At 44.8% G+C, this 487,500-nt stretch overlaps 1 protein-coding gene across 2 annotated transcripts; it reads right to left on the bottom strand.

Moving 5' to 3' along the window:
- Positions 1-48,844: 48,844 nt before the first annotated feature.
- Positions 48,845-422,889, bottom strand: TAFA5 (TAFA chemokine like family member 5). Of its 2 annotated transcripts, none has more exons than XM_068135274.2 (4): positions 422,261-422,889; positions 231,947-232,096; positions 61,106-61,233; positions 48,845-49,614 (listed from the first exon to the last, which is right to left on the bottom strand). In XM_068135274.2, exons 1-4 carry the CDS (start codon positions 422,346-422,348, stop codon positions 49,606-49,608), a joined length of 375 nt encoding a protein of 124 aa, XP_067991375.1. In that variant the 5' UTR covers positions 422,349-422,889; the 3' UTR covers positions 48,845-49,605. The 2 variants fall into 2 exon arrangements, with proteins under 2 accessions (XP_067991375.1, XP_067991367.1); XM_068135266.2 differs by lacking the exon at positions 422,261-422,889 and adding an exon at positions 405,196-405,361.
- Between the last annotated feature and the right edge of the window lie 64,611 nt (positions 422,890-487,500).

Raw genomic sequence — 487,500 nt, 5'->3', positions numbered from 1 at the left:
CTACTGACAGAGAGGGGGCTTTTATTAAATATATCGCTGATAGACCTTTTATCACCTGAGGTTTAAATCGGTCTTCCCACTGTCAACATGGCACACACATTGATGTGAAACAGGTCATCTCCCCTGCTTACAATTAGGGAAACAGGATAGACAGGTATTTCTTTCGATATAGATGCATATAGCATGATATTTCAGAGAGTTGTGGATTATGACAAATTATGACAAAACTTGGTGGATGAGTTGGGTAAGTGACAAGAACAAGATTTTGATTTTAGATTTAAGTTAAGGTCAGGATCCAGATCCGGTCTATCATCAATGTGATACAAAACATAAACTGTTCAGCCTGGCGGATGTATGCGCTCTACCGAGTGCCTTTCTAATTTAGTTACTGATGTAAATGCAAAATATACACGTCCAAAGTATAAGGTACAGCTTATTTATTTTAACTTTCTTTTTTTATTTTAACTTTATTTATTTATTTTAACCGACTCCTCTCCGGCCTTGCTCCCCCAGCTCTCTCTGTGCTCTGTCCCCCTAATATTCCTACAGGTCGCACAAGATCTGCCTGCAACCCTCTGATGGTTAAACTGCCAAAATCTCGTCTCTCTGCTCACCTTCACTCTTTCATTCCCATTTTCTCCCGCCTCTGGAACAATCTCCCCCAATCCCTTCAATCCCACTCGTCCCTCCAGGTCTTTAAAACAGCTGTTCACCACCATCTCTTATCTTTCCCCATCCAAAACCTTGATCTTTTCTACCCCTGCTAATTCACCCCAGATCCACTTTTTTTGAAATTCCAACTTCTTTCCTGGAAGTCCTTGCAGTGTTCATATGTTTTATACCTCTCCCACCTCCCCCCAAGCTTTCTCCCTCCCACACATCTCCCGATGTCCCTGCTCTCAAATGTTGTGTTTGTGTCCTTCTCCCTCTCTCCCCATCTTGTCTACCGCTCCCCATGTTATATGTTTTATGTGTCGGTTTGTCTTTCTGTGTGATTAATGTTAGCTCTTTCACGAGCCTCGATCTTGTATACAAAACAAACAACAAAAAAAAAACTTTGCCATCACCACTAAAACAAACCACCTCGATGAGAACTTGCATCCTAGTTTATTCTTAATTTCCATTCTATCTAAAAAAAAATCCTGAACTCCTTTCTATTTGCTCTTGGCACATTTTCATCCATTGTGTCCATTTGCATCTAATCAAAGGTTTTCTGTGTTTTTTTTTCTTAAACTTTATATTTATCAATTTGTCTTACTGATGAAAATATTAAGCAAAGCAGCACTGTTTATGAATATGATTGATGTTCATTTGTGAAGGAAACTCCACATTACCAATATGTGCTGCTGCTTTTAGGATGGCAGTTTATTGTAATGTTCTCTGGAGATCTCCCATTCTCAAAATCTTTGGACATTTAGCATTTTCCGCAATGTTTTCAACATTGATTCCTCTGTTTTGTGTGGGAGGTTAACACAAGCTTTATTTCTTCACATAAACTATTAATAGTCACACAGGCATTAACCAGTACCTCCAGGGATGTCACTGCAACATATTGTTACGGTTTTGAGAACCCCTCACTTGTAAATAATTATTGTAAATAATTCTCTTCATTTAAAAAGGTCGCACCCATAGTTAGTCCACAAGCAACACGTAGGACACCATAGGAACCTTTCAGTTATTTCCTTAATCTGTGTTTAGTCAAGGCTGTGTTCCCAATAGTTGAATCTGCATTGCATTAATTAAATAAGATAGGTCCTTTTTGGTTCCGTTCATTTTGCGGCTTGCCTCTCTCCAAATTGGTACGCGCCTCTGCCAGTCGCAGCCACCTTAGCGCTCGCCCCGGCCGCCATTACGCACGCGGTCAAGCCGGAGAAGAAGGGGGTGGAGCGCCAAGAATGAGGTGTGGCCCTGTTAGGGGCGGAGCCGGTGAGCCCTCGCGAACCAACCAAGGCTGAGGTGAGCTCACTGGTGGGCGTGGCGCGGCTTGATTTCTACGCGCACGATATAAGCGCAAGCGCGGCGCCTGTACACAGAAGAGAGAGAGGGCACGGACTGCGCAGGGAGCCACCATTGATGATGGACGGAGCAGATTGCATCATTCATAACGGACTGTGCGGAGGTTGGGCGAGCAAACAGATCATTCATAACAGGCTGCGCAAGGGGCGATTGATTGTATTGAACTGTGCATACGGCCTTGCGAAGGACTACCCCCCCGCCATAGATAAGGTCCGATCGCACGCCATCGGTACGCGCTCGCTGCTGCCCGGGTTCTCGCCACGGTACGAGTTAACACCTGGAGCCGGACCTCAATGCCTGAACCATCTGCCTGGACCTTCCTCCCCTGCCATCTGCTTGGACCTTCCTCCCCTACCACTACCCTCCCGTGTAAGTCTGTCTGTATGTCCTGGGTTTAAGTAAGACTGTATAGATAAGCTTGTTCTGTGTCTGCTTCTTCTTCTTCTTGTACATTCTTTCCCTTTCGTTTCCTCTTCCTTGGGACATTGTACATAATTAATAAATCTTATTTGTTCTTCCCTTTGCTCTGATTTCCTCTCATTCGATCATTGGCGTCTTTTCTCAATTGAGTACCGGTGGCATGATTCGGAAACCGATCAGGATCGGGTTAGTCTTCTGTTAATGGCTCGGGCTACGGATTGCTAAACCGCTCGGCAATTTCCATCTTGTCTGCGGTCTGAGCGGGAATTATCTCCCTGCTTTGCGGTCGGATTGGCACTCAGGTATTTGGGACTCCATTGACCAATCACCCTGGCCAATCTCGACCGGAAAGGAGCGTTATCATTTCCAGGATTGGGGGACGGCCAGCTTAAAAGACAAGGGGATTAACCCCCCCTTGGTAAGGGGAGCACCGAACCCCGAATCCGCAACAATATAATCAAGAAAGATATTGCATACAGTGAAATGCTTCACCCAAAATACAATCTCCCCTCCTCGCTGTGACGGCAACAGGACAGACAGGCAGACAGATGGGTAGGTAGGCAGCCTGTTATGCTCTGCACTGAAAACATCCCCTGCTTGAACTCCCCATTCCTTCAGCAGGCATGGTTTGCACGTAGACTATGCCAGTATGCCAAGCTGGCTGTCCTGCACTGCTAACAAATTACAAACGGGTTCTCAGACACAACCACATTGTTGTTGTGCCATCTGCAGTGTGGATCTTGGCAATAGCTTCACTCCAGGCACTGGCCGAACTGTCGTTTTTAATCCGCTTTAGCGCGGCAGCTCATCACATGGGCCTTTTTCGCTGATAGACCCTTTTATCACCTGAGGTTTAAATAGGCCTTCCCACTGTAAACACCAGGCCTGAAACCATGCTGACAGCTTATCACAGCCTCCTCCCAAACTTCCAAGACAGGCCAGCAGCAAAACTCATCTTGTTCCATTCCCAGTGCTGAACCCATAATTGGTATTGTTAATATCACAGTGCGGATGCTTGTTATATAAATGTTGGTGCATGTGTATATATGTATTAAATGTATATATGAGGGGGTGTGTGGCATTGGGATTCCCTTGTGTGTACAATGTGTAAATGACATTACAGCTGTGGATGAACTCTGGGAAGAGTTTGAAACAGCAAAGGGCTTACCTTGTGTAGCCTTTCATGGTTCAATTTATGCAGCTTTCTTCAGCGAGAAGTGCAGAGGAGGAGTCAATTTATTTATATAATCCGAGCCACTTTGGGCAATTGATTAGGTGAGAGCTGATTGATTATTCCCCCCATTCACATGTGAGAGATGTTGGTGGGTCTTGGATTTTCATACACAGTGTATATACAGTCACGTGAAACAGTAAGTACACCCCATGTAAAGTTTTGACTTTTTCAACATATTTCAACATACAGCTATTTGATCTTCATTTCAACAATATTGATAGATAAAGGTGATATCATATATCAAATATCATGAAACATGCACTACAAATGATTAGAACCAGCTCAGGTGCAAATGATTAGAACATCGTTAGAGAAGATCTTGGAGGAACCTGTCTTATTTAAACCTCAGACATTTAGTTTGGTTTCCTCTTTGTTGTTGAAGTGTGTGGCGTCACCATGCCTCGATCAAAAGAGCTCTCTGAGGCCTTCAGAGAGAAGGTTATAGATGCCTACGAGTCTGGGAAGGGATTAAAAAAGATCTCCTTAACAATTTGAAATCAATCATTCGACTATCCGGAAGATCATCTACAAGTGGAGAAGATTCCAAACAACTGCCAACTTGTTCAGGCCAGGCCGCCTCAGCAAGTTCAGCACGAGAGCAGACCGCCAGATGCTGAAAGAAGTCTCTAATAACCCCAGAATGTCATCACGGGACCTACAGGTCGCTCTTGCCACTGTTTATGTCAAAGTGCACGAGTCTACAATTAGAAAGAGGCTGCACAAATTTGATCTACATGGGAGGTGTGCCAGGAGGAAACCTTTGCTGTCCCGAAAGAACATCAGGGCAAGACTAAAGTTTGCCAATGAACATCTTGGCAAAGACCAGCACTTCTGGAACAATGTGCTCTGGACAGATGAGTCAAAGGTAGAGCTATTTGGCCACAGTACCAGAAGACATGCTTGGCGAAAACCAAAGACAGCATTTGACCACAAGAACGTGATACCAACTGTAAAGCATGGTGGTGGAAATATTATGGTTGGGGCAGCTTTGCTGCATCAGGGCCTGGGCAGCTCACCATCATAGAATCCACTATGAATTCTTCATTGTACCAGAGGGTGCTTGAGGATAATGTGAGGCCATCTGTCAGAAAGTTGAAGCTCAACCGAAGGTGGACCTTGCAACATGACAATGACCCTGAACATACCAGTAAATCCACCAAGGAACGGCTGAAAAGAAAGAAATGGAGGGTTCTGGAATGGCCAAGTCAAAGCCTGGATCCAAATCCCATCGAGATGTTGTGGGGGGATTTGAAACGAGCAGTGCATGCAAGAAACCCCTCAAACATCGCACAGCTGAAAGAATTCTGCATGGAGGAGTGGGCAAAAATTTCTCCCAGTCGATGTCAGAGACTGGTAGACAGTTATAAGAAAGGCCTACTTGAGATTGTTTCTGCCAAAGGAGGCAATACCACCTATGAGAGCCAAGGGTGTACTTACTTTTTCCACATGCGAAATTTGCATTTATGTTTATTTAAATTATACAATGGACTACAAAATGTAAATGTTTCATGATATTTGTTATATTATATCACCTTTATCTCTCAATATTGTTTAAATGAAGATCAAATAGCTTTATGTTGAAATATGTTGAAAATGTCAAAACTTTACATGGGGTGTACTTACTTTTTCACGTGACTGTATAAGGTCTCACAGCTGACAATGCATATCAGAGCAAAAACCAAGCCATGAGGTCGAAGGAACTGCCTGCAGAGCTCTGAGACAGGATTGTGTCGAGGCACAGATCTGAGGAAGCCTACAAAAAATTTTCTACTGCATTGAAGGTTCCCAAGAGCACAGTGGCCTTCATAATTCTTCAATGGAAGCAGTTTGGAACAACCAGGACTCTTCCTAGAGCTGCCCGCCCGGCCAAACTGAGCAATCGGGGGAGAAGGGCCTTGGTAAGAGAGGTGACCAAGAACCCGATGGTCACTCTGGCTGAGCTCCATAGATCCTGTGTGGAGATGGGAGAAACTTCCAGAAGGATAACCATCACTGCAACAACCCACCGATCTGGGCTTTATGGCAGAGTGGCCAGACGGAAGCCAAACAGTTCAATCTTGGTTTCATCAGACCACACAATCTTGTTTCTCACAGTCTGCTAGTCCATTAGGTGCTTTTTGCAAACTCTAAGTGGGCTTTCATGTGTCTTTCACTGAGGAGAGGCTTCCTTGCAACATAAGCAGATCATGGGTCTATGGTCACGAGGTCTCGCAACACAGCTTTGTGATTGGTTGATAGAATAGGCCCACCCCTCCCCCCAGGTATATCTGGGAGGAGGTGAACAAGGGAACTTCTCTTGATGAAGGCTAGTGGAGGCCCAGCGCACGCTGGGTTGCTGGCCGAAACGTTGAGTTTTTTTAAAGACAAAGCTATAGGTTGGAGAATGGAAAAATGGATGTCGTGTGTATATATCTATATATATATAATATATATATATATATATATATATATATATATATATATATATATATATATATATATATATATATATAATGCCTTTCTAACCACTGTGACTCAATCCCTCATTGACTGATATAAATGTTGTACACCTCTCCTTTCCTATGCCATCTCCAGGCATTGCAAATCGTCATTGCCGGGCACCGAAGGGGGCTCGGCAGTGACGCACGCTGAAAGAGAGTACTCAGTTTTCACTCTGGTTGTTTGTTTTCTTGGTTGTTTGTTTGTTTGTCCGGGCGATATCTCAGCCATCCTTTGAGCTAGAAAGCTGAAATTTCGGCACAATAGTGAGCAAGTCCTTTGTCAAAAACGCTATTTTTTGTTTTTTGATTAATCAATTAATTGATGAGTTATTTAATTATTAGCGATTAATTAAGTACTTATTTAATTAATTAAATTTCATTTCTCTTCTGACCATTAACTCAGGCACCTTTTGAGTTAGGAAGCTGATATTTGGACATGCCAATGACCAGGTGATTTGGCTGCAAAGGCTATTTTTGATTTATTAATTAATGAATTAATCAATTAATCGATTAATTATTTAATTATTTGATTAATGACAAAAAAATTTTTTTTTTTTAGTTATAGATTCTGATGAAATGGTGGTGGTTTATGTGTTCTCTGACCGAATTGATTAATAATTTAATTTTTTTATGATTATTATTTATTTATTTTCATTATTAATCATTTATTTATTTTCTTTCTCATTTGGCCAATATCTCAGGCACCTTTTGAGCTGGGAAGCTAATATTTGGACATGAGTGACCAAGTGATGTGGCTATCAAGGATATTTTTGATTAATTGATTAATCATTTAATCGATTCATTATTTATTGATTAATCGATGAATTACTTATTGATTAATCAATTAATTATTAATTTTTTATTAATGACTTATTTGATTAAATTTCTAAAAGATACATCTTCGGATGAAGCACGAGTGGTTTTGTCATGGTATTAGCCAATTGATTAAGAAAATATTTTGTGATAATCTTTTATTGATTTTAATTATACAATTAATCAATCAATTAGTGTACACCTCTCCCTCCCAATGCAGCCTCTATGAGCTGCACTGCGGTATTGCCGGGCGCCGGAGGCGCCCCGGCAATGCCGCGCTGTAGGATATTTAATTATTTGGCATGGGGGCGGTGTACTTTGAATGTATGTGTACTTGTTCATTTTCTTGTTTATTACTCTCTTGGTCCACTCGAAAGATGATATTTAATATCCCAGGAAAGAAAATCACAAAACCGTCAGAAAATGTCCATAAACAAAAATATCTGGAATAAAAGTTTGTCGGTGCATCCTCGGTCTGCTCACTGCAAGTCACATGACACAAGACAATAATGCATGCTTGCACTCCAACTGGTTGCTCAGCAACGCCAACATGTGCCTCTTTCGCCTATTGTGTAGGATGCAGCCGTGTATTTGCTTGCAATATGCAAGCATGCCTCCCCAGCTTTGGAACCATATAGTACCCCTTTATATAGTACCCATATAGTACCCCTTCAGAAGTACCCCTTTCCTGACTTCCCTTTATCCTCTCGACTGCCAGTCTTTTCTTTCTCATCTCAGTACTCACACATTCCCCTAACCTCCTTCCTCTCTTTTATCAAGTTTTCTTGTCTTCATTTCTTGAATTTGAAGTCTCACTTTTGACTCCCAACCACTACCCCCCTCCCCCTTTTCCTCCTCTCCCAGTTGTTAGATGAGCCTTCACGAGCATGCATACATATTAGACAGATGGCCCTAAAAAGGTTCCTGCTTGAATTACGATAGATCGTAGCAGTATAACGCCCGAGGTACTCAGTGATTGACACTTTTATTAGGCAGTAGCTTTTTTGAGAAGACTGTGATGGAACCGAGTTCTGATTCCACAAATTTTAAAATACCACATGTGTTATGTTCTGTCTTCATTTCAGGGACTCCATGTTTAATCTTCCATTTTATTTTAATGTATGCACTCTCCTAACAAAGGCAAGGTTTTTTACCCTCACATTCCAGTGATTTGGAATAAAGTTCTGAGTTCCGCAAATCTCAAGTCTTGGTAGGCTACCAGGAGCATTCTTTGCAACAATCTGGACACAAGGACTGTTCCAAGAAAGTAAAACATCCTTGCTTCAATGGGTGATTTACCCTCATGTTCATCTCACTTTTGGACCTCATGACAATGTCCTTAGTCTCGCTCGCTCGTTCATGTCAAACTCCCCATCACACACGGTCTGTCTCTGGCTTTTGGACTTCATCCAAATCTACGAGATCTTCGCTCATACCAGATGACAAAGCAGCAGACGCCAAAGGAATTTAAATTGGATGTGGCTCACTAAGAAGCTACACAGCAGCAGATTCGTTTCGACCAGCTGAAAGGGGAGGAAGAACCTCCCTTGACTCAGGCCCATTTAGAAGCCATGACTGATGCTCCGGGAGGAGACTATTGCAAAGATGATTCGACAACTGGATTACCTACACCTTTGGAGAAGTTGGACTTGCTGTTATCCTGGATTACCACATCTTCGTTACTATTCACTTCATTTGACAACAATCCTGAAGATCGTCCGCATAAAATCCAGGTATGTTCTGATTCAGTTACTTCGCCATCTTCAGTGTCATCTCCGTGAGCCCCAACTTTTTTGACATGCCTCAGTATGAGCTCATGGGATGGCAGCTCATTTTCAACTGCAGTCACTATGCATCACATGACATATACTGACCATAAGTCAGTTTGCATTGACATTATAGCCATCAACCAAGCAGGTTATTTCTCTTCAGATACAGTTTGTACCCATGTTGTACTTGCATCTGCTGTGAAGATACATGCAACACATCTGGCAACAACACTGCAAGTGTCTAACGGTCTAACCATTCACCAGACTTCAGATATCGGGCCAGGTATGATGCCAACGGTGATGTCTGCTTTTGTGGGACTGGATTATCTCTCTCATCAAGACTTGGTTTCCAGTAAGATTTCTTTGTTTGATGATCAGCCAAATAAATTCAGGATTTGGTGTTCAACCTCTTAGAACATGATCGAAGGAATACCTCTTTCATCCAATGAACAATTCAACATATGGCTCATGGTTCGGAATCCAAAGCACTCGTGGAGTTTCTCAACCGAGTCAACATCTTTAACCCTGACATTGAATTGGAGCATGTCTTGCAATGCCTTCATGAATGATTTGGCAGCGATGAAGCAGACACACAAGCATTGCTGAATAAGCTGGAACTCTTACCTAGAATCTCTTCTACTGATCGTAAAGGTCTGCAGTAGTTTCGCAACACAATTGAGGAAATGGAGACTGCGAAAAGTGACGGATCATTTCCAGGCTTTTGAGCTTTAGATACATCTGTTTCACAAACCAATCATAGCAAAGCTTCCATCTGGGCTTGTGGATCGCTGAAGATGGAGGCCTTCAAGTATGAAGAGACAAGTGATGTTACCTTTCTGCCATTTTCAATGCTCACATCCTTCTTTTCAAATGACATGAGTCTGATAATTTTCTCAGACATTGTCGATGGAACACGTTATTCAGTTCGTAAAGTGAAAGCCCTACTCACCAGAAAGAACAGACTGCCAGCTTTCAGTAGTAACCCTTTTCTAACCATCAGAGTAAGCAGAACAAGATGAACAACCAAGACTGATGATGTTATTGGAGATCCAGGTGAACAACCACAACATCCACATGAACTAACAACTACAGCAGTTAAGTCGTCTTCTGAAGATCAACAATCTCACCATCAATTGGTAGATCTGCTGCAATTCTTCCCTATTAATAGAACCAATCATCCTCTCACATGTTGCAGAATCTTCAGAGCAAGAAATGTTGCAATTGAGGCTCAGTATTATAAATCAATGGATAATATGTGTCAGCTGTGCCCTGTCAACCAACCATTCAGCTAAAGAATGTCAAGTCAATTTACACTGCTCTCAATGTGACAGCAAAAGTCTTTGCTCAGCATTTCATGGTGACAGTCATGCAAACTCTGACAAAGCATTGGATGGGCGTCAGGTCAGTAACCATGGAAACCCTGACAAAGCATCTGCTGGGTTTCAAAAGCATGGCAAGTTGTGTAACGACGTCAACACATAGTTTTCCAATGAACCGGTATCCGTTCACATGTTCAACCAAAGAGGAACAGCTCTTGTGCGGAGACTTATTACGGTCGGCTGGTCGATCACGGGTTGGACACCGCTGAACACGTGGCTCAGCGCTGTTGCAACGACCCGCCATTTCAGAGTAAACGAATTGAGACCAGCTCCGTTGTGCTTTGCTTTTATTACTCTCTCTCAGAACCCGGTGAAAGGTGGCAAGAAGTTGCAACCTACGGTGACTAACAGGTGAATAGATGTACGTGATGGTGGTGGACCTGGAGGCAAGTGTTTTTCAATAATTATGTCATGAGGATATTCAGCACTGATAGTCCAGAAACCCTTCTGGAAACATAGCCTACTATGTTCGATGATCAGTCAAATCGGTCTTTGGACGGCAGCAAACTCCATAACTATTTCAACCTGCAGAATAATCCATAACCCCATGAACTAAGAACAACCTCTGCAACTACAGCAGTCAGTGGTTGGCACATCAGGAGTCTAGTTATCAATCCTTCAATGGAACCATCCACCTGCCATTCCCAGAACTAACCAAGTGTAATTGTATTCCTTGTAATCTCTCCAAGACTCCTATGTCAGAGGTCACAAGGCTAAACATGCATATACATCTTATCATCCAAAACTTTCCTAAGTGTGACCCAGACACGGTGGCGTAGTGATTTGGGGCGGGAGAGGGTGGCGGAGGGGGCGCCCGCACCAGGAGTGGATGGGACGCGCCAAATGACACCCTCAAAAAAAACGTTTTCATGCTCCATTTGGTTGTATTGTATATAAATTATAATATACCGAACTCGTGAAATCACGAAAAGCAACTTTCAGAACCACGTTTTACAGTTTAAACTCCGTGCTACGTGTCAATGTGTCATGTCGATGTTTACAAACTTAACTCCTTTCCATCCGGATTCACTTTTTTCCTAATTCCTATTTCTATCACATCGCACAGTAAATAAATCCATTTTCCGGTGTTGCTGCGTCGATCTCTTATCTTTTATAATGAGGTTTAATATGCACTCAGTAACATGGAGATCGCCCATTGGCCCAAGGGATGGAGGGGTGTAACTGTTGGATGTTTGTTATGTAATTAAGTCGATCAAATCTAGATATCTCACGGTGTTATGTCCCAACCAGCGAGACCAGGATCACGTGTCAAATGAGTTATTTAACTTCCTTGTCTTCCTCTGCTGCTCTGTCTCATCAGCTCCAGTCTCTAGGCCATATAAATACCACACCTTACTGCATGCATGTTTGATGTAGTTTTTGTTAACGGAATTTTTAATGAAAGGTGGCGATTGTAGCATACCTGTCTGCTCTACTGCTTCAGCATTAGTTTCCCTTTCACGAAGCCCAGGTCTGCTTGGACCAGGGCGGGGATTATACGTTTGTTTTATTATTGTCAAATTGTACGAATATTATTATTGTTGTTAATATTATTAGCATTAATAAATACTTTGTTATTATGTTATCATTGTTTTTGTTATTTATTTTCTAATCGGAATGTCATGCCATGGAAAGACCTATTAAACTGCTCTATACACCTTAACATGGCGGCATGTGTTCAGAAACATAGGAATTCTTCCGGATTCTTTGTAGTTAATAAGTCTAATCATCTCAGGAGATCATTTCTAAATCTATTCTCATTTTGAACAGATTCCAGGGCCCTGCTGCTGGGCCCGCAAGGGGAAGCTTGGAGGCTGGAGCTCTTTCATATGGCCCCTCAATAGATATTCTGACTATGTCAATGCCTGCAGGGGGCGTTATTCTTGACCTTCGCCCCACAGAGCACCACAAACCACCACGACACCACTGCCCAGACATGAATGTTTTGCTGTTAAATGAACAAAATGCTCCTCAGATGCTCAAAGTCAGAGAATCTCGGAGGAGACCATATAGTGCCCTTTGGGCACAGCACATGGACATTGGACAGGTGATGATTGACGATGTATGTCTGGATGGCATTCATAAACCAGAGTGTGTGGAGGCCTATCATATCCACATAATTGGCAAAGGAAGATCATCTGTCTGCTCACCATGTCCTAATTGTATCACCATCAAGGACGTCTTCACACCAGATCGTCTCATGCCCTCAGATCAGCTGTCTGGGTGATCTTTCCACTACGGAGTCTACAATGACAGGATCAACTGAGACATATATCAGTGAATGAAGAATGATGACAACTTGACAAGCCAGGCATTTCCATGGACTCATAGAGGACAATCATTGTCTCGCCATCATGGGGGATGGATTTGTTTGTCAAGAATGAGGATGACAACTGGGTGGCTCCATTAACCTTCAGAGATTATGGTAAACCTCAGTCAATTGACCACTTGCACTCAACCACTTCAAGTCTGTTTGCAAACTTCTGGAGAGAAAAGCAGCCATAAAACAGCAGTATATGGACTTCATCGCAAAATTCCTCTTCCTAGGACACACTGAGCCTCTCAAACCAAACTAGGAAGAGAGTAAAAACGACTGGCCCTATCAGACATTGCCCAGTGTGGACAATCAGGTTCGAAAAGCAAGCATCCACACCATGAAAGATGGTAAGCCGCATATCAACCTGCGACAGTGACAGAGGTCGCACTGCTCATACTAGCCAAGGAAGAGCAAATTGCTCCACTGTGTTCTGTTGGTTGTAAATTTCGAATTCGCATCCATTTTCCACCGTATTTCTATGCGTCTGTCATGGTTCAGCCCATGAGTTTAGTAACTGTGGATTCTTCAATAATTGTTTATTTGGGGCATACGACAATATTCACAACAACAAATGGTCGTCATTTCCAACTGCAGGGGAAGACAGACCAGTTTTTTTCATATTAGTTCCAGAAACCCCACCCATCCCCTGTGCACGAGCGATACACAAATGGCCCAGTTTTCATATTACCATGCAAAGTCTGGATTTTATGGCCCCTTTCTCTTTTGTGCTGTCACCTCCAGTATGTTTTAGTTTTTAGTAATGTCTCGTACCTTTTCCCCTTCAGGTTTGGGATTCTTGCATGTGCTTGTGAAAATCTGAGATCCATTTTCACCTCGCTAATGCCAAGTTTTCCAAACCGGATTTGTTGTGCCTTCATTGTTATATTTCTTCCAGGTGTTCCTGATATATCTCGTGCAATATTTCATGTTAATCATACGTTGTTTGTGCTATATCTTAATTTGTTTCGTACTGTCCAAGCCCTACAGTGTCACAACACAGTTTTACCTCGGTTAGAAAGTGTGAAAGTTGTTTCACTCCATGTTTCTCGTTTTTACTTTCTTCTTGCCAAATATCTTACTTATACCTCCAACATTTTCCTATCTCTCCTTCTCTCGCTCTAAAAAAACAAAACTTTATCTCGCCACATGATTTCAACGATCAGTCGCTATCATTTCTACTTAAATTTATTTCTGCCTGTTCTCCCAGTTCTACATTTCCCTCTGCCTCCCCCTTTTCTCAACCTTTCCAAACGCATTAAGTATAAACGCTTCTTCTTCCTTTAAAAGCATTTAAAATTATTTTAGAAATGCAATTCAGTCCTTATATCTCCTTTAGAAATGCTCACGTGTTCTTCTTCTGCACCACAATCTATATCACTTCTTCTTTAAAAACCTTTTTATCAGCTCAGCGCTCTGAACACCGACCATCCCCCTCCCCCCTTTCCTCTACCTCCCTACCTCCTTCCCACCGCATGTATAGCTCCACGTTTCTCCATGCTTTCAACAAAATATCTTGTCACCCATCACATGATCTTTATCTCAGTTTGTCAAAGTTGGAAATTTGAAATTAGAATAAGCCTCCATCCCCTCCCCACCCCCCTCAAAGCTTCATGTCCCCCCATTCTGCATCCCCCCTCATTCCACCCTCTCAATGCATTCCACCCTCACCCACCCCTTAAATACTTCCCGATCAACCTACCCTCTCAAACCTTCCTCCTCACCCACCCTCTCAAATCTTCCCCTCACCCCCCCCCTACCCCTCACACACTCAATCCTTCCCCCGCATGCATCACACACACACACACACACACACACACACACACACACACACACACACACACACACACACACACACACACCTTCCCCCTATCCTTCACCCTCCCAACACCTCCTCCCCTCTATCTCTATCTGTGTGGAACTCAATCATCCAAGGTCTTCACTCAAACCTGACATCTCTCAATCCAGGCCACTGCAGGCATAATCTGTTTAACAGAATCCTTCCTCCCACAGGACATCCCGACTCCTCAGTGTCACTCCCTGGTTATCTCTCTCTCTCTCTCTCTCTCTCTCTCTCTCTCTCTCTCTCTCTCTCGCCCTCTCGCCCCCTGCAGGCTGTTTGTGGTGGGCGTGGCGTCATGGCGGCTGTGAGCAACTGCTCTGTGTTGTAGAGAGTTCTTTGTGAGTTTTCCTCCTCTCCTGCCCTCCCCTGCCCCCCCCCTCCCTCTCCTTCCCATCCTGTGTACTTTGGCATTTTGTTTTCATCTGTTCTACACCTTTGTCTTCGAGAGAGAGAGGATTGAGAGCGGGCCCATTTTGGGTGCGGCCTACTGGCTTTGACGGCGTTTTGTAAGCCATTTTTGTGCTTATAATGCACGTTTATTACTTACTTTAGTTCGATTATTTAGGTTTGATACCTTCTTGTCCGGTTTGGACAAGTGGGGGGTGTTAAATTCGCTGGTATGGCGAATGCACGCTCTCGGTTAGAGGTGTTCGATAGCCTAACGAGGAAGCATGCATTTGTGTGTGTTCCACCAGAAGGAGTCCTCACTGAGGATGTGGTACTCGCAGTGGGGAAAATAATCGGGTGCGAGCATGTCCGAGCTGCCTCACGAATGAATCAAAAAGTTGTTATTTTCGTGTCCGAAGAAAACTTTGTTCACGACGTCGTGAGTGCAGGTTTAACCACAGAAGGTGGTGTTTTTATGTTAGCGTCCCCCATGGATACTCCAGCGATGAAAATCGTTGTATCAAACATACCACCATTTATTTCAAACGACAAACTAATGTCAGTCCTTTCTCGTTATGGAACAGCTGTGTCGAGAATGTCCATGATCCCTCTGAAGAGCCGAGACGAGAGGATAAATCACGTTATGAGTTTCCGTCGCCAAGTTTACATGGTACTTCCCGATCGTGGTGCTGATACAGGGTTAAATATTTCATTTAAAGTAAAATCCGATGATCGGGAGTATCAAATGAACGCCTCATCAGCCTCACTAACGTGCTTTCACTGTGGAGCCTTTGGTCACGTTAAACGTTTCTGTCCCAAGGTTTCGTGTTCAAAGTGTGGGGAAAATGGCCACGCATACACCGATTGTAAAAATGATAATACTCGTGTTCCTATTCAACCGACTGGAGTTAATCCTGTGAGTTTACCGGTTCCTGCTGTTCCCTCCTGCAGTGAGACGAACAATAGTAGCATCGATGCGCATATCCCGAGTCTAGAAAACGATCGCACTTCACTTCCTGTCACAGAAACCGAAGCGACCCCAACTCGCACAACCTTTGCTGCGATTCCCTCATGTAGTGAAGGAATGGAGGAGGACCCTATTATTGGTTCTAAAAAACGAAGGGCGTCGGTTGATAATATTTTTCTACCAGTAATCCAAAAAAGGTGGTATTGGAGAAGGCTAGTGTAGCTGAACACACACCTCAATGTGTTCCTCATGCTTCCATCGGGTTTGGAAAAAAGGATGGTGAATCGGGTGCTGCAATTGAGGATAATATGTCTGAAAGTTTGTGTACAAACTCTGTGGACGCAAATTGCTATATGGGTGAAATAAGTTGCAACGCTGAATACGTTGATAAACCCTCGAACGAACCATTACGATCATTGACATCAGTCACTGTGAACGAGCAGACAGTGACTGACTCATCCCTCCACGGTGCTGCTCTACCGATGCAGATTCAAAACTGTGTTACCGAGTCGCTCATTGATTCGGTAGATTGTGCTCCACAAGAGGATGAAACCGAGGCTTCAACTTCTGACGAGCACAAATATCACCATGGCATCGTGGATCGCACAGTGGAGCTCTCCAGCGAATCCCCAGAGATACTGACAATTCCCATAGTGACCACGGAGGCCGACATCCTCGATCCTGGAGGGACCTTGTCAGACTTGTCGGAATCTGATGAGGATGACGAGGTGCCCGAGTTGTCTCAGTCTCAGTTGAGTCAGCCAATGATATCTCCTCAACTCGTACTCTCCTTTCTGAATGAAACCTACAGACAGCTGAATGTAGTTATCAGGGATACATTTCCTGATTTAGGTCCATTTATTCAATCAGCAAAGGAAATAACAAGAAAGGGCAAAGAATTTCCACTAACAAGGTCACAATTTCACCGACTCAGGAAAATTATTACAAAAGCCAGTCTTGAGATTTTGTAACACCCAATCAAGTCTTTTGATAAAGAATGAAGCAAATTACCTTTGGCACCTTGAACATTAAGGGTGGAGGTGCAAACCCAAACCGCCAAACTCAAGTGCAAAGTTTGTTTCGGCGCAAAAATGTCGATGTACTTTTATTGCAGGAAACGCACATCACCCAAAACGTAGAATATGATTGGTGTCGCGTTTTTGGGGGACAGTGCTTTTTTAGCAACCTGTCTTCCCTTTCGGCAGGTGTTGCTTTCGTACTTCGACCAGGGCTAGTACCTGAGTCAATCCTCTTCCAGGAGATCATTAAAGGCCGATTCAGCTCTCTTGAACTGGAGGTTAATAATTTCCATTTCACATTATTCAATGTGTACGCACCAAGTGAGAGCACAGAACGGAAAGCTTTCTTTGCGTCTGTGATTAATCACCTGCAGACAGTTGATCTAAACCAATGTGTGTGTATCGGGGGTGATTTCAACTGTACCTTTGAACCTGTAATGGACAGGAACTCGGCAGAACCTCATCCCGAATCATGTATTGATTTTTCCCTTTTCCTTTCTCGGGTTGGTTTGCTCGATGTATGGAGGGTACTTTTCCCCAATGAACCTCAGTTTACCTGGAGCCGTATCACCAGAGGAAGAGTGTCCTTTGCGAGACTCGACCGATGGTATATAAACTCACCTTTTAGAAACGCTATAGTCTCTCCAGATTATTTTCCGTCAATATTCTCAGACCATCATTTAGTAACCATGGGGTTTCTTTTTCCTCAGTCAATAAATAAAAGTGCATACTGGAAATTTAATACCAGTCTTCTAGAAGATGGTCTATTTAAAGAAGCCTTCCAAGTTTTCTGGGCTAATCAAATCCAAAGAAAGCCCTCTTTTTCTTCAGTTAATCTTTGGTGGGACAATACGAAAGCCCAGATTCGGGTGTTTTGTCAACAGTTTAGAGCAAACATTACAAATGTTAAGAATATAACAATGACTTGTTTGGAAGCTGACATTGTACAGCTCGAAGGTAAACTTGCTAAAAATAATAATGCAAGAAACTTCCAGTTATTACTAGAAAAGAAGACTCAGCTGAGAGAGTTAATCCAGGAGAAAGCAGCAGGGTTGTTGCTCAGACTAAGGGTTAAGAACTTAAAGGTTTTAGATACCCCTAGTAAAGCTTTTTTTCGTCTGGACTCTGTCAGTAAAGCACCCAAGAACATTTTTTCTGTAATTAATCCTGGCGGGGCTGTGGTTGTAAATCCCAGAGACAGACGGTTATGTGTTCAAGACTTCTTTTCCAAACTGTTTTCAAAACAGGTTGTTTGTGATGAAACAATGAGACTTTTAACCTCTCACCTATCCTCGTTAACTGAGTCCCAGCGGCTGGATATGGACTCGCCAATTACGCTCGAGGAGTTAACGCAAGCCCTGGCTGGAATGGACTCGGGAAGAGCCCCTGGAATCGATGGTCTGCCGGCTGAATTTTATGTGGAATTTTGGGAACTATTAGGTCCAGAACTGATGCATGTTCTTGAATCATCACTGACTCATGGAGAATTGCCTTTAAGTTTGAGAAGAGCGGTGATGTCCCTTCTTCCAAAGGCTGGTGATTTGCGACACACGAAGAATTGGAGACCTGTTTCTCTACTATGCACTGATTATAAAATCCTTTCAAAAGTTTTGGCGAATCGAGCTAAAAGGGTAATTTGCGATTTGGTTCACCCTGATCAGAGTTATTGTATTCCAGGTAGATCTATGTATGATAACATATTTTTCATTAGAGATCTCATAGATGGCAACTGTGTGCAGAATGACTTTGGTATAATTTTTCTTGATTTAGAAAAGGCTTTTGATAGCATCGATCATGTCTTTTTGAATCATGTGCTTGAAGCCTGTGGATTTGGAGATAATTTCAGAACTTATATTGCTTTATTGTACAACAATATATTCAGTTTAGTTAAGGTGAACAATGAGCTTTGTTCTCCCATACAGGTTCAAAGGGGGGTAAGGCAGTGTTGCCCTGTCTCCGGCTTACTGTTCACCCTTGTAATGGAATCACTTCTCGTGTTACTAAGGAATAACGTTTCTGGAATGAGTATATCCCCTGATCATCCTCCAGTTGTCGTATCGGCATATGCTGATGATGTTGCAATCATTGTTAAAAACAATAACGACATTGCAGCTCTAGCTAAGTGCCTACATTTGTTTGGTTTAGCTTCCTCGTTGAAGTGCAACTGGGAAAAGAGCAAAGCGCTATGGGTTCCCTCTGTCAGGGACAGTGCATCTAGAATGGCGCAAGACCCGCCAATACACCTTCCTGCAAGTTTAAAGTGGGTGGATGAAGGTGTTCGCTATCTTGGAGTGTTCCTTGGATCCCCACAGTAAGGCCAGAAAAACTGGGAAGGTGTTGCTGAACGCATAAAAAAAGAGATTGAGTAGATGGAGGAGAGCCCTGCCTCACCTTTCGTATAAGGGCCAAGTTTTGGTAGTCAAGAACCTCGTCGCCTCCTTCTTGTGGCACAGATTCATCTGCCTGCAACCACCAGAAGGCTTGGTGAAGGAAGTGCAAAGGCAACTGTTGGAGTTCTTTTGGGGAGGGCATCACTGGTTACGGCCAAATGTTGTATGCCATCCATTGGCCGAGGGTGGCCAGAGTATGGTCGACATCAGGAGCCGTATAATGGCCTTTCGGCTATGCTCTGTGCAAAAACTTTTGGTGAAAGAGCAATTACCAAACCATGTTTTGGCCACCCACATTTTGCGGCAAGCTGGCGGGCTGGGATATGGCCGCGAATGTTTCTTGGTCCTGCTTCAACAAGTTGACACATCTCCTCTTCCTGTTTTTTATCAGAGTGTGTTGAATGCTTGGCAGAACCTCACAGTGTGCCGTCAAGAAGACAACTACGACATCCATATGTTTGCACAAGAGCCTCTGTTCTGCAATCGGCTTTTCCCAAACATACCCAAAAGTAGGGACCTCTGCCAGCATTTCATAATTGCCGGCATCACAAAAGTATGGCACCTCCGGCAAGTTTCAGGTTGCGGGTGGAAATCAGCTCGAGAAGTAGCCGAGCTAGCAGGAATTCGGTCCGAAAGAGTGACTGCAAAAGTGTTGAGAGAGGTGATACGAATAGGGGTACGGCTGAGAGTATGCTGGTCCCACGAGCTCGAACCATTGCACGATGAGTGGGTTTTTCCTGGGTTACTGGTGCACTTCAAGTTGGAAGACTTACCCCCGGTTAGCATGGGGATAAGCCCCTTTCAAGAGACTAGCAGTAAAGAGCTATACAAGTCATGTGTCAAGTTACTGCTGGGGGATACGCCGCTAAATGGAGTAATCCGGTGGAAGAGACTGTTGCCTGTGGGACCCCCCTCTGAACCTGTATGGAACTCCATGTATAGCAAGCTCGTAAGTAAAAGATCTGGTGATCTCCAATGGAGACTGATCCACTGGATAGTCCCCTCCAATAAGTTAATCAACCATTTCTCTCCTACATCCACATGTTGCCCATTCTGCATATGTACGGAGGACGTGTTCCAAGCCTTCATTAATTGTGTGAGATTGGTTCCTTTGTTTCGGTGGTTTAATCTTGTGGCACACAGAATGAAGGTTGTTTTCTCATTGCGTTCTTTTATTTTCGGCTTTAATGCCAAGTCAAGCAAGGAAAATATGTTAATGCGGTTTCTTGTCGCAACAGCCAAGCTGGCAATATATCTCTCAAGAAGGGAGAAATTGAACGGTAAACCTGCCGGGGAATGCAATGTAATGGTGTTTTTCAATGCCCTCGTGTCAGCAAGACTTAAACTAGAGTTTTGTTTCTATAAGGATGCAAACAATCTTGATGAATTCACCAATATTTTGTGTCATGAAGGGTTGTGTGAGGTTCGTGAGAACCAACTGGTAATATTTTTGTAGGTTGTATAAAGTTAATGGTTTATTTTGGCAAATTGTGTGCCGTGATACTTCTGTAACCTTTTCGTTTCATTGCTTTTTCATGTATTTATGGTTGGTGTAAAGATATAAATACAATTTTTTGTATTATTTTGATAATAAAAGGACTTCAAAAGTCTCTCTCTCTCTCTCTCTCTCTCTCTCTCTCTCTCTCTCTGTCTCTGTCTCTGTCTCTGTCTCTGTCTCTGTCTCTCTCTCTGTCTCTCTCTCTCTCTCGAGTCGTGCGGGGGTGTGGCAATCATGGCTGCTGTGTGTGAGGAGCTGTGAGTACTGTGTTGTGTTGTTGCCTTTCCCATCCCCCTTTTCACTCCCTCTGTGTCCTTGTACGTGTTTGTGAAGTTTTCCCCGTGTTTTCCTTCTTTGTTGAGACAAGAGAGAGAAAGAGAGCGCGCACGGTGAGTTTGGTGCGAGTCCTAAAGAACCTTGTGTTCTTCGGGCCTGTGCTCTGCTTGTCGTGTTTTTCATCGTCGTCGTTTATCGGCTCCCTTATTCTATTTCTTTTCATTTTACCTTCGCCTGCAGGCTTTGCTTGCGATAGGTTTTATTTTGTTTTGCTTTTTCAAAATTTTTCCTTAGTTTTGGTTCATTTATCGCTATGGCAAACAGTCGTTTGCAGAACAGCATTTACGAGTCACTTACTCGTAAAAATGGGGTAATAGTTAGTCCACCCGACGGGGTTCGGGTCGATGACGTCGTGATGGGCTTGGGTGAACTCGTTGGTTTTGAAAATGTGTTAGCAGCTTCAAAGATGAACCAACGAGTTGTTGTTTTTCTTTCCGAGGAGCGCTATGTCGCTCAGGCGGTTGAAACTGGTTTGTCCTTACCGCCAGATATTTTCGTTAACGTTAGTATGTTGGACTCACCGGTGGTAAAAATCACCTTATCTAATTTACCGCCTTTTATTAAAAACGAACAGATTTTGTCCGTTTTAACACAGTTTGGCACCGTGGTGTCAAAAATCTCCATGATTCCCTTCCGTTTGCGTTCGGATTCTACAGTCCGCCATATCATGTCTTTCCGGCGGCACTGTTACATGGTGTTAAAAAACAATGCTCAATCGCTCAATGCCTCAGCTACGTTGGTCGTTGAAAATCGAAATTATCGAATGTACATCGCAACAGAGACAATGACGTGTTTCACGTGTGGTGCCTTCGGTCATTTAAAAGGTGCTTGTCCGAAGTGTATATCCGGTGGCACATCTAGACAGTCAGGAACAAATGCCGATCCTAGTGGCACATCTAGACGGACAGAACCAAATGTCGATCTTCGCAATGATAATGACGCGTCTGGGACGGCAGATCAGCCTTCACATTCGAGCGCGGAAATCGATAATTCACCGGCTGATGACGCGGGTTTTACTACCGTGTCCTCCAGGAGGAGTTATAAAAGAGGAAGCGGTAATGAGGACATACAGGCGAGCGTTTCGAAAAAGATAGCGCCGTCGAATGAACGTAATGTTTCTTTTTTAGAAACAGAAGCTCCTGCAGCTGGTCTTCTGCTGCAGAATAGGTTCAGTGTGTTTGCTGAAATGGAAGAAGACGTTTCCGTCCATTCCTCTCATGAACAAGGACCAAGCGCAAAGCCCCAAGATGTTGTGGTAACCACCCCGGTTACTGAAACTAAAGTCAAGAACCACAAACCTGCTCTCGTCCCGCGCCCTGCTGACGATGAAGTGTCTGAGGTAATGGAGGCAGAAGAAGTAGCAGCTCCAGAAGGAGAGTGCAAAGCCTCTGATATAAAAACGTTAATCCCTGTTACGGTTTTTAAAACTCCCGCTGTGGAAACAGCTGCCCCTTTAGTAGAAGACGATATTCCCGTTATGAGAGCATCGGTTTCGGTGTGTGGGGGAAAAAATGAAGACCTTTCGGATTACGACTCAGATGGGGCCTCGTCGCTTGCCTCTAGTGCTAGTAGCGAGGTCTGGAATGACCCAGCAATAGCCAAGGAACTGGAGGGTGATGATGATTTATCACCCACGGAAATTCTAAAGTTTCTTCAGGACACCTTTCGAAAGAAAAAGGTTAAAATTATAACCTTCTTCCCGAACCTGTCTGGTTTTATAAACTCCTCAAGACGTCTCCTCCTTAAGGCTGAACAACTTGGTGTGACTGAGTCACAAGTTTTTCGCCTTAGAAAGTGTGTATTGAAAGCTCGGAAAGAGCTACAAGCACACCCTAACTTCCCTGTACATGATAAATCTTCCCTACCTACACCATGACCTTCTCTGTTGTAACTTTAAATATAAATGGGGGACGTTCACCCCTGCGTAAAGCTCAGGTAAAGCTGCTTGTCGAGCAAAAACATTTCGATGTTGTTCTTTTGCAAGAGACAAGATGTAGCTCTTCGTGCATGAGCAAATGGACTCGCATCATGAAAGGACAGTGGTTCTTTAGTAGCTTGACCTGTCCTAGTGCTGGAGTGGCTATTTATTTAAATCCTTCTTTCTGTCCTGAAAATGTCACTTTTAAGGAGATTACTAAAGGGCACTTAGTTTCAGTTAATTTCTTTTATAATGGTTACAAACACACTTTAATAAATGTATATTCACCCAGCACGAGCACAGAAAGATTAGTTTTTTTCACACAGTTAGAAATGTCCCTCACACACTTTGATTTTGATGGTCTTGTTTGTTTGTGTGGGGACTTTAATTGCACACTGTATCCCACCCTTGATCGTAATGGAGAAGAGCCCCACCCATCAAGTACAACACCCTTAAAGAGAGCATTGTCCAAATTCTCCCTTATGGATGTATGGAGACTCCAGAACCCATCTGCACGGCAATACACGTGGTGCCGATGTGCAAATGGCCGGTTATCTCTTGCAAGGCTAGATAGATTTTACATCAATAATGACTCTCTAAATGTCATAGACCATGTTGACGCCACCCCAAGTGGTTTTTCGGACCATCACATGGTTGTTCTTCATATACTCTCCCCGGCTCGAAATCGTGGCACTGCCCATTGGACCTTCAATGTGAGTTTTCTGCAAGATGACGCTTTTCCTGTCGCTTTCCGAGCCTTTTGGGAAGCTTTACTACTACGGAAGCCTTCCTACTCCTGCCTCGCACAATGGTGGGACAATGCGAAAGCCCATATTAGGACCTTTTGCCAGCAATATAGCTCCTTTTGTACAAGGAATGAAACTGCGCTGCAATCTCTAATTGCCAAAGAAATATTGTCTCTCCAGTCAAGCCTTCCAGCTCCCAGTGCCGAAAGGACCAGTTCTCTAATAGCAACGAAGAAAGCACACCTTGCTCAACTCTGTGCAAAACAAGCCAGAGGGGCTCTAATAAGGCTACGAATGGAGAACTACAGCTCTATTGATACTCCTTCCAAGTTTTTCTTTGCTTTGGAAGCACGAAAAAAGAGAAACCAGCAAATAACTTCGCTGCAGGCACCAGGAGGCCGAACAACACACGATCCAAAAGACATTAGAAGCTTGACAAAACAATACTTCTCTGACTTGTATTGTGCCAGAAACACTAAAGAAGACATGATTCGTTCCCTAACCACTTCTTTGCCCACCTTGTCCGAACCTGCATGTCAACAACTTGACAAGGAAGTGACTCTTGACGAACTTTTTACTGCTTTGCAAACCTTGCCCACAGGTAAAGCTTCTGGACTTGATGGAATCCCTGCAGAGTTCTACAAAACCTTCTGGGATTTGTTGGGACCTGAGTTGCTTGACCTCTTAGTTGATAGCCTACGATCAGGCTTGTTACCAATCAGCTGTCACAGGGCTATACTTGCTCTCATACCTAAGAAAGGAGACCTCCAGCAACTTAAAAATTGGCGTCCCATTTCGCTCCTTTGCACGGACTACAAGATTTTTTCAAAAGTTCTTGCCAACCGCCTCAAACCTCTGATTGGGGAGATTGTACACCCCGATCAATCCTATTGCATTCCTAAAAGGACAATACACGATAGTATTTTTATTGTACGTGACATGATTGATATTTGTATTGCTGAACATAGAAATGTTGGTCTGGTGTTTTTAGACCAAGATAAAGCTTTCGACACGATTGATCACTCTTATCTCTTTGCTGTTTTACGGGGGTTTGGTTTTAAGGAAAATTTTATTTGTCATATCAAAATATTGTATAACAATATTTTTAGCTTGCTCAAAGTAAACAACATCTTAAGTCAACCTTTCCCTGTTACCAGGGGTATTCGTCAAGGGTGCCCCCTGTCTGGCCTTCTATACTCCCTATCAATTGAACCTTTACTACATCGTTTACGTGCACGGCTACAAGGGTTTTATCCTCTGCCGTTAGAAAATCCCGTAAAGACCATTGCTTATGCGGATGACCTCTGCGCAATTGTGTACTCTGATGACGATGTCCGCGCTCTGGTTGAGTCTGTCGAGGAATTTAGCCTGGCAAGGTCGACTAAAGTTAATTTGGAAAAGAGCAAAGCTTTTTACTTAGGTCCATAGAATGAAACTCCCCCTCCAACCCTACCAGGGCAGCTTGTATGGACCAATGAAGGAATACACTACCTCGGTGTCTTTCTTGGAACTCAAGATTTTATTTCAAAAAACTGGGAGTCGCTGATTACCAAAACTGAGCAGCGGTTGATAAAATGGAGGGGACTATTGAGGCAGCTTTCCTTCCGGGGTCGTACTCTGGTCATTAATAATCTCGCGGCATCAATGCTCTGGCATGTTTTTAAAGCACTGCAGGCCCCAAGTTTTATCCTTAAAAAACTTCAAAGCTCTTTTGTAGACTTTTTCTGGGGGGGAAAGCACTGGCTCCGGCCAGGAATACTAAGCCTGCCGACTGCAGAAGGTGGACAGGGGCTAATAGATGTGACGAGCAAAGTGATGGCTTTTCGCCTCCTTTCAGTACGAAGGCTTCTATACTCCGACGTCCCATGGAAAGCCTTTGCCCATTGTTTGCTTAAGCAAGCTGGGAAACTTGGCTATGGTGACAAGCTTTTTCTTCTCGACGCGAAGCACGTGGATATGACATCGGTCCCGTTGTTCTACCGAAGCATGCTGGAAGCGTGGCAGGCTGTTTCTTTTCGCCGCGACACCAGTGCTTACTCCCTTCAGATGTTTTTAAATGAACCAATATTTTTAAATTCTTTTTTTGATGGGGTCTGTAGTGACAGATCTTTTATGCAAAAGTTTATTGATGTCGGCGTTACCAGAGTAAAACACCTCAGGAACCCCTTTGTACATAGATGGAAGCCAGCTGCTGACATTGCCGTGGCCACCAGTGTGAGATCCATCAGAGTCATTGGCAGAATTTTCTCTGTGATTTTACGGACCTTTAAGCAAACCGGGTTAAAATGGGACCCAGACATAGAAGATGCCCTCCATCGATCCCAATGTCCTTTCCCAAATCTTTTAATTTTATTTCAAAGTTTTAGGCTCTTTAACCAGATGGAGAAATCCTCAGTGTACAATCTATGTGTTCTCACTCTTTTTCCTGGCAAACCTGCAGAGCCACAAGCTCATTGGCGAGCGCTACTTCAAGCTAACCGTTTCACAACAATAAACTGGCAGGTGATGTACAAAGAACCTACTGTCAAGCGCTCGGGTGACCTACAATGGCGGTTAGCGCACCATATCCTGCCTTGCAACATCCTGTCCCACCGTATATGTCCTGAAAACTCGGAATTGTGCCCCTTTTGCGACACCCCAGAGACCATTTTTCACATTTTCATTGAATGTTCAAGGTTGGCCTCGCTTTTTAAAATCCTGTCACGTGTGATCCGGGGGCTCGGTTTGACTTTTACACATTGTGTTTTCATATTTGGTTTTAATGTCTTGTATCAATGTAAAAATGAATGTCTTTTAGCAAACTTTCTGTGTTCTGAGGCAAAACTTGCCATTTATTTATCGAGGAAACGAAAACCGCAGAACACTGACGTTTTAGCTGATGACGTTTTAACTGTTTTTAAAGCATTGGTTACATCGCGTGTTCTTTTTGAGTTTGAAACTCAAGATCCTGCTTTATTTAAAAACCGGTGGTGTGCGAAACAATCCTTATGTGGTATGGTTGGTGGTGTTCTAACAATCAATTTATAAATCTAAAGTATTGCTTCTTTGTTACCCCTTCCTTTCCTGGTTATTTCTTTTGATGCCTGTACAAACATCCTTCACCATGTAAAACTTGTTTTCCTTGTAATAAAGGGGAAGAAAAGTCAAAGTCTCTCTCTCTCTCTCTCTCTCTCTCTCTCTCTCTCTCTCTCTCTCTCTCTCTCTCTCTCTCTCTCTCTCTCTCTCTCTCTCTCTCTCTCTCTCTCTCTCTCTCTCTCGATGGCGGCTGTGCATGTGTGGTGAGGTACAAGCTGCTCTGCTGTTCTACTCTTTTGTCCTTTTCCACGTCGTATTTCACCTTTTCCTTCCTCCTGTTCGTTTATCTTCACATCCTTTCTCTGCATGTGTGCCCCAACCCCTCCCCTTTGATCAGACCCAACACTTCGGGGCTTTGGCCTCCCCCCCCCTTCCCCCACCCCCTTCTGCCTCCCTTTTTCCTCCTCGGTTTCTTTTTCTTATCTCGTTTTTATTTCTATTCACTCCTTCCTGTCCTTTGTTTCCTTTTCTTTTCTGAGAGAGAGAGAAAGAGAGCCCACAGCTGTTTGTGGATAACTTTTACATTAATCGGCGGCCCATCCCATCCTCGGGCTGATCGTTTTTTTTCTCCACCAGCTGTGTTTGTTTTTGCCTTTGAAAACTGTCTCGGCTCGTAATTAATTAATCACTGTTCGAGAGCGATATGCACCCTCCTCCCATCCCCTCCCTCGTCCCTCCCCCCCCTGTCCTCGTCCCTTCTCCCCTCCCCCCCCCTTCCCTCGTCCCTTGTCCCTTTACCCCCCCCCTCATCCCTTGTCCCTTTACCCCTCCCCCCTCGTCCCTTGTCCATTCCCCACCCCCCATCCTCGTCCCTTCTCTTCCCCCACCCTCGTCCCTTGTCCCTTCTCCCCTCCCCCCACCCTCGTCCCTTCTCCCTCCCCCCTCCCCCACTCTCATCCCTTCTCCTCCCCCCCTCGTCCATTCTCCCCCCCACCCTCGTCCCTTCTCCCCCCCACCCTCGTCCCTTCCCTCCCCCACCCTCGTCCCTTCTCCCCCCCCACCCTCATCCCCTCTCCCCCCCCCACCCTCATCCCCTCTCCCCCCCCCACCCTCATCCCCTCTCCCCCCCCACCCTCATCCCCTCTCCCCCCCCCCCCACCCTCATTCCCTCTCCCCCCCCCCACCCTCGTCCCTTGTAAATTATGACTTCGTTTTCACGTTACGCGGCATGTGAAGCGTTAACGCGTAGACATGGCGTCGTTTGTGTCCCGCCGAATGATGTCAGCGTCGATGACCTTGTTATTGCTGTGGGCAACATAATCGGTATTGATAAAGTTCGTGCAGCCTCGCGAATGAACAAACGTGTCGTTATTTTCGTATCCGAGGCTGAACTGGTTCACGAGATTGTATGTACAGGACTATCGACAGATAATGGACACTTCGTACTCGTGTCCCCTCTCGACACTCCAGCCGTTAAGGTCATCATCTCGAACGTTCCTCCATTCCTGAAGAATGAGACAGGTCTCCGAACTATCTCGTTATGGTAACCTACTGTGGTTTCCCAAATCACTATGTTTTAGCGGTTGCTGAAGACGATAAGAAGAGGCCATTTCGTTGGGTACAAAAGGTAATTTATTGTACAGAAATCTCCAGCAACTGCTCACGAACGGAAGTCGTAACGGCTTAAATATAAAACAAGCACCCTCTTCGGAGGGCGTGGCTCCAACAGCCGCGCGTGCGTCACGACGACACAACCAAACGCCCGTGTGCGTGGGTTAGAACAAACCCATCGTAATGGTAACCGTCACATGCGGATAAGTGAATAAGGTAACCGCGACATGTGCATAAGGTAACCACTACAATGTTACCTTTACGTTGCCAGGACGACCGGGCTAAACATGTGATGTTTTTCAGGAGGCAAGCTTATCTTGTACTTCCTCCTTCCAACGTCGAAAGAACGCTGAACATTGTTTTGAAATTCAAAATTGATAATCATGATTACCAATTATACGTAACCACTGACACCTTGAAATGTTTTGAATGTGGTAAATTCGGACACCTGAAACGCTCTTGCCCAAAAACAGCTTCGGCGCACGATGGGACAAACCGTGTAAACAACAAGGATTCCTCTTCTTCATCTTTAGCTTCGGCTGTTAAGGAAACATTTTCCATGTCCGGTAATGACGCTCAGCCCCCCCATCCCGATGATCCAAACAGCACAACGAACGTCGGGGATGGTTTCACCATTGTTCCGTCAAGGAAGAGAAAGACCTTTCCCAAAGGTCATTTAACTCAGAAAAAGGTAGCATTTAACAATAAGCAACCTGTCAGCAACACCCCCCAGTCGTGATCGATGCCACTCTACAAGGCTTACCTGGGGCTGGGACAAACCCTGTACCTACAGCCAACAAGTTTGGCCCCCTTTCATGTGAGGACATAGACGTTCCACCTGCAGGGACTGTTTTACCTGTTAACAAATAAAATGGAATCGTCTCACCTGTTATGGACTCGGCTATTGGAAAGTCCTCTGATGATTTTGCTGAGACCAATGGTGATGAACCTGCTGAGGCAACTGGTGATGAACCTGCCGAGACCACTGGTTATGAACCTGCTGAGACCACTGGTGATGAACCTGCTGAGATCACTGGTGATGAACCTGCTGAGACCACTGGTGATGAACCTGCTGAGACCACTGGTGATGAACCTGCTGAGACCACTGGTGATGAACCTGCTGAGACCACTGGTGATGAACCTGCTGAGATCACTGGTGATGAACCTGCTGAGACCACTGGTGATGAACCTGCTGAGACCACTGGTGATGAGCCTGCTGAGACCACTGGTTATGAACCTGCTGAGACCACTGGTGATGAACCTGCTGAGACCACTGGTGATGAACCTGCTGAGACCACTGGTGATGAACCTGCTGAGACCACTGGTTATGAACCTGCTGAGACCACTGGTGATGAGCCTGCTGAGATCACTGGTGATGAACCTGCTGAGACCACTGGTGATGAACCTGCTGAGATCACTGGTGATGAACCTGCTGAGACCACTGGTGATGAGCCTGCCGAGACCACTGGTGATGAACCTGCTGTCACTTTGGAAAATGTTAATCCTGAGCATGATGATGCTGAATTCCTGTCAGCAGAAAATAGCGAAACTGTCCCAGTTACTGCTCCCAGTTCATCACCTGGTGAAGCTGGAATCGCAGAAATCAATGTTTTGCAAGAGACTCCTATTGTTCTAGATACCACCACACCATCAGAGGTTGTTGCAGTCGGGGGAAGCAACATCGCTGCATCTGCTGATGCTGTTTCTGTTTCGCCAAATCCACAGATTATTGCTGTTATTCCACAAAGCAATGTTCCCACGGTGGGAGGGCACACAGATGTTACAACTAGTGCAGATCTGTGTGCCAATATTGATGACAGTATTGACATGCAGGACTATACAAGCTTGTGTGATTCAGAAATTAAAACTGACTGACGAATCTGACCTGGAGGAAGCAAACAGCCAGGTGGTAGCAATGGAGAAGCTTACCAGTCAAGGTCCTACTTCCCCTGAACAAATAAGACTTTTCTTGCAAAATACGTACAGGAAACGCATTGTAAACCTAACAGAATACTTTCCAGATTTACCGTCCTTCCTTGAGTGTGCTCAGGCTATTGTACGCAGGCCTGACTCATTCAACTTTCGTCAGACACATTGTCACCGTTTAAGAAAATTGATTGTCAAGGCGAAAAAGTCTCTAAGTTAACTCATGGTGAGTTTCAAGATTGAAACAGTAAATGTCAATGGTGGTGGAAGTTCACTCCGCCAGATCCAGACCAAGCAGCTGATAGACGCTAACGGTCTCGGCATAGCTTTGTTGCAGGAGACCCATGCCGTCAGATCTGTTCAGGCCCAGTGGTGACTCATTATGGATAAGGAGTGTTTATTTAGTAACAGCTCCTCGTCTAAGGCAGGAATCATGTTTGTCTTAGGGAAACATTTCCAAACATCCTTGCTTCAATTTGCGAATATCATTGATGGCCATCTTGCCGCTGTGACCTTCTATCTCAATCAGGTCAAGTTTACAATCCTTAATGTGTACGCTCCAAGCAAAAATGGTGAGCAGATCTCCATCTTCGCTGAACTGAGAAAGTTCCTCCAAAGAAAGTGGCTTTTCAGACTTGTCTAATTATTGGTGGCGACTTTAACTGTACTGTTAATGCCTCATGTGACCGAAACGGGCCAGAACCTCAACCATGTACCCCAAAACTTTTTGCGAATATCATTGCAAAATATAATCTCCATGATGTCTGGCACTTGCAGCACCCTTCTGAACAATCCTACACATGGTGTCGTTGTTTCAACAACCACATCTCACTTGCGAGGCTTGATCGCATTTATGTAAATTCTCACCTGTTACATGGAGTTTGCAAATCTGATATCGTGCCTTCCGGTTTCTCCGATCACTCCCTAGCTCGAGCATTCGTTCAACTCTCTAAACCGTGTACAGGGAGTTTTTACTGGAAATTCAACAATAGTTTAATAGAAGACTTCAATTTTATTCAGTGTTACGGTTTGTGACCTTTTTCTTCTTCCTTCCCCCACACCCCCCTGTGAGTTGGACCAAGTGGTTTGGTCCATGTGTATAAAGTCTATGATTGGCTGTGGGGCGGGAGAGTGGCCAGGAAGGTGATTCAGAGGAGTGAGTGGCCATTTTGGAGGAGGGCTTATGGCAGAGAGCTTTTTCGGGGGGTTGTAGAGTGTCCAGCTGCAATCTCTCCACCTGAAGGGTGACGTTGATCGAACTCTGGCTGCCTACCACTGGGGCCTGACTTGGGGCCTACTTGTGGACTTGCCTACTCCTACCCTCTCATGCTGGGCCTGCCCTGGAGCCTACTGTTGGGCCTGCCTTGGGGCGTACTCGTGGACTTGCCTACTCATACCCTCTCGTGCTGGGCCTGCTTTTGGGCATACTGTTGGGCCTGCCCTGGGGCCTACTGTTGGGCCTGCCTTCGACTGGCCTACACTTGGACCGGCCTACTCTTGGACCAGCCTACTCTTGGACCGGCCTACTCTTGGACCGGCATACTCTTGGACCGACCTACTCTTGGACCGGCCTACTCTTGGACCTGCCTACTCTTGGACTGGCCTATTCAGGATTTTCCCTCTTTTCTCCCTTCTTGGTTTTATGTGTAGGAAGACATTTTCGTGTGATAATCCATAAATAAAGACAGTGTGATTGAAGGCTTGGCTTGGTGTGCTTCAGGCCGTAACAAATTGGGGGCTCGTCCGGGATCTGATTTATATGATACCTGTCTTGGGGTTGTTTTTTTTTCCTGCATTTGTAAGTTTTCTCATTGGCAGATAATTTGACTTTTGTTTACGGTACTGATTGATTGTGTTGGTCCATTACCAAGAACTAAATCGGGGCATCGGTATTTATTAACCATAATGGACATGTCAACTAGATTCCCTGAGGCTGTCCCCTTAAAGAAGATTACTGCTAAGGTGGTGGTGGATGCCTTGGTTTAGTTTTTCACCAGATATGGTTTGCCAAAGGAGGTGCAGTCTGACCAAGGTTCGAATTTTATGTCTGGTCTATTTCAAGAAGTCATAAACCAGCTAGAGATCAGGCAGTTAAAGTCGTCGGCCTACCACCCCCAGTCCCAGGAGCCCTTGAGAGATACCACCAGACCATGAAAACTATGTTGAAGGCATATTTATTGGAGTATCCTGAAGAATGGGATAAAGGAATCTGTTTTGTGTTGTTTGCCACCAGGGATACCCCGAATGAATCTACGGGTTTCAGCTCATTTGATTTGGTGTACGGCCATGAGGTTAGGGGCCCTCTAAAAGTAGTAAAAGAGAGATTAATCGAAGAGACTGAGAACCCTAACCTTCTGGACTACGTATGTGCTTTCCAGGAAAGACTTACCACCGCCTGCAAGGTCGCCCAGGAGCATTTGAAAGTATCTCAGCGAGTGATGAAGGCTCGTTTTGACCAGAGGGTGATAACTCGTAATTTTAGGCCTGGAGACAAGGTGCTAGTTTTACTACCTCTGCCTGGGGAGCCACTATCGGCGAAGTTTAGCAGTCCCTACGTGGTTGAAAGGAAGCTGCGTGAGGTGAACTACGTGGTGCGGATCCTTGACAGACGGAAACCCCGCCGGGTGTACCATGTTAATATGATTAAAAGGTACTATGAGCGTGACGCCGACCTCGGTCTGCCAGTTGGGCTAGCTAAGTTGGTAGGTCATATAAACCATCCAGATATTGACTCTAGTGAATCTGACAGCGTCGCTCTCCAACAACCTGAGAGAGAACCCTTGGGGGCTAAGCTATCAAACTCGGAGGTGTTGACACATTTGGACTCTGAATTAGCTGATGTTCCTGAGGATAAATGATCTAATGTAATTGCTCTAATTGGGGAGTATGCCCATCTTTGTTCCGATGAGCCGGGGTGCACCTCATTGGCTTCCCATGATGTTGAGGTGGGGAATGCTCGACCCATCAAACAACACCCCTATCGGTTAAATGCTGACAAGCTAGCTAGGGTTCATGAAGAGGTACAATATATGCTAGTGCATGACATCATCGAACCCAGTCAGAGCAGCTGGAGTTCGCCCATTGTACTCATACCAAAGCCCGATGGTTCCACAGGATTCTGTATAGACTATCGAAAGGTGAATGTGGTAACCCGCACCGATTCGTATCCCATCCCAATAATTGAAGATTGCAAAGACAGGGTAGGTAAGACTGCTTATGTTAGCAAAATAGACTTGCTTAAAGGTTATTGGCAAGTACCTTTGACTGACCGGGCAAAGGAAGTCTCGGCCTTTGTGACTCCAGATGGCTTATATCAGTGTAAGGTAATGCCGTTTGGGATGAAAAATGCACCTGCTACCTTCCAAAGGTTAATGAACCAGGTTACAAGGGGTCTTCCAAATTGTGTAACTTACCTGGATGATGTCATACTGTACAGTAATACATGGCAAGACCACTTGAAACATCTCAGAGAACTGTTTGTTAGACTTACCGATGCCAACCTTGTTGTAAACCTCAAGAAAAGTGAATTTGCCAAAGCTAGGGTTACATATCTCGGTCACGTTGTTGGTCAGGGTCAAGTATCCCCTCGACAGGCCAAGACCCAAGCGATTGCCGATTTTCCTGTCCCCACCAATAAGCGAGAATTGCTTCGGTATCTCGGTATGTCCGGGTTCTACAGGAAATTTTGTGCAAATTACAGCTCGCTCGTGGTACCCCTAACCAACTTGTTGAGGAAAAATGAAAAATTTGTGTGGTCTGAATCCTGTCAAAAGGCTTTTGACAAATTGAAAGCTATTCTGGCCAATGAGCCAGTATTGGCCACTCCCGATTTTGGGAAGCCATTCAAACTAGCTATAGACGCAAGCGATGTTGGGGTGGGAGCTGCACGGAGTTCAGCCGGTCCATCTTGAACCAAAAGTTCAAGATGACGAATCAACGCCTTTTCCGATGAGGGCTTTTAGTACAGCCGTACCCCTTGAAAATTGTACATGTTTCAGGTCGAGATAATGTCATTGCAGATGCTCTATCTCGAGCTTAAGAGTTTTTTTTTTCGTGCCCCTGCATATGAGCTATGATGCTTATAAATGTCACAAGGAGAGATGGCTATTTGTTTATTGCACTGTTTATGCTGGGTTAAGTTTATGCTTGCACTGTTTATCCTGCCTTTGTAAAAGAAAACTTTTCTTGGGGTAATGTTTTCTTCTTTAAGGGGGGGAGGTGTTACGGTTTGTGACCTTTTTCTTCTTCCTTCCCCCACACCCCCCTGTGAGTTGGACCGAGTGGTTTGGTCCATGTGTATAAAGCCTATGATTGGCTGTGGGGCGGGGGAGTGGCCAGGAAGGTGATTCAGAGGAGTGAGTGGCCATTTTGGAGGAGGGCTTATGGCAGAGAGCTTTTTCGGGGGTTGTAGAGTGTCCAGCTGCAATCTCTCCACCTGAAGGGTGACGTTGATCAAACTCTGGCTGCCTACCACTGGGGCCTGCCTTGGGGCCTACTCGTGGACTTGCCTACTCCTACCCTCTCGTACTGGGCCTGCCTTGGGGCCTACTGTTGGGCCTGCCTTGGGGCCTACTCATGGACTTGCCTACTCCTACCCTCTCGTGCTGGGCCTGCCTTGGGGCCTACTGTTGGGCCTGCCCTGGGGCCTACTGTTGGGCCTGCCTACTCTTGGACCGGCCTACTCTTGGACCGGCCTACTCTTGGACCGGCCTACTCTTGGACCGGCCTACTCTTGGACCGGCCTACTCTTGGACCGGCATACTCTTGGACCGGCCTACTCTTGGACCGGCCTACTCTTTGACCGGCCTACTCTTTGACCGGCCTACTCTTGGACCGGCCTACTCTTGGACCGGCCTACTCTTGGACCGGCCTACTCTTGGACCGGCCTACTCTTGGACCGGCATACTCTTGGACCGGCCTACTCTTGGACCTGCCTACTCTTGGACTGGCCTATTTGGGTTTTTCCCTCTTTTCTCCCTTCTTGGTTTTATGTGTAGGAAGAGATTTTCGTGTGATAATAATCCATGAAAAAGACAGTGTGATTGAAGGCTTGGCTTGGTGTGCTTCAGGCCGTAACATCAGGCTTTTGAATCTTTCTGGACAGATCTCTTGTAACGGAGGTTAAGTTGTTCTGTTAACCCACTGGTGTGGTGGGATTTAGTAAAAACCCAAATCAAAGGTTTCTGCCAACAATACCAGAGCTTCTCAAAAAGGGCTGATTATGAAGCGAGGAAATTATTGCAATCGGAGATTTTACATCTTCAGAGGGTCACAGGACAAAATAATAATGTGCAAAGAGCCTTAACCGAAAAACAGTCTTTATTGAAAGAAATAATTGTGAGGAATGCACGTGGTGCCTTAGTTCAGATGAGGGTGCAGCACCTTAACAAGACAGACATACCAACTAAGTATTTTTTCTTTTCTTTAGAGAAGCGCCTTCCGAACAAACAGCTCTCTCAACTGCGTTTGGCAGACTCATCCATCACTTTCAACCAATCAGTTATCAAACTTTTCACAAAGGAATATTTCTCTAAAATATATTTGAGGGAGCAAATAAATCCTGTCAGTAACGTCTCTATCTCCGTAGGCCTGCCAGTGTTGTGTGAAGGTGGACGTTCCCACCCGGAGGGGCCCATTACCTTGGACGAACTTGGCGCCGCTCTGCACAGCCTTGCTGTTGGGAAAGCGCCTGGATTGGATGGTCTTACAACTGAATTTTATAAGAAATTCTGGCATCTATTGGGTCCCGAACTCCTCAACACTTTGAACGCAAGCTGCCAGCGTGGAGAGCTCCCTCAATATTGCCGACGGGCTATTCTCACCCTCATTCCAAAGAAAGGAGACTTGCTCTATATTCAAAACTGGCGCCCAATCTCTTTGTTATGCACAGACTATAAGTTATTCTTGAAAGCCCTGGCATCGCGACTTACTCCTCATCTCTCCTCATTGTTGAAAGAAGACCAATGCTATTGTCTACCCAAATGCTCCATCTATGATGACATCTCCCTCGTAAGAGACATGATTGAACTGTGCAAAGAAAACCCCACAGATTTGGGACTTCTTCTCCTTGATCAGGAGAAGGCCTTTGACCACGTCGATCATCGGTACCTCTTCAAAGTGCTTGAACGGTTTGGACTTGGTCCGACCTTCATTTCTTATATTAAGATGCTGTCCAACAATATTTCTAGTGTGCTTAAGATAAACAATGAACTTGTTACACCCTTGCCTGTTAACACGGGAATTCGACAAGGTTGCCCCCTCTCTGGCTTGCTCTATGCTCTCTCCATCGAATCCTTACTGGTTTATTTGCATGCTAGTCTAACCGGGGTTGGGTTTTCTCATCTTGAACGGGCCATTAATGTGCTGGCATATGCCGAAGATGTGTGTGTTTTTGTGCGGAATCTCAATGACATTAACGTTGTCCGTTATTGTCTATCCGTGTTTGAAAAGGCTTCTTCGGCCAAAGTGAATTGGGACAAAACGAGCGCCTTTTAGCTTGGTCCCTCATGTCACTTGGCACCAAGACTTCCTGCTCCTCTTGCATGGGCCACTGATGGCGTGAAATACCTTGGAGTGTTCTTGGGTAATGACACCATAGTCTTAAAGAATTGGGCTGGTCTGTCGGATTTTGTTGAAAAAAAACTGCAAAAATGGAGAAATCTGATCACACAACTGTCTTATCGTGGAAGGGTCTTGGTGATCAACAGTTTGATGGCCTCTACCCTATGGCACAGGTTATTTGTGCTGCACCCTCCGGTAGAGTTGCTTCAACAGCTCCAGGAGTGCTTTGTGTCTTTCTTCTTGGATGGAAAGCACTGGGTGCAACACGAGGTCCTCAGTTTGCCACTGACCGATGGAGGCCAAGGCCTGGTTGACATAAACAGCCGGTTAATGGCCTTTCGACTTTCGGTCGCTCTACGCATGCGGTACATGCACCCCTCTCCACCTTGGGTTAACGTTGCTCGTCGCCTTTTGCAGAAGGTGGGGAGACTAGGCTATGACCAAGCTCTATTCTTGATGGATCTTTCGCATCTTGATATGTCTACCCTCTCTAGGTTTTATCAGAGTATACTAAACGCATGGTGAGCCCTAACGACAACAAGAGCCACGCATTCGTACACAAAGCAAATGTTCCTGATAGAGTCTTTGTTTTACAATTCCATTTTCCACGATATGCCTGCTGATAGGTGTCTCGTTCAATGCTTTGTCGCCAAGAACATAAAATCGGTCGCCGATCTTTTAAGCCCAAATAGCAGTTGGATTGGAGCTGATGCACTGGCAAGCCTGGTTGGCGAGCGATCCTCCAGAGTTGTGGCACAACTACGTACATACGTATGCCACACGTATGCATGCAACCGATCGCTTAACCCCGTTTTCACTTCGCGAGCGCAGGGTAAATATGAGTATCTATAAAATACATATGCAATCTATAAAGTACATACGATTGGAATGTGAATTTATACAATGAAAGTGAAAAGGTCTGTTTGTGCGTTGTATGAACATCCTACATTGTTAATGCATCATCGACACACCACACAAACACAAAGAAACCAGCAATCAAAATACATAACACAAAATACACCACACAAAATACACCACACAAGACAAGTTCTGGCGAGGGTCTGAAATCTTTGGTTGCTCTTTCTCGTTCTTGATGTTAAACAAGGACTGAAGTCGAAGCAAAAATAAACCTGGGGCATTTGGCCTGTCATGCCCATGGCGTATTCACAGCCCATTATTTTTTTACTGCCATTGAAGCAGTAATTAACCCTATTAATGTAATCTAACTTTACCTTCACATCCCATTGTAAATAACTTAAATGGCTCATTCATCTCGAGGCCGCTAGAGAACCAAATCAGTGTACCGACAGAACTTGGCCCACCAACGCTTTTCAAAAGATACTGTGAGATATTTAACTTGCACAGCCTACATGCAGATAGGCCTGCTAGTGTGACGTCACAATCCAAATTATAATAGCATGCCCCAAGAAGGATCGCCCCCTGCCGGCAATGCATCAAACGACGGTTTTTGGCGTTGCAAAATAGATCCATGATGAGAGAACAGAGGTGGGTGTGCTACCAATTATGCTAACCTGTCATTCAACACCTCTTTACCATGGAGGTCTCCCATAGAAGCTGGACAATGATTCGCTCCCAAGATTTAATGAAATCGGGCAAATTCAAACCGATCAATCGTAGGCAATTACCCTCAAGGCGATTACCTTCAGCTTTTCAATTTTCCATTACTAACCTCTACTCCTTCCCACTGGCACGTACATAATATGTGGATGGATGGCCCTGAGGAATGGACAACCTTAGCAGGATTGTGTAAGCTTGATGGGCCTGTAATGATCTCCTCCTGTGTTGCAGTTACTTGTAAGGCCTTGTAACCTGGTCAGGTTGGCTAAAAACTGGTTGTAGTTGCACAGGTCCATATTCAAAACTAAATTGGCACCATGAGCAACTCTCGTAGCTGTCCAGTAGGTAAGGCTCAGGAATGGCCCAGTCCCAGAAGAAACCTCTCGATATTTGCGGAGGAAACTACTCGATGGCTGAAACGTTGGACCCGAGTCATGCCTGCTGGACAAGTGTGCTACTGGTTGGTGGTGCCTTCATTTTTTAACCTCATCGTTACGTTTATTTAATTAGGAGAATCGTGCAGGTTGGCACCACCATCCATTCCCAACTACACCACCAAATTATATTTGCTATTAAGGGGTCGTACACAAACTACCTGCCACTTTAGGGGAGTGGGTGTTTTCCCTAAGCATCACAAAATGTCATGGGAGGAGGGTAGGGGAGGGGGGGAGGAGGGAAGGGTGTGTGTGTGTGGTGGAAGGGTGCCACAGTCACGTGATGCCATCAAGCAATAAAGTACCCAATATGGAACTCCCATTTGTACTTTGAAAGATCGAGGAATCGAAGAGCATTGTGGGAGAATATCACAATCTTACTATAATTCACCAAATGTCCGTCCGTCCGTTTGAAGGTACTGCAAAAACGGCTCAACCGATCGCAACGATATTTTGGGTGGGTATTCCTGGGACCACAGTTATACACATATACAGTTATACACAAACTTGGCATTTAATATGGAATTTTTTTTTTCTTGACTTGGGTTTACTTTCTTAACTCAGTATAATCAATCTGGTGAGTTTCTTTTACACTTTGGTGATTTATTTGGTAAAAGAACCATGTCACTGATTGTCTGTCGCAGCAAGAAGGCAACAACAGGATTATATCACAGGTGGCGTGGCAAAATGTACGGACAGGTGCATTTGATGATTGGCTTCACAGTCGGGTATATAAGGGTTGTTGCATTCTATATTAGTGGAAAACTAACTGCTGCACGTCTCCAAAAGTTATTGCCGCTTCCTCTGGAGATGGTCCGTCAACTCGACAATGCTGTTTGTCATGGAGTGGTGGCTTTACGAAATTACGGCATGAAACAGCGTGCTATTGCTCGGCAGTATGGCATCACTCAAGGTCAGGTGTCAAAGATCCTGAAACGAAATGCTCAGAGGGGTGTCCCTACTCCAATACCGAGGCCAGGACGTCCCCGCAGAACCACAAGCACCGGTTAGTCCACAATGGCCATACCAAGTCAGCTAATCGGTTTAGGGCTGAGTGGCAGCAACTGACAAATGTGCCTGTATCCAGAAGGTTAGTCAACCAACGACTGGTTCAAGCAGGCCATCGTGCCAGGTGTCCCCTGAGAAGGCCCGCCTGACCAGACAACACCGCCAGCGCCGATTGCAGTGGGCCAGAGAGCACCGTCAATGGCAGCCAGGACACTGGAATCACGTGATCTTCAGTGAGGAGTCTAGATTTCTGGTCTATCGTCAAGATGGCCGCGTCCGAGTGCGCAGACAAGTGCATGAAGCCTTCAACAAAGATTGTATAGTGGCAGGAGTCCAAGCTGGAGGTGGTGGGGTGACCCTTTGGGCTGCTTTTCATGCAGGGGGCAAAACTGACCTGGTTGTTCTGAATGGAAACCTGAACCAGTTCAAGTACAAGGCCATTCTGGAAGAAACATTGCTTCCATTTGCTCGTGCAGCCTTTCGAGTTTGTCTTCAAGATGACAATGCACGGCCTCATCGTGCTCGCATGATCCAACACTTTCTTGCTGACCGTAGTGTAGAGCATATGGAGTGGCCTGCCATGTCCCCGGATATGAATCCGATCGAGAACTTGTGGGCAGAATTAACGCGTCAAATCGACCACTTGGACCAGCAGCTGACCTCTGTGCGTGAATTGCAGCAGGCTATTGTCACTGCATGGCAAGCGATTCCTATCCAAACCTTGGCAAATCTCGTGAACAGCATGCCTCGACGTGTACGTGCTCTCCTGAATGCTCGTGGGGGTTACACGAAGTACTGAACTGTAATTTTACTGTCCGTAATCCCAGTCGTAATTTAACTTTTGTTTTTGTTTAAAAAAAAATTGGCTAATGTGCAAAATAAAGAGATACTTCTGGAAAACGCACAGAATTTTAACACAGTACTGTCCATGAATTGAGTTCGATATCAGTTTACATCACTTTCAAGGATCAATTTATTTGCTTCGAAATGTCAAATGTGGTTTTTGTTTCTTTTAAAGGTCACATTAACAAAATCTAGAATAATTTCAACATAATTCCAATGAACTTTTGGTTCTAAGACATCTTGAAAAGTAAGTTCACCCCCACAAAAAAAATATTCCATATCAAATGGCATGTCTGTATATATATACATCGTAAACATTTCATAATTGTCTTGTGCCTTACGAGATATCATGATTATGCACAAAATAAATTATTTTAGAGATGTTTTGAGTGATGAAACTGATGATGATCGGGAAGGTTATTTTGGAGGAGAGTATTTTGTTGGTGTCACTTGTTTTATTTTTATTTTGGGGGGATGGGAGCCAGGGAGCTTGCGAGACATCGCAGGGGGGAAGGGGTGTCAAAAGAGAGTCAGGTATTTTGTGCACGACCCGTAACGACTTTTAGACGGCCATCACCGTTGGCGTGGTTTTCACGTTAACACGTTCCGTTGCGTGCAGAGACGGGCAGAGGAGCGCGCAAACATGAATGGGTACCCCGTGCTAACCGGACAGATGTCTTTCCCCAGCAAAGCCGACTCGGCGCGCGCCCACGCGCAATTACGCGCAACACAGCCCCACCCGCGCGCCCAAGCGCGAGCGTAAACGGCAATGAAACAATGTAATTAACGCTGGAAAGTGGCGATTAAAATGGAGGGGTTTTGTCGCCGCGGGCCGCCTTTCGCCGTCCTGCCAGCATAGCGCGTAGAGCGAAATGGGCCCGATAACACGAACTGCCTGCCCCGCTCTAGCTGTCAGGCCCGATCGGCTCGAGGCTGATCGCGAGTCTCGCGTCGCAATGTTCCGCGCAGCGCTCGCGTCGCCTGGACCGCGCGCGTCGCGTGTTAACGCGACGTTGCGCGCAACCTACGATTCTTCTTCTTCTCCTTCCTCTTCACACGTCACAAATCACAATGCGTTTCTTAGCTGGTTCCTTTTCAATTTGCTTTTGTTCATACATTCATATTGCTCGTTGCAATCATATTTTAGGCGATGCATAACTACAACTGTGGTGGTTCATGTGCGGCCTGTGGCTACTGGTTGCATCGTTTTCTGGCGACGTGGCTGATGCAGTGCCCCCCCATTACCAGCTAGCTGGTACTCATTTTGCCAAACTCGGAAGGATGACAGGCTGAGTCGATCCACCTGGTGCTAATTCAACAGCACAACAGGGGCTTGAACTCAGGACCCTAAGATCTTAAGCCACCCACCTTAACTGTTAATCGAACACCTGGCTTTATAAGTAACTGTGAGACGATTGTCATGAAACTTTCTTTAAGTAAGATTCACTTTGAATATAAAAACATTAGACTTTTATTTTTTGCTGTACAACTCAATGGAGACAAAATAATCTATCTTCAAGCGAAAAAACAGTTTGGAGGCAAAAAGGAACACGGTTTAAATAAATTATACGCACCTAGTTTCACCTTGTGCACACCTGCGTAATTCTTGCCAAAATGATGAATTTACTTCATAAATAGAGAAACCATGAAACAATTAGAGTGCAAACATAAGTAAAGGTAAAGCCAGAAAGATGGGGGTTTTCAATCAATTAAACGAATCAGGGTAACTGAAACAACTCGAACATCACTCGGTAGGGCGCATACCTCCACCAGGTTGATCACTTTACGATTTGTATCCCACTGATAGGAATCGGACATGAACCAAACTAATTGCTTGTTCTTGTCACCTACCCAAGTCATTCACCAAATGTTGTCATAAGTTATCAACAACTTTTTGAGATATCGTTTTTCCCTCTCTCAATAGTGAAGAATTACAAAAATTCTCAGATCCGGATCCGGATATTGACCAAAATCGAATCTATTCTTCCTTGTCACATACCCAGCCTTTCCACCAAGATTCGTCCAAATACGTCCATAACCTTTTGAGATATCGTTTTACCCTCTCAATAGTGAAGATTCCCAAAAATGATCAGATCCATATCCGGATCCAGATATTCACCAACTTCAAATCAATTCTTCCTTGTCACATACCCAGCCTTTCCACGAAGATTTTTTTTTTTTTTTTTTTTTTGTATACTGAATCGAGGCTCGTGAAAGAGCTAACATTTATTTCACAAACAAATCAACCAGACAAACAAAATATATAAAAAGAGGGAGCGGAAAACAAGATGGGGAGAGAAGGGGAAGCACACAAACACAACATTTGAGAGCAGGGAGATGTGTGGAAGGGAGAGGGCTTGGGGGGAGGAGGCGTGGGAAGGGGGGGGGCGGGGTGGAGGGAGAAGTGTAAAACACAAGGACACCAAGGACTTCCAGGACAGAAGTTGGTATTTCAAAAAAGTGGAATTGGGGTGAAATTAGCGGGGGTAGAAAAGATCAAGGTTTTGGATGGGGGAAGATAAGAGATGGTGGTGAACAGCTGTTTTAAAAACCTGGAGGGTGGAGTGGGATTGAAGAGAGTGAGGGAGTTTGTTCCAGAGGCGGGAGAAAAGAGGAATGAAGGAGTGAAGGTGAGCAGAGAGTCTTGATTTTGGCAGTTTGACCATAAGAGGGTTGCAATCAATTCTTCCTTCGTCCAAATCCGTCCATAACCTTTTGAGTTATCGTTTTTCCATATCTCTCATTAGTGAAGATTCACAAAAATTGTCAGATCCGGATCAAGGCAAATTCACCAAAATCGAATAAATTTTTCCTTGTCACATACCCAGCCTTTCCACCAAGATTCGTCTGAATCCATCCACATTTTTTGAGATATCCTGCTATATATCGTTTTTGGCTCTATCTCCCAATGGTGAAGAATCACTGAAAAAATTCAAGTATCCGGATCCGAATCCGGATCTTCACCAAAATCGAATCAATTCTTCCTTGTCTCATACCCAGCCTTTCCACCAAGATTCGTCCAAATACGTCCATAACCTTTTGAGATATCGTTTTCCCCTCTCAATAGTGTTGAATCACAAAAATTCTTAGATCCGCATCCAGATATTCACCAACATCAAATCAATTCTTCCTTGTCACATACCCAACCTTTCCCCCAAGATTCGTCCACATCCGTCCATGACCTTTTGATATACCGTTTCCCCCTCTCTCTCATTGGTGAAGAATCACAAAAATTCTCAGATCAGGAACCGGTTATTCACCAAAATCGAATCAATTCTTCCTTGTCACATACCCAGCCTTTCCACCAAGATTCGTCCAAATCCATCCATGACCTTTTGAGATAACGTTTTTCCCTCTCAATAGTTAAGAATCACAAAAATTCTCAGATCCGGATCCGGATATTGACCAAAATCGAATCAATTCTTCCTTGTCACATACCCAGCCTTTCTACCAAAATTCGTCCAAATACGTCCATAACCTTTTGAGATATCGTTTTCCCCTCTCAATAGTGAAGAATCACAAAAATTATCGAATCCGGATCTTCACCAAAATCTAAAAATTTGGTCCTTGTCACATACACTACCTCTCCACCAAATTTTGTCATAAGTTATCCACAACTTTTTGAGATATCGTTTGCCCTCTCTCAATAGTGAAGATTCACAAAAATGATCAGATCCATATTCGGATCCGGATATTCACCAACATCAAATCAATTCTTCCTTGTCACATACCCAGCCTTTCCACGAACATTCGTCCAAATCCGTCCATAACCTTTTGAGTTATCGTTTTTCAATATCTCTCATTGGTGAAGAATCACAATAATTGTCAGATCAGGATCAAGGCAAATTCACCAAAATCAACTAATTTTTTCCTTGTCACAAACCCAGCCTTTCCACCAAGATTCGTCCAAATACGTCCATAACCTTTTGAGATATCGTTTTCCTCACTCAATAGTGAAGAATCACAAAAATTCTTAGATCCGCATCCGGATATTCACCAACATCAAATCAATTCTTCCTTGTCACAACCCAACCTTTCCACCAAGATTCGTCCAAATCCGTCCATGACCTTTTGAGATATCGTTTTCCTCACTCAATAGTGAAGAATCACAAAAATTCTTAGATCCGCATCCGGATATTCACCAACATCAAATCAATTCTTCCTTGTCACAACCCAACCTTTCCACCAAGATTCGTCCAAATCCGTCCATGACCTTTTGAGATATCGTTTTCCCCTCTCTTTCATTGGTGAAGAATCACAAAAATTCTCAGATCAGGAACCGGTTATTCACCAAAATCGAATCAATTCTTCCTTGTCACATAACCAGCCTTTCCACCAAGATTCGTCCAAATCCGGACATAACCTTTTGAGATACCGTTTTTCCCTCTCAATAGTGAAGAATCACAAAGATTTTCAGATCCGAATCCGGATCTTCACCAAAATCTAATAATTTCGTCCTTATGACATACACTACCTCTCCACCAAATTTTGTCATAAGTTATCCACAACTTTTTGGATATCGTTTGCGCTCTCTCAAAAGTGAAGAATCACAAAAATTCTCACATCCGTATCCGGCTCCGGATATTCACCAAAATCGAATCAATTTTTCCTTGTCACATACCCAGCCATTCCACCAAGATTCGTCCAAATCCGTCCAAGACCTTTTGAGATATCTTGTTTACAAACAACCAACCAACCAAACAGGGGTGTCAACATACCCTGTCGCAGGTTATGCGGTGTTGCATAACCTCAGGTGTCGCAGGTAATAAGGTCAAAAGTTCAATTCCCTAGAATACTCCTGCACAATGTTGTCGATATATCGAAAGGTGACGATGAGCCAGTAAATGTCAGAAGGACCTTAAAAATGAAGGAAAAGCTCGTGAAGAGGAGTTTATTGAAATCTCCATGAACTGGATACAAGTTCAACTTGGGTTTTCTTTCCGAATCAGCCATTAGTATTCAAGGTGAGACATGACAGGAGCTTTCGAGGCTGAGCAGACGCACCAAGACGAGGTGTGCTCGGCCCAGGTTCCCTGCCGATCGCAGCGATCTCAGCTTCCCCAGCTGCAGCACTCTTCGGAGAGGTGCCGTGAGCACAATGCACAATTCATTATTGAGCGACCTTGACGGTCATTGAAAACGTACGAAATATATTCAAGGTGTGACTCTGCTCAAAAGGTTAGCGTAGGGAAAGGAGCCCAGGTGTTTCTGCATCAGGACAGAAACGAGTACCTGTATATAATAAATCCTGGCAGATTTTATGCTCTTGCGCACGTTTTGGAAATCACACCATAATGGAGGCTATTTTCAAACAGGTGGCGTGATAACATAAAGGACTGCTGGCGGGCCTCAGGTAATCCCTGCACGTTCCGTGCCCGGTGGGCCACCTGTCCGGCTATCTTATGTCGGATTAAAATGCAATAGACAACCCCAGACCTCGGTTCGCTTCCTAAGAAGTTAATCCAATTGATTGTCCGATGCAAACGCTGAGATCAGTAAAAGTACTGTACAGGTAATCCAGTTGTATCTCAGGTGCATTGAGCCAGAATTATGTAAGCGGAGGCATCGAATGATAGATCAGCGTGCTGTGTTCGCCCAGCAGGTAAAGGCCGCCCTGCAAAATCACCTTGGCGAACTGTCAGCTCCAAAGCTCCGGCTGCATCCTTTAGATTGACACCGCACCTTATGTCGACTAATGAATTAGGCATGACACCAGATTCCTTCCTTTCATAATTTTTATTACATTTTGACGTCGTGCCGAGCTGGAGATACAATGGTTACGTACAGTGCGATGTGCACAGCATACCTGGGCAGGGCGGTTCGTATTATTAATGTATCAAAAGAAAATTCCCCAAAATCTAAGGAAAGGAGAGAGAAAAACTTTTTTGCAGTATTCATCATATATTTACCAATTGGTCCTACTGTTCCCAGTTCCATTAATGCTCTCAGATCGGGTCGTTCGAACCCATTACCGTTGGGGTTTTGGACAATTTTTTTTTCAAATAACCCTACCTGTAAATTATATGTTGCTGCAAATGTGGGACTGCAGTCCTGGTGTTTTCCCAGGAAAATCTTGACCGGAGTTTTACTTATTTATTTTGAAAGGGCCTTGGATTATAACTGAGGCTTTTCCTTGTTTATTGTAGTTTGGATTAAGTAAGGGAGTAGCAGCAGCAAAGCAGAGCTGGACAGGTTGGATTTTGATCCTCATATACTGGCAAAGTCAAGGTGTTCTTACAATGATTCTCTGATTCGGATGTTCCATGCACTGTCTTACAAAGTATTGGTGCTGCCGAAGCAGTTTCTTGGCAAGGGTTATACTGGGTGGCTTGCCATTGCCCCCTAGCAGTACTCAGGGCAGGAATTTGGAATTTGTTCATGGTGCCGGCGATAACTCGCCTACTCTTCACGAAGGACACAGTGGGGTCGGAGGCACACACATATGGATCACTGCCTGTGAAACGTTGGGATGACAGTTTATAGCTGGGTCGGGATTCGAACGCAGGGTAGACGACTCACAGCTGAGTATGCGTACCTCTCGACGATCCTGTCAGCCCTACAATTATGTATATATATATATATATATATATATATATATATATATATATATATATATATATATATATATATATATATATATATATATACAGACTTGGCATTTAATATGGAATTGTTTTTTTTTCTTGCCTTGGGTTTACTTTCTGAACTCAGTATATCAATCTGGTGAGTTTATTTTACCCTTCGGTGATGTCTTTGTTGAAAGAACCATGTCACTGATTGTCTTTCGCAGCAAGAAGTCAATAACAGGATTATATCACAGGTGGCGTGACAAAATTTAAGGACAGGTACATTTGACGATTGGCTTCACAATCGGGTATATAAGGGTTGTTGCGTTCTGTATTAGTGGAAAACAACTGCTGCACATCTACAAAAGTTAATGCCGCTTCCTCTGGAGATGGTCTGTCAACTTGACAATGCTGTTTGTCATGGAGTGGTGGCTTTACGAAATTCTGGCATGAAACAGCATGCTATTGCTCAGCAGTATGGCATCACTCAAGGTCAGGTGTCAAAGATCCTGAAACGAAATGCTCAGAGGGGTGTCCCTACTCCAATACCGAGGCCAGGACGTCCACGCAGAACCACAAGGAGAGATGATCGCCAGCTGCACCGGTTAGTCTGCAATGGCCGTACCAAGTCAGCTAATCGGCTTAGGGCTGAGTGGCAGCAACTGACAAATGTGCCTGTATCCAGAAGGCTAGTCAACCAACGACTGGTTCAAGCAGGCTATCATGCCAGGCATCCCCTGAGAAAGCCACGCCTGACCAGACAACACAGCCAGCGCCGATTGCAGTGGGCCAGAGAGCACCGTCAATGGCAGCCAGGACACTCGAATCACGTGACCTTCAGTGATGAGTCTAGATTTCTGGTCTATCGTCAAGATGGCCGTGTCCGAGTGCGCAGACAAGTGCATGAAGCCCACAACGAAGATAGTATAGTGCCAAGAGTCCAAGCTGGAGGTGGTGGGGTGACCGTTTGGGCTGCTTTTCATGCAGGGGGCAAAACTGACTTGGTTGTTCTGAATGGAAACCTGAACCAGTTCAAGTACAGGGTCATTCTGGAAGAAACATTGCTTCAATTTGCTCATGCAGCCTTTCGAGGAAACTTTGCCTTCCAAGATGACAATGCACGGCCTCATCGTGCTCGCATGATCCAACTCTTTCTTGCTGACCGTGGTGTAGAGCATATGGAGTGGCCTGCCATGTCCCCGGATATGAATCCAATAGAGAACTTGTGGGCAGAATTAACGCGTCAAATCGACAACTTGGACCAGCAGCCGACCTCTGTGCGTGAATTACATCAGACTATTGTCACTGCATGGCAAGCGATTCCTGTCCAAACCTTGGCAAATCTCATGAACAGCATGCCTCGACGTGTACGTGCTCTCCTGAATGCTCGTGGGGGTTACACAAAGTACTGAACTGTAATTTTACTGTACGTAATCCCAGTCATAATTTAGCTTTTGTTTTTGTTGAAATTTCTTTTTGGCTAATGTGCAAAATAAAGAGATACTTCTGGAAAACGTACAGAAGTTTAACACAGTACTGTCCATGAATTGAGTTAGATATCAGTTTACATCACTTTCAAGGATCAATTTATTTGCTCCGAAATGTCAAATGTGGTTTTTGTTTCTTTTAAAGGTCACATTAACAAAATCTAGAATAATTTCAACATAATTCCAATGAACTTTTGGTTCTAAGTCATCTTGAAAAGTAAGTTCACCCCCACAAAAAATATATTCCATATTAAATGCCAAGTCTGTATATATATATATATATATATATATATATATATATATATATATATATATATATATATTTCTCATTTAGTGCTTTATGATGTCACAATAAAAGGGAAAGGTTAAACATCCAAACCCTTTGCGTGCTCATTTTCTTCAAAGTCCATCCATTGCAAAGCCCTCCCTCTCCAAACCCACCTGCTGGCTCTCAGGCTGAATATGATAGGTGAGAAGTGTGTGCCCATAATCCCCAGATATTGTATAAAATAAGGATAATACGACCGAGAAATGATCTTCAAATAAAACCATGAAAACAGCAACATGTCAGGAGCTAGGAGCTACGTCAGAGCTTTTAACAAAAACCACAAACTGTACATCTCACAGCAAAGTGCCAAGAAAACTGGTTCATAAAGCATCTTCATTTCTTTCCCTGGCACAATCATAAAGTTGGACCTATCAAAAAAACTACATCGTAGTATGGATACGCTGGTGCTGTTCCATTACACATCTAGTATTCCGGATTTTTACATTTTGCCACTTCTTGGAGACAATCACAGATCGGCTCTCGGGATACTCTCCCGCAGTTCTTTCCAAACATCCTGTGTCCGCTCTCCGAAGGTGTCTTCATAAACCCAGTGCAGATCAGTGGATTGGCATCGAGTTTCTCTTGCCATCTTCCAGACCATAGTGCTTGGGTTCCAGGCAACCAGTGGCATCCGCATGCCAGTATGGCGTTAACCAGTTGGAGCTTATAGCGCTTGAGCACATCACCAAGCAAGCAGTGATTGGGTGTCAGGACCTCCATCAAGAGACCTAAGAGATAAAGGTAAAAGTTGATCAAGAAAGAAAAGCAGGAAGATTATGTAACTGGAATTCAACCTGGACTTTTGTACGGTTGAGGGTGGAGGTTTAAGACATCAATTAGTTGCACAAACAAGTGTATTGAGTACAAGACACTTGGCTCCATTTATGTACTGACTGACTTAGTCGTGTCATGGCGGGCCAAGTCCAATTCCCAAACTGTAGGTCCGAATTAGTCCGAATCATGACCACTCCTCGACTCCAAGTCAGTCAAATGTTAAATAGGTGTTAGAGCATCAAATCAGGTCTATCTTTGAAAAAATCCACACACTGTTATAGAACGTTACTGTAAGCTCGGCAATTGGTACTTACCGCAAATAAAACAACGTCAGGCTGAGAAAACTCAAAACTTTACGCCTCACAACAATATCTTAACAATTTCTTATCTGAACGAGATAATTCATAGAACAAGATACCCCGCACAGTGTTCAAGTTTATATTTCAATTCTAATGAAATAATGATTTTAAAGGTGGTAGAAAAAAAAAAAATCCAGACGTTTAGAGCTACTGAAGCAGTGTTAACATGTTATACACCACCCTCATACACCACCCTATATAACACGTCCAATTACTGCAAAGCTGGTGGTTCTTGGAAGTATTAAGAAGGTGAATTGTGTTCTACAGTGTTCAAGTATATAATTCAATTAAAATAAAGGTTTAAAGAAGTATAAAAGTGTATAAATTAATTAATTCCTGGTACTACCACTGTTCTACCCCAGTGTCTATTACTTCACCATGTCTAACACGTTAGATTAGTTCTTCGTGCTTGTTGTTTGTGTCCTTTATAACGTCCTTCAAAACAGTGCGTTTCCTGTTTGGAATGATTTGAAAAAAAACATTTAATAGCAAGAGAGGCAGACAGAGTAAAAATATTATGTCACTCCTCTCTGTGCATGTGCAATCGGGATGGATTCAGAGCCAAAGTATGGTAAAACGGCAAACTTCCTATTCATGTTCTAATTCGTGTTGAAAATTGAACAACAACCACTTTAGAGGCCGTTTTCTCACGCATAGCAGGGGTTGGCCTTTTTTGGGCACTGGGGTCCCCTTTTTGAAGCAATGTTTTATGGTCGGATGCCATTCCTGCCGCCAACCCTGTCAGTCGCCTTTTGCGAAGCAGAGGGAATTACCCGTGAACTGGTACTCAATTTGCCGACCTCAGAGGGATGACAGGCTGAGTCAACCCTCCTGCCATTAATTCAGCGATCGACCGGGATTTGAGCCCAGGATCCTAGAATCCCAAGCCGGCACCCTAACCGCTAAGCCAACACCAGGCTTATCAATTTAAATTTAAATAATCAATCATAAACTGACGGACAGACAGATGGACCAATTGCTTAGTCCCGCTTTTCCCTTCACGTGTGTAGGGTATCAACGTTACCATAACAACATCAATATCGTAACAATATCTTTACATGTCACAACAATAACAATATCTTTACACCTCACAACAATATCCTCACAACTTTACAGACGATTTACATTTGGGTGTTTACCCCCAGCAGTGTTCTTGACTGTAACATCGTTCGAAAAACCCTTAATGTTGTCGAATCAATGCCATGTTGGCCTCAATGCTGTGATAAAGGTGAATTGCGATCCAGCCAGATTTTTGGCACAGGCCCTAATAAATTGCCCATGCAATGTATATCTGCATCCATCACACATGAGATGTCCTCCCTGCCAAGTCAAGCCTTTGGAGTCAAAGCCTGATTGGTGTTCCCATATCAGCACGAAGCTCATGGTGCTGGGATCCCAGAATCAACACCCCCTCTATTCTCCCTCTATTGTATCCTTCAACCATGCTGTTGGCATTTCCCCCTCTTTTTACTGTTCCTTTTGTTCTGTTGCTTCCTGGACCGTTCATTGTTCTAGCTCTTCCATGAGCCTTGACACTGTATACCAAAAAGTACCATGTACAGTACTGTGTTGATTTCTTCCTTGTCTACAAATGTCCTTGTCGTGCCTGGAAATGTTCACTGATGCCTACTAACGTGCTTGACCCACAGGTATTACATAAATGTACAAGCTCCTCCATGTTCCTTCGATGCCGTAAGAAATAAAGGTTGATAAGTCGAACATTAGAAGAAAAAAAAAAGACAAACTAGATGGTATTCATAGAATACTTACCCTGCGCAGTCAACTTGTTGCGAGCCAACTCTTCTGTTTTTGAACATTTTTTTTTTCTTTGATCCAATATGGCTGCCAGACCACGTGAGCGATGACATAATAAATTTATATTTTCTAATATAACTGTTGCATAGATCATGCTGAATACATTTCAAACTGATCAGACTAAGCGTTGTCCCTGTCGAATTATGACGTCATAATTATGGCACCAATAACATCATTAACAACGCCTATTCCCCACATGGAGTTCTTTACAATGAGCCATCTTTCAATTTTTTCCATGCAGAGGTTTTGGAGATATAGAGGTGCAACATTTTTCGGTTTTTCCAAGATGGCGCCTGTACCACATGACCTATGACGTCATAATACTCATTAAAATATTCTACAGGAGGAGGCCCTCCTATGGTGAAAATTTTGTGTCCATCAGACCAACATTTGATAAAAATTTTTTTAAATAATGATCTGATGGATGGATAAGTGTTGTATTTGTCGAATTATGACGTCATAACGAAGGCACCAATGACATCATCATTAACATATCTTATTCCCCATGGGGAGTAGTTGAAATGAGCTAGGTCTCAATTTTTTCCATGTAGTTTCAGATATATAGAGGTGCGAAGTTTTTCCAAGATGGCGCCTGTACCACGTGACCTATGTCGTCATAATACTTATTAAAATATTCTACAGGAGGAGGCGCTCACATGGTGAAAATTTCATGTCAATCGGACCAACGGTTGCCGAGAAAATGAATTTTTAAAACACAGACACGTACGGCACCACGCATGCACATGAATGCTTAACCCTGCTTTTCGCCTCGCGAGCGCAGGGTAACAAGCAAATGACAATGTGCAGTCAGCATTGAGTGGCAAGCACATAACTTCTTCGACGACTGTGGACAGATTACTACTCAACTAATGTGACAAACACATGTTTGCTTGTTTGTTTTTTGACATTGAATCAATTAAAGATATGTGGAAATAGTTTATGCAGTACTTGTGGGACTTATTAAACGATACCTGAATGGGTCCTTCATTCAACTTAAGAAACTTCAATTGATTCAACTTATGAGTTTGAGTGATGATGTCCTGAGTCCAAGTCCAAATCTGAGTCATGAAACAAATGAATGAATCAGCCTGAGTCCAGGTCATGGACCCAAGTCCTACATCACTGTAGATTAACAAAAATACTCTATCCCAAATCTCAACGCCATCAAAGAAAGATTGGCGGTTGGGAAGCGAAGCCTGTTGCATGACCCTTTTTACTCTCTAGACAATTCCGGTGGGTATGCAATAAAAATAAACTGAGGGATCCCAAGAGTGTGCGTCCGGGAGTGGGGAGATGTCTTTGTGGAGCAGAAACTCAGTCTAGGAGCCAGGAGGCCACGTTTTGGGGATCAGAGAAGGGTGGAGTGACTCTTGAAGGGAGGCCTGTGGATTGACTTGCTGAACGTCAGGCTATGGCTCCTTTGTAGCCCATTGGCTCAATTTATGTGCCGAGCCCTGCATCTCCGATTGAGTTTGACTTCCATACTTTGAGCCAATTCAAATCTAGAGGCTGGGCCACTTCTGAAACTGTGAGGATGAACTAGCGTTCTCCCCGACAACATCTTTCATCGTTCTCTCCAGAAACACGTGCCCAGGACAGACAGAAATATTGCTCTTGTGGAAGAAGGATGAGCCCTCAATCGCTGTCATTTCCCCTCTGTGTTGTCCTTGTGTTTGTGTTTGAGCATAAAATCTTTGGTCCTCCATTGACATTCTCTGTCCATATGAATTATTTATAGCCTTGCTACTGGGTAGGATCTTTTTCTTCTGTTGGATTTGAAAATATGTCGAATTCTTTGTATATATCAAGTTTATTGCCTGAAGCATTGTCACATGCATGGTGAATTTATACCGTGTGTAATAAATTTCTGGGTTATCTTTTGAATAACCACTCCTTGCAGCTCCTGACCAGTTCCATTCCTGCACGAATTATCGAGTCGATCACCTCCACAGGATTCATAATTTGGCTACATTTCTCTTGAAAAATGTAATTGATTTTTCTGTTCAGATATTCTTGCAAAAGAGTTGCAGTCAACCTCGTCATCAGCCGGGCTCATGCCAACTCACACTGGCTCAGATAGATAGGCCATGGTAGAACATAAGCAGAAAGTGGCCTTTTGTTGAATCACATGAGCCAGTTGTTCTTCAGTGGGTTGAACGAGACCCCTTACTCTGGGAACCATTGTCTCCAAGTGGCCATGATTACCATCGAGCACCCTCCTTAAATGTAAAATCTTATTCAGCACCTCATTTTGACGGGTTGGTATTCTCCACAACCTTTGGCTGAAGCTGTGTACCCCAAATTGAATTCGAGCAAGTGGCTGAAGGTGAAAGAATGCACGAAGGAGTAGTCGGGGCAAATGGTCAGAACACGACAGTTACGGTTGAAGGAGCACATGGATGCACTGTGCCGAGGAGACCCTGCACATTCCGACATTGTGAGCATACATTGGAAACAGGCCATGCTGCTAACTGGCTGGGAAAGAGTGTGAATTTTAGTGATGTTAAAGTGAGCAAACAACAACTCCGCCTTTAACTCGAACCTTAGCATACATGGCGGTACACAAACACATAGCCTACAGAGGCCACAATTTCCATCGTCTGCCCATATGGCCCTGCACTGAGGTGGGAATCATTCACCAAACGAGCAGACTAATCAGGATGGTGTTTCCTCTGGGAGTGGGACAGCCAAACGAAACTGCTGGTATACCGTGTCACGAGCCTTTTCCATCCATAGTCAACCGGCTGTCAATGGGAGCCAGAAACGTTAAGTTCCCCTACAATGGTAGGGGAAGGGTACATCGACTGAATGTAGACACTGACACGAGCACGAGTGTGCGGTGCCGGAAACGTTTGGACTGTTAATTTAGTTGCTAATAAAGACAACTGGGAAAAGAGGGTGATGCAACAGGCTCATATGCAATTGCTTTCCTGTCGTCATACAAATGCCAACAACACCATAGTAAACAGTTTGATAATTGTAAAAATAGGGGCAATGCACCAGGGAACCATGGCTAGGTGTGGATGGCCCAGAAGAAAAATGTAAATTAGCCGATGGTTTGAACAAACTTATGAAAGCACCATGCAGAGATGATTCCTACCAAGTTACATGTAAGTCGGGTGAATACTTTTTGAGAAGTCAAAAGTATCGATTGTGGAAGGGTAATGACCTTTGACCTTTAAATTGACCGACTTCATTTGAAATTTTATATGGGATTTGAAAGGCATCAGAAGTCCTTGGTCCCCAGAAATTCTACAAAGTTTGGTGAAAATAGGACTTGGTTTTGGCATCAGCAGTGATGAAGGTTGTGGTCAAGTTTCATCAAAATAATGTGTGTAGTTTCAAAGAAAGCAAATACCTATCTTTTTTTATGATCCAAGGTCTAGGCTCATGGAAGAGCTAGGACACAGAACAGATGAGGACACAATACAAATTAGACAGTTCAGGAGACAATGTGAATTTTGCAGATGCGAAGGGAACAGCAGGAAAAAGGGGAAATGCCAACAGCATGGCAGGGGGAGAAAGTTGATGGAGACAGACAACGAGGGGATGCAGGTAATGATGAGTGGTAGGGGAGAAAGTAAGGGATGAACAAGATGGATAGGTCAGCAAAGGTTTGGGAGGGGTAGGGTGGTTTTACAGGTGTAGAAAAGATCATGGTTTTGGATAAGGGATGACTTGGCATGGTGGTGAACAGCTGTCTTGAAGACCTGGAGGGAAGGAAGAATGAGATTGAAGAGAGTGTGGTTCCACAGGTAGGGAAGAAGAGGAATAAATAAGTGTAGGTGAGCAGTGATTCTGGATTTAGGCAGGGGTGAGGGGAGGGAGGGCGTAGGGACAGAACACGGAGATGACAGAGGGTACAAGACCAGAAATGAGGCTTAGGAAGACAGAGAGATCACCGACCTGTTGGCGATGGCAACGTGATAGGCCCATAGACTCAGCTTCATCGTGAGACATTCCAATGATCTTGAAAACCTTGGTTTTCACAGCGTCAAGCTGAGCAAGATGTGAGGCTGGGGAGCCAGTGCAGAGGGGAGAGCAGTACCCCATCAAGCTGCGGATGAAGGCCTTGTCGGTGGATAGGAGTTCACATGTGCCAAGGAAGGACTTTGCACAATGGAGGATGCCCAGCCGGCATCTAGTTTTGGAGGCCAACATTGAAATGTGGCTTGCCCAAGAGAGATCATGGCTGAGTGAGTTCCAGAAGTTGAGTAGCCAAACCTCTTTGAGAGGGTTGTTGACAAAGTAGATGGAAGGATTTGTGGAAAGATCCATTCGGAGAGACAGAGTGTGGGATTTCTCAGGATTGAAAGACATATTCCAAGTGTTTGAGTACTTTTTGATTTTGTCAAGGTCTGAGGAATGGGAAGAGGCTGCTGCCTGTCTGTCAAAAGGATGAGGGATGTCACGTTAGAAAGTGGAGTCATCAGCAAATAGATAATAAGGATTTTACAGAGAGTCAGTGAGATCATTGATGAAGATTAGGAAATATAATAATAATAATATATTTTTATTGTCCCATATTCAGGGAAATATAGGGGCTAGAACACTGCCTTTGGGTACTCTAGATTTGACAGGAAGAGGAGATTAAATGATTCCTTTGAGAGCCACACATTGGCTATGGGAGTCAACCCAAGAATGGAGTTGGCCTTGGATTCCATAGGCAGACAGTTTGAAGGGAAAGGCAGGGTGGCCAGACTGTATTGAAAGCTCAAGATATGTGGTGCTGGATGGGCGATGAGTTGTGCTCAGTTTCCGCCAGACGTAGCGCTTTGCATTCAGGCCAATTCAGGTGTAATTTTCGTCTCATCAGACCACAGAATGTTTCGCCTCATGCTCTCAGAGTCTTTCACGTGCCTTTTTGCAAACTCCAGGCATGCTGTCATGTGACTTTTTCTCAAGAGTGGTTTCTGTCTGGCCTCTGTCTCTCCCAAAAAGCATAGATTTGTGAAGGGCTGCAGAGACTGTGGTCCTTCCAGTAGGTTCTCCCACCTCAGCTAAGGGACTCTGTAGTTCTGTCAGAGTGGTCACTCAGTTTTTGTTCACCTCCCTGACCAATGTCCTTCTTGTCCGGTTGCTCAGTTTGGTCGGACGGCCAGCTCTAGGAAGAGTCTGGGTAGCTCCATACAATTTAATCTCCATATTCTTTAACATATACAAACACAAGTAAAACTACTTGCATTCTCCTCCTGGAAGGCAAACCTGACGATTTTCCATCTCTCTGGACAGCAGTTATGGATGTTCTATGAAGAGCCAGGAGCCAACATCAGGCTCAACTACGATCCATATACTCCAGCCTCTCACCATCCTCTAAACCCCGGTCAGATCTGTGTTTAGTATATATTCCCTTTCAATCACTTCCCTCCTAAAGGATGGAATAATGGTGGACACTGCTCAAGAAAAAGCAGAGTTCTTCAATTCAATTTAATTCCACAGTCCAAGGTCCCAAATTAATCCCTTCTTGTACTGACCTTTTCCAATATTACATAATGTTTCCTACACCATGAGCTGTTCTCTCTCTCTTGTCATAGTAAGCAAAGATTCTTACTTGACCCATCGCCTCTTCTGCAATAAGTGCTCTTATCATCAGGAGCTGTCTGGCAGTCCTATTATACCCTCTCTCCTCCCTCTTTTACAGGTCTGTCTTGGTTGGGCAACTTCCTTCATCTTGGAAAGTTGCAAACATATCTCTTATCCAAAATAAAGATTGCAAAATACAGACCTATTAGGCTTTTGCCCATCATGAACAAAGTAAAAAAAGTCTGTCTGTTCATATCACCGAGCTGCCATCAAAGAAAAGTCGCTGTATGGGTATCCTTTGTAGAGCTAAGGGATTCCTGAGCCATGCACTGCGGTCAGAACGAGGATGTACAAGGCTTTTGTATTGGGCTCAACAAAGTATGACTCCCCAATCTGGGCTGGTTCTCTTGCCTCCCATGACTCCCCAATCTGGGCTGGTTCTCCTGTCTCCCATGACTCCCCAATCTGGGCTGGTTCTCCTGCCTCCCATGATTCCCCAATCTGGGCTGGTTCTCCTGCCTCCCATGATTCCCCAATCTGGGCTGGTTCTCCTGCCTCCCATGACTCCCCAATCTGGGCTGGTTCTCCTGCCTCCCTCCTTGCTCTTCTTGAGCCAGTCGGAACTATGCTTCCACACAATTGGAATCTCAAGACAGGAGGCTGATTTCAGGAATTGGCACTTTCCCACCAGTGGCAATTTGGTAGGCTCTGTGTGCTATATGCAAACTTACATCTGGCCTTGCTCCTCCTGCCCTCACCTCCCCATGCATTCCTCAAGATACCCGCACCTGTGCCTCATCTAAACATTCAGGCAAATTACCCACCTGCATTAATTTGTCCCCTTATTCTCCTGATTGTCTCCCTGTGTCTGTTTTGCCGTCCTCTGCACTCCAGTTTTTCAAATGCTGATGTTGCCCATCACTACCTCATGCGGTCACCCACACCGACCCTCTATCTCTTCTACACATCTTAATTATTTCCCTCCCTCTATGGGTCATTGGTACTCGTTTTTATGTTATTTCTCCTTTCCTCTTGGGTATGTCGAACCTACTTCCCACCTCTTCAGCCCCTCCCCCTTCCTCATATGATTTGCTTGTATAAAAAAAACAAGTGCTCAAATGGGATCACAAACTAGGCCAACCCTGTCATGTTTGCACTGTGTTAAAATATCCACTGTCTAACAAGCTCTCTTCATCGCCTTGCACATTTTAATAACATGTGCTTTAATACAAATGCGATAGATTAAAAATGCCAAGCAAAATAAATTACCAATAAAAATAGGTGTGAAAAACCAACTTTGAACAACAGAGATTGGCAGTGCTTTGCCTTCAGCACATCTTCCATGGCTTTGCCTATTGGTATACCTTGGTCGTTGGGCTAAAATGTACAGGTAGTGGACAAAAAAGTGGAAACCCCTGGGTAAAAGCAGGACACCAAGCAACGGCACCATTTGTTAATTAAGCAAATAACATCCCAGCATGCTTGGGGTCATATATAAAAATGCTGCACAGGCCTGGTTGCCTAACCTTAGGGCTGCAAGAGGAGACCCTCCAAATCCCCTCCATCCACTGAGCATGTGTGGTCGCCCAATGGTTTTATGAGCATGACACTGATGTTATCTATATATCATGGCCTTCTCAATCACCAGATCTAAACCCAAATGAGCATTTATGGAATGTTCTGGAACAACACCTGAGACAGCGTTTTCCACCTTCATCAACCGGGTGTGAAGTGATTGACCTTCTCATGGAAGAATGGTGCTGCAACCGTTCTGTAGAAATCCAGCTGCTCGTAGATTCTATGCCAGGGCACATACAGACCGACCGTATTGGTCGCACGTGGTGGCCCAACGCCCTTTTTAAGTGACCTTAAATTGGTGTTTCCATTTTTTTGTCCACTACCTGTACTTTTACAGCTTTATTATATTTTTATTGTATAAATATATATTTTTCTTTACAAAAAGGCATTTCTCAATTGAGAAACACGTGTCCATGACCTATGTTTAAAATGTTGAGCTTGTGCACTTCCTCTTTAGGTTTGTGATCTTCCGTTACTGATGGAGAGATCTATCACGGAATTATTGAATTTGGTTGGGCTGAGACCTTCTCCTATCTGGATCATCTTTTTATCAAACGGTCAATTTAACCTGATGTAAATGATGATGTGGGTGGTTATGCAATTAAGGCATTCTGCTTCATTTTGTATCTGTTGGACTACTTTGTAGTGTGACATAAGGAAATTAAGACAACTGATCAGCGGAGTTGAATATAAATGCACAATGAGGCTTCTGGAAACTGCTTATAGAGATAGCCATGATAGCAGTACTATTACTTTAATAGGCCCAATTATTCTCACCTTTGTGTGAGGTCAGACGGGGACCATTTTTGACCCAATCCTTTCATTAACCGTTTGGGCAGGCCAGACGTTTGACTGAAGGTGGCAATAATTTGGAAGTTAGGCACCCAGCTTAATAGCAGACAGGCCCCCAGCTTATTGTCCATCCGAGGGACAATGGACTTTGTGATGCAGCACCCTGCCTGCAAAACACCAATTGCTTGAGATGATATATGCTATTATATGCAACTATAGTCTGGTGTATATATATATATATATATATATATATATATATATATATATATATACATACATGGTACAATATATACATGGAAAATGTACATGGAAGAAGTTTCTGGAACTGAGTGGCATGCTGATGAGGAGGGGAGTGTCGTTGAAGCTGAAGGGAAAGGTGTATGCTGCATGTGTGAGAAGTGTTATGATTTTTGGGAGCGAGACATGGGTAATAAACGTAGAGCAGCAACGAAGGCTGGAAAGGGTGGAAATGCGAATGGTTCAGTGGATGTGCGGAGTATCGTTGAGAGAGAGGAAGACAAATGATGAATTGCGAAAGATGATGGGAATAGAGCCTGTGATGGATGCTGTGAAGAGAAACAGTTTGAGATGGTTTGGTCATGTGTTGAGGAAGGATGAAAGCGACTGGTTGAGAAGAATGATGGAAATGAATGTAGAAGGAAGTAGAGGACGGGGAAGACCAAGAAAGATTTGGCTAAAGGTGGTGGAAGAAGAAATGCGGGCAAGGGGGTTAACAAGGGGAGATGCAGAAAATAGGGCAAAATGGAGAAGATTGTCATGGGGCCCGCAAGGCTAACCGCCGCTCTTGCAGGGAACATGGCCTTAAAATGCCTGTTGTTGTTGGTGGACAGAGACGTCCGTGGCGGAGGTAAAGTCTCCTCCCCAATTCTCCGCAATCTGGTCTCAAGATAAAGAACATCACTTTTCGAGTGAAAATTGGATGTAGTGGTAAACACCTACAAGTAAACACCTACAAAATTGAATAACACCTACAGTATAAGTAAAAAAAAAAAAAAAAAGTTTTTCAAATAACATACAATATATATTGTTGTTAACCCTGAGCAACAATACCTGCTACCCCGCAGCCAAAAGTACCCCATGACTATTCCATAGTCGAATCCAGATTAATATGCTATTTCATCCATTGTCGAACCAGTTTCGTTATAGATTCGGTGCGTACACCAATGCCTCCTGATATACGTAATTGTCCTGCACAAAATTATGTACTAGCTTCACCATGAGTGTCATGGTTAGGCTTGTTGAAAAAAAAAAAAAAACAGCCAAAGATCTCAGCTATTCAGTTTTAGTCCAGTGTAGATAAACATCAAGATTTTCCTTATCGTGCTACACAATGCTTTTCAAGCATGGATCACATTACCGTAGTGGTCTTGATGCGTCCCCCGGGCAGCGAGCATGTCCAGCCGGATTGGTTAAACAGCAAATTGCAGCTTTCCCCATCAAGACACGGAAACATATCACACCACTGCCGGTCGTGAATCACCCCCGCTGCAGAAAGAAACAGGATATGAAAGGATGAGATCAAAGGTACGGAAATGAATAACAGGAGGAGTTTGTTTTTCGTCTGACAAACCAAACTTGTGATTGGCAATAGCTGGAGAGTGCTATCATGAGAGTTGCAGTCAATAGTACTATCATGCTGTGATGATCTCAGTCTGATAAATATTTACACATTAGTGGGAAAAAAATTATTGTGTTGCCCGTATTATTATGCAAACTGAACTCAATTCCATGTTCTTACCTAGAAGTAACAATAACAAGTACACATACATTCAAAGTACACCGCCCCCATGCCAAATAATTAAATATCCTACAGCGCGGCATTGCCGGGGCGCCTCGGGCGCCCGGCAATACCGCAGTGCAGCTCATTGAGGCTGCATTGGGAGGGAGAGGTGTACACTAATTGATTGACTAATTGTATAATTAAAATCAATAAAAGATTATCACAAAATATTTTCTTAATCAATTGGCTAATAGCATAACGAAACCACTAGTGCTTCATCCGAAGATGTATCTTTTAGAAATTTAATTAAATAAGTCATTAATAAAAAATTAAATTATTAATTGATTAATCAATAAATAATTAATCGATTAATCAATAAATAATTAATCGATTAAATGATTAATCAATAAATCAAAAATATCCTTGATAGCCACATCACTTGGTCACTGTCATGTCCAAATTTTAGCTTCCGAGCTCAAAAGGTGCCTGAGATATTGGCCAAATGAGAAAGAAAATAAATAAATGATTAATAATGAAAATAAATAAATAATAATCATTGAAAAATTAAATTATTAATCAATTCGGTCACAGAACACATAAACCATCACCATTTCATCAGAATCTGCAACTAAATATATATATATATTTAGGAATTAATCGAATAATTAAATAATTAATCGATTAATTGATTAATCAATAAATCAAAAATATCCTTGATAGCCACATCACTTGGTCACTCATGTCCAAATATTAGCTTCCGAGCTCAAAAGGTGCCTGAGTTAATGGTCAAAAGAGAAAGGAAATTTAATTAATTAAATAAGTACTTAATTAATCGCTAATAATTAAATAACTCCTCAATTAATTGATTAATCAAAAAACCAAAAATACTGTTTTTGACAAAGTACTTGCTCACTATTGTGCCGAAATTTCAGCTTCCTAGCTCAAAGGATGGCTGAGATATCGCCCGGACAAACAAGAAAGAAAACAAGAAAACAAACAAGAAAACAAACAAGAAAACAAACAAGAAAACAAACAGAGTGAAAACTGAGTACGCCCTTTCAGCGCGCGTCACTGCCGAGCCCCCTTCGGTGCCCGGCAATGACGATTTGCAATGCCTGGAGATGGCATAGGAAAGGTGCGGTGTACAATAACAAATACCCAGCAATAAATATATCTGGGCCTTGACTGATGCAACAATTGCAAAAGATTGCATCATCTTTCAAAAGACAATGAAAGCAAGGTGCTTATATTTGCAAAGAATCAGTTATCATTCACCTGCCCTAGACACATGTGTGTTGTGACTCAATGGGCAATACATTGGAAATGACATCATGAAAGAAGTCTCTAATTCTTTCTTTGAGTGAAGAGGTACATAATATGAGACAAATTGCTTCAAAAGTGAAATTTAATCGGTCCACTCTGGATCAACTCCTGGAGAGGCAAAAATGAACTGGTAGTGCGATACGACAAAAGAGATGAAGAAAAAAAAGATGGCTTCTACAAGTACAGAACATCAAAGCTAAAGTGCACGTGTCTCAGGGACAGAGCAGTATTGTCAACCAACCTGCAAAGTGGGCCTGCTCGGACTATTATTGTGTGACTATAAACAGACCTACCATCTGGAATCAACTTGTGGATATGGGTCTCTCTCTTGACCAATTTTGAGCATGGAGAAAAAGACATAAAATGTCATGGCCCCTGTGGTTTTAGTAACTTTGCTGTACGGAGTTAAAGGCCGTCAGTCGGCCATCTTTGGTCAGATTACAAAACAAAATCTTCTACATATGTATAATCTCATGTATTGTCTTTGTGCCAAGTTGGAACAAAATCGGTCCATGCACGTCCGAAAAATAGTTGGGGACACGTTTAATTAACAAAATGGCCGCCAGTCCGCCATTGAGGATGGTGTGCCTGACATGGTCTAAGGAGCATGCGGATTTGACAGAAAGTCCACAGAACTTGATTCTATTCTCAGACAAGTTGCTTTTTGACTTTTATTGGTTATTACTTCATTTGGCGATGAGCCGGGGAAGAGCTGCATACTGAGCTGCATACGAGTGCTGTCTGACTTCTGTATGACCAAATGGTTTGGGTTCTCTTCACCTTTTGTTCACGCACTATGTAATTAAGGGACTGCAAGGCCTGGAAGTGCAGTTGAAGGTGGTTGTTCACTGCCATTTTGGAGGAGGCTGAAACCGCATTTTACATTTTACAATTATTTTATCCACTGCTACATGACCAAACTTGTGAGCGCCACGAAGTCGTTTCGGACATGACAAAGCTTTTTTGGAATATCCTCCTATTTATATTGCAAATACAGTCACGTGAAAAAGTAAGTACACCCCATGTAAAGTTTTGACTTTTTCAACATATTTCAACATACAGCTATTTGATCTTCATTTCAACAATATTGACAGATAAAGGTGATATAATATAACAAATATCATGAAAAATTTACATTTTGTAGTCCATTGTATAATTTAAATAAACATAAATGCAAATTTTGCATGTGGAAAAAGTAAGTACACCCTTGGCTCTAATAGGTGGTATTGCCCCCTTTGGCAGAAACAACCTCAAGTAAGCGTTTCTTATAACTGTCTACCAGTCTCTGACATCGACTGGGAGAAATTTTTGCCCACTCCTCCATGCAGAATTCTTTCAGCTGTGCGATGTTTGAGGGGTTTCTTGCATGCACAGCTCGTTTCAAATCCCCCCACAACATCTCGATGGGATTTAGATCCGGGCTTTGACTTGGCCATTCCAGAACCCTCCATTTCTTTCTTTTCAGCCATTCCTTGGTGGATTTACTGGTATGTTTAGGGTCATTGTCATGTTGCAAGGTCCAACTTCGGTTGAGCTTCAACTTTCCGACAGATGGCCTCACATTATCCTCAAGCACCCTCTGGTACAATGAAGAATTCATAGTGGATTCTATGATGGTGAGCTACCCAGGCCCTGATGCAGCAAAGCTGCCCCAAACAATAATATTTCCACCACCATGCTTTACAGTTGGTATCAGGTTATTGTGGTCAAATGCTGTCTTTGGTTTTCGCCAAACATGTCTTCTGGTACTGTGGCCAAATAGCTCTACCTTTGACTCATCTGTCCAGAGCACATTGTTCCAGAAGTGCTGGTCTTTGCCTAGGTGTTCATTGGCAAACTTTGGTCTTGCCCTGATGTTCTTTCTGGACAGCAAAGGTTTCCTCCTGGCACACCTCCCATGTAGATCAAATTTGTGCAGCCTCTTTCGAATGGTAGACTCGTGCACCTTGACATCAACAGTGGCAAGAGCTACCTGTAGGTCCCGTGATGACATTCTGGGGTTCTTAGAGACTTCTTTCAGCATCTTGCGGTCTGCTCTCGGGCTGAACTTGCTGGGGCGGCCTGGCCTGAACAAGTTGGCAGTTGTTTGGAATCTTCTCCACTTGTAGATGATCTTCCAGACAGTAGAATTGTTGATTTCAAATTGTTTGGTGATCTTTTTAAATCCCTTCCCAGACTCGAAGGCATCTATAACCTTCTTTCTGAAGGCCTCAGAGAGCTCTTTTGATCTAGGCATGGTGACGCCGCACACTTCAACAACAAAGAGCAAACCAAACTAAATGTCTGAGGTTTAAATAAGACAGGTTCCTCCAAGATCTTCTCTAACGTTGTTCTAATCATTTGCACCTGAGCTGGTGCACCTGATTCTAATTTTAGGTATTTGAAGTAATGATAAATGTAAGGGTGTACTTACTTTTTCCACATGCGAAATTTGCATTTATGTTTATTTAAATTATACCATGGACTACAAAATGTAAATGTTTCATGATGTTTGTTATATTATATCACCTTTATCTGTCAATATTGTTGAAATGAAGATCAAATAGCTGTATGTTGAAATATGTTGAAAAAGTCAAAACTTTACATGGGGTGTACTTACTTTTTCACATGACTGTACATATCCTTTCAACTTGATTGATGAGCTGGCAGGATGGCCGCACACTCGCCTTTAAACTGCCCAGCCTGGGTTTGAACCCTGGCCCAGTTATAAACTGCCATCCCAGTGTTTTACAGGCAAGGTGGTTCATCAATGTGTGTGCCGACCCTCGGGTCGACGTTAAGCGAGAGTCTTGTTTGCCGGCATTAGTTGGTGCATGTTAAAGATCCCAGAGTAGCGTTCGTGAAGAGTATGCCAGCTATCGCCGGCATCATGAACAAATTACCAGATCCTATCCTAACCAGCAGAGGGCATTGCATCAGCAGCACACCCGCACCCTTAGTGAACGATGCTACCCCGCAGCCAATTGTGTTGCGTACAACAACTGATCAATTGATAATTATTACAATTACAATTATAATTATATATTTATATTATAATTTATATTTATTATAATATTGATATTTTAAAATATTTTATTAATTGAATAATAATTATTAATAATTTTAATAATAATATTATTATATTATTAATATAATAATATAATATAAAAAATATAATATAATATTATTAATAATTAATAATAATTATTACTTGCAAAATCCAAGATTTTTCAAGTATATTGGTCGGTTCCGTTTGTGGTTCTGTCTGTTTGTCTGTTTGTCTGTTTGTCACCGGCCTACAGGTCACAATTCAAAACTGATCGTCACGAAACTTCACCAAGTTGTATAGGTCGTCCCAATTGAGAAGGCTCTTGATTTTGAGGTTAAAGGTCAGAGGTCATCTGGAGGTCAAATTTCTAAAATCGCCATTTTAAATCCGATTGACCTGAAAATTGAATATCGTTTATATATCAAGTCAATAAATTGGGAAATGAACTATTTTTGAGGTCAAAAGGTCAAAGGTCAACTTGAGGTCAAATTTTTAAAATCATCAATTTTCATCTAAAAAGCCGTCAATTCTTAACCGATTGACTTGAAAATTGAACAGCATTTGCATATCAAGTCACTAAATTGGGAAACATACTATTTTTGAGGTCAAAAGGTCAAAGGTCAACTCAAGGTCAAATTTAAAAATTCATCAATTTTCATCTAAAAAGCCGTCAATTCTCAACCGATTGACTTGAATATTGAACAGCATTTGCATATCGAGTCACTAAATTGGGAAACATACTATTTTTAGGTCGAAAGGTCAAAGGTCAACTCAAGGTCAAACTTCCAAAATCATCACTTTTTATCTGAAAAAAAACCGTCAATTTTCATCCGATTGGCTTGAAAATTGAACAGCATTTGCACATTGTGTCACTAAATAGGGAAACCAACTATTTTTGAGGTCAAAAGGTCAAAGGTCAACTCAAGGTCAACCTTCCAAAAATCATCATTTTTATTGGAAAAATCGTCAATTTTCTTCCTATTGACCTGAACTTTGATCAAGATTGTCAATTTTAATCTTGATGAAATGGACAATTTGCTGTATCAATGGAATTTTTTTTCTTGGGGAGAGGGGGGAACGCAAGTATCGTGCTCCGCATGACGTCTTCTTGTTAATTTATTAATTTAATGATAAATTTATAATTTATATGTATATATTGTTGTGGATTTGTAATTGTTGTAAAGATCACCCTTTGTAAATGTCATGATTGTTGTAAATACCTCCATAATTGTAAAGGTCAAAGGTCGTCCCCTTAATTAATTCATCGCATACACCTAGCCAATCTTAAGCCCTTCTAAGTAGTTATCTCTTTATTCTATGTGAGTTTAAGGCTCTGTTGGCCATTAATTGACACTCCATTGCACCGAATCAAATAAGAACAGCTCCCCTTCAATAATTACATTTCCCAGCCCAAACTCCCTCTCTGAGTAAAGCAGCTTCACAAGCGTGGGGTGCGCGCCCTCTCATTTCGCTGCAAATAGTGAATACGTGCTCCGTGCTCTGTTTGAACAGGAGGGGTGGGGTCACCGGGAAGAGGCAAGCCCAGGGCGCGCCACGAGGGGCGGGGCTGTTCAGCCCCATGCCCAAATAAGGGAACAAGCCCGTAGCTCGCCACGAGGGGCGCGCCGTTCGGCGCCATGTCCAAATAAGGAGGCAAGCCCGTGGCATTGCCATATAAGGTCACAGAGCACGGGGGGAGGGCGATACCGAAACCGACGAGGGCGTGTAACACCTGCGCTTGAGCATGATATATGCGTGCGAAGATCGCGCAAGAGAGAGATGAGTGAGGGAGCCCCACGAGCAGTTCTGTGAAGGGAGTTGCTTGAAGGTTCATGAGAGTTGAACAAAGCAGGTACAAGGTCGTGGGAAGGCACGAACGAGAGGCGTGATCGAGCAAGACTGAGAGAGAGAGACGTAAGGGGGTGCCTGTATTGCGGCAATAGGCCGACACCCTCTACGCCCTATCGCCGGTCGGTGAGACGTGAGGCTGTGTTTGCCGGGTTTTCGCCTCGACCCCAAAGCGTGGATCGGAGCGCGCGCTTGGAGCCGGACCTCGACGCCTACCATCTGCCTGGACCCTCCTCTGCCGTCCCAAACCATCCCTGCCTTTCCATCCTTTTGTGTACGTGAGTTTGTTCTGTGTGTCTTGTCCCTAGGTATTAATTAAGCTTGTATAAGTTAATATTTGCACTGTGTCACCTGCTTTTTCCATTTTCCCTGTATATAACCTTGACTGCTCCTTTTGCTTAGTGTGTGTAAATAATAAATCCTGTTACTCTTCTGTACGTCTTCTTCTTCTTCCTCTTTACATTCGGTCGCTTTAGAGGTTTCCAAATTGAATACCTGTGGTGCGATTTCGGCCAACGTCCAGGAATCAGGTTAGTCGGGGTAACTGTTCGGCCGCGGTGCCATCCGCTCGGCGAAACAACATCTTATCCGCGGTCCGTAACAATATAATATGTACAGTCACTTGAAAAAGTAAGTACACCCCATGTAAAGTTTTGACTTTTACAACGTATTTCAACATACAGCTATTTGATCTTCATTTCAACAATATTGATAGATAAAGGTGATATAATATAACAAATATCATGAAACATTTACATCTTGTAGTCCATTGTAAAATTTAAATGAACATAAATGCAAATTTCGCATGTGGAAAAAGTAAGTGCACCCCTACATTTATCACTACTTCAAATACCTAAAATTAGAAACAAGTGCATCAGTTCAGGTGCAAATGATTAGAACATCGTTAGAGAGCATCTTGGAGGAACCTGTCTTATTTAAACCTCAGACATTTCGTTTGGTTTGCTCTTTGTTGTTGAAGTGTGCGGCGTCACCATGCCTAGATAAAAATAGCTCTCTGAAGCCTTCAGAAAGAGGTTATAGATGTCTTCGAGTCTGGGAAGGGATTTAAAAAGATCTCCAAACAATTTGAAATCAATCATTCGACTGTCCGGAAGAACATCTACAAGTGGAGAAGATTCCAAACAACTGCCAACTTGTTCAGGCCAGGCCGCCCCAGCAAGTTCGGCCCAAGAGCAGACCGCAAGATGCTGAAAGAAGTCTCTGAGAACCCCAGAATGTCATCACGGGACCTACAGGTAGCTCTTGCCACTGTTGATGTCAAGGTGCACGAGTCTACCATTATAAAGAGGCTGCACGAATTTGATCTACATGGGAGGTGTGCCAGGAGTAATCATTTGCTGTCCAGAAAGAACATCAGGGCAAGACTAAAGTTTACCAAGAAACACCGAGGCAAAGCCCAGCACTTCTGGAACAATGTGGTCTCGACAGATGAGTCAAAGGTAGAGCAATTTGGCCACAGTACCAGAAGACATGTTTGGCGAAAACCAAAGACAGCATTTGACCACAAGAACCTGATGCCAACTGTAAAGCATGGTGGTGGAAATATTATGGTTTGGAGCGGCTTTGCTGCATCAGGGCCTGGGCAGCTCACCATCATAGATTCCACTATGAATTCTTCATTGTAGAAGAGGGTGCTTGTGGATGTGAGGCCATCTGTCGGAAAGTTGAAGCTCAACGGAAGGTGGACCTTGCAACATGACAATGACCCTAAACATACCAGTAAATCCACCAAGGAATGGCTAAAAAGAAAGAAATGGAGGGTTCTGGAATGGCCAAGTCAAAGCCCGGATCTAAATCCCATCGAGATGTTGTGGGGGGATTTGAAACGAGCTGTGCATGCAAGAAACCCCTCAAACATCGCACAGATGAAAGAATTCTGCACGGAGGAGTGGGCACAAATTTCTCCCAGTCGATGTCAGAGACTGGCAGACAGTTATAAGAAACACCTACTTGAGGTTCTTTCTGCCAAAGGGGGCAATAATACCTATTAGAGCCAAGGGTGTACTTACTTTTTCCACATGCGAAATTTGCATTTATGTTTATTTAAATTATACAATGGACTACAAAATGTAAATGTTTCATGATATTTGTTGTATTATATCACCTTTATCTATCAATATTGTTGAAATGAAGATCAAATGGCTGAATGTTGAAATATGTTGAAAAAGGCAAAACTTTACATGGGGTGTACTTACTTTTTCACGTGACTGTATATTATACAGACTTGGCATTTAATATGGAATCTTTTTTTTGTGGGGGTGAACTTACTTTTCAAGATGTCTTAGAACCAAAAGTTCATTGGAATTATGTTGAAATTATTCTAGATTTTGTTAACGTAACCTTTAAAAGAAACAAAAACCACATTTGACATTTCGAAACAAATAAATTGATCCTCGAAAGTGATGCAAACTGATATCGAACTCAATTCATGGAGAGTACTGTGTTAAACTTCTGTACGTTTTCCAGAAGTATCTCTTTATTTTGCACATTAGCTAAAAAAATTTTTAACAAAAACAAAAGTTAAATTACGACTGGGATTACGGACAGTAAAATTACAGTTCAGTGCTTCGTGTAACCCCCACGAGTATTCAGGAGAGCACGTACACGTTGAGGCATGCTGTTCACGAGATTTGCCAAGGTTTGGACAGGAAACGCTTGCCATGCAGTGACAATAGCCTGCTGCGATTCACGCACAGAGGTCAGCTGCTGGTCCAAGTGGTCGATTTGACGCGTTAATTCTGCCCACAAGTTCTCTATCGGATTCATATCTGGGGACATGGCAGGCCACTCCATATGCTCTACACCACGGTCAGCAAGAAAGTGTTGGATCATGCGAGCACGATGAGGCCGTGCATTGTCATCTTGGAAGACAACGTTTCCTCGAAAGGCTGCACGAGCAAATGGAAGCAATGTTTCTTCCAGAATGGCCCTGTACTGGAACTGGTTCAGGTTTCCATTCAGAACAACCAGGTCAGTTTTGCCCCCTGCATGAAAAGCAGCCCAAACGGTCACCCCACCACCTCCAGCTTGGACTCTTGGCACTATACAATCTTTGTTGTAGGCTTCATGCACTTGTCTGCGCACTCGGACGCGGCCATCTTGACGATAGACCAGAAATCTAGACTCGTCACTGAAGATCACGTGATTCCAGTGTCCTGGCTGCCATTGACGGTGCTCTCTGGCCCACTGCAATCGGCGCTGGCGGTGTTGTCTGGTCAGGCGTGGCTTTCTCAGGGGACGCCTGGCACGATAGCCTGCTTGAACCAGTCGTTGGTTGACTAGCCTTCTGGATACAGGCACATTTGTCAGTTGCTGCCACTCAGCCCAAAGCCGATTAGCTGACTTGGTACGGCCATTGCGGACTAACCGGTGCAGCTGGCGATCATCCCTCCTTGTGGTTCTGCGGGGACGTCCTGGCCTCGGTATTGGAATAGGGACACCCCTCTGAGCATTTCGTTTCAGGATCTTTGACACCTGACCTTGAGTGATGCCATACTGCCGAACAATAGCACGCTGTTTCATGCCGTAATTTCCTAAAGCCACCACTCCATGACAAACAGCATTGTCGAGTTGATGGACCATCTCCAGAGGAAGCGGCAATAACTTTTGGAGATGTGCAGCAGTTTTTCACTAATACAGAACGCAACAACCCTTGTATACCCGACTGTGAAGCCAATCATCAAATGCACCTGTCCGTACATTTTGGCCCGCCACCTGTGATATAATCCTGTTGTTGACTTCTTGCTGTGACAGACAATCAGTGACATGGTTCTTTTAACAAATAAATCACAAAAGTGTAAAAGAAACTCACCAGATTTATCTACTGAGTTAAGAAAGTAAACCCAAGTCAAGAAAAAAAACATATTCCATATTAAATGCCAAGTCTGTATATAATTATATATTTATTAATTATAATTAAAATTATAATTATTGCAATTGATAAGTTGATAATTGTGAAGATAGAAGAAGAACTTGATTTATGCACATTCTCACAATTCAAACTAATGACTAGTTGTATGATGTCAGCATTCGAACCCTGCTTACTTGTAGGTATATATATATTGTTACGGTTTTTAGAACCTTCACTTTGTAAATTTAGTATTAAATTTCCTGTGTACATTTCCCCTTTAATTGGCTGTTAATTGAAATGAGTGCACCGTAGCTAGTCCATATACAAGCATGTAGGCCACCATAGAACCTCTCTATAGTTATTTCTTATTCTATGTTAGTTTTAGGCTCTGTTTCCCATTAATTGACACTGCATTGCACCAGATAAAATAAGATAGATCCCCTTTCAATTGCCCAAAACCTCCATTGCCGATTGTATTGCCAACCGCATTACCAACTGCATTCGTCCTCCATTACGCACGCGGTCAGCTCGGAGAAGAAAGGCGTGTCTCCACCTCGTCATGAGAAGGAGGAGTGAGCCAGCCCCCGATCAACCAACCAAGCATGAGGGGTTTGGCCTGAGAGGGCGGAGGAAAGAAACTTCGGGGAGGTTCAAGAAGATTCTAGGGCGTGGTTATATAACCCATCACGCGGAGCCCCCACCTCAGTCCAGTTGAGGAGGATCTGAGAGGCGTAAGAGAGAGATGAGCAAGGGAGGATGCACAAAAAGATATACGTGCTGGAGGTGCTTGGAAGTGGAGAGATTCTGTGGGGAGGTGAACTTGCGGTTCTGCTGGGAGAGACGCTGTTTCAGCGGCCCAGCAGCATGAAGCCTTGACGTGGTTTTTCGAGCTGCCTTGCTGTGTGAACCAGATTGCGGTGGCATCGGTGGCCGTCGTTTCCAGCCCGACGTCCCGTGCGGGATCAAGCTCTAGCCAGCATCCCGCTGAACCTTCCTCTCCTTCCAGCCATTCGTTCCTGCCTTCATCCCCCACTCGCGTAAGTCTGAATGTCGTCTGTTTGTCTGTGTTGTCCCTGGGAATAAGTTAAGCTTGTATAAGTAGAATTGCACTGTGTCTTCTTCTTCTTCTGTAAATTATTTTCGTATCTTTCCATCTCCTTTGGTTTCTTTGATTGTGTAAATAGTAGTAATAAATTCCTGTTCCTCCTTACTCTGCCTTCTTTTCTTCACATCCGTTCGTACTCTGCCTTCTTTTCTTCACATCCGTTCATTTTAGAGGTTTCCACATTGAACGCCTGTGGCACGATTTGGCCAACGTTCAGAATCGGGTCTAGTTTTTGTTAATGGCTCGAGCCGCGGGCTGCTAATCCGCTCGGCAAATAACATCTCGCCCGTGGTCTCGGGCGAAGATGCTCACCTGCCTCGTGGAGGGAGCTGGGCAGCTTCAGGAGTGGAGACGGCCAGTGAAAATAAAAAGGGGGATTAACCCCCCCCCCCCCCCCGCTAAGGGGGAGCGCCGTACTCCGGTTCCGTAACAATTGGTGTCAGGAGCGGGATCCGGACCTGAAGTGCGCTTAGCGCACTCAAAATTACGAGTGGCCAAAATTTTATTTTAACATCCAAAATTTAAATCGTGCCATGGATGCTCAAGGCGACCGGATGCCGGTGGGGGTAGAGTTAGAGGGGGTAGAGTCGACCCAGGACCCCAGGGAAATGTATATGGGGGAGAGGGAGGAGGAGAGCAATGAGGATGTGGTTGCAGAGGTTTCAGGCGCACAAGATGGCGACCTCGCGCACAAGGTTGGAGGCGCACAAAATGGCGCGTCGCACATGGCTGCGGCGGCCGCGCCGCTGCACAAATAGGGGGAATTGATGTGCGGGACCTCATGGCGCAGATTAATGCAGCCATACTAATGGGGAATATAGGATTGGAAAACAGAATGGGGGAGCGATTGGAAAATCAAACCAGGGGGCTGGAAGCCAAAATCGGGGAATTGAGAAATGATATGGGAAGCAAAATCGGGGGGCTCAACGGTAAAATCGGGGGGCTGGAAGCCAAATTTGAGGGTTTAGACAACAAATTTGAGGGGTTAGACAACGGGATGAAAGGGGTGAAGAATGGGTTAACGGGGCTAGAAGACAAGATGGAAGGCAAATTGAGGGAAATAGGGGAGCAATCCGCCCGGGAAATTAAACAAATGGGAGATCAGATAGAGGGGGTGAAAATTGGGTTGGAAACTAAATTGGATGCCCAGAGGAATGATTTGGAACAGATGAGGGCAGCATCTACCAAAGAGATGGTAACAGACGAGGTGTGGGCGAAGAGGTCGCGGGGGTACGCGAGGAGGTAAAGCGGGGTGAGGAGCGTATGGAGAAAGAGGTGAGAAATAGTACGGCTAGGTTACAAGGGGGCATAGAAGATCTGACGAGGGGAGTAGCGCAGCTGACGGTGGGACAAAAAGAGTTAGGGGAGCAAGTGGAGAAGAACACTGCGGTAATCGGGGGGTTAAAGGCGACACAGAAGGAGATAAAAAAGGAACTCATAGTGACAAAGAGGGAATGTCAGATGGTATATGAGGGACTGACAAAGAGGTTGGACAAGGTGACAGAGGCAATGGAGACGAAAGAACGGGAAGTAAGAACGCACATAGAAACGACCAAGGTGGCCTTAGAGGAAGAAATTGAGGAAATAAAATATTAGGAAATAAAAGACCAGGAAATAAGAAATAAGAAATATTTCCGCACCAGGAAATAAAAGAGGTAAAGCAAAAATTAGAGGAAGTGGAAGAGGGGGTGAGTGAAATTAAGAAGAGACAGAGGGAAACTAAGAGAGAGATAAAGGAGGAGGTGATGGAATTGGTGCAAGGTCTGTGCTCAAATCGTGATGATGTGCTTACTAACCAAAAAAAGAGTTTGCAGGTGGCGGAGGAGGAGCGAAGACGAGGTGCCGAGGTGAGTGGCGATATACTCGGAAATGTAGTGGGAGATTCAGTGGTGCGAGGGGAGATTCAGTGGGCTTGGGTGTTGCTGTAGACCCGGGTGTTCGTGAGAGACCAATGATGAGGTGTATGACTGGTTCGGAGTGTATGGAAAGAGGAGGTGTGTGAGGAAAAAGTGCGCGCCGAGGAGTGAGTGTGCTGTCGAGAGTGAGTTGGTCGTGGCGCGGGTGCGGGGGGGCACATTGAAGCGCGTGATGGGGAGTGTTACAGGGGATGTAACGGAAGAGTGCACAACTGTGGTGAGTGTTACGGAGGGCGTAACGGGAGAGTGTGGCCAAGAGGATACGCAAGAAAGGTGTGTAACAGAGGAGTGCATGATTACAGAGTGCGCTGTCGAGAGTAAGAATGCGCGACCGATTGTGGTGGTGAGTGACGAAAGTGACACGGAGCACAAGTGGGTTGTAGCAGGTGAGAGAGGATGCACACCTGGAATGGAAGGATGCACACCTGGAATGGTCGAGTGCGTGTGGGAATGCACACTTGAGTTGGTAGTGAAGCACGTGATTGGGTGTGTAGAAGAGTGCACACCCGTGGTTGTCACAGAGGATGTGACCGAGGGGTGGGCGCGACGAGGTGTGTTGATGAGGTGTGCGAACGACGAGTGTGTACTAAGGTGTGCGTTGGTCAGGTGTGTAGCAAAGTCTGTGAGCGGAATGAGTGTACCTGGGTGGTGTGTAGGAGAAGGTACAATAACGAAGTGTATGGAGACACCTGGATGTGTGAGCAAGGAACAGAACCCGTGGTGCGAGCCTGCAGGTGAAGCATCGACGTTAACCGGGTTAGGAGTTAGACCGACGGTTAGCCGAAGCGAGCCCCCGGTTCGTGCCGGGCGTTGGGTGCTGCGGGAATCAGCCGGGATCATAACCACGGCGGTTTCGGAAGAACCGCCGTGCGCGATCCACGCCGGGCCTCGCTCTGAACGGTCGCGTCCGCGCTCCGCTAAGCGGAGCGGGCGGGCCGGTTCGAGGACAGGTGGGAAGGGTCGGCACGGCAACCCCTTGTGGTTGCGGCGTTCCAGCCGGCCGAGATTGGGGCATCGAACGGTTCCGTGCTGAGATGGTGCGTGGAATCTTGGCCCGAGTAAGCCTCCTTCCCTGCACCGAATGCCGGACGGACCCAACCGCCGGCAACGAACCACCTGCATTCATTGCTCGGCTTCGCGAAGCCAGGCTTTGAGAATGAATTGACGCCCCGAGAGGCTCAGGTGAGTAGATGTGTGAGGGTGATAGAAGTAGTGAATTTGATTGGCAAAATAAAATGATTGGCAGTGATTGGCGAATTTTGATTGGTTGGAATTTGATGGCAAAATTAATAGTGGGAAATGGCCGATGTGGTGGGATGGCAAATCCACCATCCCTCCCAACTGGGGGCACATGAGCTATAGTGTTATGGGGTTTGGCAGTGAAAACTAGCCCGGGAGGGTTAGGATAAAATGATGGGGATCTAGAGAAGATTGACCATAGGTAACTGGAGATTTAAGTAGCAACATTATACAGGTAGTGGGGACGTAGGTAGATTAGTTTGGATTATAACAACGAGGGAGCGCAATAGTATAAGGGGCGACTGGGAAGCGCAAGTTTCAGAAGGGAGTAGTCAGCTTAGATGATGCCGTGTGTGTGAGAATCTTTGCCGGTGAGCATGTTGAGCAAATGAGGCAATGCTCGTGAATGGTGCCATGTGTTTGTGTTGAAAGTGTATGGAGCAATGTATGAGTGAGTAATGGTGATTGTGGATTGTATTGAGCGTGGAAGTGTATGGAGCAGTGTATGAGGAACAATTGTGGTTGTGCATTGTATTGAATGATTGAAGAAGCCTGGGAGGAAGGAGGGTGCAGGTGGCACCAGGTGTGATTGCACAGGTGTGCAAATGAACAGGTGTGTGGAATACATGGAGTATGGAATGGATGGTGTGGAGGGAGTATGGTGGAAACTGTGGAGTGGAGTGGATGGTGCGAAGGTGTGTATCGGGAGGATGGACCCCATCACGAATACCCGGGGAGGGTAGTTTAAGAGTTAGGTAGAGGGAGTAGGTAAATTGTGGTTGGATATTGGCATCTGTGGTGCGTGGTGGAAGAATGGTGTTTGGATGGGTGCATTAGTGACGTGGAAATGGCTGGGCGTGTGGCCTGTTAGTGTGTGTAGTTAAATGGGCACTCCGCCACTGTTGGGATGTCGGCCAGGTGAGGCCGCAGGTGGGCTCTGGGAGCCGGTAGAGTTGTGGATGGGGCCCGAGGATCCGGAGGACGGACCCAGGTAGACCAGTGCCAGAGGGGGCACCGAGTGGGGAGAGCGCCAGAGGGCCTTCCCCAGGTAGATAGGTTAGGGTAAGGAGCAGGTAAGCTCGGAGGCAACTGCAGTGGTGGAGGTGTGCAGGTGGGTAGACCTGCTGGGAGAGCCACACGACCCAGTCCTGAAATTGTGCAAAGGCACAGGGAGTTGAACCGGGGGAGTGAGACCCCAAATTGATGAAGCACCACAGTTGGGTCAATGGGAATTTGGTTCTTAAAACCGCATAGAGTAAGATGGCCAATGGATTGGCAGGGAAAGACCCCAGGTAGTGTGAAGTGTGTTAATGTCATTTAGGAAGTAGTTAGGATTGAAATCTCCTCGCACCATCTACATCCACTCACCTGGGGTGACAAAACTCCACACCGTGCCATGGTTTGTTGTTTTCATTATTTTTGTGCAAATGTTTGGATTGTGAGACGCATCATGACGTGGGTGTGACATTGTGTTGATGTTCCATCTCTCCCTCCTTAAGAGGGACTGATGATGAATTGGTGATGGCAAATTTTGGATTAATGGGATTGTGACGAATTTGGTATAGGGGAAATATAGGGAGGACGAGACATAGTGACGGATTTGTAAATGTGTAGGTTTTTGTAAATATGGGGTAAGGGCAAGGGTAGATTAGGTAACAGGGGGGGTGACGTACGGTAGGGACGAGCTTTTCTCCGCTCAGTCTCCAGACGCACCTCACTATGCATTGCCTTCGTTGATGTGTACCCTTGTGACCTTACCCCTCACTCACCTGTCTTCTCTGTCTTCCTTCCCCAACCCGAGGATCGTGCTCTCTGGGCACTGAGGGGAGCGTGCGGGAGGCCGTGTCGGTGTGCCCGAATCCCCGAATCCCCGCAACCAGCTGCCTGCATCCACGCACCACTTATGGACCACAGTCTGTGGCCAAGCACCACTTATGGACCACAAGCTTTGTGGCATGGCCCCTCTGCTGGGACCGGCCAGGATGGCCAGAGGAAGATCTTGCTTGCGGACCTCGGTGAGGTGGCACCAAGCCCACAGGTGAGCCACCCATAGTCGGCCCCTGTGGGCCATAAATAAAAAAAGATGGACGCATTGTGTGCCTTTTTATTTCCCTCAAATAGGCCGCAAGCAAAGAACAACACAAAGAATGACAACATCTGGAAGAACATCGGCCAGCAGAGGGAGCCGAAGAGCAAGACCACCAACAGTGTGTTATTTAGCCGCGTCGCAGACGCTGCTCATAGAGTGCCCTCTGCTGTTATTGTTGTTGTTCTTCTTCTTGTTCTTCTTGTTCTTGCAGAGAAGACAAAACCTCAAAGCTCCACCCATTCTGGGAACCATAGCTCGACCCATTCTGGGAGAGCCTTCATATAAACAAATATCCACCATTTTATTAACTCGCATAGCTTTGAGGCCTGTTTTGTAGGCCCGTGGTGTCTTCCTCTCTCACACAGTTTTATTTCAAATCAAATTCGATATATCATTTCATTTTTCACAGTCGCTAACATAGTTTTAGACTCGGTTGAAAAAAAACGGGAAGAAAATCCGATGAAAGTTGCCCTTTATAGAACGAAATGAATTCTCAAAGGCCTGTAACTTCAAGTCCATTGAGATATATTTTTTTTAAATCGCGGCATGGTCAGTCATACACCGCCCGAAATAAGAGACGGGAAAATGCCGAGATATATATATTTTGTTTAAATCGCGGCATGGTCAGTCATACACCGCCCGAAATAACAGACGGGAAAATGCCGAGATATATTAAAAATTCGTCCATTTGATGACAATCGTCACGATGAAATATTTAATTTATACGTCGTCACAATAATGTGGAGAGAGGAGCATAGCTTCGTTCACGTGTCGCCACACACGGGAAATTGCCGAGATATATATTTTTTTAAATCGCGGCATGGTCAGTCATACACCGCCTGAAATAACAGATGGGAAAATGCCGAGATATATTAAAAATTTGTCGCCACACACATGAAATTGCCGAGATATATTTTCACTTTGCACAAAAATAAAATCAAGTAATCGAATCAATAGGAATGTCCTGTGCCTATAACATCGACGTTATAGGCACAGCTGCATCTAGGCATTGTGTAACATCGACGCGGCTTTTGTTTTAATTAAAACTTTTTGTACTTGTTTTTTTATGGAACTATGATGACTGTGCACTCCGGTGCATTTTGGTGCTTTATGGTGCTTTGATGATTATTGGTGCTGGTGCGTCGATGCAGTTAATGCTGTCTCCCCCCCCCCCCACCCCCCCCCCCCCCAAAAGGTAAATCACAGGTCCTGGGTTCGTTTTGTAAATAATCAAAGTAACGTCACTTGTAAATAATGCTCCCCACCGTTCATGTGTAGTTTGAGAACAATTCCGCAATTCGGTTATCCTGTGGGCGTGAATCTGTTAGGCAGGGTGCAATGCAGCAGAGGGACGTACTTATTTGTGTTTTAAAACTGTCACACTCAGGGTCAGGTTAATTGTAGAGGGAACTACAACTACGTGCCACACTAAGTTAAAGTTTTATCGGCCCGAGTCGTGCCGTGAGGAATGAGGGTGCTGTGTTACGGTTTTTAGAACCTTCACTTTGTAAATTTAGTATTAAATTTCCTGTGTACATTTCCCCTTTTAATTGGCTGTTAATTGAAATGAGTGCGCCGTAGCTAGTCCATATACAAGCATGTAGGCCACCATTGAACCTCTCTATAGTTATTTCTTATTCTATGTTAGTTTAAGGCTCTGTTTCCCATTAATTGACACTGCATTGCACCAGATGAAATAAGATAGATCCCCTTTCAATTGCCCAAAACCTCCATTGCCGATTGTATTGCCAACCGCATTACCAACTGCATTCGTTCTCCATTACGCACGCGGTCAGCTCGGAGAAGAAAGGCGTGTCTCCACCTCGTCATGAGAAGGAGGAGTGAGCCAGCCCCCGATCAACCAACCAAGCATGAGGGGTTTGGCCTGAGGGCAGAGGAAATAAACTTCGGCGAGGTTCAAGAAGATTCTAGGGCGTGGTTATATAACCCGTCACGCGGAGCCCCCACCTCAGTCCAGTTGGGGAGGAGCTGAAAGGCATGAGAGAGATGAGCAAGGGAGGACGCACAAAAAGATATACGTGCTGGAGGTGCTTGGAAGTGGAGAGATTCTGTGGGGAGGTGAGCTTGCGGTTCTGCTGGGAGAGACGCTGTTTCAGCGGCCCAGCAGCGTGTAGCCCTGACGTGCTATTTTTCGAGCAGCCTTGCTGTGTGAACCAGATTGCGGTGGCATCAGTGGCCGTCGTTTCCAGCCCGACGTCCCGTGCGGGATCAAGCTCCAGCCAGCATCCCGCTGAACATTCCTCTCCTTCCAGCCATTCGTTCCTGCCTTCATCCCCCACTCGTGTAAGTCTGAATGTCATCTGTTTGTCTGTGTTGTCCCTGGGAATAAGTTAAGCTTGTATAAGTAGAATTGCACTGTGTCTTCTTCTTCTTCTTCTGTAAATTATTTTCGTATCTTTCCATCTCCTTTGGTTTCTTTGATTGTGTAAATAGGAGTAATAAATTCCTGTTCCTCCTTACTCTGCCTTCTTTTCTTCACATCCGTTCGTTTTAGAGGTTTCCACATTGAACACCTGTGGCACGATTTGGCCAACGTTCAGAATCGGGTCTAGTTTTTGTTAATGGCTCGAGCCGTGGGCTGCTAATCCGCTCGGCAAATAACATCTCGCCCGTGGTCTCGGGCGAAGTTGCTCACCTGCCTCATGGAGGGAGCTGGGCAGCTTCAGGAGCGGAGATGGCCAGTGAAAATAAAAAGGGGGATTAACCCCCCCCCCCCCCCCGCCCCGCTAAGGGGGAGCGCCGTACTCCGGTTCCGTAACAATATATATATATATATACATACATATATAAATATATATAAATATATAATGGTTAGTATGGAGTGCAAATGAAGGAAATGTGTCCCCATTGACCACCTATCCAAAAAAACCCAACATTAAGAAATTCGGGGGGAAATTATTCAAGTTATGATAAAAAAAAGACTGTTTTTGGTAATTACGTCACAATCAGAAAAACGTAGGCAAAGGACAATACCCCATACTTCCCCATGGAACATAGTCAAGAGTCATGGAAGATCTAGAACACAGAATGGATTGGGATGCACCAGAACCAAAGGAAGAGCAGAAAATTGTGTGTAAAATCCCAAAGAATCATCACCTTGCTACATACCGACATACCTCTTGATATGGGTATGTATTAAATAAATCACAGTCGAATGCCTTTCTACTCCAATCACAGCCATACTAAGGTTGTGCCAAGCTATCATCAAAGCTGAGGGAGGTCCAACTAAGTAGTAATGTCAATAATTAGTCTTGGTTGTTAAGCTCAATGTTGTTTGTGCCACCTGAAGTCGATTGGAGTTGATTTCCTTTTGCTTATTCACCATTGAAATACTTCGATAACTGCATTTTTGTTTTCTTTGAAATAATGACTTTTTGATACATAGGGATGAGTTTAAATGAGTTTAAATGTGCATGGTTATGTATTGTATAAGATCAACTGGCTGAAGCAACACATGACAACAATGATACGAGCTGGGTCATATGTTCAGAATAACCTTGAAATTGCAGGGAACACCAAACAAAACAAAAAAAACACGAAGCAACAAGAAGAAAAAGACGTAAAATGTCATAGCCTCCGTGGTTTTATTAATTTTGCTCTCCTGATTTAAAGGCCGCCAGTCAGCCATTTTTAGTTGGATTACAAAACAAAATCTTCTGTATATGTATACTCTCATATATTGTATTTGTGCCAATTTTGAACAAAATTGGTCCATGTATGTCCGAGTGGTTGGGGACATGTTTAAGTAACAAAATGGCCATCAGTCAGCAATATTGGATCTGATCTCAAAAAGAAATTATGTGCATATGTAAGCCATCATTCATTATCTGATTGCCAAGTTTGAATAATATCGGTAAATGGCCTTCCACCTTTTGCCCTGTTCACGTGGTTGTCCCTCTATGCCCTCTCCCCGTTGGTATTTTTGTGAATATTAGATTGTTCTTCACGGTTCTGTTTGAATATGTTTAAACTTTCCCCATGCAGTGTTTTATTCAGTGGTATATTACAACATGCTGTTTTTCTTCCTGTTTAAAAGGCTTTTTTCAATTTCCTCTTCACCTCATTCCACTTCAAAAAAATATTCAATCTCTTATAATTCTTCCTCACGACATGCTCTAAATTCACATTCATTCCACCCCTCCTCCTTCGTTCTTAAACGGATCGCTAACTTGAAAATCACAATAAACCCAATTTGTTATAAAAGTTCATCTTTTTTTTTTTTTTTTTTTTTTTTTTTTTTGTATACAAGATCGAGGCTCGTGAAAGAGCGAAAATTAATCACACAGAAAGACAAACAGACACATAAAACAAATAACATCGGGAGCGGTAGACAAGATGGGGAGAGAGAGGGAAGGACACAAACACAACATTTGAGAGCAGGGACCGAGAGACATGGAGACATCGAGAGATCTGTGGGAGGGAGAGGGCTTTGGGGGGGAGGCATGTGAAGGGGGGAGGCATGTGAAGGGGGGGAGGCATGTGAAGGGGGGGGGGGTGGGAGAGGTATAAACATATGGACACTGCCAGGATTTCCAGGAAATAAGTTGGAATTTCAAACAAGGTGGATCTGGGGTGAATTAGTGGGGGTAGAAAAGATCAAGGTTATGGATGGGGGAAGATAAGAGATGGTGGTGAACAGCTGTTTTAAAGACCTGGAGGGAGGAGAGGGATTGAAGGGAGTGTGGGAGTTTGTTCCACAGGCGGGAGAAAAGAGGAATGAAAGAGTGAAGGTGAGCAGAGAGCCGAGATTTCGGCAGTTTAACCATCAGAGGGTTGCTGGCAGATCTTGTGCGACCTGTAGGAATATTTGGGGGACAGAGCACGGAGAGAGCTGGGGGAGCAAGGCCGGAGAGGAGTCGGTAGAAGACAGAAAGACCACCTACCTGCCTGCGGTGAGTGAGTGAAAGGCCCTCAGAGATAGCTTCATCGCGGGAGATTCCAATGATTTTGAAAGCTTTGGATTCAACAGCGTGAAGCCGAGCCAGGTGTGAGGCAGGAGCACCAGCCCATAGGGGAGAACAGTATTCCATTGAGCTGCGGATGAAAGCCTTGTATGTGGTGAGGAGCTCAGGTGTGCCGAGGAAGGACTTCGCACGACGGAGGATGCCCAGTCGGCGACTGGCTTTGGAGGCCAGCTTGGAAATGTGGTTTTCCCAAGAAAGATCATGGCAGATAGTGAGACCCAAAAGCTTGAGTGACAGAACTTCTTGGAGAGGATTGTTGAGAAAGTAGATGGGAGGGTTGTCCAGTCGATCTTTTCGGAGAGACATAGTAAGAGAGTGAGATTTGGCAGGATTGAAAGACATGTTCCACTTGTTTGACCAGTCTGTGATTTTGTCCAGGTCTTCAGAGAGTGAGGAGGCTGCAGACTGCCTATCTGAGGGAAGAGGAATGGAGCGGCAGAGAGTGGAGTCATCAGCAAAGAGATAGAGAGGATTTTCCAGAGAGTCAGAGAGATCATTGATAAAGACCAGAAAAAGCACAGGGCCCAGCGCACTTCCTTGGGGAACTCCAGCCTGAACAGGAAGGGGAGATGAGAGAAATCCATTCAGGGCCACACGTTGACTACGACCAGAGAGGAAGTCCGCAAGCCATGCATGGAGATTTCCATGGATACCATAGGAGGAGAGTTTGGTGAGCAGAGCTGGGTGCCAGACCGTATCAAAGGCCCTTGATATGTCAAGGGAGACAGCTCTGATTTCCTGTTTGGCATTCAGGACCTCCATCCATTGTTGAGACAGCAGAAGCAGCATGTCCAGAGTAGAGTGACCTGGTCTGAAACCAAATTGATGATCAGAGATCAAGCCATTGGAGAAGAGGAAAGATTTCATATCCGAAGCAATGATGGATTCCATGACTTTGCTGATAATTGGGAGCAGGCTGATTGGTCTGTAGTTGCAAGGATCTGTTTTTGCACCTTTTTTGTGTAAAGCGGTAATGTTAGCTGATTTCCAGGATGCTGGCAGATGACCTTGAGCAAAAGATAGGGTGAAAAGAAAGGAGAGAGGGTGAGATAGAGCGGCAGAGCAGGATTTTAGGACCCGTGGGCTGATGCCGTCTGGTCCAGTTGCAGAATCAGAGTCGAGGTTTGACAAAAACTCCTCCACCTTGTCAGGAGAGAAGGACACAGAGTCCAGGAGCATTTGGGTTCGACTGGGAAAGGTGGGAACAGAGAGAGATGGGTTTGGGACTAAGGATTTCGAGGCGAACACAGAGTTGAGGCATTCGGCTTTGTCACGTGCGTTGTCAACTGTGTGGCCATTTGAGGTAAGGGAGGGGATGGAGGGGGAACAAACACCAGAAACGGATTTGACCAGACACCACCAGGATTTGGAGGAAGGAGACAGGTTTGAGAGTTCATTCTTGAGTGAGGAGAGATAGTGCTTCCTGGCACTCCTGAGGGTAGACACACACTTGTTCCGAGCTTGGTGGAAGGAACTGAGATTTCCTTCAGTTGGATTAGCCTTCCAAGAGGCAAAGGCAAGTTGTTTCAGGGCAACTGCCTCACCACAAGATTCAGTGTACCATGGACGGGAGGAAGGGTAAGACAATTGAAGGCGAGATGGGATAAATCTGTGCATGAGAGAGATCAGTTTGCTTTGGAAGAATTCCCAGGAAGAATTGATGTCAGAGGCAGTGGAGATGGGAGACCAATCCAGACGATTGATGGCTGCTTGAAGACCGTCCCAGTCAGCCTGAGTGAAATGCCAGACTCGTCGACGCTGAGGAGGCTCTCTGAGAATGGCCAGAGAGATGTCCACTTTGACAAGCACATGATCAGAAGAACCGATTGGAGCAGAAGAAGAGCAGCAGACATTAGCAGGGAAGTTTGTCATAACCAAGTCTAGAAGAGAAGATACTCCATTGGCTGAGATCCGGGTCGGGAAATTGACAGATTGTGTCAATCCCAGTGAGTCACAGAAGTCCTTTGCTGAGGTGCCATGACTAGTGAGAGAGGAACCCACACCCAACCAGGTGGCATGATGACAGTTGAAGTCACCACATATGAGGAAGAGAGAGTTGGGATGAGTGGATAGAAGTTGGTCCATGTTGTCAGACATTGAAATGTAGATGGAGTCATCACTGTTTGGGGGACGGTACAGAACACATATGAACAAAAGGTGGGAGCGGAGAGGAAGCCGTAACCAGAGGTACTCCTGCGGGTGAGGAGGAAAGAGAGCAGTGCAAGGAGAGTGAGGAAGAGAGTTTTTGACAAAGATAGCCACCCCACCACCAGGCCGAGGCTCAGGTCTATCATACCGGAGGAGGGAGTAACCAGGAAGAGATATTAAGGAATCAGAGACATCTTGAAGGAGGAAAGTCTCTGTTAAGCAGATCAAGTCTGGATTGTCAGAAGCAACCTGTATGGAGAGATCAGTCAGGTTTGAGCGAAGGCCCCGGATGTTTGAGGTCCATACCGTTAATGAAGAGAGAGGGGGAGCATCGGGTACAGGACAGGGGAGGGGAGGAGTAGGGTAAGATGAAGGATGAGAGGGGGAGGTAGGGAGAGCAGTTGATAGTGTTTCAGATGTTGCAGAAGAGTTCCAAGAAAGGGAAGGATGAGGAGGATGAAAGGTTTGCTGGTGAAGGGATGCGGCACAGTGAGGGGTTGTTTGAGGGGGGGCAGAGGAAAGTAGAAGGTTTGGGGGGGTGGAGGTATGAGATAGAAGGGAGACGAAGTGGGGAGGAGGCAGCTTGGAGGAGGAGGGTGGAGGAGAGAGAATTGGAGAGGAATGGTATGGGGGGAGAATTGAATGGGAGGGATTGGGGGGGAGTTTTGAAGGGGAGGAGTGAGGGGGGAGTTTAGGAGGGGAGGGGCAAGGGGGGAGTTTTGGAGGGAAGGGGAAAGGGGGGAGATCAGGAGTGGAGGGGCAAGGGGGGGGATTAGGAGGGGAGGGGCAAAGGGGAAGTTTAGGAGGGGAAGGGCAAGGGGGGAGTTCAGGAGTGGAGGGGCAAGGGGGGAGTTTAAGAGTGGAGGGGCAAGGGGGAAGTTTCGGAGTGTAGGTGCAAGGGGGGGGATTTGGATGGGAGGGGCAAGAGGGGAGTTTAGAAAGTGGATGATTAATGAAAGACGAACATTGATAACAAATTGGGTTTGTTGTGATTTTCAAGTTAGCAATCCGGTTCAGGATGATGGAGGAGGGATGGAATGAATGTGAATTTAGACCATGTAGTGAGGGAGACGTATAAGATATTGAATTTCTTTTTTTTTGAAGTGGAATGAGTTGGAGAGGAAATTGAGAAAAGCCTTTTAAATAGGAAGAAAAACAGCGTGTTGTAATATACCACTGAATAAAAAACAGAAGGGGAAAGGTTAAACATATTTAAAAATATTTAAACAGAACTATGAACAATCTTATATGCACAAAAATACCAACGGGGGGAGAGCCGAGAGGGACCACCACGAGTCACGTGAACAGGGCAAACGGTGGATGGCAAGGAGATAATGGGGGTGGGGCGAACAGCACACCTGGACAGAAAATACAGGATGAGACAACAGTACACGTGGAGAAAAGAAAATTAATGTTTTTGTTTTTTTTTGTTTTTTTTGGGGGGGGGGGGGTGGGGAATTAGAACGTTAGACAGTATTATGTTCGGGGTAGAAGGGAAAAAACCAAGAGGCAAGCAAAACACACTTAAGTTAACAAAACACCGACGGGGGTACAACTACAAGGCCACACACAAGGGCAGAAAACGATTAATTAATTACGAGTTACAGGAAATTCAAACCAAAACTAACTATAATCAAACAATATCACATGGACGATAAATCACATGGACGATAAATCTTTCATTAATCATCCACTTTCTAAACTCCCCCTTGCCCCTCCCCTCCAAATCTGCCCCCTTGCCCCTCACCTCCAAACCTCCCCCCTTGCCCCTCCCCTCCTAAACTCCCCCCTTGCCCCACCCCTCCTAAACTCCCTCCTCACCCCTCCACTTCAAAACTTCCCCCAACTTTTCCCCTTCAAATCTCCCCCCCCTACCATCCCTCTCCAATTCTCCCCCCCTCCCCCTCCTCCTCAAAGCTGCCTCCTCCCCACTTCGTCTCCCTTCTATGTCATACCTCCACCTCCCCCAACCTTCTACTTTCCTCTGCCCCCCCCCTCAAACAACCCCTCACTGTGCCTCATCCCATCACCATCAAACCTTTCATCCTCCTCATCCTTCCCTTTCTTGTAACTCTTTTGTAATCTCTGACACACTATCAACTGCTCCCCCTACCTCCGCCTCTCATTCCTTCATCTGACCCTACCCCTCCCCTCTCCTGTCCTGCACCCGATGCTCCGCCTCTATCCTCATTAACGATATGGACCTCAAACATCCAGGGCCTTCGCTCAAACCTGATTGATCGCTCCATTCAGGTTGCTTCTGACAATCCAGACTTGGTCTGTTTAACAGAAACGTTCCTCCTTCAAGATGTCTCTGATTCTTTAATATCTCTTCCTGGTTACTCCCTCCTCCAGTGTGATAGACCTGAGCCTTGCCTTGTCCTGGTGGTGGGGTTGCTATCTTTATCAAAAACTCTCTTCCCCACTCTCCTTGCACTGCCCTCTCTCCACCCCACCCACAGGAGTACCTCTGGCTATGGCTTCCTGTCCGCTCCCACCTTTTGTTCATATGTGTTCTGTACCATCCTCCAAACAGTGATGACTCCATTTACATTTCGCTGTCTGACAACATGGACCAACTTCTATCAATTCATCCCAACTCTCTCTTCCTCATATGTGGCGACTTAAAATGTCATCATGCCAGCTGGCTGGGTGTGGCTACCTCTCTCACCAACCATGGCACCTCAGCAAAGGACTTCTGCGACTCATTGGGACTGAAACAATCTGTCAATTTCCCGACCCGGACGTGAGTCAATGGAGTACCTTCTCTTCTAGACTTGATTTTGGCAAACTTCCCTGCAAATGTCTGCTGCTCTTCTTCTGCTCAAATCGGTTCTTCTGATCATGGGCTTGTTAAAGTGGACATCTCTCTGGCCATTCTCAGAGAGCCTCCTCAGCGTTTATGAGTCTGGCATGTCATTCAGGCCAACTGGCACGGTCTGCAAGCAGCCATCAATCATCTGGACTGGTCTCCCATCTCCACTGCCTCTGACATCAATTATTCCTGAGAATTCTTCCAAAGCAAACTGCTCTCTCTCATGCACAGATTTATCCCATCTCGTCTTCAGTTGTCTTACCCTTCCTCCCATCCATGGTACACTGAATCTTGTGGTGAGGCAGTTGCCCTGAAACAACTTGCCTTTGCCTCTTGGAAGGCAAATCCAACTGAAGGCAATTTCAGTTCCTTCCACCAAGCTTGGAACAAGTGTGTGTCTACCCTCAGAAGTGCCAGGAAGCACTATCTCTCCAGACTCAAGAATGAACTCTCAAACCTGTCTCCTTCCTCCAAATCCTGGTGGCATCTGGTCAAATCCGTTTCTGGTGTTTGTGCCCCCTCCATCTCCTCCCTTCCCTCAAATGGCTACACAGTTGAAGCCGCAAGTGACAAAGCCGAATGCCTCAACTCTGTGTTTGCCTCAAAATCTTATGTCCCAAACCCATCTCTCTCTGTTCCCACCTTACTCAGTCGAACCCAACTTCTCCTGGACTCTGTGTCCTTCTCTCCTGACAAGGTGAAGAAGTTTTTGTCAAAACCCGACACTGATTCTGCAACTGGACCAGACGGCATCAGCCCACGGGTCCTAAAATCCTGCTCTGCCACTCTATCTCACCCTATCTCTGTTCTTTTCACCCTCTCTTTTGCTCAAGGTCATCTGCCAGCATATTGGAAATCAGCAAACATTACCGCTTTACACAAAAAATGTGCAAAAACAGATCCTTGCAACTACAGACCAATCAGCCTGCTCCCAATTATCAGCAAAGTCATGGAATCCATCATTGCTTCGGATATCAAATCCTTCCTCTTCTCCAATGGCTTGATCTCCGATCATCAATTTGCATTCAGACTAGGTCATTCTACTCTGGACATGTTGCTTCTGCTGTCTCAACAATGGATGGAGGTCCTCAATGCCAAACAGGAAATCAGAGCTGTCTCCCTTGACATATCACGTGCCTTTGATACGGTCTGGCACCCAGCTCTGCTCACCAAACTCTCCTCCTATGGTATCCATGGAAATCTCCACGCATGGCTTGCGGACTTCCTCTCTGGTCGTAGTCAACGTGTGGCCCTGAATGGATTTCTCTCATCTCCACTTCTTGTTCTGGCTGGAGTTCCCCAAGGTAGTGTTCTGGGCCCCGTGCTTTTTCTGGTCTTCATCAATGATCTCTCCGACTATCTAGAAAATCCTCTCTATCTCTTTGCTGATGACTCCACTCTATGCCACTCCATTCCTCATCCCTCAGATCGGCAGTCTGCAGCCTCCTCACTCTCTGCAGACCTGGACAAAATCACAGACTGGTCAAACAGGTGGAACATGTCATTCAATCCTGACAAATCTCACACTCTTACTATTTCTCTCCGAAAAGACCGACTGGAAAACCCTCCCATCTACTTTCTCAAAAATCCTCTCCAAGAAGTTCTGTCGCTCAAGGTTTTGGGTCTCACTGTCTGCCATGATCTTTCTTGGGAAAACCACATTTCCAAGCTGGCCTCCAAAGCCAGTCGCCGACTGGGCATCCTCCGTTGTGCAATGTCCTTCCTTGGCACACCTGAGCTCCTTACCACATACAAGGCTTTCATCCGCAGCTCAATGGAATAATGTTCCCCCTTCTGGGTCGGTGCTCCTGCCTAACACCTACCTCGGCTTCACGCTGTTGAAACCAAAGCTTTCAGAATCATTGGAATCTCCTGCGATGAAGCTAACTCCGAGGGCCTTTCACTCACTCACCACAGGCAGGTTAGTGGTCTTTCTGTCTTCTTCCGACTCCTCTCCGGCCTTGCTCCCCCAGCTCTCTCTGTGCTCTGTCCCCCTAATATTCCTACAGGTCGCACAAGATCTGCCAGCAACCCTCTTATGGTTAAACTGCCAAAATCTCGGCTCACCTTCACTCTTTCATTCCCCTTTTCTCCTGCCTCTGGAACAAACTCTTATTGACCAACTGAACTGCACCTTAAAACTCCTTAGATCAGTGGGGGAGTTTAATTTTTAATTTAAACCACAGATTACATGCAGGTGAAACCTATTACACTTATTTTGTAACTCCCTTCAATCCCACTCCTCCCTCCAGGTCTTTAAAACAGCTGTTCACCACCATCTCTTATGAGACCTGAGCTCCTTACCACACTGTCAAATCCCCTTCAAAGGGGGTCATCTCTGCTCCATGCAGCCATACGAAGGTTTTCTATCCAAGATGGCATCATTATCATAATCACAATCTTCCCCCATCCAAAACCTTGATCTTTTCTACCCCCGCTAATTCACCCCAGATACACTTTTTTGAAATTCCAACGTCTTTCCTGGAAGTCCTTGCAGTGTCCATATGTTTTATACCTCTCCCACCTCCCTCCGAGCCCTCTCCCTCCCACAGTTCTCTCGATGTCCCTCCTCTCAAATGTTGTGTTTGTGTCCTTCCCCCTCTCTCCCCATCTTGTCTACCGCTCCCCTTATTTTGTGTTTTATGTGTCGGTTTGACTTTTTGTGTGATTAATGTTCGCTCTTTCACGAGCCTCGATCTTGTTTTCAAAAAATAAAATAAAAATGCATGTCTGAGAAATGATTGAGGACGTGTTCAACATGGGTTGTTTTTTAACACCTAAAATTGCTGACAGTCGGCCATCTTTGATCGCATCGTGAAACAAAATGATGTGCATAAGTATAACATCATGTATTGTGTTTGTGCCAAGTATGAACAAAATCGGTCAATACATCTTCTCGTCAGATGGACGAGACCTAATTCATAAGCCCCTGTTTTGGACTAAGTCCAATGGGAGCTAATAATCCTTTTCCACTAAAACTGTGCATTTACTTTGAGTATCTGTATAGAAAATAAGAACCTGAAAACTGATAAGGGTGCATATATTTATTATGTAAGCAGTGGGAAGAAGGAGGAGGTAAATTGAGAAAATAAAAATTGAGAAATATAGATGGTTGAAGGATAGAAGAGAGAGAAAGGAGGGGAGCAGGGGGAGAAACCGAGAGAGAATTTAAAAGAGGTTGGGGAATATGAGAGTAAAGGGAAGCAAAGGGCATGTATAGAGTGGGAGAAGGGTGGGGCAAGGGGAGGGACAGAAGTCAATAATTCCGCTCTCATTGCATACTAATAAATAGAGTGCATTATAGCAAATGTAATTTGTGACCTGCACAACCACAACCAACCTCTGCATGACTATGACCAGCCTAAATATATTATACAACCTCAAACCGATAATCCCAAGATGCACTCTGAATATGGTCTGCAAAATTGGAAAAAGATTGCAAGGAAACTCGCGGTTAGATCACACGGGTATGAATGTCCAATACCTGTAAATTGACATCATTGGTGAAGATGCACTGTTGATCACAGAATGGTGTTTTCAAAGACTGAATGACAATATGCACAAATATGTGTGGCTCCTGTGTGACTTAATAAATTTTCTAGTTCCGTATAGGAATCAGAAAGTAGGAGAATCCATACAAAACATTGATAAACAAGAGAGTTCATGGAATACAATACCCCATGGAATTCAAGTATATACAAAAGGGCCTTGGCATTCGTGGGGTTATGTTATTGAAAATCCCCGTGAACTGAAAATCCACGACGTGCAAAAGTAGGGGGTAATGATATTCATTTCCCTGAAACGGACAGCCTGAATATTCCCAAAACACCAATTTCTCCCCTTCCCAAAACATCAACTCCACCACTTTCCCATCCCCAATCTTCCTACCATCACCTGTCTTACAACTTTTGTAGTCATTGGTGAAAAATGCTTCAATAATTCAATTGTTGCCTTTGCTTTTCCACATTGAGTGTTACCATTTAAATAAGTGTGCAATTAACATAGCACAACACACCATGGAACCTTTTATAGTTTTGTTTTGAAATCTTCTTGAAATGCTACTCAAACCGATAAAGGGTTTAATTAACTTTTTCTTTCGTTAAATTATTTTCTGCAAGAAGATACTACAATATCAGCGGCAAACTGTACACAACAAGCTGTCCTTCCAAGATGACATGTGATACAGGAAAACACTTCGTGTTTCTAAATGAAAACAATTGGCTGTTAAGGAAGAAATTCAAGATATCTTCACCATAGATTCTAAATTTAATAAAGATATTCGTCATCCTTTGAAATGAATTAATCTCAAATTTAATCAACAACGGTTGCATTATATTCATCATTTTTATGCTAATGCTTAATGAGATTTAATCATCTTCTTCAACGCAAATTAACGATAATTTGCGTTCTGTACATTAATATATGAGCGTTTTAAAATTCTAGTGATCATATCTAATGCCTTCATCTTTACAAAAAGCACACACATCTTTACTCGCTGTGGGACAACGCTTAGTTCAACCATCAATGCTGGAACAAGCGCTTATGCATAGCAATAGCAGATCCCACAAACAATTCTCATCGCATCTTCTATGTACCTATATCCAAGATTTTAAGCTTATATGCAATGCTACTATTACACTACTACTACTACTACTACTACATAGTGATAATAACAAAACGGTATCTCCAATCACAAAGCGATCTTCAAGGGTGTCTCCCCTGGCTAACCCTTGACGATCGCCAACGACTTCTCCTTGGCCTGATCCAATGACTGCCATATTTTGTTCGGACTGACATATGACCTTGACCTTCAATGTTTAGTATGGAGTGCAAATGAAGAAAATGTGTCCCCATTGACCACCTATCCCAAAAAAACTCAACATCAAGAAATTCGGGGGGAAATTATTCAAGTTATGATCAAAAAAATTACGTAATTACGTTTTTGGTAATTACGTCACAATCAGAAAAAAGTAGGCAAAGGAATACTCATGAAATATCAGGTGCACAATTTCAATGCAGGTCTACTATGATGCAAGAACATCTTGGAAGGCCAGGGGGTCTTTGAGATTCCGCATTCACAAAATGTAATGACAAAAAAATGCGTTTTTTTTTTAAGACCGCCATTTGATCTTGACCTTTAACTCGGAGGGGTAGGGTGAAGATTAATCGTAAATGCGTCTTCGTCTCAGCTATGTAGAGAGGGCAATTTTATTCTGTTTGGATAAACCTTTATCACGTTATATGGGAAAATGTGCATAATTGGGTCATGACCTCAAAATTAGGTCAAGGTTGAAAAATTATGGTAAACGCACATACCTTTTATTCCTATTAAATTGATGCAAAATTTCAATCCAAAAATCTTAGCCAGATCCAAGATGCAGCTCGGACATTGGCAGAAAAGAGGGAGAAAAACCTAATGGTGGTTGCTCCTAGGTGTGTAAGACCTTGACCTTTAACTCAGAGGGGTATGATTTAAATGAAGCATTCATCTGCCTTGCTCTAGGCTATCTACAGAGGGCATTTTCGTTCTAATCGACCAAACCTTGGTCAAGTTATGGTGAAAAATGTTTAAATGTCTATAATTTGGTCATGACCTTAAAAATGGGTCAGTGTCAAAACTATGTCAACCCCGCATACTTTTATTTACATAAATGATGCAAAATTACATTCCAAAAGTCCCAGTCACCTCCGAGACAGAGTTCGGGAATTGCCAATAACGGAAGAAAAAAAACCCCCCGAAGTGGTGTTCTAATACTCCCAAGGGTTTAAGAAACTCTGGGTTATCATAAAATTGGGGGCAATAATTGTAGAAAATAGCCCTACAACAGGTATAAGCCTCCCCCTATCCTCTTGGGGAAAGCTTAAAGGGGAGCCCAAACGCTCAGACAACCTCGACGTTAATCCATTCCTTGATACCCTAAAAAATAGATATGATGTGTCTTTTACCAATTTTCGATTTACAAAGTGCGTAATTTAGCGATTAAAATCGACATATTCTTCTTCTTCACGATAATAGCTGTGACATCGCACCAGGAAGTCGACCAAATCCGTACAGTCTCTGAGTACGATTTAATTTGAACGGTGAATAATTTTCGAATTTCTACAAATTCATCATTGGTGGTTGCTTTCATGCTACACCATGGTGAAAAGATCCGAGGGTTTCCAGAAATTGAACGAGGTTTTTCTGAAATACCCAAGTGTGTAGCAGGCCTACAAAATGTTCACTTTTGTGCTCAGAACATTTTACAGAGCACTGTTATGAAACAACACAGATGGCTACATCTTGTGGTTATCTGCCACGATTGAGAGAGGATGCCACACCCAGTGGCGTCAGTGGAATAAACAGCTGTTGCTCAAAACTGTAACACCATTGCTACCCAGCTACCAGCATATGGACACGGGCGATTTGAGCGGTGACTCAAACAGCTGCGTTGGCCTGCCGGTGACCAATCTCACCTCGCCACCTCCCCTCCCTCCATCCTCCACTGGGGCGGGACATCGACACGGCATGGACACAGCACAGACACGATGGTGGGACATGGCACAGACACAACTGTGGGACATGACACAGCACGACCACAGACACAAATGGCATCCTAGGATAGTATGAAATGGGACGATCCTGTAACTTACAGGATATAGGGTAAGCCTGCGATGGTGGGACAAAACATTCATCGCCCATTTCGTTGGCGGTGTCCAAATGTGCCTGGGAGGTGTCCGAGTGTGTCTGGGTGGTGTCCGTGCTGTATTGTGCCATGTCAGTGCTGTGTCTTGTCCGTGGTTTGTCATGTCCATGCCATGTTGTGTCGTGTCCATGTCGTGTCATGTCTATGTTCTCCATGTCATGTCCGTCCGTACTGTGTCCTGCCGTATTTCTTCTGCAGTAATATAACTTATTCATCATTTAATAAAAAAACCCTGACAAACAATCAATTGATTGGAAAAACAATTATTACCAATCTGTTGTGAACATGCGGCCGGCGTTTTAATCTGCACTACTAACACCATCATCCCCACTAACACCATCTTCTTCTAAATTTCTCATACAAGGCTTGAAACAATACACGGCTCCACAATTCCCCCAAAAGCATTTCCATCACTAATTTTGTCTCCAATAGTTTCTTCAAGATCCCACTGATCAGTTTCAACAAACTGAGAACCTTCAGAGTTGCTAATGAATAAGTATCAGAATCCAAGCTTGAAATATACTGTTCCTTATATACTCTGAAATATACCCAGAAATATACTGTTATCCGTAATTTGGATAAAGGAGAGTTAATTGTGTGACGTCATTGGCAAAATCGAAAATTGACACTGGGCTTTTTTTCGACGCATTGTGATTGCCAAAAAAAATTCAACAAATTTCTTCCTTAAAATTAGACCGTGATTAATGACTTGCAATGGTTTTCAGAAAGAACTAGAACAATGTGACTGTGTCGCCAATATGCCTCCACATAGTCCCACAATGGGTAGATGGATATGTATGACACTGTATGTGTACCACAATGTACAACTGTACCACGATGGGACATCACTCTGGATATGTATGGGTAGGGGATCATGTTTGGGAAGTTTCGTGTTGATCGGATAAGGTTCGTTTTTCTATCCAAGATGGCTGCCAAACCATGTGACCTATGACATCATCATTTTAAAACTATATGCAACAGTGCTGTTAGATGATATTTGTAAAATTTCGCATCGATAGGGTGAGCGGTTTCAGAGATATAATTATTTAATATTTTCCTTCAATCCAATATGGCTGCCAAACCATGTGATTTATGATGTCATAAATTTAATATTTCAATAAAAATGGGTCATAGATCATGTGCATGCAATTTAAGATTTTTAGGATAAGGAATTCGATTAAAACATTTTTGGGTGGTATACGACTTCACCTATGATGTCATCATTATCATGCTTTTGGTCCCTATTGGGAGTACTTGACAATGTGCCAAGTTTCAAATTTTTCCGTTCAGCGGTTTCCGAAAACAAAATTTTTAATTATTTGCTTTTAATCCAAGATGGCTGCCATACCACGTGACATATTACGTCGCAATTATCATAAAAACATTCTGCATGGGTGTCACTCCTACCCTGAAAGTTTTGTCTCAATCGGACATATGGTTGTTGAGAAAATCGAGGTTTAGCCAGTACAGACGAACGTACGGACGGACGGACAGACGGACAACCTGAAAACATAATGCCTCCGGCGACTTTGTCGGCGAGGCATAAAAGTGCGTTTGGGTTCCCCTTAATAGACCCACACTCTTTAGGCAGCTCCAGGGTATCTCATGACTATTTGAGGACCATTTCTGGGCTGGAACCAACGCTGGACGGGTCACCACTATGTCGCAGCAAAGGATGCTCAACTGAAAGTGGTTGAAATTTGTTTAGAATGTCAGCAATATCTCGCCTCCTATTAATGAAAGACACCTTGGGATGTTCATAGTTCAGCAACGACCAACGAGCAACGAGTTCATAGTCAACGACGTTCATAGTTCAATGTGTACGTCAGATGGATCCTCCAGCTTAATGTGTGTTATATCCAGACAATTCGTAGCTGGGCTGAGATTCAAACCCAGGCCAGACAACTCAAAGGCAAATGCGCATATCTTTTGGCTCTCCTGCCAGCCCTAGGCTTATATGTTTCTGCAAACCCACACAATGTCTGCTATTTTAAAAGAAAACAACACAGCTATGCTCAACAGAAAAATGATGTTTGTTAGATTTAAGCTCTAGAAGGAATATAAAAATTCGTCTGGCAATCTGACTTTAACATCATGTTAGTTTCAGCTATTTGCAATTCCATATAATCCTGACATTTTCTATAATGAATATTAAACCCTGAACCTTGTGACCCGGTGCCTTGCTTTAATCTTTAATGTGACATTAATTAACCGGTCTGGCTGACCTAGTATTAATGGTGTGTTGTGAATTCAAATTATCCTCAGAAAATGATCTTTCCATCATGCAGTTTGATCACTAACTTCCAGAGAATGCCACTCAATATATCGGGAAATTTTGATTTTTGCAAATGAAGGAGGTGTGTGCAATACTCATTAAAAAGGTCGTTTTTGCAGTGACTTTTTTCACAGAAATTTGTGCCAAATTTTGAGGTGCCAGAGCCTTGCAAAAATATCCAAACTTCGGCAGAAGCTTTGACCACGAATGTTTGGCCATGAAAGCGCACAGAGCACTATAACTCAACCCATCGTGAATGGCCGTTCCTTTCTTTCTTTCTTTTCGTATTCCAATATGGCAGGGGTTGGGATGGAGGAGGTTCCTCACCAAAGGGGTTTTCTATTTTGGACAAACGTCGTGTTAAGGTGTATAAATAGCTCATCACGGTGTTTTGTGGGGCACCCCTACCAGGTCTAAAGAGTCTAAAGGTCAATAGGATATACAGAGTCTAAAGATCTATAAGATAAAGAATAAGGGATCCAAATGTGTTTGAAGGGTCATAAGTGGACCAAAGACCTTTGGGGTCGAAGGGTTCTAAAGGTTTAATGGGTACGTTCCAAAATGAGTTGGGGTGTAATTGGTCTCAAGGGTCTAAAGCATGTAAATGTCGAAAGGGTCTTAAAAGGTCGAAGGAGTTTAAAGGGTCTAAACTCTCAAGGATCAAGGTGTTTCAGCAATATAATGTGTCTAAAGGGTTTAAAGTGCTGAAGGGGTCTAAAGTGCCTAAAGGGGTCTTAAAGGTTTTATATGATCTTAAGGGGTCTAAAGTCTAAAAAGGGTCTTAAAAAGGACTAAAAGGGTAAATGGACTAAAAAAGGACATAAGACTGCCTTCTTTCTCTGACCCCTCTGCCCCCCCCCCCCAACCCCACCTCTGTCCTCTTCTCCAACTTTCTTTCCAGCTCTTCAAAACAAGAGGAATTAATGACATTAAGAAGTTAAAATGTAATTAAGAGGTTTAAACGAAACATCGTTTGTTATTGAATTCACAATCTCGTGAGATGACGGAATCTCGCGATATGCGATGGACGGAATCTGTACATTTTGAGTTAATTAGCTGATTATCTCACCACCTGCATGGAAATTGAAAAAGGGCTCCATTACTTTGTGTGCATTCGTCGGACATCATGAATCATCTTGCTAAGTTTCAATATGATCCGTTAAGCAGCCTCAGAGGAGGAGGGAAAGAACGAAAAAAATGTGAATGGACCCACTGACGATGTACGGACTGACTGAAGGACATCATTATGGCTTTAATAGCTCATCTCGACTCCATCGTCGATGAGCTAAAATGGAAAGGGAGAGTAGGGAGGGTGGTGTGTGCACTTAGTCTACGTGTGTTCCTCGACGCACGCACATGGCAGTACAATGCTTGCACGCTGTCAGCTTCCATCGCCTCGGTGGGAGTGAAAGAAGGATGAAGGAAGGAGTGAGGGAATGAGGGTATGGTAAGAGATAGGAATTGCAGGGGACCTATCAGTATTGTCAAACTAATGTGGAAAATAAAAGTATGTCATGGAAGGTCATAAATTGTTTACATGTGGAACCATCCACAGCATTAGTGAATATTTCATGAAAATAAATCGTTCACGAGAGAATTTGGCATTATAGAGGCCTGTATTTCTGAGGGACCACAGAAGAAGTTTTTTTTTTTACCAAACAGAGAAAAATGCATCATAGCATCCAAGAAGTGGGTAAATAAATAATGATGGCAAGTTTTAGGTTAAAAATGAATAATTGATTTTCACGTGGGTTTTTATTTATTTATTACTTTACTGTTGCAGAGCTAAGCTCTGCCTCAGATGGATTTGAGGTGCCGGAGCGGCACTGTCATGCGCTCTAGCAACACTATGCACCAGATACCATGATCAATTTTTCAAAATACGTTACTCCATGTAACTATAATTCATGAGCAATCTTTTTATATACACGGTCAAGGCTCATCAAAGAGCTAGGACACCGAACAGATGAGGACACAACAGAACAAAGGGAACACCAGGAGAAAGGGAATTCTGTTGCTGAACAGAACAAAGGGAATCCAAGCTGAATTATGTTGTGCAGAGCCTGAGATGGTGGTGAATTGCAGTCTTGAAGACCAGGAGGGAAAAATTGTATCAAAGAGAGTGTGGAGGGTGGTTCCACAAGTGGTAAAAGAGAGGACTAAATGAGTGGAGGTGAGCAGTGGTTCTGGATTTAGGCAATTTCACTAAAAGGGGTTGCTGGTGGTCTGCGTGCGACAAGCAGATACTTGGGAGGGATAGAGCACAGAGAGGACAGAGGGTGCACTATCAGAAATGAGGCAGAGGAAGACAGAGAGACCAGCAACCTGTTGGCGATGACAAAATGATAGGCCCATATACTCAGCATCATTGCAAGAGATACAAATGATCTTGAAATCCTTGGTTTCAACAGCGTCAAGCTGAGCATGATGTAGGAGAGCCAGCTCAAAGGGGAGAACAGTACTCCATAAAGCTGCAAATGAAAGCCTTGTAGGTGAATAGAAGCTCAGGTGTGCCAAGGAAGGACTTAACACGATGGAGGATGCCTAGTCAACATCTGGCTTTGGAAGTTATTCTTCGGGGATTTTCCAGAGAGTCAGTGAGATTATTGATGAAGATTAGCAACAGGACTCGGCCCAGAACGCTACCTTGGGGTACTCCAGCCTTGACAGGGACAGGAGAAGAAAGGGTTCCGTTGAGATCCACACGTTCGCTACGAGAGTGGACCAAGTCAGCAATCCAAAATAGGAGTTGGCCTTGGATTCCATTGGCAAACAATTGGGACTGCTGCAATCTTTTTTGAGCTGTTCATGTTTATGTTATTTTAGTTTGATGTAAAAAGGGTCCGTTTTCCCAAACCCCAAAAGTTTCCCAAAAAGGGCCCAAACAAAAAGGGCCTGTCCTTTTCCATCATGTTTTTTTCCTAAGATTATGATGTCATAAATGAACAGCTTCTGATGGAATCATCATATCACACTCCTATCCATGTGCTGATTCCAACATTACCTTATTCAGAAGCTGAGTTGCCAATGTCTGGGGTCGAATTTACATGGATTGAAAATATAGTGGAAATCAGCTATTATTGTGATGTGAATGCATTGGCAGAATGACTTTCTTACTTTTGGACTTCAAATGCCTATTGACATACTGGAATTGCTTTAACACCTTCAAGCCCATTATTGATTAAAAAAAATATAACTTTCTGCAGAATGGCAGCACATCCTGTAACCTTGGTATTATAATAAGATAAAATTTGATATGGTGAGGTGACCCAAGGTAAACAACATTCGGGTGGTCAACATAAACGTTACAAGGACACCCTCAAGAAGTGTTTTAACCCTTGGATGCAGTGATTGGGCCTCGGAGGCCCACAAGGTTTTTTTTGTTGCAAAAACTATGTTGTATAAATTTTTTTTTGGAATGAGCCTCATTTTGCCGACTTTCATGTTGTTACACAAAATTCAGTGACATAAAAATTAAAAAAAACATTCAGGCTCGTGGTAAAATCTTCATTCTCCAATTATAACCCGAAAATCCGACACGAATGCAGGCCTGGGGCTTTCGAGGCCCCTCATAAATGTTGTTGTACTTCTCTGTTATATCATTATTTTCTTGATATGAGCCTCATTATATGCTCCTATAACTTGGTTACAAATAATTCAGTGACAAAAATATGAAAATTTAAAAACTACAAGAATACATCCGTTGGGCCTCCGAGGCCCAATGGCTGCGTTTATGTAGGATTTTTGACTGTTGTGGTCATATACATTCTACATAAAAGGATTAGGGAATCATATTTTTTGAGCAAATACTCCTCCATGAGCCTCAACCTTTTAGAGAAAAAAATTTGAAAAACCAAGTACAAAAATTTTTTTTTGCAAAAAAATAAAAAAAATAAGATTCATTACTTGTATGGGATTCTTCCAATTAATAGGATCAATCATTCACATTTTCTGAGCAAAAACACATCCATGAGCATCGACTTGGATTGAAAAAGGATATGAAAGAAAAAAAATCTATAAAAAAACAAACAAAAAAAACATTACACGAATACATCCGTTGGGCCTCCGAGGCCCAATGGCTGCGTTTATGTAGGATTTTTGACGCCTGCATTTAAGAGTTAAAGACTAACCTCAACCCTAATACTTGAGAGCAGCACAAAGCTGACCGGCTTGGTCGAGTGAAAGAAGCCGAGTGAAAGAAATATGGAGAAGCCGAGTGAAAGCTGGGTCTGTTCATTTTGTGAGAAATGTATGCCGGCTGCCTGATTTCAAGCGACTACAACAGAAAGGCCGAGCGACTGCCAAAGGAACTTACCACGATGTCAGACCTGTGGGCACGTGTGCCAGTGCCGAATTGGACTCCAGAGCCACAGAAGACCCATCGTGGACGAAATCAATTGGATGACAAATGACACTAATGACAGCTTTTGACATTCTCAAAACCGAGAAGTCAACCATCACTGAACTGAAAATGCAATGGATTTGTATTCAATTCCGCATTAATCATACATGCTGAAGATGATACTTGATGCTTTGTTTCTGGTTTGTACGCAATTAAAAAATGTCTATTATGGAACAGTTTGAGTAAGAAATATACAGAAATAATAGATTTTCAAGAGTTGAGAAAGTCAACCAATTATTTCACTTGTATTTTCCAAAACTAGATACATCTGAAAAGGACAAAAAGTATATCTATAAATAAACCCTAAGGTACCTTCTCATTACACAATAAAAAATAAAATTAAAAAGGAAATATTCGGAAGATAATATAAACCTTCGCCCCAAATTTCCTACTACTGAAAAGTTTCCCTGTGTGAGCCAAAGGCAGAAGTCTTCTTTGTGGAAGTAAAGGAGCAAGTTGAACAAATTATAACTAATGTTGCTGAACCTGGAAGGATGGCTTCGAGGAAGTGCACCCACTCACCTTTGAGCTGTCTAGTGTCAGTTCGATTCCCGACTTGACTACAAACTGACATCTTCGGGGGCACTGTGTTGCCTAAACGAGTGTGCTGTCCGACAGACGAGGCCTTAATCAAGGAACGATCTGCCATGACTGGTTACTGGTGGACGTTAAAGATCCTACGGCATCTTTTGAAAAGAATATACGATAGTCATCGGCGACCTGGCAGAATTCCAACTTCCTGCCACAATCAGCTTTGGAGCTCATCCCAGTTGCATTATGGTTGTGGCCTCTGACTCCCTGAGGCTACCGAGTGCACCAAAAGACCAGCAACCTATTGGAATACCAATTACGCCAAATACCATGGTTACGCATCATTCTCAATGGCTTTAGACCAGCCTGACACACACAAAAACACACACCTGAGGCTACTGCATCAAATTATGTTTATTTCCACTGTTTAGTCCAGTTAGTGAATTATTAAAATAGTTACCAAGGAAACCATGCTTGTTATTTTAAGCCACAAGGGAGCTTAGCTCTCTGAGTTGTTAGGGTTAGGGTTAGGTTACCCAATGACCAATAGAAATGTTAAACCAGGGATGTTAACCTTTCTTCATTTCATGGTGTCTTTGCAAGAGGAGACTTTTGGGCCGGCAACATGATATAATGAATATAGTACATGTTTACAACATGGGTCTGATCCGTCAAATATAATCTTCCAGTGGTAGTATTTGTCACATTTTTCCCGGAGCAAATTTCCATGTATGCCGCATGATCCCTGCAGCATCGCCTTCAACAGGGATGAAAGACAGAACCATATTAAAAATCAATTCAACGAACCTGCCATATCGCCTCAGTTTGCAGTTTGTTCTGTGTTCCATAAATATTACCATAAAATCATCACATCTACATTTCAAACATCCTAATGTGCACTTGCTCATCAAACCATTTGTCAACAGCAGTCTTGGTGGACAGCTGCTGAAGAAACAATGAGGTAAAGGCACGTTACTCATGATTGGCGTTCATTAGCAAGTTTCCTCTTCAAATATTATGTGTCCTAACAGTGCAACACAACTCCTGAATTAAACAGAATAGAATCTGTACACTGTTCAGCAAAATAAAACGAATTCTGGAAATCTGGCTGAAGGCAAACTGAATGGACATATTGGACAGATAGTTGGACAGATTCCAAACCCAGGCCGGAAAGTTGAGAGGCGAGTGTGTGTACCTCTAGGCTCTCCTGCTAGCCCATACTCTTCAGTAATCTCCCACCAATGCAGTCATGTACACGACAGATACAGATACTTCCTGTTTTATGAAATATCCATTGCCACAAGCCTCCACAATCTCTATGGCTCAAGGCCCAGGCTCCACGTCGTGTGGCCTGGGCTCATTAGCATGCGGCCTATACTAGACAGATCATGCCCTGGGCACTGTCACTCACTGCTCAGGGCCATACGCAGGCAGATAACCACAGGGCCTTACAAAACGACCCCTTAGTTATTGTTACACATTATTACCTCCAACACCAAAGGTGGACGGAGGTTATGTTTTCACCCCTCTCTGTCTGTCTGGTTGTTTGTTTGTGAACAAAATATCTCAAAACGTTGTGGACGGATTCAGACTAAATTTGGCAGGGATGTAGCGCATGTGACAAGGACGAAATCATTAGATTTTGGTGAATATCCGGATTCGGATGCGGCTACTGGAATTTTAAAGTGATTCTTCACCATTGGGAGATCGGGCCAAAAACGATACATAGCAGGATATCTCAAAAAGTAGTGGATGGATTTGAACGAAACTTGGTGGGCAGGTTTGGTGTCTGACAAGGAAGAATCGATTCAATTTCGGTGAAGATCTGAATATGGATTGGGATATGAGAATTATTTAATTTCTTAAGTGATTCTTCAACATTGGGAGATATGGCTAAAACCAACATATAGCAGGATATCTCAAAAAGTTATGGACGGATTTGGACGAAACTTGTTGGACCGGTTGTGTGTGTGTGACAAGGGAGAATCGATTACATTTTGGTGAAGATCCGGATCCGGCTAGTCGAAGTTTTAAGTGATCATTGGGAGATAGGGTCAAAGTTCACCATTGGGAGATAGGGTCAAAAATGTCATATAGCAGGATATCTCAAAAAGTTGTGGACGGATGATTTTGTTTAAATAGGATCCTGTATTGTGATTTTTTGGTCTACTCTGGGATACAAAACGTAAACTGTTCACCTGGCGGAGGTATGCTCTCTACTGAGTGCCGTTCTAGTTGTCATGATGTTTTCTTTGCATCCCCAGTCTCTCAATGGCAATTACACACAGTTGAAGCGGATACAAACGAGCTATGCAGAGATAAGGCCAAGTAAAAAAAAAAAAAATGTTTCTCGTCCCCGCCCGCTTCCTTTTTGGTCGCCGCCTACTTTTATTTACTATTTAATGCTATTTTTAAAAAAAAATATAGTTTTAAATATTTAAATATTACGTTTTGCGAAGAAACTCGGTCTAAAACTTGCCGTTTCCTGATCGTATCTTGTGCATTGATGATCTGAACTATTATGGGAGCGCCCTCTAACGGAACTTCCTGGTTAATACATGCTCGGCTTAACGCAGACACTTTGTGCTACAGACGGTCAATTCTCGCAGCGGCTGTGCACTGGGCAAGTGCAATTTACATGTAAAAATCTTGCATTTCATACTTTTAATGGTACAAATTTGAGTAGGGAATATGACGATATTCGTGTGTGTAAGCATACGTTCGTATGTTAAAACATATATTTATTTGCTAATTTGGAAATGAAATTGCAGGCCTTTCGGTAACAATCAACACTGGCATGTGTCACATTACATTGGACAAACTATAGAGTCTTTAAGTCAGCCACAGTGGTCATTCAATTCATGGCAGCCATCTTGGAAAAAAATAGCAAAAAAAATGAAAATAGTAAATAGTAAGGGCCTCCCTCCTCCTTTATTCAAAAAGTCCGGACGAGAAACTTTTCTTTTTTTTTTACTTGGCCTAATAATTTGAAAGATAAGACACCGCAATAATGTATATTTCCACTTCATGCATTCGTCCATTTTGACTCGGGCCATGTGGTTTCACTTTGCATCAAGCTCACAGTTCATGTTCACCTCATTAATAACTGATAAAGCATTATGAGGGAGTTATCCTGCTTGTTGAAATAGTGTGGCAGGCAGACATTTACTACTGCCACGTTTTTAGTGAGAAAATGCCATAATTGCATGGTTAAATTGTATGTTTCAATAACAAGAACACAATATTGTTTTGGATACAGCCACTCCACAGCTCATCCTGCCCCCACCCTCCAGGCCACACCCACTCAGCCATTCACAGAAGTCCCCGTGGCGTAATTTTTCTATGGGCCTAATAGTGATTATGACAACATAAGCCTTTGTCAAGTATGTCTGTTATTACAGCACATCATATGTGAATATTCTAATGAAGCTGAATCTGGCTTCTCCTCGGCTAACGAAGACGCAACACTTTGTTCCAGATTTACAGGCCAACCTCTTTTTTAATACTTGGGCTAAGGCTCGTAATAGAGTTGACACACACACGGACACACTGACGAGACAAACAGTTAACACGAACACTGAGCTTGGGGTAAGTGCCGTCACTGCCAACAATAACCCTAACCCTAACAATAAGATGTTTTAAACTTGCTGGTTGAAACAAGGCATGCATATGTACAGCTAACTACAATATGATACTGTAGAGTTAACTACATGAAATAACTAGATGGTATTCATAGAATACTTACCATGCGCAGTCAACTTGCTGAGAGCCTACTCTTTTTTTTGAAAGTTTTTAAAATTTTGATCCAATATGGCTGCCAGACCAACGTGACAAATGACATTATAAATTTATATTCTCTAATATAATTGTTGCATAGATCACGCTCAATACATTTCAAACTGATCAGACTAAGCGTTGTCCCTGTGGAATTATGACGTCATAATTAAGGCACCAATTATGTCACCGTTAGCAACACTTATTCCCCATGCAGAGCTCTTTACATTGAGCCATGTTTAAAAAAATTCCATAGAGCAGTTTTGAAGATATAGAGGTGCAACGTTTTTTGGTTTTTCCAAGATGGCGCCTGTAGCACATTACTTATGACGTCATAATCAATAAAATATTCTACAAAAGGAGGCGCTCCTATGGTGAAAATTTCGTGTCCTACAGAACAATAGTTGCAGAGAAAAAAAATTCATACTGATCGGATGAAGCGTTATACTTGTCAAATTATGGCGTCATAATGAAGGCAACGATGACATCATCATTAACATATCTTATTCCCCATGGTGAGTTCTTGACAATGAGCCATGTTTTAAATTTTTCCATTGAGTGGTTTGGGAGACATAGAGGTTTAACGTTTTTCCAAGATGGCCCCTGTACCACATTACTTATGACGTCATAATAATGATTAAAATATTACACAGACGGAGGCGCTCCTATGGTCAAATTTCGTGTCAATCGGACCAAGAATGCAGACACGCCACCACACGTATGGACGCAACCGATTGCCTAACCCTGCTTTTTGCTTCCCGATCGCAGGGTAATAATCCAAGCGATCACAACAAGGCTTGATCTGGAGCAATGTAGATTACTGCAAGAAATATCACACTGGATTACCTGGTGTTTGAAAATGTTGTCAGCAAGAGGTCATACGGGATGGTGCAAAGGTAGTGAATTTCACTGAGTTGTCTAGTCGGGCCTCCAATCTCCACCCTATTACAAACTGTCGGATTTGTGTTTCACAAGCGGAGCACCGTCCCTCGGATGGCTAAGCCGCAAACACGTCTGCTTGCATTATTCGGTGGACTTAAATATCCCGCTGTGTGTCTTGCAAACACAAGTCAAGTTATCACCGGAAGCGTCAACAAATTCCAAATTCCTACCTTAAACCTTCGGGCCAAACGTCGGGTCTGGCCCGCTGTTACTTGAAAGACAAGGGCGAAAGACCTTTCTGTCGGACCACACAAGCTGGGAACAAGAGGGGCCATTAAAGAAGTAAGAGTATCAATTGTCCTCGCATGAAATTGTCTTTCCCTCAAAAACATTTATATTGGAGATTTTCACCCACACCTTTATGGCTGCTCATCACACTTAACATGTTAATGACCCTGTGCAGTTTAAATAAACGTCTGCAGGATTCCTTTCCCAGTTAAACAAATTGCTCATCATCCTTCTGCCAGCAAACTCTGCATATATATACAGAGCTCCTTATGTTGCATATTTTTTGCGCTTGGTGAAATGCCGGCGGAGATAGACCGGACATTTGGTGCGGATGGGAGAAGAGACAATGGCAAAGAGAGCGGATAGCGTGAGGGAACAAGGTAGTAGGGAAAGAGGTAGACCGCAGTTGAGATGGGAGGATTGTGTGAAGATGGATATCAGTAAGGTGGAGGTGGTGGTAAAGTGGAGAGACTTGGTTGAGGACAGAGGGGAGTGGAGGAGTATTGTGGTCAAGGCAGGGCAGGAGCTTGATGCCAACGGACCAAACTCATTATAAAGGGAAAACTAGAACGGTACTCAGTAGTGAGCATACCTCCACCAGGTGAACAGTTTATGTTTTGTATCCCACTGATAGGCCGGATCTGGATTAGGACCTGAACCAAAATCTAATCGACTTGTTCTCTTCACCAAAACAATTCGTCTTCAAAGTTTAGCCATAACTCGTCCATAACTTTTGAAAATATCATGTTATATATCGCTTTTCACCGGATCTCTAAATGGTGAAGAATCACTTTATATAAACTGTATATATATATATTTATATATATATATATATATATATATATATATATATATATATATATATATATATATATATAATAATGCATTTATTTTATATAGCGCTTTTCAGGGAGCCCAAACACGCTTTGACAGAGTGCAAAACATAATGCATAGCAAAACATAAAAACAATTGCAAAAAACAAGAATCAATAGGGAAATATTCAAAGCAAAAAGGAGGGAGAAGGAGAACAGATAGTCAGGGGTTAAATGCTGTGGGTTAAATGTTGAATGTTGAATGCAGTGTTGAACAGGTGGGTCTTGAGTGATGTTTCGAATGTGGTGAGTGAGGAGGAGTCTCTGATGGTGTGAGGTAGTGAGTTCCAGAGGGTGGGAGCAGCGATGGAGAAGGCCCTGTCCCCCCAGGATCTGAATTTGGTCCGGATGGGGGGGGGGGGGGGGGGTCAGGAGGTTGGTACCAGCAGAGCGGAGGTTGCGGTTGGGAGTGTGTCTGGAGAGGAGGTCAGCCAGGTAGGATGGGGCCAGGTTATGGAGGGCTTTGTAGGTCAAGAGGAGGATTTTGTACTGGATTCTCTGGGAGATGGGGAGCCAGTGAAGCTGGTAAAGGACGGGGGTGATGTGGTCACGGGTCCGGGAATGGGTGAGTAGACGGGCAGCGGAGTTCTGAATGTATTGGAGTTTATTGGTGATTGTTGAGGGTGAACCATAGAGGAGGCTTTTGCAGTAGTCCAGACGGGAGGTGATGAAGGCGTGGATGAGGGTTTCTGCAGCCATGGAGGAGAGGGATGGACGGAGACGGGCGATGTTTTTCAGGTGAAAGAAAGGCTGTCTTTGTGATCTGTTTAGTGTATTTGTCGAAGGAGAGGGTTTGGTCAAAGATGATGCCAATATTCCGGATGTGAGGGGAGGTGGATACTGGGATACCATCGATGTTGAGGGCAAAGTTATTGGTGGATTTTATGAGCGTTTTTGGGCCAATGATGATTATTTCAGATTTATCATAGTTAAGTTTGAGGAAGTTGATTTGAAGCCAGGATTTTATTTCAGTGATGCAGTTTGTCAGGATAGAGTGGGTGGCGGTGGAGATGGACTTGGTGGAGATGAAAAGCTGGATGTCATCGGCGAAGCAGTGGAATTGGAGACCATGACGGCGGATTAAGTGACCGAGGGGGGACAGGTAAAGGATGAAGAGGAGGGGGCCAAGAACTGAACCTTGGGGGACACCTTGGGGGAGGGGAGCAGTGGGGGATTTGCAGTTATTGATGGAGATGAACTGGAGTCTGTCAGAGAGGTATGATTTAATCCAAGAGAGGGCAGTGCCAGTAACATTAAAGGTGGTTTCAAGTCGGGTGAGGAGGATGGTGTGATCGATGGTGTCAAAGGCGGCGCTGAGGTCGAGGAGGATGACAATGTTGAGGTTGCCGGCGTCAGAGAGGAGAAGTTCGTTGGTGATTTTGAGGAGAGCAGTTTCAGTTCTGTGGTTGGAGCGGAATCTGGATTGGAATGTTTCATACAGGTTATTGGCAGAGAGGTGATGTTTGAGTTGAGCGGCTACAGCGCGTTCCAAAACTTTCCACAGAAAGGGTAGGTTGGAGATGAGTCTGAAGTTGTTTAGGGTGTCAGGGTTTAGTCCAGGTTTTTTCAGAATGGGGGTAACAGCAGCAATTTTGAGGGATGGTGGGACGATGCCTGTAGACAGGGAGGAGTTTATTGTTGCAATGATAAGTGGAGAGAGAGCAGGAAGGGAGGCCTTGACAAAGCTGGAGGGGATGGGGTCAAGAGTGCAGGTGGCAGTTTTCATTCCTATGAGGAGTTCAGAGAGGTCAGTAGGGGAGATTGGGGAGAATTGAGACAGGGGATGGCAGGATAAGGGGGGGCAGGTGGTTTGAGGGGGAGCGGGTGCAGCGGTGGTCAAGCTGTTGTAGATGTTTTCAACTTTGCGTTGGAAGAATGAAAGGAAGGAGATGCAGTTGTCTACTGTGAATGACTGGGTGGTGGTGTTCAGTGGGCTGAGGAGTTTGTTTATTGTAGAGAAGAGTGCTTTTGGGTTTCCGGAGCCAGAGTGGATAATTTGAGAGTAGTAGGCGGAGCGGGCGTGGGAGAGGGCATCTTTGTGGTGTTGTAGGTGGTCCTTGTAGGCTTGGGAGTGAATTGTGAGACCTGTTTTATTGCGGAGTCTTTCAAGTTGGCGAGCACGAGTTTTCATCAGGCGGAGTTCAGGGGTAAACCAGGGAGCAGAATGGGTGAAAGAAACTGTTTTGGTTTTTATAGGCGCAAGTTGGTCAAGGCAGGAGGAGAGAGTGTGGTTGTAGTAGTCAGTGAGATCAGAAGGGTTGTGGAGGTCAACGAAGGGAGAAGTGGACATTTTGTCAGAGAGGATGGATGAGAATGAGGTAGGTGAAAGAGCGTTTAGCTTACGGAAGTTGATAGTGCGATAATGCCTTGGTGTTGGGGCGGGGATGTTGATGGTCATAGTGATGGCTAAGTGGTCAGAGAGGGTGAGGTCGGAGCCAGAGAGATGGTGCAAAATTAATCCAGTAGAGCAGACAAGGTCCAAAATGTGACCACGGTTATGGGTAGGAAAGTTGACATGTTGAGTGAGGTTAAAGCAGGTGAGTAAATCAGTGAAGTCAGTGGTTATCATGGAGTCAGTGGAGTCCATGTGGATATTGAAATCACCAAGGAGGAGGATTGAGGGGGAGAGGGAACATAGCTGGGTCAGAAAGTAGGAGAAGTCAGACAGGAATGATGGGTGTGGTTTGGGAGGGCGGTAGACAACAGCCATGACTGACTGTGTGTGACCAGAGAGCTTAAAAGCCAGGTGTTCAAATGATGGAGCAGATGCGATGGAGATGAGGCTGGTCCTGATGTCTTGTCGGTGAATAACGGCAATTCCACCACCTCGGCCCTCCGAACGTGGTTTATTGATGTAGGAATATCCATTGGGTGTGGTGAGGTTGAGTGCGAAGTAGTCCAGAGGTTGTTGCCAGGTTTCAGTGAGATATACAGTGGAACCTTGACTTACGAGTTTAATTCGTTCCGTGACCGAGCTCGTAACTCAAATTGCTCGTATCTCAAATCAAATTTCCCCATTAAAATGCATTGAAATGCTATTAATCCGTTCCAGCCCGCCAAAAACCACACCAATTTTTTTTTAAATATACAGTATATATAAAAATATCTCGCGCTTTATATTTCACCTGTATGCAGCATACAAGTTGGCAGGATGGCCTGGACTGGAGGTACGCACACTTGACTCTAAAGTCTAAACTGTCCAGCCTGGGTTTGAATCCCGACCCAGCTATAACCTGTCATGGGTGAATCACAGGCAGGGTGATTCATCAATGTGTGTACCGCTAAACTGGGCGCCCCGTTTGCGTCCCATTAGTTGTTGGATGTTAAGGATCTCACCGTGTTTTCCACAAAGAGAAGGCGAGCTATCGCCGGCACTCTGAACAAGTTGTGGCCTGGCATGGCATGAACATGAAAACATGAACATGAACATGAAATGTTCGACATGAACATGAAATTTTCCGAAATAACCAAAATGCGAAAACTAAAATGCATCGCTATACGACAGAGATACGTACTGTACTTGAACGGCAAGATAACCACGTGACCAGAACCTACCTGGCGGCGTAAACTCGAAATAACCAAAATGCGAAAACTAAAATGCATCGCTATACGACAGAGATACGTACTGTACTTGAACGGCAAGATAACCACGTGACCAGAACCTACCTGGCGGCGTAAACTCGAAATAACCAAAATGCGAAAACTAAAATGCATCGCTATACGACAGAGATACGTACTGTACTTGAACGGCAAGATAACCACGTGACCAGAACCTACCTGGCGGCGTAAACTCGAAATAACCAAAATGCGCAAAAAAAAATGCAGCGCTATACGACAGAGATACGTACTTGAACGGCAAGATAACCACGTGACCGGGTGGCGAAAGCTCGTAACTCGGATCTCGGCTCGCATCTCAAAGCAATAAACTGCCGGAGCGACGGCTCGTATCTCGAAAAACTCGTAAGTTGGGGCACTCGTAAGTCAAGGTTCCACTGTATATATATATATATACATATATATATATATATATACATATTGTTACGGATCTCAGAGATGGCACTCCCCTTAGCAAGGGGGGGTTAATCCCCTTGGCCTGTTAAGCTGGCCGTCTCTAGTCCTGGTACTTGTAACGCTCCTTCGCGGGGTGAAACTGGTCAGGGTTATTGGTCAAGGTGTTCTCCCGAATACCTTTACCAATCCCTCCGCAAAGCAGGGAGACAAGTACCGCTTGAACCACGGACAAGATGGTAATTGCCGAGTGGTTTAGCAACCCGCAGCTCGAGCCGTTAACAACGGACTAAACCCGACTATTGCGGTTGGCCAAATCGTGCCACACGTACTCAAATGGAGACATTACGAAAGCGATCGGGGGGAAGAAGAAACCAAAGGTAAGAAATAAGACATTTATTAATTATGTACACCAAAACCAAAGAAGAAGAAACGAAAGTAATATACAGAACGAAGAAGAAGAAGATACACAGGGCAGCCTTAAACAGTCTTATATTATTAACGCCCAGGACAGACAAACAGACTTACACGACAGGGAATGGCAGGCAGGAATGACTGGAAGAAGGAGAAGGGTCCATGCAGGTGACAGGGTAGGAAGGTCTGGGCCGGTGCGCAGCGTCGAGGTTGGCTCCAGTCCACGCTCCGGGCTCGAGGCGAAAACCCGGCGGCAGCTGCACGTATTCGTTCACGCGGTAGGGGATTTTCGAAGCAGCTCGTCAGCGAGCTCCGCGCAGCTTCGTCTCTCTCAGCCAGACCCCACCAAGCGCCGTCTCCAACCCAAGTCGACTCTCTCTCAAAAGGCTCGCGCTTATATTACGCGCTTCCAGTTCAATGCGCACTTCATAGAGCCACGCCCGTGATGGTATTTCGTCAGCGATGGTTGGCTGGTAAGGGCTCGCTGGCTCCACCTCTGATGGTGTGTCGACGTGCCACACCTTGTTCTTGTGGTCCCGCCCCCTTCTTCCTTGGCTTTGAGACCGCGTGTGCAATGCCGGTTTGGGGCCAACAACCGAATCAAGGCAAGGAGCAGCGAACGCCGCCCGACTGCTACTTTGAAGCGCGGGTGAGACGATTGGGGAAATTGAAAGGGGCCTATCTTATTTGATTAATGCAACGCAGATTCAACTATTGGGAACAGATCCTTAACTGAAACACATAATAATGAAATAACTATGGAGAGGTCCTATGGTTCGCTATGTGTTGTACATGGACTAACTAGGGTGCGATCTTTAACAAGCCAATTGATGGGGATATTTACAGGGGAACATTTATAAGGGAAACATTTACTAAAATTTACTAGTGAAGGTTCTAAAAACTGTAACACAGCACCCGTCTTTTCCTCTAGGGCCGTCCCGGCCCGAAATAACTTTACTTAATGTGACACTCAGGTGGAGAAGCCCTCTACTATTAACCTTACCCTTGAGTGCGACAGTTTTAAAACAACTACGTATGTCCCGCCTGCTACGTTGCATCCTACCTAACAGACTCACGCCCACAGAATAACCGAATCACGGAATGGTTTTCAAACTATACATTCACGGTGGGGAGCATTATTTACAAAACACTAATTTGTATTTACAATGTGAACCCAGGACCTGTCATTTTGGGAGACAAAATAATCTTTTGCAAAGAGGAAGAGCGTGCACTGCACTGCACCGATACACCATACTCAAGTGCCCGGGGATGCACAATTGATATTGCAGTGCACCCCCGAGCACAAGAGCATTACAAAGCACCAAAGCACCAATCAGCACCAAAGCACCATCCAGTGCTCATTTCACACATTTCAAGAAAGAACACAAACTGTTGACCCGGTTGTCAGCTCCTGCTTCCTCTGCTCTGCTGGTCCGATGTTTCTTGATGTTATTCTTGGTCTTGTGGCTTGCTGCCTATTTGCAAATAATAAAAAGGCACACAACGCGTCCATTTTTATTTAGGGCCAACAGGGCCAACTCAGGGTGGTCCACCTGTATGGCGAAAGGGGCCACATCACCATGGTCCGCAAGCAAGGACTCTCTCTGGCCATCCTGGCCGGTCCCAGCAGAGGGGCCAGGCCCCAACACGTGGGGTCCATCGGTGTGGTGCTTGGCCACAAAAACGTGTGGTCCATAAAGTGGTGCTCGGCCGCAAGTCGTGCGGTCCATAAGGTGGTGTACCGGTCCAGGCAGGCTATGCAGCGGTGGCTCGGGCACAAAAGTGCGGCTACCTGCACACTCCCCCCCTCCCCCCCCCCCCGGACCCAAAAGAACAAGCCGTGAGTGGGGAAGGAAGGGACAAAGCAAGCATCGGAGCAAGGTCACAAGGGTACATACCCAAACAAGGTAATGCAGAGGTGAGGTGTGCATGGGAGCGAGCGGAGAAAGCTCGTCCCTACCGTACGTCACCCCCCCTGTCACCTACCCTACCCTTGCCCTTACCCCGTATTTACAAAACTCTACACATTACAAATTCGTCACTATCGTCTCATCTTCCCCATATCTCCCCTAATACCAAATTCGTTATCAATCCCTCTAATCCAAATTTGCCATCAGTCCAATTTCTCATCAATTCCTCATAAGGAGGAAGAGATGGAACCAACAAGCACAATGTCACCCCCACGTCATGATGCGTCTCACCATTCCAAAACATTTGCAACAAAAAACATGGTGTGGAGTCCTGTCACCTTGGTGAGAGGATGTAGATGGTGCGGAGGGAATTCAATTCTAACTATACTTATAAATGACTTTAACACTTTTACTCTACCCGGGGTCTTTCCCTGCCAAACCATTGGCCATCTTAAACTATGTGGTTCTAAGAACCGAACTCCCATTGACCAAACTGTGGTGCTCATCAATTTGGGGTATCACTCCCCCGATCCTCCTCCCTGTGCCTTTGCACAATTTCAGGGATGGGTCGTGTGGCACTCCCAGCAGGTCTGCTCACTTGCACACCTCCGCCACTGTAGTTGCCTCCGAGCTTACCTGCTCCTTTTCCTAACCTATCTACCTGGGGAAGGCCCTCTGGCGCTCTCACCCCCTACCGCCCTCTCTGGCTTCGGGCTACACGGGTCCGTCCTCCGGAACCTCGGGCCTCATTGAACAACACTACTGGCTCCCAGAGCCTACCTGCGGCCTCACCTGGCCGACATCCTAACAGTGGCGGAGTGCCCATTTAAACATACACACACTAACAGGCCACACGCCCAGCCATTTCACTCCACTGATGCACTCATCCAAACACCATTCTACCACACGCACCACAGATGCCAATATCCAACCACAATTTACCTACTCCCTCTACCTATTCTTAAACTACCCTCCCCGGGTATTCGTGAAAGGGGTCCATCTTCCCCATCCACTCCTTTCGCACCAACCACTCCACTCCACATATTCCACACTGCTCACTCCACACCATCCATTCCATACTCCATTCCATCGATTCCATACTCCCATTCTCCATACACCTGTGCTTCACCTGCACTTGCTCGCTCACATGGTGCTCACACACACCTGGTGGCTCTTGCACCCGTCTCTCCTCCAGGACCATTCATTCAATAAAACTCACAATCACAATTACTCAATCATACACTGCATCATCTAAGCTGACTACCCCCTTCTGAAACTCGCGCACCCCGTCTTCCCTTGTACTATGCGCTCCCACGTCGTTATAATCCACTAATCTGCTACGTCCCCTCTACAGGTATAATGTCGCTACTTAACCCTACAGTTACCTATGGTCATCTTTCTAAGTCCCTAACAATTATGCAAACCCTCCCTGGCTTGGTTTGTACCACAATAACCCCATAAACTATTGCTCATGTGCCCGGTAGGATGGGAGGGATGGCAGAGTTGCCATCCCTCCACATCGGCGTCTCCCATTATCAATTTTCCCCATCCAATTTTTTTTGCCAATCAAATTTGCCCATCATTACTGCCAATCATTTTTGCCCATCAAATTTGCCAATCATATTCACTATCCCCAATTTCGAATCACTAGCAATTCCAAGCCAATTCCCTATCAATTTCAAACAATAACACTATCAATTTCACTGCTACCATCAATCGTCCATTGAACTACGAGCCTCTCGGTACGTCAATGCATTTTCAAAGCTCGGCTTCGCAAAGCCGCGCAATGCATATGGGTGGTTTGGTCGCCTGCAGGTTGGGTCTGTCCGGTATCCGATTCAGGGGAGGATGTTTACTCGGGCCGAGATTCCAAGGTCCACCTCGGCGCGGAGCCTTTCGGTCTCCTGCCCGATGGCCCAATCTTGCCCGGCCGGAACGCCGCAACCACAAGGGGGCGCCGTTTCGACCCTTCCTGCCTTCCCTCGAACCGGGCCGGTCGCCTTGCCTAGCAAAGCTCGGACTCGATCGTGCAGGGCGGGGCCCGGCGCGGATCGCGCACGGTGGTTCTTTTGAAACCGCCGTGATTACGACCCTCGCCGGTTCCCGCAGTACCCAAAGCCCGGCACGGACCGAGGGCTCGCGTCGACTATCCGTCAGCCTGAACGCTGTCCCGTTTAACGTCGATGCTCCCCGTACATGCTCACACCCACACGCGACTCTTCCCATACTCACACATCCAGGTGTCTCCATACACTCCGTTATTGCAATTTCTCTTACACACCACCCAGGTACACCCATTCCGCTCAGACTTCGTTACACACCTGACCACCGCACACCTTGGCGCACACTCGTCGTTCGCACACTTCATCAACACACCTCCTCGCGCCCACTCCTCGGTCACATCCTCTGTGACAACCATGGGTGTGCACTCTTTTGCACACCGAATCACGCGCTTCACCACCAACTCAGGTGTGCCTTCCCGCACACACTCAACCATTCCAGGTGTGTATTCTTTCTCACTCTCGACAACCAACTCGCACTCCGTGTCACTCTCACCACCACACTCTGTCGTGCATTCACTCTCACTCTCGACAGCACACTCACTCCTCGGCGCACTCTTTTTCCTCACACACCCCTCCGTTCCACACCTTTCTCGCGCACCCTCTCCCGGTACATACTCCGGACCACTCATGGGTGTGCATTCTTGCACACACCCAATCACCACCGCACACCCTGGCTCACCAATACTGCTCGCACTCCCCATAGTCGGACATCCTTGCACACATCCTCTTTCCACACACTCTGCACCAGTCGCACACCTCACCAGCGGCCTCTCACGAACGCCCGGGTCGAGCCCAACACCCAAGCTCGCTGAATCTCCCCTCACACCATATACATTACCGAGCATATCGCCACTCACCTCGGCGCCTCTTCTCCTTCGCTCCTCCTCCGCTACCTGCAAACTCTTTATTTGGTCAGTAAGCATATCATCATGCTGTGAGCACAGACCTTGCACCAATTCCATCACCTCCTCCTTTATCTCTTTCTTAGTCTCCCTCCATCTCTTCTTAATTTCACTTACCCCCTCTTCCACTTCCTCTAGCTTCTGCTTCACCTCCTTTATTTCCCGGTGCGCCCCTTCAATTTCTTCCTCTAAGGCCACCTTGGTCGTTTCTATGTGCATCCTGACTTCCCGTTCTTTTGTCTCCATTGTCTCTACCACCTCATCTAACCTCTTCGTCAGTCCCTCATGTACCATCTGACATTCCTTCTTTGTCGCTATTAATTCTTTCTTTATTTCCTTCTGGGTCGCTTTCAACCCTCCCATCACCGCCGTGTTCTTTTCCACCTGCTCCCCAAGCTCCTTTTGTCCCACTGTCAGCTGCCCTACTCCCTGTGTCAACTCCTCAATACCCCCCTGTAACCTAGCCGTGCTGTTCCTCACCTCTTTCTCCATGTGCTCCTCACCCCGCTTCACCTCGTCGCATACTCCCGCGACCTCTTCGCTCACTCCGCGCCTTATATCCTCCCCCATCTCTCCCATCTCTTTGGTAGATGCCGCCCTCATCTGCTCCAAATCATTCCTTTGGGCATCCAATTTACTTTCCAACCCGTTTTTTACCTCCTCTATCTGATTCCCCATCTGTTTAATTTCCCGGGTGGATTGCTCCCCTATTTCCCTCAATTTGCCTTCCATATTGTTTTCTAACCCCTCTAACCCATTCTTCACCCTTTCCATTTGGTTCTCCTGGGTAGCCATTCTATTTTCCAACCCCGTTAACCCATCCTTCATTTCGCTACTCACGTCCTCCAATTGGGCCCATAATCCTCCAAATTTACCTTCTAGCCCCCCAAATATAATGTCTAAACCCTCAAATTTATTGTTTAACCCCTCAAATTTATTGTCTAACCCCTCAAATTTATTGTCTAACCCCTCAAATTTATTGTCTAACCCCTCAAATTTGTTGTCTAATCCCTTGAAGCTTTCCCCTGTGTTGTCCACAAAGGCCTTCATGTGTTTCATAAATAGGCCCCAGTCCATCGGTGCCGCGGGCTCGGCCGCCGCGACCATGTGCGAGGTGCCGCCATCTTGTGCCCCCGCGGCCACGTGCGAGGCGCCGCCATCTTGTGCGCCTGCAACCCCCGCTACCGCATCCTCATTGCTCTCCTCTTCCCTCTCTCCCAATTCCTCCCTGGGGTCCTGGGTTGCATCTAACTCCTCTTCTACCTCCCCTACCGGCATCCGATCGCCTTGATCATCCATGGCACGATTTAAATTTGGTGGTGTTAATAAAAATGTCGGCCGCTCCAAATTTGGACCAAATTTTTTAGATGTTCTTAAAAATTTGGTTCGGGTCCAAGTCCCACTCCTCGACACCAATTGTTACGGATCTCAGAGACGGCACTCCCCTTAGCAATGGGGGGGTTAATCCCCTTGGCCTGTTAAGCTGGCCGTCTCTAGTCCTGGTACTTGTAACGCTCCTTCGCGGGGTGAAACTGGTCAGGGTTATTGGTCAAGGTGTTTTCCCGAATACCTTTACCAATCCCTCCGCAAAGCAGGGAGACAAGTACCGCTCGAACCACGGACAAGATGGTAATTGCCGAGCGGTTTAGCAACCCGCAGCTCGAGCCGTTAACAAAGGACTAAACCCGACTATTGCGGTTGGCCAAATCGTGCCACAGGTACTCAATTGGAGACAGGATGAAAGCGATCGGGGGAAAGAAGAAACCAAAGGTAAGAAATAACAGACATTTATTAATTATGTACACCAAAACCAAAGAAGAAGAAACGAAAGTAATATACAGAACGAAGAAGAAGAAGATACACAGGGCAGCCTTAAACAGTCTTAAATTATCAATGCCCAGGACAGACAAACAGACTTACATGACAGGGAATGGCAGGCGGGAATGACTGGAAGAAGTAGAAGGGTCCATGCAGGTGACAGGGTAGGAAGGTCCGGGCCAGTGCGCAGCGTCGAGGTTGGCTCCAGTCCACGCTCCGGGCTCGAGGCGAAAACCCGGCGGCAGCTGCACATATTCGTTCACGGTCGGGGCTTTTCGAAGCAGATCGTCAGCGAGCTCCACGCAGCTTCGTCTCTCTCAGCCAGACCCCACCAAGTGCCGTCTCCAACCCAAGTCGACTCTCTCAAAAGGCTCGCGCTTATATTACACGCTTCCAGATCAATGCGCGCTTCATAGAGCCATGCCCGTGATGGTATTTCATCTTGTGGTCCCGCCCCCTTCTTCCTTGGCTTTGAGACCGCGTGTGCAATGGCGGTTTGGGGCCAACAACCGAATCAAGGCAAGGAGCAGCGAACGCCGCCCGACTGCTACTTTGAAGCGCGGGTGAGACGATTGGGGAAATTGAAAGGGGCCTATCTTATTTGATTAATGCAACGCAGATTCAACTATTGGGAACAGATCCTTAACTGAAACACATAATAATGAAATAACTATGGAGAGGTCCTATGGTTCGCTACGTGTTGTACATGGACTAACTAGGGTGCGATCTTTAACAAGCCAATTGATGGGGATATTTACAGGGGAACATTTATAAGGGAAACATTTACTAAAATTTACTAGTGAAGGTTCTAAAAACCGTAACAATATATATATATATATATATATATATATATATATATATATATATATATATATATATATATATATATATATATATATATATATATATATATGTATATATATACTAGCAGAAGTACCCGGCATTGACGGGTGGGGGAAGGGAGGGGAGGGGGAAGGGGAGGGGAGGGGAACAGGGGGGGGGAGGGGAGGAGAGGGTGGTGGAGGGGAGAAGAGGGGGGAGGGGAGAAGAGGGGGGAGGGGAGAAGAGGGGGGAGGGGAGAAGAGGGGGGGGAGGGGAGAAGAGGGGGGGAGGGGAGAAGAGGGGGGAGGGGGAGGAGGAGAGGGGAGAAGAGGGGGGGATGGGCTGGGGGAGGGGGGAGGGGGAGAGGGGAGAAGAGAGGGGGTGGGGTGGGGGAGGGGGAGGGGGAGGGATAGGAGGGGGAGGGGCAAGGGGGAGGGGGGAGGGGAGGGGGAGGTGGAGCGGAGGGGGATGGGGGAGGGGGGAGGGGGGAGGGGAGGGGGAGGGAGAGGGGGGAGGGGGAGGGGGAAGGGGGAGGGAGGAGGGGGGTTGGGGGGAGGGAGGAGGGGGAGGGGAGAAGGGGAGGGGGTAGGGTGGAGGGGGAGGGGAGTGGGGAGGGGAGTGGGGAGGGGAGGGGGAGGGGAGGGGGAGGGGAGGGGGAGGGAAGGGGGAGGGGGGAGTCAAGTCGGAAGTCATTGTCGTCAATTGAATGTCGCATTTATTTTTTATTCCCTGTCAAATGGCATTGGTCCCGCATTCCGAACACGGAAGTCGGACGTCATTATCGTCAAATAAATGTTTCACTCTCTGTCACATGCCGTTGGTCCCATGTCAATCGGATGAAGTTGAAAAATTAACGTTACGAAGTTTCTCTGGGACGTACTGATTCCGAATATGAAGTTGAAAAATTAACGTTCCGAAATACGCTGATGACGTCATAATTTTAAAACGCGAAGTTTTTTTAGTTTTAGGGTGTGCTGTAGTTGCTCTGAGACGTACTGATTCCGAATATGCCTTTGGGTTTGCTCTGCGATGAGTAGTTCTCGAGTTATAAGAGGACAAACAAACAACAAACATACTTTACTGCTTTATATAAATAGATATATATATATATATATATATTGTTACGGATCTCTCCATCGGCCTTCTTCCCCTTATCAAGGGGGAATCAACCCCCTTGTCTTTGACTGACTGACGTGAGTCCTGAAGTTGCACAGCTACCCCCGAAGAGGCAGGTGCACAACCTCGTTCATAACCGCGGACAGATGTTAATTGCCGAGCGGTCTAGCAACCGTGGCACGAACCATTAGCAGAGACTAACCCGATCCTGAACGTTGGCCAAAATCGCGCCACAGGTTTTCAATGAGGGAAATCACAAAAACGACGGATGTGAAGAAGAGGAAGACAGAAGTAGGAAATACCAATATAATTTATTACTACTATTTACAATTCAAAAGAAACCAAGGAGGAGGAAGGATAATAAAATAAAGGCAGAAAGAGGGACGGACCAGAAGGACACAGTGCAACACTAGCTTAACTAAACGGTCTTACTTCACCCCAGGACAAGACAAAAGACAGACTACAAGCACACTTACACGGGGGATGAAGGCAGGAACGAAGGACTGGAAGGAGAGGAAGGTTCAGCTGGAGCAGAGGAATGGCTGGACGGACGAGGCGGGATCACAAGGCGGGGAGGATGCGGGTGGTTGGTATGATCACGGCCCGAGTTGAGCAGCCGCCGACTCTCCTCAACCGTCTCTCGTACGGCGACGTTGCTTTGTGGCTGCAGCTGCCATCACCGCTCAAGCTGCCATGGTCAAAACGGCGATGGTCTCCAAGCTCGTTGGTTCGTGGGGGCTCCCTTGGTCATCCACTTCCTCAATCGTCTCAGGTGGGGGTGCGTCGCGTGCTTCCCAAAGACTCATCTGCCGCATTTCTCTCCAAAAGGCTTGCGCGGGCGCTTTTATATCGCGCCTTGCGATCAACCCGCGCCACGCCCATGCTGGTATCTCACCAGTCCTGATTGGCGGGTGGGGGCTCGCTGGCTCCACCTTCCGATGACGATGGCGGAGACACGCCTTTCTTCTCCGAAATTACCTTGGGGCTAATGGTGGAGTGCAGTTGGCAATTGCTGACAAATGGGGAATTGGAAGGGAATCTACCTTATTTCAATTCGGTGCAATGCAGTGTCCATTAATGGAAGACAGAGCCTTAAACTAATACACATAATAAGGAGATAACTACTGAAAAGGGAAATCCATGATTTGCTACGTGATTGTATGTGGACTAACTAAGGGACGACCTTTGACCTTTACACACAACACGGAGGGTGATATTTACACACAAAAAAAACACAATTCTCAAATCCACAACTATATATATATATATATATATATATATATATATATATATATATATATATATATATATATATATATATATATATATATATATATATATATATATACTGTATATACAAGATTGAGGCTCGTGAAAGAGCTAACATTAATCACAAAACAACAAACGGACAGACAAAACATACAATAAAGGGAGAGGGAGACAAGATGGGGAGAGAGAGGGAAGCACACAAGTACAACAGTGGAGAACAGGGACATCGGGAGATATATGGGAGGGAGAGGGCTTGGGGAAGGAAGCATGGAAGGGGGGGGGGGCGGGGGAGGGGGATTTTACTGAATCCATATTCAGTCCATATTATTCCATATCCATAATCACTTAAAAATTAAACGATTCTCATATCCGAATCCATATTCAGATCTTCACCAAAACTGAATCAATTCTTCCTTGTGAGACACACAACCTCTCCACCAAGTTTCGTCTAAATCAGTCCATAACTTTTTGAGATATCCTGCTATATATAGTTTTTAGCCCGACCTTTCAATGGTGAAGAATCACTTAAAAAATTCTACTAGCCGGATACGAATCCGGATCTTCACCAAAATCGAATAATTTCGTCTTTGTCACATACGCTACATCTCTGCCAAATTTCGTTTGAATCCATCCACAACGTTTTGAGAGATTTTGTTCACAAACTAACAATCAGGGGTGAAAACATAACCGCCATTCACCTTCTGTGGCGGAGGTAATGAGGAGACCAACAACATGCTGCATATTCACCTACATGTTATTGCAAGACCTGCTTTAAAAATGTGCCGCGTTATGCGAAACGCTATGAGAGTGCAGGTAAAAAGCCTGAAGTTTTTAATTCCAACTTACAAACTGCTAACGCTATCGAATTTGTCAAGATGAAGGACCCTTGTTGACTCCTTTAAGGATTGTGAAAAGCATACCCGGATACCCGGCACACGTTTGACCGAAGTAAAGAGATATTGAGGCCATTTTGAGATCAAGAGGATACCTTGGTGGTCAGAGCACAAACCCAAATTACCTTCATCAATTCACTGTATTTTCTCCATCTGGCATATGCCATGAACAGCTGTTTTGCTCTTAATTACCTTATAAACGTGGCAAACATTGACAAGATATGTAATCCAGACAAATGTTGCTATGTAGAAAGGGTCGGAGGCTTACATGTGTTGTTAGAGCGTGAGTAATCACATTTGCACTTGTTGCAAACTTTGTGTTCTCAGCCATATCTCCATGGCAAAGCGATCATAAATTTCAAATTCTTCACATCACAAGTCTATTGCAAGATAGATCTGCATCGCAAGTCTTTTGCAAGATAGATCTGCATCGCAAGTCTTTTGCAAGATAGATCTGCATCATAAGTCTATTGCAAGATAGATCTGCATCGCAAGTCTATTGCAAGATAGATCTGCATCGAAAGTCTATTGCAAGATAGATCTGCATCGTAAGTCTTTTGCAAGATAGATCTGCATCATAAGTCTATTGCAAGATAGATCTGCATCGCAAGTCTATTGCAAGATAGATCTGCATCGCAAGTCTATTGCAAGATAGATCTGCATCGCAAGTCTATTGCAAGATAGATCTGCAATGCAAGTCCAGTGTAAGATAGATCCGCATCACAAGTCTATTGCAAGATAGATCTGCATCGCAAGTCTATTGCAAGATAGATCTGCAACGCAAGTCCATTGTAAGCTCGATCCGCATCACAAGTCTATTGCAAGATAGATCTGCATTGCAAGTCTATTGCAAGATAGATCTGCATCGCAAGTCTATTGCCAGATAGATCTGCATCGCAAGTCTATTGCAAGATAGATCTGCATCGCAAGTCTATTGCAAGATAGATCTGCATCGCAAGTCTATTGCAAGATAGATCTGAATCACAAGTCTATTGCAAGATAGATCTGCATCGCAAGTCTATTGCAAGATAGATCTGCATCGCAAGTCTATTGCAAGATAGATCTGCAATGCAACTCTATTGCAAGATAGATCTGCATCGCAAGTCTATTGCAAGATAGATCTGCATCGCAAGTCTATTGCAAGATAGATCTGCACCGCAAGTCTATTGCAAGGTAGATCTGCATCGCAAGTGTACTAATGTGGAAGCTCTTTCCACTATAAGCTTAAAACACTTCAGATTTTCTTTCTAGAGCAAACCAATAATCCAAGCAGTTAATCCAATGCAGCCAAAAGAGTTCATATTCCTATTGTTACTGAGGCTCTGGGGACCTGGCTTACCATGCCTGACATTCGACTGAAGGTGATTTGGGCAGGAATTGGCAATATGTTTAGAATGCCAGGACATAATGGTTTATATTGGGTATTTCATACACAAAGGAAATTGAGAGCTGGGGGAATGGCGGACCTGTTAGAACCACCTTCAGAGGCCATTTTTCCCCGCAAAGCAGGGGTTGGCCTTTTTCGGGCACCGTGGTCCCCCTTTTTGAAGCAATGCTTTATGGCTGGATGCCCTTCCTGCCGCCAACCCTCTTAGTCACCTCTTGCGACACGCAGGGAATTAACAGCAAGCTGGTACTCAATTTGCCGACCGGAAAGGATGACAGGGTGAGTGAACCCCCCTGGCGTTAATTCAGCGATTGACCGGGATTCAAACCCAAGATCCTAGGATCCCAAACCAGCACCCTAACCGCTAAGGGACCTGTTAATTTGAGAGAAATAAATTAAAAGAAAAGGAGATGATACTCCAGGTCCCCCACCTTTTGGGTGGTATGAGGAATAGATCGGTGTAATATGAAAGCTACATTTTGAACTGTTTTTGAAATATCACGTATACAAGCCAAGTTACCGATATGGATGCCATGGCAACATAATTCAGCCAATCACAGCCGTGATCTAATCAGATTGAGTTCATTTCATGAGGAATAGATATCTGCAAAATTAAAGCTCAATGTTGAACAGTTTTTGAAATATCACGTACGTACACAAAAGTACATGGACGGATGATGGTCGGCGATCGGTCGGTATGTCACCGTCTCCGACCTTGTCTGAGAAGCGGGGACAAAAAGGGAGAAAGGATCGGAAAATGAGGGAAAGAATGGAGATGGGGTGTGTTGAAAGGAGCAGGAAGAAGAAAAATAAGTCTTGGAAAAGTTGAGAATAAGAAAGGATGTGGCTGTTTGTTGTTTGTAGGTTAAAGAAGGGGCCGGGGGAGATCATACAGGGTAATCTGTAGATCTAATGAGCCAAGTATTCTCTGGAGATCTCTGGAGAGGGTATAACTAAACTGGCAACCGGGAGAAGGCCCTGGGAGAAGCAGAGGAAGACCAAAGATCAAATAGAAAAATAAAATTGAAAAGTTTACCGAGTTAGGTTCTAAGCAGACCAATGGCCTCACATTGTCCTGCAGTATAGACAGTTAGGTAGGCAAGCCAAGTCAAGTCATCTCACCTGAATTATGATTTAAAGCGAATACAGTGAGGGATAAATATAATAATGAGAGAACGGTCAACTGAGTGTTCTATTTGCCTGTTTGATATTCCCACCTGAGCACATCGATCACGATGCAAGGATTCCAGACCGCACAAATCCCATGTACTAATTCGATACATCCATCGTCTACTAATGTCCTTGTAATTCGTGCAATTCATATCTACAAAAAAACAAGGACAACGTAAAAAGAGTAAGGAAAAAAACACTTTGGTTAAAAAAAATGACAAAGGAGAAAACAAGATGTCCCACTCTCCCCTCCGCTCCGCGTAGATCTGCGTCGTGTCAAAGCAATGAAGGCTCTGAGAGGAAGACGATTTGCTGCACTAATTACCTGCAGCACTTAATTAAGGCTATGGTGGTAAATAGGGCAGGATCCTGGGAGTGGTCTTGAGAGGCTTCTTTGAAGGCACTCAGGAGGCGAGGACGATTGCAGCAAAGAACGTCATCACTATGATGCCCTTTTGCTGTGGTTTATTTATGGTGCAGCATTGGGATCTATGGAAACCAATCGGCGCACCAGACCAATAGGCGAACCAATAAGCAAACCAATAGGTGAACCAGAACAATAAGCAAACCAATAGGTGAACCAGACCAATAAGCAAACCAATAGGTGAACCAGACCAATAAGCAAACCAATAGGCGAACCAGACCAATAAGCAAACCAATAGGCGAACCAAACCAATAAGCAAACCAATAGGCGAACCAATAAGAAAACCAATAGGTGAACCAGACCAATAAGCAAACCAATAGGCGAACCAATAAGAAAACCAATCGGCGAACCAAACCAATAAGCAAACCAATAGGCGAACCAGACCAATAAGCAAACCAATAGGTGAACCAGACCAATAAGCAAACCATTAGGCGAACCAGAACAATAAGCAAACCGATAGGCGAACCAATAAGCAAACCGATAGGCGAACCAATAAGCAAACCATTAGGCGGACCAGACCAATAAGAAAACCAATAGGCGAACCAAACCAATAAGCAAACCAATAGGCGAACCAATAAGAAAACCAATAGGTGAACCAGACCAATAAGCAAACCAATAGGCGAACCAATAAGAAAACCAATCGGCGAACCAAACCAATAAGCAAACCAATAGGCGAACCAGACCAATAAGCAAACCAATAGGTGAACCAGACCAATAAGCAAACCATTAGGCGAACCAGAACAATAAGCAAACCGATAGGCGAACCAATAAGCAAACCATTAGGCGGACCAGACCAATAAGAAAACCAATAGGCGAACCAAACCAATAAGCAAACCAATAGGCGACCCAATAAGAAAACCAATAGGTGAACCAGACCAATAAGCAAACCAATAGGGGAACCAGACCAATAAGCAAACCATTAGGCGAACCAGAACAATAAGCAAACCAATAGGCGAACCAAGAAGCAAACCAACAGGCGGACCAGACCAATAAGAAAACCAATAGGCGAACCAAACCAATAAGCAAACCAATAGGCGAACCAATAAGAAAACCAATCGGCGAACCAAACCAATAAGCAAACCAATAGGTGAACCAATAAGCAAACGAGTAGGCGAAACAGACCAATAGGTGAACTAATCGGCGAACCAGACCAATAAGCAAACCAATAGGTGAACCAGACCAATATGCAAACCAATAGGTGAACCAGACCAATAAGAAAACCAATAGGCGAACCAGACCAATAAGCAAACCAATAGGCGAACCAGACCAATAGGTGAACCAATAAGCAAACCAATAGGCGAACCAGACCAATAAGCAAACCAATAGGCGAACCAGACCAATAAGAAAACCAATAGGTGGACCAGACCAATAAGCAAACCAATAGGTTAACCAGACCAATAAGCAAACCAATAGGCGAACCAGACCAATAGGCGAACCAATAAGCAAACCAATAGGCGAACCAGACCAATAAGCAAACCAATAGGCAAACCAGACCAATAAGCAAACCAATAGGCGAAGCAGACCAATAAGCAAACCAATAGGCGAACCAGACCAATAAGCAAACCAATAGGTGAACCAGACCAATAAGCAAACCATTAGGTGAACCAGAACAATAAGCAAACCGATAGGCGAACCAATAAGCAAACCAATAGGCAGACCAGACCAATAAGAAAACCAATAGGCGAACCAAACCAATAAGCAAACCAATAGGCGAACCAATAAGAAAACCAATAGGTGAACCAGACCAATAAGCAAACCAATAGGCGAACCAGACCAATAAGCAAACCAATAGGTGAACCAGACCAATAAGCAAACCATTAGGCGAACCAGAACAATAAGCAAACCAATAGGCGAACCAAGAAGCAAACCAATAGGCGGACCAGACCAATAAGAAAACCAATAGGCGAACCAAACCAATAAGCAAACCAATAGGCGAAGCAGACCAATAAGTAAACCAATAGGCGAACCAGACCAATAAGCAAACTAATAGGCGAACCAATAAGCAAACCAATAGGCAGACCAGACCAATAAGAAAACCAATAGGCGAACCAAACCAATAAGCAAACCAATAGGCGAACCAATAAGAAAACCAATAGGTGAACCAGACCAATAAGCAAACCAATAGGCTAACCAGACCAATAAGCAAACCAATAGGTGAACCAGACCAATAAGCAAACCATTAGGCGAACCAGAACAATAAGCAAACCAATAGGCGAACCAAGAAGCAAACCAATAGGCGGACCAGACCAATAAGAAAACCAATAGGCGAACCAAACCAATAAGCAAACCAATAGGCGAACCAATAAGAAAACCAATCGGCGAACCAAACCAATAAGCAAACCAATAGGTGAACCAATAAGCAAACGAGTAGGCGAAACAGACCAATAGGTGAACTAATCGGCGAACCAGACCAATAAGCAAACCAATAGGTGAACCAGACCAATATGCAAACCAATAGGTGAACCAGACCAATAAGAAAACCAATAGGCGAACCAGACCAATAAGCAAACCAATAGGCGAACCAGACCAATAGGCGAACCAATAAGCAAACCAATAGGCGAACCAGACCAATAAGCAAACCAATAGGTGAACCAGACCAATAAGCAAACCAATAGGCGAACCAGACCAATAGGCGAACCAATAAGCAAACCAATAGGTGAACCAGACCAATAAGCAAACCAATAGGCGAACCAGACCAATAAGCAAACCAATAGGCGAACCAGACCAATAAGCAAACCAATAGACGAACCAGACCAATAAGCAAACCAATAGGCGAACCAGACCAATAAGCAAACCAATAGGCGAACCAGACCAATAAGCAAAACAATAGGTTAACCAGACCAATAAGCAAACCAATAGGCGAACCAGACCAATAGGCGAACCAATAAGCAAACCAATAGGCGAACCAGACCAATAAGCAAACCAATAGGCAAACCAGACCAATAAGCAAACCAATAGGCGAACCAGACCAATAGGCGAACCAATAGGTGAACCAGACCAATAAGCAAACCAATAGGTGAACCAGACCAATAAGCAAACCAATACGTGAACCAATAAGCAAACTAATAGGCGAACCAGACCAATAAGCAAACCAATAGGTGAACCAATAAGCAAACCAATAGGCGAACCAGACCAATACGTAAACCAGACAAATAGGTGAGCCAGACCAATAGATGAACCAGACCAATAGACAAAGCAGACCAACATACGAACCAGACCAATAGATGAACCAGACCAATCGGGAAACCAGACCAATAGGGGAACCAGACCAATAGACAAACCAGACCAATAGACAAACCAGACCAATAGACAAACCAGACCAATAGAAAAACCAAACCAACATGCGAACCAGACCAACAGACAAACCAGACCAAAAGATGAACCAGACCATTATACGAACCAGACCAATATACGAACCAGACCAATATACAAACCAGACCAACAGATGAACCAGACCAAAAGACAAACCAGACAAACAGACAAACCAGACCAAAAGGCGAACCAGACCAATAAGCAAACCAATAGGCGAACCAGACCAATAGCGAACCAATAAGCAAACCAATAAGCAAACCAATAGGCAAACCAGACCAATAAGCAAACCAATAGGCGAACCAGACCAATAAGCAAACCAATAGGCGAACCAGACCAATAAGCAAACCAATAGGCGAACCAGACCAATAAGCAAACCAATAAATAAATTAAAAAACCACCTTTAGAGGCCATTTTTCCCTGCAAAGCGGGGGTTGGCCTTTTTCGGGCACCGTGGTTGTTGTTGTTTTTGTTGGTCCCCTTTTTGAAGCAATGTTTTACGGCCGGATGCCCTTCCTGCCGCCAACCCTTTTTGTCGCCTTTTACGACAAACGGGGAATTACCAGTGAACTGGTACTCAACTCAATAAGCAAACCAATAGGTGAACCAATAATCAAACCAATAGGCGAACCAGACCAATACGTAAACCAGATAAATAGGTGAGCCAGACCAATAGATGAACCAGACCAATAGACGAACCAGACCAATATGCGAACCAGACCAATCGACGAACCAGACCAATATACGAACCAGACCAATAGACGAATCAGATCAATACATAAACCAGACCAATAGACGAACCAGACCAATAGGCGAACCAGACAAATAGACGAACCAGACCAATAGACGAACCAGACCAATATACGAACCAGACAAATAGACGAACCAGACCAATAGGCGAACCAGACCAATAGGCGAACCAGACAAATAGACGAACCAGACCAATAGGCGAACCAGACCAATCGATGAACCAGACCAATAGACGAACCAGACCAATAGACAAACCAGACCAATGGATGAACCAGACCAATAGACAAACCAGACCAATGGATAAACCAGACCAATAGGCGAACCAGACCAATAGACAAACCAGACCAATGGACAAACCAGACCAATAGGCGAACCAGACCAAGAGACAAACCAGACCAATAGACGAACCAGACCAATAGGCGAACCAGACCAATAGACAAACCAGACCAATAGGCGAACCAGACCAATAGGCGAACCAGACCAATAGACGAACCAGACCAATAGACAAACCAGACCAATGGATAAACCAGACCAATGGGCGAACCAGACCAATAGGCGAACCAGACCAATAGACAAACCAGACCAATAGACAAACCAGACCAATGGGCGAACCAGACCAATAGACAAACCGACAGGTGAAAATCTTCTATCATCTGACATACTGCAGAATCATACATAGTATTAACACGTTAAGCATCCAAACGAGCTTGTTTCTATGTCCTCCGGCATACATAATTACCTATTGCTTTTCATGCATTGGCCATTCCATGTCCTATCGCAAGGCCGTTCTGCCTTCACAAAAAACATGCGAGTTCAGAAGAGAATACGTCATGATACGCAAATTGGGTTTCGACTAGAAAACTTTACCAGCTGCTGCTTTGGCAACACCAAATTAGATGGTGATGCTTTATTCCATGATTTATGTCATTAATATTCCAACACAAGTTTGCTTGATCTTTGATCATGAAGAAAATCATGCAACTTGGCAATGTGTGCTGAACCTCGGAAATGTGATGACATTTCCTTATCTACACCCAAAGGGACCATTACCAGGATTTGAAGGGTCATATCTCCGAGAGAGTTCTGTAAGGAGATGAAACATCCAAGAAGGGAAAGTATATGCATGCTCCTTCATGGGAAGACCATTTCGTGCATGAGCATGTGACATAAACGACCCTTTTGTCCTCTTCACTCCTATTGCATCCCTGGCACCTTGCCCTGGCACCTTATTGCATCCCTGGCACCTTGCCTTTCCCATTTTCTTCCTCAACTCATCTCCACCTTTACATCCAACACAAAAAGCATGCGCAATATTACATTTTCCCTAACTAATGGCCCCTCTCATCATCTCCCAGGATTCGCAAAGCCTTTCATTACATGGAATAAGGAGAGCGACGGATTCATTTCTGAAGAACACGCGGCTGCCTCCTTCACAGCCACATAATCTCTGATGTACATCTCAGTCATGCTGTAACTCTGTCCTGCAGAGAGCGATGAGAATGCCCGCAAATCAAGCATGAATATTAATCAGCTACCATTGTGCTCAGGAAAGAGGGAGGAAGGGGAAGTAGTGGAGGGAGCTGCGAGGGTGGAGGAGGAGGACGGAGGAGGGTGAATGGCCTTGCAAACTCGCTGAGCAGAGCTTTGAGTCCCACTGGTCCCTTTCAAAGGACATGCCTCGGCGATGGAGCGCAGACTCGACTGCGGTAGTCCCATAGGCAGCCAAGTGAGGACTTGTCTGTGTTGATAGGCCGCGCACGTCCGATGGCCTTACCCGGGGCGCTGTCTACATCTCCTGCGTTCAGCCCACACTTTATTCCTTCTTCCCTTCCCTTTACTATGCCCCCACCTCTACACTCGATCCTTTTCCATTCAACCTCATCCAGAACTATGTCAGCTTGGAACACAGCTCCAATAAGTTTCAAGTCCCATCATCACCCAGATAATATTTGAATGAAATATCAACACTGCATTCAAACTTGGTTTAATATAGCCGTTCTTTTTTTGGTACAAACTCACTCAGGAAGTTCATGTTTTTTTGTTGCTGTTGTTTTTTTTAATGGCGTAGCCCATAGGGCAATGCCTTCTGCAACAGCGTTGGTCTGTCTGTATGTATGTATATATGTATGTATGTATGCATGCATGTATCGTATGTATGTATTTATGTGTATCTGTATGTATAATGTATGTATGTTTAATGCATGTATAAATGTAGGTATGTATAATGTATTTCTGTATGTATGTATGTATGTATGTATGTATGTATGTATGTATGTATGTATGTATGTATGTATGTATGTATGTATGTATGTATGCCTCTCCTCAGTGAAAGACACATGAAAGCCCGCTTGGAGTTTGCAAAAAAGCACCTAAAGGACTCTCAGACAGTGAGAAACAAGATTGTGTGGTCTGATGAAACCAAGATTGAACTGTTTGGCTTCCGTCTGGCCACTCTGCCATAAAGCCCAGATCGGTGGGGTGTTGCAGTGATGGTTGTCCTTCTGGAAGTTTCTCCCATCTCCACACAGGATCTCTGGAGCTCAGCCAATGACTATCGGGTTCTTGGTCACCTCTCTTACCAAGGCACTTCTCCCCCGATTGCTCAGTTTGGCTGGGCGGCCAGCTCTAGGAAGAGTCCTCAAACATCCGGGGCCTTCGTTCAAACTTAACTGATCTCTCCATACAGGTTGCTTCTGTCAAACCAGACGTGATCTGCTTAACAGAAACTTTCCTCCTTTATGATGTCTCTGATTCCATAGTATCTCTCCCGGGCTACTCCCTCCTCTGGTATGATAGACCTGAGCCTCGTCCTGGAGGCGGGGTTGCTATCTTTATCAAAAACTCTCTTCCTCACTCGCCCTGCACTGCACTCTCTCCACCTCACCCCCAGGAATAACTCTGGCTACGGCTTCCCCTTCGCTCCCACCTCTTGTTCATATGTGTGTTGTACCGTCCACCAAACAGTGATGACTCCATCTACATCTCGCTGTCTGATGATATGGACCAACTTCTATCTACTCATCCCAACTCTCTCTTCCTCATATGTGGTGATTTCAACTGTCATCATGCCAGTTGGCTGGGTGTGGGTACCTCTCTCACCAGCCATGGCTCCTCAGCAAAGGACTTCTGCGACTCACTGGGACTGACACAATCTGTCAATTTCCCGACCCGGATCTCAGTCAACGGAACATCTTCTCTTCTGGACTTGGTTATGACTAACTTCCCTGAAAATGTCTGCTGCTCTTCTTCTGCTCCGATCGGATCATCTGATCATGTCCTTGTTAAAGTGGACATCTCTCTGACCATCCTCAGGGAGCCTGCTCAGCGTCGACGAGTCTGGCATTTCACTCAGGCCAACTGGCACGGTCTTCAAGCAGCCATCAATCATCTGGACTGGTCTCCCATCTCTACCACCTCTGACATCAACTCATCCTGGGAATTCTTCCAAAGTAAATTGCTCTCTCTCATGCACAGATTTATCCCATCTCGTCTTCAGTTGTCATACCCTTCCTCCCGTCCATGGTACACGGAATCTTGTGGTGAGGCTGTTGCCCAGAAACAACTTGCCTTCGTCTCCTGGAAAGCAAATCCAACGGAAGGAAATCTCATTTCCTTTCACAAAGCCTGAAACAAGTGTGTGTCCACCCTCAGGAGAGCCAGGAAACAATATCTCTCCGTTCTCAAGACCGAACTCTCTTATCTGTCTCCCTCTTCCAAATCCTGGTGGCGTCTGGTCAAATCCGTTTCTGGTGTTTGTTCCCCCTCCATCCCCTCCCTTACCTCAAACGGCTACACAGCTGACTCCGCACGTGAAAAAGCTGAATGCCTCAACTCTGTGTTTGCCTCTAAATCTTGTGTCCCAAACCCATCCCTCTCTGTACCCACCATACCCAGTCGTACCCTGCTGCTCCTGGACTCCGTGTCCTTTCCTCCTGACAAGGTGGAAAAGTTTCTGTCAACCCTAGACTCTGATTCTGCAACTGGACCCGACGGCATCAGCCCACGGGTCCTAAAATCCTGCTCTGCTGCTCTATCTCACCCTCTCTCTGTTCTCTTCACCCTCTCTTTTGCTCAAGGTCAACTGCCATCTGCTTGGAAATCAGCCAACATCACCGCTTTGCACAAAAAAGGTGCAAAAACAGATCCTAGCAACTACAGACCAATCAGCCTTCTCCCAATTATCAGCAAAGTCATGGAATCCATCATTGCTTCGGATATGAAATCTTTCCTCTTCTCCAATGGCTTGATCTCTGATCATCAATTTGGTTTCAGACCAGGTCACTCTACTCTGGACATGCTGCTTCTGCTGTCTCAACAATGGATGGAGGTCCTCAATGCCAAACAGGAAATTAGAGCTGTCTCCCTCGACATATCACGTGCCTTCGACACGGTCTGGCACCCCGCTCTGCTCACCAAACTCTCCTCCTTTGGTATCCATGGAAATCTCCACGCATGGCTGGCGGACTTCCTCTCTAGTCGTCGTCAACGTGTGGCCCTGAATGGGTTTCTCTCATCTCCTCTTCCTGTTCAGGCTGGAGTTCCCCAAGGCAGTGTTCTGGGCCCCGTGCTTTTTCTGGTCTTCATCAATGATCTCTCTGACTCTCTCGAAAATCCTCTCTATCTCTTTGCTGATGACTCTACTCTCTGCCGCTCCATTCCTCTTCCCTCAGATCGGCAGTCTGCTGCCTCCTCACTCTCTGAAGACCTGGACAAAATCACAGACTGGTCAAACAAGTGGAACATGTCTTTCAATCCTGACAAATCTCACACTCTTACTATGTCTCTCCGAAAAGATCGACTGGACAACCCTCCCATCTACTTTCTCAACAATCCTCTCCAAGAAGTTCTGTCGCTCAAGATTTTGGGTCTCACTATCTGCCATGATCTTTCTTGGGAAAACCACATTTCCAAGCTGGCCTCCAAAGCCAGTCGCCGACTGGGCATCCTCCGTCGTGCGAAGTCCTTCCTCGGCACACCTGAGCTCCTCACCACATACAAGGCTTTCATCCGCAGCTCAATGGAATACTGTTCTCCCCTATGGGCCGGTGCTCCTGCCTCACACCTAGCTCGGCTTCACGCTGTTGAAACCAAAGCTTTCAGAATTATTGGAATCTCCCGCGATGAAGCTATCTCTGAGGGCCTTTCACTCACTCACCACAGGCAGGTAGGTGGTCTTTCTGTCTTCTACCGACTCCTCTCCGGCCTTGCACCCCCAGCTCTCTCTGTGCTCTGTCCCCCAAATATTCCTACAGGTCGCACAAGATCTGCCAGCAACCCTCTGATGGTTAAACTGCCGAAATCTCGGCTCTCTGCTCACCTTCACTCTTTCATTCCTCTTTTCTCCCGCCTCTGGAACAAACTCCCTCACTCCCTTCAATCCCACTCCTCCCTCCAGGTCTTTAAAACAGCTGTTCACCACCATCTCTTATCTTCCCCCATCCAAAACCTTGATCTTTTCTACCCCCGCTAATTCACCCCAGATCCACCTTGTTTGAAATTCCAACTTCTTTCCTGGAAGTCCTGGCAGTGTCCATATGTTTTATACCTCTCCCACCGCCCCATTCCCATGCCCCCCCCCCCCCAAAGCCCTCGCCCTCTCTCAGATCTCTCGATGTCTCCATGTCTCTCGGTCCCTGCTCTCAAATGTTGTGTTTGTGTCCTTCCCCCTCTCTCCCCATCTTGTCTACCGCTCCCGATGTTATATGTTTTATATGTCGGTTTGTCTTTCTGTGTGATTAATGTTCGCTCTTTCACGAGCCTCGATCTTGTATACAAAAAAAAAAAAAAAAAAATTAAAAAAAAGTCCTGGTTGTTCCAAACTTCTTCCATTTAAGAATTATGGAGGCCATTGTGCTCTTGGGAACCTTCAATGCAGCAGAAATTTTTTTGTAGGCTTCCCCAGATCTGTGCCTCAACACAATCCTGTCTCTGAGCTCTGCAGGCAGTTCCTTCGACCTCATGGCTTGGTTTTTGCTCTGATATGCATTGTCAGCTGTGAGACCTTATACAGACAGGTGTGTGCCTTTCCAAATGATGTCCAATCAATTGAATTTACCGCAGGTGGACTCCAATCAAGGTGTAGAAACATCTCAAAGATGATCAAGAGAAATGGGAGGCACCTGAGCTAAATTTCAAGTGTCATAGCAAAGGGTATGAATACTTATGTCAATGTGATATTTCAGTTTTTTCTTTTTAACCAGCTTGCTGGGATGAATGATCACGGTGTGCACCCCCGATTTAGAATAGGTACACCGTATCCCTGCGCATCGTAAGAGGCGACTGAGGGTTGCTGCCAGGAAGGGCATCCGGCCATAAAAACATTGCCTCAAACAGGGAACCATGATTGTCATGGGGCCCGCAAGGCTAACCCCCGCTCTGGCGGGGAAAATGGCCTTAAAACGATCATTCATTTTTGTCATCATGGGGTATTGAGTGTAGATTGATGAGGGAAAAAAAAGAATTTAAACGATTTCAGCATGACGCTGCAACATAACAAAATGTGAAAAAGTGAAGGGGTCTGAATACTTTCTGAATGCACTGTATGCATGCATGTATATATGTATGTATGATGTATGTATAATACATGTAGATATGTATAATGAATACAAAATCTTGATCTTTTCTACTCCCAAAAATACACCCCAAATCCACCTCTTTCAATCTCAGACTTCATTCCTGAAATTCCTAGTAGTGTCAATTAGTTTTATACCGTGTACCCTCACCCCCACCCCTCTTCCTCCCACAGATCTCCTGATGTTCCTGTTCTCCACTGTTGTGCTTGTGTGCTTCCCTCTCTCTCTCCATCTTTTCTCCCGCTCCCTATATTATATGTTTTATGTGTCCGTTTATGTTTTATGTGTTCAATGTTAGCTCTCACACGAGCCTCGATCTTGTATATAAAAACAAGACCAAAAGTCTAACAGCGGCGTAGCTGGGCTTGTAAAATATTATAAACCACAAACACATTTGATTACTTTTTAAACAGTCGCTCATGCTGCTTATATAACATTAAACAAAGAGATTTGGCGGAATCCCGACATCTGTGAGGTAAGTTTTACTTACAGAACTGAGTGAAGATCTACTGTAATCTATATACCCCACAAGGGTTGGAGATGTGCTCATTTACCAAGCAGCTAGCTAGTGCTTGCCAAGCCAGCCGTTCCTTAACGGTTTTGAATGGACTGCTTGCTCGAAAGCTTAAACCACTTGGCGATCTCTCCACAAGAAACTTGGTAAATGAACACACACTCAATGTTCATGAGACTCGACCATAGATTGACTGTAATCTATATACCTCACAAGGGTTGGAGGTGTGCTCATTTACCAAGCAGCTAGCTAGAGCTTGCCAAGCCAGCCGTTCCTTAAAGGTTTTGAATCGAGGGATAAATTGGTGGAGAAAATTGTTTTTGATGACGTCATCAGTCACATGGTTCGGCAGCCATATTTTTACAGCATAGCCCAAAGGGCAATGCTATCTGGAACAGTATTTGTTTGTCCGTCTGGTGTATGTATTTATGTATGTATGTCCCTCACAATCGTCCACCAATTAGAGATGAGGAAATGGTCACATGACAGGGGGACAGCATATCCTCCACTCAGCAGAGGCTATTGTTAGGTTGTTAGGCTATCGGTCTTGTTTTTTTTTCTCCAATTTCACTGTGAGCTTGGAGCAACATAAATGAGTCGACGCTGAAAAGGGTCCACAAGAGGTTGAGAATGTTCGCCCTCTGCTAAAGGAACAGGCAACAATTTGGCCAAAATACAGAGTCAAATATGTCGTCTTTGGCTTTAAAATATATTATGGGATATTGAAGATCCATAGCAAATTGATGCCAAAGGGACTACCAGCTTTAGCATTCCTTAAAACAGGAGAACATTCTCTATGATATAATATCTTGCTTGGAAACCCCATTTTTAGTCTGTTTAGTGATTAGTTGGCTAATATGAGTTAGATTTTTGATGGAGCAAGGCAATGAAAAACTACCATTCTTGTGCATTGGCAGCAGGAGCTGCAGTATATTGGGGCACACGTGTGTAGTGTAGTGTGCGATTCATTCTTTGTTGCTGAGTTTAACAGCTGCTGAAGCAGTTTCAAGGAGGACGTACAGTCACGTGAAAAAGTAAGTACACCCCATGTAAAGTTTTGACTTTTTCAACATATTTCAACATACAGCTATTTGATCTTCATTTCAACAATATTGAGAGATAAAGGTGATATAATATAACAAATATCATGAAACATTTACATTTTGTATCCATTGTATAATTTAAATCAACATAAATGCAAATTTCGCATGTGGATAAAGTAAGTACACCCTTGGCTCTAATAGGTGGTATTGCCTCCTTTGGCAGAAACAACCTCAAGTAGGCCTTTCTTATAACTGTCTACCAGTCTCTGACATCGACTGGGAGAAATTTTTGGCCATTCCTCCATGCAGAATTCTTTCAGCTGTGCGATGTTTGAGGGGTTTCTTGCATGCACAGCTCGTTTCAAATCCCCCAACAACATCTCGATGGGATTTAGATCCGGGCTTTGACTTGGCCATTCCAGAACCCTCCATTTCTTTCTTTTCAGTCATTCCTTGGTGGATTTACTGGTATGTTTAAGGTCATTGTCATGTTGCAAGGTCCACCTTCGGTTGAGCTTCAACTTTCTGACAGATGGCCTCACATTATCCTCAAGCACCCTCTGGTACAATGAAGAATTCATAGTGGATTATATGATGGTGAGCTGCCCAGGCCCTGATGCAGCAAAGCTGCCCCAAACCATAATGTTTCCACCACCATGCTTTACAGTTGATATCAGGTTCTTGTGGTCAAATGCTGTCTTTGGTTTTCGCCAAACATGTCTTCTCTTACTGTGGCCAAATAGCTCTACCTTTGACTCATCTGTCCAGAGCACATTGTTCCACAAGTGCTGGTCTTTGCCTAGGTGTTCATTGGCAAACTTTAGTCTTGCCCTGATGTTCTTTCTGGACAGCAAAGGTTTCCTCCTGGCACACATCCCATGTAGATCAAATTTGTGCAGCCTCTTTCTAATGGTAGACTCGTGCACTTTGACATCAACAGTGGCAAGAGCTACCTGTAGGTCCCCGTGAAGACATTCTGGGGTTCTTAGAGACTTCTTTCAGCATCTTACGGTCTGCTCTCGGGCTGAACTTGCTGGGGTGGCCTGGCCTGAACAAGTTGGCAGTTATTTGGAATCTTCTCCACTTGTAGATGATCTTCCGGACAGTCGAATGATTGATTTCAAATTGTTTGGAGATCTTTTTAAATCCCTTCCCAGACTCGTAGGCATCGATAACCTTCTTTCTGAAGGCCTCAGAGTGCTCTTTTGATCTAGGCATGGTGATGCTGCACACTTCAACAACAAAGAGCAAACCAAACTAAATGTCTGAGATTTAAATAAGACAGGTTCCTCCAAGATCCTCTCCAACGATGTTCTAATCATTTGCACCTGAGCTGGTGCACCTGATTCTAATTTTAGGTATTCGAAGTGGTGATAAATGTCGGGGTGTACTTACTTTTTCCACATGCGAAATTTGCATTTATGTTTATTTAAATTATACAATGGACTACAAAATGTAAATGTTTCATGGTATTTGTTATATTATATCACCTTTATCTATCAATATTGTTGAAATGAAGATAAAATAGCTGTATGTTGAAATATGTTGAAAAAGTCAAAACTTTACATGGGGTGTACTTACTTTTTCACGTGACTGTATGCTCTGTGGTTTCCATTACCTTCCCAGTGGAAGTCTCTGGTGACAATTTGTTATTTTGGCAAAGCATACAATCACATACCGTACTCTTTTTGAAAGCAGGGGCACCAGCACCGTCAATGTTATCGCCTAGTAGAATCGAAAGCTCTCAACGTTAGCGGCATACAAATAAGCTATTGACGACAGATAGGTTGGTGACCTCTCTGTTTTCGACTTCCTCTCTTCTTTTCTGCTTTCCCTATTCATTCAACCTTCCACCCTTCTGCATGTCCCTCAGGATGCATGCATTATACCAGTAACCTTCTCCTTGTTATTCATCCAAAATCCCGGTTTACTTTTCTTGTCCACTCACTTTTTCCTCTTTTCTCCCAGTTGTGGAACCACATCCCCAAGTCATCTGAATCCCTCTCTTCCACCATCTTCTCTTGTCTTCCTTCTTGACTGATGATCGTTTCTACCTCCACAAACCCTCCACATGTACACCCCTTTTATCTGCAGGTGCACTGAAGGGATTTTAGCTGATCATCATCTTCCTTTCTCTTTATCCTCTCTTTCTCTATCTACAGTCGTTGCCAAAAATATTGGAACACTTGCACTTTTTTTTTAAAGTAATGCACCATTTCTTCCAGAAAATTGTTGAAATGAAAAAATATTTTGGTATCCACATATGTATTTCTTTGGTTTGCAGTGGAACAAAACAAAAAAAGCTGAAAAAATTACTAAATCTTGCCTTATTCCACAAAGAAATCCAAAAATGGCCCGGACAATATTATTGGAACCTTATAGAAATTGTTAGAAATAATTCGATTTCCAGCAGGTGATTCTCCATTACCTTGGAATTGAACTCACCTGTGGTGAGTTGCAGGTGCCTGCAATATAAAAATCACTCATTCCACCAGTTTGAATCGAGAAAAGGAGTCATTCTGCTGTTTTGTGTCACTGTGTGTACCGCAAAGAGCATGGAGAAAAGAAAGAAAACCAGTGAATTGTCTGAGAGGGTCAGACACAAGATTGTAGCCAAGCATGGACAATCTCAAGGCTACAAGTCCATCTCCAGAGACCTTGTTGTTCCTGATTCCTGTAGACAGATGAGACCAAATAAGAGTTTTTTGGTAAAGCACATCATCTCTATGTTTACAGAAAACAAAATGAAGCCTTCAAAGAAAAGAACACCTTCCCTACAGCCAAACATGGAGGATGTTCAGTGATGTTTTGGGGTTGCTGCGCTGCCTCTGGCACTGGGTGCCTGGAATGTGTGCATGGTATCATGAAATCAGGAGGTTACCAAGGCATTTTGGAGCGCAATATTCAACCCAGTGTCTGAAAGCTGGGTCTCCATCGAAGGTCATGGGTCTTGCAGCAGGAAGGCAATAACTCCAAACACACTTCAGAAAGTACCCAGAAATGGTTCAAGACAAAACGCTGGACTGTGCTGAAGTGGCCAGCAATGAGTACAGATCTAAATCACATTGAACACCTGTGGGGAGATCTGAAAACAGCAGTTGGGAGAAGGCACCTTTAAAATCTGGGAGAACTGGAGCAGTTTGCACAAGATTGGGCCAAACTGCCAGTAGAGAGGTGCAGGAAGCTCATTCATGGCTATAGGAAGCATTTGACTGCAGTTATTTTGTCCAAAGTCTGTGCTACCAAATATTAAGTCTTGGGTGTCAATAATTTTGTCCATGCCATTTATTCTTAGTTTCTGATTTAAAAGGATATATCAAGTTCTGAATCAAAAACAAAGGTTCTGTAATATTAACAGTGAAATAAAGAATTGTGGAGACCAAATACATTTGTCATTTTCAAATTGTTTTTCGAGAAAATTGTGAGTTATTTGACAAAAGTTCAAGGGTGCCAATATTTTTAGCCACGACTATATTTATCCACCTACTTGTTTTGACGTTTGATTCTTACTCTTGCATATTTAACATCCACAAACAAATGCTAGCAGATGAAACATCTGGCTTAACATGTCACTTTGAAGGGTGTGTACTCTCGGCAGGAACACCCAGTATTTTGACACTAAAATGTATTGGATGTTGTAATGAGCTTTCAGTATGGAAACTATAAACCTGCCTTGGTTGAGATAAAATAACGCCCTTTTGCTTTTTTTGGAAAGTTTATATGATGTACTAAATGAAGAGTTTTATCCCTTCAAAATTTCAAATTTTTTCTTCTAATCATTCAGTACCCTTTAAGGGAGCTGCTAGGATGGCCTAGGCCCTGGATGTACGCACACTCGCCTCTAAGCTGTCTAGCCTGGGTTTGCACCCGGTCCCATCTATAAACTGTCATCCTGGTGTTTCACAGGCAGGGTGGTTCATCAATGTGTGTGCCGACACTCGGGTGGATGATGTAAAACTGGGTGCCCTGTCTTCTGGCATTCGTTGGTGGACGTAAAGATCCCACAGTGTCCTTTGTGAAGGGTAGACGATCTCACAGGCACTCTGGCCAAATTCCAAATCCTGCACTGACTACTGCTGGGAAGGTAATGGAAAAACACCCATTATAACCCTTGCCAATTAACAGTGTATGGTACACGAGAATAATCAGAGAACCCTTCAAGGGAGCCAACTGATGGCTGAAAGTAGGTACTGAAGTGGTGCATATTGTGCATTGTACTCAATATTTGGTGCAGCAACCAAAGAGTGCAGTCACGTGGGTAATTGGGGATTCAATGGACGGGGAGCAGCATCTGCTTGGCAGCTGTTTGCAGCGCCAGGTCCCATTAGCATGGCAAAGTCATGCTGTCCAATAAATGTGTAATACCACAGCCCGGATATGAACATTTGCCTATTTGTCTGTCTCCGTTAATGCCTTATATCCATCCTGCTTCCTGGACGAATAGTTCACCAACCGACAACATTCCCTTGGTAGACAACATTTTTTTATGGCAACTAATATCGGACTGAATACTTGGAAAATTAGGAAGTTTCAGCAAAACAATGCAATTTAAAGGAAGAACTTATCCACAAAATTTTCAATGCATTTTCAGTCAAACAAAAATAGAACGAAGATATCTCACTGTACTAGTTATCTTTGTAAGGAAGTGAAAACAAAAGCTATGAGGATCATCCCAAAAGTGCTGTCCACGTCCTTCAAAGGGACAACTGCACTTCTACATTTTTAAGCGAAGGGTTGGGAATCCAAAAAACTTACATTTTCACGGTTTTACATCAAAACCTCTAATAAATATCAAGTTTATCACACCATTTGCTTAGCTTGAGGGATGAAAGTAATGGCATTTATACCGAGGATGTGCACATGGCAGAGAACTCCACAAAAAGAGACATCTGGACTGTTGTTTTCATTCACGATGATACAGAACAAAAATGCACATAAAATGCACAGATACATTTTCATTAAAAAAAGAAAAATATCCGTGGAGATTAGGGGTAGAGAGGATGGTGAGGGTATGGGAGGGGAGGGATGAGGGGGGAGGGGGCTGACGTTTTGCATCGCCTGAAAAGGTTAATGGAGCCACATCTACTGTGATAACAAAGACACTTCAGAAAGACGGCTTCTGTACTCGGAGCAAAAATTTTTGTATTATATATACTATATATATATATATACACATATATAAATATACATTGAACCATGGTGTCTGTTAGTGCGTTCATCTATCTCCCATTTATGGCAGCTTCTTCCTGTGCTGCGTTTGAAAATCTGCTGATTGGTTATTTTGCATTTTCATTCCACGCTTCTTTATGAAATCGAGACAGTCACTTCTTCGTCGCTTTCAGTAATCTTTACAATCAACATTAACATCTAGATTAGAGTATATTTAATACAGATCTTCATGTAGTAACACACAATTTACTAGAACGGCACTCGGTAGAGCGCATACCTCCACCAGGCTGAACAGTTTCTGGTTTGTATCCCACTGATAGGCCGGATCTGGATTCGGACCTGAACCAAAATCTAATCAGCTTGTTCTTGTCATCTATCCAACGCATCCACCAAGTTTCGTCCAAATCCGTCCACAACTTTTAAAAATATGTTATATAATCGCTTTTCGCCCTATCTCTCAATGGTGTAGAATCACTTGAAAAATTAAATAATTCTCATATCTGAATCCATTTTCAGATCTTCTCCAAAATGGAATCGATTCGTCCTTGTCACACACCCAACCTCTCCACCAAGTTTCATCCGAATCCGTCAACAACTTTTTGAGATATCCTGCTATATGTCGTTGTTGGCCCTATCACTCAATGGTGAAGAATTACTTAAAAAATTCTACTAGCCGGATCCGAATCCGGATCTTCAACAAAATCTAATCATTTCGTCCTTGTCACACACGCTACCTCTCTGCCAAATTTCATCTGAATCCGTCAACAACTTTTTGAGATATCTTGTTCACAAGCAAACAATCAGACAGACAAACAAACAGACAGACATGGGTGAAAACATAACCTCCATCCACGTTCGGTGGCAGAGGTTAAAAAAATAGCTCTAGTTTACCCTCCTTTTGGAGAAATCCAACCTCTGCCACCCAATGTTGCACCACCATTTAGTCGTGGGTGGTATAAGTAGCTCAGAGCTTTGGCTCCAGGTGAAACCGATATTGCAGCACAATTAACCTTTCTAAAGTCCATTAAACAATTTAAATTGATTAACTTAAACTTTTCCTGTCACTGTGTACAGGTACTTTGGCTTGTACCAATTAACATGTGGTTGGGGTGAGGATGCATGCACCAGGTGGGACTCTTCTTCTTCTTCTTCAACAGGAGGGTATTTTTGCTAGTACATTAATAAAACACACTTTGAATATTGACAAACAACGTTAGCTGTACATTATCCAAGTTTTTCCTTTCTTATCAATCTACAAATGTCACAGAGATCCATTTCCAGCATGTGCCCATGTACAAAACTGAGATTTTCAATCCCATGGTGTTTTTGCAAGAATTTAATTTTGACTTACGGTAATTTATAAATCGCTTTTTGTGTAAAGCATTGGATTCACCACCTTACCCAGCATGGTCTCTGTCCAACAGCCACTTTAGCAGCCCCATGAGAGTGGACCTCTTCAAACGCAGACTCATATTAGCCTTGCAAAGGCAAACTATAAAAATTGTAAAGGCCCAAGAATGTTAACGTTGACTTATGACATACTGCACCCAACAAAGGCTTGAGAAAGCTAAGTCAGTCTATGTATGAATCCGAGCTTCAATAGTATTGCCAATTAGGGAAAACAAATGTGGCTCCTTCATCGGTACATTTGAGACGGGGTCTCTTGTGAAGTTGGTGCATTTGAGAATGCCCTGTGTTACGGAGTCCTCTACAATCTCCTGGTCTCGGTAACATACGAACCCCAAGAGGAACCCCGGCAGAAAAATATATTACCCTGTGTTGCCAATCAATAGTAAAACCACACCAATGATTATAAATGAACAAACTTGTATTATAAATCACACCCAGGTAATACGGTACAGCAAATGGCCATTGAGAGTGCACTCTATATTCTTATATAGAGTTATATAAAGGCAAAGGCAATATCTTATATAAAGGCAAGTGACTCACTGCTCTGCCAGCAAATGATCGGACACTCCTCAATGTCTCTATGACGAAATCCGGTCGAAGCCCGAATCTCGCTCTCCAGTCGATATCCGAAGCGTGTACAGTGGGCAAGGGTGCTCTTCCCGCCAAACTGTACAATGGCGCCCTGCAGAGGCGCACCTTCACCGCTCCCTCAGCAAACCGCAACGTAACTGGAGACGAAGCGGTCGCACCCACTCATCCCCGACAGACGTGGGATGTTGGGGGTGGAGATGACACGAAGCAAACGTTCACCTGTGTCCGAAGTACGGGGTTCAAAATGGCTGACGGCTCTGGCTTGAGCCGATGCGATGAGGCAAGGATTCGTCGGAATCTCAGCGCCCCAAATCTGTCCGCAGATTTCTCCCCTCCAGTGAATATTCGTATAGCCGGATGTCCCTTCCAGGAACTCAAAATCCCCTCCCGGCTGTCGGTAAACCTGGCTCGTTACGGAGCGCTGACGTCACCGTCTTCTCCGACTTTGCGCGCACTGCTTCTTCCTCTTCACCTCATTGTCTTCTGCTTTGGTTTCCTGTTTCACTTACAGTTATCCTTTTTAACTTTTGATAACCGTTCGTGAATAATAAACCTTGTGAAACTAATAATAATACATAATATCAGAAACATGTCCAGTGGGTGAAAACCACAATAACGGAAGTCACGAATCCGTAACACTTCCCCCCCTCAAGAAAGAAAGTTTGAACACAACGAAAACTTTCTTTGCATGCAAACTTTAACAAAAAACAAAAGTAAATTCACAATCCAAATCATCAATTCCCGTGGGCAACAATTATTCAACACTCCCCAAAAATAAAGCAACAAAATTTCACACAACCCACAGAGATTTCCAAAGTTCATTCACTCTGGGCAAAGCATCAGCAACGACATTGTCCCTGCTCTTTACATGTTCAATTTCCCGTTGGACTCCTGCAAAGCCAAACTCCATCTCATTACCCTCTGACTTTTACTGTCAGTTTCTTGTGAATGAAGGTTAAGGGGTTGATCAAAGATCCAAAATCCAGTAAATCGATAGCACTTTTTCCGGGAGGCCGGGATGAAAACCAGGTTCCATGGTGGGTGGTGAGGAACCAGGTTGGGTGGTGAGGCCTGGAAGTATTCACTACATGGACGCCTTTAGGAACGTGGACTTCATGGTTAGTCCGTGCAGGAAAGTTCACTACATGGACGCCTTTAGGAACGTGGCGTTCACGGTTAATCCATGTAGGAAAGTTCACTACATGGACGCCTTTAGGAACGTGGCGTTCACAGTCAATCCATACAGGAATTTTGGCTCGGCTGCTCCGCAGCATTCAGTGCTTCAACTCTTTCTAACTTTCGTAATAATCCCGGTTGGACCGCTTGTCACGGTAGTCAGGTGAATAGCGGTCTCCTTCTCGGCCGCTACCCTGATACTCATTCCTTCGGGAGCTGCCGTAACTCTGGGAGCCCCCATAGTAATATCGGCTGCGGCCACCACCAAAACTACCGCCACGTTGTCCTCTTCTGTAGACCCCTCGACGCCTACGAAATGCCTTCCCTACTGTTATGGTCCGACCCTCCAACTTCTTGCTATTCAGATCCTTTTCTGCATCTCTGGCGTCCGTTGGGTTTTCAAACGTGACAAAGCCAAACCCTCTTGACTTTTGTGTGTCTCTGTCTTTTATCAGCACTACTTCCAAAAGCGGTCCATAGTTGCTGAAGGCAGACTCCAAAACATCTTCCTTTGTTTTGAAGTTCAGTCCACCTACAAATAACTTGCTAAACTTGTCGCCATCCCTAACTGGTGTGGTGTTATTTTCCCTACTGGGCTTTTTAACAACCATCGGGTTACCATAAACTTGACCACGGGCCAAATCATTCCCGATAACAACCGATACTCCCTCCACAGGAAGCGTGGCTTGTAAACTGACGGTGACCGGTCCTGACACCAAATCGGACTCCAAATAGATGACATGAAGTGGAGCACTAACACAGCCACCAATCCCCTGTAAACAAACACTTTCCCCAGTTGCCGTCTCCTCGGACCATGGCAAGATGCCTTCAAGCATTAAAGATTGATGTGCTCTTGTGTCCCTCGATATCCTAACTGGTCTCCGGTTAGTCTTGGCTCCATCCAGTGACACAAACCCTTCGGTAATAAATGGTTGGTAACCCTTTTGAGGGCGATTTCTCACAATGGTCATCGCATTTGGAGTCGTACTCGTCGAACTCCGCTCCTGATTTTCCTTTCCCAGAGCATAACAGTTGGACATCCAGTGTCCAGGTTTATGGCAAAAAGTGCAAGTAGGCCCGGAGGAGAATCTCGTGGTCTGCCAAGGCATGGGGGCGGTGGTCTGCCTCGAGCCCCCCGGACGATAGGTCTGTCTTGGAACCGCAGTCTTCTGATTTCTAGAAGTCGTGGTATCAGAGTGGTCCTCATTTTCATCTCGAGGCCGCCCCCCTGAATCTTCGTTCTCCGCACCAGATGTATAATAACCCTACGTGCGAACTCTAGGTGGGAAGTTAGGTTTATGGAACCTCACCCTGTGTGTTAAGGCATAGTCATCCGCCATGGTTGCTGCCTCATACAACTTTGGTACTTTCCTTTCCCTCCAGATGTACTTTAATGTCCTCATGGACGCACTGTTGGAATTCCTCCACCAGGATCAATTGTCGCAATAGTTCGAAGTCTTTCCCAACTCCTCTTGAATCACACCACCGAACAAACACGGTTTCTTTAATTCTGGCAAACTCCACATGGGTCTCATTCTCCCTCTTCCTGGCATTCTGGAATTTTTGCCGGTAAACTTCAGGGACCAATTCATAGGCTTTGAGAATGGTTTTCTTCACTATCTCATAATCTGCACATTGCTCAATCGGTAAAGCCGAATAAATATCTTGAGCTTTACCCACCAGAACACTTTGTACTAATATGGTCCAGGACTCCTCCAGCCATTTTAGCATTTGAGCCACTTTCTCAAAGTGTAAAAAAAAACTTGGCTACCTCCTTTTCATTGAAGGGGGAACCAGCCTCACATGTCTGCCAACATCCCAGGTGTTTTGACTAGTTGTCAAACCAGTCGGCATGGGTGGTACCTCTCCCCGTTCTCTCATTAACTCCAGCTCCTTGACTTTAATTTCCTGCTGACGCGCCAATTCACGGTCCCTTCACTCCCTTTCGGCTCTTCTCTCCTCTGCTTCGAGTTCTCTTGCAGCTCTCCTTTCCTCTGTTTTTTTCTCTTCTAACCTTTCCTGGAGTTCTCTTTCCTGTACTTTTAACCTTTCCTGGAGTTCTCTTTCCACTCTCCTTTCCTCTGCTTTTTTCTCTTCTAACCTTTCCTGGCTCTTCAATTGCATCTCCGTTTTTTGGAGCTCCACACTTTCTTGTTCTTCCGGTAACCAATCCAAGGCTCCCTCTCTCCATGTTCCTAGTTCCACCATAGATTCTATCACCACTATCTGCATCTCTGTTGTCTTCATTTTAGCTTAGCATTTTAGCATTTTAGCATTTTAGTGCCATATTTTTGCATTTTAGCATTTAGTTAGCATTTTAGTGGGCCTCCAAGCTAAAATGTTTGCCCAATATCAAGAGTTCCGATTTTAGTAACGCTCGGAACTGTGCCTCACTAGGTGTCACTGTAAACTTCTCTGCGTCAAACTCCATGGTGACTATCCGTTAACACCTGTTAACCTTCACACAAGAAATTTCCAAAAAAACAAACAAAATTTTTTTTTTTTGTTCTTTGAAAAATTTGGGACCAGGAATTTGGGACCAAAATTGGAAAATTTGGGAATGCTAGGGAATTTTATCCCGGATGATATTTAAGGAATTTTATATCCCGGATGAAGACCCAATTGCGAGCCCATGAGTTTCAATTGGACGAGCCCCCAATTTCTGTTACGGAGTCCTCTACAATCTCCTGGTCTCGGTAACCTCCGAACCCCGAGAGGAACCCCGGCAGAAAAATAAATTACCCTGTGTTGCCAATCAATAGTAAAACCACACCAATGATTATAAATGAACAAACTTGTATTATAAATCACACCCAGGTAATACGGTACAGCAAATGGCCATTGAGAGTGCACTCTATATATATCTTATATAAAGGAAAGTGACTCACTGCTCTGCCAGAAAATGATCAGACACTCCTCAATGTCTCTATGATGAAATCCGGTCGAAGCCCGAATCTCGCTCTCCAGTCGATATCCGAAGCGTGTACAGTGGGCAAGGGTGCTCTTCCCGCCAAACTGTACAACGGCGCCCTGCAGAGGCGCACCTTCACCGCTCCCTCAGCAAACCGCAACGTAATTGGAGACGTAGCGGTCGCACCCACTCATCCCCGACAGACGTGGGATGTTGGGGGTGGAGATGACACGAAGCAAACGTTCACCGGTGTCCGAAGCACGGGGTTCAAAATGGCTGACGGCTCTGGCTTGAGCCGATGCGACAAGGCAAGGATTCGTCGGAATCTCAGCGCCCCAAATCTGTCTTCGCAGATTTCTCCCCTCCAGCGAAAATTCGTATCGCCGGATGTCCCTTCCAGGAACTCAAAATCCCCTCGCGGTTGTCGGTAAACCTGGCTCGTTACGGAGCGCTGACGTCACCGTCTTCTCCGACTTTGCGCGCGCTGCTTCTTCCTCTTCACCTCATTGTCTTCTCCTTCGGTTTCCTGTTTCACTTACAGTTATCCTTTTTAACTTTTGATAACCGTTCATGAATAATAAACCTTGTGAAACTAATAATAATACATAATATCAGAAACATGTCCAGTGGGTGAAAACCACAATAACAGAAGTCACGAATCAGTAACACCTGTCAATGAAGCTAAATAGCACAACTATTAATTATTGTAATAGTACAGAGTGCCCACAAAGTCCCTATGCATAATAGTGTGTCCTCTGTTAGTTATTACTTGCAAAATCGAAGATTTTTTTTCTTCTGGGTTGTAGCTGGTTTGTATTATTCTGACAAAATCGAAGATTTTTTTCTTCTGGGTTGTGTCTAGTTTGTATTATTCTGGCAAAATCGAAGATTTTTCAAGAATATTGGTCGGTTTGTTATTCTGTCTGTGTCTGTTTGTTACTTGCCGGAATAGATTCCGGCAAGTATGTTGGTTGGTTGGTTTGTCTGTCTGTTTGTCTGTCTGTCTGTCTGCTTGTGTGCAGTACTACATCTACATTGTTGCACATAGCATCGCCATACTTTACACACATATTTGCCTTGCCCTGGAATAGACTGTGTCCAATTTTTAACTGTCTAGGCCCAAGGTCAAGCTCAAAGTCACCCAAAACGTGACATCAGGGGGGTCGAGTTCTCATTTAAAATATATTTCAAACCACTATAACTCTAAAAGTACAAGAGATATGCATACACTTACTGTTACTGACATATAGGAAGTCACATACGACATTTCATTTGGCACCATGACCTTTGACCTTGAGTGACCTTGAAAGGTCAAACTCAAGGTCAAAAATTGTTTTTTTTTACTAATACCTCAGTCAAACATTATCCGATTCCCTTCTACCCAACACCCCTGAAAAAAAAAAGGACATTCCGGTAAGTCCTCGGTCTCTGACCGATTTCTAGTTTGTCTGTTTGTTTGTTTGTCACTGGTCACAATTCTAAACCGATTATGAAACTTCACCAAGTTTTAGAGGTAATCACAATTGAGAAGGCTATTTATTTTGAGGTCAAAGGTCATCAGGAGGTCAAATTTCTAAAATCGCCATTTTTCATCCGATTGACTTGAAAATTTAACAGTATTTGTACATCGAGTCACTAAATTGGAAAACCAACTATTTTTGAGGCCAAAAGGTCAAACATCAACTCAAGTTCAAACTTCCAAAATCATCAATTTTCATCTGAAAAACCATCAATTTTCATCTGAATGACTTGGAAATAGAACAGCATTTGCATAGTGCCTCAATGAATTGGGAAACCAACTATTTTTGAGGTCAAAAGGTCAACGCTCAACTCAAGGTGAAACTTTTAAAATCATCAATTTTCATCTAAAAATCATCAATTTTCTCCTATTGACCCGAGATTTGTTCAAGATTGTCAATTTTGATCTTGATGAAATGGACAATTTGCTGGATCAATTGCAACCTTTTTTCGGGGGGGGGGGGGGGGGGGAGGGGTGGATTTTTTAATTATCGTGCTCTGGATGACGTCTTTTTGTTATTCTGTCTATCTGTTTGTTACTTGCAAAATCGATGATTTTTCAAGTATATTGGTCTGTTGCGTTTGTTATTCTGTCTGTTTGTTTGTCACTCACCTACAGATCACAATTCTAAACCGATCATCATGGAACTTTACCTAGTTGTAGAGGTCATCACAATTGAGAAGCCTATTGATTTTGAGGTCAAAAGTCATCTGGAGGTCAAATTTCTAAAATTGCTTTAATCAGATTGACTTAAAAATTGAACAGCATTTGTATATTGAGTCACTAAATTGTAACAACAACTATTTTTAAGGTCAAAAGGTCAAAGGTCAACTCAAAGTCAAACTTCCACAATCATCAATTTTCATCTGAAAAACCATAAATTTTCATCTGATTGACTTGAAAATTGAACAGCATTTGCACATTGGGTCACTGAATTGGGAAACCAACTATTTTTGAGGTTAAAAGGTCAAAGGTCAACACAAAGTCAAACTTCCAAAATCATCAATTTTCCTATGAAAAATCATTTTTCATCCGATTGACTTGAATATGTAACACTATTTGCATAGTGTCTCACTGAATTGAGAAACCAACTATTTTCGAGGTCAAAAGGTCAAAGGTCAACTCTAGGTCAAACTTAGAAAATCATCAATTTTCATCTAACAATCGTCACTTTTCATGCTATTGACCCAAGCTTTCATCAAGATCGTCAATTTTGATCTTGATGAAATGGACAATTTGCTGAATCAATTGCAACCTTTTTTGGGGGAGGAGGGAGGGTTGTTTTTGCAAGTATTGTACTCTGCATGACGTCTTCTTGTTTGTTTTATTTGTTTTCCAGGTACGGCTTCAGAATGATGGACATCAGTGAGTACACGATAGAGGAGAGACTGATTACTTGTGTTTGGGTTCGCGTGTAGGAGCTGGATCCAGCCAGCTCCTACATGCGACACGATGCGGGCATGGAAGAGGAAGCTTTTTCAACAGGGAGTGTCCTTGATTTGACTTGATTTAGACTTAGAGCAAGGCTCTTCTGCAGCGATTTCCCACTATTTAATCAAGACGAAGCGTATTTTTTTCGGATGAGTGTGCTATTTACCTCAGCAATCAATCCAGGAATGTTTATTTTTGATGCAAAGAAAATCCTCATTTTTATGAGGAAATTGAACGGCATTTTCGTCATATCATGATGTGGGCAGCAATTTCAGAAGATCACTTGATAGGGCCATATTTTTTCGATACAAGTGTCAATCACACTGCTTATTTGAACATGCTTCAGACTTGGTTTGTTCCACAACTGTGTGAGAGAGGTATCGAGGCAACAGCTATCCTGCAACGAGATGGTGCACCAGCACATTATGCTCTCGCAGTTAGAGAATGCCTTGACGACAAATTCAGGGGACGATGAATTGGACGTGGATCTGAGATAGTGTGGCCTCCTTGAAGTCCGGACTTAAGAACATGTGATAACTCACTTTGGGGCATTGTGAAAGAGGAAATTTCTCATCTCCATCTAACAACAGTTGAAGACCTCAAAACAGCCATCAGGGGCTGCTTTTATGACCTCCAACCCTCAACATGGAAGAAGATGTCCAGAAGAACATGGAGAAAAATTCAAATTTGTGTGGAGAATGGAGGGGAGCATACAGATAAATTCTAACTAAATTCTAACTGGGTGCACTTTGTGGGCACTCTGTACAAAAAAAGAAGAGATTTTCATAAGCCACTACATCTCAGACTAATACTATAAGTACATGTATATACTGTATTAAACATACACAAATGGTGTAATTTTGGCCAGGTCCTCCTTTTTTTCTCCCTTCTTTCTAAACTCATTTTCATTGTCTCCCTCTTGCAACTTTTATCAAATCATTTTTGGTATTTATTTTTTGTGATCTCCACCAGCTCGCACATTTTATTTGTATTGTATGTTCGCAGCACCTAAATGACCATAACAAACAAAACTAGAATGGCATTGAACAGTTTACATTGAACAGCAGAGCACATACTGTACCTCCACCAGGCTGAACAGTTTACATTTTGTATCCCACTGATGGGTCAGATCTGGATATGGACCTGAACCAAAATCGAATCAGCTTGTTCAAGTCATCAAAACAACTCATCCAGCAAGTTTTGTCATAATTCGTCCATAACTTTTTGAAATATCGTGCTATATATTGTTTTTAGCCATATCTTTCAATTGTGAAGAATCACTTTAAAATTTCTAGTATCCAGATATGGATCCTCATCAAAATCTAATCATTTCGGTGTTGTCACATACCCAGCATGTCCACGAAGTCTAGTCCAAATCCATCCATACTTTTTGGAGATATCCTGCTCACAACCAAAAAAACAAACACACAAACAGATGTGAAAACATCAGCTTTGTCTCACAAGCTGCAGGTTTGAGGGAGAAAATAGAAGGAGACTTGGACAAAAAAGGAATGTGCAGAGGCATTAGGGCTATGGGAGGACCCAAGGGGTAGACAGGATCAATACAGAAGCACTTTCAAACAATATAAAAGTGCAAACCTGCTCAATAAATAGCCCTGCTGTCCAAGTATTAACTTCAAACATAAACAACCTGGTGATATTTAGGTCTTCCGATGACCTGGTTACCATACCAACATCTGATGATCAATAACATATATCTCACTAGCATATTCTAACTGTCATTTTCCACTGGCATTTCTGTTCAAAAGTCTTTACTGTTGCACAGATAAAATGATGGCTTGTCAGAACATGAGCTTCCACTCCCAGAAATGGCACAAGGCCACAAGGAAAGGGTTTGCTGATGAAAATAAATGTCTGGAAAACATTGGCACTTCTTTCTTCTTCTTCATCTTCATAACACACACACACCATTAGATGCATAGGGCTGCCAATGCAGTTCCAATGGATACAGGCTACAATCCTGGAAGGGTCGCTACTCCGACGCATGGTACTTGACTGAGTGTGCAGAAATTTGGCAATAACTCATCTACTGTTCACAGACAGTGGAATATTGAATATCCAGCAACTTAATTATAGGAAATGGGACACCCAGTTTAACTTCCATGCGGAGGACAGCCTCCCTCGCCCAGCCTGCAAAACACCAGGATGGCAGTTTATATAAGCCGGGCCAACATTCAAACCCAAATTAGATAGCCTGGAGGTGAGCGTACATCCCTGAGGCTATCCAGCCAACCCCAATCATTCACACAATATGTGCTTATCCTAATATCAAGTTATTTTACAGTTGGGGAAGTAAATTCGGTAATATTGCAAACGTTAATTCAAAATTCAAGCTGCAAGCAAGCTCTGGAAGCAAAATTAAAATATGAAATCAGCTTATGGTGTTATGCTGCCAAAAACCAATTCGATTGTAGAAGATCATTATCTATATTCCTGTTGACCTTATTACAACCAGCCGGTCTTGATCCTATGTAGTTCAGCCGGGGCTCCATATGTAGCTTGGTGGGCTTTGACGAGTACTCGAGGGCCTGTGCCCCGTGGTACTTGGCTGCGCTACCGAGTGCATTAAACAATCATCACGCGCGCAGTTAATACGATCTACCGCAACTCCCAGACGGCAGTGCTCTCTCAGCCGACACATTTGCTTCCGCTTGTAAATCACTAATTTTGCCCACACCATATAAATATTCATGCCAAGTGCCCTGCACATAGTCACTGCCTTGAGATGCACTTCCAACACAGGGCCAGCAAAAATTGGCGGACAAAAAAAGGGGACATCAGGAGAACAGGAAGAAGGATGTAAGACAATGCCGGGATTTATGGATGCTGTCCGTTGTCGAATAATTGTGGCTGTTCCATGTATCAGTATCATGCTGTTAGGACTGTAGTTTTGTTTGTACAGCTCACATTTCATCCACAGATGTTCGAGATTTTTACTCCCAGATTCAGGAAGCTGCTTTGCCCAATGGATCTGTCAGAAGCAAGCATTTCTCAATTATGCATTGGGATAAGACATTTATGAAGATTTATTTTAGTGTGTTGCATTATCTAAACTATCATCCATGTTCCCTTGCCCCAATTGATAGTTGACCACACGATATTTGTTTGGGGAGTTATTGATCATCCATCCTTCCAACACGTCTGGATCATCGAAGGTCAGATGTGATCTTCCCGGTGATGAGAACCTCCTCATTGGTGATCCTATTCTTCCATTAGATGGCCAACATCAGTGATCCAAACTATTTGAATTGTGCTGAGCATTTTTATATGTCTGCAGTAAAAAGTGAGTCTTTGTCCCATAGGTGAGAGCCGATTAGACCACAGCACCACACACGTTTAGGTACAGTGGTGGTTTATTGGTGAGGAGACTCGACTGGGATCCAGTGGTTCTGAGTTTGAAGGCAGCAGTATTGGTTCACGAGTTATCAAGTGACCACTATATTCGTCATGTGTGTGCGTCTGTCTGTGTGTGTCTGTGTGTCTGTCTGTCCGCAGCATAACTACCCGATTATAACATCCGATCTTGACGAAACTTGGGTGGGAGGTTGATATCATGATCTAGTTGTGTCCTGCCTAGAGTGGGCGTATTGCGCCCATTGAGGGCGGAGCCACGCCCGAAAAAGATGTCTTTTTAGGGGGTAATGGAGTTCAAGCTACATCTTCTTCGAGGGGTTTGGTGGAATCTGACAGGGGTTTCGGTATTTGGTTAGGCCAATGTCATGTATCTAGCCGGGTGTAGTAGACAAATCCACCCGGGAAATGAAAGAAATGAAGGAAGGGTTGGAAAACGAAATAAAAGAATCCAGGTGTGAAATGAAAAAAATGAGGGCAGCGGAAAAGAGGGACATGAAAAAGGCGGGGAAGGACATCGGGCACAGGTTGAGCGAGAAAGTCGCGGTGGTACGCGACGAGGTGACGCGGTGTGGAGAATGCGTGGGGAGCGAGGTAGAGTGGAGGACAGCCAAGTTGACCGGGGCTACGGGAGTCGCGACGCGGAGTTTAGAGGGGCCGACGATCGTCGCATTGGAAAAGAAAATTTTGGGGGCGCCGGCGAGGGTTGAGTTGGAAAAAGAAATTTTAGGGGCGCCGACGATCGTCGTGATAGAAAAAGCAACAATTGGGGCCGAAGAGACGGGAGAGAAAGTGAATAAGTCACGGAAAGAATAAATGGAATGCGCACAAAGTTTGTATTTGCACCGTGATGCTGGGCTTGCTGATTCAATAAAATGTTTGCAGGTGCTGGCGTGGAAGGAGGGCCCCGAGGTGAGTTGAGAAAATGGCGCAAATGTGTTTAGCGCGAACGGGTTATCGGCGCGCTTGGGAGAGAGGCGAGACCCGGGCGTTCGTGATGGACCCATTGTGCGGTGTACAAGGGCGACTGGTACGGAGTGTGAGAGAGAGTGCATACCCGAGAGTGTGGAGAGAGAGCGTGCACCAGAGTGTGCGATGGCCGAGTGTGTTACGGAGTGTGTAATGGGAGAGTGCGCACCTGGGGGTGTGGAAAAAGAGTGTGCGATGGCCGAGTGTGTTACAGAGTGTGTAACGGGAGAGTGCGCACCTGGGGGTGTGGAAAAAGAGTGTGCGAAGGCTGAGTGTGTTACAGAGTGTGAGGGAGAATGCACACCGGACTGTGTGCGGGAAGAGTGTGTAACGGAGTGTGTGGGAGGCGCGTGGGCGCCTGAGTGTGCGAATGTGGAGTGGGTCGCGAGGTGAGAGGACGCGGCTCATGCATCGACACTGACCGGGGGGGGGGGGGGGTAGAACTTAGCGGGAGGAGTAGCGTACGTGAGCCCCCTGTGAGTTGTGTGCTGCAGGGACTGGAGGGAATCCGTGCTGTGTCGGTCTCACAAGTGCCGGCGTGCACGATTCGTGCCGCCCCCCGCACTGTATGGTTGGTGCCGTATGGCGGCAAGGCCGATCGGCCGGGTTCAAGGGGAGGTCGGAGCTTTCAGAGTCATGCACCCTGTCGGGTGAGGTGCTCCGACCGTGGCCGGTTGGGCCATCGTGTGTGGGACCGTGAGGCCCCGTGAAGGGATGGAGCCCGGCACCTGGGCCCATCCATCCCTCCCCCCTTGGATCGAAAATGCCGGACGGACACCCATACAGGCGACCAACCACCCACATGGATCGCTCGGCCCTTCGAGGCCGAGCCATGACAACGTACATCCACTTGGAGAGGCTCCTAGTGTAGCGGACGAGGAGAGTAGAGTACCCCACGTGGGGGAATGGTAGTGTCACCATTCCTCACACAGGGGGGGGGGGGGCATGAGCATTAGTTTATGGGGATGGCAGTGATAGGCCCATGGAGGGGCCAGCAATGGTTGCCTCCATGGGGCACCAAAGCTAGCCGAGGGAGGGCTAGGATAATGTTAGGCATTTAGAAGACCTTAGGGACTGAGAATTAAGTAGTGACACCTGAACTGTAGTGGGGACGTAGCCAGTTTCGGTGAATGTTAATAAAGGGTGTGCGTAGTTTAAAGGGACGACGGGGAAGCACGAGAGTAGGGGAAGTTGTTAGATAGATGATGCTGTGTGTGTGAGGAATTGTGGAGTGAGAACAAAAGGAGTGTCGAAATAAGTGGTGTGCGAGATAAATGGTGTGCGAGATAGATGGTGTGCGAGATAAGTGGTGTGAGAAGGCTTGGTGTGGAAGTAAAAGGTGTGGAATGCATGGTGCGAAGGATTGAATGGGGGAGGAGTGGAACCCATTCACGAAAGCCCGGGGGGGTAGTGTAAAGCCAGGTAGAGTGAATAGGTAAATTGTATGGATATTGACACCTGTGGTGCGTGTAGTAGAAAGGTAGTGTTTTGTAGGGTGCATGAGTCTGTGGAATGGCTGGGCGTGTGGCTTACTTAGTGCGTATGGTTATTGGAGCACTCCGCCACTGGTAGTTTGTCAGCCAGTTGAGGCCGTAGGTAGGCTCTGGGAGCCGGTTAGGGTAGTTGTGAGTGGGGCCCGAGGATCCCAGGAGAGGACCCAGGTTGCCCAATGCCAAGGTGGGCATCAGGGGGTAAGTGCCAGGGAGGGCCCTCCCTCCCCGATTAGGTAGTCGCGAGGAGCAGGTAAGCTCGGGTGGCGGCTTCAGTGGTGGAGGTGCGCAGGTAGTTGGACCTGCTAGTGGAGCCACACGACCCAGCCCCGAAATTGTGCGAGGGCACAGCGAGAAAATTTGTTGGGGTTGAGACCCAAATTTTGGAGGGCACCACAGTGTGGGCAATGGGAATTCGGGTTCTTCGAACCACATAGTTTAAAAGAGGCCGATTGGCAGGGTACGACCCCGGGTAGTGTAAAAGTGTGTAAACGTTACTAGAGTAGTTCGGATGAGAAATCCCTTCGCACCATCCACAGCCAGTCACCGAGGAGGACGAACTCCACACCAAGGCTCTGTGAACGAGTGGAAAGTAAGACGCGTCAGGACGTAATGAGACATTGTGTTTGTTCCATCCCTTCCTTCCTGGGAGGGATTGGGAAACGAATTCGGAGTTAGAGGGGGATATGGGAGACAAGACGTAGTGAGGGATTGTGAATACAAGGGGAGCTAGGGTAGTGTAGCCAACGATGGGGGGTACGGACGGCTAGGGACGAGCCTGCTCTGCTCGCTCTTCCGCGTCCCTCGCGCCGCACCACCTTGTTTTTCTGTGTGCCACTGCGTCTTTTCCGCTTGCTTGTTGTGCTTTGTCTCTCCTCCCCGCCCCAGGACCATTTTGGAGGCGGAACTGTGCAGCACCGTCACACCTGAGCAGCATCCATTCTGCACCCTTGTTCCACCTGTGCAGCCGAACTGTGCAGCACCTTGCTGCCATGTCCTTTTGCTGCAGCCTTGTTGCATCTGTGCAGCACCTTGCTGCCAAAACGTTTGCTGCACCTCATCACTCATAATGGACCACAAGCCTTGTGGCCTTGCACCTCTGCTGTGCAGCATCTTGCTGTAAAATCATCTTGCAGCTTCGGACCACTTGTTGAGTGGCATTGATGCCACGCAGTTGGACGACGTGAGAACGGTCCTGCTGGCCAATGGAAAGCAAATAAAAGCGTTTTTATTATTGTGTGCTAGGGATAAAGAAGTTCTGCAAGTTTAGATGGCCCTGATGCTTCAAATGGCCTGCATGCCAGTCAGGGGGCCAGCCGGTTTGTTAGACGCACACGGAAGAAGCAAGAAGCAAGATGCAAGATGCAAGCAGTAAGTGCCATTTATGTGTGTTTTGTTGTGTTTTCTCTCCCCTCCAATCTTCTCTTCCAAAAAGAACAGGTCCTGGGTCATAGAATTGTAAATATACGTGCTTGTAAATATAAGAATGTGCCCACCGGCTATGTGTTAAGTTTGAAAATTCCGGAAATACTCAGGTAGTTGTGGGTGTGAAACTGTTAGATAGCTGCTCAATGCAATAGGAGGGACATATCTAGTGCTAAAACTGTCGCACACATGGGTCAGAGTAAATGCTAGGGGGAACCACACCTATGTGTCACATTTAAACGTAATATTAATTTTGCATGTCAGGCTCTACCAGTCGTTCCATTGGTGGGTTCGACTCGGGACGAGTCTGGTGAGAGAGGGGTGTAATGTTGTGGTATTGGAATAAAGGATAATCCCCCTCGTAGGTAGACCCACCACAACATGAAGCCTCCTGATAGTTCAGTTAATTCTTAGTGAATGTAAGCATAGTCCTTTCCTGTGTTAGTTTTGCGTTGAGCAGGCCTGTGAGTAGGGCGGTCTTTTGGCGCTAGCATGCCACGTGGCAGGCCTGAACAAGTCTAGCGAGGCCGAAGGGAGGAGCTGCAGGAGGAGTGGCCGCTAAGCAACGAGCCACCAATCAGCGTTCGAGGGGAGTGTCTAACCACGGTGATGAGAGGTGGGGTTTGGAACATTTGAGTAAAGCCGGGGCGGAGCCATAAAACCCTGCTCCGAGCCCCCCCCCCCCCACCTCAGTTTAGTCGGAGCCCCTGTGAGAGTGAGCTGGAGTTCGGGTCGAGGCATTGATTGAGTCAGAGAGGGAGAACGCGCAAGAGAACGAGTCAATTGCATTGCCGGTTATCGAGATTGTACAAGAACTTGCCCTGTGACCCGTACCCTGCGCTCTGCGCTGTATTAATCACGCGCTCGAGAAGACGACTGTTCCAGGCCACAGACGCGTGATTTCCTCCTGCCTGCCTTCTCCTGCATACGTGCCCTGACCGCCAGAGGGCCACGCCGGGCGAGCTGTCCCGGAGCGACCGACGGCAAAGCGCGTATGGCACGCGGACTTCTTCTCTTCTTCTCCCTGTGTGCGTGAGTGGGCCCTGTGTCTGGGATTTAGTTAAATTGGTTAAGCTCTGCTCTGTGTCCCCTTTCCTTCATCCTGATTATTGTACATTGTAAATAAATGGTATTATTCCTCTTATTTGACCGTTCCCGTCCCTTCCATTGATTGGCCTCGCATGGTACGACTAGAACCGCTCGAATCGGGTTCCATAAAAGTAACGGCACGAGTCACGTGATACGCATACCGCACGGGCGTACTCGATTAAGCGTGGCTTGTGCAAGGTCCGGTCCCCACTTTCGTGGCAGCGTGGGTTAAAGGTACATGAGGGCGTCGACCCGATACCCTTTTTCACGCTTGCTGCAGAAGTGGCGATTCGCCCTCGTGGACATGAAGACCCAGGGGGAAAAAGGGGTTTAATCTCCCCTTTGTAACGGGAACGGGCTTCTGGAGATCCGCAACAATATAGTTCTTCCATCCTTCCATCTTTTCACCTCCTCAACAGAATACCCAACATTCGATCTGCTGATTTAATACACTAGTACACCCACTCTTTATGGGAGCGGCAGGGGTGTGGAATGGGTGGGGGGGGGGGGGGGTCATGTTATTATCCTTATTATTATCATTGCCAATTATTATTACTATTTCTTATGTTAGATCAGGTCATTGAAAAGATCAGACTGTGCCTCACCATTTTAAGCAGGGAGGGTCGTGTTATTAACCCTTGTGGAGTTTATAGATTACAGTAGATCTATGCTCAGATCCATTCGTCGACGCGATAAGCATAGTGCTCGCAAAGTGGCTTAAGCATTCGAGCAAGAACTCCATTTGAAACCGTTGATAAAGAACGGCTAGCCTGGCAAGCGCTAGCAAGCTGCTTGGTAACTGAACATACCCCATATTTCCTCCCTTTCAGTTTCGTGTTAAACAGCAGCAGCGACCTTTTCAAAAAGTAATCAAATGTGTTTGTGGCTTATAATATTTTTACTTCTGGTAGGGGTGCTCCCACGAAAACGGCATGATAACATGTTTATACACATTAACAGGTATTTGTTCAAGGAGGAAAATCCCCTTGGGGAGGGGGGTATTATTAGGATTAATATTGTTTTGTAATTACATTAATATTTTGCGATTATAGTAATTTGTTGTTACTTTTGTTATTAAAAGAGGCTTTAGAAAACGCCACGATAAAGCTATGTTAACATAGATGTACACATCAACACGCAACCCCCATGGCGGGGAAGCACCCCCTGGAGTAGGTGGTGGGGGTGGGTGGAAGTTAAACCACTTCAACTTCCATCGTGTAACCATTATTCTCGGTGTTAAGTTTGGTTGTGATGGGATAAGTAACGACTGAATGTATCGCAGTCAAAATCGTCAGACAGACAGTCACCAAATTGCGTATTTTAGTGCGATGATGCAAGTAGCTGTATATATGCAAGTAGCTGTGATGGGATGCTTTCTGTAAAATAAGCATATAAAGCTGGAATTATATATGCAATCTCCGCAATCACGCCCCAGTGCCTCAAAAGGGCAAGTGTATGGGTCATATAATTAATCATATGTAAGCTGTATCCACGAGTGTTTGTCTTGGTTCAGTTGGTAATGAACATAATATGATCGGAGGATGACATCGGATGATCATGATGATCATGATGATCGAATGATCATGACGACATTATAAAGAAGGCCAAAATAAATAAATAAAAACCCTTTGCCTAAGCCCACAGGCCTTCAAAGGCAGCAATTGTCATTTTGCATTGCACAGCCCTGCTGACAACACACTGGGTCAGCACGCGGTCCTCAAACAAACACAGTAACATGACTTGCATAAAGAAACAATGAATTACCTCCCTATATTTTTATCCGCTTAACCCCCCTCAGATTCCCATGGATAGGACGCCTTGCCTACTGCACACAGCGTGCCATGCTTTTTCACATTCAGAGCATGTTTCCCTTCTCCGATTCTTCTGTGCGGAGCAAAGAACTTAAGGATTACAGCAGCTTCTTCTTCTTCTTCTTTGCTATGGTCTTCTTTCATTGTATACCGTACGTTTTCTTAGTCTTTGCCTCCTTAAAATTCATTACATGTTTCAATCCCAAGCAGTTTTTGTTCTCCCAGACGAACAGACTTCTCCAGCACTTTTTCTTCAGGTCACTACTGCAACCATCATGACTCGAAATTGTCAACAGCCAAGAGAGGAACAAACGTTTTTTGTGAGAGTCATAAAAGGTGAATGGAATAACATGGACTTTAAAGAACTTTCGCAATTGCACCCGTTTCTGGCCTAGACAGCTTGGGGTTCTCATTCGAAACAAGCATATGTCAGTGTCTTATTAATTAATGTATGTGGTCATAACCTATAAATCCAAAGTATTCAAAAAAAAAAAAAGAAGGCGAAATGAATCAACGAAGCAGATAATATGCAGGTTGCATTGCCATTTGGGGGGCATGGCTGTGCCACAAACACAGCAATACATGGCAACAGGCACAATGGGATGTTTGCCATTACTAATGAATTGGAATTGGAACTTTGATCCTGCAATCATCAGATTGCAACATGGTAAAGCTCAGCTAGTTAAGGGCCAAAACAAATACTTTAAAGTATATATATATATATATATATCATTATATATATATGTTTAAAGAAACAACTAATTTGCTATCAATGTTACCAAAGCGTTTGACATTTCAATGAGCATTCTAATGTAGCTTCGGAGAATGACATATGGCAGTAGTCCAAGACATGTCAAAAACAAGTATAACAAGAAAGAGCAATCAGAGATTGCAAACCCTCGCCAGGATGTATTTTCAGTGGCTTTTAAGGCTTTTGTGTTGAAACAAATATGGCGGCCGAACGACGTGACTGATGACGTCATATTTTTTGTTTTTCAACACTCATTTATTCCTAGATAATGCTCAAGAATTTCATCTTGATCGGATAAAGTTTTGTACTTGTCAAATTACGACATCATCATTAACGTGTTTTATTCCCCAAGGAGAGTTCTTTACAATGAGGCATTTCTCAATTTTGTCTATGCAGCGCTTTCAGAGATATCGAGGTGCAAATGTTTTCGGTTTTTCTAAGATGGCGGCCGAAACACGTGACCGATGAAGTCCTCATTTTTTTTTTCTCCACCAATTTATGCCGACATGGCGCTCAAGAAATTTCATCTTGATATGATGAAGTTTTGTACTTGTTGAATTATGATGTCATAATGGAGGCACCTACGACATCATCATTCACAGATGTTATTCCACATGAAGAGATCTTTACAATGAGCCATGTCTCAATTTTGTCTATGCAGCGCTTTCAGAGATATGGCGGTGCAAATGTTTTCGGTTTTTCTAAGATGGCGGCCGAAACACGTGACCGATGAAGTCCTCTTTTTTTTTTCTTCACCAATTTATGCCGACATGGCGCTCAAGAAATTTCATCTTGATATGATGAAGTTTTGTACTTGGTGAATTATGACGTCATAATGGAGGCACCTATGACAACATCATTAACATGTTTTATTCCCCAAGGAGAGTTCTTTACAATGAGATATTTCTCAATTTTTTATATTCAGCGCTTTCGGAGATATAGAGGTGCAATTTTTTTCGGGTTTTCCAAGATGGCGACCGAACACGTGACCTATGACGTCATAATTATGACTTTAAAATTCGATCTTTGAGGAAGTTCCATATTCCGATAGAAGATCTCATCACTGTGTACATTTCTTACATCAGACCTATGTTAGAATATTGCTGTCCCGTATGGCATTCCTCATTGACACAACAACAGCATGCATTGATTGAATCGATACAAAGAAGAGCATTGAGAATTATTTTTGCTGACGATGATGATTCCTACTGCAATGCTTTGAGTACCCGCCAGCTGAATTCACTGCACGAACGTCGTGAACAACTTTGTAGCAACTTTGCATCTTCTTTGTATAGTAGATTCCCAGATTGGTTACCAAACAAACAATCGTCACTTAGACAATTACGTCACAGCAACGTCACAGCGTTTCTTAGTCTTTGCCTCCTTAAAATTCATTACATGTTTCAATCCCAAGCAGTTTTTGTTCTCCCAGACGAACAGACTTCTCCAGCACTTTTTCTTCAGGTCACTACTGCAACCATCATGACTCGAAATTGTCAACAGCCAAGAGAGGAACAAACGTTTTTTGTGAGAGTCATAAAAGGTGAATGGAATAACATGGACTTTAAAGAACTTTCGCAATTGCACCCGTTTCTGGCCTAGACAGCTTGGGGTTCTCATTCGAAACAAGCATATGTCAGTGTCTTATTAATTAATGTATGTGGTCATAACCTATAAATCCAAAGTATTCAAAAAAAAAAAAAGAAGGCGAAATGAATCAACGAAGCAGATAATATGCAGGTTGCATTGCCATTTGGGGGGCATGGCTGTGCCACAAACACAGCAATACATGGCAACAGGCACAATGGGATGTTTGCCATTACTAATGAATTGGAATTGGAACTTTGATTTTGCAATCATCAGATTGCAACATGGTGAAGCTCAGCTAGTTAAGGGCCAAAACAAATACTTTAAAGTGTATATATTGTTATGGATTTGAAAATTGTGGTTTTTTTTGTGTGTTGTAAAATATCACCCTCCTTCCTCCATTCAGTGTATAAAGGTAAAAGGTCGTGCCCGTAGTTATTCCATATACAATCACGTAGCCAATCATAGATTTCCTTTGTTCAGTAGTTATCTCCTTATTATGTGTATTAGGTGAAGGCTGTGTCTTCCATTAATTAATACTGCATTGCACCGAAGTGGAATAAGGTAGATTCCCTGCACATCCCCCCTTTCGTCAATTGCCAACTGCACTGGGTGGTTTGCTGCATTCTGCTGCTGCTGTGGGTTGTGGTTTTTTTCGCTGCAAGGCTCCATTAGCCACGAGGTCATCTCGGAGCAGAAGGTGGGAGGAGTCAGCCCAGCGCCGGGAACAAGGCGTGGCCTTGCCAACGCCTCCTCTAAGGGCGGGATCGGTGAGCCCTCGCGACCAATCAGGGCCGAGGCGAGCTCACCGATGGGCGTGTCTTGGAGGCCGGCGGCTTGATCGCCCGAGGCGATATATAAACACGCGCGGAAGCCTTTGCGGGAAGTTCAAGAGAGTCCAAGGAGTCCTGAGAGCAAGAGAGAGCAAGAAAAAGGAGTCCAAGAGAGGAGTTCAAGAGAGTTCAAGAGAGAGAGAGGAGTCCAGAGAGCAAGCATAAAGAGTCCTGAGAGTTGCGTCAGAGAAACGGCAGAGCAGAGAGAGAGAACCCGTCACGCCAGACCCCCCCCCCCCCCCCCCCAGCAGCTTGACTCCACCAGCAGCTCGACTCCACCAAGCAGCGTTGGCTCCACCAGCAGCTTTGACTCCACCAAGTAGCGTTGGCTCCACCAGGCAGCTTCGACCCGTTACCCCGCGGGAACCAGGATCGGTGGCATCGGTGGCCGTCGAGGTCCAGCCCGACGTCCCGTGCGGGATCAAGCCTGAACCATCTGCCCCAGCTGAACCTTCCTCTCCTTCCAGCAATTCGTTCCCATCATCATCCCCCGTGTAAGTCTGATTGTTCGTCCGTCTTCTGTGTTGTCCTGGGGTTGTCGGTAAGACTGCCATAGGTAAGCTATATTTGCACTGTGTCTCCTTGCTTCTTTCTGTCTTTTATTTTATTGTCCTTCCTTCTTCCTTGGTTTCTTTAATTGTGTAAATAGTAGTAATAAATAATATTCGTATTTCCAACCTTTTGTCTTCTTCTTCTTCACATCCTTCGTCTTTGTCTTTTCCAAATTGAATACCTGTGGCACGATTTGGCCAACGTTCAGGAATCGGGTCTAGTCATTGTTAATAGTTCGTGCCGCGGTTGCTAAAACCGCTCGGCAATTAACATCTGTCCGCGATACGAACAGGGCTGTGCACCGGCCTTTCCGGAGGTCGCTGGGCAGCGTCAGGGACCACGTCGGTCAGTTATAGAAGAGGGGATTAATCCCCCCTCCAAGGGGAACAGAGGCCGACGTTGGGTTCCTTAACAATTTGTATATATATATAAGTATATACAGTATATATATGTATATATATATATATATATTGTTGCGGATATGAGGATTGCATTTTTTTGATTGTGTTGTATTGTATTGGAAATGGTGACGAACATTGTTTGGATATGGCCCCTCCTGCCTCCGGAGTTGTGTAAAGATAAAAAGGGCGTCTCGGTAGTTAATTCCAGAAACACCACATTGCAGGACACGATAAAACCCTTGTTCAGTAGCTTATATCTTATTATGTGTTTTAGAGTAAGGCCTTGTCTTCCATTAGAATGACACTCCATTGCACCGAATCAATTAAGAATAGCTCCCCTTCAATAATTCCATTTCCCAGCCAAACTCTCCATCTGTGGGTAAAGCAGTTCACAAGCGTGGGGTGCACGCCCTCTCAATTCGCTGCTATAGTGAATATGTGCTCCGTGCTCTGTTTGAACAGGAGGGGCGGGATCGCCAGGGAGAGGCAAGCCCAGGGCGCGCCACGAAGGGCGGGGCTGTGCAGCCCCATGCCCAAATAAGGAAACAAGCCCGTGGCTCGCCACGAGGGGCGTGCCGTCGGCGCGATGCCCAAATAAGGAGACAAGCCCGTGGGATTACCATATACAAGGTCACGAAACAGAGCACGGGGGAGAGGGCGTGTCAGTCCCGCGCTGGAGAGAAGTGAGAGGGAGGGAATACGAGCTGCTGCGTGGAGAGGTACACGACAAAGAAAGGGTCCAAGAGAAAGCAGAGGAACTTTTACGAACGAGTTGCTAAGAGATACGGCAGATGAGTCCAGCCCCGTTTCAACCAGCCGCGTGAAGCCCTGACGGGGCAGCGAGTGACCCTGCTGGCGTGCGCTGTAAAGCCGAATACCAGGAGCTGCCGGCGTGCGCTGTAAAGCGGTTTACATGGAGCTGCCGGCTCCCCGCTTACCGCCCGGAGTGGACCTGCTCGCTGTGCCCTGTGATCCCACCTGCTCATCCTTTCCAGCCATTCCTGCCTGCAAGTTCCCCATTTGCGTACGTGAGTTTGTTTTGTTTGTGCTGTCCTGGGTAGTAACTAAGTCTGTATAAGCTAGTAATTTTCACTGTGTCACCTGCGTTTTCATGTCCGCTGTAAATACCCGTGACTGCTCTTTTTGCTTATGTGTGTAAATAATAACAAACCCCGTTACTCTTCTGTATGTCTTCTTCTCCTTCCTCTTTGCATTCGTCGTCTTAGTCTTTTCCCCATTGAATATCTGTGGCGCGATACGGCCAACGTTTGGGTGATGTTACGTGGTCCCCTCGGTGACTACCTGGTCTCGGGGACCCCCGGACCATGAGAGGAACTTCGCCAGAAAGTAGTATTATATATGCGCTTTCGCAACGCAATCCCTATGAATTCCACCCAAGAGAAAACTGATGTTCAATGATATATTTCAAGGGTAATGATACCATACAATTTCAATGATACAATCAAGGATATATTCCCCGAGCAATCCACCATCCACAATTCACACTCAACAATCAATCAATCCCCTAGATGATTAAGATGGCCATCTTACATACGTGTGTCCCCTTTTGTACTCACGACCCCCTTTGGTCTCTGTCCCTCACAATGTCTCTGGGCCCCTCCTGACCAAGATGATGGTCGGCTTCGCCGCTCTCGGGCGGTTGAACGAACCCCGGGTGGATGTTTTCCCACCGGGCATGTATCGTACCGGGAACCAAGGTTGCAGCCCCCTCTTGGCCACGCGAAGCGGGTACTGTACAGCAGGCAAAAGCCACACGCCGTTTGCAACGCGGTTTAGGCCCCAACGTGCGACCCGTACGCGTCTTTGTAGACGGTGCCGCGAACGGTGCCAGACGCTGGGTCGGTGCACGGCCACACGGTAGCTTGACGTGTCCACCGGGCAGGTATCCGTCCCGGTAACTCCTCTCGCCAGACGGGCTCGGGAACGCCGCTTTTCCACACGGCTCAATATCGGTCCCACCTCTCGTCGGAGCGGGGCGAGGAAGAAGAACTCGTCGCTTCTCTCCACCTCGTGTCATTTCTTCTTCCGTTTCCGGTCTCTTTTTCCAGCAGGGCTCCTGACCCTCCAACCACAACAACCCTTAATCGACTACACATTGATAAGCAAAGACCTGAATAGGAATTCACATACATTCCCATACATATGTAACACTCCCCCCCTTCAAGAAAGAAAGTTTGAACCCAGCGAAAACTTTCTTTGCCGGCCAACTTGGATAAACCAACCAGATAACTCAACCCCCCCCACATTACCAGTTCCCCCCGGGCACAGTTATCACTTAAAAATAAAGCAACCAAAAGTTCACCACAACCCCCCCCCAGATTAACTCACTCTGGACTAAGCACCAGCAACGACATTGTCCCTGCCCTTTACATGTTCAATTTCCCGTTGGACTCCTGCCAAGCCAAACTCCATCTCATGACCCTCTGACTTTGACTGTCCGTTTCTTGTGAATGAAGGTTAAGGGGTTGATCAAAGATCCAAAGTTAAGCAACTCGATAGCACTTTTTCCGGGAGGCCAAGCCGAGTATTCACTACATGGATGCCTTTAGGAACGTGGAGTTCACGGTTAGTCCGTGCAGGAAAGTTCTCTACATGGGCGCCTTGAGGAACGTGGAGTTCACGGTTAGTCCGTGCATGAAAGTTCACTACATGGACGCCTTTAGGAACGGCGTTCACGGTTAATCCGTGTAGGAATCTTGGCTCGGCGGCTCCGCCGCCTTCAGTGCTTCAACTTCTCAGAACTTCCCTAATAATTATGGTGGGACCGCTTGTCCCTGTAGTCCCATGAATAGCGGTCTCCTTCTCGGCCACTACTTTGCCAATCCTTCCTTCGGGAGCTGCCGTAACTCAGGGAGCCTCCATAATAATATTGATTGCGGCCACCACCAAAACTACCGCCCAGTTGTCCTCTCCTGTAGACCTCCCGACGCCTACGAAATGCCTTCCCTACTGTTATGGTCCGACCCTCCAAATCCTTGCCATTCCAATTCTTCTCTGCCTCTCTGGCGTCCTTTGTGCTTGCAAACGTGACAAAGCCGAACCCTCTTGACTGTTGCGTTTCCCTGTCTCTTACCAACCGCACTTCCACCAGCGGCCCATATCTGTTGAAGACAGAGGTCAGAACTTCTTCCTCTGTTTTGAAGTTCAGTCCCCCTACAAATAACTTGGTACTTTTGTCGCCATCCCGAGCTGGTGTGGTGTTATTTTCCCTGCTGGGCTCTTTACCAACCCTCAGGTTACCATAAACTTGACCCCCGGCCAAATCATTCCCGATAACCACAGATACACCCTCTACAGGAAGTGTGGCTTGTAAACCGACGGTGACCGGTCCTGACACCAAATCGGACTCCAAATGGATGACATGAAGTGGAGCACTAACACCGCCCCCGATCCCCTGTAAACGAACACTATCCCCCGTTGCCGTCTCCTTGGACCATGGCAAAATGCCTTCAAGCATTAAAGATTGATGTGCTCCTGTGTCCCTCAATATCCTAACCGGTCTCCGGTTAGTCGAGGCTCCATCCAGTGACACAAACCCCTCTGAAATAAATGGTTGGTAACCCTTTTGATGGCGATTTCTCACAATGGCCATTGCATTTGGAGTCGTAATAGTCGGACTCCGCTCTGGGTCTTCCCTTTTCATGCGGTAACAACTGGACATCAAGTGTCCAGGTTTCTTGCAAAAAGCGCAAGTAGGCCCGGAGGAAAAACTCGTGGTCTGCCTCGGGCCCCCCGAAATATAAGTTTGTCTTGGGCCCGCATCCCTCTGATTTCGAACAGGTGGGGTATCCGCGTTGTCCCCATAATCCTCTCGAGGCCGCCGCCATGTATTGTCGTTCTCCGCACCTGCTGTTCCCCACCTCCCCTGCGGAGATCTAGGCGAGGAGTTAGGTTCGTGGACCCCTATTCGGTGGGTTAAGGCATAATCATCTGCCATGGTGGCTGCGTTCCACAACTTTGGTACTTTCTTTTCCTGCAGGTACACTTTGATGTCCTCGTGGACACACTGCTGAAATTCCTCCACCAGGATCAAGTCACGCAATGTTTCGAAGTCTTTCCCGACTCCTTTTGACTCACACCACCGATCAAACATGTTTTCTTTCACTCTGGCAAACTCCACATGGGTCTCACTCTCCCTCTTCCTGGCATTCCTGAATTTTTGCCTGTAAGCTTCCGGAACCAACTCATAGGCTTTGAGGATGTGCTTCTTCAGTACCTCATAATCTGCACATTGGTCCATTGGTAGCGCCGAATAAATCTCTTGAGCTTTTCCCACCAGCACACTTTGTACTAGTATGGTCCAGGCCTCCTCCGGCCAGTTTAATTGTCGAGCCACTTTCTCAAAGTGTGGAAAAAATTTCGCGACTTCCTTTTCACTGAACGGTGGAACCAGCCTCACATGTCTGCCCACATCCCAGGTTTTCTGGTTAGGTGTCGACCCCGTCAGCAAGGGTGGTGCCTCTCCCCGTTCTCTCATTAACTCCAGCTCCTTGAATTTAATTTCTTGCTGAAGCTCCATGTCACGTTCCTTTAATTCCCTTTCCGCTTTTCTCTCCTCTGCTTCGAGGTCCCTTGCAGCTCTCCTCTCCTCTGCTTTTCTCCCTTCTAACCTTTCCTGGAGTTCTCGTTCCACTCTCCTTTCCTCTGCTTGTTTCTCTTCTCTCCTCTCTTCTGCTTTCCTTTCCTCTTCTAATCTTTCCTTTTCTGCTTTCCTTTCTTCTTCTGCTCTTTCCTTTTCTGCTTTCCTTTCTTCTTCTGCTCTTTCCTTTTCTGCTTTCCTTTCTTCTTCTGCTCTTTCCTTTTCTGCTTTCCTTTCTTCTGCTGCTCTTTCCTTTTCTGCTTTCCTTTCTTCTTCTGCTCTTTCCTTTTCTGCTTTCCTTTCTTCTTCTTTTAACCTTTCCTGGAGTTCTCGTTCCACTCTCCTTTCCTCTGCTTGTTTCTCTTCTCTCCTCTCTTCTGCTTTCCTTTCCTCTTCTTTGATCCGTTCCTGGCTCCGTAATTGCAACTCCAGTTTCCGGAGCTCAACGTGTTCTGGTTCTTCGGGTAGCCACTCCCAGGCTAACTCGTCCCATGTTCCTAATCCCACCATAGATTGTATCACCGTGGCCTGCAACTCTGCCTTCCTCAAATTAGTTCGGACCTCCAAGTTAAAATGTTTGGCCAATTTCAAGAGGTCCGACTTTAGTAACGCTCGGAACTGTGCCTCACTCGGGGTTACCGCAAAGTTCTGTGCCACAAACGCCATGGTGCCTATCGTTAACACCTGTTAACCTTCACCCAATACTTTACCCCCAATTTCCCCAAAATTTACCAATTAATACTTAATTAATAAATTTTTATTAATAAAAATATTATTTTATTATTTTATACAATTTTAGATCCCGGACGTAGACCCAATTGCGAATCCGCAAATCGTAATTTGGACGAGCCCCCAATTCTGTTACGTGGTCCCCTCGGTGACTACCTGGTCTCGGGGACCCCCGGACCGTGAGAGGAACTTCGCCAGAAAGTAGTATTATATATGCGCTTTCGCAACGCAATCCCTATGAATTCCACCCAAGAGAAAACTGATGTTCAATGATATATTTCAAGGGTAATGATACCATACAATTTCAATGATACAATCAAGGATATATTCCCCGAGCAATCCACCATCCACAATTCACACTCAACAATCAATCAATCCCCTAGATGATTAAGATGGCCATCTTACATACGTGTGTCCCCTTTTGTACTCACGACCCCCTTTGGTCTCTGTCCCTCACAATGTCTCTGGGCCCCTCCTGACCAAGATGATGGTCGGCTTCGCCGCTCTCGGGCGGTTGAACGAACCCCGGGTGGATGTTTTCCCACCGGGCATGTATCGTACCGGGAACCAAGGTTGCAGCCCCCTCTTGGCCACGCGAAGCGGGTACTGTACAGCAGGCAAAAGCCACACGCCGTTTGCAACGCGGTTTAGGCCCCAACGTGCGACCCGTACGCGTCTTTGTAGACGGTGCCGCGAACGGTGCCAGACGCTGGGTCGGTGCACGGCCACACGGTAGCTTGACGTGTCCACCGGGCAGGTATCCGTCCCGGTAACTCCTCTCGCCAGACGGGCTCGGGAACGCCGCTTTTCCACACGGCTCAATATCGGTCCCACCTCTCGTCGGAGCGGGGCGAGGAAGAAGAACTCGTCGCTTCTCTCCACCTCGTGTCATTTCTTCTTCCGTTTCCGGTCTCTTTTTCCAGCAGGGCTCCTGACCCTCCAACCACAACAACCCTTAATCGACTACACATTGATAAGCAAAGACCTGAATAGGAATTCACATACATTCCCATACATATGTAACACTCCCCCCCTTCAAGAAAGAAAGTTTGAACCCAGCGAAAACTTTCTTTGCCGGCCAACTTGGATAAACCAACCAGATAACTCAACCCCCCCCCACATTACCAGTTCCCCCCGGGCACAGTTATCACTTAAAAATAAAGCAACCAAAAGTTCACCACAACCCCCCCCCAGATTAACTCACTCTGGACTAAGCACCAGCAACGACATTGTCCCTGCCCTTTACATGTTCAATTTCCCGTTGGACTCCTGCCAAGCCAAACTCCATCTCATGACCCTCTGACTTTGACTGTCCGTTTCTTGTGAATGAAGGTTAAGGGGTTGATCAAAGATCCAAAGTTAAGCAACTCGATAGCACTTTTTCCGGGAGGCCAAGCCGAGTATTCACTACATGGATGCCTTTAGGAACGTGGAGTTCACGGTTAGTCCGTGCAGGAAAGTTCTCTACATGGGCGCCTTGAGGAACGTGGAGTTCACGGTTAGTCCGTGCATGAAAGTTCACTACATGGACGCCTTTAGGAACGGCGTTCACGGTTAATCCGTGTAGGAATCTTGGCTCGGCGGCTCCGCCGCCTTCAGTGCTTCAACTTCTCAGAACTTCCCTAATAATTATGGTGGGACCGCTTGTCCCTGTAGTCCCATGAATAGCGGTCTCCTTCTCGGCCACTACTTTGCCAATCCTTCCTTCGGGAGCTGCCGTAACTCAGGGAGCCTCCATAATAATATTGATTGCGGCCACCACCAAAACTACCGCCCAGTTGTCCTCTCCTGTAGACCTCCCGACGCCTACGAAATGCCTTCCCTACTGTTATGGTCCGACCCTCCAAATCCTTGCCATTCCAATTCTTCTCTGCCTCTCTGGCGTCCTTTGTGCTTGCAAACGTGACAAAGCCGAACCCTCTTGACTGTTGCGTTTCCCTGTCTCTTACCAACCGCACTTCCACCAGCGGCCCATATCTGTTGAAGACAGAGGTCAGAACTTCTTCCTCTGTTTTGAAGTTCAGTCCCCCTACAAATAACTTGGTACTTTTGTCGCCATCCCGAGCTGGTGTGGTGTTATTTTCCCTGCTGGGCTCTTTACCAACCCTCAGGTTACCATAAACTTGACCCCCGGCCAAATCATTCCCGATAACCACAGATACACCCTCTACAGGAAGTGTGGCTTGTAAACCGACGGTGACCGGTCCTGACACCAAATCGGACTCCAAATGGATGACATGAAGTGGAGCACTAACACCGCCCCCGATCCCCTGTAAACGAACACTATCCCCCGTTGCCGTCTCCTTGGACCATGGCAAAATGCCTTCAAGCATTAAAGATTGATGTGCTCCTGTGTCCCTCAATATCCTAACCGGTCTCCGGTTAGTCGAGGCTCCATCCAGTGACACAAACCCCTCTGAAATAAATGGTTGGTAACCCTTTTGATGGCGATTTCTCACAATGGCCATTGCATTTGGAGTCGTAATAGTCGGACTCCGCTCTGGGTCTTCCCTTTTCATGCGGTAACAACTGGACATCAAGTGTCCAGGTTTCTTGCAAAAAGCGCAAGTAGGCCCGGAGGAAAAACTCGTGGTCTGCCTCGGGCCCCCCGAAATATAAGTTTGTCTTGGGCCCGCATCCCTCTGATTTCGAACAGGTGGGGTATCCGCGTTGTCCCCATAATCCTCTCGAGGCCGCCGCCATGTATTGTCGTTCTCCGCACCTGCTGTTCCCCACCTCCCCTGCGGAGATCTAGGCGAGGAGTTAGGTTCGTGGACCCCTATTCGGTGGGTTAAGGCATAATCATCTGCCATGGTGGCTGCGTTCCACAACTTTGGTACTTTCTTTTCCTGCAGGTACACTTTGATGTCCTCGTGGACACACTGCTGAAATTCCTCCACCAGGATCAAGTCACGCAATGTTTCGAAGTCTTTCCCGACTCCTTTTGACTCACACCACCGATCAAACATGTTTTCTTTCACTCTGGCAAACTCCACATGGGTCTCACTCTCCCTCTTCCTGGCATTCCTGAATTTTTGCCTGTAAGCTTCCGGAACCAACTCATAGGCTTTGAGGATGTGCTTCTTCAGTACCTCATAATCTGCACATTGGTCCATTGGTAGCGCCGAATAAATCTCTTGAGCTTTTCCCACCAGCACACTTTGTACTAGTATGGTCCAGGCCTCCTCCGGCCAGTTTAATTGTCGAGCCACTTTCTCAAAGTGTGGAAAAAATTTCGCGACTTCCTTTTCACTGAACGGTGGAACCAGCCTCACATGTCTGCCCACATCCCAGGTTTTCTGGTTAGGTGTCGACCCCGTCAGCAAGGGTGGTGCCTCTCCCCGTTCTCTCATTAACTCCAGCTCCTTGAATTTAATTTCTTGCTGAAGCTCCATGTCACGTTCCTTTAATTCCCTTTCCGCTTTTCTCTCCTCTGCTTCGAGGTCCCTTGCAGCTCTCCTCTCCTCTGCTTTTCTCCCTTCTAACCTTTCCTGGAGTTCTCGTTCCACTCTCCTTTCCTCTGCTTGTTTCTCTTCTCTCCTCTCTTCTGCTTTCCTTTCCTCTTCTAATCTTTCCTTTTCTGCTTTCCTTTCTTCTTCTGCTCTTTCCTTTTCTGCTTTCCTTTCTTCTTCTGCTCTTTCCTTTTCTGCTTTCCTTTCTTCTTCTGCTCTTTCCTTTTCTGCTTTCCTTTCTTCTGCTGCTCTTTCCTTTTCTGCTTTCCTTTCTTCTTCTGCTCTTTCCTTTTCTGCTTTCCTTTCTTCTTCTTTTAACCTTTCCTGGAGTTCTCGTTCCACTCTCCTTTCCTCTGCTTGTTTCTCTTCTCTCCTCTCTTCTGCTTTCCTTTCCTCTTCTTTGATCCGTTCCTGGCTCCGTAATTGCAACTCCAGTTTCCGGAGCTCAACGTGTTCTGGTTCTTCGGGTAGCCACTCCCAGGCTAACTCGTCCCATGTTCCTAATCCCACCATAGATTGTATCACCGTGGCCTGCAACTCTGCCTTCCTCAAATTAGTTCGGACCTCCAAGTTAAAATGTTTGGCCAATTTCAAGAGGTCCGACTTTAGTAACGCTCGGAACTGTGCCTCACTCGGGGTTACCGCAAAGTTCTGTGCCACAAACGCCATGGTGCCTATCGTTAACACCTGTTAACCTTCACCCAATACTTTACCCCCAATTTCCCCAAAATTTACCAATTAATACTTAATTAATAAATTTTTATTAATAAAAATATTATTTTATTATTTTATACAATTTTAGATCCCGGACGTAGACCCAATTGCGAATCCGCAAATCGTAATTTGGACGAGCCCCCAATTCTGTTACGTGGTCCCCTCGGTGACTACCTGGTCTCGGGGACCCCCGGACCGTGAGAGGAACTTCGCCAGAAAGTAGTATTATATATGCGCTTTCGCAACGCAATCCCTATGAATTCCACCCAAGAGAAAACTGATGTTCAATGATATATTTCAAGGGTAATGATACCATACAATTTCAATGATGCAATCAAGGATATATTCCCCGAGCAATCCACCATCCACAATTCACACTCAACATTCAATCAATCCCCTAGATGATTAAGATGGCCATCTTACATACGTGTGTCCCCTTTTGTACTCACGACCCCCTTTGGTCTCTGTCCCTCACAATGTCTCTGGGCCCCTCCTGACCAAGATGATGGTCGGCTTCGCCGCTCTCGGGCGGTTGAACGAACCCCGGGTGGATGTTTTCCCACCGGGCATGTATCGTACCGGGAACCAAGGTTGCAGCCCCCTCTTGGCCACGCGAAGCGGGTACTGTACAGCAGGCAAAAGCCACACGCCGTTTGCAACGCGGTTTAGGCCCCAACATGCGACCCGTACGCGTCTTTGTAGACGGTGCCGCGAACGGTGCCAGACGCTGGGTCGGTGCACGGCCACACGGTAGCTTGACGTGTCCACCGGGCAGGTATCTGTCCCGGTAACTCCTCTCGCCAGACGGGCTCGGGAACGCCGCTTTTCCACACGGCTCAATATCGGTCCCACCTCTCGTCGGAGCGGGGCGAGGAAGAAGAAGAATCGCTTCTCTCCACCTCGTGTCTTTTCTTCTTCCGTTTCCGGTCTCTTTTTCCAGCAGGGCTCCTGACCCTCCAACCACAACAACCCTTAATCGACTACACATTGATAAGCAAAGACCTGAATAGGAATTCACATACATTCCCATACATATATAACAGTGAATCGGGTTTAGTCGGGGAACAACTGTTCGGTCGCGGAGCCTCCGCTCGGCAAAAACAACATCCTTAACCGCGAACCGTAACAATTGGTGTCAGGAGTGTCGGATCGGACCCGAAGCACGCTTAACGCGCTCAAAATTATGAACTGCTGGAAATTTGTGTTGTTTTAAAGCAAAACCCGAATTTTGAAATCGCGCCATGGCTGGTCAAGGCGACGGGATGCCGGTGGGTGAGCTAGAGGAGGGGTTAGGAGTAACCCAGGATCAGAGGGACGAAGTAGAGGAGAACATTGGCAATGTGGTTGAGGAGGTATCAGGTGCACAAAATGGCGCTCTCGCGCACGTGGTTACAGCGGCACCAAATTTTGCCGCGCCCGTGACTTTAGCAGCGGGCTTTGATGTGGGGGACTTCATGGCGCAATTCACCGAGATGCTGAGAATAGAGGGGGAGAAATGGAGTAACCAAATTGAAGAAATAACGAACGGAATGAGGGCCGATAGGGAGAAAAGGGAGCAGAGGGACAGAGACCGCAAGTTGGGCGAAAGGGTCCCAGGGGTGCACGAGGAGGTAACGCGGGTCGAGAAGCGCTGGTTGAACGAAGTTGAGAAAAGCACGGGTACAATGACGGGGGTAGAAATCGCGACACGGGGTTTGGAAAAGCCGGCGACCGCTGAGGTAGAGGGAATTTTATTAAAGCCAACGGTCGTCGAGGGGAACAAAGACAAAGCAGTAGTGGGTACAATTAAAATTGAAGAGATGACGGAGGTAGCCCGGGAATTGCAGGGAGAAATGGAAGATGTGCAAAGTCCCTGCTCACATCACGATGCTGTGCTTAACCCGAATGGAAGTTTGCAGGTGCGCGTGGAGAAAAGGATCCCCCAGGTGAGTCGTGCTGTATATTGTGCGGGTAGATTTTGTAAGAGGATGTTTGGCGACAAAAGAATTTTCGCGCGCTTGGGATCGAGGAAGCATCCGGGCGTTGGTGAAGGGTCCCGTGTGAGTAAAAATGGCACGCGTGAGAGGAAAAAGTGTGCGTCAAAGAGTGAGCATGTTATAAAGTGTGGGAGTGAGACCGAGTGTGAGCGAAAATGCACGTCGGGGTGTACGGATTGTACGTGCGAGGGTGAGGGTGACCCGGAGAGTGAGTTGGTGGTGGAGCGGGTGCGAGAATGCACGCTTGGAATGGTTGAGGGTGTGCGAGGAAGCACACCGGGGTTGGTGGTAGCGCGAGTGTGGGACAGCCCATCTGAGCGCGTTAGTGGGTGGATGCAAGAGTGCACGCCCATGGTGAGTGTTACGGAGGACATAACGGAGGAGAGGTGTGGACCGAGGTGTGCGCAAGAGGTGTGGTGTGTAACAGGGAGTGTGTTGGTGGAATGTACGGACGGCGTTGGAACGCCAGGTTTGGTGAGGGTGAAAGGGGTAGCGTATGCGTGTGAGCATGCCGGTGAAGCATCGACGGTAACCGGGTTAGCGGTTAGAGCGACGGATAGCCGATGCGAGCACTCGGGGCGCGGTGTGCTTTGTTGGATGCGAGGCCTGGTGCGGATCGATGCTGCGTCGCTTCTCTTCGAAGCGTCGTTGCCGATTCGGGCTTGGCCCCGCCCTGCACGGTCGAGTCCGGGCCTTGGCGGGCGAGGCGACCGGTACGGTTCAAGGGCGAGTGGGAGGAAGCGGAACGGTGCCCCCTCGCGGGGACGGGGTTCCGACCGAGGGAGATTGAGCCCTCGAGCCCGGGACCGCAAGGTGCCGCGCCGAGATGGTGCGTGGAATCTCGGCCCGACCAAACCACCTCCCTTGAACCGAAAGCCGGACGGATTCAACCTGCAGGCGACCAAACCACCCGAATTCATTGCTCGGCTATACGAAGCCGAGTTTAATGATGTCATGACGCACCGAGGCTAGGATATAGCGGACTGTGATGATGGTGATGATAGTGATAGTGGTTTTGATCCGAAATTTAGAAAAGTGAATAGAATTGGCAGTAATTGGTAAATTTTTGATTTGTGGAAATTGGACGAGCAAAATTTATAGTAAGAAATGCCCCATGTGATGGGATGGCCAATCCACCATCCCTCACAGCAGGGGGGCAAAGGAGCACTAGTTTTATGGGGTTGATGGCAGTGAAAACTAGCCCGGGTGGGTTAGGATATATAATGTGTAGGGCCCTAGAGATTGACATTAGGTAACGTTAAGGTTAGTTAGTGACAATGACACCTGTAGTGGGGACGCAGGTAGATTAGAGTGGATGATAATGACGTGGTATGTGCTTAGTTTAAAGGGAAGACGGGGAGCACTAAGTTAGCAGGGCAACAGGTAGTTTAGATGATGCCGTGTGAGTGTTGGAGGTGTATTCAGAAGTGTATTGTGGAAGTGTATGGTGAACAGGTGTGATTGAACAGGTGTGATTGCATAGGTGTGCAACTGAATAGGTGTATGGAGCAGTGTATGAGTGAGAAGAATAGTGAGATGAGTATTGTGCCGACAAAATGGTCCAGGAAGGAAGGAGGGTGCAGGTGGCACCAGGTGAGATTGCACAGGTGTGCAACAACAGGAGAATGGAGAATGGTTGTGTGGAATACATGGAGTGTGGAATATATGGAGTATTGGAATGGATGGTCGTGGAGTGAGTATGGTGGAAACTATGGAGTGGAGTGGATGGTGCGGAGGTGTGAATGGGGGAAGAGTGGACCCCCATCACGAATACCCGGGGCGGGTAGTGTAACGGTTAGGTAGAGGGTACAGGTAAATTGTGGTTGGATATTGGCATCTGTGGTGCGGGTGGAAGAATGGTGATTGGATGGGTGCATTAGTGTTGTGGAAATGGCTGGGCGTGTAGCCTGTTAGTGTGTGTAGTTGGTTTGGGCACTCCAACACTGTAAGGATGTCGGCCAGGTGAGGCCGCAGGTGGGCTCTGGGAGCCGGTAGAGTTGTTGTGGATGGGGCCCGAGGATCCGGAGGACGGACCCGGTTAGCCCAGTGCCAGAGGGCACCGAGTGGGGTGACAGAGCCAGGAGGGGCCTTCCCCAGTTAGTTAGGTTAGGGTGAGGAGCTAGGTAAGCTCTGGGTGGCAACTGCAGTGGTGGAGGTGTGCAGGTGGGTAGGCCTGCTGGGAGAGCTACACGTCACAGCCCAGAAATTGTGCAAGGGCACCGGGAGATGAATCGGGGGAGTGAGACCCCAAATTGAGAAGCACCACAGTTTGGTCAATGGGAATTGGTTTTTAGAACCCATAGTGTAAGTTGGCCAATGGATTGGCAGGGAAAGACCCCGGGTAGTGTAAAGTGTGTTAAAGTCATTTAGAGGATAGTTAGGATTGAAGTCTCCTCGCACCATCTACATGCACTCACCTGAGATGACGTACCTCCACACCATGCCAGGTTGTTTTGTTATTTTTATGTGCAAATGTTTGGATTGTGAGACGCATCATGACGTGGGTGTGACATCGTGCTTGATGTTCCATCTCTTCCTCCTTATGAGGATTGATGATGAATTGGGTGATGGCAAATTTTGAAATAGAGGGATTGTGGTGACAAATTTGGTATAGGGGAAATATGGGGAAGATGTGACGGTAGCGACGGATTTGTAAAGGTGTAGATTTTGGACATATGGGGTAAGGGCAAGGGTAGTGAAGGTGACAGGGGGGGTGACGTACGGTAGGGACGAGCTTTCTCACTTCGCTCTCCGTACGCATTTCGCCCTGCATTGCCTTATTGATGTGTACCCTTGTGACCTTACCCCTCGCTCATCTGTCTCTCCCCCCTTTTGTCTCCCACATGACCTGTGCACCATTGGGCGCCGAGGGGAGCGTGCGTGAGTCCTCCATTGTGCGCCCGGAACTCCCAGAACCAGCTGTCTGCATCGATGCACCACATTATGGACCACATGTCTGTGGCCGAGCACCCCTTATGGACCCCATGGGTTGAGGCATGGCCCCTCTGCTGGAACCAGCCATGAGGGCCCAAAATCTTGCTGGCGGACCTGGGCCACCGGGCACCGATGCCCCACAGGTGAACCACACTAGTCGGCCCCTGTGGGCCATAAATAAATAAAAATGGACACGTTGGGTGCAAGTTTTAATACAAATAGGCCGCCAGCAAAGGCAAAGACAACAACTGGAAGAAATAATAATAGCCAGCAGAGGGAGCTGAAGAGCAAGAGACCACCTGCAGGGCTAGGGGTTGTTGATTTTATTTTTATTCGTTGAACAATGATGACTGTGCACCGATTGGTGCTTGAGGGTGTGTTGGTGCGTTTTGGGTGCTTTCATGGTGCGTCGATGCAGAGCAGACTGTCTCCCCCCCAGAAAGAACAATCACAGGTCCTGGGTTAGTCTTGTAAATAAAAGTAGTGTCAACTGTAAATAATGCTCCCCACCGTCAGTGTGTAGTTTGAAGACCATTCCGCAATTCGGTTAGCTGTGGGCGTGAGTCTGTTAGGCAGGGTGCAATGGAGCAGCGGGACATATTTATCTATGTTTTAAAACTGTCGCACTCAGGGTCAGGTTAAAAGTAGAGGGAACTACACCTACGTGTCACACTAAATTAAAGTTATAGGCCCGGGACGTGCCTAAGAGGAGGAGGGTGCAGTGTTGCGGATATAAGGATTGCATTTTTTTGATTGTGTTGTATTGTATTGGAAATGGTGACGAACATTGTTTGGATATGGCCCCTCCTGCCTCCGGAGTTGTGTAAAGATAAAAAGGGCGTCTCGGTAGTTAATTCCAGAAACACCACATTGCAGGACACGATAAAACCCTTGTTCAGTAGCTTATATCTTATTATGTGTTTTAGAGTAAGGCCTTGTCTTCCATTAGAATGACACTCCATTGCACCGAATCAATTAAGAATAGCTCCCCTTCAATAATTCCATTTCCCAGCCAAACTCTCCATCTGTGGGTAAAGCAGTTCACAAGCGTGGGGTGCACGCCCTCTCAATTCACTGCTATAGTGAATATGTGCTCCGTGCTCTGTTTGAACAGGAGGGGCGGGGTCGCCAGGGAGAGGCAAGCCCAGGGCGCGCCACGAAGGGCGGCGCTGTGCAGCCCCATGCCCAAATAAGGAAACAAGCCCGTGGCTCGCCACGAGGGGCGTGCCGTCGGCGCGATGCCCAAATAAGGAGACAAGCCCGTGGGATTACCATATACAAGGTCACGAAACAGAGCACGGGGGAGAGGGCGTGTCAGTCCCGCGCTGGAGAGAAGTGAGAGGGAGGGAATACGAGCTGCTGCGTGGAGAGGTACACGACAAAGAAAGGGTCCAATAGAAAGCAGAGGAACTTTTACGAACGAGTTGCAAAGAGATACGGCAGATGAGTCCAGCCCCGTTTCAACCAGCCGCGTGAAGCCCTGACGGGGCAGCGAGTGACCCTGCCGGCGTGCGCTGTAAAGCCGAATACCAGGAGCTGCCGGCGTGCGCTGTAAAGCGGCTTACAAGGAGCTGCCGGCTCCCCGCTTCCCGCCCGGAGTGGACCTGCTCGCTGTGCCCTGTGATCCCACCTGCTCATCCTTTCCAGCCATTCCTGCCTGCAAGTTCCCCATTTGCGTACATGAGTTTGTTTTGTTCGTGCTGTCCTGGGTAGTAACTAAGTCTGTATAAGCTAGTAATTTTCACTGTGTCACCTGCGTTTTCATGTCCGCTGTAAATACCCGTGACTGCTCTTTTTGCTTATGTGTGTAAATAATAATAAACCCCGTTACTCTTCTGTACGTCTTCTTCTCCTTCCTCTTTGCATTCGTCGTCTTAGTCTTTTCCCCATTGAATATCTGTGGCGCGATACGGCCAATGTTTGGGTGAATCGGGTTTAGTCGGGGAACAACTGTTCGGTTCGCGGAGCCTCCGCTCGGCAAATATAACATCCTTAACCGCGTACCGTAACAATATATATATACATACATACATATATATATATATATATATGTATGTATGTATGTATGTATGTATGTATGTATGTATGTATGTATGTATATATATATATATATATATATATATATATATATATATATATATATATATATATATATATATATATATATATATATATATATATATATATACATATATGTATATATATATATATATATATATATATATATATATGTATATATATATATATATATATATATATATATATATATATATATACATATATATATATATATATATACTGAAACGCAAAAGAAACTTACCACTTGTTTGAAATGTAATAAAATTGTAATAGTTCAAAATAAAACAAACCAACAATTGCTCATTGAAACATTGGCATTTTATTGATGACATGTCAAGTTTTTGACCAAGATACACCATCTCATCAGTTTTTTCTACAGTACAGAACAGCACAGGGTGCAATGTCAGTCCCCTTTCAATAGCGTGTGTGGCCACCATTGTTTTGGGTACAGGCAGTGCATCGTCGGCGTATACTGCCTACCAGTCTATGGATGGATTGCTGCTGGATTCTGTCCCACTCAGTCCTCAATGTCTGAAGCAGCTCTGCCCGTGTCCTGGCCCTGCCAACTACGCGTCTCCCAAGCTCATCCCACAGGTGCTATATGGGATTCAGGTCAGGGGAGAGCGCAGGCCACTGCATGGTGTTGATGTTCTCGCCTTGGAGAAATGCAGTGGTAAAGCGAGCAGCATGGGGACGAGCGTTGTCATGCTGAAAGGTTCTCAGTTCTGGGTGGTCTAGCAGGAATGGCAGCAGATGAGGTCGCAGGATGTTATCCACATACCGCTGGGCGTTAAGATTCCCATCCACAACCACCAGTGGCGCCCTGTACCGGCCTGATATGGCGGCCCACACCATCACACTTGGGCCACCCCACCTGTTGGCTTGACACACGCAACAATCGGCATATCGCTCGCTAGTTCTTCTCCAGACACGCTCACGCCCATCAGGACTGTCCACATAGAACCTTGACTCATCGCTGAAAGTGACCTCGTTCCACTGCACCAAGGTCCACCGCTGATACTGCTGGCACCATCTCTGTCGGTTGCGGCGATGGGCAGCCGTCATCACGGGGCCTCTGTATGGTCTTCTGGCAGTCAGACCATAGTCATGCAGTCGTCTTCGTGCAGTATCATTGGAGATCCGTGGGTTTGCATGCCCCGGAGTTTCTGCCGCAGTGCGGGATGCTGGACGGAATCGATCCCGCAGGTGACTTCGGACCATCTGCCTGTCCTGCCTTGCAGTGGTGACTCTTGGCCTCCCTGATCGAGGTCTGTTATCTGCAGAGTTGTGGAGGGTGTCTCTGTCCACCAGGGCCGATATCGTCTGGTGTGAACAGCCAAGGCGACGTGCCACCTCACGGTAGCTCAGTCCGCCTTGCAGCATGCCCAGGGCACGCTGCCGTTGATCCCTTGACAATCGTGGCATGTTGATTGAAATGCCCATTTTGCACTGGCCTTTTTAAAACCAATATCAAGACATCACGTGCAGCTCATTAAAATCATCCCGTACCCCTTGGCTAATTACTGACAGTCAAAACGGCTGTTCAACAGCTGTGCTATGAAGTGACCATTGAAGGTTCAAGTGACCATCCGTGACCGTTTTGTCTGACAGTAAGGACACTATTGTCCACAAATAAGTTCACACATTTACTACACGCAGTGTTATTGTTGATATTTAAAGGTTTCAAAGGTGGTAAGTTTCTTTTGCGTTTCAGTATATATATATATATATATATATATATATATATATATATATATATATATATATATATATATATATATATATATATATATATATATATATATATATATATTGTTGCGAATATGGAATTTGGCCTCCATATCCGCTTGTAAATATTCCCCTATTTTCTCCAATACTCCCCAACTTTCCCCAATCCCCCATTCCCTAGTCCCATTGCATGTAAATAACAATCAGTAGAGCCGACCTTCCCCTTATTCCCCCATTAAATGTCGTGCCCAGGTCCACCGCACCACACGTAGACAACTTTCGGACATCTTCCTAGTTATTCTTATTCTATGTCAGTTAAGGCCTCGTCTCCATTAATTATGACTCTTCGTTGCACCAGAATGTGATTATATGGCATCAGTAGTGAGTTTAGGACCTTTCCCATACCTCCTTCCATCTTCTTCCCCAACAATTACAACAACAACAGAGGAGATGGCGGCGGAGCGGGGGAGGATGCGTCCTCACACCGGCTCGATTAGCTCCAGACCATGCGCTCCACGGGGTTACCACGAAGGGGCTCCTTGTCAGCTCCTCGTCAAGGGCGGAGCCTGGTAAACCCCCCGCACGCACCCAATGAGAAGCAACGTGCCGATTCCACGAGGCGGAGCTAACGAGCCGAGGGCGTGTCACTCCCCGCCGGATATACGCGGCCACGCGCCGGATGTGAAGAGAGATGCGCCCCGAGCTGGAGAAAGAAGGACCTGCGAGCGCTGAGAGAGAAAGGCCCGCCTGTGAAAGAACATCCCCTCCGAGCGCTGTGAAACCTCCCGCATCTCTGGACCGGACCGGGTCGATTCTAACCTTTGAGCACAGGTGCACCTGGAGCCATCGACAACCGCTTTCCTGCCATCAACCCCCGTGTGAGTCAGCTTTGTCCCGTTTATCTGTCGTCTGTTGGGAATAATATAAGATTGTGTCTAAGTGCCTGTCTTCCTATGATGTACCTCTCGTCCTTGTAATCTAACCTTTCCGTACGAATATAATCTCCTCCGGAGGTCTTGAGAATTGAAACATTGGTGTCGTATTGTGTTATTGTAATCCAGCCGGGTGTCTTCTTTTTCTTATTGAGCCAGCATCGCGCGACTAGTCAACGTTCGGGCACAATCGGGTAACTTGTGCAGACGTGGTCATACCATAAAACCGCTCGGTAAATAACATCCAAGCCACGTCTGTAACAATTGGTGTCGAGGAGTGGAATTCGAACCCGGGACTAAATTAGTTAGGCCCAAATTTTGGGAGGGAAAATCGAGCCGAAGCGCGTACGGCGCTCGACCGAATCGATTCGGAGCGCGGTCCCGCGGTTACTGCGCTCGACGAAATTATAACGAAAAAAAAAAAAAAAATTTGGATTTGTTTTACGAAACTCGAATTTTGCAAGTCGCGCTATGGCGGATCAAGACGGCTGGGGTCCGGTAGGGGAGAGTGAAGCAGGGTCGGTCCAGGACCAAATTGAGGGACATGAGGGACATGAGGAGAGCGAAACAGCGGGGGTAGCAGGCACGCAAAATGGCGCCTCGCAAGAGCGCGCGGTAGCCGAGCCCGCTGTATCAACGGGCTTTAACATGCAGCCGATTGACATACAGGCCCTCATTGCGCAGCTACAGGCAGCTGTACAGATGAGTATGGGGAGCCAAATTGAGCGATTGGGTGAGCGGTTGGGGAACCGGATGGATGCTCAGAGTGAGCAAATGGGGGTAATGAGGGACGAAGCGAGGGGTACCAGTGAGAAGTTAGACAATAATTTTGAGGGGTTAGACAACGGGATAAAAGAAGTGAAAAAGGGGTTAGAGGGGGTAGAAAATAGAATGGCTGCCCAGGAGAATCAGATAGAGGGAGTGAAAAATGGGTTAGAGGGGTTAGAAAACAGTATGGAAGGCAAATTGAGGGACATGAGGGACCAAGCGGAAAGGGAAGTTAAACAAATGGAGCAGCAGATAGAGGGGGTCAGAATGGGGGTAGAAACCAAACTGGATGCTCACAGGGAGGAAATGGAGCAGATGAGGGTGGCATCTGGGCAGGAGATGCAAGTGATGGGAGAGGAGATCAGAAGAGGAGTGAGTGAGGAGGTCGGAGGAGTGCGCGAGGAGGTGAGGCACTGTAAGGAGCGCATGGAGAAAGAGGTGAGAAAGGGGACTGTAAAATTGCAAGGTGGTATAGAGGAGTTGACGCTGGGAGTAGAACAACTGACAGTGGGACAAAAGGAGTTGGGGGACCAGGTAAAGAAGAACACAGCGGTAATAGAGGGTTTAAAATCGACACAGAAGGAGATGAAAAAGGACGTAGGGGTAATTAAAAAAGAGTGTCAGACGGTACATGAGGACCTGACGAGGAAAATGGACAAGGTGGTAGAGGTAATGGAGGTTAAAGAGCGGGAGGTGCGGGAGCACATAGAAAAAAATAAAGTGGAGTTAGAGGAAGAACTTAAAGGGGCGCACGAAGAGATGAAGGAGATGAAGCAAAAATTAGAAGAAGTGGAAGAAGGGGTGAGCGAAATTAAAAAGCGACGGAGAGAGGATAAGAAAGAGATAAAAGAGGAGGTAAAAGAATTGGTCCAGAGTCTGTGTTCGGATCGTGATGATGTGCTCATTAACCGGATGAGGGATTCGCAGGTGATGGAGGAGAAGCGAAGAGAAAGAGGACCCGGTGTAAGTGGTGACCAATATGGTCGTGCGTATGATGCGCCAGGTGATTTAATAAGCTTGGGGGTCGAGATAGACCCGGATGTTCGTGAGAGGCCAAGAGTGAGGTGTATGGCTGGTCCGGAGGGTATGGAACGAGAGGTGCGAGGTGTGGGTGAGCAAGGTTGTGGTGGTGGTGGTATGGAATGGGTAGCGGGTTGCGGAGGTGTGACCCATGCATCGACACCAACAGGGGTAGTTGTTGGAGGGACCGGGGAGGCACGAGAGCCCCTTGGGGGTAGTGTACTGTGGGGGCCCGGCCGGTTCGGCCCCGCGCTGACCCCGCAAGGGGCGACGCACGGGGTCCGGCAGGCGGGCAACGACTCACATACGAGGTGGTCCCACAAGGTCCCACTCGCGCCGTATGACGGCAAGAGTGATCTACGCGCGTACCTGGCGCAGTTCGACTGTGTGTGTAAGGGCAACGGTTGGGGTGAGGACGAAGGTGGAGTACACCTGGTGGCCGCATTGCGCGGCGCGGCGGCGGAGGTGCTGACGGCATTACCAGCGGGTGCTCTCACCCTGCCAGCCCTTCGCGACGCCCTAATTAATCGATTCGGCATAGAACAGCAGAGCGAGCTTGTTAAAGCTCAGCTCGCGCTGCGAAAACGCAAGCCCCAGGAAGCCATCGGGGAACTTGCCCACGACATTCGCCGCGCAGTGGGGATCGCACATGCTAGCATGGCAGCGGATTCCCGGGAAAGCCTGGCGCTGGACCATTTTATCCAGGCCCTCCCGGATATTGAGCTCCGGCAACAGCTCGCCATGTGGCGCCCGCAGACTCTGAGCCAGGCGGCTGACGCTGCGGCCCGTTGGGAAGCAGCGAGGCCCCTAGCCCGAGGGGGCGAGCGTCTCGCAATGGCGGTCCGCCAGGTGGGACCCCCGATGGAGGGCGGACCCCTTAGGGGACCCGCCCCCGACGTGGGTCCTGACCTGGCGGGCATGGTCCGGAGGCTGGTGGACCAGCGCCTGGCGGGACCTGGACCATGGCAGGCGGCCCCGGAGGTGGCCCGCGGTGGACCACGAGCGGGTAATCCAATTCGGACCTACAGGGGGGGGAATTTGGAATTCCGGAGGCAAGCACCTTATCAGGTGAGGTGCTATACCTGCAACCGCCTGGGTCACCTGGCGCGGCACTGTCGAAACGCGCGCCGGGATGATCCCCGGCAGTTGAGGTCCTCAACTCCGCCCAGGGGGGAGCGGGTTAGCCGACCCCAGACACCCCCCCGCCAGACCCCGGGAAACTAGAAGGTGTCGGGCACGTAGGGCGGTGTTCGGCAGCAGAGGATGGAGGAGAGCCCTCATTGACGCGACAGGTCATTTATTGTGGCCAAATTGGAACCGGTAGCCTGACAATTAGATGCAAAATTGCCGGCGTGGGGGTAGACGCCGTAGTGGACACAGGAGCTAGCGCCACGATCATCAGCCCTGTGGTCCTTGATTCGAGCGCAGGTGGCTGGGATAAGATCCAGCGCCTGCAAAATTATCGTTTGCAGCTTGCTACCGGGGTAACGGCCCCGATCATAGGGCGTGGTTCTGTGACCCTCAAGTTAGGGTCGGTAAGGAGGGAGATAGATGTTTGGGTGGCGGAGGTGTGCGACCCATGTTTAATAGGGTTGGACCTGTTGACTGCCAGCGGTTGTAAAATCGACTTGTGCCGGGGGATCCTGCAGGTGGGAGTAGAAGAGCTGCCGTTAGGGGGAGTGAGCACGGCCGAGAGAGCGGAGCTGGAGGCTTCCGAGGCCGTGACCATCCCCCCAAGGGCCGAGGCGATAGTGCCGGCCCGGTGGGCAGCTCGCCCAACATGGCAGGAGTCCTGCGGCCTGGTCGAACCGGTGGCAGCGCAGTCCATACCGGGTTTAATCGTGGGCCGCACCCTTGTAAAAACGGACGGACCGGTAGTGGCCGTCCGAGTAGTAAATGTGAGTACAGAACCACGCACTATAGTAAGGGGCACGAGGGTAGCTGGCTGCACCCCAGTTGAGGAAGTCGCGACAGTGAGGGGCGAGAACGTCCAGCCGAGCCGACCCCGGGGGGAGCCTTCAATAACAAGTAGGAATTGGCCCGATCCCATTTGCGAGATGGTAAATCGTAGTAGCGTAGAGTTGGGAGGTACCCAGAGGGAGGCCTTACACAAACTGGTTGGGTCCCATTTGGACCTCTTCTCCCTGTCCACCGAGGATATTGGACGTACGGGCCTGGTGAAACATCAGATCCACACCGGTGAGGCCCGGCCTATTCGTCAGGCCGCCCGACGGCTCCCTTGGAGCAAGAGGGCGGAAGCTGACGAGCAGGTTGCAAAAATGCTCGACGCAGGTGTGATCGAGCCCTCGGGAAGTCCTTGGATGTCACCTGTTGTGCTGGTCAAAAAGAAGGATGGGACCACGCGGTTCTGCGTGGACTATCGCCAGCTAAACAACGTGACACTCAAGGACTCATATCCCCTGCCAAGGATTGATGACACCCTCGATGCCGTTGCGGGCTCAAATTGGTTCACAACTTTGGACCTCAAGAGTGGGTATTGGCAGGTGGAGATGGATAGGGCAGGGAAGGAGAAAACGGCATTTTCCACAGGTAAGGGACTGTATCAGTTTACTGTGATGCCGTTTGGTTTGTGTAACGCCCCCGCCACCTTTGAGAGATTGATGGAGCATGTACTAGGCGGCATGCCATGGCAATCATGCCTGGTGTACCTGGATGACGTCCTGGTACATGCCCAAACGTTCCCCCAGGCACTAGCTAATTTGGACCAGGTGTCCGGGTGCCTCAGACAGGCAGGGTTGAAGCTGAACCCGAGTAAGTGCACTTTGTTTGCAAGAGAGGTGGCCTATCTAGGTCACGTGATTGGCCGCGAGGGGGTAAAAACAGACCCAGACAAAATTAAAGCGGTAGAGGAGTGGCCCGCACCACGTACCATCAAAGAGGTGCGGGGATTTTTGGGACTCTGCTCCTACTACCGGCGCTTTGTGGCGAAATTTGCGGAGTTGGCCCGTCCCCTCCACCGGCTTACGGAGAAGGGGACGCGATTTAATTGGACACGGGAGTGCCACGAGGCCTTCCAAAAATTGAAGGGGTGTCTAACATCCGCACCCCTTCTAGCTTACCCCACTGGTGACGGGACATTTACCCTGGACACGGATGCGAGCCAGGAAGGATTGGGCGCAGTTTTGTCTCAGACACAGGAGGGCGTGGAGAGAGTGATTGGTTATTATAGTCGGGCCTTAAGTAGGCCCGAGAGAAATTATTGCGTCACTCGCAAAGAGTTATTGGCTATGCTGGCTGCCATGAACCATTTCCACCCGTACTTGTACGGGCGGAAATTTTTGGTTAGAACTGACCATTCCTCCTTGCAATGGCTCCTTCGGTTCAAGGAACCGGAGGGCCAAATTGCAAGGTGGTTGGAAAAGTTGCAGCAGTACGATTTTGATGTGGCCCATAGGGCCGGGAAGGCCCATGGTAATGCGGACGCACTCTCTCGGCGTCCTTGTCTGGGGGAAAACTGTAAATTTTGTGCGAGACACGAGGAGAGGGAGCAATTGGGCGATTCCGCCCCGATTCTCGTCGTCCGGGCAACCCGGGTGAGAGGGCCAATTTTGCCACTAACCGCGGACGAGGAATTTGGAGAGTTGGCTTGGAGCACGGCCCAGCAGGAGGATCCTGTTCTGGGGCCGGTGTTCCAATGGGTCAAATTGGGGCAAAGACCAAAGGGGGAAGAGGTCACCCCCCTCGGGGCACAAACAAAGGCATATTGGGCTCAGTGGCAGACCCTGGAATTGAAAGGCAACATCTTGTATCGCAAGTGGGTGGAGGTTCCCTCTGATCGAACTTCCTGGCTGGTGATAGTCCCTGACAAATTCAAGAACGTCATATTGCAACAGGTGCATGGTACCCGCTCCGGCGGCCATTTGGGCAGGACAAAGACAATATCTCGGGTCCGCCGGAGGTTCTATTGGGTGAATATGGGGCGCGACATACAGGACTGGTGTCGGAGATGCGACGCCTGTTCTGCCAAAAAGGGACCAGCACGGAGGATGAGGGCCCCCCTTCAATTACATCAGGTGGGGGCCCCCCTTGAGCGGGTGGCTATGGATATTCTAGGACCGCTGCCCCGCACCCGCCAAGGTAATAAGTATATCCTCGTTGTAATGGACTATTTCACCAAGTGGCCGGAGGCCTACGCCCTCCCCAACCAAGAAGCAGGGGTGGTAGCGCAGGCCTTCGTGGAAGGATTTGTGTGCCGGCATGGGATTCCACAGGAGTTGCACACCGACCAGGGACGAAATTTTGAGAGCAAATTGCTAAAAGATGTGTGCAGTCTCCTGTCAATTCGGAAAACCAGAACAACGCCTTTAAGACCTCAATCTGACGGGATGGTGGAAAGATTCAATCGAACTCTAATCCAACAACTGGCACTGTTCACCACCACCCGTCAGGATGACTGGGACGAACATCTCCCTTACTTGCTCATGGCCTACCGAACCAGCCAGCACGGGGCCACCGCATGCAGTCCAGCGTTGCTTATGTATGGGCGGGAGTTACGGGCTCCCGCCGACTTGCTATGCGGTCCCGTGCCAGACACAGTGGTTAACCCGCCGAGGGAGGGGTACGCACGTCACCTAGAGGAAGGCATGGAGCTAGTCCATGCCTTCGCCCGCCGCCAACTCCATCTGGCGGGGGAAAAGATGAAGCGCAGGTACGACGACCGGAGCCAGGGGAGTCAATACGCTCCGGGGATGAAGATTTGGTTCTTTAATCCCCGGAGGCGAAAGGGAAGGTGCCCAAAACTCACCTCCCCCTGGCAAGGCCCAGGAGTCGTCCTGTCGCAAATCTGTGACGTGGTCATTAAGATCAAAATGGGGCCACGAGCCCTCCCTCGGATCGTCCACGCCGACCGGATAAGACCTTACACCGGCGAGCAGGCGCCCCCGTGGATTGCCTCGGCTTTAGATGCCGAGGCGGGACCCAGTACCTCTGAATAAGGGGGGCTTATTAGTGCCAGAGGACTGGGGGGATTGAGGAGCGATAGGCCCGGTGGGAAAGGGTGGCATCCCTGCCACCTTTCCCATGGGGGGGGCAAAGGAGCACTAGGTTTATGGGGTGTATGGCAGTGAAAACTAGCCCGGGTGGGTTAGGATATATCGTGTGTAGGGATCTAGAGATTGACATTAGGTAACGTTAAGATTAGTTAGTGACTGATACCTGTAGTGGGGACGCAGGTAGATTAGTATGGATGATAATGACGAGGGAGCGCAATAGTTTAAAGGGACGACTGGGAAGCACAAGTTTCAGAGGGGAGTAGTTAGATGAGATGATGCCGTGTGTGTGTGAGGATGGAACAGGTGTGATTGCACAGGTGTGCAACTGGACAGGTGTGTGGAGCAGTGTGTGAGTAGTGAGTGTGTGGATCAGCGCGAATGCGCTTGGGGAGAGAAGGGTGCAGGTGGCACCAGGTGTGAGAGCACAGGTGTGCAGGTACAGGTGTGTGGAGAGAGTTGGAGTAAGTGGTACGGAGTGGTGTGCATGGTGCGAAGGTGTGGATGGGGGAAGAGTGGACCCCTTTCACGAGTACCCGGGGCGGGTAGTGTAAGTGTTAGGTAGAGGGTATAGGTAAATTGTGGTTGGATATTGGCATTTGTGGTGCGGTTGCAGAATGGTGTTGTGGATGGGTGCATTAGTGTTGTGGAAATGGCTGGGCGTGTAGCCTGTTAGTGTGTGTAGTTGGTTGGGCACTCCACCACTGTGAGGATGTCGGCCAGGTGAGGCCGCAGGTGGGCTCTGGGAGCCGGTAGTTGTGAGTGGGTGCCTGAGGATCCCGGGTGTGGATCGGGCAGCCCAGTGCCAGAGAGGGCACGGAGTGGGGAGAGAGCCAGAGGGCCTTCCCCTGGTAGTTAGGTTAGGGTAAGGAGCAGGTAAGCTCGGAGGCAACTGCAGTGGTGGAGGTGTGCAGGTGGGTAGACCCACTGGGAGAGGTACACGTCGCAGCCCAGAAATTGTACGAGGGCACCGGGAGATGAATCGGGGGAGTGAGACCCCAAATTGAAGAGCACCACAGTTTGGCCAATGGGAATTGGTTTTTAGAACCCATAGTGTAAGAGGGCCAATGGTTTGGCCGGAGAAAGACCCCGGGTAGTGTAAAGTTGTTAAAGTCATTTAGGAGATAGTTAGGATTGATGAACCTGTCGCACCATACGCAGCCACTTACCTGTGGTGATGATGATGACTCCACACCTGTGTTTTCTTTGTTTGTGTTGCAGAAATGAGAATTGCTGTTGGATTTGTGAGACGCATCACGACGTGGATGAGACATTGGGGTGATTCCATCTCTCCCTCCCTAGGAGGGACTGATGATGAATTGGTAATGGCAAATTATGATGTTGAGTTGGAGATGGCAAATTTTGATGAGAGTTGAAAATGGCAAATTTGATTGGTTAGGAGGGAGAGAAGACGAATTTGGTTTATGGGAGGAACGGGGAAGACAGTAGGGATGTTTGTTGATTTGTAAAGTAGATGTTTATGGGTAGTGTTGTGTTTTGTGGATACAGTAAGGGGTAAGGGAGGGGCCATGTAGGTTACCTGGTGGGGGGGGGGGGGGCGTACGATAGGAACGTACCTGTCTCACCTGGTTCCCATGTGCCCCCAGTGTGCATCACCTTACATTGCGTGCACTTTTGCGCCCTTACCACCTTACTCACTTGTTTCTTCTTTTGTCTCCCACCTCCGAGGATCTGGCTTTGGGGTAGAGAGAGAGGAGAGAGAGGTGCTGGCTGCGCAGTTGTGGGCCTGCACTTTCGCTGTTTGCTGCCGGGATCGATACACCATATGGACCGCAATGTTTGTGGCCACCCACAATGGACCGCAGTTCGTTTGCGGCCAAGCACCACCCGGGGATGGACCTATGGATCAACGTGGCACCTATGCCATACAGGTGAACCACTAATAGTTAACACCACCAAGTGCACCACAAGAAGAGCAAGAGACACCTGCAGGGTTAGGGGTTGTCGAATTTATTTTTATTCCAATGAACAATGGTGACTGCACCGATTGGTGGTGGGGTGGTGCTTTTGATGCTCGGGAAGGGTGCTCTGCACGTTATTAAAGGCCGTCGGCCACAGAGCACTCGTGGGTTGGTGTATCGATGTTGGCAAGCGCGCTCTCTCTCTATGCATAACATCTGCATGTGTTCCTCCAAAAACAGGTCCTGGATCGTAGTGTAAATAGCAGCGTAGTCTTGTAAATAATGCTCCCTACCGGCTGTATGTTTAGTTTGAGGATTCTTTCCGGATTCGGTTATCCTGTGGGTGTGTTTCTGTGAGGAGAAGGGTGCAACGTCGCAGGGGGACATATTTACTCATTTGTGAATATCTGTAAAACTGTCGCACTCAGGGTAGAGTTAATAGTAGAGGGAACTACATTGCGTGCCACACTAAAGTAGGTAAAAATTTATCGGGTCGGGACGCCCCGAGGGTAGAGAAGGGTGCAATGTTGCGAATATGGAATTTGGCCTCCATATCCGCTTGTAAATATTCCCCTATTTTCTCCAATACTCCCCAACTTTCCCCAATCCCCCATTCCCTAGTCCCATTGCATGTAAATAACAATCAGTAGAGCCGACCTTCCCCTTATTCCCCCATTAAATGTCGTGCCCAGGTCCACCGCACCACACGTAGACAACTTTCGGACATCTTCCTAGTTATTCTTATTCTATGTCAGTTAAGGCCTCGTCTCCATTAATTATGACTCTTCGTTGCACCAGAATGTGATTATATGGCATCAGTAGTGAGTTTAGGACCTTTCCCATACCTCCTTCCATCTTCTTCCCCAACAATTACAACAACAACAGAGGAGATGGCGGCGGAGCGGGGGAGGATGCGTCCTCACACCGGCTCGATTAGCTCCAGACCATGCGCTCCACGGGGTTACCACGAAGGGGCTCCTTGTCAGCTCCTCGTCAAGGGCGGAGCCTGGTAAACCCCCCGCACGCACCCAATGAGAAGCAACGTGCCGATTCCACGAGGCGGAGCTAACGAGCCGAGGGCGTGTCACTCCCCGCCGGATATACGCGGCCACGCGCCGGATGTGAAGAGAGATGCGCCCCGAGCTGGAGAAAGAAGGACCTGCGAGCGCTGAGAGAGAAAGGCCCGCCTGTGAAAGAACGTCCCCTCCGAGCGCTGTGAAACCTCCCGCATCTCTGGACCGGACCGGGTCGATTCTAACCTTTGAGCACAGGTGCACCTGGAGCCATCGACAACCGCTTTCCTGCCATCAACCCCCGTGTGAGTCAGCTTTGTCCCGTTTATCTGTCGTCTGTTGGGAATAATATAAGATTGTGTCTAAGTGCCTGTCTTCCTATGATGTACCTCTCGTCCTTGTAATCTAACCTTTCCGTACGAATATAATCTCCTCCGGAGGTCTTGAGAATTGAAACATTGGTGTCGTATTGTGTTATTGTAATCCAGCCGGGTGTCTTCTTTTTCTTATTGAGCCAGCATCGCGCGACTAGTCAACGTTCGGGCACAATCGGGTAACTTGTGCAGACGTGGTCATACCATAAAACCGCTCGGTAAATAACATCCAAGCCACGTCTGTAACAATATATATATATTGTTGTGGATATGAGGATGGTGTTTTTTTAAAATTATTTTATTGTGGACCCTCCTTCCTCCATTTGTTGTTGTATAAAGGTCAAAGGTCGTGCCCGTAGTTATTTCACAAGCACCCACGTAGCCAATAATAGATTTCCTCCTTGTTGACAGTTATTTCCTTATTATGTGTAGTAGGGTAAGGCCTTGTCTTCCATTAATTTGACACTCCATTGCACTGCATTAAATAAGATAGATCCCTCCGACATGGCATCTTCAAAGTGCCAGGTTTGCCAGGTTTGCTGCAATTGCCAACTGCATTTGGGCGGTTTTCTTCATTCGCCATTGCTGCCCTTTGGCTGGGGCTAGCTCGAATCGCCCCAAAACCACCATTAGCCACGAGGTAAGGTCGGGGAAGAAAGGCGTGTCTCCACCTCGTCATAGAGGGAAGGAGTGAACCAGCCCTTGCCAACCAACCCAGAACGAGGGGTTGGCTTTAGAGGGCGGAGAGAGAACGTTTGGGGGAGGTTCGCAAAAGGGTCAAGGGTGGGGCTTATATAACCCGCGGGAGACGCCCCCAGTAGAGTCGAGGAGGGAGGAGATCAGATCACAGACAAGCCTAAAGAGAGTCCTGCGAGTTTGTGAGAGAGGGAGAGAGAACCCGTCACGCCAGACCCCCCACCAGCAGCGTTGGCTTCACCAGGCAGCTCCGACCCGTTACCCCGCGCACACCACAGGATCGGTGGCATCGGCGGCCGTCGAGGTCAAGCCCAACGTCCCGTGCGCGATCAAGCTCCAGCCAGCTCCGTGCCTTCCTCCCCCTCCAGCCACCCACCTCCTGTCATTCCTGCCTGCAAATTCCCCATTCGTGTGAGTCCGTCTTTTGTTTGTTCTGTCCAGGGTATAAGTTAAGCCTGTTTAGATAAGCTAGCAATTTTCACTGTGTCTCCTTGATTTCTTCTGTAAATTATTTTATTATCCTTCCTTCTCCTTGGTTACTTTTGGTTGTAAATAGCAAATAAATTATATTCGTATTCCCTACTTCTGTCTTCCTCTTCTTCACATCCGTGTCGCCTTTGTCTTTTCCCCATTGAATATCTGTGGCACGATTTGGCCCACGTTTAAGGAATCGGGTCTTAGTCATTGTAAAAACGGTTCGGGCCGCGGCGCCATCCGCTCGGCAAATTAACATCTTATCCGCGGTCCGTAACAATATATATATATATATATATCTATATATATCTATATATATATATCTATATATATATATAAATTGTGGATTGGATTGTGAAGCTCAGCTCGTTAAGGGCCAAAACAAATACTTTAAAGTGTATATAATTATATATATATATATATATATTGTGAGAAACCCCCGGTGAAACCACCTTTGTTCTCACCCAAATGAGTGCCCCGCCCACCACTGACGTAACCTCGTTGGAGCCTCACGCGATTGGGAGGCGAGTCGGGACGTGATTGGTGGAGGGTCAGAGAGCGCGGCCGCCATCTCATGATACGGACGCAGCTCGGAGGTTCGAGGCCTCGAGGCGAGGGAACTTTGTTACGCCTCACGACAGCGAGTTGTGCTGGTCGTTTATAGTTATGGATTGTACGAGTGAGTGATTCCGGAAGAGAACGAGTGATTCCCGGAGATCGTAGATTGGAACTGTGAGTCCTATATTGCCTGCTTCGTGTTGGAGCTCCTGGCCGACCGTTCCTGGCGGCCTTGTGTGGTATTCCATCCTGGTATCCTTCGAGTCCCGGAGCTCGTCGATTGGAGCCGCGAGGATCTTACCTGCGTCCAGTTGGAGCGTCTGTGGCCGACAGTTCCTGCCGGCTTGTGCAGCCTATTACCTTTTGTTACCTTTCATGGTTTTTGTGATCGAGCCAATAAATAATCGTGCTTTACCCCTAGAAGGCCGATTAAAACACAATTGTGTTTATTGCGTCTCTTTTGGTTCCCTACGTGGATTACTTGAAGCCCGGACATTTACGTCCGTATTCCGTGCTGGGATACATTCCACAGACGGGATCGCAACAAATGGGTTGCTCGTCCTAGGATCATTCAAGTAAGAGCCATTCGATTGAGACGGGAATTCTGCAGTGGACGACATCTTCTGGCATCTGTTCATCGCCTTCTCACCAGCGGACGCCGTCTGGGAGGAACTTTCTCGCCGTAGGACGCTGTCTTGGGCAGAGAAGTGAATAGCCTCGGATCCCTCCAAACAACCGACAAAGAATAAGCGAATAGCCTCGGATCCCTCCAAACAACCAAAAAAAAAAAAAAACGTGAGTATTTGTACGTGGTATTTTTCTCATTGGCAATTTGATGTGCGGGTGATATTGCGTAGTTGTGTCGTATTTCCCCAACAGAGCGTTGTGTTTGAGCGTTGTGTTTGAGGTTGTGTTTTGTGCCTGGTCGTATGATAACTCGTAGCCAAGCTATGTCGACCAGGGAAGTGAGAGTTCAACCTGATCATGTTGACAGTCACGTGGGTGGCGAGGTGAGCGACGCAAGCAGCCGTGACCCGGTCACTCAACCCGAGATGTTAGGAAGCGATCCCATCATGACCAAATGCATGCGTTCGCCCTTCTGGACCGGGCTGACTCCGGTTCAACAACTTGACATGTATAACAGGGAGAATGACAGAGCAGAGACAGCAGCAGAGAGAGAGCATGCGGCAGCAGAGGGAGAGCGTGCGGCAGCAGCGGCAGCAGCGAGAGAGCATGCGGCAGCAGAGAGAGAGCGTGCGGCGGCAGCAGAGAGAGAGCATGCGGCAGCAGAAGCTGAACGCGTCAGAGAGCATGAGTTGCGAATGTTGACTGAACGACTGCGGGCAGAGGGGTCTGCTGCAAGAGTCCCGGAAACTGTTCATGTTCGTTTGCCGGACTGGACGGGAGACACGAAGCCAGAAGCGTATCTGGAGATGGCGGAGAAGTTGTTGGCTGCCGGTGGCATTGATGAGAGCTTGTGGGTCGGCCATCTTGTGAGCCATCTATCTGAGAAGGCGAGGGAGGTATATGCGAGGATGGCAACCGAGGACGCAAACAAATACAGGGCATTGAAGGCCGAGATTTTGAATGCCTATGCGGTGTCCGCATGTATTTATAGGAGAAATTTTTTCAGCTGGACTCGTGAGTCCAGTCAAACCTATGAGGAACATTCGCGGGCCTTGTTGGAACAGCTGCAGAGATGGTTCAAGGGGAGCAAGGTGGAGTTACCTCAAGCGGTTGCGGAACTCCTGGTGCGTTACCGTATCGATCAACAGCTTCCGCCTGACTTAGCATTGTTTCTTGTCGACAAAGACACTGTTTCCTTGGCAGACTGCGTCAACCTTATTGATAAACATGTTTTGGCGTGCAAAATGCTGCAAGTCACGCAGTCGCTTCGTAAGACGGAGGAGTCTGCGATCAAGACCGCCCCCCGTCTGCCCGGCGGCTGGATCGAGGGGAAGGGTTCTCCGATGACCTCCACTGGGGGCGCTCGCGAGCCGCAGACCAGGGCAGGGCCCTGGTGCGATTTCTGCAAACGCGTGGGGCACGGTGAAAACCGCTGTTTCTCTAATCCCGCCAGTCCGGCCTACCGAGGCAACCCTCCTGTTAAGTCGGAGGGAGATCAGTGGAACTCATCCGCCGGGCCCTCGCACACGACGGTGGCATCGGTGACCGAGGTCACTGCCACCGGGGCTAATTCCATTCATCCACTGCATCAGGAGTATTCAGGGACAGCCTTAGTGGGTGGCCCCGATTCGATGCTGAAGTTTGAGACCAAATACCTTCGGGATACTGGGGCGACACGGTGTGTTCTCCGGGTGGGGGTAGTTCCGGCCTCTCAGATGCGTTATACCGGCGAGTATACCCTCCTTCGGGGCATTGACCGGGTTCTTGGCCGGTACCCCCTTGCCCTCCTCGAGGTCCGGAGTGACATTTTTAAGGGTCCAGTGACCTGTGTGGTAGTACCCTACTACCCTATACCCGGGGTCTCCTTGCTGATTGGCAATGATGCCATAGCCAGGGAGGAGTCATTGACTCTGACCTGTGGGGGGGTCCCTAGAGCCCAGAGTAAACAGGCGGAGAGAGTGGCGGAGTCAGACATATCTTCACTCTGGCCCGAGGAGCCTAGCGCCTCGACTCCAGGTTCCGACGGTGACGTTGCGTCAGCTGAAGTCCACCCGAGCCTCCCGTCAAGCCAACCTCAGGTGCCGTGCTCCTCAGGGACCGCTCCCGCCATGTCGAGATTCAGCAGGAACGCTAATGCTAAGGTATATGTGGGAAACCTGGGCAATGGAGCAGCGAGAGCCGAGCTAGGGAGGGTCTTCGGGCATTACGGACCACTCCGCAACGTATGGGTTGCTCGGAACCCACCTGGATTCGCAGTTGTTGAGTTTGAAGATCCACGAGATGCTGAAGATTCGGTCAGAGCCCTTGATGGAAGGTTAATTTGCGGATCGCGGGTGTGCGTCGAGATGTCGAATGGCATGTCGCGGCGGCCTCGTTTCAGACGCCCTTTGGTCCGCAGGCCGTTCGACCCGAAAGATCGATGTTACCAGTGCGGTGAAAGGGGTCATTACGCATATGACTGTCGTTCTCGACACCGGAGGAGAACCCGCCGCTCTAGGTCTCGGTCCGTTTCCCTCCTGTAAATGTTTCCCCACCTTGAGTTTGGCTCCCTTGTTTCTCTATTGTGCTTTGGGTGAAGTGTAACTCTTGTGGGGTAGATGTTAATGGGGTGTATGGTGTTTAATATTGTGTGTGAAAAAAAAAACAAAACTGGTTCATTGTTTACCCTGTTAACGCCTGTTAATTGCCTGTTGCGTTAATAAGTGCGTTATTGTTGCGTTATTGTGTTGCGCCATTGCGTTGCGTTGTATTGTTGCGTTGTTTCGTTATTGTTGTTAACAAGTGTTAGTAATTGTTAATTGCGTTAATTGCCTGTTAGCAATTCCCGCCATCATCTTGCCATGTGATTTGCACCTACTACAAATACTGGTTTTAAAAACGCCGTCTATTCGACGGGGGTTTTACTTAGGGGGGGGAGGACTGTGAGAAACCCCCGGTGAAACCACCTTTGTTCTCACCCAAATGAGTGCCCCGCCCACCACTGACGTAACCTCGTTGGAGCCTCACGCGATTGGGAGGCGAGTCGGGACGTGATTGGTGGAGGGTCAGAGAGCGCGGCCGCCATCTCATGATACGGACGCAGCTCGGAGGTTCGAGGCCTCGAGGCGAGGGAACTTTGTTACGCCTCACGACAGCGAGTTGTGCTGGTCGTTTATAGTTATGGATTGTACGAGTGAGTGATTCCGGAAGAGAACGAGTGATTCCCGGAGATCGTAGATTGGAACTGTGAGTCCTATATTGCCTGCTTCGTGTTGGAGCTCCTGGCCGACCGTTCCTGGCGGCCTTGTGTGGTATTCCATCCTGGTATCCTTCGAGTCCCGGAGCTCGTCGATTGGAGCCGCGAGGATCTTACCTGCGTCCAGTTGGAGCGTCTGTGGCCGACAGTTCCTGCCGGCTTGTGCAGCCTATTACCTTTTGTTACCTTTCATGGTTTTTGTGATCGAGCCAATAAATAATCGTGCTTTACCCCTAGAAGGCCGATTAAAACACAATTGTGTTTATTGCGTCTCTTTTGGTTCCCTACGTGGATTACTTGAAGCCCGGACATTTACGTCCGTATTCCGTGCTGGGATACATTCCACAGACGGGATCGCAACAATATATATATATATATATATATATATATATATATATATATATATATATATATATATATATATATATATATCTATGTATTTAAAGAAACAACTAATTTGCTATCAATGTTACCAAAGCGTTTGACATTTCAATGAGCATTCTAATGTAGCTTCGGAGAATGAGATATGGCAGTAGTCCAAGACATGTCAAAAACAAGTATAACAAGAAAGAGCAATCAGAGATTGCAAACCCTCGCCAGGATGTATTTTCAGTGGCTTTTAAGGCTTTTGTGTTAAAACAAATATGGCGGCCGAATGACGTGACCGATGACGTCATAATTTTTGTTTTTCTACACTAATTTATTCCTAGATAATGCTCAAGAAATTTCATCTTGGTCGGATGAAGTTTTGTACTCGTCAAATTATGACATCATAATGGAGGCACCTATGATATCATCATTCACAGATGTTATTCTACATGAAGAGTTCTTTCCAATGAGCCATGTCTCAATTTTGTCTATGCAGCGCTTTCAGAGATATGGAGGTGCAAATGTTTTCGGTTTTTCTAAGATGGCGGCCGAAACACGTGACCGATGAAGTCCTCTTTTTTTTTTCTCCACCAATTTATGCCGACATGGCGCTCAAGAAATTTCATCTTGATATGATGAAGTTTTGTACTTGGTGAATTATGACGTCATAATGGAGGCACCTATGACATCATCATTAACATGTTTTATTCCCCAAGGAGAGTTCTTTACAATGAGACATTTCTCAATTTTTTCTATTCAGCGCTTTCGGAGATATAGAGGTGCAAAGTTTTTCGGGTTTTCCAAGATGGCGACCGAACACGTGACCTATGACGTCATAATTATCACTTAAAAATTCGATCTTTGAGGAAGTTCCATATTCCGATAGAAGATCTCATCACTGTGTACATTTCTTACATCAGACCTATGTTAGAATATTGCTGTCCCGTATGGCATTCCTCATTGACACAACAACAGCATGCATTGATTGAATCGATACAAAGAAGAGCATTGAGAATTTTATTTTTGCTGACGATGATGATTCCTACTGCAATGCTTTGAGCACCCGCCAGCTGAATTCACTGCACGAACGTCGTGAACAACTTTGTAGCAACTTTGCATCTTCTTTGTATAGTAGATTCCCAGATTGGTTACCAAACAAACAATCGTCACTTAGACAATTACGTCACAGCAATAAGCTTAGAGAAATTAGGTGCAGGACTGAACGTTACAGAAAGAGTGCAATGCCTTATATAGTTAGACTTTTAAATACCATGAATGTGTTCTCAGTAAGATTAATCTCTTAACACATATTCTCCAAGTGAGATTCATAACAGATTTACCTTTTCTTTCCCTAGTTTTATATTTCAAGGAAATTTTTACCTTGGAACGTGGTACATATTATTGCAGGTATTTTAAGTGTGTATTTTATACATGTGTATTTTATACATGTGTATTTTATACATGTGTATTTTATACGTGTGTATTTTATACGTTTGTATTTTATACGTGTGTATTTTATACGTGTGTATTTTATACGTGTGTATTTTATACGTGTGTATTTTATACGTGTGTATTTTATACGTGTGTATTTTATACGTGTGTATTTTATACGTGTGTATTTTATACATGTGTATTTTATACGTGTGTATTTTATACATGTGTATTTTATACGTTTGTATTTTATACGTGTGTATTTTATACGTGTGTATTTTATACGTGTGTATTTTATACATGTGTATTTTATACATGTGTATTTTATGACAATGGGTGTATTTCACAATAATGTGTGTACCTTAAACGATGCTTTTTTTTTCATGTTATTAATGCCTGAATTGGAGTTGTGTAGTAATTTTTTTAATTCTTTTTAATTATTTGTATGTTATAGTGATTGCAAATTATTGACTTATTTATTTCATGATCTTGTATTTTATGTTATGTTGTAAATCATTCACAATTCAGCCTTCGCTGTGACGAATTGATAATAAAACCATGATTGATTGAACCATGATAGATTAAAAATTATACAGGTGGAGTTGCACCTATGGTGAAATTTCCTGTCGATCGGACCAACGGTTTCAGAGAAAATCATATTTATTCTGTGCGGACAAACAGACAGACAAACAGACAAACTGACTCAAATGCAATACCCTCTCCTCAGGCGAGGGTAAATATGTATATCTTCTACTATATTACTGCCACTACTACTACAACAAATTCTACGAACAAACTCCCACTACTACTACTAACAATCCTAAATGTGCCCACATTCTTAAAGGATCGAAGGAGGAAAAATGTTGGCTCAAGTCTTTCACAAACCTGCTGGCCAGGTCTGATGTCCGATGGAAGGTTGAAGAAATTTGTAAATTGTTCAGGATGCTGGCGATAACTCGCATACTCTTTGAAAACACACACTTTAACATCCACAAACGATCACTGCTGGCTTTAAACTGTATTGTCACCCAACTATATAAACACAATACTGTGCAGAAGTTTTAGGCCACATTGAAAATGGCCACATTGTTTTTCAATGTTTTATTTTAAATTTTCAAATACACAAAATAAACATTTTATTGGCATATTTAGATATTTAGAAAATTTTGAAACATATTTTTTGTAGTTGTAATCAATTTTTATGTTAAAAATTGATTTTGTTAAAATTTGTTAAAATTGTAAATGTAAAATTATTTTGAATAAATTTTTGTAAAAAAAAAAAATTGGAAATAAATTTTGAAAAGATTTGAAAATCCCATTGGCATATTTTGATAAAGAAAAGGTGTCATAATTATCACGTTTTATTAAAGAAACCAAAATTAAGTGTTCTGTACTTTACAATATTAATACATTAAATTTCAATATTTGGTGTGACCTACATTTCAATGCAAAACAGAAGATATCCATTCCAGAATACTTTCCTACAATTTCTGGAGAAATTCCTTTGAGAGGTCTTTCCATGGATTCTGCACTATTTCCCATCATTAGGTTTTTGATTTAGATTTTTTTGTGGTGGGAAGTCATAAACATTTATCATTTACAGACGTTGCAGAATCGCAAGCAAGTGTTGCAGTGCATACCTTAAGTTTTGCATGTTTACATTTACAGTTAGACCTTTGTATCAGACACCCTGGTTATAACAAATATACAGAACATATTTTCATCAATACATATTTTCCCTGTATTTATGAGCCACCTTTTAGGAAATTAACCTTGAAATAAAGAAAAATCGCTTTGTCCTAGCTAATTGAACGCAGACAAATGGCTACACGTTTGAAAATCCTCCAAACACATGAGGTTGCCAAAATGAATTATCCAAATCATCAAAAGAAACAACAATTTTATTATTCCCTGCGTTTTTGAGTTTAGGTTTTTTGGAAACTGAATTTATGCTAAGCAGGAGCATTGCAAGGCATACCTTCCGGTTTCTTCATCATCTAACGACAGCACGCATGCAAAATGAATGTTATACTGTAGCCTAATGTACGGTACTACGGTTTTCGTCGGGTCAGGAATTGAACCTAGATCACACATACAATCGCTATCTTTCTTGCAGCTTATTACGTAAATAATCATCATCATCACACATACTAAAATACGCAGTTTGGCGTCTGTCTGTCTGTCTCATGATTTTGACTGCGATGCATTCTGTCGTTACTTATCCAATCTCAACCAAACTTGACAGGATGACAAAGGGTTACACAATGAAGGTTGTAGCACATTCATTTGCCCCCATCCCCAAGCGAGTTTTACCCTGCCATTACCGCCAATGGGGATGCGTGCTGAGGTGTATATCCATGTTAAGTAAGCTTTATCATGGCGTTTTTCCCAGGCCGCTTCTAATAAGAAAACTAAAGATAACAAGTACACATACATTCAAAGTACACCGCCCCATGCCAAATATTTAAATATGCTGCAGCGCGGCATTGCCGGGGCGCCTCTGGCACCCGGCAATACCGCAGTGCAGCTCATTGAGGCTGCATTGGGAGGGAGAGGTGTACACTAATTGATTGATTAATTGTATGATTAAAATCAATAAAAGATTATCACAAAATATTTTCATAATCAATTGGCTAATCGCATAACTAAACCACTAGTGCTTCATCCGAAGATGTATCTTTTAGAAATTTAATTAAATAAGTCATTTATAAAAAATTAAATAATTAATTGATTACTCAATAAATAATTAATCGATTAATCAATAAATAATTAATAGATGAAATGATTAATCAATAAATCAAAAATATCCTTGATAGCCACATCACTTGGTCACTCATGTCCAAATATTAGCTTCCAAGCTCAAAAGGTGCCTGAGATATTGGCCAAATGAGAAAGAAAATAAATAAATGATTAATAATGAAAATAAATAAATAATAATCATAAAAAAATTAAATTATTAATCAATTTGGTCAGAGAACACATAAACTACCACTATTTCATCAAAATCTGTAACTTAAAAAAAAAAAAATTTTTTGTCATTAATCGAATAATTAAATAATTAATCGATTAATTTATTAATTAATAAATCAAAAATATCCTTTGCAGCCAAATCACCTGGTCATTGGCATGTCCAAATATCAGCTTCCTAACTCAAAAGGTGCCTGAGTTAATGGTCAGAAGAGAAAGGAAATTTGATTAATTAAATAAGTACTTAATTAATCGCTAATAATTAAATAACTCCTCAATTTATTGATTAATCAAAAAACAAAAAATACCGTTTTTGACAAGGCACTTTCTCACTATTGTGCCAAAATTTCAGCTTCCTAGCTCAAAGGATGGCTGAGATATCGCCCGGACAAACAAACAAGAAAACAAGAAAACAAGGAAACAAGTACACATACATTCAAAGTACACCGCCCCATGCCAAATAATTAAATATGCTGCAGCGCGGCATTGCCGGGGCGCCTCCGGCGCCCGGCAATACCGCAGTGCAGCTCATTGAGGCTGCATTGGGAGGGAGAGGTGTACACTAATTGATTGATTAATTGTATAATTAAAATCAATAAAAGATTATCACAAAATATTTTCTTAATCAATTGGCTAATAGCATACCTAAAGCACTAGTGCTTCATCCGAAGATGTATCTTTTAGAAATTTAATTAAATAAGTCATTTATAAAAAATTAAATAATTAATTGATTACTCAATAAATAATTAATCGATTAATCAATAAATACTTAATAGATGAAATGATTAATCAATAAATCAAAAATATCCTTGATAGCCACATCACTTGGTCACTCATGTCCAAATATTAGCTTCCCAGCTGAAAAGGTGCCTGAGATATTGGCCAAATGAGAAAGAAAATAAATAAATGATTAATAATGAAAATAAATAAATAATAATCATAAAAAAATTAAATTATTAATCAATTTGGTCAGAGAACACATAAACTACCACTATTTCATCAGAATCTGTAACTTAAAAAAAAAAAATTTTTTTGTCATTAATCGAATAATTAAATAATTAATCGATTAATTGATTAATTAATAAATCAAAAATATCCTTTGCAGCCAAATCACCTGGTCATTGGCATGTCCAAATATCAGCTTCCTAACTCAAAAGGTGCCTGAGTTAATAATGGTCAGAAGAGAAATGAAATTTAATTAATTAAATAAGTACTTAATTAAACGCTAATAATTAAATAACTCCTCAATTAATTGATTATTCAAAAAACAAAAAATACCGTATTTGACAAAGGACTTGCTCACTACTGTGCCGAAATTTCAGCTTCCTAGCTCAAAGGATGGCTGAGATATCGTCCGGACAACCAAGAAAGAAAACAAACAAGTACAAATACATTCAAAGTACACCGCCCCATGCCAAATAATTAAATATGCTGCAGCGCGGCATTGCCGGGGCGCCTCAGGCGCCCGGCAATACCGCAGTGCAGCTCATTGAGGCTGCATTGGGAGGGAGACGTGTACACTAATTGATTGATTAATTGTATAATTAAAATCAATAAAAGATTATCACAAAATATTTTCATAATCAATTGGCTAATCGCATAACTAAACCACTAGTGCTTCATCCGAAGATGTATCTTTTAGAAATTTAATTAAATAAGTCATTTATAAAAAATTAAATAATTAATTGATTACTCAATAAATAATTAATCGATTAATCAATAAATAATTAATAGATGAAATGATTAATCAATAAATCAAAAATATCCTTGATAGCCACATCACTTGGTCACTCATGTCCAAATATTAGCTTCCCAGCTCAAAAGGTGCCTGAGATATTGGCCAAATGAGAAAGAAAATAAATAAATGATTAATAATGAAAATAAATAAATAATAATCATAAAAAAATTAAATTATTAATCAATTTGGTCAGAGAACACATAAACTACCACTATTTCATCAGAATCTGTAACTTTAAAAAAAAAAAATTTTTTGTCATTAATCGAATAATTAAATAATTAATCGATTAATTGATTAATTAATAAATCAAAAATATCCTTTGCAGCCAAATCACCTGGTCATTGGCATGTCCAAATATCAGCTTCCTAACTCAAAAGGTGCCTGAGTTAATAATGGTCAGAAGAGAAATGAAATTTAATTAATTAAATAAGTACTTAATTAAACGCTAATAATTAAATAACTCCTCAATTAATTGATTATTCAAAAAACAAAAAATACCGTATTTGACAAAGGACTTGCTCACGACTGTGCCGAAATTTCAGCTTCCTAGCTCAAAGGATGGCTGAGATATCGTCCGGACAACCAAGAAAACAAACAAACAAGAAAACAAACAAGAAACCAGAGTGAAAACTGAGTACTCTCTTTCAGCGTGCGTCACTGCCGAGCCCCCTTTGGTGCCCGGCAATGACGATTTGCAATGCCTGGAGATGGCATAGGAAAGGAGCGGTGTACAACAAGAAAACAAGAAAACAAGGAAACAAGTAAAGATACATTCAAAGTACACCGCCCCCATGCCAAATAATGAAATATCCTACAGCGCGGCATTGCCGGGGCGCCTCCGGCACCCGGCAATACCGCAGTGCACCTCATAGAGCCTGCATTGGGAGGGAGAGGTGTTCGCTAATTGATTGATTAATTGTATGATTAAAATCAATAAAAGATTATCACAAAATATTTTCTTAATCAATTGGCTAATAGCATAACTAAACCAGTAGTGCTTCATCCGAAGACCTATCTTTTAGAAATTTAATTAAATAAGTCATTAACAAAAAATTTAATAATTAATTGATTAATCAATAAGTAATTAATCAATTAATCAATAAATAATGAAGCGATTAAATGATTAATCAATAAATCAAAAATATCCTTGATAGCCACATCACTTGGTCACTGTCATGTCCAAATATTAGCTTCCCAGCTCAAAAGGTGCCTGAGATATTGGCCAAATGAGAAAGAAAACAAGTACAAATACATTCAAAGTACACCGCCCCATGCCAAATAATTAAATATGCTGCAGCGCGGCATTGCCGGGGCGCCTCCGGCGCCCGGCAATACCGCAGTGCAGCTCATTGAGGCTGCATTGGGAGGGAGAGGTGTACACTAATTGATTGATTAATTGTATAATTAAAATCAATAAAAGATTATCACAAAATATTTTCATAATCAATTGGCTAATCGCATAACTAAACCAGTAGTGCTTCATCCGAAGATGTATCTTTTAGAAATTTAATTAAATAAGTCATTTATAAAAAATTAAATAATTAATTGATTACTCAATAAATAATTAATCGATTAATCAATAAATACTTAATAGATGAAATGATTAATCAATAAATCAAAAATATCCTTGATAGCCACATCACTTGGTCACTCATGTCCAAATATTAGCTTCCCAGCTCAAAAGGTGCCTGAGATATTGGCCAAATGAGAAAGAAAATAAATAAATGATTAATAATGAAAATAAATAAATAATAATCATAAAAAAATTAAATTATTAATCAATTTGGTCAGAGAACACATAAACTACCACTATTTCATCAGAATCTGTAACTTAAAAAAAAAAATTTTTTTTGTCATTAATCGAATAATTAAATAATTAATCGATTAATTGATTAATTAATAAATCAAAAATATCCTTTGCAGCCAAATCACCTGGTCATTGGCATGTCCAAATATCAGCTTCCTAACTCAAAAGGTGCCTGAGTTAATAATGGTCAGAAGATAAATGAAATTTAATTAATTAAATAAGTACTTAATTAAACGCTAATAATTAAATAACTCCTCAATTAATTGATTATTCAAAAAACAAAAAATACCGTATTTGACAAAGGACTTGCTCACTACTGTGCCGAAATTTCAGCTTCCTAGCTCAAAGGATGGCTGAGATATCGTCCGGACAACCAAGAAAGAAAGAAAACAAGAAAACAACCAGAGTGAAAACTGAGTACTCTCTTTCAGCGTGCGTCACTGCCGAGCCCCCTTCGGTGCCCAGCAATGACGATTTGCAATGCCTGGAGATGGCATAGGAAAGGTGCGGTGTACAATAAATGAATGATTAATAATGAAAATAAATAAATAATAATCATTAAAAAATTAAATTATTAATCAATTCGGTCACAGAACACATAAACCACCACCATTTCATCAGAATCTGTAACTGAAAAAAAAATAAAAAAATTTAGTACTTCATCGAATAATTAAATAATTAATCGATTAATTGATTAATCAATAAATCAAAAATATCCTTCATAGCCACATCACTTGGTCACTCATGTCCAAATATTAGCTTCCGAGCTCAAAAGGTGCCTGAGATATTGGCCAAATGAGAAAGAAAATAAATAAATGATTAATAATGAAAATAAATAAATAATAATCATGAAAAATTAAATTATTAATCAATTCGGTCAGAGAACACATAAACCACCACCATTTCATCAGAATCTGTAACTTTAAAAAAAAAAAAATTGTCATTAATCGAATAATTAAATAATTAATCGATTAATTGATTAATTCATAAATCAAAAATAGCCTTTGCAGCCAAATCACCTGGTCTTTGGCATGTCCAAATATCAGCTTCCTAACTCAAGAGGTGCCTGAGTTAATGGTCAGAAGAGAAATGAAATTTAATTAATTAAATAAGTACTTAATTAAACGCTAATAATTAAATAACTCCTCAATTAATTGATTATTCAAAAAACAAAAAATACCGTTTTTGACAAAGGACTTGCTCACTATTGTGCCGAAATTTCAGCTTCCTAGCTCAAAAGATGGCTGAGATATCGTCCGGACAAACAAACAAGAAAGCAAGAAAACAAACAACCAGAGTGAAAACTGAGTACTCTCTTTCAGCGTGCGTCACTGCCGAGCCCCCTTCGGTGCCCAGCAATGACGATTTGCAATGCCTGGAGATGGCATAGGAAAGGAGCGGTGTACAATAGCATAATATTAATGTTATTACAAAACAATATTAATATTAATAATATCGAACCTCCCCAAGGGGTTTTTCCTGCCGTGTTAACATGTATAAATAGATTATCGTGCCGTTTTTGTGAGCGCAACGACCTACACAGGAAGTAAAAGTATTCTAAACCACAAACACGTTTGATTATCTTTTTTAATAGTCTATTTAACACTAAACTGAAAAGAAATTTGGAGGAATCTGGACATTAATCTAGGCTTATCAGGGCGACGATCGCACCTGATCGTAGATCTACTGCAGTCTATATACCCCACAAAGTAAATAACACAACCCTTCCTGCCATAAAAACAACACTTGTGATAGATAATAGCATAAATTAATGATATGACAAAACAATATTCCCCACTCCTCAAGGATTTTTTGGGGAATTGCGATATTGCACCTTCCCTCCCCGTCCTCCTCCCACCGCCCCGACATCCTCACTGAAGTAAATTTTACTATCGGGAATTTTGAATGGTGTGGCACGGTCTGATCTTTTCAATTACCTAATCTAACATGTTGTGATATCATGTACATTCTGATCCTTTCAATGACCTGATCTAACATGTTATAATATCATGCACAGTCTGATCCTTTAAATGACCTGATTGATTTCACACAAACATGTTATAATGTCATGCATGTTCTGATCTGACATGCTTTCATATGCACGGTCTGATCCTTTCATTGACCAGATCTAACATGTTATTACGTCATACATGGTCTGATCCTTTCAATGACCTGATCTAACATGTCATAATATCATGCAAGTTCTGATCCTTTCAATGACCTGATTGATCTAACATGTTATAATGTCATGCATGTTCTGATCTGACATGTTATAATATGCACGGTCTGATCCTTTCAATGACCTTATCTAACATGTTATAATGTCATGCATGTTCTGATCCTTTCAATGATCTCATCTGACATGTTGTAATGTCATGCATGTTCTGATCTAACATGTTATAATTTGCACGTTCTGATCCTTTCAATGACCTGATCTAACATGGTATAATGTCATGCATGGTCTGATCCTTTCATTGACCTGATCTAACATGTTATAACGTCATGCATGGTCTGATCTGACATGTTATAATATGCATGGTCTGATCCTTTAAATAACCTGATCTACCATGTCATAATGGCATGCACGGTCTGATCCTTTCAATGACCTGATCTAACATGTTATAATGGCATGCATGATCTGATATGTTATAATATGCATGGTCTGATCCTTTCAATGGCCTGATCTAACATGTTATAATGTCATGGATGTTCTGATCTGACCTGTTATAATATGCACGGTCTGATCCTTTAAATGACCTGATTTAACATGTTATAATGTCATGCATGTTCTGATCTGACATGTTATAATATGCATGGTCTGATCCTTTAAATGACCTGATCTACCATGTCATAATGTCATGCACGGTCTGATCCTTTCAATGACCTGATCTAACATGTTATAATGTCATGCATGTTCTGATCTGACATGTTATAATATGCATGGTCTGATCCTTTCAATGACCTGATCTAACATGTCATAATGTCATGCATGGTCTGATCCTTTCAATGACCTGATCTAACATGTCATAATGTCATGCATGCTCTGATCTGACATGTTATAATATGCATGGTCTGATCCTTTCAATGACCTGATCTAACATGTTATAATGTCATGCATGTTCTGATCTGACATGTTATAATATGCATGGTCTGATCCTTTAAATGACCTGATCTACCATGTCATAATGTCATGCATGGTCTGATCCTTTCAATGACCTGATCTAACATGTTATAATGTCATGCATGCTCTGATCTGACATGTTATAATATGCATGGTCTGATCCTTTCAATGACCTGATTGATCTAACATGTTATAATGTCATGCATGTTCTGATCTGACATGTTATAATATGCACGGTCTGATCCTTTCAATGACCTTATCTAACATGTTATAATGTCATGCATGTTCTGATCCTTTCAATGATCTCATCTGACATGTTATAATGTCATGCATGTTGTGATCTGACATGTTATAATATGCATGGTCTGATCCTTTCAATGACCTGATCGAACATGTTATAATGTCATGCATGTTCTGATCTGACATGTTATAATATGCATGGTCTGATCTTTTAAATGACCTGATCTACCATGTCATAATGTCATGCACGGTCTGATCCTTTCAATGACCTGATCTAACATGTTATAATGTCATGCATGTTCTGATCTGACATGTTATAATATGCATGGTCTGATCCTTTCAATGACCTGATCTAACATGTTATAATGTCATGCATGGTCTGATCCTTTCAATGACCTGATCTAACATGTCATAATGTCATGCATGCTCTGATCTGACATGTTATAATATGCATGGTCTGATCCTTTCAATGACCTGATCTAACATGTTATAATGTCATGCATGTTCTGATCTGACATGTTATAATATGCATGGTCTGATCCTTTCAATGACCTGATCTAACATGTTATAATATGCATGGTCTGATCCTTTCAATGACCTGATCTAACATGTCATAATGTCATGCATGTTGTGATCTGACATGTTATAATATGCATGGTCTGATCCTTTCAATGACCTGATCTAACATGTTATAATTTGCATGGTCTGTTCCTTTCAATGACCTGATCTAACATGTTATGATGTCATCTATGGTCTGATCCTTTCAATGACCTGATCTAACATGTTATAATGTCATGCATGATCTGATCTGACATGTTGTAATATGCATGGTCTGATCCTTTCAATGACCTGATCTAACATGTTATAATGTCATGCATGTTCTGATCTGACATGTTATAATATGCATGGTCTGATCCTTTAAATGACCTGATCTAACATGTTATAATTTGCATGGTCTCTTCCTTTCAATGACCTGATCTAACATGTTATGATGTCATCTATGGTCTGATCCTTTCAATGACCTGATCTAACATAAGTAACAGTAATAATAATTGGCAATAATAATAAGGATAATAACATGACTCCCCCAGCCACTCCCGTCGTGAGTGGGTGTAATAGTCGTTACAAATAGAAATTCAATCAAAGTAATCAAAAAGAGAACATGCATGATAACTTGAATCGGCTGTATTGTTAATGCAATGCAGCATGGGAACATCTACAATATTACAAGGGTACAATATTACTATGTAGAGAGGATACAGTGCATTCAGAAAGTATTCAGACCCCTTCACTTTTTTCACATTTTGTTATGTTGCAGCCTTATGCTGAAATCGTTTCAATTCATGTTTTCCCTCATCAATCTACACTCAATACCCCATAATGACAAAGAGAAAACAACATTTTAGAAAGTTTTGCAAATTTATTAAAAAGAAAAAACTGATATATCACATTTACATAAGTATTCAGACCCTTTGCTATGACACTTGAAATTTAGCTCAGGTGCCTCCCATTTCTCTTGATCATCTTTTAGATGGTTCTACACCTTCAGTCGAGTCCACCTGTGGTAAATTCAATTGATTAGACATGCTTTGAAGAGGCACAAGCAGGTATGGCACAAGCAGGTATCTGCTCCCCCATTTGTTTGATTTCCCGGGCGGATTGCTCCCCCATCTCCCTCAATTTGCCTCCCATCTTGTCTTCTAGCCCCGTTAACCCATTCTTCACCCCTTCCATCTGGTTCTCCTGGGCGGCCATTCTATTTTCCAACCCCGTTAACCCTTCGTTCATTTGGCTACTCACGTCCTCCAATTGGGCCCCTAAACCTCCCAATTTACCTTCTAGCCCCCCAAATTTACTGTATAACCCCTCAAATTTGCCGTCTAATTGCTCCAATTTGCTGTCTAACTTCCCAATTTGGTCACTGGTACGCCTTGCTTCGTCCCTCATTTCTCCCATATCCTTCCTCAATCCCCCAATTTGGTTTCCCGTGTCATTTCTCAATTCCCCAATTTGGCTCCCCAATTCAGTTTTTAATCCCTTGAAGCTATCCCCTGTTTTGGTCACAAAGGCCATCATGTGGTTCACAAATAGGCCCCAGTCCATCGGTGCCGCGGACTCGGCCGCCGCGACCATGTGCGAGGCGCCGCTATCTTGTGCACCTGCCACCCCCGCTACCGCACCTTCTTCAACCTCCTCCTCCATCTCCCCTATCTCCTCCCTGGGGTCCTGGGTCGCCTCTACCTCCTCATTCTCCCCTACCGGCACCCAATCGCCTTGATCATCCATGGCACGATATTAATTTGAGATATTAAATAAAATTTCGGCCGCTCAAAATTTTGACCAAATATTTTAGATATGAAAATTTGGTTCGGGTCCAATTCCACTCCTGACACCAATTGTTACGGATCCGGGGGACGGCACTCCCATTAGCAAGGGGGGGTTAATCCCCTTGTCCTGTTAAGCTGGCCGTCTGACCGGTCCTGGGGGTATGATGTCACTTCCGGTCAGTGGTGAGTAGGGTTGTAAGCCCAACCCGTCTTACTACCTAATTACCACCACCGGCCATAAGCGAGGAAATACTCCCACCCGGGCCGCAGCGTGATTGGATTGCGCCGAGTGAAGCGAGCTGTGACTCGGGCCGTTAACAAGAGACTAAACCCGACTATAGTGGTTGGCCAAATCGCGCCACAGGTAATCAATTGGAGACAGGACAAAAGCGATCGGGGGAAGAAGAAACCAAAGGAAGGAATAACAGGTATTTATTCACTATCTACAAAACCAAAACCAAGGAAGAAACGAAAGGTAGGACTGTACAGGAAGAGGAAGAAGCAGTTACACAGGGCAACCTTAAAACAGTCTTATATTACAACCCCGGACAAACAAACAGACTCACACGAACAGGGAATGGCAGGAAGGAATGGCTGGAAGGAATGGCTGGAAGGAGGAGAAGGTCCAGGCAGACGGCAGGGCAGGAAGGTCCGGGCAAATGCACAGCGTCGAGGTTGGCTCCAGTCCACGCTCCGGGCTGTAGGCGAAACCCGGCGGCAGCTGCACGTATATTTTCACGCGCGCTGACAATGTGAATAGATCGCGTAATGTCAGCGGACCCACTCTTCTGCCTCACGATCCTTCGCACTCATCTCCCCCTCACTCATCTGATCTCCTTCTCGCCTCATCTGATCTCCTTCTCACCTCATCTGCCAAAGCAGTCCCTCACAGCCGCTTTTATTGTCCGTTATTGTATCAAGCCGCCGGCTCCGATGACACGCCTACCGGTCGGCTCACCTCGGCGCTGGTTGGCCGGCAAGGGCTCGCTGGCTCCACCTCCGATGGTGAGTTGACGTGCCACACCTTGTACTGGTGTCCCGCCCTCTTTTTCCTCGGCTTGAGACCGCGTGCGTAATGGTGGCTTGGTGCCAGTCAACAGCCCAAGGCCAACGGCAGCGAACGCTGCCCTACCGCTACTGCACTTTGAAGAGCGGGAGATGATCGGGGAAATTGAAAGGGGCCTATCTTATTTGATTAATGCAACGCAGATTCAACTATTGGGAACAGATCCTTAACTGAAACACATAATAATAATAAGATAACTACAGAGAGGTCCTATGGTGCTCTACGTGTTGTACATGGACTAACTAGGGTGCATATATATATATATGTAGTTTTGTGGTCTGACAAAACCAAGGTGGAACTTTTTGGCCTAAATACAAAACGTTACGTTTGGCGCAAACCCAACACAGCACATCACCCAAAGAACACCATCCCTACTGTGAAGTATGGTGGTGGCAGCATCATGTTATGGGGATGTTTCTCATCAGCAGGGACTGGGGAACTTGGCAAGATAGAAGGGAGAATGGATAGAGCAAAATGTAGAAAAATCCTAGAGGAAAACCTGCTGCACTCTGAAAGAAAGCTTAAATTGGGACGGAAGTTCACCTTTCAGTATGACAACGACCCGAAGCACACAGACAAATCTACACTGGAGTGGCTAAGGAACAAAAAGATAAATGTCCTTGAGTGGCAGTCAGAGCTCCAACCTAAATGCAATCAAAAATCTTTGGCATGACTTGACGATTACTGTCCATCAACGCTCCCCACGCAACTTGACTGAGCTTGAACAGGTTTGTATACAAGAATGGGCAAAGATTGCCCAATCAAGGTGTGTACAAAGTTGGTAGAGACCTATCCCAACAGACTCCCAGCTGTAATTGCTGTCAAAGGTGCTTCCAACAAGTTAATACACTTCCAACAAGTGCATCAACTCAGGGGGGTGGACACTTATCCAACCAAGATATTTTAGTTTTGTATTTTTAATTATTTTCTGAAATTTGTAGAATTTGTTTTTCACTTGGAAGTTGTGGGTTATGATGTATAAGTTAATTTGGAAAAAAGTCTGATTTAATGCAATTTTATTCCATCCTATAAGGCAACAAATGGTGAAAAATTTGAAAGGGGGTGTAGACGTTCTATAGGCACTGTATTTTTGTTGTATTTGGCAATAAACACTTTTCTCGAATAGACATATTTCTGCATAAGAGGTGTTAGGTTTCTGCTGTGCTGTTTCTTTTGAAGCACCCAACACACTGTCTTAGAAGTGGAGATTAGAAGAGGAGGGGTGAGGGGGGAGTTTTGAAAGGAAAGGGTGAGGGGGGAGTTTTGAAGGGGAGGGGTGATGGGGGAGTTTTGAAGGGGATGGGTGAGGGGGGAGTTTTGAATGGGAGGGGTGAGGGGGAAGTTTTGAAGGGGAGGGGTGAGGGGGAAGTTTTGAAGGGGAGGGGTGAGGGAGGAGTTTTGAAGGGGAGGGGTGAGGGGGGAGTTTAGGAGGGGAGAGGTGAGGGGGGAGTTTGGGAGAGGAGGGGTGAGGAGGGAGTTTAGGAAGTGGACGATTGATGAAAAACAAACATTTATTACAACCTGGGTTTATTGTCATTTTCAAGTCAGAGATCCATTTGAGAACGATAGAGGAGGGGTGGAATGTAGGTGAGTTTAGAGAATGTAGGGAACCAATCTGGGAAAAGTTCCTGAAGTAAGGGCGTGGATTAGAGAGAGGATAAAGGGTTAAATGAGATTAAGGAAACTAGAATTGGAAGGGCGATTTACGGCTGGAGATGAAAGGAAGAGGTGGAAGAGAAGGAGATAAAGGGGTTGGGGCGGGGAGAGAAGGAAATAATATTTTTTTTGTTTGTTTGTTGTTGTTTTTTTGTATATGGAACGTTAAACAAAGGATTGATGTTCGAGGAAGTCAGGGGGAGAAAAGGAAATCTAAGAAATAAGCGTATGCCTGCACACACACACACACACACAAACACACACACACACACACACACACACACACACACACACACACACACACACACACACACACGATGTATATAATATTATCTGCGTACCTTACTTACACATTGACACGTTCATAATGCATTGAAATTTTTAAAAAACTCACACCGGCCTAAATATTGTGAGTATTTTGTTCTACAGCATTTTAAGGCCATTCACATTTTATTCTCTTGCATGATTCAGATGCAATTTGTCCATATATAATTTGAATAAAAAAGAAAAACATTCATAATTTATGATGCACATGTAACTTAAATTAAACATGCACCAACTTGCATTGCCTGGTGTGCTGCGAAACAAGCTTTGCACCCAGCTGTTGTCGAATTAAAAATCTGAATTGCTCTCATGTTACTGATTGCAAAGAAATACTTTGCTCTGCATTTTGCACTCTTTCCACCCTTCCTCCAAACGCAAAGTAAATTCTGGTCAGATATGCACCATTAACACAATGGACCATTAAAGTTGCATCTTTGGAAATTATTCCAAAATTGTTACATGATCATTAATGCTTAAAAATAAAGATATTACCGGATTCTAATCAGCATACAACTCGCAACAAACTTTGTTGCCATGTTAGCCTGGTGTTGGCTTAGCGGTTAGGGTGCCGGCTTGGGATCCTCGGATCCTGAGTTCGTAATAGCGGTCGATCGCTGAATTAACGCCAGGGGGGTTGACAGCCTGTCATCCTTCAAATTGAGTACCAGCTTGTTGGGATGAATGGTCACGATGTGTACCCCGATTTAGAATAGGTACACCGTGTCCCTGCGCATCGTGAGAGGCGACCAAAGGTTGGCGTCAGGAAGGGCATCCGGCCATAAAAACATTGCCTCAAACAGGGAACCATGATTGTCATGGGGCCCGCAAGGCTAACCCCCGCTCTAGCGGGGAAAATGGCCTTAAAACGATCATTCATTCATTCAATGAAGCAAACATTGTGTCTTCATTTTTGTGCAACCGATATAACATTTTATATGTTTGAATAAGACATCACATGACATGTCACTTGACTTGTTTTGCATTACCATAAAATCATTGCCCCAATTATACAAAAAGATAGTGGAACATGTTTCTTTAATCATTTAATCCAAGACGTCTGTCTGACTAGAATCCTTCCAAATTACATGAGCAAGGTAAAACTGACTCCTTGTTAATAAGAAACGATTTTCTAAGAATATCATTTTTGGATGATGAATTTCGTAGGTGGCCTAAAATTAAAATGCAGTTTTGTCTGTTTGATTTTTTTCTGTTTTTTCAAAGTGTGAGGTTCATGGAAGAGCAAGGTGATGGGAGGACATGAATCGATAGTGGAGCAATCATTGGACACAATATGCAAATTAATGAATGGACAGGAAAAGAGGAGAGAGAGAAGGGGAGGAAACAGCAACTTGCCAGTAAGAGGATTGGACTAGACAGAATCAATGGGGGGTGTGGTGGGGCATTGGGGAGGGGGGAGTGGAAGGTATATATTTGAGCCTGGGTCGGTACAGTGATATGAGCAGTTGGTAATGCATGATATGAGCATTTGCCCTCTTGCCTCCTATGCTTGCTACAAGCATAGGAAGGAAGAGGGCAAATAAACCATCTCCAGAAGTCAGTTACTCCTTTGTGAGAGAAGCGGAAGAAAAACGTGGGGGTGTACAGTCAGCCTGGATTTTGTGAATTTAATGAGTACTTGCTTATTTTAGGGAGAAGGCATACATTGTGAATTTGCTGGGGAAGTTCAAAAGGCTGAGAGAGCAAATGCAGACAGACCGGAGGAGAGCGCTTTAAAAAATCGAAAACAGAGTCCACTTGCAGTACCTGTTGACAATATTGTTAGAACAACAGACTTTGTTCTTCAACATCACCATAGGAGATGGGAATAATAGGGACAGCTTATATTCTACAGGATCCAGGAGAGAAAAGTAGAGAGAGAAAGATGGAGACAGAGAGTGAGAGTGAGAGGAGACGTGTTGCTGGACCATCATCTCATAGGGGAGAGCAACACTCCATTGAGCGATGGAAAAATTAATGCCTTGTAAGTAATGAGCAGTTCTGATTTTTAGCTCACCTGGAACGAAGTTCAGGGGAGCTTATGCGATGGCGCGTCGTCCTTCCGTCTGTCCGTAAACACGTGAAACTTCTTCTCTGAAACCGCTGATGGGATTGCGACCAAATTTAGCACAAATGATATTTGTTGTGTTGTGACTAAAGTTTGTTTACGGCATTTTCAAAAATCGGGATCTTAGGGGGTTTACCGGGGTCAAAGTGGGAATGACCCCCCAAAGTTTGGGGAGTTTGACCCCCCAAAATAGGAATTTGCTTTTTACTCTGAACTACACACACTATTTCGATGAAACTTTACCACAACCTTTATCACCTGTGATGGACCAAAGTTTGTTCACGGCATTAAAAAAAAAGTGCCCCTCCAGGGGTCTATGGGGTGGGGGTGGGGGGGGGGGGGTGGGTGGTCAAAGTGGGTCCAGGTTTTACCCCCCAAAATCGATGTTTGCTTTCTTCTCAGAAACTACACACGCAATTTCGATGAAACTTCACCACAACCTTCATCACCCGTGATGTGCCAACGTTTGTTCATGGCATTAAAAAAAATCTGCCCCTTTGGGGTTCTACGGGGGGGGGGGGGTTGCCCCCCAAAATAGGTATTTGCTTTCTTCTCAGAAACTACACATGCAATTCTGAAGAAACTTGACCACAACCTTAATCACCAGTGTTGTACCAAAATTTGTACCTGGCATTTAAAAAATCGGGGTCTTAGGTGGTCTATGGGGGGGGGGGCTTTCCCCCCAAAATAGGTATTTGCTTTGTTCTCAGAACCTACACACACAATTTCGATGAAACCTCACCACAACCTTCACCACCCGTGATGTGCCAACGTTTGTTCATGGCATAAAAAAAAAATCTGCCCCTTTGGGGTTCTATGGGGGCGGGGGTTGCCCCCCAAAATAGGTATTTGCTTTCTTCTCAGAAACTACACATGCAATTCTGAATAAACCTGACCACAACCTTAATCACCAGTGTTGTACCCAAATTTGTACCTGGCATTTAAAAAATCGGGGTCTTAGGTGGTCTATGGGGGTGGGGGTGCTTTCCCCCCAAAATAGGTATTTGCTTTGTTCTCAGAACCTACACACACAATTTTGATGATACCTCAACACAACCTTCATCATCCGTACCAATGTTTGTTCAAGACATTGGAAAAATTGGGGTCTGAGGAGGTACATTGGGTAGGAAGGGGGGGGGGGGATGCCCCCCAAAATATGTATTTATCGTTTGTTTCTTTAAAGTCTTATGATGATGTTAGTATGATTCTACATGCTACCGTGTCTTCTAGCAACCATTGAAATTGGTTTAAAATACCTTTAGTCTGTGCAGTATAGTGTTTATTCTACCAGGTGAGCACCAGGGGTATTGCCACTATGTTTCAAGGAAAAACTGTGAAATACAGAAGATGCCCAGTCTTCTGATCAGGGAAATGGAAAGGTGGGTTCATTTATATTAACACTCTAAGGCTTGTGGAGAAGCAACGACAAATCATACACACATGCAGACTTTCACACTTGACTTTCACACAAACAGCCGCTGAGATTGTGAGAAGTGACGTCACTTCCCAGAGCACTCTGGGTACCAGTGCTCCATTTTTATGGCATCGCTTTTTTCTCTGCACTCACCAGGGCAATCAAGGAGGAATATCCTCCTTCCCATGGATGCCAACCTAGGATTTTTTCAAAGCTCTATGCCTTTCAATGCTGAGCATCAAATAAGGAAGAAGCATGTACCATTTTAAAAGTTTTTGGTATGATTTAGCTGGGGGTTGAACCACCAACCTCCGAGACTCAGAGCGGCCACTCTAACCGTCATGTCTTCTGGAACAACAGGGTGAGACTGTGAGATTTCCCAAGATTGAAAGACGAGTTCAATTGACCAGACCAGCATCTAATAATTTCCTGATCAGCAGCGGGTGAAGTTGATATCTGCACAAAGAAAGAGTGGGTTATCCAGACCATCACAGAGGTCATTCATTTAGATGAGGAACACGACCAGTCTGAGGACACTGTCTTGCCTCTTGGGGTACTCGAGGCTCTACCGTCCACCAGGAGAGGAGCAGACAGGATTCCATTAATAGTAATGCAATTGACTGTGCAAGTGGAGTAAGACTGAAATCCAGAAATAAAGGCAGCATTGTATGCTAGAGGCAGAGACTCTGGGAAGCAAAGCAGGATGCCAGACTTTGGTGAATGCCTGAGATGTGACCAGTGGACCTCTGTTGTTTTAGATTTTGGACCTCCAACAATTGTTGAGGGGTAGCAGCAATTGTCAAGTTGAGTGACCAGAACATAGTTCATATGGTCAGTGATAAGACTGATTATAAACCCTGAAATACTTGAGATTAGCAGAAAGTATGGATTCCATGACTTTGCTTATAATTGTCCCCCGTCGCACCACGGAGCAAAAGGGGGACTATGGTTTTCCCCTCCGTCCGTGTGTGCGTGCGTGCGTTGAACCTTGTGAGCGGAATATCTTGAAAAATAAATGAACTACTAACTTCTAATCTGGTGTGTGGGTGTAGCTACGCATAAGGAAGAACGCTATTGAAAATTGTGTCGCCGCGTCAAAATCCAAGATGGCCACCGCCATATATATGTCTGAACCTTGTGAGCGGAATATCTTGAAAAATAAGCGAAGTACCAACTTCTAATCTGGTGCGTGGGTGTGTCTCCAACCCACTCGCAAATATTATCGACTCTTCCATGTCTCCTGCATCTTCCACTTTGTCAACTCACATCACTTCACCGACGGGGGACCGAGGCGTAACGCTTGTTGGAAGTAAGCTCACCAGTCTTCAGTTGATAGGATCTGGTTTGCTTTCATCATCTAACTTTTGGAAAGGAGTGATGTTTGCCGATTTGTAGACAGCAGTAGGTGGCCAAAGGAGTACAGGTTAAAGTATGCAGACAGTGGAGAAGCAAGAGCAGTGGAGCAGGACTTGAGAACACGGGGATTGATGCCATTTCTAGGTCAAAGCTGGACGAAACTTTATCTCCCTTCTCGGGTAAGAACAACAGTCCGGTAGACAATGGTTATGAGGGGGTAAGTTGGGGACAGAGCAGGATTGGTTGAGGACATGAGATTTGGAGGGAAATACAGAGTTTATACATTGAGCTCTGGCAGAGTATGCAATACAGCTGTATAAAGTGAGGGACAGGGTGGAGAGGGAGCAAATACCATACAGATAGACTTGATATGGTGTCACCATGACTTGGAGGAAGGAAACTAGTTGGAGAGTTCAGACTTGAGATTTGTAGTTTAAAAGTAAACTGGGATCATCATTGTTATTTTTTTTTTCATTTTTAAAAGATACTTAAACGTGCAATGGGTTTCATAAGTTTGAGCAATTTGGCAGGTTGAAATACAATTTCCTTTTCTCTCTTTCATCACAGTAAAGGTATGATACAGAGACAAATGTGTAATTCCATTTATTGTATAATGAATATTCATTCACTTTTTATTTGATATGGGTCCCCGTCTGTCTGAATGTCATGTAACCAATTTTGTTTGATTCCAATATGTCAAATGTATTCATTCGTAGCATAATAAAATATTGTAATGGTTTGTCATTTTTTTCCACATCAAATCACATGATTTTGTGAAAATCTGGCTCCGGGAGAATATTTACCAGGAGTAGTTTGGAGCTGTCATCGTAAAAAAATGTTTTGTATTTAATTCTGAAAGCATCTTGAGAACAATAAAGCACATCCTAAAATGCAAAGCATATCCACGTCCGCTTTGTACTCGACCTAAACTTGACGAAAGCAACAGCTAAAAAAGGAAGTACATTTTACTCCTTATTCTCATAATAAAGGCTTATTGAAAATTTGATGACAAAAGCTCAAATGTTAAGAAGGTTATATCCCTGGACACACACACACACACACACACACACACACACACACACACACACACACACACACACACACACACACACACACACACACACACACACACACACACACACCTCGGAGAACGATATAAGAGCAGGAAGGCATATAAAAAAGAGTTCGACAGATTGGGCATAAACAAACAAGGCTCTTTAAAATGGCTACGAAGAGGTCAGCTCAGGTCGGATGGAGAAGCAATCCTAATAAATGCCCAAAGACCAAGGACACTACATGAATAGCTTTAAGAAAATTGCAGGACTAGGTCAATCGGACAGATGTAGGTGCTGAAAGGTAGAAACAGAAAGCACGGGCCACCTCCTATCAGGATGCAAAAAGCTCATGTCAGAACAGCTGTACACATAAAGGCACAACATTGTATGTAGAATAATACACGAGCATGTCTGCAAAGATTTCTTTATCGCAGTTCCAGATAACTCATGGAAACATTAACTTAACTAGAACGGCACTCAGTAGAGAGCAAACCTCCAGTCCGTCAGGTGGAGGGGTCTATCGGTACCAACTGGGTGGACAAGGTTCATTGGTATAATTTGATAGCTCTGTGTGTCAGGATACCATTTATGTCGGGTAGCAGTTTCAAATGAGTAGCTTTCATTTCAAAATTTGTTGTTCAAATAATTTGTTGTTCAAATAAACGTCTGTCAGTTCAATGTCTAGTACAAACGTCCTTGTAAGTCATTTACACTCCAAAGATTCTGGTCATATATGCGATGACTGAATAATGAATATAACATACATATAAATAAGGTACCAAATGAAAGCTTTCACCCTGCTGGTACCTCCAAATGGTTTTTTTCATTTTATTCCTAAAACACTAAAAACTAGAACAGCACTCATTAGAGAGCATTCCTCCGCCTGGTTGGCCATATCATTCAATGGTGAAGAATCACTTCAATAATTCTCACATCCGAATCCATATTCAGATCTTCACCAATATCGAATCTCTTTGTCCTTGTCAGACACCCAACCGGTCCACCAAGTTTCGTCCAAATCCGTCCACAACGTTTTGAGATAACCTGCTATGGATCGTTTTTGGCCCGATCCCCCAATGGTGAAGAATCACTTAAAAGATTCTGGTAGCCGGATCAGAATTCGGATCTTCACCAAAATCGAATAATTTCGTCCTTGTCACATGCGCTGCCTTTCTGCTAAATTTATTCCGACTCCGTCCACAACCTTTTCAGATATTTTGTTCACAAACAAACAAACTGACAGACAGGGGTGAAAACATAATCTCCATTCACCTTTGGTGGCGGAGGTAATAAAATATACATTTCTCACCAGTATATACGAGTATTCTCGTGTTTTCCTTGCAGGATTACTCACTTCCGTATTGTTTCTTGACACTTCAGAAATTGCTGTGATTATTTCTAATGCCATTTTATTTATTTTAGGTCAATTCAAAAATGGACAGCACGGAAACGATTTGCATTATTCACACAGCTGGTGAGGATCCACATTCTGGCCTCACTTCACCAAGGGATCTGGAATCCTGGAATTCCCTCCGAAGAGCAAGTGATGGCACAGACAAGACAGCTTGACATGTGAGAGGTTCTGAAGCATCCCTTGGGTCCACTTCCAAGGTCCCTAGCCACTGCAGATGGCATACCAAGGAAAACCAACTAATCAGCTCTCGCCAAGGAACTCAGGAAAAACATCTCACCCGTGGAATTCATACATCCAAAGTCGGCGTGTCTCATTGATGGAATGGCACTTGTGCACAAGACAAAAAGTGAGTACAAGACGTTTGGTGACATCGCCTCTCTCATACTCTCAAAGGCTGTGAACGAAGCTTCTCAGTCTTCTCGTATTGATATTGTCTTTGATACGTACAGAGAGAATTCCATCAAAGAAGTGGAAAGAGAAGGCAGACAATCAAACACTGGATCTATACAGTTGAAGAATCTCACAGCAAAGCAGACAGTAGTCCAGTGGAAGAAATTTCTCTCAGCAACTCCAAACAAGACCAGTCTCATTGAATTTCTTGTACAAGAGTGGAGGCAGCCAAAATACACAGAACAACTAAGAGGAAAGGTTCTCTATATAACCTCTGGAGAGAACTGCTTCAAAATCACACACGAAGGAAGTGTTCTGGTCCCAGAGCTCTGCTCTTCACAAGAAGAGGCAGATACGTGACTCATTTTACATGCGGCACATGAAGCAGTTCAAGGCTTCCAGTCTATTGTACTCGTAGCTGATGACACTGATGTGTTTCTGCTCCTACTGGCATTTACGGAAGACATCAGTGCAACACTTTATCTGAAATATGGATCCGAGGCAAAGTCACATTACATGGACATTAAAAAATCGCATCTGTGCTAGGATCGTCTCTCTACAAAGTTGTCTGGTTAGACAGTTCACCAGCTCCAGAAGCTGTAATAGAACTCATTTCTTGTGACTGTTCCAGGTCATGCCGACGGCCTGGGTGCACCTGCTTGATGAATAACCTCAGGTGCCCCGAGCCCTGCAAACTAAAGACATGTGACAACCAGCCGTCTGAGGAGGGAGAGGACATGGTTGTGCAGGATGATGCTGATGATGTTGATGAACTTGAAGATCGTTATTAATTATTGTTCTGCAATTGATGATGCTAATGATTTCCATGATTATGTTCATTAATTTTGATGAAATTAATTCATTTATTTTGATGAAAAGTCAAGTTATTTTCATTTTGATGATGATGATTAAAGTGTAATGTATGGTGGCTGTAAATGCAAAGTAAACTGTTTGAAAGAGCTTACATGTGATCTTCTGAAGCCTAGTATGTCTGTACTATATATACAGTACATTCAGAAAGTATTCAGACCCCTTCACTTTTTTCACATTTTGTTATGTTGCAGCCTTATGCTGAAATCGTTTAAATTCATTTTTCCCTCATCAATCTACACTCAATACCCCATAATGACAAAGACAAAACAGACTTTTAGAAAGTTTTGCAAATTTATTAAAAAGAAAAAACTGAAATATCACATTTACATAAGTATTCATACCCTTTGCTATGACACTTGAAATTTAGCTCAGGTGCCTCCCATTTCTCTTGATCATCTTTGAGATGTTTCTACACCTTGATTGGAGTCCACCTGTGGTAAGTTCAAGAAATTTCATCTTGATCGGATGAAGTTTTGTACTTGTCGAATTATGACGTCATAATGGAGGCACCTATGACATCATCATTAACATATTTTATTCCCCATGGAGAGTTCCTTACTATAAGCCATGTCTCAAATTTTTCTATTCAGCACTTTCGGAGATTTAGAGATGCAAAATTTTTCGTTTTTTCCAAGATGGCGACCGAACCACGTGACCTATGACGCCATAATTAGCTTCTTCTTTTTTTTTTTTACAGGTGGAGTTGCACCTATGGTGAAAATTTCCTGTCAATCGGACGAACAGTTGCAGAGAAAATAATATTTATTCTGTGCAAACAAACAGACAAACAAACAGACAGACAGACAGACAGACAAACGGACTCAATTGCAATACCCTCTCCTCAGGCGAGGGTAATAAAGAATGAGTGATCGGAATAAGCTCTTAATTTAACAGTTTACTGCTAAAACTATTCTTTATTACTAATGGGTTGCTAAGCAATGCTGAGAGTCGTCATTTGTGATTCTGAGATGACGATAAGCATTAAGGGGTGGTTCTGGAACTTATAAACCGAAGTGGAAAACAAATTGTAATTGTCATATCCTTGTGGTTGTTCCCACGTTGCACATTGTTAACAACAGAGCTGATTTGAGTTATCAGCATGTTAAGTTAGCATCTTCCCTTTCTCATTTGTTGATTGAATCTAGATTAGTAGTGATTTCATTTACCGAATAGGCTGCAACAGGGATAGCGATTCTATCTCTGATCTGGGTTGAATTCCTGAACCCATGACAAATATTGTTCAATACAGCAAAATGCATCTTGCTCAGTTTCAATAGATGATGAAGAAGGTGTGCCTTACTGGGTTTAAAAAAAACACCACTGAAAAAGTGCACAGTATCAATTCAGTTGACTGCATTATATTGCAGTTTCCAGAATCATAAATTATTTTCTCTCCAAAACTCTTCCCTTGACTGCTCCAAGGGGATGGGTCCAAGCAAGCTTCGTTCACCCATCCAGCTGAGTGTCTCCATCCCCATTTTCTCCTCGGCATCTCTGGCCATTTTATTTCACCACCATATTAACGTAAGAACGCAAGGATTATTCTTTCTTATAGATTATTATAAATTCTATTATTATTACAGATTATTATAGATCATATAGATGATATAGATTATTATGGATTCAGCCTGGTGTTGGCTTAGCAGTTAGGGTGCCGGCTTGGGATCATAGGTTCCTGGGTTCAGAATCCCGGTCGATCTCTGAATAAACACCAGGAGGGTTGTCTCAGCCTGTCATCCTTCCGAGGTCGGCAAATTGAGTACCAGTTCACTGGTAATTTCCTGTGTGTCGCAAGAGGCGACTAACAGGGTTGGCGGCAGGAAGGGCATCTGGCCATAAAACATTGCTTCAAAAAGGGGGCCACGGTGCCCAGAAAAGGCCAACCCCCGCTCTGCAGGGGAAAATGGCCTCCAAAGGTGGTTCTATATAGATTATTATCTTATAGATTATTATTCGTAAAATATAGTTATTGTTTCTCTGGATGTTTTGGATAATTTATTTCGGCAATCTCATCTGTGTTTCCAGGATTTTGGAATGTGCAGCCTTGTATCTGCATTCAACTTGCCGGGACAAAGTGGTCTTTCTGTATTTCCGGGTTAATATTTGGCTTTATGGATTGTTATAAAAGGTTAATAGTGTTTCATTTCATTTTACATCCTCATTTAAACTCACATGCAAAATGTGAATTACAACATGTTGTCTTTTGATTAAGCCGATCAGCAGACCACTGAGTATAGTCACGGCTAGTATTTTCCGGAAAAAGAAGCAGTACTTCAAATAAATAATGTATATTAAAAATGAATTACGAATAAGAAAGGTATATTGAACATGCAATACTTGGAGAATTGTTGCGGAAATTATTCCTCGGGGTTAATAACACTTTAATGTAGCATAGTTATTTCTACATTCAATGTTAGCGTAAGTAGTAATTCAATGTCATTACATCCGTCACTGAAGGTGGACGGAGGTTACATTGTCACCCCTGTCTCTCTGCTTGTTTGTTTGTCTGTGAAGAGGATATCTCAAAAAGTTGTGGACGGATTCAGGCAAAACTTGGTTGAGAGGTTGGATATGTCACAAGGACTAATTGATTAGATTTTAGTGAAGATCCGGCCTGGATCTGGACACCAGAATTATTTAAGTGATTCTTCACCATTGAGAGATAGGGCCAAAAACGATATATTGCACAATGTTTCAAAAAGTTGTGGACGGATTATGACAAAACTAGGTGGCTGAGTTGGTTCGGCGACAAGAACAAGCCAATTGGATTTTAGTTAATGTCTGGATGCAGATATGGCCTATCAGTGGGATCCAAAACGTAAACATTTCACCAGGCGGAGGTATGCTCTCTACCAAGTGCTGTTCGAGCTTATATGTTTGTTTATTTTATGGATTCGGACCCTGCAGGAACCATTGCAACCAAACTTTGCGTGGCTTCCTCTTTCATCCAGAGGAAGGTTGAGGGTTTGGATAAAAAATTGACCCCAAATAAAAACAGATATAATTGCCCTTCAGGCCTCGATCAGGTCTTGAGTTTATACATTGCCTGGGATTTTTCCCGGGAGCGATTAAGTCGTGTGTATTGGGAAGATTGTATATTCAGGATGTATACAGTGTTTTGTTGTCAACAACACAAATTTAAATATGATAGTTATTAGTTATTACACATGCTCCTGTTATTAAAAAGATTGCTTTACATAGGTTTATTACAACACCTCCGTCCATGTCCAGGCCTCGATCAAGTATTTTGCTTACACACTACCTGGGGATTTTCCAGGGAGCGATCGAGTAATATGTTTTGTGAAGATCGTATGTTGAGTTTGTAGTAAATTGTTGTATTAAAAAAAAATTTAAATTAATAAACAGAAGTTGAAAGAAGGGAAAGCAGTCCATCTGCATTTGGCAACGCACAAGATTGGTAATTCATACGAAACCATGAGGTCAACATTCGCAAATTTGTCACGCAGGAAATATTAAAATCGATGTTTCATTGAATTTCCCCGGGCAATGGCATGATGCCTTCGGAAAGTATTCACACCCCTTGACGTTTTTCACATTTTCCTGCGTTACAGCCTGAATTTAAAATGGATTAAATTGAGATGTTTTTTTGCCACTGATGTACACATAATACCCCATAATGTTGAAGTGCATTTTTTTTTCGAAACTTTTACAAAATAATATTAAATTCCACAGATTATATGGGCTTGTCATAACTCAAACATTGCAGAAAGTTGTGAATGACAACTCTCGACTGGTCGGGCTATTGTTTTGAAAATAAAAACATTTCCTCCTCCACCTTCCCACAGTTTTTTCTTCGTTGGTAAACCTCTCTGAACACATTGGCAATTGCTGTCTTCTTCCAAATAATACTTGCAACTATTTAAAGAAGACAAATGAGAATATATTTTTTTATCTTGACTTTGGAGTATATTTTTTTCGTTTTGCTTTATCACCTTGAAACCTCGTTGAATAGTGGAGTGATAATGTATGAGGTTGAGATCTGTCCATTTAGCAGCCACCCTTCATGAGTGCGAAAAGTAAATCCTCCATCTGTGCTTGGAATATAAAATAGCAACTTGGTTCTGAAGACTTCCTTTAACCACAACAAAAATAAATAGTAACAAATTGTTTCTAAGTCGTGAATCGTACCGGTGCATAAACTGTCTGACTCAACAACATCATGGTTGCCCTTTATAGCCAATGAAAGCCATTCACATCTGGCATGCCAACAACCTGGGAACAGGAATTTGATTAAAGTGGAGGAGCTGTCTAACCAGACAACAAACACTCTCTGAAATAGCAACCTGCAGTGTAACTTGGTGTCAAGGGATAACCAAGAAGACCAGACCAGTTTTACCCAGTTTAGGCAGGAAGTTGTAATCTGTTTAGGGTGCGACTGATAACTCACTTCTTCTTCGTGAAAGACACTGTTTTATCTACAAGGTTGTTCTTCCCACTTAACATCCCACTTAATGTTCTTCCGATGGAGGGTACACACATTGGGGTATAACCCTACATGCAGAGTAACAGTTTCTAGCTAGGTAGACATTTGAAACCAGGCAAGTCAGTTCAAAGGATAGTGTGCATACCTCGAAACTATCCTACCAGCCAATGCATGAATATCCCAACCCTTAATTGTACTCATGAATATGCAACAGCCTCTGTCACGCCCCTTTCTTCTTGTGCATACATAATTATAATTATGTAGATACTCTCACAATGATGACAAATTTTCATAGCTTGACGTGTTAATGTATAAAGAGACTATTTATTTAGCACAGAAGCATGGATTCAGTTCTGTAATTACCTTTACTTTCCCATATTTGCTCTACATTTCCCTAGGTTGGAAAAAGTGATAAATAACTCCGACACACATCTCAACGTAATTACCTGCAGATTAATAAGTTTCTATTACAATTGCATTGGCAAGATGAAAACATAACAAGTTTAGAGGAAAATTGCTAATGTATATATGGACAGTGAGATGGCAATGGAAACCACCACATCATTATTTACAATTCTTAGCTCTTAATCTCTGCCCACGTGTGGCTCCCTTGCCTAGTACGAGGGCCATACCGTCAACACAAGCAGGTCGAGCATGTGTCGTCCCAGCGATCTGGCCTCTGCGGCACGCGCAGCGAGCGGTCTGTTTCGCCACTGTGCGCTGTGGGTGGCTGCTGTCTCTGTCCAGTGTGACGATTTCACATGACCCAACCACCAATTGGGCTGCCAAGACAGGAAGAGATGGGAGAAAAAAAACAATACGTGATTTGTTAGAAAATATGAGAGGATGGCAACTTTAGATTTGTTCATTTGTAAGCGGGTACTATTTTTTGCTTTGCCACCGAAGGTGGATTGAGGTTGTGTTTTCACCATTGTCTCTCTGTCTGTCTGTATGTTTGGCTATTTGTCTTTGTGTTTGTTCTGTTTTTTTGTATACAAGATTGAGGCTCGTGTAAGAGCTAACATTAATCACAAAAAACAAACTGATACATAAAACATAAGATAAAGGGAGCGGGAGACAAGATGGGGAGAGAGAGCGAAGCACACAAGTACAATATTTTAGAGCAGGGGCATCGGGAGATCTGTGAGAGGGAGAGGGCTTGGGTGGAGGAGGCGTGGGAAAGGGGGGGGGAGAGGTAAAAAAAACAAACATATGGACACTGCTAGAACTTCCAGGAAAGAAGTCGGAATTTCAAAAAAAGTGTATCTGACGGTGAATTAACGGGGGAAGAAAAGAGCAAGGTTTTGGATGGGGGAAGACAATATATCGTGGTGGACAGCGGTTTTAAAGACCTGGAGGGAGGAGTAGGATTGAATAGAGTGAGAGAGTTTGTTCCAGAGGCGGGAGAAAAGAAGAATGAAAGAGTGAAGGTGAGCAGAGAGTCTTGATTTTGGCAGTTTAACCATCAGAGGGTTGCAGGCAGATCTTGTGCGACCTGTAGGAATATTTGGGGAACAGAGCACAGACAGGGCTGGAGGAGATAGGCCCGAGAGGAGTCGGTGGAAGACAGAAAGACCATCAACCTGCCTGAGGTGAGTGAGTGAAAGGCCCTCGGAGTTAGCGTCATCGCGGGAGATTCCAATGATTCTGAAAGCTTTGGTTTCATCAGCGTGAAGCCGACCTGGTGTGAGGCAGGAGCACCAGCCCAGAGGGGAGAGCAGTATTCCATTGAGCTGCGGATGAAAGCCTTCCCAGCGGGCACACGACGTTGTTTCAACGTCGAATAACGGTTGGAATGAGGTCGCGACGTCGGACAACCAAAACCCAACCTGAGACCAATGTCGTTTTGTCAACATTAATACCTACATCAAAACCGACAGTCATTCAACGTTGTTTCACCGATGGCAACTTGGCTTTCAATCGACGTTGAAAGTGTGACATTGTATCAACGTTTATTCGACGTTGGAAAAGTATCAATGTTGGAAAAACGACGTTTATTCAACATTGGAAAAATGACGTTGATCCAATTTGCAAATCCAACTCGTTTTCAACCTCGGGTCCACGTCGAATCGTGACGTTGATTCAACGTGGATCCAATGTCTGTGTGCCTACTGGGTTGTATGTGGTGAGGAGCTCAGGTGTGCCAAGGAAGGACTTCGCACGACAGATGATGCCCAGTCGGCGACTGGCTTTGGTGGCCAGCTTGGAAATGTGGTTTTCCCAAGAAAGATCATGGCAGATAGCGAGACCAAAAGGCTTGAGTGAAAGAACTTCTTGGAGAGGATTGTTCAGAAAGTGGATGTGAGGGTTGCCGAGTCGGTCTTTTCGGAGAGACATAGTGAGAGTGTGAGATTTGTCAGGATTGAAAGACATGTTCCACTTGTTTGACCAGTCTGTGATTTTGTCCAGGTATGCAGAGAGTGAGGAGGCTGCAGACTGCCGATCTGAGGGATGAGGTATGGAGCGGCAGAGAGTGGAGGCATCAGCAAAGAGATAGAGAGGATTTTCCAGAGAGGTGGAGAGATCATTGATGAAGACGACAAAAGGCACAGGGCCCAGATCACTGCCTTGGGGAACTCCAGCCTGAAAAGGAAGGGGAGAGAAGAGAAATCCATTCAGGGCCACACGTTGACTACGACCAGAGAGGAAGTCTGCAAGCCATGTGTGGAGATTTCCATGGATACCATAGGAGGAGAGTTTGGAGAGCAGAGCGGGGTGCCAGACCGTATCGAAGGCACATGATATATAAAGGGAGACAGCTCTGCTTTCCTGTTTGGCGTTAAGGACCTCCATTCATTGTTGAGATAGCAGAAGCAACATGTCCAGAGTAGTCTGGTCTTACATGTCCATCTGGTCTTAATCCAAATTGATGATGCGAGATCAAGCCATTGGAGAATAGGAAGGATTTGATGTCAGAAGCGATTATTGATTCCATGACCTTGCTGATTATTGGGAGCAGGCTGATTGGTCTGTAGTTGCAAGGATCTGTTTTTGCACCTTTTTGTGTAAAGAGGTAATGTTGGCTGACTTCCAAGCTGATGTCAGATGACCTTGAACAAAAGAGAGGGGGAAGAGAACAGAGAGAGGGTGAGATAGAGCGGCAGAGCAGGATTTTATAACCCGTAGGCTGATGCCGTCTGGTCCAGTTGCAGAATCAGAGTCGAGGATTGACAGAAACTTCTCCATCTTGTCAGGAGAGGACACCGAGTCCAGGAGCAGCTGGATTCGACTGGGAAAGGTGGGTACAGAGAGATGGGTTTGGGACACAATATTTTGAGGCAAACACAGAGTTGAGGCATTCGGCTTTTTCCGGTGCGGTGTCAGCTGTGTAGCTGTTTGAGGTAAGGGAGGGGATGGAAGGGGAACAAACACCAGAAACAGATTTGACCAGATGCCACCAAGATTTGGAGGAGGGAGATTGGTTTGAGAATTCAGTCTTGAAAGTTGAGAGAGATTTCCTTCTGTTGGATTTGTTTTGCAGGAGGCAAAGGCAAGTTGTTTCTTGGCAAGTACATCATCCCCAAGCTTCAGTGTACCATGGACGGGAGGAAAGGTATGACAACTGAAGACGAGATGGGATAAATCTGTGCATGAGAGAGAGCAGTTTACTTTGGAAGAATTCCCAGGAAGAGTTGATGTCAGAGGCAGTAGAGATGGGAGACCATTCCAGATGATTGATGGCTGCTTGAAGACCGTGCCATTCAGCCTGAGTGAAATGCCGGACTCGTCGTCGCTGAGAAGGCTCTCTGAGAATGGCTAGAGAAATATCCACTTTAACAAGGAAATGATCAGAAGAACCAATTGGAGCAGAAGAAGAGCAGCAGACATTTGCAGGGAAGTTTGTCCTAACCAATTTGTCTGTGTGTGTGAGATAGCTCAAAAAGTTATAGATGGATTCAGCCAAAACTTGGTGGACATGTTGAGTGTGTGACAAGCAGGAAATGATTCGATTTTGGTGAAGTTAAGGATTGGGATTGGGCCTATCAGTTGGATACAAAACGTAAACTGTACAGCCTGGTAGAGGTATGCTCTCTACCAAGTTCCGTTCGAGTTACTTCTTCAACAGCCCCAATTATTCCCACTTTCTTTGTGGGGTTGGCCATGGAATATTTTTGACCAGGTTCTTTCAGAAACCATCGAGCCAGGCCTGAAGTTCGACTGGAACTGACTTGGACAGCGATTTTTAGTTTGTTCAGGGTTCCGGCTGCAACTCACCTGCTCTTTGTGGACACTGTTGGATGTTTAACACCCACCAACTAATTCTAGTATATGGGACATCCCAGATAGAAGTCCATTTGAGGCTTGGCAGACGCTGTCATGTAATGCCATGAAGCACCGATCCCATAGTTTATAGTCTGGTCAGGAATTGACACGAGACTAGAGAGCTCAGAGATAAATGCACTACCTCCAAATCATTCCATAAGACCCATGGTAACTAGTCCACACTAATTCCCTAGAACTTTGATCCATCTTTACGTGTTGGTGCTCACATAAATTCAGGCAAGGGATCAGGGAGCACATGGTGAGGTGTCACTAGTCCATATGGTGAGGCGGTGCAACTGTCAATCACATGACTAACTGTTTCTATGAAAAATACCACAGCTCCCTGCTAGTGAGTCTTGCCCTCAGATAGCGAATCACACACTCAGATTGTGAGTCAGGCCGAACCAAGTACTCATTCCATGTTCACATCATTTAATCCGCACTACTAATTCACAGTACCAGACGGATTAACTCGTCTGAAGCTTTGACGTACCCCGGACACCCACACCACAGCCCTCAAAACATCGGATTTACTTAGCACTAACCCTTCTGTGTGAACATAACTTTAGAGAGAGATTCCTTCACCCAAAATACCCATAATCTCATTCGATGCTGACCACCTTTCTTACCTGCCCTTGTTACATTTAATCTTCAATCTTTCAGCTATATTTACGATGAGCAACATGACTGCAGAAATTGTGCCATTTATATTTGACGAATGGCAATAACATTACCTTCTAGCATTATCTGTCAATATATATATATATATATATATATATATATATATATATATATATATATATATATATATATATATATATATATACATATATATATATATATATATATATACACATATATATATATATATATACATATATATATATATATATACACATATATATATATATATATACACATATATATATATATATATACACATATATATATATATATACATATATATATATATATATACATATATATATATATATATATATATATATATATATATTATATATATATATATATATATAAATATATATATATATATATATAAATATATATATATATATATATATATATATATATATATATATATATATACACATATATATATACTGTATATATATACACATATATATATATACTGTATATATATATACACATATATATATATACTGTATATATATATATATATATATATATATATATATATATATATATATATATATATATATATATATACATATATATAAATATATATATATATATCTATACACACAATCGGACCCCGCTATTCGTGTTTCCGCTATTCGAGGGTTCCGCGTATTCGCGGGTGATAAAATGCGACCTGTTTCTCCATTCGCGGAAACGTTTCCCACAAATTCGCGGGGTTTTTTCTCCGATTCGCGGCCGTGTTCCACAAAATCGTGGGGTCTTTTTTCTCCTATTCGCGGCCGTGTTCCGCGAATTCGTGGTTTTTCAGGGGCGCAAAAAATTTTTTTCAAGAGCCGTTAGCTTGACACATGGTATTTATAAAACCCATCTTTCACGAGCCATGCAGAAAGCAGCTGGACATATGCAAAAAAAACATCATCTACGAGCTGCGGGCATGACCTGCTCCTGCATTTGCTACCGTGTGTTTCGCATTTTCACGGCTTTCCCGGGATATCGCATCATTCACGCCTTGCTGGGAAAATGGCCTTAAAATGCCTGTTGTTGTTGTTGTTGATTTCTGTTAAACTTCGGTGTCCTTCATTTTTGAGGCATCTCAATTTTCCAGAAAAAAAACCCATCAAACGTCACTCTAGCTAACAATACCCACAACCAACCCACACCCCCCTCTTTCCCCTCCCCTCCACCATCCCCTCACAATCCCCCATCAAGCATCACCCTACCTAACAATATCCATATTAACCCCACACCCTTCACCCCACTCCACCATCGCCTCACAATCCCCTATCAACCATCACCCTAGCTAACAATACTAAAGGACCACCCTACACCACTTACCCCAATCCATCATCCCTCACAATCCCCTATCAACCGTCACCCTAGCTAACAATACCCATGACCCCAACCCCCCTCCCCCCTCACAATCCCCTATCATCCATAACCCTACCTAACAATACCCATAACAACCCCACTCCACCTTCCCCCCACAATCCCCCTTCAACCGTCACCCTAGCTAACAATACCCATGACCGCCACACACCACTCACCCCAATCCACCACCCCTCACAACCGCCCATCAACCTAGCTAACAATACCCGTGACCACCCCACGCCCCTCACCCCACTCCACTCCACCACCCCTCACAATCCCCTATCAACCGTCACTCTATCTAACAATACCCATCACCACCCCCATGCCCCTTACCCCACTCCACCATCCCCTCACAACCCCCTATCAACCGTCACCTTATCTAACAATACCCACGACCCCAACCCCCTCCCCCCATATCCCTCCACCATCCCCTCACAATCCCCGGGTCAACCGTCACCCTAGCTAACAATACCCCATGACAACACCACACGCCCCCCCCCCCCCACCCCCTCCCTTCAACATCCCCAATCAGTATCGGAATCCAAGCTTTCTCTATGTACCGTCGTCGGCAGGATAACGGAGAGTTCACAATGTGATGTCACTGGCAATCTCAAAAAACGACAGTCTACGGTTTTTTCGGCACTTTGTGATTGGCAAATACAAAAAATTCCCTTCAAATTAGACCATGATTAATGATTACCAATGGTTTTTTTCAGACAAATAAATTGCGTTTTGGTTCCCCTTTAAGAGTCTTTTGGGTCTTTTCAGTCTTTTGGGTCTTGGTGATATTTAGGGTCTTCAGGGTCTTTTCAGTCATTTCAGTCTTTGGGGTCTTTTCATTCTTTGGAATTTTTTGGGACTTTAAGGATCTTTGGGGTCTTTTGGGTCTTTTCAGTCTTTGCGATATTTTTGTTATTTTGGTCTTTGGGGTTTTAAGGGTCTTTGGGGTATTTTGGGTCTTCAGGGTATTTTGTTTCTCTTGGGTCTTTTGGGTCTTTGGGGTTGTTAAAGGTCTTTGGAATATTTTCAGTCTTTGGGGTCTTTTAGGTCTTCAGGGTCTTTTGGGTCTTCATGCTCTTTTGGGTCTTCAGGGTATTTTGGGTATTTGGGGTCCATTTGGTCTTTTCAGTCTTTTAGGTATTCAGGGTATTTTAGGTCTTTGGCGTATTTTGGGTCTTTAAGGGTCTTTGGAGTATTTGGGGTCTTCAGGGTCCTCTGGGTATTCAGGATTTTTAAGGGACTTCAGGGTCTTTAGAGTATTTTGGTTCTCTTGGGTCTTTGGGGTCTTTTGGGTCTTCAGGGTAGTTAAGAGTCTTTGGAATATTTTCAGTCTTTGGGGTATTTTGGGTCTTCGGGGTCTTTAGGGTCTTTGGGGGTTTTGGGTCTTTTGGGTCCATTGGGTCTATTTAGTCTTTTATGTCTTCGGGGTCTTTTAGGTATTTTTGGTCTTTCGCATCCATTGGGTCTCTGGGGTTTTCAGTCTTTTTAGTCTTTTGGGGTATTTTCGTTTCTCTGGGTCCTTTCGGTCCTCAGGGTATATTGGGGGGTATTTAGGCTCCATGGGTTATTTAGGGTCCTCAGTGTCTTTTTGGTCCTCTGGGTCTTTCACGGTCTTGTAGATCCTCTGGGTGTTGAGTGGGGGGGGGGGGGAGGGGGGGGATGCAGGGCGATGGTCTTTTGGGTCCTCTGGGTACTTTAGCTTAAGTATTTCAGGTTACATTTGTGGGTGGAGTCAGGTCAGCTGTCCAACCAATGGGTGAAGAGCGGACATAAAACACTTGTGCCATGATGATATATAGATTCTTGGGGAAAATGCCAGGGGCATAGAAAGGGCCCCTTTATATATGGGATGTGTCATGTGGCAAAGTATAGAAAAGAAGGGACATTAAAAAAAAAAATCAATCATGTGCATGCTGTACTACCCTTGTGTTCTTAGGAGGAACCAAGTAATGCTCTAGAAAAGTTTATATAAAGGGGCACCAATTTGATTCATACAGCTGCTTGAAGAAGTAAATGTATTTTCAATACAGGTACAGTCTCTTGGTTTCAAAAAGACCTCTTCGTGGTCCTTCATTATTCTGTAGAGAAATTAAATGCCAAACATAATATTAGTTTTCTATTATATTGCAGAAGTAGGTGTACATATACAATTCATCCATCATCTCTAATTTATCATCAGAATTAATCATGTACATATCACGTTTGTCCAATACGTCTGCAAGGTCAACACTTACAAGTTTATGTAATGTCCAATTATGGTCCAAAAGGGATTGGTAAAATAGGCTGCACTGCACATGTGCACAATTCTTTCATCTAATCCAATTATTGTTTCCTATAATGTGTACACACATCGCGCTTGTCGAACGCTTGTCCCGAAGAATACATCACACGCAATATGTATGCAATTGGTTGGTACATAGTACATACCAACTTTATTAAAAATTTTAACAAATCAGATTTCACACATATGCACATTATCCTATGTGTTTTCGTTTGCAAGGTACACAGAAAACATTACGTACTGATGGGTTTTAATCTATACATGTAGGCGATGCTTTATATGAACTTTTCTAGAGCAGTACACCCTCCCCCTCCACTGCCCTTTCGGGTGGAATGATACGGGTACACAAGGGGAATTTGAAGTGGAGTACAATCTTTTCTGAAGGTAACTAAGTGATTAAATTGATGTAACGGTAATTTCTGGTTCTAAAATCTAAAGTGTTTTGCCAAGATTATGTGACAAGAGCACCTTTATTACCTATGTTCTCCGACTGATTTACAAATGTTGCAGTACAAACTTTATAGATGTGCTCAAATTGTAATGGTACTGAACATACTTTATCTGGATCTCTCATTTTTCTAGTTCAGCGATGATTTCCCAAAATTTAATGAGAGTTACTGGAAGGGAAATTATCTGCAGATGACTGTTACGTAATTTATAAGGTTATCATTTTTATGTTGGTAAATTATATTAGGATTTATGTTGTATTGAGTCAATGGAGTGTCCGGGACGAGACATCCCTCTATAAGAAGTCTATTAGTCTATATACCGACTTATTGAAGTGAAGGATGAAATGAAGGGTTATTGAATGCATAGAGAAAAGTAATGCTGTAATTTTGGAGTGACGGTTGATGTACAGAGCGTTTGTGTGATTGACAGATTTTTAAGATAAATTGTGTGAAAAAGGAGAGGACTACATCGACATGATGAAGACGAGAATGTGTGCAGATCGTGACGTCTGAATTCAGAAAAAAGAAAAAAGAACCACGAAGAAAATTTGTTTGAGTACGAGTAAGTAAGACATTTAGGAAGGAGTGAGAGAAGGAAATTAGGAATGAGCAAAGAAGGAAATATCAGGCAAAATGACGAAGTGATTAATTTCTGATAAAGAAAAATGGGAGGGGAGGTTAAAAGGAATCCATCATTGCTTCGGATATGAAATCGTTCCTCTTCTCCAATGGCTTGATCTCTGATCATCAATTTGGTTTCAGACCACGTCACTCTACTCTGGACATGCTGCTTCTGCTGTCTCAACAATGGATGGAGGTCCTCAATGCCAAACAGGAAATTAGAGCTGTCTCCCTTGACATATCACGTACCTTCGATACGGTCTGGCACCCCGCTCTGCTCACCAAACTCTCCTCCTTTGGTATCCATGGAAATCTCCACGCATGGCTGGCGGACTTCCTCTCTCGTCGTAGTCAACGTGTGGCCCTGAATGGGTTTCTCTCATCTCCTCTTCCTGTTCAGGCTGGAGTTCCCCAAGGCAGTGTTCTGGGCCCTGTGCTTTTTCTGGTCTTCATCAATGATCTCTCTAACCCTCTTGAAAATGCTCTCTATCTCTTTGCTGATGACTCCACTCTCTGCCGCTCCATTCGTCATCCCTCAGATCGGCAGTCTGCAGCCTCCTCACTCTCTGCAGACCTGGACAAAATCACAGACTGGGCAAACAAGTGGAACATGTCTTTCAATCCTGACAAATCTCACACTCTTACGATGTCTCTCCGAAAAGACCGACTGGACAACCCTCCCATCTACTTTCTGAATAATCCTCTCCAAGAAGTTCTGTCACTCAAGCTTTTGGGTCTCACTATCTGCCATGATCTTTCCTGTGAAAACCACATTTCCAAGCTGGCCTCCAAAGCCAGTTGCCGACTGGGCCTCCTCCGTCATGCGAAGTCCTTCCTTGGCACACCTGAGCTCCTCACCACATACAAGGCTTTCATCCGCAGCTCAATGGAATACTGCTCTCCCCTCTGGGCTGGTGCTCCTGCCTCACACCTAGCTCGTCTTCACGCTGTTGAAACCAAAGCGTTCAGAATCATTGGAATCTCCCACGATGACGCTATCTCCGAGGGCCTTTCACTTACTCACCGCAGGCAGGTTGGTGGTCTTTCCATCTTCTACCGACTCCTCTCTGGCCTTGCTCCCCCAGCTCTCTCTGGGCTCTGTCCCCCAAATATTCCTACAGGTCGCACAAGATCTGCCTGCAACCCTCTTATGGTTAAACTGCCAAAATCAAGACTCTCTGCTCACCTTCACTCCTTCATTCCTCTTTTCTCCCACCTCTGGAACAAAGCCCTCACTCTCTTCAATCCCACTCCTCCCTCCAGGTCTTTAAAATGGCTGTTCACCACCATCTCTTATCTTCCCCAATCCAAAACCTTGATCTTTTCTACCCCCGCTAATTTCACCCCAAATCCACTTTTTTGAGGTGACTTTTGACTTCGTTCCTGGAAGTCCTTGGTGTCCTTGCGTTTTATACCTATCCTGCCTCCCCCCAGGCCTCTCCCTCCAAAAACATCTCCCGATGTCCCTGCTCTCAAATGTTGTGTTTGTGTGCTTCCTCCCCTTCTCTCCCCATCTTGTCGACCGCTCCCCTTTTTATATACTTTGTTTGCTTGTTTGTTTGATTTGTTTGTTTGATAAATGTTAGCTCTTTCACGAGCCTCGACTCTGTATACAAAAAAAAAAAAAAAAAAAAGGAGGAGTAAAATAGGAAACCAATAAGTGTAAAAGGAGAACATGAAGAATAAAATTAACTTCAAGAGGGACATGGTAGTATTGAGACAAAGAAGCACTCTCCCGAGCTGAGGCTTGGGCTGTGATGCCAGACAAATGAAGTCAAATTTGACAAAACACACCAAAAAAGGTATGAATGAGACACAGGAATGGGTTCAAAACACAATTAACAACACAGGGATGAAACAATTTCAGTGACATGACATGTCATAGAAAAACAGACAGATCCAATACGGAATTCTTAATTTTTGAAAAACTTAATTGAAGGCGGTAAGCCAACATTTCAGCAAACTCTGATCCGGAACCGGAAGTATTTCCTTGTATGATTTTCTATTCTCAGTTACCTGTTCAAATTGCAACATTGTGCATGAAACTAGGGCAGAATTCAAAATAATGTATCGCCTAATTGGTATTAGCAACATCATGTACTGTACTTATGTGGAGACTTCCAGTACAGATAACTTGGTCGATTTTTCCAATTCTTTTTCAGGTTTCTCATCGTTATTTCCGACATGAGAACATTGCAAAATTATATACAAGGGGAGGCGGGTGGCAAGATATAATAAATAAGAGACTGTCAAACGCAACCTAAGATGAGCTTCTGAGATATTTTGGCATTTATACAATGGCTTGTTTTGAGGATATCGCCTCAAGCCAAATCCATGAGGAAATCCATGCTATTCCATTTGTATCCATGAGAAAAATCCATTCCATTTGTATCCAGAGAAAAATCTATGCATTCTATTTGCTTCCAGTCAGAAGACAAGCTCCTGGATTATTTCCAGGCAACGAAGAAAGACAGCGGATCATCAGAGAAGTACCACTCTATCATCAAAGTCATGACTAAGACAGAAAAGGCCACCACCATCACCGAACACTATTAAAAATGAGGAGTGTGCAATGATCACATGGTATTGTAAAATATTACATCATCAACCATTATTGGTCATCCATTTTGGGCTCAAGCCTTCTTTAGCAACACAAAATTGTGATGTGTGACCAATGCAATATATGGCCAATCAGACGTCCCAATGTCACCTGTGAGGCAACCAAAATGAAGATTTTTCTGTTGGGAAAACAGACATTAACTAGAACAGCACTCATAGACCGCATAGTCTCACCTTGCACGTTCATTCTGAACAAAAATATCATCGTTAACTGAACACTGTGCTATTATGGCCCATATACACGTATCATCCATGCACCCTATTATCTCAAAGAGTTTATTGGTATGGGTTATGACGTCATAAATTAAAGTCTTCACTCATATCGGGTCATAGATCACATATATGAAGTTTCAGATTTTTCTGATAAGGATTTCAATAAAACCAATTATGGCTGGAATACCACTTCAGCGACGAATCATCATCACTCCATATACCCCATGGAGAGGTGATGACATATGCGAAGTTTCAATGTTTTTCGTTGAGCAGTTTCAGGGAAAACGATGCCCAAATCTTTCCTTTAATCCAATATGTCCACCATATCATGCGACCTATAAAGTCAGAGTTATCATTCAAATATTCTCCATGGGGAGTCCCTCCTATGTTTAATGTTTCACATCAATTGGACAAGTGGTTGCAGAGAAAAATATTTTTTAAGTGAAAAGATATAGTTGCACACACACACACACACACACACACAGTTGCAATAGTCTCACAATCCGTTGGGGGCAAGCCTAATAAGGAAGTGTAATTAATCTAAAGACAGACTATGAACTTATAAGTACTATTCTCTAGTTTGCAAATTGGTGCACAATGACATACTCTTTTCGAAAGGCATCATAGCATCTTCTACAATTGTCTTCTGACAAGTTCTCGCTGATAACAAAGTGAGCTTAGCATCTCATACAGAAAAGATAACATCTAATTACCTGTCTGCAAAATACCAGTGAAATGAATAATAGGAGTCGAATCATTATGTTGGGAAATCAAACCCAGACTAGACAACTCTAGAAGTTGACTACACTATGTCCCTTCATGTACTGATATATGAGAATAAAAGAAAAGTCAACATAACAATTAACTGATGAATTATTTCGTGTCTCCACGAAAAAAGCTGTGCCAAAAAATAAGTCCAACAAAAAAGTCAAACAAAGAAAAGCAAAAAAAAAAATGGTGTCAGACTCAAACAAAAAGTCCAACAATCTCGTTAATGTGGCAATGTATTTGTCCAATATATGTAGGTTTGAAAGTTGCAAAGCTCATTACCTCTGCCACCAAAGCTGTACGGATAACAGAGGTAATGTTTTCACCCCTGTCTGTCTTATTTGTTTGTCTGGCTGTCTGTGAGGAAGATATCTCAAATAGTGATGGACGGATTTAGAAGAAATTGGATGGAAAGGTTGGCCGTGTGACAAGGATAAATTTATTACATTTGGGGGAAGATGTTGATCCAGACACTATAATTATTTTAACCCGAAGTTGCATGACCCGGGTCCAATGGACCCGGCTGCCCCTAGAATGCCTTCGGGCCATGCATCCTAGGGTGTGATTCTTCACCTTGAGAGATGGGGCAAAAAACAATATATAGTATGACATCTCAAAAGGTTGTGGAGGAGAAGAGTAGAGCATCCAGTTCCGAACTATCAGTGGGATATAAAATGTAAATTGTTCAGCCTGGTGGAGGTATGCACTTTACCAAGTGCTGTGATAGTTACCTCTGCCACCAAAGGTAGATGAAGGTTATGTTGTCACCCCTGTCTGTTTTTTGTCTGTCTGTCTATTTGTGAACAAGATATCTCAAAACGTTGTGTACGGATTTGCCCGAAATTTGATGGAGAGGGTGGGTATGTAACACGGACGAAATGATTAGATTTTGATCAAGGTCCGGATCCGGATCTGGATCCGATAAAAAAATTATGCAAATCTTCACCAGAGAAATAGGGCCAAAAACGATATATAGGACAATCTCTCAAAAACCTGTGGACAGATTCTGACAAAACTTGGTGGAGAGGTTGGGTGTGCCACAAGGTAAATTGTTTCAATTTTGGTGAAGATTAGAATCCAGATCCAGATCAGATAATTTTAAAGTGATTCTGCATCAATAAGTGATAGGGTTAAAACCGATATCTCAAAAGGTTATGGACGGATTCGGACGAAACTTGGTGAATTAGGGGGTTAGGTAACAAGAACAAGTGATTCGATTTGGTTCAGGTCCGAATCCAGATGAGACCCATGAGTGGGATACAAAATGTAAACTGTTGAGCCTTGCGGAGGTGTGCGGTCTGCGGAGTGCTGTTCTAGTATGACCATGTAATCATCCTTATCATAACAAGTAGACCCAATAATGTGAAACATCAATCTTACTTTGCATACAAGACTCATAGGTTGATAGTCTTTCCTTCAGCCACTTTTTGTCATGATTCTGATGAATGTACTTGTTATAAATATGATTTCACAGTACCAGCTGTAGAGACCAAGATTGCTACAAATTATATATTTTTTAAATCAATCACATCTTCACGACACACGTACAGTTCCCCCATAAGTATTGGAACAGTGAAATCAAATTTGTTATTATTGCTATATACTCAAGAAATTTGGATTTGAGATCAAAATATGAATGGGAGGCAAGAGTACAGAAGGTCAGCTTTTATTTATTGGTATTTATATGCATATATGTTTTACCATTGTAGAACAATATAACTTTTTATGTTCAGTCCCCACATTTTAGATAAGGATAAGTATTGGAACAGATTACTGACGGGTGTTTCTTGTTGCTCAGGTGTTTCTTGTTGCTCAGATGTTTATTGATGCTCAGGTGTTTCTTGTTGCATTGATTATTCACACATAAAAAATCTGCGAATGTCTAGTCTTGGTATTAGCGTTTGCTTTTGCCTTGGGAGACTGCCCTTTGGAGTCAGAAGGCATAAACTAACATGAAGACCAGAGAATTGTCCATGAAAGAAAAGCAAGCAACTTGGAAGCTTAAATAACAGAATAATTAAATTAGAACCAAAGCACAAATATATTTTGAAAAAGATATAAACCACTATTGTACTTAGCAATAGACAATGGTCAGTTCAGCCAAGAAAAACAACTGCAGTTGATGATAGAAAAATAATCAGAGCTGTGAATAGAAACCCCGATAACAACTGGTCAGTGACATCACCAACAACCTCCGGAGCGCAGGGGTGAAAGCATCACAATCTACCATTCATAGAAGACTGACAGCAGAATTACAAAGGTTACACCACAAAGGTGGTTACACCACTCAAACCACAAAGGTTTGAGTACCAGTTCACTGGTAATTCCCTGTTTGTCGTTAAAGGCGGCAAAAAGGGTTGGCGTCAGGAAGGGCATCCGGCCGTAAAACATTGCTTCAAAAAGGGGACCAAAAAACAACAACAACCACGGTCCCCGAAAAAGGCCAACCCCCGCTTTGCGGGGAAAAATGGCCTCTAAAGGTGGTTATTTACACCACAAGATGCACACCTCTCATCAGCACCAAAAATAGAAAGGCAAGATTAAAATTTGTCAAGAAGTACAGAGGTGAGCCATTGGGTTCTGGAACAAGTTTTAAGGACAGATGAGACCAAGATAAACCTTTACCAAATCAATGGAAAGGTGAAAGTGTGGAGAAAGGAAGGAACTGCATGTGATCCAAAGTATACAACCTCACTGTGAAGCATGGTGGAGGTAGTGTCATGGATTGGGCTTGAATGACTACCTCTGGAACTAGCTTATTAGTCCCCTACCGGTGTACACCGGAGGGGACTATAGGTTTGCACTCCGTCCCTCCGTCTGTCAGTCTGTCAGTCTGTCCGTCCGTCTGTCTGTCTGTCTGTCTGTCTGTCCGTCTGTCTGTCAGTCCGTCACGCCTAGAACAGTTTTCCGGACTTTTTCTCTAAACTCTTAATGCTAATGATTTCAAACTTGGCACATGGTTTTCTCATGATATGTTACAGATCAAGTTCGAACTTCACGACGTTTCGATCATTTTTGACAAGGTTATGGCACTTTAAAGTTTGGTAATTTCCCCAACAGTTTTCCGGACGACAGACTGCCGGTTGGGGACATGTATTGCAGCGCAATACTCAGAATGCTTGTTACCTCCGCCACCAAATGTGGATGGAGGTTATGTTTTCACCCCTGTCTGTTTGTTTGTACATGAACAAGATATCTCAAAACGTTGTGGATGGATTCAAACGAAATTTGGTGAAGAGGTAGTGTATTTGGTAAGGACTAAATGAGTAGATGTTGGTGAAGATCCAGATACGGATCCGGCTCGTATAATTTTTAAGTGGGAGATAGAGCCAAAAACGATATATAGCAGGATATCTCAAAAAGCTATGGACGGATTTGGACGAAACTTGGTGGACAGGTTGTATGTGTGACAGTGACTAATCGATTCGATTTTGGTGAAGGTCTGAATATGGATTCGGATACGATAATTATTTAATTCGAAGTGATTCTTCACCATTGAGAGATAAGGCTGAAAACTATATATAGTAAGATATCTCAAAAGGTTATGGACGAGTTATGACGAAACTTGGGGGATGAGTTGGTTAGGTGACAAGAAACAAGCCAATTAGATTTTGTTTCAGGTCCGAATCCAAATCCTGACTGTTCAGCCTGGCGCAGGTATACGCTCTACTGAGTGCTGTCCTAGCTGATGATGTAATTAATGATGGCAGCCGCATAATAAATTTGAAGTGTACAGAAATTTTTTGCCTGCCTATGTACACGAAAATGCCTCCAAACTCCAAACATCACTGACGACACAACTAAGGAGTTAATCAGGGGAAAAAAGTGGCAGGTTTCAGACTGGCCAAGTCAATCTCCTGATTTAAATCCAATGGAGCATTTATTTCACTTGGTGAAGAGGAGCCTAAAGTCAGAAACCCCCCAAAACAAACAACAACTGAAAATGGCTGCAGTAAAGGTTTGGCAAAGCATCTCAAAGGAAGATCCCAAGAGTTTGGTGATGTCAATGGGTCACATGTTTGATGCAATTATTACATACAAGGGATATGCAACCAAATAGTATTATACTACTTTATTTTACTTTAAGGTTTAAGCTAATCTGTTTCAATACATATGCTGAGCATATTGCTGTTAACATTAACCAAGTACTAAAATGTGGGGACTGAACATAAAAAGTTGTATTGTTCTACAATGGTAAAACATATATGTATAGAAATACAAATAAATAAAAGCTGACCTTCTGTGCTCTTGCCTCATATTCATCTTTTTTATCTCAAACCCAAATTTATTGAGTATATAGCAATAATAACTAATTTGACTTCACTGTTCCAATACTTATGGAGTGCACTATAAAACACCACCTAGGAAAAATTACATTAGTAAATTAAATTAAAACAGAGTATTTTTCTTTGAACTCACCTCCCGCTCATGCAGGAGCTTATACAAGAATCATATGAATGGCAAAGACATTGTTAGATTGCAGTGTGCTTTCACGTGTATTACAAGGGCATTTGTAGACAATGGGCAAAACGCATCGTATATTAACTAGAGAAACAATCTCCCGATGGGGCCGTCAAGGGCCACGCTGCCCACGTCATGAGCCATGGGGTCAAAAGGGAATGCTCAACAGGCCAACGCAGTCTTTTCTATCTCGGTTCATATGCATTTCTCCTCCTGTTTTCTCACCTTCTCCTGCAGGTTGAAAGTGTTCTGCCAAAAACCCTCATCTTCTTACCCTTCCCAAGTCATGGCTTTGCACTTTCCTCCATTCATTCATCCCGCTCTTTTTCACATTTGGAACCATCACCCCATCTTCGTTGTCTCTTGCTCTTCTCTCTGGGTCTTCAAGCGTGCTGCCCACTACAATCTCATAGCTTATCCCGGTTTTTACCTCTGTCGGAGCTTGACTACACTTGCCAAGACACCTCCTTCTTTGACCTGTAACTCCTTCAACACCACGATGTGAACTTGTGTGTTCATCTACTTCTATTCCCCACTTTTGCTCCTGTAGTTCAGCTCTTTCATGAGCACCGGGTGCTTGAATAAAACAAAAATAGGGGCAATACCCCTGGCACTCACCTGGTAGAATAAACAGTGTACTGCACTGACTAAAGGTATTTTAAACCAATTTCAATGGTTGCTGGAAGACAGGGCAGCATGTAGACTCATACTAACATAATCATAAGACTTCAAACAAACAAACAAAAAAAATACCTATTTTGGGGGCAACCCTCCCTCCTCCAACCCCGTGTACCTCCTTAGACCCCAATTTTTCCAATGCCTTGAACAAACATTGGTACATCACGGATGATGAAGGTTGTGGTGAAGTTTCATCAAAATTGTGTGTGTAGGTTCTGAGAAAAAAAGCAAATACATATTTTGGGGGGCAAGCCCCCACTCCCCCCCATATAGACCACCTTAGACCCCGATTATTTAAATTCCAGCAACAACCTTTGATACAACACGGGTGATTAATGTTGTGGTCAAGTTTCATCGGAATTGCGTGTGTAGTTTCAGAGAAGAAAACAAACACTGATTTTGGGGGGGCAACCCCACCGTAGACTTCCAAAGGGGCAGATGTTTTTAATGCCATGAACAAACTTTGGTACATCATGGGTGGTGAAGGTTGTGGTGAAGTTTCATCGAAATCGTGTGTGTAATTTCAGAGAAGAAAGCAAATATCTATTTTGGGGGGCAGGGGGGGGGGGTCAAACCTTGACCCACTTTGACCCCCCATAGACCCCCTAAAGGGGTAGGTTTTTTTTTAATGCCGTGAACAATCTTCGGTACATCATGGGTGATGAAGGTTGTGGTCAAGTTTCATCGAAATAGTGAGTGTAGTTTCAGACAAAAAAGCAAATTCCTATGTTGGGGGGTCAAACGTGGATCCACTTTGTCCCCCTGTAGACCCCCTTAGACCTCGACTTTTAAAAATCCCGTGAACAAACTTTAGTCACAACACAACCAATGTAATTCACAACACAACAGTACACATTTGGCCATGCCACGTTTAATGGAGTGACCAGGACAGAATTTATTGATGCAAATAATTTTCCAATTCTGATTTGTCACACTGTTGCAGGGCATCGATGCTGCCGAAGCAGTTTCTTGGCAAGGGTTGTCCTGGGTAGTTTGCCATTGCCTTCCCTGCAGTAGTTAAGGCAGGAAATTGGAATTTGGCCATGATGCTGGCGATAGTTCGCCTACTCTTCACGAAGGACACCGTGGGATTATTAATGTCCACTAACTCATGCCAGCAGACGCGATGCCCAGTTTAACGTCCATCCGAGGGATGGCACTCATATTGATGAACCACCCTGCCTGGGAAACACTGAGATGACAGTTTATAGCTGGGTTGGGATTCGAACCCAGATTAGACAGCTTAGAGGTGAGTGTAATTTTTCGATATATACAGATAAAAGGGCATATAGCTTCATTTATTTTATAGTTATATTTTCATTCCTATCAGTTTTGTGATGAAGCAAAATCTAGCAGATGCAATAAACACAGCCGCAAGTCCTTCCGCGTAATGGTAGTGAATGTCCATCTAAAACCTATATGTTCTCCCAATAAATCAACGATTATTTCATTGCCTAAGTGTGTGAGTTCAAAACGAATCTCGCAGATGAATCATCGACACAATTTTAATCATAAACTGGACTCCAAATTCCAAAATTGATTGCTTTAAAAAATGCCTGGAACTAGATTCATCCTTATGGATTTTGTTACTTGTGGACGTCTAACTCAAGAGAGAGCAAAAGACTGTGCATTACATCGAGATGAACACAATCTGCCAGATTAGATCCAATTTATGACCCAATCTGAAACATCAGACCCAGACTAACCCATTTCTGCTAAATGAGACCCATATTAGCCTGGTGTTTGCTTAACGGTTAAGGTGGCTGACCTTAGGTATGGGGGTATTGAATTTGAGCCCCTGGGGTGCCATTGAAATAACACCAAGTGGGTTGATGCACCAGCCGGTCATTCTTCCCACGTTGGCAAAATAAGTATCAGCTTACTGGTAACAGTGGCACTGCATCAGTCGCACAGCTGCACTTTCAGAAATGATGCAACCAGCAGTCACCGGCTACATAGGAAACAACAACAAGACCCATATTAACTTGATCTGCCACATTAGATCCAGGTAAACCCAATCTGCCACATGAGTCCAAGATGAACTTAATCTGCCAATTTAAACCCAGATTAACCCAATCTGCCACATGAGTCAAAGATTAACTTAATCTGCCAATTTAGACCCAGATTAACCGAATCTGCCACATGAGTCAAAGATTAACTTAATCTGCCAATTTAGACCCAGATTAATCCAATCTGCCACATGAGTCCAAGATTAACTTAATCTGCCAATTTAGACCCAGATTAACCCAATCTGCCACATGAGTCCAAGATTAACTTAATCTGCCAATTTAGACCCAGATTAACCCAATCTGCCACATGAGTCCAAGATTAACTTAATCTGCCAATTTAGACCCAGATTAACCCAATCTGCCACATGAGTCCAAGATTAACTTAATCTGCCAATTTAAACCCAGATTAACCCAATCTGCCACATGAGTCCAATATTAACTTAATCTGCCAATTTAGACCCAGATTAATCCAATCTGCCACATGAGTCAAAGATTCACTTAATCTGCCAATTTAGACCCAGATTAACCGAATCTGCCACATGAGTCCAAGATTAACTTTATCTGCCAATTTAGACCCAGATTAACCCAATCTGCCACATGAGTCAAAGATTCACTTAATCTGCCAATTTAGACCCAGATTAACCCAATCTGCCACATGAGTCCAAGATTAACTTTATCTGCCAATTTAGACCCAGATTAACCCAATCTGCCACATGAGTCCAAGATTAACTTTGTCTGCCAATTTAGACCCAGATTAACCCAATCTGCCACATGAGTCCAAGATTAACTTTATCTGCCAATTTAGACCCAGATTAACCCAATCTGCCACATGAGTCCAAGATTAACTTTGTCTGCCAATTTAGACCCAGATTAACCCAATCTGCCACATGAGTCCAATATTAACTTAATCTGCCAATTTAGACCCAGATTAACCGAATCTGCCACATGAGCCCAATATTAACTTAATCTGCGAATTTAGACCTAGATTAACCCAATCTGCCACATGATTCCAAGATTAACTAAATCTGCCAATTTCGACCCAGATTAACCCAATCTGCCACATGAGTCCAAGATTACCCTGTCTGCTACATGAGACCCCGATGTAATGTAAGATGTGACTTCAAGTCCTCTACTCTCACCCCACTCTCCCAACCCCAGGTCCACAACCCCCGCCTCCCAATCCAGGTCCTCAAAAAACACGAGGTCCTCAACCACCCATCACCCCTCACGAGGTCCTCAACCACCCATCACCCCTCACGGTAAGTCTTCAACCCCCGACCCCCAAAGCCTCAACCTCTGCCTCCCAACTCTCTGTCACCCCCTACCCATTTCTTCCCTTTCTTAACAATCTTCTCGTTTGTTAAGAACAATGCTAAAGGTAAACTAGAGAGTTTACAGAACAAACACCATACCCCACACAGTCTTGAGGAAAAGTACATGGAAAATGTTTTTTTAAACTCTTACCTTGCATTTCTGAGCACAATCTATATTTCCTCTGAGCCATGATTTGGTCTGGATCTCAATAGTATCCAATGCTGAGAGAGTGAGCAGTCAATTTGATTGGTTGAAATTATGTGAGATAGTGCAACATTTTTCCAAGTTCTGCTAAAGGGAAGGTTTCTGAAAGTGCCAAAATGGTGATTAATGTTCTACAGTGTTCAAAATATAATATTGTGGCAGACACAAAAGCCCACTGGCGTGGTGACATCATTCCACGCACCAAGTGGGCGGTGGCCACGCCCGAGGGGTAGGCGTGGCCTCATGATATACACCGGGCGACCAGCCCGGAGCAGTTCAGTGTTACAGTGTGCTCTTACAATAAAGACGTTTATATGTTACCGCTTGTCCGCTTCCTCCTTGCTCACAAGCAGCGCGCGTAACGCCGCACTTTAATGGTGACCCTCGACGTTGGATCTGCCGTAGCGATCCTTCCGAACACGACGCCATTGAAATGGCCAACGACAAGGCAATGGCGATTAAACTTCCCGAATTTTGGGAGGCCCAGGCCGAAGTCTGGTTCGTTCAAGCCGAAGCCCAATTTCAGCTTCGGCGCCTCACCAACGACGACCTGCGCTACTGCCATGTCGTCGCCTCCCTCGGGCCCGGCACAGCCGCTCGAGTTGTGTCCGTCCTTCGCCACCCACCGGACGGCCACAAGTACGAGGCACTCAAGCGGCTACTCCTAGCCACGTTCGGCCTCACGGACGACGCACGGGCCGACCGCCTCCTGGATCTCCCCGAGCTCGGTGAGACGCGCCCGTCGGTCCGAATGGACCATATGCTGTCACTGTTGGGCGACGAAGCCCCCGGTTCGCTATTCCGGGCGCTTTTCCGGCGCCAACTTCCAGCGCAGGTTCGCCTCGCGTTGGCCGGGACCGAGCTAACGGAACCCCGAGCATTGGCAGCCGAGGGGGACAGGTACTTCGCTGCTTCGGACACGCGGGCGAGCGTCGGCGTGGCCGTCACGGCCCTCGACGCTGATGTTCAGCAGCATGTTCCACAGCATCAGCTTCTACAGCACGCTGATGTTCAGCAGCATGCTGATACGCACCTCGTGAACGCCGCCACGCCCCGCCCACCGCCGCGGCGAAAACCGCCACCGCGGGGAAACCCGCCAACTCCACCAGCCTGGCGGAGCCAGCCGCGCTCCTCCAGCTCCACCACCTGGTGCTGGTTCCACGCCAAGTTCGGCCACGAAGCTCGGCGGTGTCATCCGCCGTGCTCCTTCAACGGGTCGGGAAACGCCCGGGCCGGCGCTCAATAGTGGCGATGAGCGCCGGCCGTTCGAGCAGCCTGCTGTTCATAACGGACACCTTCTCCGGGCGCCGTTACCTGTGCGACACGGGAGTGCAGGTGAGTGTCATTCCCGCCGGCACGTCAGACAAGCACGCCGCGGGTGGGGGCCCCGCGCTGCTTGCCGCGAACGGGACGCCCATCCGTACGTACGGAAAACGCTGCCTCTCTCTGCGGTTTGGAGGGCAGGTTTTCCGATGGACGTTCGTCACCGCCGACGTGCCCATGGCACTGCTTGGCGCGGACTTCCTGTGCGCTAATGGGCTCCTGGTCGACGTCAAGCGCAGACGGCTTGTCCAGGCCGAGACGTTCAGCTCACTCGCTTGTGCATTGCCCAGCTCAACGAGCGGCTTGCCAAGCGGCTTGCCGAACGATTCGGTTCCGGCCACGTTGGTCTGTACGCTTCTGGCAGCGGACGCATTCACCCGCCTCCTCGCCGGCTTCCCGGCCCTCACGCGGCCCACCTTCTCGGCGGGGGCCGTCAAGCACGGGGTGGCCCATCACATCCCCACCGTCGGGCCACCGGTCTACGCCCGGGCACGCCGCCTCGAGCCGACGAAGCTGGCGGTGGCAAAAGCGGTGTTCGCTACCCTGGAGCGACTCGGCATCGTTCGGCGCTCAGAGAGCGCTTGGGCGTCGCCGCTGCACATCGTGCCGAAGCCTGGCGGGGGATGGCGACCGTGCGGGGACTATCGCCGTCTCAATGACGCCACGACTCCCGACCGCTACCCCGTCCCCCACATTCAGGACTTTTCCACCCGTTTGGCGGGCAGGTCCTTCTTCTTGAAGGTGGACCTCATACGCGGCTACCATCAGGTCCCCGTCAGGCCGGAGGACGTCCCGAAGACGGCGGTCATCACGCCATTCGGACTCTTCGAGTTCCTACGCATGCCCTTCGGTCTGAAGAATGCGGCTCAGGCGTTCCAGCGACTGATGGACAGCGTCCTGCGCGACTTGGATTTTGTCTACGTCTACCTGGACGATATCCTCGTCGCCAGCGCGTCCCGCGAAGAGCACCTACGCCACCTCCGCACGCTCTTCGAACGCCTGGGCCAGCATGGCCTGATTGTGAACCCCGCAAAGTGCCGGTTCGGCGCCGCCACAATCGATTTTCTGGGGCACCGTGTCACCAGGCACGGAGCCGTCCCCCTGCCGGCCAAGGTGGAGGCGGTGAAGGGGTTTCCGCGCCCCCGCACGATCAGAGGGCTGCAGGAGTTCCTGGGCATGGTGAACTTTTACCATCGGTTCCTGCCCCGTATCGCCCAGCTCCTGCGCCCCCTGCACGAAGCTCTCCGAGGTAAGCCGGGCAAAGGCGACGTTACCTGGACCGAGCAGATGGACACGGCGTTCACGGGCGCGAAGCTCGCCTTGGCTAACGCCACCATGCTCGCGCACCCGGCGCCCGATGCACCGATCGCCCTCACCACCGATGCCTCGGACTACGCGGTGGGCGCGGTGCACGAGCAATGGGTGCGTGGAGCTTGGCAACCGCTGGCGTTCTTTAGCCGGCAGCTTCGCCCGCCCGAACGCCGTTACAGTACCTTCGACCGCGAGTTGCTCGGACTTCACTTGGCGGTCAGGCACTTCCGCCATCTGCTTGAGGGCCGGGCGTTCACTGCCTTCGTCGACCACAAGCCGCTGATCTTCGCGATGGGCAAGGTCACCGAGCCGTGGTCGGCCCGGCAGCAGCATCACCTCTCGGCCGTGTCCGAGTACACGACGGACATCCAGCATGTCACGGGGAAGGACAACCCGGTGGCGGATTGCCTTTCCCGGGCCGTCGCCCACGCAGTCCACCTCGGCATCGACTATGCCCGGATGGCAGCGGACCAGGCCGCTGACCCCGACGTCCAGGCCTTGCGGACCGCCGTCACGGGCCTCCGCGTCACCGAGGTGCCGTTCGACGGCGCGGGCGCGGCCCTCTTGTGCGACGTCTCCCTCGGGCATCCTCGCCCCATCGTGCCCGCGGGCTGGCAGCGCCAGGTGTTTGACGCCATCCACGGCCTGTCCCACAGGCGCGAGGGCCTCCCAAAGGCTGATCGCCGACAAGTTCGTCTGGCATGGCCTCCGGAAGGCCGTCCGCGGCTGGGCCAGGACGTGCCTCGCGTGCCAGCGCGCCAAGGTGCACCGGCACACCCAGGCCCCGTTGGCCCCGTTCACGGTTCCGGAACACCGGTTTGGCCATGTCCACGTGGACCTGGTGGGACCTCTGCCCCCCTCGCGCGGTTTCACCTACGTCCTCACCATGGTGGACCGCACCACCCGGTGGCCGGAGGCCGTGCCCTTGGCGTCGACAACGGCGGCCGATGTCGCGCAGGCTTTCATCGCCACCTGGGTCGCCCGGTTCAGCGCCCCCTCAGACATCTCATCCGACCGCGGCCCCCAGTTCACCTCGGAGCTCTGGGGGGCGGTTGCGCAGGGGCTCGGGGTCCGGCTGCACCGAACCACGGCCTACCACCCCCAGGCTAACGGCCTGTGTGAGCGATTTCACCGCTCATTGAAGGCCGCGCTCCGGGCCACCCTTCGCGACGGTGGCTGGGTCGACAGGCTCCCCTGGGTCCTGCTGGGCCTCTGGACGGCGCCCAAGGAGGACCTGCGCGCATCCGCGGCGGAGTTGGTCTTCGGGCAACCGCTGCGGGTGCTGGGCGAGTTCCTCCCCGACTCCACGGCACCATGGTCCGCGGCACAGCAGCGCTCCGCTCTGCAAGGGACCGCCCAGAGGTTCGCCCCGGTGCCAACGGCATGCCACGGGCACCCACCGACGCACGTCGCCCCGGAGCTTCGCACGGCGGAGTACGTCTTCGTCCGCCACGATGCCCATCGGACACCACTGCGGCCCCCGTATGACGGGCCTTTCCGCGTGCTGGAGACCGGGGCGAAGCACTTCACCCTGGACATCGGCGGTACTCCTGACTGCGTTTCGGGAGACCGCCTCAAGCCGGCCCACCTCGATGTGGACCATCCACCGCCAGTGGCCTGACCCCCACGTCGGGGCCGCCCTCCTGCGGGCGGACCCCCGGCACCGCCCAGCCCCGCCGCCACGCCGCCCCTCGGTCCTGCACCCATCCCAGGGGCAGCCAGGGGCATCCCACCTGGCATCCCTGCACCCCGGACGCCGCCGATCGCCAGGGGGCGCTTCGGCCGGGTCATTCGTCTGCCCCGCAAACTGGCCCTCCAGGTGCGCGGGAATTCTGGGGGGGCGCGTGTAGCGGACACAAAAGCCCACTGGCGTGGTGACATCATTCCACGCACCAAGTGGGCGGTGGCCACGCCCGAGGGGTAGGCGTGGCCTCATGATATACACCGGGCGACCAGCCCGGAGCAGTTCAGTGTTACAGTGTGCTCTTACAATAAAGACGTTTATATGTTACCGCTTGTCCGCTTCCTCCTTGCTCACAAGCAGCGCGCGTAACGCCGCGCTTTAATATTCAATTTAAATTAAGTTGTTCCTCGATCATAAACGAACATCTGTAGACAGACAGAGACAGACAAACAAAGCGAACCAATTGCTTAATCTCGTTTTTCGCTTTGCCACGCAGGTAATAATGACGGAATGTTTAATTCACAATCTCTTCCCCCTTTCTTCCCGTTCTTAACAACATTCCAATTCCCGTTCGTTAAGAACAATGTTAAAAGTGAATTATGATGGAACAACGTTTAATTCACATTATCGCGAGATTCCGTATGATATAAGGAAAGTTAAATGATACATATAAGGTAATTTACAATGGAAAACTAGAACGGCACTCAGTAGAGAGCAAACCTCCGCCGAGTTGGCCATATCACTCAATGGTGAAGAATCACTTTTAAAATTCTACTAGCCGGATCCGGATCCGGATCGTCACCAAAATTGAATCGATTCTTCCTTGTCACACACACAACCGGTCCACCAAGTTTCGTCCAAATCCGTCAATAACTTTTTGAGATGTCCCGCTACGTATCGTTTTTGGCCCGATCTCCCAATGGTGAAGAACCACTGAAAAAATTAAATAAATCTCATATCCATATCCATATTCAGATCTTCACCAAAAGCGAAGCGATTCTTCCTTGTCACACACCCAACCGGTCCACCAAGTTTCGTCCAAATCCGTCCACAACTTTTTGAGATATCCTGCTATGTATCGTTTTTGGCCCTTTCTCCCAATGGTGAAGACCTACATTTTTTGTCGGCCTACAACATTTTCCTACACCCACTAAGGAGTGGGCCTCTACACACTTCCCCACTCCCATGATAGATCGATTAAAAGGAAAAAAAAATCCCCAAAAACCAACTTTTTAATTTAATTTCTTTCTATTTTTTTTTTTTGCCTAAAACACTCCCTGGCACTCACTGATGAACCTCTGAAAGTTTGATGAAGATCCATTCAGCCATCTCTAAGACAAATGGTGACACACAGACAGACAAACGGTCCTCTTATGTGAGATAGTGCATATATATATATATATATATATATATATATATATATATATATATATATATATATATATATATATATATATATATATATATATATATATATATATATATATATATATATATATATATATATATATTGTTATGAATTTGGTAGAGCAACATCTAGAGCTAGGTAGATCTGAATAGGTAGGTATTCGGCTGTCGTGACAGGGACTCTACATGTAATAAGTTCTTGATGTTTAGGCGTTTGTCGGGGGAAGATGTATGATTGTGGACCTACCTGGAGGTTCGAGTGTTAAATAGTGAGGGATTAAAGGTAACGCCCCTGTGAGTCTCACCTAGTAGTCAAACCTTTGTCCATTATGGCACTGCAAACCACATAAACATTAGTTAGGTCCTTAGCGCAACATTAAATAATTCCTTTCCCTGACAATGACTTCGGAATAAATGGACAGGAAACCAGGCCAAAAACACCGCCACAATTGGCCGCCACCATTTACACCTCCAAGGCCTACAAACCTCGCCTGGCACGTGTTATAACACAAGCACCGCGGGGTCGGGGACGGGAGAGTGGAGCATGCCGCAGAGGGCGTGACCTGGGCGAGCCGGCGAGTTGGGAGGCTATGATTGGCTGAGGAGTGCGCCAATGTGACGTCATCGGCCAGAGATATTAGCGACGGTCGGACGCCATTTCGTGGCAGTTCGCAACAGTTCGTGAGCAGTTCGGAGCAGTTCGTCGGAGTTGGCAGTTGGCACCGAACAGTTGGCACTTGGCTGCCAGCACTCCCAAAAGAGAGTCGAGTCAAGTGGAGTTCGCTTGCTTTGTGCAGCTTACGTTGAACCTTTGGTGCACGGACCTTGTGGAGATCGACCTCGTGTGGAGCCGCTGGCCTGCGTCGGACGCGTGGTGCTTGGAGCGAGGCCTTGTGGAACTTGGAGCGAGGGACCTCGTGGTGTGCGATAGGGGCTTGTGGAACTTGGAGCGAGGCCTCGTGGGTACATCGGGGCCGAAAGGAGCCGGGTGTTGGACGGCGGTCACCAAGACGACAAGGACGAGATAAGGCCGTACCCGCGAATACACTGTGCATAAACCAAAAAGACATGTTATTTTCGTATTCACCTCCCTCGTATCGTGTTTGATATCTGTTGTGTCTGGGATCCCAATTTAGGCTTATTCGATTAATTAGTATTACCGGCGCGGGCTTTTTCACTGTCTTTACTTATAAATAATAAATCCTTATATTATTTTCTGTATATATCTGAACGCAGTTTTCCTGGGTGTTTCATTTTAGTAGATAAGGCGGCGGGCGGAGCTTTGCTGTGTCCGCCATTCCGCGCGTTTAACTTTGTGTTGAGCTTTAATCCGCCATTGAGTTTTCGCCTCGGGAGTGTAAAGTCTCGCAAATCGGCCATCCGTAACTGTGGTGTTAATCACGGTTGCGTAACAATATATATATATATACACATATATATATATATACACACACTAGTGGGGTAACATGTGGGAATCCCACGGGCATGGACATGTGTGACATATTGACATCTTCATTTAGATGCTGCACATTCAGTTTTACAAAATGGTTACTGGCAATTCATCAGATTCACAAATGATGTAATCTACAGAATATATTTACTTCTGATAACATGTGAATGCATGTGCGTGCACATGGGAAATACATTTTGAAATGTGTAATTACACCTAATGTAAAATGTGACTTCAAGAGCTCAAATCCTCTCCCTCCCCGCCCCATCCCTCCCACACCACGCACACTGCACCAGGGGAGAGGATCACACACAGGAGAGTGGGAGAGGAACACACACACATGGAGGGGAACACACATGGGAGAAAGGATTACACACCAGGGAGAGGATTGCACACACTGGAGAGGTGGTGTGGATCACACACAGGAGAGTGGATCACACACATGAGAAAGGATTACACACCGGGGAGAGGATTACACACACTGGAGAGGGGGTGTGGATCACACACAGGGTAGTGGATCACACACAGAAGGGAGGGAGAGGATCACTCACCGGGGAGTTGATCACACACAGGGGAGTGGATCACACACCCGGGAGAGGATTACACACAGTGGAGTGGATCAAACACAGGGGAGTGGATCACACACAGGGGATTACGTCGCACACAGGGGAGTGGATCACACACTGGGGAGAGGATTACACACAGTGGAGTGGATCACACACAGGGGATTAGGTCGCACACAGGGAAGTGGATCACACACAGGTGAGTGGATCACACTCCGGGGAGAGGATTACACACACTGGAGAGGGGGAGTGGATCAAGACGTTCATTGGCGGTCTCGTTATGTTACCTTATTCTTTTATTCATTTTGTAAATGGCAGTTGCAAATGGCCCTTATGCAACTCATTGAGACAGTGCTGACATAAAGAAGCAGAAATGAATACCCTTGTGCCCCACATTGCACAACCTTGAGCTAAAGACAGATCTGATGCACGCGACGCATGTGGAGCATACTCTGACGTCGAGAGCAACTCGCACCAAGAACCTAACAATACAGCGTGTGCAACACGTGACAGCACAGGATCACGATGAACGGCAGTGGCCACTTTGAAATTACCAGACCAGATTCAATCTGTTCCAACATGAATACCTCAACATCGTCTGCAGGTTCGGCACAGGCCTTTGGAGAATAAAGCTCCGCCATCTCCCCACATGCAGAGTACCTAAAAATTGCAACTCTTTATTGTGACTACGGCTAAAAAATGAAACATTCCGACTATTTAAAGAATACAGCTCAAATGGAAAAGTCCCTGGGAAAAAAGTCTTATGGGCGGTGTATAAGACCATTACATTACACCCTTCTGTAAAACCAAAATTACTCTTTTTGTTACAGCAGACAAAATAACCTTTTCAATTAAAGATTTCAAATAAAGTTATTTAAAGTGTACGTGCACATACCATATAAAATAGAAACGAAAAAAAATCTCGACAATTTCCCATCTGTGTTATTTATTTATTTTACATTTGTGAATTACATGTCGATGCACACATGAAATGGAGTTTGTTTATTAATCCTGGACGTGAACACGATGCAACCTTGAAAACTCGTGCGAAAACAATTTTTTTTTAATCAGATTTCATGACTTTATTTCCTATACCTACTGTATATCATGACCTATATCAGATTTCCACAATGAAAACACATCTTCTTTGGGCGGTGTATAATCGCTCCGAATGAAACAGGCATTGCCTGGTTTCCTTTGCATGAGTTGTAAGCAAAATGTACCTTTGTTTCTTCAAAAGGTGATTATGATAGAAGACGTGTTGATTCAGGCTTTAAATGGACATCAGAGGCCTATGGAGCATCAGAGATATGCGAGGAAAACAAAATGGTGGAAATGTGTTTTTGAAGCCCCTCCCAGGGGGGTGGAGGCGTGGAGCCATTCCCTCAATGGGTGGAGCCATTACCTCAATGGGTGGAGCCATTCCCACGGCCAGACAACCTCACACGCCGACTGTTCTTAACAGAATATGATAGAAATCGAGACTTATTTCACATTGTGGATTACATGTCCTGCACTTGCAAAGGATTCAGCCTTGAAAACTCGTGCGGAAACCAAAAGTTTATTTTATTTTATTAAAGACCACGATTATATTTCTTTTGCATTATTATGAAAATGCATCTTCTTTGGGCGGTGTATAATCGCTCCAACCAAAACAGGCATTAACTTGGTTCCTTTGCATGATTTGTAATCAAAATTGACATTTGTTTATTCAAGAGGTAATTATGATAGACGACGCATTCATTCAGGATTTAAATGGACATCAGAGGCCTATCAAGAGGCCTATGGAGCCTCAGAGATATGCGAGGAAAACAAACAACAAAGTTTATTATTGTTCTTTGGTGCAAAACAAAACATGATTACTCGTAAATGGATGTAACCGCTTCAACACGCACAGGCATCACGTGATATGCAACATGGTGAGGTGCATCACGTGATATGGATCGGGGTGAGCTTCGCTCACTGTGCTGCATGCGTTTGTCTTTGCATTAGTTCAGTTCATTGTGAATTAGATGCCCTAATATGACGAAGGCTATCGTGAGACAGAAAATTCACGCTGTACGCTTATATTCTGTATCTGGAAATTCGGCTGAAGTTCACAGACAACTTGTCAAAGAATGTGGCGCTGACCCAATTGACAGAAGAACCATCGGCAGAATAAACAAGCAGTTTGATGAAACCGACAGCATTCTTCCAAAACAGTCACCAGGTAGGCCTCATACTGTTCTAACTGAGGAAAGCAGAGCGGTCATTCAACAAGAACTCTCGACAGTAACACACCATTATCAACTCATCGTTTATCAAACGTCACCAACATAAGCCAATCATCGATTTGAAGAATACTAAAAGACATTAATGCGAAACCATACATACCCATATTAATTCAGCAACTATCTGAGGATGATATTGACAGGCATGTTGAGGCATGTGAGACATTGCTTGGGTTAATGGAAATGGACAATTATTGGCAGAACAGGATCTTGTGATCAGATGAATCCAGGTTTACTTTATCTGGTTCTGTGAATCGTCATAACAGCGTGATATGGGCAGTAGACAACCCACACAACCCACGATTTACTGTTGAGCACAACGTCCAGTATCAAGCTAGTGTGTCCGTCTGAGCAGGCATTTCTTCTGGAGGCATTGTTGGACCAATATTTATTTGAAGAAAATGTGAATGCTGCAAATTACCTTCTAATGTTGGAGCAGCATGTATTTCCACTCAATGATGACCAAATGTGGTTCATGCATGATGGTGCGCCTGCTCATTATGCTGCCAGTGTACGCCAGGCCCTTGATTTGAACTTTACAGACAAATGGATTGGCCGTCATGGTCCTGTTGAATGGCCAATGGTCTTATGATTTAACACCCGATGATTTATTCTTTGGGGTTTCCTCAAACACAAAGTGTATGTGAGGAATCCTACGATCCTTAGAGACTTGAAACAATTCATCCGTAATGAGACTGCTGCCTTAACGACTGAAACATGCAGAATTGCGTGTCAGAGTGCAGTTTGAACATTTGAGCTGATCTGTTTCATGTATATTAGAATGATTAGACTGAACGAGTAATCATGTTTTTTTTTTGCACCAAAGAACAATAATAAACTTAAATGTTTGTTGCAGGTATCATTCTTCAAAATGTGCACAGGGTTTCTGGACCACCCTGCATATTATATATATATACATACATATATATATATATATATATATATATATATATATATATATATATATACATATATATATCTATATATATATATATATGTATATATATATATATAATTATATATACTAGGGCATGCCCGTACTATATATAAGCTAGGACGTGCCCGTACGTGGGTGCCCGTTCCTTGCCAAAAAAAAAAAAAAAAAAAAAATTTGTGTAGGGGTGTGTGTGTGTAAACATCCTAGGGCGTGCCCGTACGTGGGTGCAAAAAATCATGCGTGCAAACAACAACAACAAAAAAAAACTTTGAAACCACGTGGCAGTAACGACCACAGAACCCCCCCCCCCCCCCTCTATTTACATGAATGGTTTGGTCCATTCGCAACGACCACAGAACCCCCCCCCCCCTCTATTTACATGCAATGGTTTGGTCCATTCGCAACGCCAAAGCGAACGGCGAACGGCTAAATCGCCATAGCTCGGTAAGTACTTGTCCGATTAATTTCAAACCTTGAAAAGGCACATCCTCGGGTCCCCAGCAATATACCTGGCAAGTTTCAAGTATATCGGACCGGTAGTTGTCGAGAAATCGTTGTCGCATACATACACACACACATACACACAGAGATTACTGGAATTATAGATACTAGGGCATGCCCGTACTATATATATATCTAAAATTATATCCCCCCCCCCTCTATTTACATGAAATGGTTTGGTCCAAAGCGAACGGCTTGCGAGTACGGTGACAATCCCCCCCCTCTATTTACATGCAATGGTTTGGTCCAAAGCGAACGGCTTCCGGAGTTTGGTAAAGAAATCGCCATCGCGTGCACAAACGCGCAGGAAAGCGAATGAATCGCAAATTCGTTTTTATTAGTTGTAAAACATAGTTTAACGCCAACATAGTTTGCAAACGTGAAATAAATGAATACGCTCTCAAATGTGCCATCCGAGGCAGAGTGTGCCCGCCACGTTCGGCACACGCGATCGTTCGCTGCTCTCTGATTGGTTGAATCGTTTTTTGGACATAGCTCGGTAAGTAATTGTCCGATTAATATGAAACCTTGAAAAGGCACATCCTCGGGTCCCCAGCAATATACCTGGCAAGTTAAAAGTATATCGGACCCGTGGTTGTCGAGAAACAGCGGTCACAGACAAACGTACAGACAGAGATTACTGGAATTATAGATATATATATATATATATATATATATATATATATATATATATATATATATATATATATATATATATACACATATGATTAATCGTAAATATATATAATATACTGCTGTTGTTAATATATTGTTACGGATCTCTCCGTCGGCCTTTTCCCCTTAAGAAGGGGGGATTAGTCCCCTTGTCCGCGACTGACCGGCGTGAGTCCTGGGGGTCCCAACGCTCCTCCCGGTCGGGAGCAGCTAGGGTATTTGGTCTACAAAACGTCCCAAGGACCTGAGTGCCACTCCTGACCGCGAGCAAGGGAGGGGCGCCCGCTCGAACCCTGGTTTGGATGGTCTAGTTGCCGAGCGGTTTTTAGCAACCCGAAGTTCGAGTCATTAGCAAAGACTAAACCCGATCCTGAAACGTTGGCCAAATCGTGCCACAGGTGTCCAATGAGGGAAATCACAACGACGACGGATGTAAGGGAAAGAAAGGCAAGGTAGGAAGAACAAATCTAATTTATTATTATTATTTACAAATCATCAAAATAACCAAGGAGAAAGGAGGATAAGAAAATAACGACAGAAAGGAGCAAGGAGACACAGTGCAATATTTAACTTATTTATTACAGTCTTACTTAATCCCAAGGACAAGACAAAGACAGACAAACGGCCAGACTTACACGGGGGATGATGGCAGGAACGAATGCAGGAGGTGGATAGCTGGAGGGAGAGGGAGGTCCACGGGAACTGGGTCACGGTCGGGCCGGGAGCGGTAGCTCCCTTCCTCCGCGGCCACGGTCGGCACCGCCGTCAACGCCCAAGCTGCGGTAGTGCGAGCTGCCGCGGGACGAGCTCCGCCGGTCGAGTTAAAGCTGCCTGCTGGAGCCAAAGCTGCGTGGTACTGCTCGTGGTACTGCTTCTGGCCCCATCCGCCGCGTCTCTCTCTCTCACTCTTCGCCGCAGCACTTGACCGCCTGGATGCTCTCTCGACGACTCCCACTCTCACTCTCCCAAACGCTTCCGCGCGCGCTTTTATTGCGCCTAGGGCGATCAAGCCGCCGGCCTCCAGGACACGCCTACCGGGCCGCTCACTGCAGTGCCGGTTGGCTGGCACGGGCTCTTTCGCTCCACCTTTGATGACGATCGGCGGCCAACGCCCTGGATTCGGCCGCTCCTCCCCCTTCTTCTCCGAGATGACCTCGTGGCTAATGGAGTCTTGCAGCGAAAAACCACAACCCCACAGCAGCAGCGGAATGCAGCAAACCGCCCAATGCAGTTGGCAATTGACGAAAGGGGAATGTGCAGGGAATCTACCTTGTTTGAATTCGGTGCAATGGAGTGTCACTTAATGGAAGACACAGCCTTAATCTAATACACATAATAAGGAGATAACTACTGAACAAGGAGGAAATCTATGATTTGCTACGTGATTGTATATGGAATAACTACGGGCACGACCTTTGACCTTTATACACCAAATGGAGGAAGGAGGGTGATATTTTTACAACAACAATAAAAAAACAATTCTCATATCCACAACAATATATATATATATATATATATATATATATATATATATATATATACATATATATATATATATACGTAGTGTGTTCAAAAAGTATCCGACCTTTATTTTTCGTGCGTAAAAAAAAAGAAGCTAGGGAGGCGTTGATTGGTGCACGTATGTAGGCGATCCTAATGCGCACGGCCGCACGCGTGAATTTTTTCCCACCTGCAGAAGCTGTCATTCGACGGCAGACCGCCGATGAGTGAGGACATGTAAGTGAGCGCCGTCGGATTTTCGTTTTTGACAAAATGACGGAAAAACTTGAACAACGCTACTGCATCAAATTTTGTGTTTTTTGGCCTCGGGGATGTTGGATGCTTCCATTGTGATGACTGCAACTTGGTTTCTGGGTCGTACCCATAAACCCAGGACTCATCGCCAGTGATCACTGTGTTGAGGAAGCTGGGATCGCTGTTCAGTCTCCAGCACGTCCTGTGCGATCTCCAAACGGAGTTGCTTCTGCTCAATCGTTAGCAGCTTTGGTACGAACTTCGCTGAGATTCTCCTGAAGCCCAAATCCTCCTTCATAATGGAATGAACGGTGTTGAATCTTGCGGATCGTTTCCACTTGGGAATCGCCAAGCTTTACATATATATATAATATATAATATATATATACGGTATATATATATATATAGTATATATATATATATATATATATATTATAGTCAAACTTGATTGAAGGCCCACAGTTGTGTAAAACACAAAAAAGCTCTGAGTAGAGACCAATAGATCCTCAACTAATGTACTTTGAATGCCTTTGCTCATTAACAAGCCTGTGAGTAACATCACTAACACACAGACGGCAGTGCGCACTCTATTTGCCAAAAGCAATGATAAGGAATTATGTTCATTTAATGTGGACTCAGCGCACAGACAGGCCTCAAGTTTCTTTGTTACACCTTCAATAGATTCTGGAGAGAGGCCACAGCGCCTAAATTACCACCAAAATAGCGAGAACGTTTACAGATGTCGAGATTATTAAGGTCCATTGACATGGATTATGTAACTCATTGAATCCCTGTGCGTTTGGCTAATCGTACATAAAGATAGGATCCAGTGACCGCACCTGGCACAAAAGTGGCTTGGGCCCAGGAATGTCTCTTTTTGAAAAACATCAAAGCAAACATCATTTGTCACATATTGTTTCTTTGTTTTTGTTTATGTTGTTTTGAAAACAAAAATTGTTTTCTGATCACAGAGAAGGGAATATAGTAGAGTAAAGAAGGGGAACGATGCCCTCCACACCCCAACCCGCCCCCTCCTCCACTCTCTCTGCTCCTCCTCACTCCCAGCAGATAACCTCTTCGAGTCCTGGTTTTATCTTCAGTATCAGGTCTCTGCCACAAAAGGCTCTGACTGATAGTATTGCGGCCAATTTCAAATGATAAATGTTTAGTGTACTGTACTGAATAAAAGGACAAAATGGTGAGTATGTGGGGTGCGAAGTGGAGATCTCACTGATAGGTGGAATGGGTCTGACGACATTTTGCAGGCAGAATTATTATGTAAAAACAAGACCGATAGTCTAACTACAGCGTAGTCGGACTTGGATCTGCTGAGTGGAGGATCTGCTGTCCCCCTGTCATGTGACCAGATCCTCAGCTCTGATTGGTGGACGTTTGTGAGGGACACACATTCACACAAACACTGTCAAATACATAAAAATATGGCTGCCAAATCACGTGACCGATGACGTCATCAAAAAAATTGTCGACCAATCAAAAAAAAAATTCTCCAACAATTTATCCCTAGATCACATTTAAGAAATTTCATACTGACTGGATCAAGCATTCTTTTTGTCGATTTATGACGTCATAATGAAGGCACCTATGACATAATCATTAACATGTGCTTTTTTTTGCCCCATGGGGAGTACTTTACAATTAGCCACCTTTTCATTTTTTTCCCCCGTGAAGCAATTTCGTCGATAGAGCTGGAAAGTTTTTCGGTTTTTCCAAGATGGCACCCATACCACGTGACCTATGACGTCATACTTAGCATTAAAAATTCTACAGGAGGAGGCACTCCGATGTTGAAAATGTCGTCGGAGGAAGATACATACATACATACATAGACATATATACATGTATACTTACATACATACATGTATACTTACATACATACATACATACATACATACATACAGCCAAACCTTGTTCCAGATGGCATTGTCATACAGGCTACGCCATAAAAAACACCCCACAGATGATTAAAAACAAACTTTTGCATTAAAAAAAAATCAACCTCATGTGCAAAGAAATACTACTCACTGATGAAACACAATTAAGAAAACAGGTGAAGGGAAGGGAAATTCTAAGTTGTTTCCCAATTCAACACGAGCAAGAAGTGATTTTACCCCAACATGAGAACAACAAATACATCTAATATAAAGCTCTTTCTAACCACTGACGGATTAACTCGTTCACATAAATGTTTCTAGTACTATCTAATTGGCCTAGAAAGTTTAACTTTTGTATTATACTGATGTCTCTCAAAGCCATTGTGCCAGAGAAAAAAATTCACAAAACTGTCCATAAAATAAAATATCCATAAACATATATTGGCCGGTGGAGACTCACTCCCTCAGAAGAAGAGGAGCGAGCTTGGATTGTGCCGGTGTCTGTGATGTCACTTTCTCAGGTGGTAGAGGGGCAGAGCTTGGATTGTGCCAGTGTCTACGATGTCACTTTCTCAGCTGGTAGAGGGGCGGAGCTTGGGCTGTGCCGGTGTCTACGATGTCACTTTCTCCGCTAGTAGAGGGGCGGAGCTTGGATTGTGCCAGTGTCTACGATGTCACTTTCTCAGCTAGTAGAGGGGCGGAGCTTAGACTGTGCCAGTGTCTACGATGTCACTTTCTCAGCTAGTAGAGGGGCGGAGCTTAGATTGTGCCAGTGTCTCCGATGTCACTTTCTCAGCTGATAGAGGGGCGGAGCTTGGACTGTGCCAGTGTCTACGATGTCACTTTCTCAGCTGGTAGAGGGGCGGATCTTGGACTGTGCCAGTGTCTACGATGTCACTTTTTCAGCTGGTAGAGGGGCGGAGCTTGGGCTGTGCCGGTGTCTACGATGTCAGTTTCTCAGCTGGTAGAGGGGCGGAGCTTGGACTGTGCCGGTGTCTACGATGTCAGTTTCTCAGCTGGTAGAGGGGCGGAGCTTGGGCTGTGCCGGTGTCTACGATGTCAGTTTCTCAGCTGGTAGAGGGGTGGACCTTGGACTGTGCCAGTGTCTACGATGTCAGTTTCTCAGCTGGTAGAGGGGCGGAGCTTGGGCTGTGCCGGTGTCTACGATGTCACTTTCTCAGCTGGTAGAGGGGCGGACCTTGGACTGTGCCAGTGTCTACGATGTCACTTTCTCAGCTGCTAGTGGGGCGGATCTTGGACTCTGCATCAATAAAGCGCTCTTACTGCTCGCTCATTCTACATTTACAGTACATTCATTATGTGTGCACAAAGGATGCACCACAGTATCTGCTTGCAGAATGCAAGCACAATCAACTAGTCTAATATATAAAGCTTTCTAACCAGTCTCTGACTGACTCACTGATTCACTTGTATGAAAGTTGAGTATTTTCTAGGTGGTCTAAAAAGCAGAAATTTTGCAATTTTGCCTCTATCATGCAAAGCCCTTCCTTGGCACACCTGAACTCCTATCCACTTACACTGCTTTCATCCACAGCTTGATTGAGTACTGCTCTACCCTCTGAGCTATCTCCCCTGCCTTACATCTTACTCAGCTTGCCGCCATGGAAACCAAGGTTTTCAAGATCATTGGAATCTCTCGCGATGAAACTGAGTCCATGGGCCTATCACTTCGCCTCCACTGAGAGATTGGTGCTCTCTCTATCTTCTTTGTCCTCATTTCTGGTTTTGCATGATCTGCCCTCTCCGTAACCTGTCCACCCAAGTATCTGCAGGCCATCCTTCCAACGTTAATTGCTAAGATCAACAGTTTATACTCCTCCTATTCTACCTGGAAACTATTCCACATAAATGTTGGCATATAGTCAGGTTCACTATGTCAATAAATTATATTTCGTTCAAAATCATGGTAGATTAGCAAACCTATACATTTTTGGAAAGGCTATAGCATAAGGAAACTAAAAATCAACGTTTACATTTGGAGAGATACCTTTATGGCGGCCATGTTGGATTTTCAAAATGGCCACTGTAAAATACATATTTTGTTCTATTTCTGCCTCTAATTACCCTAAAAACTTTTTAAAATACTAAACCTATATTTTCAGGGACAAGGAATCCAATGAAAGTATCAAATTAGTGCTATGGGGAATGGTAAGACACGAATCAAAGGTTTTGAACTGCAAAATACTGTCTTTATATTCACGATAAGTTGCATAATCAAATACATGTTATCATTTTGTACAGGCAGTTAATAACATCAAAATGTGTCACAATAATTCATATCACCAAACATACACAGGCAGTCAGCAAAATCATACATACACATGCAGTCAGTATAAATTCACATCTACACAGGCAGTCAATGACAAAATATACACAGGCAGTCAATGGCATCAAACATACACGATTACAGAATATGCCATTTAGAGTTCGTCATCACTGTCCTGTGTGTCGTATCCGACAATATAGTCCGCATCGTTTTCACAGTCCGTTCCACACAAGCAAAGGTCGGTCAAATTGATTGGCAAATCGAATTGGTCGAATGGTCGATCGAATCGAATTCGATGAATCGAATCGAATCGAATCGATCGAATTGGTCGAATGGTCGAATGGTCGATCGAAACGATTGGTCGAATGGTCGAATGGTCGAATTGGTCGAATGGAATTGGTCGATTGGTCGAATTGGTCGAATTGGTCGAATCGAATTGGTCGGAATTGGCAAATGTAAACATTGATTTTCAGATTTTCTATGCAATAACGTTTCCAAAAATGTATAGGTTTGCTAATCTACCATGATTTTGAACGAAAAAACATAGTGAACCTGACTAATACAGCGATATTCAACAAGCCGAGTTGTTGAAAATACTAGATCATACTTCTTAAATTCCATCCCTCTTTCAGTGTGCACAACCTTATTTCATGGTGGTTGTATTCAGTACTCATGTATAAAAAGATTTTGTGACTTCTCTTTGTACGTAGAACACGAAAGATGGTTTCCTTTCTTGGAGAGTGCCAAGATGTGTTTAGGTCGCAAAAGAGTTGCAAAACCATCCAAGTTGCACGACAACATTATGTAACGTATATTTCAAGTTGCACGACAACATTATTTAACGTATATTTCAAGTTGCACGACAACATTATTTAACGTATATTTCAAGTTGCACGACAAAATTATATTACGTATAAGGGTAAAAGTGGAAGCTTATTTGAAATTTACTACAATATACGACTAGTCGCTTCACTGACGGAAATACCAATCTTTGCTGCGATGGCTAATCTATGGGGGAAGAGAAAAAAAAGGATTCCTGGGATATCCTGTTCTCCGTGCAGGGATAACCAACGTCATGTGTTGGCATTTGCAGTTTTGACAAGTGAATTTTTTTTGGGGAGGGTCGCAAACACTCCCAGGAGTTACCCGAATCCACCGTAGTTGGATTTATTGAAATCTGTTAATCCGTTCTCAAGTTATAACATGACAAACAGACAGACAGACAGACAAACAGACAGACACGGCTCCTTTTATAATATAGAATCTTTTATAATATAGAAAAAAATTTTTCCAGGTTTCATCATCTATCTATCTATATTATAGATAGATAGATGATGAAACCTGGGAAAAAAAATTTTTTTTATCGCAAAACACAAAATGTCAAAAGTAAGGGACCATGAAGAAGGTTTTTCATATATAATTATAATACATTTTTGTTTTATTTTTAAAAGAACAGAAAAAATTTGGGGGAAATTTTTGGTTTTTGTGTTTTTTTGAATACTTTTTTCATATTTTTGTTCATATATAAAAGAAAAAGAAAAACCTTCCATCCTATGATTTTTGTGGTTGTAAAGGGGAGTTCCACATTGGCATTTGCGATATACTCGTGTAGAATTATCCATTAATTTATCGGGTTTTTTTCCCAATGTGACATAAAAGACTTGCAATTTGTACCCATATTAACTCCCAGTGAACTTTTCTTTTCTCTTTAACAGTTGTCTCTATATCCCAAAGACTTTCCTTGCGGCCTAATCTGTACAACTTTTGACTGCGTCTCTGGATTCTCGAAAGCCTGTAGGATTAGCCGCCTGGATTTAGGAGTTTAGAGCAACACATAATTTGATAATCCAGAAGGATTTTTTTTCCTCAGCGAGAATGTGAGTAATTACTAATTACATTCCTTTTTACTTCAAGAAAACGACCTCGGGGGTTTAATTAATCGCTCCTTGTGCTGATTTAGCATGGGGATTTTATCTGGGCTGCCAGAGTTTTTTTTTCTTTCTTCCGATTGGAGTATAATGGGGCATTATGGATCATCATTGGGATCTCAAGTGCCAAACAATAGCGACTGCTGAAACAATAGACATGGCATTTGAGCACCTGTTACTTTCACTTTGGAGCTGCCAGAATAGTCCAGAGGTATGCACACTATGGCAAGGCATCGATGTGTGCAACATCCATTGCATTGACATTAAACCGGAAGGCCCATTTGGCAACTACTTTTGGTGGATTTTACAGGTCCCATGGTGTCTTTCCTGGATCAGTTATGATCTTAACTCTGAAGAAATTTAAGGTTCCTGCCTAAAACGATGGCGAGCAGGTGGTCTTGTCATCTCGGATATCCCAAGATACCTGGTTTCTCTGCTTGCTATATAAGAGTGTGGTTGTTGTCTGGTTCAGAAGCTCCTTCACTTTAAACAAAAGCTTGTTCCCAGGTGGTTCGCATGTCATATTTGAGCGGCTGAATTCGGTCCGGCTGCAAAGGGCAAACATGATGACATTTGTTATCCATCACTACGTTCCCATCTGAACCCCTGGTTCAAAAAAAATCAGGTAACGCAGGTACAAAATCCCATATGTCTGTCCATTTTATACTAATGTCCTTGTTGGACTCCTTCAAATTATTGGTGGTGTGTCACTCTTAATCAGAAACATGTAGCCAGAATGTGTCTGTTGATATATTTGTTGCATTACATAACAAACTCGAAACTCACCCTGTTTGTCAATCTTTCAGGCCGGTGGATATGGTGATTCCTTATCCTGGTTTGCTCTTCAAATGTTATAAATTTGGAGCCATTGTATTCATCTTCCCAAATCTCTTCTTATACCTGCGTGAGTTTCTCAAAGCAGTAGTCAAGAATCTAGATCAACTTTCCTTTTACATTTTTTAAACACTGATCTAGTGATGGAGATTGGACGGAAATCACAAGCAGGAACTGATGGCTATTAGGAGACACCAGTGTGCTTTTAGAGGATTTTCAAGGACATTATAAGACACCGGCCATATTAGTATGGTACTGTATATGGGTTTGAATCTGGGATTCCTGCAATGTGAGATAGAGGTTCACAGGAACACATCAATAGACAAACCAAAAACACAAAAAAGATAAAACACAAAAAACTAGAACGCCACTCTTCGACATCGCGATGTCGACCAACATGCCTCCACCCACATACACTTGTACCAAGTTTAATTTAAATCCCTTCAGCTGTTCTCAATTATCACATTTTTACCTGACATGACCTCTGACCTTTGATGCCAAAATCTAATTAGTTCATCTTTTCATCATAATATATACTTGTACCAAGTTTGGTCAAAATCTCATCACTGATTCACAAGTTAGCGCAGTAACAGAATTTCTACCTAACAGGACCTCGACCTTTGACCTCTTGACTCCATAATGTAATCCATTTATATTTTCATTATTATACATACATGTACCAAGTTTGACTTGGTTCCCTTCAGCTGTTATTAAGTTATCGCGTTTTTCCAATCTTATAATTGTCTCTCATTACAATACCTGCTATTTTTGCAGCTCTTTGACATCGTGATGTTCATGAGACAACTGAAAAAAATGGATGATTAAGCTGGGACCCTTCATAAATGAACTACAACTGCACAATAAATCCTTAATGTATTGGAAAACATGTTAGGAGAGTGTTCCCCAACATGTTCCCTGGCTAGGAAATGGAATGCAGAGTTCAAACGTGGATTCTGGGGAAGATGATAGCTACACATTCCGGGTCTCCTCAAGCTTCTGCAGTTCAGGAAAATGCCAATGCATGGAGTTCTGGATCTTGTAATAGAAAACCACAATCTGACTTCAATAAAGAGATCTGTCACTGTTTCCCTTTAATATAGCACCTCACAAAGCACAATGGATAGAAAGATCTGAGAATGACCAAGATTTGCTTGAGTGGGTGCTGGAAATGTGGACCATCGATCATAATCGGATTATAGTCAGCCTCGTACAATTACAAACGAGAAAGAGCAATCAGAGGTTGCAGACCCTCGCCAGGACGTGTTTGTATTTTGTGTGGCGTTTATTATCTGCTGTGTTTGCGTAGTTTATTGATGACATAGATTTATGTTCAATCCAATATGGCTGCCGAACCACGTGACTGATGACGTCATCAATTTAATTCTCCCATACAAATTTTGTGTACATCATGCACAATGAATTGAAAATTGATTGGATCAAGCGTTCTACTTGTCTAATTATGACATAATTAAGGCATTTTCCAATATGGCGCCCATACCACGTGACCTGTGATGTCAAAAATTGTAATTAAAAATTCTACAGGAGGAGACACACCTATGGTGAAAATTTCTTGGCAATCAGACCAATAGTTAAAGAGAAAAGCATACTCACGTTCTGTGCGGACAAACAAACACACAAACAGCCAAATGAAAAATCGGTCAGAGACCGAGGACTTGCCAGAATGTACTTTTTAAAAAATCTTATGTACTTATCCTTACTTATTCTTAATCTTCCCCTGTGAATGTACTTATTCTTCTCCTGTGAGGTATCACAAGCAGTATTTCAACAATATCGGACAAAAATCATTAAATTTATTGACAAGTATTTTTTCCGCTAGAGGGCGCGGTGACTAGGCAAACCCCGCAGCGAGTTTCTAATTATAATACGTTTTTATTAATTGCTGTTGTTATCAATCAAAGTAAGTATTCAAATCAAGGCACAGTCTATTCCAGGGTAAGGAAAATATGGATGTAAAGTATGGTGATGCTATGTGCAACGATGTAGACGTAGTAATGCGCACAAACAGAAAAACAGACAGACAAACCAACCAACCAACATACTTGCCGGAATAGATTCCGGCAAGTAACAAACAAACGAACCCAAATGCAATACACTCTCCCCTGGCGAGAGTAATTACCCTGTGCCCACGAAGCAAAAAGCGGGGTTAAGCATTCAGTTAAGTACGTGTGCGCTGTGCCGTATGTGTCTGCATTATAAAAATTCATTTTCTCGGCAACCGTTGGTCCGATTGACACGAAATTTTACCATAGAAGCGCCTCCGCCCGTATAATTTTTTATATTCATAATTATGACGTCATAGGCCACGTGGTACGGACGCCATTTTGGAAAACGTTACACCTCCATATCTCCCAAACCGCTCAATGGAAAAAATTGAAACGGCTCATTGTCAAGTACTCACCATGGGGAATAAGATATGTTGGTGGTGACGTCATAATTGGACAAGTACAATGCTTGATCTGATCAGTATGAATAAAACAAAACTTCCTCTGCAACTGTTAGTCCGATGGGCACAAAATTTTCAGAATATGTGCGACTCCTCCTGTGGAATTTTTTAATGATAATTATAACGTCATAGGTCACGTGGTACAAACACCATCTTGAAATATATCGAAAAAAGTGCACCTTTATATCTCCAAAACCGCTCCATGGAAAAAATTGAAACATGGCTCATTGTCAAGTACTGCCCTTGGGGAATAAGATATGTTTATGATGATGTCACGAGTGCCTTCGTTATGACGTCATAATTCGACAAGTACAACACATCCGATTATTGTGAATTTTTTTCCTCAGCAACTGTTGGTCTGATGGGCACTAAATTTTCACCATAGGAGCGCCTCATCCTGTACAATATTTTAATGACAATCATGACGTCATAGGTCATGTGGTACAAGCGCCATCTTGGAAAAACCGACAAATGTTGCACCTCTATATCTCCATAACTGCTGCATGGAAAAAATTGAAACATGGCCCATTGTAAAAAGAACTACATATGGGGAATAGGTGTTGTTAACGATGACGTCATTGGTGCCATAATTATGATGTCATAATTCTACAGGGACAACACTTAGTCTGATCTGTTTTAAATGTATTGAGCGTGGTCTATGCAACAATTATATTGGAGAATATAAATTTATGATGTCATCGCTCACGTGGTCTGGCAGCCATATTGGGTCAAAGAAAAAAAATGTTCAAAAACAGAAGAGTTGGCTCGCAACAAGTTGACTGCACAGGGTAAGTATTCTATGAATACCATCGCTGGGTGTTTGTGTACAAACTGATCTTGTATACAAAAAAAACAAAAAAAAAATCTAGTGATATCATAGAACTAATCTGTAAGCCGGAATCTGTTATTAGAGAGATCGAGGCTCGTGGAAGAGCTGACCGACAGAGGGATGACATAGACACGGCGATTTCCACACCAATACCGTATGATTTTCTCAAACACTTGTGAATAATAGTATTCCTTATACTGAGCACGTAGTTCATGATGCTGTGACACCAGGTTCAAATCCCATAAACTGCCTTGATTTGGCCATTGTCTTCTAATGTCATTGCAATTCACCTTACTGCTGTCTCCTAATAGCATTGTCCTTTGTGTAATATATCCACAAGGCTTTGGTGCATTCAAATACATCACTAATGTTGAAACAGTTACTTTAGAGAGAATTTATTCAGTAGTTTGTGATTGTCTTTTCAGTGACAGTCAGCAAACCATCACACAATTGACTAAATACTACTCTCTTTGAAAAGTACCATGGGGTCTTTAACATACACCCCAGACATTTGCTGTGGACTTCCCCGAGAAAATAATACCCTACTCAGTGATGCAATGTTCTACATACAAAGCACAAGACCAACAATGTGTTTTCAGGCCCTATATTTACTGAGATCAAATGAAGGATGGTTCAAAAATCAGGTAACAGGGGTTCAAAATCCCATATGTCTGTCCATTACATACTAATGTCCTTGTTGGACTCTTTCCTCAAATTATTGGTGGTGTGTCATTCTTAATCAGAAACATGTAGCCAGAATGTGTCTGTTGACATATTACATAACAAAGTCGAACCTCACCCCAAATAGTTAGAACCTCACCCCAATCACTCAATAGCGAATATGATAGGTCTGATCTATTGTGCCAGTAATCGGAGCCTTAGAAAATAGATTTTTTTTTAAATACTGATAATAATAAAACAGACTTGTGACAGTGGATGAAATATGATTTCATCATTTTGTCAATAAAACCAAAGCTCAGATTATGGAGTGAAAATACCATGATAACTCATAAGGAAAAAGTTATGAATTCATTCTTATCTATCTATAATTCCAGTAATCTCTGTGTGTGTGTGTGTGTATGTGTGTGTGTATGTGTGTGTGTATGTCTGTGTGTCTGTGACCGCTGTTTCTCGACAACCACGGGTCCGATATACTTGAAACTTGCCAGGTATATTGCTGGGGACCTGAGGATGTGCCTTTTCAAGGTTTCATATTAATCGGAGAAGTAGTTACCGAGCTATGTCCAAAAAACGATTCAACCAATCAGAGAGCAGCGAGCTATCACGTATGCCGAACGTGGCGAACAGACTCTGCCTCGGACGGCACATTTGAGAGCGTATTCATTTATTTCACGTTGGCAAACTATGTTGGCGCTATGTTGGCGTTAAACTATGTTTTAAAACTAAATATTAATCGGACAAGTAGTTACCGAGCTATGGCGATTTCTTTACCAAACTCCGCAAGCCGTTCGCTTTGGACCAAACCATTTCATGTAAATAGAGGGGGGGGATTGTCACCGTACTCGCAAGCCGTTCGCTTTGGCTTTGCGAATGGACCAAACCATTTCATGTAAATAGAGGGGGGGGGTTGTCACCGTACTCGCAAGCCGTTCGCTTTGGCTTTGCGAATGGACCAAACCATTTCATATAAATAGAGGGGGGGGATATAATTTTATATATATATATAGTACGGGCATGCCCTAGTTCTTTAAAATCGTACAAGTGACTTTAGCATTCTGATAAATAAATATGATTGGCCTCGTTGTTCGGTGCTATTGGATGCAGATGGAGTATACAAAGAAACGTCGTAGACTATTTGATACATTGAGGTGACATCACAGGCAGAGTCAGCCTTTGGGGCAGGAAAGCTCGACAACCGATAACAGTAATGAATTATGAGAGGTGTGAAAATTACCAAAATTAATTTGAGAAAGAACATGATATGTGTTGTAATTTACAATCATCTGTGGCCTGATGTTAAACTATAGTCACATCGTGCTTTTCCAAAGCAAAAGTTAAACATGAATTAAAATGCGATTCATATTTCACTGTCAACTCCCCAAACTCTTCTGTTAAATTTCCGGGGTGGCTTTAAGGCAGAAATGGCTATCGGTATAATTTGCACGTAACACAAGTAAATTTAAACAAGCACTCTGAGTATTGCGCTGCAATACATGTCCCCTACCGGCAGTCTGTCGTCCGGAAAACTGTTGGGGAAATTACCAAAGTTCAAAGTGTCATAACTTTGTCAAATATGATCGAAACGTCGTGAAGTTCGAAATTGATCTGTAACTTATCATGAGGAAACCATGTACCAAGTTTGAAATCATTAGCATTAAGAGTTTAGAAAAAAGTCCGGAAAACTGTTCTGTGCGTGACAGACGGATAGACTGACAGACGGAGGGACGGAGTGCAAACCTATAGTCCCCTCCGGTGTACACCGGTAGGGGACTAATAAGATGTTAATGGGTGTGAATACTGCATATAATAGGCATGACGGGCCAGGTGGATTAAACTGGCCCACAGGTAGTAAACAGGATGCATTATTAACTTTTTGCCAAAACCTCATCATTAACGTTGAGCGATGAGTGCTCATATTCTTTTTTTTTTAATGTTGAAGGCTCCAGTCACGGACTATATAGTCCTCATCGAGGCTATACATATATTTCTGATACATAAATATGATTGGTCCCTCCAGGTCTTTAAAACAGCTGTTCACCACCATCCCTTATCTTACCCTATCCAAAACCTTGATCTTTTCTACTCCCGTTAAAACACCCCAAATCCACCTCTTTCAATCTCCAACTTTTTCCTGAAATTCCTAGTCGTGTTCATTTGCTTAATACCGTGTACCCCTTCCCTCCCCTCCCACTCCCCCCCCCCCCCCAATCCCCACCACCTGCTCTCTCCCTTCCACAGATCTACCGACGTCCCTGTTCTCTACTGTTGTTGTGCTTGTATGCTTTCCTCTCCCCCCCCCCCCCCCTCTTGTATTCCACTCCCTTTATGTATTGTATGTGTTATGGATCCGTGCATTTTTTTGAGTGTAACGTGTTAGCTCTTACACGAGCCTTGACTCTGTATACAAAAAATATATAAATATATATTATAAAAATCAGTGGTTAAACGACTTGCACGATTCCACATGTACAGAGAAAATGGCAAGTCGTCTCTCTAGATTGGCCCAGTCATTGTTGTGTTATGGATCCGTGCATTTTTTTGAGTGTCATGTGTTCGCTCTTACACGAGCGAACACATGACACTCAAAATGACTTTGAGTGACAAAAAATGACAAAATGACTTTGAAAATGACATGACACTCATGACTTTGAGTGTCATGTGTTCGTTCGTTCGTTCGCTCTTACAGTGTCATGTGTTTTTTTATATGATCTTCAAACGTACAGTATATAGACACACATATGCATATAGATAATTTTTTGTGGCAGATGGATTTAATGCCCAGTACAGACTAGCTTAGACCTAGAGGTATCTGCAGTTGCCTCTAAGCTGTCTAGCCTGAGTTTGAATCTCGACCCAGATATAACAGTTACATTGGTGTTTCATGGTTTTGCAGGCAGGACGATTGATCAATATGTCCCTCGGATGGACGTGGAGCTCGGTATGCCGCCTGCTGGCGTTAGTTGTTGGATGTTAAAGATCCAATGGTGTCCTTCACAAAGAGTATTCGAGTTGTCGTGTGTCACCCTGGTTGAATTACAAATTCCTCCCAGCTTCAGTCAGACGTTGGCCTTGCCAGCAGAATCCTTAAAGACCACTAAAAATAATAATAATCCCCGGCCGACCCAACAAGAAGATGGAAATAAATGAAGCCATTTAAGAAGTAGTAGTATTTGTAATAGGAGGACACACATAATACTCTTATATGGAATTTGACCTCAATAAATGTGTCAAGTGCATATTCAAGGTAAACCAACAAAAACTGAAAAAAAAATTGACCTAAATGCAACAACACAGGAGGTAAACAAACAAAACATCATACAAACACCAAAATAGCATACAAATACCACAGAGTAGAAAAGGGACACCAAATACAGTCGTGGCCAAAACATTGGCACCCTTGCACTTTTTTCAAATAACTCACAATTTTCGATAAAAATAAGTTGAAATTGACAAAAGCATTTGGTCTCCACAATTCTTTATTTCACTGTTAATATTACAGAACCTTTGCTTTTGATTCAGAACTCAATATATAATTTTAAATCAGAAAATAAAAAGAAATGGCATTGACAAAATTATTGACACAATAGAATAATAGCACTTTGGCACTTTGGACAAAATAACTGCAGTCAAGCGCTTCCTATAGCCGTGAATGAGCTTCCTACACCTCTCTGCTGGTAGTTTGGCCCACTCTTCTTGTGAAAACTGCTCCAGTTCTCCCAGATTTGAAGAGTGCCTTCTCCCAACTGCTGTTTTCAGATCTCTCCGCAGATGTTCAATGGGATTGAGATTTGGACTCATTGCTGGCCACTTTAGAAAAGTCTAGCATTTTGTCTTGAACCATTCCTGGGTGCTTTTTGAAGTGTTTTTGGGGTCATTGTCCTGCTGCAAGGCCCATGACCTTCGACGGAGACCCAGCTTTCTGACAATGGGTTGAACATTGTGCTCCAAAATGTCATGGCAATCTCCTGATTTCATGATGCTCTGCACACATTCAAGGCATCCAGTGCCAGAGGCAGCACAGCAACCCCAAAACATCACTGAACCTCCTCCATGTTTGACTGTAGGGAAGGTGTTTTTTTCTTTGAATGCTTCAATTTCTTTTCTGTAAACATAGAGATGATGTGCTTTACCAAAAAGCTCTAATTTTGTCTCATCTGCCCACAGAACATTCTCCCAGAACGATTTTGCCTTGTTTAGGTGTGTTGTGGAAAACTCCAGTCGGGCTTTCTTATGTCTCTATCTCAGCAGTGGTGTCCTCCTGCGTCTCCTATCATAGATCCCCTTTCATTGAGTTGGCGACGGATGGTGCGAGTTGAAACTGTCGTACCTTGTGTCTGAAGAGTAGAAAGAGGGGGAAGACAAACAGTGGGATTGATGGATAAAATAGAAGAAGCTTGGACAAATAAGGGAAGTGGGGAGGAAAGAAGAGTAAGGGAGGATGCACAGAGTGGACAAGATTGATACAGAAGCACTCACTGAGGAAGGAAAAACTGGAAATTTGGAAGGAGGTCGGTCTATACGAATAGCTTAAAAATGGCGGAACTGAGTCAACTGGACAGATGAAGGATCAGCAAGGTAAAAATAGAAAGCATGAGTCACTTCCTTCTGGGATGAAAAAACTCATGTCAGAAGAGTTGTACACATAAAGGTACAACAAAGTATGTAGAGCAATCCACTGGCACATTTGCAGACATTTCAATATCCCCGTTTCAAAAGACTCTTTGAAACATGAAACAAAAATGATAATTGAGAACAAGGAAGTAACACTCATGTATGACCTGATTATCCTATCAAGCATGAACATAGAAAGCAAAGCATTGCGGCCAGATATAGTACTTACTACTTAGGTATAAAAAAGAAAAAAATGGCATTGCTAATTTAGGTTTCACTACCCAGCAATTTTGGCCTAAACAACGCAGATATCAAGAAAATGACCAAATACACAGACCTCAAAAATGAAGTCAAAATACCATGGAAGCTGGAGAGCATCGAAATTTTACCATTGATAATAATTGGAGCAATGGTAATGATAAAAGAGAACCTTTATGGAGGTCTTAACAAACATCCCTGGGAATATGAGCACAAATGAACTTCAACTGGAGGCAAAGCCGGAGTTTGGTGAAGATCCTGAAAAGAGCCCTTGGAACAAAAATCTGAAATAGTTGAACAGCTTGATCCAAGAACCGTGATCACTTACCGAAGCGGAGGTGGATATTTTGGGACCTGGGAGGGCTCTGTTCCACCTCCAGAAACCCACAAATGGAGATAACAACCAATACTCATAAACAGTATATGTGTGCACATGCATGCGCACACACTAGTGGTTGCTTTGGGACCCGGAAGGGCTCTGTTCCACCTCATGAAACCCACATTTGGAGATAATAACGAAAGACATACACAATACACATGCACTTACACACACAAACACACACACATGAATGGGGGGATCTTGCCTGCCTTTTCTACTTTTCTTTACATTGCTTGAAGGCAAGTAATTCTTCCAGGGGGAGGGGTAGAGTTGGTAACTCAAAAATTGCACCATACTTGCATACTTAATCAATACATGGTCCTAATGATAGAAAGGGCACCATTGATGGGTTTTTTGAAATCTTTGTTGAGTTGTAAGAAAAAATAGTTCATGTGACAGACCTAAATGTTCTGTTACAAAATGAAGAAGAAACCACAAATTTTGTGATATCAATTGAGAAAGAAGTGAGACAGCGTCACATAAATTATTTAAGATCATATTAGGTACGAGTAAGAACAACAATGAAGCTTTATATTGGGAGTGGACCAAAATGATGGTAGTCTTGTTTGGGACCAAAGTGTATGCAAAAATGTAAACATCAGGAACTTTCAAATGCATGCAGGAACAATATTTCTGATGGTAAGTAAATAAGGCAAAAGACACGTGTATAATGCCATGGAAAAGGACTTCTTCGAGAAGTGTACATTATCTGATGAGAGTGAAAACATGTCTGCTGGAATGGGAGAAGCCTTCTAGCTTATGTGGTCGGTAGGGCTTTTGTTTGAAGAAGTGTGGCTTCGATGGAGTCAAAATGGATCTGTTGTCCATAATGCTATGCTCTGAGGCAAGGCTAATGCGGAGTGTAGTTATTGACAATGGTGACAAGTTCATCGTTGGCCTCCTCTTGTATTCCAATGGATACTCCACATGTATACCAGCAGATTAACAAAAATTTAGCAGAGACCCCCCCCCCCCCCCACCCTCTTCCCCCCTCCCAACCCCATGAGCATGCAACCCCCCAAAGCTCTGCAGATACAAGGGTCACAAACTTTCTCACATTCTCCCAACTTCCTTTTTCTTTTTCACCCTAATTGCATCAGAGCATTCTACAGTCGGCTGCTAGTTATTGCATTTGAGTCCGTTTGTCTGTCTGTTTGTTTGTCCGCACAGAATAAATATGATTTTCTCTGCAACCGCTTTTCCGATTGACAGGAAATTTTCACCATATGTGCACCTCCTCCTGTAGAATTTTGTAATGATAAATATTGTTGTGAAAATGTATCAAAGTTGAACCCAGGTGTGATGCTCACTTAAACCACTGAGAGGCGTCTATAAGACCTCGGATGTCCGCGACTCCGGGCCACTCCTGCGACATTTATTCTATGACATGTAGACTCGGATGGTACGTACCCGCTGATATTCTAGGCTTGCTTGCATTGACTAATATTATCTATCCTTCCTATATGATGCCAAGATCCTGATATATATTGCATGATTGTATTCTACAGGATGATGCCAGAGATCTGATTGTTATTAAACCTACCTATGGGACAAAGTTGTGGACTTGATTGATTTCTACAACACTTAATAACAATCAATCTCGCCGTCCACTCGAGGACAAGAGGTGAACATGGCGGGACACAGGATGATCCAGGTGCCGCAATTCTCCGCCGATCCACAAGCAGCGGATTCGGGCTCGGAGCTGACGCATTGGCTAAAGTCCCTGGACAATCAGTTCAAAGCCCAGTCACTGATGAAACGAAATTACAAGTACTGCAGACTAAAGTACACCATACCGTCTACAGGGGAATCGAACAGTGTACGACATTCAATGCAGAGGTGACAGAGCTAAAACGGATTTATATTAAGAAGCAAAGCGTGGTTTATTCCCGGCATCTGCTCGCAAAGCGGACTCAACAGCCCACTGAGACGCTAGACCACTTCGCACAAGAGCTGCGACGTCTGCTCGCTGATAGTGCCCCAGAGGTACGTACACACGAGCAAGTACAAGATGACCTTGTATGCGATTCTTTGTCTCAGGAATCAGCTCTTCAACTGTTAGACAGAGGCTTCTTGAAGTTGAGGACTTGACGTTCACGGAAGCTTTATGGCTGGCTCACGTCTACACTTCAGCTTGTGAACAATCTGACGCTTACGATCATACGCGTGTCACTGCGGGGATTTCTCGTCAAGCCCGACCGGAGAGAGCTACCGCCGAGGACGTGGGAGCCGACACGGCATCACTGCCGGAACCCCTGGCCTCTCCCGGGGAGGACCCTGATTCCGGCTTGGCGGCAGCCGCGGCTGCGGGACCAAAGCCCGGACGAAATGCTACATGTTACTTCTGTGGGAATCGACAACATCCCAGGTCGGCGTGCCCGGCTCGGGAAGCGATATGTCATCTGTGTTCGACAAAAGGGCATTTTGCAAAAGTTTGCCGAAAAGCTGCGCGGGGCAAACGAACTCGCACGACAATGAATGTGCTTATCGCCGGGCCAAGAGGCCAAGCACAGAGCGGGGTGCCTCACCCGACTTTGATGAGCGGCGCACCTCCTCGTGGGCCCCTGGCTGCGCACTCGACCTTGGTGAGATTCATCGGGCCACCAAAACAAATGGCGCAAATACGACCGAACGCAGAGCGACTGTCCTTGGCTGGTATCCGAACGTCTCATGATGGCTTTGAGACTCCACGCGCGACTCTAGCGCCATCCGAAGGCTGCTCGTACGAACTACAAGCTCCTGTTTTGGCACGGAAAACTGCAGATGGCTTTCAAACTACGCGCTTGACACGAGCGCCCTCCGGAGGCTGCTCGAACAAACGGAGAACTGTAGCTGGCGTTGGATCTACACGCGAGGCGCGAATGTCTCGCTCTGATGGCTCGGCATCTCCCGGACCACCTGGCCTGGCTCAGGCCATCATCCCACTTATGATCGAGGGAATTTTTGCACAGGCTCTAATCGATACAGGGTCCACAGATAGTTGTGTCGATCATCGACTGGTGCAAAAACATGGATGGCCGATCCTCGGGACATGCCGTCGAATCTTTATGGCCTCCCAAGGGCTTAGGCTCAGCACAAAAGGGGAATGTCGATTGAAGCTTGTGATCAAGGGACGAATGTTTCCAGATGTACATCTCATGGTCTTACCTGCATTATGTGCTGATATCTTGTTAGGACATGATTTTCTTAAGCGACATGGACCTTTGGAAATGGAATTTGGTGGTACTGATATGCTTGCTGTGTGTGCACTCGCAGGGATGGAAATTGAGCCTCTGTCGCTGTTCCCCAATATGACGACGGACTGCACACCGGTAGCGGTAAAATCGCGGTGCTACTCACGAGCTGACGCGCAATTCATCGCGGAAGAAACAGCCCAGCTCTTAAAGGAAGGTATCATAGAACCTAGCCGGTCGCCGTGGCAGGCCCAGGTCTTAGTGGTGCGAAGGGAAGCGCATCGCAAACGCATGGTAATCGACTATTCGCAGACGATTAATCGATTTACACAGCTGGACGCCTACCCCCTTCCGGGGATGGACGCCCTGGTTCGACAGGTTGCCCAGTACTCAGTCTATAGCACTCTCGATCTATGTAGTGCATATCATCAGATCCCCATCTCCGGGGCCGACCGCATCTATACCGCCTTTGAATCGGGTCAAAGGTTATACCAGTTCACCCGACTACCTTTTGGGGTGACGAACGGGGTTCCTGTTTTCAGAGGGCTATGGACGACCTCATCGCTAAGGAGAACTTGACCGATGTCTTTGTATATCTGGACAATCTTATGGTTTGCGGGCATGACCAGGGGCATCATGATGCGAATATGAAGCGCTTCCTCAAGGTCGCGCAGAGGTATTGTCTAACCATGAATGAGGCTAAGTGTCGTTACTCCATGCGCACAATAGATCTTCTGGGGTACACCGTGACCCACGGCTGTGTTGCTCCTGATAAGGAGCGTCTGCGACCTTTGCTCGATATGGCCCCGCCCTGTGATCGAGCTTTGCTGAAGCGTGCTCTCGGGCTGTTCGCCCATTATTCTAAGTGGGTGCAAAATTTCTCCGCGAAACTCCGCCCATTTGTGGCCTGCGAAGCGTTCCCCATGAGCCCAGCCGCCTTGGCTGCCTTTCGGGGCCTTAAGTCTGACATCGCTGGCGCCGCTGTGGCGACGATCGACGAGAGCAAATCTTTCGTCTTAGAAAGTGATGCCTCAGATCATGCGATAGCGGCGACTCTCTCCCAAGGGGGCGCCCTGTGGCTTTCTTTTCGCGGACTCTCACCTCCGCTGAGCAGAGGCATTCGTCTGTCGAAAAGGAGGCGTACGCGATCGTCGAGTCGATTCGGCGATGGCATCCGTACTTGCTCGGACGATGCTTCCAAATCATCATGGACCAACAGAGCGTTGCGTTTATGTACGACACCTTACATGCTCAACGCATTAAGAATGAGAAAATCACTCGCTGGCGTATCGAATTCGCCGACTTTTGCTACACCATCAAATATCGCCCGGGGAAGGATAACCTGGTCGCCGACGCCTTATCGAGGCCGGCTACGTGTGCGGGTATCATAACTTTGGAGGGTCTGCGCGCTTTGCACGACACTATGTGTCATCCTGGGGTGACGCGTTTCGCTCATTTTGTGCGTCGTGGTAATCTGCAATACTCGGTTGAGGACGTACGCCGGGTCTGTCGCGACTGCGCTGTATGTGCGGAACTCAAACCGTGTTTTTACAACCCTCCCATGGGGACGCTGGTCAGGGCTACTAGACCGTGGGAGAGATTGGCGATGGATTTCAAAGAACGCTGCCGGTGTCGAATAACTCTCGTTATCTGCTCACTATCGTTGATGAGTACTCGCGATTCCCTTTCGCTTTCACATGCGCAGATATGACGGCCGCCACAGTCATACGGTGCCTGCAGAATTAGTTTTCTATGTTTGGGTATCCGGCCTACGTGCATACAGATCGGGGTGCGGTGTTCCTGTCCCAGGAAGTGAGGAGCTTCTTGCTCCAAAATAATGTCGCTTCGAGCTATACCACTCCGTACAGACCACAGGCGAATGGGCAGGTCGAACGCTTCAATGGGATTATATGGAGGGCTGTCATGCTAAGCCTCAGGACCCTCGGCCGGGGCCTAGATAAATGGGCTTGGTCACTACCTGTGGCGCTGAACTCGATCAGGGCTCTACTATGTACGGCCACCAACCAGACTCCTCACGAAAGGCTGTTCCACCACCCAAGAAGCTCGCGTAGTATCCGATCTTTACCCAGTTGGCTCGCAGAGCCGGGGCCGGCCTATCTCAAATGTGCTGTTCGCACGAGCAAGTACGATCCATTAGTGGATAAGGTGCAGGTACTCCAGGCTAATCCCGAGCATGCTCGCGTGATGACGGCAGATGGACGTGAGTCCACTGTCTCCGTACGCCATCTCGCCCCTTGTGGGGTCATCGACCCTTATGGGGATATCGACGATCCGATTTACGAGTCTATGGACTCTCCCGATGCTCCACCTATGGAGCATCCGCCGTCCCTCCCGTCGCCAGATACACCCCTGCCTGAAGGCACTGAGGTTCCCCCTCCGACGCCGGCCTTCAGCGGCTACTCCGATGCAGAGGACTCCGGGCTTGGGGATGTCGTACCCGGTAGTTTCCGGACCCGTGCTGGCAGGGTAATTCGCCACCCTGACCGCTACGGATGGACCGACTGACATGGATTGACATCACTAATCAATTAATGCTGACGCATGCTTGATTCCTGCCTAGCGGCAGTGTAGTTCTAACGGCGGGGAGAATGTAGTGAAATTGTATCAAAGTTGAACCCAGGTGTGATGCTCACTTAAACCACTGAGAGGCGTCTATAAGACCTCGGACGTCTGTGACTCCGGGCCACTCCTGCGACATTTATTCTATGACATGTAGACTCGGATGGTACGTACCCGCTGATATTCTAGGCTTGCTTGCATTGACTAATATTTATCGATCCTTCCTATATGATGCCAAGATCCTGATATATATTGCATGATTGTATTCTACAGGATGATGTCAGAGATCTGATTGTGGACTTGATTGTGGGACAAAGTTGTGGACTTGATTGATTTCTACAACAAATATGACATCAGAGGTCACGTGGTACGGCGCCATCTTGAAAAAAACGAAAAAAAATTGCAACTCTATATCTCCGAAAGCGCTGCATAGAAAATATTCAGACATGGCTCATTGTAAAGAACTCTTCATGGGGAATAACATATGTTAATGATGATGTCATAGGTGCCTCCATTATGAGGTCATATTTCGACAAGTACAAAACTTCATCCGATCTAGATGAAAGTATTGAGCATCATCTAAGGATAAATTGGTGGAGAAACAAATAATAATAATGATGCCATCGGTCACGTGATTCGGCCGCCATATTTGTTTTAACACAAAAGCCTTAAAAACACTAAAAACACGTCCTGGCAAGGGTCTGCAATCTCTGATTGCTCTTTGTTGTTGTTGTTGGTGGTGTATAGCCCCGGACAGTTCTCTTGAACAATCCCGCGCATGGAGGCGGCCAATCAACTGACCGATCTCGCAGGGGCGATCCAGAGATCCCCACATCCATGATGGTGTACTCCAGCCTTCACGAAGTCAGGGCCACGACAGAGTTAGAGTTAGAGAGAGAGAGAGAGAGAGAGAGAGAGAGAGAGACACAAAGAGAGAGAGAGAGTCACAAGAGGGAAAGGGCCAGTCCATGGGGACGGATCGGCACTCAGACCATGACCGTGCTGCCCTGACAAGTCCAGGCAGCAGGGAAGAATGGGGAAGATTTTTCAACCGACTTGTGTTAGGGGGTACAACCACCATGAATAGGCATCTCCGATAGTTGCAGTTGTTGTTGTTGTTTTTGTCGTCAATCATGGTCATTCACAAATTGTGCTTGCAAAATAGCTCATAAGTAGCATACCCACCTTTGAGCTGCCTGGCCTGCGCTTGAATCTCGGCCTGACTGTCCATGGTCATCCTGATGTGTCACAGGTGGGGTGTTGCATCAATGAGTATGCAGTCTTTCAGAAAGGTTGTTAACCTGGCTCTCATATCTGCCTGGATTCAGTTTTGAACATTTTAAATCTCACTGGATATTTCCAAAACAGTAGGCCAAAATAGTAGGTCATTGTACAGTATACTGGTATTAGTCAAATTCTATATTTCTTCCTCGATCTATACAAGAGATACTGCATCAGAAGCATAGAGCTACACTCTTAGAAGTGATGCAAATCTGGAGCCAGGTTCTTCATACATATTAATTCACATATTATCTGCCTTTTGCAGTTGGGTTACGTGTGGTGAGGATGTGTGCCTATACTCGGCTGGGATACGAAATCTCTCTCATGTGTTAACCTAAATTCACAAAAATATAGCTAAATGGAAAAATTATCTCATTAAGTGAATGTCATCTCATCAACACGATATTAAAGTCTCATTCAATGACTTTTCAAGCAGGTAGTGTACTGGCATCTCATGTCACCCCCAATCCTGACTCATGGTGTTCATTAACCCCATCAACCCTTCCAAATATTTATATATATACACATACCCTCAACTACTACTAAATATTGCAGGGCAGTTTTAATCATATACCTAATCATAAGCAAGGATTTTGGCTCGGTTACCAGTACATAATGGCATCTTGGTTTGGAAAACACCATTAGCCTTCATCCAGGTATTCTGGTGGGGAACCTTGCATTATTTCCCCATCCAAAAGGTGTGCTCCGATATGCAGCATCCCCTGCTGACAATGAATCAGAATGCCAGCTCTTAATGTAGCGTCCACATTTGGGATTGAACTTTGGCTTGATAGTTCAAGGGTGAACACATTCCCCAACTGAGCAATGCTGGCATTTCTCTTCCAAAAGTGTTCCTCAAGATGAACTGATATAATTGACTTCCGGTTCAAATGGCAATGCAAGAGAGAATTAAATATATAGCTGTATGATTGCTATTGTCTCAAGAAATGCTGATCATGGAGTCTGTGGTCAAATACAGTGATTTTTCACTTGAAGCTCGAGTGAAAAAAAGGACATCTCAGACTTTTTTGACGTTGAAGTCGAAAATGAGGCCACAGACCCTCGTACCTGCAATCCTAGGTGACGAGGATGGGAAACTCAGTGGCAGGAAACCAGACAGTGGTGAGAACCAAGAAGCATGAGAATTGTACAATGAAGCAGAGGCCTGACATATGTCACAATTTTGTGTGAAGGTGGTTGAGCATTTCATGTACAAGATAACTGTTCTCGACCATTCAAAACTTTGCCCTCCAGCTCCAGACTTCCATTGCCAATCCTCCGGTTCCATTGACAGAGCAAGTGGCAATATCGCACTCTGTCTTATACATAGAGCTTCATTAGTATCTCGTCATGTAATTTCTACACTTCAGATGGAAAAAAGAATGCATAATTGGTTATTTATATTTGATCTGGCAATTCATCACTCTCGTGCTTTGCTTGCCGGCTTTGCTGTTTCATGACATAATTTTCCTCTTCCATTTCCACCATTGTTGTCGAAATGGGAATATGTCATTAAGAGAGATCTTTGAATGCCAGTGGAGAAACGTGGGTGAGAGCGTTGTGACATTTCAATGATGTGCCGTATCTCCGCTTTTCATAAAAGGATTTTTAGAGCAGACGGTAGGTGCCGTGCCTTTCATTCATGAACATGAACCGCCTGGCTGCTGGTTGCCTCATTTTTGGAGGTGTGGCTCTCCCGACGGTGCATTGTCCTCCTGTAAATTAGAGCCGGGATTCTGAATCTATCCGGAGTACCGGGCCACAATGACCTACTTTACTGAAATATACCAAATGATCTTTAATGTCCACAAGCACATGCTAGCTCAGGACAGCCAGCTCAATGACTCCACTGGATGGCGTCCTCATTGATGGAATACCCTATCTGTGAAGCACCGGTATGACAGTGTATAGCTGGGGTGGTAATCGAATCCAGATTAGACCTCTCAGAAGTGAATATGTATAGCTCCTTTGTTTGATGGAAAATCTTCAGTCAAGAAAAGAAAACTTCAAGAAATTGTAATAAGAACATTAGCAGAAAATGCAAATATTCCATTTTTTTCCAAAATATATTTAGCCAGATGGACACAATATGTATATAATAGTCTGTACTCTAATGCAAATTTGTAGGTTGGAATGTAAAACGTGGAAGGAAAAGGAGACAGAGGTTAGGGGTATGAGGGAGGATTGCAGAGATGTAGGAAAGGAGGGGGTATCTTGTATGTATAAGGAGCCTCAAGAAGGAGCTTGTCCATACTTATACATTCCAATAATTAGAAGGCATTAGGAGATAATGGAAAAAAAATGAACGCAGTATGTGGAATTTAAAACAAGGGATGACGGCATCATTAGCCCTGTGCTACATGGGAAGACCGAACAAGCCAACACAGGCCAATGTTAGGAGAAGGAGTAAGTTTTTGGTGAAAGGAAGGAAGGAAAAAAAAAACAAATAAAAAAAGGAGCACTCATGTGCTCATGGAATGTGACATACTACAGACAAGGAAAAGGGGGAATTGAAAATTCTACAATTTATGCATCGGTAATAAATATTTCGCCAACATCATGATTCATTTTCTAAAAGATTGCGCAAAAAACTAGCGACATTAATTAGGATGAAATTTAATCCATTACTTATTTATCTAATTAATAGTATTAGTAAACTAGAACGACAATCTTCGACGTCACGAGGTCGAACGATATATAGTTAAAAATCACATTATTTTTGAGAAAGCATTATCATGACATGATTTATCATTAACAACGAGAAGGGCACTCGGTAGAGAGCATACCTCCGCCAGGTGACCAGTTTACGCTTTGTATCCCACTGATAGGCCGGATCTGGATTCGGACCTGAACCAAAATCGAATCGGCTTGTTATTGTCACCAAGCCAACTCATCCACCTAGGTTTGTCATAATCAGTCAACAACCTTTTTGAAATACCATGCTAAATATCCTTTTTGGCACCCTCGTCACTAATGAAGAATCACTCTAAAAATTTAAATAAATTATAGCATCCATATCCGGATTCACATCTTCACCAAAATTTTATACATTCGTCCTTGTCACACCCAATAGAGCATTTTCAAGAAAGGTGAATGTAAGAAGCATTTTTGGGGAAAAGCTGATAAACAACTTTTTCTGAACTGTTTTTGGTGCTGAAAATGAATCTTTAGCTTACCAGGCACAATTTTGACTTTTTAGGTCAGAAAAATGGGTCATTAGGTCAGAGGTCATCAAAGGTTTACATACACTCAAAAAGGCTTTATTTATCATTTGCTATTTAACTGTGCAAAGTTTGAAAGTCAGTATATCTTATTATAATAGAGCAAACATATATGATTATGTTTATATGCGACCAAAACGTCTTCTTTTTCTTCTTCAAATAAAATTAACACCCAAAACACAGTCCGTGAACTCTTAATTACGTTTCGACTGCTGAGACCATCATTCCTTTGATGACCCTTTAAGTCCCCAAAGACCCTTAAGACCACCAAGACCCTGAAGACCCAAAATACCATTAAAGACCCAAAAGACCTTGAAGACCCAAAATACCCCGAATACCCAAAACACCCAAAAGTCCCTGAAGACACAGAAGACCCCAAAAGACCCCACAGACCTTTGATGACCCGTTAATTCTCCCACGACCCTTCATACCACCATGACCCCTGAAGACCCAAAATACCCCGAAAACCCAAAACACCCAAAACCCCTGAAAACGCAGAAGACCCCAAAGACCCCGAAGACCCAAAACACCCCAAAGACCCAAAACACCCCAAAACAAAAAAACAAAAACAAAAACAAAAGACCCAAAACAAAAGCCCCCGAAGACCCAAAATACTATAGACAAGGAGAAGGGGGAAGACCTAAAACACCCCAAAGACCCAAAATACCCTTAAAGGCCCTGAGGATCCAAAAGACCCTGAAGACCCAAAACACCCTGAAGACCCAAAACACCCCGAAGACCCAAAAACCCCAGAAGACCCCGAAGACCCAAAACATCCCGAAAACCCCAAAGACCTAAAACACCCCGAAGACCCAAAACACCCAGAAGACCCAAAAAACCCCAAGTACCAAAAATACCCTGAAGACCCAAAAGACTCCAAATACCCAAAATACCATTAAAAGCCCAGAGGATCCAAAAGACCCTGAAGACCCAAATGGCCCTGAAGACCCAAAACACCATGAAGACCCAAACGACTCTGAAGATCCAAAAGACACTGAAATGGTCAAAGATGCCTATCCCTATGAAACGACGTGTGGTGAGGTGTGCGGAATGCGCCAAGTCATGCTCGTATTTATAATTAAAAGAGTAGTGATGCAACGAAGATCTAAAATAAATGGAAAATGTTTGAAGAAGTGTTTGAAGAAAATGCAGATATCTCCATGATGGCTTTGCTTACTGAATATTGGAAAGTGCACACTCTTCCTTAACAATACTCTCAAGAAAACAAGTACCTTTAAGAATGATTGCCTATTTTAGCATACGTATATACAGAACATTTTTCACTATTCTGATAATTTTCGAATTATCAGTTGCATATATAAAGGTCAACAATGCTCAAGGTCAAAGGCCAAAACGAGGTTTGAATTGTAAACTTGTGCAGTTTTTCAAAATAGGACTCCAAAGTGGAAAGGCAAGTAAACAACCTTTTATGCTGTGTGTGATAAACATGAGTACCTTGTTTACTAAGCTAAATCTTGACTTTTAATGTCATAAATATGGGTCAGTATGTCAGATTGTATCAAACAGCAAATTATTTCCTCCATCTCATCATTATTTGTTCATGTATATTTTATCACCATTTGAACATTTGCTCCAGTGCATTTCAGCTTTCCTTTTCTACAAGTACAATTCACTAAGGCACATCCCTTCTTGCATCCACATGATACAATGTCTTTGCATGATTCTGGAATGCGTGGGAGTGATACAAGGTAAGGTAGGAGTTGTCCATCCACCAGTTTCCAACCTATTGTTGTGGGTGAGGGAAGTACAGGCTGCGGACTGATGGCCTGTCTCCTTGGTAGTGTGCCGGCTGAATGTGGAATAGCACAGTGTCCGTTGTTGGAGGAGGAAGTAACTCGGGAAATTTGCATTTGCAAAACAATGTCACGCGGGTCTTGACACCACTTGTTGCTACTGCTACCTTGTATATTTTGCACACAAAGTTTCGGCATCCTTTATTATGTCTAGAGTCAATTCTCCTTTTCCAAGATCAGTTAGGAGACGAATGCCTGTAATAAACACTTCCAATGCTGTCTTCTTACTATGACCGGAGAGGTATGACACCATGTCACATCTGGTTATTGAATGGAAAGGGAGAAGTGTCGCAAATACCTGCTCATTAAATGACAGCTTCTTTCATACCTCATGCACTGGCATATCATTTGGTTTCTTAAATGTATGAGCCTTCAGCCACAACTGTTTGCATTTCTTCTGAGTGAATTGTGCAATGAGTAGCATTAAGATATGAGTGTATTGTGTGCCAACTACAACAATGTCAGCATATGCGTGGACACAATGCAGAACATCTCAACAATGTCAGCTTCTTCATGATTCGCATGGAGCATCTCAATATCTAAATTTGCACCTTATCCTCAGCCTGGAATCCACTGGTAACAACTTGGGTCTTTCCCTCTGGTGCATTTGCAATGAGTTTGTTTGAAAGGAAAAGAGCAAGGTCCTTTTTGTTGGCTGGTAGAGCCAAGAAGTCAGTCCACTTATTAGGCACTGGGACATGCCTGTTTTTGATAATCCTGATCGGACTAGACTTTTTCGATCACTTATCCCTGGTACCAGCCTTTATTGAGGTCTTTCGGTACTGAATCAACGTGACATCAATTCTGTTGAAGAGTTTCCCTGCATTGCTGATGTATTCAACAAATGCATCTGGAAGTTGACCAAAGTTTGCTACTTCCAGGTTTGCTACTCCCAGGTTTTCCAAGTGCCACTATTGCAGCTTGGCCATCTACTACAAGGCAGGATGATCCATCAAACGTCACTTTTGGTGTCCAGTCTACACATCATCTAGGATCACTTTCTGTTCTGTCCTTAAACTGCCATCAGTCTTCATCAAAACTAATCGGTACCTTCATCCGCTCATGCTGTAAAGGCTTGTCCAGATATACTTTCTGACCAGCTAGGTAGTGATAAGGGGCTGAAGCAGGGGCAGATCCGGGGGGGGTGCAGGGGGTGCACACCCCCCCTTCGATCCAGGATGAGGGTGCAGGCAGTGCGAATCTGCTCAACTGTTGGACCAGGGAAGAACACACGGAACTGCAGAAACTTCCAAGAACGCACGAAATGCCGTTTCTCACGATCAATTTTTTTAAATTTCCTGGGAGGGGGGGGGGACCCCCAGACCCTCCTTTATCCCTCCCCCCCAGCACTATAGTTTCATGCACCCCCCCATCTTGAAATTCCTGGATCCGTCCCTGGGCTGAAGTATATTCTTGTCTGCATTCAGGGTCAATTCCTTTCCCCCAGAATCCTTCTTACGTCAATAAAGGGATGAAAAAGTAAATGACTTCGACTTGGGTCGTGAATCCCTTAGTTTTAGAATAGGATTAATGAGCCTATCCTTGAAGAATACATCGAGCTGTGCTTGCCCAAGCTTTTCAGCATTGAGGAGTGAATCCTGAATATTTAAAGTAGCAAAATCTTGAGTTCCAATGTTGATTAGGCCATCACTGGGCATGTCTGGTGCCAAAACCTCGAACCTTTGAAGTACTTCTACAATGTGATTTGCATCATCATTATCTTGTTTCGTTTTAGCAAGAGTGGTTTCATTAACCATTAACATTACCCTGGTTTGGGATGCAATGAAGGCCCTCATGCTGTATGACAGAGCCCATGTACTCAATGCTGATGAGCAGACGCATATTGTCATTCATATTCAATGAACTCCATCCATGTATAAAACGTGGGGAAAGGTACAACATAATCTGCATGACCACATAACTTTTTCACTACCACACGGACAAGAAACAACGATGTTTATGGGGCCCAATGTAAATGGATGACGAATTATGACACGTAACTCACATGGCACCATATATATTGTTATGTCGGTGGGCTAGGGATTACCTTAGAACAGGTAGGATGTATAAATGAACATGCTCCGGATGTCGGGTAAGAACCATCACCATGTAGTAAGTTTTGTTTAGCCGGTTGTCGCGTAAGAGTGAATAATTGTGGCCATATGAAGATGGCCCTTGTGTTAACTAGTTGTAGGGATTATGTTGATTCCCCTGTTCGTCAAACCTCAGTGATCTATCCTTTATCCTTTTTGGCACCGCACCATAGACACCAGTTAGAATGGCCATTAAACCACACTAAATAACAATAAAAACCACCAGGAAGCCAGGACATTGAGCGCTGCCGCTAATTACACCATTGGGAAGCGCACACCAAGGTTGAGCAGGCTGAAGACACACCCCGAGGAGCCGTGATTGGCCAGGGCAGAATAAGAAGGCACTCGCTGATTGGTAGAGAGAAAGGCGAGCAAGAAGCAGTGCGCTGAGTGGTGGAGAGCTGAGCCTGTGGTGTTGGCCGGCAGGGATTGGAGGAGATGCGCCGATGACGTCAGAGGGGGACAATAAAAGAACTCTCGAACTGACATTTTCCCTCTTTCTCCCTTGCTTCTTCTCCCTTGTGCTCCTGTGCCTGTTCACGTTCCGGACCCCGCGAGCGATTGTGCGTGGGCGATGGGCTCCAGGAAGCGATCGGACCGACCGTGTTGAGAGACGCCATCGGGAGATGTGCAGAGGCAGCAGGAAGAGCCGTAGCCCGGGAACTGTGGGTCTTGCGTGGACGAGTGCTGCTGGTCGCTGGAGCGCGGCAGAGCGTAACGAGGCCGGGGTGAGTGAGACGCCTGGCGAGGCCTAGCAGAGCGCGAACGGGCGGACTGCGGCCTTCTTCCCACCAATAACGCCGCTGGGTCTGGACAGCGCACACGGAGCCTTGATGATTCCTGACGAGGTTCAAGCCACTCGCAGATAAGTTTAATAAATAATCACACTATTCATTTCCAACGTTCTTTTATCCCTTTGTCTGTGTTTAAGTCTGGTGTGGAGGATCCCATTTAGGAATTTAGTTTGACCGTCGCGTTTCTTTTAATAAATCCTTTTGTTATTTTCCTTGTACATTTTAAACCCGTTTTGTTTGATTTTATTTTTTGCAGGTTCGGGAACTGCCGGCGGACAACAGGTAAGACCCTTCAGCTTCCCCTCCCCTTTCTTCCCTCGCATATATAAAGTCCGCATTTGATCGTCGCCCCGGAGTTAAAGCTTGCTCGGCTAATCTGTTTCCTGGTAAAGATTTTAATCGCCAGGAACGTGACAATATTATGTTATCTGAACTATCTTTGTCAACCAACATTATAAACAATCCAGGTCGGATCAAATGACCTTTGACCTAAGGACTAAGTGTTCTGAGCTAAAAAGTCAAAATTTAGTCTTGTAAACAAAAGATTCATTTTCAACACCAAAAACCAGTTCAAAAAACGTTGCTTACTAGCAGTTCCTCAAAAATGCTTCATACAGCTTACCTAGCAGCATTTTTGGAATTTGGCACTAGTCTACAACCTGTCCACCAAATTTCGGCCAAATCTGTCCACATCTTTTTGAGATATAATGCTCACAGACAAACAGGGATGAAAACATAACCTCTGTCCATCTTCAGTGGCGGAGGTAACAACAGTGCGGACAGAACGACTGAAAACACGATCTGCACAGCAATATTCATGAAAATATTTCCAAACCGGTCAAATAAAGTAGCAAAGCTTTCACCTCCTTTCCTTACCAAGCCACACACCTGCAAGAAGCTGAGAAATAACATGTAAGATTATACCCTCTCTATAAACACCATTTTCCCCCTGCGCTCGCAAATTGAAAAGCGTGGTTAAGCGATTGGTTACCTGCGTATGTGTGAGGTATGTATGTACGAACGTACATACGTACGTGTTTGCATCTTACAATAATTCATCCCTCCGTCTGTCCGTCCGTCCGCAGGTACCACAAAAACGGCTGAACCGATCGCAACGATATTTTGGGTGGGTAATCCTGGGACCCCCTGGAGTAAAATAGGGTGTATTGTTTTTCCAATTTTCCAATTTTCCCAATTTTCCAGTTTTTCCAAACACGATGGTATAACATTTACCGATATGAACAGTGATGTGGCTTTTATTGAAATTCTACAAATACCGTTTAGATTTTGATGAGAATTATGAACCTGCCGCGAATGCGGAAGTGGAACCGTCACCCAACCGTACGGAACTTCACATCAGGATTTAAATATTTGTTTATGTCACGAATGTTGTTATGCTGTTTGGAATGAAAAAAGAGATGTCGAGTTCAAGTGAATGACGAAATGCCGTGATGGTTTCTACTTTCTAAACGTGAAATTCGCGGATCGCCATATGCAGATTCGCCACGGTCCCACAATCGATGTTTCTATAGACCTATCCGATGGAGGGTTCAATGGACGTGTGCCCTCTATAGACGCCGCCATAGTTGGGAGGTGTCCGCTTCATTCAGCTTGCTCTCCAGCGTTCAAATTACATGCAGTTACCGGTCTCAGTTCACTTTTCCGAAAGAATATCGATACAAAATATATTTGTTTGTTAGATTCATCGGAGAAGATGGAATCGTGGACGATACGACCGGTCCACCAAGCTATGCGACCGGTGAGGAGCCGGTGTGGCGGCCCGCGCGGAGGTGGACTCTGAGGGAAGAATCCATGCAGGGCGGCAGTGATACACCCGCCGTGATCTGTCCATATGGAAGAGTCGATGAAGCGATAAGGAGCCGGTGAGGCGGCCCGCGCGAAGGGACGGAGGCCCAGTCGGGTCTGCCAGACGAGTCGCGACCCTAGTGATCAAGGAACTTGGGGCTCAGCAGTGGCCACTCGGGGCCTAGCTGTAGTTGCCAGAGGTGGCCGGCCCGGGCGGAGGTGGACTCTGAGGGAAGAACCCATGCGGGGCGGCTGTGGTACGGTCGCGAAGACCTGGCCGTATGGAGGAGTCGATGAAGGGACGGGCACCAAGTCGGGTCAGTCAGAGGAGTCGTTATCATAGTGGTCGAGAAACTCGGGGCTAAGGCGGAAGGGGGCTCGGCATGGCATAGCATAGGGTACGCGGTTGCTAACAAAATAGGTTTGGTGCAGGTGGAAGTGGAAACCGGGTACCCCCAGGTGCCAGGTGCCTTCAGCACGGCATGGCCGTGCGCCGATCGCTGAAAACGGGGTTTGTATCATGTGCCTTCAGGTGCCAGGTGTCCACGACCGCTCCACACGTATAGAGAAACACTTGAGAACGATTATCATGGACACTTTTCATGTACGATCGCGATGATAGTTGTGCTGGCGCAGCCAGCTGGAGTTAAGTTTGGATCGGGACGCTTCCCAGTAATGGCGGACGCAAGAGCGCCGCCTATCGGCGAAGGGGGCACGATCGTCCTTATCGGATTGGTCTATACGTGACGCACCCGTTTGTTTGTGAACCGGTACGTTTTTCATGGAAGTCCTTCACGAACTTGCTGTCCATGTCTGACGTGCGGCTGAGGGTGCCACAGGAATGTGGAATTTATTGGTTTCATGCTTTAGCATTCGCCGTATCTGCATTGCCTGTTTGCTTCTGACCTCCCACCCGTGCATAGCACAGGTACCCCACTAGTTTTTAAAATTCATTTTCTCAGCAAGCGTTGTTCCGATTGACACGCTCGATTTTGCACCAAATGAGCACCTCCTCCTGTAGATATTTTAGTGATAATTATGACGTCAAAGGTCACATGGTACGGACGCCATCTTGGAAAAATCTTGCACCTCTATATCTCTGAAACTGCTCCATGGGAAACAATTGAAACATGGTGCATTGTCAAGTACCCCCCATGGGGAACAAGTGTTGGTAATTATGATGTTATTTGGTTCTTTATTCATGACGTCATAATTCGACAAGTACAACGCTTAAACTGATCATTTTAAAATTTATTGAGTGTGATATATGCAACAATTCTATTTTAGAATGGAATTTATTGTGGCATTGGTCACGTGGTCTGGCAGCCATATTGGATCAAAGAAAAAAAAACATGAAAAACCGAAGAGTCGTCTCGCACAAAGTTGATTGCATGGTATTCCATGAATACCATCTAGCTCCAATAGAGATGACTGGATGTTTGCTATACATTTACCTTCAGATTTCAACATTTGAATGCACATTTAATGTACAAATTCACGAATTTACATGAAATACACACATGATGATTTACAATATATTTGTCATTTATCCAACTAACTTTGATCAGTCACTCCGAAATACATTATAAGGAGAGATGTATTCATTTAAAAGTCGTTAATATATTTATTTTAGATTGTTTTGATCTCTCTCCTATGCTCGCTTTGGCTCTCAGTCATCAAAGAATGGCGAATTGTAACCCGGGCATTGCAGGTGAATGGGTGAGATGGTATCAACATTGGGACATGTTGCCTATTATGTCTGAGCTATTTGATGTCTTACAAACAGTAACCCATATGAATGAGTTTGTATGTATATTAGGATGTTGTACAAAACGAGCAACTTAATAATAGACATGTAGATGGAAGAGAAGCTTCTTCTATCTGTTTCACCACCTTCATGTCAACTATGCAAAACTCGACACAGGTAATAGGTCAGAAGGTTCTTCAACAGAAATCCAAGTGGCTGGAAATTTAATTTTGTTTCATAGCAAGAGGACCGAAGGCCAACATAGCAAGAGGTTTGGAACTCGCACATAAAAAATATTTTGCAAAATTGCAATCAGGTGCAGTGCTAACAGTAGGTACCGCATCATGGAGCACTACTTTTGAAGAGCACATTCAGTAGGGAATCCTTTCGTCAAATAAAGTGTTAAAAAATAAACCACTCTGCCTACATACTGTACTTTGTATGGGTCACACATAAGATTGATTACCATGTTTCATTAGGACTCTTTCAGGCCTAACACTGCTGCAGCAGCTAAATTATGCACTTCAAATGGTAAAACTCTTAAGTTTAAATCACAAATCTTGTACTCCAATCAGTCAATTTGAAGAACAATCTGTGTTCAGCCACAAAGTCATTATACGAATCCACCATGAACCTGCCTAGCATCACTATTTGACCACAGAAGACAATTACTGTCGGAATAAAGAAGAAGTGCACCGAAGCTGAAGTCGTGTGGGTGTGTTTAGATTAGATTCCTCTCAAAGTACATCTTAGGAAAACCATTACATTTTGCAATCCGAAGAAACATAATAGGTTTCAAAAAGAGATCAAGGGAGAGAAGCATTATATTGATCGGGTCCGGTGTGTTAGCTCTTCTATGTGTTTTTAATTTGGCCCTGGATTGATGAACTCTTACTATTATTCATCCTCATTATTTACATTTGCCTGAAAATTAATTTAAAATGAAAAGAAAATTAAACAACACCAAAACATCAACAACAACAACAACAACAACATCAACAGAAACCATCTTGTGCGGTTTCATTGTGACATTGTCAAGCAGCTGTTCTCCAACAACAACACTGTGCTGCACATATTGTGGGATTAAATGTAAACATCATGTCACGTGGTATTTCTGAACAAGACTTGACATTCACGTTCACGAGGGCACAATGCAGCCCCAATTAAAAACAAAAATGGCTTGGCCTCTTTGTGGTCCCATCTGAATCCCTCCCTCATGATAAAGGAACGTCTAGCTCTCACCCCTTATAACAGATGTGGTGGTCTATTGTCTATTGACGTCCTTATAATTAATGTAAAAGTACACTTGTGTCTACTAATGTCTTTGTCCTGCAAGTGCTATGTTTAGAATCTCCTTCGCGAGCCGTCAGTGTAGAAATAACTAATAAATTAAACAGATCTACTCGCATGCATTGAACATAAATACGTACGAGACCAAGCATGTAATACTCCGACTGATCCGAATGGATTCACAGTTTTGAACAGCCACATCCTGCGCATTGAATGAAGATGCTTAATCATTTTTGCACACCGAGATTGCTTTGCACCCTCTTTTAGAGTCAGTTTTGGCTATGAACAAAAAAGTAGTAAACACCAAATGCAGATCACATCTAGGTATTCATCTTCATAATGTACATTCGACCAAAACGTAATTAACGAGGACGGCACTAAGCAGAGTGCATGCCTCTGCCAGGCTGAACAGTTTACGCTTTGTATCCCACAGATACAGTGCCTTCAGAAAGTATTCACCTCCCTTGGCGTTTTTCACATTTTGTTGTGTTACAGCCTGAATTTAAAATGGATTTAATTGAGTCGTTTTGTTACTGATCTGCACATGTTAAAGAGTTTTTTCCTTTTAGATATTTTTTTTTACAAAATAATTGAAAATGGAAAGCTGAAATGTCTTGAGTCAATAGGTGTTCAACCCCTTTGCTATGACACTTCAAATTGAGGTCAGGTGCATCAAATTTCCTTTGTTCATCCTTGAGATGTCTCTACAACTTGATTTGTGTCCTCCAGTGGCCAATTCAATTGATTGGTCATGATTCAGAAAGAAACACACCTTTCTACATACTGTAAGGTCCCACAGTTGACAGTGCGTGTCAGAGAAAAAACTCGACCACGAAGTCCAAGTAACTGTCTGTAGAACTCTGAGATAGAATTGTGAAGAGGCATACATCTGGGTTACTAAAGGGTATAAAACAATTTCTAGAGTGTTGAAAGTTCTCAAGAGTACAGCAAGCAACACCTTTAGGAAATGCAAAGAATATGGAACTACCCAGATTCTGCCGAGAGCTGGCCATCCAAACAAAATGAGCAATCTGGCAAAAAGGGCCGTGGTCAGAGAAGTGACCAAGAACCCATTGACTACAGTGACAAAATTACAGAGTTCCTTGGCTGAGATTGGAGAACCTGCCAGAAAAACAACAGTCTCTGCAGTACTTCACAAATATAGGCTTTATGGGAGAGTGGCCAGACAGAAGCCACTCCTGAGAAATAGGCACATGACCGCATGCCTGGAGTTTGCAAAAAGGCACGTGAAAGACTCTGAGAGCATGAGGCAAAATATTCTGTGGTTTGATTCGATAAATATTGAACTCTTTGCCCTGAATGCAAAGCGCTACGTCGAGCAGAAACAGAGCACAGCTCATCACCCATATAACTTCATCTCTACCATTAAGCATGATGGTGGCAGCATCATACTATGGAGATGCTTTTCAGTGGCAGGGACTGGGAGACTTATAATGACAAAGGGAACAATGAATGGAGCCAAATACAGGCAAATCCTTAAGGAGAACCTGCTTCAGAATGCAAAAGACCTTAGACTATGGTAAGGATTTACATTCCAACAGGACAATGACTCCAAGCATACAGCCAAAGCAACACAAGAATGGCTTCAGACCAAGAATGCGAAAGTCCTTAAGCAGCCCACCCAAAGCCCAGACTTGAATCCCATTGATAATCTGTGGAAAGAGATCAATATTGCTGTTCACCAATGCTCCCCGTCCAACTTGACAGAGCTTGAGCAAATCTGCAAGAAAGAATGGGAGAAACTCCACAAATCCAGATGTGCAAAGCTGATACAGACATACCCAAGAATACTCAAAGCTGCAATCGCTGACAAAGGCGCTTCTATGAAGAATTGACTCAGGGGGTTGAATACTCTCTTAAGGTACTGTCGGCTGGATCCGAATCTTCACCAAACTCAAATAAAATTGTCCTTGTCACACACCCAAACTGTGCACCAGGTTTCATCCGAATCAGTCCATAACCTTTTGAAATATTCTGCTGCTAGCAAGGTACCCATGCTGTGCACAGTTGGAAACCAAACATGTCCAACAAAACTGTTTTGAGACATTATATGAGAACTCCCCCTACTTTAGGACATGTGCAGGGACCTCCAAAGCTGCATAGAAAATTTGGTGGGGCTTTCCTGAAAACTGTGGGAAAAACTACTGTATAAAATCCATGTACTTTTAATGATGATGAAGCTGATAACAATGACGATGGTGACTGTGTTGGCTGGGAGTGGGGATTGCATCTCATGGGGCATCATGAAGGAAATAGCTTACTATAGAAAAATCGAAAAAAGTGCCAAGCTAATGTGGTATGATGTCGATGGAAAGGTCTATACACGGATACAGACAATGCAGAAATGGCGAATGTTTCCACATGTGGTAAATGGCAAAACTGTGAATGCCGAACACTGCTAATGTGTACGTGAGTTTTCCTTGACTAGATGCGAGACAATTGAAGACGAAGTCTCCCAAATAATAAATAGAAGCCCCTTATTGGTGATAATTCAGGTGGTCCTTTGCAGCTATTATAATTGACCACGAGAGATGAATAAATGTCGCTGCCTTCCATTCTGATGGGTGAAAAAAACAAAGCTTGCTCTATTTCCCAACCCTTTCTCACGTCATTTCCTCATTCTCCTTTAAACTTAATCTCTCTATATTTTCTTTCCAAACAGCATCACTCCAATCACAAACTAGAAAGAGCAATCAGAGATTGCAGATCCTCGCCAGAATGTGTTTTTAGTGGATTTTAAGGCATTTGCGTTAAAACAAATATGGCGGCCGAACCACGTGACCGATGACGTCATCATTATTGTTTCCTCCACCAATGTATGCACATGACACTCAAGAAATTTCATCTTGATCGGATGAAGTTTTGTATTTGTCGAATTATTACATCATAATGGAGGCACCTATGACATCATAATTAACATATATGATTCCCCATTGAGAGTTCTTTACAATGAGCCATGTGTCAATTTTTTCTGTTCAGCGCTTTCGGAAATATAGAGGTGCAAATTTTTCGGTTTTTCCAAGATGGCGGCCAAAACACGTGACATGTGACGTCATAATTATCATTTAAAAATTCTGCAGGTGGAGTTGCACCTATGGTGAAAATTTCCTGTCAATCGGACCAACGGTTGCAGAGAAAATCATATTTATTCTGTGCGGACAAACAGACAGACAGATGAAAAACCGGTCAGAGACCGAGGACTTGCCGGAATGTACTTTTTATCCGCCATTTTGGAGAAATATGGCGGCCGAATCACGTGACCGATGATGTCATCATTATTTGTTTTCTAAACTAATTTATTCCTTGATGATGCTCAAGAAATTTCATCTTGATCAGATGAAGTTTTGTACTTGTCGAATTATGATGTCATAATGGAGGCACCTATGACATCATCATTAACATATTTTGTTCCCCATGGAGAGTTCTTTACAATGAGCCATGTCTCAATTTTTTTTTATTCAGCACTTTCGGATATATAGAGGCGCAAATTTTTTGGTTTTTCCAAGATGGCGGCCGAACCACATGACCAATGACGTCATCATTAACATATTTTATTCCCCATGGAGTGTTCCTTACAATGAGCCATGTTTCAATTTTTTCTATTCAGAACTTTCGGAGATATAGAGGTGCAAGGTTTTTCGGTTTTTCCAAGATGGCGGCCGAACCACGTGACCGATGACGTCATCAATTGGGCACAGTCTATTCCAGGGCAAGACAAATATGTGTGTAAAGAAAACACTCGTTAAAGTAATATAAATGCCGTTCTGACGTGATAACCAATACAGACGAATGGGTTGGCAAGCAAGGGCGGATCCGAAACACTTCGTATGGATCGAAACTCAAAATCACAACTGTATTGAGAAATTTATAAAAACTCCCACCCACCTAAGGATGGATAAACGTGGCGTTGTTCACGTGGAAACTCAAAAGCACAATTCGATTGAGATATTAACCAGCGAATGTTTCTACATGCAGTAAATGGTGAAACTGCGAATGCCAAACCCGTGATTGTGTTTACTCCGGATGGGGAGCAGTTTCGCACGGATCGAAACTAAAAATAATGATAATTGTATTGAGGAATTTATGAATCCTCCCACCCACCTCAGGACACACGCTGGTACCCTAAAAGGTTCCACAGAAGGTTTGGAGGGGCTAGCCCCGAAACTGAGGGGAAGGTTTGGAGACGGACGGACAGACAGATGGACATTCCTGTTTTATAATATAGATACTGTACATCGTTTTTGGCCCTGTCTCTCATAAGTGAAGAATCGCTTTAAAAATTGTAGTATCCAGATCAATTCGTCATTGTCACACACCCAGCCTGTCCACCAGGATTAGTCCAAATCCAGCTACAAATTTTTGAGATATCCTGCTCACAGGTAGACAGACATACGGGGGTGAAAACATAGCCTCCGTCCGAGGTAACAACAGCAACAATTTTGGGCGGTTGCATTGTGACGTTGTCAAGCAGCTGCTCCCCAACAACAACGACAACAACAATAACACTACGCTGTTAAAAACCACATGTTAAAAGCAGACTTTGTTTTTTGAACATTGTTTTTTTTATCTACAATGACCTCATGCTCATGCCGGAGGAGCTTGTACATGGATATCAATAGACATCAGTGTACCTTTACATGCATTACAGTGTACCTTTCTTCCTTTGTGTCTTTTATCAAGTCATTCATTGTTTCATACAACATCCTCATATACTGTACATATACTCATTCACGAATCCTGAGGCTTACTTGATCCCATCTCACCCATTCACATGCAATGCCTGGGTGTGAGCGTGCCATTCTTTGTTGTCTCAAGGAGAAAGTAAGAGAAGCAAAGGGATCAAAACAGTCCAAAAGAATACATTAACGACTGTAAGAGGAATACATCTCTTTTTATAATGGGCTTTGTATAGGCCTGCCCTTTAATAACAAACGATACACACGCAATATGATAATTAACTCTCTGCGTCAAAGACATTCAAGGAGATAATGCTGCCAAAAAGTAGGTTTGAAACGTTGCATTCATTTGAAAATGTAAAAGTACAGAGTACGGTGGTGGGGTACTACACTCCTGTTTGGAAATGTACGACAATAGCTCACTCACCAACCCCCCTCCATACCCCCCCCCCCCCCCCCCCCATATAATACATCTTACTCAGTCGTTTTGTTCTGTAAAATGAACATTCATCATTTGAAATTACCTGCTGTGTACCGTCAGTCAGAGACCCCTCTTGTGTGACTGTATTACCAGGACAGAGAAGGTAGTATGGAGGAAGGAGCTGGGGTGGAGGTGAGGAGGGGGTTGGAGGGTCGTGCCCCCCCCCCCCCACCTCTTCATCTACAGTTTCATAAAATACTGTATGCTGTCATAAAGTCATAAAGAGTCTGTCTCAGATAGGTGTGACAGGGGTATCAAAAGTAGTAGTAGTCGTAGTAGTCATAGTAGTAGTAGTAGTAGTAGTAGTAGTAGTATGTTTCGGATAAGTAAAACTCAAAACCATTTTATTATAGAACAAACATTCTGAGTATTGCGTTGCGATACATGTCCCCTACCAGCAGTCTGTCGTCTGGAAAATTGTTGGGGAAATTACACGTATTGCACTGTTTGAATTATATAATTACCAACTCACGGTCTGAGGTAACTCGGCTAAAAATTATCCGATTTGCACCAAATAAAGTCCACGAATGGTTGCACAGACACCTACTTCTCACTAAAAGGGGAAAAAGAATGTAAATGGGAGTTAAAATAAGCCCGCAAGGTCGCTCTGTGGAGCGGCCTGCACGTATTGCACTATGTGTGAATTATATAATTACCAACTCACGGTCTGAGGTAACTCGGCTAAAAATTATCCGATTTGCACCAAATAAAGTCCACGAATGGTTGCACAGACACCTACTTCTCACTAAAAGGGGAAAAAGAATGTAAATGGGAGTTAAAATAAGCCCGCAAGGTCGCTCTGTGGAGCGGCCTGCACGTATTGCACTATGTGTGAATTATATAATTACCAACTCACGGTCTGAGGTAACTCGGCTAAAAATTATCCGATTTGCACCAAATAAAGTCCACGAATGGTTGCACAGACACCTACTTCTCACTAAAAGGGGAAAAAGAATGTAAATGGGAGTTAAAATAAGCCCGCAAGGTCGCTCTGTGGAGCGGCCTGCACGTATTGCACTATGTGTGAATTATATAATTACCAACTCACGGTCTGAGGTAACTCGGCTAAAAATTATCCGATTTGCACCAAATAAAGTTTATGAATGGTTGCACAGACCCCTACTTCTCACTAAAAGTGGAAACAGAATGTAAATTGGAGTTAAAACAAGGAATATTAACAGCTTTGACTTACCGCACTCCAAATTATAGTCCGGAAAACTGTTGGAAATTACCAAAGTTCAAAGTGCCATAACTTTGTCAAAAATGATCTAAACGTCGTGAAGTTCGACCTTGATCTGTAACTTATCATGACGAAACCATGTACCAAGTTTGAAATCATTAGCATTAAGAGTTTAGAAAAAACGTCCGGAAAACTGTTCTTTGCGTGACGGACGGACAGACGGACAGACGGAGGGACGGCGGGCAAACCTATTAGTCAGGTTCATTATGTTCAGATTTATAATTTCGTTCTTTTTTTGTGGAGATTAGCAAACCTATACATTTTTGGAAAGCTTATAGCACCAGGAATCCGAAAAACCATGTTTCCATTTGCGCAAATTTTTCTTTGGCGGCCATATTGGATTTTCAAAATGGCCACCATCGGAAACCTATTTTTCGCGATATCTCAACATCCGAACCACCTAGAGTGCTGATTCCAACACCTATACCCACATTTTTGGGGATGAGGAATCACATGAAGCCATCTAAAATAATCTACTCATTTCATTTCATTTCATAATTCATGTACATGAAAATAATCATTTCAACATGTTCAGTTCATGTACATGGAAAGTCATTATATCAGACCTAATAGTTCATTTAAAATAAACCTCATGAAGCTCACAATTACTTACCTGTTGTCGTTTTATATATTTGCAGGTCTTGAGAGAAGATGAGTGAAGTTACGACTCAGCCCACACAGTGGCAGCACTGCATAATTTGTCAAACCGCTTCAGCAAAATATGGAACGCTTGTCCAGCAGCCCAAACCGGACTCGTTTGAACACTTGCTACAAACCCTTAATGATAGAGCAGCCTACCATGATGGAAAATATGTTAAAATTCACAGTCGCTTAAAGGATGAAACAAGTGAAAGTCTGCAATTCAATAATGCAGTTTGGCATCGTATCTGTTATTCAAATGCAACCAACAAAGAGAAGGTACAACGTGCCAAAGACCGCAATCAATATCACATTTCAGCCGGCTCCTACACAGAGAAAAAACGTGGACAAAAGCGAAAAAGCACAGAACTGGACGAACCATCAACTTCCACCACCAGTCCGTTTACACGTTCTGCAACAGCTCCATTCATTAAGGAACATTGCTTTTTCTGCCAGGAAGATAACGAGCAAAAATTGTACACATTGAGAACAGAAAACGGTGGGAAAGCATTACACGATGCTGTGGAGCTGTCTGGAAATCTCACCCTGCAAACTAGGTTAAACACATCCATCTCACCCACTGATGCACATGCAATCGATGTTCAATACCACAAGTCATGTTGGACAACAAATGTATTCCATGTGTTACGTACCAAGGATAACAAGGGAACAACAGAGAGAGGTCATCCGTTTCAAACATCATGTTTGATTGAGTTGATTAGCCTTGTCGACTGTCAAACTCAGAATAAACAATACTTATCCATGGCACATATTGAAACAACATACATCAACTTGCTTGGTGGCACAGATGCATTGGCGCACCACTTCCCTGCATATAGTAGACACTGGCTCAAGGAGAGAATTCTTCTAGAACTACCACACGTAACGTCTGTTAGGCAAAAGGACAGGAGAAAACCTTCTGTTCTTTACTCCCCAGATGCATGCGAATCCGATATGGTTCAGTCTGCCATGATAGAAAGTGAAGTATACGATCTGAATATTATCTATAAAGCAGCAAAGGCATTGCGCAGAATTATCAAGAACTTCCACCAACAGGAAAACTCATCCGATGCTATACAGGTCACTAGCAGCACAGATGATGTTCCAGCAGCACTCCACGCAATGATCAGATGGGTTATGGTGGGGCCAACAGAAACACTAGAAACTGAAAAACGAACCACTCACGTTAACAGAGAAGTACTCACTGTTAGTCAGATGCTATTGGGTGGATTCAAATCTGACAAGCAAGTGAACTATAGGCCCAAAACTGATTCTGCGACCTTCCGATCAACCAAATCACAAGAAACTCCACAGTCTCTAGGATTAGCCTTGGCAGTTCACCATGACACAAGAAACAAGAAACTCCTGGAAAGTCTCTGCTCTCAAGGTTACTGTGTCTTGTACAGTCGTGTTATGCACCTCGAAACAGCCCTAGCAAATGCCATTGTGGAAAACACCCTGAAGTTCCAAGGACTTTATGTTCCTCCATTTTTGAAGAAGGGAACTTTTGTGTTTTTTGCAGCTGATAACACAGACTTTGCTGAAGACAGCGTGGATGGCAAAGGGACAACCCATGGAACAATCATTGCTGTTTATCAAAAACGTGACACTCAAGGAGAAACATTGGCGCCACAACTGAGCATAGCTGACACTACCAGTTTGTCAGTGACCCCGTACCAGGTTCCTATGCTTCATTGTGACAAGCCGGTGCCGAAAACCATAAAGAGAACAGACACATTCCACATCAGCAAGGATGGTATATCACCAGCGTATCACCTTACACATCTAGGATGGTTGGTTGCTTCTATGATCACCAGAATGCAGAAATCAAACAGCACATATATACCTGGTTGGGCAGGATACCACTGATTGCTGTCGGGTAGTCACAGTTTGACACAAGTCGGAGTCTTACCCCTTCTACCTGAAGTAGCACACGAGTGGTCGACTCTTCTGACCGTCATCTCTCAGACAACTCAGCTAAAGAACTTAGTTGTTGGTACAAGCCACCCTACAGTCATTTCCTGGGATATGGCCCTCTATGAAAAGGTGATAAGGCTGCTGGATGCAAGGCCAGACCTGAAAGGTACCGTTGTACCTCGGCTTGGCGAGCTGCATGTGGTCATGGCTGCTTTGAGAGCCCTGGGTACTTCCATTGAGAACTCAGGTATTGATGACGCGTGGATAGAGGCCGACCTCTACGGACCTTCAACAACAAGGCAGATCCTGAGATGTTCGCATTACAAACGCACTCTCCGTGCTCATATTTATTCATATATAGCACTTTATGAAATGGCGCTGGACCTGTTCTTCAAAGATTATCCACAGTTGAAAGCCGTTTGCTCAGATATGTCAGAAGAAATAGATGAGGCATGTTCAGAAAAGGACAAGTTCACCAAAGCCACAAGTGTGAAAGAAGCCAACACAAAACTGTTGAATGTCATCACTACAGCTGATGTTGTGAACATATTCAAGACTTGGGAAACAGAACAATCCAAAAAAGCCATGTTCAAGTCCTTGATGAATTACCTGCATCGAGTGGAGACAATTCTGTTCTTTGTGGAAGCTTCTCGGGACGCAGATCTAAAACTCCACCTCGAATCTGGTGAGGCACTCAGCAAGCTATTTTTCTCCATGGATCGTATCAAATACAAACGTCTTTGGCCGCGATACATAGCAGATATGTATGACCTGAGGAAGACGCATCCGGCCACATACAGGGAACTCGAGAATGGAAATATCTCAGTAACGAAATCTAGCATCCCCTTTGTATCAATCGGTGCAGACCACGCTTGTGAACAGGAAAACAGAGCAATGAAGGTTCATTCTGGACTTCCAGGCATCTCCAATAATGCCAATGCAAGGCAGAGATTCTTTATGGCCTCTCCAGAATTGTCACGGCTGACCAGAGAATTCAAAGATCAGTTCGACACCAAAACAGACAAAGTGACAGAACACCACGAACTTAGTCCGAGGGCAGTGAATCTGAACAATACAGCGGTTGAAAAGATCAAGGCTGCTATCATGAGTCATGGCAATCCATTTACCACAGAAGGAAATAGCATATACAACTTGATCACACATGCCTATGTCCCAGAGGAGCACACGTCACAAATCCTGAATATCGACAACATTGGTCAACACTTGTACGAAGAGTATGTTGACGAAAGAATCAACGGAACAGTCAGCTTATTTGCACCCGTGAAAAAAGAAAACAACACGATGTACTTGTCTGGTGTGAAGAAGACCAAGATCATGCTCAGGGACAAGTCAGTCGACTTGAAGGAAACAAAAGACTTGTATGGAAGGCTGATGATATTGACAAAATCAAGCCGTGATGTTGACCAGAAAGACGCAATAGGCAACTACGAATTCACCCTTACACCTCGCGCCTTGTTCGCACCAAACGGTGACCTGCTTCCTTGCCTTGACAAGTCAAAGTTAATCCATCTCCTTGTGAAACATGGAGACTTAGCTCCGGGTGACTTAGCTCCGACCTCAAGTCCTCAAGCTCAAGTCCATAACTCTGCAGCTATGAAAATAGCAGTAGTCGACGCCATGGTTCTTGTACAGAAATTGTCGACAAAACCAGCTGCAACAGTAACCGTTGAAGATCTCAGTGTCAGCTTTAATACCAGATTGATGTCACTGACAAGACATTTTGACGAAGTTATCCTCGTGTTTGATACTTACAAGGCCGATTCGTTGAAGCAAAGCACAAGACAAAAAAGACGAGGGGGGCACAATCCAGTCCAGTACCAAGTGAAGGACAATACCAAGATCCAACACATCACCATGAAGCGGTTCTTGTCACACGATCAGACAAAGTCAGATTTGGCAGAATATCTGGCTGAGAAAACGTTGGAGTACAACAGAGATGCCTCCAAGCTGATAATTATATGTGCAGCAGGAAAGGCCAAGAGTAACAAAGGCGTGCATTTTGAAGACAATAATCATGAGGAGGCAGACACTCTGATGATTCACCAAGCAGTGCTGGCAACTCGCCGCAATCCCAACGCAGAACAGCTTACCTTCTTCTCTCCTGATACGGATGTCCTGGTCTTGGTCATAGCTAACTATGATGTTCTGCTCAAAAACACTGCTGTCTCCCTTGTGTCGGGCCTTGTGCAAGTACAACCAATCTGGAACAATCTTGGCGTCGAAAAGGCCAAGGCATTGCCAGCATTCCACACATTCACAGGAGCAGACAATACTGGACGGTTTTCGCGAATAGGCAAAACAACATGGTTTGAAGCTTTCGTCAGAGCCGATAGTGACGTGATACAGGCCATGAGAATGCTCGGTGATGCTGCAGATGTGACTGCAGATCAGATGTCCAACTTGGCAAGATTTGTATGTGCAGTGTACGTACCAAAGGGAATATGTATCAACAGCATTCCGGAGTTGCGCTGGTACCTCTTCTGTAAACACATGACTGAAAGTCACAAGTTACCTCCAACGCTAGGGGCTCTAAATCAGCATGTTGATCGTGTACATCTTCAGGCTAGGGTATGGGCTCAGGCTACTATCGCACATCAAGTGTTCCTGGATCCACAGCAACATGGCTACTTCAAGGACAACGATGGGGAATTGAAACCACTAATGACAGATGTACCACCAGCACCGAAAGCAATACTTGAGATGGTCAGATGTCAGTGCAAAGGAGACTGCTCATCGAGACGGTGTTCGTGCCATGCCAATGACTTGGCATGCACAGACTTGTGTTTGTGCAGCTCCGAATGTGAAAACGACGATGACTGTCAACCTGTTCTCTGCTCTGACGACAGTGATGAGGACATTTGAAAACCTATGAGGACAAAATGTTGATGAATGTTGACAAAGATAAAATTTCATCTATGGGAAATATTCTATGTTCAAATAAAAGTAATTATTACATGTATAATTATGGATTGTATAGCCTCATCTCTATATACTTACCTCTTGAATACATAAATCACCTGTTTAGGATATATGAGGGATGTGGTTTCATAATTATGATCCGTGTGCCACAATGTAGCGAAACATCACTCAATGTGGTATACATATTCAGAAAAAAACATGTTTCCTGAAAGTGGCCATCTTGAAAATCCGCTGTAGGCTGCCACCTGGTATCCCAGGGTAGGTGTAGATTATTTTAGATGGCTTCATGTGATTCCTCATCCCCAAAAATGTGGGTATAGGTGTTGGAATCAGCACTCTAGGTGGTTCGGATGTTGAGATATCGCGAAAAATAGGTTTCCGATGGTGGCCATTTTGAAAATCCAATATGGCCGCCAACGAAAAATTTGCGCAAATGGAAACATGGTTTTTCGGATTCCTGGTGCTATCAGCTTTCCAAAAATGTATAGTTTTGCTAATCTCCACAAAAAAAGAACGAAATTACATAACAAACCTGACTATATAGTCCCCTCCGGTGTACACCGGTAGGGGACTAATAACTTTTATACTTGCATATTTTCATCTTCTTTTGTTCTTGTATACTTCATATATAGACAAATTGTATAGATGACGTTTCTATTGCATCAGCAAACTTGTAACTACATTACTACAATTCCATAACAAACGGAAAATGTTTGTATCGTGCACACCAAACGCAACTTGTGGTTCGTGTTAATATAGTGGATACATTTCATGGTGACGATTGCATCGGTAATACTATAGGCCTTTTCCTGTTGATCGGAAGGCATTTATTTGAAAGAGGAAACTCAATCTTTGCATGACGTAATGTTAACCAGACTTGGTGGTGTCATGTTTAGCATGTCCGCTGTGAGTTTGGGAGGTTGGTGGTTCGAACCTTAGCCACCAATGATTTAAAAAATGGTACGTGCTCCTTCCTTGCCCTGGTATTCAGCAATTAAAAATAATAAAGCATTAACAACCAACCATTAAATGGTTTTGATGGGTCCAATGGCCCACCCTGCATTTAAATTATTTGGAAAGGAACATGTTATGTCATTATTACATACCAGAAGGGATCCGCGGACAAATAGGACTTCAAGTCCTCAACCTCACCCTCCCAACCCCAAGTCCTCAACTCCCCTCCAAATCCCAAATCCTTAACACTCCCCTAACCCCAAGTCTGCAACTCCTCCCCCCCCCCCCCACCCCCAGGCCAAGCCCAAGTCCTCAACCTCACCCCTCCACTCCAAAACCTCAACCATCCCCCCCCCCCCCCCCCCAACTCTGTCCCTTCTCTGCCCCCTCCCACCCCAACTCTTTGTCCTCCCCTCCCCCTTTCTTCTTCAAGTCCACAACCCCATCCCAAACCGAAGACCGCAATCCCCCTTTCCCAACACCTCAACCTCCCTCTTCTAACACTCTGTCCCACCAACCCACAACTCTCTGTCCTCCTCTCCCCCATTTCTTCCCGTTATTAACAACATTCCTTTTCACGTTCATTAAGAACAATATTAAAAGTAAGTGAAAAAAATGTTTAATTCACAACCATTCGAGATTCCATCATCTCACGATTTTTCAGTAAAAATAGCAGATAAGTAAGCTAAATGATTTTTAGAAAACATTTAAAATTATTGGTAATATAAACATTTATGTATGTTACAGCACAACCAGAAAAGAGTCCTTTAATGGTATGGATTTTATGGTCCCTGGTGGACCACTTTTAGAGAAAATCGCTGGAAAGACAACAAACAAACAATCAAACAAACAAACAATCAAACAAACAAACAAGAAATATGTCGTGCATAGCAGGATACTTATGAAATCCAATAAGTTGTTGACCTTTGGCCTATATTGACCTCAAAAATAATTGGTGGTTGAATTTAGTGACCTGACATGCAAAACCTTTACAAATTTCAAGTCAATCGGATGAAAATTGAGAATTTTAGAAATTGTCAATTAAAAAAAAAATTTTTTTGTATACAAGATCGAGGCTCGTGTAAGAGCTAACATCAATCACAAAAAAACAACAACAAACGGACACACAAAACATAAAAAAGAGAGCAGGAGTCAAGATGGGGAGAGAGAGGGAAGAACACAAGTACAACAGCAGAGAACAGGGACAACGGAAGATCTGTGAGAGGAAGAGGGCTTGGGAGGGGGGGGGGGGGGGGGAGGAGGCATGGGAAGGCGGAGGTGAGTGGGGGTGGGAAAGTATAAAACATGAACACTGCTGGAACTTCCAGGAAAGAAGTCGGTATTAAAAAAAACAAGTGGATTTGGGGTGAATTAACGGGGGTAGAGAAGATCAAGATTTTGGATGGGGGAAGATAAGAGATGGTGGTGAACAGCTGTTTTAAAGACCTCGAGGGAGGAGTGGGATTGAAGGGAGTGAGGGAGTTTGTTCCAGAGGCAGGAGAAAAGAGGAATGAAGGAGTGAAGGCGAGCAGAGAGTCTTGATTTTGGCAGTTTAACCATAAGAGGGTTGCAGGCAGATCTTGTGCGACCTGTAGGAATATTTGGGGGACAGAGCACATATAGAGCTGGGGGGGGGCAAGGCCGGAGAGGAGTCGGTAGAAGACGGAAAGACCACCAACCTGCCTGCGGTGAGTGAGTGAAAGGCCCTCGGAGTTAGTTTCATCGCGGGAGATTCCAATGATTCTGAAAGCTTTGGTTTCAACAGCGTGAAGGTGTGAAGCAGGAGCACCAGCCCAGAGGGGAGAACAGTATTCCATAGAGCTGCGGTTGAAAGCCTTGTATGTGGTGAGTAGCTCAGGTGTGCCAAGGAACGTCTTCGCACGACGGAGGATGCCCAGTCGGCGACTGGCTTTGGAGGCCAGCTTGGAAATGTGGTTTTCCCAGGAAAGATCATGGCAGATAGTGAGACCCAAAAGCTTGAGTGACAGAACTTCTTGGAGAGGATTGTTTAGAAAGTTGATGGGAGGGTTGTCCAGTCGGTCTTTTCGGAGAGACATCGTAAGAGTGTGAGATTTGTCAGGATTGAAAGACATGTTCCACTTGTTTGCCCAGTCTGTGATTTTGTCCAGGTCTGCAGAGAGTGAGGAGGCTGTAGACTGCCGATCTGAGGGATGAGCAATGGAGCGGCAGAGTGTGGAGTCATCAGCAAAGAGATAGAGAGGATTTTCAAGAGAGTCAGAGAGATCATTGATCATGTCTATGTTGACCTTTTGACCGTTAGACCTCAAAATAATTGTTGGTTGAATTCAGTGACATGATACGTAAATCCTGTTCAAGTTTCAAGTCAATTAGATGAAAATTGAGGATTTTATGGAAAAAGGTGGTTGACCTTTGGCCTATGTTGACCTTGTGACCTACCCTATCCCCCTCCTCACCTTCCCCTCCCCCTCCTTGCTTCACCTCCCTTTTCTCTCTCTCTCTCTCTCTCTCTCTCTCTCTCTCTCTCGCTCTTGAGTACCAATTGAGTACCAGTTTTTTTTTTTTTTTTTTTTTTTTTTTTTGTATACAAGATCGAGGCTCGTGAAAGAGCTAACATTAATCACACAAAAAGACAAACCGACACACAAAACACAAAAAACAAGGGGAGCGGCAGACAAGATGGGGAGAGAGGGGGAAGGACACAAAAGAGAGGGGGAAGAGGGGGAAGGACACAAACACAACATTTGAGAGCAGGGACATCGGGAGGACTTGGGGGGAGGTGGGAGAGGAATAAAACATATGAACACTGCAAGGACTCTGGGGTGAATTACCGGGGGTAGAAAGATCAAGGTTTTCGATGGGGGAAGATAAGAACTGGTGGTGAACAGCTGTTTTAAAGACCTGGAGGGAGGAGTGGGATTGAAGGGAGTGGGGGAGTTTGTTCCAGAGGCGGGAGAAAAGGGGAATGAAAGAGTGAAGGTGAGCAGAGAGCCTAGACTTTGGCAGTTTAACCATAAGAGGGTTGCAGGCAGATCTTGTGCGACCTGAAGGAATATTGGGGGGACAGAGCACAGAGAGAGCTGGGGGAGCAAGGCCGGAGAGGAGTCGGTAGAAGACAGAAAGACCACCAACCTGCCTGCGGTGAGTGAGTGAAAGGCCCTCGGTGTTGACTACATCGCAGGAGATTCCAATGATTCTGAAAGCTTTGGCCTCAACAGCGTGAAGCCGAGCAAGGTGTGAGGCAGGAGCACCAGCCCAGAGGGGGGAACAGTATTCCATTGAGCTGCGGATGAAAGCCTTGTATGTGGTGAGGAGCTCAGGTGTGCCAAGGAAGGACTTCGCACGACGGAGGATGCCCAGTCGGCGACTGGCTTTGGAGGCCAGCTTGGAAATGTGGTTTTCCCAAGAAAGATCATGGCAGATAGTGAGACCCAAAAGCTTGAGCGACAGAACTTCTTGGAGAGGTTTGTTGAGAAAGTAGATGGGAGGGTTGTCCAGTCGGTCCTTTCGGAGAGACATTGTAAGAGTGTGAGATTTGTCAGGATTGAAAGACATGTTCCACTTGTTTGACCAGTCTGTGATTTTGTCCAGGTCTGCAGAGAGTGAGGAGGCTGCAGACTGCCGATCTGAGGGATGAGGAATGGAGCGACAGAGAGTAGAGTCGTCAGCAAAGAGATAGAGAGGATTTTCAAGAGAGTCAGAGAGATCATTGATGAAGACCAGAAAAAGCACAGGGCCCAGAACACTACCTTGGGGAACTCCAGCCTGAACAGGAAGAGGAGATGAGAGAAACCCATTCCGGGGCACACGTTGACTACGACCAGAGAGGAAGTACGCCAGCCATGCGTGGAGATTTCCATGGATACCAAAGGAGGAGAGTTTGGTGAGCAGAGCAGGGTGCCAGACCGTATCGAAGGCACGTGAAATGTCAAGGGAGACAGCTCTAATTTCCTGTTTGGCGTTGAGGACCTCCATCCATTGTTGAGAAAGCAGAAGCAGCATGTCCAGAGTAGAGTGACCAGGTCTGAAACCAAATTGATGATCAGAGATCAAGCCATTGGAGAAGAGGAAAGATTTAATATCTGAAGCAATGATGGATTCCATGACTTTGCTGATAATTGGGAGAATGCTGATTGGTCTGTAGTTGCTGGGATCTGTTTTTGCACCTTTTTTGTGCAAACCGGTGATGTTGGCTGATTTCCAAGCAGATGGCAGATGACCTTGAGCAAAAGAGAGGGTGAAGAGAACAGAAAGAGGGAGTGAAAGAGCAGAAGAACATGATTTTAGGACCCGTGGGCTGATGCCGTCAGGACCATTTGCAGAATCAGAGTCGAGGGTTGACAGAAACTTTTCCACCTTATCAGGAGGAAAGGACACAGAGTCCAGGAGCAGCTGGGTACGACTGGGTACGGTGGGTACAGAGAGGGATGGGTTTGGGACACAAGATTTAGAGGCAAACACAGAGTTGAGGCATTCAGCTTTTTCACGTGCGGAGTCAGCCGTTAAGCCGTTTGAGGTGAGGGAGGGGATGGAGGGGGAACAAACACCAGAAACAGATTTGACCAGACGCCACCAGGATTTGGAAGAGGGAGACAGATAAGAGAGTTCGGTCTTGAGAATGGTGAGATATTGTTTCCTGGCTCTCCTGAGGGTGGACACACACTTGTTTCGCGCTTTGTGAAAGGAAATGAGATTTCCTTCCGTTGGATTTGCTTTCCAGGAGACGAAAGCAAGTTGTTTCAGGGCAACAGCCTCACCACAAGATGCCGTGTACCATGGACGGGAGGAAGGGTATGACAACTGAAGACGAGATGGTATAAATCTGTGCATGAGAGAGAGCAATTTACTTTGAAAGAATTCCCAGGATGAGTTGATGTCAGAGGCGGTAGAGATGGGAGACCAGTCCAGATGATTGATGGCTGCTTGAAAGTCACTGGTATTCACTGGTAATTCCCTGCTTGTTGTAAAAGGCGACAAAAAGGGTTGGCGTCAGGAAGGGCATCCGGCCGTAAAACATTGCTTCAAAAAGGGGACCAAAAAACAACAACAACCACGGTCCCCGAAAAAGGCCAACCCCTGCCTTGCAGGGTAAAATGGCCTCCAAAGGTGGTTTTTTTTTTTGGTTTTTTTTTCTCTCTCGGTCTCTCTCTCTCGCGCCCCCTGCTGGTCGTTTGCATGCTGGTTGTACTGTCATGGCGTCTGCTTGTGGAGGCCTGTGAGTGCTCTGTGTTGTTGCTCCATTCCCCCCCCCCCCCCGTTTTCCCCCCTCTGTGTCCTTGTACCTGTTCGTGGAGTCTTCCTGGTGATTCCCATATACGTTGAGACGGGAGAGAGAGCCGGAGAGCACAGGGTGATCGCTGGTAAGGGTTCGCCGTTTTTGGGCGTCGCCCGATCGGTGTTTGCTCCTTCATCTTAAACCTCTATTTCCTTTTTTTCCTTTCGTTTATCCTTCCTTCAGTTTGTTTTGTTGCCTCCCTTTTCCGAAGTTAGGGAAATCGGAGAGGTCTGATTGCTTCCCATTCCCGGAGTTCGGGTAGGGAAGATTGTATTATATATTCACCCTCCCCGAGTTGGGGAGGGGTTGTAAGTGCAGCTGTTCCAGCATGGCAGCTGCACTATCTCGATTTACGGCCTTTCAGAGCCTGACCCGTAAGCACGGGTTCTTTTGTGTACCTCCGGAACGTGAGGTTAGTGTCGAGGACGTTGTCCTCGCAACCGGTCGTGTTGTCGGGATCGACAAGGTTGTTGCCGCTTCGCGGATGAACAAGCGGATCGTTATTTTTTTGTCCGACGTGGATTGTGTCCCACAAATTGTCGAACAGGGTTTGACAATCGATCCAGATTTATTTGTAATGATTTTCCCACTAGATAGCCCAGCGATAAAAGTCGTGATATCAAATTGCCCCCCATTTGTATCCGACGATGTACTAATTAAAGAGTTGTCCCGATACGGTACCATCGTGTCTCGTATCTCCATGATTCCCTTCGGGTCACGAAACAACGATTTGAGGCACGTGGTTTCATTCTGGCGGCAAGTATTTATGATTTTAAAAAATTCCCAGAAGGATTTAAACCTTATAATAAAATTAAAACATCAACAGAACGAATATACAGTGTACGTGTCCACCAACGTTCTAAAATGTTTTGGCTGCGGACAATTTGGGCATGTTAAGCATGACTGCCCCCGAAAAGAGAATTCTCCACAAGTGCAACCTCCCCTCCGAACCGGGAATAAGCAACCCCCCCACCTTCCCACCACCGGTCCAAACCCTCCCACCACTGACCCAAGCCCTCCCACCACCGACCCAAGCCTTCCCACCACCGAACCAAACCTTCCCACCACCGAACCAAGCCCTCCCGCCGCCGAACCAACCCCTCCCACCACCGACCCGAACCTTCCCACCATCGACCCAAGCCTTACCACCACTGATCCCAATCTGTCCACCACCGACCCAAGCCCTCTTACCACCAATCCAAACCCCCCCCCCGCCGTACCCCCTCCCCTCCCCTTGAAACAGGGGCCCCTCCCTCTACTGAAGGATCTAATTGCAGCCATCTCCTGTTAACGATAGACCTCACCCCCCAGGCGACATCGTCCAATCACAGCTTGTTGCCTGCTATAACTGATCCTACCTCTCCCGCCGTGGTAGCCGATGGGATCCCCCTCCCGATGATCACGTCCTCCCTCCCCCCCCCCCTCCCCCCAAACCCTTGCAATCTCTTCCCACTAACCAGGACGAGTTTCAATTAGTCTGCCCAAAAGGAAAAAGACATCTGCAAACAACAGATGAAAACGGTCACCTCTTTAAAAAACCTACAACTGAAAACCGACAGCCCCTCCTCTCTGGCCTAGATTTGTCCCTCGTCACAGAAAATCGTTTCTCGGTATTGGAGGACATAGATGTGGATGAATCCTCGCCCTTGTCTACTGACCTAGAAACTGATATGGTTGAACCACAAAAATTAGTGCTCCCCCCCTCCCCCCCCCTCCCCTGAAGATGGCTCATTTCTCTCCCTCCCCGTCCCCCCCCCCTCTATGGACTATGCCCCATCCGATAACGTGGAGGGATGTGATGACGGTGAGGAGATAAATGATGAAAACCAGTGTGACACACCATCTGAGCCATCTGATATAGATGACTCTGTTAGTGAATGTGGTAGCCTTAAGGAAGAAGAAATCCCTCCAATCCCTCCCTCCGAGATAAAAAGGTTTCTTAAGGACACATTCCGAAAAAGGAATGTTGTAATAGAAACCTTTTTTCCGGAGCTACCTGATTTTATACATTCCGCTAAACTGATGGTAAAACGGCCCCACGTTTTTAATTTCAATTCCTCCCAACGTCACCGTTTAAAGAAGTGGTTGCAAAAAGCTAAGAATGAACTGCTATCAAAAAATTGAGTGGTGGTCACTCCTCCTTATAGCTGTAATGAGTTTTTCCATTTGTAGCCTGAATATTAACGGAGGATGTAGCTCTGTCCGTAAAGTTCAAGTAAGGGATTTTTTATTACAGAAGAAAGTTGACATTGCCCTCTTACAAGAGACCCATGCCAACGACTGCTGTGTCGCAGAGTGGTGTAGGCTCTTCCCCGGCCTGTCCTTCTTTAGTAACGGTGACTCCCGCAAAGGCGGTGTCGCAATAATTCTTAGCCCCTCCTTTTCGCCTTCATCGCTTAAATTCGGCGAAATACACAAGGGATCCCTAGCATCCCTAGAATTCCACTACTATGGAAAATTCTATACTATTTTTAATATCTATGCCCCAAGTACGCCTGTAGCTCGGCGAGTTTTTTTTAATGACCTCGGGACACACCTAACGTCCCTCGACAGTCAAAACGCCCTAAAAAACCAAGACAATCATGTTTGTATTGGTGGAGATTTTAACTGCACCCTCCAACCCCAACTCGACAGGAACAGTGCAGAGCCCCATCCTGCCTCCAAAATCCCTCTCACCAAATTTTTAAAACAAATGAATTTGACAGATATATGGCGGGTACAGCACCCATCAATCAGGCAATACACATGGTGTCGATGCATTCAGGGTAATATTGTACTTGCTCGCTTGGACAAGTTTTATATTAATCCTCCACTTGAACGCCTCGTTCTGTCATCCAAAATTTGCCCATCAGGATTCTCGGACCACAGCGCAACATTTCTCAAAATTTCTGCCCCCTGCCCGAAACACAAGAGTGCTTTTTGGAAATTTAATAACAACTTACTTGATGATAGTACCTTTAAGGACATTTTTCCGGAAATTTGGAATATTCTGGTTGCCTCCCAAGGGAATTTCTCAAACCTCAGACAATGGTGGGATAATGCCAAAACGCACATCAGACTGTTCTGCCAACAATATCGTGCGTATGGTGTTCAAGAGGAAAGAAAAACCACAACCTTACTTGAAGATGAAATCCTGGAATTACAGGAACAGCTTCAGGGAACCGCAAGTGTGAGCTACCAGGGAATGAGGCAACAAATCCATGGAAAAACGGCCTTACTGAATTCCATATCCGAAAGGCGAGCACAAAATGCTTTATTGCGCCTGAAGATGAGGTACATACACGACCTTGATGCTCCAACCAAATTCTTCTTCAGCCTTAAAAGGGGGGCCTCTCCGTCAATGATTACACGCTTGCTCCATGATGGGGAACTCCTTTATGAAGATGGCAGAATCAGGGAATGTGCCCGGAAACATTTTAAACAACGGTTTATGCGACATGACATTAACCAGGATGCAATATCGGAACTTGTTTCTAACCTTCCAACATTGGCGGAGGATCAGAAGCAGCAGTTGGAGGATCCTCTTAGGTTACCTGAGCTCACCGCTGCCTTGAAGGCCTTGGAACCTGATAAAGCCCCTGGACTGGATGGGCTGACAAGTGAATTTTTCCAGTTTTTTTGGGACACCATTGGACCTCACCTACTGCGGGTATTGAATGAATGTTTAGAGGATGGACAACTGCCGTAGAGTTGCCGGAGAGCAGTCACCACCTTAATTCCTAAGAAAGCGGACACTCAACTTATAGAGAACTGGCGTCCTATTTCTGTTTTATGTACGGATTATAAAATTTTAGCCAAAGCCTTGTCTAATCGAATGAAACCTTTTATGAATGTACTAATAGGAGAACATCAATCCTTTTGTATTCCTGGACGTACTATTTTTAATAATATCTTTCTTATCCGTGATACCATTCGGTTTTGTAACAATTTTAATATGAATGTTGGTCTGTTTTTTATTGACCAAGGAAAAGCCTTTGACTGTATTGACCACATGTACCTTTTTAGAGTTTTAGAGAATTTTGGGTTTGGACCTATTTTTATCTCGTACGTTAAACTTTTGTATTGTAATATATCCAGTGTTCTTAAAATTAATCAAGTATTGTGTAGCCCCATTGCTGTACAACGGGGAGTACGGCAAGGTTGCCCGCTATCTGGACTTTTATACTCTCTTGCCATCGAACCTCTTCTGCTCCAATTACGTACGCACATTTCTGGCTTCACTGGATCAATTCTTACCACACCGCTAAAAGTCTCTGCCTATGCAGATGATGTCTGTATTTATATAAAAAATAGTACTGACGTCACTGCGGTGGCTCAGGCACTAAAAACATATTGTCAGGCTTGTTCAGGCCAGGTAAACTGGAAGAAGAGTGAAGCCCTTTGGATAGGACCTGGAGATTGCCCGCCAATTGTCCTACCAGGAGGAGTGAACTGGCAGAAAAGTGGCATTAAATACCTCGGTATTTTCCTCGGAGACAACACCTTTGAGCAGCAGAACTGGGTGGGATTACCAGACAAGGTAATGGCAAAACTGGCCCGCTGGAAAGGACTTCTTTTCCAACTTTCGTACCGCGGAAGAACTCTCGTCATTAACAATCTTGTCGCCTCTATGCTATGGCATAAGATGATATGCCTACAACCGCCTGGGAGCCTTCTTATTACACTGCAAAAGAGCATTGTCGACTTTTTCTGGAGCGGGAAACACTGGCTCCAACCCCCCGTGGCATACTTGCCACTCGCTGAAGGTGGCCAAGGTCTTATTGATATCCGCAGCCGGATTATGGTCTTCCGGCTTCATATCGTGCGCCAACTTGTATATGGAGATGAAGCCCTACTCTGGAGGCCTCTGGCTAACTGCATATTACAGCTTACATGCAAGCTGGGTTACGACCGAGAACTTTTCTTAATGAACCCTCATCAAATCGATTCATCTTTGCTGCCCACCTTTTACCAAGGGGTGATGAACGCCTGGCAAGCCCTGTCCTTTTCCCGTGAAATGGCAACATACAACATGGAAATGTTGTTGAACGAGCCCCTATGCTACAACCCCTTCCTGGAAAACAGCTTGAATAATAGGGGACTCGTTCAACGTTTTGTTGATGCCAAGCTGCTGCGAGTGAAAGACCTCATGACAGAGTCTGGGAGCTGCCGGCTGAGTGCTGCCGCTGTGGCACAAAAAACCGGAATAAAATCTGTCAGGATCATCTCTCGGTTCCTTCAAGGGATATCCACAACGTATCGTAATACCTGCGAGGAACTTGGCCCTTCCCCCGAGGAAACAGCGGGTGACTTCCAAAAACTCCTAGTTTTCAGCCCGCCACTTAATCTGTCCCCTGGCCTGAACAGCCCTGATGATACTGCATTATCCCTTCCCGCCTTTCCAAAGAAAACTCTGTACAACGCGTACGTTAAAATTTTATACGCAAAAACATTTTCTGAGCACCCGAGGCTTCGATGGCGGGATGTTTTACCCCCAATACCACCCAATTGCCCCAATTGGCGAAGTTTTTATCTCTTGCCTACTCCAAAGTATGTTGGAGATATTCAATGGAAACTTGTACACTGGATTTTACCTTATAATGTTTTACTGAACCAGTTTTCTACTGCTAACTCTAATCTATGCCCTTTCTGTGCATCCATTGAAACCCTACCGCATATATACCTTGAGTGTGAACGATTGCAACCTCTTTTTACATTCCTTCAGGAACGCTTTGTGAAGCTTGGTTCCCTCTTCAATCACAATGTTTTTATTTATGGTGTTTTAGGACCGTCTTCCCTTAGGAATGTGGTTTTAATGAATTTTTTAATTGGCCAGGCCAAGTTTGCAATTTATAAATCCAGGAAGAAAAAAATGGGAAACGCTTCTGACTCGTCATGTGGTGTACTGCTCACCCTTAAGGCTCTTGTAAATGCAAGACTAAAGCTGGAGTACCGGTTTTTTAAAATGAACAAGAATTTAACATGTTTTAAAGAAAAGTGGGTTTTTAATGATGTCATATGCACACTTGATGATGATGATTTGAAAATAACCTTTCCTTGAGACCATTTTATTGTGTTTTGTTTCTTTGTGACTGAACATAACTGATTTTTTGTACTCTTGTAATAAAAGGAAGAAACAGTCAGTCTCTCTCTCTCTCTCTTTAACCCCCCCCCCCCCCCGCTACACCTCCCCTCCCTTCTCTCATAAGTAAATATAATGCACAACTATGATAAACAAAACGAATGAATAAATGGATCTTTCAATTTACAGCTTAACCCACATATCACCTAAAGTACACATAAGAGATGCGTATTCATACATGCATGATGCATTCTGCATTAACCCAATAAATTCAAAGATTACGATCCAGGATTATCACATCATAATCGTTAACGAGCGGGAAAACAATCAAGAGGAAAGACAAGAAGAAAATAATTATTTGGCCTGAAAACCGTGTTTCGAATACATATTGCTTATGCCTGAGCAACGTTTAACTGAAACAGTCAGTACAGCATTTCTGATTGGCTGAGCATGCCCAAGCATTAGTGGCTGGCCAATCAGTGCACACATAGAATAGAGTGAACCTATTATATTTTTGTGCTTGTGCACAGCTTTTTGTTTTTACCAAAATGTGATTTGTCGGTTCAAATCAAATTTGAGATGAGAATTGTATCATTATACTCATAGATTAATGTAGGACTTGTATGGGTTAAAAGAAAGAAGAAACTTTTCTTCGAGTTATACAGCAAAGTTATCATGGAGTATGGTTAAAAAAAACACCTTTAGAGGCCATTTTTTCCCCGCAAGCGGGGGTTGGCCTTTTTCGGGGACCGTGGTTGTTGTTGTTTTTCGGTCCCCTTTTTAGAGCAATGTTTTACGGCCGGATGCCCTTCCTGACGCCAACCCTTTTTGCCGCCTTTAACGACAAACAGGGAATTAGCAGTGAACTGGTACTCAATTTGCCGACCTCGGAAGGATGAAGCAAGGAGCTGAGTCAACCCCCCTGGCGTTAATTCAGCGATCGACCGGGATGTCAAACCCAGGATCCTTGGTATATGTAATCCTAAGCTGGCACCCTAGCCACCAGGGCAACACCAGGGCAACACCAGTATGGTAGATGTGTTATAATTCCGTTTTGGTGAACTCAAATTCCATCAATGGCAATTTTGCAATCAATGGGAATTTTGCAATGTGTAAGTTGATTACGTCATATAAATAGCCTCTATTAAAACAAAAAAAACATTCAAGACACCAGATATATTTTAGAAACTCTGCATACTTACCAAAAGCACACAACCTTTTCCTCGCCTTGGGAGAAAATTACTTCTTTATTTAAAGGCCTGGCCAGCTGGCTAGGAAACTACTGAATGAATGATGTTATTTACTCTCTAGTCTCATCACAAGGCTGACAGGATAGCTTAGAAGGAGGTACACTCTCTGTCTATTCTTGGTTTGATTATTGACTCAACTATAAACTGTCATCCTGGTGTTTCTCTTGCAGTGAAAGTCATCAATGCGTGCATCGTCCATCAGATGGACAATCTGCCAGTGCTGGTCCTTGGTGGATGTTTAAAAACCCGACAGTGTCTTTCAAAGAGATGAGTCGAGTTATCTCCAGCACCCTGGAACAAATTCCAAAATCCTACCACATTTAGACGAACATCAGGCCTGGCCAGTCGCTTCATGAAAGACTTGAGCTAAAACGTTCCCCCAGCAGACCCCACCAGAAGGGGGCAATAATAGAGACCGCCAAAGAAGAAAAACACGCTCTTCTCTGCACATTGCAATTATGAGATTAAGGTTCACATAAATGCAATGTTTGCGTTTAGTCATATATTAATGTGGAAGATGTCTCCAGCCATCCATAAATGTTTCATTCAGCTGGTTATTTTGTCATGTTTTGTCTCTAGACACCATTTGATAGACATACATTTTTAATAAAACACGTCCTCATGGAAAAAACAAAAGTTTGTCATGGTTATCACAATCATTCTTGTTGTGCCAAGACACCAAGCTAACAAGCTTCCGAGGATAACCTTTACAGACTAATTGTTTTCGTCAAACTCTGCACCATGCAAGGTGTTGTATGTACTGATTAATACATGTTTGATTAACGAGCAAATCATCAATTTATCGATTGTGATATCACATCCTTTTGATTCATGGACTTCCTATCCAACTTCAACCATAAATCTCAGTTGTTGAATTTCACACAAAAAAAACCTTGCAACACTCCCCATCGTGCATTTTGTATCCGCTTTGTGCAGCCACTTATTTCTCAACTCTTCTAGCCTCATTGCCCTGCATTGATTAATTGTTGTGTGATGTATGTCTTGGGGCTTGAATTAAATTCGATAAAATCCCTAAAGTTTATCTTGATCTCTGACTACTGTATTAGTCTTTGGAGTCTAGCCAAAGGGCATCTGACAACTGCAAATGACCTAGTACAGACCTTCCAAGTATTACATCACATGGACATCATAATAGTATCCTGGCAGGACAAGTTAATTGTGTATCCAGTAAAGGACAAGATGTTCCAGATTCATTGTTTCATAATTATAATGAAACCATCTTACGTATAAATGCAGAGCAGGATAATGGCCTTAAACCTAAATTATGACGTCATAATGGAGGCACCTATGACATCATCATCAACATATTTTATTACCCATGGAGAATTCTTTAAAATGAGCTATGTCTCAATTTTTTCAATGCAGCACTTTCGGAGATATAGAGGTACAAAGGTGTTCGGTTTTTCCAAGATTTCACCCATGCCACGTAATATATGACGACATAACTATCATTAAAATAAATATAGAGGTAGAGTTGCACCTACAGTGAAAATTTCCTGTCAATCGGACTAACGGGTTGCAGAGAAAATCATATTTATTCTGTGCGAACAAACAAACAAACAAATGAAAAATCACTCATAGAGCGACACTTGGCAAAACAGAACAAAGTAGAATGGCACTCAATAGAGCATCCTTTTGACCTCAAAAATAATTAGTGGTTGAATTCAGTGACCTGATATGCAAATCGTCTTCAAAGTTTAAGTTAATCAGATGAAAATTGACAATTTTAGAAATTCGGCCTATGTTGACCTTTTGGCCTATGTTGACCTCAAAAATAGTTGGTGGTTGGTTTCAGTAAGCTGATATGAAAATCCTTTTCAAATTTCAAGCCAATCGGTTGAAAATTGAGGATTTTAGAAATTTGAAAAAGTGGTTGACCTTTGGCCTATGTTGACCTTGTGACCTATGTTGACCTTAAAAATATTTGTTGGTCGAATTCAGTTAACTGATATGTAAATCCCATTCAAATTTCAAGTCAATTGGATGAAAATTGAGGATTTTAGAAATTTTGAAAAAAGTGGTTGACCTTTGGCCTATATTGACCTTTTGGTCTATGGTGATCTCTAAAACTGTTGGTGGTTGAATTCAGTTAGCTGATGTGTAAATCCTATACAAATTCCAAGTCAATCGGATGAAAATTGAGGATTTTAGAAATTCAAAAGAAAGTGGTTGACCTTTGGCCTATGTTGACCTTTTGGCCTATGCTGATCTCAAAAATAGTTGTTGGTTGAATTCAATAAGCTATGTACATCCTATTCAAATTTCAAGTCAATCGGATGAAAATTGAGGATTTAGAAATTCGAAAAAAGTGGTTAACCTTTGGCCTATGTTGACCTTTTGGCCTACTCTGATCTCAAAATTAGTTAGTGGTTGAATTCAGTTAGCCGATATGTAAATCCTGTTCAAATTTCAAGTCAATCGGATTAAAATTGAGGATTTTAGAAATTTGATGAAAAGTGGTTGACCTTTGGCCTATGTTGACCTTTTGACCTTTTGACCTCAAAAATATATAGGATTTTGTCGGACCACGAACTCTACCATTTAGTGAAGTTTCGTGAAGATCGGTTTAAAATTGTGACCTGTAGGCAAGTATAAATGAGCAGACAGACAAACATACAAACACACAAACCGGAGTGATCAACATACTTGCAAAAATCTATATTATAATAGCCGTAGATGATTCTGTCTGTCTGTCTGTCTATCTGTTGGGTGTCTGTCCGGGGTGTGGCTTACTCGGTTTGCAGAGTAGCTCCACCCATAGCTCCACCCATTCTGGGAGTGGCTATAAACAAATATCCACCATTTTATTAACTCGCATAGCTTTGAGTCCTGTTTTGTAGGCCCGTGGTGTCTTGCTCTCCCCCAGTTTTATTTCAAATCAAATTCGATAAATCATTTCATTTTTCACAGTCGCTAACATAGTTTTAGACTCGGTTGAAAAAAAACGGGAAGAAAATCCAATGAAAGTTGCCGTTTATAGAACGAAATGAATTCTCAAAGGCCTGTAACTTCAAGGCCATTGAGTCTCTCTCACGCCTTTATCTCCAATCTAACTCACCATATGATTTCATTTTTATCGATGGTTTTACTTTTAGACTCGGTGTCAGCAATAATTGAGAACAATCCACACACGCGGGAAAATGCAGAGATATATTTTTTAAAATCGCGTCATGGTGTATCATACACCGCCCAACATGACACCGCCGGCAATCGGGCAATGTGTCGATATATATTAAAAATTCGCTTTTGCTTTTCCGTTATGATATATTACTATTTCGTTTGATGATAGTCGTCACAAAAACGTCAACAATGATGCCGACATATATTTCTTCGTTTTTATTTCATTCAACATATTAGCCGGAAGTAAAATATGTTTCAGGAAATTACCGAGAGATATTTCTTCGTTTTTTTTATTAGTTATGTGCGCATACACTTTAAATAGGTTTATTTGAAATCTTTAATTTTCCACAAACATTCCACACACGCGGGAAAATGCAGAGATATATTTTTTAAAATCGCGTCATGGTGTATCATACACCGCCCAACATGACACCGACGGCAATGTGTCGATATCTATTTTAAATTCGATATATCATTTCATTTTTCACAGTCGCTAACATAGTTTTAGACTCGGTTGAAAAAAAACGAGAAGAAAATCCGATGAAAGTTGCCGTTTATAGAACGAAATGAATTCTCAAATGCCTGTAACTTCAAGGCCATTGAGTCTCTCTCACGCCTTTATCTCCAATCTAACTCACCATATGATTTCATTTTTATCGATGGTTTTAGAGTCGGTGTCAGCAATAATTGAGAACATTCCACACACGCGGGAAAATGCAGATATATTTTTTAAAATCGCGTCATGGTGTATCATACACCGCCTAACATGACACCGACGGCAACGTGTCGATACATATTAAAAATTCGATATATCATTTCATTTTTCACAGTCGCTAACATAGTTTTCGACTCGGTTGAAAAAAAACGGGAAGGAAATCCAATGAAAGTTGCCGTTTATAGAACGAAATGAATTCTCAAACGCCTGTAACTTCAACTTCAAGGCCATTGAGTCTCTCTCACGCCTTTATCTCCAATCTAACTCACCATATGATTTCATTTTTATCGATGGTTTTGGACTCGGTGTCAGCAATAATTGAGAACATTCCACACACGCGGGAAAATGCAGAGATATATTTTTAAAAATCGCGTCATGGTGTATCATACACCGCCCAACATGACACCGACGGCAACGTGTCGATATATATTAAAAATTCGCTTTTGCTTTTCCGTTAAGATATATTACTTTTTCGTTTGATGACAGTCGTCACAAAAACGTCAACAATGATGCCGACATATATTTCTTCGTTTTTATTTAATTCAACATTATTAGCCGGAAGTAAAATATGTTTCAGGAAATTACCGAGAGATATTTCTTCGTTTTTTAAAATTAGTTATGTGCGAATACACTTTAAATAGGTTTATTTGAAATCTTTAATTTTCCACAATATAATTTACTTGCCATTTATCATTTGATGATTACGAGACAAATTCCTCTTGAGGTTCGTGACAATTCATGCGCTGCGTGGAAACTTCTATTTCCAAAATGAATGAGACGATCGATGAAGAACGCAGACTTGAACAGGATGCAGCAAGAAAACGAATGAGACGGGCGAACGAGTCCATCGACGAACGTCAATGCAAACTTGCGGGGTCACCCGTGGGAATCCCACGGGCATGGATGTGTGTGACATTTCGACATATTGAGTTAGATGCTGCACATTCATTTTTACAAAATGGTTACTGGCAAGTCATCAGATCCAGAAATGGTGTAAAAACCACCGTTTAGAGGCCATTTTTCCCCGCAAAGCGGGGGTTGGCCTTTTCGGGGACCGTGGTAGTTGTTGTTTTTTTGTCCCCTTTTTGAAGCAATGTTTTACGGCCGGATGCCCTTCCTGACGCCAACCCTTTTTGCCGCCTTCAACGACAAACAGGGAATTACCAGTGAACTGGTACTCAATTAGCCGACCTCGGAAGGATGACAGGCTGAGTCAACCCCCCTGGCATTAATTCGGCGATCGACCGAGATTCGAACCCAGGATCCTAAGCCGGCACCCTAGCCGCTAGCCCAACACCAGAAATGGTGTCATGAACACAATTTATTTACGCACAAGCACAAAAGCAAGACGGGCCGATTTCCGATTCCGACGGGCCGACGGGCGAGACGGGCCGATTTCCGATTCCGACGGGCCGATTTGGAGCAAGAAAAAGAACGAGACGGGAGAAAAAGGAGAGAAACGAGACGGGGAAAGCCGATTGGAGAGGCGAGTGCGGCGCGATTGGAGAGGAGTGTGAGGCGCGATTGGAGAGGAGTGTGAGGCACGATTGGAGAGGAGTGTGAGGCGTGATTGGAGAGGAGTGTGAGGCACGATTGGAGAGGAGTGATTGGAGGGGAGTGTGAGGCACGATTGGAGAGGAGTGTGAGGCACGATTGGAGAGGAGTGTGAGGCGCGATTGGAGAGGAGTGTGAGGCGCGATTGGAGAGGAGTGTGAGGCGCGATTGGAGAGGCGTGTGAAGGATTGGAGAGGAGAGGAGTGTGAGGGATTGGAGAGGTGAGGGATTGGAAAGGAGAGGGATGTGAGGGTTTGGAGAGGAGAGGAGTGCTAGGTGGAGAGAGGAGAGTGTCAGGTGGAGACAGGAGAGTGTCAGGTGGAGACAGGAGAGTGTCAGGTGGAGAGGAGTGAGGGGTCACATATTATGTGAAATAACTAAATTCACACCATTTCTGGATCTGATGACTTGCCAGTAACCATTTTGTAAAAATGAATGTGCAGCATATAACTCAATATGTCGAAATGTCACACACATCCATGCCCGTGGGATTCCCACGGGTGACCCCGCTAGTCTATATTATAATAGCCGTAGATGATTCTGTCTGTCTGTCTGTCTATCTGTTGGGTGTCTGTCCGGGGTGTGGCTTACTCGGTTTGCAGAGTAGCTCCACCCATAGCTCCACCCATTCTGGGAGTGGCTATAAACAAATATCCACCATTTTATTAACTCGCATAGCTTTGAGTCCTGTTTTGTAGGCCCGTGGTGTCTTGCTCTCCCCCAGTTTTATTTCAAATCAAATTCGATAAATCATTTCATTTTTCACAGTCGCTAACATAGTTTTAGACTCGGTTGAAAAAAAACGGGAAGAAAATCCAATGAAAGTTGCCGTTTATAGAACGAAATGAATTCTCAAAGGCCTGTAACTTCAAGGCCATTGAGTCTCTCTCACGCCTTTATCTCCAATCTAACTCACCATATGATTTCATTTTTATCGATGGTTTTACTTTTAGACTCGGTGTCAGCAATAATTGAGAACAATCCACACACGCGGGAAAATGCAGAGATATATTTTTTAAAATCGCGTCATGGTGTATCATACACCGCCCAACATGACACCGCCGGCAATCGGGCAATGTGTCGATATATATTAAAAATTCGCTTTTGCTTTTCCGTTATGATATATTACTATTTCGTTTGATGATAGTCGTCACAAAAACGTCAACAATGATGCCGACATATATTTCTTCGTTTTTATTTCATTCAACATATTAGCCGGAAGTAAAATATGTTTCAGGAAATTACCGAGAGATATTTCTTCGTTTTTTTTATTAGTTATGTGCGCATACACTTTAAATAGGTTTATTTGAAATCTTTAATTTTCCACAAACATTCCACACACGCGGGAAAATGCAGAGATATATTTTTTAAAATCGCGTCATGGTGTATCATACACCGCCCAACATGACACCGACGGCAATGTGTCGATATCTATTTTAAATTCGATATATCATTTCATTTTTCACAGTCGCTAACATAGTTTTAGACTCGGTTGAAAAAAAACGAGAAGAAAATCCGATGAAAGTTGCCGTTTATAGAACGAAATGAATTCTCAAATGCCTGTAACTTCAAGGCCATTGAGTCTCTCTCACGCCTTTATCTCCAATCTAACTCACCATATGATTTCATTTTTATCGATGGTTTTAGAGTCGGTGTCAGCAATAATTGAGAACATTCCACACACGCGGGAAAATGCAGATATATTTTTTAAAATCGCGTCATGGTGTATCATACACCGCCTAACATGACACCGACGGCAACGTGTCGATACATATTAAAAATTCGATATATCATTTCATTTTTCACAGTCGCTAACATAGTTTTCGACTCGGTTGAAAAAAAACGGGAAGGAAATCCAATGAAAGTTGCCGTTTATAGAACGAAATGAATTCTCAAACGCCTGTAACTTCAACTTCAAGGCCATTGAGTCTCTCTCACGCCTTTATCTCCAATCTAACTCACCATATGATTTCATTTTTATCGATGGTTTTGGACTCGGTGTCAGCAATAATTGAGAACATTCCACACACGCGGGAAAATGCAGAGATATATTTTTAAAAATCGCGTCATGGTGTATCATACACCGCCCAACATGACACCGACGGCAACGTGTCGATATATATTAAAAATTCGCTTTTGCTTTTCCGTTAAGATATATTACTTTTTCGTTTGATGACAGTCGTCACAAAAACGTCAACAATGATGCCGACATATATTTCTTCGTTTTTATTTAATTCAACATTATTAGCCGGAAGTAAAATATGTTTCAGGAAATTACCGAGAGATATTTCTTCGTTTTTTAAAATTAGTTATGTGCGAATACACTTTAAATAGGTTTATTTGAAATCTTTAATTTTCCACAATATAATTTACTTGCCATTTATCATTTGATGATTACGAGACAAATTCCTCTTGAGGTTCGTGACAATTCATGCGCTGCGTGGAAACTTCTATTTCCAAAATGAATGAGACGATCGATGAAGAACGCAGACTTGAACAGGATGCAGCAAGAAAACGAATGAGACGGGCGAACGAGTCCATCGACGAACGTCAATGCAAACTTGCGGGGTCACCCGTGGGAATCCCACGGGCATGGATGTGTGTGACATTTCGACATATTGAGTTAGATGCTGCACATTCATTTTTACAAAATGGTTACTGGCAAGTCATCAGATCCAGAAATGGTGTAAAAACCACCGTTTAGAGGCCATTTTTCCCCGCAAAGCGGGGGTTGGCCTTTTCGGGGACCGTGGTAGTTGTTGTTTTTTTGTCCCCTTTTTGAAGCAATGTTTTACGGCCGGATGCCCTTCCTGACGCCAACCCTTTTTGCCGCCTTCAACGACAAACAGGGAATTACCAGTGAACTGGTACTCAATTAGCCGACCTCGGAAGGATGACAGGCTGAGTCAACCCCCCTGGCATTAATTCGGCGATCGACCGAGATTCGAACCCAGGATCCTAAGCCGGCACCCTAGCCGCTAGCCCAACACCAGAAATGGTGTCATGAACACAATTTATTTACGCACAAGCACAAAAGCAAGACGGGCCGATTTCCGATTCCGACGGGCCGACGGGCGAGACGGGCCGATTTCCGATTCCGACGGGCCGATTTGGAGCAAGAAAAAGAACGAGACGGGAGAAAAAGGAGAGAAACGAGACGGGGAAAGCCGATTGGAGAGGCGAGTGCGGCGCGATTGGAGAGGAGTGTGAGGCGCGATTGGAGAGGAGTGTGAGGCACGATTGGAGAGGAGTGTGAGGCGTGATTGGAGAGGAGTGTGAGGCACGATTGGAGAGGAGTGATTGGAGGGGAGTGTGAGGCACGATTGGAGAGGAGTGTGAGGCACGATTGGAGAGGAGTGTGAGGCGCGATTGGAGAGGAGTGTGAGGCGCGATTGGAGAGGAGTGTGAGGCGCGATTGGAGAGGCGTGTGAAGGATTGGAGAGGAGAGGAGTGTGAGGGATTGGAGAGGTGAGGGATTGGAAAGGAGAGGGATGTGAGGGTTTGGAGAGGAGAGGAGTGCTAGGTGGAGAGAGGAGAGTGTCAGGTGGAGACAGGAGAGTGTCAGGTGGAGACAGGAGAGTGTCAGGTGGAGAGGAGTGAGGGGTCACATATTATGTGAAATAACTAAATTCACACCATTTCTGGATCTGATGACTTGCCAGTAACCATTTTGTAAAAATGAATGTGCAGCATATAACTCAATATGTCGAAATGTCACACACATCCATGCCCGTGGGATTCCCACGGGTGACCCCGCTAGTATATATATATTTGCCAAGTTACAAATGGACGCAAATGCAATACCCTCTCCTCAGGCGAGGGTAGTAAGGCACAAACAAATACTTTTCTCCCTGAAACAGCCATTGATAATTCTTAAGGACCGATTCTTCAAAATACTGTGCACATAGGATTATGGTTTGGGTATGCTTTGCACATCTTGTTCTATCTCGGTCATGATATGCTGAATAACGGATTTTATCAACTAATAGTTACAGCATGTTTACCACCATGAGAAACAAGATGAAGATGATGTTTTGGAAGGAGCAAAAGCAGTTCTGAGTTCTGACAAAGGGCTAATTGCTTGAAATGTCAGTCAGACCTCGTTGCCAATTTTGGCCAAAGTGGGTCCAACTTCCTCGAAGTAATTATCGAGATTCACAAGTTACTGAGTTTACATTTTGAGGTTATTTTTCTGCCATGCCATATCTCCATGTTTCCATCATGTCTCAGTAGCCAGTTTACAAAATAAAATAAATGAAAGTTAATCAAAACTTAAACATTTGTACCAAACAAAAAAACAAGGTCTTGAAAGTTCGTGACAAACTTCCAGGTGAACCTGATCTTGGCCAACAAGGGGCCAAGAGTGTGTGTACCCAAAGAGGAGATCGACATCTTTCATAGCCACACACCAGCAAGAAAATTAGTTTGATACAAAACTGCTCCTGTTATATGTTGTCAATGGCATTTAGAGATCCACACAATATATGCACGCCTCAGACATTCTCTAAATCGGGTGAAATTTTCATAAAATTTTGAAATAATCAATAGCACTGGCAAAGACGTTTTTTAAGAATCATACTAAAATACGCAATCATACTAAAATACGCAATCATACTAAAATACGCAAAATACGTCTGTCTGCTTGTATGATGATTTTTGACAGTGATACATTCGGTCGTTACTTATCCAATCTCAACTAAACTTGACAAGGAGACTGAGGGTCACACAATGGAGGCTGTAGCAATTTAACTTCTCCTCCACCATAAAGGGGTTTTCTCCACCAAGGGTGTTGCGTGTTGAGGTGTATACCCGTGTTAAGATAGCTTTATCGTGGCGTTTTTCCAAAGCTGCTTCTTATAACAAAAGTAACAATAACGCTCATAATATTAGCATAGTATTAATGTTATAACAAATCAATATTAATACTTATAATATCCTCCCTCCCCAAGGGATTTTGTGACTTGCAATATTGCCTCCCCACTTTCCCCACCTCGACACCCTCACGGAAGTAAATTTTACTAGTACCGACTGCAAAGCCGCAATGAGCCGGCGAAGCCAAAGCCTCTTGCCACTATTTTACCCATCACTATGGTATCAGTAGCTTAGGTAGTTGGTAGTAGGTCGGTGTAGTAGGTACCGTACCTGGTAAGACTTGGTAAAAGAGAAGAGCAGACAGTCCTCCCCAATACCTGCATACCTCTTGCCACTATTTTACCCATCACCATGGCATCAGTAGGTTAGGTAGTTGGTAGTAGGTAGGTAGGTAGTTGGTAGTAGGTAGGTGTAGTAGGTACCGTACCTGGTAAGACTTGGTAAAAGAGAAGAGCAGACAGTCCTCCCCAATACCTGCATACAATAAATGTCACAAGAAGCTTAAGGAAGTAACGATACGATGTGCTAGCTTAAGGCCTATTTTAAGAAATTTTAACTGGGCTTAACATACGTTTTCACAGTATGTGTGTCGTCTTCTAACTTCAGTCGCCGTCAGGGCTGGTTCTCTCCGGGCACTGCCTCTTCCTCCACCAGAAGAAGTTAGCTTGCAGTGATTAATTCGGTGAATTCCGTCTCAACTTCGGATATTTCCGGCTGTGAAAAACTATCCGTATTTCTAAACTAAATATGTAAACCGCTTATACTGTATTTCTGGCCATGAAAAACTATCCCATATGGCCGCGAGATTTCTAAAAAATAATTCTTCGTCAATTTTAGAATATTTGACGCCGTTTTCACCCTCCGAAACGCGTAATAATATTTTTTCAAATGCTCGAATCTCATTGGTTCTGGTGTTTGATGACGATTTTCGTTGAAGATAACGACGTTGGTCTTAACATATTTTAATTACAAATTAGAGGTTCATTAGATTGTGAATCAAAGAACGACGAGTGAAACAAACTCCTATTGAACTCTTTCGCAATTGTTTTATGCAAACTTCCGCATCCGGTCGATGGCGGCCACCATTGAGTGATTTCATTTTAGAATTTTTTTTCCAAATGCTCGACTCTCATTGGGTCCGGTGTTTGGTGACGCGTTTCGTTGAAGATAACCAGGCCCGTGCGGGCCGATGTTGGTCTTAAAGTATTTTAATAATACATTGGAGGTGCATAAGATTGTGAATCAAACAATGACGGGTGAAAGAAACTCCTAATGAACGTTTTAAATTTGTTATGCATACTTCCGCATCCGCAAGATGGCTGCGTCCACTGCGTTCGGAATTCTCGAGCCAAGGCATAATCAGGTTTTCAACATAATACGTACGCGTTTATTGACAACACCGGCTTCGCCGGCTATTACATGGAATTTAGAATGGTGAGGTATGGTCTGATCTTTTCAATAACCTCATCTAACATAAGTTATAGTTATAATAATTGGCTATAATAATAATAAGGATAATAACATAACTCCGCATGCCACTCTCATAGTGAGCGGGTGTACAAGTAGTTCAAATGAGAAATTATATGTCCACAACAGGAACCATCATGGGAATCAAAACCTATAGGAATGAAGGAAAAGAGCAAGGGTTTACCCACTTAACCATCAATCCAGTCACTGCAAGGAAAACCAAGCCAAAGACAGCTATAAAGCTGAGAAACAACATAACTGCAAAGGCCTTGACCAAATTCAGTGGCATTCTTAATATAGTATCTGCTCTGTATCTGGGAGGTCAGTCGTTAAATTTGGCCGAATTTGGCCCTGGCCGAATTGTACTTTTATCAATTTTTTTTAGAGTGAAAAAAAGAAAACAAAAGGACCTGCTTCTTCCTCACTTGATACTCATCATTTAGAGAATAGAGCATGGATAAACCCTGTGGGTTGACATCCAATGAGGGGCAGGGAAGAGTGTAGAGGAGATTTATCTTCAAAATGCCCCGATCACTGCGAAGTGTGAAGTGAAAAGCTCCGTCACTAGTCATCACCGTCACCCAGAGTGGATCAGAAAGTTACTTCCTTCAAGGTCAACGGCTGAGTGTGTCTCATGTTAAAGGTCAAGTACTTTGTTGTCTTTTGTCTCTGTCTGCACGCCAATGTGAGATTTGTATCTGCAACCTCTTCTGTGACCTTTAGACAAAATACAAAAAATCAGGAAAAACACCAAACGGAATATTTAATAAATCATAAAACAGATGATTTACTGTATTCCACATTCACTGATCATGTTCTTGGGTTTCTGATAATGGCATGGCAATCTTACATTAGGATGATGAGGTGTGTAGAAGTCAGGGAAGGAATCATAATATTCTAACATGTTATTTGGTGAAACCATTCACGCTCGGGAAGATAATACCTATAGGATCCCACGAGTGTTCATGACAATGACATAAATTAGACTGATCCGAGCCTGCCACATTCACATGCAACTTCATATGTGAAAACAAAAGCACAAGATGCAAAAGGGAATATGCATCTTGAACTCAGCAAGGTTTCATTGCAACAAAGGCAGATTAGCTCACTTTTCCACAAACCTTACAGAATCCAATACGGCCGGGAACTATTCACACGAAATAATTACTGAACCGTGTTTCAAACATACAACCCATCCTTGCATGCCCCTGGCTGAACCACGAGGGAAAGTTCTTTGTACACACGGCAGGTGTAAAGCACGGCATGAGATTCATTAAAAAAAATGCTGCTAATCCTTTACAACTTTTTGTAGATGTTAATGGCTTTCTTTGTTTTTTGTTTTTGCAGTACCTCAAGGGATAAGAACAAAAGAGCAACAGAGACTCAAATCTTCTGAATGCGCATTAATAAGTACCGTGAAATGGGGGTGAATAGGGACAGCAAGGTGAATAGGGACACAAACTGAAAAAAGTTCGGAAACTTTTTTCGCTGAAAATTGATAACCATACTGATTTGTTGATATTTGGGTTGAAAGTGTTCTCTTGTTTTTTTAAAAAGCAACTTATAGTCCCTATTAACCCCATATATGGGTTAAATAGGATTTTTATGGCTGTCCATATTCACCCCGTTTTATGGGTCAATAGGGACAGTCACTAACACAAAAAAATAATAATCAAGAAATAGCGACAGTTTGGAGAAACTTTTTATCCCATTTTTTTTTCATTGGCACCGTGGTTTATATTATGGGTGCATATTATGTGCATCCATCTGAGCTATCAATTTAGCAATAAGTTGGAAACTCAGGATTGTTTCTTGATTATTATTTTTTTGTCTTAGTGAGTGTCCCTATTCACCCCATTTCACGGTATCAAATGAACTCAGAGCACTTGAGTAATTGCTGACACAATGGGAGAGGAAACTTTGCTATAACACAAAGTGATGGGTGGTGTATTGGTAAGGAGTCTGGAGTCTGGAGGCAGACATTATTACACTTCGTGTCTTGCATGTCGTGGTGGTGGTGGCGGTTGAATTAGTGGTCGAGGCTTGTGCTCTTGACAATGAACCAGGGCGGTTATAGCAATTTACAAACGCCTCCATGGGTAAGAACCAATCCTAGACAGGTAAGAATTCCACCGCAGGGTGTGGAAATTTCCATTCCGAGCAACTACTGGAATCAGAATCACATAATTGAAGGCAATGCATCAAGGCTTTACCTAGTCCACCACCAAGCTGCTTTTTCATGTAGTGTTGTGTCAAAATTGTGAAGTAGTTATATATCAAGTTAACGTATACAGTTACACCCGGAGCATATGAAATTTCCCAAATATCTTCTGAAATTGCTCGCCTTATGAGAGAACAAAGTGATGAACCAAAAAATATTGTTATAGATGTTCAAAAATATACTTCAAAATCAACTATTAGACTTAAAAAATAACTATAAAGTTGATTTCACGATTGATAATTCATTTAGAGAGTTATTGAGTTTCTCCTCAAAAAAGATTGAAACTAACGGGACGTTTTACAGTGATAATGTCATTCAAATATCCTCCGGTATAAATTCGGTATTAATTCATTGTGATTTGATTGATGGTACTTATAACGATGGAATAAGAACAAATACAATATTTTCATTCAGCGCATACTCAACCCCGATTGGTTATAAATTCAATATGGAACCGAAAAATCTGATTTGTCAACCTGTGTCAGGATAAACCATATATAGAGTAAATTTTAGGATAACCGATCAAGATATTCGTATGATTTCCTTCAATGGAGAAATTATATCCATCAGAATTCACCTACGTGAAGTTTTTCAATAAATAAATGCGATGGTTATTGTGAGGAAACATGAGTTGGGAAAATATAAAGTAATTCCAAAAGCTGGGGATGGGATGTTCCTTTCACCATACTATAAGGGTGAAGGTATGTTTCTTGGTAGAGGATCCTATAAACCCAAGGGCATCAATTTAGAAATAAAGGAGATGGGATAATTGATACTCGAATGGGTATTGGTTCAACTATTCTTAAACATAATTTTTTTTCCCTACAAATATACAATTATTCCTACAGGTCGAACAAGATCTGCCAGCAACCCTCTTCTGGGGAAACTGCCAAAATCAAGACTCTCTGCTCACCTTCTCTCTTTCATCCCTCTTTTCTCCCACCTCTGGGACAAACTCCCTCACTCTCTTCAATCACACTCCTCCCTCCAGCTATTTAAAACAACTCCAGGTATTCCCCCATCCAAAACCTTGATCTTTTCTACCCCCGTTAATTCACCCCAGATACACTTTTTTGAAAATACTGTTACGGATTCGTCACTTCCGTTGTTGTGGTTCTCATCCACTGTAAACATTTTTGGTTCCATGTACTATTATTGTTATCGTTTAAGTGAATTGGAGATAGCTGTTTTCAAAAGGTAAAAAAAAGTTCGTGTTTTCAAAGAAACCGGAAACCGGATCGGGAACCGGAAGACTAAAAAGAAGAAGAAGAGGAAAAGAAGGCGGCGCAAGTGAGGTCGGAGAAGGAGCCGGGCTGCTTGGAGGTCTGGAGCAAACGCTGGTGAACGGGGGTCACTAGCGAACTTTGGGGTTTCCTGGGAAAGGGATTCCTGCAACAGAGTTGTTATCGCTGTGACAGATAAACCTGCATGACAGGTTTTGCGGTTGATTCCGAAGAGAAACATTGGAGTGCCGTTACGTCTCGAGAACGGACCGTTGGCCATTTTGCCTTGCGCTTGATTTCACATCGCTCCAGGTTTTTCACCTCGCTTCAACCATTTCACCGCATCCAGACGTTAACCTGGTGTATGTGTGTGTACCGTGGATTTTGAGTGTGAATTTGCGGTTTGTCGATTGGGAGCCGTTGAAAGTCCATACCCGAAGGTGTGATTTCCCAGCCGCCTCTTGAGGACACTTTTGCCTATCTTTGGCAGTGTGACTGTCAACCGAGAGGGATTCTGGTCTCGATACAACATTGTTCTGACGATCACTGGAGCATGGATTGACTTTGGTTTGAAGCTGGGACAGAGACATTGGGAATGTTATTTTTGCTCACTCGGAGCACAGTGAGTTATATTGTAGGAAACTGATTGTACCATCATAGGAATGATATATTGGTTGTACAATTGATTAATATTGTTATTGTACTGTTATTCTTGTGTGACCTTAATATAATACGTGTTTGTTGGTAACAATTGGTGTGGTTTCACCATTGATTTTTGACATACAGAATAACACATCTTTCTGCCTTGACTCCTCTCGGGGCTCGGAGGTACACAGTGACCGGGGTTTGGGGAGGAGCACGTAACAGAAATTGGGGGCTCGTCCGGGATAGAATTCCCTAACATTCCCAAAATTCCCAAATTTGGATTTTTCTAACATTCCCAAATTTTTCAAAAAAATTGGATTTTTTTTGTGTGAAGGTTAACAGGTGCTAACTGATAATCACCATGGTGTTTGACGCAGAAAAGTTTGTGGCGTCCCCTAATGAGAAACAGTTCCAGGCATTAAAAAGATCGGAACTCATGATATTGGCCAAATATTTTAACTTGGAGGTCCGAGTTAGTATGAAGAAAGCAGAGATTCAGACATTGGTGGTGGAGTCTCTAGTGGGACAAGGAACATGGGAAGAGGTCGCTTTGGATTGGTTACCAGAGGAAAAAGGAAATGTGGAGCTCTGGAAAATGGAGATGCAACTGCAGAGCCAGGAAAGGTTAAAAGAGTTGGAATGGAAAGCCGAGGAAAGAAGAGCAAAGGAAAGAGCAGAACAGGAACGAGAACTCGAGGAAAGAAGAGCAGAGGAAAGAGCAGAGGAAAGGAGAGCTGAAAAGGAACTCGAGGAGAGAAGAGCAGAGGAAAGGAGAGCTGAAAAGGAACTCGAGGAGAGAAGAGCAGAGGAAAGGAGAGCTGAAGAAGAAAGAAGAGCAGAGGAAAGAGCAGAGGAAAGGAGAGCCGAAAGGGAGTTAAAAGAACGGGACATGGAGTATCAGAAGGAACTTAAACTCAAGGAGCTGGAATTACTGGGAGAACGGAGAGAAGTAGTATCCATGCCGGCTAGTTTGACAACTAGTCAGAACTCTTGGGATTTTGGTGGGCATGTGAGGCTGGTTCCACCCTTCAATGAAAAGGAGGTAGCCAAGTTCTTTTTACATTTTGAGAAAGTGGCTCAAATGCTAAAATGGCCTGTGGGGTCCTGGACTATGTTAGTGCAAAGTCTTCTGGTGGGTAAAGGTCAAGATAAGTTTTTGGCTTTACCGATTGACCAATGTGCAGATTATGGGATAGTGAAGAAAGCCATTCTCAAAGCCTATGAATTGGTCCCTGAAGCTTACTGGCAAAAATTCAGGAATGCCAGGAAGAGGGAGAGTGAAACCCATGGGGAGTTTGCCAGAATGATGGAAACCATGTTTGATATGTGGTGTGACTCGAAGGAGATTGGGAAAGACTTCAACCTGTTACGACAATTGATTTTGGTGGAGGAATTCAAACAGTGTGTCCACGTGGACATGAAAGTACATTTGGATGAAAAGAAAGTACCAGAGTTGTAAGAGGCAGCAACTGTGGCAGATGACTATGCCTTGACACACAGGATGGGGTTCCACAAACATAACTTCCCGCCTAGAGTTAGCCAGGGGAGTTACGGAAAATCAGGTTCGGAGAACAAATTTTCATGGAGGCGGCCCAGAGAGGACTATGGCGACAAATCTGATACCGCGACTTTTAGGGGTCAGAAGACTACAGTTCCAAGACAGACTTATCTTCCAGGGGGCCCGATGCAGACCACGAGTTTTTCGTCCGGGCCGACTTGCGCTTTTTGCAAGAAACCTGGGCATTTGATGTCCCAATGTTACGCCCTGGAAAAACCAGGAGCGGAATCAGGCTAGTGCAACTCCGAATGCACTGGCAAATGCGAGAAATCGTCCTTGGAGGACAGTGCCTTGTGAAGGTTCCCATGCCAAAGTTACGGCATCACAGCACGTCCTCGTTCAAGAGAGTTACAAACCTTTTATTTCAGAGGGGTTTGTGTCACTGGATGGAGACTTAACTAACCAGAGACCTGTAAGGGTATTGAGGGACACAGGAGCACATCAATCTTTGATGCTTGAAGGCATTTTGCCATTGAGAAAGAAGACAGCAACTGGTGTTCATGTTCTTTTACAGGGGGTTGGTGGCTATGTTGAAGCTCCTCTTCATGTCATCCATTTAAAGTCTGATTTGGTGTCAGGACTGGTCACCGTAGGTTTACAAGCCACTCTTCCTGTAGAGGGAATATCTTTTATTATCGGGAATGATTTGGCCGGTGGTCGAGTTTCTGGTTATCCGCTATTGGTTGAAAAGCCCAGTATGGAAATTAACACCACACAGTTAGAGCAGGAGATTCCGGGTATCTTTCCATCCTGTGCAGTGACTCGTGCTATGGGTAGGAAGCGCTCTGAAGAGAAGGAGAAGGAAGGCGATGTGGATTTGGGTTCCTTAGAGATATTGGAGGAAAAGTCTGGAAGAGATAATAGGAAAAGGAGTGACATCAAGGAACCGAAGGAAAAGGTGGCATCTGGACCAAAAGAGAAAATGGAGTGTCCGTCGGAGACATCTGGAAACGAGGTTGAACAAACGGTGCTGGTCCGAAAGAGACTTGTTGAAGAACAACACGGAGATTCGAAGATCCGGAGTTTGATTGATAAAGCCGTTACAGAGAAAGAGGCTATGAAGATACCTGTTGGTTACTTCATGAAAGGGGAAATACTCACGAGAAAATTGAGACCACCGGAGGTACCAGCAAACGATGAGTGGAAAGTTCATTACAAAATTGTGGTGCCACCGCCGTACCGGAAGGAGATATTGAGTTTGGCGCATGAGACACCTTTGGCCGGGCACCTTGGAGTGAACAAGACATGTGACAGAATATTGGTACATTTTTTTCTGGCCAGGATTGCGACGTGATGTGGTGGAATTCTGTAAATCTTGCCACTCTTGCCAGCTGGTGGGAAAACCTAATCAGAAAGTCCCATCCGCACCTTTAAAACCAATTCCAGCTTTTGAAGAGCCATTCAGCCGTGCCATTATTGACGGTGTAGGCCATTTACCTAAAACTAAGGCTGGACATCAGTATTTACTGACCATCATGTGCAATTCCACAAGGTTCCCAGAGGCAGTGCCTCTTAGAAAAATTACTGCGGCAGTTATTGCGAAGGCCTTGATTAAATTTTTCATTTTGGTTGGCCTACCTAAGGTCATCCAGTCTCATCAGGGTTCCAATTTCATGTCAACACTTTTTCAGCAAGTGGTACACCTGTTGGGAGTGGAGCAAGTAAGATCAAGTACTTACCATCCAAGGGCCAAGGGGCCTTGGAAAGGTTTCACCAGACATTGAAGAATATGAACAGAACGTATTGTTCTGAATGTGACAAGGATTGGGATTTTTTTTATTTATTACAGGATCGAGGCTCGTGAAAGAGCTAACATTAATCACACAGAAAGACAAACCGACACATAAAACATATAACATCGGGAGCGGAAGACAAGATGGGGAGAGAGGGGGAAGGACACAAACACAACATTTGAGAGCAGGGACCGAGAGACATCGAGAGATCTGTGGGAGGGAGGATGAAGGAATACCCTTATTGTTGTTTGCTACGAGGGAATCTGTTCAGGAGTCATTGGGGTTCAGTCCTTTTGAACTTGTGTTTGGACACGCAGTGCGAGGACCGTTGAAATTGGTGAAAGAACAGTGGCTACAGGAGGAGTCACAGTCAACAATGGTAGAGTATGTGTCAACGGTTAGGCACAGATTGGCAAAGGCTTGTGAAGTTGCGAGAAGAAACTTGAAAGTGACATAAGATAAAATGAAAGTGAGGCATGACAAGGAATCCCAGATAAGAAATTTCAGTCCTGAGGACCGAGTGTTAGTGTTGCTTCCTGTTCCAGGTCAGCCACTACAGGCTAGATATTTCAGTCCCTATGCATCGAAAGGAGGGTTAGTGAAACAGATTACGTGGTGACAACTCCCGACCGATGGAAAAAGCGGCAGCTGTGTCATGTCAACCGACTGAAGAAATATTATGAGAGGAAGCTTGTGGGAAAAATGGTTCCTGTCTCACCTGTCTCACCTGTAGTCGGGGTGCAAGAGAATCCAGAGGTTGACGCTGGTGTGAAGTTTGATAACTTTGATGACCAGGCTTGTCCCAGATTGACAAACTCGGAAGTGTTGAGTCATTTAGATGAGAAATTAGGTCATTTGACGAGGGAACAACAAGGACAACTATCCAGCCTAATTTTTGAGTTTGCACATTTGTTCACAGATGTACCTGGTCGTACTGACCTGGTATACCATGATATTGAGGTGGGGGAAGCCACTCCTGTGAAGCAACACCCCTATCGGATGAACCCTGTGAAGATGGAGAATCTTCGGAAGGAGGTTCAGTCTATGTTGGAGAATGACATCATCGAACCAAGCAGCAGTGAATGGAGCTCACCATGTGTGTTGGTTCCAAAACCCGATGGCAGTTTTCGCTGTTGTGCGGATTTAAAACGGGTTAATGCAGTGACCAAGACCGACTCATATCCCATCCCAAGGATTGATGACTGTATTGATAGAATAGGCCCAGCTAAATTTGTAACTAAATTTGACTTGCTGAAAGGATATTGGCATATTCCTCTTACTGATAGAGCCAAGGAAATCTCGGCTTTAGTCACACCAAATGGGTTGTATCAGTACAAGGTTCTTCCCTTTGGATTGAAAAACGGACTTGCTACATTTCAACGGCTGATTAATAAGCTTATTGCAGACCTTGAGGGGGTGGAGGCTTATCTGGATGATGTCATCATCCACACTATGACCTTGGAAGATCATATTAAACAAATTCATGCATTTTTCAAGAAACTGACCGAGGCAGGGTTGACCATCAACTTATCGAAGAGTGAGTTTGGAAAAGCACAGGTGGTGTTCCTAGGTCATGTCGTAGGTCAGGGTCAGGTGCAACTGGTGACAGCTAAGATAGAAGCCATTGATCGCTTCCAAGTTCCAAAAGGGAAGAAGGAGCTTATGAGATTCTTGGGTATGGCTGGTTGATACCGGCGGTTCTGCAGGAATTTTTCTGATGTGGTAGCCCCTTTAACGAATTTGCTGAGGAAAAAAACCAAGTTTGTTTGGGATGACAAATGTCAGGCTGCCTTTGCCCACGTCAAAGCAATATTAATGAGCTCTCCTGTCCTAGCAGCCCCGGATTTTCAAGAACCATTCAAGTTGGCCATTGATGCAAGTGATGTGGGGGCTGGGGCAGTTTTATTCCAGGAAAATGAGGATGGAGTGGATCACCCGGTGTGCTACTATTCCAAAAGGTTTAACAAACACCAGGCAAATTATGCCACTGTGGAAAAAGAGACCCTTGCTCTCCTGCTAGCGCTTCAGCATTATGAGGTGTATTTAGGAACTACTACCTTTCCTATAAAGGTCTTCACTGATCACAACCCCTTAACCTTCATTCAAAAAAATGAAAAATAAAAATCAGAGGTTGATGAGATGGAGTTTGGCTTTGCAGGAGTTCAACTTGGAAATTGAGCATGTAAAGGGCAGGGACAATGTCGATGCGGAAGCTTTATCCAGAGTGAACTAACTTTGGAAATTCCTGTAGGTTGTTTGGAAGTTTTGTTGCTTTATTTTGGGGAATATTAATTATTGTTGCTCACGTGAATTGATTATTTGGTTGTAAGTTTTACTTTTGTTTGTTAAAAAAGTTTTTGCATGCAAAGAAAGTTTTCACTATGTTCCAACTTTCTTTCTTGAGGGGGGGGGGGGGGGGGGAGTGTTATGGATTCGTCACTTCAGTTGCTGTGGTTCTCATCCACTGTAAACATTTTTGGTTCCATGTACTATTATATTGTTATCGTTTAAGTGAATTGGAGATAGCTGTTTTCAAAAGGTAAAAAAAAGTTAGTGTTTTAAAAGAAACCGGAAACCGGATCGGGAACCGGAAGACTAAAAAGAAGAAGAGGAAAAGGAGGCGGCGCAAGTGAGGTCGGAGGAGGAGCCGAGCTGCTTGGAGGTCTGGAGAAAACGCTGACGAACGGGGGTCAATAGCGAACTTTGGGGTTTCCTGGGAAAGGGATTCCTGCGACAGAGTTGTTATCGCTGTGACAGATAAACCTGCGTGACAGGTTTTGCGGTTGATTCCGAAGAGAATCATTGAAGTGCCGTTACGTCTCGAGAACAGACCGTTGGCCATTTTGCCTCGCGCTTGATTTCACATCGCTCCAGGTTTTTCACCTCGCTTCAACCATTTCACCGCATCCAGACATTAACCTGGTGTGTGTGTGTAACGTCGATTTTGAGTGTGAATTTGCGGTTCGCCGATTGGGAGCTGTTGAACGTCCATACCCGAAGGTGTGATTTCCCAGCCGCCTCTTGAGGACACTTTTGCCTATCTTTGGCAGTGTGACTGTCAACCGAGCGGGATTCTGGTCTCGATACAACATCGTTCTGACGATCATTGGAGCGTGGATCAACTTTGGTTTGGAGCTGGGACAGAGATATTGGGAATGTTATTTTCGCTCACTTGGAGCACAGTGAGTTATATTGTACGAAACTGATGGTACCATCATAGGAATGATATATTGGTTGTACAATTGATTAATATTGCTATTGTACTGTTGTTCTTGTGTGATCTTAATACAATACTTGTTTCTTGGTAACAATTGGTGTGGTTTCACCATTTTTTTTTTTTTTTTTTTTTTGTATACTGAATCGAGGCTCCTGAAAGAGCTAACATTTATTTCACAAACAAATCAACCAGACAAACAAAATATACAAAAAGGGGGAGCGGAAGACAAGATGGGGAGAGAAGGGGAAGCACACAACCACAACATTTGAGAGCAGGGAGTATTTGAGAGCATTTGAGAGAACCATTGATCTTTGACATTCAGAATAACACATCTTTCTGCCGTGACTCCTCTCGGGGCTCGGAGGTACACCGTGACCGGGGTTTGGGGAGGAGCACGTAACAGAACCAACTTCTTTCCTGGAAGTCCTAGCAGTGTCCATGTGTTTTATACCTTGGGTCAGGGTTTCAAAAGTTTTAGTATCTTTTTTTACTAAATAAATACAAGTATGGAAGTAATTGATAGTATCTATGATTTGGATGATACGATTATCATTTCAAACTCTACTAAAAAGGAAGATTATTTTAAGGTAAATACTATAACAGGAACAGACTGGAATTCAAACGGAACAAAAAGTTTTGAAATAAATAATCAACAAACTTACTTGAATCTAGCTCATAGTTTCTTGTTGTGTAAATTTAAATTCACTAAGGCTGCGTATAACACAAATGCCACACTCATAAATGATTAATTCTGGAAAATGTTTGATGGTGTTTGTTTGTATATTGGAACTCAAGAAGTTGATTCAGTTGCTTTGTCTCTGCTACATCTGAAATGATCAAATTTACACTATATTCGTTTGGTGATAGAATGCGTAAGGGTTCTGCCGAAGGATTTATTCCTGATATGTTAACGGGAACAAACACAGACCCCGGTTATAGTCAAAGAAAGTCAATGTACAACGATAAAACAAAAGCAGAAAATAATTTTACTGCAGCAGTTCCCCTTAAGGGTATATTTGGATTTAAGTGATTGTGATAAAGTTTTGTATGGACTTAAAATTATATTTCAACAACAAAGGAATGATAATGTAAATAGATTGCTTTTTAGCGTTGCCAATGCTTTCGGTGCTAATAATAAATTTGTTATTGGGGAGAGGTGTTGGTATATTAGCGAATATACTCCTAATCTTAAAATGGAAGAGATGTTGAATAAAAGACGTCAACATGTCAAACTGAACCAAACTACCTCCACGTGGAATTTGGGTGTTCTGGAAGGAAAGCCACGATACGTATGGCTCATTTTTTAAAAACCAGATGGAGATAATAGTACTGATAAGAATAATGCGTTGAGTGATAATGCTAAGATGAAACAACTTCGGGTTTCTCTCGATGGACCATTTTACCAGCGAGATAGATTGGAAATTGATTGGGGAAAAAACTTGATTATGCGGAAGCCTACAAGTCTTACCAAAAGGAGTGTGAAAGCCACGGTAATAAAGATCTCATTTTGGATATGGTTGCATTTCAAAAACTTTATACAATCTACACGATTGACCTGAGTTCTCAAAAGGAAACTATAAGGTCTAATAGAGTGGATACTTCCCTATACATTGAAAGACGAGAGAGTGGAGAAGTTGACGCATTTTGTTTGCTTTTGGAAAAACAGAATTACAGATAAATACAGATAATGGTGTTGTGATTAATATCACAGATTTTTCTCATGAATAATCGAGTAGTAAAGAACCAACTGGGGTATATATTAATCAAATGAATCTTAATAAACTATTGTCTTGTAATCAAAATCAAAAGCCTTGTATTATTAATGTTAATACAATTCAAAGAAAAGGAGCAGTAAGAATTAATGTTTTGCTCACAAGAGAGCAGGTAAAAACACTAAATGATACTGGATCACTTAAAATTAAAATGACAAAACCTATGTTAAAGAAATATTCAACAAGGGAAACGAGTGGAGGATTTCTCCAATTTCTAATTCCTTTATTTGCTGGTTTAAGTGCGATGGGAGCATTGACAGGTGGTATTTCAGCAGTGGTAGAAACTGCTAATGAAAGGAAGCCTCAAATACAGGCTCAAAAACAGTTGGAAAGACATAACAAGGAGTTGGAGAAACAAATGAGTGCAAGTGTTGTAATTGTAGATTTTGCTGAAAAGCTTGAAAGCCTACCTGATAAATCAAGATTGTTAGTTTGAGACATGCTTTCTTCCATCGAACAGGCAGGTGTTAAACTAACTAAAAGGGGTAATGGATTATATCTTTCTCATAAATAAATGGATAAATGATTTGAAGAATATGGAAAGATTACAACATCAAATATAGAACTTGTTATATATTGTAAAAAACTAAAAATTGATGATGTGGTTTTTGTTTAATGAGATGAGATGAATTAACAAAGTTGTTGAAAAATACAAAGAATATTATTATGAATTTAGAATATAACAATGGGAATGGTTCTCATTGGGTTTGTATTTGTAATTGTCATGTCAAATTTTATTTTGATAGTCATGGTCTTCCAGCACCTGTTGAAGTAATTAATTAACTTCTTACAGAATGGTGTTTATCAAACATTTGAAGTCCAAAAGTTTAATTCCAAATGTTGTGGTCAGTTATGTTTATATGTATTATTTGAACTGAACAATAATGAAAATTTTTATGATGTCATTTTTTATCTATATATATAAAAGAAAGTTTTTGTTTGTTTGATTGTTTGTTTGTCTGCACGCGCTAATCTCCTGAACGGTGAAAGATAGGAGGAAACCTCTGGAACAAAAAATGTTGGGACGGGCCCCGGGAAGGTTATAGGCTAGGTGGCGAGGCCGGTCGAGGCCGCCACAGCCGGGCTGGGCCCATTTCGCAATTAAAACCTGAGCTGAATTATAGAAGTCAATCTTCTACGGCTGTGAGTAAAAGCTGAATTATAGTAGTATATTCATTCAAAAAGAACAAAAAATGTCGGGACGGGCCCTGGGAAGGTTATAGGCTAGGTGGTGAGGCCGGTCGAGGCCGCATCGGCCGGGCTGGGCCCATTTCGCAATTAAAAGCCGAGTTGAATTATAGTAGTCAATCTTCTACGGTCGCGAGTAAAAGCTGAATTATAGTCGTAAATTCATTTAAAAAGAACTAAAAATGTCGGGACGGGCCCGGGAAAGGTTATAGGCTGGGTGGTGAGGCCGGTCGAGGCCGCATCGGCCAGGCTGGGCCCATTTCGAAATTAAAAGCTGAGCTGAATTATAGTAGTCAATCTTCTACAGCCGTGAGTAAAAGCTGAATTATAGTAGTAAATTCATTCAAAAAGAACCCGGGCAACGCCGGGTGCTTTCTAATAGTCTACTATATAAGAGAGATGTGTGTGTGTGTCACCATTTTTCTCAGAGTTGGCTGAACGGATCATCGTCAAACTTTCAGAGGTTCATCAGTGAGTGCCTGGGAGTGTTTTAGGCAAAAAAAAGTTCGTTTTTTTGGAGTTAAAAAAAAAAAAACTAGCTCGATTGTGCCTCAGCCTTTTTAAATTAATGATAGTTATATACAAGCACACATTCGAATAAATAAATACAAAACAATCAACAGACATTTGAATACAAATAAATCAAACAAATCCGGAAGTGTATGGAGTTGGTAGTACGGCTTCCTCTTCCTCTTCTTCCTGATCGGCATCACACTTAACTCAAAAACGTGATGAACGCCACATGCACCCACCAGCATATATATAAACCCCCTTCCTCTCCTGCCTCCTCCCCCCGTCCCCTTCCCCCCCCTTCCCCCTCTTGCCCCCCATGGAAAGAAACCATGGAAACTGTAGTCGTTTTAGAAACTGCCGATGCTATGAAAGATGCTGACGTTGCAGAAGCTTCAGTAGATGTAAAAGCTGCGGTTGTTCTGGAGCCTTCAGAGGCTACACTTGCTGCAGAACCTCTGATTGCCATGGAAACAGTCAATACCCAAGATGTTGCATCAACCTTTGTGGACAATGATGCTTGCAGACTCAGACTCGGTGGTTTTGAACCGACATCCTACACCTCTGCGTTGGAGCATTTATTGCAGCAATCGGAGGTAATACCCCACAGCGAAGCAGGAGTGCTTAGTTTTGACAATTTAGTGAAAACCTTGCGGCAGGAGAACGGGTGCGATATATGTGTAATTCGCATCCCTCCAAGCCTTTGCTACACCGACCACATGGTTATTGTGACTGTAAGCTCGCACCGGCACCTCGTTGCCTTGGCCGAGTACGTTCACAAACTGTAAAAAAGCGTGAAGTCTTCGAGCGATCCCCACGTCCTTCTAGAGGGGAAAACCTCAGAAGACTGGATGTGCATCGACTTTGTCTGCCATGGGTCGTTGCTGAATGTGCCACCAGTATGCCGCTTGACCACTCCTGGCATCGCGAATGTTGCCCAAGTCAGGACTTTCCCTGGAGAACACTGTCACCCCAATGACTGGGCTTGCGACACGACACTGATAAAGACACAGCGTACACGTGGAATTATATAAATAATTCAACATCAATTCCTGATCACAGTTTATATGGGATTCTAACCGGGGTAGGGATGGTGGTGGCAAAAATGCAAATGGTGTCTTCTGTCATCGAGCCGGCAAGCTGGGAGCAACGATTCGCATTTATTGCCGCATCTGATGCAATTCAAATACTCCAATGGCAGCGAGGTCCAGGCTACATTTCAAACTGTTTGTCCGATATGTGTAGCTTTTTGATCCCGAGGGTCCGTAATAAAAATTTCCATCGGTGTCAAAACCAAAACAGCAACCATCTGACAGATGACCCGTTCTAGTTTTCGTTCTAGTTGTGGTATCAACTGCAAATTAATAGTAGGATGTAGCTGCGGATGTGTCTACCCCTACAATTAAAGACCATGGTGTTGTGAGATATGGTAGAAGGCGCACTTTTGATCAGGTCTTATTGTAGGTACTCATTTCCATGCTCACCAATAGATCCTCCACATACAACTGAGCGGTTGTCGAATCGTAGATCTACGTCGTCCCACCATGTAGACCCCCTCCCTCCTCCCCTCCCCTTCTCCCCCCTCTCCCCTCCCCCCTCTGCCCCCCTTCTCCCCTCCCCTCCCCCTCTTCCCTTCCCCACCCTTCCCTTTTCTTCCACCCCTCCCTCCACCCTCTCTCCCCCCCTCTTCCCCCCTCCCCCGCCCGGCAAAGCCGGGTACTTATGCTAATCTAATATAAATGACATGTTGGAAAAGATGGTTCTATCTTTGGAGTATCCCAAGCGTGGACATTGATTTATCAAATTATTATACAAAGGCACTGGCGGAACAACAAAAATATAATATAACAAAAAATATTAATATGAAAAATACTTATAAATTCATCAATTATATCCAAGCCACACAGATGTCAATGACTTAGTTAGATTAAATGATTTATCACAATATATATCTTTAAATATTTGGCTATATATTCAAAAGATGTAGAAATGTTGAAAAGATCCCCAGGTCATACACAATTCACAGTTCCAATTAAAATTAACTTTTATGAAGAAGGATGTATAGTTTTTATGAGAATAGAACATTGGGGATATGATATGTCTGATTTAGAGTATAACTGGTCTTTTTCAATAAACCTACAAGACCTAAAAGAATTAAATCAATCATGTAAAGAAGAATATTATTCACTTGGTGAGGATAATGAGATATGTGGAAGCACTATTATCAAACAGCAAATAAAGGAATTTAATAAAGCTAAAATCAACAACAGTTTCGCCATAGTTTATTTAATAAAATCACAAAGAACAGGATTTTACATAGTAGCCAGGGAATACAAACGGATTTTAACAACAGGAAGATGGGGAGGTATTACCTGTCATCATATTAATCACTCATATATTTCTGAAACATAAATGACAGCAAGAAGACTTCAAGAAAATTATCACTTCTGTATCCAAGCATACCTACAAGAAAAGGGTATTCGGTATTTTAATAAATATGTTCTACAACATAAGAATGAGATTTTTTTCAATAAAATATTGGCTTTATACTGATTATACTTTATAAAGCTTTATACTTTATACTGTACTTAATTTTTCCACATGCGAAATTTGCATTTATGTTTATTTAAATTATACAATGGACTACAAAATGTAAATGTTTCATGATATTTGTTATATTATATCACCTTTATCTATCAATATTGTTGAAATGAAGATCAAACAGCTGTATGTTGAAAGTAGCAAGGATACCCGTCTACGACGGGTGCAAATTGGAAGGATTCTTAAAATCCATTAATTAAAGGTGAACGCTCTGACTATATCCTACAATGCCGAAGATTGGGGGTATTGATATCAGAAATTTTTCAGCCAAACAGACCTAAAACATAAAAAAAACTATTGTACATACATTTTCTATAAAATATATTCTATAATTTATATAAAATATAAACACTAAACAGCATTATTCTCTTTTGACTGGATGGGAAGATAGTCAGCCTAGAAGCACCAATTCTGGAGATTCGCCTGTTTTGATTTTAAAGTTTTCCCAAAATAACGTTTTTTACAAAATATGAAAGAGCATCTAGTCCAATGTGTGCCTTACACAAAAAAATATAGTTACAACTTAAAGCGTTCGTCATCTGTGCTCTAGAGTGCCTCAGGGTAAACCACATTGCGTGTCTGATTGTTGGGTGCCAGGATGGTGAGTTTTACTGCACTGCCGGTCCGAGAGGCAGCCACTTACAGCTGACCGTGTGAGAAGCAGGGGACAGAGAGGTCGACCCCTATTGTCTTGTACGTCTGACCTTGAGCCTTGTTGATGGTCATCGCAAAGCATGGCTTGCAGGGAAACTGGAGTCTCCGAAACTGGAACGGCAGCTCAGAGTCTGACGGAATGAGCGGGATCCTTGGCAGAAGGACGACCTCTCCTTTGTATGGTCCACAAGAGATGGTGGCCACGATGACATTGGCATGTAGGCGCGTTATGATGCAGCGTGTACCATTGGTGGTCTTGGGTGGTTCCATGTTTCGCAGGATCATGATGGGCACACCGAGTTTCAACTTGAGGAGGTGTGGTGGCTTTCCTGACAGCTCGAGAGAATTGAGAAGCTCAACAGGGTAAGTGACTGCCTCCTCGTCACAGATGGCACTATCCACAGACTTGTAGATCCTCTCATCACAGGGAAACTCTCCCATGAGCCAGTTGTTGAGCTGGTTGACATTGGTGTTCAGCGGAGAAAGAATTGCACGCTCAGCCAGCCATTCGGACCAGACTCCATGTGTGGTCAAGCAAGGGTAGACTTCAGCCTTCAGCTCCTCCATTGTGGAGACGACCTTGCCTATTTCAGGAGGAATCTCGATCGTGTCTGGTTCGGCCGAAAATGGTATCAGTCCATTGCCAATTTCCAGGAGCAGCTTAGAAAAGTCAGTGGCCCCTTCATCGCCAGACAGGTGAGCTCGCATGTTGGTGGTCAGGTGCTTGACAGTCACATGGCGTCACAGGTGGGACGTCTTCAGGTTGGCATTGACAATGTTGGATCTGGTACCACTCTTGACCACTGGGAGGATCTGTCAGAAGCCTCCGCAGAGCAGTGTGGGAATTCCTCCCAGAAGTTTCTTTACTCCTGTGATGTCCTGTAGTGTGCGGTCTACAGCTTCATAGGCTGACTTGTGAGTCATCGGGCCCTCATCCACAATGATGACAGCAGCATCCTTAATGACCTTGGCCAATGCTGTTACACGCTTGATGCTGCATGTTGGTTGCTCTTTGAGGTGCGTGTCGAGTGGGATCTTGAAGGTGCTGTGCAGCATTCGTCCTCCCTGGAGCAGTGTTGCTGCAATTCCACTGGACGCAGTAGCAAGAGCAATCTTGCCTCGTGAGCGAATTTTCTTCAGAATCGTGTTGATGACGAAGCTCTTTCCTGTGCCTCCTGGTGCATCTAGAAAGATGATGTTGCTGCTCTTGTTGCCATTGTTGATGTTACCTTACTGCACCAATTCAAGGACTGCATTGTAGACCTGACGCTGGTCATCTGTCATTTGCTGTTGGAGATCATCAGATTGGACAGCCAACTCCTATTGGTTGTAGTCGACTTCCCTGAAGTATTCTCTCTCAAGCCTATCTTCTGTGCCCCTCTCTGGGATAGGTAGGTCATACGAACCGAGATGACGACCGCCCATCATGATCACCTTGTCTTCGAGAGAGCAAAGCGCAAGGTTGTAGATGTGCTCGTTGTAGTCAGCAGCGGGATTGTCACCATTGCGACGGTGCTGAAATAGGTAGTCTTCAGAAAGGATCTCACGGAACTTATCCCATAGCGTACATGGATTGCTAGGAAAACATGCGGTAAGGATGACTGCCATGAGACTCCGGAGGTTTGGTGCAGACTGGCTGATGCTTGCCTCATCCATAGCAAGGTGGAGGTGCTGGTCGTTTTCCAGGAGTCCCAATGCGAGACAGGCTTCACAGAAGGACAACTCTTGACCATCCACTGTCCTTAGAGCAGCGAAAGAGGATGCGCCACATACTTCAGTCAGAAGAAGTCGAACGTAGTAACAGTCTCCCTGTCTCGGACTGATGCTGTACATGCGGCCAACTGCCAGAGTCTTCTGTATTGCATGTGGTCCTTCGACCACCACTTCTCCCCGCTTGCGGCGGGTCCACTACTTGTGCGTCTTGTCCCACGTGTAGTACTCGGGCACCTCGTGGTATTTGAGCGTCTTGGCAAAATCGTCATGATTGCAGAGGTCGAAGAAGGCAGTCAGCGTAGTGGCTGGTGGTGGTCGCTCTGCCCTCTGTACGGCATTGTCCATATGGAAGTAGCCTCACTGGCCATTCTGGAGGTGGACAGCTAGGCCAATGACTGGAGGGAAATGCTCGGAAATTGGGTGCTCTAGGATCCTCCAGGCCGCCTCGCTGCTCCCAATGTAACGTGCATTCTGGAACTTAGCTACCTCATCCACTTGACGATTTCCGGCCTCCTCATTGGCTCGCTGCAGTTCAAACACTGCCTGATCGGTCCCCTTGGTGACATACTTTGTGATATACTTGATGCTCTTGATGCTCTTGATGCTGGAGCATATCTCAAAGTTGATGTGGCAGTTGAATTGGCGGAGGAGGACCGGGTTGTAGGGTACCACCCACTGATTGGTGACTACCTGTACCACCCGTTTTCCCTGCTGGTGCATCTTGATCTCCCCAGTGTAACCACCATCTTCTGGCTTCAGACGTCGGTATTTGGGGTAGCTGTCATTTCCTTGCTCAGTGCTCTGGAGGAATGGCTTTGGGAAATCTTTTGAACACTTCCGGTCCTTCATTCAAGGGCTGTTCTGTTTGAGGTTTCCGCATGAACCATGGATCATATGTGCCATAACCATCATGTGCAGCTCAGGATCTTGTTCCTTGTCGGAAATCTCAGCACTGATGACCATATCAATTTTTTCGGGCTTGACTTTGTCCTCTGGAGCGACCCATATGAGGATGTGGGCATGAGGAAAACCACACTTCTGGTACTCAATGGTGTACAGGAAGGCTCTCATCGTCCCAAAAGCTCTCTTCTTTAGTAGCTCCATGAGCTTCTTGTGCTTTTGTCAAAAGACAGGCAATGATGTCTGGCCGATCATGAGCTTCTTGTCCTGGCAAGAGGTTTTGCTGGACCTCGACCCATTTGGGATTAGTGGTCATTGTTGTAAAGAAGTCCGTCCTCCCCATGCAACGCACATAGGCCATGGCATCACTCTGCCTCTCGTGCATCCACCTCGGCCCACCTGTGTACGTCGCTGGAAGGACCACCCTTTGCCCAACGTATTGTTATGCATTATGTTTTCCACTCTGTCAAAGCGCCTTTGGGCTACTTGAAAAGCGCTATACAAAATAAATGAATTATTATTATTATTATTATTGCGAGGGTCACCATCGCTGGCCATGAGACTGTCACGGAGGTTGCCGTAGTTATCAGCGAGTAAGGTCTTTTGCTCCCGGCGGATAAAGCCCAGTCACTCTGCCTCGATTTTAGAATATACATCTACCAGAAACTGCTGAAAGAGTCGTCGTATCTACAGTATGTGATTTCTCTCTCTCACCATGATGTGGTAGCTGTAGTACTGCAGCTGTGTGAGTTTTCGTCCATCTTTTCCAGTTGCAGTCCTGGCCACCAGGTGGATAGAGTAGCCATCCGTTCCATATGGGAACACTATGGGGTACTGTAGTGCATCATAAGATGCATGCAGATCACTTATCCTTTTGAGTGCCCCATCGCAAAGTTTAAGGACAATATCTCTGGGTTATGTTGGCTCATTGTCCATTAAGATGGCGACTTCTGGTGCAGACTGGGCATTGTAGCGGCGTGCATGCTCACCACATGGTCCGCTTGTTTTCGCGGATGATTATCTGGCGCTCTTCCGAGTTATCTCCTTCTGCAAGCATATCTCTTGCAGTCTTCAGCTCACGGACCAGATGGTTATTCTCATGGAACCACTTTGTGAGCATTTCAATGATGTGTGGTTTGAGGCCGCTGTGGTTCCTGGCAGTCAGCTCTTTGGCGAGCGAGTCCAGGAAGTAGACCTGTAAGAACTTTGGCTGGCCTTCTTCAGGCGGGAGCAAGCTGCCCATGCGGTGGAACACTTGACCTTGGATACGGAAGCTCGGGTTCCAGTCCTGTACTTCAGCTTCCATATGCCCGAAGCTCGTCATCGCAAAACTGCCATTATAAGTTCGAATGTTGTCAAGGAAGTGCTTGCTGAGGAGACCTTCGCCAGAGAGAAGTTCCTTCAGGAAGGGAGGAAGGGCAGGGAAAGGCTCAAGGACGACTTTCCAATTGTTGCAGCACACACCTTTGGTCTCTCCTTCGAACTTGTAAGCAGAGCAGTGAGTGCAGACTTGGTCCATTCGGCCGATGTCTGCGTGAGTTGTTGAGTCAGCCGGGTCATACGTGAATGCCTCCCTTTTGTTACTTGGTGTCCGGGCCCGAGCTCGTGCTTCTGTAGTGCGGTGACGGTTTTGCCTCGTGTCTTGCATCACACTCTTCCTCAGTCTCATTTACTCGCAGTTGTTGTTGCCGATGTGCCTTTTCATTAAGCCTGGTCGATCGCTCATCTTGTGTCTCCTTTACTCGCTGTTGTTGTTGCCGATGAGCCTGTTCATTAAGCCTGGCCGATCGCCTATCTTGTGTCTCATTTACTCGCTGTTGTTGTTGCCGATGAGCCTGTTCATTAAGCCTGGTCGATCGCTTATCTTGTGTCTCATTTACTCGCTGTTGTTGTTGCCGATGAGCCTGTTCATTAAGCCTGGTCGATCGCTCATCTTGTGTCTCATTTACTCGCTGTTGTTGTTGCCGATGAGCCTGTTCATTAAGCCTGGCCGATCGCCTATCTTGTGTCTCATTTACTCGCTGTTGTTGTTGCCGATGAGCCTGTTCATTAAGCCTGGTCGATCGCTCATCTTGTGTCTCATTTACTCGCTGTTGTTGTTGCCGATGAGCCTGTTCATTAAGCCTGGTCGATCGCCTATCTTGTGTCTCATTTACTCGCTGTTGTTGTTGTTGTTGCCGATGAGCCTATTCATTAAGCCTGGCCGATCGCCTATCTTGTGTCTCATTTACTCGCTGTTGTTGTTGTTGCCGATGAGCCTGTTCATTAAGCCTGGTCGATCGCCTATCTTGTGTCTCATTTACTCGCTGTTGTTGTTGTTGCCGATGAGCCTATTCATTAAGCCTGGTCGATCGCCTATCTTGTGTCTCATTTACTCGCTGTTGTTGTTGTTGCCGATGAGCCTGTTCATTGAGCCTGGTTGATCGCTCCTCTTCGATCTCCTGTTGTCTCTCAGCCTGTTTTCGCTTAGCTGAAGCTGTCTTCGGACCAATGCAGCTCTTCCTTTTTCGGGGCATTTCGGAGATTTTGATCAGAAACTGCGTGGAATTAGGCGTGGGTCATCTAAAAGCAGAAAATCGAAAATCCTCATGAAAAAGAAGAAAATAGAAAATCATGAAGAGAAATTTCATTGAGAAACTGCGGCATGTAAAATCAGAGAATCGAGAATCAGAAAAATCGATCAGAAACTGCGTGGAAGTCGGAAGTCCTTGTCGTCAATTGAATGTAGCATTTATATTTTATTCCCTGTCAAATGGCATTGGTCCCATGTCAATCGGATGAAGTTGAATAATTAACGTTACACCTTTATGACATTAAAATTCCGAACCCGGAAGTCGGAAGTCATTGTCGTAAAATAAATGTAGCATGTATTTTTCACTCTCTGTCACATGCCGGTTGGTCCCATGTCAATCGGATGAAGTTGAAAAATTAACGTTACGAAATACGCTGATGACGTCATAATTTGAAAACCCGAAGTTTAAAAAAAAAAAACATTTAAGGTGTGCTGTAGTTTCTCTGAGACGTACTGATTCCGAATATGCCTTTGGTTTTGCTCTGCGATGAGTAGTTCTCGAGTTATAAGAGGACAAACAAACAAACAAACAAACAAACACACATACTTCACTAATTTATATATACTAGGGCATTGCCCGTACTATATCTATATCTAAAATTATATCCCCCCCCTCTATTTACATGAAATGGTTTGGTCCAAAGCGAACGGCTTGCGAGTACGGTGACAATCCCCCCCCTCTATTTACATGCAATGGTTTGGTCCAAAGCGAACGGCTTCCGGAGTTTGGTAAAGAAATCGCCATCGCGTGCACAAACGCGCAGGAAAGCGAATGAATCGCAAATTCGTTTTTATTAGTTTTAAAACATAGTTTAACGCCAACATAGTTTGCAAACGTGAAATAAATGAATACGCTCTCAAATGTGCCATCCGAGGCAGAGTGTGTCCTCCACGTTCGGCACACGCGATCGTTCGCTGCTCTCTGATTGGTTGAATCGTTTTTTGGACATAGCTCGGTAAGTAATTGTCCGATTAATATGAAACCTTGAAAAGGCACATCCTCGGGTCCCCAGCAATATACCTGGCAAGTTAAAAGTATATCGGACCCGTGGTTGTCGAGAAACAGCGGTCACAGACAAACGTACAGACGTACAAACGTACAGACGTACAGAGATTACTGGAATTATAGATAGATATATAATGTTGAAAAAGTCAAAACTTTACATGGGGTGTACTTGCTTTTTCACGTGACTGTATATATATATATAATTTCAAGACACACCTGGTCATAAGTGTGCCTCACTGACCGGGTCCTCAGTCGAGGTCCTCAGCATATTTCCGTTTTGGCCCTTCAACCTCGATACGGTCAGCTACGGTGGGCCAGCAGGGGCACATATGCCTCCACATGCATCAGCTACACCTGGATGCGTACATACCCCCACCCCCAGCCAGTGAGAACACAGACTACAACAAAACTACCTCCACTCCCAGAATCCACAGCCCCTCAACCACTCACTCACACACCAGAAAAAAAAAACCCAACCGACCACCGACCTTACCACATATATATATATATATATATATATATATATATATATATATATATATATATATATATATATATATATATATATATATATATATATTGTAACGGATTTGAGAATCCTGTAATTGTTGTAAATATCACCCTCTGTAAATAGTGTCATGATTCTTGTAAATACCTCCGTTAATTGTAAAGGTCAAAGGTCGTCCCCTTAGTTAATCCATCGCATGCACGTAGAAAATCATATACCCTTCTAAATAGTTATTTCCTTATTATGTGTTCCAGTTTAAGGCCCTGTTGCCCATTAATTGACACTGCATTGCACCGAATCGAATAAGATAGATCCCCTTGTTCAAATTCCCCCAAAACCTCCATTTCCAACTGCGTCATTGCCATTCGCATTGCCAACTACATTTGCCGCCATTACGGTGAGGTCATCTCGGAGAAGAAGGTGGGAGGAGTCAACCAAGCGCCAGGAACAAGGTGTGGCTTTGCCAACGCCTCATCAAGGGGGCGGGATCGGTGAGCCCTCGTGACCAATCCAGGCCGAGGCGAGCTCACCGATGGGCGTTTCTAAAAGGCCGGCGGCTTGATCGCCACGCGCCTTATAAAAGGAAGTTGGGAGGGACTGCTTAAGGAGATGACCAAGGAAGCCCCCACAAGAGATGACCGAGAGAACCACCAGCAGATGAGTGAGGAATCCTCCGCAGCTGAATCCAGCGCAGCTGAGTCCACCGCAGCTGAGTTGAGTTGAGAAGGAGTTGAGCTTTAACGGCAGTTCGACCCACGGCAGCGAAGCAACGCCGCCGTATGAACGAGATTGAGGAGGGGCGGCGGCTGCTCACCTCGAGCCTTGCCGTTGACAACGAACCGGACCTGCACCCTTCCAGCCCTGTGGTCCCACCTCCTCATCCGTCCAGCCATCCACCTCCTGCCATTCCTGTCATCATCCCCGTGTAAGTCTGACTGGCGTCTGTTTGTCCGTGTTGTCCCTGGGAATAAGTAAGACTGTATAGATAAGTAGAATTGCACTGTCTTCCTTTTCTGTAAATTATTTTCGTTTCTTTCCTTCTCCTTGGTTCCTTTGATTGTGTAAATAGTAGTAATAAATTCCTGTTCCTCCTTATTCTGCCTTTTCTTCACATCCGTTCATTTTAGAGGTTTCCACATTGAACACCTGTGGCACGATTTGGCCAACGTTTAGGATTGGGTTTAGTACTGCTAATGGTTCGAGCCGCGGGCTGCTAATCCGCTCGGCAAATAACATCTTGTCCGCGGTCTCGAACGGGGTTGCTCACCTGCCTCGTGGAATGAGCTGGGCAGCTTCAGGAGTGAGAGTGCCGTACTCCGTTTCCGCAACAATATATATATATATATTGTTGCGGAAACGGAGTACGGCACTCTCGCTCCTGAAGCTGCCCAGCTCCCTCCACGAGGCAGGTGAGCAACCCCGTTCGATATATATATATATATATATATATATATATATATATATATATATATATATATATATATATATATATATATATACACAGTACGTATATATATATATATACATACATATATATATATATATATATATATATATATATATATATATATATATATATACTGTATATATATATATATATATATATATATATATATATATATATATATATATATATATATATATATATATATATATATATATATATATATATATATATACACAGTACGTATATATATATATATATATGTATATATATATATATATATATATATATATATATATATATATTATATATATATATATATATATATATATATATATATATATATATATACAGTACGTATATATATATATATACATACATATATATATATATATATATATATATATATATATATATATATACTGTATATATATATATATATATATATATATATATATATATATATATATATATATATATATATATATATATATACTGTATATCTATATATATATATATATATATATATATATATATATATATATATATATATATATATATATATATATATTTATATATACTGTATATATATAATTATATATATATTTATATATACTGTATCTATCTATAATTCCAGTAATCTCTGTGTGTTTGTTTGTACGTTTGTACGTTTGTACGTTTGTACGTTTGTACGTTTGTTTGTCTGTGACCGCTGTTTCTCGACAACCACGGGTCCGATATACTTTTAACTTGCCAGGTATATTGCTGGGGACCCGAGGATGTGCCTTTTCAAGGTTTCATATTAATCGGACAATTACTTACCGAGCTATGTCCAAAAAACGATTCAACCAATCAGAGAGCAGCGAACTATCGCGTGTGCCGAACGTGGCGGACACACTCTGCCTCGGATGGCACATTTGAGAGCGTATTCATTTATTTCACGTTTGCAAACTATGTTGGCGCTATGTTGGCGTTAAACTATGTTTTAAAACAAATAAAAACCATTTCATGTAAATAGAGGGGGGGGGGGGGATTGTCACTGTACTCGCACGAGCAGATGGCGGAAGTGCCTGACCGCCAAGTGAAGTCCGAGCAACTCGCGGTCGAAGGTACTGTAACGGCGTTCGGGCGGGCGAAGCTGCCGGCTAAAGAACGCCAGCGGTTGCCAAGCTCCGTTTTAAAACTAATAAAAACCCCGGGGGGATTGTCACTGTACTCGCAAGCCGTTCGCCGTTCGCTTTGGCGTTGCGAATGGACCAAAACATTTCATGGACGAAACCATTTCATGTAAAGCGTTCGCCGTTCGCTTTGGCGTTGCGAATGGACCAAAACATTTCATGGACCAAACCATTTCATGTAAACAGAGGGGGGGATATAATTTTCGATATAGATATAGTACGGGCATGCCCTAGTATATATAATTATATATATATATATACACTGTATATATATATATATATATATATATATATATATACACTGTATATATATATATATTTCCATAGTGCAAGATTAGATTAGTTTCCTCCCCTTGTGTGGTATGTTAGTGTCATAAAATGCGTTGGTGAAGGGTAGAGAATCTTTGCATCTGTTTTTCCTCGGGGTTATTGTTTCATGTCCGCAGGGCGTCTTAGGCCTGTCCGTGTTTTAATCTAGAAGGTTCGCGAGCCGGGAGTGTATCCCTCATCGTGGCCAAACTCATTTGAAATGACGCGCTAAAACCAAACCATCACAAACTCTATTTCCCCCAGATCTTTCTTTCATACATGAAACATCCCAATGACCGTTATTAAAACAGATTTTGTTTTTTACACTTTCTCTTCTTACACACATGTTAAAAGCCATTGCATTAAGTCATTCACACATGCACGTGAATAGCCCAACTCCTCTGGACTGACTGACTGACTGATTTTTGCATTTTCTCTCTTGCACCTAGACATGCTTGCATGCACCATGACGTATATCATTTCCAACCTGCACCATTAGACGCCACCTCCCACCATTACCACCTCCCAGAAAAATTCCTCCCATCATTACCCCTCTCTTTAGCGTTGGGTCATGAAAGCATGACTGCTTTCACCGGGTAAGCGAGTGGTCATGGTCCTTGCACTGTCCATCTTTCTAATCTTTTCATACTTTCCCGCAAATGTCTGATGGACACCTTGCATTGTGTAATAGCGATATATAAGGCATATGTTAAGGTTTTGCTCTCGTCCACTTTTTTCCTGCTTGTAAATATCGCTGCACTCTCCATTGCTGTGATCGCTGCACTCTCCATTTCTGTGATCGCTGTACATCCTGATTTGCATTACCCCTTTGTTCCCTTTGCATACACCTTCCCCTCCCACCTTGAACATTAAAGCCCATGAGTTCCTTTCCCCCCATTTTGCATGATCCCACCTGTGCCTTGTAAATAATTCCAATAAATCCCTTGTTGACGTTCCTTTCCAATCTGTCCATGCCCATCCTTTCCTCCATTGATCCAGTGCTGTTCGCACTTAGTTTATCTCGGGAGATTATCATTCCCCGACTAATTGGCTCATTCAGTCCGGCTTGCATCAAGTGGTAAAGCTCAGCCACTCTCATTAAATATCTAATTAGGATAAGATTGGTGCATAGCTGAGGGCGAGTGTCCCAGCCAGAAGGTCACGTGACATTCAGTTAAACGGTATTAGACGGCAGACACTGAAGCACGTGGTTAACTGAATGGCACTCGAGGTTGATGAGCAACCTGCTGCGGCACAAAGTTATTCATGCACGGTAGCCTCAGGCCCAGGAAGTTTGAAGGGAACCGAGGCTACCCCCCCCCCCTCCGCCCCTCTCAGTAGCCCAAAATCCATGGCAGCAACTATATATATATACATATATATACACGCCATGGCCAAATACCATAATATACCCCATGTATACCATAGTATACCCCATGTATAACAAATATAGTATACCACATGGCCAAAGCCCACAGTCCAACAAGACTGTCCCATTGGCATACACATGCACCTCAGCCCAAATGCTGAAGCACATGGTCAATCGAAACACACCCATCCTAACCCCAAAGTTCCAGAATGCATTGTCTCCTCTTCCCTCTTCCACCCTCTTCCACAGGAGTGAGCCCCCACAATTTCAACACCATGCCACTCATACGAGAGCTTATTTGCACTCATCAGGATGGCACACAGTTCTAAAATGTAACCAATGACCCCCACTTCATTGATTAAATGGAAATGGTACTTCCTGACATCAAGGGAGAACATCAGCCACAAATTATGTGTCACTCGGCAATCACCGCATAATTCTCAGGAAACAAACACGTGCCTAGCACACACCTACTTGTTCCTGCCAAAGCGACCCACAGAAACCAGCAAGTACGTGTGATCGGGTGGAATAGATGAGATACATTGAGCATGACTGACGAGCACTCCTCCCGATCTCCACGCATGTGCGAACAATAATGTCTGCACAGCTCATTGGCGGGAACAATTTTCATTTGCATTTCGGTTTTCCCTTCACAAATATCCATCTGTTCATCCATCCCTCACCATTCAGACCCCTCATTCGTTTATTCATTTCTTATCATTCACATTATCCGTGTGTTCATCTGCCCGTCCATCCCATACTCCTCAGTCTCCAGATCACCACCAACCTCCATCAAACCCCGTACGGCGAACAAATCCCTCACAGCAAGAAACAATCCTCCAGACCGGTCAAATTACCTTCCCACATTCTTCCTTCCCTCCGCTCCTACATTAACGATCGGGTGGAATATATGTGAATGGTCCAGAATGCATGGTCATACAATTGGACCCCTCTTCCACAGGAGTGAGTCCCCACAATTTCAACACCATGCCACCCCTATGAGAGTTTAACAGCGAGGAAGCGAAGGATGGTGCTTCTCGGGCATGCACAGTATAAAGGGCCATTTCAGTGCATGCACGTGAGGGAGGGAGTGGGCATGCTCCCTTGCTGCTGACCACGCAAGGGCGCTCGCATTGCCATCTGAACATCACGATCCGAGGATTTTCCACAGCCCCATCGCTGCACCCACCCCCAATCTGACGCGCACCAATAGGAAAGATGCTTATATGAAGTTTGCTCCCTCCAAGCCACACCTGGTGTGGCAGGTATAAAAGCCAGGACTCGGCTCCGTTCGATGCTGTTTTCCGATTAGATGCATCAGGGACGTGAGAACATTTTTGGACTGCTGACTCAGAGATTGCCTACCGGAGTGGGGGTCACATTGAACCATGCTGCGCTGGGGTATAAGGTGCAGGAGCGAGTCATGCCAGGGCCAGAGGTGAGTGGCCCACGTGATAAGGGTGCGGTTAAGTTCCTGGGGTGTCGCACAGCTCCAGCTACACTCCACATGCTTCCGACACAACACTAACACTCCACCGGCCAACCATTACCCCCACTAGCTCCCGTGTCCCTCTCCCCCACTTTTAATCTTTGGCCTGCAGTGATATCATTTGGTTGCGTAAGATAAGTGAGGAGTCAAATCGATGCTCAAAACTGCCTCATTCAGTTTCTCCTTTCTCCTTCCCAGGATGAGTGATGGTGCAATGTCCTTTGTGTAGGTAATTCTGTATAACAGGGAAATATGCATTTGGGGTAAGTCTGCTCTTCCGTGTCTTTTGACTTTTATCTTTAACTTGTAAATACGTGCTTTGATGATCACCTGCCTGTGTAAATAAAGATGGCTATTGTTTGTTTGTAAATACATGCTGGAGGATTGCCTGTCTGTGTAACTAAAGATTGCTGGTTGCCTGCTGAACATCTTTCAAATCTGCCTTGTTTGTCATTTGCTGCATTAGTCTGGCACAGCGTGTATGCAATAGATGGACGGGAAGTGTTTGCCCCACTGTTTTACTTCGGTATTGATTAGCCAACACTGCTCAGCCATAATACGTAGTCGGGTGTGCATTGAGGGTGTGTGCCTTAGTTGAAGTCATTAGGTCACCAATAGCTAGCACGACATCAGTCGTGAAGACCCTGTTAAACCGAATTATCCCATCCGGCGTCCGTGGTTGCTTAACAACCCATCAGGCCATGGAGCCTTAGGGTCGCTGGTGGTGGCAGGCCAAAGTACACACAAAATGAGCCCAGAATGTGTGCCAAGATAGTAGCAATACATATGGTATAATACTATCAAAAGTACCCGGCGTTGCTGGGTAACAATGAGTCGCTTCCTGACGGGAATATGATATACGCAATCTGGGTCCATCATCTATAGGAGATTTTAAAAAACAGATCGCAAGTATAGTGGAGCAGTGGCGTATCACGGAAAAATGACACTCAGGGCGAGATGTCAAATTACTGCACCTCGTAACAACTCATAAGTCTTTGAATGGTGTGTGTGTGTGTGTTTGTGTGTCCGTGTGTGTGTGTGTGTGTGTGTGTGTGTGTCTGTGTCCATGTGTGTGTGTGTGTTCTGTGTGTGTGTGTGTGTATGTGTGTATGTGTGTGTGTGTGTGTGTGTGTGTGTGTAGTGTCCGTGCCAGGGCTGTAACATTTTTACCATTTTAGTTTTGTCATCAAATTTTCCCTAAAGCTTTATTATGAGAATATGGAGAGGGCAAATTAATAATTTTGTCAAAAGGTCAAAGGTCAGCGTCACATAAAATCATCAATTATCATGCGATTGACCTGAAGTTTTAATAATTTGCATATTGGGTTAATTTATTTGTTCACCAATGGAAAGCTAGAAGCAGATTGTTTTTTTTAGATCTAAAGATCAAAGGTCAGTGCTGCATAAAATCATCAATTTTCATTTTATATATTTTAAACTATTTTCGTTTGTTTGAGCAATAGAATAAGAAGATGTCTGAATACAAATGGACGCGGGTTCTGCATTTTCAAATGCTTTCTGCTTTAGCAGTTGCAACTGCCAGGGCCACCAAGAGCCAGAATGAGCCCGGGGCAATACCAAGTGTCGGGCCCCTTTCATCTGGGTCCCAAGCAAAAAAAAAAATTTTCATCATCCTATAGCTAAGGAGCTTTCCATATTTTTGTCAGAAAAAACACATGCCATGGTTAAGGGAAATCAATTTGTTTTGTTTTTTTCCTATTATTTTGTATGTGCCGGAAATACTCCCCCAACTACACCCAATAAGGAAAATTTATATTTAATATTATACACACACACACACACACACACACACACACACACACACACACACACACACACACACACACACACACGGCTCTCTTATGATATAGATAAACGGATTCGTTTATTAAGTAACTCATTTCATCCGGATGGGATTTGGCCAACATTCCTGTGTTAATTTACGTCATTACGTCATCACCGCAATCTTACTATAATTCACCAAATGTCCGTCCGTCCGTTCGAAAGTACCGCAAAAACGGATCAACCGATCACAACGATATTTTGGGTGGGTATTCCTGGGACCCCTGGGAGTAAAATAGGCTATATTGTTTTTCCAATTTTTCCAATTTTCCAGTTATTCCAAACACGATGGAATAATATTTACCGATATGAACAGTGATGTGGCTTTTGTTGAAATTCTACAAATACTGTTTATTCTACATACCAGGAGAGAGTAGATTGACTCCTGACGAACTCTTCCTATATAAACGTGCGGCTCCGAAGTAACATTACAGCGTGTGCAAAGCGACTGAGAAACAGGTGTAGAGGCCGCTTCCGTGTTACAGATTCGGCGCGCACTCTTCACACATTTTTGTTTTTTTTTGTTTTTTTGGTTTTTGTATACTGAATCGAGGCTCGTGAAAGAGCTGACATTTACTTCACAAACAAATCAACCAGACAAACAAAATATATAAAAAGAGGGAGCGGAAGACAAGAGAATGGGAAGCACACAAACACTTGAGAGCACACAACATTTAAGAGCAGTGGGATGTGTGGGAGGGAGAGGGCTTGGGGGGAGGAGGCGTGGGAAGGGGAGGGGGGGGTGGGAGGAGTATAAAACACAAGGACACCAAGGACTTCCAGGACAGAAGTTGGTATTTCAAAAAGTGGAATTGGGGTGAAATTATCGGGGATAGAAAAGATCAAGGTTTTGGATGGGGGAAGATAAGAGATGGTGGTGAACAGCTGTTTTAAAGACCTGGAGGGTGGAGTGGGATTGAAGAGAGTGAGGGAGTTTGTTCCAGAGGCGAGAGAAAAGAGGAATGAAGGAGTGAAGGTGAGCAGAGAGTCTTGATTTTGGCAGTTTAACCATAAGAGGGTTGCAGGCAGATCTTGTGCGACCTGTAGGAATATTTGCGGGACAGAGCCCAGAGAGAGCTGGGGGGGGGGGGGGGCAAGGCCAGAAAGGAGTCGGTAGAAGCAAGGAAAGACCACCAATCTGCCTGCGGTGAGTGCGTGAGAGGCCCTTGGAGTTAGCTTCATCGCAGGAGATTCCAATGATTCTGAATGCTTTGCTTTCAACAGCGTGAAGACGAGCTAGGTGTGAGGCAGGAGCACCAGCCCAGAGGGGAGAGCAGTATTCCATTGAGCTGCGGATGAAAGCCTTGTACGTGGTGAGGAGCTCAGGTGTGCCAAGGAAGGACTTCGCACGACGGAGGATGCCCAGTCGGCGACTGGCTTTGGAGGCCAGATTTGAAATGTGGGTTTCCCAGGAAAGATCATGGCAGATAGTGAGACCCAAAAGTTTGAGTGACAGAACTTCTTGGAGAGGATTATTCAGAAAGTAGATGGGAGGGTTGTCCAGTCGGTCTTTTCGGAGAGACATCGTGGGAACTCCAGCCTGAACAGGAAGAGGAGATGAGAGAAACCCATTCAGGGCCACATGTTGACTACGACTAGAGAGGAAGTCCGCCAGCCATGCGTGGAGATTTCCATGGATACCAACAGAGGAGAGTTTGGTGAGCAGAGCGGGGTGCCAGACCGTATCGAAGGCACGTGATATGTCAAGGGAGACAGCTCTAATTTCCTGTTTGGCTTTGAGGACCTCCATCCATTGCTGAGAAAGCAGTAGCAGCATGTCCAGAGTAGAGTGACCAGGTCTGAAACCAAATTGATGATCAGAGATCAAGCCATTGGAGAAGAGGAAAGATTTGATATCAGAAGCAATGATGGATTCCATAAATGTGTGACTGAGAAAGACGTGCAGGCAGCAGCTGCTTCCGTGTTACAGATTCGGCGCGCACTCTTCACACAGAAACGTGCGACTGAGAAAGACATGCAATGGCCGCTTCCGTTTTGCAGAATTCAATCTTTTTTCAAAATGTGCGCCATGTACTGTTTAGATTTTGATGATTTGCGTGTGATATGATTCAACGGATGTTTATATGAATCGTTTGAAATAAAAAAAGCCTTCAATTTCTGATATTTTTCCTTTTCATTTGGGCTTCCCAATTGAAGCCCCGCACATAGGGTGGGTACTGTTGCTAGTTATCATAATGAAGTTGTTCCCACAGTAGTTTATTTCACGAGGGGGTGTTTACTGCCCATGGCAATAGTATGCCAGGGAATCGCCCTGAATGACTTGGAGGGAGACACAAAATAAAACTGTACACAATGTTTCATCATCACAAACAATCATTTTATGAAACAAAAAAAAATTGAAGGAATAATTACGGGCCCTATTAGTTCTGGACCCCAGGGTGGTCACCCCTCGTCCCTCCCCTATCGGTGACCCTGCTCCTGCCCCCACCCCTCCCCCCTCCCCACCCCACCCTCATACAACTCTCCCTCCAAACCCCCTCCATCTCTCCGGACTTCACCAGGTGGTGTTCACAGCTTTATTTAATTTATGCTAATGGTTAAAAACCACAAGGCGATAAGTTCCACAAACTCTTAATCCGAACCGATCCTAAAAACTCCAACTGCAGAATTGATCTGAACAGCAGTCCCAACTACTAAAAAAGTGTTCTTTGCTAAAAACGTTTCATTCAAAAAACGCATCTCCGAGCATTTCCCATGGAAGTATGAATTAAGTTTAAAATTATTATTAAGTTAAATTAAAAAAAACTAACCCTACAACGAGAATCACAGCCTCGCTTAAATAAGTGCATATATACACTTAGTTATAAAATCGCAAGATATGGTACATTTTGTCAGATTTCACTTTAGATTTGGAGATTATTTAGTCTACAGCATCCAATTCTCATATCCGAATCCAGATTTTGATTGTATGCTTAAATTATGTCATGATAAACAATCGTGTTTCCAAGCAAGGCACGTTTGAGTAGGCCAAAACAAAATGGCAGCTTAATAACCCAGCGAGGTGCAGTGGGGTGACCAAGATGGCGGGCCGCCATATTGGTAAGCCACCACATTGGTTTTTTTTTCCTTATGGGCACCTCGTTAATCATCTTCAAAAATTGTGTTATAACACACCCAAACACCCAGTTTTCATCACTGCAATCTGTTGGAGGTCCAGGTGTATGCATGCAAAGCTTGAGGCCACTAGGTTCCATGGTTTTGGAGTTATTGAGGAGACAGATGAACGGACAGACGGATGGAGGGACGGACAGACAGATGGATGGATGGACAGACAGACAAACAGACATTGCCTTTTATTATAATATATTATGGATATGGTAAGAGAGGGGGTTCAGCTTGTTATCCTGCGCTCACAATGCGAAAAGCGGGGTTAAGCATTCAAGCTACGTACGTGTTTGTATTTCAGTAAAGTAAAGTGTGTGCGGTGTCTGCATTTTAAAAATTCATTTTCTCAGCAACTGTTGGTCCGATTGACATGACATTTTCAACATAGGAGGGCGTCCTCCTGTAGAATATTTTATTGAATATTATGACATCATAGGTCACGTGGAACTGGCGCCATCTTTGAAAAACGTTACACCTCCATATCTCCCAAACCACTCAATGGAAAAAATGGAAACATGGCTCATTGTCAAGTACTCACCATGGGGAATAAGATATGTTGATGATTATGTCATCGGTGCCTTAATTATGACATCATAATTCAACACGTACAACACTTGATCTGATCAGTATGAAAAAAAAAATTCCTCTGCAACTGTTTGTCCGATTGGCACGAAATTTTCAGAATATAAGCGGCTCCTCCGGTGGAATTTAAAAAATGATAATTATGACGTCATATTTCACGTGGTACAGGCGCCATCTTGGAAAAATCGAAAAAAGGTTGCACCTCTATATCTCTGAAACCGCTCCATTGAAAAAACCTGAAACATGGCTCATTGTAAAGTATTCCTCTTTGAGAATAAGATATGTTAATGATGATGTCATCAGTGTTTTAATTATGACGTCATAATTCGACAAGTACAACGCTTGATTTGATCAGTATGAATTTTTTTCTCTGCAATTCTTGATCCGATTGACTCGAAATTTTCACCACAGGAGGGCCCCCTCCTGTAGAATATTTCAATGATTATTATGACATCATAGGTCACGTGGTACAGGCGCCATCTTGGAAAAAGTTCACACCTCTATATCTCTGAAACCACTCCATGGAAAAAATTGAGACCTGGCTCATTGTCGCCGACTCCCAATGGGGAATAAGATATGTTAACGATGATGTCATCGGTGCCTTAATTATGACGTCATAATTCGACAAATACAACACTTATCCATCCGATAATTTTAAAAATTTCAGCAATTGTTGGTCTGATGGACACGAAATTTTCACCATAGGAGCACTTCCTCCTTTAGAATATCTTAATGATAATCATGACGTCATCGGTCATGTGTTACAGGCGCCATCTTGGAAAAACCGAAAAACGTTGCACCTCTATATCTCCAAAACCGCTCTATGGAAAAAATTGAGACGTGGCTCATTGTAAATAACTCCAGGAATAGGTGTTCTTAATGATGACATCATTGGTGCCATAATTATGACGTTATAATTCGACAGGGACAACGCTTAGTCTGATCAGTTTGAAATTTATTGAGCATGATCTCTGCAACAATTATTTAGAGAATATAAATTCTCTTCGTCATCGCTCACGTGGTCTGGCAGCCATATTGGATCAAAAAAAAAAAGAAACATTCAAAAACAGAAGAGTTGGCTCACACCAAGTTGACTGCGCAAGGTAAGTATTTTATGAATACCATCCAGTTAGCTATGTTGTGGGGCTTAAACATGTTGCCTATGCTACATTGCTACATGTACAATTGGGACCTCGATGTGGTTGAATATTTCAAATTTTCATATGTATTATCTAGATGGACTATAATGCTATTGTACTGTTGTGATCAGTAACAACTGAACAGTTTTGATTTGTTTGTTCATTTCCATAGAGGTCTATGGTCAAAGAAGACCTGCATGATAAAATATTGAAGATCATCAAACTGACATCAAGGTATAGAGTGGAACAGGTAAGCAAAGGACAAATAGACAACTTAGCGAAAGTAGAAAAATACATCTGACAAAGAAGGAAAAGGTGAAGGCCTCTTTTTACACTTACAGCCCCAATACGGTGGAGGGGAGGGCAGTAAAGAGGAGGTCACAGTCGTAGGTGGTTGGTTTGTTCAAATTATTTTTTCTTGATTTGATTTGTTTATATTTTTCAAATAAATATTGATTCTCATGTTCAAGAAGTTTTCGTTTTTCTTTTTCAACCCGACCCCCATTAACCTTTACCACTTTACTTCTTTACCATGTACCGAACACGTTATTACAATGACCTGAATCAAACAATTAACATCTTCATCCTTGTATATATTCTACAAACATTCCAAAGATCAGCAACCTTCATGCACTTTACTGGATGGTTCTCACATTCTCCCTGCTGCTTTAGGTGTCAATTACTGCATGCATTCTCTGCCTAAGAGTCCCCCTTGGTAGGGGAAGGTGAAGCGCTACAAGACACGAGCCTACATTACCTTGAGGCAATGACTGCAGTGTCATTGAGAAGTCAAAATTATAAATAAATAAAAAATGAAAGTTAGATTTAAACTGTTTGGAAAATTATGTGTTACGTATGTCTTGTGGTAGGTGTTTGTGGAGTGATTGTTGGGGGTAGGAATGTAATTCCCTTGGGTTTAATATTATGTTCAACAAGATGTATCATCCTTTCGCTGCCATCACTTCCACTCATAAACAGGCTATGCTAAGGATTCATTTATTTAAAATGAGTGCAGGATTAAAGGAAAATCTTTGAAAAATTGTCTAAACATGCCGTTTGCGAGGTTAATTTGGAGTGTATGGAAAAGCTGCAATGCTTCAAACCTAGTGACCTAGAATGGCACTCGGAAGAGAGCACATACCTCTACCTCTGCCAGGCTGAACATTTTACGTGTTGTATCCCACCGAGGATCCTGCACATCGTAAGAGAAGACTAAGGGTTGGCGTCAGGAAGGGCATCCGGCCATAAAAAACATTGCCTCAAACAGGGAACCATGATTGTCATGGGGACCGCAAGGCTAACCCCTGCTCTGGGGGGGGAAATGGCCTTAAAACGATCATTCATTTCATTCATTCATCCCACCGATAGGTCAGATCTGGATCCAGACCTGAATCAAAAGCTAATCGGCTTGTTCTTGTCGCTTACCCAACTCACGTCCATACTTTTTGGAAATATCATGCTATATATCGTTTTTGGCCCTATCACTCAATGGTGAAGAATCACTCAGAAAATTAACCAAAATTCTCGTATCCAGATCCGGATTTGATTATTCACCAAAATCGAATCGATTCATCCTTGTTACACACCCACCCTCTCCACCAGGTTTCGTCCGAATCCATCCACAACCTTTTGAGATAACCTGTTTGGAAACAGACAAACAAACCAACAGGGGTGAAAACATAACCTCCATCCACCTTCGTTGGCGGAGGTAAAAAAACAACAACAAAAAAAAACAGGATCAGTAGCAGCGAAGTTTTCGGAAAAAAATAAAAGCATCATTGAGAAAAACAGAGATTGTTTTGTCACAATTTGCAAAAACAGGGATTGCCATGTGGGTTTGTGGCATTGTCGAGTTACTTTCAAAGCTTGGTTTACCTTTTTGTGGAGACCATGAGGGAAAGGAAACTAAATTGAAAGGGCATTTACTTACATTTTGCAATTTATTTTCAAAGTATGATGGAACTTTCAATAAAATGCAAACTGACCCTAACTAACCATAGCCTTGAATTTCCAAATGAAGTGCTACAAATCTGTGCAGATGTGGTTTGCAAAGAAATTGTACAGACAGTGAATAAGACCGGGATTTTTTTTTTTTACTGTAATGGCAGATGAGGTCAGATCATTGAAGACAGAGCACTTTTCAATCTATATCAGACACGCAGAAACCTCAAGACCAGAGAAACCTTCCTGTGCTTTGTCAGTTGCTCATCTTCTCGAAATGCAGTAGGCATATATACTGCTATAAAGAAAGCTTTGCAACCAAATGCATGGCAGAATGTGGCAATACTTTCCCAATCTTATTATGCTGCTGTGGTTGTCAGGACAAGTGACTGGGGTTTATTATTATTATTATTATTTTTTTGTATACTGAATCGAGGCTCGTGAAAGAGCTGACAACCGCGAGGGAAAGACAGCACAGGGGGACCGCGAGGGAAAGACAGCACAGAGGGACCGCGAGGGAAAGACAGCACAGGGGGACCGCAAGGGAAAGACAGTACAGGAGGACCGCGAGGGAAAGACAGTACAGGGGGACCGCGAGGGAAAGACAGCACAGGGGGACTGCGAGGGAAAGACAGTACAGGGGGACCGCAAGGGAAAGACAGCACAGGGGGACCGCGAGGGAAAGACAGCACAGGGGGACCGCGAGGGAAAGACAGTACAGGGGGACCGTGAGGGAAAGACAGTACAGGGGGACCGCGAGGGAAAGACAGCACAGGGGGACCGTGAGGGGAAGACAGTACAGGGGGACCACGAGGGAAAGACAGCACAGGGGGACCATGAGGGAAAGACAGCACAGGGGGACTATGAGGGAAAGACAGCACAGGGGGGCCGTGAGGGAAAGCGGCGAATGAAAGATGACCATCCATTTGCAATGTATGGACATTGTATGGCACACAAACTCAACCTCATCCTTGTGGAATGCCGAAAGTGTGTCGTAGTGCTGTAGCCTTTATAAATGTAATTGAGAAATCGCATTCGGTATTTCAGGAGCCAACCAGTCATCAGATGTTTATCGACATGCAGACAGCTTTGGGTCTAAAGCAAAATGAGACTGTGCAGCTCAATGATACACATTGGGCGTGTAAGTAGGGAAGTGAGTTTGCAGTAAAAACGCATTTCACTACCATCATGAGGTGTCTCAGAGGTATAAGCGACCACGGCGAAAAAAGGTCTGTGGAAGCAAATGGCCATTTACGTTTCATGAGTAGAGTTTCATTCATTGCCTGCTTTAATATCTTTCAGATTACGTACAATCAATCCATGTTGCTCACCAAAGACTTCAAAGCATTTGCACCGCACTTGCAAATTACATTGCATCTATCGTAGAGAAAATAAAAGTGCAGCCAACTTTGAAAAATTCAGGAGTGAAGGAGGCTGGAATGAAATTTGGAAAGAATTACAGAATTCTGGGAAAAAAAACATGATGTTGCAGTGCCAGACAAAGACACGTCACTCACCAAAAAAGAAAGAACAGTGAAAATCTTGGCAGCTCTTCATTGTCCCAACAATTTTGAGTCAAAGAGAATATCGAGAAAAGACAACAAATGCACATGAAATATCCACGATTTTAACCAAACCGAAAAACAAACAACTGGCATCAGCAGTTGTACAATCCTGTTTTGGATGCCGTAACTGCAGAGTTAGAGAGACTATTATCAAAATAATCAATGGAAATTGCTGAAGCGTGTGACTCGGTATTAAGATGTCATTCATCCACATCTACTCTTGCAGAAATATGCAGACCCACTGAAAATAAATCCTCAACTTGCAGCCTTTTACTGGTATGGAATGTGTCATTACCCTTCAGAGACCTCAAAAAGAAAAGTCTCAGAGAACGTACCCAAACAATTACAAACTCATTCAGTTCACAATCACATTGCCAATTCGGAACGAAGCTTTTCTGCAATGGTAGAAGGTAGAAGAGGCATTGTCTAAAATGACTTCTTCACATAGAAGGAGACTAAACATTGAAGCTGATTCCAGAGGAGATTGGGGACGTTTGTGCTCACTGAAGGGAACGACGATTGAACCTGCATTAAGGTAAGAACAATATCAGTATTTATATCAAGACAATATTTATACGTATGTGGAACACTGCTGAGACATGATTCATGAAGTGCTAGATTTTGTTTGTTATTTAAATAATTTGTTGTTTTACAAATATTGGTGGTAGCTGGTAAACATGTCAAGCAAGAATGGCACTTGGTAGTTTGCAAACCCCGACCAAGCTGAACAGGTTACGTTTTGTATCCCACCGAAAAGCCAAATCTGCACCCGAACCTTAATCAAAATTGTTCTTGTCACCTACCCAACTCATCCATCAACTTTCGTCCGAATCGGTCCACAACTTTTTAAGATATCGTGCTATATATCGTTTTGGCCCAATCTCTCAAAGGTGAAGAATCACTATGGTGAATTTAAAAATTCTAGTATCTGGATCTACATCCGGATCTTCACCAAAATCTAAACATTTAGTCCTTACACACCCAATCTCTCCACTAAATTTTGGCTGAATCCATTCATACTGACATCAATGGCCTGTCACGTCACATCAAGGGTCAGTGTGCTCCTTTCATTTTATTTATTATTCCTGATTGCAAACCTCCTAACTCTGATTATCAGGGCAGAGATAATGTGTTGGTGTGGCAGACAACACTTGTTTTGTAGCAGGTGCTGCAATGGGACTTGATCTGTGCCATGCTGCCTCGTCAAGTTCGGGGATTCGATTTGGATTTATTAACGAGCTTATAGCATCGTCATACGTAAACGGCAGACAACGATAGACGATAGATAGTTGGTGAACGATAAACATCATCTAAAGATAGACAATATTTGGAGATGATGTTGCACCATCTGTCTGTCTGTCCGTCCGTCCGTTCAAAGGTACCGCAAAAACGGCTGAACCGATCGCAACGATATTTTGGATGGGTAATCCTGGGATCTCCTGGAGTAAAATAGGCTATATTGTTTTTCCAATGTCAGCTTTGGCCTCCAGCATTTTCAGGTTTGGACTCCCGCATAATGTTATTTTCCCGGGTGCCGCACAACGGCTGCACCGATCGCTGCACAGCTGCAGAGGATGGGTATTTTTTGCAAGGTTGCAAGAATCGGACTCGGTGACCTCGGACAAAGACCTTTTATAAGGACATGAGTTGAATCCCTGCTTGAGAGAATGCCAACCCCCTCACCACCATCACGGTCGTCTCTCCAACTCACAATCCCACGAGATATGCGGAAAGGATGATCCAAAACCAATTAACTTCTATTTGATTCGTATATAAACATCATTAAAAGTAAATAATGACCTCGGCCAAAGTTCAAACGACGTGAGTTTAATCTCTACATGAGAGAATTCCACATAGCTATTTGGGTGGTGTATACGCTAACAGATCACTGTCTCCATCGATCTTGCCAAGGCCGTAACCCCCTATCGGCTCAAAATCCTGCTTTCAGCTCTGCTTTCATTTACAGGGTGTTTCAAAAAAGTGGACTATTTGAGCAGCCTGATATTCTGTCATTCCTAATGCTACACCCTTCTCTCTTGCAGGTTATGGTGGTGGTATGCCATTTCTAACAAGTAGTCAGTAGGACCCTACGTCAACAATGGTGTTCACAGTGGAACAAAAAATGAAAATCATGACTTTATGGTTTGAGACAAAATCCTACATGCAGGTGTGTTGGCAATACTGTCAGCATTACAATGTTCACACCTGTAATGGACCTTCCAATGGGAGCAATCAGCGGTTTGTGGAGCACTTCCAAGCACATGGAAGCATGGAAAATCAAAATAAAGGTAACGATGGCCACAAAACAAGTGTTACCAAGGACCATTGATCTTGTGAAATATTCTGCTATCGAAAGTCTTACGAAATCCCACCGTCGGCATTCCCAAGAACTGGCGATCTCAACCTCATCGTTGTGGTGCATTCTCACTTCTGAACTCAAGCTCTGCCCACCCCGACATCATCTCTGTAAGGCATAAACTAATTCTGAATGATATAGCAAGACGAGTAACAGTGTGATTGGTTCAGAAACAGAATGGAAATGTACCTAAATTGGATAAACTCCTTTTGATTCAGTGATGAAGCACACTTCCCCTTGAATGGGGCTATCAACAATCACAACATCTTCTGGGGTGCTGGGCCTCCTGAGGAGGTGTCTGAGATGGCTCTCAAGGGCCAGAAGTCCACTTGTTTCTGTGCATTGAATGCCTGATGGGATATCGTGCTGGGATCGTATTGGTTCAAGCACACCAACGGTAAGACAGTGACAGTCAACGGCAAGCGGGACTGTGAGATCTTACACAGATTCCACACAGATCTCACTCAACAACTATCTCAAGCCAAGAAAGACTTGCATAGTTCATGCAGGATGGTGTCCCACCGCACTCTGCAGGTGGAACCATCGACTTTCTCCACCAGATGTTTGAAATCATGTCATCAACCTGGGCACAGCACATGAGTGGGCGCCCCACAGCCTGGATTTGAATCCATTGGATTTTTTTTCTATTTTGGGGTGCTGCCAACGATCAGATTTATGCCAATAAACCTCGAATCCTGGCTGTCCTGAAGCAGGAGGTGGAGGATTATAGTCAGGCTACCAATCCAGCCACTTTCAGATGAGTTGTGGAAAATTTTGAAGTTAGGATCAACACTAGTTTGAACAGAGGAGGAGCACACATTGAAAATGTCATTTACAAACAGTATAATGAGTGATTTGAAAATGTCATGGTGTATGATTTCCATCAATGCATCACTGAACTTGCTACTTTTTGTAATTTTCTACAATAAAACGTTTAAATAGTCCACTTTTTAGAAACACCCTCTATTCGTAACCAAAAAGGCATAAATCTCAGTCCTCAAAGTCCTGAGTGCCACACAGACACCATCATAGTTTGGAGATGATGTGTAGGCATAATTTATGTACATGACGTCAGTGTCATGTCACTCTGGGGTGTGTGATCCTTTGGTGTTATATATGTACATACTCTATGAGTATTGGAACAGTGAAGTAAAAATTGTTATTTTTGCTATATATTAAAGAAATTTGGATTTTATATCAAACAAGTACAAAAAGTTTTAATTAAAACAAAAGCCGCGTCGATGTTACACAATGCCTAGATGCAGCTGTGCCTATAACGTCGATGTTATAGGCACAGGACATTCCTATTGATCCGATTACTTGATGTTATTTTTGTGCAAAGTGAAAATATATCTCGGCAATTTCCCGTGTGTGGCGACGAATTTTTAATATATCTCGGTATTTTCCCGTCTGTTATTTCAGGCGGTGTATGACTGACCATGCCGCGATTTAAAAAAAAAATATCTCGGCAATTTCCCGTGTGTGGCGACACGTGAACGAAGCTATGCTCCTCTCTCCACATTATTGTGACGACGTATAAATTAAATATTTCATCGTGACGATTGTCATCAAATGGACGAATTTTTAATATATCTCGGCATTTTCCCGTCTGTTATTTCGGGCGGTGTATGACTGACCATGCCGCGATTTAAACAAAATATATATATCTCGGCATTTTCCCGTCTCTTATTTCGGGCGGTGCATGACTGACCATGCCGCGATTTAAAAAAAAAATATTTCAATGGACTTGAAGTTATAGGCCTTTGAGAATTCATTTCGTTCTATAAAGGGCAACTTTCATCGGATTTTCTTCCCGTTTTTTTTCAACCGAGTCTAAAACTATGTTAGCGACTGTGAAAAATGAAATGATATATCGAATTTGATTTGAAATAAAACTGTGTGAGAGAGGAAGACACCACGGGCCTACAAAACAGGCCTCAAAGCTATGCGAGTTAATAAAATGGTGGATATTTGTTTATATGAAGGCTCTCCCAGAATGGGTGGAGCTATGGTTCCCAGAATGGGTGGAGCTTTGAGGTTTTGTCTTCTCTGCAAGAACAAGAAGAACAAGAAGAACAACAACAGCAACAGCAGAGGGCACTCTATGAGCAGCGTCTGCGACGCGGCTAAAAATAAATACAGTATGAGGCAAGAGTACAGAAGGTCAGTATTTATTTCTTGCTATTTCTGTGCATACATGTTTTAATACCCTCACCAGAGGAGAGGGTATTGCATTTGAGTACGTTTGTTCGTTACCCTCGCCAGAGGGGAGAGTATAGCATTTGAGTCCGTTTGTCTGTCTGTTTGTCTGTCTGTTTGTTTGTCCGCACAGAATAAATATGATTTTCTCTGCAACCGTTTGCCCGATTGACAGGAAATTTTCAACATAGGTGCAACTCCACTTGATCAATTTTTTAATGAAAATTATGACGTCATAGGTCATGTGGCATGGGCGCTATCTTGAAAAAAACCGAAAAACTTTGCACCTCCATATCTCTAAAAGTGCTGCATAGAAAAAATTGAGACATGGCTCATTGTAAAGAGCTCTCCATAGGGAATAAAATCTGTTAATGATGCTGTCATAGGTGCCTCCATTATGAAATCATAATTCGACAAGTACAAAACTTCATCCGATCAAGATGAAATTGATTGAGCATCATCTAGGGATAAATTGGTGGAGAAAAAAAAAAATGATGATGTCATTGGTCACGTGGTTTGGCCGCCATCTTGGAAAAACCGAAAAACTTTGCACCTCTATATCTCCGAAAGCGCTGCATCTTACGATAATTCACCAAATGTCCGTCCGTCTGTCTGTCTGTCCATTTGTCCGTCAGTCTGTCTCTCCGTCCGTTCAAAGGTACCGCAAAAATGGCTGAACCGATCGCAACGATATTTTGGGTGGGTAATCCTGGGATCTCCTGGAGTAAAATAGGGTATATTGTTTTTCCAATTTCAGCTTTGGCCTCCAGCATTTTCAGATTTGGACTCCCGGATAATGTTATTTTCCCAGGTGCCGCACAACGGCTGCACCGATCGCTGCACAGCTGCACCGATCGGACTCGGTGACCTCGGACAAAGACCTTTTATAAGGACATGTGTTGAATCCCTGCTTGCGAGAATGCCAACCCCCTCCCCGCCATCATGGTCATCTCTCCAACTCACAATCCCATGAGATATGTGGAAAGGATGACCCAAAACCAATTATCTTCTTTTTGATTCGTATATAAACATCATTAAAAGTAAATAATGACCTCGGCCAAAGTTCAAACGACGTGAGTTTAATATCTACATGAGAGAATTCCACATAGCTATTTGGGTGGTGTATACGCTAACAGATCGCTGTCTCCATCGATCTTGCCAAGGCCGTAACACCTATCAGCTCAAAATCCTTTTAACTGTTGACTTGGTAGTTTTTACAATGAAGGAAACATTAACAATGTTGTTAAAAGTTTATTTTGTGATTAATTTTTGATTGGAGATATGTTGTTTGCACTGAAAAAAGAGATATCAAGTTCAAGTAAATGACGACATGCCATGATGGTTTCTACTTTCTAAACGTGAACTTCGCGGATCGCCATATGCAGATTCGCCACGGACCCACGTTCGATGTTTCTATACGTGAACGTACCCACTTGTTTGCGAACGGGTACGTTTTTCATGGAAGTCCTTCACGAACTTGCTCTCCATGTCTGACGTGCGACTGAGGGTGCTACAGGAATGTGGAATTTTTTGGTTTCATGCTTTAGCATTTGCCATTTCTGCATTGCCCATTTGCTTCTGGCCTCCCCACCCGTGCATAGCACGGGTATCTCACTAGTCGAAAAAATTGAGACATGGCTCATTCTAAAGAACTCTCCATGGGGAATAGCATATGTTAATGATGAAATCATAGGTTCCTCCATTATGACATCAGAATTCGACAAGTACAAAACTTCACCCGATATAGATTTTAAAAAAACACCTTTAGAGGCCATTTTTCCCCGCAAAGCAGGGGTTGGCCTTTTTCGGGAACCATGGTTGTTGTTGTATTTCGGTCCCCTTTTTGAAGCAATGTTTTTTTTTTGTTTGTTTTTTTTTTTTTTTTTTGTATACAAGATCGAGGCTCGTGAAAGAGCGAAAATTAATCACACAGAAAGACAAACAGACACATAAAACAAATAACATCGGGAGCGGTAGACAAGATGGGGAGAGAGGGGGAAGGACACAAACACAACATTTGAGAGCAGGGACCGAGAGACATGGAGACATCGAGAGATCTGTGGGAGGGAGAGGGCTTTGGGGGGAGGCATGTGAAGGGGGGAGGCATGTGAAGGGGGGGAGGCATGTGAAGGGGGGGGGGGGTGGGAGAGGTATAAACATATGGACACTGCCAGGATTTCCAGGAAATAAGTTGGAATTTCAAACAAGGTGGATCTGGGGTGAATTAGTGGGGGTAGAAAAGATCAAGGTTATGGATGGGGGAAGATAAGAGATGGTGGTGAACAGCTGTTTTAAAGACCTGGAGGGAGGAGAGGGATTGAAGGGAGTGTGGGAGTTTGTTCCACAGGCGGGAGAAAAGAGGAATGAAAGAGTGAAGGTGAGCAGAGAGCCGAGATTTCGGCAGTTTAACCATCAGAGGGTTGCTGGCAGATCTTGTGCGACCTGTAGGAATATTTGGGGGACAGAGCACGGAGAGAGCTGGGGGAGCAAGGCCGGAGAGGAGTCGGTAGAAGACAGAAAGACCACCTACCTGCCTGCGGTGAGTGAGTGAAAGGCCCTCAGAGATAGCTTCATCGCGGGAGATTCCAATGATTTTGAAAGCTTTGGATTCAACAGCGTGAAGCCGAGCCAGGTGTGAGGCAGGAGCACCAGCCCATAGGGGAGAACAGTATTCCATTGAGCTGCGGATGAAAGCCTTGTATGTGGTGAGGAGCTCAGGTGTGCCGAGGAAGGACTTCGCACGACGGAGGATGCCCAGTCGGCGACTGGCTTTGGAGGCCAGCTTGGAAATGTGGTTTTCCCAAGAAAGATCATGGCAGATAGTGAGACCCAAAAGCTTGAGTGACAGAACTTCTTGGAGAGGATTGTTGAGAAAGTAGATGGGAGGGTTGTCCAGTCGATCTTTTCGGAGAGACATAGTAAGAGAGTGAGATTTGGCAGGATTGAAAGACATGTTCCACTTGTTTGACCAGTCTGTGATTTTGTCCAGGTCTTCAGAGAGTGAGGAGGCTGCAGACTGCCTATCTGAGGGAAGAGGAATGGAGCGGCAGAGAGTGGAGTCATCAGCAAAGAGATAGAGAGGATTTTCCAGAGAGTCAGAGAGATCATTTATAAAGACCAGAAAAAGCACAGGGCCCAGCACACTTCCTTGGGGAACTCCAGCCTGAACAGGAAGGGGAGATGAGAGAAATCCATTCAGGGCCACACGTTGACTACGACCAGAGAGGAAGTCCGCAAGCCATGCATGGAGATTTCCATGGATACCATAGGAGGAGAGTTTGGTGAGCAGAGCTGGGTGCCAGACCGTATCAAAGGCCCTTGATATGTCAAGGGAGACAGCTCTGATTTCCTGTTTGGCATTCAGGACCTCCATCCATTGTTGAGACAGCAGAAGCAGCATGTCCAGAGTAGAGTGACCTGGTCTGAAACCAAATTGATGATCAGAGATCAAGCCATTGGAGAAGAGGAAAGATTTCATATCCGAAGCAATGATGGATTCCATGACTTTGCTGATAATTGGGAGCAGGCTGATTGGTCTGTAGTTGCAAGGATCTGTTTTTGCACCTTTTTTGTGTAAAGCGGTAATGTTAGCTGATTTCCAGGATGCTGGCAGATGACCTTGAGCAAAAGATAGGGTGAAAAGAACAGAGAGAGGGTGAGATAGAGCGGCAGAGCAGGATTTTAGGACCCGTGGGCTGATGCCGTCTGGTCCAGTTGCAGAATCAGAGTCGAGGTTTGACAAAAACTCCTCCACCTTGTCAGGAGAGAAGGACACAGAGTCCAGGAGCATTTGGGTTCGACTGGGAAAGGTGGGAACAGAGAGAGATGGGTTTGGGACTAAGGATTTCGAGGCGAACACAGAGTTGAGGCATTCGGCTTTGTCACGTGCGATGTCAACTGTGTGGCCATTTGAGGTAAGGGAGGGGATGGAGGGGGAACAAACACCAGAAACGGATTTGACCAGACGCCACCAGGATTTGGAGGAAGGAGACAGGTTTGAGAGTTCATTCTTGAGTGAGGAGAGATAGTGCTTCCTGGCACTCCTGAGGGTAGACACACACTTGTTCCGAGCTTGGTGGAAGGAACTGAGATTTCCTTCAGTTGGATTAGCCTTCCAAGAGGCAAAGGCAAGTTGTTTCAGGGCAACTGCCTCACCACAAGATTCAGTGTACCATGGACGGGAGGAAGGGTAAGACAATTGAAGGCGAGATGGGATAAATCTGTGCATGAGAGAGATCAGTTTGCTTTGGAAGAATTCCCAGGAAGAATTGATGTCAGAGGCAGTGGAGATGGGAGACCAATCCAGACGATTGATGGCTGCTTGAAGACCGTCCCAGTCGGCCTGAGTGAAATGCCAGACTCGTCGACGCTGAGGAGGCTCTCTGAGAATGGCCAGAGAGATGTCCACTTTGACAAGCACATGATCAGAAGAACCGATTGGAGCAGAAGAAGAGCAGCAGACATTAGCAGGGAAGTTTGTCATAATCAAGTCTAGAAGAGAAGATACTCCATTGGCTGAGATCCGGGTCGGGAAATTGACAGATTGTGTCAATCCCAGTGAGTCACAGAAGTCCTTTGCTGAGGTGCCATGACTAGTGAGAGAGGAACCCACACCCAACCAGGTGGCATGATGACAGTTGAAGTCACCACATATGAGGAAGAGAGAGTTGGGATGAGTGGATAGAAGTTGGTCCATGTTGTCAGACATTGAAATGTAGATGGAGTCATCACTGTTTGGGGGACGGTACAGAACACATATGAACAAAAGGTGGGAGCGGAGAGGAAGCCGTAACCAGAGGTACTCCTGCGGGTGAGGAGGAAAGAGAGCAGTGCAAGGAGAGTGAGGAAGAGAGTTTTTGACAAAGATAGCCACCCCACCACCAGGCCGAGGCTCAGGTCTATCATACTGGAGGAGGGAGTAACCAGGAAGAGATATTAAGGAATCAGAGACATCTTGAAGGAGGAAAGTCTCTGTTAAGCAGATCAAGTCTGGATTGTCAGAAGCAACCTGTATGGAGAGATCAGTCAGGTTTGAGCGAAGGCCCCGGATGTTTGAGGTCCATACCGTTAATGAAGAGAGAGGGGGAGCATCGGGTACAGGACAGGGGAGGGGAGGAGTAGGGTAAGATGAAGGATGAGAGGGGGAGGTAGGGAGAGCAGTTGATAGTGTTTCAGATGTTGCAGAAGAGTTCCAAGAAAGGGAAGGATGAGGAGGATGAAAGGTTTGCTGGTGAAGGGATGCGGCACAGTGAGGGGTTGTTTGAGGGGGGGCAGAGGAAAGTAGAAGGTTTGGGGGGGTGGAGGTATGAGATAGAAGGGAGACGAAGTGGGGAGGAGGCAGCTTGGAGGAGGAGGGGGGAGGAGAGAGAATTGGAGAGGAATGGTATGGGCGGAGAATTGAATGGGAGGGATTGGGGGGGAGTTTTGAAGGGGAGGAGTGAGGGGGGAGTTTAGGAGGGGAGGGGCAAGGGGGGAGTTTTGGAGGGAAGGGGAAAGGGGGGAGATCAGGAGTGGAGGGGCAAGGGGGGGGATTAGGAGGGGAGGGGCAAAGGGGAAGTTTAGGAGGGGAAGGGCAAGGGGGGAGTTCAGGAGTGGAGGGGCAAGGGGGGAGTTTAAGAGTGGAGGGGCAAGGGGGAAGTTTCGGAGTGTAGGTGCAAGGGGGGGGATTTGGATGGGAGGGGCAAGAGGGGAGTTTAGAAAGTGGATGATTAATGAAAGACGAACATTGATAACAAATTGGGTTTGTTGTGATTTTCAAGTTAGCAATCCGGTTCAGGATGATGGAGGAGGGATGGAATGAATGTGAATTTAGACCATGTAGTGAGGGAGACGTATAAGATATTGAATTTCTTTTTTTTGAAGTGGAATGAGTTGGAGAGGAAATTGAGAAAAGCCTTTTAAATAGGAAGAAAAACAGCGTGTTGTAATATACCACTGAATAAAAAACAGAAGGGGAAAGGTTAAACATATTTAAAAATATTTAAACAGAACTATGAACAATCTTATATGCACAAAAATACCAACGGGGGGAGAGCCGAGAGGGACCACCACGAGTCACGTGAACAGGGCAAACGGTGGATGGCAAGGAGATAATGGGGGTGGGGCGAACAGCACACCTGGACAGAAAATACAGGATGAGACAACAGTACACGTGGAGAAAATAAAATAAATGTTTTTGTTTTTTTTTGTTTTTTTTGGGGGGGGGGGGGGGGGGAATTAGAACGTTAGACAGTATTATGTTCGGGGTAGAAGGGAAAAAACCAAGAGCCAAGCAAAACACACTTAAGTTAACAAAACACCGACGGGGGTACAACTACAAGGCCACACACAAGGGCAGAAAACGATTAATTAATTGCGAGTTACAGGAAATTCAAACCAAAACTAACTATAATCAAACAATATCACATGGACGATAAAATAACGAATTGAAATTTGACAATCTATCTGGGGAAATGGGGGAGAAACACGTGGTCGAAGAACGAACGAACGAATAAGAATGAATAAACGAATGAGCACAGAGAAGGTAGTCTTTTTTTTTTCTTTTTTTTGAGTTGAGATTTACATAAGGAAGTAGGCTTTGGGGTGGAAAGACTGCGAAAACAGAGAACGAAAGTTATTGGATCACAAACGACAGGCGCTGAGAGAAAAACAAAGCCTCAAGGTTGTACAGTGTACACTGTACAAGACCTCGAGACGACACGAATTAACGCGATTTTCAATACAGGTATGAAAGATTTGCACCGAAAATCTTTGACGGGACAATAAACGTACATACACCATAAAAGAAATACAGTTATAACGAAAATACAAATTGGAACAATGACTTAACTTCGATTTCGATGGAGAGCGTGGAGACCTGCGAAAAAACGAACCGTCGCCAGCAAGACCGGAAACGTCAGGAAGGGCATCCGGTTTTACGGCCGGATGCCCTTCCTGACGCCAACCCTTTTTTTGCCGCCTTTAACGACAAACAGGGAATTACCAGTGAGCTGGTACTCAATTAGCCGACCTCGGAAGGAATGACAGGCTGAGTCAACCCCCCTGGCGTTAATTCAGCGATTGACTGGGATTCGAACCCAGGATCCTAGGTATCCTAAGCATCCTAAGCCGGCACCCTAGCCGCTAGCCCAACACCAGGGTCTATGAAGTCCCGATGAATCCCGATCTAGGACACCCGATGAAGGATGAAATTTCTTGAGCGTCATCTCGGGATAAATTGGTGGAGAAAAAAAAATTAATGATGACGTCATTGGTCACGCGGTTCGGCCGCCATATTTGTTTTAACACAAAAGCTTTAAAAACCACTAGAACACGTCCTGGCGAGGGTCTGCAATCTTTGATTGCTCTTTCTTCTTTACTATTGTAGAAAAATATAACTTTTTATGTTCAGTCCCCCTATTTTAGGTAAGCATAAGTATTGGAACAGATTAACCTAAAGTAAATTAAAGTGGTATAAATAGTTAGTATTTGGATGCCTATATCTTGCATGCAATAACTGCATCAAGCCTGTGACCCAATGACATCAACAAATTATTAGTATCTTCCTTTGAGATGTTTTTCCAAGATGTTACTGCAGCCATTTTCAGTTGTTGTTTGATTTGGCTTTAGTCTTCTCTTCAGCAAATGAAATTCAATGCTCCATTGGATTTAAATCAGGAGATTGACTTAGCCAGTCTAAAACCTTCCACTTTTTTTCCCCCCTGGTGAACTTCTTGGTTGCGTTGGCAGTGTGTTTTTGGTCATTATCTTGCTGCATGGTGAAGCGCCACACAATGAGTTTGGAGGCATTTTATTGTACATAGGCGAACAAAATGTTTCGTACACTTCCAAATTAATGAAGCTGCTGCCATCATTGATTACATTAATCAATAAAGATGAATGAGCCAGTTCCAGAGGCAGCCATGCAATTCCAAGTCATGAGACTACTTTCACCATACTTCACAGATGAGGTAGTAGGCTTTGGATCAAATGCAGTTCCTTCCTTTCTCCACACTTTTGCCTTTCCATCACTTTGGGAAAGGTTTATTTTGGTCTCATCTCTCCATAAAACTTTGTTCCAAAAGTCCACTGGCTTACCTCAATAGTTCTTGGCAAATTTTAATCTGGCCTTTCTAATTTTGGTGCTGATGAGATGTGTGCATCTTGCTCTGTAACCTTTGCAATTCTGCTGCCAAAGTCTTCTGCAAATGGTAGATTGTGATACTTTCACCCCTGTACTCTGGAGGTTGTTGATGATGTCACTGACTGTAGTTTTCGGGATTTTCTTCAAAGCTCTGATTATTTTTCTGTCATCAACTGCAGTTTTCCTTTGGCCGACCTGCCCGTTGTCTATTGCTAAGTACACTAGTGGTTTATTTCTTTTTCAAGATATTCCATATTGTTGTATTTACTCTGCCTGTTGTGACTGTTGTATTTACTCTGTTGTATTGTTGTCCTATGGTTCTAATTGAATTACTCTGTTATTTAAGCTCCCAAATTGCAGTTTTCTGGTCTTCATGTTGGTTTATGCCGACTGACTCCAAAGGCAGACTCCCAAAGCAAAAACAAATGCTAAAAGCAAGACTAGACATTCACAGCTCTTTTATGTGTGTGATCAATGCAACAAGAAATACCCGAGCACCAAGAAACACGTGTCAGTCATCTGTTCCAATACTTATGCTTACCTAAGTTTGGGGGACTGAACATAAAAAGTTCTATTGTTCTGCAATGATAAAACATATATGCATAGAAATACCAAGAAATAAAAGCTGACCTTCTTTACTCTTGCCTCATATTCCTTTTTTTCTTTTCTTTTCTCAAATCCACATTTCTTGAGTATATAGCAATAACATACACTAACATTCGCGGTTTTGACATTCACGGGTTTTCCACATATTCGCAGTTCATAAAATGTGGCCTGATTCTATATTCACGGCCCTGTGCTTAGCGTATTCACGGTTTTTCATGGGAGAAAAAAAACTTCCCCCACCAGCCGCGTGCGTGACACAGTTATAAAACAATCTTCCATGAGCCACGTATAAACCATTTCCTACCAGCCTTGCGCATAAAACGGAAGAGGAAGATGCGGTATATCCTTATTATCTTACAAAGATAGACTTTGACTTTAAATTGCATAATTTGAAGCATCCTGATATCGCAGTCCTTTTGTCGGAATTTCATTTTATTTTGGATCCAAAATAAGAGTTCATTTTTACTTACCGTACCATTAAGCAGCATCACAGATTGGTGCTAGATTTACACTTTGGGGACATGGCCGACTGGTAAAGGGTTATCCCGGAAATGTAAGGCACCAAGAAAAGGTGTGTGCTCCTTTGGCATTTATTATCGTCTTTTACAGTTCTTTTAAACCTCTTAAAATGTCTCTTCATACATATATGTAATGTAAGTTATATAAAAAAAAGAACGTTTGTGTCTGTTTGTTGGTTTATGCATTCGGACCGTGCAGGAACCAGTACAACCAAACATTGCATGGCCTCGTATTTCATCCACAGGAAGGTCGAGGGCTATATTTGGATAAAACAACTGACCACAGATAAAGCCACATAATTGGCCTTCAGGCCTTGATTGGGTCTTGTGCTTATACACTGCCTGGGTTTTTTTTTAATCTCGGGAGTGATCGAGTAATAGGTATTGCTTACTTGGCAAATGTCTTGTATTTTGCGGGTTTGGCCCGTTTTCTTTCTTTGAACCCACTGACCCATTTTCGTGTTGTCAAAATCCGTATTGGATAGAAAGTACGAACAATTTCAAAAACACAATGTTTACTTTCCATTCCACTCAAATAGATTCACACACATAGTGACATATCTGCAGCGACCTCTATCCGAAATGCTGAAGGTACCACTCTAGTATGACTCCATTGGCTGTGCGACATCATGACCTAACCGACAAATTCCCTCAATCCTCATTAGTACACAACGTCATTTTTTATATACTTGAGCTGAGGCTTGTAATCGAGCTGACACACACACACACACAAACACACACACACACACACACACACACACACTGACGAGAAAAACACGTAACACAGCCACTAAGCTTGGTGGAAGTGCCCGTCACTACCATCACTTCCCGAGATACTCTGGGTACTCGTGACGTCATAATAATGGCGCCGCATTTCTCATTGTCCTCAAGAGGAATTTCCATGGATGCCAACCTATGGGAATTGTCCATGATTTATCCTTTTCAAGCAAGGAAGCGGAACGTACCATTTGAAATCAATTTTAACCATTTTACCATTAACTCGTCTACCATTTGTCGTCACCCCAAGTCAATACATAGACCTATTTGATTTCCAATTCGCTCTTTGACTTCTTATTGTTTATCAGTACTTTCGAGTATTTTGAATGGTAGGATTCAATTCGGATTGCTTTTATTCGTATACAGGGTGTCCACAAATTACCGTTCCAAATTAAAATCGCAATAATAAAAAAAATAATTAAATGGGATACAATGAGGCAGTTTGATGCTTGTGAAGGAACATTGCGCTTGTGTTACGTGGTCCTCCTGGTGACTACCTGGTCTCGGTGACCCCCGGACCGTGAGAGGAACTCCGCCAGAAAGATCTATTATTTATGCGCTTTCGTAACGCAATCAATATGAATTCCAATCAATAAGAAACCCCACACCAAGGATCCGGAATAATCAAGGATATATTCCCCGAGCAATCAACAACCATCAACAATCAGCAATCAATATTACAAAGATGTAAACTCATCTACAGTAACTCTAAGATGGCCATCTTATACATTCCTCACGTGAGCCCCACTCCCGACTCCCTCCATGGTCAATGTCTCTCTCAATGTCTCCATACGCGTGTAGTTCGATCTCCGCACGTGGGCGGTTGAACGGACCCTTCCTGACGTGCTTCCACCGGGCACGTCCCGTACCGGGAACAACGGCTGCAGCGCACACCTCCTGGCTAAGCAAAGCGGGTAAAGCAAAGCGGGCAAAGCAACACGCGGCTTGCCCAGCGCGCGAGGCCCAAGGTGCGACCCGTACGCGGCCTTGTAGACGGTGAGGTGAACTGTGCCGGACGCTTGGTTCCGTGCACGAACCCACAGTGACTTGACGTGTCAAAGGGTAGTTACACGTCCCGGTAACTCCTCTCGCCAGACGGGCTTTTAAACGCCGATTCTGTTACGTTGCTCAATAGCGATAACGCTCGCGTCCGAGCTCGGCGAGGAAGAAGATGATCATCCTTCTCCCGGACCTCGTGTCTTTTCTTCTTCCGTTTCCGGTCTCCTTTTTCCCAGAAGGGCTCCTGACCCTTTAATCACAACAACCTTCAATCGACTACACATTGATAAGCAAAGACCTGAATAGTAATTCACATACATTCACATAAATATGTAACACACCCCCCCTTCAAGAAAGAAAGTTTGAACCCAGCGAAAACTTTCTTTGCCGGCCAACTTGGATAAACAAACCAGATAACTCACCCCCCCCCAACTCATCAGTTCCCCCCGGGCACAGTCATCACTTAAAAATAAAGCAACAAAATTTCACACAATCCCCTAGATTAATTCCCTCTGGACCAAGCGTCAACCACTTCTAGTTTCTCTTGAATGACGGTTAAGAGGTGGTGACCAAAGCCCCCAAATTTAAACCTCTCTATAGCACTTTTTCGGGAGGCCCAGCGGAGTATTCTCTACATGGACGCCTTAAGGAATGTGGAGTTCACGGTTAGTCCGGGGAGGAAGGTTCATTACATGGACGCCTTTAAGAACGTGGAGTTCACGGTTAGTCCATGCAGGAAAGTTCACTAACTGGACGCCTTTAAGAACGTGGCGTTCACGGTTAGTCCGTGTAGGAGCCCCGGCTCGGCGGCTCCCCCGTATATAGTGCTTCAACTTCGCCAGACTCCTAACAGTTACGGTGGGACCCCTTGTCCCAGCCGTTACGTGACTGGCAGTCTCCTTCTCGGCCAGTGCTCTGACATTCATTCTTTTGGGAGGTGCCGTAACTCTGGGAGCCTCCATAGTAATATCGGCTGCTGCCAACCCTAAAACTACTGCCAAGTTGTCCTCTTCTGTAGACCTCTCGACGCCTACGAAATGCCTTCCCTACTGTTATGGTCCGCCCTTACAAATCCTTAGCATTCCAATTCTTCTCTGCCTCCCTGGCGTCTCTTGTGCTTGCAAACGTGACAAAGCCGAACCCTCTTGACCATTGCGTTTCCCTGTCTTTTACCACCCGCACTTCCACCAGCGGCCCATATCTGTTGAAGACAGAGGTCAGAACTTCTTCCTCTGTGTTGAAGTTCAGTCCCCCTACAAATAACTTGGAACTTTTGTCGCCATCCCGAGCTGGTGTGTTGTTATTTTCCCTGCGGTGCTCTTTACCAACCCTCGGGTTACCATAAATTTGCCCCCCGGCCAAATCATTCCCGATAATCACAGATACTCCCTCTACCGGAAGCGTGGCTTGTAAACCGATGGTGACCGGTCCTGACACCAAATCGGATTCCAAATGGATGACATGAAGTGGGGCACTAACACAGCCACCGATCCCTTGTAACCGAACACTATCACCAGTTGCGGTACTCTTTGACAATGGCAAAATGCCTTCCAGCATTAAGGATTGATGGGCTCCTGTGTCCCTCAAAACCCTAACCGGTCTTGGGTTAGTCAAGTCTCCCTTGAGTGAGACCAACCCCTCATAAATAAATGGTTGGTAACTCTTCTGTGGGCGATTTCTTACGTTTGCCATCGCATTCGGAGTTGTACTAGTCGGACTCCGCTCTGGGTTTTCCCTTTTCATGAGGTAACAACTGGACATCAAGTGTCCAGGTTTTTTGCAAAAGGCGCAAGTAGGCCCGGAGGAAAAACTCGTGGTCTGCCTCGGCCCCCCCGGGAAATAAGTTTGTCTTGGGCCCGTAGCCCCCTGATTTCGAACAGTTCGGGTATCAGCGTTGTCCCCATTTTCATCTCGAGGCCGCCGCCATGTATTGTCGTTCTCCGCACCTGCTGTTCCACACCTCCCCTGCGGAGATCTAGGCGAGGAGTTAGGTTCGTGGACCCCTATCCGGTGTGTTAAGGCATAATCCTCTGCCATGGTGGCTGCGTCCCACAACTTTGGTACTTTCTTTTCCTGCAGGTACACTTTGATGTCCTCGTGGACACACTGTTGAAATTCCTCCACCAGGATCAAGTCACGCAATGTTTCGAAGTCTTTCCCGACTCCTTTTGACTCACACCACCGATCAAACATGTTTTCTTTCACTCTGGCAAACTCCACATGGGTCTCACTCTCCCTCTTCCTGGCATTCCTGAATTTTTGCCGGTAAGCTTCCGGAACCAACTCATAGGCTTTGAGGATGTGCTTCTTCAATACCTCATAATCTGCACATTGGTCCATTGGTAGCGCCGAATAAATCTCTTGAGCTTTTCCCACCAGCACACTTTGCACTAGTATGGTCCAGTCCTCCTCCGGCCAGTTTAACTGTCGAGCCACTTTCTCAAAGTGTGGAAAAAATTTAGCGACTTCCTTTTCACTGAAGGGTGGAACCAGCCTCACGTGTCTGCCCACATCCCAGGTGTTCTGGCTAGGTGTCGACCCCGTCAGCATGGGTGGTACCTCTCCCCGTTCTCTCATTAACTCCAGCTCCTTGAATTTAATTTCTTGCTGAAGCTCCATGTCACGTTCCTTTAATTCCCTTTCTGCTTTTCTCTCCTCTGCTTCGAGGTCCCTTGCAGCTCTCCTCTCCTCTGCTTTTCTCCCTTCTAACCTTTCCTGGAGTTCTCGTTCCACTCTCCTTTCCTCTGCTTGTTTCTCTTCTCTCCTCTCTTCTGCTTTCCTTTCCTCTTCTGATCTTTCCTTTTCTGCTTTCCTTTCTTCTTCTGCTCTTTCCTTTTCTGCTTTCCTTTCTTCTTCTTTGATCCGTTCCTGGCTCCGTAATTGCAACTCCAGTTTCCGGAGCTCAACGTCTTCTGGTTCTTCGGGTAGCCACTCCCAGGCTAACTCGTCCCATGTTCCTAATCCCACCATAGACTGTATCACCGTGGTCTGCAACTCTGCCTTCCTCAAATTAGTTCGGACCTCCAAGTTAAAATGTTTGGCCAATTTCAAGAGGTCCGACATTAGTAACGCTCGGAACTGTGCCTCACTCGGGGTTACCGCAAAGTTCTGTGCCACAAACGCCATGGTGCCTATCGTTAACACCTGTTAACCTTCACCCAAGACTTTACCCCAATTTCCCCAAAAATTTACCAATTAATACTTAATTAATAAATTTTAATTAATAAAAATATTATTTTATTATTTTATACAATTTTAGATCCCGGACGTAGACCCAATTGCGAATCCGCAAATCGTAATTTGGACGAGCCCCCAATTCTGTTACGTGGTCCTCCCGGTGACTACCTGGTCTCGGTGACCCCCGGACCGTGAGAGGAACTCCGCCAGAAAGATCTATTATTTATGCGCTTTCGTAACGCAATCAATATGAATTCCAATCAATAAGAAACCCCACACCAAGGATCCGGAATAATCAAGGATATATTCCCCGAGCAATCAACAACCATCAACAATCAGCAATCAATATTACAAAGATGTAAACTCATCTACAGTAACTCTAAGATGGCCATCTTATACATTCCTCACGTGAGCCCCACTCCCGACTCCCTCCATGGTCAATGTCTCTCTCAATGTCTCCGTACGCGTGTAGTTCGATCTCTGCACGTGGGCGGTTGAACGGACCCTTCCTGACGTGCTTCCACCGGGCACGTCCCGTACCGGGAACAACGGCTGCAGCGCACACCTCCTGGCCAAGCAAAGCGGGTAAAGCAAAGCGGGCAAAGCAACACGCGGCTTGCCCAGCGCGCGAGGCCCAAGGTGCGACCCATACGCGGCCTTGTAGACGGTGAGGCGAACTGTGCCGGACGCTTGGTTCCGTGCACGAACCCACAGTGACTTGACGTGTCAAAGGGTAGTTACACGTCCCGGTAACTCCTCTCGCCAGACGGGCTTTTAAACGCCGATTCTGTTACATTGCTCAATAGCGATACCACTCGCGTCCGAGCTCGGCGAGGAAGAAGAAGATCGTCCTTCTCCCGGACCTCGTGTCTTTTCTTCTTCCGTTTCCGGTCTCCTTTTTCCCAGAAGGGCTCCTGACCCTTTAATCACAACAACCTTTAATCGACTACACATTGATAAGCAAAGACCTGAATAGTAATTCACATACATTCACATAAATATGTAACACTTGTCAAATGAAAAAAACAAGTTTGATCTTGATCCACCGAGATCAATGAGTTTGATCCACCGAGAGATCTCATCAGAAAGGCCAAAACAGCCTGTGGAGCATATAATGCCGAGCAGTCACATGAAGTGACTCGTCCGTCAGGTCTTGGCCATGTTAGTTTGATTGATCTCTGCTCGTGTGGTGCTTCACGGTCGTTGAGATGAGTCCATACAGTACTTGGACTGCAAGTGAACATTTGAGTTGAGTTCTGAACAGTTGCAAGTCCACCTTGTCGATAAATGACTATCTCTGTATTCTGGTGCATTTTGTGTCACCGACGACCTCACGAATAACGTTTTTAACCACGTTTGGTTAACGTTAACCCTTTGTGTACTGCATTGTTGACAGCCACATGGTTCCCTGTTGCTCAAAAAAAAAAAATCACAGGGCTGCGAATTTCAAGTGGTATTTGGAAAGAAACACAACTTGGGTGTCAAGTTAGACAAATAACCAAAAAAAACGTTTTTCAACTTTGTTTAATTGCATCGCAAATATGCGACCGCAGCACACAAAGGGTTAAAAATAAAACCCCCGCTTTTGATTCCTACCAACCCGTCTTTCGTCGCTTCCAGCTTGCCATGTATGGTATTGTGCAGGTCATATGTTGAGGTTGTAATGATTTGTTGTTAAATTTATTTATTTTTGTGTTTGCACATGTGCATGTTATTAAAAGATTGCTTTGCGCATCTCAGCAACAAGTCAATATTTCTTCAAGGACATTTCACGAATGTCTGGATACCAGACATCTCGTGACTGTGGCATATTGTCAATGTTGATTGGATACACTTTGCAGCCAATGAGGAACCATAAAACTCACCACTCAGACTCCTCTTCTTCTTTGCAGTAATTTGCCTGCGTTTTTTTCCTGGGGGCGATCGAGTAATATGTATTGGGAAGATCGTATGTTGAGGTTGTATACAGTAATTTGTTGTCAACAACACAAATTTACACCTCCCTGTTCAGTCTTCGAGTAAATATGTTATTATACATTGCTTGGGATTCTTATACACTGCTATATCCCTTGTCCCACTTAACTCTTCTACCCTTTCACCCCTTAGAATAAGATGCAGTTTTAAGCTAATTCAGTTCAGCAGTGCATGTGTGCATCAAAGTCAAACAAAAAAAACACCTCAAATGATCACGATAATTTCCAATGTCTATGGCTTTCATACAGAGAATCGACATATTATATTCCATTGTGCCTTGTAATAGCCACAACCTTCGGGAATAGCACTACACGATACATTCACTATTCAGCCTTGACAACTTGGGCTAATTGCATACAAACACCTTCATATATTATACAAATTATTCATCCCTTTATTGGGGCCAGATTGCTGCCTTGATCGCTCCCAATAAACCCGGTTTACAAACATAAAGCAAAAACATTCTTACTGCTTATGTACATATACAATGCATTGTGGTTATATTGCTTGGATAATTCAAATTGTTAATACGAGACTTCCGAAGACATCTTAGGCTTACCAGAAAAAACAACATGGCAGACACATGATTTTCTTCCTGACAATTGTGGGTGGAGTCAAGCCAGCTCTCAAGTTAGTGGGTTCAAAGGCTTCATACGCACGCAGCTTCATTACCTTTTTAATATGTACTAGCAGGGACAAGTGGAACAGAGTTCCACGGAAAACCCTCCCTTTGTTTGGGCAGTGTATAGGCAATTAGTATCTTATTAATACATCATTATGGTACAATTAACTTCAATGATAAAAGTCCTTCTTGGCCATGGGAGATAACATTGTGGGTTCTGAAATAATACACCGCTTTAATAATGAACGCTAGTTTGTACAGTATTATTGCCCTATATGTACTGTATCATACTGTATCGTTGGAAGAGCCATGATGTGTATCCTTTCGATATGATTTTAACAATCGATTTGTTTGTGTTTCACACTGAATGAAAAATGCAAAGGTAGAGCATGGCGATTGTGATATATGATGTATTTTAACCTCCAGTAACTTTGCAGTCACTACAAAGGGATTAGTGTTACAATTAGATTTACTATAATATGAACGTTATTATTATTCCAAAAAAAATACTACTGTATTCAGAAATCTGGGCTAATTCCTTACTCCTGCAGTTATCAAGTATATCGTACCCTGCAATTATCATCAATACATGAACCATACACCACTTCAATCCATTAACTTTACATTCATGATATTGGGATTAAAGTGTTATGGTTATATTTACGATTACTATTATTATTGTTAACATTATTATTATTATTACGCAAACGATACTTTTGTATTAAAAAACCTGGGCTTAATTTGTCCGAAGCAGCCTGAAAGTGAGGCATGAAGGCACAAAGCCTAAGGCCTATACGTACGACTGTGTCATTGGAAGACCCATAACGCCTATGCTTTCGATATTCCATGGTCATTTTAACAATCAGTTTGTTTGTCTTTCACACTGAATGAAAAACATGAAGGTAGAGCATGGCGATTGTGATAATTGACAGGTTTGACCGCTTCAACGACGTGTTCAGCCTGAATGGCATGTATGTTAAAATGGCAGTCGGTGGAGTCAGCCATCATACGCCATCGTACGCCGTAATGTCATCATTGACATAATGATGTAGTGTGACGGACGGACACAAATCTGCCGCTACTTTAATATAAAAAAGGCGAAAAAAAAAAAGGCGGAAATAAATTCCGTGAGGCTAGTGTGAAAAAAATCATGACTAAATAAATATAATCTTTTGCGTATGTAACAAGTAGATAGATGATCCCTTAGACTTAGAGGAACACAATGACCATGCAATATGCCACAATATTACTCATGTTCAGCGACGCCCAAACGGTCACCTGCACAGTTTCGGCTTTCTGTGTACAGCACACACTCATAATATGAAAGTTTCATGTGCTCAAAGTTCTCGACGTCACGGGCTTCACCTCAATACAATTTGCTACTTCTTTACATGAGTGACCTGATGTAAAGCACAATTCAGGTTGTAACTGTCTAATAGATGAGTGTTTATGACCTCCTGGAGGTAGCAATGGCCAGAGACAAAATACCAGTGGTAAATAGCGTACATATAAACTAAGGATGTCAGTACTGTTTAAACGATGAAAGTTAAACTCCTGCAATAAGTTTGTGTTAAAAGCACCGCGACCAAATATTTTGGTTTCGTTCCTATTGAAATTAGTTACTTTATAATCAAAGCATTACAAAAGCATGAGGATCTTGCATGCTTTTGTGGGGTAATTACAGCATCAGATGTATCGTGTGGTGTGCTCGTTCTCAAAACGGTGCACGGTGTTTGAAATTCTGACAGCGTGCAGTATTAAAAACAGAGAACCGCATGCACCAGAACATGAGAGGAGTCACCCGAGCTGCGGGCAGGGTCAAAAAACGTGCCCGACTGTGGGGCAGAGTCACCAACACGCAAAGCATTTACCAAAATAATGCCGTAGTATCTGAAAAGTGCATGACCAGCCTCGCCGGCATGATGGTTAGGGGTCTCCGGTTCGAACCCTGGCTGAGACATAAGCAATGACTTTAAAATTGGCGTGCTGCTTCCTTGCATTTATAAAATATGGAGCACAAACAACCATAAGTTAGCAGAACTCATACTCTTCTATATGATGTGCGGGTGTACCTCATTTTGTTTGTTATCCTCAGAGTGCAAAACGCCCACTGGTCCCAGGACCGCAGCTGCGAAATCAATGGCACGTCCACCCACGAAGGTTATAAACAGTCACAAACGCGATGGCAATCTTGGAAACAAGGTGTTTGCACCGTTATTACCGCATCCTTTTTGTGTTTTGGAGTGAAATCATATTGTGGAATAAATATTGTTTTTTTCCTGAAGGTCAGGTCTCACAAAGTGCTCATTTTCGAGCGTGTGCACAATGACCTCAAACGATGCGAACATAAGAGGCACAAAGGTCAACTCCGGCACGTTCAGACCGTGACCCATGAGGGATTGCACTGCACCGAGGTGTCAGAGCACCGAGTGAATGAGCGTCAAATTGCGATCCAGCACACACGTCACAAACGTCACACACCACCCTGGGGCGATGGCACGAAAGAAGTCATGCGTCGCTGGTGTGTAATTTCTGTTGGAACAAACAGAGGGAGTGGAGTCGGGTTGCGAGGGGAAACAGGGATGTGGTCGCACGATGCGTGCACTCGCGGCACTATTTGAGCAATTTCTCCCTCTCTCTTGCTCCGTCGGTTCGGATGCTCGCCCGTGGCTTCTCGCCATCCACAGCATAATCCATGCCCCACACCAAGGCAGTCGAACAGCGCAATCGATGCGGAAAGAAAGAAGTTCAATTGAGACGTCCCACTGGGCAATGGATCCACCGTATCATACGCACCACCGATGATGCTTCTGCCGCCGATAAGGGCCGGCGATGAGCTTCACACGAGACATCGATTTGACCCGAGCGAAGAAGAAGAGCAACCCGAGCGAAGAAGAAGAGCAACCCGAGAGCATCCGTAAAGCAGGGACGTCAGGCAACAATCCAGGTTCTGTCCTCCAGGTTTCCAAATGACATGTGCACTGCCTGATTCAAGATGTCCAACAGAGGACCAACTGGGCCTTTTTTTTTTTTTTATAGTTGGCATTAATAACCCAGACAACACAACGCCGTTGGGCCAACGTTGGAGCAACGTCAGACCAACGTTGGAAAGATAGACGTCGCGATTACAACCAAAAGGCAACGTTACCCGACGTCAACAATGCGCTTGCGACCAATTGACCAAATGCCAACGTTGGCCCAACGGTGTTGTGTTAGCTGGGAATGCTTTTCCATTCTCCCAAAGTATATAATACCATACTAAATATACAGTAAAAGCAAATCGCAACAATGAAGGACATCATGTTGAGCGAATTTGAGACCTCCTGAACACGTATACTTGCCTTGACCACAAACGGGCAGTTAAACAGGTGTGATGAATCGATAATCTTTGATAGATCAATGTTTTACATGATTAGTTGTATTTTTCGTTATATTTTCAAGATCGCAGAAATGAGCAGCAAAGCAAAAGTTTCTGCGACACGGATCGGCGCTAAACTTTTTGTGAGGATAAGAGAGAGAGAAAGGAAAAATAAGAGTCAAGGTCATTGTACATTCAACATCAGTCTCGGTGTCTCACCTTCTCGTGCGAGCTGCGTGTGCAGCGTCCCACAGAGTAAGCACACACCGATAAGGGTCCCGAGCGCAACCAACACCATTCGCGTCCGCATCGCCGAGGTCCCCGCTCGGCCGCGCCCCACGGGCGTCTCCGCACCCCCATTCAGCTCCCGGGGCGTCACCCAACTCTTCACAATCGGCCTACTTTCCCTTTCCCTTGTTGCATCCTCGGTCTTTTATGTCACTTCCCGTGTTTTTCTCTCTCCCTCGTTGCAGGTCTTGCGAGTTTTGCGAGCGGCCTGCGGTGCAGGTGATGAGCGGTTGCGTGCCCTGCATAAGGAGAGGAGGTGATTGTCTCCCACTTCTTTCTGTCTCGGTCCCCAAGCACCCACGACTTTCCTCATGGCCGTATAAATATGCATAATTTTGTGGCTGCTTGGTCGAGTGGTGAAAGGCTTGTTTCTTTCTCCACCAACTGTTGTGGGTTTGATTTCCATGACTGCTGCCTCTTGCCAACTTGCACGTGAACAAGGGTGGTGAGAATGACAAAAAATCTCTCAAAATGTGTTAGAAAGGAAAATATTCATTTACTTATCAGTTTATCACGTACCGTTCGTTGTTTTTATGCCTTCTGCATCGTGAAATGGCCACCGCTCAAAGCTACTTCTAGTCTGTTTGCCATGCCCTGCACAATGTGGGTGCATCAGGAGTCGTGATCCAGCACCCATTGCTACCAGTAATCAAGCCATATACGAGTGCATCTTCAATAGCCCCAAATAATTCCACCTTGTCAGTTCGACCACAGGATGTAGATTGGCTGAGTCTTTCATGAACCACCTGGCCAGGCCTTATATACGACCAGGGCTAGTTAGGGCAGGAATTTGGAAATTGTCCAGATTGCCAGCTACAATTCACATACTCTTCATTGGAAGGCATTGTGGGATCTTTAATGTCCATTGATGAATGCCAGTAGAGGGACCTGCAGATTAATGTCCATCGGCGACACACTTTGTGACCGATACCCTGCCTGCCAAGCTCCAATCTGACAGTTTATAGTTGGGTTGAGAATCAAACACAGATCAGACAGCTCAAAGGTAATTGTGCTCCCTCTGCATCAAACTGTTGGACCAACCGGTCTTCAAGCAGGCCAGCTTCAATTAAATCAGCCTTAATACTGTTCTTCCATGGTGCTGTCTTTGGCCTCCCGACAAGGCGTGTGCTTGCGATAAGCTCCCGAAAGAGTAACTGCTTCGGTAGTCTGTTATCTGGGATGCAGCATACGTGTCCTACCGTCGTTGCCGAATCATGGTCTCCTGTTGTTTTTTTAAATCTTGAGTTACAGGACAAGAACAACACCCATAGACATGCAGGGTGACCTCCTGTAACCAAGGAACTGAAGGAAAAGGAAGAAGAAAATCTGGACCAGAGAGAGCTCAATAATCTCTGGGCCTTGAACTGCTGAAAGTTCTGGATAGTTATAGGCATCCCTGAATGTCTTCGCATCATTCTTCGTGAAGACTCCACACCCTGCATATTCATTAAGACCCAAACCTCCACACCCTGCATATCCTCAGAGAGCTTACATACACTTATCTTAAAACAGAAAATACAAAGTTGGCGTTTCATGGACTATTCGGTGGAGGATCTCATACCAATAACTTTTTCAATACCTCTCGGAGCCATCCACAAAGCTTGGTATTTTCACAGACTACACCACATCCTCAGTCGTACATCTTTTCCATCCATATGTAGCTTTGTACATGCTGGAGTTTTTGCAATTTGTAAGATGTCTGTAGGAGTAAAATAAATTATACAGATCTGTTTCGCTCTCCAGCAGTTTCCGTCATCCTTGCGCTACCCCGCTTGCTTATTGAACGCCTCCCCGTCTTGTCTTGTCTTGTCTTGGGCTGTTTAAGATTCTCCTCGCCAGGGGAGATTAGAAAGCGCAGAGAGAAATGTTGGGAGAGATATCAGAGGTACGAGATTTGGGAAGAAAAGCGGACTCATTCTCATGCTTCGGGTCATTTCTACCTATCCTCGACTCTTATGTTACTCTTGATATTGTTCAGCAATTGCTTTTGCATATTAGTAACCTTCATGTTGATGAGGTCGTTAAGGGCAAATCAAAAGTCTTTAAAACTGGTTATTGATTTGATCTTGTCATTTAGACTATACGAAGACAACTATTACTACTGTACTACTACTCCTACTAGTACTACTACTAGTCGTTTCCAAGTCATTGTGGAATTTACAGGTGAAACATTTTGGCCAGCCCTGATGTTCGACTGAGGGTGGCGGGAATTTGGAGTTTTTTTGAGATGCCTGTCTTCTTCTTCTTGAGTTTGCAGCAAAAGGTTGCGGGGTAGCAACATTGGCTGAGAGCGTAGCTGTGCTGCTGATGCAATGCCCTCTGTAGGTGAGAGCAGGAATTTATAATTTGTTCAGGCTTCCGGCGATAGCTCGCCTACTCTTCGCAAAGGACACCATGGGATTTTTAATGTCCACCAACCAATGCCGACAGACCGGACGCCCAGTTTTACGCCCATCTGAGGAAAGGCAGACACAGTGATGAATCACCCTGCATGTGAAACATGGGGATGACAGTTTAATGTTGGGTTGGGATTCAAACCCAGGCTAAACAGCTTGGAGTTGAGTGCATGTACCTCTCGGTCACCCTGCCAGCCCTAGGATGTTGGTGGTAACTAGCCTACACTTTGCGGCAGACACCATGGGATTTGCAAGGTCCACTAAGTTTTGGAAGACGGGTCCTCTGGCTTAAAGTCCATCAGATGGAGAGCACACACATCGATGCCTCAAACTGCCTGTGAAGCACCAGGGTGACCGTTTATAGAGGGGCCAAATTCGAGCCTTAGCTAGGATAGATACACTACCGGTCAAAAGTTTTAGAACACCTCAATTTTTCCAATTTTTATTGAAATTTACGCAGTTTAATGTCTCAATGTACTCTGAAATTAAGCATAGAACAAATAAACAATTGGATATAAAAAGAGAAATCATAGAATCATTTTGTTTAACAAAATTTAATTTAAAAATTTGACTCAGCAAAGTAGCCACCTTTTGAAGATATAACCGCCGAACACACTTGTGGCATTCTTTCTTCAAAGGAAATCAAATATTGTTCGGGAAGTTCTTCCCAACACTGTTGCAGAAGTTCCCACAAATGTGTTGCACTTGTAGGTTGCTTTGCTTTCACCCTTCTGTCCAGTTCATCCCAAACCAGCTCGATGGGGTTTAAGTCAGGAGACTGTGCTGGCCTTTCCATGATTTGAAGCCTACCGTCTTGCTCTTTTCCTCGAAGGTAGTTTTGACATAGCCTGGAGGTGTGTTTGGGGTCATTATATTGCTGTAGGATGAACCCCTGACCAACGAGGCATATACCAGGGGGTATTGCATGGCGCTGCAAAATGCTGTGGTAGCCCTTTTGGTTCAGGGTGCCAGTCACTCTGTGCAAGTCGCCGACTCTGGATCCAGCAAAAGAGCCCCAGGCCATCACGCTTCCTCCTCAATGTTTGACAGTTGGTGTCACACACTGAGGAACCATCCTTTCGCCTACTCGACGACGTACAAAACCCTGCGTGATGAACCAAAGATTTCAAATTTTGATTCATCGGTCCATAAGACCTTCTTCCAGTCTTCAGTAGTCCACTGGCGGTGCTTCATGGGCCAGGCAAGCCTCTTTTTCTTATTTCGCCATCTTAGCAATGGCTTTCTTACTGCCACTCGACCTGTCAAACCTGCAGCTCGAAGGCTTCTCTTCACAGTTGAAACTGAGACTTGCTTACTTCGACCAGTGTTAAGCTGTGCTTGAAGCTGTTGTCCTGTGAGCCGCCTATCACGGAAGCTGTTGACTCTCTGAAACTTATTTTCTGATTCTGTTGTGGCTTTGGGTCTGCCAGACCTCTTCCTGTCAGAGTTTCCTCCAGTTTCCAATATACTACTTCCTGCCAGACCTCTTCCTGTCAGAGTTTCCTCCAGTTTCCAAGTGCCTTTTGATGGTTTAGGAAACTGTACTCACTGACAGCTTGGCTTTCTTTGCAATTTCTCTAAAGGAAAGACCTACACTTTTAAGGGTTATAATGGTATATATATATGGTATATATACCTTTGTACCATTTCAGGTTATACACTGGACTTGAATTGCTTCAATTTCAATAAAAACTGGAAAAAATTGAGGTGTTCTAAAGCTTTTGACCGGTAGTGTAGCTCATGGCTACACCTTGCAGCCTCCCTGCCACCCTAGTACTTATATGGGTTCTTCAGGTATTTCTTTAAAAAAAAAAATATGATGCCTAAATTCCCCAGTGCCATCTAATACAAGAAAGAATCACTGAGGTTGACTGGGTTTTGGGGAAAAAAACATGAAAACCAAAATGACAAAAAACAAGAAGATCTGAAATTGCAAGAGCTTGCATATCCAGGAAGCAAAACTGGAGGACATCTTCTCTGTGGAATATGAAATGAACATCTGTTAAAGCTTCCTGATATGTCTAAGTCTGACTAACACATACACACGTCGTTTTTTTCATTTCTGTTCCTCACAATTCTATCACACACAAACACACACACACACACACACACACACACACACACACACACACACACACACACACACACACACACACACACACACACACACACACACTTGTACAGTGTCAGCTGTCCCTAAACTATAATATAATTGAAAGGATTGCTGTAAATGATGTGAATTTCATTACACCCTATATTCAACTTTATCTAAATTGCAAACCTCAAAACATAGTTCCCTTACCTAAAAGAAGAACCTTAACATATTTAAGTTTGGAAGACGGGTCCTCTGGCTTAAAGTCCTTCAGATGTTTCAGATGTCCATCATTAAAGCCCATCAGATGTTTCTGACAATTGACTGGTTTCCCGACCGCTCATATCATCAGTTTGGCACCGTTCTTCCTCAAGGTTTCAATCCTTTCAGTGCAAAGCTTCTGCAAACGGCGGATCCAAAACTTTGGTCACAGATGCACATCAACAGATTACCTATAGTGTCTTCAGAAAGTATTCACACCCCTTGATCTTTTCACATTTTGTTGTTACAGTCTGAATTTAAAATGGATCAAATTGACATTTTTTGTTACTGATCTACACATGATATCCCATAATGTTAAAGAGGATTTCTTTTCAGAAACTTTTACAAAATAATTAAAAATGAAAAGCTGAAATGTCTTAAGTGAATAAGTATTCAACCCTTTTGCTATGACAACCCAAATTGAGCTCAAGTCCATCCAATTTCCTTTGATCATCCTTGACATATCTCCACAACTTGATTAGAGGCCACCTGGGCCAATTCAATTGATTGGTCATGACTTAGAAAGAAACACACCTTTCTATATAAGGTCCCACAGTTGACAGTGCCTGTCAGAGCAAAAACTCCACCATGAAGTCCAAGGAACTGTCCATAGAACTCCGAGATAGAATTGTGAGGAGGCATAGATCTGTGGAAGGGTATGAAACAGTTTTAGATTGTTGAAAGTTCCCAAGAGCACAGTGATCTCCATCATTAGGAAATGGAAAGAATATGAAACTACCCAGACTCTTCCTAGAGCTGGCCGTCAGACCAAACTGGGCAAACGGGCAAGAAGGACCTTTGTCAGGGAGGTGACCAAGAACCCAATGACCACTCTGACCAGACTACAGAGTTCCTTGGCTGAGATGGGAGAACCTGCCAGAAGGACAACAGTCTCAGCAGCACTACACAAATCTAGGCTTCATGGGAGAGTGGCCAGACAAAAAAAGCACATGACAGCACGCCTGAAATTTGCAAAAAGGCACGCGAAAGACTGAGAGCATGAGGCAAACAAAACGTTCCGTGGTCTGATAAGATTTAAATTAAACTCTTTGGCCTGAATGCAAAGTTCTACATCTGGCAGAAACTGAGCCCAGCTCATCATCAATCTAACACCATCCCTACTGTGAAGCATGGTGGTGGTTGCAGCATCATGCTATGAGGATGCTTTTCAGTGGAAGGGACTGTGAGACTTGTAAGGACAGAAAGAACAATGAATGGAGACAAATACATCCTTGAGGAGACCCTGCTTCCGAGTGCAAAAGACCTTAGACTGCGGCGGAGATTTATGTTCCAACAGGATAATGACCCCAAGCATATAGCCACAGCAACACTGGCATGGCTTCAGAACAAGAACGTGAAAGTCCTTGAGAGTTGGTGTGGTACCATGAATAAATCTTAAATTCTTTACTTGGGTCGATCATTTGGTTTCAACCACCTGGTGTCATTAGAACCCTCGCTTGTCTATAGTTGCTGATGTCGCCCTTCGAGGGGCTGCGGATGATCGGATCATATATATCATTATCTGCCGGACATCTTTGAAAAAAATTAAGAAATCACGTGTACACTAGCTGCTCCACTGTGAAGCACTTGACACAAAATTCAGGTACACTTTTAACTGTCAAAAAAGGTAATCCATTGAAAACAGGGCTTGAATAAGTCATCTAGTTATTGCATAAAGGCTAGTTTTGGCTTAAAGGTTAAGGTGGCTAGCTTGAGATCTTAATGTCCTGAGTTCGAATCCTTGTCATGCCATTGAATTAACACCAGGTGGGTTGGCTTAGCCTGTTCATCCTTCCAAGGTCGGCAAAATGAGGACCAGATGACTGGTAAAATAAGGCATTGTATCAACGTCACAACCACACTACCAGAAAATGATGCAACTAGCAGCCACAGGCTGCACACGAACAAAACAAACAAAACAACGGATACAAATATGGCGACATTGTTACACACACCCTTCCACCTCCTTCTCCCAAACCTGTATGCTTCAAGCCACTTCCCTTGTTTCCATTTTTCATATTCCCCACAAACACAAAGCACGTATGTAATAAATGTATATCCAATCTTCCTTCTTTCCTCACATGCCTGGACCGTGTGTGTATGTTGTGTGTGTGTGTGTGTGTGTGTGTGTGTGTGTGTGTGTGTGTGTGTGTGTGTGTGTGTGTGTGTGTGTCCTGCTCTCAATTCCAACAATCTCATAGCTTATTACTCTTCCAAATTATGTGATGAATACAGTACTCACCTCTATTCCTCATCCCTTTATTCTCTCACCTGTGGATCCAACTACCCCTGTCTGTAGTCATGCTCCTCCATCCAGTGATTTTCCGGACTGTTGCCTATCGTCACCTCATACTTTTCTCCCATAAAAATCCCCCTGCTCTCCTTACTCTCACTGACCCCTCCTGACCCCCATCCCACCTCTTCCCTTTATGCCACACGCGCGTGCGTTCTCTGGTTGACTACCTGCTCCTCTTACATCCTCTGTCATTCTGTGAATATGCTGCCCTCTGTTGTTTATAGTTACTCCACGAGACTACATTTCTGAAAAACCTAAATATAAATCTCAATTAACCACCCCTCCCCCCTAACCTCAGTGCAAATGTCATAAATAAATAAATATCTCCTAAAAATGTCACTGCGTAAAACTTATTGTCGTCGCCGCATAAAGCACAATGTAAAAGCAAGCTTGTACCTTAAAAAGTATCCCATCTCAAAATGGGCACCCAATGTGAAAATAGGCTTTACCTTTACCTGTAATGACTGGGCTTCTGCTTTGTAATCTGTCCATTGCACCAGGTTCAAATCCCGACCACACTGGGAAGGCAATGGCAAACCTCCAGGTGCACTCCATTGCCGAAGCAGCTACTTTATCAATTAGTTTACCCTGCTCAGGGGGTTAGGGGGACGATTCGTAGTACAAAAGCTCAAATGAACAACCACCATTGTCAGGCAGCAATTTCAGTCGTACAGTTTGTTCAGTAGATCCGTGTATGAACCCTCAACCCGAAAGGTAGTTGGACAATGATCACGCACAGATGTACAACATACTATATATAGCAAGACCCTGAAGAGATACGCACACTCACCTCTTACCCCCAACCTAGCTATAACCTGTCATCCTGGTGTGTCACAGGCAGGGTCATGCCAGCATTGATTGGTGGACGTTAAAGATCCCAGGGTGTCCTCCGTGAAAAGTAGGCGAGCTATGGCCGGCACCATAACTAGTCGAACGTCAGGCCTGGCCAGCCGGTTCGTGAAAGACTTGGGCCAAGCTTCCACCCGCCGATCACACCAGTGGGAAGAATCTCCCATTTATATGTCACAACATCGTGGGGATAAAACTCACACATGTTGGAAATCAGCGATTCCGTAAGGAGCAGAATCTGCGGATAAGTGATGTATCTGCACAGAGTAATCTAAATTGATGACAGCGATCATTACTTAAAGCAATTGACGTTAAACGCAGGATTGTGGCGCCAAGTGGTCACGTTTAAAAGAGACGTGTGATTATAATCTCTGGATCTTCTTTAACATCCCAATTCCAGCGTCTTGTGGGGTCGGCAGGGGAATGTTTTTTGGCCCGAGTCGTTCACGAACCGGCTGGCGAGGCTTGATGAATTTGACTCGCCTACTCTTCGCAAAGGACACGGGGTCTTTAACGTTCAACCAGCTGTTATTTTTCAAGCACGATGCCCATTACTACCTCATGCACTCAACAATACACATCCACCATCTTTTTTTCTTTTTTTTTTAAAATAGATGTTCTAGGTTGATCTGTTCTGTGTCTTGGAAGAACAGATCAGGACACAACATTACAATGGGAACAGAAGGGGCAAAAGGAAACACTTACAGCAGGGTGGAGGAAAAGGTAGACGGAGATTGACAACCAGGGGATGCAGGTAACGATGAGGGTTTTTTTTTTTTTTTTTTTTTTTTGTATACAAGATCGAGGCTCGTGAAAGAGCGAACATTAATCACACAGAAAGACAAACAGACACATAAAACAAATAACATCGGGAGCGGTAGACAAGATGGGGAGAGAGGGGGAAGGACACAAACACAACATTTGAGAGCAGGGACCGAGAGACATGGAGACATCGAGAGATCTGTGGGAGGGAGAGGGCTTTGGGGCATGTGAAGGGGGGGGGGAGGGGGTGGGAGAAGTATAAACATATGGACACTGCCAGGATTTCCAGGAAAGAAGTTGGAATTTCAAACAAGGTGGATCTGGGGTGAATTAGTGGGGGTAGAAAAGATCAAGGTTTTGGATGGGGGAAGATAAGAGATGGTGGTGAACAGCTGTTTTAAAGACCTGGAGGGAGGAGAGGGATTGAAGGGAGTGTGGGAGTTTGTTCCACAGGCGGGAGAAAAGAGGAATGAAAGAGTGAAGGTGAGCAGAGAGCCGAGATTTCGGCAGGGTTAGGAGAGAACAGGCAAGGGGTGGACAAGATGGATACAGAAGCCAAATTTTGAGAGATGGGGTGGTTTATGGGGTGTAGAAAAGATCATGATTTTGGATGCTGTGCTGACTTGAGATGGCGATAGATGGTGGTGAACAACTGTGTTGAAGACCTGGAGGGAAGAAAGAGATTGACGAGTATGGAAGGCGGTTCCATAGGTGGGAAAAGAGAGGAATAAATGAGTGGAGGTGAACAGTGGTCCTGGATTTAGGCAGTTTCACTAGGAGGAGGTCAATAGTGGAACGCGTGCGTCATGCGGATACCTGGAGGGACAGAGCAAGGAGAGGGCAGAAGGTGGAAGACCAGAAATGAGACAAAGAGACAACCAATATGTCGGCGACGGCGAAGTGATTGGCCCATAGAGTCAGCTTCATCATGGGAGATTCCAATGATCTTGAAATCCTTGGTCTATCTCTTCCACACACCGATACTTTCCCTCCCTCATCGGGCCATTGCTACTCATGTTTGTATTATTCCTCCTCATGAATGTCCATCCTCCCCCTCCGCAGTATTGTTCAGTTGTCTGTAAAGCTGCTTCCCTTTGTCGTTTAGCTCCTCTTATAAGTCTGGGAGGCAAAAGAAGAAGAGGCAGAGGAGGAAGAGGCAGAAGAAGCAGAGGAGGAAGAGGCAGAAGAAGAGGAAGCAGCGGAGGAAGAAGAGGAAGAACAAGAGATAGAAGAGGAAGAAGCAGAAGAGGAGGAAGAAGAAGAGGGAGAAGCGCAAGAATAAGTGGAAGAAGAAGAAGAAGGAGAAGAGGCAAAGGAAGAGAAGCAGAAGAAGAAGAGGAAGAAGAAGAGGTAGCAGAAGAAGCTGAAGAGGAAGAGGTAGGAGAAGAAGAAGAAGAAGACGAAGAGGAAGAGGAAGCGTAAGAAGAAGAGGAAGAAGAAGAGGTAGAAGGAAGAAGCTGAAGAAGAAGAGGTAGAAGAAGAAGAAGAAGGAGAAGCGGAATAGGAAGAGGAGGAAGAAGAAGAAGAAGAAGAAGAGGAAGAAGAAGAGGTCTAAGCAGAAGAAGAAGCTGAAGACGAAGAGGTAGAACAAGAAGAAGGAGAAGAGGAAGAGGAGGAATAAGTGGAAGAAGTAGAGGAAGAAGAAGAAGGAGAGGTAGAGAAGAAGAAGAATATGAAGATGAAGAAGAGGAAGCGGAAGAAGAAGAGGTAGAGGAAGAGGTAGAAGAGGAAGAAGAAGAGGAAGGAGAGGAAGAGGTAATGGGTGAAGAAGAAGAAGTAGAAGGAGAAGGAGAAGAAGAGGAGGAAGAAGAGGAAGTAGAGGGCGAAGAAGAAGGAGAGGAAGTCTGGGGGAGGAAGAAGAGGAAGAAGAAGTACAAGAAGAAGACGCACCTCTTCCATGTCTTCAGACGCATATACTCGATCTACATTACATTGGCTAGAGGGCACATTCCTGGACGGGTCACCACTCCACTTTGACGCAGAACACTCTGAAAACGGCTCATTATCTCGTACTCATTTTGTCAAAAACTCTGTGTATCTCCTGTCCAACTAATGCTAATGATGGATTATAACATATAAATCAAACTTCTTTAGTTCCTCTCGATTACACAACGCTGTCCTGGACGGGTCACCACTGTGCGGACAATCTCAAGTCTTAGTCAAACTCATATTTATTCATTCATTGTGCAAACCCACATCACAATCTTGAAGATACATTGATTAGCAGTTCGTTATACTTCTCTACTCAAAGAAACACCCGAAGAAACGTTTCTCACACATCATTCGGAGAAAAACGCAATTCTTTCAATTACCCGGGGAAGCACCCGTGTCAGCTGCCAGACAATTCGAAGATTATTGAAAATGATTAAAGACAAAACACAACAACAGATCATTTAAATGTGTGAAATTCCGTCCATCTCGACCCGTCTCCCACTCTCTTTTTCTGAGCCTCGAGGCAGCTCAGTCCTCGATGCAAGGACTACACTGCATGGATTTGTCGTTGCCTCCTCCGCCATGTATCGTCAGAGCAGGAATTTGTAGTTCAGGATGTCGGCAATAACTCGCCTAATCTTCGTGAAGGACACCGTGGGACATTGAACGTCAGCCAGATAATACGAGCACATGGGACACCCGGCTTACGCCCACCCGGGGGACGGTGCACGTTGTGATGCAATGGCCTACCTAGAAAACATCAATCGGACGGTTTAAAGATCCCACGATGTCCTTCACGAAGAGTAGGTGAGGCATCGCCAGCACCACGGCCAAACTACAAATTCCTGCCCTAACTACTGCTGGTGGAGGGATGGCAAACCATGTATCATTACCCAGGCAAATAAACTGCTGAACGAAGCGTATATGATGCATGCAGTGGGAGAGAGAAAACAAAATATTCGTACGTAATATATGTATAGCACACGAACTGTCACTCACTCGTCATATCATGCAAGCCACGCCCCCAGACGGATTGGTGCGAGGGATGCAGTGATTCCATTAAAGCCCCCACTTGCTAAAAGAGGATCGCTACCCCTACCCGTGTTACAATCCCACCGTGTTTCACATTTATAATGAAGGCAGCTTGGATATCCACAAAACAGTGAATTTTTATACCTGGCGAGTATCTCTTCTTCTTCTGCAGCATTAAAAGCAATGCCCCCTCCTGCTGTCGACGTCAGTCACCGATAATTGCGGGCGGATCTACGGTGAGTCTAACTGAACGGCAGGAGGCGTGCGGAGCGCCTTGGATGGCACGTCTGCACGAATTTGCATTCCGGGAATAGTACTGTGAGGGGATGCGAACAAACGTGGCGCTTCATGCAGCGACGCCGTGCTTGCTGCAAGATGCCTGTGGCACCGTCGCCGGCCATTAGGTCGAGGCTGGATTTGATCCCAGAACCTCCTTACCTGCAATTTGGGAAATTGATCCTTGCACCTGCAAACCCTCGTGGCCTGAGTTCTGTGCCACAAGCACGTGATGGGCGGGTAACGTGTTAAGCAGGAGTGTTTGTTGTTGTTGTTGTTGTTGTTGTTGTTGTTGTCGCCGCACGATGTGCTAAAAGCCATGGTGAGATCATTACTATGGGAGGTGAGAACCCGTCAGTGGATTCAACCTCGACGAGGAGCGTGTGGTGTGTTCGTTCAACCGGAGAATGACAGTTAAAACTGATGTGAGAATCTCAATTTCCTCGGGCAATGATAGTTACCTCCACCACCGAAGGTGAGCGGAGGTTATGTTTACACCCCTGTTTGTCTGTGAACAGGATATCTCAAAAAGTTGTGGACGGATTCAGGCTAAATTTCATGAAGAGTCCGCGTATGTGACAAGGACGAAATGGTTAGATTTTGGTGAAGATCCGGATCCGGATCTGGATCTGAGGATTTTTAAAGTAATTATTCGCCATTGAGGGATAGTGCAAAAAAGCGATATATAGCAGGATATCTCAAAAATTTGTGAACGAATTAGGACGAAACTAGGTGGACTGGTTGTGTGTGTAACAAGGACGAATAGATTCGATTTTGGTAAAGATCCGGATCCGGATATGATAATTATTTAATTTTTAAGTGATTCTTCATCAATGAGTGATAGGGACAAAACGATATTTCAAAAAGTTGTGGACGATTTATGATAAAACTTGGTGGATGAGTTGGTTCGGTGACAAGAACAAACTAGAACGGCACTCAGTAGAGAACAAACCTCCACCTAGTTGGCCATATCACTCAATGGTGAAGAATCACTTTAAAAATTCTACTAGCTGGATCCAGATCCGGATCTTCAGCGAAATCGAATCGATTCTTCCTTGTCAGACACCCAACCGGTCCACCAAGTTTCGTCCGGATCCGTCCACAACCTTTTGAGATATCCTGCTATGTATAGTTTTTGGCCCGATCTCCCAATGGTGAAGAATCACTTTAAAAATTCTAATAGCCGGATCCGAATCCGGATCTCCACCAAAATCTAATAATTTCGTCCTTGTCACATAAGCTACATCTCTGCCAAATTTCCTACGAATCCGTCCACAACGTTTTGAGATATCTTGTTTACAGACAGACAGGGGTGAAAACATAACCTCCATCAACATTTGGTGGCGAAGGTAATGATTCGATATCGGTTCAGGTCCGGATCCAGATCCGGCCTATCAGTGGATACAAAACGTGAACTGTTCAGCCTGGTGGAGGTGTGCGCTCTACCGAGTGCCCTTCTAGTTCTAACTGAGATGGTTTGTTCGAGTTGAATCTGTCGACGGTCAAATCCATCAGTTTTGAGTGCAAAGCGAAACATTTCCCAAAAACCAAGGTGTTGCTTCGAGTCGTGCAGCAGGTGGGATTTCATCCCTCAGATGTGGATGACGCTTCTCACTCCAGGGTTTCGATTTTGATAAACATTTGTGGAGAAATTATGGAGAGACAATTCCTTGGATATTTTCTGATAACATCCTCTCCCAGTTCAGGAATGCTTTCAGGATAACATCCTCTTCAGCTATTCTTCCATGAGAAGTCTTCTATTTCATGGAGATTCCTTGTTAACAAATTGGAGTAGCAGGTCGACCTGGGCACAAAGTTGGTGCTCCACAACCCTCTGGACATGGAGAATATCCGTGGACATGGAGGACATGGAGAATATCCGTGGACATGGAGGACATGGAGAATATTCGTGGACATGGAGATTCCTTTTTAACAAATTTTAACAAATTAACAAATTTCCTCCACAACCCTTTGGACGTGGAGGACATGGAGAATATTCGTGGACATGGAGATTCCTTGTTAACAAATTGGAGAAGCACGTCGACCTGGGCACACGGTTGGTGCTCCACAACCTTCTATTTCATGAAGATTCCTTGTTAACAAATTGAAGAAGCACGTCGACCTGGACACACGGTTGGTGCTCCACAACCTTCTATTTCATGGAGATTCCTTATTAACAAATTGTAGAAGCACATCCACCTGGACACACGGTTGGTGCTCCACAACCTTCTATTTCATGAAGATTCCTTATTAACAAATTGGAGAAGCACGTCCACCTGGACACACGGTTGGTGCTGCACAACCTTCTATTTCATGGAGATTCCTTATTAACAAATTGTAGAAGCACATCCACCTGGACACACGGTTGGTGCTCCACAACCTTCTATTTCATGGAGATTCCTCATTAACAAATTGGAGAAGCACGTCCACCTGGACACACGGTTAGTGCTCCACAACCTTCTATTTCATGGAGATTCCTTATTAACAAATTGGAGAAGCACGTCGACCTGGGCACACGGTTAGTGCTCCACAACCTTCTATCTCATGGAGATTCCTTATTAACAAATTGGAGAGCACGTCCACCTGGGCACACTGTTGGTGCTCCACAACCTTCTATTTCATGGAGATTCCTTATTAACAAATTGGAGAAGCACGTCCACCTGGGCACACGGTTGGTGCTCCACAACCTTCTATTTCATGGAGATTCCTTATTAACAAATTGGAGAAGCACGTCCACCTGGGCACACGGTTGGTGCTCCACAACCGGGCAGCCTCGTTTGTAACCACGCACGGTCTCTTCGTCGCACTTTATTGACATATACGACGTTCTCCATAATGGGCAGCACCGTGCTCACGCATCGACCACGCGCTGATTGGCTGCTCGGCTAGGAGTGACCGCACCGCGACCAATGGCGCTCGGGGATTAGGCGCGCGTGCGCGCGACCCTCGGGACCGCTGGCGTCAAATTGGATGCGTACGACCTGGAAGCACGAAGCGCATGGGGGGCAGGAGCAATTTCCTCGTTCGGAGCATAAACAAGACGATGAGAGATTGAGAGTAAAAGAGTGCTCCGTAAATGCTCGGATCAACATTCTGGCATCTTGTTGGTCCAAACAAAAATCCGCCATTCGTGTCGCTTCCTCCAGAAACGCTCACAAGACTGAACGAGTGTCTCTATATCGGCATTTATAACAGTAAAACGTACGTTGTCCTACTCGGTACCCAGTCGTGTCGATTGCAGAGGCAGTGAAACAGCAACTCGCAATATAATGTCACTGCTGATGGGACAACCTGTAGAATGCAGGTATTGCTGAAAGTGAGAGTTTTGCGTCATCGGCTTAACTTTATACCTGGAGTGTTCAAAGGGTTCGAGCAATGAGTTACGGACATGCAGATGTTATTTTCCATTAGTATATATATATATATATTATATATATATACATATATATATATATATATATATATATATATATATATATATATATATATATATATATATATATATATATATATATATATATATATATAGCAATTACTACACTAGTCACGTGTACATAAATATAGAGTCACAGTATATTACCGTTTACATTTATTGCATCATTTCAAACCTCTGAACGACAATACAACATATATTCTACTGACAATTAATAATGTTTCCTCGAGAAAATATAATTCAATCGATCTTTCGTTAGGAAACAAATCAAAATACGTTTTATAACTACAGCTTCTGAAACCTGCAATATATTCCTCGACGAAGCGACCCCTGGGGATCGATGTCTGGAGCTTGGGGTATATATATATATATATATATATATATATATATATATATATATATATATATATATATATATATATATGGGACATCTTGAGGAATTGTATCCATTCGTTGCTCGGGCAAAGCTCAGTGTGGGACTATCATTGGTCGACCAAGACTTAGACGATAGTTCAAATGGCCATCCGTTCATTGCTCTGGAAGGGCTCAGTGTAGGGCAGACTCTCATTTGTCTACCAAGACTTAGACGGTTCAAATGGGCATCCGTCCATTGCTCAGGCAAAGCTCAGTGTAGGGCAAACTCTCAATGGTCGACCAATACTGAGGTAATGGTTCAAATGGCCATCCGTTCATTGCTCTGGAAGGGCTCAGTGTAGGGCAGACTCTCATTTGTCTACCACGACTTAGACGACGGTTCAAATGGCCATCCGTCCATTGCTCGGAGAAGGCTCAATGTAGGACTCTCATTTGTCTGCCAAGTCTTAGACGGTTCAAATGGGTATCGGTTCATTTCTCAGGCAAGGCTCTGTGTAGGGCAGACTCTCAATGGTCGACCAAGACGTAGATAACGGTTCAAATGGGCATCGGTCCATTTCTCAGGCAAGGCTCAGTGTAGGGCAGACTCTCAATGGTCTACCAAGACGTAGATAACGGTTCAAATGGGCATCGGTCCATTGCTCTGGAAGGGCTCAGTGTAGGGCAGACTCTCATTTGTCTATCAAGACATGGATAACGGTTCAAGGGGTTACAGACCCGGCAGATTCCTCATCAGGCAGGCGGTCTGTACCAGACTCCATGGTTTGATGGACATGGCGTACACTCTGAATCTGCGAGGTTTCCGGTTCAAACCCCAGCTGAGACTTTGAAAACGTTATTTGAAAGCATACAGCACGGACGCACAACCAGAGGTGGCAACGCTAGTGGAGGCTTTGCTGGGTCCAATGGCCTCCTCTTGCCTTGGAGTTCCCTCCTTGGAAGTGGGAACATTTGTCATTATTAACCCGTAATTTGGCGACAGTACACAATTCGTGGTGGAAAATGACCACAACTAATATCAGTGTGCTTAATTATGAATATTATCGTTATTTTTAATTTTTGGTGAGTATATTGTTCACACTCAAATGAATGAATTGCACTGCACAGACCGACTGGGTTGACGTGAGATTTTTTTTTGCTCCAATCAGGTTCTCTCGTCTGCTGTTATTCCTCCGGTTATTGATTGGTCGGTGAAAATCACTCGGCGGGGCCAGTCAGTCGGTGCAGTGGAAATCGGGCACCAAGTGTTCCGTACATAGAGGGCACGTGTCGTGCGCGCTCGCTTCACTTACTGCAACACGAAACGAGCAGCACGGCGAGCAGGAGGAGCAGCCACGGCGCGCAGGGTGCTCTCCGCCCGGCCTCGGCCGCGGCCGTCATGCCGCCGGGCTCCGCGTCGGGACCGCATCCGTGGTGGCGGCACGGCCGCCCGCAGAGCGCTCCCCGGCACTTGTCGAAGCGCGCCACCGGCCTCGCCAAGCCCCCTCGGCTCGGGGAGTCCGTGAGCGCAGAACGAAGCCCTCGCAGGGCGAGAGTTTGGAGCGGACGGAAACTTGGAGCGCGTCGATTCCCGGGTCGTGCGCGCCAATTCGTGCGCGGACGCAAAACCCCCGACGTGAGCTCGCCGAGTCGGCCGAGCTTTTTGAAAAGTCTCAACCTTCAGGTCGCGGTTCTCATGCTCCGCGGGGTCGCGGAGAAAAGTGCCGCACGGGGCCGACGAGCCACCGATCCCCGGCGCTGCGGCTGCTCCCGACTCCGACGCTGCGCGGACGGTGGTCGTGAGCGCGAGCGCACGCCCTCGGGGACTTTTGGGCGGGAATCGCCAACGAGGAGGGTTTTTGGGCGGGAACGGGAGACAAACGACCTTTTTCGCTTCTCCCGGACTCTCTCGCTCTCTCTCTCTCTATCTGCCAATTCTACTGCGGTACTCGAGCGCAAAGCGACCATGTCCCCCTCCCACCACGCCTTACTCCCTCCACCCTCTGCCCCCCGCCTTCCATGGCACGGAATGCTTATCCGCGGGTCCTCAACAGCAGCGTGTTCTCCGCCGAGCAGCTCTAGAGCGCCGCGAACAGCTCAGTCCATACAGAGTAATTCAACTGGGTCCTTTAATCGCCTTCTCGCAAAAATAAAAATTACAAATACTAATTGGGTTTGGACGAGGTACCGGAATAATCGCCATCGGCATCCTTGGACAGGGGTCTCGCAGCTTTTCGCGGCAAAACCACCTCCGCATACCACATCACACACAGACTGTGATCTGATTGGAAATTATTTACTTTGGAGTACAGGAATGATACGATGTGAATTAAACGGTTTCTCAGAGCGTTAATATCAGGTCAACGGGATAATGAAATTACAAAGCAGCCAATTGGTCGTCGGTGCCCTCGCGGAATGACGCGCACGCATTGTTCCATGTAGCCTATACCGAGCTGCGGCTCTGACAGGGGTTTTGTAAACAGAAACTTTAATAATTCATGCGCGAGACCTTCTGCGCCACGCAAATTCATTATCATTAACCTCGTGATTGTTTTTCTTGAGTATTTCCTATGATCTGCAAATTGCAATGCGCGTGGGCATAGGCCTACCACAGGCGTCTTGCGGATCACCGTCTGTTTCTCTGTATTTTTTTTGTCTTTCTGCCCTTCCCATTTCCTCACAGAGCACGTGGAAACACTCTGAAATGACGATTTAAATTGTGTGACGTCATCTCGACCCGAGTGTATGTACGTATTATGTATATTTTTTGATGAACCGTGCTCTTCACAGAGCGTTGGTGCTGCCGAAGCAGTTTCTTGACACGGGTTATAGTGAGTGGTTTTCCCATTGCCTTCCCAGTATTTTTTTGTCTGTCCTTTTAAATGCCGAGCGTCAAGCAAGGAAGCAGCACGTACTATTTTTAGGCCTCGGCTGGGGTTTGAATCACTGACCTCCTAAACTCAGAGCGGACACTCTAACCAATACGCTACGACCGAGCCTCGACTATGTATCCAAAAAAATATAAATAATAAAAAATTATTCAATAGTTATATCCTAATAAGTGTCAGCATAGGTGTTTGTAAACCCCAATCAGCATCCCCCACAGTAGCCTATTATGTCTGGTTAGATTATCTGTCACCCTTTGTCCTAGATCTGTCTCTTTCTCCAATCTCCCATCCGCGTTTCATCCCAAATCACTCCCTTTGTGCTTTCATGCCATCAATCACACTCTACTAATGACTGTTCCACGTGTGCTACGTTGCGCATGCGCAAGACCCAGGGAGGAGGGGCGAGAGCACTTGCTATATAAAGGTGTGACTATCGCTCCTCACTGCCTCTCCAAGACGCACAGCTGGAACCATCAAAACTCTCATCTTCTCTTAGATACACAGCATGGAATCCCAAGAAAACGAAAACGCTTGCTTCACGAGTCGCGTCAGGCTGCGGAGCTATCCGTGCCTCGTCGGCTTCAGGGTCAAAGGTCAGGAAGCAGGTCTGAGAGAGGCAGCAGTCCATAACAGTTGGTGTCAGGAGTGCAGATTCGGCACCACCTGACGTCATGACATTCGACGTCAGGAGTAATATTGGATCTGTGGTGCAATTAAAAAAAAAACCAAAATTGCAATGGAGCGTAGCAAGGGTGTAAATTTGAAAATAATTGTGCAGCTATGTCTAACTAAGATGGGCAGGTCCATGTGGGCTCAGAGGAAACTGCATCCAGGAACAGAAATGTATTGGAGGGAACAGTGAAGGCACCCACAATATTCAATGACCCCCATCCCCAGGGAAATGCAGCGCCCATGGAGGTACCGCCACAGGAAAGAAGGTTGGCACTGCCATTGCTGATCGACATGAGCCAGATGATGTTAATGATGACGCAAATTATGGCAAAAATTTATGCAGGACAAGTGCAGACGAAGGAAGAAATGAGGCCTATGCGTGCGGGGCAGGCAAAATTGGATGCCGGACTGGCCGAGGTAAAGGATGAAGTAACGGCTGACATGGAGGTGATGGGCAATGCCATGGTGATGCGGACCAAATTGTACGGGGAGAAGTGAATGAAGCGAGGGGTGTGTGAGCGGTGTCTGGGTTGAGATGGTGGCATGTCAGGGCAAAATGATGAATAAAATAAATGAAATTAAGAAGGAAGTAAAAGGACTTACGGAGGGGCAAAAATAATTAAAAGAACAATTTGGGGAAAATACTGAGACTACAGAGGAACTAAAAACGCACTAGAAAGAAACCAAGGGGGAATTAATCGCGACAAAGAAAGAATGTAAGGTGAGACATTATGAGGTAACAAAAAAAATAAGAGAGATGGGACAGACAATGGAGACCAAAGAACAACAGATGAACAAACATAGAGACAAAAGAACAAAAGATGAACAAACGTATATAAGCCACTAAAGTAATTAAAGGAGGGCAACTCATGGGAACAAGGCGAGAGATAACGCAGATGAAGGACTAAATAAATAAAGCAAAGTGGGAGCGTGTAGAGACAAAGGACGGGTAGATAAAAAAAAAAGAATTAGTGGAATGTGTTGAAACGACGTGCAGAGATCGGGATAACACATTGCAGGTATACAGTCACGTGAAAAAGTAAGTACACCCCATGTAAAGTTTTGACTTTTTCAACATATTTCAACATACAGCTATTTGATCTTCATTTCAGCAATATTGAGAGATAAAGGTGATATAATATAACAAATATCATGAAACATTTACATTTTGTCGTCTATTGTATAATTTAAATAAACATAAATGCAAATTTCGCATGTGGAAAAAGTAAGTACACCCCGACATTTATCACTACTTCAAATACCTAAAATTAGAATCAGGTGCACCAGCTCAGGTGCAAATGATTAGAACATGGTTAGAGAGGATCTTGGAGGAACCTGTCTTATTTAAACCTCAGACATTTAGTTTGGTTTGCTCTTTGTTGTTGAAATGTGCGGCGTCACCATGCCTAGATCAAAAGAGCTCTCTGAGGCCTTCAGAAAGAAGGTTATAGATGCCTACGAGTCTGGGAAGGGATTTAAAAAGATCTCCAAACAATTTGAAATCAATCATTCGACTGTCTGGAAGATCATCTACAAGTGGAGAAGATTCCAAACAACTGCCAACTTTTTCAGGCCAGGCCACCCCAACAAGTTCAGCCCGAGAGCACAAGATGCTGAAAGAAGTCTCTAAGAACCCCAGAATGCCATCACGGGACCTACAGGTAGCTCTTGCCACTGTTGATGTCAAAGTGCACGAGTCTACCATTCGAAAGAGGCTGAACAAATTTGATCTACATGGGAGGTGTGCCAGGAGGAAACCTTTGCTGTCCAGAAAAAACATCAGGGCAATACTAAAGTGTGCCAATGGACACCGAGGCAAAGACCAGCACTTCTGGAACAATGTGCTCTGGACAGATGAGTCAAAGGTAGAGCTATTTGGCCACAGTACCAGAAGACATGTTTGGCGAAAACCAAAGACAGCATTTTACCACAAGAACCTGATACCAACTGTAAAGCATGGTGGTGGAAATATTATGGTTGGGGGCAGCTTTGCTGCATCAGGGCCTGGGCAGCTCACCATCATATAATCCATGATGAATTCTTCATTGTACCAGAGGGTGCTTGAGGATAATGTGAGGCCATCTGTCGGAAAGTTGAAGCTCAACCGAAGGTGGACCTTGCAACATGACAATGACCCTAAACATACCAGTAAATCCACCAAGAAATGGCTGAAAAGAAAGAAATGGAGGGTTCTGGAATGGCCAAGTCAAAGCCCTGATCTAAATCCCATCGAGATGTTGTGGGGGGATTTGAAACGAGCTGTGCATGCAAGAAACCCCTCAAACATCGCACAGCTGAAAGAATTCTGTATGGAGGAGTGGGCAAAAATTTCTCCCAGTCGATGTCAGAGACTGGTAGACAGTTATAAGAAACGCTACTTGAGGTTTCTGCCAAAGGGGGCAATACCACCTATTAGAGCCAAGGGTGCACTCACTTTTTCCACATTCGAAATTTGCATTTATGTTTATTTAAATTACACAATGGACTACAAAATGTAAATGTTTCATGATATTTGTTATATTATATCACCTTTATCTATCAATATTGTTGAAATGAAGATCAAATAGCTGTAAGTTGAAATATGTTGAAAAATTCAAAACTTTACATGGGGTGTACTTTCTTTTTCACATGACTGTAGGTGGGGAGGACACTCAGTTAAATCAATAACCTTTGCCTTGTAGAGTTCCAGTTCCTGAGTGTGTACATGGGGTGGTAGCTGCAGTTCGAGTCGCATCCCTCAAGGGAAGCCCATGTTCTTATGTCTTTAAAAATTCTTAGGGAAGGAAGTGCCTTCCCCTTCTCTCTCTTACCCCTTTCTTAATATTCCCATCAGTGAAGCGATGGTTTGTACTTGCATGTGTGTGTTTATGTATGTGTGTGTGTGTATATGTGTGTGTATATATACGAGGGCCAGTCAATAATTAACCTTAAAATGGTGCTATAAATTAGAGAATGTAATGTGTGTAGTTGTAGGCGACATGTCATATCTATGGGTAAAAGTCATGTTTTGGCTGTTTTAGATATGGCAACATTGAGCATATGACGTCAGTAGAGCAGTTCCAAGATGGCGGCTCCCTTAGAAGCATGCACCAGGGAGGAGCAACGTTCTGTCATCCGTTTCTTGGGAAGTGAGGGTGTGAATCCCAGTGAAATCCATCGCAGAATGAAGATGCAACATGGTGATGCATGTTTATCACTGCAGCAGGTGTACGATTGGGACAGGAAGTTTAAAAGTGGAGTGTCCAGTGTGGCAGACGCTGCTCGCTCGGGCCGGCCTCACACAGCCGACACACCAGAAATGGCTGCAGGAGTTGAGCGCATGCTAATGGTAAATCGTCGCATTACGCTGGATGAAGTGGTCTCTGAATTGAACATTAGCCATGGTTCAGCACACCATATCATTCACAATGTGCTGGGGTTTCGCAAAGTGTCTGCAAGGTGGGTGCCTCTACAACTCACACCCGAACTGAAAGAATGGCGAGTGGATGCTTGTGAAGAACTTCTGCAATGTTACGAAACAGAAGACGACACTTTCTTACACTGCGTAGTGACCGGGGATGAAAGCTGGGTCCACTACTTTCAGCCAGAAAGGAAGAGGGCAGGCAAAGAGTGGCGCCATTTAACTTCACCGAAACCCAAAAAATTCCGCACACAGCCGTCCACTGGAAAAGTGATGCTGACGCTCTCCTGGGAGAGCCTAGGCCCACTTGTCGAGCATTACATGCCCATAGGGACCACAGTCACCAGTGCATCATACTGCGACCTCCTTAATAATCATCTGAAACCAGCAATCAGATCAAAACTCCGTGGACTACTCACTACCGGTGTTTTGCTGTAGCATTACAGTGCTCGGCCCCATACTGCCCGCGCTACAGCTGCAACAATCGAGGACCTGCATTTTGAGTGTCCTCCTCATCCACCCTACTTGCCAGACCTCGCCCCTTCGGATTACCACATATTTGGGCCACTTAAAGAGGTGTTTGGTGGAACCACTTTCCGATCCGACGAAGAGGTCCGAGAGGCAGTGCACGAATGGCTACACAAGCATCCAAATTTTTTTTTTTCCCCAGAGGAATCCAGGCCTTAGTAAAGTGCTGGAAAAAATGCATTGATCGCAATGGAGATTATGTTGAAAAATAACACCGTTGTTACACACGTACATGCAATAAAGAAGTTGTGAAAAATATTTCAAGGTTATTTATTGACTGCCCTTCGAATATATATATATACATTATACAGTATATATATATATATATGTATATATATATATATATATCTATATATATAAAGTAGAGTTGGCCTCTATCTATGATCTCTAAGATCTCGAGAACCCGTGGACGGATTTGCGAGCGGAAAGTACTGTTCGACTCGGGATGGTCCCAGGAATGTCACGGAGACATAAACATTTAAAAAATTTCGGGTTTTAAAATTAGCGTATTATTAGCACTAGCAGAAGAGAGAGGGATTCGAAGGGAGGGAGCGCAGCGCTTCTAGCGCTTCTGACTACAGCACACCTTAAAATTAAAAAAACTTCGGGTCTACAATCTCTAAGATCTCGAGAACCCGTGGACGGATTTGCGAGCGGAAAGTACTGTTCGACTCGGGATGGTCCCAGGAATGTCACGGAGACATAAACATTTAAAAAATTTCGGGTTTTAAAATTAGCGTAGCAGAAGCATTGCCGGCGCAGAAGCGGCAGAAGAGAGAGGGATTCGAAGGGAGGGAGCGCAGCGCTTCTAGCGCTTCTGACTACAGCACACCTTAAAATTAAAAAAACTTCGGGTTTTAAAATTAGTGTGTTACGCGTAATTAGCGCTAGCAGAAGAGGGAGGGAATCTAAGGGAGGGAGCGCAGTGCTCCCTCCAGCGCTTCTGTTAGCGTAATTAGCGTATTTCGGAACGTTAACCACAGACTAACGTCTACCGTCTACAACACCACTACCGTCTACCGGACCGCCTGCAACCCCACTTCCATTAACCAGCCCGCCGGCAACCCCACTACCGTCTACCAGGCCACCTACAACACCGGTAACAGGTGAGTTAACAATATTAACTTACAAAATATGTTAAGTGTTCAAGTTTTTGTAAATTTGCATCATTTAACAAGCCGCAATTTTACATTGTCAATTAAACCACCCAACCCCACTACCGTCTACTAGCCCGCCTACCAGTGTTCACAATAATCATAATTTTTAGAATTATGTATCCCGATAACGTCTGCCAGCCCGCATACACTCTCCACGACGCCCAGTTTTGACTTGCGCATTTTTTTTTTTACTACGCCGCTGAACTATTGTTGCTATAATCTCTGCTTAACTTAAGGCAGTTAAATTTAACATTTATGGTTATTGTTCACTTCAGATATGCCAAGAAAGAGGCCAGCTCTCGGACGCAATACGGCTGCCGCCAAAAGATTCCGTGCTGCGCGGGAAGCAGAACAGCCAGAGCAACGGCAAGTACGACTTGATGCAAATCGCCGTCGCAACGCCGCAGCTCTACAGACTTCACAAGCACGAGCCAGTGAGACCGTCGAGCAACACCGTCACTCCAATAGCATGGCCTTCACCTATGACCGCGGTAACCCAGTGAATTTTGCAAATGTTGGACAAATGAACGACAAGTGCAGGCATTGTGCAGCTATGAAGTTTAATGGAGAGACAAAAGGGGTGTGCTGCAGTGATGGCAAAGTCATCCTTACCCCTTACCCAGCCCTACCACCATCTATATATATAAAGTAGAGTTGGCCTCTGTGTCTGTATCCTGATGTATCTACGATCTCTAAGATCTCGAGAACCCGTGGACGGATTTGCGAGCGGAAAGTACTGTTCGACTCGGGATGGTCCCAGGAATGTCACGGAGACATAAACATTTAAAAAATTTCGGGTTTTAAAATTAGCGTATTATTAGCACTAGCAGAAGAGAGAGGGATTCGAAGGGAGGGAGCGCAGCGCTTCTAGCGCTTCTGACTACAGCACACCTTAAAATTAAAAAAACTTCGGGTTTTAAAATTAGTGTGTTACGCGTAATTAGCGCTAGCAGAAGAGGGAGGGAATCTAAGGGAGGGAGCGCAGTGCTCCCTCCAGCGCTTCTGTTAGCGTAATTAGCGTATTTCGGAACGTTAATTTTTCAACTTCATTATTCGGAATCAGTACGTCCCAGAGAACCTTCGTAACGTTACTTTTTCAACTTCATCCGATTGACATGGGACCAACGGCATGTGACAAAGAGTGAAACATACAGGCTACATTTATTTGACGACAATGAGTTCCGACTTCCGACCTCGGTGGGATGACAGGCTGAGTCAACCCCCCTGGTGTGAAGGGGGAGGAGGAGGGGAGGGGGAAGAGAAGGGGGAGGGGAACGAGGGGGAAGGGGATGGGAGGGGGGAGGGGGAGGGGGAAGGGGGAGGGGGAGGGGGAAGGGGGGAGGGGAAAGGGGGGGGAGGGGGAGGGGAAAGGGGGGGGAGGGGGAGGGGAGGGGCCCTTCTTCCCCTGGGCACCCCCGCACCCTTCCCTCCCCCCCTTCCCCTCCCCCCCTCCCCCCCCCTTCCCCCTCCCCCCCCCCATTCCCCTCCCCTCCTCTTCCCCCTCCCCTCCTCCTCCCCCGCTTCCCCCTCCCCCCTCCCCCCCCGTTCCCCTCCCCTCCTCTTCCCCCTCCCCTCCTCCTCCCACTCCCGTGCAAAGCCGGGTACCTCTGCTAGTATATATATATATATATGTATATGTATATATATATATATATATATATATATATATATATATATATATATATATATATATATATATATATATATATATATATATATATATACATATATATATATATTTTAAATATATATATATATATATATATATATGTATATCTATATAGGCGTAAAACCGAAAAACACGGTCCGTGAAGCCGTGCGTTCATCCATCCATCCGTCGATCTGTCCGTTTGGCCGTTTGGGAAGCCATCAAGCTGTGATTACGTGTCTATTAATACTGCTCTGTTTGAACGCCAGTTGCTTCCTGTCTATTAATTATGTATGTCTATTAATTACGTGTTGCCGGAATATACCTTTAGACCCTTTAGCCTGCTGAGATCCCTTTGACCTTTGAAGACCCTTTAAGTCCCCAAGACCCTTACAACCACCAATGATCCAAAAGACTCCGAAAATCCTGAAGACCCTTAAAGACTCAAAAGACCCAAAGGACCCCAAATAACCGGAAGACCCCCAAAAACTCAAAAGACCCAAAATACCCCAAAGGCCCAAAATACTTCAAAAACCCTTAAAGACCAAGAGGACCCAAAAGACCTCGAAGACCCCAAATATCCAAAAGACCCCAAAGCCTCAAAAGACCCTGAAGGCCCAAAATACCTAAAAGACCCTTAAAGACCCAGAAGATCCAAAATACCCCAAAGACCCAAAATATCCTGAAGACCCTTAAAGACCCAAAAGTCCCAAAAGAGCCTGAAGACCCTGAAGACCCTTTAGATCCATTAAACCCCAAGATCCTGAAGACCCTCAAGATCCTTAAGACCACTTTTACCTTTAAGACCCTTTCAATACTTCAGACACCTTGAGATCCCTTTGAAGGAGCTGGGGCTCCCACGTCGATCGGAAGAATGGACGCGACAAAAAGCTGGAATTCATCCGAGTTGCTTTAATCAAACCAAACACTCAGGCACTCTGAAAAGCCCGTTTATCGGGCAGCAATATATATACATATTATCCTGGAGCGTTTGCCCAGGAAAGGCGAGAGGGGGCGTGGCCCAGCGTCCCGACCGAGGCCTGGCAAGTTGAGCGCGGGCCTGCCCAGGCGTCCTGGAGGAGCCCGGCATGGTGATCGCTCCGCGTCCTTGATAGGTGCAAGGCGATTGTGAAAACCCAGCGGTAGCCGCTACACACGTCCCCCCAGAATCGACTTGCACCGGCAGGGTCAATTTGAGGGGGGTCCTGATGACCCGGCCGAAGCGACCCCTGGCGGGTCGTGGGAGGGGATCCGGTGTGGTGGTGGGCGGTCGAGTGGGGGGCACCGTGGACGGGGGGCGGCCTCGCCGCGGCGGAAGGGCCACCCGTGGTGGGTGGTCGACGTCCACGTGCGCCGGCTTGAGGCGGTCCACCGCAATCCGGTCCGACCTGCCGCCGATGTCGATGACGAACGACTTGTCGTCCCGTCGCAGCACCCGGAAGGGCCCGTCGTACGGCGGCCGGAGTGGCCCCCGATGTGCTTCGTGACGCACAAAAACATACTCCGCTGTGCGAAGTGCTGGGGGGACGTAGGACTGGGGGTCACCGTGGTGGGATGTTGGCACGGGGGCAAACCGTCGGGCGGCCTCCTGGAGGTCCGAGCGCTGGTGAGCTGCGGACCAGGGACTGGTAGCGTCGGGCACGAATTCGCCCGGGACGCGTAGCGCCTGGCCATAGACAAGCTCGGCGGTGGATGCCTGGAGGTCCTCCTTGGGGGCCGTGCGGAGGCCCAAAAGGACCCACGGTAGCCGGTCGGCCCAACCGCCGTCTTGAAGGCCGGCCATGAGCGCGGCCTTCATGGAGCGGTGGAATCGCTCGCACAACCCGTTTGCTTGGGGGTGGTAGGCCGTAGTACGGTGGAGCTTGACCCCCAGGTTGCGGGCGACCGTGCCCCACAGCTCGGAGGTGAACTGTGGTCCGCGGTCTGACGAGATGTCCGCCGGTGCGCCGAAGCGGGCGACCCAGGTGGCGATGAAAGCCTGCGCCACGTCGGCGGTAGTGGTGGAGACGAGGGGAACGGCCTCCGGCCACCTGGTGGTCCTGTCCACCATGGTGAGCAGGTGTATGAACCCCCGTGACGGGGGGAGGGGGCCCACCAGATCCACGTTGACGTGGTCGAAACGTCGTTCGGGCACAGTGAAAGGTGCCAGCGGGGCCTGGGTGTGTCGGTGGACCTTGGCCCGTTGGCAGGCCGTGCAGGTGCTGGTCCAATCGCGGACGTCCCGACGAAGGCCGTGCCAGACGAATCGCGCCGACACCAGCTTCTGGGAAGCTTTCCGGCCCGGGTGGGAAAGGCCGTGGAGGGAGGCGAAGATGCGGCGTTGCCAGGTGACGGGCACGATGGGGCGAGGCTGGCCTTGGGAGACGTTGCAGAGCAGGACAGTGTCCGCGAAGGGGATGTCGGCCAGGCGGAGGCCCGTGTCCGCCGCCCGGAGGGCTTGCACCGTGGTGTCGGTGGTTTGGTCCGCCGCCATAAGCGCAAAGTCCACGCCCAGGTGGACCGCGTTCACGCTGGTCCGGGAAAGACAGTCGGCCACGGCGTTGTTTTTGCCGGCGATGTGCCGGATGTCCGTGGTAAACTCCGACACGGCGGAGAGGTGGCGCTGTTGGTGGGCCGACCACGGCTCCGTGACCTTGGCCATGGCGTAAACCAACGGCTTGTGGTCGACGAACGCCGTGAAAGGTCGGCCCTCCAGGAGGTGGCGGAAATGGCGGACGGCCAGGTGTAGACCGAGGAGCTCCCGGTCAAACGTGCTGTATTTGAGCTCGTTCGGCCGGAGCTGCCGGCTGAAAAAAGCGAGTGGCTGCCAAACCCCGTTCACCCATTGGTCATGTACGGCGCCCACCGCGTAGTCGGAGGCATCCGTGGTGAGGGCGATGGGAGCGTTGAGCACCGGGTGAGCGAGCAGTGTTGCGTCGGCGAGGGCCCGCTTTGAGCTTTGGAAGGCCGCGTCCATTGCTACGGACCAGGCGATGTCGTGCTTGGCCGGCTTGCCCCGGAGGGCTTCGTAGAGGGGCCGCATGAGTTGAACAGCGCGGGGCACGAAGCGGTGATAAAAATTCACCATTCCCAGGAATTCCTGCAGGGCCTTTATGGTGCGGGGACGCGGGAACGTGGTGATGGCCTCGACCTTGGTTGGCAGCGGCACGGCCCCGTTCTTGGTGATGTGGTGGCCCAAAAAATCAACGGCCGTCGTGCCGAAGTGGCATTTGGCCGGGTTGACGATGAGGCCGTGCTCGCTGAGGCGCCCGAACAGTGTTCGGAGGTGGAGGAGGTGCTCGGCCCGGGACGTGCTGGCGACGAGGATGTCGTCCAGGTAAACGAAAAGGAATGGCAGGTCACGCAGCCCGCCGTCCATCAAGCGCTGGAACGCCTGAGCCACGTTCTTGAGACCAAACGGCATCCGCAAGAATTCGAATAAGCCGAACGGCGTGATGACTGCCATTTTAGGGACGTCGGCCGCCCTGACAGGTACCTGGTGATATCCCCGTATGAGATCAATTTTCGAAAATATGACCCGTCCCGCCAGACGGGCGGAGAAGTCTTGGATATGCGGGATCGGGTACCTGTCGGGGGTGGTAGCGTCATTGAGACGGCGGTAGTCGCCACACGGGCGCCATCCACCCCCCAGCTTTGGCACGATGTGCAGTGGCGAGGCCCACGTGCTATCGGAGCGCCGCACGATGCCGAGGTGCTCCAACGCGTCGAATTCGGCCTTCGCCACGGCGAGCTTGGCTGGGTCGAGGCGGCGGGCCCGTGGTTGGTATGTGGTGCTCGATCCCATGCCGTACTGCGACAGCCGAAAACGTCGGCCGCGTGAGGGCCGGGAACTCCGTGAGCAGGCGAGCAAACTCGTTCGCCGCCGGGACGGTGCATGCCAGCTCGGTCGGCGCGGAGCTGCTCAATGTGCATACCAGGGAGCTGAAGGTTTCGGCGTTGATTAAACGACGCCGTTGGACGTCCACCAGCAGTCCGTGTGCGCAGAGGAAGTCGGCGCCTAGCAGAGCCATGGGCACGTTTGCGGTTACAAACATCCAAGCAAAGCGTTGGCCGCCGAAGCAGAGGGTGACGTTGCGCGGGCCGAAGGTGCGGATGGTCGATCCGTTGGCCGCAACCAAGGAGGGGCCGCAAACCGCGGATTGCCTGTCCTGGTCAGAGGCGGGTATGACGCTCAGTTGGGCACCGGTGTCGCACAGGAAGCGCCGTCCGGACGCTTTATCCGTGATGAACAGTAAGTTGCCCGTGTGGCCGGCGCTCATGGCTGGTAATGAACGCCGGCCCGGCCGTTTCCCGGCCTGCCGAAGGTGCACGGGGGTCGGCATGTCCGGGCCTTCTGTCCGAACCTGGCATGATAGTAACACCACGCTTGGTCAGGTGGAGGCCCCGGTCGTCGTGCTGGAGGTGGTCGGCTCGGTGTAGCGGCCGCCAATTGCGTCGGCAGTTCGGTCGTCGACCGTGCCGGGTGCTCGGGCGCCATGGGTGTTGCGTCGGACGGCGGTGGGTCCCATGTCGCCGCTGCGATGCGCTGTCCTGCGGCGGAGATCTTGTCGGCTTCTCTGGCAAGGGCCCGGGGATCTGCGATCGTCGTGCTTGCCAGGGCGAGGCGTACCGGGTTAGGCAGCTGACGGAGGAACAGCTCCCGGAACAGGAATGCCGGAGAGTGCTCGCCGAGCAGTGAAAGCATGTAGTCCATTCGCTCGGAAGGGCGCGTGTCGCCGAGCTCGGGCAGGTCGAGCAGGCGCCGTGCGCGCTCCGCCGATGGGAGGGCGAAAGCGTCGAGGAGAAGCTTCTTAATCGCGCCGTATTTGTCAGCGGCTGGCGGGCTCTCGAGGAGGCTCACGGCGCGGGCCGCGGTGGCCGAACCGAGCGCTGCTACCACATGGTGGAAGCGGGTGTCATCGGCCGTGATGCCTCGCAGGGCGAACAGGGAATCCGCCTGTGTGAACCAAACCGCCGCGTGAGCCTCCCAGAAGGTAGGCAGTTTAAGGGCGACTGCCGTGTCCATGTCGGTAAGTCACCAATGAAGGAGCTGGGGCTCCCACGTCGATCGGAAGAATGGACGCGACAAAAAGCTGGAATTCATCCGAGTTGCTTTAATCAAACCAAACACTCAGGCACTCTGAAAAGCCCGTTTATCGGGCAGCAATATATATACATATTATCCCGGAGCGTTTGCCCAGGAAAGGCGAGAGGGGGCGTGGCCCAGCGTCCCGGCTGCGGCCTGGCAAGTTGAGGGGCATGCCCGGGCGTGCCGATCGAGGCCTGGCAAGCTGAGCGCGGGCCTGCCCGGGCGTGCTGGACGAGCCCGGCATGGTGATCGCTCCGCGTCCTTGATAGGTGCAAGGCGATTGTGAAAACCCAGCGGTAGCCACTACACCTTCACCTTTCCAATCTTTCATACCCATTAAGCCTCCTTCGACCTCTTAGACCTTAACACCATTTAGATCCCTTACAGCTTTCAGACAGTTTTGACCCTTGACCATTTAGGCATCAGAGCTTTACAGCACTTGGACCGTTTTTGATTATAAATAAATTCTAAGTAAATATCACCAATATTAGAAATAAATTTATACAAAAGAAATGTTTGTGATTGGTGTAAATCATGACAAAACAGCAACTCAAATTCAGTCAGGTCATTATCCTCAGTTTGAACAAGCCCAGGTCTCTCTGCAGCAACGTGTGGTAAGGCGAGCGGAGCAAGCCGAGTTTCGTCAGAAACCATCCATAACTTTTTCAGATATCCTGCTCCCAGACAAACAAACAAAGTCAAACAGACAAAGGTGAAAAACATAACCTCCGTCCACCTTCGGTGGCAAAGGTACAGTAATTAGAGAATAATAGTTACAATTGGAGTTTGCTTCCTAGATTTAAGAAAACCAATATTGCTAAAGCAAGACGAGTTGGATATGATTGGGTGGTGTGTACAGCCAATTATTTCCCAGACTTCTCGGAAAGAATCGGCATAATAACGCGTAGTGCACAAATTTGTGCAGTAAATAAACCGCTGCGCACTATGCACACACAACCTTGTCACTAAATTAAAAGGCGAAATACTAATGGCGATAATTACGGGGTGGTATGCTGTAATGCCTGCAAGAATTGTTGTAAAGCATATGTTGGTGAAACTGGGAGAAATTTGAAATTGTGATTGGAAGAACATAAAAGTGCAATGAAGTTGGGTAGGGTATGACATTGTTCAGAATATGGGCACACTTCGTGTTCCAGTTTTCCAGAATATTGGCACACTTCGTCCAGTAATATTGATGTAAAATGTTCACAATGGCGAACAGATAGCATTGGCTCACTATGCTTACGGTACTAGCTTATGTATGAATTTGATGGAGGAAGAGAGGGACAGGTGCGCACGCGGGTTGCTGTTGCTCAGTTCGTTCCTGCTGAGTCCATTCACCTGACGGCTCATCTGCATGCATGTGTCACACCCGATTGTTAGGTTCAGTTTTATTCTCCCATTTGTGGGGTTACCTGTAGGATGTGGTGTACAGCAGGAAACCAACTACACTCTGAGAACGTAAGCATGAAATCAAGCGATCCTGTGTATCTAGGCAGAATTTTTTGCTCAAATTTGTCGCTTGTTCGCTGCTGTCATCATTGCCTAGATGTCAACGGTGGTCACTGAACATTTACAATAATAAATCAGGAAAGTAAGCTTTCTTTTTGCTAAATTACACATGTGTTCTTTTTATTCAAATATCCAATTATTACATGACGAAGTGTGCCCACAATTTTCTGGGGCATGCTATTTTATATAACTAGGAAGAGTACCGGTCCCAACTGACGAGAAAATCGAGCAAAAGTATCCCCCTCCGCTCTCTCCCTCCCCTCTCTCTCCTACTTCCCCCACTCTCCCTCTCACCCCCACATTCTTGTCCCTCCCCTTCTCCCCCACACCTCTCTCCCCCCACTCCCCTGTCCCTTCCCCACTCCCCTCTCTCCAATATAGCCCTCTATACACCACCCCACTCCCTCCCATGTCCCCTCCGCTCTCCCCCACTCCCCTCTCTCTCCCCCACTCCCCTCTCTCTCCCCTATCTGCTGTTCCCCTGTATTCCCCACTCCCCTCCCATCTCTCCCACACTCCCCTCTCCCTCCATTCACATCCCGCTCCTTTTCACACGCCCCTGTCTCTCCCCACTTTCCTCTCGCTCCACTCTCTCCTCCACTCCCCCACTGCCCCCTAAACATGTCCATGTCTATCTTTCTTAAACAACTTAAATTTCCTTTTCAGTTTTTTTTCCCGCTTTCGGTATTCATTTGTAACTTTTATTTGATATCTTATTTACCATACTCGTTACTAAGCATCTGTGCCACCAAAGCAGCTGCCTGAGCAAGGGTTATACTGGCTGGTTTGCCATTGCCTTACCAGCAGTAGTTCGGGCAGGAATTTGTAATTTGTTCAGGGTGCCAGGAATAGCTCATCTACTCCTCGTGAAGGACACCATGGGGATCTTTAACGTCCATCAACTAATGTCGGGAGATGGGACACGCGTTTAACGTCCATCGGAGGGATGACACACACATTGATGATTTACCTAGTCTGTGAAATACCGGGATGATAGTTTATAGCTGGGCTGGGATTCAAACCCAGGCTAGACAGCTTAGAGGAAAGTGGGTACCTCGAGGTCATCCTGTCTGCCGAGGTCGTTCCTTAATGCAATGTTAATAAACTATGATTCCATGTTGTACCAGTAGGGGAAGGCAGGGCAAGTTGAGCCAGTTTTTGTTCTTGGAATGTTAGGACTGAACTTACTGATGATCTTGCACAAATGAGTATCTTGCCTTCTAATTTAATCCTTGGGAAACATTTTGTAGCTAGTTATTACTTTCTATCCCCACACTGAAAGTCACTGTGACCTTTGAAAAAACGGAGGCCAAATGGCTCAACTTGCCCCGCCTGAGGGGTAAGTTGATCCAACCTCTGGGGTAAATTGTACCACATAGGGGTAAGTTGATCATTGCCCCAAATAAAGATAACTAAAGTAGAAAACCATTGTTTTGCCAGAAAAATATTTAATGTTGTAAAGTTCTACAACACTGAACGAAATGATTACCTTGTGTTCATGGTTATAGTGATCAGTTACGAACAAATTGAGTCACTCTCATAGAAAAACAAGATTGTCAACTGTGGTAAGAAAAGTCAACTCAATCCACCTGTCACAGTTTCAAGTCACAATTAAACAAGAAGTATCCCAAATAGTTGATCATTGCCCCAAATAAAGATAACTGAAGTACAAAAATTGGTCTGCCTGAAAAATATTTAATGTACTTGTTACAACACAACGAAATATTTACATGTACCTTGTGTTCATGGTTATAATTCAATGTGGCAGCTGGATTGAGTTGAAAACAGCTGCCACAGTTTTAAGTCACAATAAAACAAAAGTGTCCCAAATACACCCAGAAAGGCCAACAGTCAGACTGTGGCAATTAAGGCACAATATCTTGCTCATCAATGCCAGCTTCATCATTTGGATCTGGAACTAAAACTAAAACATGTCAGAAATCAGGTCAATTAAGCTGCCAAACTGACAAGTCACAATTGAACACAAGCTGTCCAGAACAACGGGCAGAATTGCCAACGCACTTAGACTGTGGCAGCTTACGCACGATGTCTTCCAGTTCAAATCCTGCTTCATCCTTTGGGTTTGGAACAAACACTGGGTTGTCAGATCCAACTTTTCCAGCAACCTTCTGCAGGAAGACACCTTCAAACTGAAATTCCTCTCCATTCAGTACATCAACCCGAGCAATGTAATGCACAAATCTTGATTTGCCAGCACATTTGCCCGAGCTTTGCTCGGAGCGCTTGAAATGGCAGCACGGCAAGGAATGCTCCCCGGGGAGTGGAGATGGTACACCCAGTGTGGTGCAGGCTCGCAATGTATCCAATGACCGGGGTAATAATATGGTATTCTGTAAGCGCTTTGAGCCTTTGGGGAAAAGTGCATTATAAATGCTAATTATTATTATCTCCACCAACATGAGTTGGCAAGTTGAGCCAGACCCTACGTGGCAAGTTGAGCCGGCTCAACTTGCCCCGTAGGGTCTGGCTCAACTTACCCCAGTCTGAACTTTCTGAGATGTCTCCACATACACACATATTCTATGCATCCATCGTATTAAAGTCTATGACAAGAATGGAGACACATACCTGGACTAACAATTGTCATCTGATATCCATATTATATCTATACTGCATATGGAAGAAACGTGAACTTACCTGTTTTACACCTTTTTACTTTTATGGCTGAAAATTGGATTTTTTCCCTCTGCAACACTGGTTTCTGTTTCAATTTAGAAAACAATATGGCAGAATTTGGAGTTATGCAATGGGGCATCTATAGATGGCGCCACCACAAAGTCTGACTCATTCATAACTGGCTGGGAGGTGTTGGCTCAACTTACCCCTATGCTCAACTTGCCCCGCCTTCCCCTATGTATTACTATACGTTAAAAATGTATAATAAAAGTAGAATCTCAGAAATATCGCAACCGATGTCCCTGGACGGTGTAAAATAAAATCAGACACACAATAATTACCTTTAAAAGAGTGAAAAAATGAATTTTGGAACCATTTTACCTCACGTCTCGTGGAGCCTATTATTTAATTATTATTTTAAAAACAAATTGCTTTTTCCTAATTTTGTTCCTATTTCACTCTAGATTTAAACATAATTATTTAGGCAATGAGTTCCGATCGTGAAATATGAAATCCGATTTTGAATATGAGCTTTTCATAAGCCTATACGATACATTATTCAATCTTGCCAGGAGCCAATCACATTGCACCTAGCCTCACACCAGCCAATCAGCTTAACCACGAATAGACGAATGGACAGCCATCATTGTTTTATATACGGTATATATAATGTAATATGTGGCGGTTGATGAGCCTCTCGTCAAACTAGTTTTCAGATGCATCGGCGACAACAAACCTTCAGAACCAATAAAATAATGCAATTCTAGGTGCATTGTGTTATAAAAAATTTAATCGCCAATAAAAACTTTTCATGACAAAGTTTATGCTTTTGAATTACTCTTACATTGACATATACCAAATGCCAGCGTGTAATCAACAACTTTGCCAGTCGTATTCAAATCTGTATTCAGCGCAGAGATGGACATTTGGAGCATGTGATTGACCGAGTGCTAAACTAAAGTCTTACAAGTTACCGTTCTGATATATGTTACACATGTGTCACACAAAATGTAGCACATATTCCTGAAGTTTTATGTAATTCAGAATAAAAATGAATGTATTGTGGATTTTTTTATGGGTTTGTTCTTTTTATTGGCACACCCTGTACCATGTTAATTATGTTGTGCGTATACGTCTCATTGCTATCCCAGAGTTATAATAGAGAGATATTTCGACACTTCGCAAAGGAAATGATGGAGATGTGCAACAGGGATGTTATTGTCAATATAGCCTACATGGTATGGTGAAGTGCATGATTGATATTAAATTAGCTAAAACACATTTTGCATCAATGAAGATGTCATCCAGAAATGCGGATTGTTATGTCGGTAGGGTAGTAGAGTAGCGCCCCTGTGTGTCTCACCTTGTTAGCCAAACCTTTGTCCCTTATGGCAATGCACACCTATAGACACCACAGATAGGTCCCTAGCGCAACATTAAATGGTTCCCTTCCCTGACAGTGACTTCGGAAGGAAAAGGCAAAGAAACCAGGCCGGGGCACCGCCGATGGGCGCCGCTGCCAGTTACACCTCCGACAGGCCTAACCACATCGAGTGCCACGTGCTATCACCACGCTATGCGCTACATGCTATCACCACGCTACATGCTACGAGCTATCGCCACGCTACGGTGCTGTGATTGGTCGGTGCGCTGGGCGCGAACCTTCAACCAACGGGTGCGAGAGGCGCGAAGCTGAAAGGTTTGGTGGAAGGCCCTGGTTGATAGCGCGCCAAGGCTGACGTCACCGAAAAGGTTATTTAAGGGAGCGCCGAACGCCATTTTCTGTCTGGCTCTTCTTCGTCCTACGCAGCACGGGGCTCTTGCGGCTCTTGCATCTCTTGTGGCTCGTGCTCTTGTTTGCGCAGCTACCCTTTTTGGACATCTGGCGCTTCCTTTTGCGCAGCCCGAGTTTAGTTGAGTCATAGCCCGAGTGGAGTTCACTTGCATCTTGCACATTTGCTTCAGGAGAGTTGACTGGGACGTGGCAGGCTGATCGTGTGTGAAGATCGACCTCGCTTGGAGCCACTAGCCTGCGTTGGAAGCGCGGTCCTTTTCCTGCTGTGGGACCTCTTGGTGCTTGGAACGGTGCTTGTGCTTGGAGTGGTGCTCGGTGCTTTGGAGCTTGGAGGGAGGCCTTGTGGCGCTTGGAGCGAGGCCTGGTAGTGCTCGGAGGCGGACGGAGAGGGCCGCGTGGGACATCAGCGGACATGACTACAAGACTGCAGACAGATAAGCTCGCACCCCACATTCCCCAATTACACGACGAACGTGTTCTTTTATTAATTCTTCCCTCGTCTTGTTTCTGATATCTGTGTGTGGGGACGTCCCGATTTAGGACATTTTATTACCGGCATGTGCTTTTTCCTGCCCTTGCCTTTTTACTTTAATAAACCCTTGTATTACTTTCCATCCCCTTTTGAACCTGTGCCCGGTTGAGATAATTCCCTCTCAGGACCGAAGCTGCCGTGGGTTCGTTGAAGGTAAGCTTTTGCCGCAGCCTTCCATTTTCCTTCTTGCTCCTGCGCGACATAGTAAAATCCGTGTTTGGTTATTGCCTCCAAATAAATCGTTGAGGCCTATCCGCGACCTTCTGGTGTTAACCGGAGTCGCACGACAACTGGTAGTCAGTAGTAGGATTGAACCCTAAAAAAATATTGGTGTCAGTGTGGAGAATTTGGAAACAAAATTTTTTGTAGTCGGAGGCGAAAATTTTGTATAGTCGATTGGGCTTGCACGACGCGAAAGGTGCGTCATTAAATTTAATCGGTTTTTGAGATAAAACACGCGCGGGAAACGACCTTCATCAAAGCGGAGGTCGGAGGTCGGTATATGGAGGAAGAAAGAATGGGAGATGCGGGAAGCATAGGGAGTGAGTCGGAAGTAGTTGGGGTTGAGCATAGTAATGGAACTTCCCTCTCTACGGAGGAGGCCCCAATGGATTTACAGGCCTTAATTAAATTTATGCAGGGAATGAAGGATGGGTTGGAAAATCAAATTGGGGGATTGGAAAATAACATGAAAGAAATGAAAAGTGAAATGAAAAACAAAATGGATTCCCAGGGGAATGAATGTAGGGAAGGAATGAAGGGAATGAGTGATCGATTGGAGGGGAAAATTAAAGGAAAAATTGAGGGACTGATTAACAAAATGGATGCCTGGACGAATTCATTGAGGGAAGGACGAACGAATGGTGCCGTTGGGGCACAGAAGAAGCCAAGGGTGGCAGAAATTCAATCGGACGGGGGGAAGGCAAATTGGGAATTGCACCGCAAACGGAAGAGGTGAATGGGGAATGCGCACAGGTGAACGTGGAGTGCCCATAGGTGAATGGGGAAGGAAATTGGGAATGTGGAAATGGTAATGGGGAATGTTTCCCAACTGCTGGCCTGGTTGTGTATCGGGACCGGGTGGATGCCACAACACCTCAACAGGGGGATGAATTTGGAGTGGTGCAGCACCAGGGCGGTGGTGCAGAGCGAGAGGGGGTAACATTATTGGAGATCCGTGTAACGGAACCAGACTGGGTCGTCGTGGATGAATAACTGTCGGAGCCAGAATTGATGGGGGATGATGATGAGAATGAATTGACACAGCGGCTGGAGGCCTTGAACAGTACCATCGGGGAAGAGTTTGACCAGGTCCAAAGGAGTTTGGGGGATGAGGTGAGTCGGTCCGAGGAGGTGGTTGTGGTGACCGTGGGGACCCTCACCGTGCATAACAATTGGGAACAAGAGGCTCCGAAATTGGACAACCAGTTGTGGGAGTGTGTTGGCTCCGGGTTGGATTTGGACATTGGAGGATCGGGAGATAGAGCCTCTGGAAATTTGGTCCCTGTAGGGAATATGGACCAGCTGCAGGTCGGGGCAGAACAACCTGAGGGAGTTGTTACCTGCAGCTGCGGTTTGGGATGGGAAATCAAAATTTCTAAAAGGAAATTTAAAGTTAAATTAAAATGGGAAAGTAATTTGGAGCAGCTTTGGTTGGAGTTGGTCCCTGGGCTGCGGGTTTTGGACCAGGGGAGGTCATTGGGGATAGCCTCGGGCAAAAGTTACCCCTTTCAAAATTTGGTGAAGCCAGCCAGCTGGGGGGTTGTGCTGGCGCAATTTGGACGTGGGGTCCAGCCATGGGTGGCATGGTGCGACCTGGGCCCCACGGGGGTCTGGTGGAGTGTGGCGCCCCTTTTCCGACGGGGTGCCGTCCGGGCGTGTGGCTCGGGCCGGCAGGGTCACCGGACCCTGGTGGGGGTTAAGACCTCCAGGGGGTCCAATGTGGTTTCTCAAGCCTGTGATGGCATGTATTGGGCACCACTAGGGGGAGGTGTTGTGGGTCGCGCTTTGGTGGTGGCACTGAGGACGGCCAACTTGGGCCTGATGTGGTGATCACCCGGGCATGCGGCCTGGCACCCTCTCCCTGAGACTCTGGGACAGCCAGCATGTGGTGACCTGCCATGCTGTGCTGGGCTATGGACGCGGGTCGAACCGCATGGACAGGAATGAGACAGCCTGCCGGACCACCATTGGGGCATCTGTGGAACGTGATGGTGTGAGAGTGACCTTCCACAGATGGTCCATTATGATTTATGGACTCTCGGTTTGGGAAGAGAGCCATGGGGATGAGAATGAGAATGGGAATGTGTAACGTGCCGAGCATATGGGCCATGCTCGTCTGGCATGTGTATGGCAAAGCATATTTCTTTGGTGAGCTTAGTAAAATGTAATAAATGTTTGGCATGGGTAATCTGAGGATAGATGTAAATTTAAGGGTGAATTTTGTGAAGAGAAATGGTGGTCACTGCATAGTGACACCATTATTGATCCAGGTGTGCTAGACCAAAGTGTTGGAGGCTGTGATGAAATTGATAGGGTAGCAGGACACAGCTTCAACTGGTTATGGGGGCGACTGCGCTGATATTTGGGACGCGGAGTCATGGGGATGTTATTGGGCGTCTGAGGGTCAACGTGGTGCTATGGGTGTCCGAGGTGTGTGGACCATGTCTTCTGGGTGGGTTTCCTGGTGGAGCATGGCTGTTGACTGGACCTTGGTGTGGTAAAGTGTGGGTGAGCACTGGGGGGGGGGGGGGGGGAGCTGCAGTTCTGTGGTTGGACTGGGGGATGATGTGGAGGTGCAGGGGATGTGGCTGTCGGGATGCCACGCACTGCGACCGTGCCCCCCAGGGCCGAGGTTGTGCGTGCGGTAGTGTGTTTTGGCAGCAGGTGCTCACCACATTGGCCAGCTGGGGCTGGTGCAGCTGTGTCCCTCGCAGGGGGGCCGAAGGATGCATGGTGGGTCGCACCCTTATGGACACTCATGGGCCATGTTGGCGTTTTGACTATTCACCTTGTCCCGGTGACCCTTGCACGGTAGAGGTGCAGAGCTGTCATGGCCACAGGTAGTTGTGTAGTGATGATCACCATTGGATGCGGACCCACATAGCTGCCAGTGTAGTGGACAAAAGTGAAATTTGGAAGAATTTGGTAGGCCCAATGAGAAATTTTGGGATTGTATTGGTGGATTGCACTTTGGACCTGACCAACCGGAAATTAAATGCACTTGAGGTGAGTGTTGGATGTGTACTATCCCAGGCTTCAGGACGTGCTTGTGGAAATTTGGGGACATGTAATTTGGAGTTGGGAAGCGGGTGAGAGTGATGACATGGCCGGCAAGGGGATTGGAATGTGTGCCACAGAGTCTTTTGGGTGGCGTTTGTGTTAGTGTTGTGATGTGTTTTCATGTGGTCGTGAGAGTGGAGGAAATGGATGAGTCATGATTATTGGGTGATTATTGTGAAATATGCTTTTGAAAATGTGTAATGGCAAATTAAATGTGAATTGGGGATTTCACATGAAGCAGGCCATGGCCACTTTTTGTAACACCTTTTGAACCATCTTCTCTGGAATTGTGCTGAAATGTGTGAGAATTGAATGGCAGTGGGGGAGGAGATGTGTTTTGGGATCTTGTGGGTGGGGAAGGTGTGTGTGTCCGCAGGTACGGATAAAGCTCTGAGGAGCGATGCCTGCGCCCCCCCCCCCCCTCTGCGGCAATTACCCCTGGCAGCCGGTGGTATCTGAAAATTGGAGCTCGTCGGTGGAGGGTCTGGTTGGGTGCCCTGGGGTAAAGGAGACCCCCGGCGACCCATGGAGCTGCGCGGCAGCAGAAGGCAACAGAGCCTGGTGTGAGGAGACGCTCACCGGTGAGGTAACGGCGGAAAGGGGCTGTTGGGCTGTCACGGGGCCAACAGGTAAAGGAGGGGGGCAATGAACTTGTAAGTCGGTTGACTTGTTTTTGGGACTGCGGGCACCACAGCCTGAAGCACCCCCACCATCTTGTTGTGCGGTACCTCCCCGCTTCCTCGTAGTAGAAATGACATGCACACACGAATGACATCAATGCCATGGTCCTGCAGGGGGGTGAAATAAGTGCTTGTAATGACTTTGTGTTTGATCACTTATGGAATGAGAATGAGTGGATAAGGGGTTTGCGTTGCGTGAATGTGGGCGAAATCCACCGAGCCATGTCACTCACCTGTAACATCTGGACAGGGCCCGCGGAAATTTAGGGGCGCATTGGGGATGGACCCGCAGGTAAGGTTGTGTCTTTTGGCATCAACCGGGGGACGCGGTCTGTAGACTGGGGTTGTACATATTGTTACGGTTTTTAGAACCTTCACTTTGTAAATTTTAGTAAATGTTCCCTTATAAATAATCCCCTGTAAATATCCCCATTATTTGGCTTTGTAAAGGTCGCACCCTAGTTAGTCCATGTACAACACGTAGAACACCATAGGACCTCTCTGTAGTTATCTCATTATTATGTGTTTTAGTTAAGGATCTCTTCCCAATAGTTGAATCTGCATTGCATTAATCAAATAAGATAGGCCCCTTCAATTTCCCGAATCATCTCCCGCTCTTCAAAGTGCAGTAGCGGTAGGGCAGTGTCAGGGAATAAATATTCATATTGACAATATTGCTAGAATATATATCAATGTAATCTTGTTTAAAGTGGAATTATGTTTTACTTTACGAATGAGCAAAGGAGCATAGAACTAGAATTAACATGTGGTCAGGAGAGTTAATTTAAGGAAACAGAATGTGTAATGCTCGTGGACTGCCATCTGTGTCTTTCAATATTTAGCCTGTGTTCCATAGATGGAACACAGGCTGCAAACAGCTTCAGCAGGTCAGAGTATTTGACCTCTTGAACAGAAATAAAGTGGTGCTCTCAGTCTCCCAAAATAGAGGGATGGCCAAAAGAGCCAAATAAAGGCTTTTGGATGAAGGAGTCTGGGCCTTTAAAACCAAGAGAAAGTTGCAGTGGAAGAGAAGAGTGGACTGGGACAGTGAACTGAAGAGGAGTGAAAACTGAAGACCAGTTGAAACTGATCAACCAACTGGAGATTGTCAACAACTGGACGAGCTTCAGAAGACCTACTGAACGAGCTTCAACCAAGACCGACCAAACAAGCGTCAACAAACTCTGGAACAGACTCATTAAAGATCTCGGCTTAGTATACAACAAATTCTCTAAAGTGAATAAACCATTGATTTTGCTAAAACGAGTTTCTGAAGTTTCTGAAGTAGAACAGTAGTTAAAATTATTATTCTACAAGTGGTGGCCCGTAGGGACTCAACTGCCCAGGTAAGCTTTTGTTTGTTATCTGTGTAGTCTGATGTTAATCTGTGAAAATAGTTCAGTGTTTGAGTTTTGTGTACGTTTGTTGATGTGTGGAAGGAAAAAACACGAGGCCTTTAACAGGTTTCAGAAATCATGCCAATTTTTTTCTTCCAAAATTTATGTATACGCATTTTTGAGGGATGGTGCCATGAACTGTCACAAATATCCACTAAAGCTTGGTGTCTTTAGAAAAGGTGCTGTGCTTTCATGAAGGATTTGTTTTAAAATTTCAGAAGTCATGACGATAAAAAAAAATTTTAAAAAATTAATAATCAATTATTTTTTTGTTTTTTCTGTAATTTGAATTTTTTTTCGGTACATTTTACGAGTTTAATGAGACGATTGCAAAGAACCACTAACGAACCCCGGGCGTTAGCCAACAGGTGCTGCATTCGTCTTGTCATGTACAACTGAAATATGGATTTTGTATATTTCTTGTTCATTTCAGGAACGTCATGAATTCATGAAATAGAACGTCAATTTTGTAAATATCTTCAAAATGATTTCCAGTTTAATAGTCTGCATTAAATATCTGCTCGTTTTCGTGATCAAACGACTTATAAGTGTGTCGATTTTCCCGTTAAAATAATGGTTGAGATCCTGCTTGGTTGTGACCACACACACGAGCAGATTGCAGAATGGACACTATTTGATTTATAATCATATTAGCGGGTTTTGTAAAAAGCGATTTTATACAGCGTCTGTACAGTAAGCCAAATAATGGTAAAATCGACTGGCTCGATTTTAAGTCATAAAAAAAAAAATTCCATTGTGGCACAAATATGGGTTTTTGTACCTTCATAACAGTTAATTCGAAGCGGTTTGGACGCACGTCTGCATTTTATGCACATTTATGTGTGTGATTGGCCAAATGTGCTCTTACGAACACAAGAAATTGTAATCTTATGAATTATGATGTTCTGACAGGGATGACTTGATGAAGTGCACCATCAATTCATTTTTCCCATGTAGGACAGTAATGTAATTTTTAATTTCTACTGTAATGTAATGTAATGTAATGTTTGCAATGCAATGTAATTTAAAAAAAAAAAAGTTTTCCGTGTCATCTCCAAGTAAGATTGGCACACACTGATGCCGGTAATTGTATCCTGCCAGTGGAATGCGTGCAGGCAGGTTGCCCATGGCAACCGTTTGGTGTTGTTGGCCCTAGCCCAAACTTCTACATATAGGATGAGAAGCGATTTTTTAAATGTAACCTTTTTCACTTTTCTTGCCCTACACCCCCCAACCTTCCCTCGCCCTTTCCCCCTCCCTCCTTCCGCCCCCCCCTATCCAAACCCCCCATTTTTTCTTCCCTTCTGTATCCCTTCCCCCTTCCTGTTTTCTCTCCAAACTTACTTTTATCTGTATATTTACATCCTGATTAGAAAAAATATATATATATTTTTAGGATTTTTATGGCGGCGGCCATCTTGGACCACAGCTAAAAATCCTTCAATCAAGATGAAATTTAATGTGAGCCAATCCCATGCTACTGTGATCCGTAATCTCTAAAAAATAGAACCATCAAATGTACCTTTGATCATTTTATATTTCATCTGTCTTTTAAGATTTTAAAAAGGGAATTTATTGATATAAGATCCTATGACATTTGCCAAGGCAATTAAATGGAGGGAAACCAATGATGAAATATATTGTGATCTGTTTATACATGAATGAATTTACATGTACATGAATTTGTTGACCCCAACCCAATCCTAACCCTAACTTCATTCTTGATTGTATGGGATTGAATGGGATTGCATATCCCATATGGATCCCATATTGATTTACTGATTGTATGAGGCATGTATAGCATATCACCTCATTATGTGGTCTTTATGTGTTTTTGTGTGTATGGGTATGTGCCCTTTATCCTCACCTCTCTTCCTCCCCCCCCCCCCCCCCTCAAACCATGGCCCCATAGTGCTAAAGAAATGGTACGACACAGTTTACATCGTTAAAATAATACACAGATGAGTGTATGATTTGCACCAAGGTTGAGAGGGACAATAGTATCCATCATATAACTTTTCACAGCCTTGTAAGGGAGAATAAGTGCAGCCAATCATACACAGTTATTTTTAGAAAAATACAATGAGTGTCGTATTTCGCATAGTATTGATACCCTTAAGCCCCATCCCTCCCCCAGCCTCATTCCTCCCTTGGCATTCTGCCACTTCCCCTTCTCCCTTCCCCACCCTTTTCCTCCCCCCTTTCCTTCTCCTTTCCTCCTCTTTTGCTTCTTCTTTTACCTGTTTTCACCTTTCATAGTTCTCATTGTTTTCTCATTTCTCTCATTGTTTCTCATTCTCATTGTTTTCTCTCATTGTTGATGAGATTCATCATTGTCATCATGATTGTCATATTGTTGAGTATTATTGATGTTCATTCTCAAATTTTGTACAATTATGGTAAATTTATATTTACAATTTATAATTACAATGATTTACAATGGTCATGATTTTACAATCATGAAAATTGCTATGATTATCAGGCATGTCATCATTGGGTTTTGATGTAAATCGATTGCATGGACTTTAAGGATAGCTTTATAGCCCTGCAGGATTAATGATGTATTACAAGTTACAAAGTTTATTGGAGTGTCGAAATTTCGGTATGATTGGATTCCCTTGATAAATATTATAAATTGATTGCCATTCATTGGTACACATTTCAGGAATATTACACCATTTTAATTGTCAAGAACTTTGAGTCTCTTTCAAAGTGCGACATGGTGGGTGACACATCACATGTGACACGTGTGACATGTGGCACGTGACATGTGCGACATTGCCCAATGGACTGGCTCATATCTGTTGGATCAATTTTCGCTGATTGTCTCACAAATGAAGGGTTGAGTTGCCTTCAGTGGTTGTTCAGCTTTAATTTGTGATATAATGACCACACAGGATTGAACAAATATGTCAGATATGATCCAGAGGCAGAACGGTTATTTGTCAATTGACGGAAGGTATGGGTCGAAAGTGACGTCCATGATCAAATACCTCCGCCAGCGGACGGAACTGTTTTGCCTACGTTGGGAACAGGCATAGATATAGAGTTATCAGACTGATAAATGTGAATTTTGCTAGTTTGATATTTGATATTTTGATATTTTCAATGATAAGTTCAATGATGATTTGATATTTGAATTTTGATATTATCATTTATGATATTTTATTATGTATTATTACTCGGATTTTATTGATAAATGTTGGTGAATTGATTGAAATTGCATATTTGAATTGATTCTGATTCTGATCCGATTGATCTGATTAATTTAATCTGATCTGATTTTATTTAAATTTAATTTAAACAAGTCAATTGATGGATGAATAAAAAGTGCGGTCTCAGGAAAGAAGCTTTGAGACATTTGCAAAACATCAATGTGCAGACAACCTGGGATGATGAGCGAGGTGGTGAGTCTAGTGGTTATTTGTTATATTATGTGGTTATTTTGTTTGACCCCCCCCCTTAACAGGACTTACTGATCCAGACTCATCTGCGACACTGATCAGTGAGATTGGGGTGTGGGAAAAGCCACAGGGCAGGGGGACTCTCTGGAAATCACCTGCAGTCATCAAGTGGACAGGTGGAGAGATACTTCCTGGAAGACCACAGAGTAGAGCTTATCGGAATAAGCTAGACAACAACGCATTCAACGCTACTTTGTATAAAGTGGAACAAACTTCTGCGATTTTTGCAGTACACACATTTGATAGTGGATACAGGTGTAGTCCGATGTGTAGTCCTTGTAGTTATTTGATATATTGAGTGAGTATAAAGAGGTGCTCACACACAGGCAAAATGGGACATTGGATAAGGCGATGCCCATATCAAAGCCAATTTCGGAAGAACAACCAAGAACAGGGATACTACCAGTTACCACCGCCTCCATCAACAAATAGGGTTCTATTGAGGAATGCCCCAAATTCAGGGAGGACCTCAGCAGACTAAATGGTCTGCCACACCCTGTTGACTAGACCAAAATGACCAAGTGGCAGCGCTTCCTTTAATCTCAGGGTCGGCTGCACAGGAACCAAGTGTTAATTTGACAGTAGGTGGACGCAAGGCACCCTTTCTCGTCGATACGGGAGCTACGCGTTCCACGTTACGACAAGCAGATTTTCCCGATATACCATTGTCAAAATACTATACAAAGGTGGTCGGAGTGTCAGGAGTTCCCATACACACGCCAGTCACGGAAGAATTGCGTGTCCAATTTGGTCCATTGACTGCACAACATGCCTTTCTTGTGGCATCTGGCGTTCCAGTAAATTTGATGGGAAGAGATTTATTGTGTAAATTGAATTGCACTGTCATCTGTAATGAAAACGGAGTGTATCTAGAAATGCCAGAACACTCCCACGACTTTATTTCTAAGGTACTAGATGGCCTGACAAGACCAACAACACATCGATGGGATATCGATGATACAATCATGGCGGAACTTTTGTGTGTTAGTTTTATGACACTGAAGGATGAAATGCCCGAAGTACAGGAATGGTTAGATAATTTTTTGATGGACTTTCTGACACGGCAGACTGATCTTCACTGTACAACATGTTATGATGCTACAGGAGAAGAGGGGTCCTATGCAGAGCGGGGTTTTAAATACCTGCACACCAAGTATGATATACATCTGACGTCATTGTGGGTGGGACGACAGGGAGTTGGGATGTCAGTGTCTTTGACGCCAGACCAACAACTCCTGTGGAATCAACCCGAAACAACAACCCCACACGTCACCTTAGCGGTGGCACAAGGGTACGAAGCAAAAGATGTTGGAATAATGATTGCAACTCTGAAAGAGTGTAACAACAGGGGATACATGGGAGAAATTCAAAGCGCCCCACTCTATGACTTAGATGGAGATGGATTTTGTTGGCAGCTCGGACAGCAGGTGCTTTCTACAACCTTCAACATGATTGTTGAATCGAATGATACTGACGATATTGGGGTATACCTACTCAGCTCTGACGCTGACGGTGACCAGGACCCACTCAATCAAATACCAATATGCTTGTGGACAACGCATCCAAATGATGTGGGACGAATCAAGAGTATTGCACCTGTAAGGATCACAGTAGATGATTCTAAGCCATTGCCTAGAAAGCGTCAATATCCATTGAGACCAGAGGCAAAAGCTGGTATTGCACCAGTGATTCGATCATTGGTGGAACAGGGAGTTATAGTTCGCACTGTGAGCATGTGCAACACTCCTATTTTACCTGTGAAGAAGCCAGGCAAGACTACTTGGAGATTTGTTCAAGATCTTCGAGCAATTAATGATTGTGTCATCCCAGCCTATCCAGTGGTCCCTAACCCGATCACTGTACTGTCAAGTATTCCATGCAACACGAAGTTTTATTCTGTGGTGGACTTATGTTCAGCGTTCTTTAGTGTACCCATTCATGAGGATTCGCGTTATCTTTTCGCATTCACGTACGAAAATTTACAGTTTACCTGGACTGTGTTACCACAAGGGTACACGGAGAGCCCAACTTTGTTTTCATGTGCTCTACATGAAGACCTCAGCGATGTTGAATTTCCTGGGGGTTCAGTGATGGTACAATATGTTGATGACCTTCTCATATGCTCGACTTCAAAGGAAGCATGTGAGCAGGACACTGTTGTGCTACTGACAGCGTTGGCAGACAAAGGCCACAAGGCCTCGAGAGATAAGTTGCAGTTCTGTAAGGAAGAGGTGTTGTAAAATTTGTAAAATTTGTAAATTTGTACAATTTGGATAAATTATTGTAGGACCAAAAAGGGTAATTTCAAGGTGACATTAGGGGTTTTCTAAAAATAAACTTTTTGTCTATTTGTGAAATTGACACCCATCCATCTTGATCTGTTAATGATGGTTCAAATGCAAACAAATATACATAATGTTTGGGTTTGTTTGTGTTTCAATGTTTTGTTTTGTGTGTCAATCTTACAAGAATATCCAGAAAATTCGTAAAATAAAATAGGAATATAATTTGATTATGAACATTATCTCTTTTGTCAAGGGCGATGGAATATGCGGATTTGATGTGCTGGGTTATGAGCAGCCATTAATTAATAGTAAAATTGTGAGTAATCTTGGGATTCCATTTTTGATAGAATTCATATGAAAATAACAGCTATTTATGGATATGAGCTTCATAAAAATGAGGGAGTACAAAATTAGTCAAATTTGGAAGAGGTCTTACATTGACTTTCCAGAGTACTCTGCTCACAGATTTTTGACAAATATAAACTTGACTTTTATCAGCATATAAATTGTGCTGTATGTATGGATGTGTCTTAGGCATAGATGATATGGGCAGATAGTAAAGAAAATTTTGTTGAATTGAACTATTGTGAGTTTTATAACGAAATGCATTGTGAATCTTAAAACCAAGGGGCAGACGTGAACGTGCTGTTATGTTTTTTACACTCAGATGTTTTTTTTTGTTTTTATATATTTTTTACATTCAGAACACGATGTTACGTGTACCTGCAACATATTTTGTTAATCTGCCACACCTATATTGGCATACTGGTGTCAGTAGTCTTCACTAAGTTGCATAGAAAATGGAGGAACAACTTTTAAGGGAGTATACAACCACGTATTTGGATATTTTCTACAAAAGTAGGGGTTTCAATAAGTGGGAGCTGTACACATGGGATTTATCAAATTAAGTTATGGAGTTTAAACAAAGTTACTGGTAAACAGAAGGGAAATGGATAGTAAATAAATTCTTCAATGCTGGGTAAATTTAATGAGATATTACAAAGACTTATAAGAGCTACTGTTCTTCCTTATAGCAGTGGGAAAAGAGTGAATTAGAACCAAATGAATCTATAAATGAATGTGATAGGGATAATATCCTCAATTTGTGTTACTTATTTGATTGTGGGTAAATAAATTATTTTATCGTAATGGATTGCTAACAGCAGCCTGCAATGTCCTGAGAGTGTGCATCCATGTAATTAGAAATCCCAGATTTGTTTTTACAAACAACATTTGGTAGACGTCTTATGTCGATGAGCACTTACTTGGTAGATAAAAATGGTACTGCATGTTGGCAGCCACTTTTGCGGCCATTTAGGCCAAACACATTGAGAGAAAATTGTCGTTCAATACGTAATTTACACATGGCTATTTGTAAAAGGGAAGTTGTTGCGATGGGAAACATTTCTGGAGGTTTATTAAAATGTTATAATATGACATGTGTCAAGGCAAACTAGTGGATGGGAATATTAGATCTGGTTATAGAATGAATGTGCTGACCCTTTGAAGTTAATTCTTTGAATTGATTGTTTTACTAGTATTTTGAGTTCAACTTGGAAATAGTATGGTAGAGCTTTGTTAAAACCTATGGTTGTGGTATTTTGGAACGAATTCACAGATCATAGGAAGTTGATAACAATAGAAATAAATATGGACCCCGGGAGATAGGGGCATCAGAATAAGGCAAATAATCAGATTTATGTTACATATTAAGGGATTTTTCTTTAGTCACATTTTAAGAAGTTTGTTAGTTTGGTATATAATGTTGAATGTCATTGACATAAATGAGGGCATAACAACTTGTTGTGCACTATGTCCGTTTTACACGATCGATGAACTCATATCACCACAAGTAACACTGTTAAAGAAAAAAAAAAGCGGGGAGGACTATGCTAATAACACATTAGGCATAGTTTGCTTGTTTGCAAGAATTGTTGGGAATTAGATATTCCTGTTTGTGATTTAAATCATATAATCATTATTAATGCATTTATTTTCTTTGAGTTGAGTTACAACACCTGCATGTGTTTAATTTTTTGAATTATATGAACCTGAAAGTAATTGTGGATGCTATTCTTAGTTTTAGTAGTGTAAAACACATGTCTGAGTTGAATATTATTCGTGTGAAGTTGTTCTAAAATATAGTGATTTCATGTTACAATGTACCCCATCTGATTCAATCTGTGTGGAGAGCAGATATAAATGTGGCTAAGTAAAGGAAAGACAAGACCACATCCCAAATGGAGTGATAACGACATCTGGGAAGAAGTTTGGAAAAAGAAAATTTGTGAAAATGAAGTTAATCTTGGCATACACCCTCTTTCTCAAAGAATGATGAAGAAATGCTCCTTTGGAAGATGGATGTTTACCTTCACCAAGGGAAAATTATGTGACCATTTGTCTGGGTCACACTGCAACATATGGAAAAAGGACGATCACTTACTTGTGTTCAAATACCTCGAACAGTCATCACATCAGCAATTGCAGGACGACGAGATTTTACCTGCAACGTTTACGGGATACGGTGACGTGTGTCATTACTTCACCAACTTCCGGGGAGCCAGCATGGAGCTGCAAGCGAACGACTGCCTTTTCCTTCACAACAGCTGTGCACGATTCTGCTGTGTGCTCCTGGTATGGACCATGGACAACTGAGTACCATGGTCCCAACATCATCATTGCGGATGCATCCGGCATCCCTGCTCCACATCTTGTTGACAAATCAACATCACATCAATACTTGCTCCATGCTCACAATTAGTGAGGAGGCAAGTCGACTACAACTGGATGGAGGCCTTGTTCAAATCTACTATGGCTCACAGCAAGAGTGGCAAGGATGCTGCATGGAGAGCAGGGTCAGTCTTTGACTCTGCCCAGCTATCACAACAGCAGAAAATCCTATGCAAATAGTGAAGGTGTGATGAAGACAACAGGAGAAAATGTTTTATGCTGAAATTCCAAACACAAGTGATCCGCCCCTTTTTTCAAACAAAGAAAGTCAATATTTGATTAAAGGCAAATATTTTGCCAAATGTTGCAGATGCATTATTATTTTGATGAACTGAAATTATTGCGTTTTGGTGAAGGTGAAATGTTTTGTGATCTTTATGCAAATGAGTTGAATTGAATTATCAACATAGAAAGAGTCAATGAACAAGGAAATGTATTGTGATCAAAATTCTTCCAGAATGACGGTGTATGCCTTAGGAAATTGAATTACCAGATTAGTGGTATGAATATTTAATGTGGTAATGTTTAGATTAATGGTTAATATAAACATAAAAGAAAAACTGGGGATTGTCAGGGAATAAATATTCATATTGACAATATTGCTAGAATATATATCAATGTAATCTTGTTTAAAGTGGAATTATGTTTTACTTTACGAATGAGCAAAGGAGCATAGAACTAGAATTAACATGTGGTCAGGAGAGTTAATTTAAGGAAACAGAATGTGTAATGCTCGTGGACTGCCATCTGTGTCTTTCAATATTTAGCCTGTGTTCCATAGATGGAACACAGGCTGCAAACAGCTTCAGCAGGTCAGAGTATTTGACCTCTTGAACAGAAATAAAGTGGTGCTCTCAGTCTCCCAAAATAGAGGGATGGCCAAAAGAGCCAAATAAAGGCTTTTGGATGAAGGAGTCTGGGCCTTTAAAACCAAGAGAAAGTTGCAGTGGAAGAGAAGAGTGGACTGGGACAGTGAACTGAAGAGGAGTGAAAACTGAAGACCAGTTGAAACTGATCAACCAACTGGAGATTGTCAACAACTGGACGAGCTTCAGAAGACCTACTGAACGAGCTTCAACCAAGACCGACCAAACAAGCGTCAACAAACTCTGGAACAGACTCATTAAAGATCTCGGCTTAGTATACAACAAATTCTCTAAAGTGAATAAACCATTGATTTTGCTAAAACGAGTTTCTGAAGTTTCTGAAGTAGAACAGTAGTTAAAATTATTATTCTACAGCAGCGTTCGCTGCCCCTTGTCTTGGTTTGTTTGATGGACCCAAGCGGCCATTGAACATGCGGTCTCAGGCTGAGGAAAAAGGGGGCGGGACACAAGAACAAGGTGTGGCACGTCAACTCACCATCAGAGGTGGAGCCAGCGAGCCCTCGTTGGCCAACCAGGGCCGAGGTGAGCCGACCGGTAGGTGTGTCATAGGAGCCGGCGGCTGGATACAAGAACGCCCTATAAAAGCGGCTGCAAGGGACTGCTTCAACAGATGAGTGAGAGGGAGATAAGTGCGAAGGTCCAAAGTGCAAGGTACCAGAGGAGAACACGCTGAATCGTAAGGCAGGAGAGTGGGTCCTTTGACGACGACAATACCGCATATATTCACATTGTCCGACCGCGTGAAACCATACGTGCAGCCGCCGCCGGGTTTCGCCTCTAGCCCGGAGCGTGGACTGGAGCAGATCTCGACGCTGCGCATCTGCCCGGACCTTCCTGCCCTGCCATCGGCTTGGACCTTCTCCCTCTTCCAGCCATTCCTTCCTGCCATTCCCTATCCATGTAAGTCTGTTTGTTTGTCCGGGGTTGTAAGTAAGACTGTATATTTAAGCTTGCCCTGTGTCCTTTTGCTCTGTATATTGCTTTCATTTCTTCTACTTTTGGGTTTTTGTATATAATTAATAAACCCACTCTTTGTTCTTCCCTTACTCTGGTTTTCTCTCATTCGATCGCCTCCGTCTTTTCTTCCCCATTGAGTACCTGTGGCGCGATTTGGTCAACCGCTATAGTCGGGTTTAGTCCTTTTGTTAACGGCCTGAGTCGTGGCTCGCTTCGCTCGGCATGTCCATTACAGCCGCTGCTCGGGCGGGGCTCATTTCCTCGCTTACCGGAAGGCGCTGGTAATTAGGTAATAGGAACAATTGGCCTACTACCCTATTCAGCGCTGACTGGAAGTGACGTCATAGCTCCAGGACTCGGACGGCCAGTGTGATAGACGAGGGGATTAAACCCCCCTCGGTAAGGGGAGTGCCGTAACCGAGATCCGTAACAATTGGTGTCAGGAGTGTGGGATTGGACCCGAACCAAATTTTCACATCTAAAAAATTTGGTCAAAATTTTGAGCGGCTGAAATTTCATTTAATATCCCAAATTAAAATCGTGCCATGGATAGTCAAGGCGATCGGGTGCCGGTAGGGGAGAATGAGGAGGTAGAGGTGACCCAGGACCCCAGGAAAGAGATGGGGGAGATGGAGGAGGAGGATAATGAAGATAATGAAGGTGTGGTAGAGGGGGTTGCAGGCGCACAAGATGGCGGCGCCTCACACGTGGTCGCGGCAGCACAAGATGGCGGCGCCGCGCATGTGGCCGCGGTAGCCGAGCCTGCAGCGGCAGTAGACTGGGGCCTATTTGTGGACCACATGATGGCCTTTGTGGTCAAAACAGGGGATAGCTTCAAGGGATTGAAAATTGAGATGGATACTCAGGGGGAGCAATTGGGAAGCCAAATTGGTGGATTAAAAACTGAGATGGGAAGCCAAATTGGTGAATTAAGAAATGAGATGGGAAGCCAAATTGGTGAATTAAGAAATGGGATGGGAAGTCAAATTGGGGAATTGGGAAGCAAAATTGGGGAAATGAAGGACGGGTTAACGGGATTGGAAAATAGGATGGCCACCCAGGAGAACCAAATGGAAGGGGTGAAGAATGGATTAAAGGGGTTAGAAAACAATATGGAAGGCAAATTGAGGGAAATAGGGGAGCAATCCGCCCGGGAAATTAAGCAGATGGGGGATCAGATAGAGGAGGTAAAAAACGGGTTGGAAAGTAAATTGGACGCACAAAGGAATGATTTGGAGCAGATGAGGGTGGCATCTACCAAAGAGATGGGAGAGATGGGGGAGGATATAAGGCGTGGAGTGAGCGAAGAGGTCGCAGGGGTACGCGAGGAGGTGAAGCAGTGCGAGGAGTGCATGGAGAGGGAGATGAGGAAGAGTACGGCGAGGTTACAAGGGGGTATAGAGGAGTTGACGCAGGGAGTAGGGCAGCTGACAGTGGGACAGGAGTTTGGGGAGCAGGTGGAAAAGAACACGGCGGTAATAGGGGGGTTGAAAGCGACGCAAAAAGAGATAAAGAAAGAACTAATAGCAACAAAGAGGGATTGTCAGACGGTACATGAGGGACTGACGAAGAGGTTAGAGGAGGTGGTAGAGACAATGGAGACGAAAGAACGAGAAGTGAGGAAGCACATGGAGACGACGAAGGTAGCATTAGAGGAAGAAATTGAAGGGGCGCACCGGGAAATAAACGAGGTGAAGCAGAAGTTAGAGGAAGTGGAAGAGGAGGTAAGTGAAATTAAGAAGAGACGGAGGGAGACTAAGAAAGAGATTAAGGAGGAGGTGATGGAATTGGTGCAAGGTCTGTGCTCACAGCGTGATGATGTGCTTACTGACCAAATAAAGAGTTTACAGGTGGCGGAGGAGGAGCAAAGAGGAAGAGGCGCCGAGGTGAGTGGCGATATGTTCGGAAATGTATATGGTGTGAAGGGAGATTCAGCGAGCTTGGGTGTTGGTCTAGACCCGGGCGTTCGTGAGAGGCCGCTGGTGAGGTGTGCGACTCGTGCAGAGTGCGTGGAAAGAGGATGCGTGCAAGGATGTCCGACCATGGGGAGTGCGAAAGGTATTGGTGAGCCAGGGTGTGCGGTTGTGATTGGGTGTGTGCACGAATGCACCCCCATGAGGGGTACAGAGTATGTACCGGGAGAGGGTGTGCAGGAAGGTGTGCGAGAAAGCTGTGGAACGGAGGGGTGTGTGAGGAAAAAGTGTGCGCCGAGGAGTGAGTGTGCTGTCGAGAGTGAGAGTGAATGCACGACAGAGTGTGGTGGTGAGAGTGACATGAAGTGCGAGTTGGTTGTGGCGAGTGAGAAAGAATGCACACCTGGAATGTTTGAGCGTGTGCGGGAATGCACACCTGAGTTAGTGGTGAAGCGCGTGATTGGGTGTGCAAAAGAGTGCACACCCAAGGTCGTCACAGAGGATGTGACCAAGGAGTGGGCGCGAGGAGGTGTGTTGATGAAGTGTGCAAATGACGAGTGTGTGCCAAGGTGTGCGAGGAGGTGTGGTAACGAAGTCTGTGAGCGGAATGAGTGCGCCTGAGCGTGTAGGTGCGAGTAGGGAAGAGAATGCACGAGGAGAAAGTGCAATAACGGAGTGTATGGAGACACCTGGATGTGTGGAGAGTGTAAAAGGGGTCGCGTATGCATGTGAGCATGCGAGTAAGGCATCGACGTTGACCGGGGCAGCGGTTAGGCCGACGTTTAGCTGACGCGAGCTCCCGGTCCATGCCGGGCTTTGTGTACTGCGGGAAGCGGCGAGGGTCGTAAGCATGGCGGTTTCAAAAGAACCGCCATGCGCGATCTGCACAGGGCCCCGCGCTGCACGATCGAGTCCACGCTTTGCCGGGCAAGGCGACCGGCCCGGTTCGGGGGAAGGTAGGAGTGGTCGGAACGGCGCCCCCTGGTGGTGGCGGCGCTCCACCCAGGCAAGGCCAGCCCACCACGCATGGGAGCGAAAGGCCCTGCGTAGGGATGGTGCCTTGAACCTTGGCCCAACCAAACCTCCCTCCCTGAATCGGATGCTGGACGGACCCAACCGCAGGAGACCAAACCACCCGTATTCATTGCTCAGCTTTGCGAAGCTGAGCTTTGAAAATGTAATGACGTACCAAGAGGCTCAGAATAATGGACGATTAGGGGTAGCAGTAAAAATGATTGGCAGTAATGATTGGCAAATTTGATGGGTAAAGAATGATTGGCAGTAATGATTGGCAAATTTGATTGGGAAAATTTGATGGGCAAAATTTGATGGGTTTATGGTATATTGGTATAGTGGGAGATGCCCGATGTGGAGGGATGGCAACTCTGCCATCCCTCCCATCCTACCAGGGCACATGAGCATTAGGTTATGGGGTGGCTGTGCAAACTAGCCCGGGAGGGTTAGGATAAAATGAAAGGGATTGAGAGATGACTTTAGGAGACTTGAGATTTAAGTAGTGACATTGTACAGGTAGTAGGGGACGTAGGTAGATTAGCTGGTTGATAACGACGGGTGAGTGCTTAGTATAAGAGAAGACGGGGAGCGCGAGTTTCAGAAGGAAGTAGTTAGATCAGATGATGCAGTGTATGATTGAGTAATTGTGAAAGTGTGTGATTGGCATTGTATTGAAGTGAATGATCCTGGGAGGAAAGGAGGGTGCAGGTGGCACCAGGTGTGTGGGCACAGGTGTGCAAATACAGGTGAGAATGGTTGTGGGGAATAAATGGTCTGGAATGAATGGAGTATCTAGAAATGATGGTGTGGAGTGAGAGTGTGGAAAATGTGGAGTGGGAGTGCATGGTGCGAAGGTGTGAATGGGGGAAAGGTGAACCCCCTTCACGAGTACCCGGGGAGGGTAGTTTAAAAGTAGGTAGAGGGTATAGGTAAATTATGGTGGATATTGACGTCTGTGGTGCGTGTGTAAAATGGTGTTTGGATGGGTGCATTAGTAGAGTAAATTGGCTGGGCGTGTGGCCTGTTAGTGTGTATGGTTGAATGGGCACTCCGCCACTGCTAGTCTGTCGGCCAGGTGAGGCCGCAGGTAGGCTCTGGGAGCCAGTACTGTTCAGTGGGGCCGGAGCATCCAGGGACGGACCCGGGTAGCCCGACGCCAGAAAGGGCAGTAGTGGGGAGAGAGCCAGAGGGCCTTCCCAAAGATAGGTTAGGGTAAGGAGCAGGTAAGCTCGGGAGGCAACTACGGTGGCGGAGGTGTGCAGGTGAGCAGGCCTGCTGGGAGCGCCACATGACCCAGCCCTGAAATTGTGCGAGGGCACCGGGAGTTGAATCGTGGGAGTGAGACCCCAAATTGGTGAGCTGGTTGAAAACGCAGATAACGATGCAGCGTTGATAACGCAGCAGATGGTCAGTGGTAATTGGTTTATTTTATGATTTAAAACGATATATTAAGTTCTGAATCAAAAACAAAGGTTCTGTAATGTTAACAGTGAAATAATGAATTGTGGAGACCAAATACTTTTGTCAATTTCAACTTATTTTTAGAGAAAATTGGGAGTTATTTGAAAAAAGTGCAAGGGTGCCAATATTTTTGACCACGACTTATATATATATATATATTGTTACGGTTTTTAGAACCTTCACTAGTAAATTTTAGTAAACGTTTCCCTTATAAATGTTCCCCTGTAAATATCCCCATCAATTGGTTTGTTAAAGATCGCACCATAGTTAGTCCATGTACAACACGTAGCAAACCATAGGACCTCTCCGTAGTTATTTCATTATTATGTGTTTCAGTTAAGGATCTGTTCCCAGTAGTTGAATCTGCGTTGCATTAATCAAATAAGATAGGCCCCTTTCAATTTCCCCAATCGCCTCACCCACGTCTCTGCAAAGTAACGGTCGAGCAGCGTTCGCTGCCCCTTGTCTTGGTTCGTTCGATTGCCCCAAGCCGCCATTAGCCATGCGGTCAAGCCGAGGAAGAAGGGGGCGGAGCCGCCAGATCATGGGCGTGTCACGCCAATGCACCACCCGAGGCGGGGCCAGCGAGCCCCCACCAACCAACCAGGGCTGACGAAAGACTATCGCGGGCGTGGCTCCATGAAGCGTACATTGATTGCAACACGCGTAATATAAGGACGAGTGCGAAGCCTTTCAAAGGAGAAGGCAGAGAGAGACGCGTGAGAAGGTACGAGGTGGGTGAGAAGGTACCAGTTGAGTGAGAGGGTTCTCGAGAGTTGGAGAGAGAGACGCGTGAGAAGACAGAGCATCCCAATCCCATCGCTATATGCAACGTCCGCTCGCAGTGAATGATACGCGCTCGCTGCCTGCCAGGGTTTTCCCACCACGACGCGAGTCGACTCCTGGAGCCGGACCTCGACACCTACCATCTGCCTGGGCCTTCTCATCCCTTCTTCCAGTCATTCCTGCCTGCTATTCCCCTGTCATGTAAGTCTGTTTGTCTGTCCTGTTTGTTGTCCTGGGGAATAATATAAGGCTGCCCTGTGTCTTCTTCTTCACTGTATATTACTTTCTTTTCCTCCTCTTCTTTGGTTTTGTACATAATTAATAAATTACACCTTTTCCTTTTTATTCTTTGGGTTTTCCTGGCATCCGGTCGCTTTATTGTTTTCTTTGATTGAATACCTGTGGCGTGATTTTGGCCAAACGCTCGGAGTCGGGTGAGTTCATTGTTAATGGCTCGAGCTGCAGCTGGCTAAACCGCTCGGCAAATACCATCTTGTCCGTGGTTCGAGCGGTACTTGTCTCCCTGTTTTGCGGAGGGATTGGTAAAGGTATTCGGGAGAACACCTTGACCAATAACCCTGACCAATTTCACCCCGCATAAGAGCGTTATAAGTACCAGGACTGGAGATGGCCAGCTTAACAGGCCAAGGGGATTAACCCCCCCCCTTGCTAAGGGGAGTGCCGTCTCTGAGATCCATAACAATATATATATATATATATATATATATATATTTATATATATATATATATATATATATATATATATATATATATATATATATATATACACATATATACATATATATATATATACAGTATATATATATATATAAAACACAGTTTGTGTGTGTGAGTGTGTGTGTGTGTAATGTTACCGATAGACTCCTAAACGGAGAGGCTCACATGCTTGATATTTGGCATAGACATGGCCATTGAGCCTGGGAAGAACATGGCCGACCTAAAAACAAAAAAATTCATAATATTTTTTTACCATATTTTTACCTCAGCGCATTTCAGCGATTAATATTATACATGGAATCTGAGCCAGTGGCAGAGCAGCGCGCTGATTCGCTCATACCGATCACGTGATGTTCCAACCTTGCTGCCATAATCTCACAGTTACGCCTTCGCACGTAATTCAGAGCGATAAGAGATTGCGTTTTTTCACATTTCAGCGAGGAACATTGCCATTCATACCACATAGGTTTTTTTTCTTTCATCTTTAGATCCATATTTTTTGCCATAACGTAGCGCATTATGGCTCGCTCGAGCTCGAGTTAGCCAATCACCTGGGAGCATGAGGCCACGTTGGCCACGCCCACGACAGGACGCAGAGTTGCAATCTTGACGAAGACTGACTGTGATAAAGGCAATGGCACCTAGGAAAAGAAATTTGTCGCGTTCAACCTCCCGAGCAAGGAAAATCGCTGATCGGAGACTCCATGAAACCGATGAAGACACCTCCTCTTCTCACCATCGACAAGCCAATCAAGAACGTGTCTCTAGATTCAGACAGCAAGAGACAGAAGATGAGAGAACGGCACGTCTAAACGCCAATCAACAACGTCTGGCGAGGGCCAGACAGCGAGAGACAGAAGATGAGACAAACTGTATTTCAAACTGTATTTCAAACAAACCTGTATTTCCCATCTACACGGCCATGTATTCCTATTAACGTTATGTAAAGTACATAAATTGTGTGGATTACATCATTTGTGGATGTGATCAATTGCCAGTAACCATATATATCCCTCCCCTCCCCTTCCCTCCTCCCCCTCCCTCCCCTTCCCTCCCCCTCCCTTTCCCCCCTTCCCCTCTCCCCCCTCCCCCTTCCCCCTCTCCCCCTCCTCCTTCCCCCTCCCCTCCCCCTCCCCTCCCCCTCCTCCTTCCCCCTCCCCCTCCCTTTCCCCCCTCGCCCTTCCCCTTCCCCCTCCCTCTCCCCCTTCCCCTTCCCCCTCCCTCTCCCCCCTCTCCTCCCCCCTCTCCTCCCCTCCCCTCCCCCTCCCCTCCCCCTCCCCTCCCCTCCCCCCTCTCCTCCCCTCCCCCCCCTCTCCTCTCCTCCCCCCCTTTATCCTCCCCTCCCCTCCCCCGCCCGGCAATGCCGGGTACTTCTGCTAGTATATATATATATATATATATATATATATATATATATATATATATATATATATTGTTACGGTTTTTCGAACCTTCACATGTAAATTTAGTAGTGAATTCCCTTATTAATGACCCCTGTGTACATGTCCCCTTAATTGGCTGTTAATTAAAGATTGCACCTTAGTTAGTCCATGTACAACACGTAGGACACTTTAGGACCTCTCTATAGTTATGTCATTATTATGTGTTCCAGGTAAGGCTGTGTTTCCAATAGTTGACTCTACGTTGCATCAATCAACTAAGATAGGGCCCCTTTCAATATCCCCAATCATCTCCTCTAAGTGCCAGTAACAGTTGGGCTGTTTTAGTGGGCATCACACCGCCTCTGCTCGTCCAGCAGCGTTCGCTGCCTGGCGCCAAACTCCATTACGCACTAGGCCAAGAAGGGGGGAGGATCCGCCAGAACACGGGCGTGGCACCACCTCATCATCAAAGGTGGAGTCAGAGAGCCCTTAACAACCAACCAGGGCTCGGTGGGCATGGCTTGATAGGGCGTGGCAAGAAACGTCTGGTGAGTTTGAGCGGGTTCCAAGAGCGTGGTAATAAAACCCTTGGCGCGAGGCCCCCACCAGAGACGCGTGAGGAGGTTCAAGAGAGTCGGTGAGAAGCAGATGAGTGAGGGAGCACGACCCAAGAAGTTGAGAGAGGAGGGAGAGAGGATCGACTATTTATTTCTTGGCGCGAACATCCTGCGGCGAGTGAGAGTCAGCACGCTCGTGGGCGATACCAACCAGCACTGACGACCGGGTTTTCGCCACTGAACCGGAGCGTGGACGCTCAAGCGGGACCTCGACGTCGTGCCGCGATCCCCGGACCTCCCTGCCGCCAGCTCTGTGGACCGTCTGCCCTTCTCATCCCTCCAGCCATTCCTGCCTGCAATTCCCTATTCACGTGAGTCTGTCTGTATTGTACTGTGGGTTTAAGTAAGACTGTTTAAGGATTTGCGCTGTGTCAGCTTCTTCTGTAAATTACTTTCGTTCCCTTCTTCTTTGGTTTTGGTTTTTGTGTAAATAATTAATAAAGCCCTGTTCCCTCTTATTCTTTGGTTTCTTTCTCGTCCAATCACTTTAGTGATTTCCCCATTGAGTACCTGTGGCGCGATTTCGGCCGAACCGCTTATAATCGGGTTTAGTCCTTTGTTAACGGCCCGCGTCACAGCTCGCTTCGCTCGGCACAATACATCTATCACGCTGCGGCCCGGGCGGGAGTATTTCCTCGCTTACCGGAAGGCGCTGGTACTTAGGTCATAGGAAGGATTGGCCTAATACCATATTCAGCGCTGACCGGGAGTGACGTCATACCCCCAGGACTGGCCGGACGGCCAGCTTAACAAGACAAGGGGATTAACCCCCCTTGCTAACGGGAGTGCCGTCCCCCGGATCCGTAACAATTGGTGTCAGGAGTGGGATTTTACCCGAAGTGCACTTAACGCACTCGAAATTACGAGCGGCCGAAATGTTTATTAATATACTAAATTAAAATCGTGCCATGGATGATCAAGGTGATCGGATGCCGGTAGGGGAGTTAGAAGAGGAGTTAGGGGCAATCCAGGACCCCAGGGAGGGAATGAGAAGAGGAAGGCAATGAGGATGCGGTAGAGGGGATTTCAGGCGCACAAGATGGCGGCCTCGCGCACGAGGTTAGAGGCGCACAAGATGGCACCTCGCACGTGGTGGCCGCGGTAGCCGAGCCTGCGGCGCCAGTGAATATGGACCTATTTATGGCGCAAATATGGACCTATATGGTAAATTCGGACCATAAAATGGATGATATGGGCAACCAAATTGGGGGAATGAGAAATGAGATGGGCAACCAAATGGGGGGAATGAGAAATGAATTGGGAAGCCAAATTAGTGGATTAAAAACTGAGATGGGAAGCCAAATCGGGGAATTGAGACATGACACGGGAAGCCAAATAGGGGGGCTCGAAGGTAAATTCGGGGGCAAACTGGAGGACGTGGGTAACCAAATTGGGGAAGTTAATGAGGGGTTAGCGAGGGACAAGGCCGCATATGAGGTAAGGGAAGCCGAGAGGGAGGTTGACCGCAGGTTGAGCGAAGTGGTTGCGGGGGTACGCGATGAGGTAACGCGAGTCGAGGAGCACGGATTGAGCGAGTTGGAGCAAAGCGCAGGTAACTGGACCGGGGTAGAAATCGTGACCCGGGGTATGGGAAAGCCGGCGACCGCTGAGGTAGAAGAGAAAATTAGAATAAAGCCAGCGGTCGTCGAAGAGAAAGAAGTTAACAATTTGGTTATAGTTGAAATTGGGATTGAAGAGATGGCAGAGATAGGAATGGAATCAGAGAAAGTGATGGATAATGTGCAAAGTCCGTGCTCAAATCATGATGTCGTGCTGCATAATCCTTATAAAGATTTGCAGGTGCGTGTGGAGAGAAGAAGAAGAGAAGAAGAAGAGAAGAAGAAGAACCCTTATGTCTTTATGTCTTTCAATCCTGACAAATCTCACACTCTTACGATGTCTCTCCGAAAAGACCGACTGGACAACCCTCCCATCCACTTTCTGAATAATCCTCTCCAAGAAGTTCTGTCACTCAAGCTTTTGGGTCTCACTATCTGCCATGATCTTTCCTGGGAAAACCACATTTCAAATCTGGCCTCCAAAGCCAGTCGCCGACTGGGCATCCTCCGTCGTGCGAAGTCCTTCCTTGGCACACCTGAGCTCCTCACCACATACAAGGCTTTCATCCGCAGCTCAATGGAATACTGCTCTCCCCTCTGGGCTGGTGCTCCTGCCTCACACCTAGCTCGTCTTCACGCTGTTGAAACCAAAGCATTCAGAATCATTGGAATCTCCCGTGATGAAGCTAACTCCAAGGGCCTCTCACTCACTCACCGCAGGCAGGTTGGTGGTCTTTCCATCTTCTACCGACTCCTCTCTGGCCTTGCCCCCCCAGCTCTCTCTGGGCTCTGTCCCGCAAATATTCCTACAGGTCGCACAAGATCTGCCTGCAACCCTCTTATGGTCAAACTGCCAAAATCAAGACTCTCTGCTCACCTTCACTCCTTCATTCCTCTTTTCTCCCGCCTCTGGAACAAACTCCCTCACTCTCTTCAATCCCACTCCACCCTCCAGGTCTTTAAAACAGCTGTTCACCACCATCTCTTATCTTCCCCCATCCAAAACCTTGATCTTTTCTACCCCCGCTAATTTCACCCCAATTCCACTTTTTTGAAATACCAACTTCTGTCCTGGAAGTCATTGGTGTCCTTGTGTTTTATACTTCTCCCTCCACCCCCCCCCCCCTTCCCATGCCTCCTCCCCCCAAGCCCTCTCCCTTCCACACATCTCCCTGCTCTCAAATGTTGTGTTTGTGTGCTTCACCTTCTCTCCCCATCTTGTTTTCCGCTCCCGCTTTTTGTGTGTTTTGTTTGTCTGGTTGATTTGTTTGTGAAGTAAATGTTAGCTCTTTCACGAGCCTCGATTCAGTATACAAAAAAAAAAAAAAAAAAAAAAAAAAAAAAACCCTGAAGGTGAGACGGGCTGTGATGGTGCGCAAAGGTTTTTCAGAAAAGTGTTTGGCGCGAGAGGGTTTGTCGCGCGATTGGGGTCGACATGGCACCCGGGCGTTTGTGGGAGGTCCGTGGTGCGTGGTGTAAGAAAGAATGGCATGAGTGTAAGAAAAAAATGTGCATTGAAGAGTGAGTGTGTCACAGAGTGTGGAAGTGAGAGTGAATGCGACACAGAGAGTGAGAGCGATACGGAGTGTACGTGCGAGGGTGAGAGTGACCCGGAGAGTGAGTTGGTGGTGGAGCGCGTGATTGGGTGTGCGACGACGTACTGCACACCCATGGGTAGGTGTGCGGTGGACGGCGTTGCGAGAGAGCGCACACCCGTGAGTGTTATGGAGTACTTAACGGGGGTGAGTGCACGCAAGGAGTGCGTGGAAGGAAGGTGTTCCGCAGAGTGGTGTGTAATGGAGTGTGTGAACAGCGGGTTTGTGATGACAGAGTGTGCGAATGGTGGAATGGGTGTGCGAGTAGAATGCATGGGATGCACGAGAGGCGCTGAGACGCCGAGATGGGTGAGTGGAAGATGGAACGAGTGGTGTGAGCATGCAGAGAAAGCATCGACGTGGACCGGGGCAGCGCTTAGGCTGACGTTTAGCCGACGCGAGCACCCGGTGCGGTGCGGTTTGTTTGCTGCGAGGACCGACCGGGACCGTAAACGCGTCGCTCCTGTTCGGGGCGTCGTGCACGATTCGGGCCGGGCACCGCACTGAATGGTCGGTGCCGCGTCAGAGCGGCGATCGGCGCAAATTCCGGGGGAGGGGGGCCGGGTCGGACCTTCGCCCCCTGGTAGAGACGGGGTTCCGACCAGGCGAGCTTCGGGCGTCGGGCCGGAGACCGCAAGGCTCTGCGCCGCGATAGGCCGTGGAATCTCGGCCCGAGTAAACCTCCTCCTCTGAACCAAGTGCCGGAGGGACCCAACCTGCAGTAGACAAAACCACCCGTATGCATTGCTCGGCTTTGCGAAGCCGAGCTGTAAAGAATGCATGGACGTACCGAGAGGCTCAAGTTTAATGGACTGTGATGATGATAGTGGTTGGATTCGAAATTGGGAATAGGAAATTTGATGGGCAGTAATGATTGGAAAATTTGATTGGCAGAAAATTGGATGGGCAAAAATTGATAGTGGGAAATGCCCGATGTGGTGGGATGACAACTCTGCCATCCCTCACATCCCCCCGGGCACATGAGCTATAGTTTATGGGGTTTGGCAGTGTAAGCTCGCCGAGGGCGGGTTAGGATAAATGTATAGGGACCTAGAGATGACCATAGGTAACTGTAGGGTTAAGTAGCGACATTGTACCTGTAGTGGGGACGTAGAATAGGTTAGATGGTTGTTAATGACGTGGTATGTGCAATAGTGTAAGGGATGACTGGGGATGCACTAAGTTAGAAGGGCACCAGGTAGTCAGATGTGTGTGAGAATCTTGGTGTTGAGCAAATGATGCAATGTTCGTGAATGGTGCAGTGTGTGTGAAGGAGGTGATGGAGCAGCGTATGGTGAAAAGTGCGATTGTGAGTTGTATTGAGCGAATGGTCCAGGAGGAAGGAGGGTGCAGGGAGCACAAGGTGTGATGGGACAGGCGTGCAAGTGAACAGGTGTGCAAGTGAACAGGGGTATGGAGAATGGTTGAATGGAATAACTGGTCTGGAGTATGAAATGGAGTATGGAATGGATGGTGTGGAGTGAGTATGGTGGAATATGTGCAGTGGAGTGGTTGGTGCGAAGGGAGTGGATGGGGAAAATGGACCCCTATCACGAATACCCGGGGAGGGTAGTTTAAGAGTAGGTAGAGGGTATAGGTAAATTGTGGTGGATATTGGCATCTGTGGTGCGTGTGGTAGAATGGTGTTTGGATGGGTGCATTAGTGACGTGGAAATGGCTGGGCGTGTGGCCTGTTAGTGTGTATGGTTAAATGGGCACTCCGCCACTGTGAGGATGTCGGCCAGGTGAGGCCGAAGGTGGGCTCTGGGAGCCGGTAGAGTTGTTCAGTGGGGCCCGAGGATCCGGAGGACGGACCCGGGTAGCCCAGTGCCAGGGAGGGCCTTCCCCAGTTAGATAGGTTAGGATAAGGAGCAGGTAAGCTCGAAGGCAACTGCAGTGGCGGAGATGTGCAGATGAGTAGACCTGCTAGGGGAGCCACACGACCCAGTCCTGAAATTGTGCAAAGGCACAGGGAGTTGAATCGGGGGAGTGAGACCCCAAATTGGAGAGCGTCACAGTATGTGCAGTGGCAGTTCGGTTTTTAGAACCGCAAAGTGTAAGATGGCCAATGGTTTGGCAGGGAAAGACCCCGGGTAGAGTAAAAGTGTTAAAGTCGTTTAGAGGATAGTTAGGATTAAAAATCTCCTCGCACCATCTACATCCACTCACCTGAGGTGATAACGGAACTCCACACCATGGTTTGTTTATTTTTGTGTTGCAGATGTTTTTGGGAATGTGAGACGCATCATGACGTGGGTGAGACATTGTGCTGGTTGTTCCATCTCTTCCTCCTTAAGAGGGATTGATGATGAATTGGGTGATGGCAAATTTGGTTAGAGGGATTGTGGATGAATTTGGATTAGGGGAGATATGGGGAAGACGAGACGATAGAGACGAATTTGTAAATTGTCATGTAAATACGGAGTATGGGGCGAGGGTAGAGTAGGTGACAGGGGGGGGGGGGGGGGGGGTGGGTGACGTACGTTAGGGATGAGCTTTCTCCGCTCGATCTCCAGGCGCACCTCACCTCTGCATTGCCTTTATTGATGTGTACCCTTGTGCCCTTACCCATCGCTGACTCTGCTTTGTCTTCCTCCCCACCCATGGACCGTGCTCTCTGGGCACTGAGGGAGAGCGTGCGGGAGCCGCATCTCTGTGCCCGAGCCGCCGCTGCCAGTTGCCTGGATTGATGCACCACCTTATGGACCGCACGTCTTGCGGCCAAGCACCGCACTTATGGACCACGGTTCTGTGGCCGAGCACCACTGATGGACCCCACGTGTTGGGGCCTGGCCCCTCTGCTGGGACCGGCCACAATGGCCCAGGAAAGTTTGCTTGCAGACCACGGTGAGGTGGCCCCCTTTGCCATACAGGTGGACCACCCTTAATTGGCCCCTGTTGGCCATAAATAAAAAGAAATTGGACGCGTTTTGTGCCTTTTGATTATATTGCAAATAGGCAGCAAGCCAGAAGAAAGGACCACATCAAGAAACATCGGCCAGCAGAGGGAGCAGAAAGAAGACCGTGCAACAGTTTTTTTTTTTCTTGAAATGTGTGTGCAATGTAGCACTGGATGGTGCTTTGATGGTGCTTTTTATTGGTGCTTTGGTATTTGCATGCTCAGGGATGCATTGCAATATCAATTCTGCATCCACGGGCATGTAGAGGTGGTGTATCGGTGCAGTGCATGCTTTTCCTCCCTCCCGCAGGATTCTCTTTTGTTTCCCAAAGAAATGACAGGTCCTGGGTTGCAATGTAAAAACAAATCATGTCTTGTAAATAATGCTCCCCACCGTAAATGTGTAGTTTGAGAATAATTCCGCAATTTGGTTAATTGTGGGTGCGAATCTGTTAGGTAGGGTGCAACGTAGCAGCCGGGACATATTTAACTCTTTTTAAAATGTTGCACTCAGGGGAGAAGTTAATAGTAGAGGGTTACCACACCTGAGTGTCACATTAAGTAAAGTTTTCGGGCCGGGACGTCCCGTGAGAAATGAGGGTGCTGTGTTACGGTTTTTAGAACCTTCACATGTAAATTTAGTAGTAAATTCCCTTTTTTTTTTTCTTTTTTTTTTTGTATACAAGATCGAGGCTCGTGAAAGAGCGAACATTAATCACACAGAAAAGACAAACAGACACACAAAACAAATAACATCGGGAGCGGTAGACAAGATGGGAAGAGAGGGGGAAGGCCACAAACACAACATTTGAGAGCAGGGACCGAGAGACATGGAGACATCGAGAGAACTGTGGGAGGGAGAGGGCTTTGGGGGGAAGGCATGGGAAGGGGGGGGGGGGTGGGAGAGGTATAAAACATATGGACACTGCCAAGACTTCCAGGAAAGAAGTTGGAATTTCAAACAAGGTGGATCTGGGGTGAATTAGTGGGGGTAGAAAAGATCAAGGTTTTGGATGGGGGAAGATAAGAGATGGTGGTGAACAGCTGTTTTGAAGACCTGGAGGGAGGAGTGTGATTGAAGTGAGTGTGGGAGTTTGTTCCAGAGGCGGGAGAAAAGAGGAATGAAAGAGTGAAGGTGAGCAGAGAGCCGAGATTTCGGCAGTTTAACCATCAGAGGGTGGCTGGCAGATCTTGTGCGACCTGTAGGAATATTTGGGGGACAGAGCACAGAGAGAGCTGGGGGAGCAAGGCCGGAGAGGAGTCGGTAGAAGACAGAAAGACCACCTACCTGCCTGCGGTGAGTGAGTGAAAGGCCCTCAGAGATAGCTTCATCGCGGGAGATTCCAATGATTCTGAAAGCTTTGGATTCAACAGCGTGAAGCCGAGCCAGGTGTGAGGCAGGAGCACCAGCCCATAGGGGAGAACAGTATTCCATTGAGCTGCGGATGAAAGCCTTGTATGTGGTGAGGAGCTCAGGTGTGCCTAGGAAGGACTTCGCACGACGGAGGATGCCCAGTTGGCGACTGGCTTTGGAGGCCAGCTTGGAAATGTGGTTTTCCCAAGAAAGATCATGGCAGATGGTGAGACCCAAAAGCTTGAGCGACAGAACTTCTTGGAGAGGATTGTTGAGAAAGTAGATGGGAGGGTTGTCCAGTCGATCTTTTCGGAGAGACATAGTAAGAGTGTGAGATTTGTCAGGATTGAAAGACATGTTCCACATGTTTGACCAGTCTGTGATTTTGTCCAGGTCTTCAGAGAGTGAGGAGGCTGCAGACTGCCGATCTGAGGGAAGAGGAATGGAGCGGCATAGAGTGGAGTCATCAGCAAAGAGATACAGAGGATTTTCCAGAGAGTCGGAGAGATCATTGATAAAGACCAGAAAAAGCACAGGGCCCAGCACACTGCCTTGGGGAACTCCAGCCTGAACGGGAAGGGGAGATGAGAGAAATCCATTCAGGGCCACACGTTGACTACGACCAGAGAGGAAGTCCGCAAGCCATGCATGGAGATTTCCATGGATACCATAGGAGGAGAGTTTGGTGAGCAGAGCTGGGTGCCAGACCGTATCGAAGGCACGTGATATGTCAAGGGAGACAGCTCTGATTTCCTGTTTGGCATTGAGGACCTCCATCCATTGTTGAGACAGCAGAAGCAGCATGTCCAGAGTAGAGTGACCTGGTCTGAAACCAAATTGATGATCAGAGATCAAGCCATTGGAGAAGAGGAAAGATTTCATATCCGAAGCAATGATGGATTCCATGACTTTGCTGATAATTGGGAGCAGGCTGATTGGTCTGTAGTTGCAAGGATCTGTTTTTGCACCTTTTTTGTGTAAAGCGGTAATGTTTGCTGATTTCCAGGATGCTGGCAGATGACCTTGAGCAAAAGATAGGGTGAAAAGAACAGAGAGAGGGTGAGATAGAGCGGCAGAGCAGGATTTTAGGACCCGTGGGCTGATGCCATCTGGTCCAGTTGCAGAATCAAAGTCGAGGTTTGACAAAAACTCCTCCACCTTGTCAGGAGAGAAGGTCACAGAGTCCAGGAGCAGTTTGGTTCGACTGGGAAAGGTGGAAACAGAGAGAGATGGGTTTGGGACTAAGGATTTTGAGGCAAACACAGAGTTGAGGCATTCGGCTTTGTCACGTGCGATGTCAACTGTGTGGCCATTTGAGGTAAGGGAGGGGATGGAGGGGGAACAAACACCAGAAACGGATTTGACCAGACGCCACCAGGATTTGGAGGAAGGAGACAGGTTTGAGAGTTCATTCTTGAGTGAGGAGAGATAGTGCTTCCTGGCACTCCTGAGGGTAGACACACACTTGTTCCGAGCTTGGTGGAAGGAACTGAGATTTCCTTCAGTTGGATTAGCCTTCCAAGAGGCAAAGGCAAGTTGTTTCAGGGCAACTGCCTCACCACAAGATTCAGTGTACCATGGACGGGAGGAAGGGTAAGACAACTGAAGGCGAGATGGGATAAATCTGTGCATGAGAGAGATCAGTTTGCTTTGGAAGAATTCCCAGGAAGAATTGATGTCAGAGGCAGTGGAGATGGGAGACCAATCCAGACGATTGATGGCTGCTTGAAGACCGTCCCAGTCGGCCTGAGTGAAATGCCAGACTCGTCGACGCTGAGGAGGCTCTCTGAGAATGGCCAGAGAGATGTCCACTTTGACAAGCTCATGATCAGAAGAACCGATTGGAGCAGAAGAAGAGCAGCAGACATTAGCAGGGAAGTTGGTCATAACCAAGTCTAGAAGAGAAGATACTCCATTGGCTGAGATCCGGGTCGGGAAATTGACAGATTGTGTCAATCCCAGTGAGTCACAGAAGTCCTTTGCTGAGGTGCCATGACTGGTGAGAGAGGAACCCACACCCAACCAGGTGGCATGATGACAATTGAAGTCACCACATATGAGGAAGAGAGAGTTGGGATGAGTGGATAGAAGTTGGTCCATGTTGTCAGACAGTGAAATGTAGATGGAGTCATCACTGTTTGGGGGACGGTACAGAACACATATGAACAAAAGGTGGGAGCAGAGAGGAAGCCGTAGCCAGAGGTACTCCTGGGGGTGAGGAGGAGAGAGGGCAGTGCAAGGAGAGTGAGGAAGAGAGTTTTTGATAAAGATAGCCACCCCACCACCAGGCCGAGGCTCAGGTCTATCATACCGGAGGAGGGAGTAACCAGGAAGAGATATTAAGGAATCAGAGACATCTTGAAGGAGGAAAGTCTCTGTTAAGCAGATCAAGTCTGGATTGTCAGAAGCAACCTGTATGGAGAGATCAGTCAGGTTTGAGCGAAGGCCCCGGATGTTTGAGGTCCATACCGTTAATGAAGAGAGAGGGGGAGCATCGGGTACAGGACAGGGGAGGGGAGGAGTAGGGTAAGATGAAGGATGAGAGGGGGAGGTAGGGAGAGCAGTTGATAGTGTGTCAGATATTGCAGAAGAGTTCCAAGAAAGGGAAGGATGAGGAGGATGAAAGGTTTGATGGTGAAGGGATGAGGCACAGTGAGGGGTTGTTTGAGGGGGGGCAGAGGAAAGAAGAAGGTTGGGGGGGGGTGGAGGTATGAGATAGAAGGGAGACGAAGTGGGGAGGAGGCAGCTTTGAGGAGGAGGGGAGAGGAGGGAGAATTGGAGAGGAATGGTATGGGGGGAGATTTGAATGGGAGGGGTTGGGGGGGAGTTTTGAAGGGGAGGAGTGAGGGGGGAGTTTAGGAGGGGAAGGGCAAGGGGGGAGTTCAGGAGTGGAAGGGCAAGGGGGGAGTTCAGGAGTGGAGGGGTAGGGGGGGAGTTTAATAGTGGCGGGGCAAGGGGGGAGTTTAGGAGTGTAGGTGCAAGGGGAGGGATTTGGATGGGAGGGGCAAGAGGGGGGTTTAGAAAGTGGATGATTAATGAAAGACGAACATTGAAAACAAATTGGGTTTGTTGTGATTTTCAAGTTAGCAATCCGGTTCAGAATGATGGAGGAGGGATGGAATGAATGTGAATTTAGACCATGTAGTGAGGGAGACGTATAAGATATTGAATTTCTTTTTTTTGAGGTGGAATGAGTTGGAGAGGAAATTGAGAAAAGCCTTTTAAATAGGAAGAAAAACAGCGTGTTGTAAAATACCACTGAGTAAAACACTGAAGGGGAAAGGTTATACATATTTAAATAATATTTAAACAGAACCGTGAACAATCTTATGTGCACAAAAATACCAACGGGGGGAGAGCCGAGAGGGACCACCACGAGTCACGTGAAGGGCAAACGGTGGATGAATGAGTCCTGTGTACATGTCCCCTTAATTGGCTGTTAATTAAATATTGCACCTTAGTTAGTCCATCTACAACACGTAGGACACTTTAGGACCTCTCTATAGTTATGTCATTATTATGTGTTCCATGTAAGGCTGTGTTTCCAATAGTTGACTCTACGTTGCATCAATCAACTAAGATAGGTCCCCTTTCAATATCCCCAATCATCTCCTCAAAGTGCCAGTAACAGTTGGGCTGTTTTCGTGGGCATTACACCGCCTCTGCTCGCCCAGCAGCGTTCGCTGCCTGGCGCCAAACTCCATTACGCACGAGACCAAGAAGGGGGGAGGAGCCACCAGAGCACGGGCATGGCACCACCTCGTCATCAAAGGTGGAGTCAGAGAGCCCTTAACAACCAACCAAGGCTCGGTGGGCATGGCTCGATAGGGCATGGCAAGAAATGTCTGGTGAGTTTGAGAGGGTTCCAAGAGCGTGGTAATAAAACCCTTGGCGCGAGGCCCCCACCAGAGACGTGTGAGGAGGTTCAAGAGAGTCGGTGAGCAGCAGATGAATGAGGGAGCACGACCCAAGAAGTTGAGAGAGGAGGGAGAGAGGATCGACCATTCATTTCTTGGCGCGAACATCCTGCGGCGAGTGAGAGTCGGCACGCTCGTGGGTGACACCATCCAGCACTGACGACCGGGTTTTCGCCACTGAACCGGAGCGTGGACGCTCAAGCGGGACCTCGCCGTCGTGCCGCGATCCCCGGACCTCCCTGCCGCCAGCTCTGTGGACCGTCTGCCCTTCTCATCCCTCCAGCCATTCCTGCCTGCAATTCCCTATTCGTGTGAGTCTGTCTGTATTGTCCTGTGGGTTTAAGTAAGACTGTTTAAGGATTTGCGCTGTGTCTTCTTATTCTGTAAATTACTTTCGTTCCCTTCATCTTTAGTTTTGATTTTTGTGTAAATAATTAATAAATCCCTGTTCCCTCTTATTCTTTGGTTTCTTTCTCGTCCGATCACTTTAGTGATTTCCCCATTGAGTCCCTGTGGCGCGATTTCGGCCGAACCGCTTATAATCGGGTTGAGTCCTTTGTTAACGGCCCGCGTCGCAGCTCGTTTCACTCGGCGCAATACATCTATCACGCTGCTGCCCGGGCGGGAGTATTTCCTCGCTTACCAGAAGGCGCTGGTACTTAGGTCATAGGAAGGATTGGCCTACTACCCTATTCAGCGCTGACCGGGAGTGACGTCATACCCCCAGGACCGGTCGGATGGCCAGCTTAACAAGACAAGGGGATTAACCCCCCCGCACCCCCCCCATGCTAACGGGAGTGCCGTCTCCCGGATCCGTAACAATATATATATATATATATATGTGAAGAATCAGCTCTTCGTTTGCAAAAGAAGTCCACAATAGCCTGGAATGGCGCAGCTTTATTAAAAACCAACTTATACAGATCCGGAAGAAGCCAAGACATCTATAGCAAGAGCCAGTCTCATGCCAAGTCAAGCCTTCCTGAAAACGCACTGATTCTCATTCACTTATATACGAATACGATTATCAGAAAATCTCCGAGAGAACAAACAAAACTGGGAGAGGTTCCTCCCCGGTGGGCCAAGCCCCCACCGTCATCCGCTGTTCGGGGGAGTCAGCCCTTCCTTATCATTCGGACCAAATGTTTCTCTGGGCTCCGAGAAAACAGAAATGTAACTCACAAAGAGTGCATGCTTGGCCAGATAAGCCCAGAGCAAATATATGGGTTCACATGAGTAATTCAAAGCATGTTTATACAGAGTCAGGCGTTGCTGTGATTAAAACAAAATATATATGGTTAACGATAGGTTCATGTCATTCTACTAGCATTACGCAAAAACACGCGCATGTGGGCGTGGTTTTACGACCAGCCTTGAAAAAAGCACACGTATACAATTGTCCAGCATGACCTCATTTTAAGCCTTTCCTCATCCAAAACTAAAACGAAGCAAAAACCCTTTATTAGCTTTATGAAAATAGCATGATTTAAACCACATTTAAATCATAACACATTAGCAACCAACGTCTATAACTGAACTTTAGGCAATAACAAATCTACTACTTGACATTCCTTCCTCTTGTCTCGTCGAGACAAAGTATCTTAAGAGACAACGTGCCACATCGGGCTTTATTGAAAAATAATTGTGTAATGCGGGTATTGAAAAAATAATTGTGTAATGCGGGTATCTCCCAAGGGCATATCGTGCGCCCAAAGCGCCTCGCCCGTGCATTTGGCGAACGTGTCGTGTGGTGCGTGCTCGGAGCCTGAGGGCTCAGAACATGAAAGTCCATTAACGTTTCGGATCCACAACGAAGAGGTCTGGTCCAGATGAGGTTCTGCTCCGCCAGAGGGCCACCACCTCCCCTGCGGAACTTGCTCCCCCCACCCTTTGCAGACCCAGTCCTTGCAGATCTTCGAAGTTAATCAACGATCATGCCCATGAGGTCCCTCACGTGCTGCTGTTCTGGGGAATACATAATATTGTCAGTATCTTGTGTCTCAATTTCCTGGTCAGGGTACAGAGCGTAAAAATCCGATTCACTTGAAGCATTTGAACTTAATACATATGAAGCAAAGAGAGGAACTTCCTTTATGTCAAAGTCTCCCTTGGGCGCCTGGTCGGCTTGCGGGTCTAGGATATCCACGTCGGGTCCCTCGACCGCCAGACCCAGCGTCGCAATCAGATCCATAGTTGGGTTTAAAGGGGGCGTGCAGCTGTCAGCTTGTAATACATAAGCAGCGTTAGCCAGTACACGCAAGGGGTTTATAGCACAAGTATCACAGTCATCACATACACCGTTACAGGCAGCAGCCAGTTCCCACATGGGATCCGCACAAGTATCACAGTCATTACATACACCGTTACAGGCAGCAGCCAGTTCCCACATGGGATCCGCACAAGTATCACAGTCATTACAAAATTCAATGCAATTTTCTGGAGCGCCGGTCGCAACTGCCTTGTTGAAGGACCCGTTCAGGTCGACGGCCTCTGTGGTCAGAGCCATAGTCGTTGTCGGCGGCTTCTTCACTTTCCATCCTGTAAAATACTTTCTCATACAGAGGAGGACTAGAGATTTCATTAGTGCCCCCCAAATTACTACCCCGATTATCACAGCCAGTGCGGTCAATAACCACTTCACTATGGTGCCCGTCCATCCCTGGAACCAGTCAGTGAGCCAGCTAAATGTATAAGAATTTTCGCGCGCGATCCGATCGATCCAATAGTATGTCATGAGCCGTAGCGGTGTCGTTTGCCACCTTTTCTAGGGCCAAAGCCAATTTGTCTATCCGGAAACTATCCATGACTGTGCCCGCTCCTGGGAAGAAGAAACCAAACACCTTTTCCCATAGACTCCCGTGTAGTTTAGTGGTTCCATCTTCGTTCATGACTGACCTCTTATAACGCCTGTCCAAGGACTTTGGGTCTAGCTCATCCAGTATCTCAACGTCAGGAAGAACTGAACCCAGATAACATGTGCCCCCCCAATTATTTGGTAAATAGGGGTAAGCCTTGTCGCCGCATATAAACATTGTCCCATGGGGTGGGACCAGGTGGGTGGATAAGCACTGGAGTCCCTTTACCACCCCATTAATCCTACTAACCCCCCTAGAGAATGTTATAGCCGTTATGTTGTGGTTGTGTTTATCTTGCAGTACTATTCGTAATGTAATCCCCGAGCTCCCTTGTCCCAGATTCCCGGGGAGAGTGTAGGCGCATTCTGATTCTCCCATACGCAAGTGGCCGGAACCCTGGAGGCAGACCCTCCCTTTCTGTGGTTTGACCCAGACGGGGGCAGGCCTCTCGGCCACATGGGCAATCATTGACGGGCGATAATTAAATTGTCGATTGCAACTCTTGCCGTTGTCAACCCCTTCTCTTTCCAGCGTGGTGACTAAACATGGGGAATCGATAGGTTGTGAGCAGAGGTCATTGAGGGACGAGGGTAGCACTATCATGTGTATTCCTGTGGTGCCTGCTTGGGGAAAGCGCATGCACGACCAGCAGTGTGTCCTATTTTGAATTGTTGCCACCTCCCTGGCCACTTTCCAATATGTGTTTTCACCCTTCTTTGGGGCCTTATTCTGGGGTTGTGGCGTGAGTATGTATTCGATGCATGGTATGTAGTTCCTTTCGCCACCGGCCGCGCCAGGGGTCCAGACGCTGCACCGGACCTGCATGGTCATGTCTTTCCCTAGGCGTGTGCGTGTTTGTAGCTTAAAATCAGGGGTTCCCCATTGGTATCCTGGTTGGGCCAAGGTCTTAATGCTAGCTTGCCCGTCTTCCCGGAACTCTCGTTGCTTTTGTAGTACCATGCCAACGCGTCCAGGCCCTGCCGACAGTGCTAGCCAATTTATGTTCACCCAATTTGTGTGCAGGGCTTTCTGTTCGAAACATGGTAGTGATACTCTTTGTCCCCATGTTACGGTGAGGTGTCGGGTTTCGTTTTCGCATCTATTGGAATCGGAGTTTCCCCTAGCTGCTGTCGCTATCAATAGTATTGTACCTATGATTAGGCCCATCCTTACTGTGGTTGCTGTGGTGTAGTGTCTGGTGCTTGTATGGCCAACTTAAAGTGCGTGGCGTGGATCCACGAAGTCTTGCCCTCGCAAAAGACTGCCGTTGGTGTAGTCAGCAACACCTGGACTGGTCCCTTCCACCTTGGTTCCAAGGCGTTCTTGCAGGTGAAGTGCTCCACGAACACCTGGTCTTTTTCCTCTGGTGGAACACCTGGTCCACAAGTCTCCTGGGAGCGCCTGGTCTACAGGTCTCCAATTCATAGATTCAATTCATTCAATTCATAGTTTCATAGAACACCTTTTTCTCCAATTTCCTAATCCACTTTTTTTCAAGTGGATCCAATTTTATCCAATATTCAATTTTTAAATTCAATCCCATTTCTCAGCATCCCATTACCTGTTTCCAACATCAATAAAAATAAAATTATAAAATTAATAAAAAATCAATCATCTTAACTCTCAAATCGAATCAAAAATTAAAAATAAATGAAAATTACTTCAGCGAGAGTTTCAACTAGAATTAACACAAACAAACCACCATTAACCTCCCTTAACACAAACAAACCACCATTAACCTCCATTAACCTCCCCCTATTATTTATTTATTTTCACGAATAAACAAATAATAGAAATAACCTGGTCTACTTCCAATTTCAATTCTGGTCAGTTCTGGTGTCTGGTCACACACAATGTTTTCCTCACCCACTGTGATTCGCTCAAAATAGATTCTCACTGTTATGTCTGAAATTCGTCTCATGAAAACCCATTCAAGAGTCCGGTGTGACAGACAGCCAAACACATAGACACGCCGAAGACCCCAGGGTACCCATCAAACTAGCTTGTCCGCAGATCCACAACACAGCGAAACATGTAACTTTACTAAAATAATCACTTACTCATAACTAATACTCATAATAACTCATAATTACTTATGTAATTACTCATACCAATACTTACTTAAAATAATGTAATATCCCAATCTTCACCCCCTATGCAAATCGAAGCACCCCGGACGATCCACAACCAATATCAACCACTGTAGCCGCCTTCCCCTCCAGGCAGCCACACGCAGCCACATACATCTCCATCCACGTCACACAAGACAACAGCCAACGAGTGTGTCCACCACACAGAAACCTTTGGCAATGCAACAACCGAACTCCCAGACAACCAACAACAAAACCCAATCCATCTCCATGGCTCATCAAGCAGTTCCAACTTAATCCAGCTTCACATACCGATTTCCCCAAAAACTCGTGAAACTTCACCCCCATTTTGGAAAAAACCCTGGACTAAACCCTGACACCCTAAATAACTTCAGACCCATCTCCAATCTACCCTTTCTGTCAAAAGTTTTGGAACGTGCTGTGGCCACTCAACTCAAACATCACCACTCTGCCAATAACCTGTATGAAACATCCCAATCCGGATTCTGCTCCAGCCACAGTACTGAAACTGCTCTCCTCAAAATCACCAGCGACCTTTTCTCTCCTCTGATGCCGGCAACCTCAACATTTTCATCCTCCTCACCTCAACGCCTCCTTTGACATCATCAATCACGCCATCCTCCTCACCCTGTTTAGACCAGCTTGTGCCTATTAAACCCAAATCAGTTCACTCCCAAGCCCACAAGGACCACCTACTACTCTCAAATTATCCACTCTGGCTCCGGAATCCCAAAAGCACTCTTCTCTACAATAAACAAACTAAATAAACAAATAAATAAACAAACTTTACAGCGTGAACAAAACTCCTCAGCGCCCTGGATACCACCACCTGTCATTCAGAGTAGACAACAGCATCTCCTTTCTGGCTTTCAGCATCTCCTTTCTCCTTTCTGGCATCCAAATGAAATTCTGGCTTCAAATCAACTTCCTCGAACTTAACTATGATAAATCTAAATTAATCTTCGTTTGCCCACAACCACTCATAACTTTGCCCCCCAAAAAACAAGTCACATTCTTTGTATATTGCCAACATTGTTCATCGTTTAAGTATCATCCAGAACTAAATTTTTATAAACCATCAACTTGTAGATGCATTTATTTATATCCCATTAACCCAAGAACTCTCAATTGCTTGGTTATATTTTAGTAATGTCATATATCCATATTTCTTTTCCAAATTGTTCCTGATATACACATTAATCCCATCTGTCTTTGTTTCCAGATGAACTCAAATCAGGAAATCAACACAAATCCTTATTACCTCCAATCAATTCAAAATTAAATCAAACAATTCAAAACCAGATCGGATCAGCGATCAAAAATCACTTTTCCAATCAACAATTCATTCAAAGACCAAGCTTAAAAACACAACTCTCATCTTACTGTGACAAGTAAGCAACCAACCTACTTCACACTAAACAAATAACTTTTCATCACCCCTTTCTTCTCCACCGCCTCTTACACTTAAACAGATCATAATTACTCACTCATACACTATTGCCCATCACCCAGTTGCCCCAGACCCAAACACAGGTTTGAAATCCCAGTAGGTTGTTCTTCAATCCCAACCATCATGTGATCCCAACATCTCTCCATTTAACGTGACTCAAATCCATCTCAAATCCCCACAGCTCGATCGAACACGTCACTGTACTCGGCTCGGTTAAATTAAATTCCAAGCGTACTGTACCTGACGCTTCCACAACAACAAAAAACTCGATATTCTCTGTCCACTAATTATGTACATGATTTTGGTTTTACCCACAATATAATGTCCCGATATTCTCCAGATTTAAGTCCTATATATCCTGTCGTTAAAGCAACACCCTGTAGACTGACTCCGCCTGTCGTTCTTCCAAGGTTAGTGAATTACCTCTGACCTTTCCCTTGCATATCTCGAACAAAGGTCAACTAAACTTTAAAAGGTCAAACTTCGAATTGGTCAACACAAATGCATCGATGCATCTTCCAGCCGCCACTCCGCACTGTACCTTACTGTATGAACAAGACTTCCTGTTGGAACTTGGCTCCGGAAATTAATTACTCTGTCTTGAAATCGTTTATTTTAGCCATCTTAAATAAATCCATCCATCTATCCATCTTATAAATCCATCTTAAATAAAAATCCATCTTATAAGTAACGTATTCGTCCTGTGACATTGCCTGGCATATATGTCGCAGCCGGCCACTATTCCGACATGGCTCGTCTGACATGAACGTCCGACATCCAGCGTCCGAAATGACCCACAATGCATTTGGGCACACATCCTCCTCTGAGAGTGGGCGAGTTATCGCCGGCACTCTGAGCAGATAATTAAACGAAAATTGCCAGGATTCTCGGATAGACGTTTAATTTCACAACACACATGACAAAAATCCGATTTAAATTCAGAGATCGCCGATCGACCTGGCACAACCATTTCAACGCGACGACGCCACGCCGCCCCCCGTCTTGGCACGCACCCTCGTGCCTCCGCACGAATCTCAACACTCCCTGCACGCCGCTCTATTCGCGTTCCCGGCGGGGTTTACCTCACGTTGGGACATGCAGTCGGCTGTCATAACAAAGTGCGAAAAGCTGTCATAACAAATCTGCGACCTGACATGTAGTGAGCTGTCAGAACATTGAGCTGTCAGAACTCATCCCTAGCTCGTAAACATCGCAAAAAAAAACAGGATCTCCGACGCTTGACCTCTCTGACCCAAAATGCACTATATGACACCAATTCCAAAGGTGAGCTGCCTCAGCGATACATCCCACACATACAATCCACAATATCTGCCATTGAATGAACTCTTCGATTCAAGTAAAACACACATATTGATTCGAATTCTGAATTTAGCGAAAAAAAACAGCCCATCCTGCAACCATCTCCAAGAAACCCGCTTCATATCAACAGTAGGTCGACAAGGGCACTCCGAGTGCTTTCCTGACCCGATTTATATCAATTCGCTTCCCAAACAACTCCCAAACAGATGAAAATCCGGACTCAGTTCAGGACCTCGCCTGTTCTCTCGGATAGACGCTAAAATGGACATTCCCGGCCTGAATTTCCCGCACGTCGAGCAGATCACTTACAAAGCTTCACACCGAAACCCTCTGCTTTGCATATGTCATACCGACAGATACATTGGCCAGATACACACATCAATTAACATCCCAATATACATTCATTCCTCATTCATATACTCATAGAAGTCTCCCAGACTTCGCGCGAAACTCAGATCGACTCAAATCATGCCTTTCTCCAGCCACTCCCAAACAATCTTTGCTCATTCATGTTACGTCTCTCATTCAAGGAAAAGGATTTTTGGGACTGGTTGGACGGGGGGTGGGTTGAGGTGAAAAAAGGGAAGGCAGGGCGGGGTGTTGGGGTGTTGCCTAGAGCCCTGGGACTGAGCTCAGGTCTTGGGGGGGTGGGGGGTGTTGCCTAGAGCCCCGGGACTGAGCTCAGGTCTTGGGGGGTTGGGGGGTCTTGGTCTGGTATCTGGTCCAGCGGCATCACTCGCTGTTTTACTTGTTTAACTGCTTACTTAATTGTCCTCTGTCCTGTAGCTTCAATAACTATAGCTACAATGCTTAAAATTTCAATATTTCAAAAACCATTCCTGTCCTTCTCACCCTGTGGCCACCTGGCCCATTTCCTGTGAGCTTATTTATTTTCTCTTGTCCACCAGGTCCTGGCCTGTTTCTATCTGGACCTCTGTTGCTTTGGCCTTCTATCTAAGTTTAGCCACAGCCCTTCGTTCCCTGGCATGCAATGGCATACCCCATCTTGTCTCTGGGCTGTTCCTTCCTGGAAAAATCTTGGCCACCTGGCTTCAGCCTATATGGCTGTCCGACCTCATTTTCCCCTCCTGGTGCTAACTGTAACTTTAAGCTTACTGTTAAGTCCTTACTTGTTTATCCTGGCTTTAACAAAGCTACGTCATTCTGAGGCCTAAAATGAGCCTTTACTTACAATCTCTGTTCGAGTGCAGGCATCGCGGAAGACAAGGAGACTAAGCCCGCGCGAGGGAGGAAGGTACGAATTTGGAATAATAGCCCTCTGATATAAAACAACTCCCACCTTTAATCAAATCCGCGTGCCGGCGCGCCTCAGGCAGCCTTCCTCCTGTCCCTCGGGCTCCGTTTCCCGTCGTCCGGTGCTGACCCCACTCCTGGTACCATCTGTGAAGAATCAGCTCTTCGTTTGCAAAAGAAGTCCACAATAGCCTGGAATGGCGCAGCTTTATTAAAAACCAACTTATACAGATCCGGAAGAAGCCAAGACATCTATAGCAAGAGCCAGTCTCATGCCAAGTCAAGCCTTCCTGAAAACGCACTGATTCTCATTCACTTATATACGAATACGATTATCAGAAAATCTCCGAGAGAACAAACAAAACTGGGAGAGGTTCCTCCCCGGTGGGCCAAGCCCCCACCGTCATCCGCTGTTCGGGGGAGTCAGCCCTTCCTTATCATTCGGACCAAATGTTTCTCTGGGCTCCGAGAAAACAGAAATGTAACTCACAAAGAGTGCATGCTTGGCCAGATAAGCCCAGAGCAAATATATGGGTTCACATGAGTAATTCAAAGCATGTTTATACAGAGTCAGGCGTTGCTGTGATTAAAACAAAATATATATGGTTAACGATAGGTTCATGTCATTCTACTAGCATTACGCAAAAACACGCGCATGTGGGCGTGGTTTTACGACCAGCCTTGAAAAAAGCACACGTATACAATTGTCCAGCATGACCTCATTTTAAGCCTTTCCTCATCCAAAACTAAAACGAAGCAAAAACCCTTTATTAGCTTTATGAAAATAGCATGATTTAAACCACATTTAA

This window comes from Myxine glutinosa, chromosome 1 (assembly GCF_964187855.1).
Source record: "Myxine glutinosa chromosome 1, kmMyxGlut1.1, whole genome shotgun sequence".
Lineage (NCBI taxonomy): Eukaryota > Metazoa > Chordata > Myxini > Myxiniformes > Myxinidae > Myxine > Myxine glutinosa.
Note: the sequence above shows the minus strand (reverse complement) of the source record. Positions and strands in the feature narration are given on the sequence as shown.

Bases quoted from the DNA above. Each gene is read 5' to 3' on its own strand.
- TAFA5 (XM_068135266.2), bottom strand. From the start codon at position 405,286: ATGCGGACGCGAATGGTGTTGGTTGCGCTCGGGACCCTTATCGGTGTG. The intron at 232,097-405,195 runs GTGAGACACCGA...CTGTCTTGGCAG, and splicing joins CACGCAGCTCGCACGAGAAG to CCCAATTGGTGGTTGGGTCA. The intron at 61,234-231,946 runs GTATGGCCCTCG...TTCTTTCTGCAG, and splicing joins TCGACCTGCTTGTGTTGACG to CGGGGGTGATTCACGACCGG.